At 45.3% G+C, this 576716-nt stretch overlaps 6 protein-coding genes and 1 long non-coding RNA gene across 16 annotated transcripts in view; 3 read left to right on the forward strand and 4 right to left on the reverse strand.

The window, feature by feature from the left end:
• Nucleotides 1-30212: 30212 nt before the first annotated feature.
• On the reverse strand, nt 30213-284262 carry RALGPS1 (Ral GEF with PH domain and SH3 binding motif 1). 7 transcript variants are annotated; one of them, XM_072124775.1, is made up of 23 exons: nt 284118-284235; nt 277693-277736; nt 240746-240833; nt 232355-232481; nt 224665-224772; nt 224488-224538; nt 204692-204775; nt 187464-187553; nt 183916-184008; nt 171801-171927; nt 94806-94943; nt 84451-84544; nt 72021-72088; nt 59066-59192; nt 57493-57644; nt 51097-51148; nt 48885-48965; nt 46076-46132; nt 45399-45504; nt 43912-44004; nt 37327-37432; nt 35996-36108; nt 30213-33800 (listed from the first exon to the last, which is right to left on the reverse strand). In XM_072124775.1, exons 4-23 carry the CDS (start codon nt 232409-232411, stop codon nt 33771-33773), a joined length of 1827 nt encoding a protein of 608 aa, XP_071980876.1. In that variant the 5' UTR covers nt 232412-232481; nt 240746-240833; nt 277693-277736; nt 284118-284235; the 3' UTR covers nt 30213-33770. The 7 variants fall into 7 exon arrangements, with proteins under 7 accessions (XP_071980876.1, XP_071980878.1, XP_071980875.1 ...); XM_072124777.1 differs by lacking the exon at nt 277693-277736 and having other exon boundaries at nt 36017-36108; nt 284118-284262; XM_072124774.1 differs by lacking the exon at nt 277693-277736 and having other exon boundaries at nt 284118-284262.
• On the forward strand, nt 57549-130373 carry LOC140077529 (uncharacterized). 2 transcript variants are annotated; one of them, XR_011849793.1, is made up of 3 exons: nt 57549-57859; nt 77103-77274; nt 130235-130373. It is a non-coding gene; the product is annotated as an uncharacterized lncRNA (long non-coding RNA). The 2 variants fall into 2 exon arrangements; XR_011849794.1 differs by lacking the exon at nt 57549-57859 and adding an exon at nt 75140-75223.
• ANGPTL2 (angiopoietin like 2) lies at nt 133593-164287 on the forward strand. 2 transcript variants are annotated; one of them, XM_072124760.1, is made up of 6 exons: nt 133593-133611; nt 137859-138215; nt 149475-150325; nt 162205-162398; nt 162663-162933; nt 163022-164287. In XM_072124760.1, exons 3-6 carry the CDS (start codon nt 149521-149523, stop codon nt 163219-163221), a joined length of 1470 nt encoding a protein of 489 aa, XP_071980861.1. In that variant the 5' UTR covers nt 133593-133611; nt 137859-138215; nt 149475-149520; the 3' UTR covers nt 163222-164287. The 2 variants fall into 2 exon arrangements, with proteins under 2 accessions (XP_071980861.1, XP_071980860.1); XM_072124759.1 differs by lacking the exon at nt 133593-133611 and having other exon boundaries at nt 137752-138215.
• On the forward strand, nt 242337-252732 carry LOC140077528 (uncharacterized). Its single transcript, XM_072124781.1, has 2 exons — nt 242337-242524; nt 250326-252732. Exon 2 carries the CDS (start codon nt 250338-250340, stop codon nt 251037-251039), a length of 702 nt encoding a protein of 233 aa, XP_071980882.1. The 5' UTR covers nt 242337-242524; nt 250326-250337; the 3' UTR covers nt 251040-252732.
• Nucleotides 284263-311498: 27236 nt separating the features above from the next.
• ZBTB34 (zinc finger and BTB domain containing 34) lies at nt 311499-343291 on the reverse strand. 2 transcript variants are annotated; one of them, XM_072124784.1, is made up of 2 exons: nt 343226-343291; nt 311499-315330 (listed from the first exon to the last, which is right to left on the reverse strand). In XM_072124784.1, exon 2 carries the CDS (start codon nt 315307-315309, stop codon nt 313846-313848), a length of 1464 nt encoding a protein of 487 aa, XP_071980885.1. In that variant the 5' UTR covers nt 315310-315330; nt 343226-343291; the 3' UTR covers nt 311499-313845. The 2 variants fall into 2 exon arrangements, with proteins under 2 accessions (XP_071980885.1, XP_071980884.1); XM_072124783.1 differs by lacking the exon at nt 343226-343291 and adding an exon at nt 328816-328970.
• A 4031-nt stretch (nt 343292-347322) lies between these two features.
• Nucleotides 347323-355628, reverse strand: ZBTB43 (zinc finger and BTB domain containing 43). Its single transcript, XM_072124785.1, has 3 exons — nt 355571-355628; nt 352950-353029; nt 347323-352067 (listed from the first exon to the last, which is right to left on the reverse strand). The coding sequence occupies exon 3, from the start codon at nt 352042-352044 to the stop codon at nt 350641-350643; it is 1404 nt and encodes a 467-aa protein (XP_071980886.1). The 5' UTR covers nt 352045-352067; nt 352950-353029; nt 355571-355628; the 3' UTR covers nt 347323-350640.
• A 28894-nt stretch (nt 355629-384522) lies between these two features.
• LOC140077592 (uncharacterized) overlaps nt 384523-576716 on the reverse strand; it is a 205124-nt gene continuing 12930 nt past the window's right edge. Inside the window, exons 2-68 of the mRNA XM_072124865.1 lie at nt 457187-457331; nt 456654-456812; nt 455700-455895; nt 445331-445489; nt 443768-443839; nt 424273-424827; nt 423019-423063; nt 422452-422571; nt 422329-422367; nt 420737-420790; nt 420333-420386; nt 418971-419078; nt 418376-418429; nt 416571-416624; nt 416164-416208; nt 415949-416002; nt 415554-415598; nt 414260-414313; nt 413709-413753; nt 413453-413506; nt 411282-411326; nt 411133-411186; nt 410677-410721; nt 410491-410544; nt 410074-410181; nt 409529-409582; nt 407576-407629; nt 407388-407432; nt 406868-406921; nt 406438-406482; nt 406236-406289; nt 405396-405449; nt 405200-405253; nt 404997-405050; nt 403185-403238; nt 402606-402650; nt 402476-402520; nt 401961-402068; nt 401682-401735; nt 400512-400565; nt 399240-399293; nt 398839-398946; nt 398573-398626; nt 398385-398492; nt 398251-398304; nt 397943-397996; nt 397021-397074; nt 396857-396910; nt 396672-396779; nt 396230-396283; nt 394350-394403; nt 393244-393297; nt 391732-391785; nt 391120-391173; nt 390633-390686; nt 390498-390551; nt 390341-390394; nt 390202-390255; nt 389757-389810; nt 389645-389662; nt 389512-389565; nt 389364-389426; nt 388873-389038; nt 387417-387523; nt 387143-387223; nt 386714-386896; nt 384523-386423 (exon numbers count right to left, since the gene is read on the reverse strand). Of these exons, the coding sequence (XP_071980966.1) occupies nt 386274-386423; nt 386714-386896; nt 387143-387223; nt 387417-387523; nt 388873-389038; nt 389364-389426; nt 389512-389565; nt 389645-389662; nt 389757-389810; nt 390202-390255; nt 390341-390394; nt 390498-390551; nt 390633-390686; nt 391120-391173; nt 391732-391785; nt 393244-393297; nt 394350-394403; nt 396230-396283; nt 396672-396779; nt 396857-396910; nt 397021-397074; nt 397943-397996; nt 398251-398304; nt 398385-398492; nt 398573-398626; nt 398839-398946; nt 399240-399293; nt 400512-400565; nt 401682-401735; nt 401961-402068; nt 402476-402520; nt 402606-402650; nt 403185-403238; nt 404997-405050; nt 405200-405253; nt 405396-405449; nt 406236-406289; nt 406438-406482; nt 406868-406921; nt 407388-407432; nt 407576-407629; nt 409529-409582; nt 410074-410181; nt 410491-410544; nt 410677-410721; nt 411133-411186; nt 411282-411326; nt 413453-413506; nt 413709-413753; nt 414260-414313; nt 415554-415598; nt 415949-416002; nt 416164-416208; nt 416571-416624; nt 418376-418429; nt 418971-419078; nt 420333-420386; nt 420737-420790; nt 422329-422367; nt 422452-422571; nt 423019-423063; nt 424273-424827; nt 443768-443839; nt 445331-445489; nt 455700-455895; nt 456654-456812; nt 457187-457331 (5255 nt within the window). The 3' untranslated portion in view covers nt 384523-386273. The remainder of the gene's footprint in view (nt 386424-386713; nt 386897-387142; nt 387224-387416; nt 387524-388872; nt 389039-389363; nt 389427-389511; nt 389566-389644; nt 389663-389756; nt 389811-390201; nt 390256-390340; nt 390395-390497; nt 390552-390632; nt 390687-391119; nt 391174-391731; nt 391786-393243; nt 393298-394349; nt 394404-396229; nt 396284-396671; nt 396780-396856; nt 396911-397020; nt 397075-397942; nt 397997-398250; nt 398305-398384; nt 398493-398572; nt 398627-398838; nt 398947-399239; nt 399294-400511; nt 400566-401681; nt 401736-401960; nt 402069-402475; nt 402521-402605; nt 402651-403184; nt 403239-404996; nt 405051-405199; nt 405254-405395; nt 405450-406235; nt 406290-406437; nt 406483-406867; nt 406922-407387; nt 407433-407575; nt 407630-409528; nt 409583-410073; nt 410182-410490; nt 410545-410676; nt 410722-411132; nt 411187-411281; nt 411327-413452; nt 413507-413708; nt 413754-414259; nt 414314-415553; nt 415599-415948; nt 416003-416163; nt 416209-416570; nt 416625-418375; nt 418430-418970; nt 419079-420332; nt 420387-420736; nt 420791-422328; nt 422368-422451; nt 422572-423018; nt 423064-424272; nt 424828-443767; nt 443840-445330; nt 445490-455699; nt 455896-456653; nt 456813-457186; nt 457332-576716) is intronic.

The following is a 576716-nucleotide window of genomic DNA, read 5'->3' on the forward strand; positions in this document are numbered from 1 at the left end:
CAAATCCTCCTCATGTTAAATCCCTTTAACTTGCATTGTTTTTCAGATTTCTTATGTGAAATCCTTGTGATTGATTCTGAAAGTGTGAACTAAACCACACAATGAGACATACCTCCGTAATAAAGTCTTCTACCACTATTGGTGTGAAAATATAAAGGAATTAAAAGATTTTGAAATAAAAAAAAATCTTAAAACCTAAAACTGCCCCTCTTTGTAGCCATAGCACACAGCAATTACCCATTTCCTTTAAACTGAACATGTAATATATCAAAATATATATAACAATATAAAATCTTATGAAATTTTGATTTGTATTTTGTTTAGGAGACCAGGGATGTGCGGCAGGATAAAAGTGTAGCTGTTTTTTCGATGAAGATTGGTGGTGTAGAGTATTGGCACACAAAAGGTTTCATGAAAAATATTAGGTGGACATTGTCTTGGTACCCCATCACAAAGTTGGTTAGAGATATACCTCCCAGTCTGATATTCATGTCCTCTCCTACCAACAGGCATCTGTAGCAAGTGTCTGAAAACTCTTTTAAAGGAAGGGATACAGGAAATTTCCGCTGCAGTCATAAAGCAAAAACCAACCAAAAAATTTGGTCTGCACCACAGTTTCCATGTGTTGACCTGATTTACAGCCATAGCATCAATAATCCGATCCAGTGTCCCCTGAATTAATTAACCTTCTTCATATTAATAACCAACAGCGATTACTACCTGTACATCTGTGACGTTAACATTACATCTATTACTACCCCCTTGCTAGACTTGCAATATGGCTGGAAGAGTAAAGCAGCTACGCTGTAGTATTTCAGCAGCATAAAAGTTAAGATGCCAAAATGCAAAACAGCTGCAAATGATAAAAAAAGAACATAGTCAACTCTAGAAGAGACGCTGCACGCACATCATGTGCCATAGTGATTTTTTTGTAGAATTTTAGAACCCTATAGAAGATTTTTTACCTCTGCTGTTGGGATGCCTGACGTTCTTGTGCACTTGTTGGCATAAATAAATAATAAGCATGTGATGATTTCACACCTTGATCCAGCATAAAGGAAAAAAAAAACAAAAGCCAGCCAGCTACCTACAGTGTCGAGTCAGTAACCAGCATTTTATGTGAAGGCTTAGTTAAAAATACCCATGGGTAATGGCTAGACCAGATTAAATACACCACAACACAAATGGCTAGGGTATTTATGCGATGGCAGCGCTACGTGACATCAACTACACAAGTGCCATGACTTTCTAAAGCTCAAGCTTAAGGTGTAACATAAGCAGCAAACAATGAGGTCATGTGATTAGGGGCAGCTTCCCTGCAGTCTGGTTGGCTAAGTTGTAGGGTATTAGTAGCCTTCTGTACACTCTAAAGATTGGCATATTCTTTTCGGCAGGATTGGCCCACAACCTCTTATATCTCTCTATTCTCCTTGATGCAAGGTGTTAGGAGGGTGATAAGGTTTTGTCTGTTAAGTTTCACCCTGGCAAGGTCTCTAGTAACTTCACTCTCTACAATTCCAAGTGTTCTTTCTTCATGTTGAGGTAGGTAATCGTATGGTATGTCTCCAAGATGGTGATATAAGCTTGGCTATGCAGGCTGAGTTTAACCTTTTTCTGTGGAGACTACCAGTGTTTCTGCTTGACCAAGTCCTCCTTCTTGAAGTAGCCATTCCACCAGTGGTTGGAAGATCCTTTTTGGGGTTGCAGGCATAGCTTTATGAAAATCAAAATCCAGCATGATAAACCATGGGCAGTTACTAATCAATCCAGGCACTGTGACTGTGGTAATCTTCTTATATTTATAATACATGGCCTTGTTCTTTCTAAAATCAACATTTAAAATTGTCATTTAAAATGAGTCAGAAGGGCTACTTTAGCCTCTCTGTGTTGTAGCTACACAGGCTGTTTAAAGGGGTATTCCCACAAACTCAAATATACTCAGTATAAAAAAATAACACATTCTCGAATTTGCTATTATTAACAAAAATACAGATTTAATTTCAATCATTCTCTATCAGTCCTGGTATATACAATTTTTGGTTGCCCTGGGATCCGATCGTAAATCTTCTTGATTATGGTCGGGTAGGGCAGATTCTACTAACGAATAGCTTCCCTCCTCCATTACAAGACCAGCTCACACACAGACACTTCCTGCTGGCAAAGTAGCAGTGAGCACAGACTTACTCTAACAGCTACAAATAAGATCCGGGGGAGGGAAGCACTCTGTGTTATAGCTCGGATGTAGCAGAGCTTGAAGTGTCATTGTGTGCTATATGCATCTCATGGATCTCATCATCTCTCATTTTTGATCTGCTTCCTATCTATTTTTCTATATGTCAGATACTAGTAGAATGTTCAGAAGATAATAGAAGTGTAGATAATGATAATCTAAGCCCATTGTCAGCATACAGCCTCTGACGGCCCAGAGGGATCATGAAGTGTCTGCTTAGAGAGTCCCCGCTTACACTCAGGATTCTTACACTGACCATCACTGAGTGATAGAGCTAAAATAGCAATAACATTGATTAAAAGGAGCTTAAGAATTAGATCTATAGTGTAATCATCAGTAGGGGATTCAATTTGAGAACTTTCTTTCATGGGTTAACCCCTTTAAGTGAAGCAACTCTCCTCCCACTTTGGGCTCACTTGCTGGGGGAGGGGCAGCGGGAGACTTATTTTAAAAGGAAGAAGGCCATGATAAATATAAGACAGTCACGGTACCTAAACCTAAGTTAGGGCCCCTGGTTTGTAATGCTTGATTTTCTTGGTAGATGAGGTTGCTGATACGGTATTATGTATTCTCGGATGATGTGGGTCACACTTCTTCCCCATTCCCACAACAACAATTTTTTAACAAAGTCTTTTTTTTTTTTCATTCAAATATATTTTTATTTAAAGTTTTTTGCGTAAAATACAAAACAGAAGATTACAAAACATTCCCATCCCTCCCCCATAAGTCAGTACCAAGTTTACATTAGATATAATTAACCAATTACATCTCTCCTAATCACATATCTAAGCAATTTTTTATTTTATTTTAAGAGGTTCTCAGTACAGAGTTTGGTAAATTGCTAAATGTATATTATAATAAATATATAAATATTAATACAGTACAGCTCAGGTATATAAAGTGTATAATCTAGAGGGCCATAGTGTTGCTGTATCACGTTTCACTATTATACTTAAGCTCTCGACTAGAGATTCTCTCTATCATTCTTTCTCTGATCAACAAAAAAGGTGGCAAGTCCGGTGTGTCAAGCCATGGGCCCCTTATTGATTCAAATTTCTTGAGGGCGTTTCTTTTATGATAAACAAATTTTTCCAATCGTAGGGATAAGTTAACTCTAGTAATAAATTCTGACTGATATGGGGGATTTACAGTGCAAGGCAATTCGTTTTTTAGCCAAATATAAATAAATATAGCCATAATATCTTAAAGGGAACCTGTTACTAGGGACCTCATTTTCACTAAAGATGGGTTTCAGAAGCCCATCACACCTGCATTGCAAATATGCATTATTTTCCTTTTCTAAGCATTTGCACTACAATATAATTGTGTGTTATAACTTACCTTGCAACCTGACACAATCCTCTGTGTAGTTCCAGGGGTTGGGCTTTGGTTTGGATGCATTTCATAAAACATGTGTCTTGTCTGTGCTGCCGACTCCTCAGCTCCCACCTTTGTGCTCCTGTACAGCTCCTCCCTCCTGTTCCTTCACAGAGCTCACAGCCTGGTGAGTTGACATCAGTGGGAGAGGGAAGTGCTGAACAGGAGCACAAATGTGGGGGGTGAGCGCTGAGGAGTGAGTAGCACATGTTTATGCCCAACCCCTGGGACTACACAGAGAATTCTGTCAGGATGCAAGGTAAGTTATAACACACAATTATATTGTAATGCAAATACTTAGAGATGGCAGAAAGGCAGATGTCCAATGACGCTAACCTGTCATTAGTGAAAATGAAGGTCCCTGGTGACCGGTTCCCTTTAGGCAGTTAGTAAATTTATTTCAGGTTTATTTTTTAATTTTCATAGATGTCTCCCACCACTTGGTTTATTTATTGATTTCATTTCCTCCCACACTCCAAAAACATACTGGTTGGTTGTTTAGATTGTGAGCCCTATGGGGACAGGGACCAATTTGGCAAACTCTGTGCGGCGCTTCATAATCTGTGTGCGCTATATAAATAAATAAATAATTATTATTATTAAAATAAAATTTAGGAAAAGGAACTCTCTGCCCTCTTGGTGCACATGACTGGCACTAATCTTCTATTAAAAACATTAAAGGGCACCTACCATCACAAATCTACCTATAAAGGTAGATCGGGTGGTAGGTGAATCAATGGGACGTGAGGATAGCCCTTTTAAGGGCTAATCCTCACGTCCCCGCACTTTTTTGTAAACTTTTATTACCCTAATATGTTAATTTTGTTATCGGCTACTGGGGCGTGGAGTAGCCGCATCTGAGGTTACACGAGGCGGCTACTCCACGCCCCGGTAGCCACTTTACCCCTCCTACTCACCATGTTCGGCGCGCAGCTGCTCGTAGCTGCGCGCCCTCGTCCGCCGATCCTGCCGTCTGCGCATGCGCAGAACAGCAGGCCCGCGCCTGTGCAGCCCCGGCTTCGGAGCAGTGACCGCGCAGGCACGGGCCTGCTGTTCTGCGCATGCGCAGACGGCATGATCGGCGGACGAGGTGAGTAGGAGGGGTAAAGTGGCTACCGGGGCGTGGAGTAGCCGCCTCGTGTAATCTCAGATGCGGCTACTCCACGCCCAAGTAGCCGCATAACAAAATTAACATATTAGGGTAATAAAAGTTTACAAAAAAGTGCGGGGACGTGAGGATTAACCCTTAAAAGGGCTATCCTCCCGTCCCATTGATTCACCTACCACCCGATCTACCTTTATAGGTAGATTTGTGGTGGTAGGTTTCCTTTAAGCTTGATTTGTTCAGTGACACAATAAACTGATGTTATTTGGGTTTTTCTTTAAAACATCTGTTTTGCTTCCCTGTTACATTGAGAGCTCCTGTCAGTCTCTCACTAAAGTCCACATATCTAGATGCCCTTTCTATCCACTCCGTTCCAGCTTATGGACAGATCACGCTTTCATACTTTAGAAACAAGTTATGCTGCATCAGAAAGGGGTTCAATGTATACTTTGAAGCTCACGTATCCCAACTCAACCCTCCACTACTTGACTCAATCCTACCCCAGCCTCATCCCACTGCTTTTGGCACTGTCCCTCTTTCACTATAACTTCCATTCTAGGGAGGCCATGTCCTGACCCTTCTCTGTCCAGCTACATCTCATTACCTCCTCAAAATTTCTTTCGCAACAACATGTCCCCCTCAAACCACCATCCTACCTTCCTACCAGGACCTACCAGACCTATCAGGCACAATTATGGCTCCATATTCTCACCAATTTAAAAAACCTTGGAATAACTTTTGGTATTGACCAAGCCCTCATTAAGTCCCAATATCTCTGGCTTGTAATTTTCTTCTGGATCTAATTTATTTCTCAACCTGGAGTCTAGTAAATTGCTAGTGCATGCCATCATCTCCTGCTTGGACTACTGCAACATTCTCATCTGTGAACTCTCAACTAACTCTTGAATACGCTTCCAAACCATCCCAACTAGTTTTAACACTGTGCTTGGTTGTAAGTTCACAGGGGTTATGGAACCCGATTTGGCTGATAACTGGCCTCCTAATTGGCTAAAGTGTGTCCTGTGACCTTCCAAAACTTATGACCAAGCGTAGTGCATAAGAAACAGAAGTACTGGAGCGACCCGGAAGCTGAGAGATTGAGCAAGTGTGCTTTCTTACTTTGTCTCCCCTGCTCATCTCTATCTGGTTTTTCCTTTGCCTCTCCTCTCTGCCAGTCCCTCCACTTGTTACCTGTTACAAGACATATTTGGTTCATAATACTAGCCTTGATTTACAAAGCTGTTGCTCTTCCCTCCATACACATCTGACTCCTTACAGTCCTATACATTATCTCCGATCCGTACCACCTGCTTCACTCCACTCTCTTACCCTCTTCTCAACAGCCTTCACCATAACTTCTCTTGTGCAAATAGTAAAGGAGTTGCAAAGTAGTACAAAAAAATGACTAAACTTTTATGTTTTCGGCAGAACAATTCTCGTTTTTCTGTTTGTCACCCACTTTTGCAACCTCAACAGCACTGTTGAGAATTAAATATTTTAATTTCCTTGAAGACATTTATCACTTATCCATGGAATATTGAGAGCTTTCTTTATGACATCTTAAAATTTTTGTAAATATGATAGGTACCTTTAAAGACCTTGTACACTTTGGCAGTCAGTAGGGGATTCTCAGCGCTGTAGAAAAAGGAAAAAATCCACTTATAGTCCTTAACTCGTTAATCAAGATAAGAATTCAAAAAATTAACAGAACAAACCATCCCTATTTGTTTGTCATCTTGATCCAGTCTGCACATTGCTAAAACCGCTGTGTTCCTGATCCATTTCATTTTTAGATGGTAGATGGCTGAAGTGGTTGATGTTTTCAAGATCTGATCTTGCTTGGTTTGATATTGCAGACAGAGGAGTTTGACTCTGAGTAATCGGCTGCTGTACAGGCAAATGCGATCTGAGGTTTGTGAGTTGAAAATGAGGACATTTTTTTTTTTTTTTTTTTTAGCCTTTTGGTAATAGTCATTGTTCATGTCAATCACAGATGTAAGACATAAGGTCTGCAGTCCAAATCTTGCATGCCACCTTGTATTTTGCATCCCGCTGCATATAAAAACCTAATTTTGGTTAGTTTAGGAAGTTTCTGCCATCACCATAGATGGCATCCTCTACACCTAGAGGAGAGGAGTTTCTACCATCACCATAGACAGGGGATATCCTCTACACCTAGAGGAGAGGAGGTTCTACCATCACCATAGACAGGGGGCATCCTCTACACCTAGAGGAGAGGAGGTTCTACCATCACCATAGACAGGGTGCATGCTGTACACCTAGAGGAGAGGAGGTTCTACCATCACCATAGACAGGGGGCATCCTCTACACCTAGAGGAGAGGAGGTTCTACCATCACCATAGACAGGGTGCATGCTGTACACCTAGAGGAGAGGAGGTTCTACCATCACCATAGACAGGGGGCATCCTCTACACCTAGAGGAGAGGCAGTTCTACCATCACCATAGACAGAGGACATCCTCTACACCTAGAGGAGAGGAGGTTCTACCATCACCATAGACAGGGTGCATGCTGTACACCTAGAGGAGAGGAGGTTCTACCATCACCATAGACAGGGGGCATCCTCTACACCTAGAGGAGAGGAGGTTCTACTATCACCATAGACAGGGGGCATCCTCTACACCTAGAGGAGAGGCAGTTCTACCATCACCATAGACAGAGGACATCCTCTACACCTAGAGGAGAGGAGGTTCTACCATCACCATAGACAGGGTGCATGCTGTACACCTAGAGGAGAGGAGGTTCTACCATCACCATAGACAGGGGACATCCTCTACACCTAGAGGAGAGGCGGTTCTACCATCACCATAGACAGGGGCACCCTCTACACCTAGAGGAGAGGAGGCTCTACCATCACCATAGACAGGGGGCATCCTCTACACCTAGAGGAGAGGAGGTTCTATCATCACCATAGACAGGGGGCATCCTCTACACCTAGAGGAGAGGAGGTTCTACCATCACCATAGACAGGAGACATCCTCTACACCTAGAGGAGAGGTGGTTCTACCATCACCATAGACAGGTGCATCCTCTACACCTAGAGGAGAGGAGGTTCTACCATCTCCATAGACAGGGGACATCCTCTACACCTAGAGGAGAGGAGGTTCTATCATCACCATAGACAGGGGGCATCCTCTACACCTAGAGGAGAGGAGGTTCTATCATCACCATAGACAGGGGGCAGGATGGATTAGTAAAAAGAGCATTTAATGCAGTTAGCGAGTGTGATAGGTTGCCTAATGAGTTGGGTTTTAAGAGCATGTTTAGAGGTTTGGTATTAGTCTAATTGTCCAGGGAAGGTCATCCCAAACAATTTGTGCAGCTCAGGAGTAGTCCTGGAGCTTTGCATGAGAGGTTTAGAATTAAGGTAGAGATGAATCTTATATCACTGGCAGATCGAAGAGTACGGGTTGGAGAAGAGAGATAGAGAGGTGCAGCATTATGCAGAGCTTTGTCGGTGAGCGTTATTTATTATTATTCGGTAGGAGACTGGCAACCAGTGCAGTGGAGGCATCTGTGTAGCGTTTGGTCTGAAAGACTACTCTGGCTGCTGCATTAAGAATAGATTTTATGGGAGAGAGTTTAGCGAATGGAAGATCAATAAGTTGGGAGTTACAGTAGTCTAGTCTAGAGTGAATCTGCAAGACCGAGCAAGAGATTTAATATATGGTGCAAAGGAGAGCTTGGCATCTAGCACAACCTCAAGACAGCGGGCCTGCTGCCTCGGTGCTATAGTGATCCCACAGACAAAGATGGAGAAGTTATGGTTGTGTCGCTTAGTTCATGGCGGAAAGACAAGAAATTCAGTCTTAGAAAGGTTAAGTTTCAAGAAGAGAGAGGACATTTTGGAGATAACAGAGACGGTCATTAGTGTTCTAGAGTAAGACGGGGGTAATGTGATGTGCAGAGGTATACAGCTGGGTATCATCAGCATAAATATGATAAACCTACTCAACACACAAACACCAGATATACACAGAAACTATATTGTTGAAAAAAGCATGTAGCAAAAAAGTTTTATTAATCAAATGAAATACCATAAAAACATACACAATCAAGAGTGTGAAACAGGCATTTTTTGGGGGGGGATAACAACTGATACTGAACAAGTTACATAAAAACATCGAGGTGGCATAGTGATATAAAGTTCTCAATACACAGTGGAATATATTCTATCTCCTGGGCCTATGGGGAGACTGTGATGCAGCACAGGCACAGACATGATGCCAAAATCTGATATAGTAAATAACTATGTAATTGGCAGTGTAAATGTTTACCTAGGTACCAGGATGCACGTAGCCACCAGGATGCACCCCTCAGGGGTACTTGTGCATCCTGGTGGGTACGTGCATCCTGGTACCTAGGTAAACATTTACACTGCCAATTGCATAGTTATTTACTATATCAGATTTTGGCATCATGTCTGTGCCTGAGGGGTACAAATCGAGGACCATTGGGTGTTATTTGCCTTCCTTGAAAATCGTTCTTACATTGTTATTTAAGCATAAATACGATACTGCAAACTAAATCTGCTGATTTATTTTCCAATGGAGGCAGTTTAGAGGGAAAAGAAAAGGGGACCTAGGACTGAGTCCTGAGGACCCCCAACAGTGAGAGAAAATGAGAAGAAAAGAGAAAGATCCAGAAAAGCAGATAGGAAGAAAAGCACAAGAGTACAGTGTCCCTTAGGCCAGTGGACTGAAACATCCTGAGGAGGAGCTGGTGGTCCACCTAAATTAATTGCTAAATAGCATTTCCCTTATGTCCGCTTTAGGTTTTCATAATTTTAAAATGTCTGGATAATATATTTTGATGTCACCCAGTTTACAAATCTGTTTTCCATATTTTCAAGGAGATTTCAGAATTAGCTTTTAGTAACTGACACTTTTATTTTAGCTCAAAATTGTTTCCCTCACATCCCCATAAATCACCTTTTATCTTATATTACCTGGCATCAGATGGGGCGTGTCCTGCTAGTACAGCCCCTCCCATCCACTCCTCCCCTTGCCTTATGCCTCCTTACTTTTAAGCAGTTCATGTTGTGACCAGAACAACACCATCTCAGGTTCTTTAGCCTTCTAAAATTCACAAACTGTACCCCATGTGTGTATGTGATCACAGCAGCCTCCATGGACTTCTACTCCTCTTCATGCTTCATGCAGACTGCTGTGATATCATTTGACCACATACATGGGGTACAGTTTGCTAATGCTTGGAGACTAAAGGGCCGTCTCTAAGTACAAGGAGGCAGAGCAGGGATTTGAAGAGACACAGAGTTGTCAGTCAGAATAATGGGGTGTGGTTCACTGGCAGCCTGAGAGAGAAGAGTCAAACTACATTTAGAAAAGCTAATTTGCATAACATAAAACGGCTGTAATTAACCCCTTAAGGACGCAGCCTGTTTGCAGGTTAAGGCTCGCAACTTTTTTTTGAAATTTGACCAGTGTCTCTTCCTGTGGTAATAACTTTTGAACACTGTTACTTATCAAAGCGATTCTGAGATTGTTTTTTCCCCACATGTTGTACTTCATTTTAGTGGTAAATTTTGGCTGATAGGTTTTGCGTTTATTTACAAAAAAAAGAAAAAAATGATGAATTTTTAGAAAAATTTGCCATTTTCGAAATTCTAAATCACCGCGTTTTCAGGCAGATCGATTTACCACCTAAATAAGTTGCAGAATAACATTTCCCATTTGTCTACTTTACATTTTCATAATTTTTGAAATGTTTGGATAATTTATTTTGACGTCACGCGGCCTACAAATCGAATAGCGATTTTCCGTATTTTCGGAATTGACTATTTTGGGGATAAATACTGTTTGAAATCAAATTTTACATATTTAGCAACAAAACCCCCTATATAACCAACCCATTTTCAAATCTGCACCCCTCAAGCTATCAGAAACAGCATTTACAAAGATTGTTAACCCCTTGAGATCTTCATAGTAATTGAATCAAAATGGCGGTGAAATTTAGAATGGTCAAATTTTGTCAGTTATACGTTCATTTAGCCCTAAAATTTACACATTTCCAAAAGATAAAAAGAGAAAACTCACCATAAAATTTGTTCTACAATTTCTCCTGAGTGCAGCGACCCCCCACACGTGGCCGTTACTTGTTTTATGGGGGCACAGCGAGGCGCAGAAGGGAAGGAGCACCTGCAGCTGCCAGGATTTTAGTTTTCTGGTTGCCCCCTTTTGAAGGCTATAAAATTTTCGCTTTTCCGTTATTTGGGCCATGTGACGGCATTTTTTTTGCGGGACGAGATGCTTTTTCCAGTGTTACCATTTTGGGGTTGGTATCACCTATTGTTGAAAATTTTGGAACTTTTTTTGAGGTCATGAGTAGAAAAGCATCAATTCTGTACTGGATTTTTTACTTTTTTTTTTTTTTTCGTGTTCGCCGTATATCCTAATAACCCTGTTATCTTTATTCTATGGGTCGATACGATTACGGGGATACCAGACATGAATATTTTTTCTTATGTTTTACTAAATTTGCCAAATAAAACCCTAATGTGGGGAAAAATCTATCATTTTTGCATCGCCGTCTTCCAAGTGGCATAACATTGTTACGTTTTTGGCTACAGAGCTGGTTGATGGCTTGTTTTTTGCGGGACATGTTGTTCTCTGCACCAGTATCATTCTGGAGTACATATGTTTTGTTGATCACTTTTTATTGCATTTTTAGTGGGATATAATTGGTAAAAATCATAATTTTTGGCGGGTTTTTGACGTTTTTTTTTTACGGCGTTCATCATATGGGTTCAATATTTATTTAGTTTTATTCTATGGATTGTTACGGACGCGGTGATACTATATATGTGGGGTTTTTGTTATGATTTAGACTTTTTTGAGCGTTATATGTCTCTTTATATGTTTTGGGGCTTATGGGCATTTTTAGTGATTTATAAAGTAATTTTTTATTGAAAAACATTATTTTGTACATTTTTTACTTTATCCACCATGGGATATGAACAAGCAATCATCTGATTGCTTGTTCTTGATAATACTCTGCAATACTATTGTATTGCAGGGTATTAGCAGTGCCAGCCTATGCAGATGCATAGGCTGACACTTTGCCTTTAAGATGACGTCACAGACGCCATCTTGAAGGTAAACCCTCCAGGCTTCTCTGGGGTCCCGATCGGACCCCAGAGGAGCCAAAACAGCGATCGGCCCCCCCGAAAACGGTGCGGGGGGGGGGCCGATCGTGGGGTAAAGACCCCCAGAAGGCATGTTAAATGCCGCGGTCGCGTTGACCGCGGCATTTAACGGGTTAAACACCCGCGATCGGAGCCCACTCCGACCGCGGGTGTTAGCCGGGGATGTCAGCGGTAGATTACCGCTGAAATCCCGCGGCTAACGATGCCGGTTCGGCTGCTATACAGCGCTGAATCGGCATCGTCTCTGCGCCGTAGCTGTACTGCGCTGAGCGCTAATCGCGGGACTCAGCGCAGTACAGCTACGGCGCAGAGCGCTAAGGTGTTAAAGGACATCAACATGAAAGCATGGATCCATCCTGCCTTGTATCAACGGTTCAGGCTGGTGGTGGTGGTGTCATGGTGTGGAGAATATTTTCTTGGCACTCTTTGGGCCCCTTGGTACCAATCGAGCATCGTTGCAACGCCACAGCCTACCTGAGTATTGTTGCTGACCATGATCATCCCTTTATGACCACAATGTACCCTGTAACATCTGATGGCTACTTTCAGCAGGATAATGCGCCATGTCATAAAGCTGGAATCATCTCAGACTGGTTTCTTGAACATGACAATGAGGTCACTGGACACAAATGGCCTCCACAGTCACCAGATCTCAATCCAATAGAGCATCTTTGGGATGTGGTGGAACGGGAGATTCGCATCATGGATGTGCAGCCGTCAAATCTGCGGCAACTGTGTGATGCCATCATGTCACTATGGACCAAAATCTCTGAGGAGCTTCCAGCACCTTGTTGTATCTATGCCACGAAGAATTGAGGCAGTTCTGAAGGCAAAAGGGGGTCCAACCCGTTACTAGCATGGTGTACCTAATAAAGTGGCCGGTGAGTGTAGTTCAACAAAGTTAGTAATTGCCCTATAGTTGCACAAATCTTAGACATATCAGATTAATATCTCCTTGACAGAAACACACAGTGAAAGCTGTAAAAACCAAGCCCACAAGAAAATGGCGCAAATGCAATTTCACTGCGTTTGTAATGTTTTTCCCACTTCCCAGTACACGGCATAGAATATGAAATACAGTCACTACGAAATGCAGTTTGTTATGCAGAAAACAAGCCCTCACACAGCTCTATACCTGGAAAAATGTAAAAGTTATAGAAATGCAAAAACGAAAAAATGATCAGTATCTCAAGTTTCTAAAATACAAATCTGAAATCCTACCTTTTGCAAACACTCTATGCTGTAAAGAGGCTGACAGGCGGCGCAGGTTTTCACTACAGACTCGCACAGTAGATTGAGAAAAGCCAAGTGCTTCCAGCTGAGTCTCTCTGTTCTGTATGATGGACTATACCCCGGTCCATGACGATGATGGGTCTTGGTCAAATTTGCACCATGTGGCTATTGATCATAATCCATCTATTATAGACTACACTATTCTGTGCTAGACCAAACCAGACTTTTACTAAACAAATTCTTTCCGGAACAAATTCTTGTAATCCAAATTGTGAATGTGGATCCAAATTGTGTGTACCGTATATTGAAACCCAGACGATTTGTTTCACACCCCACAAATATTAAATCATGAGTAGAACATCTAGCCTCTTTATTTCTTCTTCTTCGTTATTGTGTATGAATTGTGTATAAAGTTTTGTGAGTACAATGCAGGGTAGGGAGGGCTCACATAATGCTTTTATTGTGAAATTTTCCTCATAAACCAAGTAAAAACTTTGTAAAATATAAGCTTGTCTTGCAAAATGCTTGTAAGTTACTCGTGATCCAAGGTTCTTCTGTATGTCAAAGTCTCACTTTGACATACCAAAAAACCACAAAAATAGTTACACATGGTCCTTTTGCAGAAGTCTAGACCGTAACCCTATGACAACATCCATTCTCTATTGAGCTGCTGCTTTGTAGCTCCTCCAGTCTAACGGGAACAAGTCTGATTTGTGCCATAGCAGGTTCACAAACAAGTTCAGCTTTGACGATCAGATTTAGCAGGACCAGACTGTGCCCGGCTCAGTTTAGGATATGTACACCGTTGCACAGACCTGGAAATTGTTCATGCTCCAGTCTTATTTTTTCGATCATAAGCATTAGGGTGTAGTTACACTATCTGTTTGTATTGCATTTTGAAATGCAGCACAACCAGAACAAGGAGGGGCTTGGGCCAATCACATCTGCATTTCCACTGAAACACATGGAATCGGTAATTAGCACCAATTCATTTCCGTGGAAACAGATTCAATCAGCACAAGCCCCTCCCTGTTCCAGTTACTCTTCAAAGTGCAATACAAGTGTAATATGTGACCACACACATATACGATTATGGGTAACTCCACTTAGGCTTAGTGGGGCTAGGTTTAGTTGGGTTAAGGTCAGTGAATACATTTAGGTTCTCAGTGGTTACTTTCACACACTCTGCTTGAATTGCATTTAAGAACACATTTCAAGCATAGTGGGGAAGAGTTAGTAAACAACATGTAAACAGCATCAACACAACATGTGGTGCACCTTCCCAATTGCAAGCACTTCAGTGTAAATGTGGATCGGGAGAAAACTCCTCCCCACTCTGCTTGAAGTGCAAATACATTGGGCGAAACACATCTACATGTGATGATGCATTGTTTCCTATGTGTTTCAAAACAAAATGCAAACCGTAGCATGAAGCTGGGGGCTATGGGCAGAGGCTTTAGCTTGAAAGCACTAGAAGGGGGCATAAGCAATGTGAGAGCCTAGGGCATCATCAACACTACATACGGTCCTGCGACCGCACCCTTGCTCATTGATCTGAAAACCTGAAGTTGAAAACCTCAAGTCTTTATTTATTTTATTTTTTTATGCCATTCTAGACTGCAGCTTTTTTGCAACTTGTTGAAGGCTTAATAAAATCTTAATTTATCCGAAATTTATCCAAACAGTAAATAAATAAAAAAAATAAATCTAAAAAGTTAATAAAATACAAATGGAATGCAGTTTTAAACTCTGACGCACTGGTTGTTCAGGTGGAAGCTTTCATTAATTCCCACATAATATATAACCAAAGAGGAATGAATTGTAAGTAAGCAGATACTGAGAGGCAGCGCTGTCTGGCCAAGATACATGCAGAGCGCTCTTACCTTGTGAGCCAATGAATGGAATTGTTCCTATCTTTTGAGTATGTGGTAATGGTTAACTCCAAGTGAGTAGTGGAGAGGGGAAGGAAGACCTCTCATGAGACACATCCATCAAGTTTCGCTTGTAGCATACTTGGATGCCGGGCTCTCCCTGCTATGTCTCTGATGATTGTTGCAGTCCCATATCTCAGACGGAGGAGAGTGACTGTAAGAGCAGCGCTGTGAGATGCTGCAAACAACCACCACTCCTTTTTTCTCCTACCAAGAAAAATCTTTTTATCCAAGTGACGCCTAAAGGGAACAAACCTGATAAAAGAACACTTAAAGTTACAATGTCTTATAAACCATAGCACTGTTTTGCACCATGGCTTAACATGCACTTTCCTCATAGACCTTGTGCCTGTCCCCTTAAATTTGCAGTTACATCTCGTACATCTCTATGAAGCAGGCAGTGCACTCTACTCTAGTTGTGGTTTCTCCAGGAAATGTGGATATAACAAGCACTTCAGTTTTACACAATTTCTATTTCACCCCTATTCACAATTCTGACCATGGCATAGTTTGTAAAAATCAGGAAGGATAACCCAAGATGTGTCCTCTGCCTGCTCACCCTGGGACCCTTTATCCATCTGTCTAGACGGGATCCTCATCATCTCCATAGACTACTGAGCATGTCCATGCCCCATGTATGTGACGTGAGCCTACTAACACAATAACTTTACTGTATAATCTGTATAAGATATTGCTTGTTCATAGTGTGCCAAAGTCATTGTTAAAAAAAAAAAAAAAAAAACCTTGGTTTCCAATAGGAAACATTTCTCTGTAGATGTATTTGAGTTTAACATTTTCCTGCTCATCCTCATCTCCCAATCTATGGCAACTCTGATGCCCCTTTAAGCCATATAGACCATCAGTGGCGGAGTGGGAGACTAGCCCGGGAAGCATGTCTTTAACTTTCTTGATGCCCACTTTGGCCCCTAAACTAAATGGCACCGTTTTCTGTAACACCTCCTCTGAGGTGACCGACACATAAAATTGCATATTTATAGCATCAGAGACCTGGTAGTGACCACTTTCACTATCCTGTCCGGGGGGCATGGGGACAAAATGATTTGGATGTTTTAGATATATATATTTGTGACTCTCAGATGAGATAATAATTAACACATCTTTGTTCCGGTATTTACCAACGCAAACATACGGTATTTACAAACAGGGTTAAGACCCCCGCAGATCGCAAAAAACAAGGGATTAATGTAGCAGAGCGGTCATGCGTGGCTGTCTGCTCCATTACTCTCATGGGGCGACGAGGGGTCGGTCAGCTCTGAGACCCCCACTGATCAGCAAGTTAGGGTAGGGCCTAACTTGTCTTCGTGGGAAAACCCCTTTAAGGACACAGGTGGAGATGAATAAAGTAATAGATGCACCAGAGCAGCAGAGAGGGCCCCAGGTATATACCCTACTACCCTTAATATCTTGTGGGGTCCCAGTTCCTGAAGTAACCCTGATGAAATATTCAGCAGTGCGTGTTGTTTTATGTGGTTAGTGAGAGAATATTTTCCAACTGTCTTGAGATTTCAACTTGTCTTTTGTGCGTCTCCAAATGAATTCATAATTCATAATTATTTTGAAGAATAGGAGGAAATCTCTCTGTAGGGCGAATTTACACGACCGCCAGGGGAACGTATGTACGGCCGCGAGCTTGCAGCCGTACATATGTCCCGCATAGATGGCTATGGCGCATGGGCTCGGTACGGTGAACGCTTGTTCCGAGCTGTAGCCGCTAAAAGCTAGAGCCTGCTGTATCTTTGGCCATATCTACGACCGTGCAGCTACTATTTTCTTTGGAGAGGGACGGGGGCAGGCAGCGCTCACGCCCTCCTCCTCTCCCTCCTACATTAGTATTCACTTAAAATAAGGTACATTATGGCACTATATCGTTTTAGAAATTATTTTTTTATTTCTACTCCTAATATAGACTAGTGTAGTAGATAAAAAGAAGTGCAAGAGGAGGTGTATATAAAATTGCAGTAAAAAGTCAAACATTCAAATAAAGTACAATTGCATGACCGTACCAGATTTGTTTACATAGATATACATACAATCTGGTGGTAATGAATTGTACACACACGATTAGTGTACACGTCCTATTGTATTGTCCGAGGTTAGAATAAACGTACTACACATATATGATACCGTTGACAGTCCTCAAAACAATAGGCCACTGTATCTGAATCTAATTATGCAGCTTGTATAGTTTAGATTGTATAGTGGTGGCTGCCTATGGTCTCAAGTGTTTTTATTAGAAATCCATTACATCACAATGTATTGTATTGCGATGCAGGCTGACCCTTACAGTATATCGTTTTTTGTCTTCTCCTCTCTTGGTTAAATGGATATATTTGTGGCTCTTGCCTGATCCAAAAAGTGATGTACATGCACTTCGGGGGCCTGCAGCATGTTCATCCACGTATGACGTGGCGGCCACATGCTTGGAGATAGGCTGTGTGGTCAGTCAGCAGACTGTAATGTCTCCACAGTAGTGAGATCGATGTCATTAATGCACATCCTCTTCTTTATCTTTCAAGAAGTGATATCCAATGTGCTGCCATTTACCAGTAGGCAAACAAGGTGTATGTTTTTCACTAGATACGTTTCAGAGCGTCCTGGCTCCTTCATTTGTAGTTGTCTTTTTATGATAATATCTACTGACTCGATATTAGACTGAGTGTGTGTGTGTGTGTGTGTGTGTATATATATATATATATATATATATATATATATATATATATATATATATATATATATATATATATATATATACACTGCTCAAAAAAGGGAACACTCAAATGACACACATCCTAGATCTGAATGAATGAAACATTGAATACTTTGCTCTGTACAAATGAATGTGCTAACAAAATCATAAAAGAAAATCATCTATGGAATTCAAATTTATTAACCAACGGAGGCCTGATTTTGTAGGTCGCCCCCACAAAATTAAAGTGGAAAAACACACTACAGGCTGGTCCAACATTGATCTAATGTCCTTAAAGGAATATTCCCATCTGGGCAGTTACATTTAATTAAATTCATTTGCCATATGTAAACATTTCTTCAATTGGATGTTAATTAAAAAAAATGTTCTTGTGTGAAGATAATTTCTCATAAATGTAGCCATGTTGTCCCTTAGAAACCAGATAGCTTCCCCGGATACGACCACGTCACACGCTGGCAGCAGTGGCCAGACTTGTGCTAAAGAGTCCTGCCGGACCAACAGGATTCAGCAATCATTACCACAGGGTGACTGTGCGACAGGCAGTAACTCCTGGACATTTCATATACAATAACCTTTTTGTTTCTTTGTGCAATCCCTCCAGCAGAGGTGGCCGTAACCGAGGAAGCCATCTCGTTTCTAATGGACAACATGGCTACATTTATGGGAAATTATCTTCACACAGGAACATTTTTTTTAATAACATCAAATTGAAGAAATGTTTACATATGGGAGATTAATGAAACTGAATGTGAGTGCCCAGACGAGAATAGCCCTTTAACCCCTTCCCGCTCTGCGTCCGATATATCGGACGCAGAGCCGATGCCGGTTCAGCTCAAGATCTGAGCCGAAACGGCATCGGGAAACACGGGGTGCCGGCTGTGACTGATAGCCGGCACCCCAGTGTAACACCTGCGATCGGAGTGGGCTCCGATCACAGGTGCTTAACACGTTAAATGCCACAGTCAGCCCGACCGCGGCATTTAACTTGCCTCTAGGGGGTCTCTCCCCCATGATGCCCCCCCCCCCCCGAACCGTTTTCGGGGGGGGGGGGGCACCGATCGTTGCTATGGCAGTGCTGGGGTCCGATCTGGTCCCCAGCACTGCCTGCAAGAACTGCCGGTAAGATGGCGTCTGTGACGTCATCTTACTGGCAGAGTGCCATCCTATGCAAGTGTATAGGCTGACATTGCTAATACCCTGCAATACATGAGTATTGCAGGGTATTATCATGAACAAGCAATCAGATGATTGCTTCTTCATGTCCCATGGTGGAACAAGTAAAAACGTAAAAAAAAAAAAGTATTCAATAAAAAATAAAGAAATCAATAAAAAAATCCCAAAAGCCCCAAAACACAGAGACATATAACGCAAAAAAAATTCTAAATCAAAACACAAACCCCACATATATAGTATCACCCCGTCCGTAACAACCCGTAGAATAAAAATAAATAATTATTGAACCCCCACGATAAACATCGTTAAAAAAAACCCTGTTATAAACCCTTTAAAAATTATGATTTTGACATATTCAATCCCACAAAAAATGCTATAAAAAGTGCAACAGTATCATTCTGGTGTACATATATTTTTTTGATCAAAGTACAACATGTCTTGCAAAAAACAAGCCATCAACCAGCTCCGTAGCCAAAAAAATAAAAATGTTATGCCACTTGGAAGACGGCAATGCAAAAATGATAGATTTTCTCCCACATTAGGGTTTTATTTGACAAATTTTGTAAAATGTAAGAAAAAATATTCATGTATGATATCCCCGTAATCGTATCGACCCATAGAATATATGTGTGAAGAACACATTGCAGATGTATGGAAACATCTGCAATGTGTTCTTCACTCACATATATAGTGTTCTTCACATGCTATTTTGTTCGCACCGTTCCGCGCGTATCTCCCGACAAGTAAGCAGATGTGCCGAACATCTGTAATCTATTCTTCACTGTGTTCTGCACTGTGTTTTTCACTTAAATGATCTTGCGTTCACTGTGTTCACTGTTTTTTTATTCTATTCTTCACTGTTCTTCACATCTGCTAACTTGTCGGGAGATAATATACGCGCGGAACAGTGAAGAAAAGATTGTAGATGTTTGCATACATCTGCTAACTTATCAGAAGACATTCTTTTTCAATTAAATAAAACATTTTATTCCTGAACCATGGCCCCTTTGAAAAATGCTCGAGTCTCCCATTGACTTAAAAAACGCACCGAAAACGCAAAAAAAGCGAACAACAAAAACGCTAATGACTCCAAGGAAAAATGGAACAAAGACACCGATTTGTAAGCCGTGTGACATCAAAATAAATTATCCAGACATTTCAAAAATGATGAATATGTAAAGTAGACAAATGGGAAATGTTGTTCAGCAACTTATTTAGGTGGTAAATCTATCTGCCTGAAAACGCGATGATTTTGAATTTCAAAAATGGCAAATTTTTCAAAAAAAAAATCATTATTTTTTCTTTTTTTTTGTAAATAAACGCAAAACTTATCAGCCAAAATTTATCACTAAAATGAAGTACAACAATTTCAGAATCGTTTACATAAGTAACAGTGTTCAAAAGTTATAACCATGTAAAGCGACGCACATCAGAATCCAAAAAATCGGGCTGAGCCTTAAGCTACAAAATGGCTGCGTCCTTAAGGGGTTAAGACAAGTCAAAACGGGGCTTATTATTGTTTGCGGCCTCGACGTGCCTGCATGACCTCCCTACAATCCCTCGGCATGCTTATGATGAGGTTGCGGATGGTCTCCTGAGGGAACTCATCCACCAACTCCTGCAACGTGACATTGGTTGATGGAGCAAGTCATGAAGTCCTTGATGTGTTCAATCGGATTCATGTCTGGGAAAGGAGTGGGCCAGTCCATAGCTCCAATGCCTTTATCTTGCAGGAACTGCTGACAAACTCCAGCCACGTGAGGTCTAGCACTGTCCTGCATTAGGAGGAACCCAGGGCCAACCGCACCAGGGTATGGTCTCACAAGAGGTCTGAGGATCTCATCTCCGTACCTAATGGCAGTCAGGCTACCTCTGGTGAGCTCATGAAGGGCTGTGCGGCCCCCACACCATTACAGACCCACTGCCAAAACGTTCATGCTGAAGGATGTTGCAGGCAGCTGATCGCTCTCCATGGCATCTCCAGACACTCTCACGTCTGTCACGTGCTATGTGTGAACCTGCTTTCATCTGTGAAAAGAGCACAGGGCGTCATTAGTGGATTTGCCAATCCTGGTGTTCTCTTGCAAATGCCAAGTGTCCTGCATGGTGTTGGGCTTTAAGCACAACCCCCACCTGTGGACGTCGGGCCCTCATACTTTCCTCATGGATTTGGTTTCTTATCATTTGTGAACAGATACTGGCACATTTGTGGCTGCTGGAGGTCATTTTGCAGGGCTCTGGCAACGCTCCTCCTGTCCCTGCTTGCACAAAGGTTTAGGTAGCAGTCATCCTGTTGGATTGTTGCCCTCCTCTGGCCCCCTCTGAGTCTCCTGGTGTACTGGCCTGTCTGGTGTACTGGCCTGGTAGTTCCTCCAGCTTTCAGACACTAGGCTGACAGCTGACAAAGCTTCTGGTCACAGCTTGCATTGATGTGCCATCCTGGATGAGCTGCACGACCTGAGCCACTTGTGCGGGCTGTAGAGTCCGTCTCTTGCTACCACAAGAGTGAAATCAGCACCAACATTCAAACTGACCAAAACATCAACCACAAAACATAGGTATTGAGAATTGGTCGGTGGTCCCCAACTGCAGAACCATTCCTTTTTATTGAGTGTGTCATGCTAATTGCCTGTGAAAATGATTGTTAATCATTGTTGCTTCCTAAGAGGACAGTTTGATTTCACAGAAGTTTGATGTACTTGGAGTTATGGTGTGTTGTTTAAGTGTTACTTTTATTTTTGAGCAGTGTATATATAAATGAGGATAATGGCAGCAATAAACAGTTTGACTTGATGATGACCCCTCCTGGGGGTACTGGGAGTAGTACTTCCAAGACCCTTGCCATTGGGGGCTTTAGCGTACACAATAGGGACTTTGTTGGGCAAGATGTTCCCAAAGGACCAGTGCTGGCTTGTAATTTTTTTCAGCCTGTTTATATTTAGTATTACAGTAAAGGCCAAAAGTATTGAGAATGATACAAATGTTAATTTCTACAAAGTCTACTGCATCAGGTATTATAATGGCAATTTGGATATACTCCAGAATGTTATAAAGAGTGATCAGCTTAACAACAATTAATTAGTCAATTATGTCAATATTTGCCTAGAAAATGAACTTTTTCCCCCAAAATACATTTCAAATTTGTTGCAGGCGCCTTAAAAGGAGCAGCTAACATGGTTTCAGTGATTGCTCCAGTAACACAGGTGCGGGTGTTGATGAGGACAGGGCTGGGATCAATCTGTCATGATTAAGTAAGAATCACACCACTGGACACTTTAAAAGGAGGCTGGTGCTTGGCATCATTGTTTCTCTTATGTTAACCATGGTTATCTCTAAAGAAACACGTGCAGTCATCTTTGCACTGCACAAAACTGGCCTAACAGGGAAGAGTATCGCAGCTAGAAAGACCTCGGTCACCAATCTATCGCATCATCAAGGAATTCAAGGCTCCAGGACGCCCAAGAAGGGCCAGCAAGTGCCAGGACCATCTCTTAGAAGTGTTTCAGCTTGGGGATGGGGCTACCAGCAGTGCAGAACTTTCTCAGGAATGGCAGCAGGCAGGTGTGAGGCATCTGCACGCACTGTGACACTGCGGAGACTCTTGGAGCAAGGCCTGGTGTCCAGGAGGGCAGCAAAGAAGCCACTTCTCTCCAGAAAACCATGAGGGACAGACTGATATTCTGCAAAAGGTACAGGGAGTGAACAGCTGAGGACTGGGGGAAAGCCATTTTCTCTGATGAATCCCCTTTCCGATTGTTTGGAACATCTGGAAAACAGCTTGCTCGGAGAAGACAAGGTGAGCGATGTCACCAGTCTTGTCTCCTGCCACCTGTAAAGCCTCCTGCAACCATTCATGTGTGGGGCGGCTTCTCAGCCAAGGGAATCTGCTCTCTCACAGTCTTGCCTAAAAACTGTTCTTACCTAAAAACATCCATGAATAAAGAATGGGACCAGAATGTCCTCGAAGAGCAAGTTCTCCCAACCCTCCAGGAGCAGTTTGGTGATCAGCAATGCCTTCTCCAGCATGATGGAGCACCTTGCCGTAAAGCAAAGGTGATAACTAAATGGCTCAGGGAACAAAACAGAGAGATTTTGGGTCCATGGCCTGGAAACTCCTCAGATCTTAATCCCATTGAGAACTTGCGGTCAATCATCAGTCTATCAGTCAGGATTTGGTCCAGAGGGTCATTGAGAGCTGCCAAGGAGAATTGCAGAGGTCCTGAAGAAGAAGGGACAACACTGCAAATACTGACTTGCTGCAGTAACTCCTTCTCACTGACAATAAAAGCTTTTGTTCCTCATAATGTGATTGCACTTGTATTTCTGTATGTGATAAAAACTTCTGACAAACCAGAGGGCAACAGATCATGTGACAATATAATATTTGTGTCATTCTCTAAACTTTTGGCCATGACTCTACATGGGACATTTATCTTAGTACTTTCTATTGCCCTGTTGGTCCAGCATGTAATCTAGGCTTGTCTGATTTAAAATTAAAAAATAACCTTTCTATTGTGGTGCTTTTTGTTATGAAGTAGATAAAATAGATTCTGGATTATTTTTGCATCTGAGGAGGTGACCACTATCAATAGAATGTAGCCTTTACTAGCTTTTGGTTTATCATAGTATATAAGTCTAGAAAAAGACATCAGTCCATCAATTCCAACCTATAAATTATACCGCGCAAGGCTGATGCCAATTGGCCCAAAGCAGGGAAAGATTCCTTCCCGATCCCTAATTTGGCGGTCAGAATAACTCCCTGGATCAACAGGAACTACTTACAAAATGTTTTATTCCCTGGATGTGATATTATTGCTCTGCAGAAAGGCATCTAGGCCCCTCCTGATCATGTTAAAATTTTCAGCCATTACAACCACTTGCGGCAGAGAGTTTCATAGTCTCACTGCTCTTACAGTAAAGAATCCCATCTATGGCGATCCTCTAGGTGTAGAGGATGCCCCCCGTCTATGGAGATGATAGAACCTCCTGTTCTCTAGGTGTAGAGGGTGTCCCCTGTCTATGGTGATGGTAGAGCCGCCTCTCCTCTAGGTGTAGAGGATGCCCCCTGTCTATAATGATGGTAGAACCTCCTCTCCTCTAGGTGTAGAGGATGCCCCCTGTCTATGGTGATGGTAGAACCTCCTCTAGGTGTAGAGGATGTTCCCTGTCTATGATGATGGTAGAACCCCCTCTCCTCTAGGTGTAGAGGATGCCCCCTGTCTATGGTGATGGTAGAATCACTTCTCCTCTAGGTGTAGAGGATGGTAGAGCCGCCTCTCCTCTAGGTGTAGAGGATGCTTGCTGTCTATAGTGATGGTAGAACCCCCTCTCCTCTAAGTGTAGAGGATGTCCCCTGTCTATGGTGATGGTAGAACCTCCTCTAGGTGTAGAGGATGTTCCCTGTCTATGATGATGGTAGAACCCCCTCTCCTCTAGGTGTAGATGATGCCCCCTGTCTATGGTGATGGTAGAACCTCTTCTAGGTGTAGAGGATGCCTCCTGTCTATGGTGATGGTAGAACCTACTCTAGGTGTAGAGGATGTTCCCTGTCTATGATGATGGTAGAACCCCCTCTCCTCTAGGTGTAGAGGATGCCCCCTGTCTATGGTGATGGTAGAACCTCTTCTAGGTGTAGAGGATGCCCCCTGTCTATGGTGATGGTAGAACCTCTTCTAGGTGTAGAGGATGTTCCCTGTCTATGGTGATGGTAGAACCTCCTCTCCTCTAGGTGTAGAGGATGCCCCCTGTCTATGGTGATGGTAGAACCTCCTCTCCTCTAGGTGTAGAGGATGTCCCCTGTCTATGGTGATGGTAGAACCTCCTCTAGGTGTAGAGGATTTCCCCTGTCTATGGTGATGGTAGGACCTCCTGTCCTCTAGGTGTAGAGGATTTCCCCTGTCTATGGTGATGGTAGAACCTCCTTTCCTCTAGCTGTAGAGGATACTTGCTGTCTATGGTGATGGTAGAACCTCCTCTCCTCTAGGTGTAGAGGATGCCCCCTGTCTATGATGATGGTAGAACCTCCTCTCCTCTAGGTGTAGAGTATGCCCCCCGTCTATGATGATGGTAGAATCACTTCTCCTCTAGGTGTAGAGGATGCCCCCCTTCTATGGTGATGGTAGAATCACTTCTCCTCTAGGTGTAGAGGATGGTAGAGCCGCCTTTCCTCTAGGTGTAGAGGATGCTTGCTGTCTATAGTGATGGTAGAACCCTCTCTCCTCTAGGTGTAGTAGAAGTAGATGCCCCCTGTCTATGGTGATGGTAGAACCTCCTCTAGGTGTAGAGGATGTTCCCGGTCTATGGTGATGGTAGAATCTCCTCTCCTCTAGGTGTAGAGGATGCCCCCTGTCTATGGTGATGGTAGAACCTCCTCTCCTCTAGGTGTAGAGGATGCCCCCTGTCTATGGTGATGGTAGAACCTCCTCTCCTCTAGGTGTAGAGGATGCCCCCTGTCTATGGTGATGGTAGAACCTCCTCTCCTCTAGGTGTAGAGGATGCCCCCTGTCTATGGTGATGGTAGAACCTCCTCTCCTCTAGGTGTAGAGGATGTCCCCTGTCTATGGTGATGGTAGGACCTTCTTTCTTCTAGGTGTAGAGGATGCCCCCTGTCTATGGTGATGGTAGAATCTCCTCTCCTCTAGGTGTAGAGGATGCCCCCTGTCTATGGTGATGGTAGAACCTCCTCTCCTCTAGGTGTAGAGGATGCCCCCTGTCAATGGTGATGGTAGAACCTCCTCTCCTCTAGGTGTAGAGGATTTCCCCTGTCTATGGTGATGGTAGAACCTCCTCTCCTCTAGGTGTAGAGGATGCCCCCTGTCTATGGTGATGGTAGAACCTCTTTTAGGTGTAGAGGATGTCTCTTGTCTATGGTGATGATAGAACCTCCTTTCCTCTAGGTGTAGAGGATGTCCCCTGTCTATGGTGATGGTAGAACCTCCTCTCCTCTAGGTGTAGAGGATGTCCCCTGTCTATGGTGATGGTAGGACCTCCTGTCCTCTAGGTGTAGAGGATTTCCCCTGTCTATGGTGATGGTAGAACCTCCTCTCCTCTAGGTGTAGAGGATGCTTGCTGTCTATGGTGATGGTAGAACCTCCTCTCCTCTAGGTGTAGAGGATGCCCCCTGTCTATGGTGATGGTAGAACCTCCTCTCCTCTAGGTGTAGAGGATGCCCCCTGTCTATGGTGATGGTAGAACCTCCTCTCCTCTAGGTGTAGAGGATGCCCCCTGTCAATGGTGATGGTAGAACCTCCTCTCCTCTAGGTGTAGAGGATGCCCCCTGTCTATGGTGATGGTAGAACCTCCTCTCCTCTAGGTGTAGAGGATGCCCCCTGTCTATGGTGATGGTAGAACCTCCTCTCCTCTAGGTGTAGAGGATGCCCCCTGTCAATGGTGATGGTAGAACCTCCTCTCCTCTAGGTGTAGAGGATGCCCCCTGTCTATGGTGATGGTAGAACCTCCTCTCCTCTAGGTGTAGAGGATGCCCCCTGTCTATGGTGATGGTAGAACCTCTTTTAGGTGTAGAGGATGTCTCTTGTCTATGGTGATGATAGAACCTCCTTTCCTCTAGGTGTAGAGGATGTCCCCTGTCTATGGTGATGGTAGAACCTCCTCTCCTCTAGGTGTAGAGGATGTCCCCTGTCTATGGTGATGGTAGGACCTCCTGTCCTCTAGGTGTAGAGGATTTCCCCTGTCTATGGTGATGGTAGAACCTCCTCTCCTCTAGGTGTAGAGGATGCTTGCTGTCTATGGTGATGGTAGAACCTCCTCTCCTCTAGGTGTAGAGGATGCCCCCTGTCTATGGTGATGGTAGAACCTCCTCTCCTCTAGGTGTAGAGGATGCCCCCTGTCTATGGTGATGGTAGAACCTCCTCTCCTCTAGGTGTAGAGGATGCCCCCTGTCAATGGTGATGGTAGAACCTCCTCTCCTCTAGGTGTAGAGGATTTCCCCTGTCTATGGTGATGGTAGAACCTCCTCTCCTCTAGGTGTAGAGGATGCCCCCTGTCTATGGTGATGGTAGAACCTCTTTTAGGTGTAGAGGATGTCTCCTGTCTATGGTGATGATAGAACCTCCTTTCCTCTAGGTGTAGAGGATGTCCCCTGTCTATGGTGATGGTAGAACCTCTTTTAGGTGTAGAGGATGTCTCCTGTCTATGGTGATGATAGAACCTCCTCTCCTCTAGGTGTAGAGGATGCCCCCTGTCAATGGTGATGGTAGAACCTCCTCTCCTCTAGGTGTAGAGGATTTCCCCTGTCTATGGTGATGGTAGAACCTCCTCTCCTCTAGGTGTAGAGGATGCCCCCTGTCTATGGTGATGGTAGAACCTCTTTTAGGTGTAGAGGATGTCTCCTGTCTATGGTGATGATAGAACCTCCTTTCCTCTAGGTGTAGAGGATGTCCCCTGTCTATGGTGATGGTAGAACCTCTTTTAGGTGTAGAGGATGTCTCCTGTCTATGGTGATGATAGAACCTCCTTTCCTCTAGGTGTAGAGGATGTCCCCTGTCTATGGTGATGGTAGAACCTCCTCTCCTCTAGGTGTAGAGGATGTCCCCTGTCTATGGTGATGGTAGGACCTCCTGTCCTCTAGGTGTAGAGGATTTCCCCTGTCTATGGTGATGGTAGAACCTCCTCTCCTCTAGGTGTAGAGGATGCTTGCTGTCTATGGTGATGGTAGAACCTCCTCTCCTCTAGGTGTAGAGGATGCCCCCTGTCTATGGTGATGGTAGAACCTCTTTTAGGTGTAGAGGATGTCTCCTGTCTATGGTGATGATAGAACCTCCTTTCCTCTAGGTGTAGAGGATGTCTCCTGTCTATGGTGATGATAGAACCTCCTCTCCTCTAGGTGTAGAGGATGCCCCCTGTCTATGGTGATGGTAGAACCTCCTCTCCTCTAGGTGTAGAGGATGTCCCTAGTCTATGGTGATGGTAGAACCTCCTTTCCTCTATGTGTAGAGGATGTCCCTAGTCTATGGTGATGGTAGAACCTCCTCTACTCTAGGTGTAGAGGATGTCCCCTGTCTATGGTGATGGTAGAACCACCTCTCCTCTAGGTGTAGAGGATGCCCCCTGTCTATGGCGATGGTAGAACCTCCTCTCCTCTAGGTGTAGAGGATGCCCCCTGTCTATGGTGATGGTAGAACCTCCTCTTCTCTAGGTGTAGAGGATGTTCCCTGTCTATGGTGATGGTAGAACCTCCTCTCCTCTAGCTGTAGAGGATGCCCCCTGTCTATGGTGATGGTAGAACCTCCTCTCCTCTAGCTGTAGAGGATGCCCCCTGTCTATGGTGATGGTAGTGCCCCCCCCCCTTAGGTGTATTGGATGCCCCTTTCTATGTTGATGGTAGAACCTCCCCTCCTCTAGGTGTAGAGGATGTCCCCCGTCTATGTTGATGGTAGAAAATCCTCTCCTCTAGGTGTAGAGGATGCCCCTGTCTATGGTGATGGTAGAACCTCCTCTCCTCTAGGTGTAGAGGATGTCCCCTGTCTATGGTGATGGTAGAACCTCCTCTCCTCTAGGTGTAGAGGATGTCCCCTGTCTATGGTGATGGTAGAACCTCCTCTCCTCTAGGTGTAGAGGATGTCCCCTGTCTATGGTGATGGTAGAACCTCCCCTCCTCTAGGTGTAGAGGATGTCCCCTGTCTATAGTGATGGTAGAACCCCCTCTCCTCTAGGTGTAGTAGAAGTAGATGCCTCCTGTCTATGGTGATGGTAGAAGCGCCTATCCCCTAGGTGTTTGAGGATGCTTCTTTGTGCTCCTGATCACAGGCCTAGGTATAAAAAGATCTTTGGAGAGATCCTTGTACTGTCCGTTCAGGTATTTGTACATTGTAATGAGGTCTCTCCTCAGTCGTCTTTTTTTTTTAACTGAATAATCCCAAATTTATTCATCTGTCCTTGTATTCTAGTTCCCCCATTCCCCTAATAATCTTGGTTGCTCTCCTCTGCACCCGTTCTTTTTATACACTTGATGCCCAAAACTGTACACAATATTCGATGTGTGGTCTGACCAGTGATTTGTATAAGGGAAAAACTATGTCCTTATCAGGAGAATCTATTCCTCTCTTGATACATCCCATTATTTTATTTGCTTTATTAGCAGCAGCCGCCTGGCTCTGGTCACGTCTGATCCCAAGTCTTTTACTCCTCAGTTTTACCAAGAAATTTATAATGTAATGCATGATTATAAATTTCATTTCCTCGACCCAAGTGCATAACTTTACATTTATCCACATTAAACCTTATCTGCCATTTGTCAGCCCAGGCCTCCAGTTTCCAAAAATCTGTAATATTATACTATCCTCCTCTGTATTCATTACTTTATAGAGCTTAGTATCATCTTGAAACTGTACTTTGTAAACCACCTGCTCCGCTCTAAACATAGGTTGTAACAGGGTTCCGGTTAAATACTGCAGCACTGAAAACAGAGAAAAAGCAGCTAAATGCAGAGAGCTAAGAGCACAGCAGTGTGAGGACATACAAACAGTGCAGGTGTATAAAATCCTCTGTGAATGCTACAAAAACCTTTTTATTGTGTATAACAGATTCAGCAGACTCCTAGTTATAAGTCTGATGTATTCACCAGCTGTGACTCTTGAGGATGGGTCCGCAGTGACCTGATGTTGCTATTGTATGAGTTGAAGAGCACCTCTGTGATGATGCCCCATGACGATAGGAGATTACCTCTTTTCTGATGATTGAAAGACCCTTCTACCGCCTTCGCTGGTATAATCTACATCAGTGATGGCGAACCTTTTAGCGACCGAGTTCCCAAACCCCCCTTATTTATCGCAAGGTGCCAACCAAAAATTAAAGGAGTAAGTTATTGCTCCCTCCTGAGGACAGCAAAAAAGTAGAAAGATGAAAAATTTGCATCATTTTAGCTTCTTTCTAGTGTCCCTCTGTACACAGAGAATTGTGGAGTCCGCTAAAGATCCTCCAAAGATAATTCGGCCCTGTCTACTCATTTTCCCTCTTCCTACAGTTCTAAGTGAAGAAGCAAGTATCAAAATATGCCTGAAAGCATCTTTTAAGTGGCTTGGAACTGCAGAAAGATTGTTTGAGTCCTGCCTGGTGTGCTGGGGCGATGGCCCGGGTGCCCACAGAAAGGGCTCAGAGTGCCGCATCTGGCACCCGTGCCATAGGTTCGCCACCGCTGATCTACATCATAAATCCACATCCGCTCCTAGATGGTGCATGAAGGCCCCCAGATGTTCCTCAGATATCCCCCATATTATCACACAGCAGACATACTCTTCTCCAGTAATCTTTATTGTTTTACAGGTTATTAACAACTTTACAACTTGTATCTTAGAAATGAGTGAGTTTCCACAAAAAACAGAGGTAAACGGTGAAGCCTCGTACTGTAACACTCTGGACATTACAGCACAAAAACAGGCGGCCTCCTATATGTCGTCATGGTAAACTGCTATTCTAGCACAAATAAATCCTACACGTGGCATGCAATGAGCTGTACACGTGGCTCCTGGGGCACCAGGGGTGGGTGGCATGTAATAAAATAATATGACACTGGGGACAATCTATAGACTGACCGCCACCACTTACATCACTACGCAGGTGGTGGCAGCCATTGCTGGCATCATGGAATAAGACAAAAAAGTACATTTCATGAATTTTGGCACAATCTTCTTCTTTTTTTTTTTTTTTTAATTATCATAAACCCATAATTAACCAATCGAGAGGAAAACCCAGGAAATCAATTCATCAAAAACTGCAGCCGTGTCTCAATACTGAGGGACATAAACAAAGCCTTCGCAATAAGGTGCAACTCTATTGATGGGGTTGTCCTCCTGAAGAGACCCTAATGATGTCTGTGTGGGTCAGGATTAGGAGACCAGATCTGCACAGCAAGTACTTGCCCCCAGAGTTTACTGTGTGCAATTCTCAATGGTCCAATCTTCTAGGAAAACATACATTTTTACGTAACATCTGAGGGCAACTGAATGAAACAATCCCGCAATCTGTTTAGGCTGCGGGTACACGTGGTGTTTAAATTGTTTTTTAAAATTTTATACAACAGCTGGGAAGAGGAGATTTACCTAATTAATATTGCATTTTGTAAATGCATATGTTAAGGGCGCATTCACACTTTGCCTATAATGCATGCGTTTCAAAACGCAATGCAAAAGCTGAAGTGAAATTTCCATAATTAAATTGATAACCGTTAATGTGATGTTAATGCATGTGTTAACAGTGTGGCAATGTATTTGTTAACACAGTGTAACCACATGTGTTAACATCAATTTAATTTGGTAAAACTCTCTTCAGCTGTTGCATTGCGTTTTGAAACTCATGCATTAAATGCCACATGTGACTGCACTGTTAACATTTGAGTTTACAGAACACAATTTTAATTGGGCAGAATTTTGTAGAATTCTTCTTCATGGTAAGGTCCATTGAGGTGCTTAACTCAAGTCTACAGTCTTCTATCCTGCTACTAGGATTCATTTCCCACTAGCTGAAAACCAATCAAAGCTATAACAAATCTCTTTCCTAGAAATCTTACTCCCATAAAATGTTATGGCCACTAGCCCAGTGCGTTCATCACCCAGTCTATGTATCTTAATACTCTCTGATTGGGCTGTGTCATACAGGAGTAACAGGGGGACAGCACAACAGACTTGTATTTTTGGTAAATTTCCAGAGAGACAGGATTTACTCTTTGGACTGCTACAGGGAAAGCTCTTGATGCTTTTGTGGTACAGGAAGGTTGTTGGGGACCTTTTTACAGCTGCTTCTGTGTGCACAAGTCTCTCCAACAAACATAATAAAATAGAGGGAGGAAAATTCTGATAAAACCTTGTAAATAGCTTGTACCCATCTGTCCTGGAGACTTGCGTGTGTGTACAGGACAAGGAGCACTACATCTGATAAGGGAGCATGGAAAACACCATATCATGTGATCATTATGTGTAATACACCTTCAGCTATGACAGGAGGACATCATGCAGCAGTGCTGGGCAGTGTAGATTTGTAACATTTACTAATGGCAGATTCCTTGTGTGTCTGCCATCTCCCCTCTCCATAGATTTCTATGGGCAGCAGCTGTAATCTGATCCCTCAGTGGATCTGATAATCCATCTCATCTATGCAGCGGCTCCTTCCCTCTCCATAGACTTCTACAGGCAGAGTCCAGCTGATAAATCATTGCATCACTGCGTTTATTTATGAAGAAAAGTAAAGTAACTCGTAGGGAAACTGTCAGGTTTTTCTTTTTCCTTGTATATACGATACGGCTAATATCAGGTTTCTGATAATGTCTAATTTCCATATAATCTTGGTAATACTATTCTATGGTCAGAGTATACCGCCATACTCTGCCTATAGGGAGGTACACACCGAGAACCGCTAATGGTATGGTACATCAGTGTTGGTGGTTGGACTACCAGGAGCTCCAGCAAGGGGCCAAAATCCCTGCTAGGAGCGTACTTCTATGGGGCTTCCTTGATGGCTAACTCGACTGGTGTCCCTGAAGCCCCATAACAGTGACTGGAGCCGTCAGACCCCTAACAATCCCTATCACTTCTTCCCCATCCTATGTCTATTATAGTGAGACCATAATGGAGCTTCAGTCACATGGATACTGGCTATGGTGAACAATGGGGGTTGCGAGGAAATATTGATGATGTGAAGCCACATGGTACTAGGTTTTAGTGATTACAAGGAGTACAATGCACATTGACGGCATACCCCAGTAATGTATATTACATTATATAGGATACACAGCGCAAGTCAGTTCCTTTTCTTTCAGTGACTACACTGTAGCTAAAAGTATACCCTATAAACCCGCAGTACTGGAAGCTCTGCACGAAGTGCTCATATACCAATGTCTGCATTACACATTCACTATTGCTTGCCGTGTCTCCGGTAGGAAAAATTCCAGCTAATTAAAGCAAGTACATTCTGGCCTAATCCGCATCCTGATTAATTAAGGGCACAGTTTACCCTCAAGGGGTACCTCAACCTTCCCTTACATTATACTTGTAAGAAGCCATCAGAGAGGGTTTATGATCCCAGGCTTGCCTCCTCCTCTTATCTCATTTGTCTCTACGACATAATTGAAGTTGGTGTTCCCCTTTAGGGGGCGCTCTCCACTGGGTACAATCAGTCCCTACTCTTTATCATACTAATATAGTAAATAAATAAAACTGAAATATCCATTAGAGTCATAAAGATCCCCCCAAAGCAGAACTAAAAACTAAAAAACAAACAATTAAAGTTTCTTTTAAATTATTATTTTTGTGCCAAACACACATATTCAGGGACTTGATGAGACAACATGAAACAACGTACAGAAAGTTGAATTACTATTTTTGTGACATTTTCCCTTTTCTATAAAAGTATGTGTTGTCCATAAAAGTATGTTCTGTCGGACAAGTTGTAGCAAGTAACACTGAAGATTCGTCATGAGGACCCAACATGGGTCAGTATAAATAGGGGCTACATCTGGCACACAGCGGGGAACCCGCATACAAATCAGTGTTAAAAAACCATTAGGCATAAAAGTGGATGGCAGCCTGTAGTCCAAGGTCCATCCATGGCCTCCAATGAGCACAGGATTAGTCAGCGACCAATGTGTTACACCGAGCCAGGAAGGAGATAAGTCAAGTCTTCTATGTGCAAGGCTCCAGCCCAGCTCCTTGGAGGAGGTCTATGTTTTCCTTTCAGTTCTGAATAGAGGAAAGTACATGTGTCCTTGTCCTCTGTGAGACTTGTATCTTGTAGTGTTTTCGGCGGAACAACACCCTCGTTTGGCACTTTTTTTTTTTACAGTCGCAATGACTGTCGAGTTCATTCAAAAGACATAAGATTCGTGGGGGCCTGTGTGGGGGAAACAAGCAGAGACGTCAGTGATATTATTGGAAACAGAAGAGTCAAATACGACATTGGTGCTCATAAAATCAGTACAGGAGAATACTAGACAATACTAGGCACTAAAAATGTCCTATTACAGGGAGTGTGTCAGCAGGTGGTGCTTAGTATTGTCCCAACAGAAATGTGTAATCCTACTGCTGTGCATGTTGTTTAGTAGCTGCAGAACTGTGAAATATGTATTTATATTCCAGGAATGTGCAGTGCTCATACTGCTGTGCTCTGTCATATTCCAGGATTGTAGCTCTCTACAATTGGCTTCCCCATAGCCCCTTCACTCTACTGACTACTCTGAAGTATTCACCCTGAAGCCTCAGTGCAATCCTGGTCTATAAATGCAGATATAACAGTCCTGCCGCTACTAACAACAGGAGCCATTAAAGTTCTTGTTTCATAGATAACCATTTTCTTTGTTGGACCAGGCAAGAGAGCAAACTTCCAGTTATTTAAAAATGTTTTATGTATTGCTGTTACCTACTGGTAGGGGCGCCCCTCATATGTCCAGTTGCAGCCCCTCAGACCCTGGGTGGCAGCCGGCCAATCACAGGTGTGGCTACTTCTGAGCACTGAACGCTCGTTGGGCTGGAGTGAAATAGAAAGCTGTGGTGCCCCTTGCTCTTCATTAATTTGGGCACAAGGATGTATGTAGGCAGAATAGTGGGCTATGTGACTGCACTGTGCCCCAGATACTGGCAGCTGTAAGTGCTCCTGTCTGACTCCCCAGCTCTTCAGCTCTGTTGCTGGGGTTCAATAAGCAGAGGGCAGGTGCCTGCTCTATTACATTCAGTAACCTCAGGCTTGTTTTTCTAGTTTCTTTACTCTTTATAACAAACAGAAAGTTCCTGTCGCAGGTGCAGGATTTACTCATCCTGATTTCACATTGCGGTGCAGTCATCGAGTGCCATGTGAATGGAGTCCACCACAATCACAGGCCATTCAGGAATCAGGGAAAGCTGTGTAATTATCTACGTGGTTTGCCACCTTTATTCACTAATGGTTTTTATTGTACTAATGAAATGTGCATCAAATACAGATGTGCCCATCTTTAAAGGCAATCAGCTGTTTGTAGCAGGAGGACTGTGAAATGTGGATTTTTGTTCCATGATAAACCTTTACAGGTGCACTGGGGGCGGTGGTAGAGGCTACTACCGGCAGTCACTCAGAGCAGAGGGAATGTGATGCCGTTCAGTACAGAGAATTGAGAACAAAGCAGTGTGAGGACCACCCCCTTGTATATAGGCTAAACATCCCTTTGATAAGAGGAATAGTAACATCCCATTGTTTAGTATCAATTACAGAAGCAGAGCAAAATACAGAGTGATAATATAGACGTGTCAGGGGAAGTCAGAGTTCCTCTTTAATACTGTGTCTTGTGACTATCTCCTAACACTCGCCCCAATACATTTGGCCATTATTTGTAAAATATTCAGAAAAGCTTTCAGAGACAACAGACAGAGAAAACATTTCTGGCGCCTCTCATAAAAATAGAAACGCTGGGACAAAACCACCTAATTACATTTTGCATAGAAGATTACATGATGGGAAATCATGTGACCTCTGCTGGAAACGGGAGCCTTATCAAATAACCCTGCAACGCCACAACTACACCTCCCAGCATGCGGTGGACGGAGCGCACTAGAAGCTGTGGTTTCCAGTGTAACAGCAGCACAGAGTATTTCCAGTGAGACTGGGTATATAGCGCAGGGCTGAGCCTTCCATCAGTCTGAAAAATAACCTCACACTTAGCATATTCTGCAGGGGAACATCTTCAGCAGAGACCTATGAGCTCACTTTTTCCTACAGCTCAGTACAATTGTAGGTAGTCGCTTCCTTCATACCTGGGGCATGTGCCCACAGCTTAACATATGCAGGTTTGTCACTCCCACCCCCCCTCCCCCGGGTGGATGCCCACAATTACATCAGTAACAAGACCTTAGAAGGGCTACATGCTGTGCTGGCCATGGGGGCTCTAGACTGCTTTCATGGACCAGAGAACGGGGATGAGGCTAATACATATTTATAGTGATGCCGCATCTAATCACTGTGTGGCCCTGGCCGAGCTGACCTGTGACTTATACACTATAGATCCAATGTTAGTAACTTGTGACAACTAATAAATAGTGGGACAGAATAGATCATCTTACCAGCTGCTCCGTGTCACTCACCGGCGGCCTGTTGCTTTTACATGCGTCGTCCAGGTGTTTGTGCCATAAAATTGCATGGAAGCGGGAGCCGGTCTGGAACTTGTAAACATTTCCTGCAGAAGAAAAAGAAGCCGTCACCTTGTGGATTGGGTACGAGAAACAGGGTTTTCCTCTAATAAAACTGGTGCCTGCTGCTGGCTGGATTCAGATGGAAACGTTGACTTATTACTTCCAGTAGCATTAGCCTCATACTGTCAGAAGCAGGAGGTCTGCAAGTGACCAGTGCCCCCATGAGATCAGTGCTGTGCCCACCCCACCTATGCTTATTCTTGCCTCTAATGCTGCGTATGTCCCTTCTATAGGACGAGATCACAAGACCACGGGGACCCACAAATTCCCTTGTCTGCTGCTGGTGAATGGTGCAGTATTCATGCCCAGCCTGCATTCCCACTGGAGAGTGGCATCGGCCAAACATCCCTTCAGTGGATATTAGCTACACCCATACAAAATCCAGACACATTGAGGATGACCCAGATGGGCGCACTGAATTTGCAGAATGCGCAAAATAAAAATTGGAACAGGAGTCTTAGCCAACACTGAAAGGTTATGTTCAAACTTTTTTGTGAATGTTGAAGTTAACAAACAAAACCACCACTATTGGTCTGACACCAAGCCACAATGGACAGATCCCTCCAATACTGTGGGGACACAAAGATTTATGGTACGGTGTGGTGTATGGTATAGTATATGGGATACAAAGATAGTGTGGCCATTCTACATCAAAGGAAACCTCAATGCTACTGGATAATTGCTACACGATGATGTGTTGCCCTCTTTATGGCCTGAGTTTTTCCAGCAAGATGGCGCACCAGGTTTTGGGTGTCCTACGTGAACCGTTTCCTGGAAAGTGGATTGGTTGTCGTGGGCCAGTTGAATAGCCACCAAGGTCTCCTAATCTGACACCCGTAGACCTTTATCTTTAGGGTCATCTGAAGGCAATTGTCTGGTCCAGTGTCCTACGTGCTTGGTTACAATCCTTCATCCTGGTGGTAGATGTCCTTCAAATGTAAGGGACAGCCCTAAGATAATGCTTTTTTAAGACTGATGAGACTTTGTACATGGTCATGCAATGCCCCCTTGAGGCTAATCTAAGCAGTGATTTGAGTAGATGATTGCTTTTAATATTATGTGCACTCAACACCCCCAGCCCTACCTGTGCCACTTTCCTTTCCCTGCCTGATGCTTATCTGCAGATTATACAAGCCTCTTCTAGATACAGTGCTGATGTATGAGATATTTACTATGCACCTCAGGCTGAGAGGACAACTCACCTTTATCAGGGTTGTTGAGCTGGAAAATATTTGGATGTTCTGGGTCATCTGGTAAAACCACCATCCACCCCAATATAGAGACCTTCTTACTGGGCGTAGACTTGTACTGAAATAACAAACAAGGAGCAGTTACCCATCAAGTCACCTTTCTAAAAATACACATTCATGGAATGAAGATATGAGCTGTACACATACTAGGAGTCTCTTGTGTGAGGTCAGGGTCCAGGGACTTGTATCGGATTCTATGGAGCGAGATCTGGGCCTTGCGGCACAATGATGGTGAATCATCACCCCAGGGTTGCTCTATTTGCAGTGTCTGCTCTAGTGTTTACTTGTGTCATTAAAGAGAACCTGTCATGCAAATTAACCCACCCAAAATAGAGACTTCATTAACCCCTTCAGGATGCAGCCAGTTTGTATGTTAAGGCTCCGCCAATTCCAACTTTACCGAAATGATTTGGAGATGTGTTTTTTTGGGGGTCATTTACTAAGGGCCCGTTTCGCGTTTTCCCGACGTGTTACCTGAATAGTTCCGATTTGCACCTTTTTCCCCTGTATTGCCCCGGGATTTTGGCGGACACGCGATCGGATTGTGGAGCATCGGCACCGGCATGCACGTGACGGAAATCGGGGGCGTGGCCGAGCGAAAACACAACGGATTCGGAAAAACCGCCGCATTTAAAACAATAAGTGTCACTTGGGACGCACTTACCTTCACTTGGTCCGGCTCGGTGAAGTTGAGTGCGTTCCGATGCTTTTCAGCGCAGCAGCGCCACCTGGTGGACGGTGGAGGAACTACCGTGATGAATCCCGGCCGGACCCGAATCCACCGCAGAGAACGCACCGCTGGATCGCGAACGGACCGGGTAAGTAAATCTGCCCCATTGTACTTCATGTTAGTGGCAAATTTTAGTTGATATATATATATTTTTTTTTTTGAAATCCTAAAATTTGCCATTTTTTGAGAAATTTGTTATTTTCAAAATTAGAAATTAACTGCTTTGGAGACTGATAGTTTTACCACAAAAATTAGTTACTTGCTAACGTGTCCCATATCTTAACTTTATGTTTTCATCATCCTTTTATTCGTATATCACGGTAGACAACTTACAAATTGAGATTTAATTTTTTTTCCCCCAGAATTCTAAATTGAAACTTTTGGGATAATTTTTTCCCGAGAACTGAAAGAAAAGATTTGAATCTTTTCTCCAAGCCTGAGTTGCTTCAAGGTATTTAGAAATTGTCCTCTTGACAGCCAAACAGTTCCATTTCTTTTCCTGGGAATTTTTAGAAGGAAGGTAAAACTATTTCCGGATTCTTATTAAAAAATTTTAAACTACCATGGGTAGAAAAGCGCCATCGAGTTTTAGAATAATTCTATCTTCTAGAGTGCCCAGGAAGCGAGGTTTACATGATATGGCCTGAAGTTCCCCAAGGCTGCGCACTAGAAAAACACATTTTACGGTCAAATGTCTAATATCTATTTCTGTTATGGGTTCAAACAGAGGATTTGTTAGAGATTCTAACACTAAAGCCATGTCCCAGGGGGGTACAACACTCCTAATAGTGGGTGTAAGTCTCGTAATCCTCTGATGAATCTTTTAATCCACGGATGTACTGCTAAAGATAAATCAAAGAATATACTTAGAAACTAAATCTGCACCTTTAAAGTGTTACCTATAGTCAGGCCTCGTTGCAGGAATTCTAAAATTTGGGCTATATTTGGTTGATGTTGAAGATTGTTCCCACAGCAGGAACAGAACTTCTCCAGATGTTACGGTATATGGAATTTGTAACCAATTTCCTACTGGCTCTGATGGTATCTATGACTTCTTCTGATAACCCTCTCAGGATCGATGCCACTAAGGTGTTAGGCACCGGACGCCTGGGTGAAGAACTGCACCTTGGATGATTCGGATCTGGACAGTGAGGTAAATAAAACAGATCCTATAGTGCCAGCTTTCTGAGGGCCGAAAACCAACTCTTCTTTGGCCAGTATTGCGTGATTAGGATCATATTTGCTTGTCCTAGATGCAATTTTTGTATAACTCTTGCTATGATGGGGTGATTCTTTGGGTCTAGAGAAAAGAAATTTGATAGATCCAGCTGAGGCATCTCCTATTTCTAGACTTTTCCGATCCCTTTTAGGTATACTGCCATTAGTACAGAACATATTTGTACATCTAAGTTCTCCAATGTCTCCCAGATTGCCCGCAGTTCTCTGTAGTTCTGAGACTTTTCCTTCATTCTTATTGACCAGGTTCCCTGTATGTTTTTTCCACAAATGTACTGCCCCCCCCAACCTTGAAGACTGGCATCTGTCTGTACGGTTAAGGCTGGACAAGGATTCCATCCAGATGTAGATGGTTCTTGTCCCAGATGGATAGAATCCAATTTTGTAACACTCTTGTGTGGTTCTGACACCCTGTATTTAAAGCATATGGTGAAGTTTTTTGAGTTGGAATTTTCTCACTCCCCTTATGATTCTTTATACTTAGTTCTGCGGAAGGAGTCTAACATGACTCCTAGAAATGTTTTGGTCTTCTCTGGTTTTAAATCTGATTTCTGAATATTTACTATACATCCTGCTTGTTTTAAGGTATCTAGAGTTATCTGCTTGGAACGTTCCAGGTCCTGACTGAGCTATTAACAGATTGTCTAAATAAGGAACAACGAGATTCCAAAGGGGAGGGCTCTAAATTGATAGGTGACCTTTCCCCTTGGGTTTTTTACTGCAAACCTTAGAGATGTTTGACTCCCTCATGTATGGGGATATGGTAATATTCATCGCTGAGGCCGATTGTGCACATCACAAACTTTATCGTGATGTGCACAATGTGACTTTATAGACATTTTTAAGTGACAGAACACAATCTACCGTATATACTCGAGTATAAGCCGACCCGAGTATAAGCCGAGACCCCTAATTTTACCACCCAAAACTGGGAAAAACTACTGACTCGAGTATAAGCCGAGGGTGGGAAATACAGCCCATAGTAGTATACAGCAGCCCACAGTAGTATACAGAAGCCCACTGTAGTATACAGAATCCCACAGTACTATACAGAAGCCCCTAGTAGTATACAGCCTGCCCCCACGGCCCTTAAAAAAATAAACTTATATACTCACCCTCCGATGTCGGCGCGACTTACCAATGTCCCCGATGTCAGTGCGTCCCATCTTCTTTCTTCTCCGCGGCTCCTCTTCTCTCTTCCGGCATGGACGCGGCCATCTCTTCTTCTAGCAGGCGCATACTATGACGCGGCCGCTGCTGACGTCATAGTATGCGCGGCCACTAAGAAGACATGGCCGCGTCCATGACGGAAGATAGAAGAAAGAAGAAGAGCCGCGGAGAAGAAAGAAGACGGGACGCGCTGACATCGGGGACATCGGTAAGTCGCGCCGACATCGGGGAGCCGCGCTGACATCGGAGGGTGAGTATTTAAGTTTTTTTTTTTTAAGTGGGTAATTTTTTTTTTTGTTATAGACTCGTGTATAAGCCGAGAGGACGTTTTTCAGCACATTTTTTGTGCTGAAAAACTCGGCTTATACACGAGTATATACGGTACTTGTTTAGGGTTTTCAAGTTTATTATCATAAATTTTAAAATCCCTTTTCTTTTTCTATTTGGGGCACTGGAACAATCACGTCCATTTCCTCTAATTTCTGGATATTGGTCCATAAGTGGTCCCTTAATTTTTGCATTGGTTGGGAGGAGATCATAAATCTTTGGGGGGGTTTCTGTAAAAACTATTTTTTGGGACCCAATCTTATGATGTTTAAAACACAAGGATTATTATATTCTTCCAGGTGGGTACAAAAAACAGAAGTTTTCCCCCCACTTTTTTAGTCTAGTTTCTTTATTTTTGGGGTTAAAAAGGAACAACCTCCCTCTTCCCCCTTTTGGAAAACTCCATCTACTTTGGCCCCCTCTACCTCTAAAGGATTTTTTTTCTCTTTGCGGTTTTATTTTTGAGAAAACCTTTTCTTTGTAACCGATGCCCTCTCTAGGATGGAGTCTAATTCTGGTTCAACAGAAGGTCACCATAAAACTGGATACTACATAGTTTGTTTTTGGATTAAAAATTCCCATCACATAATCCTCTATGGATTGATGTCTGATATTCTCTGCTGAAGAATTGGCCAAAAAACCTGTGGCATGTTTCAATGTAGGGAGATTATTTAGGATTTCTTCTCTGGAAGTTTTCTCTTTTAAGTTGGTCTCCAGCTCCCCTAACCAGAAATACAGGGTAGAGGCAATGGACGTAGAGGCTATGTTTGATTTTAGATTTATGATGGAGGATTCCCATTCCCAGGAGTGCGTCAGATTTTCTGTTTATCGGGTCCTTTAATCGTGCCGCATCCTCAGCCATTTTACACTAGGGAGAAGATTCCATAATTCCTTATCCTCAATTAATAAATGGTTTCTGAATTCTTTAGGAAACGATAACCTCTTCTCGTGTTCCTTCCATTCCTGGAGAATAAGACCCTTTAGGGTTTCATTCATAGGGAAACATTTCTTTTTCTTACCCTTCAGATCTTCAAATAATTCCTCTTGCACAGATTTTGCCTCAATCACATCCCGTACAGCCTTTAGAAGCTTTTGCAGATTTTCGGAGGAGAAAAAATATCTAGTACTAGGCCCCAGAGAGATTACTAAACGCATCCTCTTCCTAAGAATCTTTAAAAGAGATGGAGTCCCCAGTGACCTCAGGTTCTGGATGAGAAGATACTTGAATGTGTTTTTTTTCCTGAGGAGTTCACTTCTACTAAAAAGAGATTGTTGAACCTCGTCTCTGATTATAGATCTTAAGTCATCAATTAGGGAAGCCTTTTCCGCTCTCATTACATTAGCGATACATTCCTCACATAACGGTCTCCTATATTTCTCAGGCAGTTTAGTATTACAAACATTACAGTGTCTAGATTTTTTTACAGATTCGCTGGGCTTGTCTGTATTAACCCTTTGGGACCGCTGGAAGGGGACACGCCAGACTTGCCTTCCCAAAACCAGGAGCCGATGAGGGAAGGTGAGAGCCGAAGCTCCTGTACCGTTGCGTTCCCCCATCCTCTTACTGCTCCTATCTCCTCTGTGGGACAGGAAGACACTGGTGAGGGGCTGCTAGGGAAGGCTATTTAATCTCCCGTTACTTCCTGTCCTGCAGAGAATAGGAGCAACCTCCAGGTGGGCTGTCATGGGGGGACGCAGTGGTACATTTACACATTTCTAAAAGATCAAAAGAGAAAACCCATCTTAAAATTTGTTATGCAATTTCTTTCTTCTGCAGTTTCTTTCTTCTACAGGTACAATAGAAGGATGAATAAGGCCCAAGCTGTCTTGGTCATTAGACAGCTTGGGCCTTATTCATCCTTCTATTGTACTTGTATCATACTAGGGGCCAGGTTCCACTGTATGGAGGAGGTGTTTGTTTGGTGAACCTTATCTGGTTGTGCCAAACATTTTGACTCGTGTATGTTTTTTAATTGTTTTTAAATTGTCCTTCATTCCTTGATGGAGTTTTTCTATTGTTGAAATAAAGATTTATCACTTTTTTACATAATTTTGTCTATTGGCACACCTCTTTTTCTCTTTGAATATTTTATATTATTACAAAAATCAGTTTGTAAACTTGTATGCAACTCACACTGATTGAGTCTTGAACTATGTACTATGCTATGTCTTCTTGTTTCTGATTGACAGGTCTGAGTGTTTTGATTTACTGCTGTGAGAATGGAGAGAGCTCTATTCCATCATTGGGCACCAGGATGACATTATCTAAGGTCCTGTTACATCTCCCACATGTATGTATCTGATCACATGTAATCACAGCAGCCTCCATGGAGTATGGGAAGAAGTAGTCCATGCTGTGATTAGATATATGCATGAGTTACAGTTTGTTTGTAAGCTTAATGACCAGTGATGATGTGAACCTACCTGGTCACATGACATGTGGAGAAGAGGCATATTGGGACATGGTTAGGAGTAGATTGGAGGGGGTCTGACGAGCAGGACAAGCTTATGTGGAAGTAAGGGAAACCATTTATGAGAAAACGAGTTGACAGGTTCTCTTTAATGTTTATGGTGTGTGGGGCTACATAAGCCCAAATTAGGACTCTATATTCTAAATTAGACTTCTGAATGAGGTCTCTTGATCACGTATGATGCATCTGGTGACTTACAGCCCTGTGTCCCTCAGCTTTCTAAGGACTTGGAACGCCGTACAGTCCTTCATGGTTCATACCTAGAAAATGTGACTTTATATATAAAGTATGTAATATGGGAGAACAGGCTGTGATTGGCATCCGGCACCAAGAGCAACAGCTCAGCGTGGAGGAGTATTATCCATATGTAGTATAACGGCTGCTTACCAGGGGTGTGACAGCAGATTGCCACTTATTTCTCACCTTGGTGCTAAATTTGACTCTTCTATTCAGATTGCACATCTCAATTATTTGTAGCACTTCCCTATCTGCTCATCCCTGTGCCACCTGTTTCATTTATACCATTCAGAGATTGGGGTATTTAGGGCTCACTCATTATTAAACAGCATTAGTTAACTAACTAAACATAGCAATAACACTCACATTTTTTCTTTCATTTCCCCTTAAAGATTTGGCCCCAAAGTAGAGAAGAGTTGATCCTGTAAGTGTCACCCAATACCGCGTCCACGAGGAAAGCTGACACACACAAAAAAGAAAGTTAAAGTGGAACACAACTTTGAAAAAAAGTTAAATCTAAGACGGCAGTATTTAGAAATAAGGCCAAAATATAAAACAAAGGTGGAAGCGCTCTCTCTCTATTGTACTTGTGCGGTCCCTGAGGTGGAAATTTGTCAGGTTATTACTGAATACAGTTACTGTACACATAATAGTCATGTACTGCAGGCACCACCTTGTGGCTAACTTGTAGTACTACAAGTCCAGTTATTAGTCTGTATGTGTGATGCCCTCTAGTGGAAATTTTCAAACAATGCATTCAAGTCTCTAAACAGCTTTTTACAAGGCAATATTGTTACTGTTACTTTCAGTAAATAATTGATATTATTTGTGTAATAAAAAGTTACAATTTTTCAATATACTTTCTGTATAAATTCCTCAAGGTTTTCGAGAACTCTGTCATTTTATAGAAGTCAAGCAGGTGCATGAGCTATTATCACATGGACAGATTTCTATCCATTGGAATCAAATAGAGAAGATTTCTATAGAAGGACAGCAAGCGGAGTTCTCGAAAACCATGAGGAATTGATACAGAAAGTATATTGAAAAATTGTATAACTTTTCCTTACTCAAGCCATATCAATTATTTGTTGAAAGTGGACAACCCCTTTAACCTGGTTTGTGTTAAGCACCAGGGACTATCCTAGGCGGACATTCACCTGATAAATAAGGTAGTTTCTCTGGCTGTATAGATTAAATTATGCAGAGATATAGCGGATGTGGTGAAGTATTATTATTATCATCATCACAGTACTCCTAGTACGTTAAGAAAAGTGTAGAAGTACCTTGTCTGGCTACATGCACACAGCAGTGCCGGGGGAGAGGAGGAGGGGGAGAGGAGGGGGAGAGCGCAGCTCACCCCCCTCTCCATAGAAATATATGGACATGTCCTATCTTTCTACGGGGCACCGTACCGCTCCCGTTGGGCGCCGTGAGTCCATTGCAACGCATGGGGGACGTATATCGGCCGTATATACGTCCCCCATATGTTCGTGTGAATATAGCCTTAGCCAGGAAAAATTTTTTTCTGGTTAGCCAATAAAGGTATAATTCCTTAAAGGGGTTTTCCCATGAAGGAAAGTTAGGCCCTCGTTTTCACGATCTGCGGGGGTCTCACCACTAGTCGCTGATCAGCAAGTTAGACCCTATTCCCTGAATAGGGTCTAACTTTCCTTCGTGGGAAAACCCCTTTAAGCACTTTTACACAAAAGTATCTACATCATAGAAGATTTTTCTCAGTGCTCCTATACAGTAACATACATGACAGCCTACCATTGAAGCAAAGTTTGGAATTTATCTGATGGAAGTAACTAGTGTGGTGTGAACTCCCACTAGTTTACATATAAGACTATTACCGTAGGCTTTTTCCCTTCTTTGAGTAAAGTTTTTCTTCTGAGCGGCCCCTCCATGGAAATAACTCCAGATGAACTTCCCAGAATGCAGCTGCACGCTCCCGACGGCCTGTACCGGGGGAAGAAAGACAAGTCTTATATCCCTTTACCATGATATATCCAATCACAATATGTAAGGAGAGGTGTAAATTTATGGACTAAAACACTTCATTGTCTGAAGGGCTAGACAGGTGAATATGTCCATATTAGTCTAAATTGTATGCAGTATTGTCACAGGGGCATGACAGGATCTTCTTAATCAGTTCTTAGGATATAAGACCAGTATGAGATTGGTGACACCCAGACCTCCAGCTGTTTGAGCACACAGTGCCATACATTGCATACTGGCAGAGCATGGTCTTACAGCTTAGCCCCATTCAATCCGCTTAACAGGACTACGCCCTAAACTGGTCACTGGAGCTCCACGACAAATGATTGACAGGAGTGACAGCCTGCACATATCTGATTTTGATAAAATGCAAAGATCTTGCAATGTAGATTTTATAGGAGCCTAGCCCCGTAGTATGACATGCAGTGGATGATGTGTATTATGGTACTGTACATGATGTCAAAATTGGTAAAGTAGGACTTTCCCTGAATACTAGAGACGACTGGTGATAAGGAGGGAGGCATATACTCACCGGCCCCTGGCCACGCCGGTCTGGATCCAGGCACTGGTACGTTCAGAGCGCGTAGAACTGGAAGAGAAAAAACAGAATACATGTGCACTGCGGAGGCTGCACCTGAACACTTTAGTACAGATAAGACACCATACAACATGATCATCAGTGACAGGAGGAGAGGGGTCACCAGCCTTCTGCCTGATTAGAGTGGGACAAATTACCAGCAATTACTGGTCCCTGTGTATCTAAGCATGAGATGCTCTGCTGTGAACACCAGTGGACCCCAGCAATTTATAATGGGGTTTATTGAGGTCTCATATATAAACCCACTAAAGCAGCAGGTGGGCACTCGGCAGAGCACAGTGGTGAAGAGTCCATGCTCAGGGCAAACTGGTTACCACCATGTCCCCTCCAAGTCACAGAAAGAGGCAGATTGTGAGAAAACCCAACATAACTCCTCATACACAGCTCACACTGAAGAGGAGTGATATTGTGGTAAGCCAATGTCACATCACAAACTGTGAGGAAAGAAGAATGCAGCCATACAGTATGTGCACCTTTATACCCCTGACTTTATCACTCACAGGCTGCGTCTTTGCTGAACTTACAGATTAAAGCCTACAAAACTGTCCTGTGTGCAGGTCAGATCCCATAGACTGAGCACTGGACTGAACTGCCTCAAAAATCCAAAACATAGGCCTCATGTAAACAGCAATTTCGTCACTGCTCTCCCTTGCCATCTACAGGGAGCTGTTTGGCCGCAATCATGGAAGAAATAGGACCTGCTCTATATTTTGTGGCGCAGCTGGCTGGCTCGGTCACAGTTTGGGGAGACACAGTGACCATGGGGTCTGTGAGCTACCAGCAACTTATGTGCCTATATCACAGCCCAATATACAGTTGTGTGTGCCCTAATGGCTCTTGCATGCGGCAGTGGCCAGTCCGTGATTCATGGACTGATCACAGTGCTGAGAACGGACCTAAACATCTTTGTCATGTGCCATCCTAGATGAGACGCACGACCTGAGCCACTTGTGTGGGTTGTAGAGTCAGTCTCTTGCTATCACCAGTGTGAAAGCACCACCAACATTCAAAAGCAGCCAGAAAGCAGTGGTACTGAGAAGTGGTCTGTGGTCCCTACCTGCAGAACCACTCCTTTTTTGAGTGTGTTTTGCTAATTGCCTGTAAAATTGTCAATCAGTGTGGCTTCCTAAGTCGACGGTTTGATTTCACAGAAGTTTGATTTACTTGTAGTTATATTGTGTTGTTTAAGTGTTACCTTTATTCTTTGAGCAATATTTATATATAGATACACATTGTGGTCTAGATAAGGGTCTATGGAAACACCTACGATCGGGAACGAGCCGCCGGCGGTTTGCATTAAATTAACGCAAAACACCGCCCGCTAGTTTCCGATTGCAGGCGTTTCCATAGAAACGCTGATGCGATCGGGCCGCGGCCCGCCTCGGTGTGACATCACCCTGAGATAAAAAGTACCTGCTCGCTGGTGCAGAGTTATTCAAGATACATTCCCCCATGTGATATCAATCTTGACACAGGGTAACTGCAGAGCATTTTATTCACATAATCTGCTGTGAAATACAGTATTTTTCAAAGTGAATTATAAAACTTCAATTTCCTGCAGCAAATATCTGCATATGTGCTATTGCCATATATGTGAGCTAAGTGCCGACCACAAGCAACATGTTTCAGGTCGGAAGATCTCTGATAAACGTTATATTTTGTAAAAAGATCAAACACTGGAAGACAAGACTTGTATGACAACATAGTCTGGCACAAAACGCACAGGACAAGGACTGACTGCCATATACATAAGGACAGACAGACGGGCTGGGATAGGGAACATCCGTTTCCACACAAGAATATAAGGACTATACAAGCCGGGTGGGGTCGTTGTAGGGCACAGGCTGTATAGCAACTCACCGGTTCACCACGGATGCATAAATAAAATAACAGGTGCCCCATTCTTATATTTTTCTTGCACAGCTCCTCTGATCCTTGTGACCACCTCATTTCAGTATAATAACTTCCAGATTCTCAGACTACTCTGAGCACTGTAATGAAGAGTAGTGACTGTGATCCCAGAATAATCTGGATACACACGGCCCCTGTGCCCTTTAATACAGGTTGCCACTATTTCTCACCAAAAGACACAGAAGTCTAGGGAGATCAGGGTAAGAAAAGTACTAGCCAAACCTATCTGTAGAAGTGCTGTTTCAGGGGTTTTGTCCTTCACCAGTACAGAGCAGGGAGTTTGCCCCCTCAGCTTACATGTTTGACTTGTAAGTGAGCCACTAACATCACGAAGGTCGTCTTCAAACAAGTATATGTTGTCTATATTTCCTGGACTGTACACTGTGTAGGGACCCTGCAGGACTACAGTACATAACACTAGTCCTACAGGAGACTAGAAACACTCATGAGAAGCCAACCTAAGGGTAGATTCATACACAGAATACAATGTGTGCAAAGCCCCTGAATAAAACAATATATAAATAATAGCAAGGTGATTAGCAGATATAGAGAATATAGTGTTACTACAGAAGTTCAGATTCTGATAGATTTGTACTGCAATCAAGCATGCAATGTGATAGAGAGGTCCAGAGGATTACACATCCCAGAGGCAGCCATTCTGTCAGCTGAAGCAATGTTTATGAGGAGAGGTGTAATGTCACACACAGGATTGAAGATGCCCTGTGCCGCTGCCCGTCTTTGGTGAAACAATGGTTCAGGCAACATGAATGGCTGCACCTGTTGTATGAAGTCTTTACTGATTGAAGAGGATAGACCCACCACCTATATGTACCTGTACACACAGCTTCGACTCCTGGGAGAGTTCCGTACCGGGACCCTCCAGTTGGGACCCAGCGTTGCATACATACGACCCCTGTTTGCAAATTTAAACATGAGTTCGAGTACCGTGCATGGTGCAAGAAAAAGCATACCTAAGTAACATGCAGCTATATGTATATACAGTACTACACTGCTGACCCCGAGGCACACCCAATATGATGGGAGGGATACAATGCCATGGTTCAGGTACACAGACCAGTCTATGGCCAAGCCCTACCCCAGATGGAGGGCAACTCCATCTGCCTTGCTGCATAGTTTCTTGCCTCATTGCTGATTTAAGCCATTTTATATTTTTGGGTTAGTGATCCCTTAAAGGAAATCTACCACCAAAATGCTGCATAATAAACCAGGGACACTTTATCATAGATCCACGCGCCGTGAATGTTCTAATATTCTTCTATTTGTTATTAATGTCTTCTTTCTTTCTAAAAACCTTTAAAATTATGCTAATGAGTCATAAAGGCTACCCTAGCCCATGTGTGATCTGGCTTTACAGGCTGTTACATGTGTCACCCTCTGTCATGCTTCATCTGCACTGGTGCAGTCACACTTCCTACAGGGGGGAAAGTGAGACATTGTAACAGCCTGTCAAGCCAGATTACTAGGGGGCTAGGGTAGTCCTTATGGCTTATTAGCATAATTTTATCAGAAGATTACCACAGTCACGGTGCCTGGATCTATGAAGAAGTGCCCCTGGTTTATCATCTTGGATTTTGATGGCAGATTTCCCTTAAGGAGCTGGATAGTTTTACAGCCGGACTTGGTTGGCAGTGAAGTGTGCGTCTTGGTTTAGGGGTTATTATATAGTTATTTATTAATAAATTACCCTAAAGGGATCCCAAGGGATCAGCGCTTCCTAGGGACAAATACACAGATGTGTGTCCCTATATTATATACTGGCACACTGTAACGGCAGGAAATGCTCAGGATCTACTTCTTCGATCCTGGCTTATAATGTACCTGGATGTCTCAGAGCGATGGGATACATGCTGTGTGTTAACCAGATCAGGATGGGATAGAGGGAGAGAAGCTGAACTGTGTTAAGGGTTTATATGATCTGGAGCAAAATTTCTGAGTATATAGACAAAGAAAAAAGGACTCCTTGGAGAATGAGTGAAGGTCCATCATTACTCCACCAGCATATAGTGATTGACAGGAGGACTCCTGATTTCCCCACCCACACACAGTGATTGACAGTGCGTACTGGCCATTCAAAAACTCTCACAGTGAGAAATCAGGACTCCCTGTCAATCGGTGTGTGGGCGTAGAGGACTACCTCGCCCACATACAGTGACTGACAGCGAGTCCTAATTTCTCCACCCATACACTGATTGACAGTGAGAGACCAGATTACCCCACCCATACACAGTGATTGACAGTGAGAGACCAGATTACCCCACCCATACACAGTGATTGACAGTGAGAGACCAGATTCACTGTCAGTCACTGTGTGTCGGCAGGGTAATCCGGTCTCTCACTGTCAATCACTGTGTGTGGGTGGAGTAATCTGGTCTCTCACTGTCAATCACTGTGTATGGGTGGGGTAATCTGGTTTTACTGTCAATCACTGTGTGTGGGCGTGGTAATTAGAACTCGCTGTCAATCACTTGTGTGGGCTGGGTTATCAGGACTCACTGTCAATCACTGTGTATGGGCGGGGTTATCAGGTCAGTCACTGTGAGTGGGCGGGGTTATGTCTCTTCTAAGAGTCCCGTCAGAATTTACTCTGATTGTTACTCAGAAATCCTGCCACAATCCTATAAAGCTACATTTGCAGATCTCAGCTGCTCTCCCTCATTGATTAGTTTTATGGGCATTTCCATCTGCCACAGCTGTGGATGTCTAAATCCCACATGTTACCCACAGAGACAAAAAAAAGTCATGGAGATGAGATACAAGGATAAGTGCACAATAAACACTGAACACAACAAAACACAGAGAACAATCTGGGGGGTGACAGCGACCTCATGCAGCGTGATCCGGCCTCTTCTCTTCTAGACTGGTTCCCCAGTATTCATGACCAAATATTTTTATCTCTGAGTTTTGGGGACCTTTGTGTGAAAGTGTTTCCTCAGTCACAGCATGCTCCTCATCTATCGTATGCTCAGGACGTCATTGCCACCTCATCACATTACCATAAGGTGTTTCTAGTAGATGAGACTCACCTGTCTAGGACAGAAGACGCCTCCTCACTGAACTCTGAGCTCTCACTGCTCCCTGCAAGACAAACACAGGAAGAATATCACTACATGTCCATTCCTCATCATATACAATCCTGTATCCTGTACACAGAGAACACAGGACCAGAACTTATTACTGATCCAGTCCTAACATGACCATTATACAATACACTTCTACTTCACTACTCCCGATTGTAATACACAGCTGTATGACACAGATAATGCAGCAGATCACGTGGGATTGTATCCAGCAGACAATGTAGATGATTACAACGCAGTCTGACCACTGGTCCCATCATTCACATGTTACATCTGGAACTACTCCCATCATCAGGAGTTTCATATACACGCAGAGTATGATATACACTATTTCATAAGGCCTCATTCACATGACAGTATTCTGACCAGTATGTTCCTTCAGTATTTAGAAGTCAAAACTAGAAGAAAATCACAGCGACAAAATATAATATGAAAGCTCATTGATTCAGTTTTTTTGTTACAATATTTATGTGAACACATCTTAAGAGCAGCATGTGACCCATAAAACAGCCCCTCACTCCAGTGATCCCCGTCTTCAGGAAATAACCTCTGATATCTTTACTGCAGTAGGAAAAAAAGTTGTCACATATTGTCTCCTTTACCTGGGGAGGTCAGGACCAGAGCCACCAGTTGTGTAATGTAACATGCGCAGTGCAGCATCTGTCCAATGAGGGCGCTGTTCATTTTCATATCACAGATAAGTACTTGGCTCTCATATGTGGTCATCCCCTGGTATTCACACTCTGTCAGTATACGCAGGCAGCTGCACCCATGTGGTAGTGGCACCCTACCTACTGTCTTACACCAGCCAGAAACATGGATACAATCTGTATTTTAGCTCATATTGGGTGTTTTAATCATACATATAACTGCAGCCCGTGTCAGGTATTGTCCCTGCATTGCTGTGTGATCGTATCTTTGTGTATCTTGTAAAGTAGCAGCAGGACTGTGACATGGCATTTATATTCCAAGATTGTAGCTTCTCCAAGTGCATTGGGAAAGGGCCCTAACACTGCTGTGCTCTTAGCTCTCTGCAGTTGCAGTATACAAACACAAGTCTGCTACAGTTTCTAGGCAGAGGGGCAGCGGAGCAGTTTAATGCAGTGTAGTAGTGTGAGGACAGACTATGATGGCTGATAATTAGAAGAAAAGGTAGAGGTCACCCAACTCCAGACAGCCATGATCTAAGTGTTCTTGGAGAGGGCCATAAATTAGCAGGAAGGTGCAAACAGGGGAGAAAATATTCGATATGGTGCAAAGAGCTGCAGCTGGGAGAGGGAGATCACACAACTATGAGGCAAAGTTCAGGTCTATAACATAAAAAAGATGAATCCACATGCAAGTTATTATTAGGCAAAATGACAATTGTGAATAGAGAACATGTAAGAAGTGTAACACACAATCCACCTTCATCCTGCCGGACTGGTGCAGGTTACACAGCTGTAGAAAACCGGAATGCACATCTACCATTTGGTATCAACATGTGATGGTATCATATATTATCATCACACCCTTAGGTAACATTGTAAACGCCACTGGGGGGCAGCATCCTCCCCCTTTCTTAAAAACAATAGTAGTGGCTATTCTCCATCTGTCCATGATGAATCTCCTCATCATATAGTGCATTGATGGCGAACCTTTTAGAGACCAAGTGCCCAAACTGCAAACCAAAGTCTACGCTATCATTGCAGAGTGCCAACCCGGCTATTGAGCCTATAATTACCGACAATCCCCCTCTATAAGGGACATATAATAAAGTAGTATCATGACCATTACAACATGATAAATACCACCATACTGATAATAAACAGACCAATATCACCAATAATATCACTAAGCAGGAGCAAATACAGTGAGGGACACTACCCCCATCTAGTGAGGAGCACTACCCCCATCTAGTGAGGAGCACTACCCCCATCTAGTGAGGAGCACTACCCCCATCCAGTGAGGAGCACTACCCCCATCCAGTGAGGAGCACTACCCCCATCCAGTGAGGAGCACTACCCCCATCCAGTGAGGAACACTACCCCCATCCAGTGAGGAGCACTACCCCCATCCAGTGAGGAACACTACCCCCATCCAGTGAGGAACACTACCCCCATCCAGTGAGGAACACTACCCCCATCCAGTGAGGATCACTACCCCCATCCAGTGAGGAGCACTACCCCCATCCAGTGAGGAGCACTACCCCCATCCAGTGAGGGAAACTACCCCCATCCAGTGAGGGACACTACCCCCATCCACTGAGGAGAACTACCCCCATCCACTGAGGAGAACTACCCCCATCCACTGAGGAGCACTACCCCCATCCACTGAGGAGCACTACCCCCATCCAGTGAGGATCACTACCTCCATCCCGTGAGGAGCACTACCCCCATCCCGTGAGGAGCAGTACCCCCATCCAGTGAGGAGCAGTACCCCCATCCAGTGAGGAGCACTACCCCCATCCAGTGAGGAGCACTACCCCCATCCAGTGAGGAGCACTACCCCCATCCAGTGAGGAGCACTACCCCCATCCAGTGAGGAGCACTACCCCCATCCAGTGAGGAGCACTACCCCCATCCAGTGAGGAGCACTACCCCCATCCAGTGAGGAGCACTACCCCCATCCAGTGAGGAGCACTACCCCCATCCAGTGAGGAGCACTACCCCCATCCAGTGAGGAACACTACCCCCATCCAGTGAGGAGCACTACCCCCATCCAGTGAGGGACACTACCCCCATCCAGTGAGGGACACTACCCCCATCCAGTGAGGAGCACTACCCCCATCCAGTGAGGAGCACTACCCCCATCCAGTGAGGAGCACTACCCCCATCCAGTGAGGAGCACTACCCCCATCCAGTGACCAAATATCAGGGGCAATATGAAGGATTGTTGAATTCAATTTGGAGGGGGGCACCTGTGCCATGCTGTCAGTGAGGGCAGTGTAGTGCACCCTGGCATCACTGGCAGCATGGCACAGCAACAAGGGATCCAGCCAGGGGCAGTAGATTTGTGACCATGGGAAGCTGTCATACAGGGCAGTTTGGGACACTAAACAATAAGGACCTGTAGTTGTTTAGTGTCCCAAAGCTGCCTGCTGCCTGTGTAACACACACAGAACAGCTGCTGCTTCCATGTACTCACCGGGCGTTGTGTAAGCTCCGGATGTTCTGCCCTCATTCTCACGGAGTTCCCGGCTGCAGGGGAGGAGGGGGAGGGAGTTGAGGGGCGGGCACTGACTTGCTCTGTGTCTAAGGGTGAAGACACACATGGCGTTTTTGGGCCGTTTTTACTAAGTGCGTTTTCAGATCGTTAAAAACGCATGCGTTAAAAAACACATCCGGTTTTTAAAAACGCATGCGTTTTTTGAAAACTCATGCGTTTTTGTCCGTTTTCCCAAAATTGCGCAATGAAAAACTGACAAAAACGCATGCGGTTTTTAACGATCTGAAAACGCACTTAGTAAAAACGGCCCAGAAACGGCCCAAAAACGCCATGTGTGTCTTCACCCTAAGGCAGCACTTGTGAGCACAGAGCAGGTCAGATGCAGACTACAGTATGAGAGATCACTGAAGCTCTCGGCAAGCGGCAGATTTTCCTGCATTGCCTGAGCTGCAGTGATTAACAGGGAAATGGAACAGGAAGATGGTACGCGTGCCCACAGAGAGGGCTGTGCGTGCCCTCTCTGGCACGCGTGCCATAGGTTCGCCACCACTGATATAGTGGATTACTAACATATCTATTGGTTGCAGTGTAAGTTGTGGTCTCCTTTTATCTGATATTGATCATATATTGTATGGATCACCAAAATCTATGTCATGGAAAAAAACCCTTAATGGAAATTTACCATCAGAACCAAGCATGATAAACCAGGGACACTTACTCCAGACACCACGACTGTGGTTTCTTCTTATAGCTTTTATCTATGGCCTCCTTCCTTTTAAAATCAACGTTTTTTTAATTATGCTAATGAGCATGAAGGGCTCTGGGGGAAGCCCCTTCTTGCTGCAGATTCACAGGCTGTTACAGTGCACTTCCCCAACCCCCCCCCCCCCCTCCTATGTGCTGAAATGTAATTTTCTGCAGTGGGATTACATCAGGCAGATGTGGAAGAGGAGTGGGAGGGGGAGACAGTGTAGCAGCCTGTGAAGCTGCAGCACAGAGGGGATCAGTTAACACCCCCAGGAGCTCTTCAGGCTCATTAGCATTAATTGCAAAATTGATTTGGGAAGGAATGAGGTCATGGATAACAAAAATAAGACAATTACCACAGTTTTGGTGCCCGGATCTATGAGTGTCTCATGATGGATTTTAAAAGTAGGTTTCCTTTAATACTATAAGTGACCTCCAGTGTCAGAATAATAGCTGTAATAGACCTAATATAACTGATGGAAATAGACATGTAAGCTCAGCCCGTGTGTGTGTGTGCATGTTTACAGAAAGTCAGGAGTGATATTGCTCAGCCATTTATCTTATGTATTACTCTACTGATGACACCAGAGAGCAAGAACCAGATGGGGGTTAAGTGAAGTGAGAAAAGCTTAGGGGACCCCTAGGGCATATTTTATGAGAATTTATTTAAAGTAACCACCACAGGCACTAGTGAACCTGCACATGTGCACTATGCCCCCCCCCAATGTCTTCTGCTTGGGTCAGAGGGGTGGGGAGGGGCAGAGGACGCAGCGGGTGTGGTTGAAGTTCTCCGGGCTCTGGGAATGTCTCCTAGAGCCCTTGACAAATATCAAAAAAATATAAAGAACAAGCAGGCTGTTATATGTAACAAAGGAGTGGCTGCTGTGGTACATTACTACTTTCAATATAGGGCAGTGGTGGCGAGCCTATGGCACGGGTGCCGGAGTTGGCACTCAGAGCCCTTTCTGTGGGCACCCAGACCTTCACCCCAGCACAGTGTTTGCCAGAGAGGACTCGAGGCTTCCTCCTGTGGTATAAGGCAGCAAGGACGTGCCATTTTAAAATGACACATCCTTGGCTGCCAGGACTACAGGAGGAGCAAGGTGGATTATCGTTGGAGCTCCTGCTCTGGGTCCCCTGATCCTTCTTTTCAAGGGACCCTGGAAGGAAGATACAATCCAAATTTCTCCATCTTCCTTCTATTGTATTTATGTCCACAGGATAGAAATACAATTGAAAGCTGTGATACAGCAGGGATCAATAAGTTACTGCTTAAATAGTTTCATGTCACAAAGTGCCAACATGACTGAGTTTTGCTTGTAGTTTGGGCACTCTGGCTCTAAAAGGTTCGCCATCACTGGTATAGGGTATTGTCCCTATGTTTGTGTATGCTTTCATTAGCAGCAGGGCTGTGAAATTTGGATTTATATTCCAGGACTGTAACTTCTCCAAGTGTACTGCTGTGCTCTGTGCTCTCTGCAGCCAGTGTTGGGTATTGTCCCTGGAGAGATGTGTAACCATACCTTAGTGTGTGGGATAATGGCATTAAGAATAGGAAATAGGGATTTATATTCCAGGATTGTAGTTTCTCTAAGTGGACTGGAGGAATGTCCTCACACTGCTGTAAGATCTGTGACAGCTGTAGTATCACACCAGAAACCCGCTTCAGATTTTACAATGGGGCTGTGTAGCAAAAGGCTGGTTCAGAAAATGTTTGATATATGTCTTCAGTGAAGAATAAAATGAATAAACCACTGATATTCACCTGCGCACAGCAGCCTCCGAACGCTACTGTAGACTCTGTGCTGGCATAATGGTAGCGCACCAGAGACAGTGAGTATTTTTATACTCCAGCATACATGTATCATAAATATTCTGAATCTTGGACAACCCTTTTAAGAGCAAAGCAGTGTGAGAACATGCCTCCAGAGATGGACCGAGGTGTGACCTGCTCCATTGAAACAGATGAGAACTGCAACAACGATGAAAGCCTTTGGTTACTGCCTTTAGGTAGCAGATCTGTACCATGCAGGGGTGTATGCCAACACGATTTATTTTACACATCTGAAAAGACTTGCCTAAACTCTTCGCCAGATAGATAACACAAGAGCCTTTTGTCTCATCACACCCCGTACATTCAGGGGGGTAACTTGAGGGGGTGCAGAGGTTGCGGTCACACCCGGGCCCAAGAGGGTTTAGGGGCCCTTATGGTGTCACTTTCCCATATGAGAAGACTATTACTATAGACGATACATTATAGTCGGGGGCCTTCAGCTTCTAGTTATGCCACCCCGTACATTCCTATACTATGATATATATATAGCAGATATAGCAGGGACGACCGGTCAGATATCAAATATGATAAAAAATCAACAACAAAAGAGATGACAAGCTGTAGGATGTAACAGGAATGAGAAGCCAGGAGGCAGAAGAATAGGGGTCACTTACCTATGGATATGCCATTGGTAAACACTGCCGTCTGAGTATTGTTCTTCGCGGGGCTCTGGGACTCTAGGACGCTGTCGTCCAGCAGGTGGCGCTGTTTCTCTGATGGAAATGTGGCACTCTTACTTTCAACAACACTGAACTGACACATCACGCTGGATACATGAGGAGAGAGAGAAGCGGGAGAGAAATTCCATTCATTTCACACATGTTCATGAATGAGGTGGCAAATGAGCAAAAAGTCAATGTATAACTCAAAGCTGCGGTCATCAAATCTAAAGGGGGACCCAACCACATACTACACATTGTGGCCCCTGACTGCTAGGACACAGCCTGGAGGATGCCCACAAGAAGATATACTTTATACAGGGTAAAGGCTCTGAAACACGTTATTTGTGCACCTAGCAACTTATAGGATACATTTACCCATCCAGGAGTAAAAATAAATTAGTTTTAAATAAAGAAGTTTTCTGAAATTAAAATATTGCTAAGCTATACTTAGGATATGCCATTACTGTGAGATCAGTGGAAGTCCCACGCCTTACACACCAATGTCATCCAATCAACAGTAGATATTGCAGCTCAACTCCATTTACTTGACCCTAGTGGAAGGAACTGCACTAGATCATGTGAACGATTGAAGAGGCAGGGGTCCTCTCCTAAGATTTTAAGTCTTTACCTACTTAAATGCAATTTTACATGTAATGGTCCCCTTATATCTGCAGTAATTTGAGTAATTTGGGGTCTATACAGGATGTGGGTTGTATAATCTATTTGGTTAGCTTGTGGTGACAAACATTAGCAAGGACCATGGCAAAAAAAAAAACTGTATAGAGGAGCACCCCAGGCTCGCCAGGATCATCAGCACATATGTAGAGGCTTAGAGGGGTGTTCCCGTTTTAGCAAATTAATGTTATTTGTATTATGAAAAATTACACAATACACTTTCTGTATCAATTCCTCATAATTTTCTAGACCTCTGCTTGCTGTCCTTCTATAGAAAGCTTCATTGTTTACTTCCAGGGGACAGGAATCTGACCATGGTCACACAGGTGCACGGCTCGTTAGTATCACAGAGAGTAATCAGAGCTGTGTGATATAACAAGCCGTGCACCTGTGTGACCATCGTCAGATTTCTAGCCACTGGAAATATACAATGAAGCTTTCTATAGCAGGACAGCAAGCAGAGATCTAGAAACATGTGAGGAGTTGATACAGAAAGTATATTGGAAAATTGGATAACGTTTCAAAAAATAACAACATTAATTTGCTGAAATGGGAACGTGTCTTTAAGATGCAGAAGAAATCGTCCAAGTAAATATCTGACATTAATGGGACATAATAATAGTCCTGGCTGCACTGCTGGCCATCCAGGGGATATATTATATATCACACGCAGTGTAGATGATGCTTTGTATACAGGGTTGGCTTTCAGTCTGATATGATCTTCAGCACAGAAGGGTCGGGACTCTGTTTCCTCTGGGTCTATTATTCTATTATAAATTCTGGAAAATATGAAGCAAGGAAATATAATAATAATCAGACGTGACAGTCTGTGACGGAGCAGAGGACCCACTTGTTTCCTAAGCTGCGGCTCTTCCTATGTCTGGAGACGGGTGGAGTCGGGAGATGAGTGGCCACTGATGCATCCGGGCAGGTCGGTCGTCTGTTGTACCTCATTGTAGCCGTCATCTCGGAGGGACCTGACGACAGAGATGATACTGAAACACTGACATATGCTGCCACGTAATACTCCACCTACACAATGGGGCATATTTACTTACCCGGTCCTGTCGCGATCCAGCGGCACTTTCTCGGCGATTCACTGAGGTAGTGCGCCCAATGTCCACCAGGTGTCGCTGCTACGCTGAAGTCCATCGGAGTTCAACATCCTATGCTGGGTGGAGGTAAGCGCGTGTCAAGCGACACATTTTTTTTTCTTCAAAATACCGCGTTTTTTCCGAATCCGTTGGGTTTTCCGACGGCCACGCACCCCGATTTCAGTCGCATGCATGCTGGCGCCGATGCGGGACAATCCCATCGTATGCGCCAAAAACCTGGGGCAATTCGGCACAAACCGGTAATTTTTGGGAAACCCAACAAAAAAGAGCGATTCGGGCCCTTAGTAAATGACCCCCAATGTGCCTACAGGAATCATGGTCAGCAGGTAATATGTTATTTGGCCTGCAGGGGTCACTGTTGCTGCACACGCTGAAGCCCAAGGACAAAAAATTGGATCCTAGGAGAAGTTCCATGAACTCTATGATACTGTAATCAGTATTATATTATCTTCTTGCCCTAAAAGAGATTGTTAAATCAAAATCCACAAAAAAAAATCTACCATATACACCTGACCGAGTTATCAGCAGCATTTTATAGATTGTACACAGCAAGTACCGTGTGGCCATAGACCATGATAAGTACGTCCACATTAACCTCACAAATCACCTGACCAGTTCAGGACACGGATAGCGGCTGATGTGAAGCGCTGGGATGAATGGACGGAGAAGGCGCACAGGCAGCGAGTGGCTGGTCGGCTCCATGTGCCAAATGCTCTTACATTTTACAACAGGCCGCGAGTAACACAAATACAAAGAGTATTTATCTCCCTACATTCATGGGTATCCAAACATTTCAGTATACTGTATAGAAAGACTTCTACAAAACAGCATTTTCTAGCCTGGGCCCAGGCATATTTATAAGAATAGATTGAGCACCTTGTTTTTTGTGTTTCTGCATTCTGACCTGGCTGACAACTTTCATTGCATTATATCCTTCACAGTAAGCATATTGTGATATGAGTATATGGTGATCATATTTGTGGTGTAAATGAGAAGATAAGAGGTGGGAAGTATACAGTGTACAGACGTGTCCCGTATAGATTATATATAGGTGTAGGTGGGAATTTTGACATCTTATATGTGAATACACAGCAGACAAACCTATAATTGGATACAACTGGTCATCTTCAATTTGATTTTATGATAGGATGTTAGTTTTTATCAATTAGCGATGTAAAAAATATGGTTGTCCATCGTGAAATGATTGGCAGTGCTTGATTATATATTAGATAGGATACTAAGATAAGATAAGATAATCCTTTATTGGTCCCACAGTGGGGAAATTCACAGAGTTACAGCAGCAGAGAGGGTACAGAGAGTGAAGTACAAACTATGACAACAATAATATTAGGGATAAATGAACAAAAAGAAAAGGGGAATAAAAAGACAAAAAAAGAGACGAGCAATGATCGGCAGTTTGATATTTAGTCTGTGGATGGGACTTGCAGGGACTGGTTAGGTGGGGGGCGCAGGTTACTTCTGTTTGGGCCTTGTTTGTTGAACAGCCTGATAGCAGCGGGGAGGAATGACTTACGATAACGCTCCCTCTCACATTTGGGGTGTGTATAATGTGCTCAGTTACTCCTGCTCTATAACATGCTGCCTGCAGATAGGACACTATGTACAATCTGTTCAGCTACTCATGCTCTATAACGTGCTACCTGCAGATAGTAAATGAGCCCCAGTGTCCCAGGGGTCCGCATTTTCGTCGGGTTTCCCGACGATTTCCGTGTTGCGCCGCATTTAACAGGGGTTTTTGGTGCATTGGCACCGGCTTCCACGCAACACAAATCGGGGGGCGGGCCGTCTGACAATCCGACGGATTAGGACAACACACAGGATTTAACATTGAAAATTGTGTTGCAAGACATGCACTCACATACACCAAGAAGAAGAAGGTGAACTCCAGCGGACCTCAGCGGGGAAGCGACACATGCAGGATCTCGAGCGCACGATGCTGGTGTATCACGCCGGACTGTCCAGATCGGGGATCGCGACAGGACCGGGTAAGTAAATGTGCCCCACTATGTACAATCTGCTCAGCTACTCATGCTCTATAATGTGCTACCTGCAGATAGGACACTATGTACAATCTGCTCAGCTGCTCATGCTCTCTAACATACTACCTACAGATAGGACACTATGTGCTCAGCTCCTCCTGCTCTATAACGTGCTACCTGCAGATGCAGATGGCAGTGCTGCCCAGGTGCCAGTACCCACAATGCCACCAGGAAAGATAAACATCCTGTGCTGTGCTGCATGGCGGTCTCCTGGAGACAATGTCCGGAGCGGAGTCACAGTACAAGGGGCTGAGGAGGGCTTGTATTTTTCCCTGGCTGTTGTGTTTTGAGTGTAGATTTTGGATTCTCACACTTGATGTATGAGTCACTTTGGCACATAGCACAGAGGGAAATAAACTTTTACAGTCAAAATGGCTTCCAAAAAAACTATCCTATTTTCCCCTGAGAAAGAAGCGTATCTCCAGCTGATGGCACGTGCCGGGAACATGTGCACAACATCACTGCAACTAATTACTGGAAATGATTGGGAAACGTCATCAGCAGATTCACCAAATATCTACCTGTGGGGCAGTGCACAAACAGCGACCCCTATCTGTTTAGTTTTATAACTGCATCTGAGGGGCAGACTATGAATCTGTTGTGGATGCACTGGATGTGGTGGGCAGATACATCAAATAGGAGGATAAAGTTTAAAGGACCATCTTCAAATTCAAGTATGATAACCCAGGGGCACTTACTCCTAGATCCAGACAATGTGACTGGTGATTTATATTTCTTATCTATGGTTCCTTCCTTCTATAATCAACTGAGCCTGAGGTGTTACCCTTGCCCCTTTACAGGCATTTACACTGTTACACAGCTTTACAGGCTGTTACGCTACCACCTTCTTTAGCACAGGAAGTGGAGAACAGTCAGTGTAACAGTCTGTAAAGCCAGAATACTGAGGGGTTAAGGTAACTGCTCATGGCCATTAGCATAATTTTAAAAGTTGATATTTGAAGGAATGAGGCCATGGATAATGGATCTATGAGAAAATGTCCCTAGATTTCCTTAAATGTACAGAACATAATAACCATCCACCCTCCTGGGATCAATGTATCGCTCTCATAGCAGCAAGACGTTGTATCAGTTCCATATAGTCTACATGTGATGTCGTTATATGTGTGGTTGATGTAGAGCATCACAGGATGACACCAGTCTATAGGCAAATACTAAATTGGGTTGAAATACATTTTGCATTTAACTAAAAACAGAGCAGATTGAACATTATTGTCTCCATGGGGTCCACATATACTTCTGCTGCTGCCCATAATCTCATGATAACGAGGTCTTGTATGGTGAAAATGAGTTGCTGCCACTTGTGACTGACAGTGAGATGATTGATTACTATAAGCTGCTGACGAATTATATTTTCATGCATCACTCAGTAAATAATATCCTTATAGACTCAGAGAAAATTAACAGAAATCCGCAGCACCTCTGTGTATGGGGCGGTTCATGTGGATTGTATTATCTCCCCTATATGAGCTGCTATACCTCATTGTAGGAAAGTTTATCTGGTACTATAGTAATGTAAGTCATCAATCATGAGGTGGTTGTATAGGAAGTCAAGCAGAGACAGATCAGCATGCCGGGCTTCTGCTGCACTGAGCTGGCGCCTCGTAGTGTATATAGGGGATAGTCAAGGATAACTTTCCCCTTGCCCATATACAAGGCAAGAGACAGTCACAGCCCCCTATGAATTTGTATTCCTGGATTGTGTGCACTGGGGGCCAGTCCTCACACTGCTGTGCTCTTCGTTCTCAGCTTTGAACAGCTCCAGAGACCTCACCTCTGCTCTGGGTGACTGCTGTAGTATTGAACCAGAAGCCAGTTACAGCTTTTACTCTATGCTCTCCATTGTGTTATTTACAATCTCATAAAAACTTCACTGGCAGCATATGACAAGGGTACAATCCCTCGTCTATGTGCTGGAGGTTGTGGTCACTGCCCGGGCTCTTCTACTTCTTCCCTCTACGCACATGGAACATTACAGGGGCGCACGGTTTAGTGTCTGTGGGTCTTTTCATACACAAGATACTTATTATTCTACACCAGCGGAGAGATTCCAAGAAACAAAAAGGAAAAAAAATTGGAATAAAATAAACGTACAAGCGGCTGAGTGTCTGATCCATGCTCTGGTAGGAGTCCATTGTAAGTGACGCACACAAAGTATTTTAACTAATAAATTGACTGTGAAATGAGAGCGACATGCCGTCTGCTTCACATAATAGCTGCTACATGGAGATGCGACCTATAATATCAGGCCAGCCAATAGCAAGCATCAATACAAAGCCCATGTGCTAGACGCTGCAACCTCTCAGGATGAAAACCTTATACATCCATCTATGACACAGAGGCCAATCTGTAGCCATCTCCTAGAACTCCTGAGTGGTTGTTATGTGCACCAGGTATTCTCCTCCAGGAGCTATTCCTTCCGAGTCCCCATCCACATGCATGCCCAGCTTCGCTGAAAGAAATAAGTGTTCAGAATGGAAAGAGGCCCCATACTCAAAAGATAATAATCATCAAATCCCCCCCTCCCCAACTCTGGTGCTATGTGGCTGAATATATAATAAAATGATAGAAATATATAGGATTTCCCAAATATCCTGCAATTCTCCTGGGGGGAGAAGTTTAGGATTGGGCAAGTTGGAATTCAGACAATTATGCACAGGACTTTTCTACCCCGACTACATAAGGATCTGGCACGCTGAAACATTGCACCCCAAATCAAATTCTGTCACCATATTGTAAATGACATCATGATGAAACTACTGTACATGTCTACAAATCCAATGACCTCACATATATCCAGACATTACAGCGAATCCCATGAAGAGAGAGCACCTGGGATATACATTGTGATGCGCCTAATAATAGACGTGTCACTCCGAATACCAGGCTTCAGACATTGTCAAAACTGGCCTCATAATCAAAGTCTGATGATTTATGGCCGGTCTCCAGCAGCTATCAGCACTCTTTGTATTACATCCAGTGTCAGAGAATATTTTTCCTAGAAGCTGATTGTCTGCTGGGGTTTATAGGGTCCATAGGACCCCGACATGATGGATGATGTTTTTGTAAGATCTCTATGGCCGGGCAGTGTTCACACACACATAGCGCTCTCCTGTTTGTTAGTCATCAGGTTGTGGTGAAGACCCCCTTTATAAATAACCTCACACATGGCACCATATTCCCCCCCTGTATCCCCTGCATAGATGGCGGCGGCATGAAACACATTGGTTACACAAACAAGCTCTGCCTTACTAAGGGTCACTGACAGCTTGTGTGAGCATAATACATTGTTGGCTCTTGAGATGTGACTGGACCTGGTGAGATCATCATGATGGACGCCACTTGCATGCAATTAGTTTACATCAGAGTATTAACCTCGTAAACATGGTTTTCTGTGAAAAACTTCCAGCATTTGACTAGACTGACAGCGATGTGTCATATAAACAATGTGTATTGCCGCTGGATCGAAAAACGACTCCTTGTATGGTGCAGAGATAAAAGCCCAGACTACGGAGCGATCCCATCCCAACAGGCAAATACTGGGGATCAGTCTCCATGTATAAGGCTGCAAAACACATATATACAGCTTGTAAGGTCTTCATGGTCCTGACAGGTCAACAAGTCATAACTGGACTCCAAGTTACAGAACCGCTCGGTAGATACAACACCGGGTCATGTTCTGGACTGTAGGGAATTGTCACCAACCTGAGAATAATGCAAATTATTAGTGGAAATCATCCACTGGCACCAGTATACCAGACAGCAGGGGAGGGGAGAAACCCAAACACCACTATTTCACAATCTGATGTCATCGCACAGAGATCCCAAATTTACCAAAACAAAGTGGAGCTCAGACTAATTGTTCATGTGTTTCCGATCAGGATCTCTAGTATCGCAGCCATTACTCGTATGTTCAGGATTCTTTACATTAGGCAGAAGTTAAATCATTAGGTGTGATGTCATGTGTACAGGACCTGACCCCAACGTGACTCCCAGTTATGTCACACGGATCGGGCTGTTATAGGGGGAGACTCCATATGTAATAATTGCCTTATAATAACACATTAATGTGACTGCAGCGGCTGAGATCTGCTGCCTACAGGGTGGGCGCACCCTCTGAGAGAGACCACAGATGGGGAACTCCACTGATAGGGATCTATTGGCCACTTTTGGCTCCCTTGAAGGGAACCTGTCACCACATAGAGCCCTATTAACTGACTCCTTCTTTTAGCTAAAAATTGTTTCCCTTAGATCAGTGATGGCGAACCTTTTAGATACAAAGTGCCCAAACTACAACTACAAAGTGCCAACATGACAAAGAATCTATTGATGTGCTGTATCACAAGTTTAAATCGTATTGGCGTCCTGAGGTCACCAATACAATAGAAAGCAGGAGACAGATTGATCAGGGGACCCAAAGCAGGAGCTCCAAAGATAATCCATCTCTGTCCACACCTTCTCGCTCCTCCTGTAGTCCTGGAAGCCAAGTAGGTGTCCCTTTAAAATAGCACTGAGCGTGGGGCGCCCTGGGTGTTCTTGGACTGAAGGAGAAAGCCTTGAGTCCTATCTGGTAAATTCTGTGTTGGGTGCCCACAGAAAGGGCTCCAAGTGCCACCTCTGGCACCTGTGCCATAGGTTTGCCACCACTGCCTTAGATCCTCCAATAATCAGCTTTATAATTTTACCTGGTATCCAGGGATATCTATATCAATTTGAGGGGGGCCTGGCCTCTTTGGGCTGACATCTTCTCAGGTCCTGTAGCTGCTTAACATTAGCAAAGTGTACACCATGCATATATCTGATTAATGAAATAACAGCAGCCTGCATGGAGGCCTGGAGAAGAATAGAAGTCCATGGGGGCTGCTGTGATTTCATTAATTAGATATATTATATAATCAGTGATTTCATGTGATATATGCTTGGTGTACAGTTTGCTAATGTTAGGAGGCTAACTGACCTGCAATGATGTCACCCTGGTCACATGACATTACTGCTGCATACTGAGAGAGCATGGGGAGGAGCTGCTGGCTTCAGCCTGAGGAGGCCACGCCCACCTTGACTCGCTATAGATATTCCTGGATACCAGGTAAAATTATAAAGCGGATTATATAGGGATCTGAGGGAAATAAGTTTTAGCTAAAAGAAGGTGTCAGTTAGTTAATATGGCTCTATAGGAATCTGCATTTGTGAAAAATGTGGTGACAGGTTCCCTTTAAACACCTGAAGCCATCAGCACCATGAAGCATGATGCACTGGTGAGATGGGTTACTACAGTGCACAGATGGCGCCCCCCGTCTATCACTGTCGGTCTCACATGTGTTACACATTTACACTACGCTCCTCACTTCCACTTACATTGTTTATGAATTTCCAAGTGAGTAATGAATTAGTATATACACGGATGGCAATTGCTGAAGTCTCGTTAGCGTTCACTCAGTGTACAGAATAGTTTCCGTCCGGACTGAAGGGGGGGGGGGGGGGGGGGCAGATAAAGAATGGGAAGTGTTCAGACCCCGATGTAAAAGCCTCCATAAGTGTAGAGCCGGTCCTGATGTTTATCCTTTACCATGGAAACCAGCTCAACAGATTGTGCAACCTCCTGTCAGATAAGTGTTTACATGGAAAAATGGAAAAAAAGAAAAGCAGCGTTTGTTATACATAGTGAGCGCGCTATGAGGGTGACATCATGGACACTCCTCTGTTACTGACTTCCAGGCACAGCCGCCATCAGCCATTGTCTGCAGGAATTCATCCCTCATTCTTGTTGTTACCAGCATCTCTACAATGTGGGGCTGAGGGTGCATGTGTCACTGGCTGTGAATGTAGACTACAGGGGATGAATATATATATGTAAGTATGTATGGATGGATGTATACACACAGCAGAACCACCGACAGATGCTACAGATCTACTGCTCTTGCTCTGGACACATGTTACACATACATACGCATGCAGGATCCATCCGTCATACATCTACACATGTGACACATGCACCACCTTCATACTGGACCAATGCCACATGCTGCACAGCACATCTGTACATCACTACATAGGCAGCTATCTTGGACACCTTGATGGAGGTTTCTGCATTGATGAGGATGTTTCACTGATCTCATCATGGCAGCTGCAGCACCTTCAATATCAACCAGCATCTTACCATATGCAGAGGTCATTGTGCTGCACACGAACCAGACCTCCTTACCTGTTGTCATGGTGGGTAACCAAGACGTTACTCATCTGACTATTACTACTTGAAGATACCCTGCCAGGTACAAAATGACTCCTAAACTAGTTATAGTACTGTTTAAGAGCAGCAGCTTACATTTATGGCTACAAACCAATGCCATGATCATTATTCTATGGATCAACCTGCAAGTGCACTGGAGGCGGGGGTCTAATTTGCCCCGTCATGACACAGTCAGTTATGAAAATGTCAATTACAGATGTAATTTGATAGGAGCGCACCCCAAAAGCACTTATTCTGCCTATAGATAAACTAGACCCGCCTCTATTGCACTTTCAAGCTGTTTTGCATATACAAGAAAAGATGATCGTCTCTGCATTGCTTCATCTGTTTGTGACCACAAACTGCTCCTATTAAAAGCTCCTTGAGGGCGTGGTCACACGTTACATTTTGGTTGCGTTTAATTACATTACTGTTAACATTTGCATTTACAAAACACAGTGTAAATGCATTGTTAACACCGTGTTTACAATGCTTTTTGAAATGGGAAATGTTAACAGTAATGTAATTGAGCAAATCACCTCTCCTCAGCTGTTGTAATGCGTTTTAAAACGCAACCAAAACGCCTGGGTGCAGGAGCCCATTACAGCTGCAGTGCACAGATGCCTTTCTGTCTTCTCTAAGCATTTGCATCACAATATAATTGTGTGTTTATAACGTACCTTGCACACTGACAGAATACTCTGTGTGGTCCCAGGGGTTGGGCTTATGTTTGGATGCATTTGCAGCACAGACAAGACACATGTTGTTTTTGTAGACTCTCAGCTCTTAGCCCCCACCTTTGTGCTTCTGTACAGCTCCTCCCTCCCCCATTGATGTCAGCCCATCAGGCTGTGAGCTTTGTGACAAAGCAGGAGGGAGGAGCTGTACCAGAGCACAAAGGTGGAGGCTGAGAGCTGAGGAGTCTGCAGCACAGACAAGGCACATGTTGTTTTTGTAAATGCATCCAAACATAAGCTCTCAGCCCCCACCTTTGTGCTCCGGTACAGCTCCTCCCTCCTGCTTCGTCACAAAGCTCAAAGGCTGATGAGCTGTCATCAATGGGGGAGGGAGGAGCTGTACAGGAGCACAATGGTGGGGGCTAAGAGCTGAGGAGTCTGCAGCAGAGACAAGACGCATGTTGTTTTTGTAAATGCATCCAAACAAAAGCCCAACCCCTGGGACTACACAGAGTATTCCGTCAGGGTGCAAGGTAAGTTATAACACACAATTATATTGTGATGCAAATGCTTAGAGAAGGCATCTGTGCACTGCAGCTGTAATGGGCTCCTGCACCCTGTCTTTAGTGAAAATCAGGCCCCTGTTGACAGGTTCCCTATAACGGCACTATTATTATTTTAGGAAGCGTATTAAGAAAAGTCACTGCTGCTACAATCTGATCTATGTTTCAAGTGTACGAGGATGGTAAAGATGGAAATGTTTATCACATGAGCAGTTTTTAGGTCCAGCTTCATGCATGTGCCCTTAGCCCCCCCAGGTTTGTATTATGGAGTCATATAAAACTCTATGGGACCTTCGTACTGAACAAAATTCTCCTGTAGAACCTAAATACATCTCTTTGCAATCAGAGACATAGTGCAGATAATGATTGGCAGAATCCTGCTTTTGCAACTACAAACAATAATATGAACCTTGCTAAACATGTGAGTGAGGGTTAATGAGCAGGACTCCCTGTGCCCCCACTATACTTTATAGCCTTGGTGATCACTGCCCTGGAGCCATCGGCACACTGGAGAGGAGGAGGGGGTGAGTGCTGCGGCGCTCGGCTCTGTAATACGTGTCTTATCTCTTCCCTGGGTACGATGCGGTATGGTGCCGCTCCGTACCGTGTGCCCATTTCAGGTCTATGAGGGCCATATAGAAGTCCCCCAACGGGCGTGTGAATGTAGCCTTAGGATTGCAAATCTACAGAACATGGTGTCTGGATATGTAGAGACCCACTGATCACCAGCGCTGTAAATCTCTTATTAATACATAATGAGAACCAATATTCTGACATTTACTACTCAAATATTTGTAGAGAATTCAGCCAAGTGACGCCATGCCTACGTGGGTCTGAAGGTGTGGGCAGGCGGCTCGCACCCCATTAAGCTTCTGTGGTGGCTTGTTTTCTATACTGAGGTCAGCGGTGATGATGGCTCTGCTATAATTATGGCTTCTGGGTTAGACTTGTCTATGTTTGCCATCCCCAGTGCACAAACGTCATTCATCTCAGACAGTCACCTTGTAATGGCAGCTCCAGGAACAGGACATCACAAAAAATATTAATATTATGGGGCAGGGACCCAGACATGTGATCAGAGCACAGAGCCACAGGTGGCATTTGGCTCAGCCCGATCGCATATGCATTTCCACTAAATTACCTGCAACCAGTGACCAGCACCCGGCGTCTTGTATTTAAAGTGTTCAGCTACATGTTGTCGCACCCCAAGAGACATTTTTAATATCCTTACAGTTTTATTAAAGCAAGGCTCATTTTGTGGCATAAAATCCTATACTGAATTCTGTAATCTCCTGTCACTCAGTCCTGGATGGTTTCCCCAGCACATATATCCACTGCCCTAAACAGCTGGACCTAGACCTGAGGCCAGTGACTACAGAGGTCATGTGCACATCATCAGGGTATGTAATATGCAGAGATCAGCAGGTATATACTGTATACATGAAACCTTGTCCTCACCTTCCAGCCGCCTAAAGTTCTTGTTTCCCGCTCTATAAACTTTCTGCAAGTAGTTTTAGTCACCAAAAAATCCATCTAGCTCAAAAAAATAACTAATAAAACAGCGTCTCTGAATGCGGTCTCCTCGCTCCACCATTGTACAACCGCTTTGCGCCAGGCGTATTGTGTTGCTTCATCGTCGCTGCACAATACGAGTAGAGGTCTGCCGTGTCCTGCGGGGGAACCTGGAGAAGTGAGCATCAGGAAGGGGGCACTGCACTTTACACATTTAAGGGCTGGACATTTGTGGATTTCCATGAAATGATAAGTGTGTGATCTTGTCTGAATATTAAGTAGTAATGAGGAAAACACCCATCACGTGCAACATTCCCATCCGCAGTACAAGTCCCAAGTCCTGTCTTTTGGGGCAGAGCAATTTTACTTATGACCTTCAGATAAATTCCAAACTCAAGGACAAAACTTTTTATTTCCATGAAAATGAATTTCAAAAATCCCAAAAGTGCCAGAAAAGTCTGAGAATTGCTCAACGCAGCAGCAGAAGAATAACCCCTGTATTTTATCATGTCAACAACGCAGCACGAAGCCTCACTCCAACCATCCCAGATCTGGAACCTGGAGCCCAAAAACACAATGCTCCGATGACTTCTTATCCATTCCAGGGACAAGTTTAGGCTTTTACATACCACGGTGATGAGGTCATATCTTCATCCACATTCATTTTTGCTTGTTTTTAACTCATTCCTTATTACATTGGCTGCAAAATTTGTAAGATCTGTAATCCTTCTCCTGGGATCTTACATCACCTGCCGACCCCAGGTCAAGGTTCACTTTCAGGAGTCATATTATTTAGTGTTACATTAAGATTTTAGTTTTTACAACTGCAATATTTCATGCAATCATCATGTAGACACAAGTTATAACCTGACCTCAGTAGCACTATTATTAGGGGAAGGCCATTACATCTGATACAGGGAATGTGACCCTAAAGAGGAGCTCCCCCAAACATACAGCACATGAAGGGTGCACAACATGTCATTGCTGATTGGCTATAGGGATGGTAGGTACTGCAAGAGTGATGGCGCTGGAGAGGTAAACAACTCAATAATAGACAGAATAGAATTGCGGGTATTCTATCCCATTCCCTGTATAGAGCGGTGAGCCGCACTATGTGTACAGGAGATACTAATACTACTAGTCACCGTTTTTATTACTTTGTTTTTTTGGAATTTTAGATCATCACTGTCACATTTGTGAATTTACAGCAACATAAAATAAACATGAAAAATCTTGTAAACTACCGAGTCCATACAAGAAAGTAGACGTCTTATTTAGGATAAACACAGCACAAGAAGTTTCCATAAAACCAGAGGTTTTTTTTTCTCCACAAAAGTTCTTTTGTTTTGCTGAGGAAAGAATCTGTAAAATCCATCTCCATCCTATCAGACCCATTCCATAAAAATAGTTTTATTGTTGGTTTTTGTGGTTTACCAAAAATAATAAAAACACTCTCTACATGGAAAGCGGAATATCTGGGAACAACGTCTGTCTTCTCGTGTTGTGTCACGTCAGGCATGTGGGATACACACGTGAGAGCTGTAATATGGAGGCCCCGGGCTGTCACCACATACATTGTATGGAAAACATTCATTGCAAAACAGGGGAAAACAATCTGTATATAAGTCTCATACCTGCGAGGTCTTCCTTGGAGGAGACCAGACGGGGAGAATTGTTCCCAGGCTCAATACGTAGCGATAGCCTGTAAGAGGGAGAGAGACTGATAGTAAGTGCTTTACACCGGATATAAGTTATCACTTTATTAGCACATGAGATGAATTGATACGAGATACATGGGATGCCCTATGACAATCCTATTATGATAAATATGGAGCACACAGATATAATAGGGTTTATATGATAACATATGGGGTAGCAGTAATGATGATTTCTTATGTGAAGTAAATCACAGTAATGATGGTAGACGAGTACTACTAAGAAGTTCCTGAGGACTTCTTTTATTATACCTCTATACGGAGTAATGAAAATTTAGCTTATTAGTCTAGGGCGTTCCGGCTACATCACTGGAGCACCTCTGAGCCCTCATCTTTTAATTTCTTCACCCCGCCCCCCCCCGCCCCCGTTCAGATGCAAGTCCTGCCAGGCCCTGCTCTATGCACTGTGGACGGGCAGGACTTACTGTATATACTAGAGTATAAGCCGAGGTACCTAATTTTAAGACAAAAAGAAACTGAGAAAATCTATTGAAAAATCTTGAGCATAAGCCTAGGGTGAGAAATGCATTGGTCACAGTCTCCCGATTAGCCAACCAGCCCAAGCCCCCCAGTAGATAGACCATGCCTGCCCCTTAGTATATAGCCAGCCAGCCCCCTCCCCCAGTATATAGCCAGCAGCCCCTGCTCAGAAAGTATTTAGTCAGACCACTGCCCTTAGTATATACCCTACCAGCCCCTACCCCCCAGTATATATCCTGCAACCCCTGCCCATCAGTATATTGCCAGCCAGACCACCAGTAAATATCCAGTTCCTGCAAGTGGCTGAAGTCATGGTTTGTGCGACGCAGGGACCCGATGACAAAGCCAGATCTTCATAAGAGGACCTGCAGGGGGCGTCCTAGAGGTGAGTAGAGTGTTTGGTTTTTTTCATAGACTCGAGTATAAGCCAAGTTTGATTGGAACGGAGGGGGGGGGGCGGAGTGAATAAATTAAAAGACAAGGGCTTGGAGGTTCTCCAGTGATGTAGCCTGGAACGCCCAGTGAATAATACGCATAATTTTTACAACTCTATATTCCCACAATCCTGGCGTATAGCAATATAATAAAAGAAATTGTGAGGTGCACAATTCTTCTGGAACTTCTTAGTAGGACACATCTACCCTGTAAAACATGTGTGTATAAAGAACAAGTGGAAACCTCTCTCCAACCTCATATGAGACCCCTCTCTAGTGTCTCCTACCCATCTCATTTCACATCTGTCTCCATATCTATTTTATCTCATATGCAGATTTCTCAAATCTACCTAATTTTACCTATTCACCGAATTTTATATCTATCCCTAACCCAGCTCTAATCTCATATTATGCTACTACAACATGATCTCTATTGTGGCTTAGCAGAACATCATTCCCACAATATCTGCTGCTGCCTCTATTCTGGCTACAATTATCAGTTCTCAGATCCAGATCCTAGGAAAGAAATCTGAATTTTTAGGCAGTATCCAGTTTGGATTATTTCTAATTCTTTAAAGGATTCCTCAGTAATTATCACTCCACAAACAGCGGCGCCATCTCAGGGTAAATGAAGAAATACACATTTTCCCAGTAGAATCCATTTGGATTCCATAAATTTCCAGGATTAGGATGAATTAGGCACAACATGCACAGTGCTCGGCTGAGGGTGCACATGTCCTTGGAGCAGCAGGGTCTCTATGACCCAAACCACATGTGATCTGTGAATCACCAGGGATGTGAGCGAGGAGTCGGGATCCAGGCGAGAGCGGGAAACTTGTGATTACATGATAGAGGCGCTTACCTAATACCTCCTATTAATAGGTTACTAGGAGCGTCGTATACAAACACACAACATATTTCCTATAAGCCTACCCTATTGTTCTCCGGGATTTTATACTAATGAAGAGCATGTTCTGTTCATCCAGAGGAGGCGGGGGGGTGAAGGTGAACAGGATCAAAACAGAAACCTGAAAGATGTAAGCTTCTCACATTGTGCTCATGAACTTTCTACCTTTATAAGAACATATATAGAGAACTGTGCCACCAGTCATACCCGACAGATGGCTCAGACGGACATGTGAATCTCCTATGTTGTCAGGGAAGAGTGAGATCTGAAATATTGAATTTCAACATTTCTTACCGTGCGCTTCAACTGAAATCCCCATTCAGAACACATGCATGCTTGGCCGAGTGTGCATGTCAATAGGGAGGAATGGCTTTCAGACACAAAACTGTTCTATCCGTAACAATAAGAATCTCAAAAACTGTATATATGCTCAACCTAACAAGAGGAAATACTTGAGCAACAGGCAGACCTACATTTATCATACTGCAAAGACTACTATGTACTTTGATGGAAAGAGAAGGAAGAAAAAGAGAAAGAATGTGGAAAAAAGAGAGAATTTGTGGTTTGTGTACACAGCAGTTCAGACCTGTATGTCTCCATGGTTACAGACTACAAACCACTTGTATGTAGTCTGATGCTACTGTTACTCTCAGCAATGACCAATACAGAGCACTGTATGTGGAGGACACAGATTGCTGGTTCTCTTCATGTATAACACGCCTGTAACCCATCACTTCCTAATATATTTAGCAGTTACAGCATGTGGAGGAGTTACATTGTACCCTGGAGAGGAAGCGGAGCGCACAGCTATGGACTAAGACGTCATGTGTCAGGCACCTGTTATTCCTGTACTGCTGCAGCTGTGGCCACCTCTCCTGTGCATGTTATAGCATCTTATATAATGTCTGGGACTGCTCCACATAAGTATGTAGGGTCAGATTATATAGGGAACCTACTCAGCTGGCAAGCGAACCATGATGGCAGCTCCAGTAGTTATCCAATTATTAGGGTACAATAACCTCTACACATATTTATGGATGTTTAAAAATCGAGCAAACAAGTCATACAAGCCAGCCAGACCTCCCGCTCCCCTGAGGTAACAGGACCCCCTAATTTTCATCACATCTGTTCCTGGCATCAGCTCATGTTATTGGATGGTTTGCAAATGCTAGGCCTGTGCTATGTCCACATAAAAGCAATATGTCTCCTCCAGGAAGGTGCCCAGATGTCCGTCTGACACAAGAAGACAAAGTGGCTGCAGAAACATGGCCTGGGAACTAGATGCGGACATCCAGAGCCAGGTATTTGTGGGAACGATGGAGGGAAACCCATGGTGAGGTTTAACTTGTAGAGACACAATGCTAAGAAACGTAACCCAATAGCGACCCTGGGGTTTATTCGATAGGAATAATTACAGGTCTGGTAAAGCCATAGGAACGTGGGAGAGATCGTGTCTGGTCGGCCTTGTATAAATCACAGACATGCAACTTTTTGGGCACAAAAAAACTTCTCAGAACTAGAAAAAGGCACAAAAAATAAGTGCAATCGGCTCACTGCGACAAAAGAGGTGCAAATGAATGCATTAAATCTCCTGCTTAGCGTATATGCTAAAACCCATCCATATCAACCAATAGAAGACAAAAACATCTCTGACACGATGGTTTCCCTTCTGTAACTATGGAGTAGAAGGTATGTCAACCCATTGCCCTGCATAGGAGCTGCGTACACCAAGTGTATTCACTTTATTTGTTTTGTTTTTTTTTAACTTTCCATTCACTGGATCTGTAGATATTTACCTGGATGGGAGACACTGCAGCACCTCAGGGGTGGATTATATCCTGCACATGTTATCCCTTACTTACATTTGCCCAATATAACTCCAAAGTCCTTAAAATCCTTGTATGTAACACTACACGATGTGCAAGGCCAAATCATATTTCATCAAGAGAAAAACCAGAGCCCAAAGCTTATGGATTAGACTCTGGCCGCGCTCCAATCCTGCTCATAAATAAATATAATACAAGATCAACAAGCCCTGCTATACACGACCAAGACCATGCGAGGACACGCGGCTGACAGGAGAGATGCGAGTCACCGGATGACAGCATTTCCAAAATTTACTGCCAGCAATTTACTTATGTATAACACAGCCTGGGGAGATACAGCATAGAAAACCATTCAATATCCACAGATCCTTAATGTAGATACGGAGGATATCTGTAATGTATAACCACACATACAGTACCTGCATACAGTAGCCTCATCCATTCTCCTGACAGCAGTGTATGCCATTACTGTGTATTAGGACGGCTTACAGCCCACATGTTATAGGAATAATGAGACCTCGTCTACGGGTCAGAAAATCCAGGTGTGACAGCGGATCCCCCCTCCAGTCCTCAGGCTTATATGTCATGTGGTGTGATCTATGGGATAGTCATCATCTTGTTTATAAATTCACTGTCCAGCGTAGAACCACTGCCAGATATTGTTTCCATGTGGTCACTAATACAAGGGATTGTCCTCAGAGGAGGAGGCACAGGGAGGGGCTCAGGCAGTCAATTTTATAGCACCCCAGCAAAACTACAACCCCATAGCAGTATCTGATTGTCAGAACTTTATGTACTTAATTATTGCAAGGGCATAGCGTGGATCCTCACACTGCTGTGCTCCAAGTTCTCAGCATTGAACTCTGCTACTAGATACTTGGGAACAGCAATGCAGTGAGCACAGCAGTGTGAGAAAAAACCCCAGTGCCTTTGGTGAAGCTACAATCCTGGAATACAAAGCCATATTTCACAGTCCTGCTGTTACTGGTATGGTTACAGCTCTCTCCAGGGACAACACATAACAGTGGCTGCATGGTCTATACTACTGACAGATTCACTCGAAAGACTTCCCTGAAAACACACAGGAGGCCTCAGAAGAGTAAACTAGATAAAAAGGGGAGAGTCGCATTGAATCTGTTTGCAGTGAATTGGTTAAGGGGCTGGGCAGGTTTCCATGGGAAAGGCGATTATTTAGAATATTCCGCTTCGTGTGAAAATCACAAAATAAAATGCATCAGGAACCAACTCTGTAAATATTTACACATAACAATATCTCTGCTACTGAGAATGTAAAAGTACACAGAAGCCGCGTATACAGCGCAGTATTAACAACATGACACCCCTGTATCACCAGGAACACCCCCAAATCTGCAGGAGACCCCCCTTCTAATGCACAGATGTATTGCAGATGATGGGAAACGGACACAACATCGGTCATCCATCGCTTGTAGAACTGGTCAGACTACTAACCCCACCATCATCACATCCGACTACACCGCCCATCAGGTGCCAGGTTACAAGAAGAAGTAAGCAAGAAATGCCAATCACGAAATTTCATACATCACTAGGTTTTTGGTCTCTTAATCTGGCCACATACATCAGACATTGGTCAAGACCACCAGGTCCTCCTGAATTCTTCCTCTCAACATGTACAATGTACACTCACCGGCCACTTTATTAGGTACACCATGCTAGTAACGGGTTGGACCCCCTTTTGCCTTCAGAACTGCCTCAATTCTTCGTGGCATAGATACAACAAGGTGCTGGAAGCTCCTCAGAGATTTTGCTCCATATTGACATGATGGCATCACACAATTTGGATCCACATTCACAATTTGGATTACAAGAATTTGTTCCGGAAAGAATTTGTTTAGTAAAAGTCTGGTTTGGTCTAGCACAGAATAGTGTAGTCTATAATAGATGGATTATGATCAATAGCCACATGGTGCAAATTTGACCAAGACCCATCATCGTCATGGACCGGGGTATAGTCCATCATACAGAACAGAGAGACTCAGCTGGAAGCACTTGGCTTTTCTCAATCTACTGTGCGAGTCTGTAGTGAAAACCTGCGCCGCCTGTCAGCCTCTTTACAGCATAGAGTGTTTGCAAAAGGTAGGATTTCAGATTTGTATTTTAGAAACTTGAGATACTGATCATTTTTTCGTTTTTGCATTTCTATAACTTTTACATTTTTCCAGGTATAGAGCTGTGTGAGGGCTCGTTTTCTGCATAACAAACTGCATTTCGTAGTGACGGTATTTCATATTCTATGCCGTGTACTGGGAAGTGGGAAAAACATTACAAACGCAGTGAAATTGCATTTGCGCCATTTTCTTGTGGGCTTGGTTTTTACAGCTTTCACTGTGTGTTTCTGTCAAGGAGATATTAATCTGATATGTCTAAGATTTGTGCAACTATAGGGCAATTACTAACTTTGTTGAACTACACTCACCGGCCACTTTATTAGGTACACCATGCTAATAACGGGTTGGACCCCCTTTTGCCTTCAGAACTGCCTCAATTCTTCGTGGCATAGATTCAACAAGGTGCTGGAAGCTCCTCAGAGATTTTGGTCCATATTGACATGATGGCATCACACAGTTGCTGCAGATTTGTCGGCTGCACATCCATGATGCGAATCTCCCGTTCCACCACATCCCAAAGATGCTCTATTGGATTGAGATCTGGTGACTGGAGGCCATTTGTGTCCAGTGACCTCATTGTCATGTTCAAGAAACCAGTCTGAGATGCTTCCAGCTTTATGACATGGCGCATTATCCTGCTGAAAGTAGCCATCAGATGTTACAGGGTACATTGTGGTCATAAAGGGATGGACATGGGCAGCAACAATACTCAGGTAGGCTGTGGCGTTGTACCAAGGGGCCCAAAGAGTGCCAAGAAAATATTCCCCACACCATGACACCACCACCACCAGCCTGAACCGTTGATACAAGGCAGGATGGATCCATGCTTTCATGTTGTTGACGCCAAATTCTGACCCTACCATCCGAATGTCGCAGCAGAAATCGAGACTCATCAGACCAGGCAACGTTTTTCCAATCTTCTACTGTCCAATTTCGATGAGCTTGTGCAAATTGTAGCCTCAGTTTCCTGTTCTTAGCTGAAAGGAGTGGCACCCGGTGTGGTCTTCTGCTGCTGTAGCCCATCTGCCTCAAAGTTGGACGTACTGTGCGTTCAGAGATGCTCTTCTGCCTACCTTGGTTGTAACGGGTGGCGATTTGAGTCACTGCTGCCTTTCTATCAGCTCGAACCAGTCTACCCATTCTCCTCTGACCTCTGGCATCAACAAGGCATTTCCGCCCACAGAACTGTCGCTCACTGGGTGTTTTTTCTTTTTCTGACCATTCTCTGTAAACCCTAGAGATGGTTGTGCCACGTTCAAAGGCACTCAAATCACCTTTCTTCCCCATACTGATGCTCGGTTTGAACTGCAGGAGATTGTCTTGACTATGTCTACATGCACTGAGTTGCCGCCATGTGATTGGCTGATTAGAAATTAAGTGTTAACGAGCAGTTGGACAGGTGTCCTAATAAAGTGGCCGGTGAGTGTATAATCTGAATCTACTGTGTATCACTGCCTGACAACTGATATAACTTCATCTCCAACCAACCCATCATTACCAGATTTATCACTAATTATACAGCGGTACATCCCATCCACAGCAGCCTATGCTCAATGACAAGCACCTTAAACAGGTGATTAATTTGTGGGATCTGTACTGTGTAATATGATGTGTGTCTGCAACAGAACAAGTAAGCTGCACTATATCTACAGAAAGCTTCTACTCTGTGTGAATAGGGTGATAAAGACCACATGTACTTGTACTTTCTATTATGTAGAATTGCTGGACTTGCAGTGCGGCACAAACGTGTCAATCGTCTGTCACCCAGTAGCTTTCCTGCCCCCTTACAAGCATATTTCACTCTGCATTTGATGCTTCCCTGTAAATCTGCTGAGGGTTCCCTTTAATGGATTAGGGTGCAAGCTGGAGGTCCTGCGCCCTGTGATCCTGTCCATCACCGCCTTGGTATAGCATAGCCGGGTAACTGGTGTAATTAAAGGGAAGGGCTTAAGAAAGGATATTGCAGTGGATTAACACAAGGCCCTGCAATGAATGGTGGGGGACAAGTTACTCTGAATTCGTAGCTTAGTAGGTCTTTCATTTCAAGTGCACTTAACCAGGGGGTCGTCTAAGGTTCTCTAAATAATTCCTGGTGATGAATGGCCGAGAGGCGGGGGGTCCGCCATCAAAGCCTCTTGTTATGTTAGGGGACACGCAGAGACGATTGCTTTTTTTAAGGTTTAATCCTATAAAGTCGGACGTTCTCAAGGATGTCTCGAGTTTCCTCGTTTTACCTTTTCAGTAAATAATTGACTGAATCACCGCGTCCTAAAGAGGGGGAGAAGACGTCACTTTCTCAGAGCTGGGGCGATTTTGCTCAGGTTAAGCCCCACAATCAGTTTTTTATTTTTTAAAGGATCCAATTCAATAACTCTATAATTTTATCTCAGCAGATGCTGCTTTACTAGAAAGTTTTGTAGAATTACACAGTGACGCATGTTTTTCTTGCACAACTAGTCGGCCAATATTTTGGGCCCTGGATTAGATCCAGTCCAGCAACTTCTCTAATGTCTCTAGGGGCACATCCATGGCATGATCCCTGGACTGTTACCTGCCATGTACACCCCCCCTTTGCAGCCAATGGGAAGGTCTGACTCCTTGAATCTGAGAGGGGAGTCACAGGATGTGCCATAAATGCATACTACAGGAATACCAATTTATCATTGGATCTAACATTTCTATTCCATTTATAAAATGTGAACAAGCAATTATTTTATATGAATTTACATCACCAGGCTATTCATCACCACCACAGATACGTGACTCCGGAGATTGTGCCCCTATCCACCATATATAGTGATATCCCATCATGTATAGAAATACCCTATCATTTTAATCAATCAGAATATTCTTTCAACCCATAACTTACCTGGGAACACTTACTTCTTGGCCAGGTTTGCAAAAAAAACCCACCCCTGTTCCATTCAGGTTGCCAGGATTTTCTCTGAAAATGTGGGACAATCCCATAATATAACTCCCAGGTGTAAAGCTGGCTGTACCCACTGCTGCTCTTCCTCCCCTCTCACAGCATAACTCTCACACCACCTAGTGCCAAAAGACTGCACTTTCATCCCCCCCCCCCTCCTCTTTCTGTGTGGAAATTACAGGCTGCTGAATGTTGAGGCAGACACGACTAATTCCCTTCCTTTGTGTGAACTGCAGAATTAAGTGACCAAAACCACCAAAACATGTGCAACGTCCCTGCCAATGTGCATGGCAGAGGAGTATTTGCGAATAAGCCCCTTGTACCATACAGTACATACAGAGGTAAATATGCAGCGGTAGATACTGCCTGGATAGGCAAGGGTTAATATTATTTAATGTTATCATCCAATAATGTTCCACCTCTGTAACTGGAGTGTGATTGGAGATTAACAAAACCCTTAGTCAGGGGAGGAGTTAGCTCTCTTAGGCCCAGCTCTCAGCAGATGAGAAGCTCTCTTGGAACCCAGCTCTTCTAGAGAGCAGACACCACCTTAGAGCACCAGCTCTTGCTACAGGCCTCAGCAACTCTACACTGAGTGACACAGAACGACCAGGACAAAGCTGCAGCTTCCAACATTGGACACAGCTACATCCCAGCCTGCCCCTGCAACCAGGCTGGTGACCCAACTCCTGAGGTTCCCTCTCCAAGATCACTCCCAGTAACTTGACCATTTGTACAGAATCGTTTGGACTTGCTGCTGTTGGTAAGTTATTTTATGCACCACGTTGCCTCCGTCTGGTCCCTGCTACGGCTGTATCACCACCAAGGGCGCCCCTCCATCTACCAGGGACACATACTACAGACTCTAAGGGCTGCCCCAGGGAGAACCAGTACCATAGCCTCTCCCTCATCTAATTTCTTGCACACACCACCTGCTGGAGACCTGCCAGGCTGTAGGACAGTCCTCCGGTCCCCATACCAAGCACTGTGATCACAGAGTGTCTAGGCCGCAACCGCCAGCCACTCCGGTATTCTGGGCCCCAGCTGCCTCCAGGCCCCAAGAAAAGGCCAGGCCCCGGTGGGGGATGTTGCACATGTCTGGGTGGAGGGTCCCTCTAAGCCACAATATAAATCTGCACTACTCTTCAGGATTTGCCTTTGTATAGCCCCACGTATAAGACATGCTACAATCTGATACAGTCACATGTAAGATTCCCCATATCTACATATAGCAGAGCTGCTCCCTCCCTCTCGGCAGATTTTACTTGCTAATGTAAGTGTAAAGTGATCCCGGCACCAGGTTCCCTTGGATTCCAGGGGATGGACCCGCACAAATAAAAGGGCCTTTCTTCTCTCTATCATATACCGCCGGCTGGCTGCCGATAAATATAGTATCTGCTCTATACATCTGGTATGAGAATGGCAGCCGCGCTTCCTGTTTAATTCCTCTCATGAATTAATCCTTAGATAATGGAAATTATAACAGTGACTCCTCACACAGCACCGGCACTGGGGTTACTAGAGCCGCTGAGTATTGGAGGCCCGGCTGCGTACAGACCTTTCCCTTGTCCTCAGTGATACAAATGCTCCCGTAGGCCTGGCACCCAGCTTTCCCTTAATCCTTATTAGCAAATTATGCAGTAGTTGTGGTTATATGAATGTGCAGCAATAGCAGCCGTATAAGAGATCATAAATATCTCATCTTCATGTTTTTGTGCTCTGTGGTCCTCTATAAAAAGAAAGTAAGGTCTATCAGAATATGCCGGATCTGTGCCCCCTGCCCTTTATGTCAGCCCTCCATCCCAAGACTGTAAGGTAAAACCCTTCAGAGTTAACCCCAGGCCATGAATGTACCAGTGGGGGTCTTCTCTGCTCTGTAGGGGGCTTCCAATTTGAAAGTGATGTGTCATGGATTTCATTTCCCCTAAAATCAACGTAACAATGTTAAATCCCCCCAAACCTGATTCACTGATCCTAATCCAAGAAGAAAGATGTCTAATATATGTAACGTAAAGCAGAAGACAACGTGCAAAAACTCAGGAGGCTTGTTTTGTAATGTTTTCTTCATAAATTCCATTTCTTAGTTTAATGTTAATATTGTATTATATTTTGTAACGATGGCGATATATAGTGTTCAGAAAATGAATATTGAAAATGATAATTGTTTTACAACTGGGAGTGACTTTTTCTGCATTCTGACATTGGCCACTAGTGGGAGCTCAGTGCAAAGGTGCAAAGACAGTGGGGCACATTTACTTACCCGGTCCTGTTGCGATCCCTGATCCAGACGGTCCAACGAAGTTGAGGTCCTACGCGATTCACCGTGCGCCGGAGATCCTGCATCTGTCGCTTCCACGCTGAGGTCTGCTGGAGTTCACCTTCTTCTTTCCGGTGCATGTAAGCGCATTGTCTTGTGACACAATTTACAATGCTAAATCCTGCGTGTTGTCCGAATCCGTCCCCCAATTTGTGTCGCGTGCAAGCCGGTGCGCCAAAAACCCGTTAAATGCGGCACTAATCGGAAATCGTCGGGATACCCGCCGAAAATCCGCTCCGCAGACCCTTAGTAAATGAGCCCCAGTATGCATGAAGCTCTACAGCGCCCTCTTCTGATCAAATATATTGGTTTATATATCAGTTTATACCAATGCTGAACCCCAACTGGGCCCCAAATTCTGCATTGTGTATCTGAAGTATTGAGTGAAACTAATAGAATGAAAGTAAATGACTCTTTCCTTTTGGAATTTTCCTAATTCTTAAGGTTGCACAATAGAAGAAAAGTGGTTTTGTTTTTTTTTTTGGGGGGGGGGGGGGTCCGTATATCCTATGGTCACAAACTAAACAAATGCCATGTGCTCCGGGGTGAGGCGCAGTGCCTCCATCACATCTCCATACACAGATTTACTTCAACAAGGTCAGTTCTGACATCATACAAATGCATTCCCAACTGAGACCCAAATGTCACGACACGGCTTCCATGGAGGAAAGCAAAAATCTGGAAAAGTGAACAGACTCCCTGCCCGATGCTAAAAGGAAACAGCTGCTTTTTGGCTCAGTTTGAAAAGATGATTCATCAGAGGCGAGAAGTGAAAATTCAGATCTTTATAGACACTGATTACTTCATAGATCCCGGTTATAGGGAGTAGGATACTGGTTTGGGCTGCCTCAAATAAGAATTTGGAAACTGTAGCAGAGTCATTACTAAAAAGAAAATTTTTTAGAAACAGCGCCACCATCATACATGTAGGAGGTACTGCAGCTGAGCCTTACTAATGGAATAAGGATAAGGTGCAATACCAGGCACATCCTGTGTACAGGAGTGGCGCTGTATGATATTCGGTTGGTAGCAGCAAGTTTGTGGAAAGTTATTGTAGCTTCTCCAAGTGAACTGGGGTTGTGTCCTCACACTGCTGTGCATTGAGCCTCTCCCCTCTGCTATGAGTGACTGGTATAGTGTTCAGCCACAATCCTACAACATATTTTACAGTAAGGCAGGTCTGATGTCCCACCTTTGTGGCCTTCCGCAGTGTGACTACTTCTCATCAGATTTTGGGGTGGACGTGTGCCTACGCCAGAAATCACATTGTACACAGATTCATTGATGATAAGTTGAGGAATCAGGAACTCACTTAAAATTGTCGTCTTCCACAAACTTCTGCAGCTCTTCAATGTAGCGGACGGACTTCAGATACTTCTGTACGTGGGGTAACGTGGCGAGGTGATCTGTCAGAGAAAGAAACCATTACTCTGGGCTCCTCCATGATGTAACATCCCTGCTATGCTCCAATACAAGGGCAAAGCCTGGAAAGCTGCTATGCACTTAAAGAGAACCCGTCATGCAAAATAACCCCCCTAATCTAAATATATTTTCATAAACTGCCATTAGAGAGCATTGCCTCCATCCCTTCATTGTCCCTCTACATGCCTGTAAACCTAAGCAATGAGGTCCTAAAGCTGTATGCAAATGACCTGTGAAATGTCCAATGAAGCATTAGCATATTCAGGCTGTCCACCTTATTCATGAGTGGGAGGCACAGCCACACCCCCAGTGCTTGACTGACAGCCTGTATAATGATGTGAGGCTGTATGATGATGTGCTGCCTGGTGCTGGTGGCCACGCCCCCTGCAGCCTGTGTGTGCATGTGTGTGTGTGTATAGGAGAGATACATATATAATGAAGAAGAAGCATGTGTCATGTAGCCAGGTTTTTTTGGGACCTTTTTTGCCCAATTGGGTTAATATTATAATATATAGGATAGGCATTGCCCCCACGTTATTCAGTATATCTTTTTTGTTACATAGAAAAATATAGTTTTTTTACGTCTTCTTACGTTTTCAGGCTTGTATACATTCACGGGGAGTGATGGATTTGGAGGCTAGGGAGGCGGCTTGGAACACCCAGGTTTCTACAGTCTTTGACACTTTGGGAGAAACAGGACTTAACATGGAATCCAAAATGGTTATGGAGGAACTTACCGATGCACACAAGAGCATCACCCGCCTTTGGTGGAATATTCGGAGTTTAGAGGAGTATCGGAAATTAAACATTATCCCTAGGGGTCTCCGGATACAAATATTCCCAGCTTGGGAGGTACAAGGAGAATTTAAAACATCTTGGGAAGGAGGCCTACATCAGGGCTCTCTCATCCTCTTGGATCTACTTTTAAAACACGATTATGAGTTATTGAAACAAACGAAGGATAAAATACGCCTTCTGGAGACCAAATTGTCCAAATTTGACCAAAGCACATGTGTACAGCCATTCCGGTTGAAACTTAAAGATCAAATAGATAAATATGAGAAAGATGTTATTCAAAAGAAACGTGACAAATTTGCTAGAGATCGTAGTGATTACGACAAGAAAAAAGCATACAGGTGGACACACTCGGGTAATATGAGACGAATCCCGAGAAGAACGCCCAGACAGAAGGACAACAAGGAGATTTCTTCCAGTGAAGATTTTTTATCCTCGGACACGAGCGAACCGGAAGGCGATCCGGGGAAGTCGGACACAAATACACCCAACATAAGAAAAAGAGGCCTGCGAAATCGGTGGTCACCGAGCTACAAGAGGGCCCCTCAGAAGTCCAAGCACAACATCTGAGGACTGAGGGTAAGCACGACTTACAAATTGTAAATCTTTCAACCTATAAACTCTCTGACACTGAACAACGGGTCCTGGGTAAGGGTTTGAGTTTTTCCCCAATGCAAAGAATTGACAAATTCACCCTTATCAAGGATGTGTATTTGTACTGTAGACAGCTGTCCTTTAAACTCCTTTATCACCAACCTTCTCTTGTAGATCATCTGTCGGATTTGGACCGCAGGACTTTTACAGACCTCTTGGATCTTCTAAGAGAGAACGAAGATACTCAGGGGCCCACAATGGGTAGGTCACAGTTCACATTACGATCACCCTCACAAGCTACTCCTAATCTGCGTTTATTTCCAGCTATTCAGATATTCTTTGAGTGCATGGTTCGAGACATACGGGATCTTGAGGAGACCCCTTGGAAATGCGAAAATCTTACCAGGGATGAGCGACAAGCAATTCGGAATTTATGTAAGAACACTGAGTTTGTTATAAAAGAGGCCGATAAAGGCGGAAACGTGGTCTTATGGCCGGTAGAACAGTACATCTTAGAAGCCAACAGACAGCTAGGTAACCAACAATATTACTCTGCTTTACCCTCAGATCCCACCAGTGTCTTTAAGGGCAAACTCGATCGCCTAATAAATTCTGCTTGGAGGTCGGGTATCATCACACAACGAGAGAAAGACTTCCTCACAGTAAAAACTCCAGTGACGCCCACTTTTTATATGCTACCGAAGGTACACAAAGCAATGACAACTCCACCGGGGAGACCAATTGTGGCAGGAATCGGTAGTCTGTGTGAAAAGTCTTGCATTTATCTGGACTTCTTTTTACAGAACCGTGTTACCAGACTGACCTCCTATATCAGGGACTCTTCACATCTCATTGACCAACTGAATAAACTGGATCTTTCACTCATCGAAGAGGAGATTTGGATCATATCTATGGACGTCGAGTCACTATACACCAATATTCTGCATGAGGTGGGTGTTAACGCGGTGGCTTATTTTTTCCAACAAGATCAGAATAGGGATGAGCGCCACCAGGGGTTCCTGCTGGAACTCTTGGGATTTGTGCTCAGACATAACCATTTTGTCTTTGATAGAACCCACTACAGGCAGGTCTCGGGCACCGCGATGGGTGCGCGCTGTGCTCCTTCCTATGCCAACCTATTTTTAGGTTGGTGGGAGGAGACCAGGGTGTACCCATCTGGTGACTTCCAGAGGCATGTCGTCGGTTGGTACCGCTATATCGACGACGTGCTTGTCCTCTGGAGGGGACCACCCGAGACCTGCCATGCCTTTGTGGGGGCGCTTAATACTAACGATTGGCAAATACGGCTGACACCGGTGTTTTCCCAAACAGAGGTGAACTTCCTGGACCTACGGATCTCAATCAAACAGAAAATGATTGAAACTACGCTATATAGGAAGGAAACGGCGACAAACAGCCTATTACACTACCAGAGCTTCCACCCCCGTCACTTAAAGGATGGCATCCCAACAGGGCAGTTCCTTCGTGTCAGGAGGAACTGCAGTGCACAAAGTGAATTTATGGAACAAGCTAGAGACCTAACTAATAGGTTCAAAAATCGGGCCTACCCTAAGAAGGTCATCTCTAAGGCGTTTCTACGGGCAAAACACACTCCGAGACAAGACACATTTGCATCCAATACGAAAGTACCGGACGGAAAACCCTGCTTAATAACAACATACCATAACCAGTGGTCAGATGTCTACAAACTGTTACACAAAAATTGGGGCATTCTGCAAAGTGATCCCAGGTTGGACATACATATCCCCCCTGTACCAAAGATGATTGCTAGAAGAGCCAAAAACCTGCGTGACAGTTTAACCAGGAGCCACTTTCAACGCCCAAGTAGGGCAATAGGACATGGCCAACGCTTATTGGGAACATATCCATGCGGGGAGTGCACAGTCTGTCCTATGATTTTGAAAGGGGACAACTTTCAGAACCCAGCTGATTCCAAAATTGTCAAACTTCGATCGTATGTAAACTGCCGCACACGGTGTGTTATTTATGGTCTGATCTGCTCCTGTCCAAAAATTTATGTGGGACAAACAGGTCAAGAACTGCGGAAAAGAGTGCAGAAACACATCTCCACCATACACAACGCAGAATGCGATTTCAATGATGGAAAACAACTTTCCACAGTTGCAAAACATTTTCTCAATGCACATCGGGGGGACCCCTCTGGATTGAAAATTATAGGTCTTGACAAGCTTCAACCCAACATACGAGGAGGAGACCTGACTCCTGCCCTACTTCGCCTAGAAGCCAAATGGATCTTCGAATTGGCAGCACTGGCACCTCGAGGGATGAATGAAGACATGCTCTTCTCCGGCTTCTATAAAAAGTAGGTATTACTCCTCATCTATTCCTCCGGCTCCCTGTGGCTTTCTTTTCCTTTCTTCCACTTCTCTTTCTCTCTTCTCCTTCCTCCACCCATCTCTGGGTTCTGTTAGCACCTCGGCTCCTTGGGCCTTCTGGCCCCATTTTTTCCCCTCCTCTCGCTCACTTTCACCCGCTCATTCCCCCTCCTGTTTCCCCCCCCCCCCCCCCCCATCCCTTCTCCCACCCTCGGCTCTTCCTCTCACCTTTGCACGGCCTCACAGCCTTTCTTTCACTGATTGGCACGCATTGGGTCACCCTATGCCATTGTGACTCCCTCCCGGCACCACACAGTCACCAGCACAGCTTACAGACACCGTGTCCCAGCCCGGGCTCCTCAATCGTCGGTCCCCCTCCCCCCCCCCCCCCCTTCTCATCACTTTCCTTCTTTTCATACTGTTATGGCACTTGCACTCACTTGACCACACGGGTCTTTTTCCTTCACACACCCACTCTGCACTCATCATCCTCACACTCCAACACTCATACCCATACGTATTCTCCCGCACGGGGAGCATAGGACATATACGGATATAGGCCAGCCGGCTGGTATCAAAACTCATGATGCTTTGAGACAATGGTTGCATCCGCTAGTCCTTTGTCTGTACAACTCTCATTTGTTTCCTTATTACCTCTAGATTTGACAGAGGATGTCCTTCTTTGTCCCTTCTTTTTGATACATCAAATGATTCGACCTCCGTCCTCCACTTCATTCCCTGATGAATCCAAGCCTGATCTCCTTCTTTCCATACAAGCAACAGATATGGTCAGAGTGACAATTCTCTAGTACTCACTACGATTGCTTCTCTTGCGGAAATTTAGATATATAATATTGTATTTATTTACATCTTCTTTTGTTTCTGTATGCGTGCTGGTTGAGTGTGCATGGGCCCATGAGGATGTATGGATGGTAGTGTGTCTTGGGGATTATGTTGCCTTCACCATTTTTTCATGTTTTTTCATGTATCCCATTTTTCTTAATATTTCTTTGCGCACTCTGTTTATTAATATGAATTACTGGATGTTTTACATTTTTAAATGTTCTGTATGTAACAATATTGTTAATGTTGTGTATAGAGTAATTGCATTCAGCACTAGGTGAATTTCTAGTATATTGTTTGGTCTTGCACTTGGCCTATTCGATTGTATTGGACACTATTCCAGTGATGTTCTTATTAGACCAAACACTTCTGCACAGTTATATATTATCACACACAACAATACTGCACTAGCACTTTATTAGCTAACCGCTAATCTGATACACACCTTGCATTCCCTTCTCCTCGTACTGATACATCGGCGCCGCTGTTGCCTAGACACAGAGACGCGGCGCGCATGCGCAGGCGGCCTCCCGCGTCAGCGGAAGTAACGCGACCACGCGGCGCGCCTCCTCCTGTGTCAGGGGACAGCCCCCTGACGCCGCTCCACTGCACACACACCGGCTACAGATGCACATTAGATACTATGTGTATATATACCCGAGTACTACATCCATGGGGCACCCCTGAGGAAGCTGCGGTTGGCGGCGGAACGCGTGGGGCTACCCTTCCTGAGCCTTCACCCTCATCCCACACTCTCTGGTAACACTTAGGTATTGGTTTTCCATGGGTGGCATGTGACTAGTGGGTTCATCCTCCACATTCACGACACAGCAGGACACCTCTGCACTATCTGTGCACAGATTTTTATCACTCCCTGCTGTGTCCTCTGCGTGTGGCTACTCCACCGCAAGGTATACACACACACACTCAGCCACCTTGCATTTGCTATTTCAGCCAGTGTGTTTGTGGGATGCTATTGTGGGGGGCTCAGGCCTGGAGGACCGGACAACACCAGGTGTCAGGCTCCAGGTGATTTTTCATTGATGGGTGCTTGTAACCCTTTTTAAATGTTTTTATCTCTTGCTCTTTGGATGTTGTGTGCCATGTCCATGTTGGTAATTTGAATAAAATTGTGTTTTTTGGCTACATGACACATGCTTCTTCTTCATTATATAGGCTCTTTTGCGTGTGTTCAGCCCTAGATAGGGTTTCCATATTGCATTTAGATCCCAAATCTTTGCATAGGAGAGATACAGCAGCTCCAGGCAGCCATGTTACAGCAGAACATGTCAGATTCATGTGTAGCTGATGTCTGTGTCTCTCACCTGTATATTAGGAGGATGCAGCATGTCAGCAGATGCAGCACACACACTAGCAATGCTTTACTATACATTACACACAGACATGAGCAGGGGGAGGAGAGGGGAGGGGTAACGGGTGACATCACTGCCTCTGACCATGTGACCAGCCTCATTTACATAATAAAGAATAGATGATTTTACAATGAATAATGTATGAAATAACTAGATAAAGGCTGGGATGGGATCCTTGTGAGCTGCTCCAACAGGTAGTGGTGACAGGACTAGTGACACAGACCTGATGACAGGTGTCCTTTAAGCTCTGTACATCAGTCCCTCCTGCTAAAACACTGTAGCAGACGCTCACCGGAGAGCTGTGCAACACTTCAATGCAGAGAGCTAAGAGAAAAGCTGTGTAAGGACTGTGCACTTGGAGAAGCCACAGACCTTGAAGATGCACCGACTTTTCAAAGAACTGACTGCGAGCCAACGATAGGTCACACATTATAAAATCTCCGAAGCTGGGCTACCACACTGTACCGACAACATGCTGCGCCTGCATCCCACCAGATGGGTTAGTGCTACCCTGATCTCCAGCACTGGATTTGCTCCAGACCCCCCCCCCCCCCCCAATCCATCTGGGGGCCTGAGCAAAATGATCTAATGGACAGAGCTGCCCCCTGTGTATTCACCCTCATCGCATGACCCAGCACTTGTGTGTATCCACAATCATGCCGGGTATGGGACGTGTCATATACACATCAATGGCTGACAGCCTGGATGTCTGATCCAGAGCAGGAAAGTTCACTGTAGGATAAGAACCAGAACCAGGGATTGGAGCAGGTGGGATAGATTAGTGCCCGGAGCCGCGATGTCCTGCTGCTCCTCATGTGGTGTCTCACCATAAGTATTTCCAGTATTTGGGATTGTTCCTCTGTAAACATGGCGTGTAATGTAAAAGCACAGAATGATAGGATTCGGGAGGTACTTTGAGCTCTATGACGGGCCGGGTGTTAGCGCCCTGGCTTATGCACTTGTCACATTCCACGATTTCTGAATATTTCTCATTGACAGGAATTGGAAGGAGAAAACATAAATTTTACAGTTGTTTTGGAACGGCCCCCTATTATTCTTGGACTCCGTCATGCCTACTAGAAATTGGCACCCACACCGACATCCCCTCCTAATGTTAGATTTTCCTAAGAGGAGGAAGTCTCTTCCAAGACCCAGTCCTAGAAAGTTGACTGTTTAAGTAAATCACCAAAACAGTGCAGATAAAAATCATAAGGTGATATCAAAGGATAAACAGGTTTAAAAGGGAACCCGTCAGCAGGTGTGACCATGTGGTCTGCAGCTAGTGTTAGGTATTGTACCCAGTCATCTGGTAGTAGCAGCAGAACAGTGATATATGGATTTATATCCCTTGCTTTTCTAAATGAACTGGGGGTGTATCCTCACACTGCTGTGCTCTAATTTCTCTGCATTGAACTGCTGCTACTGTTTCCAACCAGAGGTTTTGTGCAGGTTAAGCAAAAAACAGACAAAGGATATGTGGAGCAGCTCAACGCTAAGAGCTCTGAGTGACTAGTAGTTCTCCAACAGAAGCCTGTGGGAGGACTTGTAGAAGAGATCAAAGTACAGAGCACAGCAGTGTGAGGACAACCCTAGTGCACTTACAATCCTAGAATATAAATACATATTTCACAGTCCTGCTGCTACTAACATGCACAAGGTATACCACACATATTTCCAGAGACAAAACCCAACATTGGCTGAAAGATTTCAAATTTTTATTATTATTCATTTGTTATCCATGGCCGCCTTTTTTCTAAAATCAACTTTTAAATCATGCTAATTAGCGGAATTTTGCAACAAATATAAGAAGATTACTACAGTCACAGAGCCTGGATTTATAAATAAGTGCCCCTGGTTTATCATGATGGATTTGGATGGCATATTTCACCCACACATGTGGAGATAATCATATCAATATGTAAGGGCTGCTACACAGATTCAGGAGATATCAGTCCCAGTATCTGACCATTATAATTGTGTTTTGTAAAAGAAGAGAAGAGGAGCTGGGGCTAGAGGTGGGTGTTATGCTAATCTTCTCTCATTCTGTCCAATCAGCAGCAGCAATATCAGAGAATTTATTCTTTGACGTGTTTAAACCGCGTTTACATAAGCACAATGTTATGAAATTGTGATGTAAACGGAATATACATGCAAGTTTACCATAAATGCAATGCTACCGCAAACGCAATGTAAATGCTGGATAACATGTTGTGAACAAAAATGCAATGTTCATGCAAAATCGATGTAAATATAAAATGTGATGTAAAAGAATTTACATTACATTTGTGCAAATGTGGCATTTGTATTGCAATTACAGTTACATGAAGTTTGCATTTACATCAGGTTTGCATCTCATTTACCTGGCGTTTCTTTGGCAGTTGCATTTACGTTTACATGGTGTTTACACTGCATCTGTGTCGCGTTTATACTAATGCAGAGTTTGTGTTGCTTTTACGTTTACGTAACGATTGCATTTAGATGGAGTTTGCATTGTGTTTATGCTTACATGACATTTGTGTGACGTTAGCATCACGTTTACATTCATACAACATTTGCATCGTGTTTGTGACCTTTGTATGACCTTACGTTGCATTTGCTTTTAGTCATTTTTGTGTTTCATTGGTCGTTGGCTTTGTCTATACGTTGCATTTACTTAGCATTTATGTGGCACTTGCATAACAATCACATTTATGTCTACGTGGCATTTGCGTTAACATAGTGTTTATTCTTTTCATGGTGTTTGCATTTACGTTTACACTGCATGTGTCATGATTGTGTTTACATTGCGTTTACATTGTGTTTGCATTTATGCACTTGCTTCATGTGCGCGTTTACTATCACATGCCATTTACATTGCATTTACACAGCATTTAGGTTGCATTAGTGTTTACAATGTGATTGCATTTCCATCGCGATTGCAATTTGTAACATTGCGTTTTATGTTAAAACAGGGTAATGCAATAATAGCTGAATATGAGGAGAATGGTAACATAATGGGGCAGATTTACTTACCTGGTCCATTCGCGATCCAGCGGCGCGTTCTCTGAGCTGGATTCGGGTCCGGCCGGGATTTATTAAGGTAGTTCCTCCGCCGTCCACCAGGTGGCGCTGCTGTGCTGAAAAGCATCGGAACGCGATGGAGTTCACCGGCTCGGGCTGAGTGAAGGTAAGTGCAAGCTCCGCAACAGATTTTTTGTTTTAAATGCGGCGTTTTTTTCCGAATCCGTCGGGTTTTCATTCGGCCACGCCCCCCGATTTCCGTCGCATGCATGCCGGCGCCAATGCACCACAATCCGATCGCGTGCGCCAAAATCCCGGGGCAATTCCGGGGAAATCGGCGCAAATCGAAAATATTCGGGTAACACGTCAGGAAAACGCGAATAGGGCCCTTAGTAAATGACCCCCAATGTATGAACACAGCATCCAGATGAGCTCACACAGAGATACAAAGATCACACACTGTCAGCCACTGATTGGACAGTATGAAAGCAGATTAGCATAACACACGCCCCCTCTTCTCCTGCTCCTCCTCTCAGACAGAAGACAGATTAAAATGGTCAGTTACTGGGACTGATATCTCCACAACCACATGGGCTAAAGATTAAAGTGTCCTTGAATCTGTGTAGTGTGAGGTGGTGAAAGATGTTTCTTAAGTAAACCTCGGGCATGATGAATTTCTTGCCCTTCCTTTCAAAGGCTGTAAGTTGCCACCAGAGGTGTCTTCTGGAGGCTTTCTGCATCAAGGTAGACACGCCTATCCATGGTTCCAAAAATGTCCCAATTCATGCAATATGGACGCTACCATTTGTTTTTTGGGCCTCCCAAGCCCCGACATGAACATTTTAAGTAATGGGGGCCGTCTAATATAATCCTATATAGGCGTATGATTATTTTATTGCAATGCAATGTCCCAATGAAAGAAACCAAGAACCAATTATGAATTTGCTGCGGGTAAAATACTGACACTATAAAGTCCTTTCACAGCTAAAACACAAAAGGCTGCATGCACACTGCTTTGAGCCCGCCGCACCGTAGCACGGCGGGCACACGGCAGCGCGGGGAGAGGAGTATGGCCGTGGCACCGTAATACGGGAAAAGATAGGACATGACCACTTGTGTGCTGCACCGTACCGCTCCCGTAGGGCGCCGTGAGCCCATAGAAGTGTATGGGGGACGTATATCGGCCGCATATATACGTCGGCCGTATATACATCCCCCATACTGTAGTGTGAATGCAGACTAAGGCCGATATCAAGAGTGAAGAAGAAAGGAAGAAAACCAACCATAAATACAGGAGACTTGCAAATCAGCGATGATCCTCAGGATGTTGTTCATCTGATTGGAGCGCTGCTCGTTCTCCATGATGCTGCCAGACGCTGGGTACGCAGAGTCTACATAGATGATATCCAGGAGGTAAATACCTGCAACAATCAGACAATACATAAATATCCAAATACACAACATTGTTAGTATATGACATGGATATATTGTAATAATATCTAGAAATGCACACATTGCCCTGGATGATACCAGCCCCACACATTTACCACTGCAAGCACCAAATCATCACATGACATCTCATCAAATTTTGCAAAAATAAGTTCTAATAAGAAACTTTATGATATTTCATATAAGAGGAAAGTATTTTCCTCTCCAACTACTTTGGCTCCTATAATCCTCCCTCCTAATACTGCTATTCGCTATGGAATATATTGTAAGGAGATTCCTGAAAACATCGCCACAAAATTTCAAAACTGCTAAATAAAAATGAAGATATATATAAATATAAAATACAATAAAAAGTTAATAAAACCTTTAGAAAAGTGGTTGAATAATATTAATAATATAATATATTTAAAAATAAGGAGTCAACTTTATTTAAAGGAAAGCTACCACTTGAAGTGGCAGGTTTCAGATGGAAATACCGGGCACCAGCTCAGGGTGAGCTGGTGCCGGAGCTTATTTTTGTTAGTGTTTTAAACCGCTGTATCGCGGTTTAAAACACTTTTTAAACTTTATAGCCGGCGCAGGGAGGTACGCGCTCGGCGCTTACTATGCGCGCGGCTCTCCTTCACTTCCTATGTAGCCGCGCGCACGGTCGCACGCATGGTAAGCGCCGAGCGCGTACCTGCCTGCGCCAGCTATAAAGTTTAAAAAGTGTTTTAAACCACAATACAGCGGTTTAAAACACTAACAAAAATAAGCTCCGGCACCAGCTCACCCTGAGCCGGTGCCCGGTATTTCCATCAGAAACCTGCCACTTCAAGTGGTAGGTTTCCTTTAAAAAAAAAAAAAAATCACATAAAAACCCCCAAAAAGTTTCCAAAGACATAATTTTTTCCAAGGAGAATTCTTCCACTCGGTCATCTAGACGGTAAACACTTGTAAAACATTTGTGAGCTCCAAATGATATTCTACAAGTTTGGTTTTTATTTTTAATCGCTGCCGACCTATAATTAGTCTCATGGAGTCGACAACCAAGAATTTGACTATTTCAAAGCATCAACAGATCCCCGATTTACTGAATGTGCCCGGCAGGAATAGGCGCTTACCGGTAGCTCATGTTCTTCCGCAGCCCAATAACACGTGCTAATAAGACAGAGTCTTCTCCTCAATCCCACCTTTCACATCTCACCAGTCACACGATTATCAACCAGGCTGAGTTTCCATGTAAGAACCTCAAGGTGAACTTTGTGGTCACGTTGTGTTAGCTTAGTGTCCATTAAGAGGTGTTGGGGGTTATTTCTGCTACAAATCAGACAAATTTGTACTTGAGTTGAGTTACCCAACTTTTTTTTTTTGTGGTCAGATCCATATAGATTAAAGGCTGTAGACATCTCACGAGGAAAGTGTCCTCCTTCATACATCTATGTTACCAGATTATAAATAGTTTGCCTTGAGATGTGGACATGCCGGCTTCAGGTCGGAGCCCACACAGGGCTATTTATATATGGTCTAATACAAGCCTCACACTCATCATCCAATTATCCGGCAGGATCCGCTGCCGCTCACCTTCAGCCAGAAACCTTAGGAGGATGTATTGGCAGACTTTTATCTTTGGCACCAAAGCTTAAGTTTACTTTATATGCATTTCTTATACATATTATTTAGGGATAGGTTTCAACAGGTGAGATAATATATCACAAAGCAGCATGAAGTGCCTGGAGTGGAGCCATATTGCCCGCATGACAGAATCTGCCTAGTTTGAGGCCAAGTCCCCATTACTGTACATCAGATGACAATTGGCTGAATGCAATTGTTTCAGTGTTGGCCACTGTATGTTTTTTGTTTTTTCTTTCCTCATGGCTATCCTAGACTGTCAGCAGTTTTGACCTTGCATAGTTAGGAAATCGAATGCCAGTCCAGCTATGAATATTTCCGAGCTGAAGAGCCCTCCGTTGTCTGTACAGGGCATCATTAAACTAGGTTGGTGGGTTTGGTGACCATGGGTCATGGGCTACCATCAGAGTCACCCATATTATAGTCCACCACTGCCTGTAAGCACTCGTGGCACTGGGTAGGGTTTGGTTAACCATTTGGACATATATGAAACCGGCAGAGCCCCCTACTCTTGTGACTAGAAAGTTATCCCCAATCCTGTGGACAGAATGGTAACTAAAACTATCTAGAAGACCCCTTACAAGCTTGTATATCCTGTAACTTGTAAAACTGCTAAAAGACCCTTTAAACCAAGTGGATAAAGCAAGACTGAGCTCCATAGTATACACTTTATGAATAATTTTTCCATGACTTGTGTCTCCCCAAAGATTATAAATCACAGGTTTATCTAGGATGTATGACGGAGCTGGTAGACACGGGAATGTGTCTCTCACAAATCACTGTTCTCATTGCTTGAGGCTGATGAGAAGGTGGATGTATGAATGAAGTGTCAGACACCACAATGAGACGTCAGGGGGTCTCCATCATCAAGAGCGTAAGCGTCTTATATCAAAAAGCAAGACCCATAGACAACCTGCTCTGAGCGACGGACTCAATGGTATCCAACTTCTGTTTCCAATTTCTCAGGACAGTGAACATCTGGGGAATATTTATGGTACATCTACAGAATGCAATGTATGGGCCGGGGCAGGAAACACGCTCGCTGCTCGCCTGGAGTGACCTGCCTCTACTTAACAATAACACAAGATTTTTTTATGCAATTTATATGGAAATGAATCTTGACATTCAGCAGCAAGTCCATGTGTCTTATACAGACAGTACAGAGAAATGTGATGTCCTTGTCATGCTGCATGGATTACTATGGGAGAAGATATTGGAGACTCCCTCTGAGAAGCTACATATAGATGTCAGTAAGCTGCTGCTACAGCTCTAGGTTGTTACACTGCAATGAATGGACGGACACAAGTATATCACATACAAGTGATATATAGCTGTACTCTAAGTCTTAGGTTGCCTCATCCCCTCTTTATGGGGACGGTCAGTGACATAAAGGTACATGTGCAGAATGCTGGCAGGTTATCACATGTACCATGCCAGCCCTTAAAGACACACAACGCTCTTTGAAGAAAATTGGAACCACTCCATCATTGTGGTAATAGGTTCCAGCAGCAGAACTCCGCTCACATCTTAAGGGTTTCCTGTCAAGTTATTGGCTTCTCCTTGGTTCGTAAAACAAGACCTGATATATGATATTTCTACAAAAATAAAACATATTTCACATGTGAAGCTGCGGTGGGAACAACAGGGGTTTTACCATTATACGAGTCACCCCAGGTTAATCTCATATTATTGAGCCCATCATATCATGAAAGTTTTAGGTTATTACTTCTACAAATAAGTATTATAATAATAATATTCCGGGTCACTATTGTAACCACAAAGAAGAGTAACCCCCACAGCAGAAATAACAGAGCGCTCCCCTCCTCTCTTCTCCCAGCTCCTCTGTAAACCTTTATAATCTGGGGCAATAACGAAATCTGAGAAAACAGGAATGTACCTATAGGACCATCAATATCTAACTTTACCGAGTCCAATAATTATTTATCCGTCTCTTACAGTCCTCTCCAGAACAAGCACTGCTTTCCCACACTGAAAACCAATCTATAGAGCAGACATCCATTATTTTCCCACATAGGCCTCAGTTATCCGCTCATTAAACATCAGGATAGAAGACGTTTGGCCAGGAAATGAGTGAGGTCAGGTCATATTTAATAGAAAGAGAAAGGAACTAACATTGAATACCTCTGCGGTCTCATGTATACAACATAATCCCATCCGTACAGGTTTTATGGTGAGCCCCTGAACTTATAAAATTTGCACCCACCCGGAATCACAATACCAAGAGAAAGAAATAATCAGGAACTCCAGATTCTTTGTTCTTCGGGGTTCGCAACCAAAAGGTGTCTGAGAACTGAGCGTGCATGTGCACAATGGGATCAAGAGGAACAGCTTTTACACAAAGTAACATTTGTTCGGCACAGACACCGGTTACAAATGTTCTGCTTATCTGCTACAGATGTTAGAAATTAGTTTCCTGTGAACTTTGAACAACACAAATAGAAAGTCCTAATCCAGTGCAACTTTCCAATGCCCAGAATATCACGTTCATGTCAGACACACTCGCATTTGTTCTGTTTATACGTTGTTGTTTTTCCATTGAATGATACAAGAATCCGAGACACAAACTGCTTGGGAAAGAATATTTTTGTAAAGTCAGCTGTCAATTTAGCAGCTATACATACTTCTAGTGATGGGCGGACACCATTTCAGGCTCCAGTATTTTGTGGCGTTTCATTCGGCTGTGATGCCACAGTCTACAGGATCCATCAGGAGTTGTTAGAAAACACTTATCCATCATTCACTATCATAAATGGAAATCTTGACCCGACTGTGAACAGAGCCAAAACCTCTTAGAATTTGTTATTATTACAATATATCTCTCGGACACAAGAATCTTATGAACCTCCAATTTTATAAGACTGGGCCCCCTACCCCCTTATAAAAGGACCATCCATATGGCGGACGGGAAAAATAAACACATCTCTAAACTGCTCTGCCACAACCGATTTATCTCACTTATTATACACTTATGCTTGGAAAATCGCCAAAAGATCTAGGATATATGTTTCCGTGTACAAGGTCTAATGGTCTGATGTATACAAGTTCCAGGGTAGATTTACAGAGCAGATTAATTATATATAATTACTAGGAGTAAAGACTTAAACAATGGCCTAAGCAAGCCGTCCACCACCAGCGCCGGACATTGATGTATGACTGCTCAATTCATCGACTGCACAGAATTTGTCCCAACATTGGGAACAAAGTACCAAATGATCTCCCTGAAAATCCCTGAACATCAGGCTGTGGCCTGGGTTGCACGCTAAACAATCCCTGGGGGGTCACAGACCTCTTTTCAAACTCTGAATACAAACTGCATTACGTACGTAAACTAAACGTTCATAATTGCAATATTAAAATCATTGTTATCAGACTCACTGGCTCCAAAGTTCCAGTATACTGGCATGGATATCACTGGTTGTGATTTACTTAGGAATCATTTACATCAATATCTTCTTCCATACAAAAAATTACCCTAGTAAGATACAGAATCCACATTTATTAAAAAAAAAGTAACTCAAAAATGTGACAGTTTTTGATGACTTTAGGGACATGGTCCGCTGCAGCTTCCTCCTCCCCTGCAGACTTGCGGTCTCCTTGTGCCATACGTGGGCCGAGGAAGGGGCCGTGAAGCACTTGTAGGAGTTGTACGATGCTTTGCGGGTACATTAGAGAAACATCTGTTTTTCTCCGCAGAGTAAGTAAACAGCTGGAAGTGATGGAGCGATGTACTGGATAATCATGACTCACGTACATGCCGAGCTACATCCACAATGTATCATCCATCTGTTATCAATAGGTAAACAATGGGCGATTCCCTAAAGCAGCGGGCATGGGGGCATTACTCTGCAAAAAGACATCTCTAGCCTGGAGGCAGTTAGCGAGGGCACAGCCCCAGTCAGGCTGCAGTGTATAATGAATTCTGTCCAAATTAACGAACAAGAATACTAGGAATTTCAAATTCGCCTGGAAAATGAATCCATGGAGATGGTGCTAAACATGTTCCATGGGATAAAGCCATCACTGCATGCGGCTGGGTCCCAGCTATAAGCGGGATGAGATTATTTTGATGAGGTCTCTGATGGTCTGTTAGATAAACTGATTGCAATTACTGAAAATCTGAACACAAAAACATTGGGGAAAAATGTAATTATTGTGAAATTCTAGATGTTATCTTGGACTGTAATTGCAGAGGAAACTTTGTTTCCTATTATAATTACTTCTGATGGAGCACATTGGTCTCCCTAAAGATTTTTCAATAGCATGATCCAATGCAGAGCTGAATACACAGGAAGATGATGATGGCCACACAGTAGGCTCTATAGACATCCTAGATCAGGATGTAGGATTTGAATGGGCTCAATCGCTGTGCAATGTGTATGGCAACCTAACAATGATAGAGCAGGAGGTGCCAATAACTAATACAGGACATTCCTCCCATGTCACCAATCAAGTCATCAACCTCCACCCCAGAAAAGCAGGGTGAATAATGATCTCTATGCCGACCCTAATGTCCATATCATATACTTATTGGGTTCATGGAGGTGTGCTAACAATTTGGGTTTGTGCATTTATGTTTATAGAACAATGGAGAAAATCAGGTATCCAAACTATCACAGAGGGTCCTTTCATTATAAAAAAATATGAAATTTATAGCAGAGAACTGGTGGCTATGGACCGGTGGGCATCAAGTGGATGTGTATGGACCAGTGGGCATCAAGCGGATGTGTACGGAACGGTGGGCATCAAGTAAATGTCTACAGACCGGTGGGCATCAAGCGGATGTCTATGGACCTGACTGGTGGGCATTAAGCTGATGCCTACGGACCGGTGGGCATCAAGTGGATGTCTACGGACCAGTGGGCATCAAGCGGAGGGCAAGGGACCTGTGAGCAGCAAGCGGAGGGCAAGGGACTGGTGGGCATCAAGCGGAGGTCAAGGGACTGGTGGGCATCAATTGGTAGTCAGCTAACAGATAAGTCTGGTTACTTTACTAGCCTAGTGCAGCTCAGTAATGCCAGGAAGTATTGGTTTATATAGCTGCCAGTCCAAGGACAGACATCAAATGAAAGGCATAAATTACAAATGTCAGAATACAACAGAGGAGTTTGTCAATGAAGATAAACAGGGAATATTCTTTTCCTTTTTATTGGCATGTTCTCCTTTAAGTCTGCCTGCTACATTATCCACACGTCGCTCTCGTGTGCGGTGATATGTGCGGGTTTATACAGCTGGGATTGGATGAAGCATGATAGAGCGATGGTGGATGAATAAAAGAGCTGATGCTCACACATTTCAGGGCGGCTGTGACAAAAGAACTGCACAAGACAGATTTGTATATGATCTGATAACGATGAGGAGGAATCTGACCAGGAACAATCGGGACAAAATCTCACCCCATGCACTTACCTGATTATGATTTAATAACAAGAAATATATGTCCAGCACTTGGACAAGACTGAAGTTTAATAAGCCCCATTTTTTTATGTCCATGAAATTTCAGTGCAGGAGACCAAGTATTTTGTATTGGATTCTCCTAACACATAGGCCTCTGGGCTTTCGGATTTCACATGTATTTGGAGGACAGGTACTGAAGGCTCTGAGCTGAGTGTACATCCGGTCAGTCTGCATCACATTGCTACTATTAGTCTGATCAGCTTATTGACAGAAAGTCTAACTATACTAAAAAGGGCTGGTCAAAAGCTCTTTATGACTAGTTCAGGGTCAGGGTTTTCTGTGCAAAAAGTAAAAGTTGCACAAAAATTTGTATAATTTACAGTAAAACTTTATCTTGTTTAATGAAGACGTAGAAGAAAGTTCACCTGGAGTTACTGATACATCGTATATGTCCTGCATGTGTTGACTAACCAGCGGCTTGGTCATGACATTAGACCACGGGTCCTACACAAATGCAACCGGATATATTCTGGAAAATAACAACCTGTGACATGTAAAGCAGAACCATCCCACAACCGGTCATTCCTCCCATTATAGAGATCAGAGGCCGCCGCCTCCGTGACTGAGAGCGATTACCATTTTATTTTCCAAATTGATCAAAAACATCAAGCAGGATGCTATAAAGTCATAACCATTTTATGACCAGAAAAGATTTTTCTTTCGTCAGAAAAAGTTCATGGTTTAACCCTCGGCAGCTCCAGCTGTAAGCAATTCTGCTAATACTCGGCAATTCCGAAGCACATGTGAACTAGAAATAACCAACATTAACATGACATGATGAAATACATATTGCTGAATATGAACCAGACCGAGAACACTTCATACCAGGGAGGAAAATATACCATAAGCTAAGCTGTGATTCTCACCAAACAGGTGTACACGACTAGCGTCAGAGGTATCATGCATGTCAGGGTTCATTCACACAGCTGGGGTTGGTCCATGCAGTGCATGGGAAAGAAACTGCTTGCATCATACATCGCTACAATTCAAGGAGTCCCGTCCATCGTGTAGTCCGTCCATGAAACGAGACGGAGACCGCGATTCACAGACTGATCGCGGTTGTGTTAGAGCAAACTTCAGACACTTTCAGAGTCTCACTAAACAATTTTGAAGTGTTCAAATAAAAGGGGTCATTGCTCAAACTGCGTTTTCACACTCAGGTTTGCAGATCAGTTTTTGAGGTCAAAGCCAGGTGTGTTTCCATTTCAGGAACGGAGACTCAAGGGAGTATTCTTATTTACATGCAGCAAAGTTTTACACAAAACATTGGTCCATCGTCAGTGAGATGACGCGAGGGGGAGAACATTCTCTACAAGAGCCAAATCTATTGCGTAACTTGTATAATATACACCAATGGTAGCCCGGGGGAGAGCACCGGCTAGTGGTATAGATGGGTCATAAAGTGTAAGAACCACCTTCATTTTAGAACTAATCTAATTAAATACTGAGTTCTGCCCTATGTCTTATACTGTAATTGTTCATAATACACATATTATGTCAACCTCTTTATTAGGCGATTTAGGAAATCTGGTACGAGCCTTTAACTTTTCAGGATCTCATCCCCTCCCGATGATTTAACACAGCCTCAAAATCCAGTTAAGTGGTGAGAAGTTAATCTCCAAGCTAATGAGGCGATTAGCTGGTGTAATATTTAATGATCAGCTTAATGGGAGAAGCGACCCATAAAGCCACTAAAAAAAAGGCCAAGTCTAGGCATGGGGAATGCTCCAAAAATGGCCTTTAATCTCCAGACCTGCAGCTTCATGCGTCTATAACATGATATTCCTATAATATTGTCTCTTAAAAATGTAAAGTGTCAGGACCAGGATCTTCTACTGATCTCAGCTCAGCTCCGCCTTAATAATAAGGACACTTGTCCAAAAGTTACAAATAACTTTTGTAACTTTGATAAAACTTTGATAAAAAATTACTGCTCATAAATTTGTCAGAAAAAATGAGGAATCTTTAAACAATAAATATTTGGTTGGGTTCTGTTACCGGGGACTGTACCGAAAGGAGTGTTGATGTGATTGTGCTTTCCCAGAAGTCCCATACAAGTTAATAGAGCCCAGGTTAGCCATAAAAATCTGCTGGATATTGAAGAACTTCACCTCTCCATCCCGTTCTCCCAATCACTGGGGGTTCTAACTGAGACTTGTCACCTCTATCCCAATGACGGAGAGACAATTTGCATAAGTTTCCTATGGACTACTGCCCAGAAATAACTAGACCACAGATGCAGAACCGGCATTGCGTAACTTCACATTCAAACTTCATATTGAGGAAAACAAACGGATAGCCATGTATGGCTGTATTCCATCTTTTCCTAAGGATATTCACCAGTGGTGTTGGTGCTGGACAACAGATCGTCTCCATTCTGCTCTTAGGCTAAACCTGCCGACGTCTCAGGACTCACTATCCACGCTAGAAGTCACTCATGTAAAATACCAGCTCCCTGTCCCTCTACGTGGATATCTCTGAAACCCCTTTTCTTTTTATATAGCGATTATATAATAAGACACAGACTGCAGCTTTTGGATGTAATTTGCTATAACCGATCATAAAAATACAATCCTCTCCAATTCCGGCAATCTGGCTATACACGCTATTGCTGGCTGCCTCCCTCCGGATGACGGCACCGCCCCATAATTCCAGTCCAGGACACCTGTAGATCTGCTGCTTTGTTTTACTGTAATTATCTGGAAACCAATCAACAAAGAAATTCTTCTTCATCCGAGTGCCAAGGAAATGTTATTTCTCCATTTCCAAACATTGCGTTCACTTGTGCCCCTGCTCCTGGCCCTGCCTTTCCTTCTAATCTTCTCCAAAACTGGCAAAATATTTCTTTTCCCACCAATACCTCCTGCCCTTAGACTCTGCAGGACGCCATTGTCAGCAAAATGGATTAATCTGGCCGGAGCGATGCGGGAGTCTGGTGAGAGCATTCGCTCACATTCATTACCCTTTTTTAAGACCAGACTCTTTTGGTCTATGACGGATCAAACTGTCGGGGTTAATCTGCATTGCACAGTAAATAGTGAATGGTTCCAGTCTCTCAGATTTAACCTGAATTCAGTTCAAGGAGCTAAAAGGAACGACATTCTCAGAGATCCTCAATGTGCTTTGGATAGGTGTCAGAGATGACCTCAAACAAGACTGAGATACTGATGGGCTGCCCTCACAAAGGGGTCAAATCTGTGAGAATCATCCCATACCCCAACGTATGACTAAGACAAATGTAAAGGGTTCCCTTCTATAGGTTTTAGAAGGAGGCAATGGTGCTGGACCTGCTAGCAGAACAATAGCCACAGTAGTCATAGCCATAGTAACTGTATGTACAGGGAAATGCCTTGGAGACAACCAATTTTCCTTCAATAGCGGTCTTCTAAAGGAGTGGTCCAAGACAGTGGCCAGAATACATCCTATGTCTTGGAAAATCCACCGGCCGCACACTGCTCCAGGAGGCAATATGATGTTGAGATGACAAGGCAAAGAGAATAGGTTTGGTGAGATTATTCTAAAATGGTCCACTATCTTGAAGACCTCAAGCATCTTCTGTCAGTAGAAGGGTTAATACGTATAGCTTTGTCCCCCCCCATCACACAACTTCAGAGGCTTGTGTCCATTAGTCACTCTTGCCAACATGAAAAGTGTCCTTTGCTCTCACCAATGGAGGTTTTTGTATTTGGGAGGATGAATATTCATGAGCGAGCTGTGGAAGTTTTGGAACACAACAAGGGCCCTTGATGGACACAAATAGACCTGACACCGTCACACGAGGGAACAAAGAGACATGATCCTCACTACACACTATACAGACACATCCTACTGGTTAGTAGCCATCACTTCTCAGAAATGTTGGGGTGGAAGAAGGAGAGGGAACAGATGATCAGTAGCGAGCAGTCTGTGTGGGGATGAATTATCCTGCATGATAGTATTACTAATACGCTTTAGCCTCAAAGATCCAATCTTCAGTTATCATACTGTATCTACAACAGAACTGCAAATCCCTCGCTGCTTAGCTTCATATGATCACCACTACAGGGAGCATGAAGACAACCCTGTCCTATATGGCTGATGTCATATGGGTATGTCTCAATGATATCTCAGGTAGCCTTTCCACCCATGGGCCAGGTTGGGGAGGTGCTATGTAGGATGGATTCCTATTCCGTATTGGAAAACAATAGGAATAGTTCACCACCATAATCACGCAGGACACTGCTGGAACTATTCCTATTGTTTTTCCGTGAAGATACAGGTGCCTGTCCCCCTGCATTTTGTTGCGGGACACCCAGTTACTTTGGTCCTATAGACAGACTCTCCATATTAAAAGAGCGGATCAGGTTTGGACTTCTCTCTTCTTGGTTTGAAGGACTGAGTATGGACACCATGTAATTCTACATCTCATGTATAGGGGCTGTCCCCTATCAGCTGCTTGAAGCAGTTTTGGCCCTTCAGCAAGTGCCGCTTCTATTTCCTAAGGCAGAGCTACAATACTAGGCACAGACACTGTACAATGTTAGGTGCTTGGTAAGCAGTGAAGAGGCCATATCACCTGCCTCAAAGTGATATTGATGACATATCATAAAATAAGGCGATCAGTACAGGCGGTCCCCCAACACCCAATTTACAGACGACCCCTAGTTATACACGGACCTCAGGATTTTGGTAATTTACTGTACTTTAGCCCTAGGCTGCAATAAACAGGTATAACAGTTATCAGAGGTGTCTGCAATTAAGATTTATTGTTAATCCTGGTTCTTATGACGACCCAACATTTTTAAAATCCAATAGTCATACAGACCCAAAAAAATTTGCCTGGAGCTACAATCATAAAGTATACCTTCCCAACTTGCATACAAATTCAACAAACCTACAGAACCTATCCTGTACGTAACCCGGGGACTGCCTGTATTGAAATCCCTGAATAACCCTTTCATGACGTGTTAGTAGCAGGACCTAGGGCTGTCAGATCGGCTTGGGAGTCACATTTTGAAAGGAATAGACTTTAAATACTGTAGATAGGCCCAACGACAGAGAGCCTGGCAGATATATGTGCAGTCTAAAAGTCCTCTTTACTAGAATTTTTTTTCTGTAAGTTACTGTTAAAAGAATGAATGGAAACTAGTTCTAACAATGTGTGTATGAAGCAGCCACGGGCAGGACGGGGCACGCGCAGCCTACGACCATGGCACAGATTGTGTTGCACACGCCAACCTGGACACCAAACTTGACTTTCCATACGTTTTCCCTCCCTGTCTTGGAAACAACAAGGTTCTGGTGCTGAAGCAGCTCAAACATCTTCTACGACTCATAAAAATAACCGTATAATAATAATCATATATGAGCGATGCCCTAAGGATCTCATCTGAGTGTTCCCATACATGATTACAGCCCTGAACATAAAAATGATTATCCCTGCAATATGATATTCTTGAGAAAGCTGCAGAGACCCATCCCTATCTTTCCAGCATGACCATTCGGGGTATTGTGGTTTTGTCCAAAGCTTCAGCTCTTAGCAGGGATTTTCAGTCAAATATTTTTTGGAAAATGAGGATACATGACTCACCATTAATAACCCATGTAACATGGGAGACACAGCAGTGATCCAGCTTACAGGGGATGATTGTCTGATGAAGTGGTTTTCCGTGATCAGTGACATTGGAATTAGAAGAATATATGGATGGTTGGAGTAGATCAGAGCCAAAGCCGATGCGTGATCTTGACAAACGGACCACAAAAACGGACCACAAATCCATTGTAAAGGCCTCCTGCACACAGGCTTGTGCTGTTCTCAGGCCATAGAGTAAACATTGGCCTGAACCCGAAACAGCTGAACTGAACCAACATGCTGCGTTCTGTTTGGGCCATTAAATTCATGCCGTAGACTTGGTTGTCTGGTACAAAAACTGACCTGGTCAATTAACAAAATTCATCAAACGTCATCTGCTGTATTCTGCTGCACATTTTCCATTACGTGTGAACTTGCCTTTACTAGTTGACATAACAGCCTCCTTTGTGTGCACCTCATTATACCTAACCAAGTACTAACATGAACACAATGGCTCTGGGATTGTATTTTTTAGACCACAGCTGTCTATGATTGTTTGTTCATATTCCACAAAACTCATTAATAAGAAAAGAAAAATTCCTAATGCAATCCACGCGAGGCTGCCAAGGTTCACCCTGTGCTTAACCAACCAACGACGACCCAAAATACATCGCGGACTGCCAAGGTCTCGACAACAGGAGGAGGCAAGAGTAAGATGAGGACAATAAGCACTGTAACAAGGACACCGAGTACACGGCAGGACCTCAGCAGGATTACACAGCAAAATCTAACATTCCTGAGCTTGGCATGGGAAGACTGGAGAACTTTCTATGCCGCTCAGAGCGCAGGATGTCTTACCCTCATACTCTTACACTCCCTGGCTTCGACTTTTTACTAAAAACAAACCACATTTTCTTAAACTTGGCCTTAAGGAATTTGCTCAAATCAACGACTCTAAAGTTTGTTTCTCTTCTGTCAACAATCGGGCATGCGTAAAGTAACCAAGCTAATGAACCAAGGCCTAAACTTTACCCTGGCATCAGGAGTGCCAGCGGCCCAACACGGCTCCATAACTCATCGTGAAATAGACTTGTGCTACTTAGGACTACACTAAGTGCCTCTAAATCTAATTTGCTGCTCATTTCCTTAATCGCTTCAATAACTGTGATTTATGGCATTGGTATGGATAATTAAACCCGCGGTAAATTAGATGCCCACTGCAAGTAACATTTTGCTTATCCTGCTGTTTAGCAACCAGCTTGTTTATTGGCTACACAAATTCGGTGACTGTGCAGAGCCTCCGGGGAGCAGACTGAGCTTTCTTCTGCCGACACTGGTGTTATGGAAAAGTCTGATTCATAACTAACCATTTCCCTTATAGTGGAAGGAACTCCCAAAAAAGCTTCTTAGTTCCAGTAATAATCAGATTTCTGCCAGTATAACGTGCACACAGCATGAAATGGATTCTGCGGAGGAACATTACAACAACCTGTTGCACGCGCTGGTGACTGGTAGATCTCGTAGTGGATCCTATGACTATCTTTTTTCTGAAATACAGATTAATTAACCATAAAATAAGCTCAAACCCTTTAAACCCCACTAACAGGCCCCTGCTGGAGGTCCTAGCAGTCTGACCTGAAGCAACTAGTTAACCCAGATCCTGTAAGATTTGGAATAAACATCGGTAGTTGGAAACCCCCTTTAGGTTTAGGTTTTCTTTTCCAATTCCTAAAATTTTGAACACACTTGAACAAACCTAGTCTAAAAGTTGTCACATACTTAACATTACAAGTATGAAATATTGCCCCCCAACATATACGTAACAATTACTATCTGTCATAGTTAGGATTGAAAATGTGACCATTCGAATTGCATATTTTCTGAAATATCTCTGTCCCAGTTAGATTTCACTGAATCCCTACAAGAGTGTGGAATATAAATAAGAAGTACTAATATAATTAATATATTATAATAAAATAATAGGGAACAGAAGAATTGGCTTAGTTATAGGAATGAATAGGGCTGATTTTATGTCTCGGGACCATCTATTGGTCCAAACCAGTCTGTAGATGTGTAGAATTAGTCCATAATTTGGCAATGGATCCTTCAAGTAGCTGCACAGCAGGTAACAGTGAGGAGTAGATCCACGCTATATTACATTTTGAGCTTTCATTGTTCCCCTTGGTGACCTAAAGACTTCTCCGCGAGCCAAGTCTGTAAATATCCGACATCTTTAATATCTGTGATTCCATGAGTCGCCATGACGTGCCGGGCTCACGGTGATCACTGTGTGACTCTGTGTAATGAGCCTAAATCTGTGATCTCAGCGTATTAACACAAAGGAGCTCATTTGTATGATTGCCTTCTGTGAACGACATGAAGTAAAAGCGTTTTTTAGTGTTCATGACTGGAAACTGCTGACAGACATTGGAATAAAACCTCGGGCGCTATATGATATATAATCACCGTCTGAAGAGCCTGACCTTACACAAGGAGGCAGACAGAGCATAAAACTGATGCCTTATACTTTACGTTTTTACATCTATGTCTCTACTCAAGAGAAAAAAAATTAATGGTCTGCAGTTAAAAGTCCAGATTTGACAAAATAACCAATTTCCACCAACCGAGGGGGAGCGGTGGAGAATCTCCGGATATGCCCTGTTTCAGAAGCACCTTGACAGGGGCAGGATGGGACTGTCCCGAGAAGCCAAAGAAAACATTGGGAGACTTAAAAATTTCCAATTCTGCCCAGTAAAATGTGCTACTGTGCAGAAAATCCTCATCCAACATCCGAAGCCACTAGGATGTGGTCCAAGCGATGATCTCACGGGCAGCTGCTTTTACAGTCAAATCTTTTTCCGTCCATCCGATCGCTCCTATCCCAAGCTAACTCCTCATAGACTACATCTTTCTTCTGAAGGTTCTAGAAATCAGAATGTCAAGACAAACTATTTCTGAAAGCTGAAGGACTTGTATTACAGACATGGTGAGAACCCTGCAGCTGAGAACTACTGTACACTTTCATTTGGCTTAGAAAAGGTGGAAAAGCTCGGCTCCGGACTGAGAAACGTGTAGTTATTATTCACCACGGAAGCTGGAATAAGCTGCAATACAAGATGCGGATAGTTTACACGATTTGATCGGTTTCTGTAAAAGTTGATTAATAAGCTCAACAAGTACGACCAAGTACAATTTTACACCATTTGGACCTCTGACCAGTTTTCAGCACCATAGTAAATAAATTGCCACTAAGGGTCCATGCTGCACGGGTCCTATTCCTAGACGTAATTCACATTCACACAACCTATTTGTTACAGAGCTCAGGTGAAGTTCCTGCCTTCTTTTACTGCTCCCATTCCTGGCACTGTGCCCCCTACACCAGACACTGCTGTTGTTTACTCCTGGCAAATGATGGGTTCAGATGACCCCGGGACCATTGACCTAATTAAATAATATGACGTATGATGGAATGAAGCAGGGGAGGCCTCACAAGTCCCGTAGAAGTGAATGAAGAGAGCTGCGCATACATCCCTCTGGGTATCACATTCATGGCATAGATGTGGGTCTCAGATGTGGATGTATGTCCAAGATCAGAGTTTTCCTTGAATCAGCAAACAATGGGGCACATTTACGAAGGGTCCGAATCACGTTTTTCCGCCGGGTTTCCCCAATTTTTACGATTTGCGCCGAATTGCCCCGGGATTTTGGCACACGAGATTGAATTGTGGTGCATCTGCACCGGCTTTCACACAACAGAACTCGTGGAAAAACCACAGATTCGGAAAATCCACAGAATTTGAAAAAAAAAAAATAATAATGTCGCAAAAATATCACTCACATACACCGAGACGGAGGTGGTGAATTCCGGCGGACTTCAGCGAAGCAGCGACACCTAATGGACATCGGGCGCACGACCTTAGTGCATCGTGGCAGAACCCAAATCGGCATAGGAGAACACGCCGCTGGAGCGAGACAGGACCGGGTAAGTAAATCTGCCCCAATGTCTTCCCTGCTCACTCTTAATCCCTATTCTATTATTTTTTATTCAGCTTTGTACTTTGGATTGGTACCTGCTATGCTCCCCCTGGTTCTAACCCTTTGCTTTATTCCTGACTACCCTACTGTCGTGTTTAATGGCTTTAACTCATGCTGGCACTACCACATAAGCACAAATACCACCAATCTGGAGACCGACCTGGGAATCCTCCACCATGAGGAAGGGTGAAGACCATGGGATCCCTTCGACTCCATATACACCCAGATTGCTGCTTAAAAAAACGGCATCTCCAGAATTTGACCACAACACGGTCAAATAAGATAATAAGATATGTATTGTGTGTAACTGGAAAACTTATGATGTAATTACAAGTGTATATACGTTAGAGCCTCTCTCATGGACTCAGGCCCGAAACTGGAGCAATATGATCAGCTGGCAGTAGAAAAGTAGAAACTGCATCATGCTTCATCTTTTATCTATGGGTGACTCTATAATGTATATAAAGCTTTCTTTACTGTCCCAAGTAATAATGTTTCTACAGTCTCTATTATCCAAACTGCAGCCATCATCCAGCACCAACCATTCCTTATGGATAATTAACATCTCCAATCTGACATCCCAACACTTGTCAAAACAGGTTTATCCGCTCAGAATTAAATGGCTCTACGTCTCCTCCTTGACATTTATTGGTTTCTATACAATAAATGGTGTAAGATGAACCTGATCCAGTTAAGTAGGAACTCTCATTAAGATTACACAAGTCTTCCTTAAAGAAACTAAGAAGTTTATGGGCCAAGCCAAGCTCGTAGAGATCCATCACCAGCCAAACAAACAGCACAACTCCTTTACGAGAAGACGCGCTATGACGACATTGAACATGAGCCCACTGGCTAGTTGCCCCCCACGTGACACCACCCCAGAACACGTGTGATGTGGGCCGATTCTGCAATCTATCATTTTTACAGGTGCTCTTCATTTTCCATTTCCCCCCCATAAACGTAGTTGAAAAGTTCACTATATTTTCATAGCCAATTTTGCTGATCTGTGTAAAACACAATAACCACATGCACAACGCAGATTTTCCTATAATTTCGGAAACTTTTTTGAGCACAAAAAGAAAAAAAAAAACACACACACACAAATAACTTATCAATTAGACATTATCCTGTGGAAAGAAAAGCTCCAAAAACCAGACACTCTGTTTTCAGGAGGTTAGTTACGAGTCAGAATATACCCCGGCAGTCTTGTGGTTTGGCCACCACTGTGAAGTCTTGGATCTGCTCCTGCACGGACATGAAGGCTGAGACCCCACCACCCCTCCTCCGAGGCAAACCTGATCTCAGCAGTCAGAGGTTACATTTTTCCTCTCTTAACATAAAGTAGTTAGTGGTGACTAATAAAAGGGATAGGATTATGTATCACCGAGAGGTCATCACCTTCATGGACATAATTTACATTTACAGCTTGTCACTGGGAGATTTTGGGAGACGTTCAGAAGAAAATCCCGATGTCTACAATAGGTTTTACACCTATTAGGGCTTTGTGATGGTATGGAAATATATACTTTCATATTTGGATCCTCCTCAAGGAGCAAGAACAGAGAGAAGGTTCCAATTCTGGTGGACTTTATCCATTGCATGGAAGGCCATTCATCTCTAAGACCAACATGTTATGCTAAATATCTCCTGCAGTGGCCCTGAATAGGAAAGAGCTGGCTTACCCTGGCTTTCCTCTGACCTTTTACAACAACTTGGTTCCCCCAGCTATAAATTTGGTCAGTGCCTCCAACTTATGGAGGATTTAGCAAAAGTTGACTATTCAATTGAACGGTAACATATAATACCGGGGCAGGGGCAACAGTAGGTGATATCAGCAGATCATTAGCACCTATCATTTTGGGTACTGTAGCCAAAACGTTGAGAATTGGAGAGAAACAGCAGAACATCCGTCCTCAGGTTCCGTATGGTATTGCAGCTCAGCTCCGATTTCTCTCTCCAGAACAAAAAATTAATTAACCCTTAATTCCCAGGGTCTTATTTGTCAATGTGTCATTGTCCTCCATAGAATACAACTGTTTCTATCCGTATTGTGTCAGTGTCTGAGTGACGAGCGGGCGCACAGCTAAAATGACACCATATGCTGAGGGTTCATCTTCTAATCCTGCGAGAAGGCCAACACAGCAATTAAAAGTGGACAAGTATGGAGACAGGATTTTCCCTTATGTAAACAGTTTAGGGAATTATTGGGTTTGTTTGTTTTCCTTGTCTCCTTCCAATAGAATCCAGCTGTTTTTATCTAGGCAAATCCATAGAGATTTCACAGAAAATGCCCCAGGATCCATCTCCCTGGGGAGGAGAAGATCATCTTGTTTACTCATCATTGGAAAGGTCGTGTAGCCACCAGAAAGCATCCGAATAGAAGCATAAACAAGGACAAAATGATGTCATGAATACATTGACAGCCTCAGACCCATAATAGCTTTTCTACCCTTGACGTCTTTTACATTTTTTAGCTAAAAAAAAACAAAGAAAAGTTGGCCATCATGTAACATCCGCATCAAATTTAGCAGATTATCCAAGGATGGTCGGATCTATGGGCAGTCACTAAAATACAAAGACATCCATTGACTTCTGTGGGCACTGTTTATTCACCAAACCCAAAAACCATCCCTGTGTCATCCAGGAAGAAGGTCAAAGAGTTGGTTTCTAGTTGATAAAAGTTTCATGAAGGTGTTTGGCACCAGACATTATAGTCACTGAGAAGTTATGCTATGAGACGACAGCTCTGCTACATCAAAGTGATTGACAGCTCGGATTTCCAAGAAATTCTGTAAGAGATGTGAGAAGTCGTCCTGGGTGTTGTTGAGGGATTACAGTTTTGTGTGCACAGACAGTGGATGCCTGAGGAGTGATGAGACATGTAACCAGGTACCAGCCTGTTCTAGTCTGTGTATGAGCTTTCTCCATCATCCATCATGTCATTATTTCATTGTGAAGATCACATCAATAACCTCTAGTCCCTTCTAGCCAAACCTGCCCTGTATACGAGACACCAGGTTCAGGTTCAATATCTACATATATAAAGTTTATCAGACTATTACAGGTAACAGATGAATATTTGAGTTCTTTATCTACCAGCTCGTTCCTGTAGCTGGAGCACAGCAATCTATTGCAGGGTAAAGGACACCAATGCTAAAATGTCTTTTGTCCACCCTACCACATAAGTAGCACTAGACCTTCCTGGTAACATGGCTTCTAAACGTTGAATACTTATAGATAACCGATGGTTCCCAAAGCCTACATGCCATGAAGGGGTTTTCCAAATAAAAATGACAATAAAAATGAAAGTGTACTTACCCAACTCTGGCTCCATCAACGCACCAATCTTTGTCTTTTGGCACCAGCCTAAAGAGGCCTGGGTCACGGTACCCTCTATGAACCATCATCAGCCACAGGATGTTACTTGTGATGTCCCGTGGTCTGAGTAAGCAATTAATTTGCCATAGCCATTTCCTTAACTCCTGGCACACCAGCCGACGTAAGCTGATGGAAATGCAGAAGACTGGAACTCCATTAATGGGGAATACCTGGGGTTTACTTAGGTAACCAACAAGTCTGAGTTTTCCCCCATCTAGTGACACAATGGGGCCCATTTACTTACCCGTCTGGAGGAGTTCACAGAAAGTGCATTTACCGACGATAACGCACTGTGTTGCGATTCACTAAGCTCGTGCGCCCGAGATCCTGCATGTGTCGCTTCCCCACTCAGGTCCAACGAAGTTCACCTTCTTCTTCCTGGTGCATGTGAGTGCGTTATCTTGCGACACAATTTGAATCTTAAATCCCGCTATCAGTCGGATCGTCCGAGGGCCCGCCCCCCGACTTGTGTCACACGATCCCCTGCTAAATACCTGTCACAGCCGCGCAATCACCGAAGATGTCGGAAAATCCAAAGAAAGTGCGGCCGTGGACCCTTAATAAATAAGCCCTAATGGGTCTACATTAGTCGCACTAAGGATGTCTACTATGGGCACAAGTTTTCCAAAAAAAAAAAATGTAAATCTTTGTTCATGTAAAAGGTCAACTGTAGAAAGGAAATGCAATAAACAGCAAAACTAAAGCACAAATAATAACAAATTTGGATAATAAGTTTTAGGGTCCTTTGTTCCAACAAAAACTACAGTACCCTGAACCTCCAGGCTTAGGAGGAGACCATTCATTAGAGTGAGTGATGATGACTGGAGGAAGCCATCTGAACAGACCGTTCCTCGTCTCCATCCTTTGATATGGTCTCCTGAGCCGCTGCTTGTGAGGGAGGGGAATAAAAAAAGAAAAGGGGATAATGGTAAAAACATTCCTGTTTTCTGAGAAAGTGTCAGTGACAGCAATATGGCTGAAGTGGGGAGTTTTAACTCGATTACGCCAGTACAGTAAAAACAAAGGCACAATAAATTTGCTTAAGTCAGCAGATTTCTTGGCAGTTGTACGACCAGACTGTAGATTCAAGAGAACCGCATGTAGACATGACAGAAAAATGATCATTTTTTTTATTATTGTAATAATAGATTACAGAAAGCATGCTAAACCATTTATAGCCTGGGAAAGGGGAGACAGCAGACTGGTGTCCTGCTATGAACCGCTATCTGCAGCCACGGTATTTAAAGGAGACCACAAGCATCTAGATACTTCTTACAGGCTGTAATCTGGTAATGAAAGGCCGTTTTCAAAAATATTATTTCCCTGGAGTACACATTGGATCAGAGAAAGTCCAATCTCTGGGGATCTTCACCAAATGAAGATGGATACTGGATATAAAAAGTGCCCATACATATTGATTGGACTGTGCATAGGGAGTCCCAACTCTTACTCTGTCCTCCTTCATATCAGATGGGTAAGGGAAGGATTGGGTGGTTTTATATTCAACATGCCTGATCCTCTGTTCCAAGTAGAGATAGGCTCTAGTAAATATAGCTTCTCCGTGCCGCCAGGTTTACATACGTTGGCAGGAATGGCAATTTCTTTACATCGTTAGCTGAACCCAGTGACCTTGGAAGAACCGAGTGGACTATCTAATAGTTTACAGAATCCAGGCTTGTACCTAATGTCAGATGTTGGGAGCGAAATGGTTCAATTCAAGGACTTAAAACCCAACGTAGAAACGTAAATAAGACTTTCTGTATACTGCCTGGTGACGGAAGTATTGGCTGAACACGGCCGTCTATGGCCTTAATATTCGCAAAATACATCTGAAATGTCGCTGCACTGAAGCCAGTGGATGAAGGTCATCAGACCTTGACAGTGACCAGGACGATATGTAAAGTCTGTGGTCTTAGCTGCTGCAGATAAAGCATGCACACTGAAAAGAAACTGATGGGGCGTGATGTTGGGTGTTCCCATTAACAATTATGGCTAAAGTAACAAACCTCTTCACAACAAAGCACACACTCGGCGAGACCTAATCCCCTGGATGGACAGAACTTATTACTGCTACATATCTGAGCAATGTGTTCTTCTACAGTCTCCTGCATCCATTAAAAACGCTACAATTGTTTGGTGTCAGGAGAAAATCTTTTAATGCCCAAGGTCAAACTGACTGGTGCCCCCATTATCCATCACCAATATTGGTCTATAAAAGTATAAGCTAAAGTTATTCTGAGGCCGTATAGGTTTTAGTTACGATGAACACAACTTTCTTGTAAGTCCTATATGGGTACCGTGAGAGTATTACTTTAATATTAGAGGAAGGTGGGAGCCTTGGGTGGTTTTCTGACTACCCTTCACGATATCTTAGCAGCAATTTTACCACTCTTAATCACTAGTTGTGTCTCCGACTTAAAGGGAACCTGTCACCAGGAGACCCATTTTTAGAACTCCCCCAGTCCCCACAGAGCATAGTACATACACTGCCAAAGTGTTTTTGTATAACACTGTTTTTGTATAACTGTTATATTGTACTTTTCATTAGCATCTGCTGTGTGACTAGGCACTCGTCCACTGGGAGGGGCTGGAAAGGAGCAGCCCCCCCCCCCACCCTTGGGAAACAGCTCCTCCATGTGACCTTTTCAAATATATGAAAACATCCATCACTTGGCTTAGCGACGCCCCCTGCTCCTCTACAGCCAATCCCGAGTGTGGGAAGTTATTCATATATTTGAAAAGGGCACACGGAGAAGCAGTTTCCCAAGGGTGGGGGGGGGGCTGCTCATTTCCAGCCCCTCCCAATTGGCAACTGCCTAGTCACACAGCAGATGCTAATGAAAGGTACAATATAACATATCTTTTTTTCAGTAAAACCTATTTTTTAATACAAAAACACTTTGGCAGTGTATGTACTATGCTCTGTGGGCACTGGGGGAACACTTGTCCTGGTTTCTGCAACAAAAAATTTCTCATTTCATGGTCTGAATCAGTTTCTTCCAAGATTTATCTAGGAAGTCCAACATCTTCTCAAGTATAAATCCCACAACTTCTTCACCAAATACCTAAGGGGGTTCAAGCAGATTTATAGTTCAAGAGCTGATGACAGACTGTAAAAAAATTCCAGGAAGATCAACACATCACAAACTTCAGGGGTCTTCCCATATTGTCCCAACAGGATACTAACAGTCCAGGAGATGTATGAAATAACGCTTGAAAGGTGGAAAACAGATAAACCATGAATGCTCTCAAATCCTCCTGGAGTGCGGACACTTGAGAAATGGATTGTGCGGCAGGTGAAGGGATTACTCAGAATGGTTTTAACAGGAAATGACAGGTTAGAGGGTGGTCTATGAATTTAATAAGATATGGATCTGACAATCAAATATTTCGTATCCAAAAATGAAAAATATAGGCAACCCCACTAGCCCAGAAGCAATAAAGCAAAGGTTGTGCAGCGAGAAGGCAGACCGCCAAGTCAACCACCTGCTGCAGACGGGTAGGAGGCAAAGCGCGGGCAGAAGATGGGCAGGGGGTGAAGCCGGGCAGCGGGGGGCACAGATATTAACTGTTCGTAAAACTCCCGTAGTAGACATCCTTAATGGACCAATGTGGACCCATTGGGGCAGATTTACTTACCCGGTCCATTCGCGATCCAGCGACGCGTTCTCTGCGCTGAATTCGGGTCCGGTCGGGATTCATTAAGGTAGTTCCTCCGCCGTCCACCAGGTGGCGCTGCTGGGCTGAAAAGCATCGGCACGCACTGGAGTTCACCGGCTCGGGCTGAGTGAAGGTAAGTGCAAGCTCCGCAACAGATTAATTTTTTTTAAATGCGGCGGTTTTTCCGAATCTGTCGGGTTTTCGTCGGCCACGCCCCACGATTTCCGTCGCGTGCATGCCAGCGCCGATGCGCCACAATCCAATCGCGTGCGCCAAAATTGTTCATAGAGGGTACTGTGAGAAAACTGCTAAAGGTTGGTTGCCCAAGTCAACCCCAGATATTCCCCATTAAAGGAGATAACCAGGAATCCTGCCTCCTGTCTTCAGCACTTCCGATGTGGCTGGGTGCCAGGGGTCGTGGGACTTATTATGGACTTCGCTTACTCAGACCTTGAGAAATCGCAAGTGACATCATGTGGCTAAAAGGGGCCAATGATTGTTCATAGAGGGTCCTGTCACCCAGACCACTTTAGGCTAGTGCATAGAGACTGATGCAATGATGGAGCTATAGTTGCGTCAAAGTGAAGCAGAGGTGTGAAAAAGCTGGAAAAAGAGCAAGAATAATTGATCCGGATAATTCAACATAGCAGCAATAGTTTTGGCAATGTCTTTTAACATGCCAAAGGTTGCACATAAAAAAGAAGTGGCCGCATGTTTCCCTTTAAGTATGAACTCTAATCAATGAGAATTTTATGTTAAGTGGAAATGACAAATCCATTCACTGACGTTACCCTAATCGTGTTCCCCACTGCTCAGCCTGTTGTACTGATCTCCAACGTCACACAAAACCAGTGGTGGATTTACCAAAGTATTTTTGGGGCAGCTTCTTATACGTTGATTTGAGACAATGGGAACAGCGACTCTTTAGTTGATTAGTTCCCTTGAGCCAAAAAACCCCCAAAAGCAGCAGCTGGAGAATCAGACGTCGCTCGCCCGCAACTTGTAAAACAAACAACTGGTTTCTAACTGGTCCTGGTTTAATGGTTCATTTCAGGGACAAAGAATGGCGTGTTAGCCGTAATTAGCCAGAAAGCACAGATCCTTCTTCTTTACCCTGTAATAAAGTATAGTAAAACCTACAAGGAGGTGGCAATAAGAGGGTAATACACTTCACAACAAACTGGACTGCTGACACATGGACGCCGAGCCACTGCTGACACGTGGACGCCGAGCCACTGCTGACACGTGGACGCCGAGCCACTGCTGACATGTGGACGCCGAGCCACTTGGAATCTCAGATGATTCATGTCAACAAAACAGAGAGGAGCTCACTAAGGAGTCAGGTAACATAGACGTCTATGGGAAGGGGATGGGTCTCCAACCAGCAGCTCAGAGAGCTAAAATGTCTAGGTTCATATATAAGGCGCACCGGATTATAAGGATGAATGACCAGCAGGTGGCAGACCTATGCACAGTTTAAGGCAGTTGTTGTCTGTAAGTGCAGTTCATATATAAGACGCACCGGACTATAAGGCGCACCTTTGATTTCTGAGAAAATCAAAGGATTTTTTGTGTATTTGCCTCATAGTCTGAAAAATACGGTAATACTAGAAATCAGATGTTTATTAACTTCTTCTATAGATGGTTAATAAGAATTGACCTTTGACCAATATCATTACGTTAATGCTTGGCCATTTCTGTACATATAATATCCCTTGGCATGAAACCTATTTATGCATGGAAAACAAGGTCCCTATTTTTTGACTCCTCTGAGCTACAGCGTCTGATCCTATTGTCTACAGTGGAGATACTGATGTCAGAATAGACGGATAGAACTATTTAATCTCTAAGTAGTGACTGGTAGGTACGAGGAGCACTGCAAGTTACACAGAGCCTCTGTATAGTCTTCCCTGGTTATGGCGGCCCCTTTTATATTATAGCTATCTATAAATACATTACTGAAGAGGTTAATTAAAGGGGGAGAAATAAGTGCAGCCGAACAATCCCCCTGTTAATGATTGGGCCGAACGCAAATGACCAAAATAAAGTAAAACTTCTAATTCTTTGTAGCTGTTCCACACCGCTGACGATGGCTTCAATTATATGTATTTAAGGTGAAACGCTGGATGATCATGAATGATCCATATTGTCCTGCGCTGTGTGATGGGATAGTCGGCGGTGTAACACTGCACTGCCGGTGATAAGGAGGGCCAGGGCAGGGGATCGCTCCGCACTACACCAGTAGGTGCACACACAATGTACCACACAACACCCGAGGAGACATATATGAAAACATGAAATCTATAAACCTGGAAGCAGTGATCAGAGGAGTCCGGTGTCGGTCATCTGTCTCTTAGCGCTACATGAAACCCTATATCCAGGCGGAGGAGCTGGGGGGACATTAGTGCGACGCCGTCTGGAACCTCTGCGATATCAAAGGAATTTGTGTATTTCTATAAACCTAATGCATCGCAGGGAAGAGAAGTAGGAATAAATGGTGGCTCAACTTTGGAGCCACTTTACCTGGCATAAAACTTGCAACATAATTGAGAGGAAAGAGAACCGGATTCAGTCACCGACAATTCCTGGAGTTCCAGTCTAACCCGAAAATAAGTTTTCCATATGTTTCTTGTAGTTCATGTCAATGTAAGAGAGATGCTTGGGACCTTCTCTCATGAATCTGACCATCTAACTACCTACATAGATGCTCAGGTATTACACATACAGACACTCTCTGTCAAGCATGTAATACAACGTTTCTCCTGCAGGGAAAACATCTAGCTGGGAGCAATCCTCAATGGCCAATCAGTGGGGTTACAGAAGGAAGCCTGATCTGCCGAGGTTTTATATTAAGGTTATCAGTATGACAACCAGATACGACAACCACGACATTGTCCTGAGAAAGTAGTGTGTGTAATTATACAATATATCATTTTCTGTATCAATGCAGATTTGTAAGAAGTAACATCTGACTGGAAGTCAGCGAATGCAGATACTTCTCATCTGTCAGTCATCATGTACGTACTCAAGGTCATTTTAATGACAGTAGTGACAAATATTTTGGTCAGGGGAGAGTCACCCCGAGCCTCTAACTTCCCAGACGTCTTCCATCCATCAATGAACATCAAGGCACAGACAAGTGTAATAAAGCGGTGAGATTACATAAAAACACGTTTCACGGATGACTTCTGTGCTGGGACGGCAGCTGTGTCGGGGTAAACAAAGTTTTACTAGAGCCGGGGGCTTACAACAAGACATCCATGTTACCAGCCGCGTCTTCTGCTCTAAGGATGGTTACTTGTCTCCCTATACATGCAGAAAACCGATTGCCCTGCTATCCATAAATTATAAGCAAGACGGAAAAGCAAACTCAAGACCAAATGGGTTCTAAAGGTAGAAAATAATAAGACTGTGTGAGAAGGCATACAAGTTACAGAGGGTACGAATTGTTTTCAGACCCCTTTCATTTTTTGTTTTATTGCAGCCAAATGGTGAGATCATAAAACTTTTGTTGCCCATTAATATACACTCTGCCCCCATCGTGACAGAAAAAAACTGAAATGTAAGTATTCGGCCATTGATGATAAGTATTCGGCCATTGGTGGTAAGTATTCGGCCCCCGGTGATAAGTATTCGGCCATTGGTGGTAAGTATTCGGCCCCTTTGCTCAGTGATGAGTAGAAGCTTTGGAGCTGGTGCAGCCAGGAGTCTTCTTGGGAAGATGCTACAAGTTTCTCCCCCTGGATTTGGGACTCCTCTGCCTCCTCCTTGCAGATCCTCCCCAGTTCCCTCAGGTTGGATGATGAACGTTGGTGGAGGACATTTTCGGGTCTCTCCAGAGATGCTCAATTGGGTTTAGGTCTGGGCTCTGGCTGGGCCAGTCAGGATTGGTCACAGAGATGTTCTGAAGCCTCTCCATTTTATTAGCTTTATGCTTAGGGTCACTGTCTTGTTGGAAGGTTCGGCCCAGTCTGAGGTCCAGAGCATCTGGAAGAGGTTCTCATCCAGGATATCCCTCTACGTGGCCACATTTGTTTTTCCTTCCATTACAGTCAGTGGTCCTGTCCCTGCCCCCATAGCCTGATGCTGCCACCACCATGTGTCACTGCTGGGATTGGATTCGGCAGGTGATGAGCAGCGCCTGGTCTTCTCCAACGTTGGGATCCTTCATGTGTTTTGCACACTGTATGCAGCTTTCATATGTCTTGCACTGAAGATAAGCTTCCACCTGACTGGTGGAGGCTGCAGTGATAGGTGACTTTGTGGAACTTTCTCCCATCTCCCTGCTGCATCAGTCACAGAGATCTTGGGTTATTCTTTACCTCTGTCACCAGAGCTCTTCTCCCACGACTGCTTAGTTTTGCTGGATGGCCAGATTGAGGAAGAGTTGTGGTCATTCCAATCCATTACATTTAAGGATTATGGAGGCCACTGTGCTCTTAGGAACCTTGAGTGCTGCATTCATTCTTTTGTAACCTTGGCCAGATCAGTCCCTTGCCACAATTCTGTCTCTTAACTCCTCGGGCTGTTCCTTAGACCTCATGATTCTCATGTACTCTTGACGTGAGCTGTGAGTCTTTATATAGACAGGTGTGTGCCTTGCCTAATCAAGTCCAAATCGGGACTCCAATGAAGGAGTAGAACCATCACAAGGAGGATCAGAGGGAAATGGACAGCATGAAAGCTTAATGTGACCATCAAAGTAAAGGGGCTCAATACTTATGACCACATGATATTTCAGGATTTCTTGTTTAATAAAAATTAGCAAAAATATCTACATTTCTGTTATTTTCTGACAAGATGTGGTGCAGAGTGTACAATACTGAGCAACAAAATAAAGGAAACCTACCACTTGAAGTGGCAGGTATAAGAGGGAACTACCGAGCACCAGCTCACCCTGACCTGGTGCTCGGTAGTTCCCTCTTATACCTGCCACTTCAAGTGGTAGGTTTCCTTAACTTTTTGATCTTACCAATTGGCTAGTGAAAATTTTAAGGGAATCTACATACTTTCTGCACCCATTGTATGTAGCGATCTGTGCATGTATGCGCCTCCCTAGTATCGTGACCAGTATGGTGGTATTATTTACATGTACTCTAAGGTAGAATTATTCACATGTACGCTCTTATACCATTATTTATGTGCTTTGTCTTGCAGCACTTGTATAGTAGCTATGGTTATGTGTGCTCCTTATAGCAGCATTACACTAGGAGTGTAGTACAGTAAGGCTTTGTTATACATACAAGCCACTGTACAGCAAGGGAAAAATTCTTTTTTAAATCTATTACACGTGTCCCAGTATTCTGTTTCATTATAATGAGAGCCCTTATTTAGAGATGAAAATATGCATCCTGTCCTTATTTACAGCTGGTATATAAAAACAAGCACATCCTATGGGGGAAGAAGTAGCAAGGAATTTCTTTTTTAAACTACCTGGGGCGTCCAAATAAGACCTCCCCCCCTCCCCCTAATGATAGATATATCACAAAACTCCCCACCAACATCTAGCAGATACTTGTAGACTCCATCAAATGATATCAAATCATTTCTAGAGAACTAAACAACAGCAAAAATCAAAGAAAATTCTCAGCAGAGGAGTTACATAAAGTCAATGTGAGATAAGAGACCAAGCGGTGGGGGGAGGGGGGTTTGCGGCCATGGTTGGGGGTAGGTTGTTCTTTGTTGAAGTGCGTGCCCAAACCAGGCATCAAGAATCTGAAGAGGAATACTTGGCAAGCGTTGAATTATGGAGCAGGTATTTATACATGTAAAGCGAGACGTGGAATGCAGCAGCAGCGCGGCACAGCCGGGATGTGAGGAATTATTACCGGACAAAAACATGTCTCTGTTCTGGAAGTATAGAGGGAAGGAGAAAGAAGAGCACCGGGCCCTCCAGAGCCTTCTACACTTCTCAAGGATCTACTGATAGAAGGATCTACTGATACAACTTCTGTTAAAAAAACACTTTTTTAGGAAAATGTTAACACAAAAGAATGGAATATAAACAGAAAAAAGTTTTATATTATGGTAAAAAGTACTGCAATATAATACAGGGACTGAAAACTGAAAGTTTAGGGATTGGAACTAAATGTTTTCAACAATCCGCAAAAATATACAATGTTGTGAATTGTACAATGAAAAAAACAAACACTGCCAAACTATAAACCTAAATAATCCCGGTGAATGTTACACTATACCTTTACACATGACTAACAACCTAGAGCAGCGATGGCGAACCTTTTAGCGGCCGAGTGCCCAAAAAGCAACCCAAAACCCCCCTTATTTATCGCAAGGTGCCAACCAAAAATTAAAGCAGTAACTTATAGTTTGCTGTTCTTCAACAACTTTGAATCATATTGGCCTCCTAAGGACACCAACACGGTATAAAGTGGAATGGAAATTTTACATTATTTTAGCTTCTTTCCAGTGTCCCTCTGTACACAGAGAATCGTGGGGCCAGCAGGAGGTCCTCCACAGATAATTCAGCCCTGTCTACTCATTCTCCCTCTTCCTACAGTCCCAAGTAGCGATGTAGGTATCAAAATATCACTGAAAGCAGCATCTTTTAAGTTGCTTGGAACTGCAGGAAGATTCTTTGAGTCCTGTCTGATGTGCTGGGGCGATGGCCAGGGTGCCCACAGAAAGGGCTCCGAGTGCCGCCTCTGGCACCTGTGCCATAGGTTCGCCATAACTGACCTAGAGGTTGCAAACCTTAAAAATAATTCCAGATTCCACACGCATAACACCAGGTGCGTTACCAATTGCAGGCCTTCCAATGGAAACGTATATGCCATCAGGCCGAGCAGAGAATTGCGCTTCTAAACTTAATGTAAATGCCCCATATGACCGTAGCATTAATAAACACACAAAATTCTGAAACAATAATCACATGGCTTCTGCTAGTAACTGTTAAAGAAGAAGAAATGAACATACAGCTCAGTAACATATATGGCTCGGTACATCAGGTTGTCTCTCTAACCTTAGCAGAGTGGTCTGTGTTGCCTTTTTGGGCAATATTTGACCTGTCTGCCTCTACCTTGATCTCTGGGGGAGCAAATGTGTACAGTGATCTTATGGTGCAAAGAAGCAGCGCCCCCCCCCCCCTCTATATCAGTGTAATATATGGAGGGCTGTGGCTGTGTGTCTGGCAGCTTGCACTTTGATCCATCATGATTGGATTGGTGGAGCAGTGAGCACATGCTCGGAATCGAACCACAGGAAATCCTAATGCCCTAACGGTTGCAGTCTTTTTAGGTAGACATCTACTACCGCTATTTAAAATTATTTATCCAAACAAGAAAACCGTATGTAAAGTAATTTGAGGAACCTATATAGGTGCAGAGTAAAATACAACCTAAGATAGACGCTGAATATAGTGGAGGGATTATCAGGTTGTCAAGTTCAAGGGGTAACAGCTGGTACTTGTCAAATAATTCACAGCTCAGAGGGGAGAGAGTCTCGGAGTAAGACAGACAAAATAAACTCTTCTGTAAACTGTAGATTATAGCGAGGACATTCCTACACACAGGAGCGAGCGCTGCCCAGGAAAATGCCCCTCGCTGCTGAGGTGGAGGAGCCAACACAACCCACAGGACGAATCCTATACAAAGTCCTGTAATAGAGGGAAGAATTCCAGGGATTTCACAGTAGCAGATACATGCAGACACAGATGGCCTCACACCTGGGTGCCCCGACTCCAGAGACCTTTTTAATTGGATGTCTCTTTCTTTGAGTACATCGGTTCCAGCTAAACCCTTGCAGGTGTTTGTAAGACAAGAACTTAAAGACCCTACTGGAGGCCCTCCAAACCGGGCTCTGTGCTCCTCAGCCTTCTCAAAGCTCAACAGACTTCACAGAGCTACAGGAGTCATTATTAGGTTATGGGAAGAAAGAAACTCACTTGGGTGTCTAATTCAACAACGGACTATATAGTCCAGAGCTGCATTCACAATTCTACAAGGTTCACAGCTGATATCTCCAAAATTCCATTGACAAACAGCAGAAATATGAATGTAGCTCTGCAGTATAATACAATCACTCCACTGGCAGAATATTGAGTACAGCTCTGGAGTAAATTGGTCGCCTTCAACCCCCCCAAATTGCATAGTTCATGTGCTATTGCTCTAATCTTTCCACTCTCCATTTTTTACTGCCTGGAGCACATTACCTAAGCCGAATGACGAGATACAATGCACTTCTACACGTATTATTACACACAGTGGTGTATGTACGTATTGGGAACATTATTTTCCGACAGCCTAATTTAACTACAACACATATTTCCTCTGGAATTTGCAGCCCGTAAGTACAATACAGGATCAGTAATGTACACAATATAGTCAAGTTATCACCTTCAAGTACCAACCTATTTCACATAGCCTTGTATTGTCAGACTCTTCAGAATTAATAGATCAGCATAAATCTCTTTGTTTTTATACAGAACCCTTTAATTTAGACTATATATTACAAGCCCCAATGGATCAGGGACAGATGAGAGTATTTATCAGAAAAATATCTTAAGAGTATATATATATATATATATATATATATATATATATATATATATATATATATATATATATATATATATATATGCACAACTCTTTAGTATAGGTTATAGGAGTAGCATAAAGTATGACTCCAGCAGGACCTTACACGCTCACAAAAATTCCTTGGAAAAATCAAGGTTCTATTAAAAATGTGATCTGGACAAGCATCAGGTGTTAATCTCTATAACAGCTCAATATACAGACGGAGAGTCGCTATACATATCCTGGCTGACCATCAAGCCTTCACACAAGACCAGATAATAAACCTGTAAAAACCACATAATCCCCAGCAGCGGGCTCTGCCAGATGAAGTCAATCTCTAACAACATTTCATGATATATCGACGTTCCAGGGAGAAGGTTAATGGCCTGAGTGTAAGGCACAGCAACATGAAATGTGAATACTGAGCACCCGGTATATGCAGTATTATGTATATACAGGAGAGGAGGGGACAGTCCGTATGGTCTAACGGGTAGTAGATCCCTCTCCCCCTTCACATCTTTTTCCAAACTTCATTATGGATTTACTGCGTTTCCAAGTAAATGTCTCCTAAACCTGTAACTTTAGCAGTGTGAACGTTACCTGACCCCTATATGTACATCACACCAGACGTGGACTAGAATGGAAAGACAATTTATAGGTAGAAAGTGATGCGATACGACGGTATAAAGCTGGAGGGTGTCTCCTACATAAATTATCTTCATTGCCTGTCTAGTCGCTGCTGGCAGGACACTGAGCAGGGGTTTGGTCGCTACATCTTCAGCATCACATTAATTATCTATTCATACACAAATCTGTGCCAGCAGCAGCAGCTGAGGAGTTTACTGCACACACTCAATGTATAAGTAGTATGCAGGAAGCTCCCTCTAGTGGTGGCTTCACCCGTCTGGATTTAAAGAAGGTTTCTAACTTTTTGTTTTAACCCAACTTCTCAAAGCAGTGAATAATAATTTTATTAATCGTATTTATGTGTCTGTCCAACAATGCAAAAAGTTATAAGAGCAACTCAAAGCAATTTGTTAACCCATCCCAAGTGTAACATGGATGGTAAATGGGTCAATGCCAGAACCCCAAAACATTCTAGGTCCATTTACATAGCATATCTAGACGTGGAAAATTTCTTAACACTTGTCTTGTCATTTTCATTCTGTTTCATCTCTTGACAAGTCGCTGTAATGTCAGTATTCCATTAATGTGAATGGAAGAATCTAAGAAACTCGTCAACAAGAAGAGACATCACCTTGGCAGAGCAACCTAGGAACAGATGTGTAATGTAGTCTGCAGAGCCCTGAACTCCAGGCAGGATGAGAGGTCCCTGTACACTGTCCTGGCTGATGGGCCCTCATGTCAGAGCTCTAATACTATGGGTAGACTCAAGCCTCTACTACTACATTCACATGTATCCTGGAGAAAATAACTAGGCTGTGAGGTCATTGTGTGGAGAACTTTCCATTGCTCATTACTAGGCAGAGTTCAACATTTCTTTCCTTCTTTATATCGTTCCGAGAACACTAAAATCTGGAACAAGGTTGACGTTATGTGTATTATTATTCACTGGAGATCTGTTCTTTGATTTTTAGGTTCACAAAGTTCAAAAACATTGACATCTCCATTCAACGATGATTATTGTGTTATGGTGGACTGAGCAAATGTGACTTGGGGTTGGCAATTTTGGCAAGGATCTGTTGGTGAAAGGATGCCTGCACCTTAGGGAGAGATGAGGGTTTCTTAGGGTTTCTGAGCTGAAAAGGTGTTATTCAAAAGTCTCCCAGGCTTTGGAGGTGTAAGGAGGATAGAAACCTATCCAGGGGCTTTAAGGGTGTGTGAGATGTTCATGCAGAGGACCACACATTTGTGACTGGTGGTCCAACAAAGGTCAATCCAAGTCCCTTGAAATATGTAATGTAGACATCTGTACCTTCAAATTCACCTGCACAACAGGTTTGATGCAAGTGAAATGAAAACTTGAGTAGCAAGATGTAGAACAAAGCGAAACCCACAGATGTGAATCTGTGCCCAGAGAATCAAGAAGACTTTTTACCCCAAGTGTTTCTTCAAAGCTCTCAGTCAATCCGTACTCTTCCCATTGGCTTCCAGGGAACCTACCTACAAATGAGGACCCTCCACAAGGAGAACCAGCACCATCCAAGAGCTTCAAGTGTTACGACACCTGGACTTACCATGATCTAATATTGATGAAACAATGGCCCCTTGGTTATGTTCTGAGCTGAATACACTACTTTCTGCAGTTCTCACTACAAACTGTGAAAAATGTGTCCATTACTCATCTACACGAGCACATCTGGTAGCAGGTATTAGCCATCCATCATGTGACACATGACTCATCGCGGGTTTTGCTCCAATATACGGCGCTTCTGTGTGACTCACATCTTGGACTTGGAGAACACTTCCACATGTGTTATCAGGGAGTCCTGCTCCATGTTATACTTCTGCTTGTTTAGTCACATCTTCATCAAAGGAAATCAATCAGGAGAAAATAATAAATGAAAAGTTAGCAAAAGTTATAATTCTCCTCTCATAACTCAAATAAATAGTGTAGTGGAGCCTCGGACAAGTGATGTACATTTAATGGGTGCTGTGCTTTAACCCCTCAATAAATGCGTGCAGCTGGATGGCCTAGACAGGAATAAAAATGGGTATTTGTAGTAGTAATGTCTGCAGGAGGAAATGACCAAGCAAATATTCATCAAAATTGTTAAGACTCCAATGGTTTACCAGTCCATTTTACTTATAGATATAGATTAGTGGAAAGCAGCCATTAGAGGACAATTATAGCCCATACAGATATTTTAACTTGGGAGAGTAGGGTATGGACTGTATAGGGTCATCCAGTTTAGAAAACGCATTCCTATTAGTGCTACTTGGAATTTCTGAGTTTTCGGATCGTCATCTCTTAGGTTGGAGGACCAGTCTTGTACGTTTTTTCGATGGCTGCTACGTATCGCTGACGAGGAAACTGAGCACTTACTACGTTTCTCTACAGATTACAGCTGATCACCTCGGATCAAGCAGAGGTCTATATAAATAAAGATCGTGCAAAAAGGACAACTCTCTGAAGTAGAGGAGATCTCATGTGATTTCTGCTGCCCTACCAGAGATCAGGATGTGATGGAGGAAGAGGAGCGGAGTTCTGTGAAATATATAATAGATATGGTGAGTAAAAAACTAAAAATACTATAGGACTCAAGAAAAGGCAATGAGTCCTGATGTACCCCTCCCAAACACAGTGAGAGTCCTGATTACCCCGCCCACACACAGTGATTGGTAGTGAGAGTTCCGATTACCCCGCCCACACACAGTGATTGGTAGTGAGAGTCCCGATTACCAAGCCCACACACAGTGATTGGTGATGACAGTCCTGGTTACCCCGCCCACACACAGTGATTGGCAGGGAGATCCCTGATTACCCCTCGCCCACACACAGTGATTGGCAGGGAGAGTCCCGATTACTTCCCCAAATACTCTTAGAATTTCCATCTTGTCTGGAGCCTCATCTGGTTTTATTTATCCTGAAACACTCTTTAAAGCAGGACATCTGTGGCAGGGGGGCACATATTTACATGGCTATATGACCTTATAAATGTGACTATAAAATGTGGTTATAGACATTCTCACCCCTGTAATTCTATGCAAGGACAAGTTTTCAGACCTGCAAAGTGATAAAATTACAGCTTTTGGTACAGAAAATCCCAGTATTACAATCTGTGAGCTGGAAATCCTCCCGGGGACATTTACCATAAATAAATTCTGCATTTTACATGGAAAAATAAAATGATGGATTTTTTTTGCTGAAAATTTCTCAACATTTTGAAAGAGCAGCTCGGCAGAATTGGCACCTTACCCCATTTATGTCAGATCCCCCATGTTTACTCAGCAATCCATCAGACAGCCCGCAGTGCACTACCAGTTTTGGCAGCGTCCATTTCCCAAAATCACTCAGAAAATAATATGGGTTTAGATGAATGTACAGAGGTGTATTTACAGAGCTGCCCAGGACATGAATCTGCTGAGCTGGGATCACAGAGGAAGGATGTCATAACTCTCCTCATAATAAGGGGTTCACTGGACGACCCTCTTCTATATACCCTCCCGGGGAATATCGAATTAATAGACAGGACTCCCCTGATCGGAAATGTATGTCATGGAGGAGTGAAGTGGTTACAATGAGTGTCTCCTGCTCTGGAGGACCTTCTAGCCACCAATACATGGCTGGATTCCTCCGGACAAGTACTGACCAGTCCTGGGGTGTGGGGGAGGGGTGAGCTGTGGTGGATACTCATCCCAGGGGAGCCCTAGTATGAGGATCCCTCAATCTGTCTGAGGTGCTGCTCTTGTAAGAGCGGGAGTTAACTATTGGGGCATCAGGGACAGCCGATACACATGGTAGTTGAGACTTTGCTGTGATTGGCTATTGGATGCCCGGTCTCCCGTGTGATAGCCGCAGACTACACCCCATAGTTGTTGACAACCCGGAACGCAGACACAACTGACACATGCGGTAAGATGTAACATTTCCTGACTGCAGTGTGAGGTGTGTCTCCATGTACTGGTGGCTAGTAGGTAAGCTCTCTGGTGGCCTTTGTCTTTGCATATGGTATATTTGGTACTTGTACTATGTACTTTTTTGAACATGGCAGCTGGTAGCGTTGTGAGTAACCCGGAAACACTCTAATGTATGTTTTTAATGTACTGTATATCAAATAAAGATTTGTTTTAAATATATTGTGATTTGGTAGTGCGTTATGTCCTGACCAGTCCTATCTGGTACACAAGCAGTACAGGGCTTGTTTGTATACGACAAGGATATTACAATGATCACTATTGTTCTTGGCACTGTAATTAATCCCATTGCCAGTACCTGGACACTTGGCAGGTCATTGGTACCATGAATCAGGTTTGATCTGCGGTTGTCCTGGTGGCACTTGTATGGCAGTAAGTTTTAGATCTCACACAAGTGACAAGTCATTAACCATGCTGGGGGGAGACTTTCATCTACACAAATGCCTCCACTATAAATGAAGATATCATCCACTGAGGGGATTCACAATCCAATGGACCAACACAAAAAGCCTCAGACGCAGAACAATACAAGTAGCATGTAAACATGAATGGCGGTAAAGAAACACGTTCTGCACAACCGCTACGACCTGGGATACTCAGTCCAGTCCTGTTGGATTCCATCATTTTTGCCTTAGTTGGTGGAGAATACACCTGCACCGATGTCATACAAGGATGAACATCATATAGCAAATGCATCTTCTACCTGCTGACATAGAAGGGGCCCTGTCCTGTCTGCAATCTATGGAGATTCAATAGGAAGGTATACATTAAACCCAAAGGTCACAGAAGGGTGAACACTTTTGTTTCCTGTAGCATTATGGTCAGGACCTGAGGACTTTCAGAAACAACAACACTGAGTTCTAAGAAATGTTGAGATCCTATTTTAAAGTAAATGTGTTTATCAGAAAGTCTATTTCATAACCTCTGGACCAGATTCTTTGTGACTCATTCAAAGAAGTTGCCTAAAAAACAGTCAGGCTCCAGTCCACGGTGGTGTCCTTCATGAGAGATCCTGACCATGATCACTGGCCAAACCATCCCCCTCTACGCATCTGGCAGTGACCGGTCCCCATACTACACAGGACAACGCAGCGGCATGGAAACAATTACTGTGTATGAATGTTGTATGGGGAGGGAGAGCGTCATAAGCTGCACTAAGAGGATGTTGTATCAGGAGAAACAACCACAGGAGCCGTATCAGATGTATCTGCTCCATCCAAAAACATGTGGCGTCCACTGCTGCAAGTGCTCTTGGGTAGAAAACTTCAAAACCTTTTGAAAAGGTGCAGAAACAATTAGTCTAACGATAGGAGGTAAGTGTTTGACCAATGGAGATCCAACCACTGGAACCCTCAAAAGACCACAGAAATCTAAGTTCCCCTTGTGCACCTGGAGCAGCGCTTCAGTGGTACCACATACTGCCAGCACAGAGGTCTCATAGGAGTGATAGAAGTGCATCACTACTCATACAGGCCCTATTACTGCGATTCCTGGGGCACCCAGCAGACATTTACTTATTTGGCCACCAGTGGGGGAAAACAGCTCTATAGCCCCATCCACACATTGGGATGCAGTAGTGAATATGTGTCTGATTAGTAAACAGATCAGTGTATGCAGCTCCTGTGGTGACCTACGTGTCTCCTTGGTAGCAGACTACACATAAACCTCGTACGCTGTCAGATCCTGATACTGGATGTTCCTATTTTTGTCTCTAGGTAAGAAAGCAAGTTATCTTCATTCACTACGCCTCCCGGTCTTTAGGACTGCATCATATGTCTAAAAGCTAAGTGACAATTACCGGTAAGGAAGTTTATCGTCTGAGGTTACAGTTTCAGAAGACGGTAACGGGGATGACCATTTCTATTTTACCACAAACCCCCTCCTGGTAGATGTCAGAGGCTCGTTGGACAAGTTTGTTGTAACAGTAATATACATTGCTAGATGGTAAATTATTATGATAACGGGGTCAGTGAACCCGACATGACACAATACGTCAGCACTGAATCCTGACATAACATCATAAGGTTACGCAGTGAGCGACAAATACAGCATGGAGCTGATTGGATATGTTAGTCTTGGCTCTGGACGGAGCCTTCGTGTTACCTAATATTCTGTGCAGATTAGTATTAAACATGGCTGACGTCTGCCAAGCTGCTGACACGTGTTATAGAAGCCATTAATACCCCAGCACCTCGCTGCTTTACTGCTCAATTACACATAGGCGCTGGTATCTGACAATGCTATCAGACAGGTGCTGACAGAGGCCATACATGTCATGTGCCGGGGCCTCCACACTGCGCGCTTCATCAGATGACACACTGGAGCGATTCATCAGCTCTGCTATGTACGGCCTGGATTCAGAAACAGTTAATTGCACGGTTTATTCAGCGATTATTGCGGCTAATTACATTTTCATTGAGTTTACGCGAGCGCTGAGAGACGTGTCAGCGGTGGAGAGCAGGGGGGGGCTGTGAATAGCGGATTATCTAAGGTGACAGCTACACCCAGGACGACACTGGAGCATTGCAGGCTACACACTGGGACGGATTGCGGCTGTGGTTAGAGCTGTCAGTAATTAGCAGATCACCCATTAGTAACACAAACAACAACAAAATGTCATTCCTACTGGATACACACGTCAACACTTATTATAGGACATAGAGGGCCACATTATACTAAATGTACTCGGATACGTTCACTCTTACTTGTCACTCTCCTAAAACGCAGAGAACGTCTTAAAGGGGAAACTGCATCTCACATTTCCTTTAAGTAGTTTTTACAAGATTTCAAGCTGCAAGAAATAATACAACCTTGATGTAGAGGTACCGGGGGCAGACAACAAATAAGAAAATCCCCCACACTAAACTGGAGGGGGATAAGCGAAAATATGGACCGAGAAGCAGCCAAAATGTTGCCCTCTATAGTAAGAGGTTTATGGTTTATTAGCCGGGTTTTAGAAGCCAGTCCCTTCATGGCAGATTCGGGATCTGGTCGAAATGATGCGCTACGGCCGTGGAGGGATCTCAGGATCATGCACTTGAATGTGGCAAGAACTATGGGTCCATGCTACATGTGGCCTCATTCTGTGGACAAACAGTGGTGCCATTCACTGGAGAGCGCTGTCTTATTATGTGGAAAAACACATTCATAACAATGAAAATTAAGAAAAAGTTTTAGGTACATTAGGACTAACGTTAGTAAAAAACCCTTGCGTCCACTCTCTGTGTATTAGAGAATTAGACGATTGTGGTGTTATGTTCATCCCAGTAAGACTATTCAGTGACTTAGAGGTCAATGACCGCTACAAACCAAAGGACGTTCAACCCTACAAAACATATCATCCCATAAGTGCCGCCATACTGAGAAACCTACACAGAAAACCCATTTGCGCCATTTCTTTAGGGCACAAACATAAGATGTTGCACAGAGTTGGTGCTTTTCCAGCAGCCTGCGGGGGTAAGGGGGGGGGATAGTCTGCTGTCCAAATAAAGTATTCTTGACAGAGGAACGACTTCCACATCCGGAGCCTCTATCGCTGCTCTTTTTGGTTTCTGGTGGGTAATTCTCTATTCATCCCTTCAATGTCAATAAACAAACACAGATTCTCTGTAATGATGAGACGGGCTGCAAAAAAGAGGGGAAATAAACCTTAATACCGGCTCATTTTCTAGGAATGCATCCGCTCTGATAAGCGGAGGCTCAGATCTCCATCACTGACCCGTCTTATCTCCCTGTGAGAAAGCCGAGAGCTCAGATCACTCACATGTCTGGAGAAGAGGGGAAGATTTCATTTGTTTATTTCTTGGACTAGCACTACTTTCTTTCTATCTATCACAGAAGTTAAAAGAGATATCAAGACACTGAAATAACCTCCTCCTTCACAGGATCTACCATCTGACGAGGTGCACACGGCCGTCTACCTCTCTATAGTAACTATGCCGGACCCCTGCAAGGAAGTCAGAGAGGCAGGGGGACCGGGGTGCCCAACACATGACCCATTATGAGAAATATCCAGGGGATTGTGGATCTTATCGATCGCAGTGGGTCCTGGTTCGGAAGGTGACCGGGTTAGTTTCATGGATAACCCAACTTGATTGAAAAAATGGGGCTGAGTGTACAGAAGGGAAACATGTTGAGGAAACCTTTGTTTTAAGCTTTGCAGATAATCTAATCAGCCTCAATCCTACTCTTATGTGTTCTCTATATTTAGGGTCTAGTCCTGGTTTTAACCAGAACAATCTGCATTGTGTGAATGAGGCCTCTCTCTTTCCACAGAGCCGGGTGTCCAGATAATTTATAGACAAAGAATAATCTCTATAAAGGAGCCCGAGGAAGGGCTGAGGGTCTGCGGGAGCACACGGGAAAGAAACTAACAAAGCGAGTGAGGAATTCTCTGCTCAAACCCCCACACCAGAGAAAGATAGCGAGACAGACAGAGAGAGAAAGAGAGAGGTAGAGAGACACAGAGAGAGAGAGAGAGACACAGAGTGAGAGAGACAGAGAGAGAGATAGACAGTGAGAGAGGTAGAGAGAGACAGAGAGAGAAAGAGAGGTAGAGAGACACAGAGAGAGAGACACAGAGTGAGATAGACAGTGCGAGAGAGACAGAGAGAGAGATAGACAGTGAGAGAGAGGTAGAGAGAGAGGTAGAGAGACACTGAGATAGACAGCGAGAGGTAGAGAGACAGAGAGAGAGAGACACAGAGAGAGATAGACAGCGTGAGAGATAGACAGCGAGAGAGAGACACACAGAGAGAGAGACACAGAGAGAGACACATAGAGTGAGATAGACAGCGAGAGAAAGAGAGAGAGATAGAGACACAGAGAGAGACACACAAAGTGAGAGACCGAGAGAGAGACCAAGAGAGAGAGACACACAGAGAGAGACAGAGAGGAAGAGAGTTTCCTCATCAGCAGGACAGCTAGAGAAATCCTGGCAGACTCACAAAGCAACAAGCTGCTGCCAAGACCCATGTAAAATTGAGGGAGATACATTGGGTAAAATAATATATTTCAGACATAATGATACAATGTCAAATAATTATATGTATGAAAATGTCAGATGAAGACGACTATTGAAAAGATCCATTCATGGAGAAAGTGAACATCACATCTAGTGACAGTCAATGGGGTCCTGCTGCAACTTACAAGCAGCTAAACTGTGACCCAGCAGAGAGCAGAAGTTGCTGCATTTCCACAGCACGACATTGACCGATATGAGTTGTCATCATAATACTTCTACATCGCTCTTACAATGATAGAAGTGTCACTCACCAGTTCTATAGTTTTGCAGGTACTAAGTGTTATTTAGTAATAAATGTTACTTCCTCTCCCTGATACAGAATTGATCACTAAACACCCATCACTTACTTCTGTGTTCTGCACCTCCCGGCACAGCAGTCTTATTAGAAGTTATTATACGTTTCCATTATAAATTGCAGATCTTCAGAAGATGACTATGGGTTGGATTCACAGCACATATGGATTTATCATCATATATTTTAAAGTGCAATGCCCTGCGCTAGTTGCTCCCTCAATAATGATGGCCCCCTCTTATGTGACAGTCGGCACCAGGTCAGCAGTGGATACATTGTCACCACTACTGCAGTGTGCATCACCCACAAATAATTTTACAATAACTAAATAGACATCTGTGAGTGAAGTGTTTAGACCCGGACGCTGTTCCTAGAAGCCCTGACACTTGTGGACATCACAGCTACATCCAGTTGCTTCTTCGGGGACTCTCTGCATCACCCACCTCGCAGGTTGTGTAGCAGGCACCGGGAGGAGGGAGGTGGAGCTCCTACATGCCAAATTAGTTTTCACTAAGAGAACCATGACATCACCATTTTAAGGTTGTGATTCAGCCGCCCTCCCATGTTTGTGGTCAGAAGGGGAAGGGGGGCTGTGTGCCTGTGTCTCCCGCTGGCGGCTCTCACACTTTTGTGGGAGTGGAAGAAAACTACTGTCCAACCATAGACCTTGCTGCTTTTTGCATGCTGGGTACAACTTTTCTTTTTTTTTTTTCTCTCTCTCTCTCTTTCCAGATCATGTAATTTCACCACAAAAGAGATGAGGAGCTCAGGTTCAAATAAGGCTGACAGAGAGGAACTTGCACAGAGGCACAAAGATGGGCTCAGGATCCAGGGATGAGATTGGGAAGAGATTCCTCCGAGGCAGCAGGTAACGTCCTGCCCGACTAAGCTGCGAGGACACCCCGGGGCAATAATACACCCTGCACCCGAAAATCACTACAGACGGATTGTTTTTATGAAACAAAATATTAATAACTGGGAAAACTTTAGGAGAGCAGAGATTACTACAAGAACTGACCCTGCACTTAGAAGACACTGCCAAGGAATACCTGGGATCAAGAAGGAGGGGAGCCAGGTGATCCGAGCAAGGTAACTAGTCCTGAGATGTTACAGAGGGTTATCTGCACCTTTATAGAGCGCTGCAGGTAAACAACTTATTGCATTGTTTCAGAACTCGGAACCAAAAAGTTGCAAACTTCAAAAAAAAAAAAAAAAAATTAAGCCAACAATAAAAAGATACGATGTTGCAGAATATTATATATATATATATATATATATATATATATATATGCACACACTTATATTTGCAACCTGTCACAGGAATGTGAAGGGATAAGATATTCAGGACTTCCCGGTCCATAGGTAACAATGCTATAGGTGTATAGGATGCGGCCAGTACCATAGCACCTGGAAGCACCACCTTGGGTTTGCAGAGTATTTGTGCCTCACCCCGGCTGTAACAAGTAGTTGTGAATGACAGGAACCTGTAGAGTTAATAATAGACCATCTATTCCCCGGGAGATCCATGCGGCTCTGCCAGTACTGATACAGTGCACCAGGGCTGAGGACAAGTGGCCACATTCATTACATTCCTGCGGGAGAATATTTCACATGGATCGTGACATTTGTGCTGATATTGCAATGTCCATGTGACAACAAAGGACGGAGGGGGCTGGGTATTTAACCATCTCGTACACAATCACATCTGTTATACAATGGGAGTAATTAATGTTTGTAAACTTCTATTTAGTGTCCTGTACATCTTCTCCTGCTCCTATCATCCTGCTATGGTTGGTTGGTGGGACTGACAAAGGACTAGAGACAAACTGATGTAGATATCCTGACTCCCTGTTGTCTTTGGGTTTTCCTCCCTCCAGCCTATAGTTAGTGGGGCTCCCGAGTCCTCAGTCTCCTATGGTTCTGGTCTCGCCTTCATCTATGGTTAGTGGGACTGAAGAAAATGTATAATCTTACATGGTTGTAGCTGTACATCCATCTTCTGTGATTGGGGAGGTGGTCATATTGAGATGGATGAAGGGTCTTCTCCAGTCCTACTGTTCTCCTGCCTGATCCTTTATTACTGGACTGATACAGATGGAAACGGACGTTCAGAAAGATGAAGATCCTCCGTTTTCCTTGGTTATATTATCCCTTTTTCTAGCTATTGATGGGACTGAGGAAAGTCTTCAGCTGTGGTAGGTGGACCATAGTTCAATAGCTCCCGGCGCAAGCAATTCCTATATTTTCTGTGGTGCTACTGTGTGACTGAGCAAATATGTACCAAGAAGTTATACTGTATTTTATTAAAGTGTTATGCAAAAAGCAGATGTCACCTGGTCTGCAGAGCTTGCACTTCAATCCCATGAACTGAATGCTTTGGATAATGTCAACAGGTGACCCAGCTCCCCTATAATGTATACATAGCCACAGTATAACACCACCCGCGCTCAATCTCAGTGCTTGGTCACAACATAATTATAACCTATAATGAGGAGGAGGCTAGATCACAACGTGTATAGCCGTAGCCTGGTGCTACACGGTACATTCCCCTCTAATACAGGGGTTCACCTGCATTTATCGCTCTCCAGTCCTTAATCTCCCATCAAGGTCTTTATTCTCTGAGCTCTTGAACTGTACAATTTCCTCAATGTCCACGGCCTTATCTAGATGTGACCTCTAGTGTCTCGGACTGCAGGGGTCCCGGAAAAGGGATTTAAAAGCGGGATCAAGTTTCTGGTCATCTGTCATTTGTCTGACACTCAATCCTCAGCTCCACAATCCAGGGATCAGGGAACTTGCAGGGAAAAGTTTAACTTTGTTGAGATAAAGGCTTACAGAGTGTTCATTGTAGCTCATTTAGATGGGACAGATAAGGGCTCCAGGCAGCTGCCCGGGGACATCTGATCCTGCCGGGGGGATCATAGGGGTAACACGGCCGCTCACAGGTTATACAAAGTGACATCATACGTCTATTAGAAATAAATCCTTAATAGATTTCCAATAAAAACCAATTACGGTATAAATTGTGGGCAGTCAAGTATGAAAGGAGGGCAGCGGCTGGGACATGAGCCATTGTTCTTTGTCTGCCATCCCGTGTTGTGTATACATAGTATCTTATTACACCAAGGTTATAAATATAGCGAGATCCACACTCGTCAGCAGAACTTGCAATCTATGGTTTAAATAGCAGCCGGTGGGATGGTGGCTCCTGGAGAGCCGGGCAGCTGAATAAACCATAGGAAGCCCCCGCAGCCCACCCCGGCGGCTCCTCGCAGAGTGAAAAGTTCAAAGCAGCAGAGATTCGCCATTGTGCAGAGCCGCTCACATTACACGGATATAACGCGTCATCCGAGATCCCGCTATCTACTACAAATATACAGAATAACACGGATCATACGGGTATTTGTGTTATAGCAGAATCCCCCCCACTACATTCACAGATCTAGGAGTTTAAGGGGGTCATTCACATTATATGCCTTATCCCAATGATCTCATGGACTCAGCCTCACACCTGTCTATTGCTTCTCTAGGAAAGGAAATGAGGCTAAGCTGCAATACCACTCATAACCTGTAGGAAAGTGAGGCGCTGTGTGAGAGTCCTCTAATGATAAACCACCAATACATAACCAGGGGTCAAAATGAAGGGGCAGAGGCCGCACAGTTACCGGATATAAGGGCATATTATTAGAATAGGCACACTATGGATTCCTTACAGCAGATGCACCAAATAAGCCACAGACCTCTGGAGGAGGACTACTGCCGCCAATCTAAGACTGTATATTTGTGGCTTGTTTTCCAAGGAGATGTTTTAGGGTTCTCGCTATATCCCACATCTGTCCTCATCACATGTTGAGTTATCAGAAAACCTGGTTAAAGCTCTGTTCACATTTGTGTAATGGTTTCCATTATAAACTTGTATGAGGAACCATTACAAGACCCCAGTAGCACCTGGTGGACCCCAATCACAAGTCTCTGAGCGGAGAGGTGTGGACTGGTCCCCAGTATATAAGAAGCCACTTCATAAACCTTGTAGGCAGCAGCGCCAAGCGATGGGCAGGAGCACCAGCTGTAGTGCCCAGCATACTGGGTAATGTGGTCACCGCTCCCCATGCATCATTATTCCCAGGTAATAACCCATATGTCATATTCCTGCACCCCTCACTGACTGCACAATCCTCTGAGACTCTCCAGACAATGGGCCAGAACAAAGACCATTAGAACCACTACATTCAGTAATTTAGGACACTGCAGACTGTAACCTCGATGTAAGATTGTGCTGGGAGGTGTAGGAGGTTACTGTGGCCAGTCGTCTCCTCCGCTTTTCTGCAATGTTGTGCTTCAACATTTTATCCCAATTAAGATGTAACCCCCCCCAATCATCAGTCACCACTGGACAGAGAATAACCTGCAAACTTGGGAAATTATATCAGTGGGGGTCCCACATCTGACACCCCCATTTATCAGCTGCTTGAGAAGGCAGCATTGCTGGTCACCTCCCTCCAAGCACAGTGCCGCTACATTGTATAGTGGTTGTATATGGTACTGCAACTTGGTCCTTTCATACAGATCATCAATATTTTTAGGTCTTGGAAAATATTTTTTTAAAGGAAATCTACCAACAAAATCCATCATGATAAACCAGGGGCACTTACTTATAGACTTACTATATTTATTATCAATGTCCTCCTTCCTTCTAAAATCAACATATGCTAATGAGCCAGAGAAGTGTTAACGAAGCCCCACTGTGCTGCAGCTTCACAGGCTGTTACACTGTCTCACCCTCCCCCTGCTCCCTCAGCAGGAAGTGCTTACTCTACAAGTGCTGAGGAAACAGGGAGAAGGGTGAGACAGTGTTAAAGTCTGTAAAGCCAGATCACGGAGGGGCTAGGGTAGCCCTTCAGGCTCATTAGCATAATTATAAAAGTTGATATTAGAAGAGTGGAGACCCTGGATAACACATATAAGAAGATTATCACAGTCACGGTAACACAAAGATGGTGAATGTGAAATAGGAGTCTGGGAAAGCTGGGTGACAGCAGGATTTGTACTATGACTGCAGATGTCATACAACATGTAGAGCAGATTTCTCTCCTCTGTAGATCTCTAGCTGTTACAATACCAGAACCCCCAGTGCTCCTGACACGCTGGGAGTTGTAGTCCTGCCAGAGCCACAGGTTGCAGACCTGTAATCTCCGCTTCTGATGCCCAGGATTGCGCCCCCCTCTGGACACCCCATACACATCCACCTCCAGTGTAGCTCCATGTTATGTTGTTTGCATGAATAATGCCAGAAAATCCAATCCAAACACAATGAGTAACTACAAGCAGAGAAAGACAGCAGCAGCTCCACAATTATTGTCTTTGGACAGGAGCCGTCCCTCTATTTAAAGTGAAGGGTCTTGGAAGAGGAGATGCAACATGTATACAACGTGTTATACAAAGCCCCAGAGCTCACAGCACCGCAGCCTCCTGCCTGCTCATAGAGTAAGAGGAATACTTCACATTGGGGTTTCTTACTCATCTGGAATCCTACAGCAGATGAACTGGTGAAGAGATCACAATGTAACTGAATGAGCAGAGTACAGAGAAAAGCAGTGTGAGGATAAAATCTGCTGGATGTGATAGAAATACATTTTTTCACAGTCCTGCAGCTACTAATAACACTACTACACATTTCTACAGGGACAATACCTAACACTGGTTGCAGAGATCACAGAGCACAGCAGTGTGAGGACACTCCCCCAGAGCACTACTGGAATATTAATTCATATAATCAAAGTCCTTCTGCTACTAACAACACCCGTCTACCCAGGGGCAATATCTAACACTGCTTACAATCTACATGGGTCAGAAAGTAAGAGCTCTCCAGACGGAGACTTTCCCAATTAAGGCCGCCTTGCAGGGGTGTGGAGACTTGCAAGGTGAAAGTACTTGTCCCCCAGTGGTGCATTAATTTCTGTAAGGCAGCCCCTACTTAACATCAAGCCCGACTTTCAGGAATCCTAATGGCATGATGTGAGATTAAAGCAAAACCTGTTCATCTATTCCCACCTGTAGACAGTGCCTGTTTGGATGCCTGTGCATCTCATTAGCTCAGTGTAGGGAGCTGGTTTGGCTGAGTGACAGGTAAGTAATCCAGCATTATGTCATTAGGCTTCCTGAAAGTCATGCTTGATGTGAAGGTGCTGCCTTATGAGGTAGCTAAAGAGGCAATGGTTTCCTTACATATTGCCATCTACATGGCCATACTTGCTGACGGGTTCCCTCTATAAATAACCCTGCAGCACTAGAGAAGATTCCTCTCCATATAGTTTTGGTACAGTATAATAACTATCAGCTTACTACAATGGAAACATGCGCTAATCTCTGGCCCGTCCTCCCTATACATTCTATATCCTCCTTATGTTAAGATTTTGGGCAGAGAAACGTACAGGTCACAGCCAGTAAGAGGGTGTTATGTCACCAGCCGGGGAGCAGTAAAAGTGTTATACATCTTAATGTCATTACTAGCCCTGGGAGGCTGCCAGCTCTCAGCAGTGATCCCCCCATACTCCAGGACGTGCGGCCCCCTCTCCTCCTATAGGCCTGGCTGCGCTATAATTGCTGTAAATCCCCCTCAGCCCCAGATCAAACACCTGGAAGTGTCCAAGAGTGACAGCATCGCCCCAGCCCCGGCCTCCTCCTCCAACACATCACCAGGAACATTTCATATCACCTCATTAATGGAGCGAGACCGGGCACCGTCCTGTCACTAATCCCCCATGTATGAGCGCTGCGCTCAGCACTGCCCCCAGATAAGAGGGTTAGAGGGGGGACGCGCTGATCTGACTACACAACATAGAAGGGATTTCCTTATGCAAGAGACACAAGTTTTATCTAAACTAATAAAGGAAAACCATAATCCCGGGGGCGCCGAGTAGATGGATATACATATATACTAGTTTGTGGTAAGATTTATTAGGGAGTTTCCTTTATTTTCAGATTCCTGCCTATTCTGAATAAAACGTTCATCAATCAGCTCAGCTCCTCCTGCTCTATATAATGAAGCTTGTACATATTGTCCTGTCTGCAGGCAGCATGTTATAGAGCAGGAGGAACTGAGCAGATTGTACATAGTGTCCTATCTGCAGGCAGCATGTTATAGAGCAGGAGGATCTGAGCAGATTATACATAGTGTCCTATCTGCAGGCAGCATGTTATAGAGCAGGAGGAGCTGAGCAGATTGTACATAGTGTCCTATCTGCAGGCAGCATGCTATAGAGCAGGAGGAACTGAGCAGATTGTACATAGTGTCCTATCTGCAGGCAGCATGTTATAGAGCAGGAGGATCTGAGCAGATTATACATAGTGTCCTATCTGCAGGCAGCATGTTATAGAGCAGGAGGATCTGAGCACATTGTACATAGTGTCCTATCTGCAGGCAGCATGTTATAGAGCAGGAGGATCTAAGCAGATTGTACATAGTGTCCTATCTGCAGGCAGCATGTTATAGAGCAGGAGGGACTGAGCATATTGTACATTGTGTCCTATCTGCAGGCAGCATGTTATAGAGCAGGAGGGACTGAGCATATTGTACATTGTGTCCTATCTGCAGGCAGCATGTTATAGAGCAGGAGGATCTAAGCAGATTGTACATAGTGTCCTATCTGCAGGCAGCATGTTATAGAGCAGGAGGATCTGAGCAGTAACTAAACAGGTGACTCATCACATGCATCACAAAGGGAGAAAACTAAAGATACATTGGAATGATTAAGTAGCTAACTACAGAAACTTGGAAAGGTGGTGGCTTAAAAACTATGATACATGTGCCCCAGAGTGTCATATCTGCAGGAATGTTATAGAGCAGAATAAGCTGAGCACATTGTACATAGTGTCCTAACTGCAGGCAGTATGTTATAGAGCAGGAGGATCTGAGCACATAGGACACTATACACAATTCTCACTTCCACCTGCTCTATAATATATGGGCACCATGTACAATCTGCTCAGCTCCTCCTGCTCTATAACATGCTGCCTGCAGATAGGACACTATGTACAATCTGCTCAGCTCCTCCTGCTCTATAACATGCTGCCTGCAGATAGGACACTATGTACTATCTGCTCCGATCCTCCTGCTCTATAACAAGCTGCCTGCAGATAGGACACTATGTACAATCTGCTCAGCTCCTCCTGCTCTAAAACATGCTGCCTGCAGATAGGACACTATGTACAATCTGCTCAGGTCCTCCTGCTCTATAACAAGCTGCCTGCAGATAAGACACTATGTACAATCTGCTCAGCTCCTCCTGCTCTATAACATGCTGTCTGCAGATAGGACACTATGTACAACCTGCTCAGCTCCTCCTGCTCTATAACAAGTTGCCTGCAGATAGGACACTATGTACAATCTGCTCAGCTCCTCCTGCTCTATAACATGCTGCCTGCAGATAGGACACTATGTACAATCTGCTCAGCTCCTCCTGCTCTATAACATGCTGCCTGCAGATAGGACACTATGTACAATCTGCTCAGGTCCTCCTGCTCTATAACAAGCTGCCTGCAGATAAGACACTATGTACAATCTGCTCAGCTCCTCCTGCTCTATAACATGCTGTCTGCAGATAGGACACTATGTACAACCTGCTCAGCTCCTCCTGCTCCATAACAAGTTGCCTGCAGATAGGACACTATGTACAATCTGCTCAGCTCCTCCTGCTCTATAACACGCTGCCTGCAGATAGGACACTATGTACAATCTGCTCAGGTCCTCCTGCTCTATAACATGCTGCCTGCAGATACGACACCATGTACAATCTGCTCCGCCCCTCCTGCTCTATAACATGCTGCCTGCAGATAGGACACTATGTACATTCTGCTCAGGTCCTCCTGCTCTATAACATGCTGCAGCTATGGAGATTGTAAAACTATAAGTACAATTATTCCCATTGATCCTCTTTCATGTCTCTGGCCTCTGCCCGGATAAGGAGTCACAGACTCTCAGGCCTCATGACTGGCTAATGGACCAGCAAAGGATTCTGGGAGCCTTCCTATAAATGCATTTACATTCTGCATCACCGACCGCTTCCTTTTTTGCGACCACATAAAGTCCCGGCTATTTACAGTGGAGCCCCTGTAGCAGTAGTGGAGCCCCTGTAGTAGTAGTAGTAGAGCCCCTGTAGTAGTAGTAGTAGAGCCCCTGTAGTAGTAGTAGTAGTAGTAGTAGAGCCCCTGTAGCAGTAGTAGAGCCCCTGTAGCAGTAGTAGAGCCCCTGTAGTAGTAGTAGTAGTAGAGCCCCTGTAGCAGTAGTAGAGCCCCTGTAGTAGTAGTAGTAGAGCCCCTGTAGTAGTAGTAGAGCCCCTGTAGTAGTAGTAGTAGTAGAGCCCCTGTAGTAGTAGTAGAGCCCCAGTAGTAGTAGTAGAGCCTCTGTAGTAGTAGTAGAGCCTCTGTAGTAGTAGTAGAGCCCCTGTAGCAGTAGTAGTAGTAGAGCCCCTGTAGTAGTAGTAGAGCCCCTGTAGTAGTAGTAGAGCCCCAGTAGTAGTAGTAGAGCCCCAGTAGTAGTAGTAGAGCCTCTGTAGTAGTAGTAGTAGAGCCCCTGTAGTAGTAGTAGAGCCCCAGTAGTAGTAGTAGAGCCTCTGTAGTAGTAGTAGTAGAGCCCCTGTAGCAGTAGTAGAGCCCCTGTAGCAGTAGTAGAGCCCCTGTAGTAGTAGTAGTAGTAGTAGAGCCCCTGTAGCAGTAGTAGAGCCCCTGTAGTAGTAGTAGTAGAGCCCCTGTAGTAGTAGTAGTAGTAGTAGAGCCCCTGTAGTAGTAGTAGAGCCCCTGTAGTAGTAGTAGAGCCCCAGTAGTAGTAGTAGAGCCCCTGTAGTAGTAGTAGAGCCCCTGTAGTAGTAGTAGAGCCCCTGTAGTAGTAGTAGAGCCCCAGTAGTAGTAGTAGAGCCTCTGTAGTAGTAGTAGTAGAGCCCCTGTAGCAGTAGTAGAGCCCCTGTAGTAGTAGTAGTAGTAGAGCCCCTGTAGCAGTAGTAGAGCCCCTGTAGTAGTAGTAGTAGTAGAGCCCCTGTAGCAGTAGTAGAGCCCCTGTAGTAGTAGTAGAGCCCCTGTAGTAGTAGTAGTAGTAGAGCCCCTGTAGCAGTAGTAGTAGAGCCCCTGTAGCAGTAGTAGTAGTAGTAGTAGTAGTAGAGCCCCTGTAGCAGTAGTAGAGCCCCTGTAGTAGTAGTAGTAGAGCCCCTGTAGTAGTAGTAGTAGTAGAGCCCCTGTAGTAGTAGTAGTAGTAGTAGAGCCCCTGTAGTAGTAGTAGTAGAGCCCCTGTAGTAGTAGTAGTAGTAGTAGAGCCCCTGTAGTAGTAGTAGTAGAGCCCCTGTAGCAGTAGTAGTAGTAGTAGTAGTAGTAGTAGTAGTAGTAGTAGTAGAGCCCCTGTAGTAGTAGTAGTAGAGCCCCTGTAGTAGTAGTAGTAGAGCCCCTGTAGTAGTAGAGCCCCTGTAGTAGTAGTAGTAGAGCCCCTGTAGTAGTAGAGCCCCTGTAGTAGTAGTAGTAGAGCCCCTGTAGTAGTAGTAGTAGAGCCCCTGTAGTAGTAGTAGTAGAGCCCCTGTAGTAGTAGAGCCCCTGTAGTAGTAGTAGTAGAGCCCCTGTAGTAGTAGTAGTAGTAGTAGTAGTAGTAGTAGTAGAGCCCCTGTAGTAGTAGTAGTAGAGCCCCTGTAGCAGTAGCAGTAGTAGTAGTAGTAGTAGTAGTAGAGCCCCTGTAGTAGTAGTAGTAGAGCCCCTGTAATAGTAGTAGAGCCCCTCCTAAAATGAGGAGTAAAATAAGCAGATCGATTTAATGAGATTCCCTTTGGTTCAGGTTTTCAAAAACTTGAGTGCAATATATTTTCTAATTAAGTTGCACAGACACTCGGCTGTAGGGGAGGGGGGGGGGGGGGGAGATTTCCTAGACAACCACAAGCCCACGACTAACTTTTCCCGATCTCGCTGTTTGTGGAATTTACAGTAAGTGGCCGGCAGGGCTGGTAAATGGAAATAATTCCAGCGGCGGAGGCCTCGTAACCCAACACAGACCCAGACAGCACCGAAGCGTCCAGGAGCCTCCACCATTTGTGCCTGCGGCATTACCGCTGCTGCACTCATTGGGGATGGGGGGGGGGGGTGCAGCCTGTAACTATGGGACCTTATACACAAGACGAAAAAATACATCAATCAATCGCAGCAAAGTAATTCACGATGACGAGGTTAGGAACCCTCCAACCCGGCGGCTCGATTGTAAAGATTTCATTGTAGCAAAACTTTTCCAAAAATAATAGCGGCTCCTCTTCTAGTAATGGAATGAATGGCTGCTTTGTGGCCGTGTTATTTTACACAGGGCTCCGTAAAGTAGCACCACACTGACACCAATAAATAAACGCAGCCGGTCGCTTTATTGGCGAATTCAGAGGAAAACTTCTCACACTGTAAAGATCTCAGAACGGTGAGACCTAAATTGTCGTAAACATATAAACGCCCCCCCATTGCAATATACGTCATGTCATTTAATAGCAAACTGAAAATACTTTGATGGGTTGCAGTACCACCCCTGACCACGTGGCGAGCCATTTCCCAGAATCATCAATCACAACGATCTGCTGGTTGTAAGATGAAATGCAGACTAAACATTCATCTTTCAAAAAGGTCAAAAACCTTGGAATGAAGAACATCCCAGAATCGGCAGGCGGCGGGGAGAGGTTTATGATGCTGCTATTTTCGGAGGATGCTGTCCCTTTAACATTCACTTTCTAAAGAAAGGACCTATTCAGTAGAAAAGCAGATGTCACTGAAGCCCCTCCATAGTGTCATCAGTCTGTAATATTAAGGGGGTTTTCCAGGCTAAAAAATATTGATAACCTACGTAAAGGAAATGTCATCAATTCAGATTGGGGGGTCCGATGTACGACAACCCCCCCCCCCCCCCCAACTATTGTCCGGATCTGTGGTGCTGGATGTTGGAACGTCAATCAATCTCATCCCAAGTGTAAATTCTATTAATATTTTCAATCTGTTTATCCGGGAAACCCTTGTCATGGCCCTTCCCACTAATGTCTCAATGTGATCCATACACGATGGAGACCTGCGGTCCCATCCCCAGCACAGAGAATGTGTCACCCCCGCATGACACCGCTTCATAATAACGAAGGAAGTAATTGTGTAGTAAGAGTTTATTAGTAAATATTATGGGAAACACATGTGGCTCGGAGATTCGTGGTGTCCTCTATCCCTAGAGACTGCAGCTGAATGCTCTGTCACTAAGGCTCGCGCGCCCTTGTGCATGACTAGTACACATGACTGTGTATTGTATGTAAAGTTCTGGTGTTGCAGTCGTTCTAATATCTGCATTTTACATCTTTACAGGATTGAGAAGATAATTCCTGGTGTGTGATCTTCTAAACCAAGGACAATGACATCTCGGACAGTGGTCGCCTTGTTAGTCCTGGTGGTCCTGGGGGGCACTTATGGAGACAGCACTCAAGAATTCCAGAACAGCGAGGGCTCGGAGCAGGAATTCATCTACATGAACAGAGAGAGGCGGTCGGCAGAATCGTCGGACAAGTGTAGCTACACGTTTATTGTACCTCAGCAGAAAGTCACCGGGGCCATCTGTGTCAACTCCAAGGAGCAGGAGACGGTGTACGAGAGCCGGGTGCACAAACACGAGATCGAACTGCTCAACACCGAACTCGTCAAACAAAAGAGGCAGATCGAAACCCTGCAGCAGCTGGTCGAGGTGGACGGGGGCATCGTCAACGAGGTCAAACTCTTGCGGAAAGAGAGTCGGAACATGAACTCGAGGGTGACCCAGCTGTACATGCAGCTGCTGCACGAGATCATCCGGAAAAGGGACAACGCGCTGGAGCTCTCACAGCTGGAAAACAAGGTCCTGAACCAAACCGCAGAGATGCTACAGCTCACCAATAGGTACAAGGACCTGGAGCATAAGTACCAGCACCTCGCCTCGCTGGCCAGTAACCAGTCCATTGTCATCGCACAGCTGGAGGAACAATGCCAGAAGGTGCCACAGTCCAGGCCAATACCCCAACCACCGCAGCAGCCAAACCGGGTGCAGCCGCCCCCCAACTACAACCGCATTCACCAAATATCCACCAACGAGATACAAGGAGATCAAAATCTGAAGGTTCTCCCACCCCCCCTTCCTACAATGCCGGTGGTCACCAGCATCCCAACATCTACAGACAAACCTTCAGGTGAGTCACCTATAGAGGAACTGTATGTCACACTCCATCCTCCGCTTACTAAGATACATAGCACTCAGCTGTCATACATTACAGCTTCTGGCTTCAGGCAATACTGTAGCTTCTCCTATTAGGACCATGGCAGGGCTGCAGTTATATGGGGATACAACACATACAAGACCTACTGCCTTACAACAGATGGTGGACAGAGGAAGGAACACAAGTGCCAAGTTCATGTCCAGCCTCACGGGCACCGGGGAAGTGTTAATGGAGTGAATTACCAAATACTTAACGCTTGAAAAAGAACCTGTTACATTTAAGATGCAACCAATTCTGCATGATGACATAGACAGCTGTCAATCACTGTTAGGACCGCCCACCGGACTCCCATAATGAGAATGACATAATAGGAATAAAAAAGTAAAAGTTAAACTTAATATTAAATCAATCAGCTCAGCTCCCCCTGCTCTACAACATACTGCCTGCAGATAGGATACTATACACAATCTGCTTAGCTCCCCCTGCTCTATAACATACTGCCTGCAGATAGGATACTATACACAATCTGCTCAGCTCCTCCTGCTCTATAACATGCTGCCTGCAGATAGGACACAATGTACAATGTGCTCAGCGTCTCCTGCTCTATAACATGCTGCCTGCAGATAGGACACTATGTACAATGTGCTCAGCTCCTCCTGCTCTATAACATGCTGCCCAAAGATAGGACACAATGTACAATGTGCTCAGCGTCTCCTGCTCTATAACATGCTGCCCAAAGATAGGACACTATGAACAATGTGCTCAGCGTCTCCTGCTCTATAACATGCTGCCCAAAGATAGGACACTATGAACAATGTGCTCAGCGTCTCCTGCTCTATAACATGCTGCCCAAAGATAGGACACTATGTACAATGTGCTCAGCGTCTCCTGCTCTCTAACATGCTGCCTGCAGATAGGACATTATGTACAATGTGCTCAGCTCCTCCTGCTCTATAACATGCTGCCGGCAGATAGGACACTATGTACAATCTGCTCAGCTCCTCCTGCTCTATAACATGCTGCCTGCAGATAGGACACTATGTACAATCTGCTCAGCTCCTCCTGCTCTATAACATGCTGCCTGCAGATAGGACACTATGTACAATCTGCTCAGCTCCTCCTGCTCTATAACATGCTGCCTGCAGATAGGACACTATGTACAATCTGCTCAGCTCCCCCTGCTCTATAACATGCTGCCTGCAGATAGGACACAATATATAATCTGCTCAGCTCCTCCTGATCTATAACATGCTGCCTGCAGATAGGACACTATGTACAATCTGCTCAGCTCCCCCTGCTCTATAACATGCTGCCTGCAGATAGGACACAATATATAATCTGCTCAGCTCCTCCTGCTCTATAACATGCTGCCTGCAGATAAGACACTATGTGCAATCTGCTCAGCTCCTCCTGCTCTATAACATGCTGCCTGCAGATAGGACACCATGTAGGAGCGCATCAGTTTCATTACACAGCAGCTTAAAATCCAGCAGCTTCTTAATGGAGAAGTTTGTAAATATGTCCAACAGATGGAAACATTTCAGCTTTTTTTCCTCATTTCTTTTGTGAGGTTCCACACCACATTTTGTGTACAATTTTCCATCATCATTAGAAGGAAACATTTCGGGGAAGGATCTGTCTGAGCTTACTGAGAAGACAGACACCGCGTACAAGCGGCTCGCTGGAAATGGCAATTAATTAGGACACATAATTAAAGTCTCAAAGAATCGCCAACCTCTGTACGGAGCCCAAGCAAACTGGCAGAGGTAACGGCGTTTGGGAAAAGGATTAAACGGAGAGCAGGATTTAATATGGAATATTGTAAAGTTCTGTATGAGGGGTAACAACTGCAGGGTCTGTGCGCCAAATACTTAGGAGCCTTAACTTTCATAACTCTCTTAAAGGGGACGCTGGGCCCTCCGGAGAGAGCCCATCAGTATCTGATTAGTGGCAGCAGGAAGGGAATGTTCTGTCCATTCTGTGTAACTCTGCTCCAAATCACTAGGTTTATGGGGAGCCCCAGTGGACACTTATTTTGGGTGACCTTCATACAAAATATCTCCTAGTGAATAAATCGGTAGTAAATGTCCATTTTTGGAACATCTAAAGTCCTGACCCCCAACTAGTTGTGTTTCCATACATGAGAGCGAGAGAACCACCTCATCCATAACCCTCAAAGATGTAGAGAATTCTGGAAAAATCCGGGATAAACATGGACACGTGTCATATGGATTTAGAAAGCCGAGAGATATTGTCGCAACGCAGAGTCCAAACTTCATGTACAGGGTCTGGATGTATTTTCTATAGGCCATGATGAAACCTCAGATGAAGTCAGACAATGAGGACATATTTTCCACATCAGACTAATCCTTTCCCCATGCAGAGGATATCCCCCGAGGGGTCTTTATGTGACTGACGTATGTACAGAGATCCCGGCAATAAGCCTTAAGATTTGTGGGCAGTTCTGCTAATGTGCACATTCCAGCTCTTTCCCAGCCTCCGGTATGTAGCGCTATACCTGCCAGTTATATACATTATCCGGTATGTAGCGTTATACCTGCCAGTTATATACATTATCCAGTATGTAGCGCTATACCTGCCAGTTATATACATTATCCAGTATGTAGCGCTATACCTGCCAGTTATATACATTATCCAGTATGTAGCGCTATACCTGCCAGTTATATACATTATCCAGTATGTAGCGTTATACCTGCCAGTTATATACATTATCCAGTATGTAGCGTTATACCTGCCAGTTATATACATTATCCAGTATGTAGCGTTATACCTGCCAGTTATATACATCATCCAGTATGTAGCGTTATACCTGCCAGTTATATACATTATCCAGTATGTAGCGCTATACCTGCCAGTTATATACATCATCCAGTATGTAGCGTTATACCTGCCAGTTATATACATTATCCAGTATGTAGCGTTATACCTGCCAGTTATATACATTATCCAGTATGTAGCGCTATACCTGCCAGTTATATACATTATCCAGTATGTAGCGCTATACCTGCCAGTTATATACATTATCCAGTATGTAGCGCTATACCTGCCAGTTATATACATTATCCAGTATGTAGCGCTATACCTGCCAGTTATATACATTATCCGGTATGTAGCGCTATACCTGCCAGTTATATACATTATCCAGTATGTAGCGTTATACCTGCCAGTTATATACATTATCCAGTATGTAGCGCTATACCTGCCAGTTATATACATTATCCAGTATGTAGCGTTATACCTGCCAGTTATATACATTATCCAGTATGTAGCGTTATACCTGCCAGTTATATACATTATCCAGTATGTAGCGTTATACCTGCCAGTTATATACATTATCCAGTATGTAGCGCTATACCTGCCAGTTATATACATTATCCAGTATGTAGCGTTATACCTGCCAGTTATATACATTATCCAGTATGTAGCGTTATACCTGCCAGTTATATACATTATCCAGTATGTAGCGCTATACCTGCCAGTTATATACATTATCCAGTATGTAGCGTTATACCTGCCAGTTATATACATTATCCAGTATGTAGCGTTATACCTGCCAGTTATATACATTATCCGGTATGTAGCGTTATACCTGCCAGTTATATACATTATCCAGTATGTAGCGCTATACCTGCCAGTTATATACATTATCCAGTATGTAGCGTTATACCTGCCAGTTATATACATTATCCAGTATGTAGCGTTATACCTGCCAGTTATATACATTATCCGGTATGTAGCGTTATACCTGCCAGTTATATACATTATCCAGTATGTAGCGCTATACCTGCCAGTTATATACATTATCCAGTATGTAGCGTTATACCTGCCAGTTATATACATTATCCAGTATGTAGCGCTATACCTGCCAGTTATATACATTATCCAGTATGTAGCGTTATACCTGCCAGTTATATACATTATCCAGTATGTAGCGCTATACCTGCCAGTTATATACATTATCCAGTATGTAGCGTTATACCTGCCAGTTATATACATTATCCAGTATGTAGCGTTATACCTGCCAGTTATATACATTATCCAGTATGTAGCGTTATACCTGCCAGTTATATACATTATCCAGTATGTAGCGTTATACCTGCCAGTTATATACATTATCCAGTATGTAGCGCTATACCTGCCAGTTATATACATTATCCAGTATGTAGCGTTATACCTGCCAGTTATATACATTATCCAGTATGTAGCGCTATACCTGCCAGTTATATACATTATCCAGTATGTAGCGTTATACCTGCCAGTTATATACATTATCCAGTATGTAGCGTTATACCTGCCAGTTATATACATTATCCAGTATGTAGCGCTATACCTGCCAGTTATATACATTATCCAGTATGTAGCGTTATACCTGCCAGTTATATACATTATCCAGTATGTAGCGTTATACCTGCCAGTTATATACATTATCCGGTATGTAGCGTTATACCTGCCAGTTATATACATTATCCAGTATGTAGCGCTATACCTGCCAGTTATATACATTATCCAGTATGTAGCGTTATACCTGCCAGTTATATACATTATCCAGTATGTAGCGTTATACCTGCCAGTTATATACATTATCCGGTATGTAGCGTTATACCTGCCAGTTATATACATTATCCAGTATGTAGCGCTATACCTGCCAGTTATATACATTATCCAGTATGTAGCGTTATACCTGCCAGTTATATACATTATCCAGTATGTAGCGCTATACCTGCCAGTTATATACATTATCCAGTATGTAGCGCTATACCTGCCAGTTATATACATTATCCAGTATGTAGCGTTATACCTGCCAGTTATATACATTATCCAGTATGTAGCGTTATACCTGCCAGTTATATACATTATCCAGTATGTAGCGCTATACCTGCCAGTTATATACATTATCCAGTATGTAGCGTTATACCTGCCAGTTATATACATTATCCAGTATGTAGCGCTATACCTGCCAGTTATATACATTATCCAGTATGTAGCGTTATACCTGCCAGTTATATACATTATCCAGTATGTAGCGCTATACCTGCCAGTTATATACATTATCCAGTATGTAGCGTTATACCTGCCAGTTATATACATTATCCAGTATGTAGCGTTATACCTGCCAGTTATATACATTATCCAGTATGTAGCGTTATACCTGCCAGTCATATACATTATCCAGTATGTAGCGTTATACCTGCCAGTCATATACATTATCCAGTATGTAGCGTTATACCTGCCAGTCATATACATTATCCAGTATGTAGCGTTATACCTGCCAGTCATATACATTATCCAGTATGTAGCGCTATACCTGCCAGTTATATACATTATCCAGTATGTAGCGTTATACCTGCCAGTTATATACATTATCCAGTATGTAGCGTTATACCTGCCAGTTATATACATTATCCGGTATGTAGCGTTATACCTGCCAGTTATATACATTATCCAGTATGTAGCGCTATACCTGCCAGTTATATACATTATCCAGTATGTAGCGTTATACCTGCCAGTTATATACATTATCCAGTATGTAGCGCTATACCTGCCAGTTATATACATTATCCAGTATGTAGCGCTATACCTGCCAGTTATATACATTATCCAGTATGTAGCGTTATACCTGCCAGTTATATACATTATCCAGTATGTAGCGTTATACCTGCCAGTTATATACATTATCCAGTATGTAGCGCTATACCTGCCAGTTATATACATTATCCAGTATGTAGCGTTATACCTGCCAGTTATATACATTATCCAGTATGTAGCGTTATACCTGCCAGTTATATACATTATCCAGTATGTAGCGTTATACCTGCCAGTCATATACATTATCCAGTATGTAGCGCTATACCTGCCAGTTATATACTGGTGCTGGACACCAGAGACTAAGAAGATTACCAGAAACTCTTGGTCTCTCCCTTGAACCCACTAAGTTTCCGGACTTCAGGTCACAGTTGCAATTCTTTCTTTTTGTAATCCGCAGCGTAAGGAGTTATCATAGTTATGGTGGGCTGCGAGGAGCCTCCTGGGGAGGGAGGATTTGGCAGGAAGGGAACACTGACCCACCAGGCTTCAGAGGGTTGAATGTTTTGACCTACCCTGGGAGGGATGGTATTTGTCACCAGGAACATGTTATAATATCCCGCAGCTTCTAGATAAAAGCGCGGCCAAGTAATGACCGCCAATCAGCGAGCTGCAAAGTCAGAGAGCAAAAACTGGATGAGAACTGCCTTTCCAAATGATAGCGACACTTCCTTTTACTTTCCAATGATAGCTACCCCCCCCCCTCCCCAGCTACTTACACCAGGATCACTAGAAGACGTGAAGTTTCCACACACTTGGATAATAACAAATAATCCTCCCACCACTTCTGCTAAAGGAAGCCATTTCTATTGGCTGCTCTCTAGTGATATGAGAACCACTATAGAAAGCCCCGACTGTGAGGAGTGTAACTGAGCACGTGCGTCCACTGGCACGCTGCAGATTAGGTGGACATGGATAGAGCTACACGCTCTGAACACTAGGGGGCGCCTTCTTTCGCAAGGAAATGCCATTGCTTTGCATAGAATCACTTCCTCTAACATCCGGTATATTAAGGAGTAAAGTATTATAACTAACCGAATGGCGCACTCAGAGTGAAGGAAACGGTAGGGTTTTTTTATTGTAAAAAAAAATAACACGCTTTGGGGAATGCTACCCCTTTCTCAAGTGCTGATGCTGTAAGTATCAGTGGGTATATGCCAGGTGCTGTATACAGTAATGGTAACTATGCTTAGGAGAAAACCTCTCATACAGAACCATCCCCTAAAGATGGTCGTGTGATCTCCTAGAAAACGGCGCCAAACTTGACCTGAGTTGTTATTGGTATTGACGTAAATTCAGCAATATCAGATATTGCTCAAAAGTTATTTAAAGGGCTTGTTCATTTCTAACATATTCTGATGTGTAAGGGCATAGGGTCAGGAAGTAAGAGTTCTTCCTACAGCGACCTTGATAATGAAGGCTTCCAGTTTTTTTTTTTCCAAAAAAACCATTTAAAAAAACCAGATAAAAGGATCTTTCAGCCTCACAGTGCACAATAGTTTTGCAGTAATAATAAGGTGACCCGGCTGTACACGTTACGCTCTCTTTCCATGCGGCGGTGGCGCGTGTTTGTTGTGCTATGTCTATAGAAACTCCAAACTATGCGACTCCGCACCCAAAACAATGACCTAGTGCCGGAGGACCACACACAGAGGTGATACTACAACATGCAGCCAAAACACACACACAAATGCAGTAGCCGGACATGTGGCCAAGAGGGAATATTGTAAACACGTGGAAGAAACTTGAACGTAAAACCTCGTTTCCAAGCTCCATAAAGACCACGGTAACATTTTATCACCTCTCAGTCACGGTCCATTATACTGACAAATCACAAAATGAGGACTAGGGGTTCCTGGGGCTGAGTGTGCATGTTGTGTGTCCAGCTCTAGGCGCACTAGAAGCATCATACAGGATCAGGGCATGGAGTCAGCGGTCTCTGGCTGGGCATGTTGTAGGGTAAATGAGCGGCCATGGCCAATTCTTGTCCTCAGGGGCAATAAGCTGCCATCAGAGGAGACAGACACAGGCTTATTCTGCTCTTACTCTCTGCATCTTGGTTGAGTAATCTTGGAGTAATGGTCATCAATGAGTAACGAGTGGACATTTGTCCAACTGCGTCTTCCTCCCAATCCTCCGCACACTCTCATCCGACTTGGTGACTGCTCCTTTTCCAATGAAAAGAAAGGATCAGGCATGTGGAAATGTAACATGTCTGATCACTCCTTCTCTTGGTACATGTGTGGTCTGTCCTGGTAAGATTGTATTTACAGACAAGGAGAAGCTGAGTGACGAAGGGGCAGGAATCCCACGTGTGCAGCAGATGTGCAACATGGTCAAAGTGTTTGACCACAACCTTACACCAAAATCCGGGGCTTCCTACGGCCTGTAATTATTACTGAAGGGCTTGATAGACGGGAGATGTATAATGAACGCTACGCGACAATGTATTTTTGCAGCGATCTCCATATCAGTTGCATATCTTATTATCTCCATGCATATCTCCATACCAAATTAGGTGCCACTATACCAATTGTTGTGCAAATTGTGTGTAGGGGGGTCTTGTCATTTAAGGATGATTCAGGACTGAATGTAAATGCCCGATTCCCACCCTGCAAGGGGAAATATTCGAGAATGTCCTGCACCCGGCAAAGATATTTTACACCGATGCAAGATAAGTGAATCCCAAATTGTTTCAAATAAAACTTTAGGACTGTTTCTCACATTACAGGCAGCGGGAAGGACACATTAGTTCTGTTTCTCTTGCAGGAGGCAGAGGCGAGCTCCGTGCCGTTGTATTGAGCGGTTTCGGGACAGATTATACAAGTATCTGCCAAGCGGCAGCTCAGGGCCCCGGGCCAGGATTGTGCTAGGAAGTTCCTGCACTTATTAGTGAACAGATGGGGTGTCCGCTCAGGACAAGGTGGAAGGAGCCAATTTTCTGTTAGACACTTAGACATCTACATTCCTGTATAAACCCACTGGAAGGAGAGCAGCTCCGGGGTTTAGGGGGATTTTATGGTACAGGCCTTAGTAGCCTGAAATATGGGGCAATAGAAGGTAATAAGATGTAAAAGTTTACAGCCGGGGATAGACACGGCAGTCAGCCTGGATTTCAGCGACTCCAAGCCATAAAGGCACATGGGGTCTGGGACATCTTGAATATATTACACCTTTTCACAATGGTAACTTTTAGGAAAAAGTGAATGGACGCTTTGTGTACAATAAGCCTCTTCAGACACAGGAGGAAAGTAAAGCTTTTTTTGGAAGGCGACCTTTAACCTTTATTATCTCCTTCCTGTAGATGCACTGGAAACATGCCAGCCCCCGATGTGGACGATTTATGAGCCACTTATGTATATAACACTGGGTGCAGACATACATAAAGGATTGGGGCTACATGTAGGACATCAGTAAGCTTCATAGACTATGAGATGACGCCCTGAATACTTACCTCATCTAATGGAATAATAAATGCAATGTCCTGAGATAAATTCAGTCCTCAGACACCTCCGAGCCCACTGATGGTCATTAGATAAAATATCTTCATGACAAAGAGACTGGTCCGGAGTTTAGATTCCTGGCATCATCCACCATAACGTGACCTCCCCTCGCCGGCACAGACGCTTTGTCTGAGGGATTTGTGCATTCACACGGCTGAGCTACGGAGAAGAATAACGTCACAAACTCTCAACCAGAACAAAGTGATTTCATCTACACGACCGCTTACCGTCCTTACATCTTGTGTTATTCCGTGTAGATGCTAGTTGTTCTTCCATGACTTTTATACACAGTAAACAGGATGTGAGAATTCCCGAATGTGCCCGACCTCTTCAGGCCATGGTCACTATACACAATCACAGACTATGACCAAAAAGTGCTTTCACAAAACAAACACCACCATTCAGAAATACTGACATTTCGCACTTTGAGATTCTTAAAGGGGATGGACAACTTCAAAATCAAAACCACTGACCTGTCCCGTTTGGCTGTTGCTTAAAGGGACTTTTTTTCTGGTGGGTAAAAATTTCCCTGAAAGACTCAGAATGGTTACTGGTCCAATTCTTTACTTCCTAGACCCGACTTTAGCCAGAAAAAATCCACCCGTCTACTAAGGATAACTTCCCACCTGTGTTCAGCAGGTTCGGTTACACATTCTGATATTAATAGTGGAAAGAAGAGCGCAGCAGTCCACATTATGTTTTATGTGACCGCTATTAAGTCAATGGGAAACTGAAAGAGTCAGAAGATCTTCTCTTCACCTACTGTACTTAGTTTTGTTACACTCTACTAAAACAGAGAGTTATGGAGCAAATCTGCAGCAGTCACAAATTGAGTCTTGAGGGACCAGGAGGTGACTGATGGGGGCAGAGGCAGCCAGGATTCAATTAGGGGATTGCTGCTCCCATTCTGATCAATTTTCTCCAACATGGCAAATATAGCATCCAGATCCATCACATAAACAGGACTGAGCACGTGTGGCTGTGCTAGATCTTGTAGACGGTGATACCCGCATGCAAATAATCAGGGGGGAGTGGGAGTCAGCTTCTTATAGAAAACCACTTTCCCCTCTCCTAGAAGATGGGACTTCATGGGTCTCTCCTATGACTTGGGCCTCTATATTTATCACACCCATCACCCAAATGGTTCCATCATTAAACAAAGCAAAAAACAGGCTGCATACAATAGCCAAAGCCTTAAAGCACAGTCAGTATTAGGGCCCCGTCGGAGGTCCGGGGTCTTATGGAGGGGATGAACACTGGTGCTGGAGACTCTCTCAGTCCTTGTGCACATTGCACAGTGCAGTATAAAACCAGTGTAAGGTTACAGAAGACACAGTGGGATTCTTGTATTTGTTACACGTGGCTATAAAGCCCATTAGTAAAAAATAATGAGACTGAGGGGTATTTTGGGATCTTTGTTACCAGTGTTGTCTGTCCTGGTAAGTTGTGGTTACTAATTCAGTTTGGAGGTTTCCTGACGTGCAAGGTCCCCATTGGAAAAACCCATATAATTACCCGGCGCCTCTATAGGGACCGTGCACGAGGCCCACAAATATCTCATCAGCCGGGGCCACATGGAATACATTTCTTCTTTATGGTTTAGTCTCTCGCATATTCTCTATAAATATAATTGATGTAAATTACTTGTTTGTCCTTTCATCTATAAAGAAAGCAGAGAGAAATATCTGCTGGGAAAAGAAACGGGGGTGTTTTTTAGTCTAGACAACACAAAAAAAGCCAATGTACCTCACCCTGCGCACCACAAGCTTTGAAGCTGTGCCAGACATTAGCATCGATGAGGTCATTCTAACAAGCATAAAAATATCTAATAATTTTACCAATCCATGGAGGGGGAAGTCCCAGATTAGGACATTAAATGGCTTTTCCAACACTACATGTAAAGTCCTCTCAGTGCTGCACCTCTCCAGTCCCCGGAGCTTCTGGTCCTATTGTGCTCATTATACACGGGATTGCCGAATTAAACAATGGCCTCAAAGGTCTCGACTTAAGGAAAGGCTCGAGGAGACCAGTGAGTGGCTCAGCCATCAGATAACGTCACCTCTTCTGGTCCAATGGGACGGAGGCGCTGGTAGTGGCCTTGAGGGTCGGGGGCCTTGGAAATGATGTGGGATTTTTCTGTAACATGAGAAATACTAAAACCAGAACAACTTTTGCCCCTTCCCGGACAGGTTTTAGACAGATGCTCTGGACATAATCCAAGCCATGAAAATCTAATGAATCCTGTGTAAGCAGTTTACAGGCAGCTACATTTCCACAACACAGATTATCTGCTACGTATCCGACTTTCCATCACCCTGGAGGGTCTGGATCGACATGAATTCTGTCTGAACACAGAAATGTAACCAGGAAGTCTGTGGAAAGAACATTGGTTGTGGTCACCAGCGCTCTCCATGCTACGTCCCACACAGGCACCTTGCTTCATTTGTCCTGGCACTCGGCCTTAATTTCCACAATATTTAAGTCATTGCAAGTGATAACTAGGGACGTCAGAGGTGTAGAGCAAATCAATATGATTCCTGACCTCCAAAAACCAGAAGGAAAACAATAGGCTTGTGTATGCAGGGTCAGCCTTATATAAATCCAAGAAACACCCGGCCGTAAGGTCATACAGGTCATCACAGCCGATATCTTCCCATCCAGGCACCTGCATGGGTCCACAATTCTATGGTAACTTCTCACACTACCAAAAGTTTTTGATTTTATTATTCACTTGGTTTCTTGCAGGTCCATGGAAGGACTGTCTACAAGCGATAGAGGATGGGCACGACACAAGCGGCATCTACCTGGTGAAGCCAGAAAACACCAACAGACTGATGCAAGTGTGGTGTGATCAGAGACATGACCCCGGTGGCTGGACGGTCATCCAGAGAAGGCTCGATGGCTCAGTCAACTTCTTCAGAAACTGGGAGACATACAAAGTGAGTACAACGTACACATTGTCAGCACAAATATTATTTTCTAGTACCGGACATGAAATATTCTATAGCGGAGTAGTATTATTATTACTCCAGCTGATTGTCCCACCTACAGATAGATGTAACCGTATTCCTATCAGATCTTTATAAATTCCCAGACAAATTGTTTGTCCTATGAATACGGTTGGATGACTTGACTTATTACGGAAATAACATATTCATTAGTTGTTGAGGCTGCAGACCCTAATTCTTAGTTTCTCCCCGCAGCAAGGATTTGGTAACATTGATGGGGAATACTGGCTGGGACTGGAAAATATCTACTGGCTAACAAACCAAGCCAATTACAAGCTCCTGGTCACCATGGAGGACTGGCAAGGGCGGAAGGTCTTCGCAGAGTACGCCAGCTTCAGACTGGAACCAGAAAGTGAATTTTACAAGCTCCGGTTAGGACGGTACAATGGCAACGCCGGAGACTCCTTTACATGGCACAATGGAAAGCAGTTCACCACCCTGGATAGAGACCACGATGTATACACAGGTAAAGACCACGGGCTTCCTCTTTATTTGTCTTGACCAACCACCAAATATCTAGTTGACCGTCACTGATCTTTGTTGTTCTCTTTTAGGTAACTGCGCTCACTACCAGAAAGGTGGATGGTGGTACAACGCCTGCGCGCATTCCAACCTCAACGGAGTCTGGTACAGGGGCGGACACTACCGTAGCCGCTATCAAGATGGAGTTTACTGGGCTGAATTTCGAGGTGGTTCATACTCATTAAAGAAGGTTGTTATGATGATCAGACCCAACCCGAACACTTTCCACTGAACCTGATGGAAAGTTAAGAACCAAGACTTGTTCCGCTGTTGGAAACTCCGTACTGTAGTCATTTCTCTCGCAGATCTTGGAGATCTTAGCGACAGATCCACAGACTGAACTGCCCGCCAGTACTGTACCATGGTCGCCTTCTTATAGACGCTCACATCCGTTCCACAACTCAGACGTCTTATTAACACTTATTTGGGCAAACCAAAAACAAACTTTTCTTGACCTGTATTTGACTTGGACTTTCCTATTGGACTTGTAATTTTTTTTGGCCGTTTTTCTCAACCAAAACCAGTCCTTAAAAAAAAAAACCCATGCGATAAAAGTATAGCTATATATGTCACATATGTAGACCATAACTTAGGATATTTTAAAGTACTATGTACTGAGATACGTCTTGTATTATGTTTTTCGGATTATTACGACACAGGGAGACGCCTCCAATGAAATTTATATATCGGTGAATGTAGAAAGCGAAGCTAAATTTGTTCTCGTTATGTTGCTTGATTTTAAAGTATCATCTATAGCAAAGAGGTTGTACTGTCGTACGCCACATGTAAGGACTACACTAGTGGGGTCTCTATCCTGACCATAGGGAGTGACCCCCACACGTCTATATGTACTGTATCTACACAAACCTCTCTGTCTCGTGACCTGCACGACCTTCATTCTACATCAGGGAATTACACATTTTGCTATAACCAAACAACCTACCTGTACAGTATATAGAGAACAATGTAAATATATATTTTTGAAGTAACACAAACATTTATACATGAAAACCCCCCAAAAAAACCCCTCTCCTCACCCAAAGCTGCCGTGTCATCTAGTCATCTACTCATCACCTCTACAATTGCGGTATCCAACTTTGCAGGCAAACGACGGGTGCCATCGACAGATATTTAATGGTATTTGAACAAACATAGAAAAATAAAGGATTTTTTTTTTCTAATAAAATCAAGTTTTTGCAAATACATTTGTTTAAATTGAGCCGCACCATATTTATTCTAAATTTACAAGGAAAGAAAAAGATGGGAAAAAAAAGAGAATTTATACAACAATGTAACAAATAAACTATTTCAATATAAAACGGTCTGATAGTTTGTGCAGGGGATCAGAACACAGGATCTATGGAAAGCACCGATCTGCACAATAGGTCGGATTCACACAAGAGCAATTGGAGGATATTTGTGGGTCACCAGACCAGTTTGGGTCAGGGCATTATCCAAATAATGGATTTTAAACCTTTGGTACTCAGAAATCGCTCAGTAATCTCCATCAGCTCCATAGAGATGAATGGAGCAGAACGGCCGTCTGCTCCATTCATCTTGGGAAGCAACAAGGGTTCTGACAGAGGTATCTGGGACCCCATTGAACCCTCCCCCATTCTCGTTATCTGTGATCACTGAGATGGGGTCCAACTTGTTTCGGAGATCTGCCATTCCTCCTACACTGACCTGGAGCTGAGATGCTATTCTTATTATACACAAACGATTTATAGTATAATCAAAAAAATGCTCAATTATTTTTAAAAAGTATTTTTTTCCGAGTCATCAATATATATTATTCTCAATGATCAGGTCTGTGTCCCAGAAATGATGTGCAAGTCACAAAACTCAACACACTAAACACTTCCTGAATCAGATTATTATTTTTCCATGAAGTCCTGTAGATGTTTCCTTATCAGATTGTAGAAGTGAAATCAAGATGACGAGGAAGATGATGATGGGCCGAGCCGCGGCTGGGAGGAGTGCGGGATTATACAGGGGTCACATCACAGGTTACTGCCTGGTACTGGTGTTTACTTCCTGGACTGAGCTCAAACTCTTCCCTGTGATACGTGTGAGAGTAGATTTGCACGTTCTTAGCGGACTGATTCCTATGGAAACTTTCTCACTTTCTTGGCCAGTGGTTTCTCCAATATCGTGTGTGTGGGTTTAGGCCCTTCGGGTCAGCTCAGGATAACGCACTTATGGCTCAGATTTCTGTAAATCCAGTGCTGTATCAAATATGACAGACACAGAGGATAAAAGCAAGACCCTGTGGCAGGGGAGACACAAAGCAATCCCCACTCCAGAGCCCCTGGTATTTGCAGTGGAGAAATTGCAGAATTTGATTGAGATTTAGTTTTGAGTTTGTACATTTGGAAATAAATTATTCAAAACTTTGGGAAACGGAGGGGTGACTTCTCTGCCCCCTGGGAAACGGAGGGGTGACTTCTCTGCCCCCTGGGAAACGGAAGGGTGACTTCTCTGCCCCCTGGGAAACGGAGGGGTGACTTCTCTGCCCCCTGGGAAACGGAGGGGTGACTTCTCTGCCCCCTGGGAAACGGAGGGGTGACTTCTCTGCCCCCTGGGAAACGGAGGGGTGACTTCTCTGCCCCCTGGGAAACGGAGGGGTGACTTCTCTGCCCCCTGGGAAACGGAGGGGTGACTTCTCTGCCCCCTGGGAAACGGAGGGGTGACTTCTCTGCCCCCTGGGAAACGGAAGGGTGACTTCTCTGCCCCCTGGGAAACGGAGGGGTGACTTCTCTGCCCCCTGGGAAACGGAGGGGTGACTTCTCTGCCCCCTGGGAAACGGAGGGGTGACTTCTCTGCCCCCTGGGAAACGGAAGGGTGACTTCTCTGCCCCCTGGGAAACGGAAGGGTGACTTCTCTGCCCCCTGGGAAACGGAAGGGTGACTTCTCTGCCCCCTGGGAAACGGAAGGGTGACTTCTCTGCCCCCTGGGAAACGGAAGGGTGACTTCTCTGCCCCCTGGGAAACGGAAGGGTGACTTCTCTGCCCCCTGGGAAACGGAAGGGTGACTTCTCTGCCCCCTGGGAAACGGAAGGGTGACTTCTCTGCCCCCTGGGAAACGGAAGGGTGACTTCTCTGCCCCCTGGGAAACGGAAGGGTGACTTCTCTGCCCCCTGGGAAACGGAAGGGTGACTTCTCTGCCCCCTGGGAAACGGAAGGGTGACTTCTCTGCCCCCTGGGAAACGGAAGGGTGACTTCTCTGCCCCCTGGGAAACGGAAGGGTGACTTCTCTGCCCCCTGGGAAACGGAAGGGTGACTTCTCTGCCCCCTGGGAAACGGAAGGGTGACTTCTCTGCCCCCTGGGAAACGGAAGGGTGACTTCTCTGCCCCCTGGGAAACGGAAGGGTGACTTCTCTGCCCCCTGGGAAACGGAAGGGTGACTTCTCTGCCCCCTGGGAAACGGAAGGGTGACTTCTCTGCCCCCTGGGAAACGGAAGGGTGACTTCTCTGCCCCCTGGGAAACGGAAGGGTGACTTCTCTGCCCCCTGGGAAACGGAAGGGTGACTTCTCTGCCCCCTGGGAAACGGAAGGGTGACTTCTCTGCCCCCTGGGAAACGGAAGGGTGACTTCTCTGCCCCCTGGGAAACGGAGGGGTGACTTCTCTGCCCCACGGGGAAACAAAGGGATGACGAGAAATGGAGGAGTAAATATACACAAACCATGTCAATCTCCGTAAAGAGCAAAAATACATGATAATGCAGCATACACATATTTCCTCTGATAAGTGATGGACAAGTAATGTGATGGTTGCCTTTGGATAAGGCTTTCAGTAGCTGTGGCTTCTATATTCTGTCGATTTCTGAATTGTCGGGGGGATATGCTCTTCATCTTTATAAGAAAGCAGAAACCCAGGAGTCTTCTCCAGCAACAAAGGGTAAATGACATCCTGAGATGAGAGACTTTGACTCCCGGCCCAGCAGAGAGGAATCCATTCCCATCTAGCAGCTTGTATACACTAACAGAAAGACATTATGATTGCAGACAGACCCCAGTCTTCTGCTCCAAGACTTTCCTCTCAGCCGGCCAACACTTGGGATCATTTCCCCGGTAAATACATACAAAGCTGTGAAAGTGTCTATGTAGTATCAAGTGTTTTTCAGACTATTGCAAAGTTAGCAACAACATTTGCAAAGTTGAGTTGCTGATGTCGTGCCAAACCCCAAATGCCCATCATCCGCGGCAACTCCGACACTTCGGTTTATCCACTTTACATAAGAGAAGGGGCTGATGTAATGCGGCCTGGGCACACTGGACGCACCAGATGTAGATATGTAATATTTGCAGTGGGCAGGATGAGATGAACGAGATGTACTAGAGCCACTTAGCTCCGGGGTCTGCAGACCACAACATGACATTCCCTGCACAGCCCTCTTGTATTTCCTACACCCAGTGAGACTTTCGGGGTCAATTTCCTTAATAACCTAAAGCTTTTAAAGCCAAACAATGCTGCCAGTGAGGACCCTACAGATCCTGCACAGAATGGGCCAATGGGTGCCAGGTACTAGGAGGAGGTCCAATCACCTCATGTTCATAAACCCTGCAAATAAGAGGGAAAGGTGGTACAAAAAGTTATGGGAAAGGTATTAGAGAAGAGCTAAATATCAAATGATATGTCTACAAAAGCGATTCTGATCCAGTTTTTCTCTCCAGGTCCAAATAGCAGCTATCAGGACGACAAGGATCGTGCATATTGTAACATGTCCCACCCTTCATTCCCATGATAGGTAAGCTATAGATCCCAAGTTACACACATATAAAGTGGATAAAGATGGATCATTTCAACCCAGACGATTGTTCATTGGGAAAAAAAATAATCATTTTTGGCCTTCCTAGTCTGGGAAGACATCGGCCAAATCTAAAGTTTTTTTGTCAGGGCGGAAGATCTTTCATCAATCATCATTCTTCCATGAAAGAACATACGCCCTGCCCCCCAATAAAATGTGGACATACCATCAATAAAAACTCCAAACAATTTCCCTGAATATTCTGAAAACGATGTTCCCGTTACCCCAGTGTGGATGTAGCGGCAGGTTCGAGCATGGACGCATTGCTAACCATAGCCGTCAAAGTAAACGCGTAAGACCAGTCACTAAATTCAAAGGCCCAAAGGTCTGGACCTTTATCATGATCCTTAGGAGAAGGGGGGGGGAGGTCATCTAAATTTGACCTTACCAGGCAAATATACCCTTACAAATCAATACAAATCAATGGGGTTTGTGGACATGAAATCTTCAGTAAATACATAAAAGCAGAGGCTCCAGTGGTTTCTGGTTCAGCAGACGACTCCTTAGTTTTCGTCCTTGATGCTCGATGGTTGCGTTAGGATAAAGGTAGACAGATCCTATATCCGCGTGTAGTGTGGCGTACACCTACCCAGCGAGCAGTGACTCAGGGTCTACAAGTGACTTAGCAGATGCATCACAAGGACATACAAGCTACGAGTCGTGTCAATCGCCCGGCCCTAATGCACATCCGAGCTGCCGGGTCCAGTCTTACGGGAGACAGTGTATAATTGATTCCTACAAGACGAGGCACTTAAATCATGCGCCTGCCGTCCTCATCCAGCCGCAAACTGAAGGGTAAGGCAATATTTTCCAAAGTTTTGAGTGAAATTTGAAAGACAGATGGCCGAGGATAGAAGGGAAGGGATCTGGGTAATGGAGAAGATGTGTTTACATCAGGGTCTTCAACAAATGTAAAGCCGACTTGAAAACAGATGTCAGACGCCGATTAATCACACAGATAAATTGCTTCTTTTTTTTCCTTCAGATAAATATTTGACCAAAGTTTTGTACAACATAAGTTTTAGCCAATACATCAGAAGCAAAAACCGCAAAAGAGCAAGACACTAAGCAGCTGCGGCCAAATCCCCAGGCCGAGGCGAGACGAAGGGGAGCAGCGGGACATGAAGAGTTATCACAAGGAGTCGAGGAGGAACGAGCAAGACACTTCAAGACACTCACCTTACAGATGGACTTTCTGAAAACCAGGAGTCTGAGGAGTTCTATGATCGACTCCGTAAAAGGGTTGTAAACGTAGAAACCTTCTTCCACAAACACCTGACGATGGTCTGTGCTCATATTCACCCATATTGGTTATCCTCAGTCCATGATATACAGACTTATATCCTGGACAGAACCAGAATCTATATAGCTATATAGATTCTGGTTCTGTCCAGGATATATCGCTATATAGAATTACTATTGAACTATACAGTACAGCCATTTGCTGTCCAAAGAACAATCTCCCTGTCTACAAGCATTTTACACACTGCCAGGCTCTGGACTGAGAAATCTTTACCCCTCAGATGCCCAGGTCAATGGTTCCCAAGGCATATATACAATTAAACACAGGGAAATGAATTCTGACAGATCCGTTCGACACAATTGTACGGTGCCTCATGGATTGCCATGACAGCCTAATGCCGGACAATGGCCTCCAGGTCTGTCGTCTACGGATCTTTAGGCAACAATTAGTGTAAGAACTGATACAAGTGTTATCTGGATTTACCAACAAGCTGAAGTGGGTTTGTAACGGTGATCCCAGCCCCACAAGGACAGAGTTTGCGGGTCTGAGCTTAGCTGTATGCACGACCGAAAGATCAACGATAAACCAAGCATTCACAAATCGGATATTAATGTCAAGACTACAGATGAGCGGACTCCAACTTCAGGTCCGGCGTCCTTCATAGGACAGCTTTGCCTAACCAAATCAGGGAGATTTACACCCCTAGGAACTAGGCCTGGCTGTGATTGGCCAGGTGTGTCCACAGCCATGCCAGCTGCTAGAGGAGAAAAATGGCCACCCTGCAGCCGATCAAGCAACATGTCCGGGTTGGGCAGAGCTCCCGAACGGAAGTCACCGATTTTAAATTTGTGTCCAAGACCAAACCATGATAACTAAATCCATGCACACACAGTCCCTACATAATATACCATATACACAATGTAATTCCTACACTGCAAAACTTAGAAAGCAAAAGCGTCTGAAACAGAACCAGCAGAAGGGAGCGGCGCTGATCACGGACTGCTGTGTGGGACGTAAAACCTCATACATTCTCCGGCCGTATAATTTACAACCCAGCGTTATTTGCGGGCTGTACCGCAGCGGTGCTGATCTCACTGGATTCTGAGCATGAAAAGTCTGAGGTCCTGGCAAACGGAGACACAAATCAATTACCTAAAACATCATCTCATTCTGGAAACTTTTTTTTAATCACCGCCCCCAGGATCCCGGGTCCAGTGTCCCTGATGACAAACCTCTGGCTGGGGGCCAAGAAACAGAATGTATTAAAGGGGTTTTCCCATGAAACAAGTTAGGCCCTATCCAGCGCTAAGACCCCACAAATCATGAGAACGGGGGTCAGATGTACCACATTTGGACCCCCAGTCGCTCCCTGAGATGAGTGGAGAAGCTGGATGTACATGGCCGGATGTCCCATTTATCTTGGGGCAGCCCAAACATGTGCATCCTACTGCTCTGCTCATCTCGGGGAGCGACGAGGGGTCTGACTGGGGCACATAAGACACCATCGGACCATTCATCCTAGTGATCTGTGTAGAGTCTTATCACCCCTACCGATCCTGTGGATAGGACCTAACTTGTTTTGTGTGAAAACCCCTTTAAAAGCTGATCCCCCAGAGCCCCTCAGACTTATTCACATAATTATAAAAAGTGATTGTAGAAGGCAGGAGGCCATGGATAACAAATATAAGAAGATACCACAGTCCTGGTGCCTGGATCTATGAGTAATGTCCCTGGTTTATCAGGATGGATTCTGATGGCCTTTATATGACTGTACCCCTTGTATATGGTTATACAAGTAACTAATATATGTGACTGCAAGCAGAGATCTTGAATACAGTGAGCAGGGCTTTGTGTGTTACCTGTGACATAGATGGTGGACTATGAGACAATGAGGAGCAGTGCCCTGATGCTGCGGCCATGCCATGTCTGCTCCGGATACACGGAGAACAATGGCCATTCCTGCAATTCCCAGTGTATACTCCGCAGGTGGCACCGGGGGAAGGCATTTCATTATCAGGCACATGTTCTTCTGGTAACACCTACGCCATGGATGTATGTCACGCAGGAAGCACATACCATATAGACAACATTCATTCATTGCGTCCCCAGAACATAACGTACCGAAACCACAGTCCCCTCCGATCAGGAAAGTCCAAGCTCTGCTCCGTGCTCGTTATTAATAACAGCTTGTTTAATGTAATAATCCAATATTTACTGACAACCTACCCGCAAATCTGCAGGAAACAGTGATGTCATTGTATACACGCACCTCCGCAGATTACAGCGCACATTCAGTGCTCACTCCAAACTGTCCGGGACCACGTGGGGTCCTGTACGAGAGCAGCGTGTGAGGGAGAAGACCTTAAAGGGAACCTGCCAGCAGGTGTGACCATGCAGACTGCAGGCGGTGTTAGGTATTGTCCCCGGAGAGATGTGTAATCATACAGTTGTGCATGTTATTAGTAGCAGCAGGACTGTGATGACTTTGAATTTATATTCCAGGATTGTCGCTTTGTCCAGTGCACTGTGGGTGTGTCCTCACACTTCTGTGCTCTAAACTTCATGCAGTGAACTAAAGGCACAGCAGTGTGAGGTATAATGTTCCAGTCTGTAGTTTTGCACACTCAGGACCAGTGAAAGGACTAAGCATTCGGTAGCATCTCCTCTGCCCACGTGCTGGATGTCTACTCATCCACCAGCCAGTATGAGGAGGGGGATCCAGCGCAGACTAGTTACTAACCATGAATGAGACACTTACCTAAGTACGGGATGGAGGGGACCATCTTCAAGCTTCGGATGTACTCTCTGGTGCGCTTGTAATTGTCCTCCTTGGAGAGCAGATAGTCCAGTTTCTCAAAGGTCGTCTTGTCCTTCCGATTCAGCAGCTGAAAGAAAACAAACCAAACAAACAAAACACATGAGACGAATAGGACACTGGTCATTGGTTGTAGACAATCCCAACAAACCCCCATCCAGACCCAAATACATGTAACTGGGGCCACTGATCCCCCAGACCACGGCCAATGGAGAGGCCACCAGCAGGGCAAAGTCTAGAGCTGTCCTGTTATGTCCATGCTCCACCATTACTATAGTCAACCTCCTCCAAAAGACGTCCTCATCCGTGTGGAGGAAGTCAGGCCACCGCATTAATCTAAGTGAGGATCATCCCATCATCCCAACACATCCATGACAGCTGACGTCAGAAGATGCGCCATGCTGAATCCTACGGTTCTCTGAGAATTTTGGAGGTTACAACGCTGTCTTATCCAATCTCCACCTTAGAAGTACACACAAGCCAATTCGGACTGAGTGTGCATGTGTATTGGGGAGTTGCATGGAATCGCTGAAAAAGCATTGTTTATAGCTGGGCAACACGGTGGATCAGTGATTAGCACCACAGCCTTGCAGCGCTGGGGTTCTGGATTAAAGTCCCATCCATGTCAACATCTGCAAAGAGTTTGTATGTTGTCTCAGTGTTTTGGTGGGTTTCCTCCAAGTCCTCCAGTTTCCCCCCACACTCCAAAAACATACTGGTAGCTTGATTAGATTGTGAGCCCCATTGGGGACAGGGACAAGTTCTGTGCAGCTCTGTGTAATCTGTGTGCGCTATATATATAAAGGAATTATTATTAGCTACTTATAGTGTATGTGGAGTCTTATAGCGGTAGAGTTGAGCGATACTTATGGTATGGGCGCACTTACCCTAACGAAATACTCAATGACAAAATGCAAACTGTTGAAGTAAAGATCCTGTAAGTTCCTTGTTCGGAAGGTTCTGCACTTACAAAGTCCATAGATGTGACCCGGACTCAGAACAAGACCCAAATACCTTCTAGAAGTCCAGACTTTCCCTACATTCATTTTGTATCTTTCTGGATGACACAAAGTTTCGGATTATTTTGTACGTTCGAGGTGGCGGAGGGAAGGAATGTGATTGTATTTACACGACTCCGATAGTAACAACCTGGAGTAAGGTGATACTTTCTTTCCTTTGTGCGTTTAAGCTTTTCCTGACAGAAGTGACGGATCCTCTGGCGTTTATACGACTATTAGCTACATTCACGAAGGTGGGGGGGGGGGGGGGGGGATTGTGGAGCTGTCAGGGGCCGGGATAATTCTCCAGGTTTGGTTTAAGTGAAACCCATCAACTGGCTCTGACATAAAGGGGCGATCACGGATGAGGCAGATTTCGCCACGTTTGTTAATCCCCCATTTAGTCTGGGACGCACTTACATGGAGGCTCCCGGCAGGAGGTTTAGCTAGGACCCAACTCCATGAGGAAAAGGATCCTAACATGTCACCTGGAAACTGCTTTACTAAAATGTGTGATGGGCGCCAGGGAGATGCAGAACAATATCACAGAAGATATCAGAAGAAGAAGAAATAAAACGTACAACTTACCTCGCTCTCTTGATCCCTCGATACTTGCGCGTTCCATACAGTGATGCCGGAGCATTACACCCCGGCCTCCCTCTGCAAGCACTGGAGGTACTGCCCCGGCTTCACTATCATCACAAGATGAGGCAGCAGCACGGGATCTCTGATGTGACTCCAGTTTGCCTCATCGGACTCACATCCAGGTAAGTATTTAAGTTTACTTTCTAAATTTTTTCATTAAAAAACTTCAAAAAAAGTCGACTAGGGACCCTAAGGACCTGTAGATGGTTTAGGGTCCCAAATCTATGTGGCAAGTCTTCCATCAAAATCCATCATGACAGATCCGGGACATTACTTATAGATCCAGGCACCGGGACTGTGGTATCTTCTTATACATGTTATCCATGGCCTCCTTCCTTCTAAAACCACCTTTTAGAATTATGTTAATGAGACAGAAGTGCTTTGGGGGAGTGTCACAAGAGCCCTACTGTGCTGTAGTTTCACAAGCTGTTATACTGTGCAGGAGCACTTCCTCCTCCCCCTTTGTGCTGCAGTGAGATTACATCAGGAAGAGGAAGGGGGAAGTACTGAGGGAGCAGGGGGAGGTAGTGTAACAACCTGTGTAGCTGCAGCGCAGAGGGGCTCTGGTAGGTTGATTTTAGCAGGAAAGAGACCATGTATAACAAATACAAGATGACCACGGTGCCTGGGGCTATGAGTAATGTCCCTGGTTTATCAGGATGGATTATGATGGTAGAGAACCGTGTGCAACTTTCTAATGTACTGGAACTTCATCAAAGGAAATCTAACACCAGGATGAAGGATTGTAAACCTAGCACAGATACATATGGGTGTGTGCCCCCTCTGTCAGGATCTGCTCTTCTTTTATTCTTAAAATAAAGGGCAAAAGAAGCTCAAAGGCTTTAACAATTATGCAAATAAGCCTGAAGGGCTCCATTAAAACCTGTGGAGTCCAGAGCCCCTAAGTCTCATTTGCATTATTTTGACATTTTTTTTTTTAAACCAGGAAATAGGAAGCTAGAAGGAGCGCCTATCCTGCCAGAGGGGGTACACAGCAGTATGTCAGTGCTTGGTTTACAATCCTTCATCCTGGTCGTAGATGTCCTTTCTACTTGATTTAAAGGAAGATATAAATTGACCTTCCTGACTTGTAGACCCCATGAAAATGATCGTAGCAGATCTACATACACAGAACCGTCCTGACACTCCCAGAGGTCTCTGCGTGGTGTATGGTAGGGGAACAACTTGTTCTTGCCGAGCTTTTATTACACGTTAAGAAACACGTGCCGGAGAATCCGAAATGGAAAGTATTTGTGCTGATGTTTGTATCACTCCAGAAGAGTTTGGCCGAGCCTCGCGCTCCTCAGGACTGTGTCCACAAGCTTCTAAGAAATGAGAAAACTTCACCAGATCCATAAAGATCTGATATCACTGCAGCCACAAGGTCACGGGGGAACCCGACAGCTGCTCCCTGCTACACGGCTGATGGGAGTATTGTACTGGATCAGTCATGTTATAAGGGTGGGGGCTCCATGTACAAGGATGGAACTTAAGGAAAGTCCCGCTGACTGATGGGGAGAAGTCCTCTCCAACAACCCAGACTGTAGCCTGATCAGACCTTTATACATGTTATTAGTAGCAGCAGGACTGTGACATAAGGATCTATATTCAAGGATTGTACTGAGGCCATGTTCTCACACTGCTTTGCTCTTAGCTCTCTGCAGCCAGTGTTAGGTATTGTCCCTGGAGGGATGTGTGATCAGGCTTTTGTATATGTTGTAATTAGCAGCAGGACTGTGACATATGGATCTGTATTCCAGGATTTTACTGAGGCTGTGTTCTCACACTGCTGTGCTCTTAGCTCTCTGCAGACAGTGTTAGGTATTGTCCCTGGAGGGATGAGTGAATATACCTTTGTATATGTTATTATTAGCAGCAGGACTGTGACATATGGATCTATATTAAAGGATTGTACTGAGGCCATGTTCTCAAACTGCTGTGCTCTTAGCTCTCTGCAGACAGTGTTATGTATTGTCCCTGAAGGGATGTGTGCTTGGTATATGCTATTAGTAGCAGCAGGACTGTGACATATGGCTCTAAATTCCAGGATTGTACTGTGGGCATGTTCTCACACTGCTGTGTTCCTAGCTCTCTGCAGCCAGTGTTAGGTATTGTCCCTGGAGGGATGTGTGATCAGACCTTTATACATGTTATTAGTAGCAGCAGGACTGTGACATATGGCTCTATGGACTGTGGTATATGGATTTATATTACAGGATTGTAGCTTCTCCTGGTTCACATGTGGGGAAGGTGTCATCACACTGCTGTGCTCTGTGCTCTCTACAATGATGTGCTCCACAGCCCCTCCCCTCTGCTCTAAAGAAACGCTGTAGTTGTATTCTGGTTGGAAACAACAGCAGTCATGTGTGGGGACCGGCTATAAAGGAGTTCAATGCTTAGAGCACAGCAGTGTAAGGACACACTAAACCTTATACTTAGGCTACATTCACACGACCGTATGGAGGGCGTATATACGTCCTCCATAGACGGCAATGGGCGCATGGCGCCCTACAGGAGCGGTACGGTGCAGCACACGTGCCGCACTGTACCGCTCCGTACACGGAAAAAGAGAGGACCTGTCCTATCTTTTGCCGTAATACGGCGCCGTGCGCCATTACTTCCTATGGAGAGGGGCGGGGGTGAGCAGCGCTCACCTCCTCCTCCTCTCCCCGTGCACTGCCGTTACCCGCTACGGTACGGTACGGGCAGGCAACGGCAGTGTGAATATAGCCTTAGTAGCAGCTTGACTGTGAAATATAGATTTATATTCCATGATTAGTTGTTTCTCTACCAAATAACATAGTGGTATGATTATACATCTCTCCTGGGACCATCTCTAACACTGTCTGGGGAGAGCTCAGAGCACAGCAGTGTAGGGATACTTGGCACAGACACAGTCCTGCTGCTACTAACATACTCAAAGGTCTGACTACACATCTCTCCAGGGACCATATCTAACACTTTCAGGGGAGAGCTCAGAGCACAGCAGTGTAGGGATACTTGGCAAGGCTACAATCCTTTAATACAAATCCATATGTAACAGTCCTGCTGCTACTAACATACACAAAGGTCTAATTACACATCTCTCCAGGGACTATATCTAACACTGTCTGGGGAGAGCTCAGAGCACAGCAGTGTAGGGATACGTGAAAGGGCTACAATCCTTTAATACAAATCCATGTGTCACAGTCCTGCTGCTACTAACATACTCAAAGGTCTGGTTACACATATCTCCAGGGACTATATCTAACACTGTCCAGGGAGAGCTCAGAGCACAGCAGTGTAGGGATACGTGAAAGGGCTACAATCCTTTAATACAAATCCACATTTCACAGTCCTGCTGCTACTAACATACTCATAGGTCTGATTACACATCTCTCCAGGGACTATACCTGTCTGCAGTGGATTCTGGGATACTGGACTTGAAGTCCAGCGTTACAGTGTGACCTTCTATACCGGCAATAAACCTGTGGCTGCAGTCTCTCATCCAGGCCGTTAGTTTCTGCTGCAGCCGAGGGAATAAGTGATGTTATTGGCTCCTAGTACTTGCAGTGTTTATAATCTGTGCTCATAAAGTATACGGCTCAGCAATAAAGTTATGATGTATAGCACCCGGCCAAGGGAAAGACTCCGGCATCCAGCGGCTCAGCTGTACCACACCGGGATAGATAAGAGCCGCCCCGGGACCACTAACATAAGGAAGGGATGTATGGAGCGGCTCAGTGCACAGCAGTGTGAGGACAACCAGAAACAAAGCTCTGATGACACATCACTCCAGGGCCAAAAGCGCTGACACACTCAGGGAACATAAATCCATTCCTCATTCCAAATGTTATGTTCTAGATTATCCCGAGACGACGTCACAAACTCCATCGTCTCCAATAAGTAATAATTATTCCCCATGGCAGAGGATGAAATGACAGGACCGGCTCTTCTCACATTCATCTCCACTACCAGGAACGTCCTTAAATCGGGCCCCGCCTGCCAAAATGTGTTAAAGCGTAAAAAAAACAAAAACAAAACGGAAACATATTTTACAATTGTGCTCTGGATATAAAACCGCGCTGCGGCGATTGTGCTGAAGGAGCAAAATACAAAGATTATAGGACCCGATGGGATGTAAAGCCAAAACCCACTGAAATAATTGCACATGGGACTGACCAACAAACTACACCATGTAGCTACTACGCTCTGGGGGTGTGACCGGAGCCCCTCTGTGCTGCAGCTTCAAAGGCTGTTACATTGTGCCTCTCCCACTGTGGGAGATTACACCAGACACAGGGAGGGGGAAGTGCTGATGGAGCAGGGGAGAAGACGAGCAGTGCTCCTGCACATAGTAACAAAACTACAGCACAGAGGGGGATCTGGTAACACCCCCCTGAGACCTTCTGGCTCATTAGCATATTTGTATACATTGATTTTAGGAAAGAGGCCATGAATAAGAAATACAAGAAGATTACCACAGTCACGCTCCCTGGATCTGTGAGTAAGTGTCCTTGGTCATGATGATCTTTGATGGTAGGCGTTTTTAATAGTTTATATACACACAAAGTATCCTACACTATTTACATCCAGGTACGTGACCAATATTAGATTGTTGGGGGCCTGAAAGCCCAAAGGGGCAGCATACATGTATGTATGTATGTAAGTAAGTAAGTATGCAAGTATGTAAGTATGTATGCAAGTATGTATGTATGCAAGTATGTATGTATGTATGTATGTATGTATGTAAGTAAGTATGCAAGTATGTATGCAAGTATGTATGTATGTAAGTATGTGTGTATGTATGTATGTATGTATGTATGTATGTATGTATGTATGTATGTATGTATGTATGTTTATTGGTTACATGGCCTTGATGCAGCTGAATTCTATTGAAGTAAATTGGGTTGAGCTGCAATACCAAGCACAGCCACTAAACCATGTATGGCACTCTACTTGGCTCTGCATGTTATAGCCTGGATCCTATTTGTGATTATTTTATTACTTTTGGAGGGGTCCTGTACAACTGCTTTACACTCTCGTGCTAAGACCCAAATTTTTTTTCCCTTTATCCTCCTACGAATATTGCCAAACGAATCTAAAAGGCCAAAACAAAAATCCAAAATCCAAAACAATTACGCTCCATTTATTTCTTGCTCACAAACTCAGTCTTTCCAAATCCCTTTCGTAACCCCGGCCCGATGCGAAATTCCTTGTATTGAACTGATTAAACGTGTTTCTCCAATAGTGAGGTCCAGCCATTATGTCAGGCAGAACCTTCAGCCTCACGGGGATCATGTGCCCATGGACGGGTCACCTGCATTACGTCAATCGCTGCTTCTGGTCTGAATTATTTCCACACCCCTGAGCCATCAGGATCTGTAACGTCTGTGTAATGTTGGTTACAATTTCACCTCAATCTCCGAAAAATGAATGATGGGACGAGGTCGTGTAGCCAGGGGGGGCCTGAAGATGTCACCGGGATATTCTGCTCCCTGCACAGGTTGTCATCACTATCCTCAGTGCGGCTCATATCTTAAAAACTACTAAGGTCCATTTCCGAATGTTTTGGACTAAGTGACATATTTGCTTCTTGTTGCACTAGATACAGAATTACAATGATCCCCTATGTATTTCTGAAACCAAGGAGATATATGGCTCTTAAAGGGGCATTCACAGGGGTCACCCAATACCCATTTCCTTCGCTGAAGATGCAAGATTTGGGTAAAGTGCTCCCATTTTTGATGCAGATCCAAGTACCAGCACGAGGACCTGCGTGGCCATCATCAAATCATCAAATTGATTGACGGGACATCAACCCCATAGGGTTTGTCCTGGAGCATTTGGACTATTCTGACAGATCGCCTTTAAGTACATGGATGCCCAGTTTTGGGCAATGGTTTTCATAGACTCTGCTGGAACAAGCCACAATGTTTGATTGGATGCAACGAACATCCAATGCGAAGTGACTACGAAGTTTACAAAAACACAAATGTAATGTGAGGAGGAATCAGTGACCGGACGCAGGTCTATGGTGTCTGTAGCAGACGAGGATAGTCACTATGTGTATACAGCGCACATGGATAAGACACCCAGTGACATCACCAATGTCCTTCCCTTCCTCCGACACCATCATACATGATCCGTGCAGGACATCCAGAGCACGTGACATCAGTCCTTACCATGTAATCACCAGTCCCACAGTATCTGGCAGTCATCTGTCTGTCTGTAAAGACCTCATCACGTTCAGAAACATCTATGCCAACAAGCTATAAAGCAACTTATCCTGATGAGTAAACTTGGGAATTCACATTAGGAACGCAGTAATCTCACCCGCTGCCTTTTATAGCTCCCAGAGCTCGGCAAATCTGCTCCAGAGTCACAATTATTACCAGGAATCACATCGACAAAAGTATCAGATCAGATTTTACTACTTTAAGGAAGATAAAACGTTCCCTTCCCTGGGAATCCTTTCACACCTTGTGGACGGAAGATCAGATACGGATAAAGTGATCGGATACGGATAAAGTTCCGCCGGGACCAGTGAGATATTTTATTTTTGGGATAACACATGAGGAACTTAAAGTCTCTCACCCAACATGCAAAGGGGAAACCTAAACGTGTAATAACTTTTTGTGCGGTTTTGATTACTTTTCTATAGTAGTGACACTTTACACTGACGAATGTGTTTTATAGAGGGGGCAAATCACATTCTTGTGACACCCCAATCGTAAGAGGTCGGTCAACTATATGGGTATATCCAATTTTCGGGATTGTGAACGCCCCTGGAAAAAGCTATGACATCCTGTGGTTGCAGGAGGATGCTCATTGGGTGAAGCGGGTCCCGTGACTCCCCCAGAACTTGTGGCTTTTGTGCAGGTCCGAAAACGGACTTCTCAAACATGGGAATCGGCAGACAGAGGGGGAAAGTATGTGTTGTTCCATATTCTGGGAAACCCCTCTATAAGTGAATGAAATGAGCCATATCTTCTAAACAATAAGAAACCTGTGGGGCCCCACCATTAACATGGAGGGGGGGGTGTGAAAGGTTGGAGCAGTGTCCGTTTAAGATAAACTACTCGCAATAAGGTTCTGCGACCGGTGACCAACCCACAGGATATCGAGGTTCACTGAAACGCACCATACTAGACATGTACAGTCCATGTAATGTACAAACACGAGGCGGTCGCACATTCGCTACGAAGATGTTGTGCTGCAGTCAGTGCTCACAACACAAAGAGTTCCCCTTGTACCTGCACAAAAATCTGCATCAGGTTTCCCTGCAAATCTCGGATACAATGTAGTATCCTGCCCAATATTCATTCAAGCGTCTTGGCACGAGCTGAGGTAACCGGAGCCGGCGGAGCCGGTGCCCAGACATTCCTTGTGTAGACGAGGCGCAGGCGCTCTACCTCTCTCTATGAAAGGCTCCGCTGCTTTGGTTCCCGTCCATTGCAGAAGTTACCAAACTGATGTTATCTGCAAACAGCTGAGAAGTTCAAAGCGGAGCCCAGCGCCGACAGGGAATTACTGAGAGGTCCGGGGAGGGATTTCTGCAGGTGCTTCTTACATTATCCAGGCCTCTTCTCTGTTGTCTTTGTGTCCTGACATGGATCTGACTTACCGGTGATATATTTCTGAAGCTCAGTGATGTAACAGACGAGCGGCCACATCTGTATCTAGAGCAGATCCGTGTTGTATCTATGAAGAAGCGACTCAAGTACCAAAACTAGGGTCAAAAAAGTCCACACAGGGGTGATCTATGGAGAGGTCATTCATAATTAAGGGCCAGAGAACCCCTTTAAGGGAAATAGACACCAGGTTTAGGGTGGGCTGTCTCCAATCTGTCTCCAATCTGAGTTGTACTATAGAACAGAGTAATTACATAGTTATTGATCGCTTCATATACTGTACATGACACATCTGTAAAACCAAGTTCAATTTGTGGACATTCCCTTTAATCTTAGAGAACGTAGAATGACGGAAAAACTAAATGGTTATCAGCTGGTTATGAAATGTTACGATGTGACAGCGGGAAACAATCAGCAATCCTCCATCACTGGCGCAGCACTCCCCTCAATCTGGAGAGCGTGTTATCTGGACTGCAGAGACGCCTCTGCCAAGAGCACAGTGACAGATTTACATTATCCAGGACCGGAGCCAAGAGCGTAGTCTGGAAGCGCAGGGACTAATCATAACTGGGGTGATATTGGCCTTCGCTGATTATATAAAAGGGGTTGTGCCAAGTTTGATTACTGCTGGGACCCCCAGCAATAAAGACAATGAACCCACAAGAAAGGAGGCCCTGCCCTCACGAACTACACAATACCATACCAAGCGTCAGGAATTACTGAGCACAGCGCTTGGCTATCTCCACCACTCATTGCTTATGAAAGTGCTAAAGTGATAGTAGAAGGAATGTGTGGGCACAGCCGACACTCAGTGCAACGCTGAACAGTACGATGAAGTGGACAGGGGTTGTGAAGGTGTATGACTCTACCAGAGTGGTGCTCTATCCGATAAGGTACAGCAGTCCAAATAAATGCAATAGTAGAAAGACGGATGGCACTCACCATGGGTAGATAAAATCTTCTTTATTTGTTCATTCAAGGTAAAATACAGGGAGGCACGCAGTGCCGCTATGCCGACGGGCCGTTTCGCGCCACTCGGCGCTTTCGCTTATGAAAGTGCTGGTCAAACCTGAGTGCTGTGCTCTGCAATTTCAGAAACTTCCATAGTACTGAATGGAGTAGCAGGACACATGCTTGACCTACTGCTTCATTCAATTAGTGAGAACAGATCCTCCGCCTAGTGATTGGTGAGGGTCCCAGCAGTTGGACCCCAAGATAAGACACAGCTGATAAATGAGCATGGCGGTAATAACCGTAACAAATCAAGACTACAGTGATCAGGAGACAAGTGGGAGGAGGACCCTGTCTGTGAGGGCTCACAATCTATGTGGGAGGGAGGATGGAGACACGAGGTGAGGGAGCAGAGCAGTTATTGTGCATTGTAGACTATCCTGAACAGGTGGCTTTTCAGGTTACGTCTGAAGGTTTGGAAAGTGGGGGACAGTCTGACACCCTCAGCTCACGGCCCGATGACTGCAGAGCCGATAGTTTTGGGACACTTTCACACTCAAGATTTTCCTTATTCCCGCTCAGAAAGATCCTGGAGTTCTTCCATGAAGACATCACATTCTAGAATCATCTTGATTTTGCAATGGCAGATACCTCACCGCAAGACGTTTCATACAGACCTCCTGGAAGAGGGTGGGGAGGGGGTAGCTTTTTGGGGTCTTCTTTTAACCCCGGTGCTATAATAGGAGGCAGTGAAATAGTCCGGATTCTTAGAACTCCCTCGCCGTGCCCAGTTTCCGAAACATATGTTTTTGGTATACGTTTCCATAAAAAAACTAATCAAACTTTCAGACTAAACAAAGACGTAGCCGGGCCTTGTGGTCGCTGCGCTACGTCTTTGTTTTACAAGTTTAATATCCTATCGCTAAGGAGAAAATTGACTGTATATCATTCACACCCGCCGCTGCCTACATCCAGATCATATACAGGAAGGGGGCTGATTGGTTTTCACCCCATTTAAGGGGTGACAAGCTGATGGTATATCATAGGATATGACATCACCTCCATCGGTAGCGGGCCAGCTGTCGGGATCCTTGCCAATCCACAAGATCACAGGGTCCGAGCGACACGCTATCACTTACTCTGGATGGAAAGCCCCTTTAAATAACATAACCCAATACAAAGAGACGTATAGAAAAATTACGGTACGTCATACGGAGCTGAAGCTTAATGAATTGTATGGGATGGGAATGGGCTGTGCTTCATACACAGTATGAAAAAAAGCTTTGCCCGGTTCGTGCTCCGTCCCAAAGTGACACAGATTTTGTAGCAGTAGGTTGTCAGTAAAAGTAGTTTCCTCCGATTCTTGTACATTAGGTCCCGCCTCCCGTGCAGGCTGATTTGCATATCCAGAATAATAATTTCATCTCTTCATCAATCTATGACCACTAAGGGGCGTCCCTGCTCCTTGTAAAGTCCGGGACCTGGTCCCATTATTCACTTGGAGAGTTGTGATTAAACTAATTGCAATTTCTTAAACCTTAATAAAGACTTTATTTTTTTGTGTTTTTCTTCTCTCCTTCCCTTTACAGTGCTCATTTTGTGTTTTCGTACATGTTTTTCTTTGTTGGCATCTCCATAGGATTATAGAAATCAACGTAATAAAATGATATACCGGGACGGTAGCCACGTGTACGCCCGGCACATGTCTATCCATACACTTGCCCTGTAGTCATTGCATCAATGGCCTCAATAGAGGAAGACGAGAGGAAGTGACAGAGGCGGCTCATCGGAGAAATCCCTCCGGACACAGAATAATGGGAGAGATACTCTACAGCAGGTGACAGGACTTACCGCCCAGGTCTTTGTCAGCCTGAAGATGGGCGCGCTCTGCAACGCCGACACTACCGACATCAGGGAGTGCAGGTTGTTCAAATCCAGGAGTTTCTGCGGAAAAAAAATTGAAAATATTTTTTTTACTAAAAAATACTGTATCAGAGCAATATCTACAGGTTTTCAGGAATTGCAGTCGTTTGGATCGATGCTGACCAGTGGTGGTCCGACTACTGATCATGAGACGAGAGGTCCCTGTACCTCCAAATGACATGCTGCGGCTGTGCAAGTGCAACTAGTAGCTCCATCTGGTGATGCAGGTATCCCCAGTCTGGTGACTAATAGAGGTCAGGAACTAACAATCAGTAAGTAGGGATAGGGGTTAACTTATACATCCAGAATGACCCCTGGAGGACCATTGGGGATGGACACAAGTCATTTGAGGGGTTATATACAGGAGTGGAGAGTACTCAGTGTCGGACTGGCCCACCAGAGTACCAGAGGATCCTCCGGTGGGCCCCTGCTCCACACAGTACATCAGAAAACACCAGAATTTGGAGGCTGCTACAGTCTATTTCCTAGGGAATAATGAAGAGTGGGCCCCCAAATTGATTTTCTCTGATGGGCCTAAGGAAACCCAGTCCGACACTGAGAGTACTGTATATTTTGGGTTTGAGAGTGTGGTCGATATTTTTAAGCGCTGTAGTCACACCCCAGGGAGATGACGACATATCAGGCTGCGGTCACACGTGGCTTTTACATTGCATTTTGATATGCAACACAGCAGCTGACAAGAGGAGATTTGCATAACTACATTGTATTTTGTAAACGCAAATGTTAACACATAAACTATCGTAGTGTAAACATACGCATTAACACTGCGTTAACGGTTGCATTTTGTAAACGCACATGTTGACTGCGAAGTAATTCGGCAAATCTCTGCTCGGCTGTTGTATTTCATTGTATTGTAAGTGCAATGTAAAAGCCACGTGTGAACGCAGCCTTAGAGCCTGTCAACTAATTCCAAATTACATGTTAAAACAGGGTCCAATTAAAAAAAAAAAAAAATAAATCCTTCCTTTGCACCCGCCCTGGACCAGATGCAGATTTGCGGCTAAAAAAGTTGCAAAAGTAATGGGAAAAAAAGTGATACATATGTGAAAGGTCACACAGAACATCGGGAAAATAAAGATACAAAGTTACAAACACCCAAAAAGTCGGAAAAAAAGAAATAAAAAAAAACAAGCAGAAATAAAGATACACGTTCACCCACTGAATCATCTCTGCAAATGGTCTCGTTTAGTGTATACAGCTCCTATGCAGCCCGATGGGTCTCTATGTCTTCTCCATCTCCAGTCATAGCAAATAACCCTACGATATCACCATGTAGGGATCAGATGCCAGGGATCAGGACGCATGATTTATCTGTGTCATGTGACCCTGTATAGATCTGCGCAGGGCCCCCCCCCATTAGATGTTGATTTAAAGGGGAAAATATGTGGAAATATGTGGAGAGAAGATTAATACATATTCTCCTGCACTCGCTGATGAATCCAGTGATTTATAGAGACAAACAAGTCTCTGTCAGAACAATTTACATTTTTCGGCAGCTCCTGTGTTTATAGCGGTGTCGGCGGGCTCATGGAACTGTTAGCGATCAGAATAAATTCTCTAATCGGATTTGATTGATCGTTATTCATGCGGCCAATCCGAGGTAGGATTATAGCGGCGGATGTTTACACTGCGGCCTGAGCCCGCTGCCACCTACAGCCCCTTACATGTGCTATGAAGTGCTCCGTATTACCAAACACGGGGTTTCCAAGTGAGTGGAATCTCTGCCTCCTGATGGCGCTATAGTTATACTTATAGTCTACACCGTACTTGTACTTATAGTACATACTTATAGTATATACAGTACTTGTGCTTATAGTACATACTTATATTCTATACCGTACTTGTACTTATAGTACATACTTATAGTATATACAGTACTTGTGCTTATAGTACACACTCATGCTTATAGTATATAATTATACTTATATTTGTTTTGCGTTTTAGCTTCTCTATTAGTATAAATCTGTAACCAGCAATGGAAACGTTTATCTTAATTTATAGAACAAACAAACTCATAATGAAAATTACACAGAAGAATTCCAATCAAACTAAATACAAAATCACGGATGTGGCCTCCCCTGCGTTCACCCCTCATATAACATCAGATATTCGGCATAGGATTTTGAGTAAATTCCCCTCCTTGATGTCAATCATCCGCTATATCACTCTGTTCAGATGAGACGTATATGGGGAGGGGGTGATGACCACATACAGTAACTATACACTCACCGGCCACTTTATTAGGTACACCATGCTAGTAACGGGTTGGACCCCTTTTTGCCTTCAGAACTGCCTCAATTCTTCGTGGCATAGATACAACAAGGTGCTGGAAGCATTCCTCAGAGATTTTGGTCCATATTGACATGATGGCATCACACAGTTGCCGCAGATTTGTCGGCTGCACATCCATGATGCGAATCTCCCGTTCCACCACATCCCAAAGATGCTCTATTGGATTGAGATCTGGTGACTGTGGAGGCCATTTGAGTCCAGTGACCTCATTGTCATGTTCAAGAAACCAGTCTGAGATGATTCCAGCTTTATGACATGGCGCATTATCCTGCTGAAAGTAGCCATCAGATGTTACAGGGTACATTGTGCTCATAAAGGGATGGACATGGTCAGCAACAATACTCAGGTAGGCTGTGGCGTTGTACCAAGGGGCCCAAAGAGTGCCAAGAAAATATTCCCCACACCATGACAGCACCACCACCAGCCTGACCCGCTGATACAAGGCAGGATGGATCCATGCTTTCATGTTGTTGACGCCAAATTCTGACCCTACCATCCGAATATCGCAGCAGAAATCGAGACTCATCAGACCAGGCAACGTTTTTCCAATCTTCTACTGTCCAATTTCGATGAGCTTGTGCAAATTGTAGCCTCAGTTTCCTGTTCTTAGCTGAAAGGAGTGGCACCCGGTGTGGTCTTCTGCTGCTGTAGCCCATCTGCCTCAAAGTTGGACGTACTGTGCGTTCAGAGATGCTCTTCTGCCTACCTTGGGTGTAACGGGTGGCGATTTGAGTCACTGTTGCCTTTCTATCAGCTCGAACCAGTCTGCCCATTCTCCTCTGACCTCTGGCATCAACAAGGCATTTCCGCCCACAGAACTGCCGCTCACTGGATGTTTTTTCTTTTTTGGACCATTCTCTGTAAACCCTAGAGATGGTTGTGCGTGAAAATCCCAGTAGATCAGCAGTTTCTGAAATACTCAGACCAGCCCTTCTGGCACCAACAACCATGCCACGTTCAAAGGCCTCAAATCTCCTTTCTTCCCCATACTGATGCTCGGTTGGAACTGCAGGAGATTGTCCTGACCATGTCTACATGCCTAAATGCACTGAGTTGCCGCCATGTGATTGGCTGAATAGAAATTAAGTGTTAACGAGCAGTTGGACAGGTGTACCTAATAAAGTGGCCGGTGAGTGTACATAAAACACAACATAAAGCCTCACCTTGGCGATCTTGATAAAATGGCTCAGTATTTCAGCTCTAATCTTTAGAGTCTGTGTGGTTAGGATTTCTCGGACAACCCAGAAACTGACCTGAAAGGAAACCAGAAGATACGAAGGGTTAATCAGATTGGAAAATTCTTCCCAACAGAAGCCACGAGCTAATAAAACGTCTATAATGGAAGTTTATATACAAAGGCTCCTACAAGTGCAGAGACTCCGCTCAATGTATAGAATGTAGCTTACAGCAGCTTAGATACATTGGGGGTCATTTACTAAAGGCCCGATTCGCGTTTTCCCGACGTGTTACCCGAATATTTCCGATTTGCTCCGATTCTCCCTGAATTGCCCCAGGATTTTGGCGCACGCAATCAGATTGTGGCGCATCAGCGCTGGCATGCACGTGGCGGAAATCGGGGGCGTGGCCGAAAGAAAACCCGACTGATTCGGAAAAACCGCCGCATTTAAAACAAAAAATCTGTCGCAGAGCTTGCACTTACCTTCACTCAGCCCGAGCCGTTGAACTCCAGTGCGCTCCAATGCTTTTCAGCGCAGCAGCGCCACCTGGTGGACGGCGGAGGAACTACCTTAATAAATCCCGTCCGGACCCGAATCCAGCGCAGAGAACGCGCCGCTGGATCGCGAATGGACCGGGTAAGTAAATCTGCCCCAGTATCTCAGCTCTACTTCATGTGGCTACCTTTATAACGAAGCTACGATGGAGCACATTAACTCTGTGTGGTAGATACCTCTGCAATGGCAGCTTAGATACAGCTCATATCTATGTGTGGTAGATACCTCTGCAATGGCAGCTTAGATACAGCTCATATCTATGTGTGGTAGATACCTCTATAGTGACAGCTTAGATACATAGGCTCATATCTATGTGTGGTAGATACCTCTGCAATGGCAGCTTAGATACAGCTCATATCTGTGTGTGGTAGATACCTCTGCAATGGCAGCTTAGATACAGCTCATATCTATGTGTGGTAGATACCTCTGCAATGGCAGCTTAGATACAGCTCATATCTATGTGTGGTAGATACCTCTATAGTGACAGCTTAGATACATAGGCTCATATCTATGTGTGGTAGATACCTCTGCAATGGCAGCTTAGATACAGCTCATATCTATGTGTGGTAGATACCTCTGCAATGGCAGCTTAGATACAGCTCATATCTATGTGTGGTAGATACCTCTGCAATGGCAGCTTAGATACAGCTCATATCTATGTGTGGTAGATACCTCTGCAATGGCAGCTTAGATACAGCTCATATCTATGTGTGGTAGATACCTCTGCAATGGCAGCTTAGATACAGCTCATATCTATGTGTGGTAGATACCTCTGCAATGGCAGCTTAGACACAGAGGCTCATATCTATGTGTGGTAGATACCTCTATAGTGACAGCTTAGATACAGGGGCTCATATCTATGTGTGGTAGATACCTCTATAGTGGCAGCTTAGATACAGGGGCTCATATCTATGTGTGGTAGATACCTCTATAGTGACAGCTTAGATACAGGGGCTCATATCTATGTGTGGTAGATACCTCTATAATGGCAGCTTAGATACAGGGGCTCATATCTATGTGTGGTAGATACCTCTATAGTGGCAGCTTAGATACAGAGGCTCATATCTATGTGTGGTAGATACCTCTATAGTGGCAGCTTAGATACAGGGGCTCATATCTATGTGTGGTAGATACCTCTATAGTGACAGCTTAGATACAGGGGCTCATATCTATGTGTGGTAGATACCTCTATAGTGACAGCTTAGATACAGGGGCTCATATCTATGTGTGGTAGATACCTCTACAATGGCAGCTTAGATACAGAGGCTCATATCTATGTGTGGTACATACCTCTATAGTGGCAGCTTAGATACAGGGGCTCATATCTATGTGTGGTAGATACCTCTATAGTGACAGCTTAGATACAGAGGCTCATATCTATGTGTGGTAGATACCTCTATAGTGGCAGCTTAGATACAGAGGCTCATATCTATGTGTGGTAGATACCTCTATAGTGGCAGCTTAGATACAGAGGCTCATATCTATGTGTGGCAGATACCTCTATAATGGCAGCTTAGATACAGAGGCTCATATCTATGTGTGGTAGATACCTCTATAATGGCAGCTTAGATACAGAGGCTCATATCTATGTGTGGTAGATACCTCTATAATGGCAGCTTAGATACAGAGGCTCATATCTATGTGTGGTAGATACCTCTATAATGGCAGCTTAGATACAGGGGCTCATATCTATGTGTGGTAGATACCTCTATAGTGGCAGCTTAGATACATAGGCTCATATCTATGTGTGGTAGATACCTCTATAATGGCAGCTTAGATACAGGGGCTCATATCTATGTGTGGTAGATACCTCTGCAATGGCAGCTTAGATACAGAGGCTCATATCTATGTGTGGTAGATACCTCTATAGTGACAGCTTAGATACAGGGGCTCATATCTATGTGTGGTAGATACCTCTGCAATGGCAGCTTAGATACAGAGGCTCATATCTATGTGTGGTAGATACCTCTATAGTGGCAGCTTAGATACAGAGGCTCATATCTATGTGTGGTAGATACCTCTATAATGGCAGCTTAGATACAGGGGCTCATATCTATGTGTGGCAGATACCTCTATAATGGCAGCTTAGATACAGAGGCTCATATCTATGTGTGGCAGATACCTCTATAATGGCAGCTTAGATACAGGGGCTCATATCTATGTTTGGTAGATACCTCTATAGTGGCAGCTTAGATACAGGGGCTCAGATCTATGTGTGGTAGAGACCTCCTCTGCAATGGCAGCTTAGATACAGGGGCTCATATCTATGTGTGGTAGATACCTCTATAATGGCAGCTTAGATACAGAGGCTCATATCTATGTGTGGTAGATACCTCTATAATGGCAGCTTAGATACAGAGGCTCATATCTATGTGTGGTAGATACCTCTATAGTGGCAGCTTAGATACATAGGCTCATATCTATGTGTGGTAGATACCTCTATAATGGCAGCTTAGATACAGGGGCTTATATCTATGTGAGGCAGATACCTCTATAATGGCAGCTTAGATACAGAGGCTCATATCTATGTGTGGTAGATACCTCTGCAATGGCAGCTTAGATACATAGGCTCATATCTATGTGAGGCAGATACCTCTATAGTGCCAGCTTAGATACAGAGGCTCATATCTATGTGTGGTAGATACCTCTATAATGGCAGCTTAAATACAGGGGCTCATATCTATGTGTGGTTGATACCTCTATTGTGACAGCTTAGATACAGAGGCTCATATCTATGTGTGGTAGATACCTCTGCAATGGCAGCTTAGATACAGGGGCTCATATCTATGTGTGGTAGATACCTCTGCAATGGCAGCTTAGATACAGAGGCTCATAACTATGTGTGGTAGATACCTCTGCAATGGCAGCTTAGATACAGAGGCTCATATCTATGTGTGGTAGAGACCTCCTCTGCAATGGCAGCTTAGATACAGGGGCTCATATCTATGTGTGGTAGATACCTCTATAATGGCAGCTTAGATACAGGGGCTCATATCTATGTGTGGTAGATACCTCTATAATGGCAGCTTAGATACAGAGGCTCATATCTATGTGTGGTAGATACCTCTATAATGGCAGCTTAGATACAGGGGCTCATATCTATGTGTGGTAGATACCTCTATAATGGCAGCTTAGATACATAGGCTCATATCTATCTGTGGTAGATACCTCTGCAATGGCAGCTTAGATACAGGGGCTCATATCTATGTGTGGTAGATACCTCTATAATGGCAGCTTAGATATAGGGGCTCATATCTATGTGTGGTAGATACCTCTATAATGGCAGCTTAGATACAGAGGCTCATATCTATGTGTGGCAGATACCTCTATAATGGCAGCTTAGATACAGAGGCTCATATCTATGTGTGGCAGATACCTCTATAATGGCAGCTTAGATACAGGGGCTCATATCTATGTGTGGTAGATACCTCTATAGTGGCAGCTTAGATACAGAGGCTCATATCTATGTGTGGTAGATACCTCTATAATGGCAGCTTAGATACATAGGCTCATATCTATGTGTGGTAGATACCTCTATAGTGACAGCTTAGATACAGAGGCTCATATCTATGTGTGGTAGATACCTCTGCAATGGCAGCTTAGATACATAGGCTCATATCTATGTGAGGCAGATACCTCTATAGTGACAGCTTAGATACATAGGCTCATATCTATGTGTGGTAGATACCTCTATAATGGCAGCTTAGATACAGAGGCTCATATCTATGTGTGGTAGATACCTCTATAATGGCAGCTTAGATACAGGGGCTCATATCTATGTATGGTAGATACCTCTGCAATGGCAGCTTAGATACAGAGGCTCATATCTATGTGTGGTAGATACCTCTATAATGGCAGCTTAGATACAGGGGCTCATATCTATGTATGGTAGATACCTCTGCAATGGCAGCTTAGATACAGAGGCTCATATCTATGTGTGGTAGATACCTCTACAATGGCAGCTTAGATACAGAGGCTCATATCTATGTGTGGTAGATACCTCTATAATGGCAGCTTAGATACAGGGGCTCATATCTATGTGTGGTAGATACCTCTGCAATGGCAGCTTAGATACATAGGCTCATATCTATGTGTGGTAGATACCTCTATAATGGCAGCTTAGATACAGAGGCTCATATCTATGTGTGGTAGATACCTCTATAATGGCAGCTTAGATACAGAGGCTCATATCTATGTGTGGTAGATACCTCTGCAATGGCAGCTTAGATACAGGGGCTCATATCTATGTGTGGTAGATACCTCTGCAATGGCAGCTTAGATACAGGGGCTCATATCTATGTGTGGTAGATACCTCTATAGTGGCAGCTTAGATACAGAGGCTCATATCTATGTGTGGTAGATACCTCTATAATGGCAGCTTAGATACAGGGGCTCATATCTATGTGTGGCAGATACCTCTATAATGGCAGCTTAGATACAGAGGCTCATATCTATGTGTGGCAGATACCTCTATAATGGCAGCTTAGATACAGGGGCTCATATCTATGTGTGGTAGATACCTCTATAGTGGCAGCTTAGATACAGAGGCTCATATCTATGTGTGGTAGATACCTCTATAATGGCAGCTTAGATACAGAGGCTCATATCTATGTGTGGTAGATACCTCTATAGTGACAGCTTAGATACAGAGGCTCATATCTATGTGTGGTAGATACCTCTGCAATGGCAGCTTAGATACATAGGCTCATATCTATGTGTGGTAGATACCTCTATAATGGCAGCTTAGATACAGGGGCTCATATCTATGTATGGTAGATACCTCTGCAATGGCAGCTTAGATACAGAGGCTCATATCTATGTGTGGTTGATACCTCTACAATGGCAGCTTAGATACAGGGGCTCATATCTATGTGTGGTAGATACCTCTATAATGGCAGCTTAGATACAGGGGCTCATATCTATGTATGGTAGATACCTCTGCAATGGCAGCTTAGATACAGAGGCTCATATCTATGTGTGGTAGATACCTCTACAATGGCAGCTTAGATACAGAGGCTCATATCTATGTGTGGTAGATACCTCTATAATGGCAGCTTAGATACAGGGGCTCATATCTATGTGTGGTAGATACCTCTGCAATGGCAGCTTAGATACATAGGCTCATATCTATGTGTGGTAGATACCTCTATAATGGCAGCTTAGATACAGAGGCTCATATCTATGTGTGGTAGATACCTCTGCAATGGCAGCTTAGATACAGGGGCTCATATCTATGTGTGGTAGATACCTCTGCAATGGCAGCTTAGATACAGGGGCTCATATCTATGTGTGGTAGATACCTCTATAGTGGCAGCTTAGATACAGAGGCTCATATCTATGTGTGGTAGATACCTCTATAATGGCAGCTTAGATACAGGGGCTCATATCTATGTGTGGCAGATACCTCTATAATGGCAGCTTAGATACAGAGGCTCAGATCTATGTGTGGTAGATACCTCTATAGTGGCAGCTTAGATACAGGGGCTCATATCTATGTGTGGTAGATACCTCTATAATGGCAGCTTAGATACAGGGGCTCATATCTATGTGTGGTAGATACCTCTATAGTGGCAGCTTAGATACAGAGGCTCATATCTATGTGTGGTAGATACCTCTATAATGGCAGCTTAGATACAGGGGCTCATATCTATGTTTGGTAGATACCTCTATAGTGGCAGCTTAGATACAGGGGCTCATATCTATGTGTGGTAGATACCTCTATAATGGCAGCTTAGATACAGAGGCTCATATCTATGTGTGGTAGATACCTCTATAATGGCAGCTTAGATACAGAGGCTCATATCTATGTGTGGTAGATACCTCTATAAGGGCAGCTTAGATACATAGGCTCATATCTATGTGTGGTAGATACCTCTATAATGGCAGCTTAGATACAGGGGCTCATATCTATGTGTGGTAGATACCTCTGCAATGGCAGCTTAGATACATAGGCTCATATCTATGTGTGGTAGATACCTCTATAATGGCAGCTTAGATACAGAGGCTCATATTTATGTGTGCTAGATACCTCTATAATGGCAGCTTAGATACAGGGGCTCATATCTATGTGTGGTAGATACCTCTATAATGGCAGCTTAGATACAGAGGCTCATATCTATGTGTGGTAGATACCTCTGCAATGGCAGCTTAGATACAGAGGCTCATAACTATGTGTGGTAGATACCTCTGCAATGGCAGCTTAGATACAGAGGCTCATATCTATGTGTGGTAGATACCTCCTCTGCAATGGCAGCTTAGATACAGAGGCTCATATCTATGTGTGGTAGATACCTCCTCTGCAATGGCAGCTTAGATACAGGGGCTCATATCTATGTGTGGTAGATACCTCTGCAATGGCAGCTTAGATACATAGGCTCATATCTATGTGTGGTAGATACCTCTATAATGGCAGCTTAGATACAGAGGCTCATATCTATGTGTGGTAGATACCTCTGCAATGGCAGCTTAGATACATAGGCTCATATCTATGTGTGGTAGATACCTCTATAATGGCAGCTTAGATACAGAGGCTCATATCTATGTGTGGTAGATACCTCTATAATGGCAGCTTAGATACAGGGGCTCATATCTATGTATGGTAGATACCTCTGCAATGGCAGCTTAGATACAGAGGCTCATATCTATGTGTGGTAGATACCTCTACAATGGCAGCTTAGATACAGAGGCTCATATCTATGTGTGGTAGATACCTCTGCAATGGCACCTTAGATACAGAGGCTCAGATCTATGTGTGGTAGATACCTCTATAGTGGCAGCTTAGATACAGAGGCTCATATCTATGTGTGGTAGATACCTCTATAATGGCAGCTTAGATACAGGGGCTCATATCTATGTGTGGCAGATGCCTCTATAATGGCAGCTTAGATACAGAGGCTCAGATCTATGTGTGGCAGATGCCTCTATAATGGCAGCTTAGATACAGAGGCTCAGATCTATGTGTGGTAGATACCTCTATAGTGGCAGCTTAGATACAGGGGCTCATATCTATGTGTGGCAGATACCTCTATAATGGCAGCTTAGATACAGGGGCTCATATCTATGTTTGGTAGATACCTCTATAGTGGCAGCTTAGATACAGAGGCTCATATCTATGTGTGGTAGATACCTCTATAATGGCAGCTTAGATACAGAGGCTCATATCTATGTGTGGTAGATACCTCTATAATGGCAGCTTAGATACAGGGGCTCATATCTATGTTTGGTAGATACCTCTATAGTGGCAGCTTAGATACAGGGGCTCATATCTATGTGTGGTAGATACCTCTATAATGGCAGCTTAGATACAGGGGCTCATATCTATGTGTGGTAGATACCTCTATAGTGGCAGCTTAGATACATAGGCTCATATCTATGTGTGGTAGATACCTCTATAATGGCAGCTTAGATACAGAGGCTCATATCTATGTGTGGTAGATACCTCTATAATGGCAGCTTAGATACAGAGGCTCATATCTATGTGTGGTAGATACCTCTATAATGGCAGCTTAGATACAGGGGCTCATATCTATGTGTGGTAGATACCTCTGCAATGGCAGCTTAGATACATAGGCTCATATCTATGTGTGGTAGATACCTCTATAATGGCAGCTTAGATACAGGGGCTCATATCTATGTGTGGTAGATACCTCTGCAATGGCAGCTTAGATACAGGGGCTCATATCTATGTGTGGTAGATACCTCTGCAATGGCAGCTTAGATACAGGGGCTCATATCTATGTGTGGTAGATACCTCTGCAATGGCAGCTTAGATACAGAGGCTCATATCTATGTGTGGTAGATACCTCTATAATGGCAGCTTAGATACAGAGGCTCATATCTATGTGTGCTAGATACCTCTATAATGGCAGCTTAGATACAGAGGCTCATATCTATGTGTGGTAGATACCTCTATAATGGCAGCTTAGATACAGCTCATATCTATGTGTGGTAGATACCTCTGCAATGGCAGCTTAGATACAGAGGCTCGTAACTATGTGTGGTAGATACCTCTGCAATGGCAGCTTAGATACAGAGGCTCATATCTATGTGTGGTAGATACCTCTATAGTGGCAGCTTAGATACAGGGGCTCATATCTATGTGTGGTAGATACCTCTATAGTGGCAGCTTAGATACAGAGGCTCATATCTATGTGTGGTAGATACCTCTATAATGGCAGCTTAGATACATAGGCTCATATCTATGTGTGACAGATACCTCTATAGTGGCAGCTTAGATACAGAGGCTCATATCTATGTGTGGCAGATACCTCTATAGTGACAGCTTTGATACAGGGGCTCATATCTATGTGTGGTAGATACCTCTGCAATGGCAGCTTAGATACATAGGCTCATATCTATGTGTGGTAGATACCTCTATAATGGCAGCTTAGATACAGAGGCTCATATCTATGTGTGGTAGATACCTCTATAGTGACAGCTTAGATACAGGGGCTCATATCTATGTGTGGTAGATACCTCTATAGTGGCAGCTTAGATACAGAGGCTCATATCTATGTGTGGTAGATACCTCTGCAATGGCAGCTTAGATACATAGGCTCATATCTATGTGTGGTAGATACCTCTATAGTGGCAGCTTAGATACAGAGGCTCATATCTATGTGTGGCAGATACCTCTATAGTGACAGCTTTGATACAGGGGCTCATATCTATGTGTGGTAGATACCTCTGCAATGGCAGCTTAGATACATAGGCTCATATCTATGTGTGGTAGATACCTCTATAATGGCAGCTTAGATACAGAGGCTCATATCTATGTGAGGCAGATACCTCTATAGTGACAGCTTAGATACAGAGGCTCATATCTATGTGTGGTAGATACCTCTGCAATGGCAGCTTAGATACATAGGCTCATATCTATGTGTGGTAGATACCTCTATAATGGCAGCTTAGATACAGAGGCTCATATCTATGTGTGGTAGATACCTCTATAATGGCAGCTTAGATACAGGGGCTCATATCTATGTATGGTAGATACCTCTGCAATGGCAGCTTAGATACAGAGGCTCATATCTATGTGTGGTAGATACCTCTACAATGGCAGCTTAGATACAGAGGCTCATATCTATGTGTGGTAGATACCTCTATAATGGCAGCTTAGATACAGGGGCTCATATCTATGTGAGGCAGATACCTCTATAGTGACAGCTTAGATACAGAGGCTCATATCTATGTGTGGTAGATACCTCTGCAATGGCAGCTTAGATACATAGGCTCATATCTATGTGTGGTAGATACCTCTATAATGGCAGCTTAGATACAGGGGCTCATATCTATGTGTGGTAGATACCTCTGCAATGGCAGCTTAGATACAGGGGCTCATATCTATGTGAGGCAGATACCTCTATAGTGACAGCTTAGATACAGAGGCTCATATCTATGTGTGGTAGATACCTCTGCAATGGCAGCTTAGATACATAGGCTCATATCTATGTGTGGTAGATACCTCTATAATGGCAGCTTAGATACAGAGGCTCATATCTATGTGAGGCAGATACCTCTATAGTGACAGCTTAGATACAGAGGCTCATATCTATGTGTGGTAGATACCTCTGCAATGGCAGCTTAGATACATAGGCTCATATCTATGTGTGGTAGATACCTCTATAATGGCAGCTTAGATACAGAGGCTCATATCTATGTGTGGTAGATACCTCTATAATGGCAGCTTAGATACAGGGGCTCATATCTATGTATGGTAGATACCTCTGCAATGGCAGCTTAGATACAGAGGCTCATATCTATGTGTGGTAGATACCTCTACAATGGCAGCTTAGATACAGAGGCTCATATCTATGTGTGGTAGATACCTCTATAATGGCAGCTTAGATACAGGGGCTCATATCTATGTGAGGCAGATACCTCTATAGTGACAGCTTAGATACAGAGGCTCATATCTATGTGTGGTAGATACCTCTGCAATGGCAGCTTAGATACATAGGCTCATATCTATGTGTGGTAGATACCTCTATAATGGCAGCTTAGATACAGGGGCTCATATCTATGTGTGGTAGATACCTCTGCAATGGCAGCTTAGATACAGGGGCTCATATCTATGTGTGGTAGATACCTCTGCAATGGCAGCTTAGATACAGAGGCTCATATCTATGTGTGGTAGATACCTCTATAATGGCAGCTTAGATACAGAGGCTCATATCTATGTGTGCTAGATACCTCTATAATGGCAGCTTAGATACAGAGGCTCATATCTATGTGTGCTAGATACCTCTATAATGGCAGCTTAGATACAGAGGCTCATATCTATGTGTGGTAGATACCTCTGCAATGGCAGCTTAGATACAGAGGCTCGTAACTATGTGTGGTAGATACCTCTGCAATGGCAGCTTAGATACAGAGGCTCATATCTATGTGTGGTAGATACCTCTATAGTGGCAGCTTAGATACAGGGGCTCATATCTATGTGTGGTAGATACCTCTATAGTGGCAGCTTAGATACAGAGGCTCATATCTATGTGTGGTAGATACCTCTATAATGGCAGCTTAGATACAGGGGCTCATATCTATGTGTGGTAGATACCTCTATAATGGCAGCTTAGATACATAGGCTCATATCTATGTGTGACAGATACCTCTATAGTGACAGCTTAGATACAGGGGCTCATATCTATGTGTGGTAGATACCTCTATAGTGGCAGCTTAGATACAGAGGCTCATATCTATGTGTGGTAGATACCTCTGCAATGGCAGCTTAGATACATAGGCTCATATCTATGTGTGGTAGATACCTCTATAATGGCAGCTTAGATACAGAGGCTCATATCTATGTGAGGCAGATACCTCTATAGTGACAGCTTAGATACAGAGGCTCATATCTATGTGTGGTAGATACCTCTGCAATGGCAGCTTAGATACATAGGCTCATATCTATGTGTGGTAGATACCTCTATAATGGCAGCTTAGATACAGAGGCTCATATCTATGTGTGGTAGATACCTCTATAATGGCAGCTTAGATACAGGGGCTCATATCTATGTATGGTAGATACCTCTGCAATGGCAGCTTAGATACAGAGGCTCATATCTATGTGTGGTAGATACCTCTACAATGGCAGCTTAGATACAGAGGCTCATATCTATGTATGGTAGATACCTCTGCAATGGCAGCTTAGATACAGAGGCTCATATCTATGTGTGGTAGATACCTCTACAATGGCAGCTTAGATACAGGGGCTCAGTTTTCGGTACGGTCGATAACACTATAGTATTGTTTGGATAACATTTGTGAATGGCTTATAAACACATTGCGGAAATAAAAATACATGAAACATTTTTTCCTAAATTGCAAAACATTGTAAAATTTATTAGCGTTTCATCTCTGTCCCCTGTACACAAACCAGACGTCTTGTTTCTCATTACATAGTGAGATTTCATTTTTTCCAGGCCGTGTAGCCATGAGCTCAGACACACGATAAGCAGCCAAAGCTTCCCGGGCCGTGCGCGTCTCCGCTGCTTACATCTATTATTCGGAGGCCGGAGCTCGCTCCTATTATATAACATTCATCTAGGGATGACCCGTGTCTTGTGCTGCTTTCCAGAGTCTCATTTCTAGGATTAACATGTCACAGAATACATCATGTGTGATTTTTGTTCCATGGGAGGAGCAGTAGTTCGTACTACTACTCCCAGCGGCAAATAATGTTTATATCTTTTATTATATAATCTTTAGTTCTACTTTCATTGCACAATAGATCATTCTCAATCACCAATTAATTAGGACAGTGTCAAGTGGGTGGTCCAGGGCTGGAACGGACGCTCTGGGACCTCCCACCTGACAGTCAATTGCCCCTAATTGTGTCTGATATTAGGTGCCAAAGATTACAATCGAATGATACATAGATTTGGTGGAAGTAGTAAAATGTTCTCTATAAAATCCTTACCAGAAATTTGCATGAAGTTGAATCCCTGCAAAACGACACCAAAAATTAAAGGGAGCCCCTGCCTCATACTGAATGTCCTTCTGCATGGTATACTGATGCATGATATTGTGTGTCTGGCCCAATGGTAAATAAAATACTCAAAATACAAACTTTCATCTACATTGGGGCAGCACGGTGGCTCAGTGGTTAGCACTACAGACTTGCAGCACTGGGGTCCTGGGTTCAAGTCCCATCCAGGTCAACGCGTGCAAAGAGTTTGTATGTTCTCTCCATGTTTGCGTGGGTTTACTCCAAGTCCTCCTGTTTTCTCCCACACTCCAAAACATACTGGTAGGATGATTAGATTGTTAGCCCCATTGGGGACAGGGACTGATTTGGCAAACTCTGTGCAGCGCTGCGTAATCTGTGTGCGCTATATAAATAAAGGAATTCATTAAACATTGACTTAGGAACAGCGGCCATCTCGAAAACGTAACCTCTCCGGCTCCCAACCCCATGGTGCTGTCACAGCCTCCGCTATCTGAAATTCTCAGTATGGCCCGAAACCAAATATGCGTGTCAGGAAATTTTCCAGAGGGTGTCCGGCAGCTTGTATTCACATCTGGTTTATGAAATGGCCAAATTTTTTTATTTCTTTTTTTTAGGATGGGGGCAGGGGATGAAAGACGCGTCCAAGTGGCTGATTTTTCCAGAGTGCACTAAGGGAGAAATTGTATCCATGTGATAATGACCTCATCCCGTTAATCCTCCCTCATCGCTGCCAGACTTCTTGATTGGACTTAAGGTTTACAACTAAGAATTAAAGACGTTAAAACCGAGAAAAAAAACTCCTGATGAGCGTTGGCTAATTCTCGCCAGCAGATAATTAGTGAAGATACGGTCAAATCTCTCGAATGAATGGAAGACCACGAGGGGCTGTCACAATCCCACCATGACGTATGAACGTTACTGTATCCGGTAAAGGGATTATCGAGTCTTGTCAAATTGCTGGCCCATCCATGGATCAGTAACCCCTTCTCCCGCCACTCGGGTCACATTGGTCGGCATTGTACAATGTTGGGATTAGGGATTAGGGGTTAGGCTGGATTCACAACTCGTATTTTTCCATACAGTGTAAGGACACGTCTGGTGAATTCCCAACATATCCCACTCTATGCTTATACACTGGGAAATATCACCCGGGAGAGGTGAACACCGGCAGTAACCAGTGATTGGCTGCGGCTGAAGTTGGGGGTATACCGGGTTGTGCTACGTCTAGCTGTATGTACAGGATACATTGTATACTGAGAAGACAGAGCCAACAACTCTTCCTCGCCTGACAGTATATCTCGATATATACCTTGGTATATCCACCCACGTAAGACGTAGGATCTTAATAAGGCCAACGGAAAGGGGCTCATGAGACATGACAACCATCTGAAACTAGAAAGACTTTTTTAAGTGTAACTATCTTCTACAGCCTCTTCTACAGCAAAGAAGGTAATGCAGGAAAATAGCAGGCGGCCTTGAGTACCGAATATACTCGAGCATAACCCGACCCGAGTATAAGCCGAGACCCCCAATTTCAACACAAAAAGCTGAGAAAATCTATCGACTCGAGTATAAGCAGAGGGTGGGAAATGCATTGGTCACAGCCCCCTGTAGTACATAGCCTGCCAGCCCCTGTAGTATATAGTCTGCCAGCCCCTGTAGTATATAGTCTGCCAGCCCCCTGTAGTATACAGCCTGCCCAGCCCCCTGTAGTATACAGCCTGCCCAGCCCCCTGTAGTATACAGCCTGCCCAGCCCCCTGTAGTATACAGCCTGCCCAGCCCCCTGTAGTATACAGCCTGCCCAGCCCCCTGTAGTATACAGCCTGCCCAGCCCCCTGTAGTATACAGCCTACCCAGCCCCCTGTAGTATACAGCCTACCCAGCCCCTGTAGTATGTAGCCTGCCCAGCCCCTGTAGTATGTAGCCTGCCCAGCCCCTGTAGTATATAGCCAGCCCAGCCCCTGTAGCATACAGCCTGCCCAGCCCCTGTAGTATACAGCCTGCCCAGCCCCCTGTAGTATACAGCCTGCCCAGCCCCTGTAGCATACAGCCTGCCCAGCCCCTGTAGCATACAGCCTGCCCAGCCCCTGTAGCATACAGCCTGCCCAGCCCCTGTAGCATACAGCCTGCCCAGCCCCTGTAGCATACAGCCTGCCCAGCCCCGGTAGTAGGAAAAAAAAAAAAAACAAAAAAAACACTGTACTCACCTTTCCAATATCCCCCTTAGGTCCTCTTCTGTCTCCAATGCTCATGTGCCGACTTGGGTCCTTCGGTCCTCTTTGGATTCTTCCGCTCCTCTTCGGGTCTTCGCACTCGGCCGGCACACAGAATGACGTAAGCCACTTGCCAACGTCATTGTTTGTGAACCGCCGGCATCGCGAGGGGACCCAAAGAGGAACCAAAGAGGAGCGGAAGAACCCGAGGATCCGAAGGACCCGAGGTGGCACCGGAGCATCGAAACAAGCATAGGACCTACGGGGACGTCGGAAAGGTGAGTTTTGACTTTATTTTTTTTCTTGACTGGAGTATAAGCCACGTTAGGGTATTTGAGCACACATTTTGTGCTGAAATCCTTGGCTTATACTCAAGTATATACGGTAATCCAAACTAGAGCGGGCCTATACTATAAAACGTAGCACTATGAAAGGTTTGGGGGCCTCTCGTAGCTACTGCCCAACATAACAAGAGCTGTTATTTTGGAAACAAATGACCTCACGCTATAATGTAAGGAGATGAAAGACGACTCCAATATCTATTTTTTTGGTAATGCATTAGGAGGATGATTTCAAGAGATGATGAACAGATCTCCGTGTAAGATGTAAGACACATCACTAACGCAAGGCCCCGGTAATGTGACGTGTGAGGAGCCGTCCTCGCCACAGGAGCTGGATGGACTCTAAAATGGAAAATTCTTATGTTGCTCCTGTATTTTTGGCAAATCACGTAGCAACCTAAATTGAATGCAGTTTACGTGGAGTTTTAAAGCAAGGCCTGGACTTTATGTATCACACATGCCAGATGTCCCACTGTCATCGGCCTCGACGTAGCGTATGGTAAAGGATATACAATGAGCACTTTGACACTTAAGAACTAAAAAAGTAAAGAGATGGAGATGCACAGCACAAGTCTAAGTGTAGCTAAAGTTTCACTAAACTATGCGCAAGAGGAGAAACACATGTACCACATTTGGCAAAACTAGTGCAGTCTGTGCTAAGTGCAGTGACCTGTGTAATGTGCAGGGGGCGCCAGATTCATCAAAACAGGCGCCCGGTCCTCATGAATCTGGCGCCCCTGAACTGCTGTGGAAGTGGGCACCATATGTTGCTGCTGCTTAATTGTTCCGCACGTCAGTAATAAATGTGGCACGCGGTCCGGCTATGCAGTAACAGCCCCATTACATGTACATTTTTTCTGTCTTGTCGGACACAGTGCAGCCGCGATACACAACTGGCGCAGACACTTTATACGTACATGTACAAGCAGTTTGCATGTTCTTTCTAGTGCAAAGTCAGACAGAAAGCTGGTGCAAAAACTTTAATAAATGTGGCCCTATGTCTGGCACGGATAGGCTCTGTATCTACTTCTCCTGTCTCAGAGCTGGTGGTTGGAGACCTGCTGCTACAATACCAGGTCTCCCATACTCTGCACACACAGAAAGTAGAGGAGCATTTATTTATGAGCATCAGTGGCTGTGACTCTCTTCCATCATTCCTTCTACATATTCTGAGATCACGGCTGAGATTTGGAGAACTGAGATCCCCATTCTCGGTAATGGGTGGAGCGGAGTGTGCACCCTGCTGCTCTATTCTATACTAAGGGAACGCGGTTGTGCTCAGCTATCTGTTGCCTTCCCGTAGTCAGTGCTTGAATGCTCATCCTGATGCTCCATCAATCCCGGCTCTCTGCGTTGGGAAGGTCTGGTTCTCATCATCATTGGAGGCTCAGAGTCAACAGTCAGAACAAAGGAGGGAATGGTGATTCAGCCAAAGTCACAGAGAGTCCTCCAATAAAGCTAAACCCTTTATTCACACATTTTTATACAGTGTAAAGCTATATTCACACCAAGTATGCCCGCCAACGTGTGCAATGGACCTCGCTGCTCACCCCTGCCCCTCTCCATAGCAATACGTTCGCATAAATAAAGCCTTAGTCAATTCCTTAAAATGGCAAGGTGAAGACACGGGAAAATCTCCAACGCATTTCGAACGTTATAAGACGTTCTTATTCATGGCTACCTATTGGCTTATCTTCCATAAGTTGTCTGTAGGCCAACGGGAGGGTGAGGTGATTATTATTGACAGGAGCACAAGCCAACATGTGGCCATGGATAACACTCGATATATGTTGATGTTGGAAATCCTCCTGTGTCTGCACCTTACCACACTATGGAATTGACTTGCACTATATGAAAATTCCTGAATGAAAGGTTGAACTTCATTAGAGGAGTCTCTGTGGCACGTGCTGGATCACCATTTCTTCCTTTGGTCGTGTGTGGATCCAAGGCATATCCGGAAATTGAGCATGCTGGATTCCCACCTACCCTTGCCTTGATATTGGCCAAGCATTTCATATCCTTTGGACTGTTAGCCATTTTGGTCATCCTAAGTCTAATGTGTATAATCACCTAAGGAAGGTTCCCTTATTTCCCTTATATCGGGGGAACTGTGTCCCAACAAACATCTCAACTTCCCGGTCTTTCTCCCAGTCCGTACCTGGTTAAACCGTCTTGTAAAGGCGACAACATTGGGAGCGAGGCTGTGCTTTTCCTTCTTGTTCCAGCCACAGCTGGCCAGCTCCTGCAAACAGAAGAGAGGTGACATCAGTCCTTCCGCTTGGTCATTGGGTTCTAGATTTATAGTAAGAAAAAAAACACACAACATAAATTTAACCCCATCAAATCCCAAGCCTCTTCTTGATGCGATTCTCCCGCTGTCTACACCCTGCGCTTCTCTATACTTGACATGTGTCGTGTATGTTTCTATTATTAGATATGTCCAGACCTGGTTTATATTAGTCAGCCGCTTTGTACTTTGTGCACGATGGGCTTCTGTTTCGTGTAACTTTTGGTCAAACTATAATGACGGGTGACCGCAACCTCAATGTTTATCTACAGGGAGAAAAAGTGGTGTGCAAAAATTATGACCATGTACAACAATGAGGTTGAAGGAGCGTTGAAAACCGACATTAAAGACCAAGTCAAAATTATAGGCCTAATCTACATGTAATAGAAACATAATCATAGACCTTCATTAAAGGTAATCTGTCAGCAGTTCTGGCCGTGCCATGTGCAGTGTTGGGTGGCAGCCCTAGAGAACTATGTCATCAGAACATTTTGTATGTGCAAAAACAAATTATATTCCAGGATTGTAGCTTGATTAAATATACTGGAATGTGTCCTCACACTGCTGTGCACTGTGCTGCTCTCCTATGCCTGCTATGGAGCAATTTAGTATAGAGAGCAAAGAAAACAACACCCTCAGTACACTCGGAAAAACAAAAAGCATTAATCCCTCGAACATAGATCCACATTTCACAGTCCTGCTGCTACCAACAACATATGCAAAGGTCTAATTACACATATCTCCAGGGACAATACCCAACTCTGGCTGCAGAGAGATTGTTCAGGCAACTTTCTAACAAATAAAGATTTTCGATTTCTAATTTTTAATTATTTTTTTTTTTTTAACTCATCATCACTCACAAAAACTCATCCCCCTTCCCCCAAACTTCTCCTGACTGTTCCAAAACAAAATTAGCACAGTTTTTTGGATACAACCCACCTGTGCACTAACATGGCCGTGTTATATTTGGTCAGTAACCAATTATCAATATAACGAGGTCTTGGTTGCTGGTAATGACCGGGCTAGACCAATGATGAAGTCTCGTTTCTTGGAAGGAAAATAAGAGAACCTGATGGAATTTCCTAGAAGATGAGGCCTCCTGAGTAAACAGCACAAAGGATTCCTCGTATTTTAGCACAGAAACGTTAAAGAAAATCTTACGATTGTTTGACAAACTTCTTATTGACCTTTCTGTCTGGAAATATCTATTAGCGAGCGCTGCAGACGGCGACTAGAAGACGACCACCGGATTTCTTCACCGACATGGAGGTGGGAGCTCATCAATGGTCTATTAGCAATTACCTGACACCACGATACTTCAGGGGGGGTCAAAAATAACCAAAAAGTTCTTTACAGCTTTACCTCCTTCTTTAAATAAAACATGTACCAGGGTCGAGCGAATTGCCGATACAAGGTGCATGAGGGTCTTGGGAATCATTGAATATTCTCCATAGGAATATACAGCGCATGGCGCCATATCACGTAGAAAGATAGGACGTCCTATATTTCTACGGGCTACACCGTACCGTGTGCAGCACAGTACCGCTCCCATACAGGGCTATGAGCCCATAGCGATGTATGGGGGACGTATATATGTAGCCTTAGTCCTAAAATTTCTCCAGCTTTACCAAGATGTGAATATATTCTCAACGCTCTCTCACTTATTTCTAATTGGGCCAGTACTTGATTCGGATGGTGCACATATGCTAAAGGAGTTGTCCGTGACCAGAATACCCTAAATTGTGACTACTATGTAGAAATGATACAGAACCAGAGCAGGAATGTGCCCGTTTTTGGAGATGGTAAGAGCCTTGGTTCCATGTGTCTAAGAGAAGGAAGCACGGAGCACTACCACCAGCAAATGTTATACTAGATAATAATGGAGATTTATACTTTTGTAGTAGAGGAATTCTACATTCTAGGAATTACATTCTACTTAATGTATTGAACAGAAGCCGGGAAAGATGAGTAAATACAACGTACAGAATGTATAAAGCAGGAGAACGTTCTTACAGACAAATCCTGAGGGAGATACAATGAAGAATAATCACAACCATGTGGTCAGATAAAGACCTACCACACAGCAGTAGGTGCGCACCTGGTGCTAGTTTCAGTTCCTACCAGATAGATTTTTCCTGAGTGACTCATCCGGGAAGGAGAGGAACAGAGACAAGATGGTGGAGATGATCTGTGATCTTACACCCTAGAGATCCTCTACCAGGTCACAGGAGAGGAATACACAGTAATAAAGATGACTTGTAGACCTCAACATGAGAAAGGTCCTAGAAATGAGAAGACCCTAGAACTTACCAGCAGGATCATTGAGCTGCTGAGAGGTACCTATAAGAAGGCAGTGCATTTCTCCATGGAGGAGTGAGAGAAGGATCTGTACAAGGAGGTCGTGATAAGGGACCACCAGCCCCCTCACATCTCCAGATCTATACCATAGGGAGATATCAGCGGAGAGATGCCCCAGTCCTCTTCCTCCACATGATTGTCCATGTAGAGAAGGTTGACTTAGTCCTAAACTTTCTCCAGCTTTCTCCAAGATATGCCCATAATACCCTACACTGCAATGCATGAGGAGTGACTACTATGTAGAAACTATACAGAACCAGAGCAGGAATGGGCCAGACTATGGAGATGGTAAGAGCCTTGGTTTTAGTTACTGTGTGTGTCTAAGAGAAGAAGGCATGGATCACTACCACCAGCTAATTTTATACTTGATAATAATAATTCTTTATTTATATAGCGCACACAGATTACGCAGCGCTGCACAGAACTTGCCAAATCAGTCCCTGTCCCCATGGGGCTCACCATCTAAACAACCTACCAGTATGTTTTGGAGTGTGGGAGGAAACCAGAGGACCCGGAGGAAACCCATGCAAACACAGAGAGAACATACAAACTCTTTGCAGATGTTGACCTGGGTGGGAGTTGAACCCAGGACCCCAGCGCTGCAAGTCTGTAATGCTAACCACTGAGCCACCGTGCCGCCGATAATGGAGATAACTCCTTTTGTAGTAGAGGAAAAGACTATTTAATAAGCTCCCCAATGCCTTGAGAATACAACAGGATTATTCAGAATTATTGCGGTCTTCTTAATATTTCTGGTGGTGGTTGGGGGGGGGGGGGGATTATGTGCTAAAATTAAAGTTGATGTAAGTCAGTGAAGGGCAAAGATTTCCGTTTTCTAATGCAAGTTATAAGAATCAGAATTCGGTCCCCCCCGCCACCCAAGCCTTGATCTACACTTTACAAAAGCCACAAACACAATGTTGCACTTTTTCTGGATATGGAATTCTATGGAATGTGCAAAAAAATGGTTACTTTTTTTTCCTTGCCAGGTGTGAATCCACCCCTTATAGAGTGGGAATATTAAAGAGAAGGTGGAAACTTGCGATACAGAGAGATTGTGCGTATAGACATCTATAATGTGAATATTTTCCCTTATGTCCGCCCACATCAGTCGTGTGACCGCAAGTGTGAACTCAGGCTTGAAATATTTAGAGAAAGAAGTCATAAATCTAAGCAATAACCCGTCTGATAGAGACTCAAGGAAGAAGCTGTCCAAACACCCTGCGCACTGTCAGGATGAAGGCGGCCGAGAGCGGCAAATATTTTAACTAGAGGGACAGCGGATCGCAGTCTATAACACATTCTATGTATCACTATACAATGCGGGCGGCTTTCACGCTTCTACCCGTGGGGTTAATACTGAGATTAAGAAGACCCAAGGATTTCACACCGCAGAGTTCAATGCGTAAAATTCAGTGCATGTGTCTGCAGATTTACCAGTCTCTGCTGAACAGAACCAACATGTCGGGTTTAGTTGCACAGAGTTTGATGTTCGCTGGTTTATCTGTCTGACAATTGGATCAAATTTATTGCATTTAACGTGCCGCATTAAACAGCTCTGTGCCTTTTGCTGTGACTTTTGCAGGGAACCGCAGGGTAAAACAAAGAAGGGATCACCGGGGATGTGGACCCTTCCTTCTAGGGATTAATGGTGGTCCAAGACATCAGACCCCCAAGCAATCATAAAGTGATCATATCACTGTGTAACATAGAATCGCCCTTTAAAGAGAACATTTTAAGTAATACTGATATACTTTGTAATATCCAGCACAGAAAAGAATGGGCATAGAAGGAGTTAAAGGGAAACCATCAGCAGCTGTGACCATGCAGACTGCAGCCAGTGTCATGTACTGTCCCAGAAGAGATCATACTGCTGTGTATGTTGTTACTGTCCCTGAAGTTATCATACTGCTGTGTATGTTGTTACTGTCCCTGAAGTTATCATACTGCTATGTATGTTGTTACTGTCCCAGAAGAGATCATACTGCTGTGTATGTTGTTACTGTCCCTGAAGTTATCATACTGCTGTGTATGTTGTTACTGTCCCTGAAGTTATCATACTGCTGTGTATGTTGTTACTGTCCCTGAAGTTATCATACTGCTGTGTATGTTGTTACTGTCCCTGAAGTTATCATACTGCTGTGTATGTTGTTACTGTCCCTGAAGTTATCATACTGCTGTGTATGTTGTTACTGTCCCTGAAGTTATCATACTGCTGTGTATGTTGTTACTGTTCCTGAAGTTATCATACTGCTATGTATGTTATTACTGTCCCAGAAGTTATCATACTGCTGTGTATGTTGTTACTGTCCCAGAAGTTATCATACTGCTGTGTATGTTGTTACTGTCCCAGAAGTTATCATACTGCTGTGTATGTTGTTACTGTCCCTGAAGTTATCATACTGCTGTGTATGTTGTTACTGTCCCTGAAGTTATCATACTGCTGTGTATGTTGTTACTGTCCCTGAAGTTATCATACTGCTGTGTATGTTATTACTGTCCCTGAAGTTATCATACTGCTGTGTATGTTATTACTGTCCCTGAAGTTATCATACTGCTGTGTATGTTGTTACTGTCCCTGAAGTTATCATACTGCTGTGTATGTTGTTACTGTCCCTGAAGTTATCATACTGCTGTGTATGTTGTTACTGTCCCTGAAGTTATCATACTGCTGTGTATGTTGTTACTGTCCCTGAAGTTATCATACTGCTGTGTATGTTGTTACTGTCCCAGAAGAGATCATACTGCTGTGTATGTTGTTACTGTCCCAGAAGTTATCATACTGCTGTGTATGTTGTTACTGTTCCTGAAGTTATCATACTGCTGTGTATGTTGTTACTGTCCCAGAAGAGATCATACTGCTGTGTATGTTGTTACTGTCCCAGAAGTTATCATACTGCTGTGTATGTTGTTACTGTCCCTGAAGTTATCATACTGCTGTGTATGTTGTTAGTAACAGCAGGAATGTGAAATATGGTGTTATATTCCGGGATTGCATTTCCTTACACTGCTGTGCTCTCTGCTGCCATTATTAGGTATTACCCCTAAAGAGATGTTTAATTATACCTTAGTGTATGTTGTTGGTAGCAGCAGGACTGTGAAACATGGATCTATATTCCAAGATATTCCATGTTCCAAATTCCAGAAGTGCACAGGGGGTGTGTCCTCACACTGCTGTGTTCTTAGCTCTCTGCACGAAGCTGCCCTCCCCTCTGCTTTAAATAGAAGCTGTGGTCTATTAGTTGAATATTACAGCAGTCACAAATCTCAGAGCACAGCAGTGTTCTTTGCGGCCGATATAGTATTTAAGTAGAAGCCTGCTACAGCATTCACTCAGACCCGGCAAAAGAGGCTATGAAAGATCTTAAAGGAGAAAACTAAGAGCACAGCAGTGTGAGGACACTTCTCCGATGCACAAGTCGTAGCTACAAAGTAGTTTTGCATGCTCACAGCTATTGCTTGCTTACTTATTAGGTTGCAATGCCCTGTTCGGCCCCCCTGCAGAGCATTTTTTGGATTGTATCCCTTTAAAATTTAAAGACACCAAATCTAGATATTGGCTCCCCAAGATAAATTCTGGAACCTTCCCGTCCTTCAAACAATTAAGCGATTCACAAACCAAAAATAAAAAGGTGAACACCGGCGGAGGAGAAAAGCAAAAAGTAGAGAAGATTTTCGGATCCTCCTCCTGAAAACGTCGTCCGTCCTCACTTTCCAGCCTCAGAGTTTGTATTTTCAATTATTAAGATACTGGGCATCAGAGGAAACTCAATTTCCATTCTGTCCGAAAATATCACGGAACTGGCAACGCCACTTTATGGCTTTTCCATCGCAGGACACAGAAGTGGTTTTCGGCACAGAGCGGAGACGGGAATTTACAGGACGGATCCGGCCAGGGAACATTATCGGAGTAACCTGACAGCGTGAAACTGGATCACATGTGGTTTAGAGGTCGAAATATATTCAGGGGAAAACTTAAAAACGCAGACGATGGGGCATGTGAGGACGCCGCGTATAAAGATGGATTGAGGACGTGCGTGAGAGTCGCCCCTTTACAGGTTTACATTCCTAATATCACACTATACGCTGCGTCCACATGGATATCTTATTATTAACGCCTGGAGCACTTAGTATATTGAGCGCAGGACCAGGAGACTTATAATCTACACCTAGAAAAAAATTATATAGCAGGAGGGGAAAAATCCATCTCCACTGCAGGCTCCAATAGCGCCACCTATTGGTACACAGCATTATCACACGTGCCAAGAAGGTTAGTTTTATGTATAGGAGCCTCACAACGGACAGTCAGCATGGGTCTGCACCATAGATGAGATGAATAAAGTGGTTGCAGGACCTTTCCGGTGAGGTTTCAGGGTCCAGTGTACCCCCTATAGTTACATCCTTGATGAGTAAACTCATCTTTCCCATAACAAGGTTTATACTTCCCGGAGACAGCTTTTTATTTTCTTTGGATAAAATTCTCCCCAGGGTCCTGCAGGATGGAATATACATCAGTGATGACTTCCTGCCTCAGCACCACAACGCCCACTATTAGCCCAGAGGACCTTCCAATATCACAGGAGACCCTTAAACAGAGACCATGAATAGCAGCATTATACGGACCAAAAAGTCACCCAATCCAATGGCTCCCAAAAGAAGAATTTTGGTTAATGTTTATCCCTTATCGCTGCCAGGCAGAGCTAAATCAGGTTTGCATTTAACACAGCTTCGAGGACTTGACCATCCACCCTAAGCAATGTGTTCCCCTCCTGCACGGATGGTGAGCGCATAGTGCACCCCCTGCCAGGTTCTCTTGGCAGACGACTGTCCCCTGTACTATTACTCACCTTCTAGGATTTCTACAGAAATATCTCGGAAAAATTAGCAAAATTGCTAACAGATGAAAAGAGCGCAGACATAGAAAGACACTGATCTCCCCAGCATGGGCTTCCCCCATCCATGACATGTAGGGAAAACCAAATAATTCTCCGCTTATTACTGTGGATATCCATGTCCGCAGCCTTTTTGCTCTCCCCACCCCCCCTCCTTCCTGAAGTTCAGGAACATCAATACAGACAGTAAACACATTTGGGGGATTATCACGCCCTGCACGGCAGAATTCTGCAAAAGTTTTGCCTTACTTCTTCAAGAATTTTGCAGCTAATTATTTGTTATGCTGCTCTCTTGACTTTGCACATGGTTAGCAGATAATTCAAAGAATACTTCACAAAATCGGTGCAATCTGATTCCCATTAAGGGGGGCAATGTAGAAAATCCCCAAATGCACACCCCAAAGATTAAACCACCAGATTTGGTTACAAAACTGCCTTGGAAGTCGTGCCAAAGGGGGTCTGACCTCTCCATGGAGACTTTTTATTTCGAAATCAGAGAATAAAACTTTTAATGGATTTTTCCTTTCAGGGCATCATTTCTCATGTCCTGACAGATTGCTCCATCTCCTGATTATGTTGACTATGCAAACATTATTCTAATATAATTCACTTCAAGGGGACCCTAGAATAACAAGCCGTGGTCTACCCACACAGAACCGGGCAATTCAGCCCTAAATTAGGAGCTAATGACTTCTCATTAGGTGTTTCGTAGCCTCCAATGTAAAATTGGAACGGTACTGGATGATGGGACAGAGCTGCCCACAAAACCACAATAACATCATCCCATACATCAGAAAAATGGGAAAATAAAGCAAAGTAACATTGGATTAGTCATTTGGATCAACGCACCAGTTGATGAATTCATCGATCAAATCCCAGGTTAAGCCTCCCAGGTTTACGCTGAACTCCTGACATTTAAAATAAAAGCCCTGATTTGTACCCAAGTAACAAAATCCAAAAACTAAACCACAAAAGTAAATTTTTCAACATGCAGCCGCGGCTCTTCAAAGACTTAGAGGCCAATGATGCATAATCCAATTACCCCTAATAGCCTCAGACTTAGACTCAAATTATATAAAATTCCAGCATTTTCCCTTGATTTTCCCCATAAACATGTTTTAGTTTAGGGCTGCTGTGAGTTGCATCATGTTCCATATAGAAACACTGGATCGATATCTATCTTATATAAACACATGAGCGGCCAGGATGACTGTATAGAAGAAATAGCTCATAGTCTGCACAATACATCACTTCTTATACCGTATATTGTCCTCCAGAGCTGCTGTTCATAATGTAAAGGGAGACAACATGACACAACCATATGTAGTCATTATGGAGGCTACAATGCAATGGCCTTGGATTAAAGGAGAAAGTATCTTCACTGTGTCCATGTTATGCTGATAGATGGATAAGCATAAAGTCATCAGTTCTGCTTCCCCTCGTACAGTGACAACAGATGTATATGGCAGATATTAACCCCACAGATGGTTTGGTCCAGCTATGGAGGGATACATATATCTATGTGCTGTATAACTGCCTCAGAATATGATATGCTATGCAAACTATCAATGAATGAACCTAATAGATATTGAAGGAAGGGGCAACTGTGTAAGTGTGCACTCACATGGACGTGTGCTCGCCCCGGGCTACACATGTCGGCACGCTGCAGAGGAGATCACACCGCGCGGCCGTTCTTGCGTAAAATCTCTATCTTTGGCGTGGGCACGCAATGTTGAGTACACGTTGTGCTCACCTAACCAAGCCTGGGCGCCATAGCCGCCTATAGGGGACGTATATCCAGCTGGATATATGTTCCCCAACTGTTGTGTGAATGTACCCTTAATGGAACCGAATGCCAAGCTTTATTTTGTGTTCCCTTCTAAGAAACATAAAAGATGCGTCATAGATGTTGATCTCCTTCAAGAAGATGAGGTTGGGAAAAAGATCTCAAATCCTTAAATCGGAAAACACTATTTGATGGGTGTGGACGTAGGGGCAATTTAGTTGATGGAACCCAATTTCAAGTCTATGGATGACTCGGATGGGCTGAGTTTGTGTTTCCTTGCATACGGGAAATCATAGATATTTCTCTACTTCGCTGGTTTTAGAAATTAATTGCCATACAGGAGATTTGGGCAAAAGTTGGCAAACCCTCAATCAAGAAGTATGTGACTGTACTGTGGACTGAGAGGCAACTGTGTTGGCGGAACACAACGCCAAGTCTATGAATGGATTGGGCAGGTTAGATTTTAGAACCAGTTTGATCAGTACCGGAGATCTCTGGCAGCTGCTTATCTGCTTTCCTCTGATGGTTTGGTTCACATCAGACACTTAGAATTGACAGCAAGTTGTTAATTAATATCTTATAGATATCCACCAGTTGCTGGTTTTCCACTCTACCCTATGAGCTGATGGAGCACATAGAGTAGATTTTTCTGGAGACATTTTTTCTCTTTTTGTTAGTCCAGTAACTTATTACATCTGACAAACCCTCCTTTGAAGTTTTATCAAACATCTTGACCCGTCAGCGAGAAATCACTGGGTGAGAGGCGTTTTTTTTTTCTGTCTGAACCCCGTCCACCACTTATCTCTCCACTAAGGAACGCTGGTTTATGTCTCCCAAAACATGTCTCTCCCAAAAGTTCACAAACTAAGATAATTGCATCACACGTTACTGTTTGAACTTTCTCTTGACAGAAAAATTATGGAAACATTTATTCCTTCGACGTCTTCCAAAAACACAAAAGCCTTCGATCTGCCAGCTTTCCTGGCCTCCTGCTATAATGAGGTCGTAAGGGAAGGACTATAATAATAATAATAATAATAATTCTTTATTTATATAGCGCACACAGATTACGCAGCGCTGCACAGGCATGTCAAATGTGCTGGAACCCAAGAAGATTTACTGCACCCGTGTGTTTGTGGGTTGATGGAAGCTGGACTTGTGTATTGGCAGTGCAGAGATGATAGATTTATAGAAGACGATACAAGATACATATTGTTTTTTTTGGGAAACAGAACACAATTACTAATTTCTCTACTCTTTGAGGGGGAGGTAGAATGTAGTGACAAAGACAAAGGGAAGTTGAAAGAGACAAGTATAAAAAGGTAATTAGGAAAAGCTAAAGTGCTACCAAGTCAAAAAAGGACCAAACTTTTCAATAAACTCTGCATAAATCAGTGGTCCAATCTGTGTACACGAGGGGTCACAGTACAATTACCCCTTATGGCCTTCATTCCACATGATAGATCTGTTTCCAGCTTGTTAGGCTCTACTTGTATTTCTCAATTGTCTCAGTGCTGTAGGATGGAGACTGACTGCTATGATGTTGCCCATACACACAGAGAAGATAATCTGCTCCATAACCTTCTCTCAGTAGCATCATAAGAGTACATGATGATATGACATAATATAACAAAAAACACAGACAAGTACTGATGTAAATAAAGCAGAAAATGGACTAAACATCTGGTAGCCTCCATCAGAGCCTGTGTACCTCTCAAACATAAGTATCGAAGGGATGATGTAAATATTTGAGAAGTATTGGCTTGTACGGATATGAATAAATCACTTGGGGCGAACCAGAAACCTACTATTAGCTGCAGCAGCTTCTGTCTGTTCCTGTGTCTCTAATCTCTCACTCAGATACCTCCGCAGGATCTGGTCTGCTGAGAAGTGCAGGCATAAATCACTTGGGGCGAGACAGAAACTTACTATTAGCTGCAGCAGCTTCTGACTGTTCCTAGGTCTCTAATTTCTCACTCAGAAACCTCAGCAGGATCTGGTCTGCTGAGAAGTGCAGGCATAATTCACTTGGGGCGTGACAGAAACGTACTATTAGCTGCAACATCTTCTGTCAATGCCTGAGTGTATCTCCCCTCTCACTCAGAATAATTTTTAAAAAACACTGACTTGTACTGATATCAACCTCTCACTCAGAATCATCACAAAAATAATGTTTGAGAAGTTCTAACTTGTACTGATATGAATCACTTGGGGTGAGACAGAAACTTACTACTAGCTGCAGTAGCTTCTGACTACGCCTTTGTTTCTAATATCTCACTCAGAAGCATCAGCAGGATCATGTAAATAATTTTTGAGAATTGCTAATCTGTACTGATATGAATAAATCACTTGGGGCAAGACAGAAACTTACTATTAGCTGCAGCAGCTTCTGTATGTCACTCAGGTATAGATCACTTCATCCCCCTTCACAACCCATAAACTTCCATATAATCCGATGCCTCTGAGAGTCTAGTCTTTCAAACGCTAACAAGTCTGATTACATATAAATGTCAGGAAAGAGCCAGATAAGTGGAGGCAGAGGAATTTTCCTCTGATACATTTATGAAACTGATTCTATTGGTTGATTAAAAGTTTCCTGAAAAACCAGGATAGGTCATCAATATTAGATTAGTGAAGTCCTGAAACCCTGAACCCACACTGATGTCTAAAGAGACCACAGTATTCAGAGTATTCAGAAAAGCATTGAGGTCTCAATTTCTTACCAAGCAGAGCGCCATAAATTGTATAGTGGCTGTGCTTTGTATTACAGCTGACCGTAATGAGGCTGAGCAACATTATGTCACAGCAATCAACATCTCACAAATCTAATATTAATGAGCTTATAATAGGTCATCAATATTTCAGTCCCAGAAAACCCCATACAGATGAGATGGCCTCTGTATAATGCCGGTGATAAAGGGAAGTACATTATTAAAAAAGAAAATACAAATCCCCCGCAGTAATGATTACACTTGGAGAAGACGCCATATTTTATATGCAGATTCTTCATACAGAGACACTTTGTACATCTGTGTGTTATTTCCAGACATCCCTCATTACAGGGAAGGTTTTTGTGATGTTTTTCTAGCCCCACTTATAATGTCATCTTTGTGCCCCTTGTAGACGGGAAGTGAGACGGAGCGCGGTCTCGGTTGTATACGAGTAGTAGCGAACGCTTGAGCGATCTCTTATTAAGAGCATTTGGCCGGGAGCTTTAATAAAGTGCAGCTCATAAAGCTGTCAGGAGGAGATTGCTCTCATATACCTACAAATCCTCTGCTCGGATCAGCCCCGCACAGGTCGTCTGCTAGCAATTGTTATAGTGTTAGGGTAACGTACGATGGATTTATTAGGTGAGCGGCCTACATGGACGGGGGTCGGCTATTATCACTTATGGAAATGCTGTTTTAGCTACTAGGATGGCGTACAATTATATAAACCTTATATGAGGCTTATAACAGAGTCCAGGTGAGTCCATAAGCAAAACTAAATGGTGCCCAAAATTGGGCAACATAATAAAGGGAGACTGGCAGCAAGTGTGACCATATCTGCAGCTGGGGGTCTCCATATCCCCAGCAGGTGTGACCATATCTGCAGCTGGGGGTCTCCATATCCCCAGCAGGTGTGACCATATCTGCAGCTGGGGGTCTCCATATCCCCAGCAGGTGTGACCATATCTGCAGCTGGGGGTCTCCATATCCCCAGCAGGTGTGACCATATCTGCAACTGGGGGTCTCCATATCCCCAGCAGGTGTGATCATATACGCAGCCGGGGGTCTCCATGTCCGCAGCCGGGGGTCTCCATGTCCACAGCCGGGGGTCTCCATGTCCACAGCCGGCGCCTCCATATCTGCAGTGGTGTGTCTTCCTCCCAGGAGTACCAAATCCGAGGCCTGCTCCGGTTTTATCTCAGATATGAGGGGAAGGTTTCCGAGCCTAAGATATTGGGACCTGTCAAGTGGCATCACTGTGATTATAGTGATTGTCATTAATAATGCAGGCGACAGTGGTAAAAGAAGATGGTTCTGCAGCATCACCTCTGTTTCATAACTACGTAAACGGTGATTGGATTATATAGAGGCAGTACCACCGACAAGGATAATGAACATATTTCCCATCACTGCATTGTGGAAGGGAAAATGGAACTTTTCTGCGGGGTTTTCTGAGCCACCAATGACTTAGCAATAGGATAGGTCACTAGTAGTAAACTGGTGGGGGTACAGCAGTCTACAACCTCACAAATCAGCTTGGACATCGTTACCAAAGCGCTGATACATTATGGACAGAACCAGTAGCAGAGGACAAGGTCTGCAGGGTATTGGCCGTACGACGGCACTTTTACGGGCTGTCCGGATGATTCAACCAATGAGTGGCCACCTAGATCACATCAGACTTCAATTCCTTCTATCATCACCTGGTCCAAGCAGGGCACCGGTTGGCTGAAGTAGGTCCCATGACTTCCTAGAACTTGCGGCCAGCAAGATTCTTGTGAAAACCTCTCTATTATTTTATTCCATGCTTATTCCATCTCAGGTTACTATGTCAAGTTAAAGAGAACCTTTCACCACTGCTCACACTTCGGTATGAACAAGCTGCAGGGGTTGCTACACAGATTTGGGGGCATTTTGAATGATCTTTCTAGCCCCCCCCCCCCCCCCCCCAACCTGGTGGCAGAGATATCAATTAAAATATCTGACCATTTACAGAGAGCGGAGGTAAGGGGTGTGTGTTATGCTTATCTCCTTTGACACATGTCCCTTCCTCCGCTCCAGCTGCTCCTCTCTGACAGTGGAGAGGATTACAATGGTCAGATACTGGGACTGATATCTCAGTAACCATGAGGGCTAGAAAGAAAATTCAAAGTGCCCCTAAATATGTTCATCTCCACACGTGTGGAAGGTCCTCTTTAAGCTCCACTTTCACCCCCCCCCCACCCCTCTAGGTTTCCTTCTGTAAACATAGTACATATATCAAACACTTTCATAATTCAGGTGGCGAAGAGAAGAGTTATTGACTTTCCAGGAGTTTCATCATTCCCGGGATAATACATGACTCTTTTACTCTCTTCTGGATCTCATTAGTCGTCGGCGGACCTTTAGCCGTACTTCTTAACTTCTGACATTCTATTTGAAGACGGAAAAGTTTTCCATCTCAGAAGACTATGACAGCATGTCAGCACTCATTACGTGCGAGTTGTGTGTGTATTGTAATAACGGCATATACCACAAGGCCAGAGCTAATGGAGTCGGCGGTGACGGAGCCGATAACAGCTGCCGAGGATTGGTTTCAATCAGTTCCAGGATTCTGCAGAGCTTCAGGCAATCACAGCGGAGCAGGAGCCTGGACAAGGTTAAAGGGGCTGATGATAAAATTAGTCACTTGCTATAATCATCACTTTCTGGGAGGGGGGAAAGCACAGGCCGACGTTAGCCGAAATCCAAATCTTTGCTCATCGTCTGCTTGATTTCCTTCTGCCCCCTTTTTCCTAACCACTGATCAAACATCGGGTGTATGCCAGCAGCGGGCCGTTATACCACACATTACACTGGCATTACTAAGACGTCCATGGCTCGCGAAGATCTCTGCATCTTACATCAGGAATTCCTGCATTTCCCCTGCAAAAATTTCTCTAAATTGAATTAGGAACAAGACATAATCGTGCCGGGCCTGTTCCAAATCTGTCCCATAACACATCATTCATACTGCAGCTGTACGTATAGAGAGCAGACATCTACATTTATTATAGGGGGGAAAAATCATCAACGTGTCGCCCTCTATCCAGTGGATAAACGTCAGTGGTTTCTTATTTAAAAAGTTTCTAAGAAAGGTTCAGAAATTAGATATATATTCTGCAACCAAAAGATACATTGGGGGTCAATAACAAAGGGCCGAATCGCTTTTTTTCGCCGGGTTTCCCAAATTTTTCCGATTTGCGCCAAATTGCCCCGGGTTTTTGGCGCACACGATCAGATTGTGGCACTTCGGCGCCGGCATGCATGCGATGGAAATCGGGGCCGTGGCCGTCGGAAAACCCGACGTATTCGGAAAAATCGCTTGACACGCACTTACCTGCACCAAGAAATAGACGGTGAACTCCAGCGGACCTCGGCGCAGCAGCGACACCTAGTGGATATTGGCGCACGGACCTTAGATTCACCGAATCAGCGTAGGAGAACCCCATTGTAGTTCAAAAGGGGTCAACACTGTAACCGTCACTTAATTCAGCTGGGGGACAGAGGACCCCCATTGTGTGCTCTAGAGCAGCCAGTCCACCAAAGATCTACAACTTATCCCACCTCTGCTATAATGGATATATTGGGGCTCATTTACTAACGGTCCGCGGACCATGATTCCGTCGGGTTTCCCAAATATTTTTATTTTGCGCTAAATTGCCCCGGGTTTTTAGCGCACGCGAACAGATTGTGGCGCATCGGCCCCGGCTTGCATATGACAGAAATCGGGGCATGGCCGCCGGACAACCCGACGGATTCGGACAAACCGCAGAATTTCAGAACGGAATTGTGCGGCAAGATCAAGCACTCACATGCACCAGGAAGAAGCGGGTGAACTCCGGCGGACCTCAGCGTGGAAGCGCCACATGAAGGAAATTAGACGCAGGACCTTAGTGAATTGCGGCAGACCCGAATCCTCGTCGGACAACGCGCCGCGGGATCGCGTCAGGACCGGGTAAGTAAATGTGCCCCATTGTTTTCCAGCTAAATGAAGTGCTGGTGGCACAGGGTCTATGCGACCCTGCTAGTTGCCCCGCTTTTTCCTATCCACTGACTTATGAAAGTCATGTCAGCCACTGGAAACAAACAAAATGCGGTAAAAAAAAACTTATTCTGTAACTTTTTGATGGCGTCCTGCACTTGATAACTACAAACATTGTCCACTAATCCGTGGTCTAATATTTCATATGACGCTTAATACAGATTTAATTAGAGAGGTTTTTGTTCCAGTCAATTTAACATTAAATGAAGGAGATTTAACGGTGGGTTTGCTCCTCGCTCTGCGGTTCCATGTTTAATAAAATCCGAGGAAATGGATACCCTGCAGCCGCTCATATAAAGCCCCTCTCCCCCCGTGAGATAGGATAGTTTGGCACGGTGCAGACATGGGGGCCCCTCCTTCACCTGATCACTTACACACATCGGGGTAACATCGCTTTATTAATCTGTGCAGGCTATAATACTAAGGATCATCGGCAGAAGGCGCATCATCAAAATATAGGGTGAATTGTGGATCATTCTAGATTTACTAAAGAACTACAGTAAGGATGAAATAGTCTTCACTGATTTCGTTATGTTCCTTCAACCACATGGTCAGAAGCTCAGGATAGCAGGTGTATGCTGTGGAATACTCAATGCTCGCATGTTTCATATGTTGGCCTGAGTTAGTATACCCTATAACGCTCCACAATCGCCTGGAAACTAATGTGTATCACCAAAGTAAAGCAGCTTTCTAAAATTTAATTATTTACGCTAAATCCATGCAGCAAATCACACTTCCTTCAGCTCTTAATTCTCTACATTATTTACCTGTATACATCATGTGATCTCTACAAGCTTGGCCTTACACTGAGTGGGGAGGTTCTTGTTCCCCCGTTACAATGGAGTGGCAGGATGTGCCTGCACCCAGTCGCTCCATTCACTTTGTATGGGACTGGGGGAGTGCAGCAATCTCCTATAGTTATCACTTATGAATCCATTTTTGGCCTGCCCTCGTAAATTTACCATTAATATAAGCAGAGTATTTCACACAATTTTTGTGCTAAAAAAGCCCCACTTGGCTTGTACGCTTCATTAATGGGCGGGGTCTGGTGCTGGACCCTTCATTAATGGGCGGGGTCTGGTGCTGGACCCTTCATTAATGGGCGGGGGCTGGTGCTGGACCCTTCATTAATGGGCGGGGGCTGGTGCTGGACCCTTCATTAATGGGCGGGGGCTGGTGCTGGACCCTTCATTAATGGGCGGGGTCTGGTGCTGGACCCTTCATTAATGGGCGGGGTCTGGTGCTGGACCCTTCATTAATGGGCGGGGTCTGGTGCTGGACCCTTCATTAATGGGCGGGGTCTGGTGCTGGACCCTTCATTAATGGGCGGGGTCTGGTGCTGGACCCTTCATTAATGGGCGGGGTCTGGTGCTGGACCCTTCATTAATGGGCGGGGTCTGGTGCTGGACCCTTCATTAATGGGCGGGGTCTGGTGCTGGACCCTTCATTAATGGGCGGGGTCTGGTGCTGGACCCTTCATTAATGGGCGGGGTCTGGTGCTGGACCCTTCATTAATGGGCGGGGTCTGGTGCTGGACCCTTCATTAATGGGCGGGGTCTGGTGCTGGACCCTTCATTAATGGGCGGGGGCTGGTGCTGGACCCTTCATTAATGGGCGGGGGCTGGTGCTGGACCCTTCATTAATGGGCGGGGGCTGGTGCTGGACCCTTCATTAATGGGCGGGGGCTGGTGCTGGACCCTTCATTAATGGGCGGGGGCTGGTGCTGGACCCTTCATTAATGGGCGGGGGCTGGTGCTGGACCCTTCATTAATGGGCGGGGGCTGGTGCTGGACCCTTCATTAATGGGCGGGGGCTGGTGCTGGACCCTTCATTAATGGGCGGGGGCTGGTGCTGGACCCTTCATTAATGGGCGGGGGCTGGTGCTGGACCCTTCATTAATGGGCGGGGGCTGGTGCTGGACCCTTCATTAATGGGCGGGGGCTGGTGCTGGACCCTTCATTAATGGGCGGGGGCTGGTGCTGGACCCTTCATTAATGGGCGGGGGCTGGTGCTGGACCCTTCATTAATGGGCGGGGGCTGGTGCTGGACCCTTCATTAATGGGCGGGGGCTGGTGCTGGACCCTTCATTAATGGGCGGGGGCTGGTGCTGGACCCTTCATTAATGGGCGGGGGCTGGTGCTGGACCCTTCATTAATGGGCGGGGGCTGGTGCTGGACCCTTCATTAATGGGCGGGGGCTGGTGCTGGACCCTTCATTAATGGGCGGGGGCTGGTGCTGGACCCTTCATTAATGGGCGGGGGCTGGTGCTGGACCCTTCATTAATGGGCGGGGGCTGGTGCTGGACCCTTCATTAATGGGCGGGGGCTGGTGCTGGACCCTTCATTAATGGGCGGGGGCTGGTGCTGGACCCTTCATTAATGGGCGGGGGCTGGTGCTGGACCCTTCATTAATGGGCGGGGGCTGGTGCTGGACCCTTCATTAATGGGCGGGGGCTGGTGCTGGACCCTTCATTAATGGGCGGGGGCTGGTGCTGGACCCTTCATTAATGGGCGGGGGCTGGTGCTGGACCCTTCATTAATGGGCGGGGGCTGGTGCTGGACCCTTCATTAATGGGCGGGGGCTGGTGCTGGACCCTTCATTAATGGGCGGGGGCTGGTGCTGGACCCTTCATTAATGGGCGGGGGCTGGTGCTGGACCCTTCATTAATGGGCGGGGGCTGGTGCTGGACCCTTCATTAATGGGCGGGGGCTGGTGCTGGACCCTTCATTAATGGGCGGGGTCTGGTGCTGGACCCTTCATTAATGGGCGGGGTCTGGTGCTGGACACTTCATTAATGGGCGGGGTCTGGTGCTGGACCCTTCATTAATGGGCGGGGTCTGGTGCTGGACCCTTCATTAATGGGCGGGGTCTGGTGCTGGACACTTCATTAATGGTCGGGGGCTGCTGCTGGACCCTTCATTAATGGGCGGGGGCTGGTGCTGGACCCTTCATTAATGGGCGGGGGCTGGTGCTGGACCCTTCATTAATGGGCGGGGGCTGGTGCTGGACCCTTCATTAATGGGCGGGGGCTGGTGCTGGACCCTTCATTAATGGGCGGGGGCTGGTGCTGGACCCTTCATTAATGGGCGGGGGCTGGTGCTGGACCCTTCATTAATGGGCAGGGTCTGGTGCTGGACCCTTCATTAATGGGCGGGGTCTGGTGCTGGACCCTTCATTAATGGGCGGGGTCTGGTGCTGGACCCTTCATTAATGGGCGGGGTCTGGTGCTGGACCCTTCATTAATGGGCGGGGTCTGGTGCTGGACACTTCATTAATGGGCGGGGGCTGGTGCTGGACCCTTCATTAATGGGCAGGGTCTGGTGCTGGACCCTTCATTAATGGGCGGGGTCTGGTGCTGGACCCTTCATTAATGGTCGGGGGCTGCTGCTGGACACTTCATTAATGGGCGGGGGCTGCTGCTGGACATTTCATTAATGGGCGCTTATACGTTAGTCAATACGTTTTTTGGGGTACTATTATGTGCCTTGGCTTATACGCCAGTCGGCTTATACTGGAGTGTGTATGGTATATTGTTTTTCCAAGCACTACTTTCTGGGCGCAGAAACTTCTGTTAATGGATGGACGATCCCTTATGGAAATATAAGCACAAGTTGTCAGGATACTGGACCCCAGGATTTAAAAGATATGTTACACTAGTTTCATTTAAAACTATTCCTACTGGATAACCCTCTGAGGGGGAATTATTCCAGTGTTTTTGCACGGTGAACATTTGATTTGTGATGCATCACCCCTGGCACATTTATTGTGTTGCTATTAGTTTTTATAATAGTGTGTGCCTTAGACATCTCTTATATCTGCTTATAATAATCAATGAGGCTGGGTAAGGGTGCACTTACCTCTGGCAGAATTGCTTTGAATACTGGGGCATCCATCAGGGTGATCTGACTCTGGAATAAAACAAAAATGTCTACTGAATCAATGGCGACTCTGGGACAACGTACTCATGACACAGACCCTCCTGGAGGTGTAATGTGTACAGGAACCAATACTTTTCTGCGCGCTGCTGTACTTACTGCAAACTCCTCAGGAGTCACTTTCAATACATCGAACACCACAGCGTCATAGCTCTTATTGGCGTAGTCAGAGCTCTGTCCATCCAGAGAGTCCGAGCTGCTGCTCCCCTGGAAGCAACAAGGTAACAGTGTAAATACGTTTTATATAAAAGTAACCGTACTAATACAAAACATAAGACATCCATTACACAACAAATCCACTGCTTTTCTTTACGTCACTATATAAAGGGTTAATCTAGAAGTCAGACATTCCTTCTCTTTTGTGAACGCACCGATTTTTTCCACATTGCACAACCATAATTACATCTTCTTCTTCTTCTTCCATATTTTATTCCATTTGTTAAATTGTCACATTATTCCCCCATTACCTATACTTGGAAGGAATTATGTTTGTAGTCCATCTCTCAGGGCAGACTTAGAAGACCATTAAGGGGTTCTCCGAAATTATATAATCAAAGTCACAAATCGCGTTCTGCTGCAATAGAGGAGGTCACAGGCAACGGGGATTTAAAGGCAAAGCGACATATTCAGCACCCCTGGAGGTAGGTGGCCCAGAGGGGTTGTCATATTCATCATCATCAGTAGGGAGCCCAATTCCTTGGGAGGGGGCCAAGGAGCACCTCCACAACCAGAGGAGGGGGCCAGGGAGCACCTCCACAACCAGAGGAGGGGGCCAGGGAGCACCTCCACAACCAGAGGAGGGGGCCAGGGAGCACCTCCACAACCAGAGGAGGGGGCCAGGGAACACCTCCACAACCAGAGGAGGAGGCCAGGGAGCACCTCCACAACCAGAGGAGGAGGCCAGGGAGCACCTCCACAACCAGAGGAGGAGGCCAGGGAGCACCTCCACAACCAGAGGAGGGGGCCAGGGAGCCTCCACAACCAGAGGAGGGGGCCAGGGAGCACCTCCACAACCAGAGGAGGGGGCCAGGGAGCACCTCCACAACCAGAGGAGGGGGCCAGGGAGCACCTCCACAACCAGAGGAGGGGGCCGGGGAGCACCTCCACAACCAGAGGAGGGGGCCAGGGAGCACCTCCACAACCAGAGGAGGGGGCCAGGGAGCCTCCACAACCAGAGGAGGGGGCCAGGGAGCACCTCCACAACCAGAGGAGGAGGCCAGGGAGCACCTCCACAACCAGAGGAGGAGGCCGGGGAGCGCCTCCACAACCAGAGGAGGAGGCCGGGGAGCGCCTCCACAACCAGAGGAGGAGGCCTGGGAGCACCTCCACAACCAGAGGAGGGGGCCAGGGAGCCTCCACAACCAGAGGAGGGGGCCGGGGAGCACCTCCACAACCAGAGGAGGGGGCCAGGGAGCACCTCCACAACCAGAGGAGGGGGCCAGGGAGCACCTCCACAACCAGAGGAGGAGGCCGGGGAGCGCCTCCACAACCAGAGGAGGAGGCCAGGGAGCACCTCCACAACCAGAGGAGGGGGCCAGGGAGCACCTCCACAACCAGAGGAGGAGGCCGGGGAGCGCCTCCACAACCAGAGGAGGGGGCCAGGGAACACCTCCACAACCAGAGGAGGAGGCCAGGGAACACCTCCACAACCAGAGGAGGAGGCCAGGGAACACCTCCACAACCAGAGGAGGAGGCCAGGGAACACCTCCACAACCAGAGGAGGAGGCCAGGGAACACCTCCACAACCAGAGGAGGGGGCCAGGGAGCACCTCCACAACCAGAGGAGGAGGCCAGGGAACACCTCCACAACCAGAGGAGGAGGCCAGGGAACACCTCCACAACCAGAGGAGGGGGCCAGGGAGCACCTCCACAACCAGAGGAGGGGGCCAGGGAACACCTCCACAACCAGAGGAGGAGGCCAGGGAACACCTCCACAACCAGAGGAGGGGGCCAGGGAGCCTCCACAACCAGAGGAGGGGGCCAGGGAACACCTCCACAACCAGAGGAGGGGGCCAGGGAGCACCTCCACAACCAGAGGAGGGGGCCAGGGAGCCTCCACAACCAGAGGAGGGGGCCAGGGAGCACCTCCACAACCAGAGGAGGGGGCCAGGGAGCTCCTCCACAACCAGAGGAGGGGGCCAGGGAGCACCTCCACAACCAGAGGAGGGGGCCAGGGAGCTCCTCCACAACCAGAGGAGGGGGCCAGGGAGCCTCCACAACCAGAGGAGGGGGCCAGGGAGCACCTCCACAACCAGAGGAGGGGGCCAGGGAGCACCTCCACAACCAGAGGAGGGGGCCAGGGAGCTCCTCCACAACCAGAGGAGGGGGCCAGGGAGCCTCCACAACCAGAGGAGGGGGCCAGGGAGCACCTCCACAACCAGAGGAGGGGGCCAGGGAACACCTCCACAACCAGAGGAGGAGGCCAGGGAACACCTCCACAACCAGAGGAGGGGGCCAGGGAGCCTCCACAACCAGAGGAGGGGGCCAGGGAGCCTCCACAACCAGAGGAGGGGGCCAGGGAGCACCTCCACAACCAGAGGAGGGGGCCAGGGAGCTCCTCCACAACCAGAGGAGGGGGCCAGGGAGCACCTCCACAACCAGAGGAGGGGGCCAGGGAGCTCCTCCACAACCAGAGGAGGGGGCCAGGGAGCCTCCACAACCAGAGGAGGGGGCCAGGGAGCCTCCACAACCAGAGGAGGGGGCCAGGGAGCACCTCCACAACCAGAGGAGGGGGCCAGGGAGCTCCTCCACAACCAGAGGAGGGGGCCAGGGAGCACCTCCACAACCAGAGGAGGGGGCCAGGGAGCCTCCACAACCAGAGGAGGGGGCCAGGGAGCCTCCACAACCAGAGGAGGGGGCCAGGGAGCCTCCACAACCAGAGGAGGGGGCCAGGGAGCCTCCACAACCAGAGGAGGGGGCCAGGGAGCACCTCCACAACCAGAGGAGGGGGCCGGGGAGCACCTCCACAACCAGAGGAGGGGGCCGGGGAGCACCTCCACAACCAGAGGAGGGGGCCAGGGAGCCTCCACAACCAGAGGGGGGCAGGAAGCTCATCCACGATCGAGGGAAATGACAGGGAGCTATGGAGTACCTACGCAACCATAGGGGGGCGGGGGGGGGGGGGTTTATGGACCTACAGGGAGGGCAGCCAGACTGAGTAGGGGGTGATTTTGGTGCAGGGAGCATTTCAACAACCAGAAGGAGGAAGGAGGGGTTGGGTAGAGCCACCACAGGCAAGAGGAACATACCCCATCAGACTTAAATATATGCACCCTGCACTCTATGACCATGCACTCCGATACAGACAGTAGCCATTAAATATAGCCATCATTACAGCTTTCAAGACAGGCTATTACCAGCTTTACCAAATGTAACTAGTAATGCTTCACCCTGGACTGTTATGAGATTGGATGGTGCCACAAATAAAGAAGCTATTTTATACCAGGGTGTCACAGGACAAGGTTCTTATATCCGGGGTCCTTTGTACTCTTAATAAAGTTTGGAAATTATTGGACATTTCCCTACCTGCCGTAGACTAAAGACGTCTTACTCCTCCCGCACCACATCTGACCCCAGAGCCTCGAACATTTCATTCTTTACAAATTAATATCCCCCGGGGCTTTGTAGAGCGGGAACGTCTCCTTCATAAACCATCAAGTTTACTGGAATTTACATTAGGACTTGGTAAACCCAGCGCTGGTCAACAACGTTAAACTGTTGTAGGTCGAATGTGGCCAGGAATGTAAATCGAAGCCTTTACACAGTCATGCAACATTAATTTGTAGACTGACTGGCCCGATAAAATGAAGGCTCTGTCCACGAAATCGGGAGACAGAAAGCTGATTAAATATACAGTCTGACGGAATTACCCAAATGATATGTACCAAGGGGGGATGATTGAAGCGTAATAAAGCCCATATATAGGTCCGTAACCTTGTATCATCCACACAATGTACAGAGAAGTCACGCATTGTAAATGGCCCCCGGCTTGTGGCTACTGGCAAATTATACCGCTCCGAGAACAGATTTACACAACGTTATACGCCTCAATAGCACATTCATCCTGCAGACGCGTCGCCCTCTATTGAGGGAGAGAGAGGAATATTCACAGGCAATAGTGAAAGTTTTGTGTCCAGGAAGGGAAAAGAAAAAAAAAATAAAGATTTTGCAAGACATCTTCATGTAACGTTCCAGAGTAACCTCATCGGTTAGACCCCACGTCTTGTGTTTCTTGGGCAATGTTAAGTCATAAAACAAAAACTGCACGTAAATGATGGAGGGGATTAGTCAGGAATCATCTCCAGGGTCCAGGCAAGAATTTGTTTTTCTGGAATTATCAGTGGTCGGCAGAGCAAAACTAAACTTAAAAATGATAATACTATATCAATAGTTCATTGGTGGGTGACAGCCCTGACACCCGGGGCTCGCACCATTCAGCGGTGGTGGACAGAGGGCGCAGAGATAGAAGCTGTGCGGCTACATGTCACATCAGTCAGAAGCTGTAACATCATCAATTTACTTAAAATTAAGAAGTGGCCATAGATGCGTCTTTCGGACAAGTAACAAGGACATAGAGCCGACCACATCACTCTACATGGCGCCAAACTGCTGATCATTGCAGGACAGCGGGAGATGACAAGATGTAGAGGTCCCCAAACACCCCACCACATGAACAGAGCAACGAGCTACATGTGCACCCGCATTTACCAAGAGCACGCGCAACGTATTTTTGTCAGGTTTACCGGCGATTTCAGTTTTGCGCTGAATTGCCCCAGGATTTTGGCCCATGCGATCGGATTGTGGTGCATTGGCGTTGGCTTGCACGCGACAAATCAGGGGCGTGGACGTCGGACAACTCGACAGATTTGGACAAACCGTGGAATTTAAAAACGGAATTGTGTCACAAGATCAAGCACTTACATACACCAGGAAGAAGAAGGTAAACTCCGGCGGACCTCGGCGCGGAAGCGACACATGCAGGGCGCACGACCTTAGTGAAATGCGCCAGACCCGAATCCTCGTCGGACAACGCACTGCGGGATCGCGACAGGACTGGGTAAGTAAATTTGCACCGCTGTGCGCTGCTGCAGGAACACATCAACAGACCTAACCTGAACTATGAGAGGGGCACTGCGAGTCCCCTGTCACACAAGCAGAGCGTCAGCCGTAGTCTGGTCTGGGAGATCAGGTGGGCAGTGTCAGCCATAGTCTGGTCTGGGAGATCAGGTGGGCAGTGTCAGCCATAGTCTGGTCTGGGAGATCAGGTCGGCAGTGTCAGCCATAGTCTGGTCTGGGAGATCGGGTCGGCAGTGTCAGCCATAGTCTGGTCTGGGAGATCAGGTCGGCAGTGTCAGCCATAGTCTGGTCTGGGAGATCGGGTGGGCAGTGTCAGCCATAGTCTGGTCTGGGAGATCGGGTGGGCAGTGTCAGCCATAGTCTGGTCTGGGAAATTGGGTCGGCAGTGTCAGCCATAGTCTGGTCTGGGAGACTGGGTCGGCAGTGTCAGCCATAGTCTGGTCTGGGAGATCGGGTCGGCAGTGTCAGCCATAGTCTGGTCTGGGATGGGGGAGATTTGACAGTGTTAGTTATAGTCTGGTTTGGTCGGTGGCATCAGCCATAGTTTGTTGTGGTACTTTTGGTTTTTGAAGAGGCGAAAAAAACATTGTGCAACCCCCCCCCCCCTTGTTTAATTCATATTACTATAAAAAGCACAAAAACAGGGGTATAAATTATTTTCTTGGAGATAATATCAGTCAATTAACATTATCTATTTATATGTATTACTGAAAGTAATACATTTTTGCTATAGTCCATTATTTAAATTTAATTTATTTATTTCAGTCAACCGGCTTCTCATAAACTCTAAAAGCAAGCAAGACCTGGGGCAATCAGGATCAAAAGCATAGAGCCGGGCAGGATCAAAAGCAGGAGCCGGGCCGAGCAGGAGCCGGGCCGAGCAGGAGCCGGGCCGAGCAGGACCCGGGCCGAGCAGGACCCAGACCGAGCAGGACCCAGACCGAGCAGGACCCAGACCGAGCAGGACCCAGACCGAGCAGGACCCAGACCAAGCAGGACCCAGACCAAGCAGGACTCATTTAAAACTGGAGACCATGAAAAGATATTTAGCAAACATGGCAACAGCATAGGAATATCTTCTCAGACGAGAAGGAGGAATTTTAGGACCTACAAGTAACATTATACCTTGTTCAATACAAATGAGTGTACAATACTCCCCTTGAAGTGTCTACCACTACATGGTATATTCGTGAAGATGGTTGGGAGATCTTCAAACAAATTGTAAAATCCTCTTTCCACCCATGAAGCCTCTTCGTTATGGTTGACTTCTTCCCGCAGACACCAATTGACTTAAATAAAAGACCTCTCCCCCCCTGCAATCCCTGGAACTGCATGTAATAGATGGCTGCTGGTAATAATTGAAGACTTGGGCTGTTGTTTTTGGCCCTTTCTCAATACCGGAGTCTTTAATATTCATCAGTTTTTGGTATGTTGCTTGCATCGTGCCAAATTCGAGGAGGTAACAAATTCAGAATCCATGGAAAAATGATCATTTAGCAGGCTCCCCTGACCTGACCACAAACTTTGGCTCAGAGTCGTAACCTTCATACAAATCCCTCATTACATTGTCAGAAGGATCTAAAAGCCATCGTATGTTTCCAGCTAACGAACTTTGTACAATCCTGACCACATCAATATTCACAGCGGCAACGAAATTAAGGAGAACCGGTGACAGCTAGAAGGAAAATCACAAGGAGTCCCAGAATCTACTTGGAAAAAAAATCCCAAGACAAATTGTTATCCATAAACCGTTTTGTGGACACCAGGGAGACCAGGGCACACCCAAAATCTACTGCCGCCACTGGGACACTGACATATTTTGGGTCATAGGGGGTAAAAGTGCATAGAGCAGGGGGGGGACATATTTTTAAGTGCTCTATTGTGCACTATTTTTTAAGTTTTAAGATAGTGTTTGCTTGAAAATCTGATTAAATCTGGGACATTGCGTATTTTGGCAAGTGCCGAAAGTTGGGAATAAGGTTAAGGCTGGCACCAACCACTGGAACTTGTAGTTCTCCAGACTAAACTTATACTGGAAAGCCAATAAACAAGGACATTATATCTTGATGGGCCGGAGCAGAGGAAACAACTTCTATGGCATGGCTACACACAACACTGAGTAATGTTAGAGGAACACCGAGGTCTTTCCAATGACGTCTCACATTGTGCGCTGCTGGATCTCATTACTGAGATGATCCAAAGCCCAGCTCGCAGGTTGTGGTGGTCCCGGCACATTACCGGCAACTGCTGACACCTAATTTGTGGTTCCAGCAATCGTGATCGCAACTAGACGTAACGGTGGAGGCTTCCCATTCCCTCCCCAGGTGGATGTATAATGCACGGAGAGTCTATGTGAAAACAAAGAGGTGTCAAAATGTTATCGGGATGACGTTTTGAAGTCTCCCACGCGGCACATGAAATAAGCGACATCTAGCGCTGACTTCATATTTCCCTTAACATCATCAAGCTGCGAGACATCCGACGGCATCTGGACGAATCGTCTCCGTTTCATGGGTAATAAATACCGAGATGTAAACAGCCATAAATACAGCACATATTATAGCGATGCACTTCTAAACATCAATACAGCTCGTAAATCATCATAGTTTTGAGCTCCGGCTGGCAGCGCTCGCTACGGCCAAAAGCCAAAGTCAGCTTGTATGAATGTTTTCGCATGGGGGAAGGACGTGCCTGGATAAACATGAGCCCGTACCTCAGGGGTGGCGGAGGTGACCGTCACACTGGCCATAAGGCCATTTCTCTTATACATACTCCCCCACGGGATGCTGGGATATTAGCTCAGCCTCAGCTGTTGGCGGCCTGTGACAATCCGAGCCGACCTGCGGAGAGAACAAACAAGAATTAGTCACCGAAACCTCTGCCGGGTGCGACAAAGGCGACACTGTCCCCTGAGATGTGAGACCAACATAGAAAGGAAAAAGCCTGCAACCTACTTCACCTCCCAAGGAGATCTGTGACTCCTCAGCCTCATTAGTAAACAAGATTTGTACATTGTATCCCCAGGATGAACACATCAACATAGCAAGAGGACAGAAGAGGAGTCATCCACAGAAGCGCAAATATACACTACACACAAATAGTGTCATCTAGACTAGAGACATACAACACATGTATGTAATAAAAGACTAAAAGGCTGCAGGATCAGACTACACAGAGTTAGTCTGTAGTCTGTTACCGTGGAGACACACAGGACTTCCAAAAGGAACAGAGGTTTGCAGGTCCACTAATTGCACACCTTAGCTCATAATGATTTAATAATACTACAAAATATGCTCTCCCACAAATCTTTATATCAATATGTATGGTTTCTCCAGATGACAATTTTGGATAATTGTAGCTTCTCCAAGTGCTTTGGGGGCGGGTCCTTACACGTCATTGCACCATAGGCGTTTCACTCTCTTTTGAATAGAGATGAGAGGATCCAAAACTTTAGGTTCGGCGTCCTTCGTTCGTCAGCTTCACCTCATTCAATGCGCCGTATTTTGCGTTCCCGTTTCGGCCCCATGTCTCCCGTATATATTACCAGTATGCCAACATAAGCGAGAGGCATCCGCAAAAAAAAACAAACAGTGGGCTGGGAAGTGATGTCACTGGCTTGTCCAACCCCAAAACTCCCGCCATACTTTGTAATTCCTGCCCCTATGTAGATATTCCTCCACCCTTATGTCCCAAAGGTGGGAGTTCTGCTGAACAAGTACAATCACTTTCTCCACTTTACTCTGTCGCCGACTGCACAAATGCAGCAATTTCCTGGCAGTTCAGGCCCAACCGCAAGTGGAGGTCTCCAGGACAACCCACCGGAAAAGTGGCGTGCGTACGGTGGGTTCCGTATTTTTCTGGTCCCATAGACTTCTATGTTGAGCAGCTTTGTGCCGCTAGTAGCTAGGAATAGTCAGGTGTGTCCATCTGGCCAATCACAGCCATGCCCAGCTGCTAGGGGCATAAAGCCACCTGATTGGCTACTTCATCAAGCAACACATCCGCTTTAGAGGGACTCCCGAAAAAAAGGACCCCGAACCCAACGTTCGGGTCTACTGATCTCTACCTCTGATTGACTGTTGTAGTAATGAACCCAAAGCCTACAACAACATTTAACTGTGTAGTGACAAATAATTATACGGCAGCACGGTGGCTCAGTGGTTAGCATTACAGCCTTGCAGCGCTGGGGTCCTGGGTTCAAGTCCCATCCAGGTGAACATCTGCAAACAGTTTTTATGTTTTCTCCGTGTTTGCGTGTGTTTCCTCCAGGTCCTCCGGTTTCCTCCCACACTCCAAAGCACACTGGTAGGTTGATTATATTGTGAGCCCCATTGGGGACAAGGACTGATTTGGCAAACTCTGTGTAATCTGTGTGCGCTATATAAATAAAGGAATTATTTTTATTAGCTAAGAGCACAGCATTGTGAGTGCACGGCCACCTGTGCACTTGGAGATGCTACAAAATCCTAGAATACAAATAAATTTTTCACAGACACTACATACCGTATATACTCGTGTATAAGCCGAGATTTTCAGCACAATAAATGTGCTGAAAAACCTCGCCTCGGCTTATACACGAGTCAATGATAAAAATAAATACATTAATACTCACCCTCCGGTGTCCCCGATGTTCCTCGCGGCTCCCGGCGGCTCCCGATCCCTGTCGCGGCTCCCGGCGGCTTCTTCACTCTTCTCTGGCCGGGAGATCGCGCTGGCCGTCGCACACTGTGATGTGACGCTGTCGCCGCGGATGACGTCATCAGCGGCGACAGCGCGGCATCACAGTGTGCGACGGCCAGCGCGATCTCCCGGCCAGAGAAGAGTGAAGAAGCCACCGGGAGCCGCGATGGGGATCGGAAGCCGCGACGAACATCGGGACAACGGAGGGTGAGTATTAAGTTTATTTCTTTATCTGTATACTGATGGGGGCAGGCTGTATACTACTGATGGGGGCAGGCTGTATACTACTGATGGGGGCAGGCTGTATACTACTGATGGGGGCAGGCTGTATACTACTGATGGGGGCAGGCTGTATACTACTGGGCACAAGCTGTATACTGCAAGGGGACAAGCTGTATACTACTGGGGGCAAGCTGTATACTACTGGGGGCAAGCTGTATACTACTGGGGGCTGGCTGTATAATACATGGGGGCTGGTTGGCTGTATACTACATGGGGGCTGGCTGTATACTACACCTTCGGCTTATACTCGAGTCAATAGGTTTTCCCAGTTTTCAGTGGTAAAATTATGGGTCTCGGCTTATACTCGGGTCGGCTTATACTCGAGTATATACGGTATATTTCCAATATTAACCGGAAGGAGTTTTTGATAATAATGCAACATAATAAATCTATAATCAAAAATGCAAACATTCAATAAATTATAGAAAAATTCATAGTAGAAATCAGTCTGTATGTAAGATTAGAAAAAAAAACTGAATTATGGGTGAATGAATGAATGAATCCTCCTGTGTTGTGTCCATGCCATGATCCCTCCGTGCTCCCTCCGCCAGGCTGTCTGTCTTCTATCAAAATACCATTGCAGCAAACAAACAATCTTGTGCAACTCATTGCCCAATTCTCCCAAACGTCCTAATAACATCTACATTACCCAACGAGACACAAAAACATCCCTGCCTCGTGCTCCGGCCAGGGGAGAGTTGCAGCAATACCAATCCCTGCGTGGATCACACTTTGTGGTTGGTGAATATTGGAAAAGTGGGTAAACAAATTACTAGCAACAAATACAAGATACAAGGATGTGAGGAGCTACAATCCATCAGTCCTCTCCAGCGTTATCATAATCTGACCAAAGACCCGAGCCCCGGGGCCTCTGCATTGTCCACAATGGGCTCAGTGGGGGCTGATCTTGTCTGTGTGACTATATGACTATTCTGTCCCAATCTACACAGCAAAGCTGACAGGCGAGCTTTACCTAACAGACTGGGGGTCATTTACTAAGGGCCCGATTCGCGTTTTCCCGACGTGTTACCCGAATATTTCCGATTTGCGCCGATTTTCCCTGAATTGCCCCAGGATTTTGGTGCATGGGATCGGTTTGTGGCGCATCGGCGCTGGCATCCACGCAACGGAAATCGGGGGCGTGGCCGAACGGTAACCCGACAGATTCAGAAAAACCGCTGCATTTAAAAAAAAAAATTGGTTGCACGGGCCATACTCACATGGACCAGGAAGAGATCAGTGAACTACGACGCAACTCGGCGGACCTCGGCGCAGCAGCGACACCTGGTGGACATTGGGCGCAGGACCTTCATGAATCGCCGGAAGACCCGAACGCTCGTCAGAGAAGCCGCCGCTGAAACGCGAATGGACCGGGTAAGTAAATGTGCCCCAGTGTGTCTGTATAATGTGACCGTTTTACAGAACACTAATTCTCCTTCTCCAGGCATATCATTTTAGCACGATTTTTGCAGTCACACATAATGGGGCACATTTACTTACCCGGTCCATTCGCGATCCCGCGGTGCGCTCTCCGACTTTGATTCAGAGCTTGCCGGGATTCATTAAGGTCCGTGCGCCCGGTATCCAGCAGGTGTCGCTGCTGCGCTGAAGTCCTCCGAAGTTCACCTTCTTCGTCCCGGGGTATGCAAGTGCTATTCTTGAGACACAATTTATTTTTTTTAATTCCGCAATTTTTTTTCTGACGGCCACAACTGCCCCCCCCCCCCACCCGATTTCTATCGTGTGAAAGCCGGTGCCGATGCGGGGCAATTCGGCGCAAATCGGAAACCCAACGACAATGCACGATTCGGACCCTTACTAAATGAGCCCCATTATACTGCACAATGACTTCCTATGCCAGCTACTACAACACAGCTGTAGATTGCTTAAAAAATAAAATAGGTAAATCTAAATTTGCTTCATCTAAGCCTCCAAAATAGGCATCAACAACAACGGCATCTGGCCTTATCATTGGATATGAGATCAATGTCTGATTACTAAGGGTCTGACTACACGCAGGGCAGCAAATCGCCAGAAGAGGTCGTCTGTGAGCTCCTGCTCCATCCACTTGTATAGGAATATTGGGGTATAGCTCTTCTTCAGTCCCAAGTGAGCGGTGGTCCTGAATATACACTAGCATGTTGTCCATAAGGTAAATCCGAGGGGGGGGGGCATGCTCCCACAATTGCTTGGGGTCCCAGTAATAAGACACACCTCAACAGAGATTTATTACCTTAATATATGGTAGTGGGAAACCCTCTTTAAAGGGGCTTGTCTGGTCTCGTTAAAGGGGTATTTTACTCCGAACATTCACATTTAATTTAATTCCATAAACTACCATATGCACAGATTTCTTCAATTGGATGTCATTTATAAAATGTTGCTGTGACACTTTCCCATAAATGTACCCTTGATTTCCCTTAGAAACAAGATTGTTGCCCTTGGATACAACCACTGCTGCTGGAGAGATTGCACAAAGAAACCAATTGTTTTTGCATATCAAATGGCCGGGAGTTACTACATGTCCCAAAGCCTTCCTGTGATACTGAACACTGAATCTGGGTGCGGGGTGGTCGTATCCAAGGACAGCTATGTTGTTTCTAAGGGACAACAAGGCTACATTTATGGATAATTATCTCCACACAGGAACATTTTTTCTAATGACTTATAATTGAAGAAATGTTCATATGTTCATGGCAGATGGATGAGATTAAATGTGAATGTGGAGCTGGGAATACCCCTTACATATCACATTGGTGGGATACAACACCCAGCTCCACCATGGATTTTCAGCTTTAAAAAAAAAACAGGAACAGCACCCAATAATTTGAATAGGAGGTTAGCTGCAGTGACGCAGTCCAGCCACTATACAATAGGCGGCGCTGTCTGCTTTCTGATCCATTCTCTTATCAGCAAATCAGAACAGCTGATCTGTGGGGACACCGGGTCTCTGACCACCACTAATCTGGAGTTTATTACCTATCCTTTGGATGGACCATTAATGTTTTTCAGTCTGAAAAAAACCCTTTAAACACTTAAAAGCACATATAGTATAAAAGCTGCATCACTGACAAGGGTCTAGCTAACTAAGACACAGCTAAAATGTGTATATTTTATGCAGTTTTATAAGATTCTAACCTTTGTTTATTCAGAATTTTTCAGATGTCTGAGAGCAGAGTGAATGACGTGATCTCGCGCCTCAATTTGCAAAGTAATGAATGGAAATAAGAAAATTCCCTATTACACAGGCGCCGCCTAGTGGATGTGCAGGGAACAGCTTCTCATAGGAACAACACTGTGGTCATTAAAATGAATCACAAATGGCTTGGGCAGGAATAATACATGACATATAAAAAACTTTCTGCTATTTGGGGAAGGGAATCGTGAGGGGGACCAAGCAATGGTCCCAATAAACACCACCCTTTATATTCGGAAGCCATTTCTTCCAGGGAAATCCAATTTTACTAAAAGGATTTAAAATGATGCAAAACTTTTGTCAATATTCCAATCAGTTTAGATGAGATACACGGCTTTACTGATCCGTGAGGACAGCCTGACATTAAGATGAAGAAGGGAAGAAGGGGATTTCTAATAGAAAACAAAAATTAAATTAAACCTCAAAAAGTAGGAAAATCATACAGGGTGTAACAAAAAGGTCGGGAAGGTGGGATGTATTCCGCCCTCTATTCAAAATAAAAAAACTAAAAATAAATGAGTCAAATGTTTTACAAAAATGCATCTATTGGTGCCAAACTCAGCCTCCTACCCCAATTCCTTAGGTGTTAAAAAATTTTTTTTAATAATGGGGATCTCTCAAGAAATACACATTGGATGGAAAAAGTGAGGTGGGGGGATCTAAATGTACCCAAGGAACAACGACATGTAGTAGTTTTCTGTTCTCTTCGGGGGCAGGAGTAATGAGAGTCCCCGCCTCTCACACATCAGGGGCTGGTGTAATGCGAGTCCCCGCCTCTCACACATCAGGGGCTGGTGTAATGTGAGTCCCCACCTCTCACACATCACATCAGGGGCTGGTGTAATGGGAGTCCCCGCCTCTCACACATGGGGGGCTGGTGTAATGTGAGTCCCCACCTCTCACACATCGGGGGCTGCTGTAATGTGAGTCCCCACCTCTCACACATCGGGGGCTGGTGTAATGTGAGTCCCCGCCTCTCACACATCGGGGGCTGGTGTAATGTGAGTCCCCACCTCTCACACATCGGGGGCTGGTGTAATGCGAGTCCCCGCCTCTCACACATCAGGGGCTGGTGTAATGTGAGTCCCCGCCTCTCACACATCGGGGGCTGGTGTAATGTGAGTCCCGGTCTCTCACACATCAGGGGCTGGTGTAATGTGAGACCCCACCTCTCACACATCGGGGGCTGGTGTAATGGGAGTCCCCGCCTCTCACACATCGGGGGCTGGTGTAATGTGAGTCCCCTCCTCTCACACATCGGGGGCTAGTGTAATGTGAGTCCCTGCCTCTCACACATCGGGGGCTGGTGTAATGTGAGTCTCCTCCTCTCACACATCAGGGGCTGGTGTAATGTGAGTCCCCGCCTCTCACACATCGGGGGCTGGTGTAATGTGAGTCCCCGCCTCTCACACATCAGGGGCTGGTGTAATGTGAGTCCCCGCCTCTCACACATCGGGGGCTGGTGTAATGTGAGTCCCCGCCTCTCACACATCAGGGGCTGGTGTAATGCGAGTCCCCGCCTCTCACACATCAGGGGCTGGTGTAATGTGAGTCCCCACCTCTCACACATCAGGGGCTGGTGTAATGTGAGTCCCCACCTCTCACACATCAGGGGCTGGTGTAATGTGAGTCCCCGCCTCTCACACATCAGGGGCTGGTGTAATGTGAGTCCCCGCCTCTCACACATCGGGGGCTGGTGTAATGTGAGTCCCCACCTCTCACACATCAGGGGCTGGTGTAATGTGAGTCTCCGCCTCTCACACATCGGGGGCTGGTGTAATGTGAGTCCCCGCCTCTCACACATCAGGGGCTGGTGTAATGCGAGTCCCCGCCTCTCACACATCAGGGGCTGGAGTAATGCGAGTCTCCACCTCTCACACATCAGGGGCTGGTGTAATGCGAGTCCCCGCCTCTCACACATCAGGGGCTGGTGTAATGTGAGTCCCCACCTCTCACACATCAGGGGCTGGTGTAATGTGAGCCCCTCCTCTCACACATCGGGGGCTGGTGTAATGTGTGTCCCTGCCTCTCACACATCAGGGGCTGGTGTAATGTGAGTCCCCGCCTCTCACACATCAGGGGTTGGCGTAATGTGAGCCCCTCCTCACACACATCAGGGGCTGGTGTAATGTGAGTCCCCGCCTCTCACACATCAGGGGCTGGTGTAATGTGAGTCCCCGCCTCTCACACATCAGGGGCTGGTGTAATGTGAGTCCCCGCCTCTCACACATCGGGGGCTGGTGTAATGTGAGTCCCCACCTCTCACACATCAGGGGCTGGTGTAATGTGAGTCCCCGCCTCTCACACATCAGGGGCTGGTGTAATGTGAGTCCCCGCCTCTCACACATCGGGGGCTGGTGTAATGTGAGTCCCCGCCTCTCACACATCAGGGGCTGGTGTAATGTGAGTCCCCACCTCTCACACATCAGGGGCTGGTGTAATGTGAGTCTCCGCCTCTCACACATCAGGGGCTGGTGTAATGTGAGTCCCTGCTTCTCACACATCGGGGGCTGGTGTAATGTGAGTCCCCACCTCTCACACATCAGGGGCTGGTGTAATGTGAGTCCCTGCTTCTCACACATCGGGGGCTGGTGTAATGTGAGTCCCCACCTCTCACACATCAGGGGCTGGTGTAATGTGAGTCTCCGCCTCTCACACATCAGGGGCTGGTGTAATGTGAGTCCCCGCCTCTCACACATCGGGGGCTGGTCCTTTTTATTACACCCTGTATACAGAGCTAAGCCCTGGTATCCAAGTCGCTGTTACAGAGGTTTCTACTCCATAATTGGCTGAGTACCTTAGGCTTCCGTATCTAAGCTTCAATTATAGCAGCATACACTCATGTAGATACACTCACACTTAATAATTTCAAAATTTCACTAATTTAACTACATAAGGTTTTCACAAATGAAAAAAATAAATAAATTACAGAGCGTTTGTCCTTACCCATATTGTTGTCTTTGTAGGCAATGTCAAACTTGCTTCATAAAACACAGGACATTACGATCCACCATGAACATTTACAGGACGGCTCCTATAAGACAAAACTCATCACATTAGGGGTTTGGTAAACATTAGAGGATTCATATTTAATAGGGGGGGGGGGGGGTCTTCTGTTCTTGCATCTTATGTATCAGCCAGGGTGGCTTAAGTTCAAAAGGATCCAAACTAATGGGCAGCCCATAAATTTAAAGTATATCTGTGTAACTCTCCATTTGTCCTGTGGGGGCGCTGCAGAGAAATTGAAAACTAGTAGTCAGCCATCCTATAGATTACATCACTTTCAAAATTATCCAGCAACTAGAAAACACAAGCAGCCAGACAATCACACCCCGATGTCTGCGCTCCACTGATCTCCATGTTTTATTGCTGCCGAAGGTTTGCCTCGGGATCATCGATAAGTGATCAATGTTCTTGTTAGTTACTGCTCAGAGAAGTGTAACAAAATAAATTAAACTAGAAACCAAGATAGACACATTCATCTTCCCACGATTAGGCAGATTATCGACACGTCCAAGTCACCTCGGGTAAGCCCAGGAGATGGATGAGGGCTCGTCTGTACGTCCTATGGTCTGGTAGGTAAATGAGATCTGGTTATTACCATATAAATTATATATAAAGAGGTCATAGGCAGAGTCTACAAGGTGACTTTATCCACCTCAATGGCCGTGTACGAGGTATTAATTATAAAATGGGTAAAATAATAACAATTCTTTATTTACATAGCGCCTACAGATTATGCGCAAAGCATGGCAAATTGGTCCCTGTCCCTGTGGGGACAGTATGTTTTGGAGTGTGGGAGGAAACCGGAGGGCCCAGTGGAAACCCACGCAAACACGGAGAGAACATACAAACTCTTTGCAGATGGGTGGGACTAGAACCCAGGACTCCAGCGCTGCAAGGCCGAAGTGCTTCCCACTCAGCCACCGTGATGCCCAGATATAAGCTACAGAAGAATATACAGCAAGAGTGTTCACACTGGTCCCTGCAAATACTGACAGGAGGGTCCGTCAGGATGTTGTTATGGTGTCTACAAGGTAAACTTTTTTACTTGTAGCAGGATTTATATTCCATTTTTGTTACAATAAGGTTACATTAGTATACGTTGCAGACCTTCACATTGCATAGGATAACATTTCCAGAAAGAAAGTAGCAGAGCAAGAGCTTTACTATAATATGATACTATTTACTATGATAATATGATACTATTTACAATGATAATATAATACAATTTACTATGATACTGCATGAATATCTATGCAGGAAATCTGCACACAATACGACCCATGCATTCACCCTAAGACAGTGTTCACACTTGGCGCGTCTATTGCATTTTGAGACGTAGGGGAACCTCCAGTGTACAGATGCAATAATAAACAGCGGGTACAGTAACAGGTGCGTGGACGTACACAAGATACACGTCTGTGGCTATAGGACTGAGAGCAGCAGGACGGCCCGAGTCTGTGTTAGCGCCCTCCTGCAACTTTCACCGTGCAGGAAGTAGTAGCGGACTCCATGCCAACACACGACTGACAACACAAACTCACAACTGCCTGTAAACTAGTTGCCAAGCAAACTCCTCTCCAACACAGACCCGACCTCTGCTAGAAATCTGTCTCCAAACTAATCAAACATGTTACTCTGAAGAGCTGCGCCATGTGAATACGTACCAAGCAGAGGACACATGAAGATCCTGCACTAGGAGAGAAGCGAGTGTTATAAGAGGTAAGGGGCGAGATCTGCCATCCAGATCACTAAGCTCAGTAATGTAAGATCCAATGCCAACCAGTGGCCCAATATTTACATTAAGAGGGCACGACAGGGGCATGAGGAGGGCAACAAAGGAGCTGCACACATCAAAGTCTGGAACACAATGCCATAAAGTGATCCTGCAAAATATACAATGACCAAGTATAGAGGGGATGAAGGGAAGGATTGTCCAGCAGAGAATTAATAATGATGCATAAAGGACACAGATACAGAAGTAACACAATGTATCTCAATAATACACAACAAAGTGACTGGAAAGGGAAGGATTTATAACAACATCACAACAATATCACAAAACGAAGATTTTGCAATTTTGCACCCCAGGTAGGTAGGAGGTTGGTAGAGATTATACTGGGGAGGGAGTGAACACCAGATATATAAAATATTTGCCTTTTAGAAATGTTGCAAAAGGTCTTGCCCTCTCGCTCCAGCAGGGGGCGATACAAAAGGCAGAGTAACATCTGTACACACAAGCGTTTGGTTCCGTAGGGTTCTGGGCTTTGTGAACCCAATGACTCCTGTAGTATTTCACCAGATGTCTGGTACTGCTTTTGTGTACAGCAGTCAGAATATGCTGTGAAGTAGTCCAGCACTGAGTGTACAGAGCACAGCAGTGTGAGGACATGAGCCCAGTGCACTTGGAGAAGATATAATCCTGGAATATATATCTATAATTCACAGTCCTGCTCATTATGGTGCATTGTAGAGCAGAAGTTAAATATAGGTAATAAAAATAGAATGTAAATGTGTCCTCACCCTGCTGGGCTCTTAGCCCCCTGCATGGAGCTGCCTGCCAGTCTCTCCCTTCTGTGAGATGGTTGTAGTATTTAACCAGACACCTGGTACTGCGAGGGACTGTAGAACAGTATAATGCAGAGAGCTCAGAGCACAGCAGTGTGAGGACACGTTCCTAGTGTACTCAGAGAGGCTAAAATAATGGAGAAGAAATCCATATATCACAGTCCTGCTGCTACTAACCACATACGCAAAGCTATGAAGACAGGTGCAGCGCTGTAATACCGCACACATCCTGCAGACAGGTGGGGCGCTGTAATACCACACACATCCTGCAGACAGGTGGGGAGCTGTAATACCACACACATCCTGCAGACAGGTGGGGCGCTGTAATACCACACACATCCTGCAGACAGGTGGGGCGCTGTAATACCACACACATCCTGCAGACAGGTGGGGCGCTGTAATACCGCACACATCCTGCAGACAGGTGCAGCGCTGTAATACCACACACATCCTGCAGACAGGTGGGGCGCTGTAATACCACACACATCCTGCAGACAGGTGGGGCGCTGTAATACCACACACATCCTGCAGACAGGTGGGGAGCTGTAATACCACACACATCCTGCAGACAGGTGGGGCGCTGTAATACCACACACATCCTGCAGACAGGTGGGGCGCTGTAATACCACACACATCCTGCAGACAGGTGGGGCGCTGTAATACCGCACACATCCTGCAGACAGGTGCAGCGCTGTAATACCACACACATCCCGCAGACAGGTGCAGCGCTGTAATACCACACACATCCTGCAGACAGGTGGGGCGCTGTAATACCACACACATCCTGCAGACAGGTGCAGCGCTGTAATACCACACACATCCTGCAGACAGGTGCGGAGCTGTAATACCACACACATCCTGCAGACAGGTGGGGCGCTGTAATACCACACACATCCTGCAGACAGGTGGGGCGCTGTAATACCACACACATCCTGCAGACAGGTGGGGCGCTGTAATACCACACACATCCTGCAGACAGGTGCAGCGCTGTAATACCGCACACATCCTGCAGACAGGTGGGGCGCTGTAATACCACACACATCCTGCAGACAGGTGCGGCGCTGTAATACCACACACATCCTGCAGACAGGTGCAGCTCTGTAATACCACACACATCCTGCAGACAGGTGGGGCGCTGTAATACCACACACATCCTGCAGACAGGTGGGGCGCTGTAATACCACACACATCCTGCAGACAGGTGCAGCGCTGTAATACCACACACATCCTGCAGACAGGTGCGGAGCTGTAATACCACACACATCCTGCAGACAGGTGCGGAGCTGTAATACCACACACATCCTGCAGACAGGTGGGGCGCTGAAATACCACACACATCCTGCAGACAGGTGCAGCGCTGTAATACCACACACATCCTGCAGACAGGTGGGGCGCTGTAATACCACACACATCCTGCAGACAGGTGCGGCGCTGTAATACCACACACATCCTGCAGACAGGTGCAGCGCTGTAATACCACACACATCCTGCAGACAGGTGGGGCGCTGTAATACCACACACATCCTGCAGACAGGTGGGGAGCTGTAATACCACACACATCCTGCAGACAGGTGGGGAGCTGTAATACCACACACATCCTGCAGACAGGTGGGGGCGCTGTAATACCACACACATCCTGCAGACAGGTGGGGAGCTGTAATACCACACACATCCTGCAGACAGGTGCGGCGCTGTAATACCACACACATCCTGCAGACAGGTGGGGCGCTGTAATACCACACACATCCTGCAGACAGGTGGGGCGCTGTAATACCACACACATCCTGCAGACAGGTGCGGAACTGTAATACCACACACATCCTGCAGACAGGTGCAGCGCTGTAATACCACACACATCCTGCAGACAGGTGCAGCGCTGTAATAACACACATCATCCTGCAGACAGGTGCGGAGCTGTAATACCACACACATCCTGCAGACAGGTGGGGCGCTGTAATACCACACACATCCTGCAGACAGGTGGGGCGCTGTAATACCACACACATCCTGCAGACAGGTGCAGCGCTGTAATACCACACACATCCTGCAGACAGGTGCAGCGCTGTAATACCACACACATCCTGCAGACAGGTGCAGCGCTGTAATACCACACACATCCTGCAGACAGGTGGGGCGCTGTAATACCACACACATCCTGCAGACAGGTGGGGCGCTGTAATACCACACACATCCTGCAGACAGGTGCAGCGCTGTAATACCGCACACATCCTGCAGACAGGTGCAGCGCTGTAATACCACACACATCCTGCAGACAGGTGCAGCGCTGTAATACCACACACATCCTGCAGACAGGTGGGGCGCTGTAATACCACACACATCCTGCAGACAGGTGGGGCGCTGTAATACCACACACATCCTGCAGACAGGTGCAGCGCTGTAATACCACACACATCCTGCAGACAGGTGCAGCGCTGTAATACCACACACATCCTGCAGACAGGTGGGGCGCTGTAATACCACACACATCCTGCAGACAGGTGCAGCGCTGTAATACCACACACATCCTGCAGACAGGTGGGGCGCTGTAATACCACACACATCCTGCAGACAGGTGCAGCGCTGTAATACCACACACATCCTGCAGACAGGTGCGGAGCTGTAATACCACACACATCCTGCAGACAGGTGGGGCGCTGTAATACCACACACATCCTGCAGACAGGTGCAGCGCTGTAATACCACACACATCCTGCAGACAGGTGCAGCGCTGTAATACCACACACATCCTGCAGACAGGTGGGGCGCTGTAATACCACACACATCCTGCAGACAGGTGGGGCGCTGTAATACCACACACATCCTGCAGACAGGTGGGGCGCTGTAATACCACACACATCCTGCAGACAGGTGGGGAGCTGTAATACCACACACATCCTGCAGACAGGTGGGGCGCTGTAATACCACACACATCCTGCAGACAGGTGCAGCGCTGTAATACCACACACATCCTGCAGACAGGTGCAGCGCTGTAATACCACACACATCCTGCAGACAGGTGGGGCGCTGTAATACCGCACACATCCTGCAGACAGGTGGGGCGCTGTAATACCACACACATCCTGCAGACAGGTGGGGCGCTGTAATACCACACACATCCTGCAGACAGGTGCAGCGCTGTAATACCACACACATCCTGCAGACAGGTGGGGCGCTGTAATACCACACACATCCTGCAGACAGGTGCGGCGCTGTAATACCACACACATCCTGCAGACAGGTGGGGCGCTGTAATACCACACACATCCTGCAGACAGGTGCGGCGCTGTAATACCACACACATCCTGCAGACAGGTGGGGCGCTGTAATACCGCACACATCCTGCAGACAGGTGGGGCGCTGTAATACCACACACATCCTGCAGACAGGTGCAGTGCTGTAATACCACACACATCCTGCAGACAGGTGGGGCGCTGTAATACCACACACATCCTGCAGACAGGTGGGGCGCTGTAATACCACACACATCCTGCAGACAGGTGCGGAGCTGTAATACCACACACATCCTGCAGACAGGTGGGGCGCTGTAATATCACACACATCCTGCAGACAGGTGCGGAGCTGTAATACCACACACATCCTGCAGACAGGTGCGGAGCTGTAATACCACACACATCCTGCAGACAGGTGGGGCGCTGTAATACCACACACATCCTGCAGACAGGTGCAGAGCTGTAATACCACACACATCCTGCAGACAGGTGGGGCGCTGTAATACCACACACATCCTGCAGACAGGTGCAGCGCTGTAATACCACACACATCCTGCAGACAGGTGGGGCGCTGTAATACCACACACATCCTGCAGACAGGTGCAGCTCTGTAATACCACACACATCCTGCAGACAGGTGGGGGCGCTGTAATACCACACACATCCTGCAGACAGGTGCGGCGCTGTAATACCACACACATCCTGCAGACAGGTGCGGCGCTGTAATACCACACACATCCTGCAGACAGGTGCAGCGCTGTAATACCACACACATCCTGCAGACAGGTGGGGCGCTGTAATACCACACACATCCTGCAGACAGGTGCAGTGCTGTAATACCACACACATCCTGCAGACAGGTGGGGCGCTGTAATACCACACACATCCTGCAGACAGGTGCAGCGCTGTAATACCACACACATCCTGCAGACAGGTGCGGAGCTGTAATACCACACACATCCTGCAGACAGGTGCGGCGCTGTAATACCACACACATCCTGCAGACAGGTGGGGCGCTGTAATACCACACACATCCTGCAGACAGGTGGGGCGCTGTAATACCGCACACATCCTGCAGACAGGTGCAGCGCTGTAATACCACACACATCCTGCAGACAGGTGCAGCGCTGTAATACCACACACATCCTGCAGACAGGTGCAGCGCTGTAATACCACACACATCCTGCAGACAGGTGCAGCGCTGTAATACCACACACATCCTGCAGACAGGTGCGGCGCTGTAATACCACACACATCCTGCAGACAGGTGCGGAGCTGTAATACCACACACATCCTGCAGACAGGTGGGGCGCTGTAATACCACACACATCCTGCAGACAGGTGGGGCGCTGTAATATCACACACATCCTGCAGACAGGTGCGGAGCTGTAATACCACACACATCCTGCAGACAGGTGCGGAGCTGTAATACCACACACATCCTGCAGACAGGTGGGGCGCTGTAATACCACACACATCCTGCAGACAGGTGCAGAGCTGTAATACCACACACATCCTGCAGACAGGTGGGGCGCTGTAATACCACACACATCCTGCAGACAGGTGGGGCGCTGTAATACCACACACATCCTGCAGACAGGTGGGGCGCTGTAATATCACACACATCCTGCAGACAGGTGCGGAGCTGTAATACCACACACATCCTGCAGACAGGTGCGGAGCTGTAATACCACACACATCCTGCAGACAGGTGGGGCGCTGTAATACCACACACATCCTGCAGACAGGTGCAGAGCTGTAATACCACACACATCCTGCAGACAGGTGGGGCGCTGTAATACCACACACATCCTGCAGACAGGTGCAGCGCTGTAATACCACACACATCCTGCAGACAGGTGGGGCGCTGTAATACCACACACATCCTGCAGACAGGTGCAGCTCTGTAATACCACACACATCCTGCAGACAGGTGGGGGCGCTGTAATACCACACACATCCTGCAGACAGGTGCGGCGCTGTAATACCACACACATCCTGCAGACAGGTGCGGCGCTGTAATACCACACACATCCTGCAGACAGGTGCAGCGCTGTAATACCACACACATCCTGCAGACAGGTGGGGCGCTGTAATACCACACACATCCTGCAGACAGGTGCAGTGCTGTAATACCACACACATCCTGCAGACAGGTGGGGCGCTGTAATACCACACACATCCTGCAGACAGGTGCAGCGCTGTAATACCACACACATCCTGCAGACAGGTGCGGAGCTGTAATACCACACACATCCTGCAGACAGGTGCGGCGCTGTAATACCACACACATCCTGCAGACAGGTGGGGCGCTGTAATACCACACACATCCTGCAGACAGGTGGGGCGCTGTAATACCGCACACATCCTGCAGACAGGTGCAGCGCTGTAATACCACACACATCCTGCAGACAGGTGCAGCGCTGTAATACCACACACATCCTGCAGACAGGTGCAGCGCTGTAATACCACACACATCCTGCAGACAGGTGGGGCGCTGTAATACCGCACACATCCTGCAGACAGGTGGGGCGCTGTAATACCACACACATCCTGCAGACAGGTGCGGCGCTGTAATACCACACACATCCTGCAGACAGGTGCAGCGCTGTAATACCACACACATCCTGCAGACAGGTGGGGCGCTGTAATACCACACACATCCTGCAGACAGGTGCGGCGCTGTAATACCACACACATCCTGCAGACAGGTGGGGCGCTGTAATACCACACACATCCTGCAGACAGGTGCAGCGCTGTAATACCACACACATCCTGCAGACAGGTGGGGCGCTGTAATACCACACACATCCTGCAGACAGGTGCGGCGCTGTTTCAGTGAAGCAGCCATGTTTTCCAATCCTATATAAATTTGCAGACCTAATACATGTCAGATATAAAGTGCTATACAGTCTATTAATACATCATTTACAATCCCCCAGATGTGATAACTTGTACAGACACCAGAGGGCGCTCAAATACAGTAACTGCAGCCCGCGGAGCGTTATGTTTCCTTCTGAATATTGTGGAACATGAGATGATGAAAACATTGTAACTTATACGTGTGATAATGACACATACAAGCGCAGGCTCGGCAGACAGCACGCGGATATATATATCACAGCAAACACAGGCAATGGCCGCACAATCAGATCACAGCACATGATTAATAACCTGCAAATTATCAGCAATATCCAGGAGAACCAAGACATGAAGAGATAAAGACTATAATATGATTAATGAGTCATTAATGTCCTCACCTGGAAGGCAGATCATTATTTCTTAGGGAACAAGACACAGACAGAGTTAGGTACTGTTTCTAGGGAGATCTGTGTGTTGTTAGTAGCAGCAGGACTGTGAAATATTGATTTATATTCCAGGATTGTAGCCTCTTCAAGTGTCCTCACACTGCTGTGCTCTCTGAAGACCGTGTTAGATATGGTCTCTGGAGAGATGTGTGATCATTTTGTTTGTGTGTGCTGTTATGCATCTTTGTATTCCAGGATTGTAGCTTCTCCTCACACTGCTGTGCTCTTGGCTCCATGTGTGGAGCTGTGCTCATTGGCCTCTGCTCTGAGGAGGCATCTAGTTAGAAATTACATCATTCACTTAAGAGGAGAGGGGAAGTATTGTGGAGCAGCTCAATGCACAGAGCTTAGAGCACAGCAGTGTGAGGACTGTTACTCCGAGCCAGATCATTTCACTCAACCTTACTTATCTTACAGGAAACAAGAACCATGTCAAGAACCCAGGAGGAGCCTCACAAGGTGAAGATCCAGCAGACATATTGGGCAAAGGACACAGTGGAAGAGAAGATGACAGAGATGGGAGCCATGAGGACAGGAAAGGTGCTGGAAGAGGTGGAGTACTATGACACAGAGCTCTATGACCTTGCCTTCCATGAGTCTTGGCTCAGCAGAACCGAGAAACAATGGCAACTCATCACGGACAGAGAGAAGGCAACAAAGTCTTACAACCCATCAAAGAGAGCAAAACCAGTCAAGTCCAACGACCCCAAGACGTCTCCAAACTCTAATGGAAAACTCAGACAAGACGTCCAGAAGATTGACCCAAACGGGAATACAGACCCGGACACTCCGAGGCATATGACCTGCTATGAACTGGTGGACGAGAAAGAAATCATCGAGTGTCTGTCCCGAATCCTCCACCTCCATGTTAAGTTGGACAATGTGAAAATAGACAGTTTTTTAGAAATGGCCGGGATCCACAAATATACCAGCGTCAGCAACGTCACCCAGGAGACCTTCCGGCTGAGGGACATCTACACGGTGATCATAACGACAGATGGGGTCTCCACCAGGAGGTCTGCGCTCATATCCCTCTATGTAGAGATAGACAACGTGACCCAAGGCTTCCAGCGAATTGAACAATTGGCAAGTGAGCTTGACCTCCAACCTCAACAGATCTACAAGACATAGGTGTCCCCCCACGGAAGGGGTCGGAGGGGTTTATTGGGAAATATACTACATCAATGGGGCCAAACCCTCAGCACAACATTCGGAAGAGAAGGCTGGATCTAGATGGGCGATGCAGACCCCTCTTATGTCGTATAGTGGCTGTATTTGGTACTGCAGCTTAGGGCACATCCACATGAACCGGATGGAGCCGCAATCTGGCCGTATGATTGATGGACATGATGTCATAGACCTGGGGAGTGTAAGTGGCGCTCCAGCAACCCATCATTAAAATATTGATGTCCAATCCTTAGAATAGGTCATAGATATTAAATAGATGGGGGTCACCCAACACCAACCCTCAGTCTTAAAGAGATGATCCATCCAAATGCATTGGAAATCAATAATTTAATTTGTGAAACTCTCATTAAACAAATTATTCCTGATCCCATTCCAGTAATTTCTATTGGACTGTCGGATGGAAGTTCGATCTCAGTACCAGACTGTTGCTGCTACAGAACTAAATGGATACCTACTTCACGCAATGTTACACATTGGTGTAACAAATGTTAAAGGGGTTCTCCAGCGACATACAAGTTATACACGGTGTAGAGGCCCACTTTCTGATCACGAGAACGGGGTCCGTTCTCATCGTAACCCAAGATGAGAAAGATAGACATCTCTATGTCGCTGATGGAGATGGCCGAGTGTCTCATGACTCCCGATTCACCACTCCCTTTAACTATCCCTGTATATTTGGTACAGATATGAAAACCCTCAGTGGAAACCCTCCCGTTACTAATGTACTGAATAATACTAAAGCTAGTAGGTCGGCACCCACACGACTTATACAATAAAACAATGTATCTTCTTTATGAGGAAGCAGCTCCGCAATAATCTCTTTGATGATGCGTTGTACACTACTGGGCCTGCCCCAATATAACACGGCTTGTACGCCAAAATAATAGACAGGTCATAATATGCACCCGTCCCAGAATAGATCCTGGCACATCCAGAGAAATGAGATCCTGCAGCGGAGGGAAGGCTGGGACCATCTACAAGACCCCCTTCCCCCAAGGCAACATCACCAGGATTTCAGCTCCCATCGGGAATCATGTGTCCAAAAATGATATACCAGAAATATATATTTTATGCTGAACTCCTCTGTGCTGCTGTGAGCCAAACACATGTATGACGGCTCGGCCCGTAGCGTGCAGCAATGTAGATGCCCCATTAGAAAAAACTTGCATCGCAGATTTATTTTCACAGCCTTAAAAAAAAAAAGTGTCCTAGCAGTTGCTATGGATTAATGCAAATTTTGCAGCACGATGTAAATGAGAGTCATTGGACCGTAAAGTGACAAATAAATTCAGCCGATTGGAAATTAAAGGCAAAGAACGTGAAGACTTGCTGGACATCCATAGCCCTGCATCCTTGCACTGGAAAACAGGAATGTATCACAATACGGGAATAGGAAGAAGGTCGTAGAGTCTAGTATTGGAAATTTGGAGAATAATCTTCTACTGGAGAGAGTAGTGACAGCGGCCTGGGGGGGCGGGGGGAGAGGTAAATCTTCCATGATTGTCTCTGCTAGGATTAGTAGGAACATAACTAAACCTCACTGAACATGTAAGGAGCGCGGCAGAAGAGATCACGCAGCCTCCGGATTATCACCGTTTAGGCCGAATAAAAGGGATAATCCGCAAATTTTAATCCAGATTTCTGTAGTGGTAGATGGACAGCAGTGATGCTTTTGCAGGTGTGAACACTTAACTAGCCAAGAGGAGGTACAGGCTCAGTGGGTCACCACCAGGTCAAGGGTCAGGGTCAAGTAAAGGTGGTGACAAGACCAGATATTGCATGGGCAACAGAAGAACAGCCTGCAGTCACATAGAAGTGTATGGATTGTGAGAAAGCACGTGCGACCCTGCTCTAGAATAGTGGGGTGATCCATCAGTGATCAGCTATCCCCTATACTGATTAGCAAGATTGTGAAAAATGCATTTATGTTCCAGGATTGTAGCTGGACTTGAGGCACTTGCTTGACTAGCTGGACTTGAGCTGCTGGATAGAATCCTCCTGTGCTCAGAGTTACAGCTGTAGAATGCTTTCATGTATACTACAACATTCAAATAGGACAAGCGGAGGGATTATGGAGAAGCTCAGTGCACAGAGCACAGAAGTGTGAGTGAGGATCTATTATTCTGCTCTTGGAGAGGCTATAACTCTTAAAGGAAACCTACCACTTGTAGTGGCAGGTTTCTGATGGAAATACCGGGCACCAGCTCAGGGTGAGCTGGTGCCGGAGCTTATTTTTGTTAGTGTTTTAAACCGCGGTATCGCGGTTTAAAACACTTTTGAAACTATAGCCGGCGCAGGGAGGTACGCGCTCGGCGCTTACCATGCGTACCTCCCTGCGCCGGCTTTAAAGTTTCAAAAGTGTTTTAAACCGCGATACCGCGGTTTAAAACACTAACAAAAATAAGCTCCGGCACCAGCTCACCCTGAGCTGGTGCCCGGTATTTCCATCAGAAACCTGCCACTACAAGTGGTAGGTTTCCTTTAAAATATAAAATTAATATGTCACAGTCCTGCTGCCACTAAGGTATGGTCACACATCTCCCCAGGGACAATAACTATGTGTGTCAGCTGTGCAGATGAAAGTGGCTTATTGCAAGGTGTTGGTGCGGTACCAGATAGCACATTTCTTACATAATACATCTACAGGTCTTATATCTTCCATCAAAATCCATCATGACAATCCAGGGACATTACTCATAGATCCAGTCACCAGGCCTTTGGTAATCCTTTTATACTTGTTATCCATGGCCTCCTTCCTTCTAAAATCAACTTTCAGCATTATGCTAATGAGTTAGATGGGCTCTGGGGGTGTTACCAGAGTCTCTATGTGCTGTAGCTTCACAAGCTGTTACACTGTATCCCCCTCCTCAGCACTCCACTCCCCTGCTCCTACTACTGATAAAGATCTCCTTGTGCACTACAGCCTGTGAATCTGCAGCATGGAGGGGCTCTAGTAACACCCCATTAAGGCCTTCTGACTCATTAGCATAATTAAAAAAGTAGATTTTATTAGAAAAGAGGCCATGGTTAAAAATCATAAGAAGATTACCACAGTCACGGTGCCTGGATCCACGAGTAAGTGTCCCTGGTTTGTCTTGATGGATTTGGTTGCTGGTTACCCCCCACCCTATAACATAGACACCAGAGGTCGCATTAACGCCTCACCACGCGTCAAAGTTACGCATGGCAATTATTCCCTGTAGCGCGCAGGCTGAGCGGCCCGGCGCGCGCTGCAAAGGAGGTACATGTCAGTAGCGCGATCACAGCGCGCGCCGGGCGGCTCAGCAGGACACGTGACACAGTGTCAGGGGCGCGCCAGAGAGACCCGAAATGAGTGCACCGGCCCCGGGGGAGACTTGTGGGCTGCGAAGATGATGCTCCCCGTCCTGCTCTACCTGCCCGCAGCTGCCTGCGTTTATGTGATCGAGGGGACCTAGAGCAGTCCCGGGTGAGTGTGTGCAGTGTTGTGAGTGTGTGCAGTGTTGTGAGTGTGTGCTGTGTTGCAGTGTGTGCTGTGTTGCAGTGTGTGCTGTGTTGTGAGTGTGTGCAGTGTTGTGAGTGTGTGCAGTGTTGTGAGTGTGTGCTGTGTTGTGAGTGTGTGCTGTGTTGTGAGTGTGTGCTGTGTTGTGAGTGTGTGCTGTGTTGTGAGTGTGTGCTGTGTTGTGAGTGTGTGCTGTGTTGTGAGTGTGTGCTGTGTTGCAGTGTGTGCTGTGTTGTGAGTGTGTGCTGTGTTGTGTGTGCTGTGTTGTGAGTGTGTGCTGTGTTGTGAGTGTGTGCTGTGTTGTGAGTGTGTGCTGTGTTGTGAGTGTGTGCTGTGTTGTGAGTGTGTGCTGTGTTGTGAGTGTGTGCTGTGTTGTGAGTGTGTGCTGTGTTGTGAGTGTGTGCTGTGTTGCAGTGTGTGCTGTGTTGCAGTGTGTGCTGTGTTGCAGTGTGTGCTGTGTTGTGAGTGTGTGCTGTGTTGCAGTGTGTGCTGTGTTGCAGTGTGTGCTGTGTTGCAGTGTGTGCTGTGTTGTGAGTGTGTGCTGTGTTGTGAGTGTGTGCTGTGTTGCAGTGTGTGCTGTGTTGCAGTGTGTGCTGTGTTGCAGTGTGTGCTGTGTTGTGAGTGTGTGCTGTGTTGTGAGTGTGTGCTGTGTTGCAGTGTGTGCTGTGTTGCAGTGTGTGCTGTGTTGTGAGTGTGTGCTGTGTTGTGAGTGTGTGCTGTGTTGCAGTGTGTGCTGTGTTGTGAGTGTGTGCTGTGTTGCAGTGTGTGCTGTGTTGCAGTGTGTGCGTGCTGTGCAGTGTGTGCGTGCTGTGCAGTGTGTGCGTGCTGTGCAGTGTGTGCGTGCGTGCTGTGCAGTGTGTGCGTGCTGTGCAGTGTGTGCTGTGTTGTGAGTGTGTGCAGTGTTGTGAGTGTGTGCAGTGTTGTGAGTGTGTGCTGTGTTGTGAGTGTGTGCTGTGTTGTGAGTGTGTGCTGTGTTGTGAGTGTGTGCTGTGTTGCAGTGTGTGCTGTGTTGTGAGTGTGTGCTGTGTTGTGTGTGCTGTGTTGTGAGTGTGTGCTGTGTTGTGAGTGTGTGCTGTGTTGTGAGTGTGTGCTGTGTTGTGAGTGTGTGCTGTGTTGCAGTGTGTGCTGTGTTGCAGTGTGTGCTGTGTTGCAGTGTGTGCTGTGTTGTGAGTGTGTGCTGTGTTGCAGTGTGTGCTGTGTTGCAGTGTGTGCTGTGTTGCAGTGTGTGCTGTGTTGTGAGTGTGTGCTGTGTTGTGAGTGTGTGCTGTGTTGCAGTGTGTGCTGTGTTGCAGTGTGTGCTGTGTTGCAGTGTGTGCTGTGTTGTGAGTGTGTGCTGTGTTGTGAGTGTGTGCTGTGTTGCAGTGTGTGCTGTGTTGCAGTGTGTGCTGTGTTGTGAGTGTGTGCTGTGTTGTGAGTGTGTGCTGTGTTGCAGTGTGTGCTGTGTTGTGAGTGTGTGCTGTGTTGCAGTGTGTGCTGTGTTGCAGTGTGTGCGTGCTGTGCAGTGTGTGCGTGCTGTGCAGTGTGTGCGTGCTGTGCAGTGTGTGCGTGCTGTGCAGTGTGTGCGTGCGTGCTGTGCAGTGTGTGCGTGCTGTGCAGTGTGTGCTGTGTGAGTGTGCTATGTGTGCGGTGTATTACCAAAATTTTCATACTCCTCCTCGGGTAAAAATACTCCTCAAAAATGGTGAGAGGAGTATTTTTACCCTTTTGGAAAAATGTTAGTGCGACCTCTGATCGGCTGAGCATGCATGTGCTCTAATGTCAGGCACCTCTGGTAATGGGTAATCTACCTTGACAGCCTATTATCAGATACACAAATCTTTCTTTATCCAGACGGGGAAAGTCACCTCCCCACTCATTGTCCTTCCGAAATCAATAGGCAGCATAGATCTAATGTGTACGGCCACCTGAAGAGTCATATATAGGGTTCACATATTTCCTTCATATCATGTCATGCAATGGATCATACACTCCTATGAGTGACATTCTACATTCTAAGTACAGATTTGCAGCAGTACTTCCCCATACTTGTGTGTCACGCGCCCCTCTTAGCTCTTACACTACGATCTTATTCCCACCACCTACTTGTAGTGCTGCATTGTGTATTACTGATCACAGCGAGAGGTTACACATTACACTACCTAACAAAACACCCAAAGCTAAATGTTTAGTATCACATGGGGGCGACCACTTTAATCCAACACTGGATTGGACATAATCCGGCTCCAAATAACCTGCAAATCAGATGTTCCCCGGAACCAATGGGTTTCTTCTTTTCTAATATTGGAGGATCTTGGGCCGTCAGCGCCGGGTCATCAGAATATTAATGAGTCACAAAAACCGTGTTTCTGACATTCATCTCTATTTATACCGCGCCGGGTGTGCACAGCATCACTGACTCATGAAACCGAGCGGGTAATTACAGGACCGGCTTCTAACGAGGGGTTATTAGGCCAATTAGTCACCGATTAGAGGAGAGGTGAAAGCCGGTCTCCAGGACGTCACTGAAGACTCGTATAGCGAGTACAGATACTGTTATGGGATTATACAGTGTCCCCAGTAGGGATCAGGATCTAAACTTTATACTGCCACATCTTTGGACTGTGGGATGAAACCCACCAAAACTTTGGGCCCCGAAGACGGATACAAGTGCCACAGCGCAAGGAGCCGTATTACGTGTATGAACCCCGACGCCACCTGCATGTGGTGCAGATCTCTCCACGGTAACATCCATGGTCAAATTAGGGTGAAGCCGGATTTGTCACAAGGATTTGGTTGCAGATTCCACAGTGGATCCCGTATTACAAACTATCCGAACCACGTGCATCCAATGTGTCATGAGGCTCAAAACCGCCGAAAAGCAGTGAGCAATATACAACCAAGGAGACAGCGTATACAAACGCGCTTTATGTAAACTTGTCTAGAGTAACGTACGGGATCTACTGACCTAAAAACCCGTGGACAATTCTGCAGAACTGGATGAACGGGTCCCATACTTCACATGCCACATAGTGTTAGAGTGACGGCATGTAACCTGCCCGAATAATCCCGCACACGGCCGAAACATACGCACCAGCTCACACTGACGTACTGGAGGTCATATATTCACATCTATGTGTACTGCAGGCATAGGGACCATACTTTACACTGCAGCTACACTTCTTCCCGGTCTATCAGGAGATCAGAGCGTGCAGGCGGCCAGACGTACAGTAATCCTAAGGGTGATGTCACACATGGCGTTTTTGGGCCGTTTTTAGTTAGATTGTAAAAAACGCATCCGTTTTTGTACGGTTTTCCAAAATCTGTGCAATTAAAAACGGACAAAAACGCATGCACGTTTTTTTAAAAAATGGATGCCTTTTTTTACAATCTGAAAACGCACATCACCCTTAGTGTTAGGATTGGTGATGATGCTGGGAGTCGAACCCCCACTGATCCGACCCTTTCATATGGAATCCTCAAAATCCAAGTATTAGAGACCCTCTGTATAGTAAATTACATGGATTTTAAGCCACTGAAAAATCTCCCAGAAATCTACAACGTTCCCAATCTGCACTATGCAGGAGGATGGCTATCTATGGGAGGAGTAATATAAAAATATCGCTGTGTAATAAACTCGCTATGATGACAGTGACCTGACAAGAGTCACACAAAGCGCTAATATTGTCATAACCGCGCAGATAGGAATGATGGTGGTAACATATTAACGGGAGAGATGACAGGAATGAGGAGGACGAGGTTGTCCGGGAGAATACATTGTGTACAAACAGTAATAAAATGTACAATCACAAGGAATTCTCTGCTGATAGGTTACACACAAGGACAGGGAGACGCTCATCGCTGTAGTACAGAATACATCAGATATAATACAGGCAGGTTATATATATATAATATCGGTTCTTTAGGCTTGTTCTTAATTTGAATTTGTATGCAAGTCAAAACTGTATATTTTATAATTGCAACTCCAGACAAAAGAGGGGTCCGCATGTAACTAGGGTTCGTCTGTAAGTCAGGCTTCCTTAAAGAAAATCTACCATCAGGATTATAAACCAAGTACACTTACATGCTGGTGTGTGCCCCCTCTGTCAGGATCCCCTCTTCTTTCAGCTTTTAAAGTCTATGTTTTTACAAAAAAAAAGGCATTAAAATTATGCAGATGAGCCTCAGTGGCTCCACCCTTCATAGCAGTTAATGCAGCCTGGAGCCCCTCAGGTTCATGTGCTTAGATTTTAAAGCATACTTTCCTAAAAATCAAGGGCATAAGAAGTTAAATAAAGAGCAGATCCTGATAATGGGGGCATTGACCAACATATAAGGGTGATGCTAGACATGACATTTTTGGTCCGTTTTTAAGCATGCGTTTTCAGTCTGTTCACAAACGCATGCGTTTTAAAAACGCATCAATTTTTGACCGTTTACAATGCGTTTGGCTGCTTACAACCTGTTTATCTATCAAGATAAATGGGAAAAACTGACAAAAACGTTCAAAAACTGACTAAAATCGCCATGTGTTGGATCACCCTAAGTGTACTTGGTTTATAATCCATGGACCTGATGGTAGATTTCCTTTAAGTAGGGGACTGAATGTAATGCCCGAATAGCATCTGTAGCCAAAACTGGGACATGGTCCATTCATGGAGCCTCAGGTACATACTATAGTAATCGGGTGTAGATACTGAATGACTTTAGGACTTTTACCCACTCACTTCAATTACATTACATAAGGCTGCGGTCACCACTGCTGGCCAATCATCAGCCTGGGGATGAGGTGTCAGCAGTGAGGTCCCCATCCTCGGAAAGGCAATCGGGTTGGGACATGCCACCTGCCACCGACATGGACGTAAGCCAGGGCTACCAGGGGCTTGAAAACTTAAAAAATTACAGGCGCCCCTGTCTACAGGTCACTGTTATATTGCACCTCAGCCCCATACTATACAATAGAGCCAAGCAGCAATGCTAAACACACATATATGTGTAAGGACCAAACTAAAATACTAAAAAAAAAAAAACGCTCCATCTCCTGCACAGTGTGAACAAACCTACTCCAGACCTCCTACACAGAAATTCCAGGATAATCATATTCCAGTCAATTACAAGACTCTGTAGCGAGATCAATAAACCTGGAACCTGGCAGAATATTAACTCGCGGAGTGATGAAGGGAAAATCTCAGGGCGGCGGGTGTACAAACCTGCGCCATCATACAATGTACAGCAACGTATAGACATTCTCCGCTGTTACACTACAAGTTACAGCAGGAGGAAGATGCGGAGCCTCCCGGGTGTATTATAAGATATATAGAAATACACATATACAATACAAATAGTGACCGGCCATAGCGTATACATAGGCACGCACACAATACATGGCCACCTAAGGTAATCAGGACGGCTTATCACATCTCAACTATTGACTCCTCAGCTTCCCGGTATTCAGCTTTTCCCGTGTATAATCACAGGTCAAGTAATGGCATATAGATTGTATTATGAGCAAATATGACTCCGCTTCTACCTGGCTATAGGGCAAAGTTCTGCAACTTTCTTATATATTTAGTGTTTGAGATCCTCCCCCTTGTCACAATCTCCTCAATGTGGAGAGTTTTCTACAATTGTATCCAGTCATGGACACCCCTTAGGGGCTCAAAATGGGTTTTAAAGGTATGTGGTAAAAAAATGTGAATCTATGTTTTGTACAATATTTTGTGATCTCCCACCACCCCTATCCAGATGCTGTCTGGGGGGATCACTTTGGTCTTTATTTCCCAATATCTCAATGCAGAAAGCAAATGTCTAGCAATGCTTGGAGCCAATCATAGAGGACAAAGAGGGATAAAAGGGAATCTGTTATAGTAACCCACACTAACTAAGGATTATCTATTCGACTATCCCTATATTGTTCCTCCCCATGCCTATAAAGTTACACAGCCTTTCCAACGTATTCATGTCATGTCGCCCACAGCTCATTCCCTCCACCCTCAGGAATGAAAGAGACGCTGGGTGAGGGGGACTCATTGTAAAGAATTCCTAAGGAAGGGGTGAATAAGGGAGAGGATTTCTCTTCTGCGAGCCAGTGTCTCTCTCATTCCTCGAGGATGGGGGGATGATATTAACTAGGCTGAAGAGAGAGTCCCCCTCAGGAAGCCCGGATGAACAAGAACAACATGAATATGCTTAAATGGTCAACTTTACAAGCAGCCTGTGTAGCTTTACAGGCATGGGGAGGAACGATATAGGGATAGTTGTACTGTTGTATAATAGCATTATTCAAGATATGTTTAGTTAGTGTGACAGGTTCCTATTCACAATAAGGCCAGTGATTGGCTGAGCTTGCATCTTCGGGCGGATGGAAAAAGACACCCTGATGTAGAGTCTAGAACAGACCCAGCCAGCATCACATGAGGGACAAATGATCAGTAAGCATATCCCTGTATTTTAGTTCAGAGCCCAATTGTAGCGGCTTTGAAATAGATTTTCCTTTCTGAGGACTACCCCCCCCCCCCCCTTTAACAACCATGACTCCAGACTGATACATTGTAACAAACTACAGGAATTGTTCAGCTGATGATCTGCACTGGATACAATTGTAACAAATGGGAATAGTCCATGCTCAAACTCAAAAAAATGTGAAAAAACGGATAAAAACTGACTGTGCATTTGTGAAGATCAGGATAAAACCTTTCTTTTTCCTTTTCTTTTCTATTTTCCTATCTCCAGAGGACGGACTAGCAGCAGGTCACGGATGTAAGCGGCATGACGAGCGCTTCCCCCCCGGCTGCACGTCTGACATGACATAATGTATTATAGTGAGACGCTAACAGCAGACTACAGCTTTATTTTCGCCTTAACAAATAACATTTCTCTGGGATTCTCCTTCTTGTCGCCGTCTTTGGCTTTTGTTCCACTTGACATTTCAATTACAGAAGAGGCTGTTTTTCTGCACCCCAAAAAAAGCCATAAAATCCCCTCCCATTGTGTTGCACTTCTATTCTCGACAGCAGAGATACAAGTTTTCCAAATACTCCCACATGCTTTCATCTCGGCCATCAGCGGATTCAGAGTTGTCAAGGAAACACGGTAACAATATATTTCTAGGATGCAGCCATTCCTCGTCGGCTGCGGGAGAAGACGAGACTAAACACAAATCAGCCGCTCAGGACAACACTATCAATTATGGATCAGGTTTTCACCTCGAAATCTATGTATAACCCACCCCTCCCCTCCCTCCAATTATAGTCCCATGGCTTATATATGACAATTCTAAGCGGCTGCCATCACAATGTGCAGCACGGATTAATGACAGCGGATGAGGAAGCTTACGTTTTCCTAAGGATGATGCAGAAAATGACAGAATTTTTGACAAATTGGTGGTCCTGATCCAAATACATCTAATGCAAAGGGAAAGAATAATACCCTTCTGCTGCGAAATTCACATCCAGATTCACCGCCAGGCCCCCGGATATTAGAGCGCGCCAATTATACAGATATTTGCATAATCAGTGGATTGACGAAAGAAGCAACACTGCAAGCAATTACTAAATCATCCAGATCCAAACTGTCTCACCTTTAGGTGAGATCCGATAATCCAGGGGCACTTACTCATAGATCCAGGCACCGTGACTATGGTAATCTGCTTATATTTGTTATCCATGGCCTTCTGCCTTCTAAAGTCGACTTTTATAATTATGCTAATGAGCCAGACGGATTAAGGGGGCATTACCAGAGCCCCTCCGTGCTGCAGCTTCACAAGCTGTTACACTGCCAGCACATCTCCCCTCCCACACAGAATACAGCATGAAGAGGAAGTGAGACAGAGTAACAGTCTGTGAAGCCAAAGCATGGCGTTACTCATGGTAACAACTCTATGAGAACTCAGGTTCATTAGCATAATTATAAAAACTGATTTTAGAAAGAAGGAGGACATGGATACTGAATATAAATAGATTAGGTGCCTGGATCTATGTGTAAGTGTCCCTGGTTTTTGATGATGGATTTCTTTCAAGGGTACTTACATCTTTGGCTGAAGGATTACACAGATTACAGGATCTTATTTATGGCTTCTTGGCACAAGGAAATGGTCACTGACTAAGATGAGCCAGACGTCTCCAGCTCCTGTCACTCTATCCAGGAGACGCGGGATCCTATTCAGCTTAGTGGTAGTTTCAGCAGTATATAATATAGGAGATAAGGTTCCCCGTCCGAAGAAGAGGTCACTTCATCACCTTCAAGTTAAGGCGTCATGTATACGCTTAGGTCAGGTGGGATCGGGAGAAATTAGGGTCTTGTGTTGGATTTGGGATATAGTTTATACATTTATAAGTAGTCAGTGGCCCCGTTACAGCTCACACTGGGGTTGTCACCTGAAGACAATTTCAGGGACACAACAATAATTTAATGATTTTTATACCCACCACCCAAAATAGCTTTACATATGTCAGTGAATGCGACCATCCTTTGTTTTGTTGTGGAACAAGCTCCAGGCGATCAATGGGTTACTGTAGATTAAGTAAAAGGGATTGTAACCAGAAGACTTCATGGTAGGGCAGGGAAAGTGATGAATAATACCCCAGTGCCCCCTTCCGTTAACATGACGCCCATCGCCCCCATTATGGTTCTGCTCAGATCAGCCCCCAATCTGATGTCAATATAAGCCGTGTATGTCACCAGCTGGTCAACCCCTCTAAGCAAATGTTTACATTGAAAATTTGGGCATCTTAAAAATCCCTGCATAAGGATTATTCCTGCTGCTGCATGTAAATACATATTAAAACACACGTCAGGTAGATTTTAGTCTGGGGAAAGTCGTGTAACAACCACACGGGGGTGTAGTAAAGCGGTCAGTAAGAAACAAAATGACAAATCGCTGCAAAATCGTGACTAATGCGTCCACGCGCTTATACATTTTTAGGGGGTGGTAATCCTTTTCCATCGCTTAGTTTGTGAGCCGTGACGTCTGTGGTTCAGGATATGTACACACAGCGCAGCATTGTCACCGGAGCTTCACGCTTTACCCTTCACGCTCTGGATCCGCAGCCCATAAAGCCGAGCTCTGATCCCGTCACTGTCAGGAAGCCAGCTGGAAGAATTGAGACGTCCCGTTGGATGACAGAGCTGGCTTCTTTGGCAGACAGGCTAAATCTAATATTCACTTTGTGTTGGGCAGGATGACATCTGTGGAAGGCTGCATGTGCCAAGGCCTGATGTGGTACAGTGCAGAGGTGCCCCAACCCACAGCATAAGGGGGTGTAGAAATGGATGCGTGCCAGCATTCGGAAAAGTTTATTATTTTTGCACACATATAAAACTTTTTGAGGGTGCCGTCCACCCAGAGGTTGCATTAACGCCTCTACAAGCGTCTATGCACTTGAAGAGCCGGTTTTACTCCTCTAAAAAAGTCCCATGTGGATAAATCCACACAGGACTATTCTCCACCCTGTACCTGCTGGAGAGGTTATCAGCAGAATCGGAGGGCAACTGTGTGCCTGTCACAGGACGTCTCCATTCATTCCTAGTACTATGGCCCTGGAGCGACTGCCCGGGATCACACACCTCTGCTATTAGTTCTGTTTTCAACAAAAATGTACTGAACAATATTTGTTCAATGAGTCTATGAATTTGTCCTTAGAAACAGTACCGCCTCCTTCATAGATGACCTCAAGTCTGACCTAATTATTTTAAGGCTACAGAACAGCCTTTCTACACTGACTTGGGCGGGTGGCAATGCAGTAACCACACGGGCAATAAAAATTCGGTGAGGGCCACTGCCTACGTTTCCATTTGGGATCGATACTTTGCTAGAGACTTTATCTATATTGCAGTGGTGGTGGAATTAGTGCCCCCAAAAAGTCTATATGGTTTATTTTAAAACATAAAGCTGTATACAGAGAGAACAAACACTGGACAATCCTGCTTTAATCCAGTTTTCCTGATCACTCTAGCAGTTCTAAGAGAAGTGCAGCCATTCCTTTGGCTGTGATCTGTAGGGGAGGAGCCTCACTACTGAGCATGTGCAAAAAGTGCATCCACAATCATCTCAACTAATAGCCTTCATCCTTAGATCAGAAATAGAACAAAAAACTTTATAGGATATTCCATAATATCCCCAAGTTCTGATGAACTAAAAATATCCAGCACACACTGCAGGAACAATTTATTATATATTTTTGGAGACGGTCCACTTTATTTTGACTCCACAGCACTGTAGTTGGATTGGGATTCGCCGCAACACACTGTATAGGAAATAAAATAAGTTTATAGAAAAATAAAAATACATATACAGTCTGCATTGCTGTGACCAAGATCCAGTGTTTGGTCCCCTGTCCCATGTCCTTCATTAAAGGGATTGCACTAATCCACGGGGATGGATCTTGCCGTACTTCTATGTAGAGGAAGACGCAGCCCAAACCCTCACAGATTCTCTTAGAAATTATTTTGCTTGGTTTCCCGCTAATTTGATGGCAGCTCCAGGTACAGAGCTGAGCGACGTTTGCAAAAAGTAATTATTTTCACCTAAATAAAGCAATGCTGCCCTAAAATAAAAATGAGATTTTCTAGGAATCAGACAGGCTCCTGCCAAGTGATGCAAAAGGGATTTCCGCTGAGTAATTAAGAGATTTCCTCGTTATGCTGCGATGTGTCCAAGGCAGAGCCTGTCCCACTGTACAGAGACACCGGAGCCAGAGCCGAGACATTACATCGACTGCTCTGTACACCACATTCATCTCCAGATATGGAAACGCACGGATAGGATTTGGTGCAGAATTATTTTTCTTTCCAGTCCTTCCTTTAAAGTTCCAACTTCTTTATTATTCCTATATTATTCACATTCCTTTTAAAAAGACCCCCAAAAGATGTAGAGAGTCCCAAAAGCTGAATCCAGCCTTAAAGGGGGTTTCCCACAAACTAAAGTTAGGCCCTATCCAAAAGATAGGGCCTAACTTGCTGATCAGTGGGGGTCCTAGTGCAGAGACCCCCACAGATCACAAAAATGAGGGGTCCGATGAGGTCCCATGAACCTCTGTCAGAGTAATGGAACATACGGCCGCACATGACCATTCTGCTCCATTCATCTTTATGGAGCTGACGGAAATTGCCGAGCGCTCACCGATCTCCGGCAGCGCCATAGAGCTCCGTCTGCTCCACTACTCTGACAGAGTGACGCTGGGTCTGACGGACCCCTCGTTTTTGTGATCTGTGGGTGTCTCAGAAATGAGACCCCCACTGATCAGCAAGTGGATAGGGCCTAACTTTTCTTTGTGGGAAAACTCCTTTAATAATGTATCCACAGCAGAGCCCCCTCAAAAACACAATTAACAATAGTAATGTCCCCTGCACAGAAGAGAAGAGGAGCGTCACAGGTATCTATACAGTTTTTCTTTTCAAGTTCTTTTGGTCACGGCCCGGTGGTACCTCTGCTCTAGGGTACTTTAACCCTAGACTATAGTTCTACTTTATTGTACTGTATACTGTATTTGTAATGTGCCACTGGCACATTGTAACGGATTTGTAGAAACCATACAGCCTCGGGCCTTACAAAGACCTGAGGCTGTCGTCGCAAACCGAGCGCTGCTCCCCGATGACGTCACAGGGAGCGACGACTGTAAACAAGTTGGCGGCTCCCATGCAACAACGGACTTAAACAGCTGCCGGCAGCTTTGCTTGTGGCGTTTATAACACCTGCGATCAGTGCTAGGGTGATAGTGGTGGGTGTTTGCTGAAATATGCAGCAAACCCCACATTTGTATGATGAGGGTCACCCCGTGAGCCCTCTTCATGCCTCATCACAGCTCCGTGCTGTACTATTATGGCGTGGAGCGTAAGGTGAGGTTGAAGCTGAGAATCTGCAGCGTTTAAACCCGACTCATCTGAGAAGAGTCATATTTGCCTGACTTTAGGGAAGATTTTATTTATGGGTTAACAGGCGAGAGGTCACATGAAAGTGGGAATTCTAGAAATCACGTTTCATCCCTGAGGACGCTGGTAGTTTAGTGGTGACAGATTCCCTTTACACTTCACCATTACTGGAATTAAATATCTAATTTATCCAAGAGAAAGGGCCGCCTCTGCTTTCTGCACAAGCAATAGGCCCACTCCAAATTGTGTTAACACCCCCCCCCCCCCCCACAAGTAGCACAACTCGTCTCAGTTTCTGTGATTGTCTCACAGTAAGAATAGAGCAGAGGGACTCCTTGTACCTCTGGGTGGTGAATTATTGATGCACAATAGCAGATGGGCGGACGTTCCTATTAAACAGCGGCCCAGATTCATAATCAAAGGCGACCACTCAATAGCCGCGTATCGGTGCCTGCGAAAAGCATCTAAAATATTTATCTGGTTATGAATCTGCAACACTGATTTACGGGCTGATACTGAAGCTGTAATAATCAAGCCCTGCGCCGTGTCCATACTCCCTCGTGTCACCTGTAAGTGAGCGGTCGAATGGAATATGCTTCCCCGGGGTTCATTTGGACACTAGAAACAGCCTTAAAATGGCTATAAAGATTATAATATATTATTATGTATAAGAACTGCAAGTCACGTGTGAGTAATCGTTACACAATGGAACCTTGGATGACGAGTAACTTGGTCTACAAGTGTTTTGTAAGACAAACTTGCATTTTGCAAAAATTGTAATTCGGTAAAATTTCAGAGTACAAGTATTATGTGAGCCCTCCCCACCCTACCCTGAACCATACACTCACAAAATTTAATAACACAATATTGAAGAAGAAATAAAGTGACTTAGATGAAGAAACACATGAATAAATATTTTTGTGGCGTCGAAAGAATCCTCTAATTTTTAATGATTTCTTACAGGAAAACTTGCTTTGATATACGAGCGTTTGGATTACGAGTAAAAATTTTGCTATCCGGTCATTGTGGAACCAATCATCTGGGTTTCAATGATTTCCTATTGGAGGACTTGCTTCAATATACAAGCGATTTGGATTACAAATCGGATTTGGATTATCCGCTCATTGTGGAACCAATCATCTGGGTTTCAATGATTTCCTATGGGAAAACTTGCTTTGATATACAAGCGATTTGGATTACAAGTCTGTTCCCAAAACTGATTCAATGTTATAGGCACCTTGAATCAAGAAATATCCCCAGCCCCATGAAGCTGCACTACAATAGAAGCAAGTAATAGTCAATTCTACAGAAGGAGATGGATATCACAGACAGGGGTAGTACCACTTGTGACACCTATCCCAATCCACGTGACTGATGATCGGAGGTGTGAATGCTGGATTACCAGCAAACACGCCAATTGGAGTAGAAGTTTTGCTATGTACATGGAGCATTAATGTGTATTCCTACCTTATAGGCCTTGGCAGAGCTGTATTTGTCATTAGGCACACAAGGGCCTGTGCCTAGGGCGTCCGGATACAGGGGGGGGGGCAACTCCTGGAGAATGTTTTTTTCTTAATTTTCATTCGTTACTTTAGGAGAGGTGATCCACAGAACCAGAGAGTCCACTTATACAGGAGTAAAGTAAGTGGGTGAATAATTTATAGGTGTGAAAAGGGGTCTCAAGATGTATAGCAGGGGTCAGGAACCTTTTTGGCTGAGAGAGCCATGAACGACACATATTTTAAAATGTTATTCCGTAAGAGCCGTACCATATGCACATGCCCCCCATTAGATAGGTAGTCCCATATAGGTCTGCAATCTAGGTCTCGGATCGCAGGCACACCCGTGCCCCTCTGTGTGGCGGCGCCCCTTTCCGAGCTCACGCAACTCGCCACTTGCCGGCTCCCGTCCTCGCTGGCCAGAACACGCCGGCACTCGCAGATGTAAAGGGCCAGTGCACCACTGATTGGTACTGCCCACTTCCCGGGTTCCTATAAAGACCGTCGGCCCCCAGCATTCCCCGTCGTATCTTAGTGCTTCATGCCTATGAGGACGCTTTCCACAGTGTTTCCTTCCCAAGTGTTGACCTCCCATTGTGACCCCGGACCTGTTCCTGATTCTGCTCCTTCGCTGCCAGCCCTGATCTCTTGTTCCGTCCCCGACCACGCATCATTGCCGCCTGGCTAGTGATCCTGTACCTTGACCTTGGAAGCACCGTGGACAAGTCGCACGTGTGGAACGACCTGGTGGTACCACGCTGTAGCAAGACCATCCTGCTTTGCGGCGGGCTCTGGTGAAGACCGGGTGCCACTTAGATTCCGGTCCCAGGTGTCTGCTTACATCATTGTCTGCGGTGGTCCAGGGGGTTCACTACTCCAAATCCTGACACCCACCACATGCCTCCCAGTAGATAGGTAGTCCCAGCACATACCCCCAGTAAATACGTAGCTATAGCACATACTCCCAGTAAATAGGTAGACACAGCACATGCCCTCCAGTATATAGGTAGACACAGCACATGCCCTCCAGTATATAGGTATGCACAGCACATGCTTCCCAGGAGATAGGTAGCCCCAGCACATCCCCCCAGTACATAGGTAGCCCCAGCACATACCCCCAGTAGATGGGTAGCCCCAGCACATGCCTCCCAGTACATAGGTAGCCCCAGCACATACCCCCAGTAGATGGGTAGCCCCAGCACATACCCCCAGTAGATGGGTAGCCACAGCACATGCCACAAAGTAAATAGGTAGCCACAGCACATGACCCCCAAGTAGATAGGTAGCCCCAGCACATACTCCCAGTAAATAGGAAGCCACAGAACATGCCCCCAAGTAAATAGGTAACCACAGCACATGCCCCCTAGTATACAGGTAGCCCCAGCACATACCCACAGTAGATAGGTAGCCACAGCACATGCCCCAAGTAGATAGGTAGCCATAGCACATGTCCCCCATTACAGCAGCCATCACTATTTATTAAAGATCTGTCTGAGAGCCAGATGCAGCCAACAAAAGAGCCACATCTGGCTCCCGAGCCATAGGTTCCCTACCTCTGATGTATAGGGTTGAAGGGGGCTGGGAGTGCCACCAATCTATACTGCCGAGACCCCCCCCCAATCCACAAATTCTAAAAAGCAGGAGCAGATACGTTGAAATGAGGTGACGTTCTTCATTCACAAAATATTGCAATGTGTCCACATCAAGCATCATTGATCAAGCAATTCATCATTCATCACGTGATGTCAAAACAATATTTCGTGAATAAAGTTCGCTACCTCATTTCAAACAGATCCAGTGCTGCTGCTTTTTAGATGTTTAAAGTATATTGTAGTGGGGCATAAAAGGGTTAAAGTCTAGAGGAATGGGGGGCTACATGTGGTAATAGTCTTTAGGGGTGGGCTGTTACCTAGTGACACTAAGTATCACTAAGCTTGTTGTATCCTCTTTGTATATACAGCATATTAATCAGTAAATAATCAGCAAATCTTGATAGTTGCGGCATAGAAAATTGGGTGTGTTTGGGGGTCTCCCTTGTTTTAGCGATCTGCGGGGGTCTCAGCACTGACACCCCCACTGATCAGCAAGTTAGATGGATAGGGCCTAACTTTAGTTTGTGGGAACACCCCTTTTAAAGGTATTGGCCCTAAAGGTAATGCTACCCTGTAGATAGGGAATGACTTGCTGACAGCTCGGGGTCTGGGGCTGAGCACAGCGCTCGGTCCTCTCCTTCAGCACGTTAGTAAATGACAGCATGCCCCAGAAAGATGATGAGAGAGCTTTATAGTGACGTCCTCTGTAGTGTGACTGATGGCAGACATCACACAGCCCCTTCCCCGTCTACATCTGATGCGTCAGCGCCTTCTCACATAATAACCGTCTCATCCGCAGCTGCAGAACCTACAAAGAAACCCAACATCTAATCCCAGCCCTCGCCGCACACACGAAGCAACTCAATCTCCAAATACTACAACCCCCAGCATCCCCACACATCACTCTACAGCCCTGACTTACATTCTTCTAGTTTCGTTGCTGTCTGTAAGATAATAATTTCTAACCTGCTTAATCCCAGATGACATTTCACAATTAATAGGCGATTAATGATTGACAGAATGAGGACTTTATGATGGCAAACAGAGAAAAAACAATCTCATAAGCAAATATGTACCACATGAGCTGCTATAAGAGTCCTCCCCCTCCCATAGACCCTTATATACAACATATGAACATGTACATCCCCTGCCCTCTAGGGGGGGCTATATGGTAATTACCAGATCACCATGCCCGCTTCTATCCGAGGCATCTCCTGTCTATAAGTCCTATTAAGATATAGGACACCTGCATATGATCGTATGTCAGCCTTATCCCACACCTTGTACAGAAGGGGAGTCCTTGCCTTGCACCTAAAGATGATGCAAAGACTCCTCGTCTGACGGCCGGAATTCAGCGCTGACGGAGAGTCCTTGCTTTGCACCTAAATATGATGCAAAGACTCCTCGTCTGACAGCCGGAATTCAGCGCTGACGGAGAGTCCTTGCACCTAAATATAACGCAAAGACTCCCCGTCTGATGGCCGGACTTCAGCACCCACAGCGAGTCCTTGCATCATATTTAAGTGCAAAGCAAGGACTCCCCTTCTGTACAAGGTGGGTTGTCCATGATTTTGGGCCGACTTTTTACGTGCCCAGGAGGCCCATTGAGGGTGGTCTTCTATTCTACTGAAGTCCATATTTGATCATTTACCATCAGTCTGTTACCTTTAATGACAAGTAATGAGGTTTACCATTACGCTTTATGTAAACAACCTGGTCTGGGGTCTGTAAAAGGGGAAGTATGGGGGTCTGCTCATGAATTTGCAAACAACATGATCTGGGGTCTAGTCTGTGTTCTGTAAAAAGACAAAAATCTGTCTGGTCTGGGGTCTGTAGATGGGCTCTACTCAGAAATCTGCAAACAAGGCAGTCTGTCTGGGGGTCTATTAAAGGGGTATTATGATATTTGCTCTGGAATATACAAATAAGGGTATAAGGGGGTATAGTTTGCATTTTGTAAACATTAAGAGTCTGCTAATATAATGTGACCATTCTAGGTTTGGTATAGAAGAGGGCAAGGCTTGGGGTCCTTATACTGGAGGGAGACCGGCTGTCTGGTCTAGATCTATAGCCTTATACAGGGGCTCGGATATGAAGGCTGTATTCACATAGGTATTTATATATCTGCAGACCTCGACACACATGTGCCGTATAACTACACTGTATTGTTTGCCCTCCCAGATCGCTATTAGAGAGGAGTAAATCCATCTGCTGATACTGCAATCGATTTGCCACCCGCGGGGAGAATCCGATGCCAGGTGGGTGATGGACTTGTGGCACAGCCAATCGATGCGCTCGTCTCTGACGGGTCTCACATACACACAACCTTGGGCTGGATGTAATATAATATAATGCACGGCTGGGTGGGGGGGGAGGGGGGGACGCCTGATTTCACATATCGTGATGCTGCCACATTTTGGGTATATTTTACGACTGCTGCAGTCATCAAAACCAGCTTGGTAATTACCGGGGAGATTAAAGGTCCGCAACGAAGAACATGAACAAATAAGTAATGTGTGAAGATCAACCCAGATAGCCCAGAATAAGAGAGAACATCTGTCACCAGTCCTGACGCGTCTGCCGTGTATCCGGCTTATTAACTGAGCTCTTAGTAGAACAAATTCACCAGCGACCAGGTCCATGTATCAGCCGACCCTTTATACCTGGTCAATGAGGATAATCAGTGCTGGTGCCCGGGCATTCAATGGATAACTATTATAGGGCAGCAGGGTGGCTCAGTGGTTAGCATTACAGCTTTGCAGCGCTGGGAACCTGGATTCAAGTCCCAAGGTCAACATCTGCAAAGGGTTTGTATGTTCTCTCGGTGTTTGTGTGTGTTTCTTCTGGGTCCACCAGTTTCCTCCCATACTCCAAAACATACTGGTAGGTTGATTAGATTGTGAGCCTCATTGGGACCATTGGGACCGGGACTCTTTTGGCAAGTTCTGTGCAGCCAAATATATAAATAAATTAAACAACAGAAATGATAACTATGGCTGTTATTCTAGAGATCAGGAAATCATAAGGGTCGCCCCGAGATTAAACATTATCTTCTTTTTAACAAGGGCATGTCATGCGTCACAGTGCCGGCAAAATAAGGCTGACCATCCCAGGTTTGCCAAATTCATCCAATTCGCCCAACCATCTCCGGTGTATGGGTTCCTTCTCAATCTTCCAGCGGGTGATACGGTTCTTCCATCCTTCTGTTTTAGTTTATGGAAGCACTTTATCCCCTCTCTGTTACTACCCATGCACTGGTCGGTATGGCCAAGGATGAATGTGCCGAGAAACGTTTTGCCCAAACAATCGTTCGTCATTCAAATGTGCAAGGCTTCAGCTTCAGCTTCAACTAGAGTTCAACACACCATCTCAAGCATCTAACCACCAGATCACCACCTTCTTTGGTAATCAAATTTTCCCTAAAATTGACTTCTTCAAAAACTCAAACCCCAGGTAGCATATGCTTTCCGGTACCACCTTTGGATGAGTGGGCCCCAAGATAAAGTTGGATCTTTTATCCACACCAAAAGTTTACCGTATTCAGGACGGATCAATTCCGACATCTGAATCTTCTATAAGAGGCTTTGCCTTGCTACCGATATCCTAGCAGAGCCTATGTACACATACGTCGCGGTAGTAAGTACACAGTTCTTGGCTCTGCTCCGCGCTACCCACCTGGATAGACTCGCTGTGGTGTATCTGCTCCCCACTAATCCATCCCTTAATCTCCCAAGAAAGCTGCTCTTTGTCAGTCTATAAAATGCATCTGAAGTGAGTAGCCTCCGATCTGTAAAGTCCTCGTCAGTGGAAAGTAAAATATTACGCATGAAGGACAGGTAACAATGCTCTCCCCCTGGCGCTGGTCAATGCCTCATTGTTTGCTCCTTTCAACACACAGATGAAGTTCAGCTTCCAAAAACTCAGCCAAAAAAATGTTCTCAGGCAAGAGGACAATATAGCAGCCAGAGGCGGCCGTGCGTTCTTCCAGGAGCTTCACTTGTGCAGAAAGGTCTGTCTGTAACTAGGGGTCGTCTGTAAGTCCGGTGTAAGTCGGGGACCATCTGCTTGTACATGAAAAACAAGTTTGAGCAAGAAGCCTACAAGGGATTATGGCATAAGGGGTCCTTTAAATAAAGATTGAAAAGGAGGTCCCCAAATAAAACCCCATTCTATGAACCAGAATAAAGTTGAGAAAGACTTCTCCTTCATATGAAATGGACAAGATTTAAAAATGAAAAACTTTAATTTTGGCACAACAGGTTGGTAATTGGTAGGAAACAAGATGCTACGCCTATATCTCCAGAGATCAGCAACTTCTAGCCGACCTTAGGTGGCAACTCACCAAACAAATTCTCCCGAAAAACGGAACAATTGTGACTGGTGCCAATTATATATAATAAAAGTGCAATTTCACAGGCTACAAAAGGTTGAGTATCTCAGCAACAAAACTAAACAAATGTATGGGGGGGGGGGGACAAAACTGCAGCCAGTGGTAGAGGCGGTGGAGAGGGGGAATATGCTGCAGCCAGTGGTAGAGGCGGTAGAGAGGGGGAATGTGCTGCAGCCAGTGGTAGAGGCGGTAGAGAGGGGGAATGTGCTGCAGCCAGTGGTAGAGGCGGTAGAGAGGGGGAATGTGCTGCAGCCAGTGGTAGAGACGGTGGAGAGGGGGAATGTGCTGCAGCCAGTGGTAGAGACGATGGAGAGGGGAATATGCTGCAGCCAGTGGTAGAGGCGGTAGAGAGGGGGAATGTGCTGCAGCCAGTGGTAGAGACGGTGGAGAGGGGGAATGTGCTGCAGCCAGTGGTAGAGATGGTGGAGAGGGGGAATGTGCTGCAGCAAGTGGTAGAGACGATGGAGGGGGGAATGTGCTGCAGCAAGTGGTAGAGACGATGGAGGGGGGAATGTGCTGCAGCCAGTGGTAGAGACGATGGAGAGGAGGAATATGCTGCAGCAAGTGGTAGAGACGGTGGAGAGGGAGAATATGCTGCAGCCAGTGGTAGAGACGGTGGAGAGGAGGAATATGCTGCAGCCAGTGGTAGAGACGGTGGAGAGGAGGAATATGCTGCAGCCAGTGGTAGAGACGGTGGAGAGGAGGAATATGCTGCAGCCAGTGGTAGAGACGGTGGAGAGGAGGAATATGCTGCAGCCAGTGGTAGAGACGGTGGAGAGGAGGAATATGCTGCAGCCAGTGGTAGAGACGGTGGAGAGGGGGAATATGCTGCAGCCAGTGGTAGAGACGGTGGAGAGGGGGAATGTGCTGCAGCCAGTGGTAGAGGCGGTAGAGAGGGGGAATGTGCTGCAGCCAGTGGTAGAGACGGTGGAGAGGAGGAATATGCTGCAGCCAGTGGTAGAGACAGTGGAGAGGAGGAATATGCTGCAGCCAGTGGTAGAGACGATGGAGAGGGGGAATGTGCTGCAGCCAGTGGTAGAGACGATGGAGAGGGGGAATATGCTGCAGCCAGTGGTAGAGACGGTGGAGAGGGGGAATATGCTGCAGCCAGTGCTAGAGACGATGGAGAGGGGGAATGTGCTGCAGCAAGTGGTAGAGACGATGGAGAGGGGGAATATGCTGCAGCCAGTAGTAGAGGCGGTGGAGAGGGGAAATGTGCTGCAGCCAGTGGTAGAGGCGATGGAGAGGGGGAATATGCTGCAGCCAGTGGAAGAGACGGTGGAGAGGGGGAATGTGCTGCAGCCAGTGGTAGAGATGGTGGAGAGGAGGAATATGTTGCAGCCAGTGGTAGAGACGTTGGAGAGGAGGAATGTTCTGCAGCCAGTGGAAGAGAAGGTGGACAGGAGGAATATCCTGCAGTCAGTGGTAGAGACAGTGGAGAGGAGGAATATGCTGCAGCCAGTGGTAGAGATAGTGGAGAGGAGGAATATGCTGCAGCCAGTGGTAGAGACAGTGGAGAGGAGGAATATGCTGCAGCCAGTGGTAGAGACAGTGGAGAGGAGGAATATGCTGCAGCCAGTGGTAGAGACAGTGGAGAGGAGGAATGTTCTGCAGCCAGTGGTACAGACGGTGGAGAGGAGGAATATGCTGCAGCCAGTGGTACAGACAGTGGAGAGGAGGAATATGCTGCAGCCAGTGGTACAGACGGAGGAGAGGAGGAATATGCTGCAGCCAGTGGTACAGACAGTGGAGAGGAGGAATATGCTGCAGCCAGTGGTACAGACAGTGGAGAGGAGGAATATGCTGCAGCTAGTGGTACAGACGGTGGAGAGGAGGAATATGCTGCAGCTAGTGGTACAGACGGTGGAGAGGGGGAATGTGCTGCAGCCAGACTGGCTGAAGACTCAAGCGGGAAAAGTCTGAGTAGTGGCCTTACACTACAAGTGGTGATATCATGTCATCAGATCTAATTCAATCACAGGTCAGTCCTCTAGATAAATCACATGTCCTCACAAGTGACTGGACAACGGTCACAGAATCCTAAAAACCTGATCCCCCCCTCCCCGACTAAGATAACGTGTCCCTGCAAATAAGACAAGTCGCCTTTCTACTTCCTCCAAGTCCTTCAGATGATCCTGTTTAGCTCTTCCATAATTAAATTATGACACGACGAGCGAAGAACAAAATCTCCTTCACAGAAACATTTTTCCTCAATGTCAAAACCACGGATGACGGACATCATCTTCATTCTAGGTGGAACCGGCGCATTCCTGACGCGACGCAAGGCAAGAAAACCTACAAGTATCTAAGAAAGGAAACCAAACAGAAACTGTATACAGAAAACACACAATATGATCACAACCGTGTAATCTGTGCTAGGTGTACACAACAATCACATGAGACGTTGTCTTTTCCTACTTACTATACGTAGGGTCTGAGGAGTTTTAGAGAAACTTTATTTAAAGGGAACCCGTCACCACATTTTTCACAAATATAACTAGTGACAGGTTCCTATAGAGCCCTAATAACTGTCTGACCCCCTTCTTTTAGATAAAAATTGTTTCCCCATATAATCAGAGTTATAAACGTGCCTGGCATCTAGGGATCTATAGAGCGAGTCAAGGGGTGTGTCCTAATGTCATGTGACCAGCGTGACATCATCACAGGTCCTTTAGCCTCTTAACATTAGCAAACTTTACCCCATGTGCATGTCTAAACACATAAAAAATCACAGCATGCCTGAATGGACCTCCTCTCCACGTAGGTTGCTGTGATTTCATGTGATATGATAGGCTGTGATTTCATGTGATATATTCTTGGTGTACAGTTTGCTAATGTTAGGAGGCTAAAGGACCTGTGATGATGTCACCTTGGTCACATGACATGCAGAGAAAGCATGGGGAGGAGCTGCTGAATTCTGCCTGAGGAGGCCACTCTCATCTCGACTCGCTGTAGATATCCTTGGACACTAGATAAAATTATAAAGTTGAATATATGGGATTTTGAGGTGAGCAATTTTTATCAAAAAGAGGGTTGTCAGTTAGTTACTATGGCTCTATGGGAACCTGTCAGTAGCTGTATTGGTGAAAAAAGTGTTGACAGGTTGCCTTTGAACAAGGTCCAAAATTTCAGGACGCCATGCAAGTTGGGGTCTCTTAAATTGTTCATGGACTTGGAAAAATGGCCGACACAGTGCTCAACTACATTGGACCTTACAAATTCAGTTCTCATAAATGGGTGGAACATGAATGGTACATACTCACAAGAAAAACTATATCTTCAACAACCTTGCACCCCGGCCCAGAAGATTAATAAAACAATCCTTACTTATAGGTGGACATATAATCTATACATTGCAGACTTGTGCCAGTTACGTCCATGAATACTACATGACCAAACCTTTAGTCTATTTATGTATCCTGACAGTAGTGCTGAGGTCTAACCCCTGACCCCTGATAATGGACCATTACTTATCAGACCTAGCATACATCTATATTATAATTTTGGGGTCTTAGACAAGTCAATAACCCTTCCTAAAATATTCCCTCACCTGAATTATATATTCTTTGTCTGAATTAAATTGTATCATAATATACTGGGATCGATAGAAAATTTTAAACGATCAATTTACTGTTCTGCAAAAAAAAAAAGTTTTAAAACAGACTATATTTATTAGGTGGACACCCATACAGAACTATTTGTGGTTTTATGGATGTAGTCCATCTGTGTAGTGACTCTTCTATGGTTGGACATGTGGAGCGCTCCCTGTTATCTCACAATGTGGACTGACCTTCAGGAGAGTAAACGTATGAGCTGCACTCAGGGGAACTTTCACTGCAAGAAAAAAAAAAAACACTCTCACTATAGTTTTTACAAGTCAGTGGAATATCACATATCACTTGGTTTGGTATCGCTCCTCTCACCACATGTGCAGAGCTCCTTTCAGTCATGGGTCAGCGACATGTATAATAATCACAATCATTAGTCTCATAAAAGTAACAATTAGACATTCTAACAAACTTCACACTCCCAAAAAAGAGGATTTATTCAAACCCCACTTTTCCAGTCTCACATTGACCACAACCAGTATCCTACAGCTTTCCTGTATGGCCGGAATCTCACACATATCCCATCGATATCCGGAGAAACTAATTTGAAGCAGAAACTGATTTAGAATCTGAAGAATTAAAGTCTGCATATTTTGGGAGTGAAATTCAACCATCCACTAAAGTTGATTCCAATTATAGCACCCCACGCAAAAAATCCGGTCACAAGCTGCTCGTCGTGATAGGATTACCCTGTTTGTAAACATTCAGAAAAAAAATTCCAAAATGCACAATTCCAAAATAGAAACAAAAAAGCTTACTCCAGCTCCAGGGGGGTTCTCCGCTTTCCTGGTGACCCATCAGGTCAGAAAAGAAGACATCAAAAGTGGTCTGGACTCTTGTGATAGGGATGTAATATTACCACTATACAAGGCACTGGTTCGGCCTCACCTGGAATATGCTGTCCAGTTCTGGGCACCGGTCCATAAAAAGGATGCCCTGGAACTGGAGAGGGTTCAACGTAGAGCCACAAAAATGATAAGGGGTATGGAGGGTCTCAGTTATGAGGAAAGATTAAAACAACTAGATTTATTTAGTCTGGAAAAGAGACGACTACGAGGGGACATGATTAATTCATACAAATATATGAATGGTCCATACAAAAAATATGGTGGCAAATTGTTCCAGATTAAATCAAATCAAAAGACGAGGGGGCACTGTCTCCACCTGGAGAAAACAAGGTTTAATCACCAGAGACGACAGGGCTTTTTTACTATGAGAACTGTCAATCTGCAGAATAGCCAAGCTCAGGCTCTGGTCACAGCAGGGACAGCAGAGAGCTTCAAGAAGGGTCTAGATGCCTTTTTACACCTAAATAACATTGATGGTTATGTTATATAGAATTGTTTCCCATGAATCTCATCCCTTCCCTTCCTTGGTTGAACTTGATGGACATGTGTCTTTTTTTATTCAACCGTATAAACTATGATCTAAGTACATCATGTACATAATAACCAAGCCAATCCCTGGTCAGACATGACAGCAGTCACATGCTCCGTGTATCCAGTATTATCACTCCCGTTTCGGATAGGACCTCTTGTTCTGGACCAATGTGTTACAAAGAAGTTACTACATTAGTAATCTTAGCAGCTCCAGATAGACACATGTGTCATAGACTGTCATCAACTAATATGGCAGATGATAACATATGTATCTTATTCCTTAAACACGGACACTGTAGCATAGACACAAAGTAACAAAACTCATCTCATCAGTGATCAGCTCCAAGGGACACAAAGGAGGTGTAACGTTGGTGCAGATATAGAAATCTGTTTATGATAACCTGCGTTACATTGATCAAGAGTTAAAGACATTTTAGGCACTTTTACAACTCGTACATCAGATGGTCATGGCCTGACAGTAGTGGACGTGGCACGACTTGCACCAAAAAGAAACCATTGTTTTTTGGCATAAAACTAAGCCAAGAAACACAGAGTACAAAGTCCTACAAATAGAGTTAATTAATAAATAGAGAGTTCAATATAAACGTTAAACTTTTCATTCAGCCTCAATAATTCTACAATTCATATCCCAAAAATCACTGAAAAATGATTTGGTCAATACCTCACACAGACCAACATTGTTTTACCTCTAACAAGGGAAGGAGGAGGATGAGGAGGGTGCATTGCCAAATTTGCAGGTGCATCCCGGCCCAATGACCCCTTGCTGGGGAGAGTACGGCCACACATTGTTGTATTATCGGGCAGGAGGAATACATTGTCATATCTATAAGTGTCAGCGCCCCTCTTCAGCCTCTTCAGGCTACAATGTGATATAATGTAATATAATGCTCCGTGCCGCTACACTACATGCACAATGATTCACAATATAAAATCATACAGTGCACATCTACAGTAGATAAAATAACACACCCCAGGAACAGGGGTAATGCAGGGGGGATTGAAGGATGTATCTGGGGGAGGAGGAGGGGGTCTGCAGGAATAGATTTGGTTTGTAAGGGATGTTCTAGGGACGCATGTCTACAATAAGCAGAGAGAGAACAGAGGGATGATAACGTGTGCGGCCAGGGGTGAGGAGATGGAGGAGGATGGAGAGGGATGTCTCAAGGATGAGAGCAGCAGACGTTGTATGTACAGGAAGGGGGACGCTGCCCAAATCAGGGGGCTGCAGGGACGTCTCCACATCTATAATACACAGGCCGGCATGGAGGAGGAGGCCAGCGCCATGCATGTGTATCACAGGGGTATGGGTGCCAGCGTGAGGGAGGTGGGGGTATGGCAGGGGATATGTCAGTACATGGTATCTATAGGGGTGCTATAGGAGGGAGGTGCGAGCATAGCTGGAGATATATCTGTACATGTTATCTATAGGGGTGCTGTAGGAGGGAGGTGGGGTATGGCTGGGGATATGTCTGCACATGTTATCTATAGGGGTGCAGTAGGAGGGAGGTGGAGGTATGGCTGGGGATATGTCTGCATTTGTTATCTATAGGGGTGCTGTAGGAGGGAGGTGGAGGTATGGCTGGGGATATGTCTGCATTTGTTATCTATAGGGGTGCTGTAGGAGGGAGGTGGAGGTATGGCTGGGGATATGTCCGTACATGGTATCTATAGGGGTGCTGTAGGAGGGAGGTGGAGGTATGGCTGGGGATATGTCTGCACATGTTATCTATAGGGGTGCAGTAGGAGGGAGGTGGAGGTATGGCTGGGGATATGTCTGCATTTGTTATCTATAGGGGTGCTGTAGGAGGGAGGTGGAGGTATGGCTGGGGATATGTCTGCACTTGTTATCTATAGGGGTGCTGTAGGAGGGAGGTGGGGTATGGCTGGGGATATGTCTGCATTTGTTATCTATAGGGGTGCTGTAGGAGGGAGGTGGAGGTATGGCTGGGGATATGTCCGTACATGGTATCTATAGGGGTGCTGTAGGAGGGAGGTGGAGGTATGGCTGGGGATATGTCTGCACATGTTATCTATAGGGGTGCAGTAGGAGGGAGGTGGAGGTATGGCTGGGGATATGTCTGCATTTGTTATCTATAGGGGTGCTGTAGGAGGGAGGTGGAGGTATGGCTGGGGATATGTCCGTACATGGTGTCTATAGGGGTGCAGTAGGAGGGAGGTGGAGGTATGGCTGGGGATATGTCTGCATTTGTTATCTATAGGGGTGCAGTAGGAGGGAGGTGGAGGTATGGCTGGGGATATGTCTGCATTTGTTATCTATAGGGGTGCTGTAGGAGGGAGGTGGAGGTATGGCTGGGGACCTGTCTGCACTTGTTATCTATAGGGGTGCAGTAGGAGGGAGGTGGGGTATGGCTGGGGATATGTCTGCACATAGTATCTATAGGGGTGCAGTAGGAGGGAGGTGGAGGTAAGGCTGGGGATATGTCTGTACATGGCATCTATAGGTGTTCTATAGGAGGGAGGTGGGGGTAAGGCTGGGGATATGTCTGTACATGGCATCTATAGGGGTGCTGTAGGAGGGAGGTGGGGGTATGGCTGGGGATATGTCCGTACATGGTATCTATAGGGGTGCTGTAGGAGGGAGGTGGGGGTATGGCAGGGGATATGTCTGTACATGGTATCTATAGGGGTGCAGTAGGAGGGAGGTGGGGGTATGGCAGGGGATATGTCTGTACATGGTATCTATAGGGGTGCTGTAGGAGGGAGGTGGGTTACGGCTGGGGATATGTCTGTACATAGTATCTATAGGGGTGCTGTAGGAGGGAGGTGGGGGTATGGCTGAGGTATAGCTGGGGATATATCTGTACATGGTACCTAAAAGGGTGCTTTTTTAGGGTGCCTAAATACAGAATATGGGTTGTCCATCCATAGAAAGTACTGCAAGAGGATATATAGAACCATTTTAGGTGATGGCAGTTTGGTACCTGAAATATATGGGGGACCTTATAAAAAGATGGAGTACAGGGCTGTACCAATCGCAGAATGGGAGTTATAGAGGCTGGGTCTGAGGTGGTGTACATAGTTAAGGGTATATGTAGGGGTGCATTGGCATGTATGTATATATCAGGAGGGCACATTGTGTGTATATACTGTACAGGCAGCTTGCGGGGCTGTATACTTTTAGAGAAGGGGCTGCAGGGGCGATGTTATGTTTAGAAGTTATGAGGTAAATGAAAAGGGCTAATATATATGATATATGATAATATATATGATAAATGGGGGTGTATATATAATGAGAGGGACATTTATGAGGTAAATTTAGTAAAAGTATACATATATACTACATGGGGCAGCAGTGGGTATACACCGCAGGAGGGGGCAATTTGTCTGAGGTAAATTTTGAGGGGTTTAAATAGAAAAACACTGAGGAGTTAAATATGTATATAGAGATAATAGCAGGGGTATATAGGGCAGCGGATGTGGTATATTTATAAGTTATGAGGTAAATATGGAGGGGCAATAAGAGGGTTGATGGGGGTGTATTTATATCAGATTGGGGATACATTTGTGAGGTAAATTTTGAAGGGTTTCTTCATACGAATGTGTACATGGGGCTATACACCTTAGGAGGGGGCTATATGTGTTTCTGAGGTAAATATTGAGGATTTCAGTTGAAAAAAACACTGAGGGGAGACATACAGCAGAGGAGGGGGGTGCAGGGGGTATATATGGTAGAGGAGGGGGCTCCAGGGGGTATATATAATAGAGGGGGGGCTGCAGGGGGTATATATGGTAGAGGAGGGGGCTGTAGGGGGTATATATGGTAGAGGAGGGGGCTGCAGGGGGTATATATGGTAGAGGAGGGGGCTGAAGGGGGTATATATGGTAGTGTGGGAGGTGCAGGGGGTATATATGGTAGAGGAGGGGGCTGAAGGGGGTATATATGGTAGAGGAGGGGGGTGCAGGGGGTATATATGGTAGAGGATGGGGCTGTAGGGGGTATATATGGTAGAGGAGGGGGGTGCAGGGGGTATATATGGTAGAGGAGGGGGCTGTAGGGCGTATATATGGTAGGGGAGGGGGCTGCAGGGGGTATATATGGTAGAGGAGGGGGCTGTAGGGGGTATATATGGTGGAGGAGGGGGCTGCAGGGGGTATATATGGTAGAGGAGGGGGCTGCAGGGGGTATATATGATAGAGGAGGGGGCTGCAGGGGGTATATATGGTAGAGGAGGGGGGTGCAGGGGGTATATATGGTAGAGGAGGGGGCTGTAGGGGGTATATATGGTGGAGGAGGGGGCTGCAGGGGGTATATATGGTAGAGGAGGGGGGTGTAGGGGGTATATATGGTGGAGGAGGGGGCTGCAGGGGGTATATATGGTAGAGGAGGGGGCTGCAGGGGGTATATATGATAGAGGAGGGGGCTGCAGGGGGTATATATGGTAGAGGAGGGGGGTGCAGGGGGTATATATGGTAGAGGAGGGGGGTGCAGGGGATATATATGGTAGAGGAGGGGGCTGCAGGGGGTATATATGGTAGAGGAGGGGGGTGCAGGGGGTATATATGGTAGAGGAGGGGGGTGCAGGGGATATATATGGTAGAGGAGGGGGCTGCAGGGGGTATATATGGTAGAGGAGGGGGGTGCAGGGGGTATATATGGTAGAGAAGGGGGCTGTAGGGGGTATATATATGGTAGAGGAGGGGGCTGTAGGGGGTATATATATGGTAGAGGAGGGGGCTGTAGGGGGTATATATATGGTAGAGGAGGGGGCTGTAGGGGGTATATATATGATAGAGGAGGGGGCTGTAGGGGGTATATATATGATAGAGGAGGGGGCTGCAGGGGGTATATATGGTAGAGAAGGGGGCTGTAGGGGGTATATATATGGTAGAGGAGGGGGCTGTAGGGGGTATATATATGATAGAGGAGGGGGCTGCAGGGGGTATATATGGTAGAGGAGGGGGTGCAGGGGGTATATATGGTAGAGGAGGGGGCTGCAGGGGGTATATATGATAGAGGAGGGGGCTGCAGGGGGTATATATGGTAGAGGAAGGGGTGCAGGGGGTATATATGATAGAGGAGGGGGCTGCAGGGGGTATATATGGTAGAGGAAGGGGTGCAGGGGGTATATATGGTAGAGGGGGGGCTGCAGGGGGTATATATGATAGAGGAGGGGGCTGCAGGGGTATATATGGTAAGGGAGGGGTATGACTGATCAGGAGGTGATACATGACAGGCCCGCACTCACCTGTCCCTGGCATCGGCCTCTCCCCCTTCCGACATTTAATTCTCCACCAGGAACATGGCAGTTCCGACACATTGAGCCCGACTTCAGGAAGCGTCAGGTGCAGCGATGATGGACAGCGGCGCCTACCAATCAGCGGCGGCGTTCCAACAGCACAACAACGGAGCCACCAGTGAGAGGCGGCAGGGGGCGGGAGTATGTAAATACTGGGCTCCGGAGCAGTGCGCAGGTGCTCGCTGGCGGCAGGAGGAGGATGAGGAGGATGAGGAGGAGGTGATGGGGATGGGGATTTTGTCTGCAGTGATGAGGCTTCTCCTGTACAAGGAGCAGACAATGGAGAGGCCTGGCACCTCTCCCCGGGGCTGCCCATCACCGCTGCCAGGGCATTAACCCCTCAGGGACTGCAGCCTAGCAGTGAATCTTCTCTACATTAATGCAAAATTCTGTCATATTTCATTATCGAGATATATTTTATCTTCATTTAAATCTTTAGGATACAAAATTCCAGCTCCCCCTCTTTGGAGTGATAGTATAAAATTCAGCTACCGGCAAACACAACTAGGTGGCGCTAATTGCGTACAATAGGGTAGATCCTTGAATAATTTCACTCACTCCTTCAAGGAGGGTCCAAACGCATCGGAAGTGATTACAACAAAGTCATCATCCACAAGACAACACTGGTCACTTGTCATTCATGTACCAATGAGGCCAGTGGATCCCCGAGCGCTCTCATTAATGTCATCACTTCCATTCTCGAAAATCCCAGGGCCCAGACCCTACATCTCTGTCTATTACCCTTATATATGAACTTTAATTTGCCAAAAACAAAGATATTTAAAGAGGTTGAAATACATGGCTCCTTTCTTCCAAACACAGCGCCTCCACGTGACCACGGTTTGAGCTGCATAAAGATAAATGGAGCCATGTTTTTTAACCTCCAAACAACACCTTTAAGTGCTGTCTATTATTAGAGTGAATTTTGGGGACTAACTCAGTAATTTGGGATTGTTCGATTTTTTTTTTTTATGTTATGTAGAGGCAAGAATACATTATAAGCACAATCTAAATCCTGATGCTAATGTTTTAATACCAATCTATGAGGTTCTGCAGCAGCTGCAGTTATCACTACTCCTCTGTCTTCCCATATCCGGGTATAACAAAGACGGGCGCCTACATGGAGTAATAGGACGGTCACATACGCTAAAACGACGGCTAGGGAACAGGCAAAGCGGAGACATTTCTGCTGACACCGGGGCTGGCGCTGACCCAGTTGGCCTGCAGTGCAGTATAGCGAGAAGATTGTCATACCCACACCTGCCCTCCACCTCTACAGATTAATCCTCAAAATGCATGATGGTGGCACCTGCTCCCCAGGCAGGAGATGTGGACGGCGTTGCATGTGTGTGAGAAACTAAGGTTCTGGGTCATGTGCATGGAGCATTAGAAAGCTAAAATGCAAAAATAAAAATTGGAAATAAAAGTGTTTTTAACATTTTTCATATCTTAAAATAAAATGTGTGTATATATGTATGTAAGGGCAGTCTCCAAGTTACATACGAGATAGGTTCCTTCGGTTTGTACTTAAGTTGAATTTGTATGTAAGTCGAAACTGTATATTTTATAATTGTAGCTCCAGACAATTTTTGTCCCAGTGACCATTGGATTTTCTAAACTTTTTGCTGTAATGGGACCAAGGATTATCAATAAAGCTTCATTCCAGACACCTTACAGCTGATCATTGCAGCCTGGGACTATAGTAACATCCAGAGACTTCACCAGAGGTCACAGTGGGCAGAGGGGTCATTCTCTAACTAGGGGTCGTCTGTAAGTCGGGTGTCCTTAAGTAGGGAACCGCCAGTATATACACTCACCGGTCACTTTATTAGGTACACCATGCTAGTAACGGGTTGGACCCCCTTTTGCCTTCAGAACTGCCTCAATTCTTCGTGGCATAGATACAACAAGGTGCTGGAAGCTCCTCAGAGATTTTGGGCCATATTGACATGATGGCATCACACAGTTGCCGCAGATTTGTCGGCTGCACATCCATGATGCGAATCTCCCGTTCCACCACATCCCAAAGATGCTCTATTGGATTGAGATCTGGTGACTGTGGAGGCCATTTGAGTCCAGTGACCTCATTGTCATGTTCAAGAAACCAGTCTGAGATGATTCCAGCTTTATGACATGGCGCATTATCCTGCTGAAAGTAGCCATCAGATGTTACAGGGTACATTGTGCTCATAAAGGGATGGACATGGTCAGCAACAATACTCAGGTAGGCTGTGGCGTTGTACCAAGGGGCCCAAAGAGTGCCAAGAAAATATTCCCCACACCATGACACCACCACCACCAGCCTGACCCGGTGATACAAGGCAGGATGGATCCATGCTTTCATGTTGTTGACGCCAAATTCTGACCCTACCATCCGAATGTCGCAGCAGAAATCGAGACTCATCAGACCAGGCAACGTTTTTCCAATCTTCTACTGTCCAATTTCGATGAGCTTGTGCAAATTGTAGCCTCAGTTTCCTGTTCTTAGCTGAAAGGAGTGGCACCCGGTGTGGTCTTCTGCTGCTGTAGCCCATCTGCCTCAAAGTTGGACGTACTGTGCGTTCAGAGATGCTCTTCTGCCTACCTTGGTTGTAACGGGTGGCGATTTGAGTCACTGTTGCCTTTCTATCAGCTCGAACCAGTCTGCCCATTCTCCTCTGACCTCTGGCATCAACAAGGCATTTCCGCCCACAGAACTGCCGCTCACTGGATGTTTTTTCTTTTTCAGACCATTCTCTGTAAACCCTAGAGATGGTTGTGCGTGAAAATCCCAGTAGATCAGCAGTTTCTGAAATACTCAGACCAGCCCTTCTGGCACCAACAACCATGCCACGTTCAAAGGCCTCAAATCACCTTTCTTCCCCATACTGATGCTCGGTTTGAACTGCAGGAGATTGTCTTGACCATGTCTACATGCCTAAATGCACTGAGTTGCCGCCATGTGATTGGCTGATTAGAAATTAAGTGTTAACGAGCAGTTGGACAGGTGTACCTAATAAAGTGGCCGGTGAGTGTATATATATATATATATATCATAAATAAATAACTAAAACCACAACAAACAAATATAAAAACTGCAGGTAGTAAAAAATCACAAAAAATGTGCCTGGTTGTGCTAAAAAAATTAAAAAAAAAAAAAAAAAAAGCTACAAAATGTAACACAACCAGTTTCGCTGATACAAGTCACATAGCAGAAGAGTTCCGGAGGTGAGAAAATACTGACGTGGTTTGTATGGGACGGCTCCATGACCCCCACTGTAAATCATCGGATTGGGATTAATCTGAACTATGAGGATGCAGTCACATCTGCCGATAGAGTTCCGTTAAGAATGGGACCCCCAGCAATCTGGAGGATGGGTGTCCCCTTGTCACTGATGGGTGGAGCAGGAGATGAACCATCCTTCCTGTCGCAGAGCGATTGCCCGACCTCCCTCTACACCCAATAGAGAGAACAGGACCCCGGACAATTCTCCAGATTGTTGGGGTTCGATTCCTGTGTTTAATGGGATCCCAGCAATTGGACCCACACCGATCGCCTTGGTGTCCCCTATCTCTGGGACTCTGTGTTCATTCTGCAGATCTTCATCTACACCTCGGGAAACAATACGGTTGTGCTGTCTCACTTGATCTCTTTATATAAGGTGTTCACAGTGGAGAAGATCTACAAAAGTGTCATACAATATAGCAACATTTGGCAAATCTATTTTGGGCTTTTATATTTATTTATCTTGGGACCAGGGATTATCAATAAAGCTTCATTACAGACACTTTACAGCTAATTATTGCAGTCTGGGACTATAGTAACATCCAGAGAGCTTCACCGGAGATCACAGTGAGCAGAGGTGTCCGTCTTTAACTATGGTCATCTGTAAGTCGGGTGTCCTTAAGTAGGGGACCGCCTGTATAATATTTATTGTCTGGACCCCATGTTATCAGCTGTACTACAGAGGGAATAGTGAGTGTATCATTTCCCTACAGCACTCCCAGAGGGGAAATGGAGTATTACACTGTGTGTATTAAGATCAGTGCATTGTCCATTTTTTCTGCAGGTTTTACTTGATTCATATTCTCTTACTTAAAGGGGTTATCCGTAGATTAAAAAACATGGTTCCTTTCTTCCAAACACAGTGGTAAACATGACCATGGTAGATGTCAGTACTGCAGCCCAGCTGAGTTTAGTTGTATTACCACGTACTACCCATGGTTAGGTCTTCCACTGGTTTTGAAATAAAGCAGTCCTGTTTTTCAACCCCTGGACAACCCCTTTAAGACGCTGAATGGCATGTACTGAGCTATTACAAGAATGTAACACGCGCCCTTGGATTTTCCTTAAAAACAACTATTCACAAATATATTCAATGTTTTTCACGAAAGTCAGGTTTATTACAGGAAGTAGTAAAAAAAAAGGAGGGGAATTATATGTTTATTTTTCAATGGGAACCAGTCATTGTACTATAAAACTTTATAACAAAATATATTGTTTCCCCTCCAATGTGTAGAGCGGCAGTATGATAACTATCAGGGATATGAAGGTCTTTGTGCTGATGTAATCATTGTGTTCCGATTCCGAATGGTTTTGCATTGTTTCTCTATTCACATCCAAAGCTGCATTCAAAATCCTTCTGGGCACCCTTTAAAAAGCCAGTTCTTCTCCTAACTAAAAGTTTCCACAATGATGTCTGTGAGATTCTAAATTTATCTCTGATCAGAGAAGAAAATATTAGTTCATAACTCAATATAATTATTTATAAGGTTATTTCATGTTTTATTTATGTATCAGAGATGTCCACAGGTCCCCTACTTAAGAACACTCGACACATACGACCCCTAGTTACAAACGGACCTCTGGATATTGGTAATTTATTGTACTTTAGTCCTAGGCTACAATAAACAGCTATAACAGTTATCACAGGTGTCTGTAATGAAGCTTTATTGTTACTCCTGATTCTTATGACAACCCAACATTTTTAAAATTGAATTGTCACAGAGACCAAAAAAGTTCTGGCTGGAATTACAATGATAAAGTATACAGTTTCGACTTACATACAAATTCAACTTAAGAACAAACCTACAGACCCTATGTTGTATGTAACCCGGGGATTGCCGAATTTTAATCTTCCCCCCTCCCGCCCCTTTTAAAATGCCCGTACTTCTCCAACGCTATGTATACGCCATAAGCTTTGCACTCATGTTGGTTGCATATCGTGCAGCAGATCACATGCAGCGTCTGCAGATTACATTCATTATCACCAGATTTTCCAATTACTGAAATAAATCATTGACATTCAAATCTTTTTATAATCTGCTCAATGTGTTCTGTGTTATGGGATATATTTACACTATTTATCAGCTGCTGCCCCCTAGTGTGCAAAGTCGTAAGAGGCAGCGGCAGTGATAGCTATACATACAGTCTGGGCCTATTAGTTTTGGTCTGTATTGAAGACCCTCTCTATGCTGCCTTGTCTGGACTACAATCCCTCTAGAAACTAAGTCCTGGGGTACAGAACCTCCATAATACAGAATACGATAACATGGCTTCATTTGCATTGATAACACAGTTACATGTTATCCCCTAATCACCACATACAAGAAGAAGGAGGCTTGCCCCCCCCCTAATAGATGGGGTGTTGGCTCTAGAATTGTTTTGTGGGTCTGACGGAAATTCCAGTCTCCACTTTTAGAAAATAATGAATGTTGTATGGTGTGATGAAAAGTGCAACAAATTTCCAATATAATAATAATAATATTTTATTTTAATCTGTTCCCTTATAAAGAATGGCTGGACCATTATACAAGCTTTTTACCTCTTGTGTCATCCCCTCATCCTCATAGACTGTAAGCTCTTGTGTCACTCCCTCATCCTCATAGACTGTAAGCTCTTGTGTCACCCCCTCATCCTCATAGACGGTAAGCTCTTGTGTCACCCCCTCATCCTCATAGACTGTAAGCTCTCGTGTCACCCCCTCATTCTCATAGACTGTAAGCTCTCGCGTCACCCCTCATCCTCATAGACTGTAAGCTCTTGTGTCACCCCCTCATCCTCATAGACTGTAAGCTCTTGTGTCACCCCCTCATCCTCATAGACTGTAAGCCCTTGTGTCACCCTCCTCATTCTCATAGACTGTAAGCTCTCGCGTCACCCCTCATCCTCATAGACTGTAAGCTCTTGTGTCACCCCCTCATCCTCATAGACTGTAAGCTCTTGTGTCACCCCCTCATCCTCATAGACTGTAAGCTCTCGTGTCACCCCCTCATTCTCATAGACTGTAAGCTCTCGCGTCACCCCTCATCCTCATAGACTGTAAGCTCTTGTGTCCCCCCCTCATCCTCATAGACTGTAAGCTCTCGTGTCACCCCCTCATTCTCATAGACTGTAAGCTCTCGCGTCACCCCTCATCCTCATAGACTGTAAGCTCTTGTGTCACCCCCTCATCCTCATAGACTGTAAGCTCTTGTGTCACCCCCTCATCCTCATAGACTGTAAGCTCTTGTGTCACCCCCTCATCCTCATAGACTGTAAGCTCTTGTGTCCCTCCTCATTCTCATAGACTGTAAGCTCTTGTGTCACCCCCTCATCCTCATAGACTGTAAGCTCTTGTGTCACCCCCTCATCCTCATAGACTGTAAGCTCTTGTGTCACCCCCTCATCCTCATAGACTGTAAGCTCTTGTGTCCCTCCTCATTCTCATAGACTGTAAGCTCTTGTGTCACCCCCTCATCCTCATAGACTGTAAGCTCTTGTGTCCCTCCTCATTCTCATAGACTGTAAGCTCTTGTGTCACCCCCTCATCCTCATAGACTGTAAGCTCTTGTGTCACCCCCAAATCCTCATAGACTGTAGGCTCTTGTGTCACCCCCTCATCCTCATAGACTGTAAGCTCTTGTGTCACCTCCTCATCCTCATAGACTGTAAGCTCTTGTGTCACCCCCTCATCCTCATAGACTGTAAGCTCTTGTGTCACCTCCTCATCCTCATAGACTGTAAGCTCTTGTGTCACCCCCTCATCCTCATAGACTGTAAGCTCTTGTGTCACCCCCTCATCCTCATAGACTGTAAGCTCTTGTGTCCCTCCTCATTCTCATAGACTGTAAGCTCTTGTGTCACCCCCTCATCCTCATAGACTGTAAGCTCTTGTGTCACCCCCTCATCCTCATAGACTGTAAGCTCTTGTGTCACCCCCTCATCCTCATAGACTGTAAGCTCTTGTGTCCCTCCTCATTCTCATAGACTGTAAGCTCTTGTGTCACCCCCTCATCCTCATAGACTGTAAGCTCTTGTGTCACCCCCACATCCTCATAGACTGTAAGCTCTTGTGTCACCCCCTCATCCTCATAGACTGTAAGCTCTTGTGTCACCTCCTCATCCTCATAGACTGTAAGCTCTTGTGTCACCCCCTCATCCTCATAGACTGTAAGCTCTTGTGTCACCTCCTCATCCTCATAGACTGTAAGCTCTTGTGTCACCCCCTCATCCTCATAGACTGTAAGCTCTTGTGTCACCCCCTCATCCTCATAGACTGTAAGCTCTTGTGTCACCCCTCATCCTCATAGACTGTAAGCTCTTGTGTCACCCCCTCATCCTCATAGACTGTAAGCTCTTGTGTCACCCCTCATCCTCATAGACTGTAAGCTCTTGTGTCCTCCTCATCCTCATAGACTGTAAGCTCTTGTGTCACCCCCTCATCCTCATAGACTGTAAGCTCTTGTGTCACCCCCTCATCCTCATAGACTGTAAGCTCTTGTGTCACCCCCTCATCCTCATAGACTGTAAGCTCTTGTGTCACCCCTCATCTTCATAGACTGTAAGCTCTTGTGTCACCCCCTCATCCTCATAGACTATAAGCTCTTGTGTCCCCCCCTCATGCTCATAGACTGTAAGCTCTTGTGTCACCCCCTCATCCTCATAGACTGTAAGCTCTTGTGTCACCCCTCATCCTCATAGACTGTAAGCTCTTGTGTCACCCCCTCCTCATTCTCATAGACTGTAAGCTCTTGTGTCACCCCCTCATCCTCATAGACTGTAAGCTCTTGTGTCACCCCCACATCCTCATAGACTGTAGGCTCTTGTGTCACCCCTCATCCTCATAGACTGTAAGCTCTTGTGTCACCTCCTCATCCTCATAGACTGTAAGCTCTTGTGTCACCCCCTCATCCTCATAGACTGTAAGCTCTTGTGTCACCTCCTCATCCTCATAGACTGTAAGCTCTTGTGTCACCCCCTCATCCTCATAGACTGTAAGCTCTTGTGTCACCCCCTCATCCTCATAGACTGTAAGCTCTTGTGTCCCTCCTCATTCTCATAGACTGTAAGCTCTTGTGTCACCCCCTCATCCTCATAGACTGTAAGCTCTTGTGTCACCCCCACATCCTCATAGACTGTAGGCTCTTGTGTCACCCCCTCATCCTCATAGACTGTAAGCTCTTGTGTCACCTCCTCATCCTCATAGACTGTAAGCTCTTGTGTCACCCCCTCATCCTCATAGACTGTAAGCTCTTGTGTCACCTCCTCATCCTCATAGACTGTAAGCTCTTGTGTCACCCCCTCATCCTCATAGACTGTAAGCTCTTGTGTCACCCCCTCATCCTCATAGACTGTAAGCTCTTGTGTCACCCCCTCATCCTCATAGACTGTAAGCTCTTGTGTCACCCCCTCATCCTCATAGACTGTAAGCTCTTGTGTCCCTCCTCATTCTCATAGACTGTAAGCTCTTGTGTCACCCCCTCATCCTCATAGACTGTAAGCTCTTGTGTCACCCCCTCATCCTCATAGACTGTAAGCTCTTGTGTCACCCCCTCATCCTCATAGACTGTAAGCTCTTGTGTCCCTCCTCATTCTCATAGACTGTAAGCTCTTGTGTCACCCCCTCATCCTCATAGACTGTAAGCTCTTGTGTCCCTCCTCATTCTCATAGACTGTAAGCTCTTGTGTCACCCCCTCATCCTCATAGACTGTAAGCTCTTGTGTCACCCCCACATCCTCATAGACTGTAAGCTCTTGTGTCACCCCCTCATCCTCATAGACTGTAAGCTCTTGTGTCACCTCCTCATCCTCATAGACTGTAAGCTCTTGTGTCACCCCCTCATCCTCATAGACTGTAAGCTCTTGTGTCACCTCCTCATCCTCATAGACTGTAAGCTCTTGTGTCACCCCCTCATCCTCATAGACTGTAAGCTCTTGTGTCACCCCCTCATCCTCATAGACTGTAAGCTCTTGTGTCACCCCTCATCCTCATAGACTGTAAGCTCTTGTGTCACCCCCTCATCCTCATAGACTGTAAGCTCTTGTGTCACCCCTCATCCTCATAGACTGTAAGCTCTTGTGTCCTCCTCATCCTCATAGACTGTAAGCTCTTGTGTCACCCCCTCATCCTCATAGACTGTAAGCTCTTGTGTCACCCCCTCATCCTCATAGACTGTAAGCTCTTGTGTCACCCCCTCATCCTCATAGACTGTAAGCTCTTGTGTCACCCCTCATCTTCATAGACTGTAAGCTCTTGTGTCACCCCCTCATCCTCATAGACTATAAGCTCTTGTGTCACCCCCTCATGCTCATAGACTGTAAGCTCTTGTGTCACCCCCTCATCCTCATAGACTGTAAGCTCTTGTGTCACCCCTCATCCTCATAGACTGTAAGCTCTTGTGTCACCCCCTCCTCATTCTCATAGACTGTAAGCTCTTGTGTCACCCCCTCATCCTCATAGACTGTAAGCTCTTGTGTCACCCCCACATCCTCATAGACTGTAGGCTCTTGTGTCACCCCCTCATCCTCATAGACTGTAAGCTCTTGTGTCACCTCCTCATCCTCATAGACTGTAAGCTCTTGTGTCACCCCCTCATCCTCATAGACTGTAAGCTCTTGTGTCACCTCCTCATCCTCATAGACTGTAAGCTCTTGTGTCACCCCCTCATCCTCATAGACTGTAAGCTCTTGTGTCACCCCCTCATCCTCATAGACTGTAAGCTCTTGTGTCACCCCCTCATCCTCATAGACTGTAAGCTCTTGTGTCACCCCCTCATCCTCATAGACTGTAAGCTCTTGTGTCCCTCCTCATTCTCATAGACTGTAAGCTCTTGTGTCACCCCCTCATCCTCATAGACTGTAAGCTCTTGTGTCACCCCCTCATCCTCATAGACTGTAAGCTCTTGTGTCACCCCCTCATCCTCATAGACTGTAAGCTCTTGTGTCCCTCCTCATTCTCATAGACTGTAAGCTCTTGTGTCACCCCCTCATCCTCATAGACTGTAAGCTCTTGTGTCCCTCCTCATTCTCATAGACTGTAAGCTCTTGTGTCACCCCCTCATCCTCATAGACTGTAAGCTCTTGTGTCACCCCCACATCCTCATAGACTGTAAGCTCTTGTGTCACCCCCTCATCCTCATAGACTGTAAGCTCTTGTGTCACCTCCTCATCCTCATAGACTGTAAGCTCTTGTGTCACCCCCTCATCCTCATAGACTGTAAGCTCTTGTGTCACCTCCTCATCCTCATAGACTGTAAACTCTTGTGTCACCCCCTCATCCTCATAGACTGTAAGCTCTTGTGTCACCCCCTCATCCTCATAGACTGTAAGCTCTTGTGTCACCCCTCATCCTCATAGACTGTAAGCTCTTGTGTCACCCTCTCATCCTCATAGACTGTAAGCTCTTGTGTCACCCCTCATCCTCATAGACTGTAAGCTCTTGTGTCCTCCTCATCCTCATAGACTGTAAGCTCTTGTGTCACCCCCTCATCCTCATAGACTGTAAGCTCTTGTGTCACCCCCTCATCCTCATAGACTGTAAGCTCTTGTGTCACCCCCTCATCCTCATAGACTGTAAGCTCTTGTGTCACCCCTCATCTTCATAGACTGTAAGCTCTTGTGTCACCCCCTCATCCTCATAGACTGTAAGCTCTTGTGTCACCCCCTCATGCTCATAGACTGTAAGCTCTTGTGTCACCCCCTCATCCTCATAGACTGTAAGCTCTTGTGTCACCCCTCATCCTCATAGACTGTAAGCTCTTGTGTCACCCCCTCCTCATCCTCATAGACTGTAAGCTCTTGTGTCCCCCCTCATCCTCATAGACTGTAAGCTCTTGTGTCACCCCCTCATCCTCATAGACTGTAAGCTCTTGTGTCACCCCCTCATCCTCATAGACTGTAAGCTCTTGTGTCACCCCCTCATCCTCATAGACTGTAAGCTCTTGTGTCACCCCCTCATCCTCATAGACTGTAAGCTCTTGAGTCACCACCTCATTCTCATAGACTGTAAGCTCTTGTGTCACCCCTCATCCTCATAGACTGTAAGCTCTTGTGTCACCCCCTCATCCTCATACACTGTAAGCTCTTGTGTCACCCCCTCATCCTCATAGACTGTAAGCTCTTGTGTCACCCCCTCATCCTCATAGACTGTAAGCTCTTACGTCACCCCCTCATCCTCATAGACTGTAAGCTCTTGTGTCACCCCCTCATCCTCATAGACTGTAAGCTCTTGTGTCACCACCTCATTCTCATAGACTGTAAGCTCTTGTGTCACCCCCTCATCCTCATAGACTGTAAGCTCTTGTGTCACCCCCTCATCCTCATAGACTGTAAGCTCTTGAGTCACCACCTCATTCTCATAGACTGTAAGCTCTTGTGTCACCCCCTCATCCTCATAGACTGTAAGCTCTTGTGTCACCCCCTCATCCTCATAGACTGTAAGCTCTTGTGTCACCCCCTCATCCTCATAGACTGTAAGCTCTTGTGTCACCCCCTCATCCTCATAGACTGTAAGCTCTTGTGTCACCCCCTCATCCTCATAGACTGTAAGCTCTTGTGTCACCCCCTCATCCTCATAGACTGTAAGCTCTTGTGTCACCCCCTCATCCTCATAGACTGTAAGCTCTTGTGTCACCCCCTCATCCTCATAGACTGTAAGCTCTTGTGTCACCCCCTCATCCTCATAGACTGTAAGCTCTTGTGTCACCCCCTCATCCTCATAGACTGTAAGCTCTTGTGTCACCCCCTCATCCTCATAGACTGTAAGCTCTTGTGTCACCCCCTCATCCTCATAGACTGTAAGCTCTTGTGTCACCCCCTCATCCTCATAGACTGTAAGCTCTTGTGTCACCCCCTCATCCTCATAGACTGTAAGCTCTTGTGTCACCCCCTCATCCTCATAGACTGTAAGCTCTTGTGTCACCCCCTCATCCTCATAGACTGTAAGCTCTTGTGTCACTCCCTCATCCTCATAGACTGTAAGCTCTTGTGTCCCCCCTCATCCTCATAGACTGTAAGCTCTTGTGTCACCCCCTCATCCTCATAGACTGTAAGCTCTTGTGTCACCCCCTCATCCTCATAGACTGTAAGCTCTTGTGTCCCCCCTCATCCTCATAGACTGTAAGCTCTTGTGTCACCCCCTCATCCTCATAGACTGTAAGCTCTTGTGTCACCCCCTCATCCTCATAGACTGTAAGCTCTTGTGTCACCCCCTCATCCTCATAGACTGTAAGCTCTTGTGTCACTCCCTCATCCTCATAGACTGTAAGCTCTTGTGTCCCCCCTCATCCTCATAGACTGTAAGCTCTTGTGTCACCACCTCATTCTCATAGACTGTAAGCTCTTGTGTCCCCCCTCATCCTCATAGACTGTAAGCTCTTGTGTCACCCCCTCATCCTCATAGACTGTAAGCTCTTGTGTCACCCCCTCATCCTCATAGACTGTAAGCTCTTGTGTCACCCCCCCCCCTCATCCTCATAGACTGTAAGCTCTTGAGTCACCACCTCATTCTCATAGACTGTAAGCTCTTGTGTCACCCTTCATCCTCATAGACTGTAAGCTCTTGTGTCACCCCCTCATCCTCATAGACTGTAAGCTCTTGTGTCACCCCCTCATCCTCATAGACTGTAAGCTCTTGTGTTACCCCCTCATCCTCATAGACTGTAAGCTCTTGTGTCACCCCCTCATCCTCATAGACTGTAAGCTCTTGTGTCACCCCCTCATCCTCATAGACTGTAAGCTCTTGTGTCCCCCCCTCATCCTCATAGACTGTAAGCTCTTGTGTCCCCCCCTCATCCTCATAGACTGTAAGCTCTTGTGTCACCCCCTCATCCTCATAGACTGTAAGCTCTTGAGTCACCACCTCATTCTCATAGACTGTAAGCTCTTGTGTCACCCCTCATCCTCATAGACTGTAAGCTCTTGTGTCACCCCCTCATCCTCATAGACTGTAAGCTCTTGTGTTACCCCCTCATCCTCATAGACTGTAAGCTCTTGTGTCCCCCCCTCATCCTCATAGACTGTAAGCTCTTGTGTCACCCCCTCATCCTCATAGACTGTAAGCTCTTGTGTCACCCCCTCATCCTCATAGACTGTAAGCTCTTGTGTCACCCCCTCATCCTCATAGACTGTAAGCTCTTGTGTCACCCCCTCATCCTCATAGACTGTAAGCTCTTGTGTTACCCCCTCATCCTCATAGACTGTAAGCTCTTGTGTCACCCCCTCATCCTCATAGACTGTAAGCTCTTGTGTCACCCCCTCATCCTCATAGACTGTAAGCTCTTGTGTCACTCCCTCATCCTCATAGACTGTAAGCTCTTGTGTCCCCCCTCATCCTCATAGACTGTAAGCTCTTGTGTCACCACCTCATTCTCATAGACTGTAAGCTCTTGTGTCCCCCCTCATCCTCATAGACTGTAAGCTCTTGTGTCACCCCCTCATCCTCATAGACTGTAAGCTCTTGTGTCACCACCTCATTCTCATAGACTGTAAGCTCTTGTGTCACCCCTCATCCTCATAGACTGTAAGCTCTTGTGTCACCCCCTCATCCTCATAGACTGTAAGCTCTTGTGTTACCCCCTCATCCTCATAGACTGTAAGCTCTTGTGTCACCCCCTCATCCTCATAGACTGTAAGCTCTTGTGTCACCCCCTCATCCTCATAGACTGTAAGCTCTTGTGTCACCCCCTCATCCTCATAGACTGTAAGCTCTTGTGTCACCCCCTCATCCTCATAGACTGTAAGCTCTTGTGTCACCTCCTCATCCTCATAGACTGTAAGCTCTTGTGTCACCCCCTCATCCTCATAGACTGTAAGCTCTTGTGTCACCCCCTCATCCTCATAGACTGTAAGCTCTTGTGTCACCCCCTCATCCTCATAGACTGTAAGCTCTTGTGTCACTCCCTCATCCTCATAGACTGTAAGCTCTTGTGTCCCCCCTCATCCTCATAGACTGTAAGCTCTTGTGTCACCACCTCATTCTCATAGACTGTAAGCTCTTGTGTCCCCCCTCATCCTCATAGACTGTAAGCTCTTGTGTCACCCCCTCATCCTCATAGACTGTAAGCTCTTGTGTCACCCCCTCATCCTCATAGACTGTAAGCTCTTGTGTCACCCCCCCCCCCTCATCCTCATAGACTGTAAGCTCTTGAGTCACCACCTCATTCTCATAGACTGTAAGCTCTTGTGTCACCCCTCATCCTCATAGACTGTAAGCTCTTGTGTCACCCCCTCATCCTCATAGACTGTAAGCTCTTGTGTCACCCCCTCATCCTCATAGACTGTAAGCTCTTGTGTCACCCCCCCCTCATCCTCATAGACTGTAAGCTCTTGTGTCACCCCCTCATCCTCATAGACTGTAAGCTCTTGTGTCACCCCCCCCCTCATCCTCATAGACTGTAAGCTCTTGTGTCACCCCCTCATCCTCATAGACTGTAAGCTCTTGTGTCACCCCCCCCCTCATCCTCATAGCCTGTAAGCTCTTGAGTCACCACCTCATTCTCATAGACTGTAAGCTCTTGTGTCACCCCTCATCCTCATAGACTGTAAGCTCTTGTGTCACCCCCTCATCCTCATAGACTGTAAGCTCTTGTGTTACCCCCTCATCCTCATAGACTGTAAGCTCTTGTGTCACCCCCTCATCCTCATAGACTGTAAGCTCTAGTGTCCCCCCCTCATCCTCATAGACTGTAAGCTCTTGTGTCACCCCCTCATCCTCATAGACTGTAAGCTCTTGTGTCACCCCCTCATCCTCATAGACTGTAAGCTCTTGTGTCCCCCCCTCATCCTCATAGACTGTAAGATCTGGTGTCACCACCTCATCCTCATAGACTGTAAGCTCTTGTGTCCCCCCCTCATCCTCATAGACTGTAAGCTCTTACAAGCAGGGCCGCTTGTTCTCCTCCCTGTTTTATTATATTTCTATATGTCCCCTATGATATGTAAAGCTACAGAATATGATGGCGCTATTTAGAAAAGATTACTATTATTATGGTTACTAATATGTTTTCTGCGTCAATTCCTCTGTTCTCTAGATCTCTGATTGCTGTCATTCATCAGGAAACATGAAGCTGCATTCTCACGTGGTGTTTTTGATGCTTTTTCTTTGGATGCATTTTAGACACTGAGGGGCAAATTTACTTACCTGGTCCCGGGGTGATCCCCGAAGGTGCGTTCCCTGACTCCAATGCACAGCTGCCGCGAGTCACTAAGATCGTGCGCCTGATATCCTGCATGTGTCACTTCCCCGCTCAGGTCCGCAGGAGTTCACCTTCTGCTTCCCGGTGTATGGAAGTGCTTGGATTGCGACACAATCCGGCGCCGATGTGGCAAAATTTGATTGCGTGCGTCACAATCCCAGGCGTGATCCCCGAAAAGTCGGGAAACCCGACGAAAATGTGGCCGCGGGACCCTTCGTAAATAAGCCCCTGATAAACAAGGCAGCGTCTTTCACATTGTACAATCAGATCCAATTAAAAAATGTGAATGCAGCCTCACTGTTTAGTGTGAATTAATAGTGATCTCTGGTCACGTGATATAACGAGTGTGCACCTGTGTGACATCACGTGACCATGTGATCAGTGGGGTTCCCAGTGGTTATAGGAAATCCCCCATAAAAATTAGACCCAGGCACCATGACTGTGGAAATATTCTCATATTTCCTTTCCATGGGCGTCTTACTTCTATAATCAACTTTGAAAATTATGCTAACTGGGGCAGTTCCCAGAGTCCCTCTGTGCTGCAGCTTCACAGACTGTTACACTGTGCAGGAGCACTTCCTCCTCCCACTGTGTGCTGAAACAACCCCTGCTGCAGTGAGATTACATCAGACAGAGGGAGAGGAAGTGCTGAGGGAGCAGAGGGGAAGACAGTGTAACAGCCTGTAAAGCTGCACCACTTAGGGGCTCTGGGAAGCACTTCAGCACCCCTTCTGGCTCATTAGCATCATCTTTAAAGTAGAGTTTAGTAGGAAGGAGCCATGGATAACAAATATAAAAAAATTCCACAGTCTGGATCTCTGAGTAATGTCCCTGGTTTATCAGGATGGATTTCCCTTATCTCTCTACCATTTGCATGTTATCCCATATCCTTTCAATAGAGAAAAATATTTAAACTTGGGACAACCCCTTTTTTTGACAGGGGGAACATATCACCAAATTTTATCCCATTAGCTACCTAACCCCTCAGGTCGGGTATGAAATGTACGTTCTAGAATACCCCCTTGTATGTGAAATCTTCTTCATTTACCTATAATACATCTCTTCCAAAGTCATGTAAAGTGATCACAGAAGAGTCACATTGTGCCTGAGATGAGTCAAGTTTACAGGTTGGGTCACTTCAGACTCTCCTGCCCTCCGTTCTATAGCACCTGGACACATGATTCTGGTGTCATATTAAATATAGGAACTTCATCTTTTAGAACACAGGGTGATTTTGGTTTTGTTATGTGCAGAAACAGGAATACAGACAGTTACATATTTAGGTGGGAGCACAAAGTACAGGCCACACCCTCCTTCCAATCCTTTGCGTGCCCACAAGATATAATACTCCCACGCTATATAATGCCCCACCCTAGTGGCCCCCACATAGTATAATCCCCCTTTATCCTCCTTTCCCCTGCAGTTGTCTTACACTTGACATCAGAGCACAAGTTACAGCTGTGCTATACAGCCATCACACCACAGGGGGCGCTCTGACACCACTATTCATCTTACTTCATGATTCCTGCTGTGGATTTTCACTGCAGATGGATTGGAAGATGACAATTTCCTGCATTTTATTTTTAGTACACAATATTTGTAATAAAATGTAAATACAGCTCTCAATTTGAGGTCCCCAAAGCCTTTATAGGGAATCTATCATGAGATTTTACATTACAAAGACTGTGTTTTGTAGCAGCTCTGGAGAGATGTGTAATCAGACCTTAGTGTAAGTTGTTGGTAGCAGCAGGACTGTGATATATGGATTTATATTCTAGTATATTCTAGGATTTTAGCTCCTGGGGGTGTCCTAACACTGCTGTGCTAGTGTTAGGTACTGTCCCTGGAGAGATGTGCAATCATACCTCAGTATATGTTGTTAGTAGCAGCAGGACTGTGATACATTGATGTATATGGATAAATATGTATTGATATTCTAGGATCGTAGCTCCTGAGGGGTATCCAGACACTGCTGTGCTCTGTATCCAGTGTTAGGTACTGTCCCTGGAGAGATGTGTAATCAGACCTTAGTGTAAGTTGTTGGTAGCAGCAGGACTGTGATATATGGATTTATATTCTAGGATTGTAGCTCCTGGGGGGTGTCCTAACACTGCTGTGCTCTGTATCCAGTGTTAGGTACTGTCCCTGGAGAGATATGCAATCATACCTCAGTATATGTTGTTAGTAGCAGCAGGACTGTGACACATGGGTGTATATGGATAAATATGTATTTATATTCTAGGATTGTAGCTCCTGAGGGGTATCCAAACACTGTTGTGCTCTGTATCCAGTGTTAGGTACTTGTAACATACCTTAGTGCAGTGGTGGCGAACCTATGGCACTGGTGCCGGAGGTGGCACTTGGAGCACTCTCTGTGGGCACCCAGGCCATCACCAGAGAGGACTCCAGGTATCTTCCTGCAGTCCCAGACAGCTCAGGACCTGCTGTGCATAGAGCTATTTTAAAGTGACAGTGCTACCTTGGATTACTCGAGGAGTGGGAAGGTGTTGTGACTGAGCAGGGAGTATAAATCACAAATAAAATTTCTGTGTTGGCACTTTGCGATAAATAAGTGGGTCTTGGTTGTAGTTTGGGCACCCGGTCTCTAAAAGGTTCGCCATCACTGCCTTAGTGTATGCTGTTAGTAGCAGCAAGACTGTGAATTGTATCCACTGATACAGTCGGTCTCAGGTATTGCCTCTAAAGTGCTGTGCAATCATATCTTTGTGTATGTTGTTAGTAGCAGCAGGACTGTGAAATATGAATGTTCACCGGGAGGGGGTCGTATAAACACTGCTGTGCTCTGGCTCCCTGCAATTAATTACTCCCCAGCCCATTCCCTCAGGGTGACTGCTGTAGTGTTAAACCTCCTGCTGCTGTTACTGGGAAAGGATGAGAGAGATAAGAGCACAGCAGTGTGAGGACAGCGCCCAGTACACTTGGAGAAACTACAAACCTGGAATATAATTCAGTTTTGCTCACAGCCCTGCTACAGCTAACAACATATACAGGCAGTCCCCGGGTTACATACAAGATAGGTTCCGTAGGTTTGTTCTTAAGTTGAGTTTGTATGTAAGTCGGAACTGTATATTTTATGATTGTAGCCCCAACCAGAATTTTTTTTGGTCTCTTTGACCATTGGATTTTAAAATTGTTGGGATGTCATAAGAACCAGGAGTAATAATAAAGCTTCACTACAGACACCTGTGATAACGGTTACAGCTGATCATTGTAGCCTAAGGCTAAAGTACAGTAAATTACCAACATCCAGAGGTCCATTTGTAACTAGGGGTCGTATGTAAGTCGGGTGTTCTTAAGTAGGGGACCGCCTGTACTGTACAAGGCCATATTTCCAGGACTGAACCCTTTGCGGGGACTTGGGACTCCCAACATCAATCATGATGCTAGGAGTCGAGTCCTTCCCTTACATGTGATTGGTCATGATTAAATGAATATCAGGCCGGGGCTCCTTAGGATACTTTGTGATGTAAAGGATTCGGTCAGTCCTTGCAGGAATGTGTCACCTAAGAAAACCCAATGCATCGGGCTATTTGCCCTGGAGGATGGGGGTGGTAGTAGTGCAGGGCGAGCGCTCATTGTGGTTGTACGTTGGGTCCATTATACATACAACACATTCCTACCACCATGGCCGTCGTGGGTTGCTGGCAGCGCGCTGTTTACATGATACACAATCGCCTCTGGAATAATATTTGTGCTCGGCTTCTGTTGACATAGAGACCTGGACATGGCCAAGAATGGTAATCTCCTACATACACAGCATTGTGCAAAGGCTGGATACCGCTATAGGGAATGGAACGAGAAGCAGACAGCGCCACTCACTGGGTAGTGGCTGAACGGAGTCACTGCAGCTTAGCTCCTGCTCAAAGGAAATAAAGCTGTAGTAACCTGGTCTGACCACTACACAGAGAATGGAGCTGTCTCCCTTGTGATTCTCAGCTGCTCCGTGTAGCTGATCTGTGCAGGTGCTGGATACTGGATTCCCCCAACAAATCTCTTTCTAAGGACCTTGTTTACAGATTTGTGATCATTGTTTTCTTACCTGGAAACCCCCTTTAAGGTCATGGTAAACTATGATCGCACTTTCGCAGCTGATCGATCCCCATCCGATAAAGGGTGATGGCACATGTAGTTTTTGTTCCGTTTTTGTGCGTTTTGGTTGCGTTTTCATTGCATTACTGCATTACAGCAGCTGAGACGAGGTGATCTGCCTAATTACATTACTGTTAACATTTGTGTTTACAAAATGCAGCATAAACACACATGTTAACAATGAGTTCCATTTTGTTAACACTTGGTAAACACATGCATTAACATCGCGCTTACACTGTGTTTTGTAAACGCAAATGTAAACAGTAATGTAACTCGGCAAATCACCTCATCTCAGCTGTTGTAATGCGTTTCAAACTGCAATGAAAACGCAACCAAAACGCAACGTGTGACCGCGGCCTCAGCGTATACATTTCAAAAACCCAACAAAACAGCTGAAGAGGAGATTTGCCTAATTAAATTGATGTTAACATTAGGGTTTGCAAAATTCAACCGTTAACAAAAACATGTTAACACATGCGTTAACTGTTGCGTTTGGTAAATGCAAAAGTTAACATCAATTTAGTTAGGCAAATCTCTTCAGCCGCTTCATTGCATTTTAAAACAGAATTGTTAAATGCCACGTGTGACTTCACCCTTTAAGGCCCGCCCATTTCACCATATAAACGTTATAGTCTGAATAATGAAAAGTTATACAATTTTCCAATCTACTTTCTGCATCAATTTATCACAGTTTTCTAGATCTCTGCTTGCTGTCATTCTAAAGAAAGCTTTTAATGTTTACTTATAGTGGACAGAAATCTGACCGTGGTCACACAGCTCTTAGGCCTGTGTCACACGCGGCGTTTTGAACCCGTTTTTAAGCAGTCCGTTAAAAAACCACATCCGTTTTTGAACAGTTTTAATTAAGAGAATTGGTAAAAATGGAAGGAAACCGCATGCGTTTTTAAACGGACTGCTTAAAACCGGCCCAAAACCGGGTTAAAAACGCCACGTGTGCCGCCGGCCTTGGCATAAAAGCTTTCTTTAGTATCACAGCAAGCAGAGATCTATTAAAAAAAAAAAAAAAAAAAAAAAAAAAGGGAATTGATACAGAAAGTACATTGGAAATTTTTATAGCTTTTTATAATACGAACAAAAACATTAATTTGGTGAAATGGGAACATCCCTTTAAGGTCAACATAGCTTAAAATGGAACTTGTCGGGGTAGTTTGGGACACTAAACCACCCACAGGTATAAATCTTCCAATTTGGGTTTCTCTATATTTATACCTTGTTTCTGGGGTGTTATATCTTTGCTTTGATGCGATGTAATAGTAGGTGCCGGCACCAAGATCTTCGGATGGCTCTAGTTATGTTTAATGATTGTTTTCTTACATTGCACCCACAGACAGATGTAATAGAGGTCGATTTGGGACCCGAAACCACCGGTCCATGCAGACTTGTCATTGGTTTAGGGCCCCGAATCGTCCTGACAGGTTCTCTTTAAAAAGTTGTGGGCACTGTCCTCCATGTACAGGAATGCCCACATCTCGGCTGAGCATGCATGTGTTTTAAACTGTACCAGGGCAATGTAAAAGGGGCAAATGTAAGGAGACTACAACCCCCAGCATCTCCTTACAGTCTGCAGCTGGGAAGCCGCAGTTTGTTACAATACTTGTATAACAGACGGTATGAATTCTCCAGAAGGGCCCGGCTGATCCTGCAAATATTTTTGTTCCCTTTTGTATTCCATTAAATTCCCTGGATAGGATCTGTCCCGGAGCCGGCCACCTGCCGCAGTGAGAGGGCTAGGGAAAAAATCCAAGTTCAATATTGGTCCACGCAGCATCTGCGGAGAGCGAAATTCCTCATCTATTTGGTGAACTTCGATGCTGCGGCCTATTAATATTTAACAACTGTTCTCCGGGTTTATGACCATTTTCTCAGAAAAGTTACCTCAGTCCACAGAGCTACAGACAAATCACACAACCCCCGGGACTTCCGCATTGTATATACAAAATCCCAAAACCAGGGGGAAAAAAATAATTTTGGGGGCTAAATTGCAAAAATTAAAACTGAAGAACTTTGAAAGTTTTTTACAATTCCTTTAAATGTGGTTACAGGGGAAATAACCTTCTAGAGATCCCCAGCGATCAGTGATCCCGGCAGGAAGTGATCCCGACAGGAAGTGATCAATTTCTCTGCAGCTCCCCCACAGGGGAAATTTAGTAGTGCAGTATTCACATCTGCAGGCATTGCTACTATACTATGTATAGCGCCTCCTGTTATGTCATCCTCGTCTATCACCTTTGATAGATTATTAATAGGAAACCCCCTTTAAGTAGCATAGACCTAGGGGTGCCAATAACCTGCGCAGCCGGCGAAGGCAGGATGCATCCAATTAAGCCATTTTTCCCCGATAATTCATTAGAAAATTATTACTTGGTGAGCGGATCATGTACTGTTAACATGATAGTCACTAAATTAATTTGTAGCAAATTATAGAGAAACCATTTTATCCCCCCCTTTCCCCAATGCAGCCCAATTTGTGCGTCCATATTACTTCTGCTACTTGTGGACTATCCCAGTTTACCGATTAAACTTAAAGGGCACCAAGATGAAAGACTATGTAAATGAGCCTGAGGGGCTCCAGGCTCCATAGGTGTCAATGGAGCTTGGAGCCCCTCAGGCTCATTTACATACAGTCTTTCATCCGGGTGGTAGAAGACTGAATACATTTGTCAATAAGTTTAAAACGTAATCCGGTTTTTGTTTCTTCATCTTCTTTAATTAAAGGAGCGGTGATCTCCAGTGAAACTTATTAGCAAGTCTTCAATTTTCCAACAGCTCCCCCACAGGTGGAGAGTGGTATTACACGCCGATACCGAGCCTCCAATACCAAGGCATTTTTACCCCTCTTTCACAAAAATATAGGAACACAAATTGGTTGTAAAAGTACAGTACCTGAAGTGTATCAGGATGGTTGAGCAACCGTGGTTGTACTGTACACACGACCTCTGCTATCTAATCTCACAGCAGGTCCCATTATCTTCCCGCATGCAGTAATTATTGCTTTACTGTGGCATTACCTTTGGCCTCGCTAATGACGGCTGCTAAGCTGAACTTTCTCATCTGTCCTGAACCAACAAGAGCCTGAAAGAAGCTGCCGAGAAAGAAAATTAGAAAACATACATTTTTGTTAATCTGCAAGGTGAACGTATGCGGCCGACATTCTTAATTGTATCAGTAGGATTAACTATAAGCCAAGGTATAAAAGGGATGTGTGCGGGCTCCGGCACGCCTGCTCTGCCAGATAGATATACATCGTTCCAGAAGTTTTTACATTATTCCTAAGCTTTCTCTGCTGCAGACTGACATTGAGCAAACACTGACAACAACCTGAAAACCCTGGTGCTCTGTTTTATGGGCAATTTTACACGGTTTTCTTTTCTAGTTTCACCATTTTTGGGCGTTTCATAAAAATTTAATTAAAAAAACCCAAAAAAAACAAATAAAAGTATTCCATGTGCATTCAGGTTTTGGTCACCAGTTATTGTGAGCGCCCGGTACGGTTATCACAGGTCCATAACATCATGGAAACTGTCCTAGCTGCTTTATTAGGTTACGCCTCAGTTCCAAGAAACGTCTATGTAAACTTCCTGTATGCAAACACTGGAGCGGGTTCTGGGAATACAGGTATAGTTGGAGTAAACATACGGCTCTGGATTTTTGTTGTTTTATGATCCCCGGTGGGTCATAGCTGGAGAGTCACAGGTCAGATGTCACTGCTGTAGAGGAGGATGCGTAAAAAATAGAGGGGGTGGGGTGTCTAGTGTGCAAGATCATTGGGTCACAGTAATGGAAACACAACTATACAGAACCAATGCCCCTCATATACATGTGCCCACGCCCTTATAAGAGGGAGAGCCATTCATTAACTACCCTAGAGAACCACTAAGACCCAAGTAACACTACCCACATTCTGGTTGAAATTTTCGGCCCAACCAAGACCATGCTAGAGATCTATGAAGCTGTGGGAGGGTCTGCTGTTGGCCCTCGAGTTAGACACAGGACATCCATGGGCAATCAAGATTCTGGGGGACATATGAATGGGCAGCACATGGACTGTAGGGGAGACCTAATGCACCTTCAGGGCGGCCCCCTGGTCCCCCAGCTGGGGCTCGGAGAGGGCCGCCCCCTGGTCCCCCAGCTGGGGCTCGGAGAGGGCCGCCCCCTGGTCCCCCAGCTGGGGCTCGGAGAGGGCCGCCCCCTGGTCCCCCAGCTGGGGCTCGGAGAGGGCCGCCCCCTGGTCCCCCAGCTGGGGCTCGGAGAGGGCCGCCCCCTGGTCCCCCAGCTGGGGCTCGGAGAGGGCCGCCCCCTGGTCCCCCAGCTCTTAGCCTGCATAACTCATATACATGGAAATCTTTATAATGTCTCATGACAAGTCTATGCAGCCATTGTATATTGGAAAAATTAAAAGAAAAAAAAAAAAAAGCACTCAGATTTTTTTTTTTTTGCTTTAGCAGCATTTTTATTTACAAACAAACAGCAATCCCCATTGACTTTATTTATACCATTAAAAAATGCAGTTTTACAAGCCATAATTCATCTGACCAAAAAAATTAAGCAGCACTGAAAGTCATATCACAAAATCTAAAAAAAAAAAAAAAATTAAAACAATACATAAGAGTAAAATATCATTTGAATAAATATTTTTTTTTTTAAATTCATGCTATAAAATAATCCTTAAATGGCAAGTTATTAGTTTTTTTTTTTTACAGCATATTGTTTTGTATCGATAGCTAGCTTGAGATACTTCATACAGAAGTGTGGAGTTGTGAGGTTACTGGTTTATATTGCAAAGTAAAAAAACGCCAAACCTGAGGAGCGGCGCTAGTAACACGGAAGCCATTCAGAATATTTAAGCATTTACTGACCTTGTGGGGAGGGTGTTATATCCTAAAATAGGGGGTGATCTGCTACACCCCACTTACACCATGTGCCACCGAAAAAAAACCCCAAGAAAACCTTTTCACATACGGCTATTCGGAGCGATCGTAATAAATAAAACCTACAATTTCAGAAACATCTCATCTTAGGATTCCAAAATCTAATGCCTTGTACTCAGTGTAACATTTCCACATCAGTTTACTTACTCTCAGATTCCGTTCAAATACATTTAAAAAAATTTTTTTTTTCCTCCCCTCAAAAAAAAAAAAAAACAACTATAAACTCAATAATGGAAGTCTAGTCAAGAATGCAATTACTCAACCCGGTCACAATAAATCATTGACACTGGAGCCTGAAAATGTGGGCTCAGAAATATGTTATAGCAATAAAAAAAAAAAAAAAATTATGTTGAGAAAGTTATAAAAAAAAAAAAAAAAAAAGTGCTATAAAATACAATTTTACTAGCACATAGTAGTGTATTATTACACTACAGAATTATAAAGGGCCTATAGAAGTATTCAGCCAATGAATACACGAAAAATAAAAATTCCTGCTAATTACCTTAGCCCAAAGTTTGATATCTGAATTTTTTAAAATAATTATTATTATTTTTTTTATTGTTGATGAAGAGGGTTTCAAGTTTTCAAACCATTGATATAAAGTTTTAACTTTACATAATTCCTTCCAATGAATATGTAAGGTAATCATTGTAAAGGCGATGGGAGGAGCAGCAAAGGAGGAGGTCCTCTACCAAAGCATGCCCCACCCACAAAAGCTTCTAGAAGGTCAGTAAATCCGCAAACATTCTGAATGACCTGACACCGAACATCTGCTCAGTCGCTGAGTAATATGAAATATATGGTTTTTATTTATCAACTGACATTATATAAAGAATTTACAACAAGTAAAATCTCCAAATACTTTTTTTTTTATTCTTATATATAAAATTTAATAAATAATCCTGACCAGTCAAAAGAGCACCATAAAAGGGGTGAGGATCCCTTAGAAAATAGATTAGGTGGGGGTTGCATATTTGAGTCCCTTTCTGTTGGAGTTTTTTTTTTTTTCATTTTGGAAATTTAAAAAACAAAAAAAAAACTTTCAAATAATGACACCAACTATATCACAGTCAATATATTTTTGTAAAAATTAAAAGAAAAAAAAAATTAAATATGTTTTTAAGTAAAGCTTGTGTGATATAGCTCTATCCCCCAGCCCTTGGATTATAGATTTAGTTGGTTTTTTTTTGCCTGCATCTCATAGAAAAAAAAATCTCATTAAAATCAGACAGATTGCGGAGGTTTGGCTTCGATTAAACAGCAGGCTCAAGTTAAATCAGACTTGTTATAGAAGCGACGCCGAAACGGAGGCCTAACCCGGCCCCGGAGAGCGCCAACGACAAGAAACCGGATAGTGTATTTACACCAAAAAACAAAAAAAAATAATTTTTTTTTCAAAGTATATTTATATACACACAGATGTTATAAGATGCAGGATAGTGAATAGCTTAAAGAAAAAAAAACTAGAAACCAAAATTTTAAAAATCACAAACTATATTTAGTAAAAAGAGTATAAAATGTCTGATTTCACAGTCTTTGTCTTTACAGGATAAAACATTTCTAAAAGGGAGCGAGAAAAAAAAAAAAATCACCATATTCACATTTCTCTCGATGGATACAATAATAAAAAGTAGTATAGTAGCGGCTTACGACAATCCTACTGAAAAACTGCTAAAAATGATAAAAAAAAATAATAACAATAGTTCACCCAGTCTGTGGTTATTGTGTAGTCGTTGTGTAACAGTACTGTACCAGGAGCGTAATACTGTGTAGAAATGATTCATGTACCAAGAGGTTTGTCCGTAAAACACTGTAAAACTATATATAATATATAAAATAAAAGAAGAAAAAAAAAAAACACGTGCCCATTACTCAACGGCGGAAATTTTCGTTGGTGGATTCGACCAAACACATCCTAAAGATTCACTAAAAACCCAGAAGAATATGACACACGAAAAAAAAAAAAAAAAAAATCTGCCTGAAAATTAGCCCAAAAGAGTTTGCCGTTTTTCTTTATATATTTTTTTTTTTTTTTAGAAAGGCACAAATTTTTTTTTTTTTGCGCAACTAAAACATTTTAATAGCAACACAATAAAGCCGAAAGCAATGCAAGATGAAAAAGAGTAAAAATTCCAAAAAGTTGTAAAGAGACCCCGCCCGGGTGAAGTCACATGACCTCCTCTAACTGACGTGGCATAACAGAAAAAAAAAAATCCAAGAAAGAGTGGGTCCACACAATCACAGATATTATACAATAGCAAAGCAACATCAGGTAGATGTGGGGGGTAGTGGGGGGGGGGAGGGGGGGAGAAAACCTTTAAAATATTGTTCACTGAAGACCGACTGAAGGTAAATGTTGCTTTAAAGAGAATAAAACTAAAAAAAAAAAAAAAACAACAAAAAATACAGTACTGCATTATGGCTTGAAAATTGTAATACTGAAGCCAACTATACATAAAAAGGCCCAGCAAAAAAAATTAAAAAAATAATAAAAATCTTCCTGAAAAGTCAGTCTTCAGCTGTAAAGGCTTTACACAAAGCGAGCCACTTACTGCTGTTCAACACTTATCCAGTTTATAAGACCCGGTTGGCCCCTCCTCACTGCATATCGCTAAAGTAAACGAAGGGGGCGGGGCATATAAAAGAAAAAAGTTTTAATTTATGGCACCTGAATTACAAAGTAGTTAAATATGCGGCAGAATAATAAAAACTCAGAAGCTTAATGAGGTTTATGTGGATTTAAAAGGACATCTACCACCAGGATAAAGGACTGTATGCAAATGAGTCTAAGGGGCTCCAGGCTCCATTAACACCATGGAGCTTGGAGCCCCTCCGGCTCATTTGCATACAGTCCTTCATCCTGGTGGTAGATGCCCTTTGAAAAAAAATACGGGTATCAGCAGTTATCACATTTATAAAAGTATACGGGACTCGAACAGCACCAGGGAAACGTTAGGAGGAGTAGTAAAGACCAACTTATAGATCTACGACTGCGCAAGTGTTCTCTGGGAAAATAATAAAAAAAAAAAATCTAAATAAAGTCCAGCACGCCATCAACGAAAAAAAGTCTCTAGTGTCTCTAGATTGAGCATGTGGTTTATGACATCATCACTTGTAACAACCTTAAAAAGGAGGAGGAGATTTTCACGTGTAGCAGAGGCGGCCATATTGTTATATATCAAACGCCTTAATATTTACTAGACGGCAACATAGTCAAATATGAAAAACTGAAAGTAGTAACATTCCTTAATTTATCCAAAGAATTTTTAGGTTATAGATAAATTTGGCATCTTAAACAATTTTTGATTTTTTTTTTTTTAATTTTACATTTTGTCTCTACTTTTGGTTCCGTCCACAGAAACTGGTGGACACACAACTAGTTCTAGTGTAACACTGCGGACTAATCCAGTATAATGATGCCGAGGTAGGTACGGGGCTATTCGATGGGGGGTGGGGGGTGGGGGCGGGGCATTGGGAGTGGCAGTTGTGTTTGGAGAGCAATGTAAAATAATCTAGCACCTACCTGTATCTAGGTTGCACTTGTTATAGTCTGCATTTACAATATGTAGTAGATACCCCAGCGAGGTTGACAGGGATACACAAACCTACCTCGCAAATCCAGCTTCATTGCAAAATATGAAAAAACTCTTTACACAACTAAAAACAAAAAAAACCCTCAACAAAAACTTTAAAAAAGCACCATAAATTCCAGCTATGATTGCGGATGATGGAACAAAACATTTTCAGCAATTTCCACTGTTTGGCATCTATTGTGTTGAGTAACAAGAGGCATAAAAAAAAAAAAAGGCGCTTCACTGCTACCCAAATAGGAGTCATAAAAAGGGGGGCGGGTCCTAACACACTGTATTTTTTTTATAATAGGCTCAAAATCTGTTTAAAAAAATAAAAAAAACTTCACTCGTTCATCAACTGCCTCTACTTCCTGTTTCCTCACAACAAACAGGAAATGACCTATTAGCCAATCACCTTCTGTAGTTGTAACACATTTGTTAGCAAATGATTGGCTGAGAAGCATTTCCGACGTACAGAGGCGGATCAGGGGGGTATAGACCAAAGAGGGACAAGACTAGGTATAACATTTGTTTTATTTTTTTTTTTAAATTGAGCCTTTCATAAAAGTTAAAAAAAAAACTACTTAAGGGCACCCAACCCCTAGTTACAGTCAGACCCCTCTGACTACTCTGGATGCTTTACTTTAGTACCACGCTGCAAGATGTCTGTAGTCTTGTCCAACCATGACAGCAAAAAATAAAAAAATTTGAAAATACAATTGTCACTGGGACATAATTTTTTTTTCTAATAAAAATTCAGAAACAACCCAAAACCACCTTCCATTGGCCATTCAACGATTTATTGCCCGCTTCAAATGAAGTTTCCCTAGCTCTTCATGTGGTGTGTAAAGTTATTTAAGACTTAGTCTATAAAAAATAAAAAAAAATTATCACTAACACAAGGGTAAAAAAAAATTTTTTTTAGGCACATAGGATAGCTGGCTCCTTGATCCCTCTAAAAAATATTATTTAGGAGTTACCTTAACAGTGGCAAAAAAAAAATAAGTTGATCTGCTGTGCCATCAGGATAAGCTGTAAACCCACTTTAGACTTTTTTACGTTCGTGGTCAAGATGAACTTTCATGCAAAATAAACTGCGTCATGGAAGTTGCACAAAAATTTCTAGAAACAAAAAAAACCATTACAGTAGATTTCAGTAAATTGCATTGCTCCTATGGGACGCGAGGCTCCCGCTTTCTCATCACAACCTTGCAAATCTGAAGAAAAAAAAAAACCCTCAAAAAGATATAGAATATTTTTTTTGTTGTTAATAAAACACTTTCGTTACAATAAAATAGAACTCACAAAAAAAAAATTCTCACGTTTCGTTTCTAACTAGATGCTTCTTCAGGAGTGCAAAAGTACCCTGTCTCCTTAAAAAAGCAAAGAAAAAACAAAAATCCCAATGTAAAACACATACATTTAGTGTATCACCAAGGTATCGTTATAAAGTCTCTGTATTACCAAGAAGCATTCCAAAAAAGACAAAATGGGTTAAGAGTAGCATCCGCTGTACTAAAGAGATTACCAAAGAAGCAGTAAAGTAGTAAAAATAGGCATTAGTTAGCGCTGTGTGCTTTGTACAGTGTGCGGCGGCGGGCGGGGGGGTAGTTATTCAGGTGAAGTAGTGACTGTGTGAATCTCAATGTTCGAGTCCATGTTCACTTCCGATACTGAAACATCACTTTGGTCTACGAAAGCCTCTGTTCTCTCCGGCGACTCCACCCGGTTCCTCACCTCCGCCACCCCTGGGTGGTTTTTCCGTAAATGCTGATTAAGCGTGCCCTGGAAGGGGAAGCACTTGCCACAAACTTCACAGCGGAAAGGCTTGTCATCCGTGTGGCCACGTATGTGGTATTCCAGTTGGTCTTTGCGCGTGTACTTCTTGCCACAGAACTTGCATACAAAAGGTGTGATGCCCATGTGAAGGCGCATGTGACGGTCCAGACTCCCCTTCTGGTTGAAGGTCTTGCCGCAGTAGATGCAGATCAGTCTCTCGTTGTATGGATGCCAGTAGCCCCGAGTGGACCTCTCGCGGGGGCTGCTCTCGTAAGCCGGGGTGCTCACAACCGTTTCGTTTTCGGGACTTTGGATGACGTTTTGCACCTCGCTGGTTACGTGCGACGCTCTCTTTGAGCGCACCCGGCCACCTCGATAGCAGCTCAGCATGGATCTGGAAGGACTGGAGTTACTTATGCTCCCGTAGGGCTCGGAAATGTTGCTATTTTGGGAAGCAGCTTGTGAATAGGAATATGTATGTTGCAAAACAGACCCGTAGGAACCTACATTCAGTGTCACCACCTGCTCTCCGTCAACCATCTCAGTGTGGTAGCCATCGTCACCGAGTGAAGAGCTATCGGAGCAGCTTGGCCGATCGGACTTCTCGGTTTTGACTTTCACTTCGGCTATCTGATTCTCTCTCGGCACGTCGCCCTGTTCAGGTTCTCCTTCTATCTGAATTTCATGTTCTGAAATACTGCCGTTGCTACCACGGTCTGACTGCCCCTCTTCTTGAGGACGGTTCCTTAGACTTTTGTTGGCCACTCCTTCCATCTTTAAGTCATTACCTACAATTGACTGTCGCACGTGCCCGCTATACGGAGGAGATATATCCACCGGGTTGGCAAAGTAGCTATCATCTTTGACTCCGTTATGGTTACTTTGACCATCCTCCCCTCCTGCAACGTTAATTTTTGAGTGGATGCTCTCTAGGATGTGGGTGCACTTGTCGATGACACATTGCATTTGGAGAAAGCTGGCGGCGGTCAGGAAGCTCACAACATCCTTAAGCTGTACGGACATTCTTCCAGTGTAGCAAAATGACAGTAATTGTTCAAACACGTTGGGGTTTTTGATAACAGATATCGTGAGGCCACTCATGGTACTTAGCGCTGAATGGTCGCGGAAATAAGGAGAACTGGCGGCAAGGACTGCCTTGTGTGCACGAAAAGGCTGACCTTGAATGTGGACAATTATGTCACATAGCTTCCCCTGCATCCGTAGCTCATTGAGCTGGCTGAGGACTGTACTACTGTACTCCGGCACGTCAAACTGGATGAAGCTGTTGCTGTCCATCTTGTCTGCCTTTACGAGTCTCTGCAAAAGAAAAAAAACAAAAACACAGCGTCACCCTGGGAGGTCCAACATTTATCAATATTCAGAGAAAGTCTAATAATGCAATCAGTAGCGCAGCCATAACCCCCAATACATGTGCAAAAACTGTTTTAACAAACCGCCCCACCAGTCCCCAGTCTACCATAATAGAAGAATCTTTGAAAGCTAGGTACTTTCAATGGTGGTCCCTCACTGAAAGGGGATGAAAAGCATTAGTATTTTTAGGTGTGCCCTATTAGAAAGTTGCAACCACACTTAAAAAGATGAACAAGCAGCAAATGTATCCGGGAGTCCCATCACTTTTCCCTTTGAAATGATTTTTGGGGAAAGATGCACCAGGTCCAAGCATTTCAAAAGACCATCTTTTTTGGGGTTGATGAAGATGAACCACTAGTCTAGCGGCAGCTAGAATACAAGGTTTGTGGCTTTAATTTTTTTCCCCCTTACCAACCCTTTTCCAGCATTTTTTTTTTAATTACCTCTCAAAATTTAGGATATGCCATCATTGTAATAAACCTAGATCCCACTTCTGAGACCTTCATTAAACCTGAGATAAAGGGGACGTATCGCTAGTTAGACCCTGAAGAAGGGCACCCCTGCCTGGGAGAAGAACCATGCTCTGATCTTTGTCACAATAAAGATACAGACTGTATACAATTGTGCTGCCCCCTCAGTCTTGGGTGGTCTTGGAGACCATAACATAATGATATTATGCAGAGGCAGCAGTTTTTATGTTATCACCGTTGTCCTCGATTCTCCCCTCATTACTGTCCTGTAGTTGGCTGCACGTACGTGAAAACGTGACATGACCGTTGACCTCTGGACTCGAGATACAGTAATAGTTGGCAGCTGCAGAGTGCGGAGAGGTAACCAGACGGAACTGAAGCCACTTATCATCCAGGAAATTATCAGGCAGATTAGCGGTGGCAGCGCTACAAGATGCGGAGGATACCGGCACATCACACCAGTAGTAATCTGCAGCAGAGGAATCTTATTTACGTGTCCGGAGTCGTAGAAAAATCTTATTGTATAAGGAACAATATGTGTAAGGAACAATGACAATCAGAGGCGCAGCACGCCGACGGTTAAATAGGCGCACAATGGCTTTACTTCCACATTTCTTTATTCCCCCCCACCCCAAACAATAAAAACTAATTGCCCCAGGGATTTTCTAACTAAGACGATCGGCTGCAAATCCACTGACGTGTGCAGGAATATTCGGGTTTGAGCTGTAAAGTAGGTTAGCGGGGTGGGAGACAGACGGCGCAGCTCTGTATTTTTCTCGCTGCGCCTCTCTAAACAGATATTGATATTCATGGAGAACACATTTAAATTCAGACGTTCTCGCCGCATTAATGTATTTGCATAGATCTGAAAAAGTCATTTTCATCTGCTGCGTATTATGTTCAAAGCCTGGGAGGAGAGCGGGCGTCTGCAAATGGGAAAACCACAATCACAACACCGAGGTAGTAGGAACAAGATCGCCATATTTAGGGCAGTGGAGCCAACGTGATGAGCGCGCCATTCAAGCCACGATCAATTGGAAATATTTGAGACGTGCTTGCACAGGTGTGAACACTCTTATGATCGGAGAATGAGCCCATGTTCAGAATTCCCATTTATGGATTGTTTAGATGCTAAATATAGTGCCTTCGATATCCATATTCCTCGGACCGGGGGCCATATAGTTATATAGGATAACGTTACAAGCCTCTGCAAGGTGGTGGGAATTGGGAAGGTCCAAATACAAGTCAAAAATTGGTTATAAAACACTCAGGGCATTGCAAAAAATTAAAAAGCATATTTAGAATTTTACCATCCAGTACAACAATGACCCAAAGCAGAACTCCCAAGTAAAGGATGGCTTCACCGGGGCAAGATCAAAGTATTGGAATTATCCGGCCTGAGCCCATTAGTTCCATTGGGGTATATGGACATCAGAGAAGCTGGTCTGCAGGTTGAGAGCCTCCTCTGTAGAGCAGTGACTTTTGCAGATTGGGACAGTCCAGTAATCCTAAACTCCATAATAGGGGAGCATCCCTCATAGTAAAGAACTGGTCTGACCCCAAGGTAAAGTTCAATCAGAAATTGCTATATATAAATTGTACTAATATTAGTAGACAATTCCCCGCTCTGAGCTATAACATCGATAGTGGTTCCATCACAGATGAGGAGCATCGTGTCTGTGTCCACCCTCGTATCACAGTATAAGCGATTGTATAAGTAGGTCAGGAGGAAGTGGAATAGAACTAATAGAAGCAATACACCATATCCATTGTAGATCTAACATGACATGGATTCCCTTGTCTTAGGGTATCAGCACAGGGTCAGGATTTGATATACATGTAAACCAAACCCAGAAGAGGACCCTAGGCAGGGAAAAGGTATGGAGGAAAGGTCTGAACACGTTCCATGTTTTGTTCTACAAATCGCGATTGTGTGCAGGTCACATTAGATCTTTACATCCGTGTTCTGCTGGTGAACGAAGAACACGTCTATGATATAGTGAAGTCTTCTCTGACCAGACCACCACTTTTTGGTACACGTGTATCTTCTCGTTTGATCCGGCGCTATATCCAACACTGTTGCAGATTACATTCTTATAGTATAAAGGATCGTTTATTGGGTGCACTACGCTTTTCAGCTCCGTGCACCCAATAAACGATCCTTCATACTATAAGAACGTTATCTGCAACAGTAATGGATATAGCGCTGAAACAAACGAGAAGATACACGTGTACAAAAACTTTATGCTCGGAAACCCGCCACTCTGGGCCGGCGGTTTGGTATCTCGTGGCCAGCAAAATCCGATAATACCAAGCAGAGCAAGACTCATCCCGATAAGCTTCATTTTCACAGACATCAGGTGAGAGTCATTCCCTTTGACTATATACCGCCTGTTGTACCCCTACCCTTTATATATGTCCCTACTTCTGCCTATCCGTCTTTATGCCTGATGGAGGAGCTCCACAAGCACAATCTTCCCAGGTCGCTCTCTACAAGACACCACTTTGGGTTGGAGGAAGAAAGCAGGGGGAGGGCAGGATTGGATTGGCGTGAATGCCTGGCCTGCCAGATTTACTATAGTCTAGCAAAAAAATCTGCCAATTCAGACCTGGCCTATAGCCTCTAGGTCAGTGGTGGTGAACCTATGGCACGGGTGCCAGAGGTGGCACTCAGAGCCCTCTCTATGGGCACCTGTGCCATCAGCCCACCACAGACTTCGCCAGACAGGACTCAAGGCCTCATGCTGTCCCAGGCAGCCCAGGACCCTAGAAGGAAGCTACAATGATAACCAAAGCTTTTTCTCCTTCTTTGTACTGTATTGGTGTCCTCAGGTGCCTAAACAATTTAAACCTGTGACAGAGCAGGGAGTCATAAGTTACTGTTTAAATTGTTGCATCGGCACTTTGCGAAAAATATGTGGGTTTTGGATGTAGTTATCACTGCTCTAGGTGGATACGGGCGCCAGACTGCCAACGGGTTAAAGACTGGCATTCATAAGGGCACATTCACATGGCCGTCTGCGGGGACGTACATGCGGCCGCAAATTTGCGGCCGCATGTACGCCCCCATAGACGGCAATAGCGGCGCGGCGCAGATACGGTGCCACACGTGTGGCACCGATCCGGCCCGCACACCGCAAAAGGAGAGCATGCTCTATCTTTTGGTGTGTGTGCGGCCGTGCGCCGCTATTCTCTATGAAGGGAGGAGGGGTCACCTCCTCCTCCTCCTCCTCTCCAGCACAGGGCGGTATGCCCGCACGGCAGGCATACCGCTTGTGAATGGACACTAAGAAAGATACATAAGAAAATACATCCCCCCATTGTCTTGGCTTCAAAAACTGCAACAACCAACGTGAAAACAACCTCATCCACAAAACTAGAAGCCAAGAACAACCATGTGATAAATGCAGAGACCCCCATGATCTTTACACCTGGTGGGTCCATCCACTCCATCAGTTGAATGGAAGCTGTCTGCATGTCAGTTGGTGGCCTGGTTCTGTTGACTACATCCTAATGTGTATGGTTATGGGGGGGTCCAAAGCTAATAGGACACATAGGACATCAGCTCAACCCGACGTCTCCCTTTTCCATGGTGATGTGGGTTAGCAGAATACCGATGTGTGGACAGGGAGATTACCTTCACAATGTTTGCTTCTCAGCGTTCGGCGTCCTCCAGCACTGCTGAGTTATCACTCTGCTAGTCACGACCTGCTAAGAGTCTGGAATCCCGTCAGTCTTAGCTTACCAATAAAAGTGATGTAAGGACTTCCAAATAGACGGAAGACAGACCTGCCCTTACCTTACATGCATCCATTGCAAATTGTGCAAAAATACCCAATATATCCCCTCCCCGAGCCAAAACATCAGGAAATGTAGAATTTTTCATTCATATTAATAATATAGCACAGACAGATACCGCAGCGCTGCACGGAGCTTGCCAGACCAGCCTATAAGATCCATGTCCTTCATAGGGACACATCTGCAATGCTCATTGCAATATCAAAGACGGCCAATGGATACCAGGGGGGCGCTGTTTCCTGGGGGAAGGGGTCTTAAGAGTTTTTTGTCTGAGCCTATGGAAGGAGCAGGATTTCTGCCATGTTTACCTACAGCCGGTGGCGACATTCCTGAGATGTGTAGCGAGACTCTAGACTGGCTGCCACCGCTTTAAAGGCACTGGGACAAAGGTAACTAATTCCTTAAGAAGAAAAGCTACGACCAAGGAGCTTGGGAAAAACCTATCATATTAAAAAAAAAATAAAAAAACACCTTATTCGTGAAGCTCGTCGTTAATGGAGGGACCGTGTACAAAATACCAAACTCGTAACCCGAAGGGACCTCCCGAAATAACATGACCACATCTACGGAAAACCCAGAATTTTTGGCTGCAGCTTTCCAGAATTACATTGCAAATTTTTCATCAGGGTCAGCAATTTTTTTTTACTGCGTTTTAATGCGAGTCACCAAGAGATCAGCATCCAAAAGACATCACTCAGCTCCAGGGATATTGATTTCAGGGATATTTTGGAATTAAAAAGCAACGGAATAGAAGTATATGATATGATCAATGGAGTAAGATCGCATGGGAGCCCCTCCTGATTACAGACGAGAGGTCCTGCACTTTAAGTTGGGGTCTGGGTCCGCATTGCCAGCCGTGCAGCCAATCCAGCAAATTGAAGCCCCTACCTACAAGCCATGGCTGTGATTGGCCAGGTGGCTATTAGGTATTGGCGTCAATTTGCTGCATGGCCTCCAATCTGGCAATGTGTAAGGGTTGCCTGGGATGCACCCAAACCCCGAATCAGAGCTTCAAAAGGAATCTCACTCTTCTCTACTTCTCCAGGATTGTGGTTATGTGGGGGGTGCAGCATTCACTGTGAAGGGTGCAAGTGATTGTGATCCCTACACAGATGGGAGCGCTGCTCTGCAGGAAAGGATGACGCTCTAAAAGGGGCCCCAAACCAAGGTCATTTATAGGTGGCCAGTGGTGGTGAGACACCCGGCAACAATCTGCAGATTTACATGACACAGAGTCTAGAGACTATACGACTGTAAGGGGGTCCTACAGGATTGGCCTGACCCTTGCTAGTCACATAGGGGGCACTTATACACAGGATAGCTTATCAATAAATAACCTCCTTTAATGCTTGACTAGTGATACAAGGTCACTTTATAAAGCTTCGATTATCCCCCTTTGAAACCAATTAAACATGAGCACAATGTACAGAGAGATATCTAAGGGTCAAGATCTAGGCAATCGCAGTGAGAAATCACCCAAACTACATAATTACCATGTGAAGCCTTTACCACGCCTGGAGGCAAATGGCATCTACAACCATGGGGGGGGGGGGGGGGGGGGGAGGGTGGTGTCAAAGGTGTTACTATCACTGCAGGAGACCATCCCTGCCTCATACCAAGAAGCCGAAATTCCAAGCGTGGGGGGAAGGGTCGGAGGTACTAAGTACACATCTTGTGCAACAACATGTGCCTGGAGAAGGCCAACTATACTATGAGCGAGACTACACAACCTGGTATCAATTCCCAGCCCGCGCCATACCACCACGACCACCCCGAACCTTAGAATTATTACCCTGAATAAACACACAACACATGTGGCTGAAGAGACACACGGCGTCTGGTAAACAGCTACGCTAAAAAGGCCAAAGACAACTTTGAAGTAAGAGATGAACTTCAAAGAGCACATGGATCGAATGAGCGGAGGGTGGAGGACGTGCGCCCAAGATGAAAGCTGCCTGGAAACCAAGTATCTGAGCGCAATGTATGGCCCCAAAGGTGAGAAGACCTGGAAAAAGGGGCATTGTGCCTCCTAAGGAAATCTATTGTGTACCAAAAGAGGTGTCAAGACTTGTAGATCTCCAAGGCTTTCACACCCAACTACTTGGCAATTCAAAGCTGGCCGGGCTGGCTAACAAGTAACCCTGCGAGGAGCAGGGGTGGAGGGGATGTAACATGAGACGGCCATGACTCAGGAATGCATGATTGCTCAAGGGGGTAAAGTTTATAGCCAAACCAACCATCCTGAGTGTCTTTGCAGATTTAGGCAATGCTACAAAACCTGGCCATAAAGCAGACATCCACATTGCAAAAAAAAAAAATGGAATGTCGCTCAGGTGGTGCAGACTGGACCGAACATAACAATATCTGGAAACAGATAGTCAGAAATGTGCCCCTTTACTCAGCCAAGTGTGCATGTATCATCAATGCTACGAGACAACTCTGAGCCACAATCGGTTATTGGGGTATGTTCAGAGGCCTGATGTGTATAAGATCACTGCCCAATCCTGCACAGTCAGTGCTGTCTTCCTCCTCTAAGGGTTTCTGGCACCTCTATAATATAACATTGGGCTACAGCCCAGATACAAAATTTGCAAAATGCATATGTTTGTGTAACAGATAGTGCAACCTTACTAACCCTGATGGTACCTTACCCTGAAAATCAAATAGTAGTTTAAGCTGGAAGGACTATTTACACTACTATGCAAGATCTACTCTCGCTCTCATAGCCGGAGACAAAGACACGTGGACGTGGACTACACAGATGGAGGCGTAAGCTTTGATGCTTGGGTTGGTAGAGCTGGCACAGTAACTAACGCAGCGGAAAAGCAAATATAAAGAATATGTGCAAAATTTACAAACACAGGTGCAGGAAAACCACAGAGCAGTTGCCCCGGGGGCTATGGGAGACTCCTACATTCTGCCAAACACTGGTTATCGAGTACAGATCTATTTGGGGAGGGTGATCTCGACACAGAATCATACCAATGATATCTACAGGTCATGATGTGGTTGGGATCAACTCGTGGGGGTTAGAGAGGACAGAATATCACTGTATATCCAATATAATAGAGCAGCACGGTCCACAATATACTCATCACTGGTTGGGGGTCCTAGAGGCTGCACCACTATCAAAAAGTGATGGCATATCCTAGTACCGTACATATAATGTGATCGTCCTTACAGTAACATTAATGTTTCCTCAGATACCGGGTGCCTCTTATCTTATAGAATATCTAGAGGCCACACCATTGCGTATCAGGGTACAACCCCTGGAGATCTCACTAATCAATATTCAGCCACTATTTAGGACTGGAGAACCCCTTTCTGTTTGATGTCTATCACCTGCGTGGCCCCCTGCCAGCCCGTCAGACACAAGTTGTATGGAAATGAGTGCATCCTGTATACAGCGAGGAGCATCGGACATTATCTTGCGGTTTGCATGGACATTTGTATGGGAATTTTGTGAGGTGCGGCTCCACTGGCCTTTTCGAGCCTTAGGAGTTGTAGTTTTACACCAGAAAGCCACCACTTTGGGCAATGTCTGTGATACAAGTATAACATGGTGGACATGTTATTATACAATAGAGGACCCAAAAAGATAAAAACATATCAGAGATTTTCCATTATGGTCAATATCACATGACCCCTCTCTACTAGTCTGATAGGCTGGGAACATATGTGGTTTAGGGGGGAGCGGCAGGTATAGTGGGCACTCAGCTTCAGATATACAGGGGGCTATGGGTTTGGAATAGTGTGAGCCAGCCCACAGAGGGCACTAATGTGGAGATTATGAAGCAGGTATAGTGGGCACTAGCCTTAGATATACGTTTGGCTCTGATGTGGGGGGCTCTGGGGCTGGTATAGTGGGTACCCCAGCCTTAGACAGGGGGCTATAAAACAGGTATGGTGAATACCCAGCCTTAGATATAAATTGGTGGGTTCTGATGAGGGGGCTGGTATAGTGGGCACCAAGCCCCAAATATAAAAGTGGCTCTGTGGCTGGTATAATGGGAAACTAGCATTAGATATAAAGGTGGCTATGATGAGGGGGGCATAGGGCAGGTATAGTGGGCAACCCAGCCTCAGATGTAGAATGGGGCTATGGGGTAGTTATAGTGGGCATCCCAGCGGTAGATATAGATATGGCTCTGATGAAGGGGCTTTCGGGCTGCTGTAATAGGTACCCAGACTCAGATATACAGTGGCTCTGATGAAGGGGCTACTGAGCAGGCACAGTGGGCACCCAACCTCAGATAAAGATGGGGCTATGCGGCTGGTATAGTGGGCATCCTGCCTCAGACACATAGAGGGGGCTCTGGGACTGGTTTAGTGGACACACCTAACCTTATATATAAAGTGGGCACTCAGCCTCAGATATACAGAGGGCTGTGAGGCTGGTATAATCTATACCAGCCCCCTGTGTATCAGAGGATGGGTGCACACTAATGCCAGCCTTAGGTATAGAGGGGGCTCCGGGGCTTGTGTGGGGGGCACTCAGCCTCAGGTATAGAGGGGGCTCCGGGGCTTGTGTGGGGGGCACTCAGCCTCAGGTATAGAGGGGGCTCCGGGGCTTGTGTGGGGGGCACTCAGCCTCAGGTATAGAGGGGGCTCCGGGGCTTGTGTGGGGGGCACTCAGCCTCAGGTATAGAGGGGGCTCCGGGGCTTGTGTGGTGGGCACTCAGCCTCAGGTATAGAGGGGGCTCCGGGGCTTGTGTGGTGGGCACTCAGCCTCAGGTATAGAGGGGGCTCCGGGGCTTGTGTGGTGGGCACTCAGCCTCAGGTATAGAGGGGGCTCCGGGGCTTGTGTGGTGGGCACTCAGCCTCAGGTATAGAGGGGGCTCCGGGGCTTGTGTGGTGGGCACTCAGCCTCAGGTATAGAGGGGGCTCCGGGGCTTGTGTGGTGGGCACTCAGCCTCAGGTATAGAGGGGGCTCCGGGGCTTGTGTGGTGGGCACTCAGCCTCAGGTATAGAGGGGGCTCCGGGGCTTGTGTGGTGGGCACTCAGCCTCAGGTATAGAGGGGGCTCCGGGGCTTGTGTGGTGGGCACTCAGCCTCAGGTATAGAGGGGGCTCCGGGGCTTGTGTGGTGGGCACTCAGCCTCAGGTATAGAGGGGGCTCCGGGGCTTGTGTGGTGGGCACTCAGCCTCAGGTATAGAGGGGGCTCCGGGGCTTGTGTGGTGGGCACTCAGCCTCAGGTATAGAGGGGGCTCCGGGGCTTGTGTGGTGGGCACTCAGCCTCAGGTATAGAGGGGGCTCCGGGGCTTGTGTGGTGGGCACTCAGCCTCAGGTATAGAGGGGGCTCCGGGGCTTGTGTGGTGGGCACTCAGCCTCAGGTATAGAGGGGGCTCCGGGGCTTGTGTGGTGGGCACTCAGCCTCAGGTATAGAGGGGGCTCCGGGGCTTGTGTGGTGGGCACTCAGCCTCAGGTATAGAGGGGGCTCCGGGGCTTGTGTGGTGGGCACTCAGCCTCAGGTATAGAGGGGGCTCCGGGGCTTGTGTGGTGGGCACTCAGCCTCAGGTATAGAGGGGGCTCCGGGGCTTGTGTGGTGGGCACTCAGCCTCAGGTATAGAGGGGGCTCCGGGGCTTGTGTGGTGGGCACTCAGCCTCAGGTATAGAGGGGGCTCCGGGGCTTGTGTGGTGGGCACTCAGCCTCAGGTATAGAGGGGGCTCCGGGGCTTGTGTGGTGGGCACTCAGCCTCAGGTATAGAGGGGGCTCCGGGGCTTGTGTGGTGGGCACTCAGCCTCAGGTATAGAGGGGGCTCCGGGGCTTGTGTGGTGGGCACTCAGCCTCAGGTATAGAGGGGGCTCCGGGGCTTGTGTGGTGGGCACTCAGCCTCAGGTATAGAGGGGGCTCCGGGGCTTGTGTGGTGGGCACTCAGCCTCAGGTATAGAGGGGGCTCCGGGGCTTGTGTGGTGGGCACTCAGCCTCAGGTATAGAGGGGGCTCCGGGGCTTGTGTGGTGGGCACTCAGCCTCAGGTATAGAGGGGGCTCCGGGGCTTGTGTGGTGGGCACTCAGCCTCAGGTATAGAGGGGGCTCCGGGGCTTGTGTGGTGGGCACTCAGCCTCAGGTATAGAGGGGGCTCCGGGGCTTGTGTGGTGGGCACTCAGCCTCAGGTATAGAGGGGGCTCCGGGGCTTGTGTGGTGGGCACTCAGCCTCAGGTATAGAGGGGGCTCCGGGGCTTGTGTGGTGGGCACTCAGCCTCAGGTATAGAGGGGGCTCCGGGGCTTGTGTGGTGGGCACTCAGCCTCAGGTATAGAGGGGGCTCCGGGGCTTGTGTGGTGGGCACTCAGCCTCAGGTATAGAGGGGGCTCCGGGGCTTGTGTGGTGGGCACTCAGCCTCAGGTATAGAGGGGGCTCCGGGGCTTGTGTGGTGGGCACTCAGCCTCAGGTATAGAGGGGGCTCCGGGGCTTGTGTGGTGGGCACTCAGCCTCAGGTATAGAGGGGGCTCCGGGGCTTGTGTGGTGGGCACTCAGCCTCAGGTATAGAGGGGGCTCCGGGGCTTGTGTGGTGGGCACTCAGCCTCAGGTATAGAGGGGGCTCCGGGGCTTGTGTGGTGGGCACTCAGCCTCAGGTATAGAGGGGGCTCGTGTGGTGGGCACTCAGCCTCAGGTATAGAGGGGGCTCGTGTGGTGGGCACTCAGCCTCAGGTATAGAGGGGGCTCGTGTGGTGGGCACTCAGCCTCAGGTATAGAGGGGGCTCCGGGGCTTGTGTGGTGGGCACTCAGCCTCAGGTATAGAGGGGGCTCCGGGGCTTGTGTGGTGGGCACTCAGCCTCAGGTATAGAGGGGGCTCCGGGGCTTGTGTGGTGGGCACTCAGCCTCAGGTATAGAGGGGGCTCCGGGGCTTGTGTGGTGGGCACTCAGCCTCAGGTATAGAGGGGGCTCCGGGGCTTGTGTGGTGGGCACTCAGCCTCAGGTATAGAGGGGGCTCCGGGGCTTGTGTGGTGGGCACTCAGCCTCAGGTATAGAGGGGGCTCCGGGGCTTGTGTGGTGGGCACTCAGCCTCAGGTATAGAGGGGGCTCCGGGGCTTGTGTGGTGGGCACTCAGCCTCAGGTATAGAGGGGGCTCCGGGGCTTGTGTGGTGGGCACTCAGCCTCAGGTATAGAGGGGGCTCCGGGGCTTGTGTGGTGGGCACTCAGCCACAGGTATAGAGGGGGCTCCGGGGCTTGTGTGGTGGGCACTCAGCCACAGGTATAGAGGGGGCTCCGGGGCTTGTATGGGGGGCACTCAGCCACAGGTATAGAGGGGGCTCCGGGGCTTGTATGGGGGGCACTCAGCCACAGGTATAGAGGGGGCTCCGGGGCTTGTATGGGGGGCACTCAGCCACAGGTATAGAGGGGGCTCCGGGGCTTGTATGGGGGGCACTCAGCCACAGGTATAGAGGGGGGCTCCGGGGCTTGTATGGGGGGCACCCAGACTCAGGTATAGAGGGGGCTCCGGGGCTTGTATGGGGGGCACCCAGACTCAGGTATAGAGGGGGCTCCGGGGCTTGTATGGGAGGCACCCAGACTCAGGTATAGAGGGGGCTCCGGGGCTTGTATGGTGGGCACTCAGCCACAGGTATAGAGGGGGCTCCGGGGCTTGTATGGTGGGCACTCAGCCACAGGTATAGAGGGGGCTCCGGGGCTTGTATGGTGGGCACTCAGCCACAGGTATAGAGGGGGCTCCGGGGCTTGTATGGTGGGCACTCAGCCACAGGTATAGAGGGGGCTCCGGGGCTTGTATGGTGGGCACTCAGCCACAGGTATAGAGGGGGCTCCGGGGCTTGTATGGTGGGCACTCAGCCACAGGTATAGAGGGGGCTCCGGGGCTTGTATGGTGGGCACTCAGCCACAGGTATAGAGGGGGCTCCGGGGCTTGTATGGTGGGCACTCAGCCACAGGTATAGAGGGGGCTCCGGGGCTTGTATGGTGGGCACTCAGCCACAGGTATAGAGGGGGCTCCGGGGCTTGTATGGTGGGCACTCAGCCACAGGTATAGAGGGGGCTCCGGGGCTTGTATGGTGGGCACTCAGCCTCAGGTATAGAGGGGGCTCCGGGGCTTGTATGGTGGGCACTCAGCCTCAGGTATAGAGGGGGCTCCGGGGCTTGTATGGTGGGCACTCAGCCTCAGGTATAGAGGGGGCTCCTGGGCTTGTATGGTGGGCACTCAGCCTCAGGTATAGAGGGGGCTCCGGGGCTTGTATGGTGGGCACTCAGCCTCAGGTATAGAGGGGGCTGTGGGGCTTGTATGGGGGGCACTCAGCCTCAGGTATAGAGGGGGCTGTGGGGCTTGTATGGGGGGCACTCAGCCACAGGTATAGAGGGGGCTGTGGGGCTTGTATGGGGGGCACTCAGCCACAGGTATAGAGGGGGCTGTGGGGCTTGTATGGGGGGCACTCAGACTCAGGTATAGAGGGGGCTCCGGGGCTTGTATGGGGGGCACTCAGCCTCAGGTATAGAGGGGGCTCCGGGGCTTGTATGGGGGGCACTCAGCCTCAGGTATAGAGGGGGCTCCGGGGCTTGTATGGGGGGCACTCAGCCTCAGGTATAGAGGGGGCTCCGGGGCTTGTATGGTGGGCACTCAGCCACAGGTATAGAGGGGGCTGTGGGGCTTGTATGGTGGGCACTCAGCCACAGGTATAGAGGGGGCTGTGGGGCTTGTATGGTGGGCACTCAGCCACAGGTATAGAGGGGGCTGTGGGGCTTGTATGGTGGGCACTCAGCCACAGGTATAGAGGGGGCTGTGGGGCTTGTATGGTGGGCACTCAGCCTCAGGTATAGAGGGGGCTGTGGGGCTTGTATGGTGGGCACTCAGCCTCAGGTATAGAGGGGGCTCCGGGGCTTGTATGGTGGGCACTCAGCCTCAGGTATAGAGGGGGCTCCGGGGCTTGTATGGTGGGCACTCAGCCACAGGTATAGAGGGGGCTGTGGGGCTTGTATGGTGGGCACTCGGACATACAGGGGGCTCTGGGGGTTGTATGGGGTTGAGGGGGAGATAGCAGGAAGAGTTCCCCCCGCTGTTGAGAAGGGAACCCCGTGCATTTCTATGATCAGCCTGTAATAACGCAGGGTGTCCAGCGGAGGGCGCCCATCAGTAGACTATAAATACGCGGCGCCACAGGGCAGGAGGAGGACCCCGGAGACTCGCGCCTCTGCTCGCCGTTAGGCTGTGTTCTCACCTGCCGGTAATAAGCCGTCTCTGTCCTCTTCACATAGCTCCGGGGAGCTCGGCCAGTGCCGGGGCCTAACGCGCCGCTCCTCTCTCCTCAGCTGCCGGAAACGCTCTCAGGCCTCGCCCAGCGGCCACTTCCGGGTCGGCGTCTCTCTCGCAAGCCACGCCCCTCACTGCGAGTCACGCCTCGTCACCACAACCCAGGGAATTCACGTTCTGCCCCCCCCCCCTTTTTTTTTTATTAAATAACTTTATGAACACCTCTTAATAACGGACAGTAATGGAGTCCAATTATAACTGCATCTGCATTAAGCAATTAGATGCAAATGTGAATAAATCTTGTAAAATGGGTTGAATTGGGCGTGAAATAAAGTATTTGCTTCTTACTTATTGCTGTTCAGGGGCTTGTTGTTGCTATGGGGGGAGGCTATGATGGTGATTAGTCCATTAGTCTATTTGTGAGGTGGAAATGGCCTCCATATTATCCAGGGCCCTGGTGACTCTTCTCATGTTGTGTAACTCCAGCCTCCAGCGTTCCCTCATGATGCTGGGAGTTCCCACTTATGTAAGATGTCGGATATGTTACTACATGATGGCAGATGAGGATGCCAAGGCGACCGTACAACCATATACACCAACTCTCCCAAAAAAATAGTTGGCAAACCTCCTAAGCCGAGCTCTTAGTCACTTTCTATGGGATACGGCAATTTTATGTGTCAAAAAAGACACCCAGGCAGCGTGTAGTAGGGCTAAAGAGCTTGCGCCACCACACTGACCTCTCGTCCGCAGACGCCATTATTATAAAGGGACAGGATAGAATATTGGTGCAACGCAACAGATCGTGTATTTCGACTCAACTATTTCAATAAATCTGTTCTATTTGACATGTCTCTGCATGTATTTGTACCTGTGCCCAGTGGCGTAACTAAAAGCTGTTGGGCCCCAGTGCAAAGTCTGTGCCGGGCCCCCGACGATTATGTATTGTTTATAGTAATAGTCTTCTCATATGGGAAAGAGACACCATAAGGGGCCCCTAAACCTCTTGGGCACAGGTGTGATCGCAACCTCTGCACCACCTAAAGTTACGCCCCTGCCTGTGCCTTAGTCTCCTTTGATAGCTTCAGCCTTCCCATTCTCACCCTCTCTTTCACTACTCTAGGCCATCCTCATGGTGTCTCACACTGTGAGTCATGATGTGAGTCATAATCTTCTGCTGCAGCTCCTTCTATTCAGCAGAGCTCACACATGTAAACAAAGAATAACAGAATGTCTGAAGGCAGCGCAAGAGTAAGTAGCAGTAATGCTGAATCACTTGATGAACATTCAGGGATTATTATTAAGGCAATTTATGGAAAAGAGCAGCCAGCCCCTTCAAGTTTTTCGTATCTGCCTTAATTTTCCTGCTGATGATTTATCCACAGTATTAGGCTACCTGCACATGACATTTTTTTCAGGACGTATATCAAACTTATTTTTTTTTTACATTTGACATACGTCCTCATGGTTGTAAAGTCATGCTCACTGTGTGTTTTACCTACTCCCTCTTTATTCTGTATTATTTTGGGCTCAACATCAGATATGAGACAGGTCCGGTCCTATTTAAAATGAATTGAAATCCATAGAAAACAGTTGAAGTGTGTGTAATCTGATTTTGCATCTGATGCTAGGAAATATCATGTGACCTGAGTCATATTTCACACTATTACACCATAGACCAGCCTTTTTTCTTTTATTGCAGGTCCGCAAAAAACACGTGGCATACGGATGACCATTGTGTTTCTGGCCATATGGATAAGATACTGATTGCATAAAGAACACATATACTGACACTTTACGTCCATTATAAAAAAAACATGTTGTGTGCAGGAAGCCTAAGCCATAAGTACAGAACCCTGCAGCAATCATCTGTCTCTGTCACTCTCCTTATACCGAAACTTCAGGTCTACAACTATTCTCAGCAGAATATTCTGCACTAGGCTCCGGCTCTAGTATAGGATCTTAAGGTTGTGCTGGGTCCATCTATGTGACCTCCACCAATCTCATACGGATTACCTCTCCTTATGATAGGTCATCAGTATTGTAATGAAGGTAGGGACATGGAAAACATATTTACGGTCACCCCTTTGCCCCCTGTAACATCATCTTGCCATCAGATCCAGGTTACTGGTAGGTGGCACTCAGTGTTTTGAAAGTTTTTGGGCCAGGGGTGACGGATCTATTCTATGTTGAAAACATCCTGGATTATTACAAAACACTTGTGATGTTTGTGGAGCGGCGAGTTTTCCAAGTTAAGATCTCTGTGAAGTAGCTGGCAGCTGTAGCGTAGTCCCTGGCTTTGGCATATAATTAAAACATTGTTTAATTAGTGAGGATCTCTGTGTTTGCAGCAACACACATAAGTATGCTAATGAGATCCAGTTTTTTCGGTAGGTGAAGTGAGGACAAGACAGGTGAGAGAAGCCATTACTTGAGAATAACACTGCTACTTTATCCGTACTTGGATTAAGTTGAAGATGGCAGAAGTCCCGGCTCACTCCATTCATTGACTCCACAAACACAACATCATAGGATAACTGTGTACAAAACTACAACTCCCAACAAGAGCTAAGCACTGTATGTAACCATAATACAATTCTGCTATACTGTATACATAAAACACTACATCCCCCAACATGACCCGGGTATTGGACATAACTATAACACTATACAGCACCACAGTCACCAACATGCCAGACCACTGGACACGACCATATCAAAATCTATTATACACTATGCATAGCGCACTACAACCCCCAACATGACCCGGGTACTGGACATAACCATAATACTATACAGCACCACAGTCACCAACATGGTCGGCCACTGGACACGACCATATCACAATCTATTATACACTATGCATAGCGCACTACAACCCCCAACATGACCCGGGTACTGGACATAACTATAACACTATACAGCACCACAGTCACCAACATGGCCGGCCTCTGGACACGACCATATCACAATCTATTATACACTATGCATAGCGCACTACAACCCCCAACATGACCCGGGTACTGGACATAACTATAACACTATACAGCACCACAGTCACCAACATGGTCGGCCACTGGACACGACCATATCACAATCTATTATACACTATACATAGCGCACTACAACCCCCAACATGACCCGGGTACTGGACATAACTATAACACTATACAGCACTACAGTCACCAACATGGCCGGCCTCTGGACACGACCATATCAAAATCTATTATACACTATGCATAGCGCACTACAACCCCCAACATGACCCGGGTACTGGACATAACTATAACACTATACAGCACTACAGTCACCAACATGGCCGGCCACTGGACACGACCATATCACAATCTATTATACACTATGCATAGCGCACTACAACCCCCAACATGACCCGGGTACTGGACATAACTATAACACTATACAGCACCACAGTCACCAACATGGCCGGCCTCTGGACATGACCATATCACAATCTATTATACACTATACATAGCGCACTACAACCCCCAACATGACCCGGGTATTGGACATAACTATAACACTATACAGCACTACAGTCACCAACATGCCAGACCACTGGACACGACCATATCACAATCTATTATACACTATGCATAGCGCACTACAACCCCCAACATGACCCGGGTACTGGACATAACTATAACACTATACAGCACTACAGTCACCAACATGGCCGGCCTCTGGACACGACCATATCACAATCTATTATACACTATGCATAGCGCACTACAACCCCCAACATGACCCGGGTACTGGACATAACTATAACACTATACAGCACTACAGTCACCAACATGGCCGGCCTCTGGACACGACCATATCAAAATCTATTATACACTATGCATAGCGCACTACAACCCCCAACATGACCCGGGTACTGGACATAACTATAACACTATACAGCACTACAGTCACCAACATGCCAGGCCACTGGACACGACCATATCACAATCTATTATACACTATGCATAGCGCACTACAACCCCCAACATGACCCGGGTACTGGACATAACTATAACACTATACAGCACCACAGTCACCAACATGGCCGGCCTCTGGACACGACCATATCACAATCTATTATACACTATGCATAGCGCACTACAACCCCCAACATGACCCGGGTATTGGACATAACTATAACACTACACAGCACTACAGTCACCAACATGGCCGGCCTCTGGACACGACCATATCAAAATCTATTATACACTATGCATAGCGCACTACAACCCCCAACATGACCCGGGTATTGGACATAACTATAACACTATACAGCACTACAGTCACCAACATGCCAGACCACTGGACACGACCATATCAAAATCTATTATACACTATGCATAGCGCACTACAACCCCCAACATGACCCGGGTACTGGACATAACCATAATACTATACAGCACCACAGTCACCAACATGGTCGGCCTCTGGACACGACCATATCAAAATCTATTATACACTATGCATAGCGCACTACAACCCCCAACATGACCCGGGTACTGGACATAACTATAACACTATACAGCACTACAGTCACCAACATGGCCGGCCTCTGGACACGACCATATCACAATCTATTATACACTATGCATAGCGCACTACAACCCCCAACATGACCCGGGTACTGGACATAACCATAATACTATACAGCACCACAGTCACCAACATGGCCGGCCTCTGGACACGACCATATCACAATCTATTATACACTATGCATAGCGCACTACAACCCCCAACATGACCCGGGTATTGGACATAACTATAACACTATACAGCACTACAGTCACCAACATGGCCGGCCTCTGGACACGACCATATCACAATCTATTATACACTATGCATAGCGCACTACAACCCCCAACATGACCCGGGTACTGGACATAACCATAATACTATACAGCACCACAGTCACCAACATGGCCGGCCTCTGGACACGACCATATCACAATCTATTATACACTATGCATAGCGCACTACAACCCCCAACATGACCCGGGTATTGGACATAACTATAACACTATACAGCACCACAGTCACCAACATGGCCGGCCTCTGGACACGACCATATCACAATCTATTATACACTATGCATAGCGCACTACAACCCCCAACATGACCCGGGTATTGGACATAACTATAACACTATACAGCACTACAGTCACCAACATGCCAGACCACTGGACACGACCATATCAAAATCTATTATACACTATGCATAGCGCACTACAACCCCCAACATGACCCGGGTACTGGACATAACCATAATACTATACAGCACCACAGTCACCAACATGGTCGGCCTCTGGACACGACCATATCAAAATCTATTATACACTATGCATAGCGCACTACAACCCCCAACATGACCCGGGTACTGGACATAACTATAACACTATACAGCACTACAGTCACCAACATGGCCGGCCTCTGGACATGACCATTTCACAATCTATTATACACTATACATAGCGCACTACAACCCCCAACATGACCCGGGTACTGGACATAACCATAATACTATACAGCACCACAGTCACCAACATGGCCGGCCTCTGGACACGACCATATCACAATCTATTATACACTATACATAGCGCACTACAACCCCCAACATGACCCGGGTATTGGACATAACTATAACACTACACAGCACTACAGTCACCAACATGCCAGACCACTGGACACGACCATATCACAATCTATTATACACTATGCATAGCGCACTACAACCCCCAACATGACCCGGGTACTGGACATAACCATAATACTATACAGCACCACAGTCACCAACATGGTCGGCCACTGGACACGACCATATCACAATCTATTATACACTATGCATAGTGCACTACAACCCCCAACATGACCCGGGTACTGGACATAACTATAACACTATACAGCACCACAGTCACCAACATGGCCGGCCTCTGGACACGACCATATCACAATCTATTATACACTATGCATAGCGCACTACAACCCCCAACATGACCCGGGTATTGGACATAACTATAACACTATACAGCACTACAGTCACCAACATGCCAGACCACTGGACACGACCATATCAAAATCTATTATACACTATGCATAGCGCACTACAACCCCCAACATGACCCGGGTACTGGACATAACCATAATACTATACAGCACCACAGTCACCAACATGGTCGGCCTCTGGACACGACCATATCAAAATCTATTATACACTATGCATAGCGCACTACAACCCCCAACATGACCCGGGTACTGGACATAACTATAACACTATACAGCACTACAGTCACCAACATGGCCGGCCTCTGGACATGACCATTTCACAATCTATTATACACTATACATAGCGCACTACAACCCCCAACATGACCCGGGTACTGGACATAACCATAATACTATACAGCACTACAGTCACCAACATGGCCGGCCTCTGGACACGACCATATCAAAATCTATTATACACTATGCATAGCGCACTACAACCCCCAACATGACCCGTAACCCTTCTCAAAGAGATCCTGCTGAAATTCCATTATAAACAGCTATTCATGCAGCTTGGTACTACTCCTGCAGAACCTCTTTATAGGTATTTACATCTGTTTGAGGCTCAGATAAGATCCTTTGCCCCAGAGGTGTAGTTACACAATAGCGGGAGGCATTGCTTATGTATGGCTACCCTGGTGTGTGAGCGCTGGAAAAACCTGTTTTGTCTTTGTGAGTGACTTTACCAGTGACTATGGTGTGGCCTCATGTCACGGGGGTTATTGGCGCGCACTGTCCTGTGCATGTCACCTTGCGTGAACCAGATCTTATGTAAAACGTGTTGAGTGAGTTCCTCCTGCATAGTGTAGCTGCAGGCTGAGGGCGAATTCACACGATGCGTTGTGTCGCGTTGTGCGTTGCATTTTTGATGCATTCAACTGGCTTCACCCTTGATCACATGCTAAGGTTACATTTTGTTTCCACTGCATCTGCTAAAACACAGTGGGGGTCATTTACTAAGGGCCCGAATCGCGCTTTTACGTAGTTTTACCCGAATGTTACCGTTTTGCGCCGTTTTTCCCTGAATTGCCCAGGGATTTTGGTGCAGGCGATCGGATTGCGGCACATCAGCGCCGCCATGCATGCGACGGAAATCGGGGGGGGGCGTGGCCGTCGGACTCGGAGAAACCGCCGCATTTTAAAAAAAAAATAAATAAAATGTGTTGCTTGACACTCGCTTACCTGCACCCATGATAGCTTGGTGAAGTTCAGTGCACTCCGACGGAATTCAGCGCAGCAGCGACACCTGGTGGACATCGGGGGAACTACCTTAGTGAATCACCGGAAGACCCGAATCCTCCACACAGAACGCGCCGCTGGATCGCGACTGGACCAGGTAAGTAAATCTGCCCCAATGTAACATTATCATGTAATCAAGGCTGAAGGCAGTGGAATGCATCAAAAACGCAACGCACAACACGACGCAACGCATCGTGTGAATGTGCCCTAAAAAACTTAGAAGCCTAATCTATTACAATTGGGTAAACATGACAATCCCATGATGCATCCGTGTAACTGGAATATTTCTTGCAAACTGTAATGGGGCCCATGATGTATCCGAGAGGTGCGGTGATTTGCTGCTCCGTTCTCTGGTGGTATCCACTGGTTTAGTGACTGAGTCTTTGGTTTGCAATGGTTGGGTATTTCAGTCCCTGGGATTCGGTGGTCCCAGTACCTAGTATCGGGAGAGGAGACCCCTGTGTAAGGTACAGCTCCTGGTGTTACCAGTGTAACATGATGTATTTGTTCCTATGGCCTGGTTGTGGTGTCCCCGCACCATGGAATCTGGGGCTACTTCTGGTTTCGGGTAAGTTACCAGGAACACTGAGGGCATCTGCATTCATATAATTACTCATTGCATTTTTTTCATACTTGTCGTCTTCCCCGGCCTGAGACATGACAGACGAGACTTTGTACACGTAGAAAGTAAACTACACTGCTGTATTTACTCTGCAGTCACCCTCCAATAACTACTCACAAATTCCCCCCTGAAGGCACACTCATCGCTTCAATGGGTGTCAGCTGATGCAGCTGTCCTTAATTCACGTATACAGAAGAGCTATCGCTCTATGTTATCAGCCATTGTGCGCTGCTCTTTAGCGGGGATTCCTTGCATCATAGATTGATATGATGTAAGGAGTCTCATCCTTGCAGTATGGTCAGCATGTGACACCGCACGTTGCTATTACGGACTGTGTGTTTTATCCCTTTCTTAAATCAAACTCGAATAAGAGAGAACAATCTGAGCTATTCACAAGAATATGGGACCCCTTCTTACAAGTTGATTGAGTGGCAGGTCGATCATATGTTTTGTTGCTCCGATCAATATTATGTTGGTAATTGCTGAGCACAGCGCTCAGATATCTCCAGACCTCACATTCACTGTTTATGAAACAGGCAGAAATACCTTAATGCTGTGCTCTGCAATTTCTGACGCTCCCATAGTACTGAACTCAACCTACCACTCCATCTATGAGTGAGAACAGGATCCCCACTCTTGCTATCCTTGAAGTTTTACTTTGCATATGTTACCCATGACGCATTTACAGCTCTTTACGCTGATTGAGCCTCGATGCATGTGACCTGCTTGGAAGGTAACACCACTCATTTTCCTATTTTCTGGGGTAGATCTATGGTGGCAGCAATCAGTTATGACAGCTGGTGTGGGGGGTCAGAGCCGGCTAACTGCTATGTTTTCATTAGAAACAGATACAGGATTCCCACCGCTCAGCTAATCCCCGGCCGCCTCATGTGCACTTTTATTTTGTCATGTTGTGGCAGAGGTTGTAAGACGGGTATTGGTGTAGTGTGATGGGTGTGTGTGACTGGAGGTGTATCCTGTCCTTATTCTACCTCTACAAGACTACGTGGGTGTAACGTGCCCTGTACACATGTCCTGTGAATCATCACATGTTACATCACACAAACGACTACACTACATACAGATTACACACCGGGGGCAGTGGTACAGGAGTTGCACCCTCGTGCACAGGGGGCAGTGGTACAGGAGTTGCACCCTCGTGCACAGGGGGCAGTGGTACAGGAGTTGCACCCTCGTGCACAGGGGGCAGTGGTACAGGAGTTGCACCCTCGTGCACAGGGGGCAGTGGTACAGGAGTTGCACCCTCGTGCACAGGGGGCAGTGGTACAGGAGTTGCACCCTCGTGCACAGGGGGCAGTGGTACAGGAGTTGCACCCTCGTGCACAGGGGGCAGTGGTACAGGAGTTGCACCCTCGTGCACAGGGGGCAGTGGTACAGGAGTTGCACCCTCGTGCACAGGGGGCAGTGGTACAGGAGTTGCACCCTCGTGCACAGGGGGCAGTGGTACAGGAGTTGCACCCTCGTGCACAGGGGGCAGTGGTACAGGAGTTGCACCCTCGTGCACAGGGGGCAGTGGTACAGGAGTTGCACCCTCGTGCACAGGGGGCAGTGGTACAGGAGTTGCACCCTCGTGCACAGGGGGCAGTGGTACAGGAGTTGCACCCTCGTGCACAGGGGGCAGTGGTACAGGAGTTGCACCCTCGTGCACAGGGGGCAGTGGTACAGGAGTTGCACCCTCGTGCACAGGGGGCAGTGGTACAGGAGTTGCACCCTCGTGCACAGGGGGCAGTGGTACAGGAGTTGCACCCTCGTGCACAGGGGGCAGTGGTACAGGAGTTGCACCCTCGTGCACAGGGGGCAGTGGTACAGGAGTTGCACCCTCGTGCACAGGGGGCAGTGGTACAGGAGTTGCACCCTCGTGCACAGGGGGCAGTGGTACAGGAGTTGCACCCTCGTGCACAGGGGGCAGTGGTACAGGAGTTGCACCCTCGTGCACAGGGGGCAGTGGTACAGGAGTTGCACCCTCGTGCACAGGGGGCAGTGGTACAGGAGTTGCACCCTCGTGCACAGGGGGCAGTGGTACAGGAGTTGCACCCTCGTGCACAGGGGGCAGTGGTACAGGAGTTGCACCCTCGTGCACAGGGGGCAGTGGTACAGGAGTTGCACCCTCGTGCACAGGGGGCAGTGGTACAGGAGTTGCACCCTCGTGCACAGGGGGCAGTGGTACAGGAGTTGCACCCTCGTGCACAGGGGGCAGTGGTACAGGAGTTGCATCCTCGTGCACAGGGGGCAGTGGTACAGGAGTTGCATCCTCGTGCACAGGGGGCAGTGGTACAGGAGTTGTATCCTCGTGCACAGGGGGCAGTGGTACAGGAGTTGTATCCTCGTGCACAGGGGGCAGTATTATAGTATGAAACAAAAAAGAGAAAAACGCCGGCTCACCCGTACCAACGGTGTTCGTGATAAGTCCGTACTCCAATTCACGGCAGGTGCTTCGGAAACTGGCCTCCGTCCACAGGCCCAACAAACACGAAGAGAGAAAGCAGGTTCGGATCCGGCACTCAATGCCAAACACGGAGACGGTCCAATGTAGAAAATTTGATCCTTTATTGTAGATAAAATCATGCGGACACACAAAGCTGAATGTAAGGGATCAACGCGTTTCGGCAAGGACTGCCATGATCTGGTGTATACAATAGAACATGATACTTTTAAAATACCCGCTTCATGACCTCACGAATCAGGTGACCCATATGGGAGGGATTGCACACGTGGAGATAATGAGAAACATGTCAATCATGAAGTCATGTGATCCACGGTGTTGGCCCTCATGCACCTGAGATCGTAGGGTGGAAGAAATTCGGAAATAAAACAATGTAAGTATTACAATATAACAGAAGGGACTCAAAAACTGGCATGACGGATGATATGTTAGATTCATCAGAATATAGAAGAATTAGTAAAACATAAGTAGTAGGTAGGTCTCTATGATACTCCTTGGAGAAAAACGCAAATACAAATATCGCAATGATATGAGTCGTTGTTCACATTATTAGGTTAAAGAAAATGTGAAATGTGGACAAGTGCAGTAACATGAGTTGCATCGAGTAGCATCTATGAGGAAACAAAATATAAACAGAAGGTACGTCTCCGAAGTAATCGTTAAATAGGGTATATATGAAATACTACAATGGCATAACATCTATAAAGAGGCTGCGATGACATAGCATCTATAAAGCAGCAGAATATAGGCATCAGGTAAAACTCCGTGGTAATCGGAGAATAAATTCACTTATGAACACGCATATGAAGATACATATGAAATACTTCGATGACACAAATTATTATTTTCAGAAAACACATACTGTATAGATACTGTGATGGCAAAAATTATTCAGAAATAGAAATACATATACATAAACCGATATCAAAGTTAAAGACTAGTCACTAAAGGGGAAGAGGATGTTATTAGTATGTTAATATAATGTCAGATCTCTTGTTTAAACCCTCTGGTTTGCGACTGGCTAGGGTGAACATCCAAAAGGTCTCTCGATTGAGGAGTTTTCGTTTAATATCTCCCCCTCTAATGGGTTGGTATACCCTCTCTATACCAGTCCAGGAAAAGCCATCGGTACGTTTATTGTGGCAATCTCTAAAATGCTTAGAAATAGAAGAAATGTTTATAGAGTTGTTACTTATATCGGATAGATGCCTACGTATCCTAATCTTTAAAGGGCCAGCTGTGTGTCCTACATATTGCTTGTTGCATTTCAAACAAGAGGCTACATAGATAACATTGGAGGTGTTACAGTTGATATAAGATTTAATGTTGTGACATGTGCCTGTGTTCATGGATGTAACAGTGTCTCCTGTTTTGATGTAATCACAAGCTATACACTGTTTGTGACCACATCTGAAATTACCTTTATATTTAAGCCAAGTAGGTTTTTTCTTATCCTCACTGAGAAAGAGACTTGGGGAAAGACTGTTACCCAAAGTGGGAGCTCGTCTAGCGATATATTTAATTCCAGGGGATATGATTTCTCGTAAAATAGGGTCTTGGATAAGCATCGGAATGAATTTTTTGATGATATTCGTTATTTGGGGGTATTGGTTGCTATATGATGTAATAAATGGCACCATTTGTTTCCCTACTTCTTTGATGTTTTTCTTTCTATTCATATCCAATAGTGTCTTTTGTGAAATATTATTAATTTTTTTAGCCGCTATGGCTATGTCTTTGTTTTTATATCGACGAGTTCTTAGTCGTTGACCTAAACTTTGCCTCTCCAACGTGAAATCCTGATCTAATGTACAATTTCTGCGAAGTCTTACCATTTCCCCATAAGGGATATTTCTAATCACATGTTGGGGATGACACGAAGTAGCTAGAAGGGTGGTATTCCCTGAAATTCTCTTTCTAAAAGGTTTGACTAGTACTCTATCACCTTTGCCCATGAGGGTAATGTCCAAAAAATTTCTTTAACCTAATAATGTGAACAACGACTCATATCATTGCGATATCTGTATTTGCGTTTTTCTCCAAGGAGTATCATAGAGACCTACCTACTACTTATGTTTTACTAATTCTTCTATATTCTGATGAATCTAACATATCATCCGTCATGCCAGTTTTTGAGTCCCTTCTGTTATATTGTAATACTTACATTGTTTTATTTCCGGATTTCTTCCACCCTACGATCTCAGGTGCATGAGGGCCAACACCGTGGATCACATGACTTCATGATTGACATGTTTCTCATTATCTCCACGTGTGCAATCCCTCCCATATGGGTCACCTGATTCGTGAGGTCATGGTATTTTAAAAGTATCATGTTCTATTGTATACACCAGATCATGAATAAGGCAGTCCTTGCCGAAACGCGTTGATCCCTTACATTCAGCTTTGTGTGTCTGCATGATTTTATCTACAATAAAGGATCAAATTTTCTACATTGGACCGTCTCCGTGTTTGGCATTGAGTGCCGGATCCGAACCTGCTTTCTCTCTCAGTATTATAGTAGTTATATTCCTGTACATAGGGGGCAGTATTATAGTAGTTATATTCCTGTACATAGGGGGCAGTATTATAGTAGTTATATCCTTGTACATAGGGGCAGTATTATAGTAGTTATATTCTTGTACATAGGGGACAGTATTATAGTTATATCCCTGTACATAGGGGGCAGTATTATAGTAGTTATATTCCTGTACATAGGGGGCAGTATTATAGTAGTTATATCCTTGTACATAGGGGCAGTATTATAGTAGTTATATTCTTGTACATAGGGGACAGTATTATAGTTATATCCCTGTACATAGGGGGCAGTATTATAGTAGTTATATTCCTGTACATAGGGGGCAGTATTATAGTAGTTATATCCTTGTACATAGGGGCAGTATTATAGTAGTTATATTCTTGTACATAGGGGACAGTATTATAGTTATATCCCTGTACATAGGGGGCAGTATTATAGTAGTTATATTCCTGTACATAGGGGACAGTATTATAGTAGTTATATTCTTGTACATAGGGGGCAGTATTATAGTAGTTATATTCTTGTACATAGGAGGCAGTATTATAGTAGTTATATTCTTGTACATAGGGGGCAGTATTATAGTAGTTATATTCCTGTACATAGGGGACAGTATTATAGTTATATCCCTGTACATAGGGGGCAGTATTATAGTGGTTATATTCTTGTACATAGGGGGCAGTATTATAGTAGTTATATTCTTGTACATAGGGGGCAGTATTATAGTAGTTATATTCTTGTACATAGGACAGTATTATAGTAGTTATATTCCTGTACATAGGGGGCGGTATTATAGTAGTTATATTCTTGTACATAGAGGGCAGTATTATAGTAGTTATATTCCTGTACATAGGGGACAGTATTATAGTAGTTATATTCTTGTACATAGGGGGCAGTATTATAGTAGTTATATTCCTGTACATAGGGGGCAGTATTATAGTAGTTATATTCTTGTACATAGAGGGCAGTATTATAGTAGTTATATTCTTGTACACGGGGGGCAGTATTATAGTAGTTATATTCCTGTACATAGGGGGCAGTATTATAGTAGTTATATTCCTGTACATAGGGGGCAGTATTATAGTAGTTATATTCCTGTACATAGGGGGCAGTATTATAGTAGTTATATTCTTGTACATAGGGGGCAGTATTATAGTAGTTATATTCCTGTACATAGGGGGCAGTATTATAGTAGTTATATTCCTGTACATAGGGGGCAGTATTATAGTAGTTATATTCTTGTACATAGGGGGCAGTATTATAGTAGTTATATTCTTGTACATAGGGGGCAGTATTATAGTAACTATATTCTTGTTCATAGGGGGCAGTATTATAGTAGTTATGTAATATATAGTTGTCTCCAATATACAGCCCTTACAGGTAATCTTAACCACGAGGAGACTTTTAACCAATTAAAATAACTATTCTTACTAAGTTACCCGGTTTCCTCTTGTGAATACCTGTAGACAGATTGCATGAATCACTTTCCCCTGTGTGACTATTCTGGCAGAATATTTTCTTCCATGGTGGATAACCTGTAGATAAGAATATCAGTTATAATCTTTCTTTGATATAGATCAGAAGACTTTTGGTGCGGTAAATCACAACTTCCAGCGCAGCCTCTTATTGGATGCTGGGATTGTAGTCCACATCCATGTCTGGATAAAACTCCCCATGCAGAAGGGGTGAGAGCATGAGTTTGGTTCTAGTATAAAAGCGTTTATCTGTTTCACACGACATAAGCACAAGAGGCAGTGTAGACAGTGAACATTTATTGACACGCCATACAAAACATCTTCAGTCTCTTCTATAAGAAGAAAATAAGGAGACATTGAATTACACAGCGTCCGGCTGTGCGCTCATGACAGCCAGATCATTTACCGACAGAAATATCCGCTCCCCCGGATACAGCAGGTCACGGTGTCAGATAAGACCAGCACCGCGGCGGAGTGACCTTTTATTACAAGAGTCCTCATGTCACCGGCTCAAATATAGAAATTCTCTATATCACGCCGGGGGATGCTGTGCCACGCAGGAAAGTGCTGAGGATCAATACCTGGCATCAGGCACGAATACTGCAGGGGTGTCAGGAGACCCCTTAAAGGGGAAACTCTACTTCTATCTGACAAATCATCACCTTCCTGGGTTTACTTATATTAGAAGGAACACTTCACATGAGAGTGGAGACTAGTGCAGGACCTTAGGGGGCGGAGCATGGCATATGGAGGTCTTTTAAGCGCTCTCTAGGGGATTTAGTAAGCAGGAAGTGGGACATTTATGGTGGGATCAGGGAAAGGGAGGTCAGGAAATGGATATATTCAAAAGTTGCCCTGGAGATGTCACCCAAGACATGTATCTCCAGGTCTGTTATCAAATAAAGTAGGTGCTCTGAAGAGGGGCCCAATCCAAAAAATTATGTATTCCAGTAACACTGTTGTTGTGGAATACAGAATAATTTATTGAAAATTTAGGTAACCTAAAAAGTTATTTTCAATAAATTATTCCATATTACACAACAACAGTGTTACTGGAATCCATAATTTTCAAGTATCTCCGGGTCTGTCAGCACACAAGGACATGACATAGCTGAGCCGACGTGTCTGACATCTGCTGTGCACCAGGTATGTACAGTAGTTCTGCGGGTAGTGAAGTAGTTTACATGTGCAATAACTTACATACATGACCATAATAGACGTCATTACACACCCAATTGTATATAGACCCTTCCTATGTATCACTGATCAGAGGAATGGAGAAGACCTGTCTCTATAACATCTCAGGACGCCGCTTATCAACAAAAATTGAGTAATAGGGGCACATTATCCATTATCTCATTGATAGGAAATACCAAAAATTGGTAAATCTCTAATCTATTCCACAGTAATCAGACTCAGTTCACATATGTAATACAGGCAGTCCCCGGGTTACATACAAGATAGGGTCTGCAGGTTTGTTCTTAAGTTGAATTTGTATGTAAGTCGGAACTGTATATTTTAGCATTGTAATCCCAGCCAGAACTTTTTTGGTCTGTGTGACAATTGGATTTTAAAAATGTTGGGTTGTCATAAGAATCACTATTAACAATAAAGCTTCATTACAGACGCCTGTGATAACTGTTATAGCTGATTATTGTAGCCTAGGACTAAAGTACAATAAATTACCAATATCCTGAGGTCTGTTTGTAACTAGGGGTCGTATGTAAGTCAAGTGTTCTTAAGTAGGGGACCGCCTGTACTCCCACGTCCGGATATTCTACTCATTCTTAATCCACTATTTTTGCCCAGACTGGGAAATGAGATTCCCTATCCAAGTGTTACAGGGATTTGGAGAAGGAATATGTAACATCTATGTAAACAATGACCAAAAGCAAAAAACTTACACATAAAACCATAAATACAAAGTGCTTTCACAAGATCCCTGTCTCATTCTTCTTGGTGGGTGGCAGTGTAAAGTATGGAGGGGAGAGATAAATGGGGGATCTCCGATTACTATCAGATAATACTGGAGCTACTGATCATAGCATTGTCCCTATGCGGAGACAGCGACGGACCCTCTCTGTGGTGGGAATAGCAGCCTGTCGGGGGAATTACAAGTTAGCATAGTAGGTCATGTACACAACTCTCACAGTCGCTCGAGGCAGGACTACGTGCCGAGAGGGTGAACACTTTCTTTACCTTTCACCCCCAAGTGTGAAAACCTTGCGGGGCCATGTGCACTTCTCAAGGTCAGGAGGACTTCTACAACCAAATTTTTCTGGTTGTAGTAAAAAAAAAAAAAAAATAAAAAAAACATTACTAAACCAAGTATTAAAGCCTTTGTCTGGAGATAAAATATGCATGTATATAAAAACCCCTTAGAGTTTTTAAACTAATAAAAGAAGCAATACTCACTGATCTTCCGATTCTCCCGTTTTGACGTCATATGCTCCACCCATTCGTATCTACTTCCTGTTTCCTCTTTACAAACAGGAAATACCAATCCCTGCCCAATCATTGCAGTAGTCCTTTTCGGAGGTAGCAGGAAGTAGAAACTTGTGGACTCGTGTGGTGTGAGAACAAGAGTGACGGGGTAAGCGCTGCTTCTTTTATTTGATATTTTTCAACCTATTTTATGCCTTTCATCTGCTGCACAATTCATTTAACTGCACAGATCACTAATTTATATCCGTAGAGAAATCTTGGGGGTGGAAATTTGTTAGTTATGACTACCAGGAATGACAGGGATGCCAACCATAAATACATATTTCATCTAATATATTATTATTATTGTTGTTAGTTTTAGCCAAAGAGACTTTTTTTGTCATCATGTAAACAGATTAGAGTTGAGCCAAAAAAAAAAAAAAAAAAAAAAACGCTCAACCTCTTGTGCAAATATCAATCATAATATTATGTGTGGAGATTCTTCTAGAAGCAGAATAATAATACCGAACCTGCCTCCGGATAATATTTAGGTTTATCTAAACATAACTCCGTCAACTAGACAACCAACCGGACTGCACCTAAACCAACCGGACTGCACCTGAGGTTACAGAGGGAGACACTGGGCTCAGGAACATATACTTTTCTAGGATTAGATTTTGTATTCTACTGCAACATGCTATTCAAATGTTGTCAGGAATCCCAGATAAAGACCGGGGTCCTGCATCCCTCCTGCATACACAGAGAGAAAGCCAAGGAGTCCTGCATCCCTCCTGCATACACAGAGAGAAAGCCAAGGAGTCCTGCATCCCTCCTGCATACACAGAGAGAAAGCCAAGGAGTCCTGCATCCCTCCTGCATACACAGAGAGAAAGCCAAGGAGTCCTGCATCCCTCCTGCATACACAGAGAGAAAGCCAAGGAGTCCTGCACCCCTCCTGCATACACAGAGAGAAAGCCAAGGAGTCCTGCACCCATCCTGCATACACAGAGAGAAAGCCAAGGAGTCCTGCATCCCTCCTGCATACACAGAGAGAAAGCCAAGGAGTCCTGCACCCCTCCTGCATACACAGAGAGAAAGCCAAGGAGTCCTGCATCCCTCCTGCATACACAGAGAGAAAGCCAATGAGTCCTGCACCCCTCCTGCATACACAGAGAGAAAGCCAATGAGTCCTGCATCCCTCCTGCATACACAGAGAGAAAGCCAAGGAGTCCTGCACCCCTCCTGCATACACAGAGAGAAAGCCAAGGAGTCCTGCATCCCTCCTGCATACACAGAGAGAAAGCCAAGGAGTCCTGCATCCCTCCTGCATACACAGAGAGAAAGCCAAGGAGTCCTGCATCCCTCCTGCGTACACAGAGAGAAAGTCAAGGAGTCCTGCATCCCTCCTGCGTACACAGAGAGAAAGTCAAGGAGTCCTGCATCCCTCCTGCGTACACAGAGAGAAAGTCAAGGAGTCCTGCATCCCTCCTGCGTACACAGAGAGAAAGTCAAGGAGTCCTGCATCCCTCCTGCGTACACAGAGAGAAAGTCAAGGAGACCTGCATCCCTCCTGCATACACAGAGAGAAAGCCAAGGAGTCCTGCATCCCTACTGCATACACAGAGAGAAAGCCAAGGAAACCTGCATCCCTCCTGCATACACAGAGAGAAAGCCAAGGAGTCCTGCATCCCTTCTGCGTACACAGAGAGAAAGCCAAGGAGTCCTGCATCCCTCCTGCGTACACAGAGAGAAAGTCAAGGAGTCCTGCATCCCTCCTGCATACACAGAGAGAAAGCCAAGGAGTCCTGCATCCCTTCTGCATACACAGAGAGAAAGCCAAGGAGTCCTGCATCCCTCCTGCGTACACAGAGAGAAAGTCAAGGAGTCCTGCATCCCTCCTGCATACACAGAGAGAAAGCCAAGGAGTCCTGCATCCCTCCTGCATACACAGAGAGAAAGTCAAGGAGTCCTGCATCACTTCTGCGTACACAGAGAGAAAGCCAAGGAGTCCTGCATCCCTCCTGCATACACAGAGAGAAAGCCAAGGAGTCCTGCATCCCTTCTGCGTACACAGAGAGAAAGCCAAGGAGTCCTGCATCCCTCCTGCATACACAGAGAGAAAGCCAAGGAGTCCTGCATCCCTCCTGCATACACAGAGAGAAAGCCAAGGAGTCCTGCATCCCTCCTGCATACACAGAGAGAAAGCCAAGGAGTCCTGCATCCCTCCTGCATACACAGAGAGAAAGTCAAGGAGTCCTGCATCCCTCCTGCATAAGTGAGGGGAGGGGTGGAGGACTCCCAGACTTCCTGTACGAGTGTGGGAGGGGGGGATGGAGGACTCAGGCTTCCTCTTTGAGTATGTGGGAGGGTGGGGGATGGAGGACTCCTGGGCTTCCTGTATGAGTGTGTGAGGGGAGGGGTGGAGGACTCCCAGGCTTCCTGTACAAGTGTGTGATGGGAGGGGTGGAGGACTCCCAGGATTCCTCAATGAGTATGTGGGAAGGGGGATGGATGACTCCCAGGCTTCCTCTATGAGCATGTAGGAGGGGGGTGGAGGACTCCCAGGCTTCCCCTATGAGCCTGTAGGAGGGGGTGGAAGGAGTGCAACCAAATCTAGGCCAAATCTGCTTATATAGTATTGTGCTTTACTCATGTTATGTCATATCCTCCAGTCACAACTAAAGCTGCAATCACCATTCTGCTCAGCAATATCAGATCATTCTTCAGATATTTCACTTGACATCTGGGTCGTATAGTTCGAAACACTGGAGATTCCAAGCTGCCGGGAGGATTTTGATTGCAACTTTGGGTGTGAAAGGAGTCGGAGCAAAGCAGTGCAAGTTCATCATATGCAGATTATATTAGGGTTACAAATTATAAACTCATCTTCTATAGATTGCACCAGACCCACCACATCCTAGCTCTCTCATCTCCAAGATCTGCTTCAATTACAAACATCTATTCTTCAGATTTACAAAGTGTACACCTCTAAACACTCATCATAACGCACGAATATATATGTATAATATTCAAGTATGTGCTATCTATTCCGCTTATGTCCAGAAAAATAGGAGACGATGGACACGTCATCTGTTACGTATGAACTAATGTACAATTGTCAGATAGCAGATCACTCATTAATAAGGAACACTAAAGGAGACCACCGCACAATACCCAATCTGTGGACTATAGGACAACTAGAACCAGGGGGAACTTGGACTGGGACAGCACCAAACCTGTTCATTAAGGGATGATCTTATAACAATATGGTCTGTAGGAATACAACGCTCCGAGCCAGGGTTAGACAAGGTGTAGGACCAAGTAAGACGCTACTTACAGTATGGTGGATACCACGTGTGGGGCTTCCAGGAGTGGCTATAAAAGAAGACTGAGGTCTTCTCTATCACAACTTATCAGCTGATGTCCTATAGACACCTCTCCCAACTCCTTGTACATGCACTCTCGGGTTGGCCTAGGATGCATGTGTTCTCAATGGAACAGAGAATGAAAGACACTATCAATCATGGAGTGGGCATGATTCAGTGGTGGCCCAGCAATCGCCACAGATAAGGACCAGTGCGTGCATAAAGGCCGCAAGAGTTACCATCCAGGAGCGTCCAGTTATACTCTCCATCAGTGGGATTCAATGAGATTGTATAGGGTAGGGTGGGCACTTCGACTACAGGTAAAATCTATGTTTTGGCCTTTGCGCACAGCGTCACTATAACATAATCACACAATAAGTTTGTAACAAGTTTGAAAAGTGCCAGAAAGTGTTCACGTCAACTCCCGGAAACAAAAAAAAAATAAAATAAAATCCAACTTGGACTTGCATCCCTAAAATGACAGACATGATCTCCGAGTATTGCAATGCAAAGGTTTCCCGTGGTGCAGTGTATATTACAGCGCCCGCAAGGTGCAACTAGTTCTCTTTAAATAAAAATAATGCAAAAATAAAAACATAAAAATCACACAAGTTTCTGTGTCATAAATTAGGGAATATTCCCCTGGTAGAGAAGCAAAGGGATACACATCTCTGTTGTCAAGTATAGGATCTGTTGGTTCCCACCATCTATAGATGAGAAAAGATTGGGTGTAACTACTTGTAACATAAGAGGAGGCTCAGAATTTGGTACCTGCTATTGTATGCCCTCTCACATACAGACACACTCAGTTTGGCTGAGCATGCATGTGTTGGACATGATGAGGTTAAGCTCGCTGGACCATTCCCCTGACAAGATCCATACACATAATGTAACAGTCAGGTTCTTCCATTGTTTTGGATGCCAAAGATCCAAAAAGGAAGTTCCCTGCACTGATAACATAATGTATATGAGGACGCAACAAAGAAATCAACGCTGTGAATTAAATCTTCACATAAAAATGAAAAAAAATTCTATAAGTAAATAACATTTTGGATTATGTTTTTAGGTGAAAATAAATAATGTAACATTTTCTGTCCATTTGTAGAACTGAAATACTATCATAGTAAAAAATAAAACAATATTGGGTTTACCCCTTTCCATATCCCTTACTATGGCACGGTCATCCTGATCAGGATTGCTCCTCTACGACTCACTTAGTCCCTCCATATATGATAGAGCCATTCATTAGGTCAGCATGCAATACTAGATCTCTCCAGTAGTGGCCGCTGCAGAAAAATTGCATGGCTAGGAGCACCATCCCGAAGCGATCAACTGATCTCAGGGGTCTGCTGCATTTCCAAAACAGGTTGTGTACATAAATGTAAGCTAATAGTAAGGGCGCTCAATGATGTTTTCGATGGGCTCTTTGTCTTGTTTTGTTCATTTTTACCCTTATACTATTTTGTCGCTTATTACAATAGCAGGCACCAAATTGAAACCAATATTGCGGACTCTTACATTTGCTTATTGCTTGAACGTATTTTAGTGTTTGCAGAGTGAGATGGTCAGAGGCTTCTCGATATAGACAAGTATGCAAAGACACGGGCAGGTTTAGCTCTCGGCCTGGGCCTGCTCACCCTTCGAAGCATGGTAGGACTTGGTACAAGAAGTTACGTGTCGGTGAAAACTGTCCCGCCACATAAAGCGCTTGCCACATATATTACACTCGTAAGGCTTAATCCCAGTGTGTATCTTCATGTGGCCTACCAAGTGATGCTTCATTTTGAACTTCTTACCGCACACCCCGCAGCCGTAGGGCCGGAGGCCGAGGTGCATGCTCATGTGTCTGTCCCGCTGGCTTTTGTGTGTAAAGCTTTTACCGCACTGGCACGGATACAGTTTATAGACGACCGCGGTAAAGCCAGAAGATGATGTTTCTTCTTTAATACCTGTTGGAACGTCCAAGCCTTCCCCAAAGCCTCCTGTGGCGTTTTCCGTGCCATGACCCTCAAGATGTTCCTCACGTTCGCCGGAAAACTTCTCCATAGAAGCCCCATAAAAATCAACATGTTCGTCATAGCGGTTGTTGTTGTTGTTGTTGTTCTGTCCTTCTGCCTCTTGTGACTTCTTATTACAGAAGTCAAAACTATCGACAGCAGCTGAAGACTGGATTGGAGGGTCAGCCTGTGCCAAGCCAACAGACTCCGAGACGTGGTCCTCAAAAGGTGGGTGCACCTCCACGCCTTCACATTCCTCCTCAAACCTTTCGGGTTTTACTTGGACCCATCGTTTGTGAGACATGATGCTTGGCTTGATGTACAGAGGACGGGAGTACTGATAATCTGCGCTGTCGCTGGCACCTTCTTCACCATCTTGGCTGGTCATCTCAGTACTCAACTGGTCGTGTTCGGTGGAAGAGTTGCTGGGCAGGTACTCGTGCTCAGTGAGTTGAGAAGACAGTTCATCATCCTTGGGACTTTCTTCTTCGTTCTCACCATCTCTTATGTCTTCACCCTTCCTAAATTCTGGCTGCACACATGCTCCAAGCTCAAAGCTTTCGCCCAGGCCATTGTAGTTGCTGCTGCTAGGAGACTGGTGATCATTACTGAGGCTGGACTTGTGACACAGAAGTGTGGGGTTACCTTCCAGGAGTTCTGTGCACTTGTCCACCACGTGCCACATCTGAAGGAAACTCGCTGCAGTCAGATAACTGACAATCTCATGAGCGGGCAATGCCAGCCTGCCAGTGTATGAAGACAAGAGGATGTTCTCGAAAACCCGTGGATTCATGACATCAGGAAGTACAACCCTCCGGCTGTTTTTAAGCAGAACCTGGTCGCAAAAATAAGGGGAACTGGCAGCCAGGACGGCTTTGTGGGCACGGAAGAGGTGACCCTGTACCACAATGGAGATGTCACATAACTGCCCCAATTGGCGCTGCTGATTCAACTTCTGAAGGATTGTGTTTGAGAAATCTGGAAATTCGACACGGAATGAGTTCACTCCAGGCTCCATTTCATCACAAGTGCTCTGCTGTTCTACAAGGAAGAAAACACATAGGTGTGAAGATCCTCAGCAATTACGAGTTAACATTGTGAATGGACCTACCTGGATGTACCCTTGTCTATCCTGACCTAGATCTGTGGTCCGTAGGAGACCGCTGAGTAGATGATACTGCAAAAACCTTCTCTCCCATCCCCTGTAAAGCCATTACCCCCTTTGTTTCATCATTTTCATCAAATACATAGTATTTAGAGCTGTGCTAGTTCCTGTACACAGTGGTTCTGGTAACAGCAGAAAAGCAGCGGTTTTAGAAGTTGGGACCCTGAAAGTCTGATGTGGATGATTAAACCCAAGAATAGTTCATAAGTAGTAAAGTCCTGGGCAACCCCTCCTGACAGCATCCATAGACTGTAGAAGAACATACACACTTGACAGCAATTAAGTTTGTCCAGAAATAACATCCTGAACGAATTTGACATTGAGATTGGAGAACAGAAACGTCATGCTGGGCCGGATAGTTACAGGGCATCCACACCGGCACAGGCCTAATCACAGCCACTGATCAGCTGTTTAAAGAGTAGTGGGACTTGGTTCCAGGATATGTGTGTAGCTCAATTCAAGTAAAAAGGGTTGGCAATGCAATGCCAGGTACAGCCACTATATAACGTACGGTGCTGTGCTTGATAGAGTAAAGAGTTTGCTGTGCTTGTCTGAACACTGTGGTCAGCTGGGCAGACTAATGGGGTTTAGTATAGCAGTTGAAAAGGTAAGAGGGTGAAATGAAATTCATATAGAAGTGAATGGGTATCATGCAAGCTATATACCGCGCTCACTTCTTATATGGTGAAGAGAAAGGTGGACCCGGTCCTGTTTTGGGGATGGCGCAGCTGGTATCATCAAAGTAATGTAATACTGACCTATTGTGCGGACATGAATGAGCTGGGCGACAACGTGAACTCACATTTTCCAACCAAATTCCCCTCCACAAGTGCAATATCTAAAAAGATAGAAGAGGAAAACAATAAAACGCAGTTAATATCTAAGGGGTAATGTAGTAACACGCAGCATAAGTAGTGATACACAGGTCCGCACAACAAGGCGGCCATATGCTAGCTGATGTTCATACGGCTACCATAGGGGCGTAAGGGAAACACAGTCCCTAAGTTGAAATGTCCAGATGCCATTTATACACAGCTCCTATGCAGAGCAATGGCCCACGTTGACTAAGAACAGTGTAGTCTGTACTATGTGCAGTTACACGTGTAGTGTAGGGCGCCACGTTCTGTATGAATCTGGTGCAACACCCCCACCCACAGAGGGCACCATTTTTTTTGGGGTGCACTACAGTTCTGTTGGACACGATAAATTAGGCGCACAATCCGACTGTGCACCAGACACCCCCTTCAGTGCAGAATTTTGTGTTGCATAAAGAATAGTGCAGCTGCACCTCAAATGTGTCTTCGACACTTCTTAAATACCTGTGCAAGCATTTTGCACTGAAAACAAAGTGCAAAGGACAACAGAAAACTGTCCCAATGTATCTCCATAGTTGTAACTACAGCCCAACTTGGTGGAGCACATGACTGCATGATCTTCTTACACAAGGATATTTTTATAGTCTATAACCAGGGAGATGCATAGCCCTGCAGAAGAGCTGTATACACAAAATTTTTACCATTACATTAGATTTTACCATTTTTACAATTCCCAGCATGCCCTGAAGCTACATCGCAGGAGCTAGTAAGCAATGGCACTTCAGCGGTAGCAAAGCATCAAACTACAGGTTCAGGGCAGCTTCTAGATCAGTGATGGCAAACCTTTTAGAGACCGAGTGCCCAAACTACAACAAAGACCTACTTATTTATTGCAAAGTGCCAACACAGAAATTTAATTTGTGATTTATACTCCCTTCTCTGTCACAGCTTTCATTGATACCAGCACCCTGAGGACACCAATAAAGCAGAAAATAGTCCCAGGTAGAGCTGTCACTTTAAAATACCCCTTTGCACAGCAAGTCCTGGGCTGTCTGGGACTGCAGGAAGGTACCTGGAGTCATCTCTGGTGATGCGATGAGTGCCCACAGAAAGGGCTCTGAGTGCCACCTCTGGCACCAGTGCCATAGGTTAGCCATCACTGTTCTAGATGGTCGCTGATTGCTTGACCCCACCATTGAGGCTTAGTGCATGCTGGGAATTGTAGTTACACAGCGTCTAGATGGTCGCTGATTGCTTGACCCCACCATAGAGGCTCAGTGCATGCTGGGAATTGTAGTTACAACACTTCTAGATGGTCGCTGATTGCTTGACCCCAACATAGAAGCTCAGTGCATGCTGGGAATTGTAATTACACAGTATCTAGATGGCCGCTGATTGCTTGAACCCACCATAGAGGCTCAGTGCATGCTGGGAATTGTAGTTACACAGCTTCTAGATGGCCCTGATTGCTTGACCCCACCATAGAGGCTCAGTGCATGCTGGGAATTGTAGTTACACAGCTTCTAGATGGTCGCTGATTGCTTGACCCTACCATATAGGCTCAGTGCATGCTGGGAATTGTAGTTACACAGCTTCTACATGACCACTGATTGCTTGACCCCACCATAGAGGCTCAGTGCATGCTGGGAATTTTAGTTACACAGCTTCTGGATGGTCGCTGATCACTTGACCCCACCATAGAGGCTCAGTGCATGCTAGGAATTGTAGTTACACAGTATCTAGATGGTCGCTGATTGCTTGATCCCAACACAGAGGCTCAGTGCATGCTGGGAATTGTAATTACACAGTATCTAGATGGACGCTGATGGCTTGAACCCACCATAGAGGCTCAGTGCATGCTGGGAATTGTAGTTACACAGCTTCTACATGACCACTGATTGCTTGACCCCACCATAGAGGCTCAGTGAATGCTGGGAATTGTAGTTACACAGCTTCTAGATGGTCGCTGATTGCTTGATCCCAACACAGAGGCTCAGTGCATGCTGGGAATTGTAATTACACAGTATCTAGATGGACGCTGATGGCTTGAACCCACCATAGAGGCTCAGTGCATGCTGGGAATTGTAGTTACACCGCTTCTACATGACCACTGTTGCTTGACCCCATCATAGAGGCTCAGTGCATGCTGGGAATTGTAGATTTGCAACACCGGAGGGTCTCTCATTGCTAATTAATACTTGCCATAAAAACCCCAGAGGAAGTGCAACAGTTATAGAACAAATCCACGAGGATCAAACAGATTTTATATGTAAGAAAATGACAAAACACACAACAAATACCTACAGATATGATAATAATAATCACATATCATGAAATATTTATAGATAACATGACACGGGGCAGGTCAGATATAAGCTGACGTGTAATATATGGTATAATAGTGACAGGGAGGATATATACGCATGCAGGGAATGGTGTATAGCATCTATGTGCAGTGTAACATACATTACAATAACAGCTATACCTATTACACATATAACCGCAGTGTAATATCTGCATATTCTAGAAATGGCTGTTTACATATAAGCCGCTGTTCACACTACCTCTCCCGGCCGCGGCTCAGCCCGGGGTACGGATGCCTCCCGCCGCCGGAAGTGCTCACATCGCTCTCAGGCCGCGACTGACAGCAGAACTTCCGCATCTGCAGAGCACAGCCCCGCCCCTTCCGGTCTGCATGTAACCCCTCCAACGCTAGTGGTATAGAAAGCTCCGCCCACAGGTAGAGGATGGTAATATAAGTAATGAGTCCAATGCGCCTCTGCTTGTCAGTACATGATGGGAGTTGTAATAACAGGAGCCAAATCCTATACTACCCCCAGTGTATAGAGACCAGACCTTATACTACCCCCAGTGTATAGAGACCGGATCTTATACTACCCCCAGTGTATAGAGACCAAATCTTATACAACCCCCAATGAATAGAGACCAGACCTTATACTACCCCCAGTGTATAGAGACCAGATCTTATACTACCCCCAGTGTATAGAGACCAGATCTTATACTACCCCCAGTGTATAGAGACCAGACCTTATACTACCCCCAGTGTATAGAGAGCAGACCTTATACTACCCCCAGTGTATAGAGACCAGACCTTATACTACCCCCAGTGTATAGAGACCAGATCTTATACTACCCCAGTGTATAGAGACCAGATCTTATACTACCCCCAGTGTATAGAGACCAGACCTTATACTACCCCCAGTGTATAGAGACTAGATCTTATACTACCCCCAGTGTATAGAGACCAGATCTTATACTACCCCCAGTGTAGAGACCAGATCTTATACTACCCCCAGTGTATAGAGACCAAATGTTATACAACCCCCAGTGTATAGAGACCAGACCTTATACTACCCCCAGTGTATAGAGACCAGATCTTATACTACCCCCAGTGTATAGAGACCAGATCTTATACTACCCCCAGTGTATAGAGACCAAATCTTATACAACCCCCAGTGTATAGAGACCAGACCTTATACTACCCCCAGTGTATAGAGACCAGATCTTATACTACCCCCAGTGTATAGTGCCAGATCTTATATTACCCCCAGTGTATAGAGACCAGATCTTATACTACCCCCAGTGTATAGAGACCAGATCTTATACTACTCCCAGTGTATAGAGACCAGATCTTATACTACCCCCAGTGTATGGAGACCAGATCTTATACTACCCCCAGTGTATAGTGCCAGATCTTATACTACCCCCAGTGTATAGTGACCAGATCTTATACTACCCCCTGTGTATGGAGACCAGATCTTATACTACCCCCAGTGTATAGAGACCAGATCTTATACTACCCCCAGTGTATAGAGACCAGACCTTATACTACCCCCAGTGTATAGAGACCAGATCTTATACTACCCCCAGTGTATGGAGACCAGACCTTATACTACCCCCAGTGTATAGAGACCAGATCTTATACTACCCCCAGTGTATGGAGACCAGATCTTATACTACCCCCAGTGTATAGAGACCAGAACTTATACTACCCCCAGTGTATAGAGACCAGACCTTATACTACCCCCAGTGTATGGAGACCAGATCTTATACTACCCCCAGTGTATAGAGACCAGACCTTATACTACCCCCAGTGTATAGAGACCAGATCTTATACTACCCCCAGTGTATAGAGACCAGACCTTATACTACCCCCAGTGTATAGAGACCAGATCTTATACTACCCCCTGTGTATAGAGACCAGATCTTATACTACCCCCAGTGTATAGAGACCAGACCTTATACTACCCCCAGTGTAGAGACCAGATCTTATACTACCCCCAGTGTATGGAGACCAGATCTTATACTACCCCCAGTGTAGAGACCAGATCTTATACTACCCCCAGTGTATAGAGACCAGATCTTATACTACCCCCAGTGTATAGAGACCAGACCTTATACTACCCCCAGTGTATAGAGACCAGATCTTATACTACCCCCTGTGTATAGAGACCAGATCTTATACTACCCCCAGTGTATAGAGACCAGACCTTATACTACCCCCAGTGTAGAGACCAGATCTTATACTACCCCCAGTGTATAGAGACCAGATCTTATACTACCTCCAGTGTATAGAGACCAGACCTTATACTACCCCCAGTGTAGAGACCAGACCTTATACTACCCCCAGCGCATAGAGACCAGATCTTATACTACCCCCAGTGTATAGAGACCAGATCTTATACTACTCCCAGTGTATAGAGACCAGACCTTATACTACCCCCAGTGTATAGAGACCAGATCTTATACTACCCCCAGTGTATAGAGACCAGATCTTATACTACTCCCAGTGTATAGAGACCAGACCTTATACTACCCCCAGTGTATAGAGACCAGATCTTATACTACCCCCAGTGTATAGAGACCAGATCTTATACTACCCCCAGTGTATAGAGACCAGATCTTATACTACCCCCAGTGTATGGAGACCAGACCTTATACTACTCCCAGTGTATAGAGACCAGACCTTATACTACCCCCAGTGTATAGAGACCAGATCTTATACTACTCCCAGTGTATAGAGACCAGACCTTATACTACCCCCAGTGTATAGAGACCAGATCTTATACTACCCCCAGTGTATAGAGACCAGACCTTATGCTACCCCCAGTGTATGGAGACCAGATCTTATACTACCCCCAGTGTATAGAGACCAGATCTTATACTACCCCCAGTGTATAGAGACCAGATCTTATACTACCCCCAGTGTATAGAGACCAGATCTTATACAACCCCCAGTGTATAGAGACCAGACCTTATACTACCCCCAGTGTATAGTGACCAGATCTTATACTACCCCCTGTGTATGGAGACCAGATCTTATACTACCCCCAGTGTATGGAGACCAGATCTTATACTACCCCCAGTGTATAGAGACCAGATCTTATACTACCCCCAGTGTATAGAGACCAGATCTTATACTACTCCCAGTGTATAGAGACCAGACCTTATACTACCCCCAGTGTATGGAGACCAGATCTTATACTACCCCCAGTGTATAGAGACCAGATCTTATACAACCCCCAGTGTATAGAGACCAGACCTTATGCTACCCCCAGTGTATAGAGACCAGATCTTATACTACCCCCAGTGTATAGAGACCAGACCTTATGCTACCCCCAGTGTATGGAGACCAGATCTTATACTACCCCCAGTGTATAGAGACCAGATCTTATACTACCCCCAGTGTATAGAGACCAGATCTTATACTACCCCCAGTGTATAGAGACCAGATCTTATACTACCCCCAGTGTATAGAGACCAGACCTTATACTACCCCCAGTGTATAGAGACCAGATCTTATACTACCCCCAGTGTATAGAGACCAGATCTTATACAACCCCCAGTGTATAGAGACCAGATCTTATACTACCCCCAGTGTATAGAGACCAGACCTTATACTACCCCCAGTGTATATCGACCAGATCTTATACTACCCCCAGTGTATAGAGACCAGATCTTATACTACCCCCAGTGTATAGAGACCAGACCTTATACTACCCCCAGTGTATAGAGACCAGATCTTATACTACCCCCAGTGTATAGAGACCAGATCTTATACTACCCCAGTGTATAGAGACCAGATCTTATACTACCCCAGTGTATAGAGACCAGACCTTATACTACCCCCTGTGTATAGAGACCAGATCTTATACTACCCCCAGTGTATAGAGACCAGATCTTATACTACCCCCAGTGTATAGAGACCAGATCTTATACTACCCCCAGTGTATAGAGACCAGACCTTATACTACCCCCAGTGTATAGAGACCAGACCTTATACTACCCCCAGTGTAGAGACCAGACCTTATACTACCCCCAGCGCATAGAGACCAGATCTTATACTACCCCCAGTGTATAGAGACCAGATCTTATACTACTCCCAGTGTATAGAGACCAGACCTTATACTACCCCCAGTGTATAGAGACCAGATCTTATACTACCCCCAGTGTATAGAGACCAGATCTTATACTACCCCCAGTGTATAGAGACCAGATCTTATACTACCCCCAGTGTATAGAGACCAGATCTTATACTACCCCCAGTGTATAGAGACCAGATCTTATACTACTCCCAGTGTATAGAGACCAGACCTTATACTACCCCCTGTGTATAGAGACCAGATCTTATACTACCCCCAGTGTATAGAGACCAGATCTTATACTACCCCCAGTGTATAGAGACCAGATCTTATACTACCCCCAGTGTATAGAGACCAGATCTTATACTACCCCCAGTGTATAGAGACCAGATCTTATACTACCCCCAGTGTATAGAGACCAGATCTTATACTACTCCCAGTGTATAGAGACCAGATCTTATACTACCCCCTGTGTATAGAGACCAGATCTTATACTACCCCCAGTGTATAGAGACCAGACCTTATACTACCCCCAGTGTAGAGACCAGATCTTATACTACCCCCAGTGTATAGAGACCAGATCTTATACTACCTCCAGTGTATAGAGACCAGATCTTATACTACCCCCAGTGTATAGAGACCAGATCTTATACTACCCCCAGTGTATAGAGACCAGATCTTATACTACCCCCAGTGTATAGAGACCAGACCTTATACTACCCCCTGTGTATAGATACCAGACCTTATACCACCCCCAGTGTATAGAGACCAGATCTTATACTACCCCCAGTGCATATAGACCAGATCTTATACTACCCCTAGTGTATAGAGACCAGATCTTATACTACCCCCAGTGTATTGAGACCAGATCTTATACTACCCCCTGTGTATAGAGACCAGACCTTATACTACCCCCAGTGTATAGAGACCAGACCTTATACTACCCCCAGTGTATAGAGACCAGATCTTATACTACCCCCAGTGTATAGAGACCAGATCTTATACTACCCCCAGTGTATAGAGACCAGATCTTATACTACCCCCAGTGTATAGAGACCAGATCTTATACTAACCCCAGTGTATAGAGACCAGATCTTATACTACCCCCAGTGTATAGAGACCAGACCTTATACTACCCCCAGTGTATAGAGACCAGACCTTATACTACCCCCAGTGTATGGAGACCAGACCTTATACTACCCCCAGTGTATAGAGACCAGATCTTATACTACCCCCAGTGTATAGAGACCAGACCTTATACTACCCCCAGTGTATAGAGACCAGATCTTATACTACCCCCAGTGTATAGAGACCAGACCTTATACTACCCACAGTGTATAGAGACCAGACCTTATACTACCCCCAGTGTATAGTGACCAGATCTTATACTACCCCCAGTGTATAGAGACCAGATCTTATACTACCCCCAGTGTATAGAGACCAGATCTTATACTACCCCCAGTGTATAGAGACCAGACCTTATACTACCCCCAGTGTATAGAGACCAGATCTTATACTACCCCCAATGTATGGAGACCAGATCTTATACTACCCCCAGTGTATAGAGACCAGATCTTATACTACCCCCAGTGTATAGAGACCAGATCTTATACTACCCCCAGTGTATAGAGACCAGATCTTATACTACCCCCAGTGTATAGAGACCAGATCTTATACTACCCCCAGTGTATAGAGACCAGACCTTATACTACCCCCAGTGTATAGAGACCAGATCTTATACTACCCCCAGTGTATAGAGACCAGATCTTATACTACCCCCAGTGTATAGAGACCAGACCTTTTACTACCCCCAGTGTATAGAGACCAGACCTTATACTACCCCCAGTGTAGAGAGACCAGACCTTGTAGTTTCCCCAGTGTATAGAGACCAGATCTTATACTACCCCCAGTGTATAGAGACCAGATCTTATACTACCCCCAGTGTATAGAGACCAGATCTTATACTACTCCCAGTGTATAGAGACCAGATCTTATACTACCCCCAGTGTATAGAGACCAGACCTTATACTACCCCCAGTGTAGAGAGACCAGACCTTATACTACCCCCAGTGTATTGAGACCAGATCTTATACTACTCCCAGTGTATAGAGACCAGATCTTATACTACCTCCAGTGTATAGAGACCAGATCTTATTCTACCCCCAGTGTATGGAGACCAGACCTTATACTACCCCCAGCGTATAGAGACCAGATCTTATACTACCCCTAGTGTATGGAGACCAGACCTTATACTACCCCCAGTGTATGGAGACCAGACCTTATACTACCCCCAGTGTATGGAGACCAGACCTTATACTACCCCCAGTGTATAGAGAGCAGATCTTATACTACCCCCAGTGTATAGAGACCAGATCTTATACTACCCCCAGTGTATAGAGACCAGACCTTATACTACCCCCAGTGTATAGAGACCAGATCTTATACTACCCCCAGTGTATAGAGACCAGACCTTATACTACCCCCAGTGTATAGAGACCAGATCTTATACTACCCCCAGTGTATAGCGACCAGATCTTATACTACCCCCAGTGTATAGAGACCAGATCTTATACTACCCCCAGTGTATAGAGACCAGATCTTATACTACCCCCAGTGTATAAAGACCAGACCTTATACTACCCCCAGTGTATAGTGACCAGATCTTATACTACCCCCAGTGTATAGAGACCAGATCTTATACTACCCCCAGTGTATAGAGACCAGATCTTATACTACCCCCAGTGTATAGAGACCAGATCTTATACTACCCCCAGTGTATAGAGACCAGATCTTATACTACCCCCAGTGTATAGAAACCAGATCTTATACTACCCCCAGTGTATGGAGACCAGATCTTATACTACCCCCAGTGTATAGAGACCAGATCTTATACTACCCCCAGTGTATAGAGACCAGATCTTATACTACCCCCAGTGTATAGAGACCAGACCTTATACTACCCCCAGTGTATAGAGACCAGATCTTATACTACCCCCAGTGTATAGAGACCAGATCTTATACTACCCCCAGTGTATAGAGACCAGATCTTATACTACCCCCTGTGTATAGAGACCAGATCTTATACTACCCCCAGTGTATAGAGACCAGATCTTATACTACCCCCAGTGTATAGAGACCATATCTTATACTACCCCCTGTGTATAGAGACCAGATCTTAAACTACCCCCAGTGTATAGAGACCAGATCTTATACTACCCCCAGTGTATAGAGACCAGATCTTATACTACCCCCAGTGTATAGAGACCAGATCTTAAACTACCCCCAGTGTATAGAGACCAGATCTTATACTACCCCCAGTGTATAGTGACCAGATCTTATACTACCCCCAGTGTATAGAGACCAGACCTTATACTACCCCCAGTGTATAGAGACCAGATCTTATACTACCCCCAGTGTATAGTGATCAGATCTTATACTACCCCCAGTGTATAGAGACCAGATCTTAAACTACCCCCAGTGTATAGAGACCAGATCTTATACTACCCCCAGTGTATAGTGACCAGATCTTATACTACCCCCAGTGTATAGAGACCAGATCTTATACTACTCCCAGTGTATAGAGACCAGATCTTATACTACTCCCAGTGTATAGAGACCAGATCTTACACTACCCCCAGTGTATAGAGACCAGATCTTATACTACCCCCAGTGTATAGAGACCAGATCTTATACTACCCCCAGTGTATAGAGACCAGATCTTATACTACCCCCAGTGTATAGAGACCAGATCTTATACTACCCCCAGTGTATAGAGACCAGATCTTATACTACCCCCAGTGTATAGAGACCAGATGTTATACTACCCCCAGTGTATAGAGACCAGATCTTATACTACCCCCAGTGTATAGAGACCAGATCTTATACTACCCCCAGTGTATGGAGACCAGATCTTATACTACCCCCAGTGTATAGAGACTAGATCTTATACTACCCCCAGTGTATGGAGACCAGATCTTATACTACCCCCAGTGTATAGAGACCAGATCTTATACTACCCCCAGTGTATAGAGACCAGACCTTATACTACCCCCAGTGTATAGAGACCAGATCTTATACTACCCCCAGTGTATAGAGACCAGATCTTATACTACCCCCAGTGTATAGAGACCAGATGTTATACTACCCCCAGTGTATAGAGACCAGATCTTATACTACCCCCAGAGTATAGAGACCAGATCTTATACTACCCCCAGTGTATAGAGACCAGATCTTATACTACCCCCAGTGCATAGAGACCAGATCTTATACTACCCCCCGTGTATAGAGACCAGATCTTATACTACCCCCAGTGTATAGAGACCAGATCTTATACTACCCCCAGTGTATAGAGACCAGACCTTATACTACCCCCAGTGTATAGAGACCAGACCTTATACTACCCCCAGTGTATAGAGACCAAATCTTATACAACCCCCAGTGTATAGAGACCAGACCTTATACTACCCCCAGTATATAGAGACCAGACCTTATACTACCCCCAGTGTATAGAGACCAAATCTTATACAACCCCCAGTGTATAGAGACCAGACCTTATACTACCCCCAGTGTATAGAGACCAGATCTTTTACTACCCCCAGTGTATAGAGACCAGATCTTATACTACCCCCAGTGTATAGTGCCAGATCTTATATTACCCCCAGTGTATAGAGACCAGATCTTATACTACTCCCAGTGTATAGAGACCAGATCTTATACTACCCCCAGTGTATAGAGACCAGATCTTATACTACCCCCAGTGTATAGTGCCAGATCTTATACTACCCCCAGTGTATAGTGACCAGATCTTATACTACCCCATGTGTATGGAGACCAGATCTTATACTACCCCCAGTGTATAGACACCAGACCTTATACTACCCCCAGTGTATAGAGACCAGATCTTATACTACCCCCAGTGTATAGAGACCAGATCTTATACTACCCCCAGTGTATAGAGACCAGATCTTATACTACCCCCAGTGTATAGAGACCAGATCTTATACTACCCCCTGTGTATAGAGACCAGATCTTATACTACCCCCAGTGTATAGAGACCAGACCTTATACTACCCCCAGTGTAGAGACCAGATCTTATACTACCCCCAGTGTATAGAGACAAGATCTTATACTACCCCCAGTGTATAGAGACCAGACCTTATACTACCCCCAGTGTAGAGACCAGATCTTATACAACCCCCAGTGTATAGAGACCAGATCTTATACTACCCCCAGTGTATAGAGACCAGATCTTATACTACCCCCAGTGTATAGAGAGCAGACCTTATACTACCCCCAGTGTATAGAGACCAAATCTTATACAACCCCCAGTGTATAGAGACCAGACCTTATACTACCCCCAGTGTATAGTGACCAGATCTTATACAACCCCCAGTGTATAGAGACCAGACCTTATACTACCCCCAGTATATAGAGACCAGACCTTATACTACCCCCAGTGTATAGAGACCAAATCTTATACAACCCCCAGTGTATAGAGACCAGACCTTATACTACCCCCAGTGTATAGAGGCCAGATCTTATACTACCCCCAGTGTATAGAAACCAGATCTTATACTACCCCCAGTGTAGAGACCAGATCTTATACTACCCCCAGTGTATAGAGACCAAATGTTATACAACCCCCAGTGTATAGAGACCAGACCTTATACTACCCCCAGTGTATAGAGACCAGATCTTATACTACCCCCAGTGTATAGAGACCAGATCTTATACTACCCCCAGTGTATAGAGACCAAATCTTATACAACCCCCAGTGTATAGAGACCAGACCTTATACTACCCCCAGTGTATAGAGACCAGATCTTATACTACCCCCAGTGTATAGTGCCAGATCTTATATTACCCCCAGTGTATAGAGACCAGATCTTATACTACTCCCAGTGTATAGAGACCAGATCTTATACTACCCCCAGTGTATGGAGACCAGATCTTATACTACCCCCAGTGTATAGTGCCAGATCTTATACTACCCCCAGTGTATAGTGACCAGATCTTATACTACCCCCTGTGTATGGAGACCAGATCTTATACTACCCCCAGTGTATAGAGACCAGATCTTATACTACCCCCAGTGTATAGAGACCAGACCTTATACTACCCCCAGTGTATAGAGACCAGATCTTATACTACCCCCAGTGTATGGAGACCAGACCTTATACTACCCCCAGTGTATAGAGACCAGATCTTATACTACCCCCAGTGTATGGAGACCAGATCTTATACTACCCCCAGTGTATAGAGACCAGAACTTATACTACCCCCAGTGTATAGAGACCAGACCTTATACTACCCCCAGTGTATGGAGACCAGATCTTATACTACCCCCAGTGTATAGAGACCAGACCTTATACTACCCCCAGTGTATAGAGACCAGATCTTATACTACCCCCAGTGTATAGAGACCAGACCTTATACTACCCCCAGTGTATAGAGACCAGATCTTATACTACCCCCAGTGTATAGAGACCAGATCTTATACTACCCCCAGTGTATAGAGACCAGATCTTATACTACCCCCAGTGTATAGAGACCAGATCTTATACTACCCCCTGTGTATAGAGACCAGATCTTATACTACCCCCAGTGTATAGAGACCAGACCTTATACTACCCCCAGTGTAGAGACCAGATCTTATACTACCCCCAGTGTATGGAGACCAGATCTTATACTACCCCCAGTGTAGAGACCAGATCTTATACTACCCCCAGTGTATAGAGACCAGATCTTATACTACCCCCAGTGTATAGAGACCAGACCTTATACTACCCCCAGTGTATAGAGACCAGATCTTATACTACCCCCTGTGTATAGAGACCAGATCTTATACTACCCCCAGTGTATAGAGACCAGACCTTATACTACCCCCAGTGTAGAGACCAGATCTTATACTACCCCCAGTGTATAGAGACCAGATCTTATACTACCTCCAGTGTATAGAGACCAGACCTTATACTACCCCCAGTGTAGAGACCAGACCTTATACTACCCCCAGCGCATAGAGACCAGATCTTATACTACCCCCAGTGTATAGAGACCAGATCTTATACTACTCCCAGTGTATAGAGACCAGACCTTATACTACCCCCAGTGTATAGAGACCAGATCTTATACTACCCCCAGTGTATAGAGACCAGATCTTATACTACTCCCAGTGTATAGAGACCAGACCTTATACTACCCCCAGTGTATAGAGACCAGATCTTATACTACCCCCAGTGTATAGAGACCAGATCTTATACTACCCCCAGTGTATAGAGACCAGATCTTATACTACCCCCAGTGTATGGAGACCAGACCTTATACTACTCCCAGTGTATAGAGACCAGACCTTATACTACCCCCAGTGTATAGAGACCAGATCTTATACTACTCCCAGTGTATAGAGACCAGACCTTATACTACCCCCAGTGTATAGAGACCAGATCTTATACTACCCCCAGTGTATAGAGACCAGACCTTATGCTACCCCCAGTGTATGGAGACCAGATCTTATACTACCCCCAGTGTATAGAGACCAGATCTTATACTACCCCCAGTGTATAGAGACCAGATCTTATACTACCCCCAGTGTATAGAGACCAGATCTTATACAACCCCCAGTGTATAGAGACCAGACCTTATACTACCCCCAGTGTATAGTGACCAGATCTTATACTACCCCCAGTGTATGGAGACCAGATCTTATACTACCCCCAGTGTATAGAGACCAGATCTTATACTACCCCCAGTGTATAGAGACCAGATCTTATACTACTCCCAGTGTATAGAGACCAGACCTTATACTACCCCCAGTGTATGGAGACCAGATCTTATACTACCCCCAGTGTATAGAGACCAGATCTTATACTACCCCCAGTGTATAGAGACCAGATCTTATACAACCCCCAGTGTATAGAGACCAGACCTTATGCTACCCCCAGTGTATAGAGACCAGATCTTATACTACCCCCAGTGTATAGAGACCAGACCTTATGCTACCCCCAGTGTATGGAGACCAGATCTTATACTACCCCCAGTGTATAGAGACCAGATCTTATACTACCCCCAGTGTATAGAGACCAGATCTTATACTACCCCCAGTGTATAGAGACCAGATCTTATACTACCCCCAGTGTATAGAGACCAGACCTTATACTACCCCCAGTGTATAGAGACCAGATCTTATACTACCCCCAGTGTATAGAGACCAGATCTTATACAACCCCCAGTGTATAGAGACCAGATCTTATACTACCCCCAGTGTATAGAGACCAGACCTTATACTACCCCCAGTGTATATCGACCAGATCTTATACTACCCCCAGTGTATAGAGACCAGATCTTATACTACCCCCAGTGTATAGAGACCAGATCTTATACTACCTCCAGTGTATAGAGACCAGACCTTATACTACCCCCAGTGTAGAGACCAGACCTTATACTACCCCCAGCGCATAGAGACCAGATCTTATACTACCCCCAGTGTATAGAGACCAGATCTTATACTACTCCCAGTGTATAGAGACCAGACCTTATACTACCCCCAGTGTATAGAGACCAGATCTTATACTACCCCCAGTGTATAGAGACCAGACCTTATACTACTCCCAGTGTATAGAGACCAGACCTTATACTACCCCCAGTGTATAGAGACCAGATCTTATACTACCCCCAGTGTATAGAGACCAGATCTTATACTACCCCCAGTGTATAGAGACCAGATCTTATACTACCCCCAGTGTATGGAGACCAGACCTTATACTACTCCCAGTGTATAGAGACCAGATCTTATACTACCCCCAGTGTATAGAGACCAGATCTTATACTACTCCCAGTGTATAGAGACCAGACCTTATACTACCCCCAGTGTATAGAGACCAGATCTTATACTACCCCCAGTGTATAGAGACCAGACCTTATGCTACCCCCAGTGTATGGAGACCAGATCTTATACTACCCCCAGTGTATAGAGACCAGATCTTATACTACCCCCAGTGTATAGAGACCAGATCTTATACTACCCCCAGTGTATAGAGACCAGATCTTATACAACCCCCAGTGTATAGAGACCAGACCTTATACTACCCCCAGTGTATAGTGACCAGATCTTATACTACCCCCTGTGTATGGAGACCAGATCTTATACTACCCCCAGTGTATGGAGACCAGATCTTATACTACCCCCAGTGTATAGAGACCAGATCTTATACTACCCCCAGTGTATAGAGACCAGATCTTATACTACTCCCAGTGTATAGAGACCAGACCTTATACTACCCCCAGTGTATGGAGACCAGATCTTATACTACCCCCAGTGTATAGAGACCAGATCTTATACTACCCCCAGTGTATAGAGACCAGATCTTATACAACCCCCAGTGTATAGAGACCAGACCTTATGCTACCCCCAGTGTATAGAGACCAGATCTTATACTACCCCCAGTGTATAGAGACCAGACCTTATGCTACCCCCAGTGTATGGAGACCAGATCTTATACTACCCCCAGTGTATAGAGACCAGATCTTATACTACCCCCAGTGTATAGAGACCAGATCTTATACTACCCCCAGTGTATAGAGACCAGATCTTATACTACCCCCAGTGTATAGAGACCAGACCTTATACTACCCCCAGTGTATAGAGACCAGATCTTATACTACCCCCAGTGTATAGAGACCAGATCTTATACAACCCCCAGTGTATAGAGACCAGATCTTATACTACCCCCAGTGTATAGAGACCAGACCTTATACTACCCCCAGTGTATATCGACCAGATCTTATACTACCCCCAGTGTATAGAGACCAGATCTTATACTACCCCCAGTGTATAGAGACCAGACCTTATACTACCCCCAGTGTATAGAGACCAGATCTTATACTACCCCCAGTGTATAGAGACCAGATCTTATACTACCCCAGTGTATAGAGACCAGATCTTATACTACCCCAGTGTATAGAGACCAGACCTTATACTACCCCCTGTGTATAGAGACCAGATCTTATACTACCCCCAGTGTATAGAGACCAGATCTTATACTACCCCCAGTGTATAGAGACCAGATCTTATACTACCCCCAGTGTATAGAGACCAGACCTTATACTACCCCCAGTGTATAGAGACCAGACCTTATACTACCCCCAGTGTAGAGACCAGACCTTATACTACCCCCAGCGCATAGAGACCAGATCTTATACTACCCCCAGTGTATAGAGACCAGATCTTATACTACTCCCAGTGTATAGAGACCAGACCTTATACTACCCCCAGTGTATAGAGACCAGATCTTATACTACCCCCAGTGTATAGAGACCAGATCTTATACTACCCCCAGTGTATAGAGACCAGATCTTATACTACCCCCAGTGTATAGAGACCAGATCTTATACTACCCCCAGTGTATAGAGACCAGATCTTATACTACTCCCAGTGTATAGAGACCAGACCTTATACTACCCCCTGTGTATAGAGACCAGATCTTATACTACCCCCAGTGTATAGAGACCAGATCTTATACTACCCCCAGTGTATAGAGACCAGATCTTATACTACCCCCAGTGTATAGAGACCAGATCTTATACTACCCCCAGTGTATAGAGACCAGATCTTATACTACCCCCAGTGTATAGAGACCAGATCTTATACTACTCCCAGTGTATAGAGACCAGATCTTATACTACCCCCTGTGTATAGAGACCAGATCTTATACTACCCCCAGTGTATAGAGACCAGACCTTATACTACCCCCAGTGTAGAGACCAGATCTTATACTACCCCCAGTGTATAGAGACCAGATCTTATACTACCTCCAGTGTATAGAGACCAGATCTTATACTACCCCCAGTGTATAGAGACCAGATCTTATACTACCCCCAGTGTATAGAGACCAGATCTTATACTACCCCCAGTGTATAGAGACCAGACCTTATACTACCCCCTGTGTATAGATACCAGACCTTATACCACCCCCAGTGTATAGAGACCAGATCTTATACTACCCCCAGTGCATATAGACCAGATCTTATACTACCCCTAGTGTATAGAGACCAGATCTTATACTACCCCCAGTGTATTGAGACCAGATCTTATACTACCCCCTGTGTATAGAGACCAGACCTTATACTACCCCCAGTGTATAGAGACCAGACCTTATACTACCCCCAGTGTATAGAGACCAGATCTTATACTACCCCCAGTGTATAGAGACCAGATCTTATACTACCCCCAGTGTATAGAGACCAGATCTTATACTACCCCCAGTGTATAGAGACCAGATCTTATACTAACCCCAGTGTATAGAGACCAGATCTTATACTACCCCCAGTGTATAGAGACCAGACCTTATACTACCCCCAGTGTATAGAGACCAGACCTTATACTACCCCCAGTGTATGGAGACCAGACCTTATACTACCCCCAGTGTATAGAGACCAGATCTTATACTACCCCCAGTGTATAGAGACCAGACCTTATACTACCCCCAGTGTATAGAGACCAGATCTTATACTACCCCCAGTGTATAGAGACCAGACCTTATACTACCCACAGTGTATAGAGACCAGACCTTATACTACCCCCAGTGTATAGTGACCAGATCTTATACTACCCCCAGTGTATAGAGACCAGATCTTATACTACCCCCAGTGTATAGAGACCAGATCTTATACTACCCCCAGTGTATAGAGACCAGACCTTATACTACCCCCAGTGTATAGAGACCAGATCTTATACTACCCCCAATGTATGGAGACCAGATCTTATACTACCCCCAGTGTATAGAGACCAGATCTTATACTACCCCCAGTGTATAGAGACCAGATCTTATACTACCCCCAGTGTATAGAGACCAGATCTTATACTACCCCCAGTGTATAGAGACCAGATCTTATACTACCCCCAGTGTATAGAGACCAGACCTTATACTACCCCCAGTGTATAGAGACCAGATCTTATACTACCCCCAGTGTATAGAGACCAGATCTTATACTACCCCCAGTGTATAGAGACCAGACCTTTTACTACCCCCAGTGTATAGAGACCAGACCTTATACTACCCCCAGTGTAGAGAGACCAGACCTTGTAGTTTCCCCAGTGTATAGAGACCAGATCTTATACTACCCCCAGTGTATAGAGACCAGATCTTATACTACCCCCAGTGTATAGAGACCAGATCTTATACTACTCCCAGTGTATAGAGACCAGATCTTATACTACCCCCAGTGTATAGAGACCAGACCTTATACTACCCCCAGTGTAGAGAGACCAGACCTTATACTACCCCCAGTGTATTGAGACCAGATCTTATACTACTCCCAGTGTATAGAGACCAGATCTTATACTACCCCTAGTGTATAGAGACCAGATCTTATACTACCCCCTGTGTATAGAGACCAGATCTTATACTACCCCCAGTGTATGGAGACCAGACCTTATACTACCCCCAGCGTATAGAGACCAGATCTTATACTACCCCTAGTGTATGGAGACCAGACCTTATACTACCCCCAGTGTATGGAGACCAGACCTTATACTACCCCCAGTGTATGGAGACCAGACCTTATACTACCCCCAGTGTATAGAGAGCAGATCTTATACTACCCCCAGTGTATAGAGACCAGATCTTATACTACCCCCAGTGTATAGAGACCAGACCTTATACTACCCCCAGTGTATAGAGACCAGATCTTATACTACCCCCAGTGTATAGAGACCAGACCTTATACTACCCCCAGTGTATAGAGACCAGATCTTATACTACCCCCAGTGTATAGCGACCAGATCTTATACTACCCCCAGTGTATAGAGACCAGATCTTATACTACCCCCAGTGTATAGAGACCAGATCTTATACTACCCCCAGTGTATAAAGACCAGACCTTATACTACCCCCAGTGTATAGTGACCAGATCTTATACTACCCCCAGTGTATAGAGACCAGATCTTATACTACCCCCAGTGTATAGAGACCAGATCTTATACTACCCCCAGTGTATAGAGACCAGATCTTATACTACCCCCAGTGTATAGAGACCAGATCTTATACTACCCCCAGTGTATAGAAACCAGATCTTATACTACCCCCAGTGTATGGAGACCAGATCTTATACTACCCCCAGTGTATAGAGACCAGATCTTATACTACCCCCAGTGTATAGAGACCAGATCTTATACTACCCCCAGTGTATGGAGACCAGATCTTATACTACCCCCAGTGTATAGAGACCAGATCTTATACTACCCCCAGTGTATAGAGACCAGATCTTATACTACCCTCAGTGTATGGAGACCAGATCTTATACTACCCCCAGTGTATAGAGACCAGATCTTATACTACCCCCAGTGTATAGAGACCAGATCTTATACTACCCCCTGTGTATAGAGACCAGATCTTATACTACCCCCAGTGTATAGAGACCAGATCTTATACTACCCCCAGTGTATAGAGACCATATCTTATACTACCCCCTGTGTATAGAGACCAGATCTTAAACTACCCCCAGTGTATAGAGACCAGATCTTATACTACCCCCAGTGTATAGAGACCAGATCTTATACTACCCCCAGTGTATAGAGACCAGATCTTAAACTACCCCCAGTGTATAGAGACCAGATCTTATACTACCCCCAGTGTATAGTGACCAGATCTTATACTACCCCCAGTGTATAGAGACCAGACCTTATACTACCCCCAGTGTATAGAGACCAGATCTTATACTACCCCCAGTGTATAGTGATCAGATCTTATACTACCCCCAGTGTATAGAGACCAGATCTTAAACTACCCCCAGTGTATAGAGACCAGATCTTATACTACCCCCAGTGTATAGTGACCAGATCTTATACTACCCCCAGTGTATAGAGACCAGATCTTATACTACCCCCAGTGTATGGAGACCAGATCTTATACTACCCCCAGTGTATAGAGACCAGATCTTATACTACCCCCAGTGTATAGAGACCAGATCTTATACTACTCCCAGTGTATAGAGACCAGATCTTACACTACCCCCAGTGTATAGAGACCAGATCTTATACTACCCCCAGTGTATAGAGACCAGATCTTATACTACCCCCAGTGTATAGAGACCAGATCTTATACTACCCCCAGTGTATAGAGACCAGATCTTATACTACCCCCAGTGTATAGAGACCAGATCTTATACTACCCCCAGTGTATAGAGACCAGATGTTATACTACCCCCAGTGTATAGAGACCAGATCTTATACTACCCCCAGTGTATAGAGACCAGATCTTATACTACCCCCAGTGTATGGAGACCAGATCTTATACTACCCCCAGTGTATAGAGACTAGATCTTATACTACCCCCAGTGTATGGAGACCAGATCTTATACTACCCCCAGTGTATAGAGACCAGATCTTATACTACCCCCAGTGTATAGAGACCAGACCTTATACTACCCCCAGTGTATAGAGACCAGATCTTATACTACCCCCAGTGTATAGAGACCAGATCTTATACTACCCCCAGTGTATAGAGACCAGATGTTATACTACCCCCAGTGTATAGAGACCAGATCTTATACTACCCCCAGAGTATAGAGACCAGATCTTATACTACCCCCAGTGTATAGAGACCAGATCTTATACTACCCCCAGTGCATAGAGACCAGATCTTATACTACCCCCCGTGTATAGAGACCAGATCTTATACTACCCCCAGTGTATAGAGACCAGATCTTATACTACCCCCAGTGTATAGAGACCAGACCTTATACTACCCCCAGTGTATAGAGACCAGACCTTATACTACCCCCAGTGTATAGAGACCAAATCTTATACAACCCCCAGTGTATAGAGACCAGACCTTATACTACCCCCAGTATATAGAGACCAGACCTTATACTACCCCCAGTGTATAGAGACCAAATCTTATACAACCCCCAGTGTATAGAGACCAGACCTTATACTACCCCCAGTGTATAGAGACCAGATCTTTTACTACCCCCAGTGTATAGAGACCAGATCTTATACTACCCCCAGTGTATAGTGCCAGATCTTATATTACCCCCAGTGTATAGAGACCAGATCTTATACTACTCCCAGTGTATAGAGACCAGATCTTATACTACCCCCAGTGTATAGAGACCAGATCTTATACTACCCCCAGTGTATAGTGCCAGATCTTATACTACCCCCAGTGTATAGTGACCAGATCTTATACTACCCCATGTGTATGGAGACCAGATCTTATACTACCCCCAGTGTATAGAGACCAGACCTTATACTACCCCCAGTGTATAGAGACCAGATCTTATACTACCCCCAGTGTATAGAGACCAGATCTTATACTACCCCCAGTGTATAGAGACCAGACCTTATACTACCCCCAGTGTATAGAGACCAGATCTTATACTACCCCCTGTGTATAGAGACCAGATCTTATACTACCCCCAGTGTATAGAGACCAGACCTTATACTACCCCCAGTGTAGAGACCAGATCTTATACTACCCCCAGTGTATAGAGACAAGATCTTATACTACCCCCAGTGTATAGAGACCAGACCTTATACTACCCCCAGTGTAGAGACCAGATCTTATACAACCCCCAGTGTATAGAGACCAGATCTTATACTACCCCCAGTGTATAGAGACCAGATCTTATACTACCCCCAGTGTATAGAGAGCAGACCTTATACTACCCCCAGTGTATAGAGACCAGATCTTATACTACCCCCAGTGTATAGAGACCAGATCTTATACTACCCCCAGTGTATAGAGACCAGACCTTATACTACCCCCAGTGTATAGAGACCAGACCTTATACTACCCCCAGTGTATAGAGACCAAATCTTATACAACCCCCAGTGTATAGAGACCAGACCTTATACTACCCCCAGTATATAGAGACCAGACCTTATACTACCCCCAGTGTATAGAGACCAAATCTTATACAACCCCCAGTGTATAGAGACCAGACCTTATACTACCCCCAGTGTATAGAGACCAGATCTTTTACTACCCCCAGTGTATAGAGACCAGATCTTATACTACCCCCAGTGTATAGTGCCAGATCTTATATTACCCCCAGTGTATAGAGACCAGATCTTATACTACTCCCAGTGTATAGAGACCAGATCTTATACTACCCCCAGTGTATAGAGACCAGATCTTATACTACCCCCAGTGTATAGTGCCAGATCTTATACTACCCCCAGTGTATAGTGACCAGATCTTATACTACCCCATGTGTATGGAGACCAGATCTTATACTACCCCCAGTGTATAGAGACCAGACCTTATACTACCCCCAGTGTATAGAGACCAGATCTTATACTACCCCCAGTGTATAGGGACCAGATCTTATACTACCCCCAGTGTATAGAGACCAGACCTTATACTACCCCCAGTGTATAGAGACCAGATCTTATACTACCCCCTGTGTATAGAGACCAGATCTTATACTACCCCCAGTGTATAGAGACCAGACCTTATACTACCCCCAGTGTAGAGACCAGATCTTATACTACCCCCAGTGTATAGAGACAAGATCTTATACTACCCCCAGTGTATAGAGACCAGACCTTATACTACCCCCAGTGTAGAGACCAGATCTTATACAACCCCCAGTGTATAGAGACCAGATCTTATACTACCCCCAGTGTATAGAGACCAGATCTTATACTACCCCCAGTGTATAGAGAGCAGACCTTATACTACCCCCAGTGTATAGAGACCAAATCTTATACAACCCCCAGTGTATAGAGACCAGACCTTATACTACCCCCAGTGTATAGTGACCAGATCTTATACAACCCCCAGTGTATAGAGACCAGACCTTATACTACCCCCAGTATATAGAGACCAGACCTTATACTACCCCCAGTGTATAGAGACCAAATCTTATACAACCCCCAGTGTATAGAGACCAGACCTTATACTACCCCCAGTGTATAGAGGCCAGATCTTATACTACCCCCAGTGTATAGAGACCAGATCTTATACTACTCCCAGTGTATAGAGACCAGATCTTATACTACCCCCAGTGTATGGAGACCAGATCTTATACTACCCCCAGTGTATAGTGCCAGATCTTATACTACCCCCAGTGTATAGTGACCAGATCTTATACTACCCCCAGTGTATAGTGACCAGATCTTATACTACCCCCAGTGTATAGAGACCAGATCTTATACTACCCCCTGTGTATAGAGACCAGATCTTATACTACCCCCAGTGTATAGAGACCAGACCTTATACTACCCCCAGTGTAGAGACCAGATCTTATACTACCCCCAGTGTATAGAGACCAGATCTTATACTACCTCCAGTGTATAGAGACCAGACCTTATACTACCCCCAGTGTAGAGACCAGACCTTATACTACCCCCAGCGTATAGAGACCAGATCTTATACTACCCCCAGTGTATAGAGACCAGATCTTATACTACTCCCAGTGTATAGAGACCAGACCTTATACTACCCCCAGTGTATAGAGACCAGATCTTATACTACCCCCAGTGTATAGAGACCAGATCTTATACTACCTCCAGTGTATAGAGACCAGATCTTATACTACCCCCTGTGTATAGAGACCAGATCTTATACTACCCCCAGTGTATAGAGACCAGATCTTATACTACCCCCAGCAGGGCCGATTCTAGCATATTTGCTGCCTGAGGCGCATATTAAAATGCTGCCCCCCCCCCCCCACGCTCCCTGTTAAGTAAATGCTGAAAACTTTACTAACAATTAACAACCCTACAGGCAGCTCCCTGACACTGTGTGACTGACTACAGGATCTGAGAGACATTAGTGGCATCTAGTACCTTATAGATGACAATCTCTTCCATCAGGAGGACTTTATTCCGGGTTCTCCAATCCATGACGTATCACTGCTGAATTCACGGGCAGATATCTTCAGCTCCGTGCAGCATCTCCACCCGGCGCCCCTAAAAATACCACAGTCACTTACAGTATGAAGCCTCCTGGAAAACAACACTGCGCTCCTAAATAATATATACCCCTCACAACACAACTGACCGCACGCTACCCCACATATAACACATCCCTTCATTATATAGGGATAAAATCTATATACATATAATATACTGTATCCCATATACAGCCCCTGCAGCTAAGTAATATACTGTACTCAATATACAGCCCCCCCCCAGCTTAGTAATATACTGTATCCCATATACATCCCCCCAGCTTAGTAATATACTGTATCCCATATACATTCCCCCAGCTTAGTGATATAGTGATATATAATATATACAGCACCCCCCAGTATAAAATGATTCTGGCCCCATATAATATATACTGAATCCCCCCCAGTATAAAATAATTATAGCCCCAAATAATATCTATAGCATCCCCCCCAGTATAAAATAAGTATAGCCCCAAATAATATCTATAGCATCCCCCCAGTATAAAATAAGTATAGCCCCAAATAATATCTATAGCATCCCCCCAGTATAAAATAATTATAGCCCCAAATAATATATATAGCATCCCCCCCCAGTATAAAACAATTATAGCCCCAAATAATATCTATAGCATCCCCCCCAGTATAAAATAATTATAGCCCCAAATAATATCTATAGCATCCCCCCCCCAGTATAAAATAATTATAGCCCCAAATAATATATATATAGCATCCCCCCCAGTATAAAATAATTATAGCCCCAAATAATATATATATAGCATCCCCCCCCAGTATAAAATAATTATGGCCCCAAATAATATCTATAGCATCCCCCCCAGTATAAAATAATTATAGCTCCAAATCCCCAAATAAAATATACAGAACCCCCACCCCCACCCCTAGTATAAAATAATTCTGGCCCCATATAATATCTATAGCATCCCCCTAGTATTAAACAATCATAGCCCCAAATAATATATATATATAGCATTCCCCCCAGTATAAAATAATTACAGTATAGCCCCAAATAATATAAATATATATTGCATCCCCCCAGTAATAAAGAAATAATTATAGCCCCAAATAAAATAGCATTCCATGATCCCCCCCCCCCCAGTTTAAAATAATTCTGGCCCCATATGATATATATAGCCCCCCGCAGTATTAATTATTAGCCACAATTAATTAAATACATGAAAAATAATAAAAATCATACTCACCTGCAGGCAGCTGCTCCCTCGGCGCGGCTCCGGTCTTCACGCGGCTGTGACCTCCTGTGAGACGCGGCTCCGCACAGTGACACAGGCGCCGCGCCATGACGTCATGGCGCCTGTGTCACTGCTTAGAACGGAGCGACGCAGCTGCCGGAAAGGCGCTGCGTCGCTCCGCATATAAATCGCGCCTGTGTCTTAAAGAGACAGGCGCGATTTATTTAGCTGGTGGGCGATTCGGGCGTTAATGGACGCCCGAATCGCCCACTTTAGAGCGGTGAATTTCGCCGCCCTGTACAGGGACCCGCATTCTGCCGCCTGAAGCGAGATTTTCATCTCGCCTCATGGCAGATGCGGCCCTGACCCCCAGTGTATAGAGACCAGATCTTATACTACCCCCAGTGTATAGAGACCAGATCTTATACTACTCCCAGTGTATAGAGACCAGACCTTATACTACCCCCAGTGTATAGAGACCAGATCTTATACTACCCCCAGTGTATAGAGACCAGATCTTATACTACCCCCAGTGTATAGAGACCAGATCTTATACTACCCCCAGTGTATAGAGACCAGACCTTATACTACCCCCAGTGTATAGAGACCAGATCTTATACTACCCCCAGTGTATGGAGACCAGACCTTATACTACCCCCAGTGTATAGAGACCAGACCTTATACTACCCCCAGTGTATAGAGACCAGATCTTATACTACTCCCAGTGTATAGAGACCAGACCTTATACTACCCCCAGTGTATAGAGACCAGATCTTATACTACCCCCAGTGTATAGAGACCAGACCTTATACTACCCCCAGTGTATAGAGACCAGATCTTATACTACCCCCAGTGTATAGAGACCAGATCTTATACTACCCCCAGTGTATAGAGACCAGACCTTATACTACCCCCAGTGTATAGAGACCAGATCTTATACTACCCCCAGTGTATAGAGACCAGATCTTATACAACCCCCAGTGTATAGAGACCAGATCTTATACTACCCCAGTGTATAGAGACCAGACCTTATACTAACCCCAGTGTATGGAGACCAGATCTTATACTACCCCCAGTGTATAGAGACCAGATCTTATACTACCCCCAGTGTATAGAGACCAGATCTTATACTACCCCCAGTGTATAGAGACCAGACCTTATACTACCCCCAGTGTATAGAGACCAGATCTTATACTACCCCCAGTGTATAGAGACCAGATCTTATACAACCCCCAGTGTATAGAGACCAGATCTTATACTACCCCAGTGTATAGAGACCAGACCTTATACTACCCCCAGTGTATAGAGACCAGATCTTATACTACCCCCAGTGTATAGAGACCAGATCTTATACTACTCCCAGTGTATAGAGACCAGACCTTATACTACCCCCAGTGTATAGAGACCAGATCTTATACTACCCCCAGTGTATAGAGACCAGATCTTATACTACCCCCAGTGTATAGAGACCAGATCTTATACTACCCCCAGTGTATAGAGACCAGACCTTATACTACCCCCAGTGTATAGAGACCAGATCTTATACTACCCCCAGTGTATGGAGACCAGACCTTATACTACCCCCAGTGTATAGAGACCAGACCTTATACTACCCCCAGTGTATAGAGACCAGATCTTATACTACTCCCAGTGTATAGAGACCAGACCTTATACTACCCCCAGTGTATAGAGACCAGATCTTATACTACCCCCAGTGTATAGAGACCAGACCTTATACTACCCCCAGTGTATAGAGACCAGATCTTATACTACCCCCAGTGTATAGAGACCAGATCTTATACTACCCCCAGTGTATAGAGACCAGACCTTATACTACCCCCAGTGTATAGAGACCAGATCTTATACTACCCCCAGTGTATAGAGACCAGATCTTATACAACCCCCAGTGTATAGAGACCAGATCTTATACTACCCCAGTGTATAGAGACCAGACCTTATACTACCCCCAGTGTATGGAGACCAGATCTTATACTACCCCCAGTGTATAGAGACCAGATCTTATACTACCCCCAGTGTATAGAGACCAGATCTTATACTACCCCCAGTGTATAGAGACCAGACCTTATACTACCCCCAGTGTATAGAGACCAGATCTTATACTACCCCCAGTGTATAGAGACCAGATCTTATACAACCCCCAGTGTATAGAGACCAGATCTTATACTACCCCAGTGTATAGAGACCAGACCTTATACTACCCCCAGTGTATAGTGACCAGATCTTATACTACCCCCTGTGTATGGAGACCAGATCTTATACTACCCCCAGTGTATGGAGACCAGATCTTATACTACCCCCAGTGTATAGAGACCAGATCTTATACTACCCCCAGTGTATAGAGACCAGATCTTATACAACCCCCAGTGTATGGAGACCAGATCTTATACTACCCCCAGTGTATAGAGACCAGATCTTATACTACCCCCAGTGTATGGAGACCAGACCTTATACTACCCCCAGTGTATGGAGACCAGATCTTATACTACCCCCAGTGTATAGAGACCAGATCTTATACTACCCCCAGTGTATAGAGACCAGACCTTATACTACCCCCAGTGTATAGAGACCAGATCTTATACTACCCCCTGTGTATAGAGACCAGATCTTATACTACCCCCAGTGTATAGAGACCTGATCTTATACTACCCCCAGTGTATAGAGACCAGACCTTATACTACCCCCAGTGTATAGAGACCAGACCTTATATTACCCCCAGTGTATAGAGACCAGATCTTATACTACCCCCAGTGTATAGAGACCAGATCTTATACTACCCCCAGTGTATAGAGACCTGATCTTATACTACCCCCAGTGTATAGAGACCAGATCTTATACTACCCCCAGTGTATAGAGACCAGATCTTATACTACCCCCAGTGTATAGAGACCAGACCTTATACTACCCCCAGTGTATAGAGACCAGATCTTATACTACCCCCAGTGTATAGAGACCAGATCTTATACTACCCCCAGTGTATAGAGACCAGATCTTATACTACCCCCTCTGTATAGAGACCAGATCTTATACTACCCCCAGTGTATAGAGACCAGATCTTATACTACCCCCAGTGTATAGAGACCAGATCTTATACTACCCCCAGTGTATAGAGACCAGATCTTATACTACCCCCAGTGTATAGAGACCAGATCTTATACTACCCCCAGTGTATAGAGACCAGATCTTATACTACCCCCAGTGTATAGAGACCAGATCTTATACTACCCCCAGTGTATAGAGACCAGATCTTATACTACCCCCAGTGTATAGAGAGCAGACCTTATACTACCCCCAGTGTATAGAGACCAGACCTTTTACTACCCCCAGTGTATAGAGACCAGACCTTATACTACCCCCCGTGTATAGAGACCAGACCTTATACTACCCCCAGTGTATGGAGACCAGATCTTATACTACCCCCAGTGTATAGAGACCAGATCTTATACTACCCCCAGTGTATAGAGACCAGATCTTATACTACTCCCAGTGAATAGAGACCAGACCTTATACTACCCCCAGTGTATAGAGAGCAGACCTTATACTACCCCCAGTGTATAGAGACCAGACCTTATACTACCCCCAGTGTATAGAGACCAGATCTTATACTACCCCCAGTGTATAGAGACCAGACCTTATACTACCCCCAGTGTATAGAGACCAGATCTTATACTACCCCCAGTGTATAGAGAGCAGACCTTATACTACCCCCAGTGTATGGAGACCAGATCTTATACTACCCCCAGTGTATAGAGACCAGATCTTATACTACCCCCAGTGTATAGAGACCAGATCTTATACTACCCCCAGTGTATAGAGACCAGACCTTATACTACCCCCAGTGTATAGAGACCAGATCTTATACTACCCCCAGTGTATAGAGAGCAGACCTTATACTACCCCCAGTGTATAGAGACCAGATCTTATACTACCCCCAGTGTATAGAGACCAGATCTTATACTACTCCCAGTGAATAGAGACCAGACCTTATACTACCCCCAGTGTATAGAGAGCAGACCTTATACTACCCCCCGTGTATAGAGACCAGACCTTATACTACCCCCAGTGTATAGAGACCAGATCTTATACTACCCCCAGTGTATAGAGACCAGACCTTATACTACCCCCAGTGTATAGAGACCAGATCTTATACTACCCCCAGTGTATAGAGAGCAGACCTTATACTACCCCCAGTGTATAGAGACCAGATCTTATACTACCCCCAGTGTATAGAGACCAGATCTTATACTACCCCCAGTGTATAGAGACCAGATCTTATACTACCCCCAGTGTATAGTGACCAGATCTTATACTACCCCCTGTGTATGGAGACCAGATCTTATACTACCCCCAGTGTATGGAGACCAGATCTTATACTACCCCCAGTGTATAGAGACCAGACCTTATACTACCCCCAGTGTATAGAGACCAGACCTTATACTACCCCCAGTGTATAGAGACCAGACCTTATACTACCCCCAGTGTATAGAGACCAGATCTTATACTACCCCCAGTGTATAGAGACCAGATCTTATACTACCCCCAGTGTATAGAGACCAGATCTTATACTACCCCCAGTGTATAGAGACCAGATCTTATACTACCCCCAGTGTATAGAGAGCAGACCTTATACTACCCCCAGTGTATGGAGACCAGATCTTATACTACCCCCAGTGTATAGAGACCAGATCTTATACTACCCCCAGTGTATAGAGACCAGACCTTATACTACCCCCAGTGTATAGAGACCAGACCTTATACTACCCCCAGTGTATAGAGACCAGACCTTATACTACCCCCAGTGTATAGAGACCAGATCTTATACTACCCCCAGTGTATAGAGACCAGATCTTATACTACCCCCAGTGTATAGAGACCAGATCTTATACTACCCCCAGTGTATAGAGACCAGATCTTATACTACCCCCAGTGTATAGAGACCAGATCTTATACTACCCCCGGTGTTCAGGTCTTATGCTATCCTCCCAATCCTGGGTTGTCCAAGTCATATGATATTTAGCGTCGTGTGTTGTATACTACCCTCCAAATCTTGAAATCCTCAGCTTTTGTTGAACAGGTCTGTTGGTACCCATAGTCAATGGCCCAGATATATCATAGTGTCTGCGCACGTTTACACAGTCTACTGGGGGTCCTCGTTGTATGGTGTCCAACCATATTTTCTATCTCTGGTGCCCATATAGTGTGATCCCCCAGTCTGTGTTGGCCACTATCAACCATTCACATGGTCTAGGAGTATTCTGAGGCTTCTTGGAGGTTCCTGATGGTGTATATTGTAGTTCTCCACCTGTTTGGACTGCACAGCTCTGGTAGCAACCAGTTCTGTTCTCCTCCCAGGCCTGAGCGCAGGTGCCTCAGCTCACCTACGTTACCTGGGATAACCTGGCAGTAGATGTTCCTTTTATGGTTGTGCTGGCACAAGTTGTAGTTTTCATAACCTTTCCCTGGGCCATGACTTATGTGTATTTGTTTCTCGTCTACAGGCGTTCCCGCCTTACTCTGTCCTGTCAGGTAGTCAGTCTAACAGGTTATTTGGCACGTATAACTAGGCCGTAGGGCTTTTCCATGTTTACTTGGTTGGAGATGACTTTGTTTTTGCCAAGATTTCCTTTTCAGGTTTTTTCTGGACACGTGCCCGGCTCTCTGCCAGTCACTATTAATGCCAGCTCTTAACGAGAAGTTTTTGGGGGATGTTACGAACTCTCCATATGATACCTGCGCTATACACAACAGGTCACCAATTCATAATCCCTAAACCTTTCCCCTCTACACCTGACTTTAGCACCAATGTCCATCAGTCTCACTATAGTCTCTATAGTACATTATAGTTTTCCTACCTGATGACCTGCTCTGAGATGTCTAGACCTTCTCTACCGATACTGTAAAACAAACGTGATACGTCCATTTAGTGACAACGTAGGCATAAAAAGACATAGAGAAAACATATATTTTATACAAATCTTACAATTGTTTTATATATATCACAAAAAATATACCTAGTGTAGACACTGTGCACCTCCTTTAAATATACAGCTAACAGGCATTGCATCGTCACATGGATCTATACCAAAAACAACCGTACCCAGACATAGACTGGCAGCGGGGAGTCACTTGTAGCAGATTAGGTTCAGCCTATTATCCTGTACAGGAGTGGAAGGTATATGGATATATATTTAGGTCAGAACTGATTGCATAAGAGGGTTTTCTATCCTCGGCACAGGACTGACTCCCTGGCAATCTGTAAATGTGGATGCACGTGGAATGTGTGAGAGCATGACTGCTCCAAAACTCTTAGACTAATCGTTTCTTAAGCTGGCCGTGCTCATTAGAGAATTCGGCAGGACCAGCCGGCCATCTTATCTGTATAAAGAAGTCTCCAGACAGCAGATATTAAGATAGGGAAGGATCAGGCATCAGTTGGATGTCGACATGCCCAATCCTTTTGGGTTTGGGGACAATAAACCAGCAGAAGTGTCTTCTCTCTTGTCGGCGAGGGTCAAACCACTAGGGCTTTGGGTACAGATGTCCTATGATCTGTACTGGATGTCCTGCAGAAATCATTGGAGGACAGGTCAGGCAAGCACTTTATATGATTTTCAGTCCCCTGTTTTCAGGATAACTTGAGGTCTTAAAGGTTTGACTCCCAATGACTAGAGGCCTCCTGTCCTGTCAAGATGAGCGCAACTTCTTTATGAAGGATAGCTGTTGGCCAAACACTCAGATGCTGACATATTTCTGAAGTGTATGACCATACTTTATGGTCTGATAATTCTGGATATTCATTTTATTGCATATTTTTAGGCACAGTCAAGAAGAATCTCTCATTACATTGGGATCCTCTTCTCCTTCTTCAAGTGCATCGCTGTTTGCTCTTCCCTTCTCCAAACCTTTGGTTTTGACTTGTCTTCCAACCATGCAACATCCCTGAAGAAGGGTCATGTATAGGTCCATATTACCCATATACAGGTCCTATATTATTTGCAGGGTTTTCCCATAACATCTTGCAGAGAATCCTAGGGGTTATATATAAAGACCAGGGTGTTTTACATTCACCTCAAAGGTTGATAGTCCTACGTGGGAAAATATTATGCAAGACATCAAAGTCCATAATGATGCTGAATTATCAGAACCTATCAAGTTGAAACTTCTTTAGTTCATAGATGTGTCTTAAAGCTGCGGCTCCCCAATGCAAAATTTAGACCAGTAAAATCCCCCAAACTAGGTATGAGACACTTAAAAGGTAAGAGGCTCATTATGGACCCCCTTAAGTCTCCAGAGCCAAGGGGTGACATCGCCCTCTGCAGCCCCCCATGTTATTCCTAATAATCATAAGTGGTCAGGGCTAGTAAAGGTGGACCCGCACAATCCAATCACTTATAAAATACATGTCTTTCTACAAATGAGAAATCTGTAAAAAAAAGTGTCCCCTGGGGTGTTCCACAGGGCACCAAGAAAGTTGAGAAATAAGTGCATTAAGGAGGGTGGGCTTCTACCCCGAGAACAATGAGTCTACAATGAGTATGTTCGGGGAGGAGGAAGCCTTGAGGTGGATGTGTGGTTCTCGCCAGGAGATTCAGGTGAAGTGTTCAACTTCAGAGCACCAAAAGTTTCATTGTAAACAAATTTCAGTCTCCCTTCCTGAGAGAGGGGTATGAGGCCCATGGAATAACGTCCTGTATAAATAACGTGGGGCTTCCATCCTCGACCTGGGGGTGGGTTGTCAAAGTTCATATATGGGAGAAAGTTGATCTTCAGCTGAAGCAAACTGGGCCAACAAAGAAGCCATAAAGGTGGTCTGCGTCCCCGTCATTAAATAGGGCCAAGTCCCGAACGGGAAGCAGAGAGAGGTCCATGGGTTCAAAATGGAGAAGGGTCTCTGTCCTGTTGTATGCTTCTCCTGCCTGTGATGGGGGAAAGAAAACAAACATATACATGAATTAGATGTTGTATATTCCCAAGTTTTACATTTAAATTCCAGACAAATTCCAGTGCAATAGGGCCCCTCGCTACTACATTTTTTATCATACCAATAACGTCTTATGTGTCATCTGTGCTCTCTAGGCACAGATGAATATTTGCTGTGTCGGACTTGAGTGCCTATGGCCAACAATAGCCCTGCCTCTTACTATGTCTTTTATGCGGATCTGTATATTATAGCATTTATCCCGTCATGCCTCTTGCTTGCTCTTACCTCACATCCCTGTAATGTCACCAAGAAGCTCTGGTCCCTTGTGTCAGCCAGAAACTTGACGTCCTTGTCCGTGGCAGGACGTCCTGGCTGCGCTACACATATATATCGCAACTGCTGACGTACACGTAGACTCTGCAGCCTGAGGAAGCGCAGCTGGACCACGTTGAGCTCGCTGTACAAAAACTGAGCAGAAGGCAAAGACAACACAAATCATGCACCGCATGTAGGCACTAAATACAGTATCAAGCTTTATAAATACATAAACTATTCATATGAAAGACAATGTGAAATAGAAGAGGTAATTCTGCTCTCCATGTCTGTCGATAGCAGCATGGAGAACATTATACAGCAGTAATAAGCAGGGTTGCTGCTAATCAACCACTGGGCTGATCTATAACATGAGAAGAGGAACTTAATCTTTGCACTTACAGAGAAACCTCCATGAAGTGAGCTGAACCACTGGAATCCCTGCTGCACCTGGTAGCTCTGCAGCCATGACCTCACTGGGATCTAGAAAGAGTCATGACATCATCAGTCAAGGTGAAATTTGCAGGAAATCTAAAATTCACTACAAATTAGTTGAATATGGTGAATAACGTCTATGCATCTTCTCAATCTGGGATAGGCAGTGTTTTCCATCTTGCCGGCAGCACATAGCGAGTTTGGCCGCCATTGATGTGTGTGACCGCCTACTATGACTTACCTGGCTCTGCTGAGCAGACACACAGGTTTCACCCTCAGCTGTAAAGTTGCAGTATACCAGAAAAGAGTCCTGTGGGCTTCCTTGGTTTGGGTCAATATAATAATAACCTAATAAGAAAAAGATATATAATATATATACAATATATAATTTAGGACCCTGAAATTGGGAATGGAATGAGATGGAGTGGGCTAAAAGCAGCTCAGGGGCTACAGAGTGCACCAAAGGTTGGAGGGAATACAGTGTGACGGAAACCAGAGCACAAGGCGGCGCATCATAGGGGCTCATATATCCTCTACATTAGAATAGGAAAGGCAGTGGACACTACAGAATTTGGGACTGCTTGTTGTTAGTGATGGGTTCTGGTCCAGAGTAATTTCTCTCCTGCAATCTTTGATGAGTGGCTAACAGTCTGCCCTGACTACTGGCACCCTGTAACCTACGTATCCTGTATCGATGCACCCATGGTCATTGTAGGCACCCTCGCCTCTTCTAAAACAATAACGGTTCTAGTAGGAAGTTACTAGTAACTTTTCCAGGTGTCAGTAAGTTTGTCCTTTTGCCTGAAACCTTGTCACATTTCCTGATCTCTTACTGGTTGAAACAAACTCTCCCTGCCCTGACCTTGACGTGTCCATTGACCATGGGTCTGCCTGTCCCTGCTGTGCCATGAAAAGGTTATCCCACCTAGACGAGCTGCCACTGAACAGAGACTTCTCCAAGAGGTAGTGACCTGATGGCTTCCTTCAGCCACATCCCTGTACAGGGGTTAAAAAGTTAAAGTCTGGGGACCACATAGACAAGACCCTTAAAGGGGATTGCCTATGAAAGAAAGTTTCAAACTTAATCCCCCAAGAATCTTAACATGATAAAGATAACTTTTAACTCCTTACTTTGCAATTTTACTCAGTTTTATTGCTGCTTTTGCTCCTATCACTGCATTAGCTGCTAACTGTAAGATTCAGCTCTGTGAGATGGCACTAGCTGATCAGACACTTCTCCTGATTCCTCTGTGCTATGTTTGTGCACAAGATGCTGTGTGCTGACAGTGTGCTCACATTATCAGGGTTCAGCTACAATGATTTAGCTTCTGAAGATTCTACTAATATTTTACACATGGAAAAAGAGAGACTAGAGCTCAGAGACACACACACCCTGGCTTCTTCTAGGCCACTTGCATCTGTGTTTTAGTTGTTGCAATGATATGATATCTTATTTTATTCATCTTTTGCACGCCAAACAGCAGCAAAGTATTCAATGGAAGAAAATCTAGGAACCTTCAGTTTTTTTTCCTTGCAGAGCTGCTGCGATGACTTTGTGCCAAACCGCCAATATATTTGCACTTTTATGATCCTTTACATTTAGAATTTGTCATTTTTGGATAAAATACTAGTATAAAACCAACACTAACACCGCTACAACACAAAGTCAGTCTCTCTTTTAAAGATTATAAACCCACCGTCTGGGAAATCGGGATGGACGAGCTGCAGCTCTTTACATGTACTTGCTGGATTTTCCTTGGTCCCATTTGGTGGAGCAGACAAGAGGTTTAAGTCTTCCTCCAGGCGAAAAATAAGATTCCAAGGGACTATGTCATTCCAGACCCCATTTTGGGGAAACAGGCGCTAGGAAAAATGAACACAAAGCATAGCTCATCACCATGATACAGGACTATCTTTACCTACAAAATGGGGACCTCGACATGCAAATTGGGAATCTGTAGAGCTTTGATGCTTCTGTATGTAAATGTTAGGAGTAGTCAAACAAGTACATTTACTAGTGTATACCCAGTGTATGGAAACATCCGCACACAGACAGTGGAGCTGAAGCAATATTGCAGAGGGATGTGGAATAACTGGATTCGGGGGCAGAACTGCTGGTGGTACGGGGTGCCGGCTGTCTGACCTCTACCCATCGGATACTGATAACCTATAGGTACATATTACTTACTCTGAGACTCTGGGCACTCATCCTAACAGATGATCCTGGAAGTCCAGGCGCCCCAGGAGGACCCTAAAAGTATAACCACAACACAGCATCGAGTTTTATTATAGGGAGAAATTTTCATTTTATGTATGGTAAAACGGTGGGTACTTACTGGTGGTCCTGGAGGGCCCGGTGGTCCTTCTGCTCCTTGGAATCCTTTTGGCCCCTGTAAATGGGTATATATTAAATAAACTAGATTTGTAATGACAAAAGAAGTAAATCAATGAATGTATTTTTCCTCTTACCTGCACTCCCTCTGGTCCCTAGAGGTAAAACAAGACAAAAAAACCCACTATTTTAACATCGGTAACAGATCGTGCAACACAACTGTCCAAAACTGATGGTTGAGGCTCTTACCGGAGGACCTTGAGGCCCAGGAACACCTTGAGGCCCAGGAGGCCCAATTACTCCCTAGAGGAAACCATAATTGGAAACTATTATTAGATTTTTTTTAAATGAATGAGAATCAAACCCTTCTTATCAATCATAGCTGGCTATACATTATTTGTGGATCCACAAAAAGACTGACATTCAGGTGGCTGTCTATACTGTCCCCTGTAGGTAGGTGTTTGATACGTAATCCTTATCTTCTTCCAATAAATAAGCCACCACTAGAAATATATGTATAGACAGTTTTACAGTATAGACAGTCTTACAGCACAGTTGAGCATACGCTAGATTTGTAGCTGAATGCTCCTGTTGCTAATGGCCGTTCCTTCGGGCTCCAACACATGCATCCTCGGCAGAACTACAGAAATCCATAAAGTTCTATTATTGATACATGTAAGGGATCAGTCCTTACCTCATCTCCCTTCTCCCCTGGAGGACCATCATTCCCTATGGCACCTTGTTTCCCCTGAAACACAAAAACTAATGATATAAGGTTTTGATAAGACATGAAATAGAGACATCCAGTCTGTTGGGTTTATCAACCATCAAACCTTCAGTCCATCTTCTCCTTTAATTCCAAAGGGTCCATCCAAGCCCACTTCACCCTATAGAAGAGAGAGGCAGTAGTTCTGGGTGATGTACATAAGATGGCTGTGTATTCTTTGGACTGATAATGAGTCAATTGTCTTTCTAAAAGTGATCCCCTACCTTCAGCCCTTTGGGACCTGGAATTCCTTTCTGCCCCCTGAGTCCTGGAATACCCTAAGAGCAAACACATATAACTAAGAATATTGAACTTCTCACACTAAAATAGCAATATTTTCTCAGTATATCATCACTCACATATGGTCCCCTTGGCCCTGGGGGGCCCATTGGTCCTCTTCGTCCCTTTGCCCCCTGCAATGTTTGTCCAAATTTTTGTTACAACACAGAACATACATTGCATCAGATGACTTTATGAAGTAAAGCCCTTTAAAGCTGTAATACCTTGCAAGTCATAACTAAAAGTACAACATATTAAAACCCCCCTAAAGCTCTTTGGTTCCCAAAAAAAAAGACAGGGTTTTAAAAAAGCTAACCTCAATGTTTCATAGATAGGAACAGGTGATGTCACGTATTCATCGGTTAGAACTAGCCAATGTTTGTAGTGGTGTCACCTACTATTAATGCTAGGACCCAGGTCACGAGTCCTGGCACTTGCACTATAAAGAGGTCTAAGGAACTGCCCAAGGAGCTCAGAGACAGCTGCATCACATCCCATGAAAGTTATTACGATTTTATTGTGACCAGGTGGGGAAGAAATTTCAAGTGTTCAGTGGAAGCAACTTACCTTGGGACCATGAAGTCCTCGGGGTGGTCTTTGTCCTGCTTTCCCCCTTTTACCCTAGAAGTATCAATAGAGTAAAATGATTGTTCATATTATCTGATGCAAAAATAATATTTACCTTGGATTTAATGCTCATTTTATACTAAAAACCTGTTGTACAGGCCTTGTCTTAGTTCTATTACCATATGTGTTTTAGATATTATGTGTCATACTAGGAAATGTGGCTTATAGGATAATAGGCGGTGGCAAAGCCGCTGTGAACAATTTGGCAAATATTATATTACAATGGCATTAATTAATCTACCTCAATGGTTTTCCTACTGGTTAACATTAAATTAAAGGGGTTTTCTAGTGTATACATTGATGACCCAAGTTTGGGATAGGTTATTGGTATCACCTTACTTGAATGATGATTGAGTTGCGGTTGCCTGGCTTTGCCACTAAACATAGCTGTGAATCTGGTTCCTTTGGAGGCAGCTGTGAACGGACTCCCATGATTTTATATAAATAACCTCATAAATATCAAATCTTGGAAAACCCCTTTAATAATCTCATATAGGATAAAAAGGTGCCTCTGTAAAGCCTATGCATCTTTGTACATTATTTTGTAGATACCTTCCTGCCAGTACTTCCAGGAGTTCCCGGACGACCATCTTTCCCTTTGTCACCCTGTAAGAAATTATAAGAATTCTCCATTACTTCACAGTCAATAATGGAAGGATTATAGATATAGAAGGGAGAATGTCATCAGAATTGACAAAGAACTGACGGACCCCATTAGTCAATAGGATATACAGTGGGTACAGAATGTATTCGGACACTAATTAATGTGCACTCCTTCCCCATATTGACTGAAAAAAAACAGAAGCGTAGTTTTTGTTTGCTTATTTATTAAGCAAGAAAATCTGAAATAACACATGGTCATAAGTATTCAGACCCTTTGCTGTGACACTCACATGCTGTCCATTTCCTTCTGATCTTTCTTGAGATGGTTCTACTTCGTTGGGAGTCCAGCGTGTTTAATTAAACTCATTGGACTTGATTAGGAAAGGCACACACCAACCTATACAAGACCTCACAGTGCATATCAGAGCACATGAGAATCCAGAGGTCTAAGGAACTGCCCAAGGAGCTCAGAGACAGAATTGTGGCAAGGCACAGATCTGGCCATGGTTTCAAAAGAATTTCTGTAGCACTAAAGATTCCTATGAACACAGTGGCCTCCATAATCCTTAAATGGAAGGAGTTTGGGATGACCACAACTCTTCCTCGACCTGGCCGTCCATCCAAACTAAGCAATCGTTGGAGAAGAGCCTTGGTGAAATAGGTGAAAAACCTCAAGATCACTGTGGCTAAGCTCCAGACTATGAGAAATAGTATTTTCTGGTTTGATGAGATGAAGATTGAACTTTTTGGTGTTAATTCTAAGCTGTGGAGAAAACCGGGCGCCGCTCATCACCTGCCAAATCCAATCCCAGCAGTGACACATGGTGGGGGAGCATCAGGCTATGGGGGCAGGGACAGGACCACTACTGGGTGTAATAGAAGGAAAGATGAATGCAGCCAAGTAGAGAGATATCCTTGATGAGAACCTCTTCCAGATGCTCTAGACTGGACCAAACCTTCCAACAAGACAATCACCCTAAGCACAGAGCTAATAACACAGCAGAGGCTTCAGAACATCTCTGTGACCATTACTGACCATTCCACCAACATTCACCATCCAACCTGAAGGAACTGGAGAGGATCTGCAAGGAAGAGGCAGAGGATCCCCAAATCCAGGGGGACAAACTTGTAGCATCTTCCCAAAAAGACTCCTGGCTGCACCAGCTCTAAAGATGCTTCTACTCAACACTGAGCAAAGGGGCCGAATACTGCTCACCAGGGGAAATTTAAGTTTTTCTTGTTTAAATAATTTGCAAAAATATTTACATTTCAGTTTTTTTGGCAAGATGGGGGCAGAGAACTTTTTTGATATCACCATTTGGGTGCAATGAAACAAAGAGTAAAATATTTAAAGGGATCTGAATACCTTCCGTACCTGCTGTATAATGGTGTTATTCCAGAGCCTTGGGATTCTGTTCAGTATATATTATATAGGGTTTTATAAATTCACAAAATCCTTACCTTCTCTCCCTTCTGTCCAGGTCTTCCTTCTTGGCCAGGATTTCCAGGGGGTCCCTACAAATTATCCATCGTATGAAAAGTTTTTAAATAGAACCCGTCATCAGGGAGGTCATTTTTACCTGAACACAGGTTCCAATAGCCTATGGCATGTTCATTTAAAAAATGCATACATCAGCAATTTTACTAAATCTATTGCTTTTTAATAAATTAATCACCACACGCTGCTGGCAGGGAGCCAGGTAATGTAAAATACCGTAATTGATTAAAAAGCACTGGATTTTTTTTTATATTATTGACAAAGACATTTTTGATATGATCATGCCATAAGTTATTGAAACCTGTCATCATGTAAAAATGACCTTTATGATGGCAGGTTCACTATAAGATAAATTGTTCTAAATGAATATATTTAGGAAATTTTCCATTCTATCATCTACTGGGATTCCGGTTATTTTCAATGTCTGATTCCTACAGGTAATGTAATATACACAAGAATTTCCTATGCCTAAATACAACCACAGAGACATGGTAGAGCACATCTAGGCTTTTAATGCACCTCACTATACCTCCTATCTTTTTTATTTAACTTTTTTATTGGGATTTTCAAAATACAGGCGGTCCCCTACTTAAGAACACCTGACTTACATACGACCCCTAGTTACAAACGGACCTCTGGATATTGGTAATTTATTGTACTTTAGTCCTAGGCTACAATGATCAGCTATAACAGTTATCACAGGTGTCTGTAATGAAGATTTATTGTTAATCCTGCTTCTTATGACAACCCAACATTTTTAAAATCCAATTGTCACAGAGACCAAAAAAATTTTGACTGGGGTTACAATAATAAAGTATACAGATCCGACTTACATACAAACTCAACTTAAGAACAAACCTACAGACCCTATCTTGTACGTAACCTGGGACTGCCTGTACTTCCCATTTTATACAAAGAAAATCCTGTGTTTCCTGAACACCAGGATGCCCCTTAAACTTGGCACCTTGCTAAGCTCCTCCAGATTGGACTCAGGTTCAGGTGGTCCTCTATATATCTTTTTGGTTTGTCCCTCAGACATAAGTCACTTACAGACAGGTCTTAAACTTACCACTTGTCCAGGTTCCCCCGGTTTCCCAGGTTTTCCTTTTTCACCAGGTTCACCCTAATAAAGTACAAACGTTGTCTATTTAGATGCCTTTCCTATAGAACTATAGATACTATAGATAGGAACTAGATAGATACATAAAAGATAGATACATAAGAGACAGATACATAAGAGACAGATACATAAGAGACAGATACATAAGAGACAGATACATAAGAGACAGATACATAAGAGACAGATAGATATAAGATAGATATGAGACCGAAAGATATATACTAATTTGTTTTCCAAGTCCTGTGATGTGTTCCGCTTTGTGTTTTGTGGCCATAGGATAGATTGAAGTCCTTTATTCTAATGGAGTGTCATCTACCTAAAGGTCACAATGGAATCCGTCTGTGAATGTGCAGTACGCTCTTCCTGTGCTCGCGTTCCATTATGCGCTTGGTCCGAGAGCACAAAGTTTTATATGCTATTTACTTGTTTAGTACAATCGAGACGATGGGTGAGCATCCAAGACCTACTGAAAATTAGTTTTTAACTTGCACTGTATCTGATCGCGCACTCATTGGGGGTCATTTACTAAGGGCCCGATTCGCGTTTTCCTGACGTGTTACCCGAATATTTCCGATTTGCGCCGATTTTCCTAGAATTGGCACGGGATTTTGGCGCACGCGATCGGATTGTGGCGCATCGGCGCTGGCATGCACGCGACGGAAATCGGGGGGCGTGGCCGAACGAAAACCCGACGGATTCGGAAAAACCGCCGCATTTTTTTTAAAAAAATGTGTTGCGAAAATTGCACTTACCTTCACTCAGCCCTGCTCGGTGTATTCCAGCGCGTTCCGATGCTCTTCAGCGCAGCAGCGCCACCTGGTGGACATCGGAGGAACTACCTTAATAAATCCCGGCCGGACCCGAATCCAGCGCAGAGAACGCGCCGCTGGATCGCGAATGGACCGGGTAAGTAAATCTGCCCCATTGGGTCTAACACTATTTATTTTTATATATGATACTTTTGGTTCCCATAAACAAGGATCAATATATGTAATCATGTACATGTATTCTTGTAAAAGTTACTTGTGCATTTTTCAATGTAATTTATATATTACACTTTTTATAAAGATGAATATATTAGGATATATGCCCTATTGCGCCCTGAGGATGTGTCAGGGGGAAGTCTGTCATGTCCTTTATTTTATATAAATATCTGTTTATAGTCACTGAAATTTAGATTGAGAACGTTGCTTTTCAATATGGAATATATCCACCACTACATTTTGACATTTTTTTGTTGCTTTTTTCCTTCTGTATGTAAATAGATAGATAGATAGATAGATAGATAGATAGATATGAGATAGATAGATAGATGGATAGATGGATATGAGATAGATAGAAATGAGATAGATAGATAGATAGATAGATAGATAGGAGATAGATAGATAGATAGATAGATAGATAGATAGATAGATATGAGATAGATAGATAGATGGATAGATGGATATGAGATAGATAGAAATGAGATAGATAGATAGATAGATAGGAGATAGATAGATAGATAGATAGATAGATAGATAGATAGATAGGAAATAGATAAATATGAGATAGATGGATAGATGGATATGAGATAGATAGATAGATGGATAGATGGATATGAGATAGATAGATAGATGGATAGATGGATATGAGATAGATAGATAGATAGATAGATAGATAGATAGATAGATAGATAGATGGATAGATGGATATGAGAGAGATAGATAGAAATGAGATAGATAGATAGATAGATAGATAGATAGATAGATAGATAGATAGATATGAGATAGATAGATAGATAGATAGATATGAGATGGATAGATGGATATGAGATAGATAGATATACATACCTCTCGGCCAGGGGCCCCTGCTGTTCCAGCCTCACCTCCAGCTCCTGGTGGTCCCTTTGAAGAATAATATATGTTCATTGAGAATAGTATCATCCTCAAAATCATCCTGACTATGGATGACTGGACCTGAGTTCTCTGAGTTTGGATACCTGAACCCGCACTGCTAAAACACACAATCGGTGCTGGCAAAGCATTTGTCCTTAGATTATTGCTTCCTGTGACGTCATCGCGGAACAATGAACTTAGGGAAAATGTAGGCCCTTGAATGTACATGCCATCCCTGATCAAAGGGGTTAGAGGCGGGGGTCAGCCCAAGCGCCAAACCCCAACTTCTGGCTGAAGTCCAGGTTTAGGAGGGACCCCAACCCACAATGTTTGGCTCGGACCCAAACATTGCAGCCTCGGAACCGCCCATTTCTAACAAACATCACCAATCATTTACCTGAACTCCAGGAATGCCCTCTGTTCCTATGTCCCCCTTTTGTCCTTCAGGTCCTGCGATGCCCGGGGAACCTTGCGCACCTTTATTTCCAGTTGGACCATCTGGACCCTAAATTAAACCACAAAGAATTAGAAAAACCACTCTCAACCTCCTTTGATATTGTTGCTTTGCTCCATTACACTCACCGGGTTTCCTCTATGACCCTGTTCACCTTTTTCCCCCTTTGCACCATATGGACCCTAAAATAAAGAATATCATTATTGGTGTAGACCTTCTGTTGTATGTATAAAGGACAATTCGGATTTGCAGAAATACACTGTGTGTATACAATTTCTACCAATCTACATACCGGTGGTCCTTGTGGTCCTGGGAAGCCTGTTATACCCGGAGAGGCAGTATCACCCTGCAAAAATTTTAATTTCAGAACCATGGTCAGATAGAGGGATCTCCAGCCATATGGACACATTGGGGGTCATTTACTAAGGGCCCGATTCGTGGTTTCCCGACGTGTTACCCGAATATTTCCGCTCTGCGCCGATTACCCCTGAATTTTGGCGCACGCAATCGGATTGTGGCGCATCGGCAGCATTTTTAAAAAAGAGTGTCGCAAGACTTGCACTTACCTTCACTAGGAATAGGCCGGTGAACTTGAGTGCATTTCGGGGAACTTCAGCGCAGCAGCGCCACCTGGTGGACGTCGGAGGAACTACCTTAGTGAATCCCGGCCGGACCCGGCTGGATCGCCAATGGACCGGGTAAGTAAATCTGCCCCATTGGGGCACATTTACTTACCCGGCCCACTGGCGATACAGCAGCGCGTTCTCTGCAGTGGATTCGGGTCTTCCGGTGATTCACTAAGGTAGTTCCTCCGCCGTTCACCAGATGTCGCTGCTGCGCTGAAGAGCATCGGAACGCGCTGGAGTACACCGAGCAGGGCCGAGTGAAGGTAAGTGCGCGCCGAGCGCCAATTTTTTTTAAATGCAGCGGTTTTTCCGAATCCGTCGGGTTTTCGTTCGGCCACGCCCCCGCATGCATGCCGGCGCCGATGCGCCACAATCCGATCGCGTGCGCCAAAAACCCGGGGCAATACAGGGAAAATCGTCGCAAATCGGAAATATTCGGGTAACACGTCGGGAAAACGTGAATCGGGCCCTTAGTAAATGACCCCCATTATCAGTGTATATTCTGAGCAGGTGGCGAGGCTCAGGTTGGAGACAAGTGAATTGGACAATATGGAAATGACATTGAATGGTGTATACTTAGATTATCACCTTCATTCCTCGTGGTCCATCTTGTCCCAGTCTTCCCACTTTCCCAGGGGCTCCCTGCAATATAGGATTCCATATAAAATAAATTGTATTATAATTTTTTAAAACAACTCAAAACAACATGTTTGACTATGCCGTAGCTATGAATAATGGACATAGCTGATGCCCTTTGATGGGTGAGATGAATGATCAGATCAGAAAGCACCAGATATGTTCTTAGCCATAGTCATAGCCGTAGTGTCTAGCCAAATTGTATAACCCTGGTGGAGGGTTTAATTTAGTTAAATCTTTAGGTATTCGTAGGCACCTACCATTTCTCCAATTAGCCCAAGAGGTCCGGGTACACCCATCAATCCTGGTTGACCCTGAAGAACAATATCAATCAGATTTCGATGCGAATGCCACCAGTAGTCAGAAGTTTTTAAGCAATGTCTTGCCTTCTCACCTGATGTCCAATCAGCCCCTTTTCACCCTTTGGGCCTCGAGCCCCTCTTTCTCCTATAGTGCCACCTGGCCCTGGATTTCCAGCACTACCACGTGGTCCTAAATCTCCCTGCCATGACATATATAACATGAAAGTTAGAAATCATGTCAATGTGAACGCTCTGCAGAAAGCATTTATCATGGCCAAACCTTCTCTCCAGGAGGTCCAGGGTCTCCAATATCACCAATTTCTCCCATATCTCCCTGAAGGGGGAAAGCAACAAAGACTTTAGAGAAAATGTACACAGAATTGCTGCACCTTAAACCTGCATCATATGAAGCCTGCAAGGAGCCGGTCAGCCATCTAAATGAGAACCATGGAGCAATGGCCAAGCTTAAAGTAGATGTTGGCTTTTAGATAGCTTTCAGCAATCTAAAGGGCATGGCAAGCTTTAGTGTAGTTTTCTGAGCTATACCTCCTTTCCTGGCACTCCTGGAGGACCTGGCAGCCCTAGTTGACCTCTTTCTCCTGGATCACCAATAGGTCCAACTGGTCCTGTGCTTCCTGGTAGACCAGAATCTCCCTATAAAAAAGCAAAAAAAAGTTGTCATATCTATTGGTTGAAAATTTTTTTAACTAAGTTTTAACCCACAACTGTTTGATTTTTGGAAACCTAACTAGTGGCACCATAACTAGCCGTGTGTGTGACCACCCATCAGGGCTGATGAAGAATTTTTCTCTACTGTAAGTAGCTCAATCTGCTGAATCTAAATCTCAAACTTATTGTTGTTCTTCAGTAACCCAAACTATTAGGTCACCGTTAACAGATGTATCTAATATAATAAAAAATCTTCCAAATTCTAATTGCATACTGACCTGCTCTCCTTTCTTGCCAACTGGACCTTCAATCCCAGTAGAGCCCGGGGAACCCTGCACAGATAAAAGACAAGAGGAAAGCGAGGACGAAAATGTCAGAAATACCATATGCTGTAAGGTTGTAATATTCTTGCAGTTTTAGGAGTCTCTAGCCGGAAAAATGTCCTTCTTGATGTAATCCATAGCAAAATTGTATTAAAGGGGTTGTCCACTTGCAGCAAATATTTGATATTGTTTGTATAATGAAAAGTGATACAATTTTACAATATACTTTTTGAATCAATTCCTAACTGTTCTCTAGATCTCTGCTTGCTGTCCTTCTATAGAAAGCTTCTATGTTTACTTCTAGTGGATAGAAATCTGTCCATGGTCATGTGATGTCACACAGGTGACAGTACTACATGCCTCCGATTACTCTGTGATAATGGCTTTTGCACCTGTGTGACGTCACATGATCACAAAGAGATTTCGATGCAGCTTTCTGTAGAATGATATCAAGCAGAAATAAAAAACACGAGGAATTGATACAGAAAGTATATTGGAAAGTTATATAACTTTTTTATTACACAAATTATATCCATTATTTGCCGAAAGTGGACAACCCTTCTAAATTTTAACTTTCCCTGCATTGGAAACTAAGCATTGCATAGGATAGTGTGTATTCAGGTCAACGGACAGGTCCTCCAGAATGACAGGTTCTCTTTGTAACCACTTTCCATTCTCACCAAAAGATAAGGATCTCTGAGGGTCCAACATCTGGGCTATGCAACAATGTGCTGATATTAGCAAAGTGTATGGATCCAGAAGTAGACGTTGCGAAGACGTTGTGTAGTGTCTCATGTAGTACATCAGAGCAGCCACTACACACTGTTTGGCACTGGCTGCTTCATCATCTTCTGGCTCCAGAGTCTACAAACCCCATCCCTTCCAGCAGCGTACGCTCTGCTAAAATCAGTCATCATGGCGCCCGGTTGTCAGACCCATGCAGATCCCCAATGAATTACATGTCCTTAGAATAAGCCATAAATTCTCTGTCTTGGACAACCCGTTTATTTAATGACATGACCACACCTTAATGACGCTTCACATACACCTAGCAACATACACAGAGGGATAAACAAACCAAAAGCTCTGTATGTATATATATACACACACATAATTATCTGACTGGCCTAACTCTACATAGTCTCCTGCTGCGGCCATTTGTTTGTATCCGGTGTACTGTATGCTGCAGAATATTTTTCTGCAGACTTGTTATAATGATATACTTACCTGCTCCCCATCCAGGCCACTGACCCCCTGATCTCCATTAGGTCCACCCATGCCCTAAAACGCAGAGAGAATAGGAAAGGTCAGCATATTTAATTTTGTATGGCCGATGATTTACAGAATTTTAAGCCACAGATTATCATATAGAGGCAAACTATTCTGGGAAGGAAGGGTACAAGTCATTGTCGCCCCCCACAACCGTTACTAGATTATTGAGTTACAAGAGCCTATACACGATTCATAACAAGGTTCTGCAGTGTTAGCACATAAGGCAGGGTTTGAGGTATGGACACAGAAGACATAGTAAGCACCTGGTTCTTCAGCTCTCTTTGGCAATACTAAATCCCCCTGTAATTGGAAGCCTTCCCACCATAGCTTTCAATGGAACCCTCCAGTAACAAGTAACCCTCCAGTAACATTGAATTATACCTTATGTAGGACTGAAGGGAGGAGAGTGACTCTAGGTTCTAGCAAGAGTCTAGAAATAAAATGAAAAGGAGTCCTGCTCCTCTCTTCAGGCCCTGGATCATGTATTATTCAATGAATTAGCTTTGACTAGAGTGTTCCTGTAAAGATCCTATGGGACTGTAGTATTGTCAGTATTGTGAGTTAAAGGGAGCCTTTCATCAGAAATTGGCCTAGTAAACCACTAGCAGTATGTTGTTGAGGAGATAAGCATCATCCACAAAATCAACTTTGAAGTGAGATGAAATTTGGTTTTATGAAGTCAAGGAGGCGGAGAGTTTAAGAATGAAGTCAAGCTCTCCCCGCCTTAAAATGCCCCCCCTGGTCCGGCGTCCAGGGACATTATTGACCAGATCTCCTGAAGTCCAGCTTATGATGTCAATCACATGGGAAGAGCTGTTCAGAGCCAGGGAGAGCTTTACTTTAATGTTAAACTCTCCGCTTCCCTGACTTTATACATTTAACTTACATCTAACTTCAAAGTTTCTGGATGATCCCACCACCCTGGGCCATGAAAGAAACATAATCTAATTTCTGCTTACTTAAATGTGACAAAGTTGGTGGCCATGTGAGCTCTACTGCTTCTACAGCTGGTAGTGGTTGGACCCCTATCTCTAGGATATGGATCACTTATACTACGTCATGAATATTAAAATCCTATAAATCCCCTTAATGTGCATGGTCATCATTACACTCCTATAGTCTCACCTTCTCTCCTTTCTCCCCTGAAGGTCCTTCAACCCCAGCAGGACCTTCTCGACCCTAAAACATAAGACGGAAGAGTAATTATTACTATGCAGTAAACAGAAAAACAAATGGATGTACAACTTATCTGTAGTGCAAACTATCACTAAATGTCATAACACTACCAAGAAAGAACATGTGTGCTGGAGATTTTTTCACACAAAACCCATTTGTCTAGATAGTGGAGACATCATGTGAGTTGTATCAGTAACAATGACCTCATCCTGGCATAAACCTACTCACTGTATATCCTATAGGTCCGACATCGCCTTCTGTTCCAGGTGGACCAGGATCTCCCTGAGGCCCACTCTTCCCAGGCTCGCCATCAGACCCAGGATTACCAGGTAAACCCTAAGAAACAAAAGCAAATTACTTCTAAATATCAATTATTAAATAAATTAAAGTACAAAATATCAAACAATATATTACCCAAATCTTCTGCTCATCCCATGATTGCAAGTCACTGATGTATAATACGGTAACTTTTGTCTGACTTTTTTGTTTTATACGAATGAAAAGACATTCATTTTCACATAACCTGTTGGATAGGTCCTCAGTATTAGATTGGTGAGGGTCCCACACGTGCAACCACTTGCTGATTGCCTAAAGGGACGCAATACGGAGCACAACCACTATACAGTGTATGGAGCTGTGAATGGAAAACACTGACTGGTGGGGGTCTTTGTTTCCTCTTGGAAACCATCATAAAGACATCAAATTTAAAACCTTAGATAAATCATATTGATTAATAAACTTACTGGTGGTCCAGGCAGCCCCTTGTCACCCATCTCACCAAAACGACCCTAGAAAAAAATAAGGAAGTAAATCTAACCATACATTTAAACTAATAAAAATAAGATAAAAATAATATTAATGATATGTCATTACCGGTGGTCCTGGGGGTCCTCTTTCTCCTAGAGGACCAGGTGGTCCCTAAATAATAAGATATCACATGAGAAACTAAAGTAATGAACACATGTCTACAATACAACAAGTCTGAAGTGGTTGTAGAGACTACACACACACTTTATTCCATTATTTATATAGCGCATACAGATTACGCAGCGCTGCACAAATCAGTCCCTGTCCCAAATGGGGCTCACAATCTAATCAACCTACTAGTTGTTTATTTGGAGTGTGGGAGGAAACCGGAGGGCCCGGAGGAAACCGACGCAAACACGGAGAGAACTCACAAACTCTTTGCAGATGTTGACCTGGATGGGACATGAACTCAGGATCTCAGCGCTGCAAGGCTGCAGTGCTAACCACTGAGCCACCGTGCTGCCTTATAGCTAAAATAATTCTGGGGACCACTCATTAGGTACTGGACCTTAGTGACCGCTAAACTTAGCTGAATCTCGCAGGCCCAGCGGAGACATCATCCTCCCTCTAATATTCTAGTGGTTCGGTCTGATTTTGGGTATATGCTCTTGTAAACTCTGCTATAATCATGTTATGTGCACTTACCTTTCGACCAATCTTTCCCGGGGGGCCTGGCATTCCAGGTGGCCCAATTTCCCCCTATAAAAATAGTGATACATAAATTTACAAAAAATTCTTAGTGACTTCTGACCCCAGAGAGGTGAATATGGGAATATTTCCTCAGACTATGGTCTATTGTAGTATATACACTTTAGGGGTGCCCTGATGTTTTCCTTCAGTCTCTTTTACTTATTAAAAAGCATCAACAGGATGAAATAGGCCATTACAGAGATGTACAGAGCTGTACGTATGTGAATATAGCACTTGGAGTGAGATACAAAACTTGCTATTAGCTGCAGCAGCCTCCATCTGTACCTGTATTTCTCCTTACAGTATATACTTGAGCATACGCCAACCTGAATATAAGTCGAGGCTCCTTCTTTTACCACAAAAAAACTGGGAAAACCTATTGACTCGGGTATTAATGACCCAAAAGGAGAGCCACAGAATATCATCAAGAATAAAATTAATAATGTATTTTATTATGAAAATAATGCACAATAAACAAGAAGAAATTCTATCACATAATAGGGAAAGAAAATGAGGGGAAACAAGTGGCCCCTGATGGAAAATGGGGCAACCACGAAAAACATAAGCCCCTGCAGACACCCCAAAACCTATAAATAAATAGTAATATAAAGACAAAAATGTCTAATAAGTAATAATAAATGATGCAGACGGGAATATGGATAGAGAAATATCTCCTTAGTTGGGTCCTATGTACGATAGGGGCCTTACCCGTAAGCTTCGTGACGAAGCATCAGCGAAACGCGCGTCGGGGTGTAGTTCATTGGCCTCCTGGGGACCCCCATTATACCTGTCATCATGCTTACGGGTAAGGACTCTATTTGATTCTGTGCATAGTGGCAGCCGGAAGGTACCTCCGGCCCCTATCGTACATAGGACCCAACTAAGGAGATATTTCTCTATCCATATTCCCGTCTGCATCATTTATTATTACTTATTAGACATTTTTGTCTTTATATTACTATTTATTTATAGGTTTTGGGGTGTCTGCAGGGGCTTATGTTTTTCGTGGATGCCCCATTTTCCATCAGGGGCCACTTGTTTCCCCTCATTTTCTTTCCCTATTATGTGATAGAATTTCTTCTTGTATATTGTGCATTATTTTCATAATAAAATACATTATTAATTTTATTCTTGATGATATTCTGTGGCTCTCCTTTTGGGTCATTGATTGTATTTTTGTTGAGAGCTATAGTGATACTCTATGAGGCTCCTTTTCTTCTATTGGTTTTTGACTCGGGTATTAGCCTAGGGTCGGAAATGCATTGATCACAGACTCCCCTAGTATATAGCTAATTAGACCCTTGCCCCCAGTATATAGCCAGCTAGCATGCCCCCAGTATACAGCCAGCCCCCCGTTTGCCCCCAGTATACAGCCAGCCCCAGGCTGCCGCTGCCAGGCGGATGGAAGAGAAGACCTGCGGGAGGCGTTGGAAAGGTGAGTATTGACTTTCTTTTTTTTTTACTCTAGTATAAGCCGAGTTTGTTTTTTTTAGCACATTTTTTTGTGCTGAAAAACTTGGCTTATACTCGATTATATAAGGTGTTTTCCTTCTCACTTTTCCCCCTCACTATAGACATCTATGACATATGGTATTCCAGGTCTAGTCTAGTATGTCTTCTTGTTGCAAGACAGATTCAGGAGTTGTTTTAGAGTGAATAGTAAACCCATAACTTCTAACTTCCCCGGGTAAAGATTCCCTGAATTATTGAACTATGCTTCACAGAACTACATACAATTGATGTAACTGGATAAACATGTTACTGTACCTTCTCGCCAGGGTATCCTACCCGACCTCTTTGACCAGAAGGACCTGGAAATCCCTGGAAAATACCAGTAACATTAAGATATTGGGTCAGTACTCATTGCCAACATAAAGAGATCCTGAAATTGGTGAGCTATTGATAAGTAGTATTATAGACTATAAGAATTTTCTTTATAATTTCCATAAAGTAGTACCCTATACACTTACATACATGCCCACAGGTCCTTGGGGTCCTTCAGGGCCTTGCTTCCCTGTGAAGCCCTGAAAGATAATGGACAGAAGGTCAATTGTAAATTCTCCATAGTGATACATTTACTCATATAGTCAGGACAGCACTGGCATTAAACAATGAGAAAGGTAGGTCCTTCTTTATCACTTATATCCCATATAAGGATATTCTTACCCTTTCTCCAAAAGGTCCTGGCTCCCCATCCTGCCCTGGCCTACCGGGAGGACCCTGGAAAGAAAAAGAAGAAAAAATGTATTTACTAATAGTAAATATGAACCCTGGGAGTTAAAGGGGGTGGCCCCATTAATACATTATTCTGTTAGTTTATAATATAATTGGGCAGGTCATGTCCCTCACAGATCCCTCACCTTTACTTTTCAACATAGGGAACTGTAGCAAAGAGTTAATGCTTTTTTATGTTAAATGTATATTTCCTGAGGTAAAGAAGGCTGTGTTTAGCTAGCACCCTAGAATTTTCCAGAGCTATAAATATAGATCGGCTCAGCCCTGGGATTCTGGCTTGTTCTGGTGTTTAGTTACTGATTGTAGAGATTGTTGATATTGTGCTGCTGATGCTGCAGAGCCAATCTGACTCCCAAGTGGGTCCAGGCTGGGGTGCCTATAGCTAGTTTCTGCCATCCAGGGAACTTCTAATTTCCTTCATCTAGCCAATCGAATAGCCTGCTTTCCCTCAGAGACAGGAGTTTGACCTAGCCTGTTACCTGCTGCTGACTGTCTGCTACCTGTGTGTTCTAATAATAAAGGAACCGTGAGTTTTAATTGTCTCCATTTTGGTGTTAGTCTCTGGCTAAACTCCTAACATCACGGCCCTTTAACATCTCCCAGGACCTGTCGCCTACACTGTAAATGCCCCAGTGGGAACCTTATTATCTCTAAACTAGGACTGAGCTAACATGACATCAGCTTGTCCATGGTAATGGTGTTGACATATAATACCAGAGTATTCCATAGACAAGACCAGCAATATTTTTAGAAAAAAGCACATCTACTCACAGGTGGTCCTAGAGGTCCACCTCTGCCTATCTCCCCACGAAGTCCTGCTATACCCTGCAGATAGAAGAGATGTAAAAAATTAGAAACATGCACATGTTAAAATCCATTCTGTAGCGTAATCACCATATTATTATAGACATTGTCATTATCAAATTAGCAAATGTGAGGGGTGCATACAGTCATTGCCCCAATTTATACTTACAGGAGGTCCCCGACTCCCGGGAGTCCCTGCTATACCAATTGGTCCCTAAAATAATAACAGAAAGAGTTAAGTACAGATGATCGTATATACAGCTCTATGATATGCAGTTATGATACCAAGCAGCCGATGCTAGAGGCCAAAGCAGTAGACGAGGCAACAAGCAGCAAGAGATGACAATTATAATAGTGAGGATCCGGTGTAGGAGACTATTGATTTATCCAATGTCTGTATTCTAGATAATACTCAGCTTCTAATGGGTTAATGTAATCAGTTCTGCTCAGGATTATAATATAGAAAAGCTGCTATACAATAGACTTCAAAAAGAAAATATATCACAAAGAGACAAGATAAGTGCCAGGAATTGTGAAGCGCCTGGTGCAGGGCCAAGCGCCATGCCGTATAATGGGTATATATAGTGCATAGTGGGAACCTGTATACCAGGCAGTCCTTCTGCGCCCTCTTGACCTGGAACACCCCGATGACCCTGAATGTGGAAGAAAATAAATAAATCTAAGAAAAACATATGAACATTTTATTTTGTATAAACATTATAGTTATTAATGCATTGGTTATGCGTATGAGCTCTGCATCCACATCTGATGAAACCCCTCACATATAGTAATGGGGTTTATTCTAAAATTGCTGGAATGATTTCTGCTGACAGGTTCTCTGAGTTAGTGGGTGGAGACCTAGCTGTGTGACTCCTCCCCTCCATAGACGTCACTGTAATCTGACACCTTAGTCATCTTATATCTGCGATACTAGCAAGATGGAATTCAGCAGAGATTTTACAGAAGATGATTAGAACCAAAGGAAGTGGAGAAAGAAGCACTTTCGCCTGATTCCATATACTGGTACTACTGATTTTGGAAAAGTTAGTTGAAAAGTTACTGAATACTTTAAATCTAATAAATGTGAACATTCCTTTAAGATAGACAAGTATCACTTACGGGAGGTCCCGGTGTTCCGACCAGACCCCTCTGTCCCATTCGCCCCTGGAATAAACGGGAAGTGTAAAGCTAAGTTTGGTAGTGACACTAAAACACTCATATACAGAACATAAGTACAACACAAGGCACATCAATACTATGACTGTACAGTGGTTATTACGGCAGCAATAGATGGGACCAGCAGTTACCCGATTTCCTCTGGGTCCTGTCATTCCCTTCAGTCCGTCTGGTCCACGGTTTCCCTAAATTTCAATAACACCAGAAAACTTGTATTATTTAGCAGAAACAAAAATTGTCAAAGGGGCTGACTATTATTTTTAATTGATGGCCTTTCCTGAGGATAGGTCATCAATATCTGATGTGGAGGGGGATGACACTAAGCCCTAGCACCGATCAGGGCAAGCATTAGTACAATGCACGGAGCTGGAAGTAGATAGCGCTATGCTCTATATAGTGGCCGTGCTCTGTTACTGCAGGTTTGGTTTTTATGCAGAAAAGAAGAAAATTGCATTTTGATGCAAAATACCTAATCTTGTACTCTGAACCACAGATGTTTAGCACTGGCTTTTTTATTTTCTGATAACATTGAGAGCTCATGCATAACTGAGCATGCATATTTAAGGGTTGGTTGGGAGGAATAGCTGGTAGACCACAGGTATCGCAAATGTATTAACACCTCAATGTAAACTTCAGGTGACTAATCCTGCCCTATCTGAGGCTGAGAAGAGAAGCTCTGTGGTATACAGGATTTCTCCCTGGGGATCAATAAAGTATTTTTGTATCATATGATTTGGGGCAGGATTTGCAAAGACAAAGCACAGTCACAGTACAACCATGTCAGGACTCCTAGGAGAGAAAGTAAGAGTCCAGATTATCCCGCCCACACAGGATGATTGACTTCCCTCTTTGTACACAGGAAGAGACTGTCCTCTTGTGTGGGCGTCAATCATTGTAGTGGGTGGGATCGGAAGGACTCCTACTATCTTTCTTAAGAGTCCTGTTACTATTTACTTTGCATTATACTCAGAAATCTTTCTCCAAACTATACAAACCTATTTATCACAGAGCTCTTCTAGCTCATGCTAATCTTGAATTTCCTCAATGAATAGATAGGTTCTTAAAAACCTTATCTACTTAAAGGAAACCTACCACCACGGATCTACCTATTAAGGTAGATCGGGTGGTAGGTGCCTCTATTGTACATAAGGATAGCCCTTTTAAGGGCTAGTCTTCACATCCACTGTATCTTTTTTATAACTTTTATTACTCTAATATGCTAATTTTCTAAAGAGGCCGTGTAGCCTCAGCTCCGGCTACTCCCCGCCCCAGTAGCCTCTTTGATCCTCCTACCAGATATCTTAGGCGCGTAGCTATGAGGAGCTGCACTACCTCGTCCGCGAAGCCAAAGGGTTGCACATGTGCAGTAGCTCCGGAGCAGTGACAGTGCAGCCGCGGGTCTGCTGTTCTGCGCATGTGCAGAATGTCGGCCTTGCGGACGAGGGCGCGTAGCTCCTCATAGCTACGGGCCAAAGATATCTCTTAAGGCTACAGGGGCGTGGAGTAGAGTAGCATCAAATTAGCATATTAGGGCATATTAAAAGGGCTATCCTCGCGTATAATAGAGGCACCTACCACCCGATCTACCTTAATAGGTAGATCCATGGTGGGGGGTTTCCTTTAACAAGTATTGAATTATGGTGCAAATGTTCTGCCTGCAAACCCACATGTGAAATCTGCAGCTGCAGGGATGAATGTAAACTCTCTGCTGAGGCGATCTATAGAACGGCGCCCCCTTTGGCTCATCCAGAAGTAATATATCAGGGTATTTTTTTTTGTTAAATAGGTTCTTCATGCAGTGTCTGTCAAGCATGCTCGGCATTGGGTGTCAAAAGACACTATTTTTAGGTGTCAGGTGACTGCGCCCCTGATGCTGCCCCTCATCTTGCTGCAGGTGGTGCTGTCTAAGGCAAGAGGCTCAGCTCACCTCAAGGATGGTACACCCATGATTGCATCTAGCACTGTGGCTCTTACAGCTGTCCATCAAACCCAACAATAATAGGCCTCTTTGTACAACTAAATATTTGCAGGGGGCATAGAATTCAAGAGAATATAAACCTCTGGACCAAACAACATGAACTTACCTTTGGTCCATCACTGCCATTTGCACCTGGAAGCCCTATTGGTCCATCGTCTCCCTATACCGAAAAAATCGAATATTTTGTTAAAACCAGAAAAAATATAAACATTTTTGAAACTGATAAGAAAATGATAATACAATACGTCTACATCTTGTTTTTATGTTTAAAGTAAGAGGAAATCTTGGAAACAAGTTGTTAATGTGTATTACAAGTGTAATGTAAAGAGCCATTATATTACACTTGTGGAGCAATACTCTACATTGTGCTGTGCCTCTGATATTCCTCATGTATAAACTTGTAAAGAAGTAAGTGCTACCATCCCTATAGTCAATATAGGTTTATTGGTACACAGGCTGATACTGGCAATAAGTCAGTATATCCATGCCTTAAGAAGACTGGTATTGGTCAATGCAAATTCATTCATATATTTCCTGGAGGAATAACAGAAGCATAGTACAAGAAGTGTTGTCCCTGGAGTGTCACTTTATGGTAAATACCATCATTTTTGTTTCTGTTAGCTCTTAAGACATGCCAATATCAAAACTCACCATGGCTCCAGATGTACCCATAAGTCCCTTTGGTCCTGGGAATCCTATAAATCCAGCTTGTCCAAGCTCACCGGGAGGACCTTTTGGGCCGTATGGTCCCGAACACCCCTAAAAGAGACACACTAATGGTTAATGAAGCGGATTTTAACAATGAAGAGACCAGACAGTCATTGTACAGTCATGGAGGCGTGAAGGTGAGATAGTAGGAAACATCTCCATCGCATAGACTGTAAGCTCTTGTGATCAGGGTCCTCACTCCTATTGTTCCATATGACTGTTTGTGCTCTGTAATGTAATATTATATTTGTATACGTCCCTTATGATTTGTAAAGTGCTATGGTATTTGATGGCGCTATATAAATAAGGATTATTATTATTATTATTATAAATGTAGGTGGTAAAGGCTATAATCAGTACCTTGTCTCCTTTGACCCCTGAATCTCCTTTCTCTCCTTCTGCGGCCGGACGACCCTATGAGAAGCAAGTAATATCTGGTGAGATTCGCCTTATAATGTCTTAACCATTCAATTAAGGTGGGACACCTTATAGAGGGTGAAGTGACTACATATATGGTAACATGACATAAAGACATGACCACATTACCTTCTCTCCTGGCAGACCGGTCATTCCAGACCATCCAATTAATCCCTGCAAAAAAAAAAAAACATTTAGAAAACACAAAACTTTATTAAAAATACTAAATAAAGAAATGATTATGGATTTCATCCCTCTGTTACTCCTCTGGTGATTGAATACATCTGCCATCTTGTGGCCACAGATCGTAACTACACTAAGGGTCGGCTCACAATGAATTTGCAAGTTGCAAAAAACCATTAACATCAAGATATTGACCAATGAGAGCAATGAGGCCAGCGATCATCTGCAATGGTCATGCGTTGGACAGGATGTAGCTGGTAGTGCAGGGTTTGAGAGAAGGGGAACATAGATAATCCCATTTGCCATATTATTCTGTCTCTAGGTATAGCACAGCATATCAGTTTCCTTGGAGTGTCCCTTTAAATTGTGTCACCACTTTGCATCGCGAGCTTAAAGACTTACCATAGGTCCTTCAGGTCCACGTTCTCCTCGTACACCTGGAGGACCAGCTTCTCCCTGTAAGAAGGAAAATTTTACTTGGCTATTAAAGTCACAGATATCATTGAATAGAAGGTTCTGTAGAAATATCTATACCAAGGGTGTGCACATACCATGTCCCCTTTACCACCGGGTGGTCCTTCAGCCCCTCTCATACCCTGGAATAAGCAGAAGGACAATTACATGACAGGTCCAAAGGGTTCTGACATTTGTTCTTTTGGACTTATGCTGGCACCAAACCCATTCTTGTGCAAAATTTGAGTTAATGGGGGTCATTTACTAAGGGCCCGATTCGCGTTTTCCCGACGTGTTACCCGAATATTTCCGATTTGCGACGATTTTCCATGAATTGCCCTGGGTTTTTGGCGCACGCGATCGGATTGTGGCGCATCGGCGCTGGCATGCACGTGACGGAAATCGGGAGGCGCGGCCGAACGAAAACCCGACGGATTCGGAAAAACCGCCGCATTTAAAACAAAAAATTGGTCGCACGGGCCATACTCACATGCACCAGGAACAGATCAGTGAACTCCGACGCAATTCGGCGGACCTCGGCGCAGCAGCGACACCTGGTGGACATCGGGCGCAGGACCTTCATGAATCGCCGGAAGACCTGAACGCTCGTCAGAGAAGCCGCCGCTGGAACGCGAATGGACCGGGTAAGTAAATGTGCCCCAATGGGGCAGATTTACTTACCCGGTCCATTCGCGATCCAGCGGCGCGTTCGCTGCGCTGGATTCGGGTCCGGCCGGGATTTATTAAGGCAGTTCCTCCGCCGTCCACCGGGTGGCGCTGCTGCGCTGAAGTTCCCTGAAACGAACTGGAATACACCGAGCCGGGTGAAGGTAAGGGCACGCCCCCCGATTTCCGTTGCGTGCATGCCAGCGCCGATGCGCCACAATCCGGTCGCGTGCGCCAAAATACCGGGGCAATTCAGGGGAAATCGGCGCAAATCGGAAATATTCGGGTAACACGTTGGGTAAACGCAAATTGGGCCCTTAGTAAATGACCCCCATTAAGTCCCGCCCCAAACTGCACATGATATTGTAACACATTGGGGCACATTTACTAAGGATCCGAATCGCGTTTTTCCGCCGGGTTTCCCAATTTTTCCGATTTGCGCCGAATTGCGCCGGGATTTTGGCGCATGCGATCGGATTGTGGCGCATCGGCGCCGGCTTTCACGCGACAGAAATCGGGGGGCATGGCTGTCGGAAAACCTGTTCGGAAAAACCGTGGAATTAAAAAAAATTTGTGTCGCAAAAATAGCACTCACATACACCGAGACGGAGGAGGTGAATTCTGCCGGACTTCAGCGCAGCAGCGACACCTAGCGGACATCGGGCGCACGACCTTAGTGAATCCTGGCAGAACCCGAATCATCGTCAAATAACGCGCCGCTGGAGTGCTATTTTTGCGACGCAAATTTTTAAAAAAAATTCCACATTTTTTTCCGAATACCTCGGGTTTTCCAACGGCCACGCACCCCGATTTCTGTCGCGTGAAAGCCAGTGCCGATGCGCCACAATCCGATCACGTGCACCAAAATCCTGGGGCAATTTGGCGCAAATCAGAAAAATTCAGGAAACCTGCCGGGAAAACGCGATTTGGACCCTTAGTAAATGTGCCCCATTAAGTCACACCCCAAACTGCATATGACAGTGATGACGAACCTTTTAGAGACTGAGTGCCCAAACTACAACCAAAAGCCACATATTTTTCACAAAGTGCCAAATGCCAATTTAAAGTAACTTATTGCTCCCAGCTCTGTCACAGATTCAAACGTATTGGTGTCCTGAAGACACCAATACAGTACAAAGATGGAGCAATGTGGATTATTATTGTAGCTTTCCTCTAAGGTCCCTCTAACGGGATGGATCACAGGCCCTGAGAAGGGGCTTCAATGATAATGCAGCTCTGTCCACTCCTCCTGTACTTCAAGTCACTTTAAAATAGTGCAGAATATGGCACGTTCTGGGTTCCCTGTGACTGCAGGAAGAGGAATCCTGAATGGTGACCTTTGTGCTTGGTGATGGCCTGGGTGCCCACAGAGAGTGCTTATAGTGCCACCACTGGCACCCGTGCCATAGGTTCGCAACCACTGGCATATGATATAACAACACATTATTGGGCTGGGTTTAATAAATCACACCCCTTTATAGTCCAGTTATGGATATTGTCCCTGCACACTGTATGCCAGAGCTGAGCTGTCCAGGGTAATTCCTTATCAAACAATTTTGGGTGATGGTTTTGGTTTGCATTGACAAAGGTAGTAGATAGATACCTGTGGTCCTCTTCTTCCAGGTGGTCCACATAGTCCTTCTAAGCCGGGTGGGCCCTGTGTACAGATGACAGAACATTTAGATGACATAGCAGTGAAATGTATATCCAAAATCATCATTTGCATTGCTAGTTCTCATGTTTTCATCTCATTTTGGAATTTCCCTTGATCAGTTACCTGCCCTGAATTCATGTCTATGATCACAAATGGCAAATATGTTGCTATTAGTACATGATAAAATCTTGTTTATTAGCTGTACCTGTGGTCCAGGGTGTCCACCAACTCCTGCCGGTCCTTGTTCTCCCTAACAAGGGGAGGATGAGAAGGCAAAATCATTAATAATGTTTGTCCCTTACAAAAATGTTTCAATGATAAATTCAGAATAACATGAGTATAAGTCAGAGCACTGCACATAGGACGACTGTCAGCAGCCTTCCATATGCTGGGTAAAACTTAATCCTTTCTATACTTTTACCCCTTGACATCAGATACATGCATTTAGAATATAATACCCTCTACCATTGCTATGTATAGTAAATTATCATTGGACCCAATCAGCACCTGGCCCCCAATTATAATATGTAGTTCTTGTCTCTAAGGCTCCTGGACTATACAATACTCTATGCACCTGGATATTGCACCTCTAATTGCCAATATGCAGGATCTATATTCCACATAGATGCCTTATTATCCAAGTGTAGTGATCAGGTCCACTCCAGATTTACTTACCTCAATCATAACTGGAATCTAAAAGAAACAAACCCCTCATATACCATCACATTTCATACTGTTAGGGGATAAAGTACTCACCTGGGAGCCATTCACCCCATGGGCACCTGGGCATCCTGGCTGCCCTTGTTCACCCTACATAGAGACACAGACATTGGCATTGTGGTTAGAAGATGCAGATGCCCTCTTCTTTTCCTCTACACCTGCTGACAGGGAATATCCTTGTGGTTGGCCAGTTGTGCAAATGAAACACCCTTGCCAATGCATGGGCAGGTTGGGGGTTGCGAATGGCGCCCTCTCCAAGTCAGGAGCTGTTAGGGGGACTAATCATCTCTCTAGGAGGTCTCTAGGCACAGGAGAACTTAGTGATTGCCACTGCAGCCAATGCCTGGTAAGGCAACAATGTGAATATGTGACTGTCCAATTATGTTTTTGTAATACAAGCTGGAAGCTGTTTGGAGAGGTGCTACCACCTGACAGGGAGTATATAAACTGGGTGGAAGCACATGGTCTTCATCTTTTCTAGAGTCTGCAGACAGAACCAGACCTTAGGGTCTGTATGCCACAGCCACTGTCCTAATTACAGGAACCACAGGTGTCTCAGGCCATTGCCTAGCACCCAGGGCAAGTCTAGAGACTTAAGGCCAGAACTGAGATCCACCACCCGGACTCAATTCCATCTGTACCAGGCTGCGTGTAACCCTCCTGTGGCCCGGCTCTCCATGACTCTTCCAGCTTGTGAATCTGCTGTTATCGTTTTGCCCGTTGCCTGCTGTTCAATAAAGAACTGTAAGTTGATTTGCACAATGTTGATTCCTGGATACGGCTGCTTACCATTACCCAGGGACTCATCCTAGAGACACTGAGGGGTTGCCCATCCACTTTATCAGCCTCGCCCTCCATATTTCTTGCACACACCACCTGCTGGAGACCTGCCAGGCTGTAGGACAGCCCTTCAGTCCCCATACCAAGCACCGTGACACAAGCGTGCTTAGGCCGCAACCGCCAGCCACTCCGGTATTCTGGGCCCCGGCTGCCTCCAGGTGGGGGATGTTGCACAAATATTGACATGTACATCCAGATTAATCTAAAGTGTATGGCCAGCCTATAAGTAATGTGTATGGCTGCCAGCTTTTGCATCTAATATCACAACAATCATAGCTTGATGGCTGGACCCCTAGCCACAGCTGAGAGCTAGAGATCACAGGTGGCCTATTTTCTGTCTCCAGCTTGAATCATACCCTTAGCTCATAATTCCTACCTTGATTCATACCCCTTTGCTACTAACCATTGGGTGATACAATGTATATGAAGGAGCAGGGTCATGACAATAATCAACCACCTAATTCAACTAATAGACTTGACTGTCACTCACCTCTAGGCCAGGGGGACCACGGGGGCCAGGAGCGCCAATCTCTCCCTGCAAAATTCAAGAAAAAAGCTCAAAGTGAAGATAAACATGACTTCTATCCATGGAGTATATTCAGAGTTGACATTTACATAAAGAGAGATATAGAGTTGGGGTGAATGATGCAGGCACTGGGTGTAACCCTACCACAAAAAAAGGAACCATCAGCACCAACAAGAGGATTTAGTTCAAGGAGCCCATATCCAGTGTCAGACTGACCCACTAAAGCACCTGAGGATCCTATAGGGCCCAGGCTCTAACTCCATACTGAACCACAGTGGTACAGCGGAGGACAATCCTCCTTGGAGGCTACTAGGGTCTAATGGAGGGTGGACCCTAATCCAGCACTGTCCATATCTTACCATTATTCCGGGAATGCCCTGGAATCCCTGGGATCCTTTATGTCCCATGGGGCCCTGAAAAACACATTTCCAATTAGGATTCACAATGAAAGAACTTCCACTATTCTATGTCACCACATTTCTGCCCTGCCAAGAAGATGGAGTCGTTCCCCCCAGTATAAGGTACACCTGTCCTTCTTGCCTTTTTTCACATTGCTCATTATGGCTTCACTTACCTGCACCCCTATCAGTCCTGGGGGTCCAGGTTCTCCCTTTGTGCCCTGTAATGAATAATAGTAATTTTAGTAAAATATCTAATACCTTTGAGGTCCAATTATTGTTGACTCTGTATTAAAGCCGTCTCTATATACAACATAGATAACCATAGGGGCATCGTCGCTTATCCTGATTATGAGTAAAGTTTAGTCTTAAAATGGGATCTATCAGCAGTTTGGATCATGTAGTGTGCTGGGTATTGGCCCTGGAGAGATTTCTAATCATATTTTTGTGTATGGCTGTAGCTAAGCTTATGGGAATGTATGAGTACTGTGGATACAGTACATATATTATTATATTATTTACTCTGTGGTAAATACATGAATTTCCCATGAATAAAAGGAAGCCCTCTCAGGTGTTATGTTACCTTTATTCCTTCGATACCTTTTTCCCCAGAGGATCCAGGAGCTCCGATAAAACCCTGCATGAGACAAGAGCAGAGACGGCTTTCAGCACAATACTAAGAAAAGTCAATGTAGAGAAAAATTTACATATGTCATGGTGCTCCTGCGACCCACGGCCCGGGTCCCAGGCGCACCCGTGCTCCTGTCTGTGGCCCTGTGCTCTCAACTTTCCACGATCCCGCACTGGCTCCAACGACCCGGCACGCGTCCCTGCTGCTAGGGCGCAGGGGCCAGCTTCCGTAGAATTAGAGGGCTAGAGCACCGATAATTGGCGCTGCCCCATTGCCAATTCTGATAAATTCCCAGCTCCTTCCTGTGTTCCCTGCCGGATCTTCGTGCCTTGTGCCTTAGAGAAAGCTTTGTCTCATGCCCTGCGCTGTTATTGTGATTTTCTGTTGTGACCCCGGTTCCGTTCCTGACCACACTCCTCTGCTGCCTGCCTTGACCTATTGCTACGTCCCCAACCCGATCCTGTCCTGCCCATCCTGACCTCCTGCCTGTCCCCGACTACAATTCTGTCTAATGCCTGTGTTCCTCGCCTTCTCTGCCACTGCGGACAGAGTTGCACCTGTGGAATGACCTGGTGGTACCACGCCGCAGCAAGTCCTACCCGGGCTCTGGTGAAAACTGGGTGCCACTTAGATTCCGGTCCCAGGTGTCGTAACCTCATCGTCTGTGGTGGTCCAATGGGTCCACTACCCCTGGAGCCTGACAACATGCAGTATATTCTGTTCACAATATAATGTCCGTAATCTGCTCCATATGGTGTTTATACTAGAAGATTTTCTGTTCGCTCCTCCTCATTGTGGTCATGCACAGAGCAGTGCTTCGCCCTATACATACTGATCTACAAGATCAGTGAGTTACCCTAGACCAGTGATGGCTAACCTATGGCACTGGTGCCAGAGGTGGCACTCGGAGCCCTTTCTGTGGGCACTCAGGCCATCACCAGAGATGAGTCCAGGTATCTTCCTGCAGTCCCAGGCAGCCCAGGACTTGCTGTGCACAGAGCTATTTTAAAGTGGCAGCTGTGTCTGGGACTATTTTCTGCTTTATTGGTGTCAATAAAAACTGTGACAGAGAAGGGAGTATAAATTATAAATTACATTTCTGTGTTGGCACTTTGCGATACAACTTTGTTGTAGTTTGGGCACTCGGCCTCTAAAAGGTTTGCCATCACTGCCCTAGACCATGGTGATATATGTCTACATTATGGCTGGTAAATTTTGTATTTTCCTGCAAGCTTTCAGGCTAATGATTGGCTAACATCTCAGGGTGTCTAGCAGACAAAACCTTTAAATATAGGGTCTGTCTAAAACTCTGGTTCTTTGTCTTGAGATGTTAGCGAGATTACTGTGTCTCTGTGTAACAGAGATTGCTGTTGTGCTGCTAATGCAGCAGAGCCCACCTGGCTCCATAGGAGATTCTTCACAGTGAAGCTGTCCACTGGTCCAGACTGACTTTTCTGCAAGCCATTGGTGCTCATTATCACCATACAGCCAGCCAATCCACAACCCTACTTGCCCAAAAAAGGAACACGTTATTGCAAGCCTGCTGTGTTTCTTGCTGGGATTGATTGAGATAGCGCTGTATCGTACTCAGCTATCTCTCTCAGTTCCATAAACAGTGAATGGAGCTGCCAGTCACACATGCGTTTGGGGAAAATGGACCCCCAATCACGTGAAACGTGGGGGTTCCATCACTGAGACTGATATTTGGCTGATATTTATGGCAATGTATCATGTATGATAAATCCAAAAATGCTTACATCTTCTCCTCTTTCTCCAGGAAGACCTTGATCTCCATTAAAGCCTTTGACTCCCTATAAAAATAATAATACACATGTAAGGAATTCTGTTTTTCTAATTGTTCCCACTAACTTCAAATGCATCCTAGTGGAGGTGGGAAGGGGCCATACACTTTAGCTGCTCGTTTGGGTATTCCCTTTATCCCCTTATACACATGCACACTTGGCTCTCCATGCATGCCTGTGTTTTCTTCAGGCAGCTAGGTGCCCATGACAGGGTGAAAGTAGATTATGACATGTGACTATCCATTATTACTATGCTGCTATCCATTATATAGATTGTGTCTACTTTACAGGCCAACGGCTCAAAGGACATGAAAAGTCTCATCCAATATTATGAAACTTTTGTGTTAATACCCAGCAGAAGGGGATAATGATAAGAATAGCCCTTGCAGGATGTAGGATTAGAAAATGTGTCCGACTGTATCATGATTGGAGCAATATCTGGACCGAAAAAACGCTCAAACAAATTTGCTAAATAAATCATGTACCATTCAGGTCAATAGCTGACATCAATCTGAGGTATTTGTTCCCTGTTAAGATGTAGAGCGCTCACCTTTGGTCCTGGTATTCCTGGAGGTCCTTGTTTCCCATCCAGACCAAAATCTCCATCCCTTCCAGGAGTGCCGGCTAATCCCTGCATCCCTGGAGGACCTGGCATCCCCTGCCATATAGATATACAGAGAGTAAATAGTGAGCTCTGTGTGAGATATGATAACAGCCAACATAGACAACTCCATGGATGTGGATGGAGAGGAAGACACAACACAGATACAATGTATGGATGCACATAACATACAATACAATAGAAACAGCATGCCAAAGGAACAGCACAACATAGAGGGCTCTAGCAGAGCCCAGACCAAGTAAGCAATTATCCATGGGAGTAATCTGAAGGTGGCTGCACATATACAGGGGGTACGTCAAATTTTCAGACCCCTTTACATATTTCACTTTTTGTTTCATTGCAGCCAAAAGTTCTTTTTTTTGCTCTGCCCCCATCTTGACAAAAAAACCAGAAATGTAGATATTTTTGCAAATTTATTAAACAAGAAAAACTGAAATCTCCCCCTGGTGATGAGTATTCAGCCCCTGGTGATCAGTATTCAGCCTTCATGTCTTTTGCACACTGTATGCGGCTTTCATACGTCTTTAACTGAGGACAGGCTTCAGTCGGCCATAAAGCCCCGACTGGTGGAGGCTGCAGTGATAGTTTATTGTGGAACTTTCTCCCATCTCCCTACTGCATCTCTGGAGCTCAGCGACAGTGATCTACTGATTCTTCTTTATCTGTCACCAAGGCTCTTCTCCCACGATTGCTTTGGACAGCCAGGTCCAGAAACAGTTGTGGTTGTCCCAAACTTCTTCCATTTAAGGATTATGGAGGCCGCTGTGCTCTTAGGATCCTTGAGTGCTGCAGAAATGCTTCTGTAACCTTGGCCAGATCTGTGCCTTTCCACAATTCTGTCTCTGAGCTCCATAGGCAGTTCCTTAGACCTTGTGATTCTCAAGTGCTCTGACATGCACTGTGAGGTCTTGTATAGACAGGTTTGTGCCTTTTCTAATCAAGTACAATCAGTTTAATTAAACACTGGAGTCCAACTGTGTTTAATTAAACTGATTGTACTTGATTAGAAAAGGACTAGAACCATCTCAAGGAGAATCAGAAGGAAATAGACAGCATGTGAGTTAAATTAGAGTGTCACAGCAATAATTATGTCCATGTGAAATTTCAGTTTTTCTGACAAGATGGGGGCATAGTGTACATTAATGAGCAAAAAAGAACTTTTTTGATTTTACCAATTGGCTACAATGAAACAAAGAAGGGGTCTGAATACTTACCATACCCACTGCACATATACTAACACATATCTGCTGCGAACAGGAAGCAAATGACTGAAGACAGAAGAGTTCATACCACATGACCACGCTGCCCCTTCACTCCTGGCCAACCTGAGGGTCCAGTCATACCCTGTACATAAAATAAATTCAATTAATATACAAACAATAAAACTAACATTAATACAATCTAAATAAAAAATCATAAATGGAATAAAATTAAAATCCACTTTCCTCTTACATTGTTTATCACACATGGCGTCTGTCTATAGACACTGATTACTTCACCAATCAAGAAGTTAACGACTTTGTTATGTAATTTAAAGACATTTGCACTAACATACGTAACATGGAGTACAACACTGACACCTGCAGTACAGAAGAGTGTACTGCAAGCTGTAAATAATGTTGCTATATAAAGACAGCAAAAAGTGAAGTTTTAAAAGAAAACTATTGGCTCAATAAGATATTCTGGATTCTCACCGGATTGCCTGGCCTTCCATGTATACCAGGGAGACCTGGGGGGCCGCGACTTCTCTATAAATACAATGGTACAAAGTACAATATTGGTGCAGAGTATATGAAGAAAACCCCAATTAGCTAATATGAATTTAATATGATATAAATACAGTATAGAGTGGAGACTTTTGGCTAGGAGTGGGTTGTAATTCCTATTGGATCTATCACCCACATATAGATACAATATAATACTCTCACAAGAAGGTATGTAAAGGTAAAACATCTATAAAACACAACAGTGACCACAAGAATTTCCCCTCCTGTACGAACCCTGCGGTGTCAGCTTGTTTGGACACGTGAGGCTGAGTAAATAGCTACAGATAGATATATAGGATGTATACGTGACTGCTTCTAGTATACGTCATGATTGTGAGCGCTGGTATTATGGCAGTGAATAGCACAGGTGGCACTTGATGGGTGTATACAGTATATAGCTGATACGTTCAATGGCAGATATTGGATTTTCTCAAGTCTTTTCTAAGTGTTATTTGGATATTCTAAGTGCAATATCTATAGGTGCTCCTCATCTACTATAGCACAGGTGTCTTGTTGAGTGTTTTCAGGTCATATAACATCTATCACTGGCTGCAATATACAATATAAGTTGTACATAGTATTATCTGTATGGACATCATATGAGTAATTCATGTTTGCTATACATCCTGCATTACATAGCAAATGCTCATATGAGTGCTCATATATCTGATCGGTAGGTCTGAACCCCAGTCACATGGTTTTCACCACTTAAAATGACTACCTCTTGGCGATTGTGCTATTACATACGCTAGTCTCATTGTGTTTCTGCAGCTAAGTCCATTTATGTGAACAGGACTGGGCTGTGGTACCACCCAATTAGAAAACATGGTACACATGAGTGCCATGTCCTCTGATTGGATGGAATTGGATTGAGAATCCTACATAGAGCACTACTAATTTTGAAGTGTGCAGTTCCATTCGTTCTATATGGGCTGTGATACCAATCCCAGGCATTATACAGTGTATGTATGTGGCGCAGAGCATCCATGGGGCGAGTTGAGCCTCTTGCCTCAGGCAGCAGCACCTTTAGCTAGATGGGGCCAACATCAAGGATGCAGTCACCTGCTATAAAGCAGGACCTGACACCTAAAAATCGGGTCTCTTATTGAGTGTAAGACCCTGCATAAAGAACCCACTTCCGTAAATAATAACCTGATATACTACTTCTGGATTGGACAGAGGGGGCGCCAGTCTATAGCTCGCCATAGGCAGCAGAGAGTTTAGATTCATCCCTGGTGGTATAGATCTGAATACTGGGACCTAATTAATCAGTTACTTGGTAAGGGTGCCAGGAGTTCAGAGAAAAGTGACCTATGCTAAAAATTGCTCTGTTCCTTCCTGCATTAGTGACAACACTTGAAAGAAGTGGGGTGAGAAGGAAGATTTCACCTTACAATGACCCTAGTGTAATGTGCTAGCAATGCATTAAGTAATATCCCCTTAGAAGAAGACTAGAGGACAGAAGAGGGTCCATTGTACCAAGAGGTCAGGCCACTTGTGATAACGAAGGTCACACTCACAGGCCAGCCGGCATGCAGCAGCTGATAGAAGGACGTTTGCTGGAAGAGAAGACAAATTATCATTGGTAAATCAGATTGATAAAAAGATAACATTGTTAATGTTCTGTCAATATACTGACTTACATAGAATGCTGCCCAGTCCTCGGGGGAGTTGCTCCATATCATTATGGTGGGTAATCCTGGTGGTCCACGGGGCCCAGGATTCCCAGTCATCCCCATACGTCCAATAACACCTGGATCCCCCTGGAATACAAAGCCAGCAGACAATGGGACACATTTATTAAAGTGTTTGCGCCAGTTTCCGATCTGACTTTGCACTGAGAAGAACGTGCAAACTGCTTGTACGTGTATTTATAAAGTATCTGCATCAGTTTTGTGTCGCGGCTGCTCTGTATCCGACAAGACAGAAAAAATGTGCACGTAAAGGGGCTGTTACTGCTTAGTCGTAGTTTGCACCACATTTATTACTGACGTGCCACTCAATTCTGCAGGAGGAACTAAGTGCACCAAAAAAAATGGTGCCCACTTCCCGAGCAGTGCAGGGGATGCCAGTTTTGATTAATCTGGCACCCCCTGCACACTCCACAGGCAACTGCACATAGTACAGACTAGTTCTAATAAATGTGAACCAATGAATCATCCAATCACAATTAGTAGAATGGTCCTATATATGTGTAGATATTAACTTACCTTACTTCCTTTAGGACCAGGAAATCCCGGCCGACCACGGCAGCCCTAAAATTTTACAGAAATATAGTGATATCAGAAATGTACGTCTAATATTGGAACACAAGTAAGAGAAGGGGGACAGATGTACTGCACATCACACACTGTATCACGTGGAATGCATTCTCTTTTCTATCCTCTAGAGGTCAGTGTTATTTAAAGCTGTAAAAGTTCTACACCATGAATTAGTGAAGTTTTGGAAAACTTTAGAGGAGTAAAACTGAGTTTGTGCCACAAAAGTATATACCATACAATTTTTTTCATTTTTTATAATTTTTTCAAAGGGTCTGACGTTTATGTGGAACCTCCATCGATTTCCTGCACTTTCAGGCTTGCAGCTGGTTTGAGCAGACAATTTTTTCCTGCAGTGGCCACTCTTAGGGTATATTCACACCTTGCATAGATCTTGTGGCTTTGTCACTTAGATAATGTACAATGTATCACAAGATATATGGGGGTGGATTAATGCATTTGCCAGGAGGTGGTGTAGTTGGGCACATGTACAGGGATTGTCCAGATGGGACAAGCTTTTTGATATAAAGACACATGACAATGTGCACTCTATTACTTACAGGAGGACCCGGTGGTCCCAGATCTATTACTTACAGGAGGACCTGGTGGTCCCAGATCTATTACTTACAGGAGGACCCGGTGGTCCCAGATCTATTACTGACAGGTGGACCTGGTGGTCCCAGATCTATTACTTACAGGTGGACCTGGTGGTCCCAGATCTATTACTTACAGGAGGACCCGGTGGTCCCAGATCTATTACTTACAGGAGGACCTGGTGGTCCCAGATCTATTACTTACAGGAGGACCCGGTGGTCCAAGATCTATTACTTACAGGTGGACCTGGTGGTCCCAGATCTATTACTTACAGGTGGACTTGGTGGTCCCAGATCTATTACTTAACGGAGGACCTGGTGGTCCCAGATCTATTACTTACAGGAGGACCCGGTGGTCCCAGATCTATTACTTACAGGAGGAGCCGGTGGTCCCAGATCTATTACTGACAGGTGGACCTGGTGGTCCCAGATCTATTACTTACAGGTGGACTTGGTGGTCCCAGATCTATTACTTACAGGAGGACCTGGTGGTCCCAGATCTATTACTTACAGGAGGACCCGGTGGTCCCAGATCTATTACTTACAGGAGGAGCCGGTGGTCCCAGATCTATTACTGACAGGTGGACCTGGTGGTCCCAGATCTATTACTTACAGGAGGACCCCGTGGTCCCGGATATCCCCTCACAGCTGTCTTCTTTATCGTTCTACTGGACGGAGCAGTCGTCTGTACAACCCCTGAGGAGTCTCCGGACCCCCCTGTTGGATAGTCTTCTTTGGATGAGGTAGGTTGTATTGTTGTAATGGTCTCCAGCCCTTGTATTGCTGGTGCTGTAGTAGGTGTCAGCGGTTTGGAGGATATATTTACCATGGGAGTAGGCAGTGGGCTAGGTTTGGTGATGGTAATGTTTTTGATCAGGTCTACAATGTTAGCAGTCAGTTTGTCTATAGGAAGCTGTCCAGTCCCTACAGAACCTTTCTCCTTCTCTGTTGTGATGTTTTCTTCAGATGGATCTGGTTTCTTATACAGTTCTTCTTTCTTTATTGTCTTCTCTATAGATCCCTGACCTGATGCAGGTATGAAACCTTCTTCTTTCAGGATGGACAGGTCCAGCTCACTCAGGTATTTGTGGGATGTGGTGTCCATGGTCTGCTCTGCAATGACTCCATCCTTTCCTATCTCCTTCTTTGATGTGTTAGTCTGAAGACCCTGGAGAAAATAGGCCAGAATTTGATAAAAATATCATCTTATCAGACATTTTTCAGTTTTTCTGGTAAGTCATGTGTGTAGATAATCAGGCTGGGGAACTGGCAAAATGATTGCCAAGGAAAACCAATCCATATCGCCTTCACATGTAACATAGACTTTATACATAAGGATCCAATGCATACTGCAAGCTTAACATTCACATATAACATAGACCTTATACATTGGAATCCAATACATATATTTTGTATACATTTTCAGTATCATTATGCTATTTCTCATATATATGCACCCTTGGTGTAGAAAGTATGCATTTGTATAGATTGGAGAATAAAATCACTGCCAAACACCTCTGGGGTTTAGGTATCTCTCTGGGAAACAAAGTATCAGCCATAACAAGATTAAGAGAGAATTGGGAGGTCCCTATACACATTAGATATGAATTTATACTTGCATTTGCCTCTGGTTTATAAGTAGGGGGCCTGTAGATAGCTGTTGGGGGAACGTATGGTCATATGGCTTCAAACAACCAGTTACACATGAATCTATATATGTTTTTAATGGTGAGATGGGTACAGGACCCCTCTAGTACTTATATACACTCCAATATGTGTAGTCGTGCTGAAAAGCAACACGTTCAGTTCTTATTTCTCCCTATATCTATAGTTGAAATTGAGTCAGGACAACCCTTTAAACATTACCTAGTCAGTGTACAGTAATTAATAATAATAATTCCTTTATTTATATAGCGCACACAGATTACACAGCGCTCTAAATCAGTCCCTGTCTCCAATGGGGCTCATAATCGAATCACCTCCCAGTATGTTTTGGAGAAAATCAGAGGACCCGGAGGAAACCCAAACAAACACAGAGAGAACATACAAACTCTTTGCAGATGTTGACCCTGGGACATGAACTCAGGTCCCCAGCGCTACAAGGCTGTAATTCTAACCACTAAGCCACCGTGCTGCCCCAGTAGTCAAGTACAATAAGTATAATGTTTTTGCAATCTTCAAGATCCTCCAGCAAAGTCTACGACTAGTTTATTGTAGGTTTGTGACAACCCCCATTACCTAGGGACAGGTTAAAGGCCTGGTCTTTTAAGGGTTTATATGGTACAGAGGAAGTAACACAGTGGAGCAAACTAGCAGATAAACAATACAATGTCTACTCTCCATCCAGCTCATGTGCGGAGGAGTGTGTCAGACATTGCCACATTCATGGTAAGAGGCAGACAACATTCCTGCTAATCCTCATCAAAGGGGTCTCCCTGTGTAAACTAATAGAAACCATTCCCGGGATTCAGCTCATGGATGAGTAATGCCTGGGTCTTACGTCGCTTGGTAAATTATTGGGTTTTCATTTAGGCTTTTTGTAGCATTGGTTGTCATGGTAGAGGTCATTACTTTGATGAGTGATGTTTTACTAGCAGTGGTGTATTAGTTGCATCTGGTCCTACTGTGCTCCCTCTGTTGTGCTGGACCTGAGGATGGAGAGGGTGAGGAGCAGGACACGGGGGTAGATGATGATGGATATCGAAAGCTCAACCAGTCTACATCTTTTCCTATTTAACGGTTTCTTAAACACTATAACTAAGTAGACATTGTAATAGTTTTAGATCCCCTCCTTACTCCTCCCATCCATCATCACACTAATACTTTATGGTATTAATGAAACGTATTCCCCATCCACAGATTGATTGTTTGGTAGCTTGGGGACCCACAAATATCAAGAGATTAGGGGCCCACAAGCAGGGGAGTAACTTGAGGGGGTGCAGAGGGTGCTGTCACGGCCGGGCACAAGAGGCTTAGGGGGCCCATAAGGTCCCCCATATTGTACCCATAGGAATGGAGGACTTTGGTTTATCAAGACCTCCAGTGATGCCATGGACGAGGTACAATGAGAACTGTCCTGCTAGAAGAGCTCAGACACAGACATGAGATGGTGCAGGAGACGTTAGCTTACTGCACATTACTTATCTGGCAAATGGTAGCTTGTTTGGTAGCTTGGGGACCCACAAATATCAAGAGATTAGGGGCCCACAAGCAGGGGAGTAACTTGAGGGGGTGCAGAGGGTGCTGTCACGGCCGGGCACAAGAGGCTTAGGGGGCCCATAAGGTCCCCCATATTGTACCCCATAGGAATGGATGACTTTGGTTTATCAAGACCTCCAGTGATGCCATGGACGAGGTACAATGAGAACTGTCCTGCTAGAAGAGCTCAGACACAGACATGAGATGGTGCAGGAGACGTTAGCTTACTGCACATTACTTATCTGGCAAATGGGGTACAAAGGTCAACTAAGGAGCCAAAGAGGTTCCTACTTGGTTGGGAGTCAGTAGCATTTTGCCACAATGCTGCAAGGGACACCTAATGTTGTGATGCAAATAAAATTTTTGACTCTTATAAGACTGTATAGACATCAGAACTATGTAACCATCAACCATGTTGCGTGCTTGTAAAATAAAAGTCCCCTGTTGTTACTGTCCATCTGTGTTATGTCACCACTGAAACATCAAATTGTCCTAAGATCCTATATTTTTAAAGGGATATACCCCCTCCCCCCAAACCTAAATGGGGTCATGTAAAGAGCTGCCATTGCTGTTATCACTATTACTGATACAACTGAGTATCGCTGGACTGTACTGCTCCTCTGACCACTAATAATCAATGCAACACATGTGTTATGTTACTCATCGGTACATGTTGTGTACCGGGAACACTTACCACTGATGGTACAATACTAATCACTAAGCTCCACAAGCTCTGTGTGTAATTTGTTGATGTAGACAGCCAGCCTCACCCAGCTTTCCAAGCTCCTGAATTTTATAATTGTTTTTTTTTCAGCAAAACCACTCAGCACAGGGATTAAACAAGATATGATTCTGCTTCATTGTAGCTACAGCAGTCTCAAGGTATGTTTGGTTCATAATGCATCAAGTCAAATGGTTGTTTTCTTTTAAAGGACATCTACATCCAGGTTGAAAGACTGTATGCAAATGAGCCTGAGGGGCTCCAGGCTCCAATAACACCTATGGAGCCTGGAGCACCTCAGGCTCATTTGCATACAATCCTTCATCCTGGTGGTAGATGCCCTACTAATACTATGGATCAAATTGTCACTGGGGTTTGTTAAATAAAGTTCTGCACCTGTTCCAGTGTAACTTGAAAGTCCATGTGAATACTGCAGATACAATCTCCTTTCAGGTGTATGGAATAGATTTTAGTTTCAAAAACTTCTGGAACAAATCTGCATAGTGTGACCCTTCCCTTATAAAAAAAACTCTGGAGAGTGATCGCTCTGACGTTGACACTGCTCCTATACAAGTCCTACTTCTACTGATGGCCGGTTTGTTACTGGGCATCACTTGTACATCAATCACTACCACTGCTGACAACAGACATGGGAATATCATCTCTATAGAGCATATAACACTATTATAATCTAAAGACAATTATATTACTGCCATCCTATGTTGTATTTGATCGCTGTGTAGTGAAACAGTACTTATGTATAACAACTCACCACACTTCTACATAAATGATGGAAGGACCCTGCAGCCTGTTTATTCCCCCAGCATTGTTGCTAAATGTAAATATTCTTTAAATTGATACAATGTAGCTGTTGTGGGGTATATGTTTATTTTATAGTCATTGTTGCGCATCGGTTCTCAGATTTTTGGCTAAGATCAATTGTAGTGTAGTATATACTGTATAGTGCATTGATATTATCATTTTCAGTTTTAAATCATCATTTTGGTATACATGTTTATAAGCTTTGTCACTTTTTTCCTGGTGTTATTATTTGCATATGATTGCTAGGTCTGATTTGAGCATGCGCGTAAGTCTATCTTCCTTTGTAATGATGGGGTGCATCCATTTCTTCCTTATTCACATATATTAATGTTCAATAGTTATTACCTGTGATATATCCTATGGCCATTGATATGTGTGACTAGATGGTAACGTCCGGTCATCACCTTGCACAGACTAACCCTTACAAAGTGATAAAAGGTCCTCAGTATCTTCATCCTACCCTCAGCATCGCCCGCAGCTATGTCCCTGATCACAGCATCTACTGATAAGCCATGTATTACACCCAGTCCTGTCATTTACATATCTGCATAGACAATCAAATACCAGAATGTAATTATACTGACTGGATGAACCTTACAATTTTCTTTTGCATGTTTCCTATTATCAGCTTTATTTTACAATAGAAAGCCATTCAGATCCCAGCAACAATCACTATACAGGAAACATTGCCCTACTGCAAATCCCATGTAAACTGTGGTATAGGAGATACATTTATCACAATTCTTTGTTGCAACAAGTGACAATGTAATGTAGGTCCAATTGATGGGACGTATAGTCACATATTCATGATACAAGTCTGATCACTTCATCTGGATACAAACAGACAGCAAGTCAATCTAGAACACAAACTGCTGAGCCTTGTAGTTCTCCAGCGTCTGCTGTCTCACTGGATTTATCTAGCAGAAGATATCAGGTGTATACAGCATGTTCTTACCTGTGTAGATGAAGCATCCCAGCAATTTATGACCAGGAGAATTTGGATAATGCCCTGTACAGAGATAGTGACCATTGCCCTGGGCAGAATGGACATTGGAGGTTGTGTCAGTCCTTGCTGGTACCTTCACCATTTGCTTTCTATAGTGATGGTCACAGCCCAAAAAGCAGGTGTGGCCGGGCTCACTAAACAAACTCTGGTTTATTGCCTCCCTACCCCTGACAGATGCCCTGCATTTGAAGTTGGTCATCCCCCACCTCTGCTGGGAACAGGGAGGGCCTATCCTTTATCTTTGTGACTACCTGCAGATTTTATCTCAATGATGTCAGCCATGAAGTGTGGGGTTACACTGGGGTGCGATCCTGGGACCCCTGGATGAACAGTGAGTTAAACAAAACAGACTTTCCCAGCCTTGGGCTATTTTCATCTTTGCATTTTGACATTTTGCTATCTTTCATCAATGCAAGACTTCAAAGTAAACCCGGCTAGTTTACTAAAATTTATAGCAACCCCCCTCCTCTTCTCCCCCCTGACAGCAAAGAAAATGAAATAGGCCTGATCCGCTCCATTGTGGGATATTGTGCCGAGGGCTGGGTACTTAAGAGGAGATTTATGGTAATCATCAGATTCTCAGAGTTGATGGGTGATAGAGTGTCAGCTCTGCGGCTCATAATCCTGGTACTGTACATTCCAGACATTTCAATAATCAGAATAAGGCCTCACTTATCGCTGAAATATGTTATTTGTATAGTATACATGGTTGTATCCTGACCCCTCACTTATAATCTAGGTTATTTCTCAAGATGAGAATTGTAGGGAGGTGAAAATCAATGATCAGTGCGAGAGGCAGGGGATGTGATACTCGGGTAACCCACTTATTTAAATAGAAAGTGCCAACATTCAAGCAGTAACATGTGACTACCTGTTTTGTCACAGTTTTTAATTGTATTGGCGTCCTATGGACACCAATACAGTTGAAAGAAAGAGGAGAAAGTCAGATTATCATTGTATCATTGTAGCTTCCTTCCAGGGTCCCCTGAAGAGGAAGAATTGCGGGGCCCAGAGCAGGAACTCCAATAATAACGCAGCCTTGTCTGCACCTCCTGGCTCCTCTTGTAGTCCCAGGCAGCTAAGGATGTGTAACTTTAAAACAGCACTGATTACAGCACATCCTGGGCGGCCAGGGACTGCAGGAGGAGGTCGTGAGTCCTATTTGAAAACTCTGTGCTGGGGTGATGCCCCGGGTGCCCACAGGGAGTGCTCCGAGTGCCACCTCTGGCACCCGTGCCATTGGTTCGCCACCGCTGGCCTATGATTTCCTGCTGTAGGAAGAGCTCTGTTACATCATTGGGCACTTAAGATCATGTGACCAGGAGGACATCATCAAAGGTCCTGTTACATCTGCAACATCTACCTCATGAATGTATCTGATCACATCTAATCGCAGCATGCCTGCATGGGAGAAGGGACCATCCATGCTATTGATGGTTTGTTTGCGTATGAGCCAACACAAAGAGCTCACTTAACCCCGCCACTAGACGTCTCACCGCGCCCTCTTTAACCTGGTAAAATCGGGTTAAAAGTGGAGTGGGTTGACTTTCTCGACTGAGGCTACCTATTATATATTAAATAGGAAGCCGTTCAAGATCCAGAGAAGTTGTCTCTTCTTAGTGAGCAGAGCCTAACGGCCCAGCTCACTACAAAGAGCCGTAATTCCCAACACTAGTCCATGGAGGTTTGCTGTGATTTCATGTGATCAGATATATGCATGGTGTACAGTTTGCTAATGTTAGGAGGCTAAAGGACCTGTGATGATGTCACTCTGGTCACATGACATGCTGAGAAGTAGTAGGAGTAGAGAAGTAGAGTAGGACACGCACCCTCAGAAAAGATAAGAAGTTGATTTATGTGGATGTAAGGGAAACTATTTTGAGCTAAAAGTTAATAGGAATCTATAGGAAACTTTAATAAGAAATTCGCTGGAATAAGAGGTACTGAGAGTAATAAACTGAGAGAATGACCAGTGCAGGAGGCAGGAAGATAAGAACAGCAACAATGTTTCTAGATAAATATAACGTGTTATATCTGTGGTTGTAACACATAAAATACCTGAACTGAATTCTAACTGTACTGTCGTAAATTGGTAACATTGTCCAGTGATCTGACATTAGTGAGCACATTTCCTACCCCCTTAGGCTAGCGTCCAGGGTGTAATCCTCCCAAGTATTCCAAGTTCAGCTAAGTTCACATGTACGTGAAAAGGTTTTGTGAGGATCAATCACAGATTCTGTCAAAAATGCATTTTTATACTACTTTTCCCTGTATCATAAAAGACACAGATGACAGACCCCATTATCATTGACCCCAATATTTTAGGGCATCTCTTTACTGTATATTGTAACGCCCTTTGTATAACCTTTTCGTGGAATATCGTAGATCTTGCGCCTATGCGGAGGACTCGGAAACATTCCTGTCCAGTTTATTACCCCAATATGTCAAACCAAGTGACACATTTATATTCTGTCCGGGCACAGGGCTTGTTTGTATACCTTGTGGCAAAATACTTTCTCCTTTGAGAAGTCTATACCCAAGGCTGCTGCTTCCAGGGTCTTACATTGCTTCTCCAGTCACAACTGATATTCACCTGATTGTGACCGGAAACTTTCTTAAAGGAAATCGAACATTTGATTTTATGCATTATGAACCAAACATACCACGAGAATTCTGTAGCTACACTGATGCAGAAACATATCTTGTTTAGTCCCTGAACTGAGTGGTCTTGCTGAAAAAACAATTATAAAATTATGATAATGAGGCTCTGTCGCTCCTGCGGCTGCCCTAATGCTCTCCTCTTACCCTAATTATGTACTGCTCCAGCCTTGTCTTGCCCAGCATAAGCCACACTGTGTTGTCCCTGACAGGCAGAAGCAATCTATTGCTGCACCATCTACTGTGTATGAGTCATCCAGTTCAGGTTGATTAGTCCTGTCTGGACAGTTCAGGCAGCTCCATTATGTACGGCAGCCAGTCTGTACCCAGCTTTCCCAAGGTCCTGAATTTTGGTTCACAATGCATAAAAACAAATGATAGATTCCCATGGGAAAATATGATGTAAAAAATAAATAGTGTGAATACTTCATAGTTGGAAAATTTGATCATTATTTTGGCTAATAGTCGCTGTAAGGAAGCTATAACTGAGGCTTACCTTTCTACCGAAGTCATCAAGTTGGAGCCGTAGGTTTGGGCACACTCCATGATGGTTTCAGCATTGTTTCTCTGGCAAATAGTGTACGTAATATTCCCACCACTAGGTGGAGCTGTAGAAGGTGTTTTGTGTTCCCTTCCTCACAGCAATGCAATTATTCCACAACACAGAACAGCACACCTTGTGGTCAGGAGCTGTACTGCACATAAAACTTTAAAGGGAACCTGCCAGGGTGATTTTTGCCACTTAGCCACCCACAGGTCCTTACAGACCGGTGGTTTAGTGTCCAAAATTGCCTTGTATGATTTTACAGCGATTATCTTAAAAAAAAAAAACTTTCTACTCACCTCGTCCCGTGTTCCCTCTACACAAAAATACACATAAAAATGCCCTCAGTAACTTGGCCCAAGTTATCCGAATTATTATTATCTCTTTAATAGTTTAAAAGCTCCTGGACTCAAATACAAAATCTGTACCAGGCACCTGAATATCACTTTTAGTATTGGTCTAGCTATGGGGAAAGGACAACTTTTGCACCACCTAAGACTTGTATGTGTGACTGCCTAATCTGCACCCCATAATATACCTCCCTTTCACAGTTCCTGGAGGTGTCACATGGTAATGCATTACATGGACAGCCCTTTAATTTTAGTAGCGGGCGTGTAATGCTCACATTCTCCTGCGGAGGTGCTGCAGTGAAACTGAACACTTTTATCTCATCTGCAGATTACTGCTAATTACTTAGGGTCCCATTAAGGCTGAACCTTATATCTGGCATCATATTGCTCTTAAAGGATAATTCTTCTGACCCTTGTGATGGATTTGGCTAATATCTTGAAGAAGGAGGTGGACTATATCAATGGCCATTTACATATATTACCAATAGTTTGGGTTGCTTTGAAGACTGCGGGTTGAATAATGCCTTCTGGCTGACTCATGTAGATCATAGGGACTAATCTAAAGTTGGGATCACTTATCACGTGCCCTCTGGGGTTGTAGGCAGAGGCTTGTACAATTTACTTTTATGGGATAGTATTGTGCTGACACTGTGCCATTATACAGAGACTAGAGGGATATTACGGCACACGTGTATACCATGTATATCTGACCACTAATAGGCCATGATGATAAATGTGAATGGATAAAGATTAGTTATGTATGTGATTGGAGTCAGAAGAAGGAACAGCACCAACACTATGTATGGTATTGTCTGGTATTGCAAATAAATTAGACAGAGCTGAAATCCGAGGTATAAAACCAATCCAACATTAGTTGTCTCCTACAAAATATTACAATAGTACAAATGTTTGCTCACTGGGGTCCGTCTACTTGATCTGCTCACAAGGGCCAACAATTTCAATGGAGGACGAGTGCATCTTACTTCCCGCTGCCTCCCACAGCCCCATATTAGGAATAGATTGCTGGTTGAGCATACTTACCATTCACCATCCATTATGCTCCATTCACTCAGGGTCTCAGTAGTCAGACCCCAGTGCCTGGTAGGCGGACACTTATTGCCCATACTGGAGGTTTTTATTCCGATTGTACCCTGGTGTTTAGAGTTCGGACGTGAAGGCTTCATGTAGGATTTCTGGTTAGACCAAGGACCCTGGACCTTATTTCTGCCAGTACCAACAAGCACTGATGGTATTCACTACATGACACTGGTGACGAGCCACTACCTTCATGGTGCAGGCTTCACCAATATATAAAAGTATCATATAGTATCTGCATCCACATAGCTTCTAGCTATTCATCACACACGGTGGGTATCCCCATATATATACTCATGAGGTCTCCTTTATCATATATCTGCAGTATATATCAGCAGCTTTGATTTGTGATCCTCTCCTGTTATCACAAGGCTCTGTGATGAATTGACCTTAAACCATCTGCCTATAAGTACATACAGATGATGAGAGGATATATATCAGTCTGCCAGTGAGTATGATAAGTGAGGCCGGCGCTGGCCACCCATCTTATTATTGGATGCACGTACTTCTTTATAGAGTCAGTAGTAGCAGATTCAGCTATGACGGCAGCAATAAATTTGATGTTTTCTGACCCCATATTCACTCATCTGAAGTACAACATGAATGTGATCTGTCCTTTTATCCCTTTCCTTCTAATAATAATGAGATGTCTCTGCTCATTCTGTCCTGATCTATACTGCAAAATGGAAAAGTGAGCAGCCTAGTGGCTAACCTATGGCACGGGTGAGCCCTCAGAGGCCCTCAACGGGTCAAGGCCTCCTCCTGCCGTCCCTGGTCGCCCAAAAAATGTGCCATGATCAGGGCAATTTTAAAGCAACACATCCTTGGCTGCCTAGGACTACAGGAGGAGCACAAAGGTGTGGACAGTGGTGGTTCATTGGTGCTCCTGTTTTGGGTCTCATCATTTTTCCTATTCAGGGGACCCTGGAGGGAAGCTACAATAATAATCTGAAATCTCCTCCTTGTTTATACTGTATCAGTGTCCTCAGGTTACCAATGAGATTGAAAGCTGTAACAAAGCAGGAAACAATGGGGCAGATTTACTTACCCGGTCCATTCGCGATCCAGCGGTGGGTTCTCCGACACTGATTCGGGTCTTCCGGCGATTCACTAAGGCAGTGCGCCCCATGTCCACCAGGTGGCGGAGTTCACTGAAGTTCACCAAGCTACTCTGGGTGCAGGTAAGCGCGTGTCATGCAACACATTGGGGGTCATTTACTAACGGCCCGATTCGCGTTTTCCCGACGTGTTACCCGAATATTTCCGATTTGCGCCGCTTGTACATGAATTGCCCCGGGTTTTTGGCGCACGCGATCGGATTGTGGCGCATCGGGGCCGGCAGGCGCGCGACAGAAATCGGGGGGCGTGGCCGAACGAAAACCCGACGTATTCGGAAAAACCACCGCATTTAAAAACCGAAATGTGTCGCTTGGGAAGCGCTCACCTTCACCTGCTATGGGATGGTGCATTCCGGGGCGTTAAGATTATTTTCGGCGCAGCAGTGCCACCTGGTGGACGGCGGAGAAACTACCTTCTTAAATCCCAGCCGGACCCGAATCCTGTGCAGAGAACGCGCTGCTGGATCGCGAATGGGCCGGGTAAGTAAATCTGCCCCATTGAGTCACACATTGAGTCACACATATATACGCTTCTTTCTGCACATTAAAATGCACAAAAATAGCAAATCTTTATTTTGGACTAAGCCACCATAAGATCCAGGCTCAGGCTACAGAGGTCCAGTAGAAGACAACCTAGTTTGGATGCCAATGTGATCGATTTATTAGACGATTGTTGCATCCTATTTTCTTTGCTTCTTCATCTTATAATCAAAATTGTGGCTGTAAGACAACTGGCTGCAGCACTAGCCTCCCTCCTGGAAGTACAGAGAAGGCAGAGGGAGGCTACTGCTGCAGCCAGTCGTCTTACAGCCGCAATTTTGATTATAAGAGGAAGGAGCAAAGAAAATAGGATGCAACAATCGTCTAATAAATCGATCACATTGGCATCCAAACTAGGTTGTCTTCTACTGGACCTCTGTAGCCTGAGCCTGGATCTTATGGTGGCTTAGTCCAAAATAAAGATTTGCTATTTTTGTGCATTTTAATGTGCAGAAAGAAGCGTATATATGTGTGACTCACATAACTTAATGCATAGTAGTTTGAGATCAGCCCCGGCCTCATTTCAAGGTGCACAAAGGCAAATGTTGACCTGAAAATCCTTACTTGACTTGTGAAATACTCTCCGGTCGGTACTATAAATATTGGCCTTTCAGATAAAAGGGAGATTGTGTACACTAACCATACGGGGCCAAGTGACATTCATGTTTTACAGGAGTCATGTAAGGCCTTCCCTGGGGAGATCCCTGATGGTGAACAGGCTCTGAGTATTAGGAGATTAAAGGAGGCTGCTGGAGGCATGTGAGGAGCACGGAGTGTCCTCTGCATTCCATGGCCAAATGATGAGGACCCGCTAGATAAGATTACAGGGTGCTATCAATGTGCACTCCATTATAGCCTATGGGACACCAGAGATTTATGTCACATATGGCCCCTTATTAATAAAGCCCAAGCCATAATATATGGGTGGTGGCTATGAGGAATGAGATAACATTACCTTAGGATGATAGACATCTTTATGTAATTGTATAAGGGGAGCCAGTGGATGTTATCATTTAAAGACATGTCATGTACTCGCCCTAAATGCAGTCTGTCATCATTTATGACCATACACACTGCAGCCAGTGTTGGAGATCTATATTTTTATTTCTCTGTGTAGGAATACTTGTAGCAGCACAAATGGATTTATATTCCAAGATTGTGGCTTTGAATGCACTTGTCGTATGTCCTTGCACTGCCGTGCTCTTAGCTCTCTGCACTGAACAGCTGCGCAGCCTCGCACCTCTGCTCTGAGTAAAAGCTGTATCACACTTTCAATAAAATGTAATAGCAGTCACTCAGAAGTGTTTAGGGGCTGTGGAAAGGTGTCAGGGCTGGACTATCGGGAGGGCTCCTGGGGCGCGCACCCCAGGGACTCCACCATTTTGGAGATGGGAAGGGGAGGGGGGCACCAGAACTGCAGGTTCAGAATAATCCTGCCAAAATCTCTAATACAGCAGAACAGTCCGCTTTGTTCTGCTATATGTAGGTTCTGAGGAAGAAGCTGTAGCTGACAGGACATACAAATAATTATCTCCCCTCTATTTTGGAGAAGAGATAATTATTGTGTCCAGTAGGTGGCAGTGATGCTGCTTCTTGCTTGGACTGGGGAGTAGGGCAGCCCAGGAGGGAGATGGAGAGGAGGAGGGTGAGTAGAGAAATCAGGGCTGTGTATATTTCTATCTATTACTAGGGGGGCTGTGTACAGGGCTGGTTCTAGCCCTGGTCAAAACTAAAAGTGGGGCCCTGGTCAAAACTTAAAGTGGGGCCCCAAAATAAAACTATTTCAGTCAAAACTATTTCTATGAACAGTCACAGTTGGTAAGAGGCTCCTTTAGCCCTGCATTATAATAACACTTTGTAGTTGCACACAGTAGTAGGTAAGTATCTATAATATGGGACTGTAGGAGAAAGTTGTAGGAGATGGACAGATCACTGTCACCAACCAAAGTCCAGTAATTTTTCAGGAGAGAAAGAGAAGATAGACAGCTAGATAGGAGATAGATATGATAAATAGATAGGACCCCCTTGGCTGTTTATATATGTATATTTATGTAGTATTGGGAGTGGCTGTGTATATATCTATGTATTATTGGGGGGGCTGTGTACTGGGGGTAAGCTGTGTATATATCAATGTATTATTCGGGGGGCTGTGTATACATATATGTATTATTGGGGGGCTATGTATATATCTGTATGTTACTCGGGGAAGCTTTATAACTATGTGTTACTGGGGGGCTGTGTATACATCCAAGTGTTACTAGGGTGGTGGCCATGCCAGGGTACTACAGCTCCCATTAATTAGAGAAAGCTAAGCTGCTGTTACTAAACCATTACACAGCTCAGTTTTCTGCTCAGTGGCCGTACAAGGGTACTGCAGCTCCCATTGAGTAGAATCGAAGCAATAATACAGTTATCAGCTCCTTTCTCTGTGCAGTGGTCATATTTGGGTACTGAAGCCCCCATTCACTAGAATAAGAGTTAAGGTCCAGTTACCAGACCACTACACAGCTCCATTCCCTATGCTGTGGCCAGGCCAGGGTAGTGCAGCTCCCATCCAGTAGAATAAGAGCTAAACTTCAGCTACCAGAGCACTACACAGCTCCATTCTCTGTTCAGTGGCCAAACAAGGGTACTGCTGCTCCATTCATTAGAGAAAGAGCTAAGTTGCTGTTACAAGGCCACTACACAGCTCGGTTCTCTGTGCAGTGGCAATACTTGGGTACTGCAGCTCCCATTTAATAGAATAAATGGGACCAGGCCACTAGACAGCTCCATTCGCTGTTCCATGGTCATGCTAGGGTATTGCTACTCCCATTTAGTAGAAAGAGGGCAACACTGCAGTTACCAGACCACTAGACAGCTCCATTCTCTGTGCAGTGGTCATACTTGGATACTGCAGCTCCTGGTCACTAGAATAAAAGCTAAGCTGCAGTTCCCAGGCCAATGCACAATGCGGAGACTGTGCAAAGAAGAAACTACTCCATCCACTAGACCTCAGTGCGTGTATGTCCTGTGTGAACAAACCCTTAAGGAATTTTTATAGAAATGTTTCTGCTACATTCTTCTTCCATAATACAGCTCCTAATTATACCCTCCGTTATGTTTCTGGCAGGATAATGAAATGTTTGCTCTGCGTATCATAAAGCCGTCCTGTCACCGCTGTATCAATATATTCCTCCATCTCTAGCCCTGGAAATAAACAGTGATGACATAGCGGTGCAGACAGATACATAGCGGGAGAGATGTGCGCTCACAGACCAGGGTTCCCAGACACGGGACAAGCTTTATTCTTTGGATCAAAGCCCGACTGAAAGCCCCTTAACGATGTATCACGCTGAAACTATGGAATGGCAATTTAGGAGCACTTCATCTTCTGAATTGTTTTGTTACTCACCCCTCATGTGTCTGTTTGTCTTCCTGTTCTATCAGTCACCAAAGAAAATGCTTATGTTTTATCTTCTATCATATGTTCCATTATCTGGAAATCTTCCCGTGATATTTTTAGAGCTGTATTTACATTAGACCTAAGTGCTCAGATGTAATGTAACAGTCATTAAGATAATGTCCCCTAAAGCAAACATATGAAGTGACACCCAAATTACTATAATAACTAATAATTAAAAATAGTTTCTTCTGCACATCATAACTACATAGGTACAGTCTCTTTAATTTAGAGCAATTTCAATTATAGTAGTTATATTCTTGTACATAGGGGGCAGTATTATAGTAGTTATAGTCTTGTACATAGGGGGCAGTATTATAGTAGTTATATTCTTGTACATAGGGGGCAGTATTATAGTAGTTATATTCTTGTACATAGGGGGCAGTATTATAGTAGTTATATTCTTGTACATAGGGGGCAGTATTATAGTAGTTATATTCTTGTACACAGGGGGCAGTATTATAGTAGTTATATTCCTGTACATAGGGGCAGTATTATAGTAGTTATATTATTGTACATAGGGGGCAGTATTATAGTAGTTATATTCTTGTACATAGGGGGCAGTATTATAGTAGTTATATTCTTGTACATAGGGGGCAGTATTATAGTAGTTATATTCTTGTACATAGGGGGCAGTATTATAGTAGTTATATTCTTGTACATAGGGGGCAGTATTATAGTAGTTATATTCTTGTACATAGGGGGCAGTATTATAGTAGTTATATTCTTGTACATAGGGGGCAGTATTATAGTAGTTATATTCTTGTACATAGGGGCAGTATTATAGTAGTTATATTCTTGTACATAGGGGGCAGTATTATAGTAGTTATATTCTTGTACATAGGGGGCAGTATTATAGTAGTTATATTCTTGTACATAGGGGCAGTATTATAGTAGTTATATTTTTGTACATAGGGGGCAGTATTATAGTAGTTATATTCTTGTACATAGGGAGCAGTATTATAGTAGTTATATTCTTGTACATAGGGGGCAGTATTATAGTAGTTATATTCTTGTACATAGGGGGCAGTATTATAGTAGTTATATTCTTGTACATAGGGGATAGTATTATAGTAGTTATATTCTTGTACATAGGGGGCAGTATTATAGTAGTTATATTCCTGTACATAGGGGGCAGTATTATAGTAGTTATATTCTTGTACATAGGGGGCAGTATTATAGTAGTTATATTCTTGTACATAGGGGGCAGTATTATAGTAGTTATATTCTTGTACATAGAGGGCAGTATTATAGTAGTTATATTCTTGTACATAGGGGGCAGTATTATAGTAGTTATATTCCTGTACATAGGGGGCAGTATTATAGTAGTTATATTCTTGTACATAGGGGGCAGTATTATAGTAGTTATATTCCTGTACATAGGAGGCGGTATTATAGTAGTTATATTCTTGTACATAGAGGGCAGTATTATAGTAGTTATATTCTTGTACATAGGGGGCAGTATTATAGTAGTTATATTCTTGTACATAGGGGGGCAGTATTATAGTAGTTATATTCTTGTACATAGGAGCAGTATTATAGTAGTTATATTCTTGTACATAGGGGGCAGTATTATAGTAGTTATATTCTTGTACATAGGGGACAGTATTATAGTAGTTATATTCTTGTACATAGGGGGCAGTATTATAGTAGTTATATTCCTGTACATAGGGGGCAGTATTATAGTAGTTATATTCTTGTACATAGGGGGCAGTATTATAGTAGTTATATTCTTGTACATAGGGGGCAGTATTATAGTAGTTATATTCTTGTACATAGAGGGCAGTATTATAGTAGTTATATTCCTGTACATAGGGGGGCAGTATTATAGTAGTTATATTCCTGTACATAGGGGGCGGTATTATAGTAGTTATATTCTTGTACATAGGGGGCAGTATTATAGTAGTTATATTCTTGTACATAGGGGGCAGTATTATAGTAGTTATATTCTTGTACATAGGGGGGCAGTATTATAGTAGTTATATTCTTGTACATAGGAGCAGTATTATAGTAGTTATATTCTTGTACATAGGGGGCAGTATTATAGTAGTTATATTCCTGTACATAGGAGGCGGTATTATAGTAGTTATATTCCTGTACATAGGGGGCAGTATTATAGTAGTTATATTCTTGTACATAGGGGGCAGTATTATAGTAGTTATATTCTTGTACATAGGGGGGCAGTATTATAGTAGTTATATTCTTGTACATAGGAGCAGTATTATAGTAGTTATATTCTTGTACATAGGGGGCAGTATTATAGTAGTTATATTCTTGTACATAGGGGACAGTATTATAGTAGTTATATTCTTGTACATAGGGGGCAGTATTATAGTAGTTATATTCCTGTACATAGGGGGCAGTATTATAGTAGTTATATTCTTGTACATAGGGGGCAGTATTATAGTAGTTATATTCTTGTACATAGGGGGCAGTATTATAGTAGTTATATTCTTGTACATAGAGGGCAGTATTATAGTAGTTATATTCCTGTACATAGGGGGGCAGTATTATAGTAGTTATATTCCTGTACATAGGGGGCGGTATTATAGTAGTTATATTCTTGTACATAGGGGGCAGTATTATAGTAGTTATATTCTTGTACATAGGGGGCAGTATTATAGTAGTTATATTCTTGTACATAGGGGGGCAGTATTATAGTAGTTATATTCTTGTACATAGGAGCAGTATTATAGTAGTTATATTCTTGTACATAGGGGGCAGTATTATAGTAGTTATATTCCTGTACATAGGGGGCAGTATTATAGTAGTTATATTCCTGTACATAGGGGGCAGTATTATAGTAGTTATATTCTTGTACATAGGGGGCAGTATTATAGTAGTTATATTCTTGTACATAGGGGGCAGTATTATAGTAGTTATATTCCTGTACATAGGGGGCAGTATTATAGTAGTTATATTCCTGTACATAGGGGGCAGTATTATAGTAGTTATATTCCTGTACATAGGGGACAGTATTATAGTAGTTATATTCTTGTACATAGGAGGCAGTATTATAGTAGTTATATTCCTTTACATAGGGGACAGTATTATAGTAGTTATATTCTTTTACATAGGGGGCAGTATTATAGTAGTTATATTCTTGTACATAGGAGGCAGTATTATAGTAGTTATATTCCTGTACATAGGGGGCAGTATTATAGTAGTTATATTCTTGTACATAGAGGGCAGTATTATAGTAGTTATATTCCTGTACATAGGGGGCAGTATTATAGTAGTTATATTCCTGTACATAGGGGGCAGTATTATAGTAGTTATATTCTTGTACATAGGGGGCAGTATTATAGTAGTTATATTCTTGTACATAGGGGGCAGTATTATAGTAGTTATATTCCTGTACATAGGGGGCAGTATTATAGTAGTTATATTCCTGTACATAGGGGGCAGTATTATAGTAGTTATATTCCTGTACATAGGGGACAGTATTATAGTAGTTATATTCTTGTACATAGGAGGCAGTATTATAGTAGTTATATTCCTTTACATAGGGGACAGTATTATAGTAGTTATATTCTTTTACATAGGGGGCAGTATTATAGTAGTTATATTCTTGTACATAGGAGGCAGTATTATAGTAGTTATATTCCTGTACATAGGGGGCAGTATTATAGTAGTTATATTCTTGTACATAGAGGGCAGTATTATAGTAGTTATATTCCTGTACATAGGGGGCAGTATTATAGTAGTTATATTCCTGTACATAGGGGGCAGTATTATAGTAGTTATATTCCTGTACATAGGGGGCAGTATTATAGTAGTTATATTCTTGTACATAGGGGGCAGTATTATAGTAGTTATATTCCTGTACATAGGGGCAGTATTATAGTAGTTATATTGTTTTACACAGGGGCAGTATTATAGTGTTATATTCTTGTACATAGGGGCAGCAGACGCCGGCAGAGGGGTATTATACACAGTGGCCTCTTTAAGATGCAGAAGCGCAGCACGTTCCTGCATCATCCACATGAAGATACAGAGGACGCCAGAGACACAGGAGGTGAGTACGTTTTGTTATATTCTGTTGTGCTTCATTGGGGCTAAAAATTAGAAGGGTGAGGGGCCTGCCTAATGGATTACTAATGGGGTGTACTGCCTATTACATGGATTACGGACTGAGGGGGGACCCTGACTATTACATGGATGATAATTGTGTACCCATCTGGGCTACATTCAGTGGCAACCTCCATCAGATTTTGTTCCTGGGTGCCCCCAACAGCCTTCGTCCGGCCCTGTAGTAGTCGTAGTTATGTCATTGTACATATGAAGCAGTATTATAGTTGTAGTACTACACTTATTCCTGTTTGCAGGACTTACAAGCAGCAACAGTTCTTAACCATAGATGACAATGAGCATACTAGATGGCACCATATAACGTTACAAAAATATAACTGGTATATGACAAGGAAAAGAATTTCATCTTTATATTTCTTTGAACAGGAATGTGTGCAGTCTGGTTGTTGTTAATATGAATAGTGACTGGCTGTGTGCTCCACAATGCTTGTATTTGACCTTGAAGTCAGGATTTGAAGGTCATTTTCCGAGCAGTGTGAGAAAGCATTGTGAGCCTCGCTATCTGTTGTATCCATCACATACCTCTTGTACAGTTGAGTGAGTGCTGGAGTTGTCTCCCACTGCTGAGGTCGGGGTCTCTCCCACATAGAACTGCTGAAGAGAAAGGGAAAAAAATGACAGTGTGAAGAAAGTATCTCCAGACAGACCCAGACTTTCAATAGGCGTCCATATGTGCAGACAACATGATGTTAGCAGGTGTGCAGGTGTGTGCTGGAATTTTAGAGGTGAGGAATTTAGGATGAGTGAAAGTTTCAGGGTCATTGAAGCGCAGTCATTTTTTAGTAATACTGAAAAGTAACTTTACTAATGAAAAATTGAAAAAAAACACAGAAGATAAAGAGCTGCAATATAGTAGCATCATGTAAAGTACATGTCAACCTCTCACAATATTTATGATCTGAATAAGACTGTAAACTCCAGATCTCCTACATAGCTATAGAGTTGGGAACCTTCTGTTTATGGTTTAAGAAATAAGGGTCTGACTGCTGGGATATTTAGTGATCACAATAGTGGGGCCCATAGAGAGAACTGTGCAGCAGTACAGCTATATAGTTCTCTTTCTGCATTCATCTGTATGATCAGTGCAGGAAGGAAAAAACTCATCACACTGGATGCTTGAGGAATTGACGGAACCATTTAGGGATCAGCCATCTTAAATTTAACCTTATGATGTTCATAAATGACCTGTAAGTCTCACACATGCCCCTTAATGACCTACCCATAGGTTAATTTACTAGTAATTGATTGGTGGGAATGCAAAAATCCCTACAGAATCAACTATGGTCAGAGTGGAAAGGACAGACGTCTCTCCATTGTGTAGTGGCCATCCAGCAAAATGGTAGAAAGCCACATTGAAAGTGATCTGCACCTGCGCTGTGGCTGATGATAGCTCTTTAGAAATATTGGGGGTCATTTACTAAGGGCCCGATTCGTGTTTTCCCGACGTGTTACCCGAATATTTCCGATTTGCGCCGATTTTCCCTGAATTGCCCCGGGATTTTGGCGCACGCGATCGGATTGTGGCGCATCGGCACTGGCATGCACGCGACGGAAATCGGGGGGCGTGGCCGAACGGAAACCTGACGGATTCGGAAAAAACGCCGCATTTAAAAAAAAAAAAATCTGTTGCGGAGCTTGCACTTACCTTCACTCAGTCCGGCTTGGTGAACTCCAGTGCGTTCCGATGCTTTTCAGCGCAGCAGCGCCACCTGGTGGACGGCGGAGGAACTACCTTAATAAATCCCGGCCGGACCCGAATCCACCGCAGAGAACGCGCCGCTGGATCGCGAATGGACCGGGTAAGTTAATCTGCCCCATAGTCATCTGATCTCGTCCACCAGAAATACCCCAATCGGATCCTTCACTCCTCTAGACCACAATTCATTCAACCATTTTACTGTCATAACCCAGAAAATTTCCTTTAAGGAATTCCTTTAATGCATTGGAACACCGAGGATATTGCAATCAACTGCTTCACAGCCCTAGACCACCAGGGATGCAGTCAGCAATCTTTACTTTGTAAGACGTGGACTCTGTGTAAGAAGATAAAGTACTAAAGTCATTTTTTTAACATCGTCTTGTTACCTCAGATGCAGGCGTGTGGCGGGTACCGTGCGCCTTTCTGGATACATTGAGAGAGTCTTCTGCCTGGAAACTGCTTAGACAAGTCTGATTGTAACTCCTGCAGTAATGCCGGGCAGCACCGGGGTCCCCCATGACAAAGACCAGCTGCTGTACGGACCCCTAAAATTACAGAAATCACAAAATGATCATTTACATTCACACTTATCTTACATATCACCTAAGGAAGTGCATAAGCCAGCTTATGGGCAGCACGGTGGCTTAGTGGTTAGCATTACAGACTTGCAGCGCTGTGGTCCTTGGTTTATGTCCCGGGGTCAACATCTGCAAAGAGTTTGTATGTTCTCTCCGTGTTTGCGTGGGCTCCGGGTCCTCCGGTTTCCTCCCACACTCCAAAAACATACTGGTAGGTTGATTAGATTGTGAGCCCATGGGGACAGGGACTGATTTGGCAAAGCTCTATGCAGTGCTGCGTAATCTGTGTGCGCTATATAAATAAAGGTATTATTATTATATGGGTAATGGTGTAAAATGATGGCGTTACTTTTGCATCCAGTCATATATTATATGGCGCCTCCTTGATGGGCTTGATTCTTTTTTTAATCAGATGTGGCTTTGTATCAGACCTTATTGATGGTATACGTCTTGTGTTCAGTGCTGGATCTTGGTGACTCTTCTGATGAGTATTTTCTCCTAAGTCCACAGAGATGCATCTGTGAGCCTGGGTAATTGGTGTCTGTAGATGATGTCAGATCCTTGTGTTCCACTTAAAGGGCACTTCACTGACAGATTGCCTGCTTCCTATTCCTGAGTGTTGGGACCCTGACCTTGCCTTTAGCTTTCTGTTTCATCCTTGTTTACATGGTTGGAGCTGCCCTTCTCCTTGTTCTAACCCTTGTCTCTGACTACATTCCCCTGACCTCCAGCGACCTCTGGCTCCATTCCTATCCATGCCACTGTTTTCCTTATCCCATCCTGGAAAAACGTTTCTGCATATGTCCAACTGCTTCTTCTGCACTAGTGACATTGGCCAAGTGACTATTCTGGGGACTACAACTTGGGTATCCAACCAATTTTCACATTGTAGAGGATTACTTTGGACTTCATACTCTAGTTTTGCCAGTATCAAACTCTTCTAAGAGATGTTACAATCTGTAGACAAACAGACGGTATAACAATGTAACATCCTGCGACTCACTATCAATAGGACATTGTATAGAATTCCCCAGGAGAGATCCAAGGACAGATATCCACTTTTGGCAGCATTCCTCAGACAAGCTTCCACGCTTCAGGATTGTGGGGAATGTAAATATGACTATTTTATTAGTAAGCCATAATGTGTAGTATGTGGTCTACCAGTGTGGTGTTGGCGCTAAGAATGTGTGTAACTTTTAGCATTGCCCTCACAAGACGTGACAAGACAAAGCAGGGAGTGAACAATGGAGAGGTATTTGTGCAATGTTCTCTCTAGATATTGTCCCGTATCCTTCTGTTATTAGACTTCATAGAGGATATGAGGAGACCCTAAATATCATAAAACTTTTCCAGAACCTTGTGGTTTCCTTGTGTTATTGGGTTGTTTTGGTGTCATGGATGCAACAATCACCAGATACAATGTAACGGAACAGATTCTTTTGATTAAGTCATTAGATGTTCTTTTCCATAGAGAAGCTCAGGGCTGGGAGGAGGTGGGGATTCATAATCCCGAAAAAAGCTACATAGTGGGAAATTATACTGATTATGTTATGTAAAAGTGAATGGTGAGCCTTAGAGGGGTGACCTCTATTGGAGAACATACCTGGTCCTGGCACATGCGTAGAAGTGTGTAATGTTTTATATCCACCTGTGGTGGGCGACATGTATTAGACTTTGGTCGGCTGAGTACAACACTCAGCTCTTTACTGCAGTCTAATAGAAGTGAATGGAGCGGCCACATATGTGCAAGTAGCTGCTCCATTCATCCGGGGCACATTGGTGTTGTTCCTGGTGCTTGGACCCCCAACAATCCGTAACTTCTTGCTTATCCTATGGACAATGGATAACTTGAAATTTGAAGAATTTGGTGTCATGATTAGAGATGAGCGAACACTAAAATGCTCGGGTACTCGTTATTCGAGACGAACTTTTCCCGATGCTCGAGTGCTCGTCTCGAATAACGAACCCCATTGAAGTCAATGGGAGACTCGAGCATTTTTCAAGGGGACCAAGGCTCTGCACAGGGAAGCTTGGCCAAACACCTGGGAACCTCAGAAAAGGATGGAAACACCACGGAAATGGACAGGAAACAGCAGGGGCAGCATGCATGGATGCCTCTGAGGCTGCATAATCGCAACATTATGCCAAAATTATGGGTAACAGCATGGCCATGACAGAGTGACAGAATGAAGCTAGATAGCATCTAAAACATCCAATAATTGACCCTGACACTATAGGGGACGGCATGCAGAGGCAGCGGCAGCAGGCTAGAGAGTGTCATGGCGACATACCCTAAATGGACTCAGGCTTCAAACCAATGGGTGGCAGAGAGGAACCAAAGGAGGTGAGCAAGAAGCGCTCAAATAATATCGGTACATGATAAAAGTTTGCCAGTATTTTTTGTGGATTACACAGCAGGGTGGCGACAAAGTTAACATGGAAGCCATGAAAACAACCCAAAATTCTGCCTGACACAGCTCGTTTGATAAGGGGACCATGTATGGAGGCAGTGAACTAATAGTAGATTAAAGGTGCTGCAGTTAAAACTATGTTAGTTGGATCTTGGCATGGAGCTGGCGCTCCGCTGCCAGGCGAGCTTTCGCCAATCCAAGCCCCTGTCTATAGGCTACTCCCCAAACAGCACTTCTAAGAACCTTTTGTATAAGATCAAGTGTAGTAGCGTTCTTATAAGTTTAGGATATGGCGGGTGAGGGGAATGTAAACAGCTGCGCAAGAAGCGCTGAAATAATATCGGTAAATGATAAAAGTTTGCCAGTATTTTTTGTGGATTACACAGCAGGGTGGCGACAAAGTTAACAAGTTTGTTGTGGAAGCCATGAAAACAACCCAAAATTCTGCCTGACACAGCTCGTTTGATAAGGGGACCATGTATGCTTACAGTTCATGCCAGTCGCTGCACTGGCTGCCAGTCTCCTTTCGAATACAGTTTAAAATAATAATAACCCTCATCCATAAAGCTCTGTATAATGCTGCACCCCCCTACCTCTCCTCTCTTATCTCAGTCTATCGCCCAACCCGTGCTCTTAGATCCGCCAGTGATCTTAGATTAACCTCTACCCTAGTGCGGACCTCCCACTCGCGTCTCCAAGACTTCTCTAGAGCTGCACCAATTCTATGGAATGCTCTGCCCCGGACTATCAGACTAATACCTAACCTCCAAAGTTTCAAACGTGGTCTTAAAACCCATTTCTTTAGGCAAGCCTATAACACTCATTAACTGCATGAAGTTTTAACTCTTCTACTAACCCGTCCTGTGTCGTCCTCCCATCTGTTATCCAGCAACCAACAGGCACCAGACTTCTCTGCAGTCCCATTCACCCTGGACCTGGTATATAAGATGACGGCTGAGTGGTTCAAGCGACAGCAATTCCATTTATTATATTTTGTTCTATTCCCTAAGAAGAATGGCTTGACCATTAAATATTCTTTTACCTCGTGTTACCCCATCATCTTCATAAACCGTAAGCTCTGGCGAGCAGGGACCTCACTCCTGTTGTTCCATACAAATGTTGTGCTCTGTTACATTACATTTGTATTTGTTTCCTATGATTTGTAAAGCGCTACAGAATATGATGACGCTATATAAATAAAGATTATTATTATTATTATTATGGAGGCAGTGAACTAGTAGTAGATTAAAGGTGCTGCAACTATGTTAGTTGGATCTTGGCATGGAGCTGGCGCTCCGCTGCCAGGCGAGCTTTCGCCAATCCAAGCCCCTGTCTCTAGGCTACTCCCCAAACAACACTTCTAAGAACCTTTTGTATAAGATCAAGTGTAGTAGCGTTCTTATAAGTTTGGGATATGGCGGGTGAGGGGAATGTAAACAGCTGCGCAAGAAGCGCTGAAATAATATCGGTTAATCATAAAAGTTTGCCAGTATATTTTGTGGATAACACAGCAGGGTGGCGACAAAGTTAACAACTTTGATGTGGAATCCATGAAAACAACCCAAATTTCTGCCTGACACACCTCGTTTGATAAGGGGAGGATGTATGGAGGCAGCTATATGGACGACTTTTGGAGGTAGCAATGGAGACAACGTGTGGAGGCTGCTATGGAGACAATTTAATTTGGATAGTGCCTGTATGTGGCAGTCCCAAAAAGTTTTCAAACCAGAGGAGCAGGTAGGTGTCCCTCCAGAAAAATGGAATAGATTGAGTGCATGTATGTGGCAGTCCCAAAAAGTTTTCAAACCAGAGGAGCAGGTAGGTGGCCCTCCAGAAAAATGGAATAGATTGAGTGCCTGTATGTGGCAGTCCCAAAAAGTTTTCAAACCAGAGGAGCAGGTAGGTGTCCCTCCAGAAAAATGGAATAGATTGAGTGCCTGTATGTGGCAGTCCCAAAAATTTTTCAAACCAGAGGAGCAGGTAGGTGGCCCTCCAGTAAAATGGAATAGATTGAGTGCCTGTATGTGGCAGTCCCAAAAATGTTTTAAAACAGAGGACCGGGTAGGTGGCCCTCCAGAAAAATGGAATCGATTGAGTGCCTGTATGTGGCACTCACAAAAATTGTTTCAAACAGAGGACCGGGTAGGTGGCCCTCCAGAAAAATTAAATGCATAAAGTACTATAGCAAGAGCCAGTGGGCCCTGTCAAAAAATAGCCAGTTTCCTCTGCTTTACTGTACAAAGAGGAGGAGAAGGAGGAAAATGAGGAGGAGGAGGAGTGGATCAATTATTCAGGTTGAGCTTCCTTCACCTGGTGGAGATTGGAAATTCTGAGAAATCCAGCCTTTATTCATTTTAATAAGCGTCAGCCTGTCAGCGCTGTCAGTCGACAGGCGTGTACGCTTATCTGTGATGATGCCACCAGCTGCACTGAAAACCCGCTCGGACAAGACGCTAGCGGCAGGGCAGGCAAGAACCTCCAAGGCGTACAGCGCCAGTTCGTGCCACATGTCCAGCTTTGAAACCCAGTAGTTGTAGGGAGCTGTGTGATCATTTAGGACGATGGTATGGTCAGCTACGTACTCCCTCACCATCTTTCTGTAAAGATCAGCCCTACTCTGCCGAGACTGGGGACAGGTGACAGTGTCTTGCTGGGGTGACATAAAGCTGGCAAAAGCCTTGTAAAGCGTACCCTTGCCAGTGCTGGACAAGCTGCCTGCTCGCCTACTCTCCCTCGCTACTTGTCCCGCAGAACTACGCACTCTGCCGCTAGCGCTGTCAGAAGGGAAATACTGTTTCAGCTTGTGCACCAGGGCCTGCTGGTATTCATGCATTCTCACACTCCTTTCCTCTGCAGGGATGAGAGTGGAAAGATTTTGCTTGTACCGTGGGTCCAGGAGAGTGAACACCCAGTAATCGGTGCTGGAATAAATTCTTTGAACGCGAGGGTCACGGGATAGGCAGCCTAGCATGAAATCTGCCATATGCGCCAGAGTACCAACGCGTAAGAATTCACTCCCCTCACTGGCCTGACTGTCCATTTCCTCCTCCTCCAACTCCTCCAACTCCTCTTCTTCTGCCCATACACGCTGAACAGTGAAGGACTCAACAATGGTCCCCTCTTGTGTCTCGCCAACATTCTCCTCCTCTTCCTCCTCATCCTCCTCCACCTCCACCTCCTCCGATATGCGCTGAGAAACAGACCTGAGGGTGCTTTGGCTATCAACAAGGGAATCTTCTTCCCCCGTCTCTTGTGACGAGCGCAAAGCTTCCGACTTCATGCTGATCAGAGAGTTTTTCAACAGGCCAAGCAGCGGGATGGTGAGGCTGATGATGGCGGCATCGCCACTGACCATCTGTGTTGACTCCTCAAAGTTACTCAGCACCTGACAGATATCAGACATCCACGTCCACTCCTCATTGTAGACTTGAGGAAGCTGACTGACCTGACTACCACTTCTGGTGGAAGTTGACATCTGGCAGTCTACAATCGCTCTGCGCTGCTGGTAAACTCTGGATAACATGGTCAGTGTTGAATTCCACCTCGTGGGCACGTCGCACAACAGTCGGTGAGCGGGCAGTTGGAGGCGGCGCTGCGCTGCCCTGAGAGTGGCAGCATCTGGGCTGGACTTCCTGAAATGCGCACAGATGCGGCGCACCTTCGTGAGCAAATCAGACAGATTGGGGTATGTCTTGAGGAAACGCTGAACTATCAGATTTAACACATGGGCCAGGCATGGCACATGTGTCAGTCTGCCGAGTTGCAGAGCCGCCACCAGGTTACGGCCGTTGTCACACACAACCATGCCTGGCTTCAGGTTCAGCGGTGCCAGCCACAGATCAGTCTGCGCCGTGATGCCCTGTAATAGCTCTTGGGCGGTGTGCCTTTTGTCGCCTAGGCTCAGCAGTTTGAGCACCGCCTGCTGTCGCTTAGCGACGGCACTGCTGCTGTGCCTAGAGCTACCGACTGATGGCGCCGTGCCCACGGATGGTAGTTCGGAGGAGGAGGTGGAGGAGGGGTGGGAGGAGGAGGAGGCATAGTAGGCCTGAAACACCTGGACCGAGGTAGGCCCCGCAATCCTCGGCGTCGGCAGTATATGACCAGCCCCAGGGTCAGACTCGGTCCCAGCCTCCACCAAGTTAACCCAATGTGCCGTCAGCGATATATAGTGGCCCTGCCCGGCAGCACTCGTCCACGTGTCCGTGGTCAGGTGGACCTTGTCAGAAACGGCGTTGGTCAGGGCACGGGTGATGTTGTCTGACACATGCTGGTGCAGGGCTGGGACGGCACATCGGGAAAAGTAGTGGCGGCTGGGGACCGAATACCGAGGGGCGGCCGCCGCCATGAGGTTGCGAAAGGCCTCGGTCTCTACTAGCCTAAAGGGCAGCATCTCCAGGCTAAGCAATCTGGAGATGTGCACATTAAGGGCTTGGGCGTGCGGGTGGGTTGCACTATATTTGCGTTTCCGCTCCAGCGTCTGGGGTATGGAGAGCTGAACGCTGGTGGATGCTGTGGAGGATCGTGGAGGCGACGATGGGGTTTTTGTGGCAGGGTCCTGGGCAGGGGGCTGACTATCAGCTGACACAGGGGAAGGAGCAGTGGTGTGCACGGCCGGAGGTGAACGGGCTTGTTGCCACTGAGTGGGGTGTTTAGCATTCATATGCCTGCGCATACTGGTGGTAGTTAAGCTAGTAGTGGTGGAACCACTGCTGAGCCTGGTTTGGCAAATGTTGCACACCACAGTCCGTCGGTCATCCGGTGTTTCCTTAAAGAACCTCCAGACTTCTGAAGATCTAGCCCTCGCCGCAAGAGCCCTCACCACGGGAGCTTCACTAGTTGACACATTTGGCGCTGATGCACCAGCTCTGGCCCTGCCTCTCCGTCTGGCCCCACCACTGCCTCTTCCAACCTGTTCTGGTCGAGGACTCTCCTCCGTCTCAGAAGCACTGTGTTCACCCGGCCTCTCAACCCAGCTTGGGTCTGTCACCTCATCATCCTCCGATCCCTCAGTCTGCTCCCCCCTCGGACTTCCTGCCCTGACAACAACTTCCCCACTGTCTGACAACCGTGTCTCCTCATCGTCGGACACCTCTTTACACACTTCCACTACGTCAAGAAGGTCATCATCACCCACAGACTGTGACTGGTGGAAAACCTGGGCATCGGAAAATTGCTCAGCAGCAACCGGACAAGTGGTTTGTGACTGTGGGAAGGGTCCAGAAAACAGTTCCTCAGAGTATGCCGGTTCAAATGCCAAATTTTCCTGGGAGGGGGCAGACTGGGGGGGAGGAGGCTGAGGTGCAGGAGCTGGAGGAGTGGCGATTTCGGTGACATGGGTGGACTGCGTGGAAGACTGACTGGTGGACAAATTGCTCGAAGCATTGTCAGCAATCCACGACATCACCTGTTCGCACTGTTCTGGCCTCAACAGTGCTCTACCACGAGTCCCAGTAACTTCAGACATGAACCTAGGGAGTGTAGCTCTGCGGCGTTCCCCTGCTCCCTCATAAGCAGGTGGTGTCTCACCCCGCCCAGGACCACGGCCTCTGACCCCTGCAGTAGTTGGACGCCCACGTCCCCGCCCTCGTCCTCTACCCCTAGCCCTCGGGTTAAACATTTTTAAAATGAGAGTTATAACTTTAATTTTTTTTTAACTTTTTTTTGTGTTTTTTGTTTTTTTTTGTGTTTTTTGTTTTTTTTTGTTTTTTTTGTTTTTTTTTGTGTTTTTGAGTTTTTAAAACCAAACGATGCTATCCTATTGCTATGGCTATTTTCTAGCCAAGTATGAAAGCACACTACTATGCCAGATGAGATGACACTGAGTTATTAAACAAAATAAACGTAAAATAAAAAAGGACAAATGGCAGACTGTGCCTAATTGAAATCCATTATAAATCGAAAAGGAGGAGAAGGGGAAATAAAAAGGAATCAAATACAATTGTATAAAGAAAGTGCAAAAAGTTTATTGGTTGCAATATTGTTAAAAACATATATAAAGCAATAAAAAGGAGCACTGGTTACAGGAGACAGAAATTCACATAGACCAGGCACCATGGAATACAGAGAATATATGCTGCAGAGTAGAGGGCATGTGAAAAATCGTGATCAGTACAAAGCGTTTATAGCCATCAATTTGCCTACATACTCAGCAGTGGTGAGAAGGAAACAACAAATGCATCATCCGATGACTGAATTAGTCATTAGTTCTTAGCAGTTAGCATTGCTGAAAAGTACCAACACTGTATCCATAGTTACCTGGTCACTGAGACTAGTTACCTAGTCTCAGTGACCAGGTAACTATGGATACAGTGTTGGTACTTTTCAGCAATGCTAACTGCTAAGAACTAATGACTAATTCAGTCATCGGATGATGCATTTGTTGTTTCCTTCTCACCACTGCTGAGTATGTAGGCAAATTGATGGCTATAAACGCTTTGTACTGATCACGATTTTTCACATGCCCTCTACTCTGCAGCATATATTCTCTGTATTCCATGGTGCCTGGTCTATGTGAATTTCTGTCTCCTGTAACCAGTGCTCCTTTTTATTGCTTTATATATGTTTTTAACAATATTGCAACCAATAAACTTTTTGCACTTTCTTTATACAATTGTATTTGATTCCTTTTTATTTCCCCTTCTCCTCCTTTTCGATTTATAATTGTTATATACGGGGATTAAGGAAACCTTTCCTGGCATATTTTTGATATATATCCACATAGGTGCGCTGTCACATGTGCATATGTCTTTAAACTTTGATCTCTTTTTTTAATTGAAATCCAACCCCTACTAAATTTTCCCACTTCGGTCTTTGCTATGGATATGTGCGTCACTAAGCGCAAAACACAGCGGTCGCAAGTCTCACTACAAATTGCTCAGAATTGGCTAGTACATGCACTGCAGCAAGTACAGCCACCAGCAGATCAACCAGAAATCAAATATATAGAACGCTACTGTAGGCGTAAGTAAGCTGTTTGGATTCTCCTATGGCTATTTTCTAGCCAAGTATCAAAGCACACTACTATGCCAGATGAGATGACACTGAGTTATTAAACAAAATAAACGTAAAAAAAAAAGTTAATGGCAGACTGTGCCTAATTGAAATCAAACCCCTACTAAATTTTCCCACTTTGGTGTTTGAGGTGGATATGTGTGCCACTAAGAGCTAAACACAACGGTAGCAAGTCCCCCTGCTAATTCCTCACAATATGGTACTAGATGCAAATAAAAAAAAAAAAAGTAGAACGTTATTGTAGCCCTAAGAAGGGCTGTTGGGCTCTTGTAGAATCACTCCTGCCTAACAGTAAGCTAATAGAACACCCTAACGCTTTCCCTGACCAGCAGCAGCTCTCTCCCTAGCGGCATCCAGACACAGAATGATCCGAGCAGCGCGGGCAGCGGCTAGTCTATCCCAGGGTCACCTGATCTGGCCAGCCAACCACTGCTATCGACGTGTAAGGGTACCACGTCATGCTGGGTGGAGTGCAGAGTCTCCTGGCTTGTGATTGGCTCTGTTTCTGGCCGCCAAAAAGCAAAACGGTGGGAGCTGCCATTTTCTCGAGCGGGCGAAGTATTCGTCCGAGCAACGAGCAGTTTCGAGTACGCTAATGCTCGACCGAGCATCAAGCTCGGACGAGCATGTTCGCTCATCTCTAGTCATGATCTCATGTTTGAGTTATGAAGTTCTTATCCAATGACTAGCAGTGTCCTAAAAGTGATCATTGCTATTAGATTGCATTGAAGTAGCATGATTTTTAGTGCTGTTACCTTAAAGGGCACATCATACGGCTCAATCAGTCCTCCAAGCATCAGTATTCCATCAGTTTGGACTCCTAATCCAAAGAAGTTAGACCAAGGGAGCGTCTCCACAAGCTTGCAGTCCATGTACAGCGTCACACCTTTGGAGGAAATAGAAAGAGCCACCCGGTGCCATTTCCCATCGGTCAGAAGGGGGACTGGGAATCTGTTGATGTAGATTATAAATGATCGGATTTATCTGGTACAAGTACAGACAATGTGACTATAATTCTACTGTACTGGGGGCTTGTCCTCACACTACTGTGATCTTAGCTCTCTGTACCAAGCTACTAAACAGTACCTTTCTTTACTTGGATTAAAAGCTATAAGAGGCTTCTGGTTGAATACTACAGCAGCCAGAAAAAATATGATTAAAAGCTTTAAGGGGACAATACCAAATACTGTCTGCTGCTGTACATTGGAGCTTTGTTTGCACAATTTCACCCTCTTTCTTGCACTTGGGGCATTGGTTCAGATTGCTTCCCCATATCTAAATACCTTCACCAAGGCTTAGTGGCTTGTTTATACCCAGATCTAATGCTCCATGCTCAGGCCTTTCCTTTCCCCAACCTATACCCCTTTGTTGAATTTGCCCACTAATGTACTAAAGGATCTTCTGGTGGGATATACTTTGTTCAGAGAAGACAACCCAATTTGAAGGCTATTAATGTTTATTTCGTATAACGCTGATGCTGATGGTCAATGTCCCTCCTGAATAGTTTTATCCCAAAAGAACCTCAATCCAACCCTATATATGTGCTGCTTGATGGTCAATACTACTGACAAATTCTCCTCTAACATCTGTTTACTGCTCATCCTCTATGAACCTGGGGCTGTCTTGTCAGTAGATTATCCCTTTACCCCTTTGATCTGTGTGACTCTGACACATACAAAGACTTCTCACATGGGGATGAGCTCACTCACTCGTAGTGTCCACGTCGGCTGGAGATAAATATAAGGGCGCTGGGGTTAATCCGGATCTGAAATAGCACCTGACCATGGAGACTTAATATGGTGACGAGGCCCGTGTTCTCCTGAAGTGTGGAACGCAACTTCATCAGTACGGCCAACTCATCTGCAAAACTGGAGAGATGGGATAAGTACAGGAGAGAGAATATACAGAAGCCAAGTCATTGTTCATATCGCATGAGTGCACACTGGGATGTACATACATTAAACAGGGTCAAAATGTGCCAAAAATATTTGTGGGCTCAACATCACCTGCCATCTGTTAGGCTCAACTCTAGTTCTGTCTCCTGTCTACTCTATAGGGGGGGAGGAAGTCTTTATAGTCTGATCTCCATATCTACTGTATCTCACAGAGAGAATGCCCAGCTCAACTTACCTCCAATCATTGTGGAAAGCTAGAGCTGGAACCCATATTGTCCCATAGAATCAGAACCACCTATGATACAAGCACCTAGATAATGGTGAATGACTCTCTAAATGACAATTACCTGTCCCCAAACGCCGCCCTGGTGGAGATGCTGAGAGTAGAGTATTGGCCCAAATCTAATGACAGACAGGAGCGCTCAGCGCTGAGAGAGATGTTGACGAGTTGTGTGGAGTGTGCAGTCAGGGATTCCAGGACGTTCACCTCCTCTGGAAGGAAAGAGACAGAAATATTACATAGTCACAGTCACAGAAACATCTTTTATTTCAGTGACAATAACATATCTGACTACCCCAGCAAGTAATGGGTCAATCTTTTAGGCTATATACAGGACATGGCGGCCAACTTGAAAGCCGCCATATTGGATCAATGAAGAGTTTTTCCAAATGGGGAGAAGGTCATGTAACATGTAATATGTAACATGTTCCTGCAGACCAGAATTCTCTCTGTCTTGTGGCAATCAGATCTGTAACATCTCTTGTGTTATTTTCTATAGATTCTCACGTGGGTTCATCATGATTGGATCCAGTGCCTTCAGCACCATGGACAACACGTCACGTAGCTGTGCATCACAGGGAATATTTCCATTTGTTGTTGCAACATTGTGGGGGTCATTTACTAAGTGCACGAATGGCGTTTTTACGTCAGGTTACAAAAATTTTACCTTTTTGCGCCGTTTTTCCCTGAATTGCCGCAGGATTTTGGCGCACGCGATCAGATTGTGGCGCATCGGCACCGGCATGCACGCGACGGAAATGAGTGGGCGTGGCCGTCGGAAAACCCGTCGGATTCGGAGAAACCACCGTATTTTTAAAAAACAATGTGTCGCTGGACACGCGCTTACCTGCACCTGGCCTAGCTTGGTGTACTTCAGTGCACTCCGGTGGACGTCAGAGGAACGACCTTAGTGAATCGCCGGAAGACCCGAATCCTCCGCAGAGAACGCGCCGCTGGATCGCGAATGGACGGGTAAGTAAATCTGCCCCATTCTGTGTAATATTTGAACCACAAAAGATATTGTAAATCTGATTGTGGCAATTGAATTCTGGGACAATGTTGATCTTCTTCCATATGTTACATATGTTCCATATGGTGGAAAGAAGTTCAGGTTAAATCATACTGTCTCTGTCTGTCTCCGTCTTATCTGGTTTAACCACCAGAGTCGAGAGGGCTTCTTTACTATGAGAACGGTAAATGTGTGGAATAGCCTGCCTCAGGCGCTGGTCACGGCAGGGACAGCAGAGAGCTTCAAGACGGGTCTAGATGCCTTTTTAGATCTAAAGAACATTGACTGTTATGTTATATATATGTTTCCCCTAAATCTCTTCCATTCCTTGGTTCCTTGGTGGCTGTCATGATGGCGGCCATGTTTTGAATATAGTCTAAAAGATAGGTCCCTTCACCCATTAGTTGCTGAGGTATTTACATTTGTCATCTGCAGACTCTCTTGACCTGCTTTTTGCTTGTTTCCCTATGTTATGTCTGGTCTGACCTTAACCCTAGTCATATATGTCTACAATAGTAAGCAATGGGCCATGACCTCTGTAGTTGGGATTGGGGGGCCCAGATCACTCTCAAACCTCTCATTGATACACGCAAGTACAAATATGGTTTGGATACACATCAACAATTTCCTAAAAGTCAATGTACGTTAGAGACAGAGATTGCCGTGCCCCTACTTGTGCCCCGAGGATTAGTATCTGTCAAGGATTACCCCGTATGTGTGACTATGTCTCATCTATAGCCCTGTCCTCTCAGCAGGGAATAATTTCTGTATCCCTGGAATCCCCAAACTGTGTCTGGATCACTGATCTATTCCTGACAAGACAGAGATCTGTAGTCCGTATATGTCCCATATTCATATATGTGCTGACAGTATGGAGGCCAGAGGCGTGATGTTCCCAGCAAGGCGAGGAATGCCTGCCTGGGCCGTCAATCATCCTGAAAGATGTGTAGTGTCAGGCCATCTGTGCAGCAGCAGGACACCTGGGAGCAGGCAATACAGCAGGACGCGGGGAGGTCAGACTATAGCCCCAGCCATGAGCACCAACAACAAGCAGTAAATCTCAGGGTGGATTAAGGCGATTTTGGAGAATGATGCTACTAAATTTCTAAAATATGACAAGTATCTGAGAAAGATTTAAAGAAAGAACTTGAAAGTCTTGTCCAGCAAATAATTCATATTGTTTGTGCAATGAAAAGTTATAAAATTTTCCAATATACTTTCTGTCTATTTCTGATGTCACACAGCTGCACGGCTCGTTGTAGCTCTGGTCATGTGATGTCACACAGCTGCACAGCTCATTGTATCTCTGGTTATTTGATGTCACACAGGTGCACAGCTCGTTATATCCCTGGTCATGTGATGTCACACAGCTGCACGGCTCATTATATCCATGGTCATGTCATGTCACACAGCTGCATGGCTCGTTATATCCCTGGTCATTTGATGTCACACAGGTGCACAGCTCGTTATATCCCTGGTCATGTGATGTCACACAGCTGCATGGCTCGTTATATCCATGGTCATGTCAGGTCACACAGGTGCACGGCTCGTTATATCCCTGGTCATGTGATGTCACACAGCTGCATGGCTTGTTATATCCATGGTCATGTCAGGTCACACAGGTGCACGGCTCATTATAACCCTGGTCATGTGATGTCACACAGCTGCATGACTCGTTATATCCCTGGTCATGTCATGTCACACAGGTGCACGGCTCATTATATCCCTGGTCATGTGATGGCACACAGGTGCATGACTCGTTATATCCCTGGTCATGTGATGTCACACAGGTGCACTCTTCATTATAACACACAGTGTGATCAAAGCTGTGTGATGCTAACAAGCCATGCACCGTGAAGCTTCCTGTTGCAAAACAGCAATCAGAGATCTATAAAACCATGAAGAATTGATACAGAAAGTATTAGAAAATGTAATAACTTTTCATTACACAGACATTATTAATTATTTGCTGGAATGTCCTCAAAGTGGACAACCAGTTTAACACTTGAAGATAGATGAAATGGGACTAAGCTGCAATACCAGATCCAGCCCATGAACAAGGGGGGCGTTGGTTTTAGGGATAAAGATGATTGTTGTCAGCTTATAATATTACGTGATAACCCTATAAACAATCATCTGATCATAGACAGTCCCTTCTCCTGAGATTTGCACTGATCAGTTCTAGTCTAAGGGGAGACCTGGCAGTATGTAGGGTCAGGCCGTGTTCACACATTGCACTTGAAATGACGATTTAATACCAATATAAGTAAATAGATTATTGGATGCAATGCAATCTTTGTAGCACATGTGCAATTTGTTACCAAACAAAAGAAACAGCAATTAGTAACATACTATACTTAGTAGGATTCCAATCAGATACTGCCTTCTCACATCTGACCACCAGTTGGCGATGCATCCTCAATTAACCCCTGAATTATTAATATAGCCGCATATTTATTTCACCAACTTTGAGATGGAAGACATCAGATAACAAGGAGGAAATGGTAAGGAATATCAAAATTCAATGTTATTCTCACTAGAAATATGCATTGGGGTAATGAGCTAATCATAAATTTACCATATGACTGCAGGTGAGCAGAGGTAAGTGCAAATATGAGCTATGAGGGTGTGAACCTGAGCAGTTTTCTTCTGGGATAGCTGCTCCTAGGAGGTAGTTATAGGGGTGTGTTGTAAACTGCTGGACCCCAACTGATAACTAGAATGGGGGTCTCTTTTACCACTGTCTGCTACAGGGTAGGAAATAATATAAATTGTGAGATCTGTGTGCTGGATCCTGGGTAAGGAATATGAAAAGTGGACTTAAAGGAAATTTACCATTAAAGTTAAACGTGATAAACCAGGGGCACTTACTCATAGGTCCAGTGACTGTTAAGTTTCTTATATTTGTTATTCATAGCCTCTTTCCTTTAAAAATCAACTGTTAAAATTATGCTAATGAGTCTGAAGTGCTCTGGGAGATGTTATCAGAGCCTCTGGGGCAAATTTACTTTACTCCTGTCGTGATCCCCGATCCGGACAGTCTCGCGAAGATGCGCCTAGTCGCCTCCCCGCTGAGGTCCGTAGGAGTTCACCTTCTTCTTCCCGGTGCATGTAAGTGCGTGTCTTGCGACACAATTTGATATGTTAAATCCCGCGCGTTGTCCGAATTCGCCAGGTTGTGTCACATGTAAGCCGGCGCCGATGCACCAAAATCCAATCGCGTGCAACACAATCCCCGGCAAGATACGGCGCCGATCGGAAAAGTGCGCCCGCAGGACCCTTAGTAAATGAGCCCCTCTATGTGCTGTAGCTTCACAGGCTGTTATATTTCCCCTCAGCACTTCCCTCTCCCTCTGCCTGATCTAATCTCACAAGAGGAGTAAGTGCTCATGCACAGTTTAACTGCCTGTGAAGCTGCAGCATGGAGGGGCTCTGGTAACGCCCCCCCCCCCCCCATAATATTAAAAGTTGATTTTAGAAGGAAGGAGGCCATGGATAACAATTATAAGAAGATACCACAGTCCCGGTGCCTGGATCTATGAGTAAGTGTCCCTGGATTATCATGATGGATTGTGATGGTAGATTTCCCTTAAACTGAGATGACAGTGTTAGTGTAGAGAATGAATTTTGGATTCTTGGATTTGTGTGGATATTTTTAGGAAAATAATTCAGGAATACCAGGCCAGAACATGTGGATATTTCAAGTCAAATAAATATAGTTTTGGCTGGGAATCTATGTGAGAGCAGAGTAGATCACACTCCCACGTTTATGCAGTTACACGCTGCTGTGAGTGATGGACAATACTCTGATCCATAGATACGATGGCGCTGACTCCAGGCCCAAGAGGATACATGGGGTATATCTTTATGAGGAGACCAGGAGCTCCACTTACAGATGACATGAAGGCTTCCCTGAATCCACTGCTGATGTTTTCTGGTGGATAATCCAAAGTGTGGACTATGGAAACTTCCCTTGTAGAGCAGCGGATCCGTATAACACGTCTTGTCTCTCACAAATACATCTCAGCAATTACATCTTCCCCAATTCCTCCAGACTCCTGTGGTCTGGTCAACCTTGACCATGAAATTCCAAGATCCTGGACTTAAAACACAGCTGGGGGGAGGCAGACGTGACCTAAGGCCCGCAGCTGCCTGCTAAGTGGTTGCAGCTATGAAATACGATGTTACACAGGTCACAGGGCTGATGAACAATAGATGTACAATGTAGGGAGTATGCTGTCCAAATATTATTACATGCAATGCTATTGGCTGGCCTGGATCTCCACCATTTACATAAGACATAGATTTCTTAATATATTTATCATCAGTGAGGGACCTGGAGACAAGAGCTTACAATCTATAAGGAAAAAGAGCTGACACAGGAGGTAGATGTCCACTTACACCGGTCCAGGCAGATTTTATAAGGTAACAGGGATAAATAAAGGTATATAAATCTGTTTCATGGGAATGCAGGGTAACATTTAGATAGAATTGGATCCTGAGGATACTGTAAGGATCAGGGTTCAACAGAAAAGTTTAATTTAGGGAGAGTAAATGTGAAAGAGATTAGCCATGAAGTATTGTGGTTTTGGAACAATGGCTGAAGTTGGGTATGAAGCTGATAGTTCTGGGCAGCACATTCGAGAGATTTGAAGCAGCTCAGGAGAAGTCCAGGAAATAGAGGAGGATCCCATTATGAAAGATATTAGTCTTAGATCATTGTCATGATGGCTATGTAGTCTCAGGAGGGGATGTATGGGGCTGCAGCGCTGGGGAGAGCTCTGTGCATGCTATTGATCAGGTTACATTGTATTTGGAAGTGGATGGCATAGTGCAGTGCAGTGACTGGCATAGACCGGAAGCTTTGATGTAGTGTTAGGACTGAAAGATGAGCATGGCTTCTCCGTCTAGGATAGGTTCAGGTATAAGTCTTTCATTATCAAGTGGAAGGGTCACTTTCCTGATGTTCATATTAGGACAATAAAGAATATGACACTGGTGGGTGCCGCTTCCTCTATTCATCAATATCTGCAGCATGTTGTCTACCAGCTGAGCACCACTGCCACGTCCCTAAAAACCAAATATGTATCCAGTTTTTTCCACAAATCCAGCCACTCTGAGGAGCACCAGTGATTGATTTGGGGTAGTACCCATGCTATTTTCTGGAAGAAAGGTGTCTGTAAGTTCCTTCAGGCTGGGGATCAGATCCTCCATCCCTGGTGGGAGATGCCAGTTTGGAGGTGAGCTGCACCATTCCTGAACATAAGAGACCCATATTTCTTGTTTTCACCTTTAAGAAGACTTTGGGTATCATTTTTCATGTTATAAGGCCTGTTGCCCTGACTTATGGGTAGTCGCTTCCACTAGGTGGTACTAGGATAATTCTTCCCGTCCTTTTCCCATGGAGCATTGCTTGGCCTCCAAGCTCTTGGAAACCTCATGCATCGTGATAACCTTGTGCACCACTGTAATGACTGAGTATAATAAAAACATGTATCCACTGTTCAAACAAAATAAAGTGCCAGAAAAAGCAAGAAATTCTAGAATTCTAGATCTCCCCCATGTGGCGGTGACCCATGGTGGTGTATTGACACAGGGCTCGATGACCCCCATCCATGCGGGACATTCGGAGCAGCTTGTCTGCGTCATGTCCCATTTCCAACACCTTGTAAGCAAATTCTTTCCCCACTCTGAATAATTTCTCTGTGAAAAAGCCCAAATGTTCTCTTAAGCAGAACACACGTACAGACATATGGTGCAGGTTTACACATGAGAAGCGGATAAGACCTGAGTGTTGGTCAGCTCTTCCGTGATACAATTAGCAGGTATCTTAGGACTGGGGTGTTTGCACACGCTGTCCGCACACACTCCTTGCTCTGGAAGTTTCTAGCCAGATTCTGCGAGTTTGATGTAAAGCCCATGGAGTATTGCCAAACCCCAGCACACATGGACCCGAGCCTTAATATACAAATATCTGACTCATATGATGACTAGGTGACCCCTGACTCCTCCATGAAGAAAGACAGAACTTTGTATCACAGCCTCCATGTGTGCACTGTATGGGGGTGTTATCTGTGTACTCTCCTGTATAGTTATAGCACTATCCATGTGCTGTATATCACTATTATTTGTGCACTGTATAGTAGCGTTATCTATATACTGCCATGTACATGTACTATTTGTCATTTTACTTGTGCAGTCTTACATTGTATATGGCACTATTATTTGTGCATCATCTGGTGGTACTATTTATGTACATTATATATATAGTTATAGAACTTTCATGTACTTTATATGACTATTAATTGTGCACTGTATTGTGGTGCTATTTATGTACTGTCCTTTATAGTTACAGTACTGTAATCTATGTACTATACGTATAGTGAACTTTTCATGCATTGATCTATTCACTTATAGTATTGTATGTTAGTATTAGTTATGTACTATATATCACTTTCATTTGTATGATAATGTTATTAATGCACTGCATACATCTGTTATTTGTACAGTGTATGTTAGTATCATTTATGTACTTTATATCAGTTATTTGTACAGTGTATGTAAGTATTATTTATGTACTATATATCAGTTATTTGTACAGTGTATGTTAGTATTATTTATGTACTATATATCAGTTATTTGTACAGTGCATGTTAGTATTATTTATGTATTATATATCAGTTATTTGTACAGTGTATGTTAGTATTATTTATGTACTAAATATCAGTTATTTGTACAGTGTATGTTAGTATTATGTATGTACTATATATCAGTTATTTGTACAGTGTATGTTAGTATTATGTATGTACTATATATCAGTTATTTGTACAGTGTATGTTAGTATTATTTATGTATTATATATCAGTTATTTGTACAGTGTATGTTAGTATTATGTATGTACTATATATCAGTTATTTGTACAGTGTATGTTAGTATTATTTATGTACTATATATCAGTTATTTGTACAGTGTATGTTAGTATTATTTATGTATTATATATCAGTTATTTGTACAGTGTATGTTAGTATTATGTATGTACTATATATCAGTTATTTGTACAGTGTATGTTAGTATTATTTATGTATTATATATCAGTTATTTGTACAGTGTATGTTAGTATTATTTATGTATTATATATCAGTTATTTGTACAGTGTATGTAAGTATTATTTATGTACTATATATCAGTTATTTGTACAGTGCATGTTAGTATTATTTATGTATTATATATCAGTTATTTGTACAGTGCATGTTAGTATTATTTATGTATTATATATCAGTTATTTGTACAGTGTATGTTAGTATTATGTATGTACTATATATCAGTTATTTGTACAGTGTATGTTAGTATTATTTATGTATTATATATCAGTTATTTGTACAGTGTATGTTAGTATTATTTATGTATTATATATCAGTTATTTGTACAGTGTATGTAAGTATTATTTATGTACTATATATCAGTTATTTGTACAGTGCATGTTAGTATTATTTATGTATTATATATCAGTTATTTGTACAGTGCATGTTAGTATTATTTATGTATTATATATCAGTTATTTGTACAGTGTATGTTAGTATTATTTATGTACTATATATCAGTTATTTGTACAGTGTATGTTAGTATTATTTATGTATTATATATCAGTTATTTGTACAGTGTATGTTAGTATTATGTATGTATTATATACCGCAGTTTATGATGTTTGTTGTTTCCTTCCATTTAGTGTTTTGTAGAGAACCTGACTTCTACGTGACGACCTGTCGTCTGCTCTACATAACCTGGCAGGGAGATGCTACGTGTCATTGTGGTATTAGCTCAAGTGTTACTTGTTTCTAGCGAGAAGCGACAGCTTGCTCTCTGTAACGCAGCAGCAGCGAGGTCTGGCCTGCTGCAGACATATCCCACGGCTGCTGAGAGGTTATGTTCTTTTTAATGACATTTGCTGCCAATTTATTCACATGTTGAGGAAATGTATTAAAGGTTATCTGGAGTCCAAAGCTGATCGATGGAGGTTCTGAGTGTCGGAAATTTGTGACCTCTTCCTGCCGTAAAGGGGTTGTCCAGTAGTAGAAAAACGTTGCTACTTTCTTTCATGGGTTGAGTCTGGTACTGTAGGCCAGCGCAATTCAAGCACATGGGTCTGTGCTGTAATACCAGACCTGACCTGCAGGGGTGGCCCTATTTTGAGAGAAATCCTAGACCACTTTAAGTTATCAAAATATAACTCTATCATATTATATACTTCCAAGTTAACGTTGCTCTGAAAGGAAACAGAAGTCGCAAATTCAAATACATTGTAGCAAACAATCTAATCCCATATGATTTGTCACAGTCTAAAGCATAAGAGATCTGCTGCCCGGGTCCCCCGATGAGATTGTGGTGACTGCTCCCTGAAATAGTTGAAGTGACTTCATATGATTTGCTTTTGCGCTGCAGATAAGGAGTCAATGCTGCGTATTATGCTCTTATCTTTGGTAAGTGTTTTAGTATGGGACAGTCAGAAATGAAAGCCGTTCATGGTCTGCCGGGCGCAGTCTGATTAGAATTGTGTCTCTATGGAGGCTCCTTACAGGAGTTATCTCAGACTTACTGAGTTATAGGAGGCCCCATGGAGGCGACACAGACCCCCATACATATAGAGACCAATGAATCCCTGTGGTCCTATATGTATACAGGTCAGGAATAAACCTAAACACTCTGATGCCTGAGGCGGGCAATAGAACGGCGCCTCCCTACACCCCATCCAGTAGTAATATATCAGATTTTTTAGTAGGTGGGTTCTCCATGCAGTGTGTACCCCCATGCTGGCATCCGGTGTAAAGAAAAGCTATTTTTAAGTGTCAACTTCTACCTTGTAGCAGGTGACTGCACCCCAGATGCTGTCACCTAATCTTGCTGCAGGTGGTGCTGCCTGAGGCAAGAGGCTCAACTCGCCTCATGGCATCAGGGAAGCTACACATAAAAGTAAAGAGGAGCTATTAAGCCACTAAAATAATTTATGGAATGACTGTAATATAGAGTGAATATAGGTGCCTTTCAGTGACATCTGGCTTATCTCGCACACATCGGAGAGCAGGCTATCTTGCTGGGATATGCCACAACACTGAATGGCTGAAACTTGAAGAAAGTACAACTACACCCAGGGCCTGGTGCCTTAGGAAGCCTATGGGAAGACCAGTGCTATATACAATACTTTATTGATGGGGTCTGGAATACATTTTGCATTGGGGTCCAGCAGCCATGTCTATTGAATGTGCAGCAGCTTCATTCTCAGGTTTGATGGGGTCCCCGAGGGCTCACCAACTCCCCTGTAATATCAGGAAGACTTCTGGACAAAGAGGAAGCGGTGGCAGCCCTAATTGCATAGGTGGTTTGCCAGATGAGGTGGGCTGGGGTCTAAAGATGAGAAGAACGAGGTTCACTTCCAAATTTTCCTTCCTTCTGGATGTCATACACTGAGATGGTAAAATCTTGTAGCCATTTATAGTATTGGTGTGAATCGTCCTTCCTAAGGTGATCTCAAGGTAAGCAAGATAGAGACCAGGACCCAGCGCTAGAGGGTGGATCTCTAAGTTGTAGCTTTGGAGGAGCTTGGAAGAAGGAAGAACAGCAAGGTAAGTTATGGCAGGTAAGTGCTGAGAAGGATGACTTCCCATCCTCCCATGCGCAGCCGTGCATTGCTTTCCATGATCTTTATGACCACAGAATTTTTCCGAAGACTTTTCGGTTGATGTTATAACCACGCTCTTGCTTTTTCAGCTGCTCGCCAATGACGTTTTCCCTGATGGCCAATTCCCCATAAATGTCCCTTGGCTTCCAGCATCTCTCTCCATATCTGTGGAATGTGATCTGTATCTTGTTTTGTTTTTTTTCCTGGGAAAATGTACAAAGAATGGGTGGACCATCAGGGGAATGAAGGATTTGGCAGGGTGTGGAATAGATGACAAAGGAGCTGCTATGTTTCAATGTGAAATAGATAAATGATAGAGGAATAGGGATAGACGGACGATATTGAATCCAGAATTACTGCGGTTTTGCAATGTGGTTTTGGTCATGAAGCCTGAAATGAGGGATCACTTGTAGCCGCACCTGAAGAGTTTGCAATGGGTCTCCCATTCATTTTTTGCATTTAAAGCATAGACTGGCTTCAGGTGTCTGCAGTCCGTGACGTCAGTGTCTACAGTCCTGTACTGATAGCATTTACAATGCTAGGCTCTAAGCTTTTCCAATGCAGAGGTAGTGACCTATGACCAGGGGTATAACTATGGCGAGGTAGCAGCCATAGCAGCTGCTATGGGGCTTGGAGCGTCAGGGTGCCCCGCCACCTGACCTGATACACTAAAGAAGGCAGGATGTGCACTATATACATATTGGGGCAGATTTACTTACCTGGCCCATTCGCGATCCAGCGGCGCATTCTCTGCACAGGATTCGGGTCCGGACGGGATTTATGAAGGTAGTTCCTCCGCCGTCCACCAGAATACATCAAGCTGGACGAGGTGAAGGTAAGCGCTTCCCAAGCGACATATTTTCGGTTTTTAAATGCGGCGGTTTTTCCGAATACGTCGGGTTTTCGTTCGGCCACGCCCCCCGATTTCCGTCGCGCGCATGCCTGCGCCGATGCGCCACAATCCGATCGCGTGCGCCAAAATCCCGGGGCAATTCAGGTACAATCGGCGCAAATCGGAAATATTCGGGTAACACGTTGGGAAAACGCAAATCGGGCCCTTAGTAAATGACCCCCAATGTGTTGCAAAATAGCAAAAAAGTGGCGTTTTGGACATCATGATATTTTTGGGTGTTTTGGATGATACTATATCAGATGATATTTTCCGCTGTGAGGTTCACCCTAGGAAATAACCATTTTGGGATGCGCTGAGATCTAACTGTTTTATGGGGAAATGGGAGTGAGTTACACTTTTAGGATTTTAATTTTTTTTTATACCCCCTAGTGTTGTCTGATCCTCCCATATGCTGCTATACTGGCAGTATGTATTGGCAGTATATGTGGATTTTGTACATGATCTGTTACAATGTGCCACAGGCATAAATGACACAGTGTAACAGATCAGGATAAATGACACAGTGTAACAGATCAGTGTGTGACCCCTTTCCATACACCCCTTGAAGTTATTATTATGCTGGTTTGTGGCAAGAGGTTAAACCCATCATCTTCATCTTTCTTTCGCCAAATGTGTTATTTATATATTTCTATAAAATCCATGTCCAGTCACTGATTTTTGGGCTTCTCTATAGGCGATTCCTCATCTGCTGCAGAGCTGTGCCCGATGCCAAGCACCAGCCAGATGCCCCCCGCAGCAGGAACGTCCACCACTACGGAGCTGCTAAGTCTTGACTGCTTCGAGTTCCACCGCATCTTGGGATTCGGAGGCTTTGCCAAAGTTTATCTGGCAACCGACACCAAGAGGAAGGAGCAAGTGGCTATCAAAGTAGTGGATAAGAGATACCATGCTGACCATAATAGACAGCCTCAATAATAATAATCCTGAGGATATCACACAGGAGCCCATTCCTGATCCAGGGCCTGGCAGCCTTCCACAGCCTGAATAATATCTACTATGTGCTGGAGCTGGCCACCAGGGGGGATCTGCTGGACCTTCTGGTAAAGACTTTTCCTCTGGATGTGGCTTCCATTAGATTCCTGACAACTGAAATTCTCCTGGGCACAGAATTCCTCCATCTGCACCGGATTATACATAGAGATCTGAAGCTCCAGAACCTTCTCCTGACAACTGATGGACATCACAGACTTTGGCCTGGCTGTGGATGGAGTCTCTGAGACCACCAAAGACTTATGCAAGGGAACAGCCGGCTATGCCGCCCCTAAAATGGTTTTAGGTTTGCCCCATGGAAGAGCTGTGGACTATTTTGCTATTATCAGATGTTTATGTACCGGAGTCCATTTCCTGGAAAAAACGCAGAACAGTGTGACCAGTCCGCCCTCCAGCACACACCAGTCTACCCAGACTCCCTCACTCCAGACACTGTCAGCATCCTACAAGGACTTCTCCGCAAAAACCCATTTAAGCACCTTGCATCAAGAGAGCACATCAGGACACACCAGTTCTTTGATGGGGTTAACTGGATAGCGATAGAAGCCAGAAGAGCAGCACCACCGCCCATCCTGACCGGAGCTGCCATGGACATTCAAGTGGAGGAGACCCTGGAGTACACGGAGTCACCATCACTACACATCCAGTATAATCAACAGGCAATGTTTGATAATGTGAGTTTGGTGTCTCCTGCTTGGTCTCAGGACTACCATGCAGAAGCCACCAAGGTCAACAAAGTCACAAAGCGCAAGAACTGGCTGTGCAGGACCTTCGCCAGCTGGTCTTCCCGGAAGTAGGACGTCACCCACTCTCAAGTCTCCTGCTGTGTCCCCGGCTCCTGAAGTTCATCCACAGTGCAGCCTCCCACAGACTTTACCCACCACAAGTGGCTCATGAAGAGTTGAGTGTTGCACCTTCATGCAGTTGCTACAGACTTTACCCTCCGCTAATGGCTACACTGAAGAGTTGCGTCTTGCGCCTTCAGGAAATAGCCAAAGACTTGATCACCGCATATGGCCGTCCTAAAGAGTTGCGTCTGGCACTTTTAGGCAGGAGTCATAGAGTTACAGAAGGTTGCGTATGGCGCCTTCTGTAACCAGTGTTGATTCATAGAAGGCTGCACCCGCACCTTCTCATACCGAAAATGACCTGAAGGCTGCACCCGCACCTTCTCATACCGAAAATGACCTGAAGGCTACACCCGCACCTTCTCATACCTGTAAGTGACCTGAAGGCTGCACTCGCACCTTCTCGTACCGAAAATGACCTTAAGGCTGCTCCTGCACCTTCTCATACCGAAAATGACCTGAAGGGTGCACCCGCACCTTCTCATACCGAAAATGACCTGAAGGCTGCACCTGCACCTTCTCATACCAAAAATGACCTGAAGGCTGTACCCGCACCTTCTCATACTGAAAATGACCTAAAGGGTGCAACCCACACCTTCTCATACTGAAAATGACCTGAAGGCTGCACCGAAAATGACCTGAAGGCTGCACCTTCTCATACCGAAAATGACCTGAAGGCTGCACCCGCATCTTCTCATACCCGAAAATGACCTGAAGGCTGCTCCTGCACCTTCTCATACCGAAAATGACCTGAAGGATGCACCCGCACCTTCTCATATCGAAAATGACCTGAAGGCTGCTCCTGCACCTTCTCATACCGAAAATGACCTGAAGGATGCACCCGCACCTTCTCATACCGAAAATGACCTGAAGGATGCACCCGCACCTTCTCATACCGAAAATGACCTGAAGGCTGCTCCTGCACCTTCTCATACCGAAAATGACCTGAAGGCTGCTCCTGCACCTTCTCATACCGAAAATGACCTGAAGGCTGCTCCTGCACCTTCTCATACCGAAAATGACCTGAAGGCTGCTCCTGCACCTTCTCATACCGAAAATGACCTGAATGCTGCTCCTGCACCTTCTCATACCGAAAATGACTTGAGGGCTGCACCCGCACCTTCTCATACCGAAAATTACCTGTTGCTGGCTGTTTCATACACCGCACAGTCATAGACTTTTTACCTGACTTGACAAAAAAATTTAAATAAAGACATTTTAAAAACTGATGAAAGTCTTTATTTGTTTTGTTATTATGTAAGTCAATATAATTGGGGGACTGGGTAGATTTCTCACACATCTAAGGGTACGTTCACACGCGGTATGCCCGCCGTGTGGGCATACCGCTGTGTGCTGGAGTGGAGGTGACCCCTCCACCCTCCATAGAGAATAGCAGCACATGGCCGCACACACGCCGAAAGATAGAGCATGCTCTATCTTTTTGTGGTGTGCGGCCCGGACGTATCCGCGCCGGGCCGCTATTGCCGTCTATGGGGACGTACATGCGGCCACAAATTTGCGGCCGCATGTACGTCCCCACAGACGGCCATGTGAATGAGCCCTAAGGTAAAGGGGCGTCAGTTCCTCATATAATAGCAGGTAACTATGAGGGACATTTTATTGTAGAGGTTCCTCGACGTCCTACAGATCAGAGACACCACATAGGAGGGTAATAACAGGAGACAAAGCAGATCTGTAATACCAAACACAACCCATGGGCAGGGGGGGCACTGTTTCTAGAGTAAAGTGGACAATTCTCCTCATCCTGGGCATGATGGGCCACATGTATCACTCGTTTTCTCTGTTGTTTTTGCGCCTTTTCATTCAGGCGCACCGTTTTTGCGCCATTTTTGCGATTAAACACCAAACTAGCCGCCTCAAAAATAACCACCTTTCCCTCATCTATCTTACCAATCCAGATGTTTTGCTGCGCCTAATGATATTCATCACTCGTGACTTTTCATTATGGCGCAAAAACGGGCGCAAAAACACTCCAGCCCGAAGGTGGCGTTATCTGAGAAGAAAGCACTGAGCCCCTTTGCAGAAGAGCTCATTTCTAGCAGAAAAGCTCATCCAGACACTGCAGACACTGGAACAGATCATACAGACATGAGATACTCTGCAGACACTAGTACAGATAATACAGTCATTAGATACTCTGCAGACAGGAGCTGCAGACTCTATTTACAGGTCATCACCTTCTATTCACAAAACATTCTGCAAAATCCTCAGCTCAGAGAGAACTTTGCAGAATTTTGCAGATAGTATAGATAAGAATTACAGGGGGGCAGCAAGATATAGACAAGGAAAGTGGGTGCCAGAGATACCTGACCCCTGTGATCAGCAATTGTCGACATTCCCATAGCGATAGGATGCATGTTTGACCTCCAACTCCATCCATTAGTAAAGAACAGGACCCCCATTTCCCGGACCGCTAGAGGTCTGTTCTCATAATCGGTGGGGGTCTCAGTCAGACCCAGTTATATTGTTATTCTCTATCCTGTATATAGGGGAGACCCTTCTAACTTGTGACCACCCCTTTTATACTGGAGACACGTCACAGGGTGGAAATGCAGTTGGATTCCCGGATAAAATTCCTGAAGCATCTTCTCCTTGCAAAGGTCAAACTCCGTCTAAACAAAATTAACATTCTGAAAGTTTAAGATGTTATTTATTTCAGCGGCATGTGAATCGTTTTTGCTTAGGTCCCTTGCACTTTGCTGAGACTGTATATGACGGAGAGTCGTCGCTAAATTTGCAGCGGAAAAAGTTTCTCCTGTTCCTATGACTTCTGCTAGACGTAACAGCAGATCCTTGTATACACCCCTCGCTGTCCGCTCTCTAGTGCTTCCCCACCCTCCATCCTAGCTGAGATTTCGCAGAGGTAATAACCACTTAAGTCTCCTTCCGGATAACACCTCGCAGCATGATTTATGATATTATTCTATAGGGTGAGTCATAACTCCGTCATCACCAGGGCCCTGAATACAATTGTTTTTACTTCCCAAACTATCCATAATCTGTTTTGTGGCTGGAAGAGGGGAACGATGCAGAACTTTCCTGGATAAACTCTGGCACAAATAATAATGGGGTGTCTGGGAATTGAGTAAACTCCAGTACCGTGTGTAATACAGTGCGTATGGCTGCTGTCCAGGGTTTATGTTATTAATTGAATCCCAGAACCCTCCATATGTATATTATATTTCTGCCGATATGAAAGTTGGAAATATTCTCATACAGTTTGTATACTGTCACCCACACGTGATCCTTCCTTCTATGACAGTAACATTTGTGGATGATTGTGGATGAAAAAATACTTTGAGCAGAGAAGTGTGAGGATCCTCTCCGGTGCACTTGAAGAAGCTACAATCTTGGAATATAAATCCATATTTCACAGTCCTGCTGCTACTAACAACACACACACAGAGGTATGGTTACACATCTCTCCAGAGACAATACGTACTTAACACTGTCTGCAGAGAGGTAAGGGTGCAGCAGTGTAAGAACATGGAGAAGCTATAATCCATATTTTATAGTCCTGCTGATACTAAAAACATACACATAGGTATGATCACAGATCTCCAGGGGCAGTACCGAACACTGGCTGCAGTTTTTCATGGTCAATTCTGTAGACAAGTATCATGTCATGCTTAATTTCCCTGTGGTGCTCTGCAAAATGTTTGCTGATGGTCCTTTGCAGGATGCTCCTGATTCATTAAGGTCCCACCATAAGATATTTTCTTTGAGGGATGTTCTAATCAAAAAATAAAATTTCCTAAGTAAATTATCCCTTTAAGTGCTGATTTGTCTTAATAACTTTTTGATCGACTTCCCCTTTAATAATGATGATCTCCACATCCAATGATCCAATGATCTCATCTGTCCTGACTCAGCAGCAGACCTGCCAGACATGGAACTGTTTACATGTATCCGGAAAAAAAAAAGTAACAATCTAACTAGTGGATACAGTCCAACATCAGGAGAGTGATCCTGCACATCATGTGTGTATACATTTTAAATAAAAGTTAAAAGTAATCATTTTTTCTATGTAAACATTCTTTAAACACATCAGTGAGGATGGAAATGTATTAGAAGTGATTCATGGCACGGCTGGGGCCGACCGCACCAGTCCCACAGGGACCAACAACAAGATTACACACTAATGGATTTACCGGACTCACTGGCCGCGCTGCGAGGAGGAAAATACAACTTAAAGTAAAATCAAAATACAAAAATATTCTGGCATGTACTCTAGAACAAAGGGTTAAAGTTCTTTTTTTCCCCCAAACTTCCTTAAAGGGATTCTCCACACTTGTTTTATTAAAAGGATCCCTCAAAAATAAAAAAATTGCTGGGAACCCCAAGAGGGTTCTTGAAGGAACACTACACAAATATTTTGTTTAAAAAGGTCATGAGCAAGGTGCTTAAAGGGGGTTTAAAGCAAATATAAGGTTAGAAGGGTTCTGCTGGTGGCTTGTACCAAAATAAATTCAAATAAATTCCTTTCTGCATTGAATGAGAAGTGCAACATGGTATCCACTTGAGGCAACACCACTGGACCGGTGGGGAAATAGTAAGTTCAATTGTTTTATGATATCGGCTCCTTTTCACCATAATATTACTTAGTTGGAAAACCCCTTTGCTAGTGGATCCTCTGGAGATGGCATTAGCCGACACCTGGGACCGGAATCTAAGTGACACTTGTTTTTCACCAGAGCCCGCCGAAAAGTGGGATGATCTTGCTGCGGCGGGGTACCACCAGGTCGTTCCACAGGTGTGACTAGCCCGCGGTGGCAGCTGAGGTCGAGGTACCTTAGCAAGAGACAGTCTCATGGTCAGGTCCAGGGTCAGGGCAGGCGGCAGAGATGCAAGGTCAAGTCCAATCCGGGGTCACCAACAGGAGGTCCAGGCAGATGGGAAGGGAACGCTGGAACACAGGAACACGACACACACAGGAACGCAGGAATATTGCAGGGGAGCTTTCACAAAGATCCGGCAGGGGACACAGAAAGGGGCTCGAATTTATTTGGGAAGGTGGTAGGCCAGTGCCAATTATTGGCGCGCTGGCCCTTTAAATCTTTGCGAGCCAGCGTGCGTGCCCTAGGATACAGGGACGCGCGTTGGACCGCAGGAGCCACAGAGACCGCCACTGGAGCCTGGAGAGGTGAGTTCTCCAGCGTTGAGGGTCTGGGGGCATCCGTGACACCCTTTATCTGAGACGAGGAAATATCATCTGCCAGACACACATGAGAACTAGGAGTGGATATCTGGCTGATAATCTGCAACTTCTTTATATTAAATTAAATTTTCGTAGTAATATTAGATAAAATAGAGCCAAGGAAGAAGAGCAGGGGCGTAACTACAGTGGTAGCAGCCATAGCAGCCGCTATAGGGCCCACAGTGTCAGGGGGCCCCGTCATCCAAGGTAACACTAAAAAATGGAGGATGTGCACCATTATATACATATTTTGCTGGACATGTGAGTGTAAGATGCATATTTTACAGTGGGAAGGGGGCCCCATTCAGAAGTCTGCTGTGGGGCCCTGTCTTTCCTAGTTACGCCCCTGAAGAAGAGTAATAGGCAGGAGGTATTATATATATTTTTTTAATTCATGATGCATTGTCTGTATTTAGCATTAGTTTATTAAATATAACACACCTATGGCCTATATGATATACAAATGTGGTATCCAGTAAACTCTCCTCAATCTGAATCTCACATATGGTCTTAAAATTACGCTGATATCAAAGATTTTCCTGGGCCGCCCCTACATCAGGCAGTTTTCCTGTGTCTTTGTGCCAACAACACCAGCGCTTTCATCTTATTTTATTACAAGAGTTAAAATCACTATATTAACAATGTAAAACTAATGGTCACAAGATGCGGCTCAGTCATGAAGGGTAAACAACACAACTGCGAGTGGAGTCAGTGCTGTACCCCATCAAAGATAAAGGGGAACCAGGACTGGAATATCACAATGTGGCCTTTGTTCTTATGATGTTCTAAATGATTTCTGATGTATCGAAATGTAAGGTAATAAGAAAGTATCAGAATAATTCTACCCTCACTGATACACATGGAGAACAAATGCTGCAAGGTGTCTGCTACAGAAATAAACAGCAACACACAAGAGTTGACCTAGGTAATGTCCAAGCAATGTGGGATCATTCATGTCTCGTGGTACTGGAGATACAGCATGCAACTCAGGATCAGTACAGGATAAGTAATGTCATGTATGTACACAGTGACTGCACCAGCAGCAGAATAGTGAGTGCAGCTCTGGAGTATAATACAGGATGTAACTCAGGATCAGTACAGGATAAGTAATGTCATGTATGTACACAGTGACTGCACCAGCAGCAGAATAGTGAGTGCAGCTCTGGGGTATAATACAGGATGTAACTCAGGATCAGTACAGGATAAGTAATGTCATCTATGTACACAGTGACTGCACCAGCAGCAGAATAGTGAGTGCAGCTCTGGGGTATAATACAGGATGTAACTCAGGATCAGTACAGGATAAGTAATGCCATGTATGTACACAGTGACTGCACCAGCAGCAGAATAGTGAGTGCAGCTCTGGAGTATAATACAGGATGTAACTCAGGATCAGTACAGGATAAGTAATGTCATGTATGTACACAGTGACTGCACCAGCAGCAGAATAGTGAGGGCAGTTCTGGGGTATAATACAGGATGTAACTCAGGATCAGTACAGGATAAGTAATGTCATGTATGTACACAGTGACTGCACCAGCAGCAGAATAGTGAGTGCAGCTCTGGGGTATAATACAGGATGTAACTCAGGATCAGTACAGGATAAGTAATGCCATGTATGTACACAGTGACTGCAGCAGCAGCAGAATAGTGAGTGCAGCTCTGGGGTATAATACAGCATGTAACTCAGGATCAGTACAGGATAAGTAATGTCATGTATGTACACAGTGACTGCACCAGCAGCAGAATAGTGAGTGCAGCTCTGGAGTATAATACAGGATGTAACTCAGGATCAGTACAGGATAAGTAATGTCATGTATGTACACAGTGACTGCACCAGCAGCAGAATAGTGAGTGCAGCTCTGGAGTATAATACAGGATGTAACTCAGGATCAGTACAGGATAAGTAATGTCATGTATGTACACAGTGACTGCACCAGCAGCAGAATAGTTCGTGCTGGCTCATTCCGCTGTGAACTGCTGTGGGTGTGGTTGTGTGCTGCTGAGCTCCTGCACCACCTGGAGGAAGATTGATCCACCCAGGCCTGCTCTCTCCTCCCCAGGGAGGGAGTGGGTTCTGTGGGATGAGTGAGCCAGGAAAATCCCAGGCTTCTGCCTCCCGGACCAGGCCGGCGGGAGGCAGGAAAAACAAGTTACCGGCCAAAGCGGAGGGGGTGAGAAGATATGCCCGGAGCCAAGAACGCAGCGATGTGACCTCGGCTGCCACCCCCAAGACCCAGGGAAGCCGCAAGGTCTCCCTAACACAGAAGATCAAGGCAAGTAACATCAGCCTGAGTGCTCCTCCTGGAAAGCTGAGTGACTGTGCGGGAAAGTTGGGTGGTTCAGCTGGAAAGCTGGGTGCTCACGGAGGTGTGCAAAAAGCATGGGGAGACCTTAAGACCCGGGAGTCTGCTACCATCTATGGCTCCCGGATTGCTGAGCACCTCCGTGAGTACGAGGAAGCTGGCAAGGCGCTGAGGAGACTCCAGGAGGAGATAAGGGAGACCGTGGCCCTAGCGGGGGTGGCCACTAAGAAGAAGAAGCCTGATCTTCTTACCACCATCAACAGGCTTAAAGCCGAGGTCACCGCTCTGGAGGAGAAGCGTCGGCTTACCCGTGAAAACAGCGGTCCGTTCCGGGAAAAGCTGGAGAATGATGCCAGATTTGAAAAAATGCAACAAGAGCAGCTGAGAAAGCAAAAGGGGCTTGAGATCCAGGCGGATGAAGGCGGTGGCGATGATGAGGAGGATGAGGAAGACCTGCCGTGTCCGTCTGGTGGCCTGCACCAACATCAGCAGGCCTCGCACGACAGGCTGCCTGCAGAGCAAGCGCCATTACCATCAGGCTGCAGCTCTGCCAACCTGGAGGAGGAAAGTGAAGACAGCGGCCAGGGGGGGGCGCTAATGGCTCAGATCCGTCAGCTTGAGTCCCCAGTTCACCTCCAGAACTTCTCCTTCGGCGATGATATGCCAGATGACGACCCAAAGAGAAAGAAGAGAGCCAAGAAGATCAAGGCGTCTCAGGAGGTGAATCTGGTGTTTTGTCCCCTCCCTGTTTCCTCCGGGCGGGCAGCAGTGCCAGCCTGTCGTGTAGGCCCCGTTACCCAGCCCAGCACGAATCCTGCAGTGGACTCGGTGCCAGGGTGCGGGGAGATTGCAAAGCCACGTTCCATCATGGCGCAGAGCACCAGCCTTGTTTGTAGTAGCAAGGATGGTGCAGGGAAGGCATCGGCCGAAAGGCCGGACAGTGAGGGCGATCCAGCAGGTCCTGGTACTGTGCGCTGCCCCCCAGTGGGAGGGGGGGGTGGCCCAGTGCCAGGGGCAGTGGCGGTGGCTCCTGTAGTCCCTAGCACTGTGGCTGCTGCTAGGTCCGGTGAGCAGCGGCAGTGTGATGGGGCTGCTGGGGCTTGTGGTGCAGCGCCTCCCAAGCGTCCTGTGCAGCCTGCGGGAAAGGGCGCAGGAAAGGTGTTATTTTGTATTGGCTCATCTGACCTTGGAGATGGCACAAAGAGACTGTCCGGAGTAAATAAAGACAGGAGGCCTCTTTCATCCAGCGAGCAGCGATGCTCCAACCTTAGAAAAACTGCGGGACAACAAGGGGTTAATGCCAATGAGGCAGAGGGCACAAGTAAGATCGGGGTTGGAGCTGCCTCTTCTCAGGCTGAATCAGCTATGGAGGTGGCTCTACCCCCAGTGTCCAGTGACGCTGAGGCAACCCCAGGTCCTCCTGGCCCAGCTGGTGTGAGTGATGCAAGGAAGCGAGGGAAGCGAGGCAGTAATGTACATAGTGTGGTGAGTGTGGGAGTGGTGGATGGTGCTGAGGGGGTTAATCATGTGGTTTGTGCTGATCCATCTGCACCCCCAGTGGTGGCCGCTCCCATAAGGAGCTATGCGAGTGTCACCGCTGGGGCAAGTGGGGTTAACTCCTTGTCTCCTGGCTCTGGGAATAGCGTTTTGCAAAGGCGTCTTCTGGAGGCTCTCAGGAGAGGGGAAAAGTCAATCACTGTAGAGGGGAGAGAGGTTGATCTGTCCTTCTGGACAGACAGGCATGGCCTGGCAGCCTTCCAAGAGAAAAGGGGGGGGGGGACTGTATGGTCTTTACCCACAACCGGGCCCGGAGCTTCCCGTAGGAATGTGGTTCGTCTTCGCTGGAGGGGCAGTGACGCATGCCCACCCAGGTCAAGGGTGGTGGAGCTCCTCCTGAGGATGAACTTCAGGGCTAGTGACATCTTTGCCCTGATACATCCTTATGGTACTCCGGAGTTCGATGTCAGCTTTGTTCGGCCGGAGGGCTTAGAGCTCTTCTGGTCGAATTATGAGCTGGCAAAGAACGAGCCTGGCTGGCGAGACTTTGCTGTGCAAGCAGTGTCTCGCCAAAACGCAGTCAGGAAGGTGACCGTTTTGACCCGTAACGAGTCACTTTCTTGCGTGGACATCATGACTTGGCTAAGTCGTTATGGTGAGGTTGTACAGGTACCTCAGAAAAACCGCGATGAATTTGGCATTTGGTCTGGAGCCTGGACCTTCATGATGAAGTTGAAGTGTTCAGGCGGCACAGTCGCCCACATTCCCTCTTCAGCCTTTCTTGGGCGAGACAGAATCCTGATTTTCTACCAGGGGCAGCCGAAGGTCTGTCACAGGTGCGGTGACCCCACACACTTTAGCGCCAGCTGCCAAGTGCAGAAGTGCGCTTTGTGTGGTGGGCTAGGTCATCTCGCTGCATCCTGTAAGGACATTAGGTGTAACCTGTGTGGTGAGCTCGGTCACCCTTTCAGCCGTTGTCCTCGCTCCTTTGCCAATGCGGTTGTGACCCCAGTGGAGGAGAGCCATGAGGTTGCTTCTGCTGGGGAAGGTACCAGCAGAGGTGGAGGAGCTAAGGGGCCTGTGAAGAAAAGCAAGAATAAGTCACCTTCTCAGTTGAGGCGGCTTGAGGCCAGACAAAAAGGGAGAGACCTGGGGAAACCTCAGGTTGCTGGGGTGACCCTTGGTCCTTCCTCAGAGGCTGGTCATGCTACTGAGGCCCTGAGGGATGATGAGTTGGATGAGGAGGTCAGGAGGATGGAGCGCGAGAAAGGTGCCATGTCCTCCACGTCCTCCCATTATGAAAGTATGGATGAGGATAACAGGATTTGGCTAGAAAATAAGCGCAAGCAGAAAAAGAAAAAACGCGGCCTATCTAAGGTACCTAAGGAAGGGAAAACTTCCTCCCCTCTGGTTGAGCTTTCCAACCGGTTCCTCACCCTCGATGAGATCGCCTCCTCGGGAAGAGAGGCTGAGGGTGGGGTTCTGGAGGTGGCGGCGGAGCAGCCTGCAGGGGGCGCCGAGTCTCTATCCTCTGGGGAAGCTGGGTCCTCAGAGTGGGAGACTGACTCAGAGTCAGGAGACAAGGACGAAGGAGAGGGTGGTCCGGGTGGGTCCTTGGGGGCCAGTAATAATATGGACACCACAATCTCATTAAAGAGAAGCTGCCCCAATTCTGAAGGTAAAAGGGAAAAGGGATCATCCTCAGAGGACAGTAGAGGGAAGGGAGGCAGTAAGAAAAAAGCCGTCTAACTCAATCACTCATGATGGCGGCACCCACTCCGTTGACGCTGGCGTCCATTAATGTCGCCAGCATTAAGTCTGATGCGGCTAGATTTGCGGCCTTTGATTTTCTCGGCCGTGTTGAAGCCGACATTTTATTTTTGCAGGAGACCAGGCTGCCAGATTTGGCGGCCGTGTTTAAAGCTAAGAGGGAATGGAGACACGGGCCTTCCTATTGGTCTCTTGCGGCCGAGCCGTATAGCGGAGTGGCGGTCCTTTTTACCGCACCGGTAGAATGCCGACGAGTTATTGAGTTAGAAATGGGGAGGTGCCTGATCCTGGATGTCCTCATGAAGGGACAAGAACTTCGCCTAATTAATATCTATGGTCCCCAGTCCAAGTGGGACAGGAAGTGTCTCTTTATGAGGATCAAGCCCTACCTTTTTACAAGTCGGCAGGTGGTCTTTGGAGGGGACTTCAATGCTGTCACGAGGTCCCAGGATAGGGGAGGTTCCAGAGACAAGCTGACTTATGATAGCGTCGCTCTTAATAGCATAGCCAGTGAGGCTCGCCTGGTGGATGTCCACATCCGGCACACCCCAGGCCACGCGGGGTTCACCTATTATAGGGGTAGCTGCAGGTCTAGAATAGACAGGTTTTATTTAAAGGAGGAAGCCATTTCTTCAGCAGTGTCCGTTGTTGAGGCTGAGTTCTCCGACCACTGTTTAATTTTGTTTTCTCTGAATGTTACAGAGACCCCCCGGATGGGAAGAGGCTACTGGAAGCTCAATTCGTCTCTCCTGGAAGAAGCGGAGATCAGACAATCCTTTGAGGACTTTCTTCAGAGCCAGGTACCATTGCTGGGCCTTTGTAGCAGTAAGTCAGAGTGGTGGGAGATGCTCAAGAAAAGGGTGGCGAGATTCTTCCGCCAGCTCTCGAGCCTCAGGAGCCTGGACAGGTACCGCCTGTATCAGGGCCTGAGGAGGAAACTCGAGCATCTCGTCTCGACTGGAGGTAGTCGTGAGGACATCTCCAGAGTGAAATCCTTGCTGAAGAGGTGTCAGTACGATAGACACGCATCTTTGGTTTTTGAGAGGGATTACGGGAAATACCGCTCGCCCGACCCTTACAAAAACTGCAAGATGTCAGTGAATGGTAAAGTTGTCACAGGACTGGTTGACAGTACGGGATCCCTGAAAAGGTCCAGATCAGGGATTCTGGAGGTCGTCAGATCTTTCTACTCCCACCTCTTGGGCAGGAAGGATCTAGATCGGGATGTGATGTCGGCTTTCCTGGCTGAAACTGTCCCTGAGCCAGGAGTAGACCCCTCTCTTGATATTTTGACAGAGATGATCAGGGAAGAGGAAGTCAGCCGGGCGATTGAAGGGCTCGCCCTCAAGAAATCGCCAGGTCCGGATGGCTTAACATCTGAGTTCTATAAGACCTTTAAGGACGCCTTGGTTCCCCTCTTGACCGAGGTATATAATGAGTGTCTTTCCTCGGGCGCTCTGCCGAAGTCAATGAGGAGGTCTGCCCTGATCATTTTGTCAAAGGGTAAGGACCGATCTCGTATTGAGAACTGGCGTCCCATAGCGCTTCTCAATACGGACAGAAAGGTTTTGGCAAAGGTGCTGTTTAATCGGCTGGTGCAGTTTGCACCCCGGCTCCTTTCGGGGACCCAGCACTGCTCTGTTCCAGGCCGCAGTACATTTAGTGCTGTGCTTTGTGTTCGGGAGGCAGTGGAGCAGGGCAGGGCTGGTAACTGGAAGGGGTACTTGCTGTCCTTGGATCAGGCAAAAGCATTTGATCGGGTTAACCACGAGTACCTCTGGTCTGTCCTTCTGAGGTATGGCCTGCCGGGGGAGTTTGTCAATTGGCTAAAGGTTTTGTACGCAGGGGCAGAGAGTTTCCCGCTTGTGAACGGTTGGATTGGCCGCTCTTTTGAGGTTGGGTCTGGTGTTCGCCAGGGTTGTCCTCTGAGCCCACTTTTATACGTGTTCGCGATTGACCCATTCCTGAGGAGGGTGGATCGTGGGCCGTTGGTGGGAGTCGGGATGGATCGGGCAGCACCGGAAGCCACTCTTAGAGTGGTAGCGTATGCTGATGATGTCACCCTTTTCGTGTCCTCGGGAGGGGAGGCGCAATGGGTGATGTCAGAGGTTGACCGCTACTCAGAGGCTTCTGGGTCCAAGATCAACCGGGATAAGTGTGAGAGTCTCTGGCTGGGAGAGGGGGATCCAGGGTTTGATCTCCCGGACACTCTTCCAGGGCCCCAGGACTCTGCCAAAGTTCTCGGCATCGAATTCGGCCAGGGGGATTACCCCATGCAAAACTGGGACGGCAGGCTTAAGATCGCCGCTCAGAAGGTGGACCAGTGGAAGGGTTGGTCTTTGACCCTCAGGGAAAGGGTGAACCTGATTAAAACTTACCTGCTCCCATTGCTGATATATCTGGGCAGTGTGTGCATGTTGCCAGAACCCCTCTGGACTCGGGTCTACAGTCTGTTCTTCCAGCTGTTATGGGGGAATAGGCTGAACCTTATCAAGAGGGAGGTTACTTACCGCACGAGGAGACAAGGAGGGTTGTGTATGGTCAACCCTGTGGTGTTCCTAGTGAATACCTTTCTTAAGATCAATGTTGCAAACCTCTGGAAAGAGAGGGCTCCTCCGTGGGTATACTCCTGTAGGGGATGGTTTAGGCCTTTCTTCCAGGAATGGGAGACAGGAGGACAAGTGAAGGATCTTCGCACACCGCATGGGCATCTTCCGGCTTACGCTACCCCGGTTCTGAAGGTGATTCGCCGGTGGGGTCTGGGAATGTGGGAGATCAGGACCTTGTCGAGGAAACTCCTTGACAAAAGGGTTCTGTTGACCCATTTCCAGAAGCCTCTGGCCCTCAGGGATTGCCCAAGTCGGGATCTTGGGGTGGGTTTGAGTTTATTGAATTCCATCAGGATCCCCTTGAAGTTTTGGGACGTGACTTGGCGCTGCTTCCATGGAAAGCTGTGTGTGAGGGACAATCTGAAGTGTAGGAGCTCTGAGGAAAGGGGTTGTCCCCGGGAGGAGTGCGGTGGCCTGCTGGAGAGTATGGACCACTTCCTGCTTCAGTGCCCCTTTAACACAGAGGTGTACAACCGGGTGGGCGCTTCCATCCATTGGCCCGGGTTGGCCGGTCTCTCCTATGCGGAGTGGGCCTATGGAGCATTCAGAGGCCTGGGTGGCCGGGACCGATGCACGTTATTCCTAGTAAGTCTAGTGGTCAGGTACCACACGTGGAACGCACGGTGCTTAGTTTCGACGCAGCGTAAAATCCTCCCGCTGGATGAGGTGGTTAGGAACATTCTGGGTGACCTGGTGAAGGTGCGCTCTCTGGAGTATGAGAGGCTGGGCACGGGGAGGGCCTCTCTCCTTTGGAAGGGGTTCTCCTTTAGTGTCCCTTAGTCTGTCATCTCCTCTCCTGGTGTTGGGCTGAAGCTGCACTGTAGATTTTTGTTTTGTGTTCTGAGGTTATAGTGATGTAGGGGCTTGCAGGCACCGAACCTGGGCTTTATGTGGTTTGTATTTATGTTGTTCAGGTTTTATTTGTATTCTGTTTTCTTTATGTTATGTTGTAATCAGTGTATATATTGTATATAGTGGGGTTTGGGACATAGTGTTAGGTTGGGAGGGGGGTGATGGTGGTGGGATTTTGGGATTTATGAACTGACCTTGGACACTATGACCCTGGGCACTGGTCTGGACTACTTAACGCAAACTTTGGACGTTAGACCAGTGTCTGGGGGGAAGGGGAGGGTGCGGGCGAGGGATCTAGTTTAGTGTAGTGTTATGTGTATTATGTGTTTGTTATTATATATTTATATTTATTAAAAAAAAAAAAAAAAAAAAAAAAATGGGTGTGGGATGTGATCTGTGTGGGGTGGTTTGTTATTAGAGGGTGTGGGGTGGGTTTATGTATATTTATAGTCATTTATGTTTATTTGTGGGTGTGGCTTGTCTTATTGTTTATTGGTTTGGTTGAGGATGTGACAATCGGTTGGGTGGGGGTTGTGATATTTGGTGTTTATTTATTTTTGGTGTATTTTAAATTATTGTTTTTGCTAGGAGTGAATGTGGCTGGACCAGCAGGTAAGACATTGTATATATTTTGTATATATTATATTTTATGTTTGGTTTGTATTGTTATGTTTTTTTTATTTTTATATAAAATAAAAGATCTACAGGATGTAACTCAGGATCAGTACAGGATAAGTAATGTCATGTATGTACACAGTGACTGCACCAGCAGCAGAATAGTGAGTGCAGCTCTGGAGTATAATACAGGATGTAACTCAGGATCAGTACAGGATAAGTAATGTCATGTATGTACACAGTGACTGCACCAGCAGCAGAATAGTGAGTGCAGCTCTGGGGTATAATACAGGATGTAACTCAGGATCAGTACAGGATAAGTAATGTCATCTATGTACACAGTGACTGCACCAGCAGCAGAATAGTGAGTGCAGCTCTGGGGTATAATACAGGATGTAACTCAGGATCAGTACAGGATAAGTAATGCCATGTATGTACACAGTGACTGCACCAGCAGCAGAATAGTGCGTGCAATCTCATTCTGCTGTGAGCTACTGAAGGGTGTGGTTGTGTGCTGCTGAGCTCCTGCACCACCTGGTGGAAGACCAATCCACCCAGGCCTGCTCTCTCCTCCCCAGGGAGGGAGTGCGTTTTCTGGGATGAGTGAACCAGGCAAATCCCGGGCTTCTGCCTCTCGGACTAGGCCGGCGGGGGGCAGGAAAAGCCAGATACCGGCCAACATGGAGGGGGTGAGAAGATCTGCCCGAACCCAAGGACGCAGCGATGTGACCTCGGCTGCCACCCCCAAGACCCAGGGAAGCCGCAAGGTCTCCGGTTCACAGAAGATCAAGGCAAGTAACATCAGCCTGAGTGCTCCTCCTGGAAAGCTGAGTGACTGTGCGGGAAAGTTGGGTGGTTCAGCTGGAAAGCTGGGTGCTCACGGAGGTGTGCAAAAAGCATGGGGACATCTAAAGGCCCGGGAGTCTGCTACCATCTATGGCTCCCGGATTGCTGAGCACCTCCGTGAGTACGAGGAAGCTGGCAAGGCGCTGAATAGGCTCCAGGAGGAGATACGTGAGACCGTGGCCCTAGCGGGGGTGGCTACACAGAAGAAAAAGTCTGATCTTCTTAACACCATTGACAGACTTAAAGCCGAGGTCACCGCTCTGCAGGAAAAACGACGGTTGATCCGGGAGCACAGCGGTCCGTTCAGGGAAAAGTTGGAGAACGACGCCAGATTTGAGGAGATGCGCCTGGAGCAGCTGAGAAAGCTGAAGGGGCTTCAGATCCAGGCGGATGAAGGCGATGGCGATGATGAGGAGGATGAGGAAGACCTGCCGTGTCCGTCTGGTGGCCTGCACCAACACCAGCAGGCCTCGCACGACAGGCTGCCTGCAGAGCAAGCGCCATTACCATCAGGCTGCGGCTCTGCCAACCTGGAGGAGGAAAGTGATGACAGCGGCCAGGGGGGGGCGCTAATGGCTCAGATCCGTCAGCTTGAGTCCCCAGTTCACCTCCAGAACTTCTCCTTCGGCGATGATATGCCAGATGACGACCTAAAGAGAAAGAAGAGAGCCAGGAAGACCAAGGCGTCTCAGGAGGTGAATCTGGTGTTTCGTCCCCTCCCTGTTCCCTCCGGGCGGGCAGCAGTGCCAGCCTGTCGTGTAGGCCCCGTTACCCAGCCCAGCACGAATCCTGCAGTGGACTCGGTGCCAGGGTGCGGGGAGATTGCAAAGCCACGTTCCATCATGGCGCAGAGCACCAGCCTTGTTTGTAGTAGCAAGGATGGTGCAGGGAAAGCATCGGCCGAAAGGCCGGACAGTGAGGGCGATCCAGCAGGTCCTGGTACTGTGCGCTGCCCCCCAGTGGGAGGGGGGGGTGGCCCGGTGCCAGGGGCAGTGGCGGTGGCTCCTGTGGCCCCTAGCGCTGTGGCTGCATCTAGCTCCGGTGGGCAGCGGCAGTGTGATGGGGCTGCTGGGGCTTGTGGTGCGGCGCCTCCCAAGCGTCCTGTGCAGCCTGTGGGAAAGGGCGCAGGAAAAGTTTTATTTTGTATCGGTGCATCTGACCCTGGAGATGACCATAACAGACTGTCCGGAGTCAATAAGGACAAGCGGCCTCTTTCATCCAGCGAGCAGCGATGCTAAAACCTTAAAAAAACTGTGGGACAACAAGGGGTTAATGCCAATGAGGCAGAGGGCACAAGTAAGATCGGGGTTGGAGCTGCCTCTTCTCAGGCTGTATCAGCTATGGAGGTGGCTCTACCCCCAGTGCCCAGTGACACCGAGGCAACCCCAGGTCCTCCTGGCCCAGCTGGTGTGAGTGATGCAAGGAAGCGAGGCAGTGATGCAAGGAAGCGAGGCAGTAATGTACATAGTGTGGTGAATGTGGGGGTGGTGAATGGTGCTGAGGGGGGTGATCCTGTTGTGCGTGCTGGACCTTCTGCACCCCCAGTGGTGGCCGCTCCTATAAGGAGCTATGCGAGTGTCACCGCTGGGGCAAGTGGGGTTAACTCCTTGTCTCCTGACTCTGGGAATAGCGTTTTGCAAAGGCGTCTTCTGGAGGCTCTCAGGAGAGGGGAAAAGTCAATCACTGTAGAAGGGAGAGAGGTTGATCTGTCCTTCTGGACAGACAGGCATGGCCTGGCAGCCTTCCAAGAGAAAAGGGGGGGAGAGACTGTATGGTCTTTACCCACAACCGGGCCCGGAGCTGCCCGTAGGAATGTGGTTCGTCTTCGCTGGAGGGGCAGTGACGCATGCCCACCCAGGTCAAGGGTGGTGGAGCTCCTCCTGAAGATGAACTTCAGGGCTAGTGACATCTTTGCCCTGATACATCCTTATGGCACTCCGGAGTTCGATGTCAGCTTTGTTCGGCCGGAGGGCTTAGAGCTCTTCTGGTCGAATTATGAGCTGGCAAAGAACGAGCCCGCATGGCGAGACTTTGCTGTGCAAGCAGTGTCTCGCCAAAACACAGTCAAGAAAGTGACCGTTTTGACCCGTAACGAGTCACTTTCTTGCATGGACATCATGACTTGGCTCAGTCGTTATGGTGAGGTTGTACAGGTACCTCAGAAAAACCGTGATGAATTTGGCATTTGGTCTGGGGCCTGGACCTTCATGATGAAGTTGAAGTGTTCAGGCGGCACAGTCGCCCACTTTCCTTCTTCAGCCTTTCTTGGGCGGGACAGAATCCTGATTTTCTACCAGGGGCAGCCGAAGGTCTGTCACAGGTGCGGTGACCCCACACACTTTAGCGCCAGCTGCCAAGTGCAGAAGTGCGCTTTGTGTGGTGGGCTAGGTCATCTCGCTGCATCCTGTAAGGACATTAGGTGTAACCTGTGTGGTGAGCTCGGTCACCCTTTCAGCCGTTGTCCTCGCTCCTTTGCCAATGCGGTTGTGACCCCAGTGGAGGAGAGCCATGAGGTTGCTTCTGCTGGGGAAGGTACCAGCAGAGGTGGAGGAGCTGAGGGGCCTGTGAAGAAAAGTAAGAATAAGTCACCTTCTCAGTTGAGGCGGCTTGAAGCCAGACAAAAAGGGAGAGAACTGGGGAAGCCTCAGGTTGCTGGGGTGACCCTTGGTCCTTCCTCAGAGGCTGGTCATGCTACTGAGGCCCTGAGGGATGATGAGTTGGATGAGGAGGTCAGGAGGATGGAGCGCGAGAAAGGTGCCATGTCCTCCACGTCCTCCCATTATGAGAGTATGGATGAGGATAACAGGATTTGGCTAGAAAATAAGCGCAAGCAGAAAAAGAAAAAGCGCGGCGTATCTAAGGTACCTAAGGAAGGGAAAACTTCCTCCCCTCTGGTTGAGCTTTCCAACCAGTTCCTCACCCTCGATGAGATCGCCTCCTCGGAAGGAGAGGCTGAGGGTGGGGTTCTGGAGGTGGCGGCGGAGCAGCCTGCAGGGGGCGCCGAGTCTCTATCCTCTGGGGAAGCCGGGTCCTCAGAGTGGGAGACTGACTCAGAGTCAGGAGACAAGGACGAAGGAGAGGGTGGTCCGGGTGGGTCCTTGGGGGCCAGTAATAACATGGACACCTCGATTTCGTTAAAGAGAAGTTGCCCCAATTCTGAAGGGAAAAGGGAAAAGGGATCATCCTCAGAGGACAGTAGAGGGAAGGGAGGTAGTAAGAAAAAAGCCGTCTAACTCAATCACTCATGATGGCGGCACCCACTCCGTTGACACTGGCGTCCATTAATGTCGCCAGCATTAAGTCTGATGCGGCTAGATTTGCGGCCTTTGATTTTCTCGGCCGTGTTGAAGCCGACATTTTATTTTTGCAGGAGACCAGGCTGCCAGATTTGGCGGCCGTGTTTAAAGCTAAGAGGGAATGGAGACACGGGCCTTCCTATTGGTCTCTTGCGGCCGAGCCGTATAGCGGAGTGGCGGTCCTTTTTACCGCGCCGGTAGAATGCCGACGAGTTATTGAGTTAGAAATGGGGAGGTGCCTGATCCTGGATGTCCTCATGAAGGGACAAGAACTTCGTCTTATTAACATCTATGGTCCCCAGTCCAAGTGGGACAGGAAGTGTCTCTTTATGAGGATCAAGCCCTACCTTTTTACAAGTCGGCAGGTGGTCTTTGGAGGGGACTTCAATGCTGTCACGAGGTCCCAGGATAGGGGAGGTTCCAGAGACAAGCTGACTTATGATAGCGTCGCTCTTAATAGCATAGCTAGTGAGGCTCGCCTGGTGGATGTCCACATCCGGCACACCCCAGGCCACGCGGGGTTCACCTATTATAGGGGTAGCTGCAGGTCTAGAATAGACAGGTTTTATTTAAAGGAGGAAGCCATCTCTTCAGCAGTGTCCGTTGTTGAGGTGGAGTTCTCCGACCACTGTTTAATTTTGTTTTCTCTGAATGTTACAGAGACCCCCCGGATGGGAAGAGGCTACTGGAAGCTCAATTCGTCTCTCCTGGAGGAAGCAGAGATCAGACAATCCTTTGAGGACTTTCTTCAGAGCCAGGTACCATTGCTGGGCTTTTGTAGCAGTAAGTCAGAGTGGTGGGAGATGCTCAAGAAAAGGGTGGCGAGATTCTTCCGCCAGCTCTCGAGCCTCAGGAGCCTGGACAGGTACCGCCTGTATCAGGGCCTGAGGAGGAAACTCGAGCATCTCGTCTCGACTGGAGGTAGTCGTGAGGACATCTCCAGAGTGAAATCCTTGCTGAAGAGGTGTCAGTACGATAGACACGCATCTTTGGTTTTTGAGAGGGATTACGGGAAATACCGCTCGCCCGACCCTTACAGAAACTGCAAGATGTCAGTGAATGGTAAAGTTGTCACAGGACTGGTTGACAGTACGGGATCCCTGAAAAGGTCCAGATCAGGGATTCTGGAGATCGTCAGATCCTTCTACTCGCACCTCTTGGGCAGGAAGGATCTAGATCGGGATGTGATGTTGGATTTCCTGGCTGAAACTGTCCCTGAGCCAGGAGTAGACCCCTCTCTTGATGTTTTGACAGAGATGATCAGTGAAGAGGAAGTCAGCCGGGGGATTGAAGGGCTCGCCCTCAAGAAATCGCCAGGTCCGGATGGCTTAACATCTGAGTTTTATAAGACCTTTAAGGACGCCTTGGTTCCCCTCTTGACTGAGGTATTCAATGAGTGTCTTTCCTCGGGCGCTCTGCCGAAGTCAATGAGGAGGTCTGCCCTGATCATCCTGTCAAAAGGTAAGGACCGATCTCGTATTGAGAACTGGCGTCCCATAGCGCTTCTCAATACGGACAGAAAGGTTTTGGCAAAGGTGCTGTTTAATCGGCTGGTGCAGTTTGCGCCCCGGCTCCTTTCGGGGACCCAGCACTGCTCTGTTCCAGGCCGCAGTACATTTAGTGCTGTGCTTTGTGTCCGGGAGGCAGTGGAGCAGGGCCGGGCTGGTAACTGGAAGGGGTACTTGCTGTCCTTGGATCAGGCAAAAGCGTTTGATCGGGTTAACCACGAGTACCTCTGGTCTGTCCTTCTGAGGTATGGCCTGCCTGGGGAGTTTGTCAATTGGCTGAAAGTTTTGTACGCAGGGGCAGAGAGTTTCCCGCTTGTGAACGGTTGGATTGGCCGCTCTTTTGAGGTCGGGTCTGGTGTTCGCCAGGGTTGTCCTCTGAGCCCACTTTTATACGTGTTCGCGATTGACCCATTCCTTAGGAGGGTTGATCGTGGGCCGTTGGTGGGAGTCGGGATGGATCGGGCAGCACCGGAAGCCACTCTAAGGGTGGTAGCGTATGCCGATGATGTCACCGTTTTCGTGTCCTCGGGAGGGGAGGCGCAATGGGTGATGTCAGAGGTTGACCGCTACTCAGAGGTTTCTGGGTCCAAGATCAACCGGGATAAGTGTGAGAGTCTCTGGCTGGGAGAGGGGGATCCAGGCTTTGATCTCCCGGACACTCTTCCAGGGCCCCAGGACTCTGCCAAAGTTCTCGGCATCGAATTCGGCCAGGGGGATTACCCCATGCAAAACTGGGACGGCAGGCTTAAGATCGCCGCTCAGAAGGTGGACCAGTGGAAGGGTTGGTCTTTGACCCTCAGAGAAAGGGTTAATCTGATCAAAACTTACCTGCTCCCGTTACTGATTTATCTGGGCAGTGTGTGCATGTTGCCAGAACCCCTCTGGACTCGGGTCTACAGTCTGTTCTTCCAGCTGTTATGGGGGAATAGGCTGAACCTTATCAAGAGGGAGGTTACTTACCGCACGAGGAGACAAGGAGGGTTGTGTATGGTCAACCCTGTGGTGTTCCTAGTGAATACCTTTCTTAAGATCAATGTAGCAAACCTCTGGAAAGAGAGGGCTCCTCCGTGGGTATACTCCTGCAGGGGATGGTTTCGGCCTTTCTTCCAGGAATGGGAGACAGGAGGGCAAGTGAAGGATCTTCGCACACCGCATGGGCATCTTCCGGCTTACGCTACCCCGGTTCTGAAGGTGATTCGCCGGTGGGGTCTGGGAATGTGGGAGATCAGGACCATGTCGAGGAAAATCCTTGACAAAAGGGTTCTGTTGACCCATTTCCAGAAGCCCCTGGCCCTCAGGGATTGCCCAAGTCGGGATCTGGGGGTGGGTTTGAGTTTATTGAATTCCATCAGGATCCCCTTGAAGTTTTGGGACTTGACTTGGCGCTGCTTCCATGGAAAGCTGTGTGTGAGGGACAATCTGAAGTGTAGGAGCTCTGAGGAAAGGGGTTGTCCCCGGGAGGAGTGCGGTGGCCTGCTGGAGAGCATGGACCACTTCCTGCTTCAGTGCCCCTTTAACACAGAGGTGTACAACCGGGTGGGCGCTTCCATCCATTGGCCCGGGTTGGCCGGTCTCTCCTATGCGGAGTGGGCCTATGGAGCACTCAGAGGCCTGGGTGGCCGGGACCGATGCACGTTATTCCTAGTCAGTCTAGTGGTCAGGTACCACACGTGGAACGCACGGTGCTTAGTTTCGACGCAGCGTAAAATCCTCCCGGTGGATGAGGTGGTTAGGAACATTCTGGGTGACCTGGTGAAGGTGCGCTCTCTGGAGTATGAGAGGCTGGGCACGGGGAGGGCCTCTCTCCTTTGGAGGGGGTTCTCCTTTAGTGTCCCTTAGTCTGTCATCTCCTCTCCTGGTGTTGGGCTGATGCTGCACAGTAGATTTTTGTTTTGTATCTGGGCATGTAGTGATGTTGGGCTTGCAGGCGCCGAACCTGGGCTTTATGTGGTTTGGATTGATGTTGTTTAGACTTTATTTGTATTCTGTTTTCTTTATGTTATGTTGTAATTACTGTATATATTGTATATATTGTATATAGTGGGGTTTGGGGCATAGCGTTAGGTTGGGAGGGGGGTGATGGTGGTGGGACTTATGAACTGACCTGGGCACTGGTCTGGACTACTTAACGCAAACTTTGGACGTTAGACCAGTGTCTGGGGGGAAGGGGAGGGTGCGGGTGAGGGATTTAGTTTAGTGTAGTGTTATGTGTATTCTGTGTTTGTTATTATATATATTTAAAAAAAAAAAAAAAAAAAAAAAAAAAAAAAAAAAAAATAATAATAAATGGGTGTGGGGTGGTTTGTTATTAGAGGGTGCGGGGTGGGTTTATGTATATTTATGGTCATTTATGTTTATTTGTGGGTGTGGCTTGTGTTTTGTTATTGGTTTGGTTTAGGATGTAATAATCGGTTGGGTGGGGGTTGTGGTATTTGGTGTTTATTCATTTTGGTGTATTGTAAGTTATTATTTTTGCTAGGTATGAATGGGGCTGGACCAGCAGGTAAGATATTGTATATATTTTGTATATATTGTATATTATGTTTGGTTTGTGTTATGTTTTTTACTTTTATATAAAATAAAAGATTTACAGGATGTAACTCAGGATCAGTACAGGATAAGTAATGCCATGTATGTACACAGTGACTGCAGCAGCAGCAGAATAGTGAGTGCAGCTCTGGGGTATAATACAGCATGTAACTCAGGATCAGTACAGGATAAGTAATGTCATGTATGTACACAGTGACTGCACCAGCAGCAGAATAGTGAGTGCAGCTCTGGAGTATAATACAGGATGTAACTCAGGATCAGTACAGGATAAGTAATGTCATGTATGTACACAGTGACTGCACCAGCAGCAGAATAGTGAGTGCAGCTCTGGAGTATAATACAGGATGTAACTCAGGATCAGTACAGGATAAGTAATGTCATGTATGTACACAGTGACTGCACCAGCAGCAGAATAGTTCGTGCTGGCTCATTCCGCTGTGAACTGCTGTGGGTGTGGTTGTGTGCTGCTGAGCTCCTGCACCACCTGGAGGAAGATTGATCCACCCAGGCCTGCTCTCTCCTCCCCAGGGAGGGAGTGGGTTCTGTGGGATGAGTGAGCCAGGAAAATCCCAGGCTTCTGCCTCCCGGACCAGGCCGGCGGGAGGCAGGAAAAACAAGTTACCGGCCAAAGCGGAGGGGGTGAGAAGATATGCCCGGAGCCAAGAACGCAGCGATGTGACCTCGGCTGCCACCCCCAAGACCCAGGGAAGCCGCAAGGTCTCCCTAACACAGAAGATCAAGGCAAGTAACATCAGCCTGAGTGCTCCTCCTGGAAAGCTGAGTGACTGTGCGGGAAAGTTGGGTGGTTCAGCTGGAAAGCTGGGTGCTCACGGAGGTGTGCAAAAAGCATGGGGAGACCTTAAGACCCGGGAGTCTGCTACCATCTATGGCTCCCGGATTGCTGAGCACCTCCGTGAGTACGAGGAAGCTGGCAAGGCGCTGAGGAGACTCCAGGAGGAGATAAGGGAGACCGTGGCCCTAGCGGGGGTGGCCACTAAGAAGAAGAAGCCTGATCTTCTTACCACCATCAACAGGCTTAAAGCCGAGGTCACCGCTCTGGAGGAGAAGCGTCGGCTTACCCGTGAAAACAGCGGTCCGTTCCGGGAAAAGCTGGAGAATGATGCCAGATTTGAAAAAATGCAACAAGAGCAGCTGAGAAAGCAAAAGGGGCTTGAGATCCAGGCGGATGAAGGCGGTGGCGATGATGAGGAGGATGAGGAAGACCTGCCGTGTCCGTCTGGTGGCCTGCACCAACATCAGCAGGCCTCGCACGACAGGCTGCCTGCAGAGCAAGCGCCATTACCATCAGGCTGCAGCTCTGCCAACCTGGAGGAGGAAAGTGAAGACAGCGGCCAGGGGGGGGGCGCTAATGGCTCAGATCCGTCAGCTTGAGTCCCCAGTTCACCTCCAGAACTTCTCCTTCGGCGATGATATGCCAGATGACGACCCAAAGAGAAAGAAGAGAGCCAAGAAGATCAAGGCGTCTCAGGAGGTGAATCTGGTGTTTTGTCCCCTCCCTGTTTCCTCCGGGCGGGCAGCAGTGCCAGCCTGTCGTGTAGGCCCCGTTACCCAGCCCAGCACGAATCCTGCAGTGGACTCGGTGCCAGGGTGCGGGGAGATTGCAAAGCCACGTTCCATCATGGCGCAGAGCACCAGCCTTGTTTGTAGTAGCAAGGATGGTGCAGGGAAGGCATCGGCCGAAAGGCCGGACAGTGAGGGCGATCCAGCAGGTCCTGGTACTGTGCGCTGCCCCCCAGTGGGAGGGGGGGGTGGCCCAGTGCCAGGGGCAGTGGCGGTGGCTCCTGTAGTCCCTAGCACTGTGGCTGCTGCTAGGTCCGGTGAGCAGCGGCAGTGTGATGGGGCTGCTGGGGCTTGTGGTGCAGCGCCTCCCAAGCGTCCTGTGCAGCCTGCGGGAAAGGGCGCAGGAAAGGTGTTATTTTGTATTGGCTCATCTGACCTTGGAGATGGCACAAAGAGACTGTCCGGAGTAAATAAAGACAGGAGGCCTCTTTCATCCAGCGAGCAGCGATGCTCCAACCTTAGAAAAACTGCGGGACAACAAGGGGTTAATGCCAATGAGGCAGAGGGCACAAGTAAGATCGGGGTTGGAGCTGCCTCTTCTCAGGCTGAATCAGCTATGGAGGTGGCTCTACCCCCAGTGTCCAGTGACGCTGAGGCAACCCCAGGTCCTCCTGGCCCAGCTGGTGTGAGTGATGCAAGGAAGCGAGGGAAGCGAGGCAGTAATGTACATAGTGTGGTGAGTGTGGGAGTGGTGGATGGTGCTGAGGGGGTTAATCATGTGGTTTGTGCTGATCCATCTGCACCCCCAGTGGTGGCCGCTCCCATAAGGAGCTATGCGAGTGTCACCGCTGGGGCAAGTGGGGTTAACTCCTTGTCTCCTGGCTCTGGGAATAGCGTTTTGCAAAGGCGTCTTCTGGAGGCTCTCAGGAGAGGGGAAAAGTCAATCACTGTAGAGGGGAGAGAGGTTGATCTGTCCTTCTGGACAGACAGGCATGGCCTGGCAGCCTTCCAAGAGAAAAGGGGGGGGGGGACTGTATGGTCTTTACCCACAACCGGGCCCGGAGCTTCCCGTAGGAATGTGGTTCGTCTTCGCTGGAGGGGCAGTGACGCATGCCCACCCAGGTCAAGGGTGGTGGAGCTCCTCCTGAGGATGAACTTCAGGGCTAGTGACATCTTTGCCCTGATACATCCTTATGGTACTCCGGAGTTCGATGTCAGCTTTGTTCGGCCGGAGGGCTTAGAGCTCTTCTGGTCGAATTATGAGCTGGCAAAGAACGAGCCTGGCTGGCGAGACTTTGCTGTGCAAGCAGTGTCTCGCCAAAACGCAGTCAGGAAGGTGACCGTTTTGACCCGTAACGAGTCACTTTCTTGCGTGGACATCATGACTTGGCTAAGTCGTTATGGTGAGGTTGTACAGGTACCTCAGAAAAACCGCGATGAATTTGGCATTTGGTCTGGAGCCTGGACCTTCATGATGAAGTTGAAGTGTTCAGGCGGCACAGTCGCCCACATTCCCTCTTCAGCCTTTCTTGGGCGAGACAGAATCCTGATTTTCTACCAGGGGCAGCCGAAGGTCTGTCACAGGTGCGGTGACCCCACACACTTTAGCGCCAGCTGCCAAGTGCAGAAGTGCGCTTTGTGTGGTGGGCTAGGTCATCTCGCTGCATCCTGTAAGGACATTAGGTGTAACCTGTGTGGTGAGCTCGGTCACCCTTTCAGCCGTTGTCCTCGCTCCTTTGCCAATGCGGTTGTGACCCCAGTGGAGGAGAGCCATGAGGTTGCTTCTGCTGGGGAAGGTACCAGCAGAGGTGGAGGAGCTAAGGGGCCTGTGAAGAAAAGCAAGAATAAGTCACCTTCTCAGTTGAGGCGGCTTGAGGCCAGACAAAAAGGGAGAGACCTGGGGAAACCTCAGGTTGCTGGGGTGACCCTTGGTCCTTCCTCAGAGGCTGGTCATGCTACTGAGGCCCTGAGGGATGATGAGTTGGATGAGGAGGTCAGGAGGATGGAGCGCGAGAAAGGTGCCATGTCCTCCACGTCCTCCCATTATGAAAGTATGGATGAGGATAACAGGATTTGGCTAGAAAATAAGCGCAAGCAGAAAAAGAAAAAACGCGGCCTAAGGTACCTAAGGAAGGGAAAACTTCCTCCCCTCTGGTTGAGCTTTCCAACCGGTTCCTCACCCTCGATGAGATCGCCTCCTCGGGAAGAGAGGCTGAGGGTGGGGTTCTGGAGGTGGCGGCGGAGCAGCCTGCAGGGGGCGCCGAGTCTCTATCCTCTGGGGAAGCTGGGTCCTCAGAGTGGGAGACTGACTCAGAGTCAGGAGACAAGGACGAAGGAGAGGGTGGTCCGGGTGGGTCCTTGGGGGCCAGTAATAATATGGACACCACAATCTCATTAAAGAGAAGCTGCCCCAATTCTGAAGGTAAAAGGGAAAAGGGATCATCCTCAGAGGACAGTAGAGGGAAGGGAGGCAGTAAGAAAAAAGCCGTCTAACTCAATCACTCATGATGGCGGCACCCACTCCGTTGACGCTGGCGTCCATTAATGTCGCCAGCATTAAGTCTGATGCGGCTAGATTTGCGGCCTTTGATTTTCTCGGCCGTGTTGAAGCCGACATTTTATTTTTGCAGGAGACCAGGCTGCCAGATTTGGCGGCCGTGTTTAAAGCTAAGAGGGAATGGAGACACGGGCCTTCCTATTGGTCTCTTGCGGCCGAGCCGTATAGCGGAGTGGCGGTCCTTTTTACCGCACCGGTAGAATGCCGACGAGTTATTGAGTTAGAAATGGGGAGGTGCCTGATCCTGGATGTCCTCATGAAGGGACAAGAACTTCGCCTAATTAATATCTATGGTCCCCAGTCCAAGTGGGACAGGAAGTGTCTCTTTATGAGGATCAAGCCCTACCTTTTTACAAGTCGGCAGGTGGTCTTTGGAGGGGACTTCAATGCTGTCACGAGGTCCCAGGATAGGGGAGGTTCCAGAGACAAGCTGACTTATGATAGCGTCGCTCTTAATAGCATAGCTAGTGAGGCTCGCCTGGTGGATGTCCACATCCGGCACACCCCAGGCCACGCGGGGTTCACCTATTATAGGGGTAGCTGCAGGTCTAGAATAGACAGGTTTTATTTAAAGGAGGAAGCCATTTCTTCAGCAGTGTCCGTTGTTGAGGTGGAGTTCTCCGACCACTGTCTAATTTTGTTTTCTCTGAATGTTACAGAGACCCCCCGGATGGGAAGAGGCTACTGGAAGCTCAATTCGTCTCTCCTGGAAGAAGCAGAGATCAGACAATCCTTTGAGGACTTTCTTCAGAGCCAGGTACCATTGCTGGGCCTTTGTAGCAGTAAGGCAGAGTGGTGGGAGATGCTCAAGAAAAGGGTGGCGAGATTCTTCCGCCAGCTCTCGAGCCTCAGGAGCCTGGACAGGTACCGCCTGTATCAGGGCCTGAGGAGGAAACTGGAGCATCTCGTCTCGACTGGAGGTAGTCGTGAGGACATCTCCAGAGTGAAATCCTTGCTGAAGAGGTGTCAGTACGATAGACACGCATCTTTGGTTTTTGAGAGGGATTACGGGAAATACCGCTCGCCCGACCCTTACAGAAACTGCAAGATATCAGTGAATGGTAAAGTTGTCACAGGACTGGTTGACAGTACGGGATCCCTGAAAAGGTCCAGATCAGGGATTCTGGAGGTCGTCAGATCCTTCTACTCGCACCTCTTGGGCAGGAAGGATCTAGATCGGGATGTGATGTCGGCTTTCCTGGCTGAAACTGTCCCTGAGCCAGGAGTAGACCCCTCTCTTGATGTTTTGACAGAGATGATCAGGGAAGAGGAAGTCAGCCGGGCGATTGAAGGGCTCGCCCTCAAGAAATCGCCAGGTCCGGATGGCTTAACATCTGAGTTCTATAAGACCTTTAAGGACGCCTTGGTTCCCCTCTTGACTGAGGTATTCAATGAGTGTCTTTCCTCGGGCGCTCTGCCGAAGTCAATGAGGAGGTCAGCCCTGATCATTCTGTCAGAGGGCAAGGACCGATCTCGTATTGAGAACTGGCGTCCCATAGCGCTTCTCAATACGGACAGAAAGGTTTTGGCAAAGGTGCTGTTTAATCGGCTGGTGCAGTTTGCGCCCCGGCTCCTTTCGGGGACCCAGCACTGCTCTGTTCCAGGCCGCAGTACATTTAGTGCTGTGCTTTGTGTCCGGGAGGCAGTGGAGCAGGGCAGGGCTGGTAACTGGAAGGGGTACTTGCTGTCCTTGGATCAGGCAAAAGCGTTTGATCGGGTTGACCACGAGTACCTCTGGTCTGTCCTTCTGAGGTATGGCCTGCCGGGGGAGTTTGTCAATTGGCTAAAAGTTTTGTATGCAGGGGCAGAGAGTTTCCCGCTTGTGAACGGTTGGATTGGCCGCTCTTTTGAGGTCGGGTCTGGTGTTCGCCAGGGTTGTCCTCTGAGCCCACTTTTATACGTGTTCGCGATTGACCCATTCCTTAGGAGGGTTGATCGTGGGCCGTTGGTGGGAGTCGGGATGGACCAGGCGGCACCGGAAGCCACTCTAAGGGTGGTAGCGTACGCTGATGATGTCACCGTTTTTGTGTCCTCGAGAGGGGAGGCGCAATGGGTGATGTCAGAGGTTGACCGCTACTCAGAGGCTTCTGGGTCCAAGATCAACCGGGATAAGTGTGAGAGTCTCTGGCTGGGAGAGGGGGATCCAGGCTTTGATCTCCCGGACACTCTTCCAGGGCCCCAAGACTCTGCCAAAGTTCTCGGCATCGAATTTGGCCAGGGGGATTACCCCATGCAAAACTGGGATGGCAGGCTTAAGATCGCCGCTCAGAGGGTGGACCAGTGGAAGGGTTGGTCTTTGACCCTCAGGGAAAGGGTGAACTTGATTAAAACTTACCTGCTCCCATTGCTGATATACCTGGGCAGTGTGTGCATGTTGCCAGAACCCCTCTGGACTCGGGTGTACAGTCTGTTCTTCCAGCTGTTATGGGGGAATAGGCTGAACCTAATCAAGAGGGAGGTTACTTACCGCACGAGGAGACAAGGAGGGTTGTGTATGGTCAACCCTGTGGTGTTCCTAGTGAATACCTTTCTTAAGATCAATGTAGCAAACCTCTGGAAAGAGAGGGCTCCTCCGTGGGTATACTCCTGCAGGGGATGGTTTCGGCCTTTCTTCCAGGAATGGGAGACAGGAGGGCGAGTGAAGGATCTCCGTACACCACATGGGCATCTTCCGGCTTACGCTACCCCGGTTCTGAAGGTGATTCGCCGGTGGGGTCTGGGAATGTGGGAGATCAGGACCATGTCGAGGAAACTCCTTGACAAAAGGGTTCTGTTGACCCATTTCCAGAAGCCTCTGGCCCTCAGGGATTGCCCAAGTCGGGATCTTGGGGTGGGTTTAGGTCTTTTGAATTCCATCAGGATCCCCTTGAAGTTTTGGGACTTGACTTGGCGCTGCTTCCATGGAAAGCTGTGTGTGAGGGACAATCTGAAGTGTAGGAGCTCTGAGGAAAGGGGTTGTCCCCGGGAGGAGTGCGGTGGCCTGCTGGAGAGCATGGACCACTTCCTGCTTCAGTGCCCCTTTAACACAGAGGTGTACAACCGGGTGGGCGCTTCCATCCATTGGCCCGGGTTGGCCGGTCTCTCCTATGCGGAGTGGGCCTATGCAGCATTCAGAGGCCTGGGTGGCCGGGACCGCTGCACGTTATTCCTAGTTAGTCTAGTGGTCAGGTACCACACGTGGAACGCACGGTGTTTAGTATCGACGCAGCGTAAAATCCTCCCGGTGGATGAGGTGGTTAGGAACATTCTGGGTGACCTGGTGAAGGTGCGCTCTCTGGAGTATGAGAGGCTGGGCACGGGGAGGGCCTCTCTCCTTTGGAGGGGGTTCTCCTTTAGTGTCCCTTAGTCTGTCATCTCCTCTCCTGGTGTTGGGCTGAAGCTGACACTGTAGATTTTTGTTTTGTGTCCTGAGGTTATAGTGATGTAGCGGCTTGCAGGCGCCGAACCTGGGCTTTATGTGGTTGGTTTGTTATATGTTGATATGTTTAATGTGTTTGTATTTTGTGTACAGTGTGTATTTATGTAGTTATAGTTAATGTGTATATAGCTTGGTTGGTTTTGGGGTGTTGGTGTTAGGGTGTTAGGTTGGGAGGGGGGTGGACGGGACTTGGACAATATGATCCTGGGCACTGTTCTGGACTATATAGCGCGAACTTTGGACGTTAGACCAGTGTCTGGGTGGGAGGGTGATGGGCGTGGGATTTAGTTAGTTATATTTAATGTTTTTATTTCCTGTTTGTCTTTTTTTTTGCTGTGTATTCTTTAGTTATTTATGAAAAAAAAAAAAAAAAAAAATTATAAAAATTTATATATATATAAAAAAAAAAAAAAAAAAAAAAATTAGGTGGTGGGATTGGGTGAAGGTTTTGTTTTATAATGCTGATTGTGTGGTGTGTGTGTGGCTGGGCCAGGAGATTTTTGTAAGTCTCTTTTAGTTTGTATTATTGTTTTGTTATTATTATTATTGTTTTGTTTTGCCAGAAGTTATGGCTTGATTTATGTTTATTGTTGTAATGTTTTTCATTTTTATATATAAAATAAAAGATTTACAGGACGGAACTCAGGATCAGTACAGGATAAGTAATGTCATGTATGTATACGGTGACTGCACCAGCAGCAGAATAGTGAGTGCAGCTCTGGGGTATAATACAGGACGGAACTCAGGATCAGTACAGGATAAGTAATGTCATGTATGTATACGGTGACTGCACCAGCAGCAGAATAGTGAGTGCAGCTCTGGGGTATAATACAGGACGGAACTCAGGATCAGTACAGGATAAGTAATGTCATGTATGTATACGGTGACTGCACCAGCAGCAGAATAGTGAGAGCAGCTCTGGAGGCGGTTACCTCGTTAGAGGAGGGTGTGGCTGTGTGTGAAGCTGCTCTGTGCTTGTGCTCCTGAGCTCCTGGAGGATCCATCTACCTACCCAGGGCCTGCTCTCTCCTCTCCCAGGGAGGGAGTTGGGTTCCTGGGGATGAGCGAGGGAGCCGACTCCCAGGCTCCTGCTTCCCGGTCTAGGCCGGCGGGAGGCAGGAGAGGACAGCAACCGGCCAGCGCGATGGAGGACTCAGGGGTGAGACGGTCCACCAGGAGTCGCAGCAGTGTGACTCCCACCCCCCCTGAGTCTAATGTGAAGCAACACCCTAAGAACCTGGATGTCGGTGCGGGTGAGAGCGGTCCTTCCGGGGCTGGAGCCATGAAGCGGAGTGCTCACAGAGGTAAGGCTGACCATGCGGGGGGAGGCTGGGCGGTGCAGGGGCCCCGGGAGTCTTTGTCCACCTATGCCTCCCGGGTCCAGAGCCACCTCTGTGAGTACGAAGAGGCGACAAAGACCATCAGGAGGCTCCGGGAGGAGCTGCGATGTGCCCGCGCCAGGGCGAACACAGCGCAAAAAAAACGGAAAACAGAAATTTATTGTGAAATTAACAAACTTAAAGCTGACATTGATAAGCTGATGAAGAGAAAGAACTTTATTTGTAATAACAGCGGTCCATTTAAAGAAAAACTTTTAAATGATGAGAGATTTTCAGAAATGGCTGATACCAGAGAGCAAAGGCTGAAGGGGTTGCAGCCTGCAAGCCAGGTGGAGGAGGAGGATGATGATGATGATAACGAGCAGCAGTTCCCACCTGGCGGCCTGCAGGAAGATCAGCAGGCCTCGTGCAGTGGGCCCCCTGCAGGACAGCCAGCAGTAACACCTCGCTCGGGGGAGGACAGTGACACCGGCAGCCAGGGAGGGGCGCTCATGGCGGAGATCCGGCTGCTCGAGTCCCCAGTGTGCATGCAGAACTTTTCGTTTGGTGATGAACTCCCAGAGGAAGCCGCTGGGGGGAGCAGCCGGAGGAAGGCGAAGAAGACCAGGCCAAAGCAGCAAGAAGAGGTACGTTTCATCTTTACCCCCCTCCCTGTACACCCCCCCGGGCAAAGCGCAGGGTCAGCTCACTGTGCAAGCCCTGCTACCCAAACCCCCCCGAGTTCTGCAGTGGACCCGGTGCAAAGGTGCAGGGAGATTACAGGTGTGACATCTGATGTGGCGATGGGCTCCGTCTCTGTTTGTGGTAACAGTGGGGGAGCAGAGGAGGCATCGGCCGCAAGGCCGGACAGTCAGGGCGGCTCGGCAGTGGCGATAACATCAAAATCCAGTGCTGCGGTGCGTCCCCCGCTGGGAGGGGGGGATAGCCCGGCACTGGTGGCAGCTTCCGGTGCCTCGGCGCCTCTTCATGCTGTTGCCGCTGATCACTTGGTTATGGGGCGGCGGCAGTGTGGAGGGGTCGCTGAGGCTGAGGGCTCCGGACCTCCCAGACAAAAAGTGTTATTCTGTGTTGGTGTTGGGGATAATGTGAATTCTACGGAAATTGGAGATCAGCGGCGCCTCACACCGGCTAAAGAACAGCGGCGAATGTTACCAAGCCCTAGGAGAAGTAAAATAACATCTGCTACCGATGATGCGGAGGGCACAGGTGTGACAAGAGTTGTGGTCCCCTCTGGGCGATGCTCTGCGGGGGGATCCCCGTCCCTTGTGCCTGAAGATGCGGAGGTGGTCATGTCCCCTGATGTTGTTGCTGGTCCAGCCAGTGTGAGTGGAGTCAGTAATGTTGTGGTGGATAATGTGAATGGTGTGAGTGGTGGAGAATCTTTTCCAGCTTTGGGGGTGGGTGATGGAGTGACTGGGGGTGTGAGTGGCGCGGCTGAGTGTAACATGCAGGTGGGTAGTGTTAATGTGGTGGGTGCAGGGGTTGGTCCGGTTGCTCCCCCAGTGGCGGCCCCTATTAAGAGCTATGCCAGTGTCGCTGCTGGGGGAAGTAGGGGTCCATCATCCTCGTCTCTGGGCTCTGGGGACGGCTTTTTGCAACGGCGCCTCCTGCAGGCCTTACAGAAGGGAGAAAGGACGATCAATGTAGCGGGGCAGGAGGTTGATTTGTCGTTTTGGATAGAGAGGCACGGCCTGTCTGCCTTCCGAGAGCAAAGAGGCAGGGAGACACCATGGTCGCTCCCGACAACCGGGCCGGGTGCTAACCGTAGGAATGTGGTGCGTCTTCGGTGGCGTGGCAGTGATGTGTGTCCCCCTCGGGCACGGGTAGTTGAGCTGCTGCTGAAGATGGACTTCAAGGCGGCTGACATCTTTGCCTTGATCCATCCCTATGGTACATCTGAGTTTGATGTCAGCTTTGTTCGGCCGGAGGGGCTTGAGCTCTTCTGGTCCAACTATGAGCTGAGATACAACGAGCCCGAGTGGCGGGACTTTGCTGTGCAAGCAGTGTCCCGCCAGAGCGAGGTCAAGAAAGTGACCGTTCTTACCCGTAACGAATCACTATCTTGCTTTGACATCATGACCTGGATGAATCGTTATGGAGAGGTACTTGGAGTACCAGAGAAAAATAGAGATGAGTATGGTATCTGGTCAGGGGCCTGGACCTTCATGGTGAAGTTGAGGCGTTCAGGTAACTCAGTCGCCCACATCCCTTCATCAGCCTTCCTGGGGAGGGATCGGATCCTGATCTTCTACCGGGGGCAGCCTAAGCTGTGTCACAGGTGCGGTGACCCCACACATTTCAGCGCAAACTGCACCGTGCAGAAGTGTGCGTTGTGTGGGGGTGTCGGCCATCTCGCTGCATCCTGTACAGGGCAGATTAGGTGTAACCTGTGTGGTGATCTCGGTCACCCATACAGTCGTTGTCCTCTTTCCTTCGCTAATGCAGGCTCAGCCTCAGCGGATGAAAGCCATGAGGCTGAATCTGCTGGGGAGGGGACTAGCAGAGGCGGAGGAGTGGAGGGGCCAGGGAAGAAAGACAGGAAAAAGACGCCTGCCCAGCTAAGGCGTCTAGAGAAGCGTCAACAGGAGAGAGAGCGGGGGGAGTCTCGGGCTGCTGGGACAACCTCTGGCGCTCTCCTGGAGACCTCACCTGTCGCTGAGGCCCCAGGGGATGATGTACTGGATGAGGAGGTCAGGAGGATCGAGAGAGAGGAAGGTGCCACGTCCTCAGACTCCTCCCATTATGAGAGTATGGACGAGGATAATAGGGCGTGGCTAGAGGAAAAGCGTAAGCGTGGCGCCAAAAAGAAGAAAAAGGGTAAAAAGAAGGGAGGTGTAAGATCTTCTCCCTCCCTGACTAAGGTACCCAAGGAAGGTGCAACCGACCCCCCGCTGGTCGAACTTTCAAATCGATTCCTGGCCCTGGATGGAGCCTCTCCTGCAGATGGAGGGGCTGAGGGTGAAGGGCCAGAGGTGGCGGAGCCTGCAGGGGGTGCCGAGTCTCCCCCTGGGGAGTCAGGGTCCTCAGGAGGGGAGACTGGCCCAGAGTCTGGAGACGAGGATGAGGGGGCAGGTCCTGGATCTGCCCCTGAAGCATTAGAGGTGCGGGAGATGGACACCACAATATGTCTAAAAAGGGGGTGTTCATTTCCCGAGGGTGGTGGTAAGATGGGTAAAAAGAAAGCCGTCTAACTCAATCACTCATGATGGCGGCACCCACTCCGTTGACACTGGCGTCCATTAATGTCGCCAGCATTAAGTCTGATGCGGCTAGATTTGCGGCCTTTGATTTTCTTGGCCGTGTTGAAGCCGACATTTTATTTTTGCAGGAGACCAGGCTGCCAGATTTGGCGGCCGTGTTTAAAGCTAAGAGGGAATGGAGACACGGGCCTTCCTATTGGTCTCTTGCGGCCGAGCCGTATAGCGGAGTGGCGGTCCTTTTTACCGCACCGGTAGAATGCAGACGAGTTATTGAGTTAGAAATGGGGAGGTGCCTGATCCTGGATGTCCTCATGAAGGGACAAGAACTTCGCCTAATTAATATCTATGGTCCCCAGTCCAAGTGGGACAGGAAGTGTCTCTTTATGAGGATCAAGCCCTACCTTTTTACAAGTCGGCAGGTGGTCTTTGGAGGGGACTTCAATGCTGTCACGAGGTCCCAGGATAGGGGAGGTTCCAGAGACAAGCTGACTTATGATAGCGTCGCTCTTAATAGCATAGCCAGTGAGGCTCGCCTGGTGGATGTCCACATCCGGCACACCCCAGGCCACGCGGGGTTCACCTATTATAGGGGTAGCTGCAGGTCTAGAATAGACAGGTTTTATTTAAAGGAGGAAGCCATTTCTTCAGCAGTGTCCGTTGTTGAGGTGGAGTTCTCCGACCACTGTTTAATTTTGTTTTCTCTGAATGTTACAGAGACCCCCCGGATGGGAAGAGGCTACTGGAAGCTCAATTCGTCTCTCCTGGAGGAAGCGGAGATCAGACAATCCTTTGAGGACTTTCTTCAGAGCCAGGTACCATTGCTGGGCCTTTGTAGCAGTAAGTCAGAGTGGTGGGAGATGCTCAAGAAAAGGGTGGCGAGATTCTTCCGCCAGCTCTCGAGCCTCAGGAGCCTGGACAGGTACCGCCTGTATCAGGGCCTGAGGAGGAAACTCGAGCATCTCGTCTCGACTGGGGGTAGTCGTGAGGACATCTCCAGAGTGAAATCCTTGCTGAAGAGGTGTCAGTACGATAGACACGCATCTTTGGTTTTTGAGAGGGATTACGGGAAATACCGCTCGCCCGACCCTTACAGAAACTGCAAGATGTCAGTGAATGGTAAAGTTGTCACGGGACTGGTTGACAGTACGGGATCCCTGAAAAGGTCCAGATCAGGGATCCTGGAGGTCGTCAGATCCTTCTACTCGCACCTCTTGGGCAGGAAGGATCTAGATCGGGATGTGATGTCAGGTTTCCTGGCAGAAACTGTCCCTGAGCCAGGAGTAGACCCCTCTCTTGATGTTTTGACAGAGATGATCAGGGAAGAGGAAGTCAGCCTGGCGATTGAAGGGCTCGCCCTCAAGAAATCGCCAGGTCCGGATGGCTTAACATCTGAGTTTTATAAGACCTTTAAGGACGCCTTGGTTCCCCTCTTGACTGAGGTATTCAATGAGTGTCTTTCCTCGGGCGCTCTGCCGAAGTCAATGAGGAGGTCTGCCCTGATCATTCTGTCAAAGGGTAAGGACCGATCTCGTATTGAGAACTGGCGTCCCATAGCGCTTCTCAATACGGACAGAAAGGTTTTGGCAAAGGTGCTGTTTAATCGGCTGGTGCAGTTTGCACCCCGGCTCCTTTCGGGGACCCAGCACTGCTCTGTTCCAGGCCGCAGTACATTTAGTGCTGTGCTTTGTGTCCGGGAGGCAGTGGAGCAGGGCAGGGCTGGTAACTGGAAGGGGTACTTGCTGTCCTTGGATCAGGCAAAAGCGTTTGATCGGGTTAACCACGAGTACCTCTGGTCGGTCCTTCTGAGGTATGGCCTGCCTGGGGAGTTTGTCAATTGGCTGAAAGTTTTGTACGCAGGGGCAGAGAGTTTCCCGCTTGTGAACGGTTGGATTGGCCGCTCTTTTGAGGTCGGGTCTGGTGTTCGCCAGGGTTGTCCTCTGAGCCCACTTTTATACGTGTTCGCGATTGACCCATTCCTTAGGAGGGTTGATCGTGGGCCGTTGGTGGGAGTCGGGATGGATCGGGCAGCACCGGAAGCCACTCTAAGGGTGGTAGCGTATGCCGATGATGTCACCGTTTTCGTGTCCTCGGGAGGGGAGGCGCAATGGGTGATGTCAGAGGTTGACCGCTACTCAGAGGTTTCTGGGTCCAAGATCAACCGGGATAAGTGTGAGAGTCTCTGGCTGGGAGAGGGGGATCCAGGCTTTGATCTCCCGGACACTCTTCCAGGGCCCCAGGACTCCGCCAAAGTTCTCGGCATCGAATTTGGCCAGGGGGATTACCCCATGCAAAACTGGGACGGCAGGCTTAAGATCGCCGCTCAGAAGGTGGACCAGTGGAAGGGTTGGTCTTTGACCCTCAGAGAAAGGGTGAACTTGATTAAAACTTACCTGCTCCCATTGCTGATATATCTGGGCAGTGTGTGCATGTTGCCAGAACCCCTCTGGACTCGGGTGTACAGTCTGTTCTTCCAGCTGTTATGGGGGAATAGGCTGAACCTTATCAAGAGGGAGGTTACTTACCGCACGAGGAGACAAGGAGGGTTGTGTATGGTCAACCCTGTGGTGTTCCTAGTGAATACCTTTCTTAAGATCAATGTAGCAAACCTCTGGAAAGAGAGGGCTCCTCCGTGGGTATACTCCTGCAGGGGATGGTTTCGGCCTTTCTTCCAGGAATGGGAGACAGGAGGGCGAGTGAAGGATCTCCGTACACCGCATGGGCATCTTCCGGCTTACGCTACCCCGGTTCTGAAGGTGATTCGCCGGTGGGGTCTGGGAATGTGGGAGATCAGGACCATGTCGAGGAAAATCCTTGACAAAAGGGTTCTGTTGACCCATTTCCAGAAGCCCCTGGCCCTCAGGGATTGCCCAAGTCGGGATCTGGGGGTGGGTTTGAGTTTATTGAATTCCATCAGGATCCCCTTGAAGTTTTGGGACGTGACTTGGCGCTGCTTCCATGGAAAGCTGTGTGTGAGGGACAATCTGAAGTGTAGGAGCTCTGAGGAAAGGGGTTGTCCCCGGGAGGAGTGCGGTGGCCTGCTGGAGAGCATGGACCACTTCCTGCTTCAGTGCCCCTTTAACACAGAGGTGTACAACCGGGTGGGCGCTTCCATCCATTGGCCCGGGTTGGCCGGTCTCTCCTATGCGGAGTGGGCCTATGCAGCATTCAGAGGCCTGGGTGGCCGGGACCGCTGCACGTTATTCCTAGTCAGTCTAGTGGTCAGGTACCACACATGGAATGCACGGTGCTTAGTTTCGACGCAGCGTAAAATCCTCCCGGTGGATGAGGTGGTTAGGAACATTCTGGGTGACCTGGTGAAGGTGCGCTCTCTGGAGTATGAGAGGCTGGGCACGGGGAGGGCCTCTCTCCTTTGGAGGGGGTTCTCCTTTAGTGTCCCTTAGTCTGTCATCTCCGCTCCTGGTGTTGGGCTGATGCTGCACAGTAGATTTTTGTTTTGTGTTCTGAGCATGTAGTGATGTTGGGCTTGCAGGGGCCGAACCTGGGCTTTATGTGGTTTGGATTGATGTTGTTTAGACTTTATTTGTATTGTGTTTTCTTTATGTTATGTTGTAATTACTGTATATATATTGTATATATTGTATATATTGTGTATAGTGGGGTTTGGGACATAGTGTTAGGTTGGGAGGGGGGTGATGGTGGTGGGATTTATGAACTGACCTGGGCACTGGTCTGGACTACTTAACGCAAACTTTGGACGTTAGACCAGTGTCTGGGAGGAAGGGGAGGGTGCGGGCGAGGGATTTAGTTTAGTGTAGTGTTATGTGTTTTCTGTGTTTGTTATTATATATATTTAAAAAAAAAAAAAAATAATAATAAATGGGTGTGGGGTGGTTTGTTATTAGAGGGTGCGGGGTGGGTTTATGTATATTTATGGTCATTTATGTTTATTTGTGGGTGTGGCTTGTGTTTTGTTATTGGTTTGGTTTAGGATGTAATAATCGGTTGGGTGGGGGTTGTGGTATTTGGTGTTTATTCATTTTGGTGTATTGTAAGTTATTATTTTTGCTAGGTATGAATGGGGCTGGACCAGCAGGTAAGATATTGTATATATTTTGTATATATTGTATATTATGTTTGGTTTGTGTTATGTTTTTTACTTTTATATAAAATAAAAGATTTACAGGATGTAACTCAGGATCAGTACAGGATAAGTAATGTCATGTATGTACACAGTGACTGCACCAGCAGCAGAATAGTGAGTGCAATTCTGCCGCATAAGCTTTCACATATATTGTACTACATGTTTTAAAGCTTCCTCTTTATGAATAGTTTAGATTCCTAAACTAATCATGACTTATTCCTAAAATAATTATTTTCTGGGGTTTTAGACAGTGTATATATCGGTAAATATGTAAGTTGCTATAGCTGTGCATACACACCATGTGCGGACCACACACATCCCCCACACACCCTCGTCACTGTACACAGGACCTCCACATTATATTTCATATTTCTGTCAGTAAAGGGGAAAACCCCAAAGGTCACCCAAATCCTCCTCCTCTCCCATAAACACAGATTTCACACGCTCTGACTGTCCAAAGGAAGATAAATATCTCAGTAACATCTATATTTTTGTACAATAGTCACCACATTCTGGAAATAACTCAAAAGCGTAGAAAACCTTTCAAACCACAATCTATAGCAGCCTGTAGTCCAGTGTGTGTATAAGAGGAGTAACACAGCAAGTCTGATCTCTGCTATCCTCTCTGTGCTGCTGGGAGGAGACCTAGCTGCTGTGACTCCCTGCCCCTCCCCTCTCCATAGACTTCTAGTGAGATTCTGTTTTTCTATCCATGCTGGAATTAGAGAGATGATATAGTAAAACAGCCCTTCCTATGTTAGATTCTGGAGAGTGGGATTCAGAATGGGTTACTCAGATAAGTGAGCTTAGCAAGTCAAGTTCTCCTCGCCTCTGAGTCTGGTTAGTGAGGTGTTTGGATGCAGGACCATCAATTAAAGAGAAAAGGGCTTTCTAAAGTGAGGAGAGCTTGACTTCAGTGTTAAACTCTCCACCTCCATGACTGTATACAACTAGATTACATGTCACTTCAAAGTTGATTTACTAAATGATGCCACCACCAAAGAAACATGATCTGGAAGATGTTAATCTGCTTCACAGCCTACTGGTAATGGTTAAATAGGTCAATTTCTGATGACAGGTTCCCTTTAAGTAATTGGATGCAAAGTTAATTGGTAGCTTGAGATAAAAGTGGAGCTTGTGGAGGAACTTTGTGTGGTAGTATTGGAGACTAGTAGGATAGTTGTGAGGACTAATCGGACAGTCTTTGAGTCCAATAGGATAGTTATGTTATGTATGTTAGTTTGATAGCTGAGAGGACTAATAGGCTGGTATGATAGATTTGTACATTAATAGGATAGTTTTCTATGCTAGTAGGATAGGTGAATAGACAGGACAGACTAGTTTGTATATTAATAGGATAGTTTTGTATGCTACTAGGATAGGTAAGTAGATTAACAGGATAGACTAGTTTGATAGTTTTGTTCTCTAGTAGGATACTTTTTGTAGACTGAAAGGGTTGTTTTGGAGACTAGTACCATGGGGGTGCTTATTTGGGCTTCTGTGCCACGCCAGTTGCGTAGAAGCTCTGAAATAACGCTACACCGGGGCTATCATGTGCCGGCGCTCGTATGATAGGTAATACCCCCATTTGTTTAGTATGGTTGATAAGTAGGATAGGTTTTGTATGTTTTTGTAAACTAGTAGGGTAGTTTTGTAGACCATTAGGATAGTTAAATAGACTAGAAGGACAGATTTGCTCACTAGTACAATAGTTCGGTATGCTAGTAGGATAGCTTTGTATACTAGTCGGGTAGTTTTGTATACTAGTAGGGTAGTTTTGTATACTAGTAGGGTAGTTTTGTATACTAGTAGGATAGCTTTGTATACTAGTAGGGTAGTTTTGTATACTAGTAGGATAGCTTTGTATACTAGTCGGGTAGTTTTGTATACTAGTAGGGTAGTTTTGTATAATAGTAGGGTAGTTTTGTATACTAGTAGGGTAGTTTTGTATAATAGTAGGGTAGTTTTGTATACTAGTAGGGTAGTTTTGTATACTAGTAGGGTAGTTTTGTATACTAGTAGGGTAGTTTTGTATACTAGTAGGGTAGTTTTGTATACTAGTAGGGTAGTTTTGTATACTAGTAGGGTAGTTTTGTATACTAGTATGGCAGAATTAGAAGGTCGCATGTGAAGTGTAACAATCCTGAGATGCCTGCCGCATCCTATAACAGATGTCTAGAGGCGCTGACTTCACAGTAAACAGTGCGGGAGCCAGACAAGTTTTTGTAGTGAGGGTATATTATAAATCACATCTTATCTCATTGCAGGTAGATGCTGTCAGCTAGGAGTCCTCTAGGGGGCCTGATACAGTATACACTCCAGTGCTAGGCATAGTCTGACATGTACAAGCAGCTCAGGATTAAGTTACTGACAGGTGTGAGAAAAGGGGCAGAAGAGAAGAAAAAGTCCCAGGAACCTCTGGGTAGAGTGTAACTAAGATCCAGGGTCTGGTAGGGAGATCCTCACCTCTGACAGGAGGCCTGGGGCTTCTGGACAGTCATATATTCACACAGCATTACCCGTCAGACCACTACTACTTCATACCCATATGTCTTCATGTCTTCACGGGTGTCTTTAAGGTCAAGGTTGCTCATCATTCTCTTCTTACATTGGAGATAGTTTCCTAACTTGAGGATACTTTCTAATGTGATATATTAGCACTTTGTGACCTTCAGTATGGGAATTCCCATCTGAACGGTCATCTTGATTCTTCTCATAAACCAGGCTGGGAAAGCTCTCACATCCCCCAGATAGAAGACACATTGTGAAATATATATATATTCTTTTACCTAAAGCTACTTATTCCAGATCTATGATATACATGCATGCTCAGCAGGGGTGTAACTAGGGGAGGCTGGGCTCCATAGCAGACTCCCCATTCCCCTTAAAGGGGTTGTCCAGAGACAAAAAGTTAAGATAACTTGGGGATCTCAGTGATGGGACCCCTGTGGATCATGATAACATTTATGAATTGTCCTCTCCCCAATAAATGGTCCCCCATTACTAATTATAACCAGGGACTCTCCATATAAATTATATAGGGCCCATGAATAACTATGTATACCTCCAAATAAATTATATTTACTAATAAGCCAAAAACATACTGTTAGGTTGTTTAGATTGTGAGCCCCATGGGGACAGGGACCACTTTGCCATGCTTTGTGCAGCACTGCCTAATCTGTGTGCGCTATACAAATAAAGAATTATTATTATTATTATTTACCCACTCCAATTATTTTTGCACAGCCCCCCATAATTAATCATACACGCCCCATAATAAATAACTTACCATAAATATAATATATTATGGGGAATATACAATTATTCAGGGGGCCTTTGTATATAATTTATTAGGCGGGAGGCTGTGCATAATTCATTGGAGAGGAGTATTTGTTAATAATTTACCAATAAACCCTTAATTAATTATGCAGATCCCCCTATTACTAAAATATATACAGGGCCCCTCCTTGAATAATTATATATCCTATGGATACCATTGATTTTTTTTGGCAGGGGTATGATAGTACTCGAGCCGCTTGCAATGGCTACATCAAGAACTATAAAGTGCAGGATGAAGGGGCCCCGTGGACCTGCAGGCCCCATAGCAGTCGCTGCTGGTGTTTTATAGATTCAGCTGGTGTTTTATAAAACATAATAATTTTTTAATTTAATTTTTTTTTTAATAATAATAATTTTGCATATTTTCAGATCATACTGGTTATGTTAGCTACAGAACTAGAGATACAGGCATTATTTCCAACTATGACTCCTCACTGTATCTCCTGGCCTGTAGCTCACAAAGCAAAAAACATGATGTAATCTAAAAGATGTGTTCCTTATCTTTAATATGACACATAAAGCATATATATATAGGTACTACAGAAAGGCAGATAGGGACAACTGGACTGTAACGATTAAAATTGACTCATCTCTCATGAAAATAGGGTGAGAAGAGTCATTTTTATCTGAATTTAACGGAAATTTTAATAGGTAAACTGTGGGATTTCATACAAAAGAAGGGATTCTAGAAAGGACATTTCATCCCCTACCTGAGGGGCTAATAGTTTAGTGGTGTAAAACCTGGTGACAGGTTCTCTTTAATAAGAGGATGTAGTTACAATTGGGAGAGGAGCCTAAGGGGTTCATAATATGTCTCTTACTCATATTCAGGGACTAGTACTAATTTTATTGATGCTATAGAGGGGGAAGGCTGGTACAGATTTGGCATTGGGGTCCAGCAGCTATATATTACATACATCCATACAACACACAACTTCCTTCAGTTTTCATGGACATGACTCCAAAACAATATGTATCCTTCTGCACAGATTTGTGGGTGTATAGATAGATGTCCATAAGAGCCTGACAAGGAAATCATCAACTTAATCCCCAAAAATATAACATTTGAGCTTCTATCTTGCTGGTCTTCTTCACCCTGTAATGTAATGTTTAGCTTATGTGTCTTGTCCGCTGCCAAAGCAGGACTGTAAATTGTCTCTGTGAGATGTCTACAAATGTGTTTACAGTGTATGGAAGCCCCTTGTATATACTGGATGCATACAACATGCTCCTGTGTGTTTTCCAAGACAGCTGTCTGGAACGTCAGATCAATATCTTCCCAAAAACATAAAAAATTCCTGATTCTCAGCCCTTCCCTTTATTGAAGGCTCAACTGACTTGTACCCTAAGCAATTGCAACAAACTTTAGTTTCTCAAGTCAGGGTATGCTGGGAGTTGTAGTTCCTCAATAGCCAGAGATGGTTTGTAGAGAACTCCAATCATTGGTAACAAAATATTCTATTCCTTAAAGGGGTGTTTCCTATATGGAGGCTCGCAACAATCCAAAACATAAGGGATAAGTGTTTGGCCATGTAAATGATTTTTAGGCCAATAATAACCTATGCTGGAAGGATGGGGGGGATCTGAATGATTTATTACAGGAACAGATCTACAAATAAATGTAGCAGTGTGATCCTTCTGAAGTCCTTATGGAGAGCCCCAGGCCCGGTGGGGGTGAGGAAGTGACTCAAGTGTTTAAATAAGACGTTCTTCCATCTTGGTTGGAAAAATCAGGGCGTTATAATGGGGGCACGTTTTGATCTTTGCTATGAGGTTTATTCTTTGTACACCACTATTGGGGCCCATCTCCTGATACCCTAGTGCAGTGGTGGCAAACCTATGGCACGGGTGCCGGAGGTGGCACTCAGAGCCTTCTCTGTGGGCACCCAGGCTGTCACCACAAGTTTGGCTGACAGGATTCAAAGAATCTACCTGCAGTCCCAGGTAACTCAATATATGCTGCTCTCAGAGCTATTTTAAAGCAACACATCCTTGGCTGCTGGGGACTGCAGGAATAGTGAGAACGTGTAGAAAGGGATCATCATTTGAGGTTGTCCTGCCGGCCCCATGTTTCTTCCTATACAGAGGGACCCTGGAGAGAAGATTCAATGTGGTCGAAATTTGCCCTTCTTCTTTCAACTGTATTGGCGTCCTCAAGAGGCAGATACGATTGAGATTTGTGACACAGCAGATAGCAATAATGTGCTGCTCACTATGCGGTGTTGGCACTTTGCAATAAATAAGTGGTAAGGGCAGAAAATAGACAAATTTACCTAATTCCTGTATTTTTACAGAGGCTGTCCTAAAATGGACTTTCGGGCACATGACTCCCCCCAGAGGAAGCATATTGCGAAAACACGTGTCGGGGCTGGTAGGTGTGGTGTCCTATTTAGTGGTATGTCTTATCCCATAGTTTTTCTATGTATGAACTTTTGTGTAACTAATATTTGACAACTTTACTCTGAGTTTTTAGGTATGTCCTGTTAGAATACATTTTTGTACTATATTTATACTTTAGGCTAATTGTGAATAAGGATTATAACACACACCATTTTAATTTTGTTGGCGCTCTTTGCCAATGGCTACATTTTAATCATGTTTGGTGAATTAAATAAAGATTTGAAGTTAAATTATGTTTTTCGGTGTAATTTTTTCCGATTTACAAATTTTGGGTTATTAATAGATAAGTGGGTTTTAATTGTAGTTTGGGCACTTGGGGGCTCATTTACTAAGGGTCAGAATCGCACACTTTCGTAGGGTTTCCCGACGATTTCCGATTTGCGCCAAATTGCCCCTGGATTTTGGGACATGCAATCGGATTTTGGCGCATTGGCGCCGGCTTTCACATGAAAGAAATGGGGGGGGGGCATGGCCGTCGGACTACCCGACGGATTCGGAAAAACCTGCGGAATTTGAATAACCATTTGTGTTGCAAGATCAGCACTTACATGCACCGGGAAGAAGCAGGTGAACTCCAGTAGACCTCGACGCAGCCGAATCCTCGTCGGAGAACGCGCCACGGGATCGCGACTGGACCGGGTAAGTAAATGTGCCCCTTGGTCTCTAAAAGGTTTGCCATCATTGCCCTAGTGCAGTGGTGGCAAACCTATGGCACTGGTGCCAGAGATGGCACTCGGAGACCTCTCTGTGGGCACATGGGCTGTCTCCCATGCACAGAGTTTGCCTGACATGACACCTTCCTGCAGTCTCAGGCAGTCCAAGTAGTGACCCATCCTGTGCTGCCTGGTCCTGTCTGAAGAGTGAGAAGACGTGGACAGGGTCGGATTGGAGCTCAAAGATTCTGGTAGCAATAAGTTTGTTACTGCCTAAATTGCCGTGTTGGCACTATGGGAAAAGCTAGTGTGTTTTAGGTCTCATTTTGGGCACTCGATCTCTGAAAGGTTCGCCATCACTGCCCTAGTGGGTGAAGTCAGAGTTGGCTATAGATAGCTGCCACATGGAGAAAATATTCAGGTGGAAGATGGACAATCCTTCTGCGGTTGCCTTGATTCTTGGAAGTTGTATGAAGTCATAACACGACTATGTATATGAGCCCAGAGATGTAGCCATCCTCTCAGCATCAGCCTTGCTTTTGTTATCTACGTTCATGGAAATTTATGAAATGATCCTTATTATGACTTTCTATGCGCTGAGCAAATGTTCATCTTGGAGGAAATCCATGTCTGAAAAACTAATTCCAGTATCTTAAACACTGGAATCCATTTACACATTAGAGTAAGTGTCTGCGGTGTGATATGACTCCATGATTCATTCCCCATCTCCTGGGAACGAGGCAGAAAGGTTCTCGGAGCAGCAGATATTTCTGGGGCTTGTGATGTAGACCTCAGTGTAACTAGAACCCATGGGCCACGTGGAGGTGGAAATAATTTCTTCAGTTCTTCTGATGTCATTGTTCATGTAATGTGAGATGAAGTCGCACAAAGCAGGGTCACCCCTTGAACATCCAGTTTTTAATTTGGGTGCCATATATTTTGTTGAGGAGGACTTGGAGTTACATATTGATCCTTGCTGTGGATACTGGGGCTCATTTACTCCGCGGCCACACTTTCGTCGGGTTGCCCAAATCTTTCCGTTTTGCGCACGCAATTTGGCGCACGCAATTGGATTTTGGCGCAATCGCGCCGGCCTTCACGCGACAAAAATCGGGAAATCGGAAAGTCGGAAATCCTGACGGATTCAGTAAAAACGCAGAATTTAAAAAACGAATTGTGTCGCAAAATCAATCACTCACATGTACCAGGGATAGGTTGGTGAACTCCGGCGGACCTCGGCGCAGCAGTGACACCTGCTGGACATCGGGCACACGACCTTAGTGAATCACCGGAAGACCCGAATCCTTGTCGGAGAACGCGCTGCTGGATCGCGACAGGATCGGGTAAGTAAATGTGTCCCAATATCTTGTCAGAGGAGGCCTGTTTTATATATATATACCCGGGAGCAGAATTTATCAGGATTTACTGTCCGTGTTCTTCCCTGGGTCACAGCTGCAGGGTTATTATTTGCACAGCTTTCGGCCATACTTTGCACATCTGGCTAAACATTTGATCTAGAACGTGGAACATTGTAAACATTATCCAGCGGTTGCGGAAAATTGGCACAAAGACCCATGTACTTGTGGTCATTCATGTGTAGAATGTACAACGTGACCATTTATCTTGTGTTATATGAGATTAGATGTAACAACCACCATAACAATGTATAGAAAATTATGGCAAGAAACCAAGACTCCAATACAACCCTAACTACTCCTAGCCAAGCTATACTTGCCAGTAGCTTTGTAAAGTAGGTTACTAGAAGCAGATAATGATGTATGACTGTCGCATATATCTAGTGTCCAGTGTCCTACCTATCAAAGTATCCAGAAACCCAACATGCATGAGGTCCATGATGGGATATAGACCTGCTTCTGGGCAGTTCCTCCTGTATACTGTGACATTGTTATAGCTGCTACCCATGGCTGCCACTAGAGGGAGCTCACTGCATACAGATTTATATAGCATTTGCTGATTTTATGGTGAGCTCCCTCTAGTGGTGGCTGTGTTTATCTAGAAATATTTATCAGACCAAAAAGAGTTCCCCTGTATATATTTCTCTTAGCCATGCTTTCCCAATCTCCCAAAATATTTAAAAGGCTGCCAGAAAAAGGGAAGAGTCTATCGGCCCATTGTAGTAGTTAATAAGTTACATAGTGGCGCTGAAGTAAGGAAGTGGGCGGACCTCTCACAAAAAGTTGATGGCAAGTGGGTGTGTATGATTAAAAGGAAGTGAGCGTGATGACATGGGGGTGGGTATGATTGTGTAGAGATGGGGTGGCTACAAAAAGGTTGGAATGTTTATGTGGAGGTGGGTATAGTGACATTGAGGTGCGTATTATACCATGGGGGTGGGTCTTATGATGTGGAGGTGGTATAATGACATTGAGGTGGGTTGGATGACATGGAGGTGAGAATGATAACATGGGGGTGGGTTGGATGACATGGTGGTAGGGTTCACAGCTGGCTTCTCCTTCCACTTATGGACCTTCCTTAAAAAGTAAACACATATCATCTTCTGATATATTGTGAAATCAAGTGGATTTTGAGTTGAAAATGATAGTGTGCATAAACTAGTACTTGTGTAGCATATTTATATATATATAGTTTTCAGATCAAAAAAGTTCTTTTTTTTCCATTAACGTAAACTCTATACACTGTATACACCTTGACATAAAATAACAGTAATGTAGTGTCACGGGTGGTCCCGCGATCCCCGTCGCGGATCGCGGGCTCACCCGTGCTGTCGGTCCCCCGCCATCGCGCCGCAAGCGCTACTTACGGGTCCCGGCTCCTGCCCCGCCGGCATCGGCTCCCTCTGAGGCTGCTCCGTCCTCTTCGGCTGTGCGCGCGCGTCCCCGACAGCTAGGGCGCGCGCGCGGCAAGTTCTGCGAATTTAAAGGGCCAGCGCGCCACTAATTGGCGCTGGTCCTTTCCCTTTAAACTATTTAACCCTGCCTCTTCCTGTTACCCTTGCCGGATCTTTGTGCCTTGCGCCCTAGAGAAAGCTGTATTTGATGCCTTGTGCTGTTCTTGAGATTTCCTGTTGTGACCCTGGTTCCGTTTCTGACTATGCTCCTTTGCTGCCTGTCCTGACCTGTTGCTACGACTCTGACTACGAACCTGTGCTGCCCGTCCTGACCTCCTGCCTGACCCCGACTACGAGATTGCCTGCCGATTCTGTACCTCGACCTTGGCTGCCACTGCGGACAAGTCACGCCTGTGGAACGACCTGGTGGTACCACGCTTTGCGGCGGGCTCTGGTGAAAACCGGGTGCCACTTAGACTCCGGTCCCAGGTAGTGGCTTGTGCCATCGTCCGCAGTGGTTCAGAGGATCCACAACCTCTAAGCCTGACATGTAGATATTTTTGCTAATTTATTAAACAAGAAAAAATGTAATTATTATTAGTCCATTTCCTTCTGATCCTCATTGAGATAGTTCTACTCCTTCATTGTCCAGTGGCCAAGTTTACAATAGAATTTCTGCAGCACTCAAGGTTCATAAGAGCACAGTGGCCTCAATAATCCTTAAATAGATGAAGTTTAGGACGACCACAACTCTTCCCGGACCTGGCCGTCCAGCCAAACTAAGTAATTGTGGGATAAGAGCCTTGGTGAGATGTAAAGAAGAACCCCATGATCATTATGGCTGAGCTCCAGAGATGCAGTAGGGAGATAGGAGTCACCTATCACTGAAACCTCCAGCAGTCCGGGCTTTATGGCAGAGTCTGGAAGCTTCTCCTCAGTGTAAGGCTACATTCCCACTGCCGTGAGCCCGCCGCACCATAGCACGGCGGGCACATGGCAGCGCGGGGAGCGGAGGAGGTGAGTGCAGCTCACCCCCGCCCCTCTCCATAGCGATGTGTGGCCGCAGCGCCGTAATACGGGAAAAGATAGGACATGTCCTATCTTTTCCCGGGCTATGGAGCGGTACGGTGCCGCGCGTGTGCTGCACCGTACCGCTCCCGTAGGGCGCCGCGAGCCCATAGAAGTGTATGGGGGACGTATATCGGCCGTATATACGTCGGCCGTATATACGTCCCCCATACTGTAGTGTGAATGTAGCCTAAGACGTATGAAAGCCGCATACAGTGTGCAAAACACATGAAGGATCCGGACTATGAGGAATAAGCTTAAAGGGGTTGTCCATATTGTTTTTTTGAAAATGCAGGTCCACCGGCTAATGAGCTGTAGTAGGCTCCATACAGTATATTCCTAAAGAATATTTTGGTATAGCCTCACCTCCAGCCCAGACCAACGTGCCGGCACCTGCCCGGCACGTACAATAATATGGGATAGTGTTACCTCAGCTATGGACAGGGGGTCCCTCTAGCGCAGGACAAAGGATTTATGGCTCGCCATCTCTCACTGTAAATCATTGCTGATAGCTCTATGCTGCAGGGGCCCATTTTCCAAAAATACAATATCCCTCCCTGCCCCTGATTACCCCTCACATCAGCAGTCAGTGAGAAGCTGCAGGGCTCCCAGCATGTCTCCCGCAGAACATGAAATCACCCAAAAATATGCATTCTTATCCTCAGCCGGGGCCACATACAAGTTTTAAATCTTTACAAAACGTCATAGGAAAATAATCCGAGCAGATAATGTGGAGGCGAGGATAGCACACAGCGCCCGGGGGCCCAGGGACCGGCTCTAAGAGACTTGTTGAAAGCAGCTCCATGAAATGAGGGCCCCCGAGCATGAACATGACAGGATTATGGATCGCTTAATACTACAAGGTAATCGGAGTTTATGATGTTATAAGGCGCCAGACGTGTTTATAAGGAAGAAGATAACATTGTCCATTCCTCGTATCACCCAGGATTATAAGCATCATATAATGGGGTAGGCCACCAGCGTCCAGAAGATCGGATGGCACAACATTGTACAGAAGTAAAATATAGCCTGCAGATAGGACACTATGTACAATATGCTCAGTCCCTCCTGCTCTATAACATGCTGCCTGCAGATAGGACACTATGTACAATATGCTCAGTCCCTCCTGCTCTATAACATGCTGCCTGCAGATAGGACAATATGTACAATATGCTCAGTCCCTCCTGCTCTATAACATGCTGCCTGCAGATAGGACACTATGTACAATATGCTCAGTCCCTCCTGCTCTATAACATGCAGCCTGCAGATAGCTGAACTATTAGGTATTTCAAAAGATGTAATACCCAATAGAGTGATTTACTAGGGGCAATGGCATTACAAAGTAATGTAAAATAATAAATCATCAAACTTCTGACATCAACATAAAACCAATATTTATACTTTTCAATCAACATTTTTATGGTTTGGTTAATTACAATAATGATTATTTTCATGGAAAACAAATCACTTACATGCCAAGGAGGCCCCAAGACAGTGGGAAGCCGGATAGAAAACTTCTCTCCTTCTAATAGCCACATACAGTGAATAAGAATATAAATACTACAATACTGCCCCCTATGTACAAGAATATAACTACTATAATACTGCCCCCTATGTACAAGAATATAATTACTATAATACTGCCCCCTATGTACAAGAATATAACTACTATAATACTGCCCCTATGTACAAGAATATAACTACTATAATACTGACCCCTATGTACAGGAATATAACTACTATAATACTGCCTCCTATGTACAAGAATATAACTACTATAATACTGCCCCCTATGTACAAGTATATAACTACTATAATACTGCCCCCTATGTACAGGAATATAACTACTATAATACTGCCCCCTATGTACAAGAATATTATTACTATAATACTGCCCCCTATGTACAAGAATATAACTACTATAATACTGCCTCCTATGTACAGGAATATAACTACTATAATACTGCCCCCTATGTACAAGAATATAACTACTATAATACTGCCCCTATGTACAAGAATATAACTACTATAATACTTCCCCCTATGTACAAGAATATAACTACTATAATACTGCCCCCTATGTACAGGAATATACCTACTATAATACTGCCCCCTATGTACAAGAATATAACTACTATACTACTGGCCCCTATGTACAAGAATATAACTACTATAATACTGCCCCTATGTACAAGAATATAACTACTATAATACTGCCCCTATGTACAAGAATATAACTATTATAATACTTCCCCCTATGTACAAGAATATAACTACTATAATACTGCCCCCTATGTACAGGAATATACCTACTATAATACTGCCCCCTATGTACAAGAATATAACTACTATACTACTGGCCCCTATGTACAAGTATATAACTACTATAATATTGCCCCTATGTACAAGAATATAACTACTATAATACTGCCCCCTATGTACAAGAATATAACTACTATAATACTGCCACCTATGTACAAGAATATAACTACTATAATACTGCCTCCTATGTACAAGAATGTAACTACTATAATACTGCCCCCTATGTACAAGAATATAACTACTTTAATACTGCCCCCTATGTACAAGAATATAACTACTATAATACTGCCCCCTATGTACAAGAATATATCTACTATAATACTGCCCCCTATGTACAAGAATATAATTACTATAATACTGCCCCCTATGTACAAGAATATAACTACTATAATACTGCCTCCTATGTACAGGAATATAACTGCTTTAATACTGCCTCCTATGTACAAGAATATAACTACTTTAATACTGCCCCCTATGTACAAGAATATAACTACTATAATACTGCCCCCTATGTACAAGAATATATCTACTATAATACTGCCCCCTATGTACAAGAATATAATTACTATAATACTGCCCCCTATGTACAAGAATATAACTACTATAATACTGCCTCCTATGTACAGGAATATAACTGCTTTAATACTGCCTCCTATGTACAGGAATATAACTGCTTTAATACTGCCCCTATGTACAAGAATATAATTACTATAATACTGCCCCCTATGTACAGGAATATAACTACTATAATACTGCCCCCTATGTACACGAATATAATTACTACAATACTGCCCCCTATGTACAGGAATATAACTACTATAATACTGCCCCCTATGTACAGGAATATAACTACTATAATACTTCTCCCTATGTACAAGAATATAACTACTAAAATACTGCCCCCTATGTACAAGACTATAACTACTATAATACTGCCCCCTATGTACAGGAATATAACTACTATAATACTGCCCCTATGTACAAGAATATAACTACTATAATACTGCCCCCTATGTACAAGAATATAACTACTATAATACTGCCCCTTATGTACAAGAATATAACTACTATAATACTGCCCCCTATGTACAAGAATATAACTACTATAATACTGCCCCCTATGTACAAGACTATAACTACTATAATACTGCCCCCTATGTACAAGAATATAACTACTATAATACTTCTCCCTATGTAAAAGAATATAACTGCTATAATACTTCTCCCTATGTACAAGAATATAACTACTATAATACTGCCCCCTATGTACAAGACTATAACTACTATAATACTGCCCCCTATGTACAAGAATATAACTACTATAATACTGCCCCCTATGTACCAGAATATAACTACTATAATACTGCCCCCTATGTACAGGAATATAACTACTATAATACTGCCCCCTATGTACAAGAATATAACTACTATAATACTGCCCCCTATGTACAAGAATATAACTACTATAATACTGTCCTCTATGTACAGGAATATAACTACTATAATACTGCCCCCTATGTACAAGAATATAATTACTACAATACTGCCCCCTATGTACAGGAATATAACTACTATAATACTGCCCCCTATGTACAGGAATATAACTACTATAATACTTCTCCCTATGTACAAGAATATAACTACTAAAATACTGCCCCCTATGTACAAGACTATAACTACTATAATACTGCCCCCTATGTACAGGAATATTACTACTATAATACTGCCCCTATGTACAAGAATATAACTACTATAATACTGCCCCCTATGTACAAGAATATAACTACTATAATACTGCCCCTTATGTACAAGAATATAACTACTATAATACTGCCCCATATGTACAAGAATATAACTACTATAATACTGCCCCCTATGTACAAGAATATAACTACTATAATATTGCCCCCTATGTACAACAATATAACTACTATAATACTGCCCCTATGTACAAGAATATAACTACTATAATACTGCTCCCTATGTGCAAGACTATAACTACTATAATACTGCCCCCTATGTACAAGAATATAACTACTATAATCCTGCCCCCTATGTACAAGAATATAACTACTATAATACTGCCCCCTATGTACAAGACTATAACTACTATAATACTGCCCCATATGTAGAAGAATATAACTACTATAATACTTCCCCCTATGTACAGGAATATAACTACTATAATACTGCCCCCTATGTACAGGAATATAACTACTATAATACTGCCCCTATGTACAGGAATATAACTACTATAATACTGTCCCCTATGTACAAGAATATAACTACTATAATACTGTCCCCTATGTACAGGAATATAACTACTATAATACTGCCCCCTTGCTGAGAGGTTGTGTGCAGTGTGAGCTCCTGAGGTCTCCTCATGTCTGGAGCTAGCCCAGGGCGGGGCCACCCTGGGTGGGGAAGTTCCCCATGCAAGGCCCAGGCTTCAAGGCCCTCTCTGGGAACTAATTCCCAGCCACCAAAACCTATGGATGAAAATCCTAAAGTGAGCAGTGCAGTGAGTTCTGTGCAGAGTGTCAGCAGTACTGGTGTCAGAGTTTGTGAAGAGAAGAACATGAATGCAGTAAAGAAAGCAGCAGCAGTAGCAGTAAGTACCTCTATGGTGAATCCATCTACCAGTGTGAGTGTGAAGCAGGAACCTGTGAGTGAGAGCAGAGTGTTGGGAAATCCGCTGGGGAAAGGTGTGCAGGAGCAGAGGCAGCCTCCATTACAGGCCTCAGCTGTGCCCTCTACACCTCCATCCAGGCACAGGAGAACATCTCTAGAGCGCCAGACTATCCTGGAGAACCTGCAGAAGCCTGTCCTGATCCGGACTGAGAGAACCAGGTCTGGGAGTGGAGGGAACAGGACTGTAAGATCTGTGGAGGCCGAGGTGAGACCAGCAGGGAGGCCTCAAGCTGCTACCAGCGCTGTCACTGGCAGGAAAGTGGGACCCAGTCCCCATGATGGACATTGTACCCCCCCAGTAGTGACAGCCGCAGCGTGCCAGAGCCCACCAGCGCCACAGAGGCCCGAACCCAGCAGAGTACAACATGCAGCACTTCCCTATGTAGCGGCTGAGCGTGCACCTGAGCTCCAGCTGGCTGACCGGATCCCAGCACTTGTAAAAACACTGGAGAAACTAAAGGAGCAAAAACTGCTGCTACAGAAAAAAATAGACTGTGCATATAAAATGAAAAACGCAAACCCTGAACGACACGAGCTGCTCGACAAAAAACTGGCTACACTTGCTAAAGACCTTGCTGATAACGTCAACAAGACAGAGGCCGTACTGGAGCAGATGGGACCCTTGGCTGAGAGGTACAGGAACCAGGAGCGATTCCAGGCTCAAAAACATCATGGAGGATCATCATGCTCTGTACCGGAGACCTGCGATAATGGCGTCCAGCAGACCAATGGAAAACCTGTACTGCAGCCGGCGACCTTCCCCTATAAGGAAGGAGAACTCTACAGGAAAGACTTTTGCAGGAATCAGCAGCCACTTACAGAGGCACCACAAGTCCCAGCAACCTGCAATCTGCAGAAGGATCACAGCCGTCCCTCTGATGTTAGAGCAGAGCAAACACCACATGTCCCAGCATTCAGCGTGCAACGTGGATATCTGCCTGATGGTAGCGGAGAACAAGCACCACAAGTCCCAGGTGACGGCTCACTGCAGCAGGACTGTGCACCTGATCCTGAAGGTAACGCTGTGGCATCTGAGCAGGATCATCAGGACTCTGCTGGGACTGATTGTACTGACATTGATGGGACTTCAGTGCCTGATACTGCTCATACATCAGTGCCTAATGCCTTTGCCTCTATTGTCTGTGTTACTGCCGCCCCCAATGTGTGTGATACTGCTGCCCCCAATGTGTGTGATACTGCTGCCCCTATCGTCTGTGATACTGATCCCCCTATCATCTGTGATAATGCTGATGCATCTGTATCTCCTCCTGATAATAATGTTGATAACATTGTGTGTGATAATGTTCCAACAGGGGAAGCGCAGTCTGTGTGGGATGTTGCCATAGAGCAGGCGGAGCAGAGTATGGAGGCTGATGGTGGGGAGGGGGTATTACAGTCTGATGCTCAGGACTTCCCCCCTCTAGTTGCTGAGGTAGCAGACCCTCAGAGTGCAGGAGCCCAGCAGCCCCCGCAGCGCCCCCAGACACAGCAGGGTACTGGCCCTCACCAGTCTTCTTCTGGCAACGCCTGGAGCCGGGGTGCACCATCTTTTTCGTCCGGCTCACATTACACCAGTCAGGCGTTTAAGAGGAGGAATGTGGTGAGATTTAGGCACAGAGGGGCCAAGGAGGACCTACCTGACAGGCGGTTTGTGGTCAGATCACTATTGTGTGACCAGATGGGTTTTTCGCCAAGTGACATTCTGGCAGTAATTAACCTCCCTGACCGCCAGGGATATGACGTGAGCTTTAAGTTGATGTGCAACCTGGACCGGTTTTGGGCCATCTTCCCCAGGTTTAGAGATGCAGAGGGGTGGAATAATTTCAGCTTCATCCCCATCTCTAAACTTGGTACAGTCACTGTCACAGTCATCTTCTGGAATGAGTCTGTTCCCCAGCAGGATATTGTCATCTGGCTCAAGAGGCACTGTGACCTCATGTCAGAGCTCACCAAGACCCGGGATGAGGACGGGATCTGGACAGGAGGGTGGAAGGTCCTGGTGAAATTAAGACAGTACAACAACATAACCCAGCATTTGCCCAACTCCTTCTTCATTGGCCGGGAGAAGGGGGTATGTTTCTACCCAGGTCAGCCCCGTAGATGCTTCAAATGTGGTAGAGTCGGTCACATCGCCAGTAATTGCTCTGTGGTCAAGTGCAGCCTGTGTGGGGATATCGGCCATGTGAGTGCGGACTGCCAGAAGATCAGGTGTAACCTGTGCGGTGAGATCGGGCATGCCCACAGGGATTGTCCCAATGCCTGGCACAACATCTGTAAGACCTTCCCTGATGAAGACCTATTGGCAGGGGCAGATGACCTGGGGGAGGAGGAGGCATTGTTATTAGGGTCAGATCAGGCTACGCCAGAACCTCAGCAGGTCCTAGAGTCAAGTGATGCTATACCAACACCAGACCAGCCTCAGACCCAAACCACAGAGGGAGACATGGAAGTTGTCCAGCTGGTTGCACCACCCTCAGTGCTCATTCTCTCTCAAGCCACAACATCTGCTAATAAGAGGAGAAAAAAAGATAGGTCCACCCGGAAGCCTGAGGGTGAGTGGACCACAGTTCACAAGTCATCAAAGATCAGAGTGGACAGTGGAACAGATATGACCATGACTGTGAATAGATTCAGTGTCCTCTCAGAGTCAGACGCAGAGGAGGAGCTAGAGAAGGAATTGCAGAGGATGGTGGCAGAGTATGACGAGGACCCCGATGGTGACCCCCCCTCAAAACGGAGACCCCATAGGGTGGGACCAGAGTCTGAATCAGACATGGAGACGGGTGGTGAAGAGGAGGGATCTGATCCAGATTTATGATGATGGGGACACTCTCTCTGCTTCTTGTTATAGCTCTAATGGCGAACTTCAACCTGAAAATAATATCTAGCAATGTCAACAGCATTAGGGCAAGAAGGACAAGACATGCGGTGTATGAACATCTACATTATCTCGATGCCGATGTCTTTTTCCTACAGGAGACTCATCTTAATAGTCTTAGTTTGTTAAAAGAAGCAGAGAGAGAATGGCGCTCCGGGCCGTCCATCTGGTCACTGTCTGTGGAGCCATGTGCCGGGGTCTCCATACTGTTTAATACCCACGATGTCACCATTCACAGACTAACCGAGGTGTCGATGGGAAGATGTTTGGTGCTGGAGGTTACTATCCGAGGTAGAAGGCTCCGGCTTATCAATATCTATGGTCCACAGACAGTGACTGACAGAGTCAATCTATTTAATGAGGTGAAGCCATATTTATTTACATCTCTCCCAGTCATCATGGCGGGTGATTTCAACGCCACTAGGACATTGAGTGACAGACCCACCGGTAGACCTCTTGCTAGGGACTCTAAGGTCTTAAATGGTATTATAACACAGTCAGGTTTATCTGATGTCTTTGTGCAGGGTGGTAGGAAACCCAAATTTACATACTCCTGTGCTGGGAGGTATAGCAGAATAGACCTGGCGCTGGTGAGTTCCACGGAGGTCATTGGGGATAGAAGTGAGAAGTCTGTCCCATACTCGGATCACCTGGCCCTATACTTTTGCTTAGGTAATACGGAACGTCCAGATATTGGAAGAGGCTTGTGGAGACTAAATTCTACCCTATTAGAAGAGGTTTTTGTCCAGGAGCAAGTCCACTCTCTTATACAGGGTGAATTGGAGAGAGTGGATTTCTATAACCACGTATCTGGCTGGTGGGAGGACGTCAAGGAGGAGATCCGGTCCCTCTTACAGAGACTGTCAGTGAAGAAGGGTAAGAGTAAGTACAGCCAGTATCTCAAGCTGCGGAAAGAATTGGAGTCACTGTATTCGGCGGGTGGGGATGAAAAACAAAAGATTGACCGACTGAAATCTGAAATAAAGCAGTATCAGTACAGCCGCTACGCGTCCCTGGTTGTGGAGCGTGACTATGGAAACTTAGTCACGCCTGATCCATATGAGAGTTGCCGGGAACGTGTGGCTAAGAAATCGATCACAGGTCTCACTGACTCCCAGGGAGTTTTACAGGAATCTCGGGAGGGTATCCTGGGGGTGGTGAGATCCTACTATGCTGAGTTATTTCAGAAGAAGGTTTTGGACAAAGACAAAATGGCTCAATTCTTGGAGGCAACTCCAGGCCCTGACACTAAAGATTTGGATTTTTCTCCTTTGACAGCAGGAATAACAGAGGAGGAGGTTAGAGGCCATTGATAAGTTACATCTGAAGAAGGCACCAGGTCCTGATGGAATAACATGTGAATTCTATAAGAAGTTCAGAGACCTCTTGGCTCCAATCCTTGTGGATGTATTTACAAATTGTCTAGAAAATCACCTGATGCCTCCATCCATGAGAGTATCCTCCCTTATTCTGCTGTCCAAAGGTAAGGAGCCTAGTGACATCAAGAACTGGAGGCCGATCGCCCTCTTGAATGTCGACAGGAAAATTCTGGCAAAAATTCTGTTTTCTAGGTTAGTCTGTTTGTCCCCGGCACTGTTAGCAGGCTCTCAGTACGGCACAGTAAGAGGGCGGAACATCTCTGGAGCAGTCATCTCGATAAGGGAGATGTTTGAGAGATGTAAAGCTCTGAGGTGTGGGAGATATGTTGTAGGTCTGGACCAGGCTAAGGCCTTTGACAGGGTTGATCATGATTATCTATGGGCCACTTTGTCAAAGTACGGTATTCCGGGACAATTTATTGATTGGCTGAGAACTTTGTACAGAGAGGCGAAGAGCTTTCCTCTGATCAATGGTTGGCAGGGGGACACTTTCAGGGTAGAGGCAGGGGTGCGACAGGGTTGTCCTCTGAGTCCACTGCTGTATGTGTTTGCCATCGATCCGTTCCCGAGATCACTGCAGCGGTGTGATTTTCAGGGGGTGCCGGTCCCCCGTTGCTTGCCTTTGAAGGTAGTCGCCTACGCGGATGATGTGACTGTGGTGATATCTGAACCTCGTGAGGTGGAGATGTTATCTGCAGCCATCAGAAGTTACTCAGAGGCCTCCGGGTCTCTGGTCAACCTAGAGAAGAGTCAAGCTTTCTGGACATTGGATACTGCTCCTGGCTTTGATCTGCCAGAGTTCGCCAAGGCCTCCACCCATATTAAAATCCTTGGGGTTAAATTCGGGAGGGAAGACAATGCCAAACTAAATTGGGAAGAGAAGTTGGAAACCGGAAATACAAAGGTTCAGCGATGGAAGAACTGGAGGCTGACCTATAGAGAAAGGGTTGCTCTGATGAAGACTTACCTGGTCCCTGTCTTCCTGTACGTCTCTGTCGTATTTCCATTGCCAGAATCTTTCTCCGCTAGGCTCTTTAGCCTGTTCTTCCAGCTGTTATGGGGGAACAGGTTGAACCCAGTAAAAAGAGGGATCACCTACCTGCAGAGGAGAGAGGGTGGGCTGGATATGTTAAATCCAAGGGTTTTCTTTGACTCCATGTTTCTGAAAGTCAATTTCGGTTGCCTGGACTCAAACAATGGTCTCCTGTGGGTAAGTAGCGTCAGGGACTGGATATTGCATCTTGCAGAGTCTTGGGTGCGAGGCGGCAGTCTCAAGAGGGGCCGATGGACTCCTGGCTTCCTCCCCCAGTATCTGGTATATGGTTTGAAGTGTGTCAGGATGTGGAAGCTGGAGAAGTCATGTATAGTGAATAACACCAGGAGAGATCTCTATACTAGGGTATGTCGGGCTTTCTACCACTCACCACTCGCTCTCAGAGACTGTGTGACCACCACCTTACAGAAGAGTCTCAGGTTCCTCAATGCGAAGCGACTTCCCCCCAAGTTGTTTGATATCTCTTGGTTGTCACTACATGGGAGGTTATTTGTTAGAGGGAACCTCAAGTTTGTTAGTGTGGCAGATAGGAAGTGTCCTCTGGGGTGTCAGCAGGAGGAGACGATGGAGCATTTCATCTCTGAGTGCTGGGGAGGGAGGAAAATCTGGAAAGGAGTGTCTGACCTGCTGAACATCCCGAGGCTACAATTCCTCCAGTACCAGAAGATCATCTATGGCGTCCCATCTCCAGATGGTAGTATAGATCCGGGAACCATGTATCTTATAATAACTGTAATCAAATATTACCACTGGCATGCCAGAACCCGGGTGTCCCGACACAGTGAGGACTATAACTATACGGCTGTGGTATCCCAAATATTGTCTGAGCTAAGGTGGATAAAATCACTGGAAGTCAGAAAAGACCAGAGAAATAGGAAATTATGGAGGAATATATCTGGTGTTTAATTTCTATATATATTGATTTAGCATTTTTCTTTTTCCTTTGCAGCAGCAGCAGCTATGGACTCTAAGTTACATTTACTCTGAGTTTATATTTGTTTGATTCCTAATTTTGTATACAGAAGAATGTATTTATGATTTTGTTTAATTGTATTTTGTTGGTTTTTACAATAAAAATTGCCCCCTATGTACAAGACTATAACTACTATAATACTGCCCCCTATGTACAAGAATATAACTACTATAATACAATATAATAATATAATAATATTAATATTATTATAATATATTATTATAATATTATAATATAGAAGTGCTGTAATATTGCCAACTATGTTTCTTCTCCCAGTTCCAAGGTCCATCAACAGGAGAATTATGGGCCAGGCAATGACATGATGTTATGTAATGTAACACGTGCATTCTTGGACAATTTATGAGGATCTTGTGGTGTAATTCAATCCTCCAAGTCCAGGAGTTTTCCAGATGAGCGGCGTGTCGCCTGCTGAGAGATATCCCATTATGTGCAATAAGCCATTCACCGGGACCTGAAGCCAACAAGCCCTCTAGGTCATCTCCTAATGGTCTGGAAATAGATGGATATTCCTACTAGTCATGAAGGACAGGAAAGGGAAATTAATGTCTTCCTTAAACACTTATCTCCATCCGTTCCCTATATTTCTCCATTGTGGGAATGAAAGTCCTCTTGGAGACGGCGATCCTTCAAGGACTGAGTGGACGTCTTTCATCCATATCCAGCTCTCTGGACACGCCTCATGTGAGGTTTTACAGAAGACTTTTATTATGTACATGCATGTAATTACATGCTTCACTAAGGTCCCCATACATTGCTATACAGCTACCTAGTATCCATGGTGGCGGCTAGCCTTACGTGCCAGACCACCTGTAGTGTCCTAGAAGAAGACAAGACATAATGTAACATTCTTTATGTATCAACACAGATGTCTATAAACAATTCCATCCACGATCCAGTGATACTTTCAGGAAATCTGGGGACAATCTCTTGAAACACATCATGAGTGCCAGGTAGGAAGGCTTCAGAGATCTGGGTGCATGTAAGGATACACCCTAAGGTCTGCATCAGGACTGGCCTCATACTACAAAGAAAACCTGAAGAGACAACAAAACCCCAGGTCTGGGCCAACAGCAAAGTGTAAGAAGCTCAACCTCCTAAAGTTCTCCATCTTCTAGACCCATTGACCCACAGCAAGGCATGAATAATAAATAGGTTTTCAAGTGTATCTTGATCAAAATAAAAGTATTGCCATAGGAGGAATGATATAATGTCTGCTTCTCCTATCTATAGTATATCCTTTGATCTCATGTAAAGGTCCACCATGTTTGAAGATGGAGCAAAGGTCTCTGGATCTTGCTAAATTCCGTGGCTTCTGTCAACAATAATCTAATTCATTTAGCCAGATTTACTTACTGGGGAGGGGGATACCTCCAATCATTATGTGGTCCTACACCCATTGCATTAGGTGATAGTAACATACATACAGGCAGGCATAACTCATCATTACATGCTCGGTTGGACATTTATGATTCCTAGTCTGTAGCTGTACATTGTGCAACGTGATGCCCTCTTCACCAACTCTCATCATCCTCACTCCTTCGTTCTAATTCTGTTTTTAACTTTAGTGAGCTGTAGAAGAAGCGCACTAAAGGTATCAGATTGCATGGAAACTCATTGCCGAAGGGACGGGGATCATGAGTTAGAGCAGCTATGTCTTAAAAATAGAAGCTCTGTGCAGAGGGGAGGGGGATCATTGAGTCACAGCAGCTAGGTCTCCACATAGAAGCTCTATGGAGAGGGGAGGGGGATCATTGAGTCACAGCAGCTAGGTCTCCACATAGAAGCTCTATGGAGAGGGGAGGGGGATCATTGAGTCACAGCAGCTAGGTCTCCACATAGAAGCTCTATGGAGAGGGGAGGGGGATCATTGAGTCACAGCAGCTAGGTCTCCACATAGAAGCTCTATGTAGAGGGGAGGGGGATCATTGAGTCACAGCATCTAGGTCTCCACATAGAAGCTCTATGGAGAGGGGAGGGGGATCATTGAGTCACAGCAGCTAGGTCTCCACATAGAAGCTCTGTGCAGAGGGGAGGGGGATCATTGAGTCACAGCAGCTAGGTCTCCACATAGAAGCTCTATGGAGAGGGGAGGGGGATCATTGAGTTACAGCAGCTAGGTCTCCACATAGAAGCTCTATGGAGAGGGGAGGGGGATCATTGAGTCACAGCAGCTAGGTCTCCACATAGAAGCTCTATGGAGAGGGGAGGGGGATCATTGAGTCACAGCAGCTAGGTCTCCACATAAAAGCTCTATGGAGAGGGGAGGGGGATCATTGAGTCACAGCAGCTAGGTCTCCACATAGAAGCTCTATGGAGAGGGGAGGGGGATCATTGAGTCACAGCAGCTAGGTCTCCACATAGAAGCTCTATGGAGAGGGGAGGGGGATCATTGAGTCACAGCAGCTAGGTCTCCACATAGAAGCTCTATGGAGAGGGGAGGGGGATCATTGAGTCACAGCAGCTAGGTCTCCACATAGAAGCTCTGTGCAGAGGGGAGGGGGATCATTGAGTCACAGCAGCTAGGTCTCCACATAGAAGCTCTATGGAGAGGGGAGGGGGATCATTGAGTCACAGCAGCTAGGTCTCCACATAGAAGCTCTATGGAGAGGGGAGGGGGATCATTGAGTCACAGCAGCTAGTTCTCCACATAGAAGCTCTATGGAGAGGGGAGGGGGATCATTGAGTCACAGCAGCTAGGTCTCCACATAGAAGCTCTATGTAGAGGGGAGTGGGATCATTGAGTCACAGCATCTAGGTCTCCACATAGAAGCTCTATGGAGAGGGGAGGGGGATCATTGAGTCACAGCAGCTAGGTCTCCACATAGAAGCTCTATGCAGAGGGGAGTGGGATCATTGAGTCACAGCAGCTAGGGTCTTCACATAGAAGCTCTATGCAAAGGGGAAGAGGAATTAGTGAATCACAACTGCAAGGCCTTTATACAGAAACTCTATGCAGAGGGGAGGGGGATCATGAGTTAGAGCAGCTATGTCCTTAGATACAAGTTCTATGCGCAAGGAATGGGGGACTGGTGAATCACAGCCGCTAGGTCTTCACATAAAAGCTCTATGCAGAGGGGAGGGAGATCATTGAGACACATTAGCCAGGTCTAAAGGGGGATATTTATGTATCTTGCGCAGCATGATACACCAAGAGCCTTCACCCTCTTCATGTATCCTTCGGGGTCTTGTGCAGCGTTTATCTCTACACAGGCGTGGGGACAGTAATGCCCTGCGCCGGCCCACTCCCGGCCCCACTAGCGTGAAGATGGCGGATTGGGGTGATTAATCGCCAGTGCTAGCAGAGGCCCTGATAAATATCACCCAAAATCTCTATGCTGTCATTTAATGGCAGCAGCAGAGACTAAAGAGATACAAGTAAGAGGAAGTTGACAATAAGGATTACAAGTCACATAATATAGTATTACTCTTCAGGTGCACATACTGGACCAGTGATTTCTGTGAAGTTTTTTGTGCTTATGTGTATCCAGAGATGAATAATGATTGGTATGGACCCATCACCCAAGCAGTAGTGATGATCAACCAATTAGTGTGAATGTTGGACTCTTCCCTACTGGTAAACTTTGGATAGGGATAATGATTGGGTCGCTCTATGTCACCTGTCCAATCCCTTTAATCTCAGGCAAATAGGATGCCACCCGAAATGTCTCACTCCCCTCTACTATTCAGCTCTGCTCAGCCAGTATCAACCCAGTACATGATCATCCGAATTTCTTAAAACATCCTTAGAAATCTTTCTGAAACTATGTAGAAAACCATTCAATGAAAAATGATGCAGAACTTTTTACTCTTTTCCAAGTGATATTGTAAACCGGCCCAGTAAAAACAGAGCCATACATTTCAGGTCTCACCCCCGAAATATTCAATTTCTTCACAAAACTGAATAGTTAACTAGAACGACAGCCGTTTACCAGATGGCAGAAGTGACCTGAAATACCCCAACCCCCCTTTCCCCAATGTTAACATTCCCCTGTAGGACCCGAGCATATGCACAGGAAACATCATTAAAAACAGGAGCCCCCCCTGTGCAGTGGAGGTGAATGTGATGCCCGAGATCCGCTCATCTGTCTCTCAAATTTTGGATTTCCATGTTATTTTTAAATTTGGACGTATATTCTCAAATTTCCCTTTTGTATTGTATTTTTGCAAAATTGAAACATGCTATTTTGGGCCATCCACCCCGTGTCAGGACCATGTGGAGCTAAGCCAATCCATATATAATTTTATAAGTAACTTGTCATTTATTCATTTAAATTCCATCTTATTTATGGCTTAAGGTGTTCAGTGGGTGGTCAGATATATCTGTATGCACCTCCCACTGGACTCCTGACTTAGAGACAACAAGCCATTAAATGAATACAATACAAGTTAAATTGATCCTTATCAATAACATTACAATAGGTTATCAATTCTTAGATTCTGAGCTCTCACAAAGTGATTTGCACAAAATAATGCAACAAAACTTAAACTTAATGGTGGCCATAAGGGAATGCGCCCGCATTGCACCAGCATGTTCACACTTTACTATACTGGAGCTCTCCTAAAATTAAAGGGGTTGGGTCATGTCAAATATTTAGCCCCTATCCAAATAAATGTCTGATTTCTGAGGGTCTGACCTCTGAGACCCTGGTGATTGGGAGAATAGGGGTCTGCAGATTCCTTTCACCTGTCTTATAAGGACTGGGACTGTTTGGAGTCCCAGAAATAGTCCTGTGCTCCATTGACATCTATGGGACTACCAGGACATTAGAGCCTGAAAATGTTGGACTGTATAGGGTCCTGAGGTTGGATCCTTGTGATCAGACATCTAACCTCTATACTGTTTCTTTTGTAATGAACTCCTTGTGATGGGAAAACCATACATGGGAAAACATGGCAGCCATATGTATTGTGGTCATAGTCAGATTCAGAGCTGTGGTTCCAGAGGTGATAATTTGTATCTTTTATACTTTGTATCAAGATGTACTATTTAGTGTTTAGTCCATAAAACACATTGTGGTGGAGTTGTACGGGTTAACCTCGGCACGTCTCCACATTCCAGCCATGGAAAGCCCTCTAGTCAGTGACAGCTTCCTAATCTGATCTGACAGCTGGAGGTTTTACTAAATTGCAGAGGGGCGACATGCGGTTACACATACAAAGAGAACACCACAGGAGTTGTGTATCCATCTGATAATCCTGCATGTCAGAGCTCCATGAGGGAAATTTTCCCCTTGTTTCCTGCAAATTAGTTAGGTGTAAGGAAACCAATTGCTGGAACGACGACACATAGATTCCGATGGTGGTTAACGTAGCGATATGGGAGCTCAAGGTGTTATTGCAACCGGACTCCTGAGCCTCAGGGGGGACCTGTGTCATTTCTAAGTTTCTGTTCTGTCATAGGAGCAGAAGACGAAATATGATGGAGGGTCTGATCCATCATATGACTGGTTCTAATGGCACATGATGGACCCATCTGGTCCGGATCGTTCCATCATAGTGTCCATCATGTTACTCAAAATACTAGCGCTGTGTAGCTACTAATAGGAAAGAATCTACAATCAAGGCTCTAAAAGCAGGTGTCCACCCAAAGCCTAAAGGAGTGAAATATATTCCTGGCATATCATGTGTATATACTGTAAATTTATGGTGTATGTTCTGACTGATTTATAGAAGAGTGGAAGCATAGAGCTCTTTTACCTATGTCATATGGTCAGAGAGATATGGACAACTCCTGATAGTCTTATCCTTTTGGGGTCCTAGTGGAGGGACTCCCATAAATAATATATTAAAGGGTCTCTCCCAATAACAAGTATCCTCTATCCACACTGATGAAGAGCCTGGTGGATAGCGGATACTACAGGTCCTTGGAAGAGTACCTGATGCCGATTTTGGAATCCCCTATCCAGTAGGCTGTCTTTATGCTTATGTGTCAACAGAACAATCTTGGTCCAATCCATGGCTCTTATAACTTGCTTTCTGCTAGTAATGAACTGGCCATTACCTATATAAAAGCTCCTCCAAATTCATGTGAACATGAGAAAAGAATAGTAATTTATCCCTGAGATGAGTCAAGTTTAGAGGCTGCAGGGGGATGGCGTGTCACTTCAGATGTTCAGTTCTATAGAACCTATAAACATGCTTTTGGTATTGTGTTAAAAATAAGAATATTATCCTTCATATGTCATCAGGCTTGTGGTTCTGTGAGCTACAGATTTGGAAATACATGTTAGACATACCGTAGTTGGAAATGTGAACTGCAGATAAAGGTCCAGTTCCTGCCTTTGTCTTTAACTACCTGTATTTTCGGTTCTGTAACTTACAGAACCACAATCCTATTGAAATATGAGATTCTTATCTTTAATATGACACCAGCAGCATATTTATAGGTGCTATGGAACTAAAGATAGGGGCACTGATTCCCCTGTGGCCTCTAAACTTGATTCTTTTCTGCTTACTTTCACATGACTTTGGAGGAGACTTTTTTTTATAGGTAAACTGATGAGATTTCACATAAAAGAGGGAATTCCAGAAATTACATTTTAATCCCTACCTGGTAGTTTAATAGGGTAGAATCTGGTGACAGAGTCCTTTTCAAGAATGCATGTGAAAGGTATGGGATAACACTTTATAATACATCCTTTGTAGGAACTAATCTCTGAATCCTCTACATTCTAATATTTTCTCTTCTGTTACACTGTCAAGGTCCAATAATAAAAGACAAGGGGCTGCCCCCATCTGAGGAATCCCATATTTCAGGTAGTAATCAGCTGAGCTTATCTGGCTCTAAGGGATCTTACAGGTGTAAATCTGTCATCTTTGTCAGTGAGAGGAGCGAGGAGAGAATGTGACATATCAGGAACAATTACAGCGCTGCAGATGACAGAGCTGGTATGTGATGACTGAGGGGGTTTGACAGCAAATGATCGGTGCAAGGAGCCGAGTCATTTCAGGGCATGTTATAGCAAAGACGATGCTACCTGGAGAAACGAGTGTGAAGACACAGATCAAGATCCGTCCTTCACCTGTGCCTCTTATAGGGAGAAGTAGGTTATATAGGAGTAGAGAAAGAGGGAAGCATCCGTGTTATCATGGAGGGCAGATCACAATGGGCCATATTTATCAAAACTAGTGCAGTCTATACTATGTGCAGTTGCCTGTGGAGTGTGCAGGGGGCGCCAGATTAATCAAAACTGGCATCCCCTGCACTGCTCGGGAAGTGAGCACCATTTTTCGGGTGCACTTTATTCATGCTGCAGAATTATGGCCCAGAAAGAATTGCGGCGCACGTCAGTAATAAATGTGCCGCAAATTCCGTATATGCACTAACACGCCCCTCTAGGTGCACAGTTTTTCAGTCTTGTCAGACACAGAGCAGCCACGACACAAAACTGGCGCAGACAGTTTATAATTACATGTACAAGCAGTGTGGATGTTCTTTGTAGTGCAAAATCAGACAAAAACTGGCAAATCTACCATTTGTTTTATGCATGATGAACCAAACATACCTACATTGGGGCTCATTTACTAAGTGTCCGAACGCCGCACTTTCGTCGGGTTTCCAGAATATTTCCGATTTGCGCCGAATTGCCCCAGGATTTTGGCGCAGGCGATCGGATGGTGGCGCATCGGCGCCGGCTTTCACGCGACAGAAATGGGGGGGGGGCGTGGCCGTCGGACAACCCGACGGATTCGGAAAAACAGTGGAATTTAAAAAAGAATTTGTGTCACAAGATCAGCACTTACATGCACAGGGAAAAAGAAGGTGAATTCCGGCAGACCTCGGCTCAGCAGCGACACCTGCTGGATAACGCGGACAACGCGCCGCGGGAGTAAGTAAATGTGCCCCATTGAGAATGCCGTAGCTACACTGATGCAGGAACATATCTTGTTTAATCCCTGAACTGAGTGGTTTTGCTGAAAAAACAATTATAAAATTATGATAATGAGGCTCTGTCGCTCATGTGGCTCCTCCAGCGCTCTGCTCTTACCCTTATTATGCACTGCTCCCTCCTTGTCCTGCCCTGCATAAGCTGAGCATAAGCTGAGAATACGTCATTACTTCTGACAAGCAGAAGTAATCAATCCCTGCACCACCAGCTGCTGTGTATGAGTCATCCAGCTCCGGTTGATTAGTCCTGTCTGGACAATGCAGGCAGCTCTTTTATGCATGGAAGAAAGTCTGCACTTAGCTTTCCCAAGGTTCTGAATTTTATAATAGTTTTTTGAGCAAAATAAGATATGTTTCTGCATCAGTGTAGCTACAGCATGATCAAGGTATTTTTGGTTCACAATCCATAAAAACAAATGGTAGATTTCTTTTAATAAATATGGCCCATTGTCTGCATAGAGGAAGGAAAGCAAAGGTGGGGCAGGGGGCTTGAATTACATTGCCTTTGTATTTCCTAAATAATATAATACAGGCGGTCCCCTACTTAAGAACACCCGACTTACAGACGACCCTTAGTTACAAACAGACCTCTGGATTTTGGTAAATTACTGTACTTTAGCCTTAGGCTACAATAAACAGCTATAACAGTTATCTAAGGAGTCTGCAATTAAGCTTTATTATTAAAGGAAACCTACCAGTTAGAATGGCAGGGGTAAGCTGTAAGTACCGAGCACCAGTTCAGGGTGAGCTGGTGCCGATACTTACTTTCGTTAGTGTTATTAGCCGCTGTATCGCGGTTTTAACACTTTTTAAACTTTAGAGCAGAAGAGGCTTCGGTACCGCGGCTAATAACACTAACGAAAGTAAGTACCGGCACCAGGTCACCCTGAGCTGGTGCTCGGTACTTACAGCTTACCCCTACCATTCTAAAGGGTACGTTTCCTTTAATCCTGGTTCTTATGACAATCGAACATTTCTAAAATCCAATTATCACAGAGACCAAAAATGTTTTGCCTGCGGTTACAATTATAGGATATACAGTTTCGACTTGCATACAAATTCAACTTAAGAACAAACTTCCAGAACCTATCCTGTACGTAACCCGGGGACTGTCTGTACTATTCTAATTTTGTAGCAGAGGAGGGACAAACGATTTGGCATACTATGTGTGCGGCAGAAATTCTTTTAGTCCTATGCCACACCGTTTGCCCCAATCCTTACTCCACCTCCACACAGTATAATTTCTGCCTTAGTCCCCTACAACTCTCCTTGACAGTGTGTCCCCTCAGCTCCTTGTCACATTGTAGTCTCTTTAATGCTGTGCTCCCCAGTAGCTCCCACTCTTATTGTAGCCACCCATCAGCTCCCCCTCTTATAGTTTCCCCACAGTTAAATAATAAACACAGATACTCACCTCTCCCTTTTCCCCTGCAGCAGCTCCACCTCCGCTGCTCCTGCTGTCTGTAGTAGTGATGACATCATCACTTTGCTACACACAGCAGAGGGACAGTGATAGTGCAGGGAGCTACCGGCTCTCTGCTTTATCACTGTAATCAGCTCTGTTGGCATCTGGAGGATGCACATACCTCGCTCGGGGAGGGGCAGTGCCAAAAAATCAAGACTGTCCCCATGGAGTTGAGACGGGTGGGAGGCACATGCCCAGCATGTCCACTTTTTTATCCTCTCTCTTCTTTATAAAGATCAGGGGGAAGTATCCAAGTGATCCGGCACGGCTGATGGAACAAATGAAATATAAGGAGGAAGTCACAAGGGAAAGGGGGGTGAATACATCATTTTCGGGTGTTAGTCCTTGCAAACTAACAGATAAGTCTCCTCCCTACACTGATAGCCTACCTGTAGTGACCTGTATGAGCCACATCATCTCCTACACCTCTATGATCCCTGGGAGCATATCCTGAACTTTAGCTTTAGACTTTTGACAGAAGAAACTGATTACGTAATTTAGGGTCACTAACCCCCTTCACCCCTCTCCGCACCTGCAAAGAGGATATGTTACAGAGGCAGCCGCCGTTACTACAGAAACGCAGTATGATATACTCAAACATTACATATATGACAGTCTGTGGAAAGCTTTACATACGGCTTGGGATCATCGTCAAGTGCTTTCCCATATTCTCTGCCGGAGTTATTGAAGAAACAGACACAGGGATATTGTATGGGATTCTATCATGTGACCTAACATTCTGTTCCCAGGTTCCAAAGGCCTTAAATTAGAAATATCTATTTCTGTATTGTGACAAATTGTCTGTATGTTGTCAGGATGTGTCTACGGGGTCGGCTTGGATCCGAGCCGCTGTAATTATTGCAGCTTTCCAGGCACAGCAAATGTCCCTTTGTTGACTTCCTATTATGATAAAACCACTTGGCTTAAATGTCAAGATGACAATTATCCAAGTGATAAAGCCGGGCCTCGGGGTCCATTTTCAAAGAGTAAGAGATGATGCTTTATAGGTAGGATTTGTGGGATGACATTAAGGATTTAGATGGAGGTTGTTGTGACAGTGACCGGAACATCTGGAAACATCATTAGAAATGTTCTTCATAACATGAGGAATAACGTGGAGCATCGGGATTTGTGCACACAGCTGTACGAGGGCGACATACAAGCTCTGAGATGTGCTGAGCTATAGTACTGCACCTATACAGGTCTATGGGCTCATACTATACATCTATATGGCAGACAGTAGCACGTTGGAGGTGTTCTCCCTTTTGCTATTGTGGCTAATGGTCTTCTTGTTACATCAAAAAGTGTCTCTCCACCCAAAAGTGTGCACGTGCCTATGGATCTTCCTGCTTCCACTTTGCTGCAGTGCAATAGTTTTGCCTCCAGAGCTGCACTTCATTATGTGACCAGGAGGTTGCCGCTGAATTCAGCCATGTAGTTATTTTTATATTTACACATTTCAAGAGCCATATGTATTCATTTTCCTATGGATATAGCTGTATGAGGGCTTGTTTTTTTGTTGGATGGCTTGTTTTTTTGTGGGAGGGATTGTTTTTTTGTTGGAGGGTTTGTTTTGTTGTGGGAGGGATTGTTTTTGTGGTTATAGTTTTAAGAGCACCGGTCATTGCACAGCTGAATAGCAGCTTCCCATGGCGCGGATCAACCATATGGAGACCCAGGAGGTTTTAACCCCTTAGAAACATATTAAAATCAACTCCAAGAAGCAAACACAAGCAATGACATCTCTCAACCCACAGCAAAAACTGTTGTATTTGATTATACAGGAGTCTTTGCCTGATTGTTAAGGCAAGGCTGATCAGAAGAGCATAGTGCAGCTAAATCCACTGACCCTTGGGGACCAATTCTAAAACCATCGTCTTCTTTAAGCACGCGTCATTTACCATTATGGCCAATATCAGCAGTGCTGAGAAACGCAGCTAAGTGATAACACATCTGTATTGTAAAACTAAAGCCGGCCATAAACTTTATATAGCTGAAGGTTAAATGCTCATTAGGCCGGCTTTCTATCCTGCCCAACCATAGACATGGTGGCAGATTTGGCTGACCATTTACTGTGTATGGGGTCTGTACCTCAACACCTAACTAATGTGTATCAGAGTCATAAGCCTCTGCCAGGGACGAGGGACTTGTTATCTTCTTTCAGAACAAAAGAATTTAGAATATTGAACACCCTAGTCCTCATCTTTCCAGATGTCTCCTGTTTGGGAGCTCCCATACACATCAGATGGATAACCAGCCCCATCAAAGTCAATGATTTCAGCCAATATTAACCTAATATTAAACCAAGATATTTCCCTTCTGTGTCCATTTCCTTCCATAATATGTTCCATGATAGACCTTCGCCAGCCTGATCTGATAATAAAAACTGCACCCACATGTTCTTCTGGATAATTTTGTATTACGAGCTACAGGTCGCTGATAAAGTGAGCTCCACACATGTTAATAATCTGAGCCTCAGTATAATAGCAAATTAATATTTTTTATAAGAAATGTGCATCTAATTACCCGGCCAGATACACAGAAGAAAAGTGGAATGATCCTGTGTTTATGAGAAGGACTCCCCCCCCCATCAGATAAAGGACAATCCATCTAAAAACTCTAAGAACTATGAGCTGTGTCTTCCAAGGAAAAGGTACAACGCCAATTCTTAATTTGACAATGTCAGAGAAAAGTTCACATTTTAGCTACAAAATTGGCCGTCGCTGTGTTCAATCATTAGAAGGAAGATCTGTTTTCCGAGAAGAATTTCCCATTGTTTTATAGACTGCTCAAAAAAATAAATAAAGGGAACACTCAAATAACACATCCTAGATCTGAATGATCGAAATATTCTCATTGAATGCTTTGTTCTGTACAAAGTTGAATATGCTGACAACAAATAGTTTATTAACCAATGAATGCCTGGATTTGAAGTCACCCACAAAATTAAAGTGGGAAAACACACTACAGGCTCATCCAACTTTATTGTTATGTCCTTAAAACAAGTCATAATGAGGCTCAGTATTGTGCGTGGCCTCCTCACAGGGTCGGACTGGCCCACCGGAGGACCAGAGAATCCTCCGGTGGGCCCCCGATACCTCCACTATGGCAGGGGCCTCCATCTCCATGTGGGGGCCCTGCCAGCAAGGTTGCACTCGGCCAACAGTGGGCCCCAGATATCTCTGCTACGGCCGGGGCTTCCATCCCAATCTGAGGCCCCTGCCAGTGAGAGATAGCTCTGGTACTCGATGCGGCCGTACCGTTTTTAATGTAATGAGCGGCCGTTGCTGTGTATTTGCGGCGCGGACATTTTTATCTGACACGCGTCGCACTGTGACCTCTGATGCGCGGCAGCATGATGATGCACTCACGCTGCCGTGTGCCTTGTTCTTGAGAGTTCCTCTGTCGCCGGGAGAAGAGACGCGGAGGACGCAGGAGCGCTGCGACAGGTAAGTGAATTTTATTATTTTCCTCTACTAGACGAAATATATCATAGGAGGCCACAGTAGTAAGGGAAAACATATAATAAGGGACTCCAAGAGCCACTAGAAGATTTTATACTATAATGGGACTGGTTGCCTGAATATATAATTAATGGCCACTAGAGGAAATATATAGTATAGTCAGGGGGCACAATATATAATAGGGGGGGGGGGGTATGGCACATATACATATACAGGATAGAAGTAGTAGTAATGTGATGTGTCAATATATACAGGATAGTAGTATTAGTACTGCGATGTGTATATATATACAGAATAGGAGTAGTAGTACTGTGCTGTGTCCATATATACAGGACAGGAGTAGTAGTACTGTGATGTGCCCATATATACAGGATAGGAGTAGTAGTACTGTGATGTGCCCATATATACAGGATAGGAGTAGTAGTACTGTGCTGTGCCCATATATACAGGATAGGAGGAGTAGGACTGTGCTGTGTCCATATATACAGGATAGGAGTAGTAGTACTGTGCTGGGCCCATATATACAGGATAGGAGTAGTAGTACTGTGCTGTGCCCATATATACAGGATAGGAGTAGTAGTACTGTGCTGCGCCCATATATACAGGATAGGAGTAGTAGTACTGTGCTGCGCCCATATATACAGGATAGAAGTAGTAGTACTGTGCTGTACACATAGATACAGTATAGGAGTAGTAGTACTGTGCTGTGCTCATATATACAGGATAGAAGTAGTAGTACTGTGCTCTGCCCATATATACAGGACAGGAGTAATAGTACTGTGCTGTGTCCATATATACAGGACAGGAGTAGTAGTACTGTGCTGTGCCCATATATACAGGATAGGAGTAGTAGTACTGTGCTGTGTCCATATATAGAGGATAGGAGGAGTAGTACTGTGCTGTGCCCATATATACAGGATAGGAATAGTAGTACTGTGCTGTGTCCATATATACAGAATAGGAGTAGTAGTAGTGTGCTGTGCCCATATATACAGGATAGGAGTAGTAGTACTGTGCTGTGTCCATATATACAGGACAGGAGTAGTAGTACTGTGCTCTGCCCATATATACAGGACAGGAGTAATAGTACTGTGCTGTGTCCATATATACAGGATAGGAGTAGTAGTACTGTGCTGCACCCATGTATACAGGACAGGAGTAGTAGAACTGTGCTGTGTCCATATATACAGAATAGGAGTAGTAGTACTGTGCTGTGCCCATGTATACAGAATAGGAGTAGTATTACTGTGCCCATATATACAGGACAGGAGTAGTAGTACTGTGCTGTGTCCATATATACAGGACAGGAGTAGTAGTACTGTGCTGCGCCCATATATACAGGACAGGAGTAGTAGTACTATGCTGTGCCCATATATACAGGATAGGAGTAGTAGTACTGTGCTGTGCCCATATATAAAGAATAGGAGTAGTAGTACTGTGCTGCGCCCATATATACAGGACAGGAGTAGTAGAACTGTGCTGTGTCCATATATACAGAATAGGAGTAGTAGTACTGTGCTGCACCCATGTATACAGGACAGGAGTAGTAGAACTGTGCTGTGTCCATATATACAGAATAGGAGTAGTAGTACTGTGCTGTGCCCATATATACAGAATAGGAGTAGTATTACTGTGCCCATATATACAGGACAGGAGTAGTAGTACTGTGCTGTGTCCATATATACAGGACAGGAGTAGTAGTACTGTGCTGCGCCCATATATACAGGACAGGAGTAGTAGTACTGTGCTGTGCCCATATATACAGGATAGGAGTAGTAGTACTGTGCTGTGCTCATATATACAGGATAGGAGTAGTAGTACTGTGCTTTGCCCATATATACAGAATAGGAGTAGTAGTACTGTGCTGTGCCCATATATACAGAATAGGAGTTGTAGTACTGTGCTGTGCCCATATATACATACATATATAAAATATTTGATAAGAGGAGCACTAAACAGAAGAAGAATAACTAAGTAGAACATTAAATAAAACATAATAAATAAGTAGGAGCACTGTAAGACTTTATAGATGAAATGATTAATTGGAAATGATAAATTATGTAATTAAAGGGAATGATGTCCAATTTAATTTCTTAGGTGTATTATAATACTCAGAGTTGTGTATTGTAATATACTGAGCAGTCGCAATGTAATATTTGATTTATGGAAAGGGCACAGTATGGTTTCTGTTATGAGGGTATATTAGGTATTTGTGGGGAGCACAGTGTGGTCAGTTGTGTTGTGAGTGGTACATATTATTTAGGAGCACAGAGTGGGACATTGTTATCCAGGTGACATTATGCTGTAGTGACAGTGATGTTTTTAGTTGCACAGTGTGGAGATGTGCCACACAGAGATGAAGGTATCTGGTGGAAAATTCTCCGTTGATAAGAAAAAAAAGGGAGAAGTCGACCTGCAGTTCAGTACCCAAAGGAGGAGACATGTGACATGTGAGGTACTGAATCCCACTTCTGAGTCTGGTAACTGTAATTACTGACTATCTAGACCAGTGATGGCGAACCTTTTAGCAGCCGAGTGCCCAAAAAGCAACCCATACCCCCCCCCTAATTTATCGCGAGGTGCCAACCAAAAATTAAAGCAGTAACTTATTGCTCCCTGTTCTTCAACAACTTTCAATCATATTGGCCTCCTAAGGACAGAAAAACACAGTAGAAAGACGGAAAATTTTCATCATTTTAGCTTCTTTCCAGTGTCCCTCTGTAGTCCTGTAGGGGCCAGCAGGAGGTCCTCCAAAGATAATTTGGCCCTGTCTACTCATTCTCCCTCTTTCTACAGTCCCAAGTATCAAAATATGACTGAAAGCAGCATCTTTTAAGTGGTTTGGAACTTCAGGAAGATTCTTTGAGTCCTTCTTGGTGTGCTGGGGCGGTGGCCCAGGTGCCCACAGTAAGGACTCTGAGTGCCGCCTCTGGCACCCGTGCCATAGGTTCGCCACCACTGATCTAGACTATTTCTATAATGTCAGTGCCTAGTTCTTATGTGGTACAGAGAACATATGGAGAAGGTGAAGGGTTACAGTTAGTTATTCTTATTGGTAAGTTAGTGCTCAGCACAATGCAGCCACAGTGAACTCCTGGGAAATAGGGAATATTTCTAGGCAGCGGTATGGTGGGCCCCGAGAATCAATTTCTCTGGTGGGCCCCAGGCACCCCAGTCCGACCCTACCTCCACATGCCTGTATGACCTGAGGGTTCTCCTCCCAGACCTGGACTAAAGCATCCACCAACTCCTGGACAGTCTGTGGTGCAAAGTGACGTTGGTGGATGGAGAGAGACATGATGTCTCAGATGTGCTCAATGGGATTCAGGTCTGGGAAATGGGGGGCCCATTCTATAGCTCCAATGCCTTTATCTTGCAGGAACTGCTAACATACACCAGCCACATGAGGTCTAGCATTGTCCAGCATTAGGAGGAACCCAGGGCCAACCGCACCAGGGTATGGTCTCACAAGAGGTCTGAGGATCTCATCTCCGTACCTAATGGCAGTCAGGCTACCTCTGGTGAGCTCATGGAGGGCTGTTCAGCCCCCACACCATTACTGACCCACTGCCAAGCCAGTTATGCTGCAGGATGTTGCAGGCAGCTGATCGCACTCCATGGCATCTTCAGACTGTGTCACGTCTATCACATGTGCTCCTCTGTGAAAAGAGCACAGGGGCGTCATTAGTGGATTTGCCAACCCTCGTTTTCTCTGGCAAATGCCAAGTCTCCTGCTCGGTGTTGGGCTGTGAGCACAACCCCCATCTGTGGACGTCGGGCCCTCATACCTTCCTCGTGGAGTCGGTTTCTAACCATTTGTGAACAGATACTTGCACATTTGTGGCTGCTGGAGGACATATTGCAGGACATATTGCAATGCTCCTCCTGTTCCTCAAAGGTAGATGTAGTAGGCTGCCCTCCTTCGGCCCCCTCTGAGTATCCTGGTGTACTGGCCTGTCTACTGGTAGCACCTCCAGCCTCTGGACACTGCACTGACAGCTGACAAACTTTCTGGCCACAGCTCGCATTGATGAGCCATCCTGGATGAGCTGCACTACCTGAGCCCCTTGTGTGGGTTGTAGAGTCCGTTTCTTGCTACCACAAGTGTGAAAGCTCCACCAACATTCAAAAATGACCAACACATCAGTCAGAAAGCATTGGTACTGAGAAATGGTCTGTGGTCCCCACCTGCAGAACCAAAGTTGTCAATTCCATTTGCACAACAGCATATGAAATTGTTAGTCAGTGTGGCTTCCTAAGTGGACAGTTTGATTTCACAGAAGTTTGATTTACTTGGATTTATATAAGTGTCCCCTTTTTCTTTGCAACTGATCCTCTAAAAATGTAAGCCTCCTCCTTATAAAGTGTTCCTGTGCATCTCCAGGATCTGACTACCCACAGGGTAGTCTGTCGCTGTGGAAACACAGTCAGAAGGAGCTGCAATGAAAAAATTGCAACATTACATATGTGTGCTTCGGAGTGGGTTTTGTATGATGCCGTATTTTCAGGCATAATTGCTATAGGTACCTTATCTGAAGCTAATATACTAGACCAAGTAAAGAGTGGGGCACCAGACTACACACGTAGACAGAATACCAAGTAGGACCCACCCTGTTATACATCATGGTATGTAATACTGTGGTTTGTAACTGTGGGGATTATAGCAGTTACAGATTTGTTTTCATTTTCCCACAGAAGGGAAACCCCCCATTACTTACCCCATCTATACCGTCTGTGGAGCGTGTAATCCCCCTCACAAAGTAACCTCCACACTTGTGGTTACATCCAGACACAAGACACAATGGGGATTTCCCAATGTAATTATCAATGAACATCTGTGTAGCTGCCCAACCGTGCAAAACCAGAAACGGAAGCTATTACCTCTATTTTTTATATCGTTTTATTATGATTTTATTATCCACCTTATCAACTGGTCCTGCATATTCCTTCCTATCTCCAAATAAACTTGAAACTACATAGATTTCTAAGGCCCTTTAGGAGTAAATGTTACATACACTTCAATGGATTATCTGCTTGATCATTTTGTATTGCAAAATTTCTGCCAGAAATGTAAAGCATAGAGGTTACAACACCAGTTACTTGCTGTAAAAGATGGTTGACCAATGGTCACTGTATGATGAAGAGTTGTCTACTGTTCTCATGTATCCTGATATCTGCTATGATCCATGTAAAGTAAACATTCTAATAATTCTGTTACAATTACTATGTTACAATAGTGGTAGTGTATCCATTTAGAATCTTAATCTATTAGTCAGAGTGGAGAATGGCTATAAAGAGCTTCTCTCAGTCTGGAGGACCTAGGTGTGTAATGCTCAGTCCGTCCTGTGGGGGTGCTGTAGGGAATTTTAACTATTGTTGATCCATCAGGAAGACTTCTAAATCTTATTCCCCAGGTATATTAACTGAATGGATTATGTCCAATTCACTATAGCTGTGCAAAACCCCGATATACATCAGCATTTCTGAGGTGTGACCGCTCCAATTTTCTCCATCAATCAATTTTCTAATCAATTTTCCTTCAATCAATACAGTTAAATTATATTCATCGTATAAAGCGACAACGTGTGTCATCAGCTGCGACCCCCCAGACGAAGGAGAAAACATATGGAGTAGAAAGTTATGTAAATCTTCTCTAACATCTCCATAAAACCTAAGTGCTAGGGTAGAGTTTTATGGGTGTATGATATGTACTGAGCCAACAGACCGAGAGCCACTTAATCATTGTAGTGGTCACATCGGGACAGCCCTGGGACGGTAGCAGTTGTATGTAGTCCACACGTGTACATGAAATTCATGGCATGCACCAAGACACAAACCACAATGCACACTGGTGGGGAGGTGGGGACTCAACATGTTACTGCTGCAAAGGTTGTGACCCCAATAAAGTGAACTAGAGGTCAGAAGGGTCAAGGTAAGAGTTTCAGTAAATGTCTGGGAGGAAAAACAAGATAAATCAAGAAGCTGCTTCTGTGAGGAAACTACTGGTGGGAAAATTGGAAACTTCTTAATTAAATTAGTTGGATACATCAAATAAAAACCAAATTAGACCTGTTCAACTTTGCCCACTAGTGCATCATGTCTGGACCCCATAGCTACTACAGGATAAGGGATAAGTTGTAGATAAGTGGAGTCAGATCAAGGGAACCTCTTTCGATCATGAAAACAGAAGTGTTCCATTTTCCTGCACTGCCCCCACAGGATAAATGGAGTATTACACTCTTATTACTAGAATCTGTAGGCTGTCCATGTAATGCACAGAGCTGCTGAGTCCTCCAAATGAAGATATACTCATGTGAATGCATTTTTTTGCTATAAGGTGAGAATCCTGGAAAGATGTAATTGGGTTGTAATGGATGTCAATCTGTAAACCATTAACTTTCTACCGCAGAGTAATCAAATAAAACCCAGGATCTGATTGGTTAAATGATATTAGCTCCATTACACAAAAATGTGACCGAAATCTGATTTATTCACAGAATTCCTATGACTAGGACTCTGCGCGTTTGGTTATGTGCCCAGTGTGGTTGGGAATATATACTAGAATATATCCATTTCACTTGCCAAATAATGATCTCTGACATCTCATAATCATGAATTAATGTACCTGACCAGGGAAACTGTGGATCAGCCTGGTTGTGGGAGCTTAAAAAAACACATGAGGGGCTTTGAAAAATTTTTATGAGTCCGATGAGCCCAGTTTTATGAATATTCCAGATGCGGTGAATGGTATTAGATGGAGCAGGGCTCGGACAGACAGCGGGTGTGTGTGCCAGGAACTTGTGCACTGTAGGTATGGGACAATGCAGGAGGAGGCAGGTGGCTGCTCCTAGACGGCTATGGCTCAGTGCTTAGAAGATATTCTTTCCACAGATAAAATCGGACATCCCCGGTAAAGTCAGCTCTTGTTATTTTGCTGGAAAGGGGAAAAACCACCTGCTTTCTGATTTACTCTCAGCACAAACTTATTAAAGTGACATTCCACCCACTTTTACAGTGTAAGTAACTACTTTTAGGAGTCAGTCTCAGATAGCAGTAATATTATAGTGCACTAGTAATTATAATATTATAGTGCACTATAGTAATATTATAGCAGCAGCTCTGGTGTATCCTGTGAGATGCAGATTTACACTTCTCTCCCTGCCTCCTGCTTGTAAGAGCTGACATGGAAAAACCTATCACAAGCAGAAGGCAGGGGAGATGAGTTGAAGCTGCATCACATAGCAAGAGTTAGGGGAAAGCTGCTGCATCTTTCTCACTGGCTCTTAGAAAAGAACTCTTTACCCCCTCTGTTCCTGACAAGTCAGATGTATGATGAAAAATGTAGGCTGCAGGGGATGATATAGAGTGTATACTCTTGCAATCAGGGAACACTGCAATGCTGTGGAATACAATGGGTCTATATAAATACAGATTATTATTATCATGACCAGGGGCGTAACTACAGCGGTAGCACCCATAGCAGCCGCTATGGGGCCGCAGTGTCAGGGGGCCCTGTCATCCGACCTGACACAATAAAGAATGGAGGATATGCACCATTTTATCTATATTGTTCTGTACCCTGTACAGCATAATATGTATATAACATATCTGTGATGTGTATATGGTGTCTGTATACACTGTATATGGCACTGTATGTGTGTGTATATGCTGTGTGTGCACATGAGTGTATTTATATGTGATTGTAACTCGCAAGAGTGAGTATACTAATATGTATATTTTTTAAGTAGGAAGGGGAGCCCCATGCAGTAGCATACTAGGGGGCCCTGTCTCTCCTAGTTACGCCACTGATCATGACCTAGAGATGACTTCTAATTTCTTCAACAAACATAATGGGCCAAAAATTTTATAAAATATGATCATCTACAGCTTTGGATATACAGACAGGTGTGAACAGGGAGAAAGGAGTATATTCTATGTAAGAGGATATTTCAGGGCACTACAATGGAGGTTGTACATCGCCAGTCTACATTATAATATTATATAATATTGCAGTATAGATAACGGTGCGGCCCAGTGATTACTTTTTATGGCAGGTTCTCTTTAGTTCAGAGCCAATAAGTTCTTTTCTCCAAGTCTTTGAACCTGTTAGACCATATGATAAATGCTTTTATGTCCCTTTGCTTATTTTATTACACTCATATGTCAGTTTTAGGGTGTTGGCCTGTGTTATATTACAGGTTTTATTCTTTCCAGCCCTTCACATAACCAGATCCACATAGAGAGGGGCAGCAATAAGGTCAGAGTAAGTATGAATCTGATGATGTATGGACATACAGTGACTCGACCCCATGTATCCTTGAATTTTGGTAAAATTTTTTACAATTTATGAATAGCCAAAATTAGCCAAATTTACCTGCAGGCTGAGTTTTTAATTGATGTGCTTAGCAGTAGACATCCCATTGTCTGATACAGAGATTAAAATCCCCTGCATAGACATTTATTGAAGGGGTTTTCAAGCTAACCCAAAGGTGGCTATCAGAGGTATAATATGTAAGAATATAATATGCAAAATACTAATCAACTCTTGGAGCTCTGTTCCACTGCTGTTGCACCCTGTTCCCTCTGCTTCCAGTCCAATCAGGAGAAGAAGTGATGAGGGTCCCATGACCACTGTGGGCCAATCACTGGCCTCAATGGTAACATGCTGGAAAGGTGATGACACTGCCGATGACATTTCTGGTGTAGGTAGGACTGGAAGCAGAGGGAACAGGGACTGCAATAGTGGAACAGAGCACTTCAGAAGTTGAGTACACCTTATTTTTTATTTTACACCTCTCCTTACCACCCTTGGGTTTCTTGTTAGAAGTTACAGTGTTGGACTTTTTGAGACTCAGAGTCCCAGTATTGTACATGAGCCCATTGCCGTGTCATGTAGCCTTCGCCTTACACAAAATCTAAGCAGAGTTATAATAATGAAGCTAAAATGTCTACAAGGAGACATTATAAAAACACACATCTACACAACTTTTTATTTTTACTTTTCCGCTTGAGAAAGATTAAATAGACCTAAAGTTTGATTCCATTTTTAGCCCATGCCAGATTAATTTTGGAAATCGATATTTCAGGTGGGAAGGTAACCCGCTGAGCTCTGCATGGCTGCAATATGTTAAACTTCTGCTTTATGTTCATACTTTAAAAAACGTGACCCATAGGGCTTTACAAACCGATATAACACATGTTGGAAGTTCATATGTATAGAGGTATGTTATGGCAGGATTGTGTCTCTGGCATGGAAAAGATATGGTAGGGAGGAAGGGATAGCCATAACCTTTATTACATCTATGCACTGGGGACATCTCCATACGTTCACTAATGACCTGGTCCTGGAGCAGAGCTCTGTAGCGCTGAGCTGTGTCCTGTCTATTCAGTAGTCGTGATATAGAAGGGTTCATAAAACAGTCCATGAAAAGACATCCTCATTTCAGAGAATTGCCTGTGTTTGCTGCAACTGGAATACATTTGGCCATGGACTATGGATTCCTTGGTGCGCCAGCCATGTCCATCAGTGCTTCTATTTAAATGCATGCGCACTTCGCTTTTTAAATTCCACATTTTTTCCGAATCTGTCGGGTTTTCCGATGGCCACACCCCCGATTTCTGTCGCGTGAAAGCTGCTGTGCAGAAATTCGATCGCGTGCGCCAAACTCCCAGCGGAATTCGGCACAAAACGGAAAAAGTCGGAACACTCGACGAAAGTGCGCCCGCGGAGCCCTTAGTAAATGAGCTCCCTTGTGTCCGCCAGGTGCTTGCAGCCTATCTCCATCCTAAGCTATGTCCTCTCACCACTGATCAGAACAGATACTAAACTTGGTGTTTCCAATAGCTTGAGCTCCTATTATAATACAAAACAGAGAAGGAAACTGTCATAAGTTGCAATTATCATCTCTCTCACTACAGCAGAGAAGGTTTGAGCGCACAGTGGGAGGGGGGAAGTGCTCTTGCACAAAGTAACTGCCTGTGAAGCTTCTGCACGTAATATCCCCCCAGAGCTCCTCAGGCTTGTTAGCATAATTTTTAAAGTTGATTTTACAAAGGAAGGAGCCATGGATAAGAAATGTATGAAGATTACCTCAGTGATGGTGCCAAGTGTCCCTGGTTTATCATGTTTTTTTTTAATATTAGATTTCTTTTTTTTTATTTTTCATAAATTTGTATAATTTTATTTTGTTGTGGACTAATAATGATTTATTAAATGCAAGTGATGCAGTGGGTTCTGCTGAACTCAGACTTTAGTAATAGGGTCTCTGACGATGGGTCTTGTAATCCCATAGGGTTTGCTTTGCGGTTACAAGGCTGCGATGTTCTTGAGCTAAAAGTTTCCTATTTGTTAGCTCAGTCCATATGTTCTTCAGAGCAGCGAATGGAGTTTCCACCATAAGCGCAAGTGCAAACATGTGTCCCATTTGCACATAAATGCCTGAGATTCGGGCAATTATAGAGCTTTAACAAACACAGAATCAGCGCCTGCAATTACCAGCGCTAAAAACTGACAGTAATTGAAAGGACTGCATCAAACTGAGGGGGCGCTTAACGTCTGGAATTGGCGGTGCGATCACAGCTGGATGAAGTCTGACACACAAGGCTTCTCTCTCATGTTGTACGCAGCGGCTGCAGTGAGGTCATCTCTCCGTGCCGAGGACGTGAGGCTCTGCAGTCAACTCCAGTCAATGGCCCCGCTTGCCCCGACTGCAGCTTAGAGGCAGAGCGAGAGTTAAAAGTTTAATCCAAATCAGTCCGTGAATTCATCATACCTGCGAGTGCCGAGCGGAACGACAGGAAATTGGAAAAGAAGACGACGGAAACTTCAAGCACTTAAGAATTATTAAAGGTTCTCCCTTTCCATATGTTGAGAAATATTATCTTCCAGTCAGATATTTAACATGTGGTCACTAATTTTCTTCATCAGATGGTTGGTGCGACAAAGCGAGCATCATCTATAGCTCCTAATCATGGTGGTCCGCATACCTCATTCATCACACCACCAAACTCAATGAACTATATCCTCAAACATCCTGAGGTTGGATGTTCCTTCCTCTTCTAAAACCAGCACCACTTTCCACGAAGCCCCTTCACCTGTTCTTCCATGCTCGAAGACCTAAAGAGGTGCTGCAGCAGATGAAGTTATGAATAATGCCATGTCTAATTATTAATGCTGAAGCCACAGGCTAAACCCATTCTCTGGTAACTATGGCACCTTTAAGAGGTGGGATTAAGTACGGTAGGTAGTTCTTGGATCTGAGTTGTTTGAAGCCAGAAAACTTTACACACAAAAGGATGTGAGTGAATTAAAGGTTCTGACCATACGAAGCTGCAGCCAGTTTGGTAGCAGTCCTGAAGATTTCTATATGTGATACCTATATGTGTGTTGTTAGTAGACTGTGAAAATAGAGGTCTAATCCAACTCTGCAGCACTGCAAGGGTTCTGGGAGGGGCTTTCAGCCTGAAGAGCTTTCTGCTATCTGCACGGTGCTGCTCCATAGCCACTCCCTTCTACTAGGAGTAGGAACTGTATCAGGATTTTGATTGGATACTTACAGAAGTCACACAGAGCTGTGGGGAGGGGCTGTGGAATAGTTATTGGCAAACAGCAGACAACAACAACAAGCTCTTCTGGCTGAAAGACTCGCTCCGAGGACCTACGGGAGCTGCAACCCTGGATTAAAAATTCACCTTGTCACAGAGACTGATCACCTTTGTGAGCCCTCAAAGTGTCTAAAATGGTAATGCAGCTGTTGAGTATCTGCCTGAGAAGGAATGTATAATTCTTGTAGCCAATCAGAAACCTTGTTATTATTACATTGTAAATAGGTACTGATTGGATGAAAAGTTTGCCACTTCTCCACTGAGCTTCATAGTGTCTGTGGCCTGTGTGGATGCCAGGCCCATGCAGACCTCCACCTTCAGGAGGCTGTATCTTCCTGCTGCTGAAGAAGCCATTCATCTCTCCAGCCTGAAGCTACCAATACTCGGCTATGAGCAACTCCTGCAGAACCATCCAACCAGCCATCTGTTGTTTTACCTGTTGACGTGTTCCTGAATAAACAAACTGTAACTTTAATGGTTGACATATCTTGTCTCTGAGTGATCCCTGCGAAAGGCTGATAACACCAAGGGCGCCCCCTCTACCATCACCCAGGGATCACTACACCTACAATGCGGTTCTTGCGCTTCCACCTGTTGGAGACGTGCCAGGCTGTGGACGAGGCCTACTCCCCTGGTACTCAGCACTGTGACCACTGGTACCACAGATGAGCGCTAGGCCGTGCTCCACTAACCACTCAGGTACCTAAGGAATCCAACGGCGCGACAGTTTAGTGAATGGAAGATCGATAAGTAGGGAGTTAAAGTAGTCTAGACAAGAGCGAAGACAAGCAACAATTAGCATTGTTGATGACAAAGTCTCTGACAGGTCAAAGCACCCACTTCACCAAAGCAGAGATTACATCAGAATGCAGTATGGGAAAGTGCGCTTATGCTCTGGGCTATGATCTTTGGGTAAATCTTGTGTCCTGGTATCATGTGATCCCATGGAGGTCCCAGATCACAGTGTATGTGTATTCCTTGGCTCGCTTACTCTTATTATTACAGTCTTGGCTTCAGTACACGTCCACACAGGTGGGAACTTCATTGAGAGCGTGGGCTTACAAATTGAACAGAATTTCAGGCTATATCTATGCATTAATCAAACACCTGCAACCACAATGCAGCATCCAAGATGCTTCTCTCTAGATCTCAACATCACATCACATCTCCCCGGACCCCAGCCCACGTCTTCTCTCTCTAATACCCTTCTGTGGTCAGCTCTCTGATCCTGGGTCCTGGAAAATGCAAATGATCCCTTAGACAGAGGCTGCCAGGAAGCATTAACTCACCACCGCCAGACAAGATGAAATCCCTGGCAGCCTATAGCCCTTCCATCATCTGCACTATGGGGCGGCACAGTCCACACTGCATAGCGGCTGCTCACTATATGGCGGCACAGGGAACAATCTGGGCCCCGTCGTATATTTCTGCAGTTAAATGCTTTCCTATAACCATGAATATATGGGTTTTTACAAGCTACTTTGTGACTGAAGTACAGGAAGCTGAGATTTAGATAAGTCACACTGAATGTTGCAGTATGTGGGGCGAAAAACCACAAGTTTATGTTATTGTCCTAAAGAATGTAACGTACAGGAAAGATAATACATGAATGCTAAATATTGTTTGCTGAGCTACTTTTTTTTTATAAAAAAGATGATGAACCTTAAGTGAACCCAGAGAGTAGCTGCTGTGGGTGCAGAAGATTCGGCAGGGTTCCTGTCCTGTGTCCTATCCCCTATGGGAAGTAAAAGCGGAGAAGGCAGTACCATGGTATAGGGCAGGTTTACTACATCACGTCTCATATCAAGTTTTCCCAACAACAAAAGTTTTTCAAAGTGGTGGCCAAACCGCACCAAAATTTTACCTAAAATTCTGTACTGAGGTGCGCCAACTAATGGGGGGGTGTAAATGTACACTGGATATATCTAACATATCTGTCATCCAGCGTAAGAGATCTGGAGAGCTTTCAGGCTGTCTGGGATAAATTTACACAGTCTTACTAATAGTTGATGTGGAGGTAAATCTCTCCCTGTACAGAACATGAAAACAGATCTTGTTACATTTGCTTTCTGCCGCATAGTACAGATAATATTGGCCGCTGCATCCTAGGGGTTGTATCGTCTTCCTCCGGTTCCACATTGCAGGATAAAGGGTTGAAGCAGATCAGTGGTCTGCAACCTGCAATACTCCAGCTGCTGCAAAACTACTACTCCTAGCATGCTGGGAGTAGTCATGATGCGGGTCGAGTAACACTGAATTTAATGGATTTTTCCTTAATTTCAATTTAAAAGAATTTATCAAAAAAAAAAGAAGCAGCAATACAACGTGTATATTCTGTGATGGGAGAGACGTCTGGACTCTACCTCATCAGACAGGAATGCCTCTCGCTGCAGCTTTCCCCGGGAGAAGAGAAACACAAAGCTCATGAGGATAAGTGTATAAAGAATGAAGAAAGCTGCGGCACCGATTAAAAGTCCATAATCTTTACTCAAAAGTCCCTAAACAGCAGCCAATCAGGTGCAGTAGGATCAGGGGATGCACCATGAGCAGGTTGCACTATACAAGCCCTTTACAGTTTAGCTTCTTACTCCATTTACTGTTTTATACAAGGACAGAAAGTGGGAGAAACCTCAAGTCATGGCTGAAGTGATACACAGTATAATCCCCCCTTAGTAGACTCCCATCCCCTTTTATCTGAAATCATGATGTCACTACACTGTCCTCCATCCCCCTCATATTGTGGCCTCCTTTCCTCCATCCGCACTATTATTGTGCCTCCTATCCTCCAACCCCCTCACAAACACAGTATTATGTCCCCTGAGTACCCACCTACACAGTATAATGTCCCCTGAGTACCCACCTACACAGTATAATGCCCCCTGAGTACCCACCTACACAGTATGATGCCCCATGAGTACCCACCTACACAGTATTATGTCCCCTGAGTACCCACCTACACAGTATAATGTCCCCTGAGTACCCACCTACACAGTATAATGCCCCCTGAGTACCCACCTACACAGTATAATGCCCCCTGAGTACCCACCTACACAGTATGATGCCCCATGAGTACCCACCTACACAGTATTATGTCACCTGAGTACCCACCCACAGAGTAAAATTCCCCTCTCCATATCCACTGACACACTTTAATCCCCCCTCAGTGACCCCTCTGCAATATAATGTCCCCTTGTGGCCCCCACAAAGTATAATTTCGCCTTAGTAGACTCCCCTTTTTCTGGAATCATGATGTCACTACACTCCTCTGAATATTGTGGCCTCTTGTCCTCCATTCCTCACTAATATTGTGCCTCCTATCCTCCACCTCCCTCATATTGTGGCCTCCCTACTCCCCCCTCACATTGTGGTCCTCCATACTCACTTATATTGTGGCCCTCTCTCCACTCCTGGTTATTAAATTAAAAAACACTTTACTCACTTTTCATCGTTCCCCCGCAGTCCTGCTTTCTCCTCTCCCCGGGGCTCCAAGATGAGGAGGAGGAGGGGGCAGTCTGCTGTCACTCCTTTGCTCAGCTGGCCCCTCCTCACTATCTTACATCCCCAGGAAAAGAAGTAAGCAGGACTGCGGGGGAACAATGGAAAGTTGAATACGTTTTTTTTTCTTTTAAAACAGAGAGGAAGCAGCAGGAGCTCGACCCGCTTCCTGGTCTTGGCTCTGCAGCTCTAATGTGGCGTGGCGGAGACCAGGAGGTGGGACTCCATAGGGCATTCTCCCTACCGCCCAGGACAGAGGGACACTGCCCAAAAATGGTACTATCCCACAGAATCCGGGACAGTTGGGAGCTAAGCTACACTGTGAGACTCATTTACTTACCTGGTCTGCGGAGTTCACAGAAAGTGCATTGTCCTCTGATAATACACTGTGCCGCAATTCACTAAGATTTCGCGTCTGATATCTGCATGTGTCACTTCCCCGCTCAGGTCCGACGGAGTTCACCTTCTTCTTCCTGGTGCATGTAAGTGCATTGTCTTGCGACCCAATTTGAAACCTAAATCCCGCGCTCAGTCCAATCGTCCGAAGGCCCGCCCCCCGACTTGTGTCACATGAAAGCCAGCGCAGCTGCGCCAAAATCCGACCACGTGTAACACCTGTTAAATATCTGTCAAAGCTGCGCAAATCCTAAAAACGTTGAATAGTCTGACGGAAGTGTAGTGCGGCCCTTAGTAAATTAGTAAAGTCTTTCTGCGTCCAGGAGATTATCAAGGGATGAATGGTGGAGCAAAGAGCTGATGGTTCTCTGCTCCACCATCATATTCATCTCTTTTGGCATATAAAGTTGAGGTTGGGAGACTCTCCCCATGTATTTCTCATAACATTCCATATAGCTATAGGTAACAGTGAACGCCCCCTGCAGGAATGGGGTTAGTTTTCAGAAGACAATAAATGCAGGCCCGCCGGGTTTTATAGATATTGGCTTGAGGTGCTTTCCACATTAGAAGAAATTCTGGTCCCTGATTCCAAGTAAAACACTGGAAATTATAGGCAAGAAACTATGAAAACAGTATAAGTAAGCGTTCTATTGTTTCTATTGTATGCGGTTTATGGTTGTGGTGAGAAATTGTATAGAATAAGTTGTTGTATATTCTCATTAAATTATAGAGGGATGATCTCATCCCACCGCAAATATTATTTATTATTCATCTACTACTTACGCTGAGGTGAGCGTTGTGATGTTCTGCAGCAGATAAGGTATGTAATAATGTTCTGCAGCAGCTGAAGTATATATGATGATGCTCTGTAGCAGCTCAGATGTGTATTATGATGTTCTGAAGCAGCTGACATATGTATAACAATGTCCTGCACTAGCTGATGTGTGTTTTATTTGGTTCTGCAGCAGATGAGGTACATAGCACAATGTTCTGCAGCAGCTAAGGTGTGTATTATGATCTTCTGCAGCAGCTGATGTGTGTGTTATGGGGTTCTGCAGCAGCTCTGGTGTGTATTATGATGTTCGTTAGCAGCTGACGTGTGTATTATGATGTTCGGCAGCAGTTGCGATATATTTTATGAGGTTCTGCAGCAGCTGAGGTGTGTATTATGATATTCTGCTGCAGCCGAGGTGTGTATTATGGGGTTCTGCAGCAACTCTGGTGTGCATTATGATATTCGGCAGCAGCTGACGTGTGTATTATGATCTTCGGCAGCAGTGGCGGTACATATTATGAGGTTCTGCAGCAGCTGAGGTGTGTATTATGATATTCTGCAGCAGCCGAGGTGTGTATTAGGGGGTTCTGCAGCAGCTCCAGTGTTTATAATGATGTTCGGCAGCAGCTGAGGTATATATTATAAGGTTTTGCAGCAGCTGAGGTGGGTATTATGATATTATGCAGCATGTGAGGCGTATGTTATGATGTTCTGCAGCAGCTGAGGCGTATGTTATGATGTTCTGCAGCAGCTGAGGTGTATGTTATGATGTTCCGCAGCAGCTATTGGCAGAGGATTTGTCCATTGTGACAACCAGATCTTTGGTACTTTACAACACTGACAGATGGATTCAATGGGGGTCATTTACTAAGGGTCCGATTCGCGTTTTCCCGACATGTTACCCGAATATTTCCGATTTGCGCCAATTTTCCCTGTATTGTCCCGGGATTTTGGCGTACGCCATCGGATTGTGGCGCATTGGCGCTGGCATGCACACGACAGAAATCGGGGGCGTGGCCGAACGAACGCCCAACGGATTCGGAAAAACCGCCGCATTTAAAAAACAAAGTGTCGCGGGACTCACGCTTACCTTCACCAGGAATAGGCCGGTGAACTTGAGTGCATTCCGACGGGCCTCGGGGAACTTCAGCGCAGCAGCACCACCTGGTGGACGTCGGAGGAACTACCTTCATGAATCCCGTCCGGACCCGAATCCACCGCAGAGAACGCGCCGCTGGATCGCGAATGGGGCGGGTAAGTAAATCTGCCCCAATGAGTTCCTGTGCTCCACATCTACCCAAAATGTTGCACATGTTTTTTTTCTGAATAGATTTTGTATTTGTGTTCCGGATGCTGATCATTGTACATTGTTCTGGTTCACGCTGACATGTAAGAATGCAGATTATAAATGCTAGAGGAGTCACAGTGCATCTTCACATCATCAGAGATACCTCCAGGACATGTGACACACGGCCCCCGAACCTATTACTAATAGTTGTAATGTCTCAGGTCATGGAGATATTAGGCCCTTAGTCTCTAATATTCTGGAGCATTGTGATCATTTATCATTTGTTAGTCGCATTATGACTGATGTACTGTAGGTCTATGTCAGGTGAACATCTGCACCAGAGGCTCCATTAGCAGATTCCATCATGCAGCTCTATTGTCTGAGCTATTCATAGGAAACCTGGATGATCTCATGATACAGAGAGCTGAGATGGGTGCGGGTATCTGTCATGTATCATACCTGGCGTTACTATTCCTATGATGGAAGATAAAACCAGTAATAAGAGCAGGTGTAAGCCGAGACTAAGCCTGTGTTCAGACACAGGAGTTGAGCTGCAGTTTTTAATCTATGAATAGCTGCAGAATTCTGTATCAATGTGAAAATTGCATTTTTGTGATGTAATTACTTTTATTGGAATGTCTAACTTTCCATTTATGTACTCTGTACTATGAAGCAATGACTGGTGCTAGGGGGCTTCCTCCATGGTATGGTGTTCGAGCAATAAATCTCCTAGCCTTGACACTATCTGAGTAGCTTACCCAATTTCTGCCCCCTGTCTACTTAAAGCGATATTAACATGAACACAAGATTCTTAAATATACTCAGAATAACAAAATAACACATTCTCTAATTCACTGTTATTAACAAAAATGCAGCATTTCACAGATATCCAACCTGTATCTACAAGTCCTGGTGTTTATAATTTTGTTTGTCCCTGGATCCGACTGTAAATCTTCTGACTATGGTCGATTCTTCTCATTAATAGCTTCTCTGGTCTGCACGCTGCAGTGCTCTCTACCTCCTACCCCTCCCCCCCAGCATTACAAGACCAGCTCAGACACAGACACTTCCTGCCAGCAAGCAGCAGTGAGGACAGACTTACTCTACCAGCTACAGATAAGATAAGGTCTTTATCAGGGAGGGAGGCTTACCAGAGATGTCTCTGTGTATGATGTAGCTGAGTTAGCAGAGCTGAGAGTGGCATTGTGTTTCACATCCATCTCATGACTCTGCTCTCTGATCTTTCTTTTTCTATGTGTCAGATTCTAGTAGAATGTTCAGAAACTAAATGAACGTGTGGATAAACCTTGTACCCTGATAACCTAAGCACATTGTCAGCACACAGCATCTCACAGCACAGAGGGATCATAAAGTGCCTGCTCAGAGAGTCCCCGCTCACAATCTTACACTGACCAATACTGAGTGATAAGAGCTTAAACAGTAATAAAACTAAAATTGTAAAGTAAAGGAATTAAAATTTTAATTGATTTTAATGATTTTTCACTTTATTGTGTAAACATCACTAGGGGATTACATTTGAGAATTTTATTTCACAGGCAAAACCCTATAACTATTGACAACTCTGTTCTGCCTTCCCAGACCATTACCATTTAAGATTAACCTCCGCCTGCCTTGTCCTGGCCTGCGTCCTACATTGAGCAGGACATTTCTGGACTTTCCGTTCTTTCCTGGGCTTTATCTTTAGTGTAGGAGTTGAGGGAGCTGGCTTAGGGAGTTAGGTGGTAATGGAAGGGTTTGTAAAACAAGGTGGACCAACAGAAAACAGGAGCATTATGAATAGGGGCATTGAAAAAGGGGGTTAAAGGATGGAAGGTTCCAAAAGAGCAGCTGAGGGGGGTCAAAAGATAAGTCACAAAAAGAGGGGGGAGCATAGGAGTGAGCAGCTGGGGATGGATAAAATATATAAGTGAGCAACAGGTGAGATAAAACTTGGGATTAAACAGCTAGGGGGACTTGGGGTTGAGCAGCTAGTGTTGGGGAAACAGAAGTGAGAAGCTTGGGGGCAGGAGGGACTGCCACTAATGGGGTAAGGAGGGGAGAAGTAGAGTGTGTAGAGTCCAGGGGTTAGAACACAGGAAACACTTGTATCCTCTTCCTGTCCTCCCTCCCTGTTCTGCTTCCTGAGTGTCTCTCCTGTCTCCCCACTTCCCTCCTGACACTGCTGACTATGCAGCAATCTTAGCAGAACAGTTATAGGGAAGCAGGGCCGCCGATAGGGCAGTACAACTGGTACTGCCCTATGGGGCCCGGACTCTAAGACACTAGGGGGGGGGCCCGGGGGCCCGGCCGGTGGGCCGCAGACTGTGCGGTCTGTGCTGCACACAATATGTGTGGTGTGGGGTGGAGGCGCCGGGGGCCGCTGGCAGTGGCGTACCGACCGCAGTCCGGGCCCATCGGACGGGGGGGCCCGGGCCGGGGCAATCACTAATGCCTCTGTCTGTCGGACCCCCCGTGAATTTGCTGGCCTGGCAGGCTATAATTTAATGATTCTGGGCCGGTGGGGGCGGTGCTTGTGCCGTCCGCGGCATTCTGTATTGGAGCTGCGCTCATGACAGAGCTGGAAGTGACGCGCACTGACACTTCCTGCTCTGTCACACTGAAGCAGCGCACAGGACGGTAAGCGTCCTAGCGCTGGCAGCATAATGACGTCATTACGCTGCCAGCGCTGGGCGCCTCACTACGTGCCCAGTACAGAAGACGGAGGATGAAGGCCAGAAAAAGGGGAGTGAAGAAATGTGAGTATTAGAGTTTATTTTTTTTAAATTATAAATTGTGTGTGGGGGGCCATTACTATATATCTGTGTGTGTGGGGGGCCATTACTATATATCTGTGTGTGTGGGGGGCCATTACTATATATCTGTGTGTGTGGGGGCCATTACTATATATCTGTGTGTGGGGGGGGCCATTACTATATATCTGTGTGTGTGGGGGCCATTACTATATATCTGTGTGTGTGGGGGCCATTACTATATATCTGTGTGTGTGGGGGGCCATTACTATATATCTGTGTGTGTGGGGGGCCATTACTATATATCTGTGTGTGTGTGTGTGGGGGGGGGGGGGGGCATTACTATATATCTGTGTGTGTGTGTGTGTGTTGGGGGCCATTACTATATATCTGTGTGTGTGGGGGCCATTACTATATATCTGTGTTTGTGGGGGGCCATTACTATATATCTGTGTGTGTGGGGGGCCATTACTATATATCTGTGTGTGTGGGGGGCCATTACTATATATCTGTGTGTGTGGGGGCCATTACTATATATCTGTGTGTGTGGGGGGCCATTACTATATATCTGTGTGTGTGTGGGGGGCCATTACTATATATCTGTGTGTGTGGGGGGCCATTACTATATATCTGTGTGTGGGGGGCCATTACTATATATCTGTGTGTGTGGGGGGCCATTACTATATATCTGTGTGTGTGGGGGCCATTACTATATATCTGTGTGTGTGTGTGTGTGGGGGGGGGGCCATTACTATATATCTGTGTGTGTGGGGGGCCATTACTATATATCTGTGTGTGTGGGGGGGGCCATTACTATATATCTGTGTGTGTGGGGGGCCATTACTATATATCTGTGTGTGTGGGGGGCCATTACTATATATCTGTGTGTGTGGGGGGCCATTACTATATATCTGTGTGTGTGGGGGGCCATTACTATATATCTGTGTGTGTGTGTGTGTGTGGGGGGCCATTACTATATATCTGTGTGTGTGGGGGGCCATTACTATATATCTGTGTGTGTGGGGGCCATTACTATATATCTGTGTGTGTGGGGGGCCATTACTATATATCTGTGTGTGTGGGGGCCATTACTATATATCTGTGTGTGTGGGGGGCCATTACTATATATCTGTGTGTGTGGGGGGCCATTACTATATATCTGTGTGTGTGGGGGCCATTACTATATATCTGTGTGTGGGGGGGGCCATTACTATATATCTGTGTGTGTGGGGGGCCATTACTATATATCTGTGTGTGGGGGGCCATTACTATATATCTGTGTGTGTGGGGGCCATTACTATATATCTGTGTGTGTGGGGGGCCATTACTATATATCTGTGTGTGTGGGGGGCCATTACTATATATCTGTGTGTGTGGGGGGCCATTACTATATATCTGTGTGTGTGGGGGGCCATTACTATATATCTGTGTGTGTGGGGGGCCATTACTATATATCTGTGTGTGTGGGGGGCCATTACTATATATCTGTGTGTGTGGGGGGCCATTACTATATATCTGTGTGTGTGGGGGGCCATTACTATATATCTGTGTGTGTGGGGGCCATTACTATATATCTGTGTGTGTGTGGGGCCATTACTATATATCTGTGTGTGTGGGGGGCCATTACTATATATCTGTGTGTGTGGGGGGCCATTACTATATATCTGTGTGTGTGGGGGGCCATTACTATATATCTGTGTGTGTGGGGGGCCATTACTATATATCTGTGTGTGTGGGGGGGCCATTACTATATATCTGTGTGTGTGGGGGGGGCCATTACTATATATCTGTGTGTGTGGGGGGCCATTACTATACATCTGTGTGTGTGGGGGGCCATTACTATACATCTGTGTGTGTGGGGGGCCATTACTATATATCTGTGTGTGTGGGGGGCCATTACTATATATCTGTGTGTGGGGGGCCATTACTATATATCTGTGTGTGGGGGGCCATTACTATATATCTGTGTGTGTGGGGGCCATTACTATATATCTGTGTGTGTGGGGGCCATTACTATATATCTGTGTGTGTGTGGGGGCCATTACTATATATCTGTGTGTGTGGGGGGCCATTACTATATATCTGTGTGTGTGGGGGGCCATTACTATATATCTGTGTGTGTGTGTGTGTGTGGGGGGGGGGGGGGCATTACTATATATCTGTGTGTGTGTGTGTGTGTTGGGGGCCATTACTATATATCTGTGTGTGTGGGGGGCCATTACTATATATCTGTGTGTGTGGGGGGCCATTACTATATATCTGTGTGTGTGTGTGTGTGTGTGTGGGGGGCCATTACTATATATCTGTGTGTGGGGGGGGCCATTACTATATATCTGTGTGTGTGGGGGGCCATTACTATATATCTGTGTGTGTGGGGGGCCATTACTATATATCTGTGTGTGTGGGGGGCCATTACTATATATCTGTGTGTGTGGGGGGCCATTACTATATATCTGTGTGTGTGGGGGGCCATTACTATATATCTGTGTGTGTGGGGGCCATTACTATATATCTGTGTGTGTGGGGGGCCATTACTATATATCTGTGTGTGTGGGGGGCCATTACTATATATCTGTGTGTGTGGGGGGCCATTACTATATATCTGTGTGTGTGGGGGCCATTACTATATATCTGTGTGTGTGGGGGGCCATTACTATATATCTGTGTGTGTGTGGGGCCATTACTATATATCTGTGTGTGTGGGGGGCCATTACTATATATCTGTGTGTGTGGGGGGCCATTACTATATATCTGTGTGTGTGGGGGGCCATTACTATATATCTGTGTGTGTGGGGGCCATTACTATATATCTGTGTGTGTGGGGGGCCATTACTATATATCTGTGTGTGTGGGGGCCATTACTATATATCTGTGTGTGTGGGGGGCCATTACTATATATCTGTGTGTGTGGGGGGCCATTACTATATATCTGTGTGTGTGGGGGGCCATTACTATATATCTGTGTGTGTGGGGGGCCATTACTATATATCTGTGTGTGTGGGGGGCCATTACTATATATCTGTGTGTGTGGGGGGCCATTACTATATATCTGTGTGTGTGGGGGCCATTACTATATATCTGTGTGTGTGGGGGGCCATTACTATATATCTGTGTGTGTGTGGGGGGCCATTACTATATATCTGTGTGTGTGTGGGCCATTACTATACAGGCGGTCCCCTACTTAAGGACACCCGACGACCCACAGTTAAAGACGGACCCCTCTGCCCACTGTGACCTCTGGTGAAGCTCTCTGGATGCTTTAGTTTAGTCCCAGACTGCAATGATCAGCTGTAAAGTGTCTGTAATGAAGCTTTATTGATAATCCTTGTATGTAACCCGGGGACTGCCTGTATATATATGTGTGTGGGGGGGGGTCATTACTATATATCTGTGTGTGTGGGGGCCATTACTATATATATGTGTGTGTGTGGGGGGGGGGGGGGGGCATTACTGTTATTTTTACTATTTTTCAGACCCCCTAGGGTACTTTAACTCCAGGTTGTCTGACTGATCCTACCATATACTGCCATACTACAGTATATGCGGATTTTCTACATCATCTATTACAATGTGCAAATCACACATTGTAATAGAAGGGTTAAAATCAGACAGCCTCCGGTCTTTGTATAAATGTAATTAGGACATAATTTTTATTCCTGTGATATTATACTGTCAGTGACTGTGGTGTTTTTAGAGGCAGCCCTTTAGTGCAGTCATTTTTTTGGCGCTGTATACTAACGTGCAGTTTTTTCGCAGCTGGTATATATTTATGTATATGTGATATATTCATTACTGCAATATTATTAGTATTGTACAGGTACGTGGATATATATATATATAATATATTTATGTGCAACTGAATTTCAGTGTTTCATATGGTGTATGTATTTATATGTGTAGTGTGAATATAGCGTGTGTAGAGTATATATGGGGCAGTGTTAATATGTGTTTATGTGTATTATGCATATATAGTGTATGTGCGCTTTTGTCTGTGGAGTGCAAAGTCACCCAGCGGCCAGTCCTGCGGTGATCCGAAATCCCGATACCTGTGCCTGCTCAGCAGCCTCTGTGAATCAGTGTGCAGGTGCTGGGACTTTAGGTTTCCTTGGGGCATGCAATGAACGCTCCTTCTTTTCCTTCCCATTGGTTCTGAGGAAATATGAAGTCCTGACCCTTATGCAGTGATTCACAGAGGTTGCTGAGCAGGCACAGGTACCAGGACTTCAGATTACCTCAGGACTGGTGGCAGGGTGACGTAAAGAGCCCTTAGGTGCACTGGAGCACCCCCACTGGTAATTAACACAATTCTTTATTAAAACATTAAAAGATAGTGGCGGCCCTAGCAATTGCACTTTATAATGTTATATTTGTTATATGTTGTCTGTTAAACACTTTTATATGTTTACTGTTCACCATGCTTTAGTTTTTGATGCCATATTTGCACTATAATAAATATACTTGACCAAAAGTATGACTCCTATTGGCAATCTACCAGAAGAGTGTGCCTTGTCGTAGCAACAGGCCTCAAACCCTGTTTGTGAAAGGTCACTGCGGGGGGCAGGAGGCTTGTTCGGTTTTGGGGTGTGTTGGGGCCCAGACACTTTTGCTGTATGGGGCCCCGAATTTCCTGATGGCTGCCCTGTAGGGAAGGACTGGCCATTCCGAATTTGTGGGTTTCTTTTCCGGCCGCCTAGGTACAACAATAAAGGGGGTCACCTGCATAAGTGGGACCTAGTCAGGCCCGGCGCCAGCACCCGGCCAACCCGGGCAAGTGCCGGGGCCCCGGGGTACTGGAGGGGCCCACTTGGGCCCCCGGATCAATTGTACCAGTGTCGCTATAAGACACTGGTATAATTGATCACCATCGGGATCGATCACTTTTCTGCCTCTATGCTGCGCTGGTCGGGAGCGCAGCATAGAGGCAGAATCTACAACTCACCTGTCCCGGTTCCCACGATGCAGCGCTCCGCAGGGTATGCGACGGCTTTGAAGCCGGCGCACATGATGACGTCATCGGATCACGTGTGCCGGCTTCAGAGCCGGCGCGTACGGGAGGCCCAGGCCGAAGACAGCTGCAGGTGCTGCTCCGGGGGAACCAGGAAAGGTGAATTTTTTCTTTTTTCTTTTCCGGAGGGGAGTCAGGGTGTCCGCGGGGGGGCGGGGGTCAGTGTGTATAGAGGGGGGGGGGGGGTGTTAGTGTGTCAGCAGGGGGGGGGGGGTCATTGTGTCCACAGGGGGAGGGGAGGGGGTTCAATGTGTATGGAGGGGGTCATTGTGTCAGCAGGGGGGGTTCAGTGTGTCCGCAGGGGGGGAGGGTTCAGTGTGTCCGCAGGGGGGGGGGGATCAGTGTGTCCCCGTGGGGGGGGGGATCAGTGTGTCCCCAGGGTCAGTGTGTCCGCAGGGGGGGTGGGCAGTGTGGCCACTGGAGGGCGGTCCGAGGAGGGGCCCACTAAGGCTCTGCCGCCCAGGGGCCCACTAAAACCTGGAGCCGGCCCTGGACCTAGTGGACATATGGGGACTTCTATGACTGGTATGCCGTCCTCTATAGCAGCAATTGAGGCTTGAATTAGTGGAAACATTGGCTACAGTACGGTGTCGGACATTATTATTAATATGTAAAGTATGATCTAAAATGAAGGTGGTATTGGGTGTGGAGGGCCACAGTGTATACCTTCATATTTGGTGTAACCACAAATTTACAGTTCTTAACCCACCTGTTAGACAGAGAGAATTTCAAGTCAGGTGAGAGAGAAATTTGAATTGTCACACACACACGAAGTTTTTGAAATTTTTGCAGATAATAATAATTATTTCTTTATATAGTGCACACAGATTACACAGCGTTGCACACAGCTTGCCAAATTGTTCATATGAGAAATGCGGAAGGGAGAGACCGATCCCAATTGTAAACATTTTCTTTTTTTGTTCAGGGGGTACTAACCAAGTACTTATCAGGGGGTACTAACCAAGTACTTATCAGGGGGTACTTAAAAAACAAGGAGAAATGGGAGACAGATGTCAGGACTATATCTAACTCCCAATGGAAGAAGATTTTGGAGGGGTTATCCTTTACTTTCACCATCCGAGGCCCAACATCTGTCAAGGATCTATTTTATTTACAGAGAATACAAAACACCCAAGTCTATAACATAGGATAGGTATTAGACCCGATTCATGTTGTCCTAGATGTCCAATACTGGACGCCAGGCTGAGGCATATGCTATGGGAGTGTGGGAGCTAGGTGATTTTCGGAGAAGGGTATTGCATTTGATACGGCAGCTTCTCTCAGTGTATCCTGAGCCAGACCCCCAGATCTGGTATTATAGATTAGGTATTATAGAATGGATAATGTAGATGGTATAACTAATAATTATTATTATTAGCACGTAAAGCAATTGGTACCAAATGGATCCAGAGGTCTCCCCCTACCCTCCAACCCTCCAAGAATTAATAAAACAAATAATATTATTCGCTTGGAATGGGGTGTCTATTTGAAAAGGAAATGTCCTAAGAAATTCGAGAAGCCGTGGGGTCGATGGATGGATGTGCCGGGTCTCCATAGTAAAGAGCTTATGGATTTGCAGGGAAGTCTTTCCTACCAAATTTCAGTGCAAGTAGATTGATTACTAATTTTATGCAAATTGATTATGATATTTTATTAAATGGGGTTACACGCTGTCATATGTTGTGTATGCAATGTTTTTGAGACATCTCTATGGGATCTGTGCTTTGTTCCTTTAATGCTATGGCATGGTTTACCTGCTGTCTGCTGGGAAGAGGGGGGAGGATACTTGATACGGTGGGGATTTAATGTAATGTTTTGTTTTGTACTTTACTTTTTTGTTAAAAAAAATAACAAAACTTTTAATAAAAATATCGGATCAAAAGGAACAGTGCACTCCCCCTGGCAGTAGTCAAGCAGCAAAGAAGGGTCGAGCTGACACTACTGAATACTGTAGTGAGGCGGCCTCCAATTTCGCACAAGAAGATGTTTCTTCCTGTTCCAGAGTTGTTACAACTTCATGCAGTGGGCCCACCGGAGGATCCTCCTGTCCTCCGGTGGGCCAGTCAGACACTTCAAACAGCACCCACAAATTGAATCTCCCTGTATACAAGTATAACCAGTCACTGTGCAGTAGTCCCAAGCTAATAGGTGGGGCTTATTCTTACTCATCTTAACCAGAAAGTGCAGAGAGGTGGTCCCCCCCCCGGAGGATTCTCAGGTGGGCCAGTCCGACACAGTTCCAGTGCCATCTGAATCAGCTGACCCAAAACTTCTCTTGAGGGATAGCTAAAAAAGTATGTGGAAATAGCTGTACATATCATCCGTCAGTGTGACACAGGGGTGGTTGAGGTTAATATCTGGATTTATAGGAGGTGTTAGGCTTTATACAATGAGCTCGACATTAAGTAAAAGCATATTTTCTCTATGAGTACATTACAAGTTGTGAGGAAATGGTATCTGTGGCGCGGGAAATTAGATAGAGCCCCATCTGCTCCGCCGCTCAGCTTTCACCTTGAACATGTCTACTTTCCATATACGATAAAACGCTTAAGTGTTTCCACTAGGAAATGAAGCTTCCTGGTGCAGAACATTCACGTCTGACATTGAACAGATGGATCTTAAAAATCTCGATGTTTCTTAGAGACTCAGTAAACTGCATCTAACAAGAGCGCCTCCAAAAATGTGACATTCAATCCCAAACTGCTGTAAAATTGCAGCGACATCGGCACCAGTCATAATCATGTCATCATTTCCTACCACTTCTGGCCTCGTTGAGCTCTGTAAAATATTACCCAGATAAAAGTATTATGTTCCGTGTGATGAAAATATGATTTTTTGTCAAAGTCTAAGGCACCTCATAATCTCTCCGGGGCAGAGTCTGAGTGTGTTGTGGGCACAGATTCCCTTCTGGGTTAAAGCCCATGAAATAAAACCTGTGGATGTAATGCAATGACATATGTCTAATGATTTATGGAAAGCCCGTCATTAGTCAATTAATAGAGGGGAGTCTCCATTCTGCCCCCTCATCTATTAGACAAGCTTATTTCACTCCAAAGGACCCAACCAATGACAACTTAATGATCGTAACAAAAGCGGTGTAATACCTAATCAGGCCTGCGGTGGCGCTGCAGGGAATACCTGCTGCTTTATAGATCATGTCTGATTGATGGAGATTTTGGACTATTGAGCATATAAAACAGCAGCCAGTGTTAGGGATTGTTCTTGGAGTAATCATACCTTGGTGTAGCGGCACGATTTATATTCAAGGATTGTAGCCTCCCACTGATCACCCTGCTGAGCTCTGTGCTCTCTGCAGCCATTGTTAGGTATTGTCCTTGGAGAGGTGTACATACCTTTGTGTTAGTAGCAGCAGGACTGTGATATAGGGATTTATATGCCTATTTCTATAACATTTCTAACTGCACTGGGAATGTGTCCTCACACTGCTGTGTTCTTACTTCTCTGTATCCTCACACTGCTGTGCTCTTACCTCCCAACCTGAGGAAATTGAGTCAGTGAATGGCTTCAGCAGCCAAATGTGTATTGCTGAGCGAGGCCAGTGATTGGGGCTCATTTACTAAGGGTCCTTTGGCCGCGATTCCGTTGGCTTTCCCCGTTTTTTTTCGTATTTGCGCCGTTTTGCGGCGAGTTGCCTGGGGTTTTGGCGCACGCGATTGGATTGTGTCGCATCGGCGCCGGCTTGCATGCGACGGAAATCGGAGGGCGTGGCAGCCGGAAAACCTGACGGATTCGGAAAAAACTCGGTATTTAAAAAAAAAAAATAGTATCGCTTGACATGCACCAGGAAGAAGATGGTGAACTCCGGTGGAGCTCAGCGCAGCAGCAACACCTGCTGGATATCGGGCGCACAACCTTAGCGAATCCCGGGAGGACGCAAATCCACTCCGGATCAACGTGCCGTTGGATTGTGAATGGACCGGGTAAGTAAATGAGCCCCATTGTCTTGAGTAGTCATGTGAGCTATGAGCTCAGCTATGATCATGAGATCAGTCACATAACATCTGCGCACAGTCCAGTTGTTGCTTCTCCTTGGAACACAGAACCATATTAATTCTTCTCTCCTATGTGTAAACCACAGGGGGAGCCTCGTACAGTTGCCAGAGGCCTTGTCTGTATTATTTGGGGTTTCCCTCTGGCTCGCTCTGTTTCTCCTGGCAGTAAACATCAGTATGGCGAGACATTCCCTGCCATGATGTGCCAAGACATCGCCTCAAACGTCGAGTTATAGCTGGAGCTGAAACCTGGCAGCAGAGCGCCAAACACTTGTCATCTTGTGTTAGTGTCAAAATGTATGAATACAATGTGGCCGATATCCTGAACTATCATGTGCAGTGCTAACAAGATACTCCCATCATCCTCCATGGGAAAAAGCAGACCTTAAAGGAAATCTAACAATTGTTTTTATGCATTGTAATCCAAACATACCTGTACTTACACTGATGCATAAACAGATCTTGTTTAATCCCTAAACTGAGTGGTTTTGCTTAAAAAAAAAACAATTATAAAATTCAGGACATTGGGAAAGCTGGGTGCAGACTGCCTACCATACATAAACACATTACACAGAGCTTCCTGAACTGTCCCGACAGGACTAATCAACCTGAGCTGGATGACCAATATACAGCAGCTTGGGAATGGTGCAGCAATTGATTTCTTATGCCTGTCAGGGACAACACAGTGATGACGTGCTCTTGTCTTATGCTGGGCAGGACAAGGCTGGAGCTCTTGTGGCTGAGAAGTAGACCCGGGACAGCCACAAGAGCGACAGAGCCTCATTATCATAATTTTATAATAGTTTTTTTCAGCAAAACTACTCAGATCAGGGATTAAACAAGATATGTTTCTGCATCAATGTGCCTACAGCATTCTCAATGTATGTTTGGTCCAATTATGATCAAATCAAATGGTAGATTTCCTTTAAAGGGGGTTGACTAGGATGACTGCATCTGAGACGAGTAGCGGTCAGTACCTGTCAATGCAGACTCTATACCCCAGAGGTGACCCTTTAAAAAGACCCCACCATAAAATAAAGAACTTAATTCTTGTTAGTCCCTCTAATCAGTCACTATGTGAATTGCCTCTACTATTTGTAACCACCAAGCCAGTTGCCTCCGATAATCCTTTAACCACCAAGCCAGTTGCCTCTAGTCAAACGGTTTGTAACCTTTTTTTAGTTTCCTCTTTGTGAACGTACATCTCAGGATACCACAGTCCAGAACCTTACTGTCCTCTACTTCTATATATACAGAAACAGAGTGTTTCCCCCAAAGGATGAGGAGGATAAAAATACACAATAAACTAAATAAAATCACATCCCAAGAAAATCTGAGAGAACAGGATCTTTATTTTAATATAGAAAACATTCTGTAAAAAAAAAATATCTAATTTTAAATGAATCCAGCACACACGCACACCCGTCTCTCTCCAGAGCTGACATGCCGGTTTTTGTGCCTCCCATCGGTGCCGTATAACGTGTAGTAATAATAAATAGCGCAGACCTTCCCTTCTCAGGAGAATTTCACTCCAGTCCAAAAAAAATTCCACAGCGTTTTCAGCACATGATTAGCAGAACAAGGCGAAGGAGTCTGTGCTCATACTCCACCCGGAGACACAGCGCTCATTCTAGAGTAGGAAACTGGTCTGTCCTGGTTCTTAAAGGAACTTTCCAGGTAAAGCTGAAACACTGGGGACAATTCTCCAGAACTCTACCATTATTTGTCGCAAACATGTGTACTACACAGTGGGGCAGATTTACTTACCCGGTCCATTCGCGATCCAGTGGCGCGTTCTCTGTGGTGGATTCGGGTCCGGCCGGGATTCACTAAGGTAGTTCCTCCGAAGTCCAACAGTTGGCGCTGCTGCGCTGAAGTCCGCTGAGATGCACTCAAGTTCACCGGCCTTTTCCTGGTAAGGTAAGTGCAAGCTCCGTGACACTTTTTATTTTTTAAATGCGGCGGTTTTTCCGAATCCGTCAGGTTTTCGTTCGGCCACGCCCCCCGATTTCCGTTGCGTGCATGCCAGCGCCGATGCACCAAAATACGATCACGTGCGCCAAAATACCGGGGCAATACAGGGAAAATCGGCGCAAATCGGAAATATTCGGGTAACACGTCAGGAAAACGGGCCCTTAGTAAATGACCCCCAGTGTGTGCCACATTTCTCATGTCTCCTCCAACAAAGGGGTATGACTTAGTAGAAAGGGGACTTGGCTTCACAGATTACGGGCAGGGCTTAAAGGGGGTTTCCACCTTTAATATACTGATGACTTAGCCTGTGGTTATAAGATTTGTTGGGCTCTGACACTAGGACCCCATCTCCTCTCTTCTTTGGGTTGGGAGCAGTTGATTGGTGGGTTCCCGAGTTCTGAACCTCCATTGATCTAATATTTATGGCTTATACTGTGGAAAACTCTTCAACTTCAGGTGGTATTTCTTGTACCCATAAAAAAGTGGAATGTCCAGTGTAGACTGACTGTCAGAGACCGAAACATCGGCACAGAGCCTGACGTGTATCTGTGGAGGAATATGGCAGGTAAGTCACTGGTAACACGTCCACCTAGAGGACTCTACACAATGACAGAAACTTATCCCTTATGGTCTTAGGGCTTAAGTGTCTGATCTAGATGTTCGGATCCTACTTCTCTCTAGTAATAATGTTTGGGTATCTCCAATAGTTTGAGAATGAGCATCCACGTATCCATGAGAGAACATGGGATAGAGGTCTATAGTGCCCCAACCACTTTAAACATTGCAATCCAAGTTTTACAATCCATGACTACATTGTGGTGCATTAAGGGGTTACATGGTAATCTCCATTGGCAATAGTAAGGTCATCTTCATCACTTCCCCGGATACACGATACCGTTCCATTACACAACGTCACCAGCGCCGAACACTTGTGCTAATACATGGGGTGAGGTCATCTGATGCCTATCCCACCCCTTCCTGTGGATTTATTAGACCCATATATTAGGAGATAGGATAGGAGTGTGTTGGGTTGTTGGACACTTTCCTCCCTCAGCTGTCATAACAGGCGGCCTGCCCTCCCTCCCGGCATTAGCACAGGCTTTTCCATATCAGCCGCTTCCATGGCTGAATAAGCCCTCATTACGGTGGGAGGGGGCTGTGGTGTTTAATGATGGCAGCTGGCAGCTCGTGTCTCTCCCCTGTCCTCTGACACGACCGCTTTCCATCACCTCTCTCATCCACTAAGTGCCGCACA

Source organism: Engystomops pustulosus, chromosome 9 (genome assembly GCF_040894005.1).
Source record: "Engystomops pustulosus chromosome 9, aEngPut4.maternal, whole genome shotgun sequence".
NCBI lineage: Eukaryota > Metazoa > Chordata > Amphibia > Anura > Leptodactylidae > Engystomops > Engystomops pustulosus.

Bases quoted from the DNA above. Each gene is read 5' to 3' on its own strand.
- ANGPTL2 (XM_072124760.1), top strand. From the start codon at position 149,521: ATGACATCTCGGACAGTGGTCGCCTTGTTAGTCCTGGTGGTCCTGGGG. The intron at 162,399-162,662 runs GTGAGTACAACG...TTCTCCCCGCAG, and splicing joins GAAACTGGGAGACATACAAA to CAAGGATTTGGTAACATTGA. The intron at 162,934-163,021 runs GTAAAGACCACG...GTTCTCTTTTAG, and splicing joins AGACCACGATGTATACACAG to GTAACTGCGCTCACTACCAG.
- RALGPS1 (XM_072124774.1), bottom strand. From the start codon at position 232,411: ATGTATAAGAGAAATGGCCTTATGGCCAGTGTGACGGTCACCTCCGCC. The intron at 171,928-183,915 runs GTAAGTCCTGTC...GTTTTCTTTCAG, and splicing joins GGCTGACAAAGACCTGGGCG to CTGCTGAATCGGAAGGACAA. The intron at 51,149-57,492 runs GTAAGTGACCCC...TTTGTCTTGCAG, and splicing joins TACCAATGGCATATCCATAG to GGAGCAGTGAGAGCTCAGAG.
- LOC140077528 (XM_072124781.1), top strand. From the start codon at position 250,338: ATGTCAAGAACCCAGGAGGAGCCTCACAAGGTGAAGATCCAGCAGACA.
- ZBTB34 (XM_072124784.1), bottom strand. From the start codon at position 315,309: ATGGACAGCAACAGCTTCATCCAGTTTGACGTGCCGGAGTACAGTAGT.
- ZBTB43 (XM_072124785.1), bottom strand. From the start codon at position 352,044: ATGGAGCCTGGAGTGAACTCATTCCGTGTCGAATTTCCAGATTTCTCA.